The sequence below is a fragment of the Trachurus trachurus genome (assembly GCF_905171665.1).
Source record: "Trachurus trachurus genome assembly, chromosome: 15".
NCBI lineage: Eukaryota > Metazoa > Chordata > Actinopteri > Carangiformes > Carangidae > Trachurus > Trachurus trachurus.
In genome coordinates this window covers 22,677,192-23,253,907 of record NC_139906.1, presented here as the reverse complement: position 1 = coordinate 23,253,907, position 576,716 = coordinate 22,677,192, and the positions used below count along the sequence as shown (strand labels likewise).

Genomic DNA, 576,716 nt, shown 5'->3' with positions numbered 1-576,716 from the left:
TGAAATATTGATTGGACTGTGACATGTGGGATCATGTTTGTCAAATCAGTTCCACATCTGCCTATCTGGCTACTTGTTTCCTCCTTCACTGGTGATAACCTGTATTTCCTTATCTCATTTGTAGTAGTGAGACATCTATTCATCAGTGGCCACCAACATAATGTCTGCGTTCTAGGCAAGTACCATCAGCGACAGAGCAGCAATGCTTAACTGAGTGCTTTTTTTGAGATTCTCTGAACGACTTATCCTCCTCCTTCCTCTCTCCATTATTGTTTCTTCTCTGTTTTGTCTTTGCTGGTTCAGGAACACACAAGACCTGGGGTCATTGTGTTTGTGCAGACATCAGCTAATTTCTGCTTTTGCCTTGGGCAGAGTGAGGAGCCAGGAGAGAGAAAGAGAGAGAGAAAGACAAAGAGCGAAAGAAACAGCCCGACGGAAAGGCAGCAAAGTCATCCACCTAAAACTGGAAACTTGTGCAGGAGATGAATGCTCCCCTCTATCCGCTGTCCTTGAGTGGCTGTCCTCCCCCTCCCTCCACTGCTCCGCTGTCTCCGTCAGGCACTTTGTGGAGATGTGCCTGTGATGCCTGATCATAACATGACACTGCAGAACAGCGACTGCTCTTTCCAACTGTCTTCATGAGTTACCCTCTCTCTTCCGGCCTCATTCAGCCGGCCGGGTACTGGGGCTGTGTCTGCAGACTCTGCAGTCATTTCAGTGCAGTAAGGGATGGGTGGACCCACGTCTGCCCATTTCTGGGGCTATTTTCTGACCTCATTAGATCATGTTAACTGCTGTATTAGGTAAAGGTCCTCATTATGTCTTGAAAGCATGAGAGTACAGAAACATCTCTCCATTGATTTTAGATAAGGACTGTATAGTTATATGATGATAGTTGCACATTTGGGGAAACACATGGATTTTCTTTTCTTAGAAAAGCAAATGCATGTAGAAAAACTTTCTATGATAACGAGATTAATACTACTGTCTGTGTATACCACTACTGCCAGAAGCCACGAAGCTTAGCTCAAAGATTAGCACAAAGATTAGCCGGCTTTGTTCAAAGTAGCAAAATCTCCTGTCCAGCTTCTAAATCACACTCCTTACACAATACATTGCTTCTTCTTTTTTGTTAAATTTGTATGAAAAGTGAAATGCACAGGCAACATGTTGTAGCTATACTCTTGTGGTGTTGGAACAAGGAAGGTTATTCAGCCGGCCAACAAATAGTCTGGCACGTAACCCACCATAAAACCACAACGTGACGTTTTTACACTTCAGATTTTGGAGACGTTTGAAACAATGCATCTGGTCTAGCACAAACCAGTTATGCAGGTCAGCACCGGCTGGAGCCCTGAACGGGCCAACAGGATCAGGAGCCCACAGGACCGGGGTGCGCCTCGGCCAGAACCTCTACATGAAGTGAGTGTTGATAATTCTTGCTTGAAAGTCAAACATACACAAGATCATTTCCCGTATTCCAAACAAAAATGTTTGTTCAAGCTAATTTGGTTGACCAGAGCAAAAGACTCAGCAGCAGTTATGACAGCTTCACTCTGCTGCTTTTGTTTTCCACATAAAATTACCTCAGTGCTCCGCAGCCTTTCATCAAACCAACGTACAGAGGAAGAATTTTGCCGCAACTTTAATCTACTTTATCTCATCAGAGTGAACTGTAGTGACAAGCACAATAAAGCAGTGACCACACTGCTCTCAGATTCCTCCATTTGCTTGATCTGAGAGGTTTAAGAGAAAGAGTTTCCCACTTGAAATCAGATCGGTTACACAGTAATGCCGGCTAATTCTCTTACCTTCACTGTGCTTAAAATGTAACGGAGCCCTCATGAGAAACCCCGAGCAAATAGATAGCAAGATATACTGTTAATCAGCCAACCAAAATTAAATCAGGATTATCCTGGCAAAGCTGTATAGCTGAGAGAGTAATATTTTACTCAAGTATTTGGAAACATGCCCAAATATGAGCAATCACGTCTACACCCACTGCTCAGAAGTGACGTTAAGCCCACAGAAGAATTCGCTAATAGGTCTGTGTGGCAGGGCTCAGACTCAGTGAAAAGCAGCTGGCAGAGACCAAGAAGTCAAGACAACTCATGTAACCATGACCACATTTTTAATCAGCAGCAGGCTCACATACAGAGACAATAAGCAGTTCATTAGAATCACTGCTGAGCTGGTGGTTTGAAAAGGAAAACAGTCACACACCCAACTCAGAGTCGACTAAATCAGACTTCTGTTTGTTGGTACAGTGTTTGTTTTTTTGTTGTTTCGTTTTCTTTACTGTTTACTTTCATAAAGGTTACCCATGACAGTATGTTATGTTCTATACTCTTTGATAAATAGCTTTCAATGCTTCAGATGCCAGAATGATTGAAAATGAGAACAATATACCATCCCAAAGGATGGATTAAAAGCTGCGATTTTTTAAAGTTTTCCATCCTTGTTGCTGGTGACCTTTGACCTATCCAGCTCTACTTTTGAAGAACTCAAAATGGCCCGGGGAGCTCTGGAGGCTGCCGCTGTAGCTCGTAGGAATTTACAACATGCACGTGCTCACCAGGCTGTATTGATTTGTGTAGCGCTGCTAGCCAGACATGCCATGATTGAGAGTGGTCCGAAGACAAAGAAACCGAGACGGCGTGGTGGCCACTTGTACAGTACAGCTACTGGGTACATTTCACGCCTCCGTCACCGTGGAAACCCAGCCTCAGCTGAGCCTGGAGGGGTGACAGCAAACCCTACATTGGAGGCGAGAGTTCATTTGCGCCCTGGGTAGACAAAAAGAGACCTTTTTCCTCTCTGCCATGATAAAAAAAACCCTCCTAGCACAGTAACTCTGCAGCTGACAGCTCTCTCACACACATGGAAGCAGTGTGAAAGTCCTACCAACCAAAATGAATAGTCTGGATCGGAAGATTATTTGCCTCTCTGCGTGTTTGCTTTAATGAGAGATGCCATTCACACCTTTCAATTGCTATTCATTTCTGTTATCGCTCACATCTCCCAACACAATGTGCTGCCTTTGTGTGCTGAATTAGACCTATTGTATGTGCAAACCTTCAGCCGCCTGTATCGTGATCTCTCATCGCTTTTCCCTTCATGCACACAGAGAAATTCATTTTAGCTCTTTTATTACAACACAAGCACGCATTGCCATTACCTGCCCTTTTTTATACAGCCAAATGGAATAAATGAGCATTTTGTAGCGCCATAAATATGTTAGTGCAGCGCTGACACATGAACAAACGTGAGGTCTTGATTAGAAACACTCCTGTTTCGCAGCTAACAAACAACACTGATGTTTCAGCTTCCTGACAAACAAGGTGACACTGGTTCCTACATGCTAACAACAGTGACTATACTGTATCTCTCTCAGCCTGCGATTTGTGCCAGCATTTGAAGCCTCACCTTCAGTGCCACTGTGAATTTGTATTTTGGTGGTGAAGCCACTTGGGAACTTGTTTCTGTGAGCTGCCCGTGCAGGGCAGATGCCCAGGTCTGCTGTAGCGCCAGATGGTGGTTCATTAGATCCTGTGTGTTGTGTGCTTGGTGTGAAGCGTAGGAGGAGCAGGGCGGATGTTTGTTCCCATCAACAGCCAGACTTTAAGGCTGGCTGGCTTCATCCCTATATAATGCCTCCATTCCTCAGAGTGCCAGAGTGCCTGGCAAGCAAAGTGGTACTAGAGTAAAGTGTGATGGGAGGAGGCGCCGTCTTTTGTTTTGCTCTTGTTACTTAAAGAGAAATAGGTTTCATTTTAGTGCCTCATCTATTCAAATCCATTTAATCGGGGATAAACCTGCACTGTACTGTTTTGTGTTTGTCTTTGTTCGTATGTTTTGGTTAAACTTACATTTTGCAAAGCAGCAAGTAATTTAAATAATCATATATTTCACTGTTGTATACTGTATAAACAATCTGTCAATCATGCTCTAGCTTGCCTCCGTCTCTGAACTCACTTGACCTCAGAAAATTCCTTCATTTTCCCAAGTGCCTGTCAACATCCCTCAAATGGTTAACTGTTTATTCACTCAGCAGTGGATTACTCCACACGAGGAGGTAAAAGAGCAACAACAACAGTGTTATCAGTAGCAACAGTGGAGTTGTTTGACAGAGGAGAACGGTTGAAACTCTCAAATCCAGCAACAGCGAGCGTTGTGCTTTTAACTACAAACACACAAGTTTTGTTGCTGCATCGAGTTCTGCTCTCTAGAAGCGAGGGTTGATGTTTTTGCATTGCTGAAATATTTTCCTCTATCAAACTCCAGATCCTCTTTGGGATTCACCACAAAACTAATTGGAGCCAGAAATTCAAAATAATGAATATCACCATCAACTGCACAACTTCAAAGATGAAGAGATGTAATATGATCCTGGACAGTGAAGGATGTTTCAACGGATTTACTGAAGGTGAAATACAGTAAGATACTTCATTTAACAGCTGACATTTTATGAATGTCATTAGTAGAATCATTTTTAACGACCTTTCCAAGTCCCTTAAAGTTGTTTTCCAGTATAAAAAGAGAATATACAAATGCTCCCAAACTGAAAATGTTTACAGAAATCCTGGAATAAATTTAGATGACAGACTGTTCCTGTGCAAGTTACATCTGGGCTTAACCAGAGCCATCTTTAAAGGAGCATGGTATACACAGAGAAATAAAAGGGAAATAAATGTGGCAACTTTTTCCATATATTCTCTGAACTGAGTAAAACTATATTAAAACCACCTGCAAGGTGCATATCTGGACTGTTTGTTCACTGTGTTTGCTGCGGCTCTAAAATACACCAGAGAGGACTGACAGGAAGACGACCTATGGCAAACAGTATGATGAATTGTACACACACACACACACACACACACACACACACACACATTTAGGTTAGGATGAACATAAACAAGGGCGGTATTGCTAATACAATTTTGGCTGCTTGCCCACCTGCCCTGTTATATTTCAGCCTGCTGCTGCTTGGTGGGTGGTGTGATAGAAACCTGACCTCGCTCCTTGAAGACGTTGTTGTGGTTTGAGCTCCTCCAGCTGCTCCTTGGACACACAAGCGGCCACAAGGTTTGCACTCGCACTTAACGTCACTCTATATGCTCTCTCTGGACCATTTACACTGTCACATGGTGCATAGATTGAGGTTGGTGATTAGAGACTGCATGTGAAGGTGAACAATCACAGTATAACCACGAGCTGGAGGAAAGCAGGCACTACCAGGAAAGGAAAGAAAAAACCTTTCTGCCTCAGTGTGTCTGTGCTCGGCTGTAGAGTGCATAACGTTCACCGGCAGGCTTGATGCCTTTTCACAGAGGAATGCAGGAGACGGGAGGCAGATTGGTACCTGGCTTTGTTGATAAGCCGAGCATTAGGAGAAAGAGAGGAACAAAAAAAACCTCTGTCTTTATCATCAACCCCTTTTTCTCCCACTCTTCTCTGATCCGTGCATCATGTTATCTCCGAAGCTTCCCCCCCGCTTCAAAATCTTTATACAAAAGCCCGGTCTTACAGCCACAAAACATCAAAGCCACAGTGTTTTGTGATTTTGCAAAGGTTGTTTCTGTACCTTGTAACAGAACCAGCCTGATGTCAGCAGCTCTGAGAGGCTGTGCTTCAACACATTGGTGCTCTGAGCTAAATGCTGACATCCGCATGCCAACGTACACAATGACAATACTAAAATGCTGATGTTATGCCTATTTACCATCTTGATTAAGCAACAAACTATTTCATTGGAACCTGAGTCACAGAGAAAAATGACAAAGTAAAGTGCTTCTATAAATACAAAGTCAAGCTGAGGTTAAAAAGGACGTCATTAATGTTGCAATAGTAAACCAAAGCATTGGACAGATACAAAAAATGTACAGACTACAATTCATTCTAAGCCCACATACTGTATACAGTATAGGAAACATCCACCATGGCCATCCATAGATGGTTGCAACATAACACTGGATAATAATGCATTACTGTTTCTTCCGATATTGTGCACCTAACCTTCAAACTTTGACATATTATATTATGCAGTAAAGCAAAATGATGTGCAGTGAGGAATAAAGACAAAAAGGGAGAAACTGGATAGGAGAGGTGGGTGGCATGTGTAATGAAGGCATAGTAAAACAGGAGAAGTGAGAATCTCTTGCACCTTAGGGACCCGCCAGACTGAGCAGCAGCCGAGTCTTTGACGTATAGATCACCAGAGCTTTGCACTTTTCTTATTGCACACATAAATTACACAAGCAGCACTTGTCGAAGTATCATGTCGCACAGGGGAACGAAGACAAATAAGTCATGAGTAAGTAAGTAAGTTATAAAACACACAACAGCACATCAGAGGATTGGAGCAGTGTGTTTGTCTTCCAGAGATTAAAGGTCGTTCATCTTGAGAATGCCTTTTATGCAAATACATTCAACCTTATTATGTTGTACATTATTGATTGGACAAGCAATCGATAGAAAATAATTGCTGGAGTCAGAGGTCATCTTAAACATGTTGTTCACAGATGTGTGTGTTGAACTGGAGAATTCTTCCCTCATGCCTTCACTGTGTTATGTAGGTTAGTGGCTTTATATTCATTAAACATGAATTGCCTGTTTGTCTTATTTCATTCATACAGTAAATTGTAGCCTATATTATAAAACGTGTGGGTTCAATGCCACAATGAATTTATAGTAGCTTAGTTGTCAGCTTAGTCTTAACCGTATAGCCTTGAAAACTGTAGAATGCTCAGCAGTTGATAGCATACTGAAGTTACAGAAATACTGTGATCATTCACGAGACTTTACAGCCACGAGTGATTTTAATGCTACATTCAGCTGAGTAATCTCAGCCAAACTGATCCTTCATTAGTGTGGGGTGTAATGGAGGGGCTTTGTTCGCCCATCATAAACTGAGCTGTTACACGAAGAGGAAGAAGTGAACATTAATTTGTACTTATTGAACCGGTTAATGAGCTATTCAGGAAAATACCAATATTCAGCATTTGCTTCATTGCTCCTAGTGAACTTAAAGTCCTGCTATTAAGCAGACTAATTAAAATCACAAATCAAAATCCTCTGGTTTTTATGTTTTATTGGGGCTCATAGATAAAACGTTTACTTTTGTTGCCACGCTGAATGAAGACAGATAAATGCCACTATGTTGCATAAGAAGAACAACTATCCTTCAGCTTCACTGCAATGACACAGAAACACACAGTCTGTCTTATCTATATGATCATATAAACACTGACACTGACCTGGGACACACATCATCAGCTACAAGCTATATGGCTTTTGGTGGTTGGTTTGGTCTTAAAGACTAAAATGTTTCATCATATAGCCTACTGGATGCATCACCAGAGACGTCAGCCATCCCCTGTTTTTGTTTTATTACACTTTCACATCTGTTCCACACTTCAAAACTGAGACATCTGCTCTTGCAGATATAGCCTACAACAACCCTGCATATGGAGACAATAAACAGACAAACTGGCTGTGCATTGAGGTATGGGACAGCAAAGAAGGCTGAGTGGCATGAACTGAATAGCCTTGACCCAAATTTTTACTCCCATTCCTAAATCGTGCTCTACTGCAAAAAAATCAGCTTGAGCTGAATACAAATAACCAGCATCAGTGATAGACTCCTCTAGGCTGCAGGCAAAGAAATCTACCACCCACACCAACAAATACAGACTATTGACAGAGGCTACAACTTTCCCCCAAATGCCTCACATGCAGACATGCAGGTAGAGGCTAGCTATATGGCAACTGAAAATACACACACGTGCACACACAACCACTGTAGTCAATAGCTGTGCCAATATGGAGCTGCTCACCTTGAAACTCACTCAGCACACCGCACTGTAGAAATATATCATCTTCTACCCATCATTTCTTTCACTGTCCAATTATCTGAGACATCTTTAGCCAGCAAACACAAAGTCAGCTTACACAGTAAAGAAGGCAAAAGAAAGCCAACAAGAAAAGTCCAAGAATATCTGTCTATGAAGCATGGCTGACCGTCGCTGGTCACACAATCGCTTTCATACCCAGAATTCATCTCTCCACACCTGCACACACCTGCCATTTATGAATCACCAGCTTCACATTAAAGTCACCGAGGTTACTAAACTGAAACTCTTGACTCACCCATTACAAGTTCATCTCACAGTGAGTCTTCATCACCTCAGGTCCCGCTGCGGCCTCTGCTGACTGGAATTAGCACAGCCAAACAAGCTAATGTTAGCGTCGTCGTTGGCACGTCATGTTACGTTGTTAGTGAACCTGACGCAGAGTGAGAAAAACTTACCAAATGTGGTTGAGTTTAGCAGTAAACTCCCGTACCCTCTTATTCTTTCATCTACTGACGCTGCTGTTTTGTTTAGACGTGCTAAACTTTTCGTTGCCAACTCTTCTAGATAACCGACGTCCACTCACGGAGGTTATCTGAGGGATCACGCGCGTTTCCCAATCGCAGCCAGCTTTGCTGCGTCATAACCTTTGAAAGGCAATTAACAAAATAGCCTAAATAAATAAATAAATGAGTAAATAAGTTGTGGGTATAAATAATATCAGTTTTTGATGAAACATTTAGTTTGGAAACACTTAAAAGAAGGTAATGTTCATATTTATTAGTTGTAGGTAGCCTAGTTTTTGTTGTTGTTGTTGTTGTTGTTCTACTAATGAGCTGACCACACTCTACATTGAACTCTGGATAGAGTTGGAAATAGTGAACGTGTGACAGATTTTGGAAACAAACTTATGACTCAAAAGTGGACAGGCTGCTAACAAGTAGCAGAGCTAAACAGTTTTATGATCCACACAAAGTCGGCCTAGACTATCTACACATCTTAACAGCTCTGAGACTGAGCTCTTATTGCTGATAGATATTTAAGAACTATATTATTATCAATGCAGAATGAGCCAACTTATATTTACTTATTAAGGACCTTTTATTTCCCCCAGGGCCAACATGCATTTATTGCTCTTATAGGCTACGTTGCACACGGAGAAGAGGTGCACTCTGAATCATAGTTTGATGTAGGCTACCAGGTAAAAAGTGAATGCACTCTGACATTACCCATTCATGAGTCAATGAGATTTCACAAATACTTTTTTTTTTGCATTTGACCTTCCAGTGTCTCTGTATCTCACCTTCCCCCATACCGACACACACACACACACACACACACACACACACACACACACACACACACACACACACACACACACACACACACACACACATAGACAGAGGATTGATTTCTCCTCCAGTTAAGCTTTTATTGCTGATGATGGGTCAGTGGGGGTTGTTTGTTATTCAGTAGGCTATACGCCCCCACTCTCACACCCACACCTATACCATTCACCCTCCAGACATCAATATTCCCATGACCCTCTAAAACAACCCCTCTACTCTGCCACACACACCAGGCCAGACTAATGCAACTTTACATAATCAATATCCTTGATTTAAAAAAAAAAAAAAAAAAAAAGACAGAAAGAAAGAGAGAAAAAAGTCAGTGTGGAAATCTGGGTCTGAACTCCTCCCAACCACCAACCACCACCCACCTGCCCCACGTCTTGAATGCCTCCTCTCAGCCAGGGCTGTTTGCACTGGAAGGAGCCGATTGAGAATCAATAGCAGAGCTCGCTGTTGCTCGGCAGCTGAAAAGGACAACAGACAAGGACATCTCAGCAAATGAAGATAATTCAGCAGCCCTGTCTTATCTATTTGTTCCTGTCTCTTTATCTAATTTGGCAGTGAAACAGGGCACACACACACGCAAACACACACAGAACCTGAGACATGAGCCATTTTTATTTCATCTCCTCACCTACCACACCAGAACTTCCCTCCGCTTCTGTCTCTTCTAGATGTGTGAGATTTCAAGCTTTTTTGGCAGCACTGACCTTTCTAGAAAATGATTTTCCCCCTCTCCCTCTCTCCTCTTGCTCTCTCTTTCTCTTTAAAAAAAAAACAACCTTTTTGATAACTATTGAGGCCAGGCAGGAAGGCAGGAAGGCAGGCAGGCAAGCAGCTTATAAGATGTCGCCCTTCACTGGGTTCAGCTAAGAGGGTGGTCACCTGAGACTTGACTGACAGATAGTGACGGACCATGGGGACCTGGGAGGCAGACAGAGGGGGTGGGGGGGATGACCGTCTGCTGGTTTGGAGGATCTTCTTTCTTTTTTCCCCCCTCCCCTCTCCTCTCTTTTCTTTTGTGTTGTGTGTGGGATGCAGCTCCCCAGTGGGTGAGAGGGAATTTCAAAGCACCTGCAGAGGAGAGATGAGCTGCACAGATAACCAGTCGAGGTGAGAGAGCTAATCCTGCCGTTACGCCTCGCGGGCGCACAACACAATTGAGATTTCAGAACTGTCTGGCAAGACCAAAGGCAGGCCTATTGAATTTTACTTTTTATTTTTCACCATCCTTGCCGTTTCATACCTGAGTTGTGGTCAATACTGTATACATAGGCTACCTCTCTGGTAAAAGTGGAAAATGCGGTGTATGAAGATATTGAACCAAGGATTACTCACAACAGCCATCCTGAATAATGCTATGTAAAACTTGGGATATTTATGAATAATTCCCTGAAATCCTGGAGCTGATTTCTAACAGTGGTCCAACTGGAACACAACATTGAATCCATTGTTTCATGAGGCCAGTGGCTGATACAGATATTTGATATTTTAGCTAGCAGGCAGATCCACAGCACAGTCCCTCCCCCCCTCCCTCTGTGCTGTGCCAGCTGTGCTTTGGGCACATAGAGCCCTATTCTAGGTAACATGATCCCGACTAGGGTGGCACTCACAGCAGGGGAGCATTTGCTGTGGGACCGTGGAAGCAGGACAACTGCGTCCCAGTCACATGCTGTTATGTGTGATGAGTAACAAATCTGTGAAGTGGTGGATGACGGTCACTCCTGAGCAGAGGAGAAACTCCGGCCCTTTGTTCCTGGAAACTGCTGACAAAGTCAAATATTAGAAATCAATATGGTTTGTGTGGCTGTGAGCTCTTCCATCTGGTTAGAGCAGATTTGAAACCGATTGGATTGAGTTTAACTTTACTGCTTGTCAGCATATTTTGCAAGGCTAATAAACTCCAGTGTGTCATCGTAGCTTTGGATCAGCGCTGTCTATCTTTTCTTGTTTTTTTTCTTTTTCATTCTCTGCCTCTGTTGGTCCATTGATATTTCTCCAGAGTCCCCAGTTGCCAGAGTCATTTGGCACATCTCGTCCCTTCAGTCACTGGTCAAACCCCTGATCTTACCGTCCACAACACACCCTGGAAACAGACACACACACACACACTTTGGTCTTGTGCCACTGTGAGCTCCCATCTGCTGTTCTGGCATCGCACACACACATGTAGATTAACTACCTCATCTCACTGCATGTTGATCCTGGCCAGACCCAGAGCTCATCCGCACAAACACAAACACCAACACACACACATACACATACACACGATGTCCAGGCATTTTATAGACAGCTATGGAGTGGAGCAGCCTGACTGAGAGGTCAGACGGAGAGCAGGAGCCTCCCGGGAGAGTCCGAGCAGGCTGGCTGGTAATACTATAACCTCCAGGCTCATTCATGAAGTGGTCAGACTTGGATGGAGCTGCTTCTTTTTGTTACAACTGCCTCATAACCTCAGACACACTCTCTGCTGACAGAGAGGAGGTGTGGAAAGAACTAGAATTACTGCCTGCCGGTCGTACGCCTCCACCCACGAGTCAAGTTACAATGTCCCCGTCTGTTCCTGAGTTTTTGAGGAACATGATGATGGCACGGTGAAGTTGACCCATTACCTTTCTTTCGGATATAAAATGTCATCAGTTCATCATTTCAAACTTTTAGACATTTGTCTGGAAAAGTGTCTTAATATATACAAGAAACTCCCATGAAGTCCCATCAGTTCATCTTTGGATTTGACAAAAATTCTCTGAAGGCATTTGAGAGATAATGTGTTCATAAGGATGGGACGGTCCTGAAAACATTTTTTTGGGAAAAAAAAAATCTAAAAAAGGACATAACCCGCACAGCTCTACCCACAATCCAATGCAGCTGCACACCCACCAGCCCCTAGAGGACGTAATAGATTGGACCACACTCCAGCAGCTGGGCTGGAGGTTTATGCAGGAAGTAGCAAACAAATTTAATTGTTTTTCTCCCTGCACCCAAAAAGACTTATGATTAATTATTCAGCGAGTCCTTCACCGTCCCTGCGGTGAAAGCAACATCTGTCATTTATTTAAAGCAACGACAACTCACAGTGAATCAAGTCACAAACACGTTATGGTTTCAAGTTTCTATTGCAAAGTCTTAGCACACCTGCTGTTTACAAAATAGAGGATGAAAAAGTCTCATACAAAAGGCTGTTATCTTTGTTGTGTCCTACAAGGGCTCCACAAATGTATTGTCCAAATAATAAATTAGCTCCTTGTCTCTTGTCTTGAGAACAGGCATCAAGTGTCTGATCGAGGCAAACACTCGGCTTTCCACTACAACTAACGTCATGCAGATGTTGTATTATTTTGTATGATGATTTTCACAGAGTCCTAATCTGAGGTTTCGAAAACATTTTGTTAAAATATCTGCAACGTTTATATCCATCAACAATTTTCTCCTTTTTTTCCCCCTGATCCTGCAGCGGATGCATTTTAAAATAAAGTCCTCAAAGTTGACTTGAACTGTTGGCTACATGTAGGAATGTGCAGACCAGACCATGTGTAAAATTTACTCTCCCAGTCTCCATGGATAGTGTTTCTTGCTGGATTGTAGCGGAGGGGTAATAACACCAAACCAGAGTTTGATTCTCCAGAGACTGTAACTTTGAAGATACCCACTTCATTTGACTGAAATAATTCATTTTTGCACAGGCTGTGGATCTCTTACATTACAGATGCATTAGGGAGCTTTAACTTCACAGCCAGCAAGAGGAAGAGATAAAGTTACAGCTGCCAGTTAACTCTCTCAGTGTAGATACAGGAATATAAATGTTGTATTTCACAACTAGTTGAGACTTTTTGGGGAAAGTGCTTATTTGCTTTCTCATAGAGTCACATGAGAGGATTGAAACAACTTTCATGTCTGCAAGACAAAAAGAAAGCTAGAATAAACCATTAGCTTAGTGTAGCTTACAGGCTGGATACCGTATTGGAAACAGTTAGCTTAGCTCTGTGCGAAGAGGAACAAGCATCTGTCATATTTACCAACATGTTTATCAATCCTGTTTCCCAAATATTTGTTTAAGAAAATCTGAAAAAAAAGAAAAGAACTCCTCACACCAACTGATGCTAGTGAGTTATTTCTATTCTTACAGCTTTCTGTAAATCTGTAGAAACAAACATAATATAGGAAAAAAAACACAGATGAGTTATTTTACAACTACATTTATTTAAAAAAACAAAAAACAAAACAAAAGCAAAAATAGAACGAAAAAAAAAAAAAAAGCAACCAGCGTCCCACCAGGGATGAGACGGTTCATGGAGAGAGACATTTTTAAAAGCATACAAACCAGCAAACTGTATTCTAGCAGCATCCAAATGTTGGAATCTCCAAAATCATCATTTATATATTTAAATATATAGTTGTTGTTGTTTTTTGCCCTGGCAAGCTACACACTTTACAACATACACAGAGCTTTATCTCTCCTTAGTGCAGAAAAAAACCAAAACAAATACCCTTAATAAAATAAACAACTTTAGGTTAAATAAGCTTAAATAATAGTGTTAAATACAAGACACTTCTGTGGCAGATATGTACAGAAATAAACACATTTGGCATTGTAAGTGTGGTTCACTGGCGCTTGCTCTAATGCTCTAGAAACCACTGCATAAGAACACATTTTGCTGTGATAAACTACATACACTCACATATATTCACACACACATACATCCACTCATCCACACACACACTTCCATACACATGATTTTATATCAGTGAGCCACAGACAAGGCATGTGTTTATAAAAGACAACTAAAAGCAAAGAGAAACAATCCATTTACAACCAAGAGTTTTAGGCACAGTCTTTTCCTGTTTTATAAATACATGTCAAATACAACTGCTGCTCAACAGGAACTCTTCACGTTTGTGCTAACTTCTATTTTTTTTCTTTTTCTTTTTAACACAGTTTCATAACTACCACTTTGTTATTGCTAGGACATCGTGACAGTGAATGGAAACTACTGACGAACGTGTGTGTAGGGGAAAAAAAGCACCTTGAAACATCAAAATTACTGCCATGTGACCCTACAATACAACACTGAGGAAAAGAAAAAGTGGAATCAATTCAAAAGAAAAATGGCCCAGAACATTAAAACCTTGAAACTTTTGTGACTTTGGGAATCAAGAAACTCCAGAGAAAACAAAAGGGTCTCAGTTGAGCTACATTCATGTCCCCCACCCCACACACCCCTTCCCACAGTACGTTTCAAGACCGCCACATGTGGATTCCTCTTGGTGCAAGCAGACAGTAAGTACCACTTCATTATGTCCAGTACATTCCTCCCCTCCTCTTCCTCTTCCTCCTCCTCCTCCTCACCTCACCCTCCCTACTTTCCTGTGTCCGTGAAGGCTGGCACAGAAACAGCTGTGTGACAGTGTGCGCAGTACGATACAGTACAGCTGAGTATACAGTACAGTAGACTGACTTGACATACGTAGGTAGACTATATGTTAACTACAGTAAATGAGCTTTACATTCCACTACTGTAAGAAGATCCCAGGGACTTGGGTGGGGCCCCGGGGAGGGGGGGAGGGGGGGAGGGGGGCGGGGGGGGGCGGGGGGGGGTTGCCTTTCTCCATTCCTCTCCAGGACGTTTCCCAAGAGTCTTGTTTGCCAATGCGGAGAAACCGTTAACGTCGGGAACAGTCCCACACTTCAGATGGAGGAGGATGAAAAAAAAAAACTAAGGTCCAGATCAGAGTCTCTCCACACGGGGCTGCATGACAGTCTCAGAAGCAGGGGCTTTTTAAAGAGTCTTGATTACTCTGTGGGCCGGTAATGGTTTGTTTTTAAGTTTGTTTGCCTGTGGATCATCTGGGAGTCTTAAGTAGGAGTTGAATGGGTGCCCAGGAGGAGTGAAGGCCATCTCATGCTCTCTTTCTCTCTCTTTCTGCAGGTCGCGCTCTTTCTCTCTCTTTCTCTCTCTTGTTCTCTCTCAAGGTTTCTTATCGATGGTATGAAAGAACCACTCTGTGAACTTCCTGAGCTGAGCTGCTGCCGTCTGGCTCTCCTCCTGCAGTCGCATGTTATCCTGCCTCAGGTGTTGCACCTCCTCCTGCAACATCGCCTTATCCTCTTTCTCCTGAGCACGGAAAAACACACATGCACACACACACACACACAATCAGCACTGAGACATGAAGCAAAAAAAAAAAAAAACAAACGGCTGCAAAAGAGGCTGATAAAAGCCCCCGCTATTACAAGAACATCCGTCTTTCGTCAGCGCTGTGTAAATGGGAGGCATTAAATTGGCAAAGCAGCTATTTCTCTGTCCCGATAAATGTGCATTTCCTCTCTCCATTTTAAACACATTAGTGGGGGTGGGGAAATGTTGGGCTGGGACACAATAAGGAAAGGAAGCAGGATATTGAATTAAGTGGACGAGTTTGTATTACACAGACCTCGGGGCAGCCATTACTCAATGTCTATTCTCCTGTGCTATGTGTCACAGACGTGCACCGTTGGCTGACGTGGAGAGGGAGAGCACAAAGGTGATGAAAGCATAATCAAGAAATTGCTTTGATGTATGTGAACTCACCTTTCTGAGGTCATGCTGCAGCTGCCTGAGGATCACCTCCAACTGGTTGACTTTGCCAGTGAGCGTGGAGGGGGAGCCGCTGTTGGGGAGGACGACAGAGGATGTTGTTAGGACTCAAAAATGACTCATTTATCACATAAATAAAACAGTGACACCCTCTACTAGGACACAAAAGGCTGATGATGGACAGTTTGCTCAGGCCTGTGCCCTTTAGCTGCCCTTGCTCGGCCTAATATTCTTCTCACACATTCACATTCACCTGCGAATTGGAGATATAACCAAAGTGATGATGTTACACTATTTGAAGCTTTTCGTGTCCACATAAAGGAGCAGGACAGAGCTGCTCTGCACAGATATTTCCCTGCAGGCAGTAAACTAGCCTGTCAGTTCAACCCACTCTCTACACCTTTGTCCTTGAGTTTTTGGCTTTGTAAAGGTGATAATACACAACCACCAGTCTGTAGAGATAATGCTCTTATGCACACTGCTTCATCATGTGAAAAAGCTTCTTCACATCCCGATGTGCCTAGGAACGGTTGCTAAGCTATGATTGGACAATCGCTATTTGGGGGACTGGGGTTGAGTGAAGTCAATTAGTCAATTATTCACTTGACACTGAAGCGTCGGTGCTTGTGTGTTTGTGTTTGTCTGTGAAGCCTACTCTGCTTCCAGCGCTGCTCCCTCCGCCTCCACCACCCGTCTGGTCAGCTCTCTGGAGATCTGCAAAGCCTCGGCCCGCTGCATGTCCGTCATGGTGCAGAACGATGCCACGCGCTGGTCTGGGGACAGAACAGGTTGACGTAACAGGTCATAATCTGCCCTCAGCATCAAAAAAACAGGAAGTGTGTTCAGCAGTGCTCTTCCTGGTGTAAACATGCAGCTAAGATAAAGCAGAACAAAAAAAGCAACCACATTCCTGACAGGATGGGCCGATTCATTCATGCTTTGTATGAATGAATGGCTCCGGCTGAAGCCACCAAGGGCAGTCTTCATATACTCAGATCTATAGTCAGACAATAAGGAACAAGGTGGTAAACAGAGCATTTCTTGACTATCACAGATAAAGTAAGTCCCCCGGGGGTCGCCCCAGGGGCCCTCACCCCTCTGAGTTTCCTCTGACAGCTGTTTGGTTCATAATGGGCTGAATCCCAGGGAGCTGTAAGCCACCAGTCATGCTTGTTTTACCATATCAGGCCCTTAAGCTTGCTCAAAGCCCCATGGAAAACCCAAACTTGGCATGTTACGCTTAGGGACTGCTCAGTTTTGAGGCGTAATGCTCTTTTCTTTAGAAACCACTCTCTCTCAAGCCTTTGGTCTGAGACTAAAGATAGGAGGATCTGCATATTCATAGGAAAGATTAAGGAAACCCTTCCATTAATTTAGCCCCCAAATGAAAGCTAATCCACTCCAAGACAAAAGCTGATGGAGCCCAGAGTTGGTTGTTCAGACGAGGCAGGAAAGGGAGACCAAGCTTTCATTTACATATGAATGAACATTTTCCTCATATTCGATGGCTGCATCAGAAAGATTAAAGACTTCGAGGAAAGCAGTGACGGGCACAGAAAAGCAGCTTGTCAATTTTTTTATTTTTTTTTATTTTTGCTTGACCTGTGTCCATAGATCTAATGGCTAACGGCTAAAAAACCAAAAACCAAAAGCAGATTACACTGAAGGGAAAATACAACAGTCGATTTGAGTGGACACACTGTGCCATATTTAATTGTGAGGAGGCAAATCCAGTTACTGACAATGAAGGCTTTCAGTTACTGCACTGAAACCCTTTCTGGTGCTGAAATTGACCATCGGATTCTGCTTTCAACAGCGTGGATGCTTCGAGCCAATTCAAACTGTCTTTTTGCGTCATGAATTAGAGCTGCACGTGACCAGGGGTTTGAAGGCCATACGTGCTTTACATCCCTGCCAACCTCACATCCCCTGGCTCTAAACAGAGCTGGTTAAACAAACATGGCACCATGGCAGCCTGGAGCCTCTCTCTGCACAGCAACAAGGCTCCAGCTTACACAGCGCTTTTCTGGGCCAGTCGGGCTGCCGTGACAACTGCCTTCTTGCTGCCAGTCAGACTCTACATCATCTCCACTGATTCCACTCTTGTTAAATGATATGCTGCGGGCTATGCGGCAATAAATGCATCAAAGAAGAAACTCTATAGAGGATTCATTAATTATGACAAATGAACGGTCACATGCTACGTTGCCTGCACACTGGTCCCGGGGTCAGGCTGAGTTCAAGTGGAAAGAAACTCGTTGCATGTTAAGAGTTTCCGTGATAGATGGGGAATACACTGGCATGGGAGAGGTCAAAAAAAGTACTTAAACTAGGAGAAAAAAAAAGAATGAGCGGTGATGATGCTGACCATGAGGTGGTGAGGCTGAGTAAAATGATACCTTGCGGTTTTGTCTTTGTGAATTCATGTCAGTGCTCGATTCCTAAATCACACAAACACCACAAATACTCTAAAAAAGCCATTCAGACAGATTAGACGAAACAACAGTCCATCCTGAAAATGAGCTTTTTCAGTTCCCAAGGAGAGAGTATGCTGCTCTGGGCCAGATGAGAGGTCTGTCTTCATTTTGTAGAGGGGAAAAAAAAAATCCAACATCTTCAGCGGACCATATTCAGATGTAGCAGAGAAAAGGCCAAGAGAGGAACTGAGATTACCCCAAACTCTAAACCCAAGAGCTTAATAGTGAAAGGCATCGCTGTAAGAGCTCTCCCTGAGTGGTGACTTTCTGGCTTCATGGTGTGAAAATTGGCTTCATGTCTGGGCTGAGAAATGATGGCTCATTTTTCCAAGTTATAGTGCTTGATGGGAATCACAATGGGTCTCAGAGCAATAGGCGCAAAAAGCTGAAGGATTCCCAAAAGCCACCTCCTACAGCACTTAGGAGACACTAGAAGAAACACAAACACACAGGGCACACAAACCTACACATGCAAGCCAGTGAGCAACTTGCACATTACTGTATATATACACACATACACACACACACACACACACACACGTGCTAAGCAGCCAGGGGGGGAGGAGGACGGGGGATGAGGAGGAGGTGCCAGCAGCTTCAGCCAGGCTGGTTACCTTCAAAGGCTCGTGCTGCGTCAACCAGGTGAGACCAGTCCAGGCCTGTGGCAGTGTCTGGGAGGGGCATGAGGCCGGGGTCGCTGAACTTGGACCTGTCCGCCAAGGAGCCGTCAGAGAACCAAAACTCATCTGCAGAGACAGGCAGGCACTCCAATCAGTGTCTGGCCTGGGTTTAGGGCTAATCTGAGTCGCTCATCAGTTTGCCTCAGACAAGAGGGGTTGGGAGAATGGAGGGGCTTAGAGGAAGGGGAGGTAGGGGTTTTGTTTTGACTAGTCACTCATCGCTGCTAAAAGAGGCAGGATTTACCTAACTGAAGCCCTCATCAAAACACCTAGCTAATACGCGCTCGCTAAAGTAGTTCCTATCCAGTCATTCATTCAGCTAAGACCGCCTCTAATTGAAAGTGTCTAAATAAGAAATCCCCCTCAAGGTTGTAAACAATTTAACTTTGAAAAGAATAGTTTTGCACCAGCGTGACAGCATGATAGGCTAGCATCACATTAAAACACCTTCTCTGCATAGCGCTCGCAATTCGCTGTCTGAGGGGTGATAAATGACTTGTCTAAGTGAATGTCTTCATGTTTCAATCAATATCTCCTTCCCCTCCGCTCTGTCTCTCCCGCCCTCTCTCCCGCTCAGCCCCGAAAGACAGGGAATGCAATAAACAAGCTCCCATTCTGCAGAGGGGTGTTTAGAAAAACATGAGTGGAGAAGCAGAGAAGAGACAGAGAGAGCTCGAGGTGATGCTGACACTCTCCTTTCAATTTATCCAGCGTCTTGGAGCTGGAGTGATTCACTGTTTACCAAATTGGGCTGTTTCAGTAAGCCTGTGTGCTCAGCTACCCTTCAAAACAATCAAGAATCCATCAGGTTGTCAGCCAGAAGAGGCTAAAGAGAGAAAAAATCTTTCCAAAAGCCATTTTCTATCTAACGACAGTAGCTGGAGACGGGTGAGGAACGGTATGGAAATGAGACGGGAGGGACAGACATGGGAGGCAGGCAGGGACTGATGAGTGAATGAGACATTATGTATGACAGACATTGTGACACTCCTGATGGAAAAATAGGCATGTTCAATGTCAGAGATCTTAAAAGACCTGCAGCGGCGCAGGCAGGACACATCACACCTCTCGCTGCTAATACATATTCAGAGGATGCTGGGAGGGAGGACAGTAGAGAGAGAGAGAGAGGGGGGGGGGGGGGGGGGGGGCACTGGCCAGCAGTGACAGGTGTCTGCTTAATGCAGACGGAGCGGCAGGCTCCTTGCAAGTTGCACACACCACTTCACCCGGTTCAAAAATTAGTTGGCTATATTGAGGAGTGTTGCTGGAGTGTGTACCAGTTGTTCTAATCATATCGGTAGGACACAAGTGGCTGTTGTCTGCTGCCAGAGAAGAAGGATGATAATCCAAGAACAACATGCAGAAAACGTTTACACCAGCCTTCCTGTCTCTAGGAGACATTTTAACAGATCACACTTCTGTTTCTTTCCTTTAAAAGCAGCTTCTCTGCAGCTTCAAGGCTACATCCACACTATTTTTTTTGTTTTTGAAAGACAACAGGTCAACACTAGGCCTACTCTACAGTTTTGGGACCCTCATCACCCCACAATTTCTCTGTAACTGGGGTTTTAGAAAGACTTTTGATTATAGACTATTGATTGGAGTCTTTCCTTATTTATCCCACTCCTATCAGGTGACCAGTTTACAAAACAAAACAGCTCTCGGTTTATGTTTTCTGCTGCCATGAGCAGCTTATACTCTTTCCACAGTCCCATATCTCTAGTCTTAGTTTTATCCTTTGCTGTTTCTCATTCTAAGTGTTCTCTGCAACTAAGCAACCACCTGCAGAGTGGACAATCTGCTTCCTCTTCACACTGACGCACACATGCCCACTGTACACGAATGTGTCATGTGATATGCAATATGTAATATCTTCATCTGGACGGAGATTGTTTTCATTTTATTTGTGTGGACGTGGCTTCAGTTAAGTGCTGTACACATGTGCAGATGTTTGTTTTGTTTTTTTCTGCACCAGCCTTTTAAGAGTCATCTGTACTCACTTCTTAGGTTGGATGCTCCCTGGTTGTGGATCATGCGAGGAGGCAATGTGCTGTGGTAAGGGGGGGTGGTGCTGAATAGGATGTCGTTAGGCATGGCTTGGTCCAGCATGGAGCTGTGCGAGCTGGTGTAGGACGAACCCTTACGATTACTACACACACTTTCGTCCGACAGTGTCCGGTATAAGGAGCGTCTTGGTGATAAACTGCCCACTGCCGACACCTGAGAGGAAGAAAAGGAGAATACGACAGTTAGGAGATAGTCACAACAATGTAGAGGATAGAGCTGAGTGGCCTCCAAGCCCCCAGCAACGGCCCCGCCGTCTGCACCCTCCCCGCCTTTCCTCAGCTCAGCAGGTTTACACGAGCGGGCAGCTGGGTGGGTAAGGAGGGAACATCAGGGAAGCAGTGTCAGGAATCAATTACAGTCTTTGCTCTCAGGAAAATGCAGATGGATTGAGCACAGCTGGAGAGTGTCTGGCAGAGTGGGGAAAACAGGGGACAGGGCTTGTGGAGGTGGTGACAGGGGTCACTGCGCCGAGGCAGCCAATAGTCACTGAGCTTAATGTGAGAAGATACAGGAAGCAGAGAGGAGTTTCTGCTGCAATGCAATATGGAAAATAAAATGAAATTGCTGATGCACTCACTGACAGGCAATCCAGAGAGGCGTTTGCATTTCATATGTGATCTGGAAAGGAGTCTGTACTTAAAGGAAAACACTGTCTAAAGGAGGATTGGTGCAAACAACAACTTTTTCAAAAGTAATAGCAAACTATCACCACGACCACCTTTAGTCAAGCTGGAGGCAAGATATTAAAAATATTCAGAAAAGAAATGCGATATGTTGTCAACGCTAATCTATCAAAACGTGTCCCGAGGAGTATTTGTCATTCTCCCACTGCAGATCTTATGACGGCCGATAAAACAACAAACAGGTAGTAAAACTGTTTACTGCTTTGTGAATTATCTCTGGAATCGGAGGAGTCTTGTAGAGGCCAATGAAAGACAATGCAGAGGTCAAATAGGAACTACAAGGGCTTGGATGACCTATGAGAAAAGCTGTGAGGCCTTGAATAGGATCGTCCTGCGGGGATGTCTTCTGTTCACAGAGGAGAGTTACACCACTGCAGAGATACTAATGTTTCACGACTGTGGCCAGCATTTTGACAGAGGATCTCCTGTTTAAACACACAAAACCACAAACACCAATCCCATCCATCATTGTCCCGTTTAGCTTACATAAATATTGCAGGAGTGACATCAAAAGTAGCCACAAATGATATGCGGGCCAGTTGGCCAGATGGGTAAATGTCTGCCTTTGGCTTCCCAGCTGTAACCAACACTACATTGGTATCCCCGCAAGCCAACACCCAGCCATCTCCATTTCAAAGCCTGATCCCCCCACAAATCCCACGGTGAGAATTTAACAAACATCTAGTACGTCTTTAAAGTGGAGATATATACTGGGATTCAAAGCGGCGTGCATATGCAGCCGCCATAGACCATCTCATCTCAGAGGCTTTAACTTAACAAGGTTGTCTCTCTCTTATTGCAAGCTTTCCCACCCAACTTTACAAGATTAGATCCTGTAAGGTTCATGCTCGTCAAAACAACTTAAAAACAGGATTTGCTGCTCTCTTATATAAAGCAAAAATAGCACAGATTTAGAGCTTGCAATAAATGGAGTCACGGCAAATGAAAACATTTGCAATAGGGCTTAATGTTTTCTCAGACGTCATCTATTTATTACATCTACAGAACCACATCAGGCTCTCTGAAAACATCTTGGCGCTGGTTAACTGAGCCTGCTGTGCACATTACACACAAATATTGTATTAATCAAACCTTGTATTAATCACACAATTAATCAAACCGAAGCTGCATTTAGACACATTGAAGGTCTGTCTAAATGCAGCTCAGCTGGCAACAGCCTGATTTGTGCTGTAATGTGTTCTCTTATCAGTCAGGGCAGCAGCGACACATCCACCTCGATTTTTCCTGATTTCCGCAAGTTCTTTCCTCACTGCCCGCGCTGGACAAAGACAACAACCAGCGTTTGACGTGCCACTTGGGAGGATGTGCCGGACAACCAGCAATTCAAAGGCTTTTTTCTTTCCCACAGGAGGTTCAAAAGAGGAACGCTGTGGGAGAATAAGCTGTGAGCGGCCTTTCCTTTACGTCAGCCACACAATAGTCTGCCTGTCTGTGGAAGGGCGTCCCAGCGGCCACCTCGCCTGGCAAGGAAAATCTCTCCGCACCTGCTCACCCACACAAAGAATGGCATCGGGTGACTACCACAAGTGACACATGCATTAACCTTTACCGTATATACTCTGTTTAATTACTTAGGAGATTAAACAAGTCAGATTGTATTAAATCGGAAATAAATCAATGATGTTTCCAACACTGTCATTACTGTAATTTGATTCCTTTACGTGCCAGCTGATGATTGAAAACATGCAGCCAGAGTGAAGGTGCTCCTACAAAAGAGTATGTGTTCACCGGGATCAGATGTGTATATGGTTGGAGTGTCTGGCTTTGTGCTCTCCCTCATGCATCCCTCTCCCAGATTGCTTTTCCACACACCGTATTATTGAACTGAATCAGACAGGAGAGTGAGATTACAACAAAGACCATACAGCGCTCTGAATCCAACAGGCAGCACTGTGCACCTTTCCACTGGTTACTGCTCTTTCCTGCTCAGCGGGAAACAAGATAGGACTAAGGAAATCACAGCAGAGGCCTGATACACCTGCTTTTCATTTCATACAGCTGCTGATGACGTTGCCTGTTCTCTTGTAAGTACAACATTTACTACACTGTAAGCCCAGTGCACAACAACAAGACAAACTAATCAGTGCACTGGGCTGCTACATGTGACAGACAGGGCCCGTCTGTGCACAGGACATACTTCTATTCACAAGGGATGAAAAAATAACCCATTTGTACGTCTCCAGGGTCTCTTCCTGGTAGATAATGGATGGGGGACGGCACAGGGAACTCAAGATGCAATTAATAGAGTCTGCAGGATCCGGGAACATCAAACATCGATGCACTCTCTGCAACTTCCTGCCTTTAATCCATGACATCCCGACTGAGTAAACTCAGTCCCCGTTATAAATTAAATTAAACACCCTGTGCCAGTCAGCGGGGACTGAGAGGGTCTTATGTCTGGAGAGACAAGGGGCTCTATCTCAACACTACAAAGCACATGGTCTAAAGCCTGTGGTGCAAGTGCATTTAAGGGCGTGTCCGTATCTCTTTTGCTTTTTTAACGGTGGGGAAAAAAAACTGTTGCCATACACATGGTCCAAAAAGTGTTTTGGACATAACATGCAATAAACCAATCAAAGTGCAAATTTGACATCAGAGTTGGACACAGGATTGGATTCAGATTGTGGAGAGCTGATTACATATTGTGCCTGAGCCCGGTCCTGGTACGTGCAGGCGGTGAGCTCTGTGCTCCCCCAGGAGCATTGACAGGCCGAGGGAATCAACGAAAAGTGCACAGCTCCACAATGAACCAACAGCACAAATTACAATGTTTGACATCTTTTATGTTAAATATAAATTTTCAGTTCATTTTGAAACATTCTGAGGATAAATTTAGTCTGTGTTGAATGTGAAACACTGTGGTGGATCTCCTGGGTAGTAAGAAACAACGTGTCTCTGTACAGTAGTAGAGCCTTGTTTATGTCACAGACAATATCCACAATGCACAGCAATGTTTAGAAACATAAAATATACTACACTGAATGCTCCAACTATCTGTATCGTAATATTCCACCTGACTTATCCCTTATCCCCCATATGAAGTGCATTTTCAGCACACTCTAGGTTTTTGTGGCCAATCCTGAAATTGCTCTCCAGCGTCTAAAGATAGCAATGTGGCAATTACTCGCCTGACCACACCTCATTTTAACACCAAGACACACATGTGTGTTCAGATGGGTGCAAGTGTATTCGCTATTGAAACAATGTGGACGTTGGATTTGAAAATAACAACTGCGGCGGTCTGAAAGCTAGCATACACCCTTGTATTGCGCTCAGCGCCAGGTGTCAGATGGAGCCCAAGGACTATTGGCCGTGGTCGTCAGGAGCCAGCTGATAGGCAGCAGCTGCTTGTGCTGCTTTTACTTGCTTCCCAGGAAGAGGTTAGCAGCTCTGGTTTTGGCCTTGTACGTACAACGGCTGTTAAGTCAGCATGAGAAAAAAAGCCTTAAAGGTTGCAGTGGATCTCACGATGTCACGTAATCACGCTGTCAATCACTGCTTAAATATTTCCATGTGTGAAACAAAACATGACAATAACCATGTAATTCAGAGCTGAATCAGTCAGTTAGCCACAATGACCTCACCTTCCGACTCCTCTCTTCTCCCGGAGGGCTGTCAGGCAGCATCATCTTAAGGTATTCTTCTTTCGAAAGCCTCTGCAGCGATTTTCCATCCCGCTCAGTGGCCTGGAGCCGGCAGGCAGCCTCCTGCGCGTACAACTGCCTGTGGACAATACAGAGGGCACAGAAGAGCAGAGCTGGTCAGACGGGGTCACACCAGCCGCACACTGCAGGGGAGGCCTGGAGCCATCGCAGCTTGGATTGAATGGACCGGTGCCCCCAGCTATTTAGAAAACAATGTCAGTATCACACAAAAGGGTTCAGGTGGATCCGTCTTAGCATGCCAACAACAGGTGCCTCCCTGCTCCATGCTAGTTAGGTGACAGCGGGGGAAAGTGGTTGGAAAAGAGAAGCTTAGAAGGAAAACTTATTCCAAATCCCGCCCTGCCCCGTCTCACTCTGCCAAACCCATGATTAAAGAGACTGTGAAGAGTACAGCCTAGCGCCGTGAGAGGTAGAAAGGAAGGTAGAAAAGAGGCTTTTGGGCAGAAAGTACATCCAGACACGAGGCAGCATGGGAGGCTGTGACCGAGCGAGGCCGGTGGAGTTGTGCGTCTCTGAGACCTCTGCTTTTAGTGAGCAGCCTGTGAGCATGACACATCAAGTGCTGTTGGCACTGTGCTACATGACCACAGGGGGATACACTAGACGGCGAGATGATGGGACCGCCTGGTTGCGATGGTTACCTAGAGACACTTTCGCTGAGAGTTGCCCTGTTTTAAGCTTTTGGCACCATGGCAACCGAGCCCTAAATACATAAACGTGTATTGCAAATGCCCGCGTGTGATTGCCAGATACGTTCTCAATGATCCATGAGATCTCTGGTTCAAAAGCAATTGCTCTGTTCTGCAGGATGCATCTAAGACAAAAGAAGTGCAGTTTATTGAGTTCTGTTTACTCGTGACTCAGTTTTTAAACTGAAGGGAAAACCAGCTTTTCCCTCTGACTCACCCCTCCTTTCCAATTTGTTCTTACATGGTGGAGCCGGTATAGCAGGAACAAAGCTAAGGCCCTGACCTTTGCGATTAAAGGTTACTCTACTGTGTGGGAGAGTCTATTAGATATCTACAGGATATAATAGGTGTTTAGGTAATAGGAGTGAGAGAAAGAATTCACAATATGTTTTCATTCATCTGCTTTTTAAAACACATAATGCCTTAAATCCAAAATATTAATAATGACATGTTTTCAGTCTTGGCTGATGTGGAGAGAGCTGGCATATTAAAAACAGACAATTTAATAAAGGCTGATTGCACTTCGATGTTGCAGGACCTATTTCTGCTTCATCTACTATAAGGCTTTAATTCATATATGAAGAACAAAAGGGGCATCAGGGGCATCAGGGTGGATGTAATTTCTTTCTTCATATGTTGTTCAGAGAAGGCCAATTAATTCATCTTAGGAGGGAAGAAGCATGACATCATATATCTGGGCTTAATCTATCTTGTTTATCTTATCTTGAATGTGCACTCATGCTCGCATTTTATTTTTCGGAAACTTCAGGATTTGCTGAAATCCTTAGCGACAGCATAACAAAGAGGTGACTAGAGAGATTTGACTAGAAAGAGTGCGTTGGATCAGGGTCTGGCAGGTGGACAGTTCACAGCAGTAGGATTCTGTAGGAGAAACAGCAGAAATGTCACAGCCACCGACTCACAGCTGGCTGCCCTCCGCTCTCAGCACGAGCCACAGGACAGGACCGGCACATGAGAGAGGAGAGCGGGGTGGTGGGTCCAGCACAAGGGAAGGGTTAGGGTGTGAGGGTGTGGGGGGGGTTGTGGAGGTGTGGGCTAGTGGGTCATATCAGGGCCACAGGGTTGACTTAAACTGACTGTGTACCTTGAACGCTCAGACAGCATTTTGAGAAGGAAGGCTAACAAGCTCTCCGCTCCTCTGGAACAGGAAGCAGAAGCAAGAAAGAAACAGCCGGGGGTTAGGAGCATTTTTTTCACATCCTGCATTACACACAGTGTTAGAGCAAATGAGAAAACTTTTTAGAAAGGGGGAAGAGAAACTTCATTATGTTAGAACAATATCTGTGAGTAATATTAGGCCATTTATCACGAGGCACTGTTATGTAAGGCGAAATAAAACTGTAGGAATATATAAACAAACAATGGGGAGGATAACTTAATTATAGAGCTTTTTCATAAGTCGGCAGAAGATGACTTCAGTGCATGCGATCAATCACACAGCTCTTAAGTGGCAAATTTCACAGCTTAAATGAAATTACTTGGGAGCTGGAGCAGAGGGGTTTCTTTCAGGGCAAATATCACATTCTTTGCTCCAAAATATGCCCGGAGCCAGCAAGCAAACGCTTTCACACCAACACACACACACACATCTACACTCAGACCATCAAAGCTCAGTTTCAATTTCACCATCAATGGCTGCTCTGTTTTCTACAGCAAACCATTTAATCATCAGGCAGATACAGTCAATCAACACTGCTCATATAAAGTCTGAGCTGTGTAAACTCTTCCTTTGCAATATCTCTGCAAGCTATTGTGTGGCTGCTGTCCATGAGCTGCATGTGTGACTACAGTGTGTGTCGCTGTCTAAAGGATTGCTGCTTGGCTCCCAGCAGAGCTGCTGATCTGGTAGAAGCTCAGCCTGGCAGTCCACGGGGACCCGGCTTCACGGGAATGATCAATAACCACAAGTGACATGTGCCAAGTGTATTATGTCCACAGCTTCATTGAGCTTATTTATTTTGTGGCTGTCGGCTTCAATCAGGGCCAGTTTATGCGCACTGGGTGGGCCGATGGTGGGGGGGGTACTTGTATTGGAATGAGTCTGGCAAGAGTGCAGCAGCAAGTCTGGGACGAACTAGCTCTACACTGAGAGACAGTGGTGATGAGTTAGCTTGATCAAATGTGTCATCAAGTCCTGAATGATAGCTGGCCCTGTACTTAATGTGAACCATGTAAACTGTGAGCTGTAAAATGTACCAACTCTTTCCTGTGGTGTAAGATCATATGTGGTGAAGTTCTCTGACATATTCTCTGATGCTTTCTTTCTCACACACACACTCACCCACACTCTGAAATGCTGGGCGGTCCCTCAGTGCTGTGGGCTTCATCATCATCATCACCACCATCATCATCATCACCACCACCAGTCGTCTTCATGCCCACTGGGAGTTTGCCACTGGGCTCGGCCCGTGTCTGTCCACAGGCCTCTGAGCTGGGCCCCGGCTCTGGCCCAGAACTGCTGGTCTGGGGGATGGTGTACACCTTGGAGGAGTCAGCGGACATACAGTATCTGGCCCCGCGGGCCAGGGGACTGCCAGAGTGGTGTGAGCCACTGATCAGACAGCAAAAAAAAAAAAAAAAAAGCAGAATGTAACTCAAAAGTGATCAGGAAATGAATGAATTTAAACATAAAGGGAAACAAAAAACATGAAACTGTGATAAAAGCATAACAAAGCATTGACAATGAAGAATGAGACTGCTAGAGATACAGCCGCGTCAGATGTTTTGCGAAATGACGATGTTTTCAAACTGAAAATTATTTTCTGAAGCTTAATGCTGCTGCTGGCTCAGACAGGATGACATCATTTACTCCACACAGCGGATCCCAGCGAGTTCACCTCCAGCCTGACTCACATCTAGTCGCTCATGTGACTGTTCCTGCTGAACTTTGTCCTTTCACCGTTTACTTAAATATCAACTGACAAACCACATTAAAGGGTCAGTGCATTCAAATCATGTGGACACATTTTCTACTTACTCTCAGTGGTTTCTATCCAAATTCCTAACATTTCAGCGATACTCTGGTTGTATTTTTGCATGGCACACCATATTTGTTTACATGCTGTTTTCCATATTTTTCAATTACATCACATATCTGTGGTTTAAAGCATCCGTAACAAAAGCAGGACTTTCCTTGTTTCATATTCAGCTCATCACTCATATGAGAGAGGACATTTCGTCCTTTATGCCACCTGGCTGCCCAATGCAGATTTATCCGTTAGCTGCCCAACTGGACTGAGATTCAAATCGACTGCACAGGTTCATAAAGATGCCACATTTTAGTTTGAACATCTTGTTGTTTGCTGGAAAACTTTCAGCGAGCACAAAACATTCTCTGAAACTACCCTGAGACATCAGAGTTGGCTTTAGCTTGGAGGCTACTCCGCTTCCATATTCATGACCATCTGGGCCACACCCTGCAAAATGTGCTCCTGCTGCTTCACTGTTTGTTCAGATGACACTGTGGTGTCAAAGACCATTACATAGAAGGAGGCAAGCATTGGAGCAGTCAAGGTGAAGGCATGGGCTCTTTCCTCTTTTCTGAATGATATCCTGGAATGAATAGATGTGACGGCTCCAGAACAGGTCAATGATCTGAACAGATTGTAGTAACATAATCCTGTGTGGCATAAACAAATAGATAGCCATTCTATCTCATAGACACAGACTGTAATTGGCTTCAGGGCCAACCCTCTCTGACACCCCTCCTCCTTCCCAGATGGGCCCCAGTCTGGTGACAAGGACTTGGATGACGTTATGGCGAAACCCCCCCTCCCCATGTTGCTCCTGCCCGACAGCAGCCCCACCCACCAGCTTCATCACAGCTGGATCGGTTGGGCTGTGGTTCAGGAGTGAGGGAGCACGGCTGGGTGAAAAGGTCAGCTAAAAGCCAGCAACCGTCCCTGTGTGCATGTGTTTATCACTGTTCTCGTTTCCGAGAACAGATAATGAGCAGAGTTAGTGGCGTTACGTGTGGATGTACGCCGTGGACTGTGCTCTGAGCCATACACCATGAAAAGGGTGCGATTTTTAATCAGCGGGCAAATCAATGACCCAACATGCTCGAGTTAAGCCACAACAGAATGAAGTAATTGCCAACAGAGGAGAAAAAATATCCGAGTCACCACTGACATTTGCAGTGGTACACTGACGAATGAATGAAAACCACATTAAGGCTCCCAGTAAGATGCTGGGTCCCCACAGCTTCAATGAGTCCCTGAAACGCTACCAAACACCATTCCTCTGAAATATGCTGTCCCGACGCACTTACAGTGTCCACCTATTTATGCAGGTTTTTCCTTACATTTTTTCCCTTTTAATTCTAACAAAAATACAAAGTGCAACAAAGCAGATGTTTGTTGCTAACACACAACAAAATACACATTGAGCAGGTCATTTCAAAGAAGAAAAAACACCAAAGACAATAACAAAGTTGTCTCTGCACTCTACCTTGAATGGGATGAGATCTCGCTCAGGTCTCCAATGCTGCCATCTGTCACATGACTAGACATAATGGCAGAAGCGTAGCCCTGCGGTAAGTACAGTTTCCCATGATCCTCTTCTGATGCGCCGTCCTCGTGGTGCTCCGACACCCAGGGGTGTCCCTGCTCCCCCATCCTGCCTTGCAGCAACACCCGGGCGCCGGGGGCCACACAAGGATTAGTGTCAATCCCGCTGTCTGTGGATGCCCCTTTGATGTAAGTGAGGCCCAGCATCTCCGGGTCCATCAAGTCTCCAGAGCCAAAGTGCTTATCATCGCTGTTGCTGGAGGCGTTGCTTGAAAGAGTGTTGCTACTTGAGTGGCTTGAGTTTTTATCACCCGTCTGGAACAGAGACAGAGAGCAGGAGAGCAAGTGGGGTGAAGGGGAGAGAAATACAGTAAATCAGACAAGGTCAAACAGCAGCTGCAAATATTTTTTACGGTTGCTTTAACTTGCTTGGTTGCACCAGGCGGCAGGGATTCGCCGATCAGGCTACATCACATGTTCGCGTATCACTGACTGAGTTGCCTGCTTGTTTTCTTGAGGCCCATTATATTGTAACAGGAAGAAATACAAAAAAATATGCTGAATGTCACATATTAGTTTCTGATTTCTTACATTCTGGTTTTTTCACATTTTTCTTTATTATTGTTATCCTCACATAATACAGTACACAGCTGGTATTGATTTCTTGATTCACAATTATTGTCAAGGAGAAAGTAAAACATCAGCATATCAAAACATAGCTGTTACAGTATTGTAATTGTGTAATGTTAAAAGAAACAAAACCTGCATATATTTATATTTATAAGAAAAAAGAAAGACAGACAGAAGGTGGGATAACAAAAAAACAACGATCAAAACGGGATGTATGGGCTTGTAACAACGGCTGCATTCAGTTCTAGGGAGACCAAACAACAACATTATCTGAGTTTTGATATGTATGTATAAGACGTATAAGACCAGGCAAGCCTTCAAACCAACAGAGAAATGGACAAAGAAAGTAAGTGGGCGGAGACAAGTGATTTACATTCTGGCATTTTCATCATTTATTTTCTGATCACTAAGCCAAAAATTTTCATCATCTAGCTCTGTCAGGCCAATTACACTCAAAAAAAAAAAAAAAAAAAAAAAAAAAATCATAATTACCTTTCAGTATATTGTAATTCAAGTGATCTGGGAGCAAACTGAATTTCCTTTTTGGCTCTGTTTTCAGACTTTGGAAAATCTAGCCTGAGACAGATACTCTTTTCACAAAGCGTCTCTATTGGTTGTTCTACACAGATACATGTGCACATCGTTACAGATGGATCCATGTCAACAACAGTGAAGCCTTTCAGAGATGGAGAGAGTTTGTTGTGCGTCTTCTGGACAGGCTGCAAACTTCATCGTCCTCTAATATCAAAATGTGTCGTAGTAGCGTTGTGGTTTGTGTATGAAGATTTACCATGAAAGCAGGTGATGAGTGGCTACGATGAATGTTGCTAACGGTTTAGCCTTCTGTTAACTGTAGCTAAATGCTCCAGGCTGTGGCTGTGCTGCTTGTGTCATGTGCGTGTAAGTGGGTGCATATGCCTGCCAGGCATGTGCTGCAGGAGGGCGGCTGTAATTCAAAAATCCTGGGTGTGTTTTTCTAGTTTCCTGCCTACTCTAGCATTAAGTATGTAAATGTAGATCAGCAGCTTCACAAATCAATTGACTTAAGAAACAGCCTCCAGTGAATGGGCTTAATGCAAATGCTTAATTAGAGAATGTAAACTCTGACCTCAGGATCATGACCCGTCATATTTTCTTCATTATGCTTTGCTAAACACTGCTGAATCGTGAACACAGACCAGACCACAGCAAAAACAGCTCCTCTGATTTGAAAAAAAAAGCTCTGTGCATTAGGGACATAAAGTGCTGAGAGATGGGGTTTAAATTTTTATCCACTGGTGTGGGTTAAAGCAATACTGACTAAAAGAACTGAAAGAAGTTGTTAGGTTTATGTGTCAGCCTCCAGCATCAAAGGAGAAAGCAAAGACAGATGGTGTACGGGCCAGAAAAAAAAAAAGAAAAGATAAATGAGATAGTGGGGATGGGAATATTGAGAACGGGGGAAAATGAAAGACTGAAAAAACTTAATATATTCAACCTTCTAGGAAAATGTGTCCTAGAAAAGAGAGACACAACCGCAAATGGTGATGAGATGAGACGCCCGTTAGCAAGCTGATGAAGGGGAAGTGATAAGTGCAAAGAGCGGCTAGAGGGGACGACATGGGGTTGAACACCCCAATTGAGTTGCTGATTGCTGCAGCCCATAAACAAGGGCAATCCGACCTCACCCCGATTTAAATGATGGCGCGCGGTAAAGCAGGTCTGACAGCGCAGAGTTAAGCAGTGCAAAACACTCTACAACCAACCTCGGCACACACACTGCATTAAACTTTCAAAACGCTCCTCTCCTTTCAAAGCAAGCTGACAATGAATCTCAAAAAAAAAAAAAAAAAAAGTTCCATTTTATGTTCTCTGGGCAGCTTCTGTCAAACTGAGATGAAAGTAGGTCAGACATTTACCCTGGACAGCTTGTTGGGTGAGTCTTTCCCTCCTTCTCTTTGCTTCAGAGGGTTCAGGATCTTGGTGGAGGGGATGTGCCATTTGGCCTCTGTGAACCAGGCAGAGAAGGGGTTAAGTGTAGAGAAGTAGACATAATACACATTTTGCAAGGGTCTGGGTCACACACACACATTTCCAGACATTATATGCAGCAGAATCATGAGAATCAAAAGAGAACGGACTCACCTGCAGACCTGGTCCTCTCAAGAGTGGGCTCTCTCTCCCTGTGGATCTCCCCATCTCCCCCCTGGATGTCCCCTGCACGCTCATGGAGGATAGGAGAGGGACACCTGCAGAGAGAAAGAGGAGAATGAGAATAGGCAGTAAATTGTTTTCTGCCTATAGTCTGAGCTCTGTGTTTTAGTCCGAGAAGGACTTCGACAGATTTACCACGGACCTACAGCAATTAGCTCAAGATCATTAAAGGTCGAATCACTTGAGCTTATAATAGAATAAAGAAGCTGCCAGACAACGCTGACAAGAGACCTCCTTTCATTCGACTTGGCATGCCAGGCGCTCTCCTTGCTCTCGACAAAAGGGAAGGAGCAGCAGATTTTTCAGTGTGGGTCTTAATTAAACCTTAAAGAGCTAATAAAGGTTACAGCAAATGAACAGGGGCCAAAATGTCTCATGATTCTTAACAAAGACTCTAACCGGAGATCAATGGACGAGGCATCATGTGCGTTGTTCTGCATCGTGGCAGCTCTGACAGGGCGCAGGGAGAGTTCAGCGCACTTTTGAGGCCTCTGACAGGAAGGCAGCAGTGTGCAGCTAAGCCTCTTGTCATGGTCTGTAACCACTTACAGACAGACATTGGTCTCTGATGGATTCTGCTCATGTACACCATTCAGCTTGACAGATGTTACGCCTGTGCAGTCCGAAGCTGCGCTGCCCCACAAAACCATTATATGACTAAAAGCAGGAAAAACAACAAAGTATTGCAAAGAAATCTATACCGCTAAGTGCTGCAAACGAAACTGCAGGACGAATCACGTGAACTGTAAAGATGTTGAAAATGTGGTGGCCACAGTCACCTTGGCAGAAGCTACACTGGTCTCTGTCTGCTCAGGTTCCTTCCTCCTGCTCTCGACAGACTTTACATTTTTGTGATTATTTTTAATAAAAACTCTTGTCTGTGGCTTTCTCCAAAATTACAGTGTAGTTTGCTAAAGTGGCACTCCAGTCGCAGTAAGAAATACTGGAGGACAAGACAGAATTCTTTATAATCACTACCTATTATACTCAAGTGCTCATCCTTTTTAAATCTCCAGAACAGAAGACGGAAGATGTGCTCAAACTTACAACAATGAAAAATACATCACTTGGCTTGGATTCATAATGGCTGTAAAACCGTATGGCTTAATTTACAAAGTACCCATTTTCATCTGAGGCGACCTTCATGTTCTTCTACATGGAATCATGAGACCAAGGCTTTCTGTAAGACTGAATGGGAACTACAATCATACACTTTAAATGGAGGGAAAAAATCCTTCAAGAAACTCATCATCCTCCATTATCTTCTCTCTTTTAAGGTCTAGATGTGGTATTAGACCATGACAGGCATAATTTCATTCTTTCGTTGGATCAATTTCTGAAAGATTTTGTAGCAACTTGTCAAAAGTTGGTTGATTTGGTCATTTCATGTGGAAAAATTACTGTCATTCTGCAAAAGCAGTTCTGGGTCTGACTCTAGCTGCTGCATTCATTACTGCAAAACCACATGACCCTGAATGGACTACTTAGAGGCTGTTAAAAAAAAAAAAAACGAACACTGCTGTGGTCACATACCCATCGTATCCAGGCTGCTGGGACCAGGTGCTGCTGCCACAGGGTCCTGGATCACTGGAGGAGGACTGGTTACTGGGGGAGCTGCGGTAGTGCTGGTCGCCCTTGTTACATGATGTGACCTGTGGGTTCTCTATGTCCTGCATTGTCCTGCAGAAACAGAGGGGTAAAATATGTACAAGCATTAAAGACAATGCCATAAATTGTCAAAACTTGGCTGTACATGAATGTGTCTATATATTTAACATATTTGGTCCTCTAGAAGTGAAAAAAAAAAAAAATCCTCTGTCTGTCCAGGATTAATGGCTTTATTATGGGTGTCACTCCAGAGAACAGTCCCTTGCATGTGAGCACCGTGGAAAATGTCTAAGAAAATGTAAGAACTGTCAGCGAGGGAGAAGGTGTCTTGTTCTCTGAAGACAAACAGAGAAAGAGATTAGTTATGGTAATAAGCCTCAGTGAGTAATCCAGATGGCGAGGCCCCTTGAGTATGTAAAAGCAGAAGAAGCGTCTGCATGTAAGAGGATGCTTGAGATCTCGGCTACGAAACACAAACTTGACTCTCACATGATCTGTTAAGAAGTTTAATCATTTACTTCCATTGACTTTTATCTCAGCTCAGCCTCCACAAAGAGTATTCCACTGTCTTGCAATAAGCCCTGACCAGATTTAATATCTTGAGACGAGAGGTTTCTTTGCTTTCCTTCCTCGGGCCAGTAAAAACTTGTGGACTACAGTTTGGAGTGAAAAATAAACACTGGATTCCAGTTATGTCTGATGCCCAGAGGCCTTCCTTTTAACACCAAATGCACCAAAGTAGGTTAGATGACCAGATGGAAATATGACTGCAATAACACAAGCAGAATGGCTTTCACATTAAGTCCTCAGTCTCGTGTTTAACGAGGGCCGGGTCTTTATTAACCTGATTCCTCACATGCATCCAGAAATCAGGAATGTGCTGATCAATCTAACCCAAATCATTTGGTAGGACACTATACTGCCAAAATCACAACATCAACATCCATCCAGAAGCCAACACATCCTTTGCATCGGCCCTTTCTGCTTTGTCATCACGTTCTCTTGGTTTAGACCTCCATGGGAAACTCACTAAACTGTCAGTAACTCAATCGCAGCACACATCATCGAACGCTTTGGCCAGATCGCTACATTTCCTCCTTGGCTGAAGTGTTGCTCTCCTCTGACGGGTCCAGGCACTTTAATGTGAAACAGCAGCAGCTGCTCTTTGTTCTCCTTCTCTTCCTTCCCTGACATAATGTAAAGTTCTGCCTGGGTGTGGGGCACTGACTGTAATTTTTCTCTCTGCACTGAAATAACATTTGAGGCAGTCAGAGATTAGTGGTCAGTCTCAGTTGGCCGCGCAGTAGGTGTCATATTTTACGGTGCCAAATCTGGATTCTGGTATGTGAGGATGGGACGACGCTTTATCTGAGCTATAAAGATTAACATGTGTCCTAGAGACCAGTGGTCAGTGACTGTTTTTTGTGTTCCCCTCACAGCCATAACAGATGAACCACCTGTTATATTCCAAAATGTTTATTGTTCTTTTAATCTAGATATTATTACAGTTGTTATTTATTGAGGTCACATTGTGAATCATTCTATGATCTTCGCACAAAGCTCTGGCAGCTGCAGAAATGCATCCTGGTTATTTATTTCCTGCATGTCCACACAACATGATAGAATCCATATGAAATACCAAACAACAATAATAACAATAAGCACCCGCTCATGTAGGAGCTACATGCCAGATGATGTTTGCATCAATAAAGCATCATGTTGATTTATTTTCTAGAATATGTGCCTGTAAAATCTCCCCTCCTCCTTCTCCCTCGCTCTCCCTCCTGGCCTCTTCAGTGTATGACACTTTCTCCCCTCTCCTCGACTCCCTCTCTCCCTCTGGGGTGCTACATATCGTGGTCCGCGAAGAGCACTCTCTTTGTTTCTGTAGTAATTGGATGAGATGAGCTGAGCCGTGTCAGTGTCCCCATCCCCTCCTCCTCGGCAGGGTGCAGGAAGCGGGAGGGAGCGGGGAGTAGGAAGAAGAGGGAGAAAGAAAAGGAGCGAAGGAGAATGGAGAGCTCCCACTGCCAGGAACTCTGATTAGGCAGAGAAGGCAGCCATTATCCCAGTATAGTCAGTACAGGCAACACCAGGGGGGGTCGGTGTGACACACTGGAAAGGTTATCATGACTGTAGGGGTTTCATTAGAACGAACAAATCACTGCTTTACATGGCTCAATGGAGATGTCCAAAAGAGACAGAGCCTAGGACAGGAACAAAGTCTGAGTGTGGCCTTATTATTATCTAAAGGGAGATGAAAGCGAAGCCGTGAATTCATTGGTCTAAAATGATCCATTTATATGTATGCAAATAAGTGAACAAAATAACAGCCCCTCAGTGTTACTGTGGCTCGTTTCTAAATGAGAAAGGCTGAGAGTTCAAAGATTTTATCTCAAAAGGATTGGATCTTTTGAGCGTTATGATGTTTGATCGCAAGCTTTGCTCTGTCTGGCTGTCTGGAAAATCCTTGAGCAGAAAACTCGACTTCTAAAAAAAATGTTTTACGTTTGCATTCACTTATCTTATCTCATGTTGAAATTGTATTTTCATTCTCAAAGAGGACTAAAGGTTACATTTTTTCTATCATATCTCTAAAATATATATGGTAAAAGCATCCTGCTGATTACATCACACTCACTGACCCAGAGGTCATGTGTTTGTATACTATACGGCCAAGGAGAAGATTTTCTTTAAGTCTTTGCAATACTTTATTATTGTGTGAAAATCAACACAGAGCGGTGGAGAAAATTCCTTTCATTAAGTAAGTTCATAGTCTGGAAATATCTTTTCTGATGCAACCTCACTGTCATCCAGCTGCTCTAAATGAGGCATCACTTTTACCATTGTGTTTAACCTGCCAGGGGAGAAAATAGAGTTAACATTGACAGATTCAACTAAATACATTTTTTAGGGTTATTTTTTTCTTATTTCAGACAACAACTCTGGACAGGTCAGGTGGGGGCAAATAATAAACAGGGACAAGAGTTTACCTGCACCCGTCTGGCAGCTTCCTATCAAAGGAGGTGCTTCGTGGGATGGCCGCCTGGTGCTGCTGGAGGATCTGCTGGCACTGCAGGCGGTCTGGCCCCTGCGTGGGCGAGCCTCGGGACAGAGGTGCACCAGCAGCCGTGGGCACCCGATGCCAGGTGGTGTTTCTCCTGAAGGGTGTCTTGTACTCGCAGGGTGTGCCCTCGCTGTCGACCTTGTACTCCACCATGGGTATACGGTAGAGCTCGGAGCATCCCCTGGAGAGGAGGGGGGTGGGGAAACAAAGGCTAAAGGTCAGCGATGAGGAAAATATTACAGTAACATGCTGGCTTAATGGAAGGTATCCCTTATAATAACAACTCCTATCAGTAGTAACACTGAGGAACACAGTAGTTTAATCTTGGATCTCCGCAGTTGACTGAATGTGATCCATCAGTTTACAATATCACATTATTACAGAATTAGAACATGAGCAGTGCATACATATATCTACAGTGATTTTAAAGATTTCAATTAATTATTGATGCTGTAATGAATATACGAATAAGATGGATTACAGTTATAGTTCTTGCATGAATTCACATTATATTGTTATAATGATTTTAGGCAATATAAATCCATTACACTTTTACATTACATTACGATGCTTTCAGTCCATTAAATGGACGATTAACCAACTGCATCACCAGGCTCGTACTTTATACCGTACAACACCACTGACCCTCGTCTCCCCAGTAAAAGTTGGGGGGAGGGGATCCTCTCTGTCACCATGACTACACCATAACCTACTAACGCCATCAGAAATGTTTTGCCAGAGGCAGACATCTAGATATAGTTTCCACGGGCAGGCACACACATGCTGGCATGGAAGACAATAAACACAAACACGCCACATAACCACATAAACAGTTGAATTTGCACGCTGAGCGCTTAAAGGCACATCATCGTCGTCGACAACGATGTTCAGAAAATAGCAGAAAACACTTTGCTTATTTTAATAGAGCCAAAAATCTCAGCTTGCCACTTCATCAGACATCGGTCTCCCTTGGGTAGTTCTACACGGGAGGCTTTTCCTGAGTCCATCTCCATCACATTACTGCTAACAACACTGAAGAACTCTGGGATGGACAAGGTCTGTGATGCCATTTCATGCAACATTAATCTTCAGGGCTGGGCAGGGGCTTGGTGTGTATATTTGGAAGGACGAGAGGGGGGGGGGGGTTAGAGGGTGGTGGGTCAGGGTTAAACAGCCTGGGCACTCTGTTAGCTCTCCAAAAGCATCTCAAGCATGACCCTAATGATTACACTGCCCTCCCCCTCCAAAGTCGATTTTCCAGGATCCACTAGGGGGGTGGAAACTAAAGCTGTGTATACTTTGCTGTGGTCATACATGTACACAGAGCGGGGCTTGAGGAGGGTGCACTGGCTGATTGGAAAGGGCTGTGGTGGTGGAGGGGGTGAGTAATCCCTCTCAGAGAGACCCTTTCATCAAACTGGGCCATGAGTGGCTGGACTGTTTACAGCTAGCTTCCCACTGGAGATGTGGGTGTTAGAAGATCTGACTAGAAGATCATCCTTCACTTGTCACATGTCCCTCACATCTGGTCAGTGTCAACGCCAAGCTGGTCGTCAATGGTGTGCTCTACATCCTCCACATCTCACGGTATTCATTATTCATTGGCTGTATGTAGGTAGCACGCGTCACTGGCTTGATATATGGGACAGTGAGAGTAATGAGTGGCATTACAGCCACTTCCATAAATGGATAAGGAACTCATTGAGCTGGGCATGTGAGAGGAACTCATAAAGAAGTGATCTGACAGGTGAAATAGTCATCGCATTAATTTTATTGTTTCCCTATCGTCTTTCAATCACTTTTCCAGAAGAAAAAGATGCTAAGAAGAGTGTTAAGTCCTCAATTGGTCAATTGTTTTTCTAACAAGGCTGCTAACGCACTCATTACCTTGATTAACTCTGTGTGTGTGGTCATGCCAGGTTGCCACACATCATTACTCCCTGAGGAGGTTAACCCTAGCTAACAGCTTGTCAACAGGAAAGGTCTCAGCCGTTGGGCTCTTGCTGTGCTTTTCGCACCAGAACGACCAAGAAGTGACAAAATAAATTTCTTGTATAATGCTAATATTCTCCCCCGGTGCCCCCCCCCCCACTCCAGACTCTGCTGGAAGTGGAAATACCCCTCGTACTTGCCCCCGATGCATGTGGAACGTGCTTCTTGTTTGTAATGTATAGGGGGACTCAGACTCTCTCAGTATAAATCATGGGGAAACAGCAGGAAACCAGTGTTTGGTCAACTTGAGCTGGAGGCTGGTGGTGGACAAGAGGCTGCTAGACACGGCCAGCCATGAGGAGACGAGGAAGCAAGAGAGAAGTAATACAGTCTGCTTCCTCTAGATTCCACCTCGAACTGCTACTGCACTCTACCAGCTTCAGTGTGAGTGGCCATAAATTATACCACAGTGTCCTACATAAGAGAAAGAGAACATCTACAACTTCAAACTAACATCCAGTCAACTAAAAATACAGCTGTGCTTATTACTAGAGGGATCATTTGACAACACAATGGCCACAACCTTGACTGAACAACACCACAGACGCATCATTGCTCATTTCCAGAAACATATAGCTGAGCCGAGTTGAGTTAGAGGCCTGTCGGGGGTGAATCAGATCAGATCCTTGAGCCACTGGCTCTTAATGAATTACAATAGATCAGTGTGACAACAGGACCTTAGACCTCAGTGAGAGGGCTGTCACTCTAATGACATGGCCAGTGACTGAGGGACATGCTAATCCATTCCCACAGTCAGAGTCCGTGTCACTGCAAAGAGCCACAGAGGTTGTGACCTCCACCGGCCCTTTGCAGACCATTGTCAGGGGGTGGGGTGGGGTGGGGTGGGGGGGTGTTCATTAAATAAGGTGCGTTCAGACTTGTGTAAGAAAAGAGGAGAGAGTAACGTTTCATCGCAAACTGTTCCAAAGGAAAAGAGCGGCTCCTGTGAAGACTGTGAGTGGGGATTAAGCCGAGCAATTTGCAATGCAGGTTTTTTGGGAGTTTTGGTTCAGCGGTGCTCCCTTTCACAGGGTGTCGGCGATGGAAGTGAGAAATCCGGCTTAACTTCGGTCCAGATGTGAATCCATGATGACAAGTCTGATGACACTTCAAAGGAAAGGTCACAAGTGGCCTTCTGAATGTCACAGGCAATACTCATTATCAGCAGGGGTCCGAAGCAGGCTGAACCCACTTAAATTCAGGTTACCCACAATCTAAAACATAAATCTGTGTGTCTGCTGAAACCCAAAATGTACAATGTGTTATAACAAAAAGCACCAAAAAAAAACAAAAACGCTCTGAAAATACAGTTGCTTGATGTTTGTGTGTCTTGTACTAATCATCCCTTTTAGTCCATATTGTACTGATCCTTTTGTTTATTCTTCCATCTCTGATGACCATACACCAAAACATACAATCACTGCCATGTTCTGTACATTGCATTCCTCTTTCAAAGAGCTAATCTTTTTCATCTTTTTCTCATTAGTTTGATCCAAGGCTAACATGTTGAACTTGTTTAAAGCTTTTCAGAGTGATGATGGAAAAGCCTCTGGTATTGCACTGGGCTAAAACCACATCCTGCCTCCAGTGTAAATAAATACAGTACTAGGTATGGCTAATATTAGAGCCATATCTCCTCTTCAGTCTGAGCAGGGTAAAACCATTTAGGGCATAAACAGCTTTAGAAGGCTTGCCACAAAACAGCACTATAGTGGTTCTAACGTCCCTTTTTTCCTTCAAGAGAATTTCATTCAACATAATCTTAGCAGTCAGAGGACCCATCAGCCCACAGTGAATCTGGAGGAATCAAAAAAATCAATAAGACTGAATCATTTTCTCACTATTTAGAAACTCTCAGACAGTCTCAGTCCTTCTAACCTCTGCATCTGCTTATGAAAACACTTGCTTGTCATAGACGCAGTGTGGAGCCAGGGTACATTGTCTGGAGGTCATGAGACTCTTGTCCATTGTTGTTAGACTAACCCCCATCTCTCCGGCCACAGGGGACTGACAGGGGCCTTCGGGCCCCTGCTGAATTCCTTTCCTTTGAGATAATAGCAGAGAAACTGGAGCACTTATTGTTGACTGCAACACTTTAGCAACTCAAAGACGCAGCAGCGAAAAGAGTTGAGGGCCCTCGAGATTCTTCACCTGACCTCTCACCTCCTGATTTGTTGGGAGCCTTGGGAGAAAATTCACAAGACCCGCGATGGCGCCTTTTGCCTCTCTCTTGGGAACACGATGAGAAACTGTTTTTTCAGTGAGATGGAGAAATCTTCCAGTGGATCATAGTGGCACTGACCAGGATGCTCTTCCACTGTAATACCTACTAATCTGCCATATGCATCTGTTAGCAAATGCCATATATGGGTCAAGCTCAGTACATTATGCATGATCGTACCGCCCATTAAGGACACACACCATGATCTAACACACATGTATGGGCACAGTTGTATGCCGCATGCATATTTTCAAAACCGTCTTCAACAGGCTTCAGTGGTGTCACTTACACCAACCCAGATGTCTTCCACCGCCACAGAGGCTGTGCCAAAACATTCATTTATTCATTTACCAAATGCTCCATCCTGTAACCACGTCTCCGGGGACCTGGACACACGTTCGTCGACACAGAACCGGTTTTGGAAGATGTTTGTTTTGTCTACTTTCTTCTTCCCTGCACTGCGATTACGATTGTATCATCATGTATCATCACAGATCATGGTAAGAGGATTAGACGTCGCTTCTGCCAGAGTGGCTGCTGTGTTGGATTCACAGACGGGGCATGTTAGACCACCATCTGGGGGAGTAAATATGTTACTCCTCTGTTGCCAAACCAGAGCGCAAAGTTGAAACACAGTGAAACATGTGACTACGATCTAGTCTCTAACACACATATACACACAGCTGTTTTAGATCGTGTTCATTTGGTGTATTTAGCCAGGCTGCCATTAATATCAATTTCCAAAAGTATACGTTGGTCTTAATCTTCTGTAAACAGATTTAATCTAAAATTCCCTTCCCGCCTGTGGTTTATCAAAACACACCTTTGTTTGCCTGTTTATAAATGAACAGGGGGTTAACAAATACACAAACATACTGAATGTACAATGCGATTTATCAACTGTTGTCATCCAGAGGTTTTTAATTTTCCGCGATTAGTCGACAACATTAGCATTATCTGTAGCAGGGCAAACAGAAAATGGGATTAGGTGAAGGTATTCACTCGGTACAACGTAAAGTCATTCTGCTGTGGTTATCTGTGACAAAGTGGAAACAGCCTTTGCCGCTACACAAATCTGTCAGCCCAAAGAACGAGCAAAACAAAGATGTTAAGAACGTGAGTGTGAGCGAGTGGACAGATTATTATTTCACAGGACTGTCTGTCTCTCACAGACAAAACAAGCAGATGTGCCTTCAGAACCCGGCATTTTCCACAGTAGACCTTCATCGCTTCCCATCACAAAAGATCGTTTGAAATATGCCTCTGTCTTTTTTTATTACAGGGAGGACGGAGCCTCCCCATGGGTGTGTGTCCCTAAAAAGCCAAACACTCCCATCCTAATTGCTGAATAGAAGACTGGGTGAGGTTGGAAAAAAGCAATCTGCAAATGTGAGCTGTCAGACAATGGCAGCGAGAGTTGAGCCATTAATCAAAACGCTCCTCTCATTATCATTAGTGAGAAACGCTGACTGTCCGTGTCTGCGTGACTCTACAGCCCTGCTGGAGCTTTCTTTCTCGCAGCAAATCCACATCAATGCGAAAGCGAGTCTCATCTCCAGAGAAATCAACAGAGAACAACATCAAACCTGGTGTAACAAAACCAGTATGTAAGCATTTCTTTATGCTAATCACCTCCAATATGAGAGCAAATGTCAAGCTAATTTAGCCCAGCTGCTTGGAAAGATGAGAAAAATTAAACTACTCTTCTGTCACGACTTCATAATTTTTTTTTTTTTTTAAAGGAGCACCTGTTTCTCAGTCTCAAACACAACACAGCACAACAGCCATGTTTCAGTGACAATTGGAAGTCTGCTAGTTTGGCGAACATCTTCAGCCTGTGGTGTTGAGATTCACGGAAAGAAAGACTGGTTACCTTCGGGGGGTGCCGTCTTCATGAGGCTGGATTATGACCACTTTAACAGTGACAGACGTGCGCAGTAGGTCGATCATTTGCTCGTGGGTGAGAGTAGCGACGGCCACCTTGCAGATCTCCACCAGCCGGCTGCCCTGCCTCAGGCCTGCCTTCCAGGCGAAGCCGAAGGGCTCCACGTCGGCCACGATGCCCTCAAAGTTGACGTGGAAGCCGAGCTGGCCGAGGCCGTTCCGACGCAAGGTCATCTCTGACGTCTCACAACCTCTGGTGGCGATCTGGAACCAAAATAAAAATCTAATTAGTCCATTATCTGTAATAAAAGTACAAACATTTTTTTTTTTGGATTGCACTGGTCCAGATATTCGAGACAGCAGGACTTGAGAGGAGTTAGAAAACAATGTGCAGCAGATGAAATGGGCAGCAGGCTGTACGCTGTCACACAGAGAGCAAGCATGAGATGGACAGAGTGATCTTAATATTCCTTAATACCAGCCTGCTAATGTGACACAGTATATTAAAACAGTAGCCTTTCACAGTGTAGAGTTGGCATCTTTTCTAATAGATGTGTGTGGATTGTTCTACACATGAGCATGTGAGAAAAAACACTATTAGAGCATCTGAACCGGAATAAAATTCCTCTCTTTAGGCTGAGGCGCACGAGCATGTTTGTTTGGTTAATTCAAAAAACCCCTTCAAAGGGGAAAGTTAATAAGAGGGTAAATCACAGAGCTAACTGATTCAGCCCAGGAGCCAGCTAAAAACACACATCTTCTGCACACAGAAACACACACCTGTCTCTATGGACACTAACTACAGTGGCTCTGTGGGTGCTGCATAGGGAATTAACAGTCTAATTGGCCCCTGATACGTGAACTTGTCCACATATCTGAGACAATTAGTCAGAGTTAATGAGCAGGAAAGACGTCGGAGTGCAACGTTTACACAGAAACGCATAATCTGCATCAACTGGCGGCTGATGAACTTGCTTTGTTTTTGTGGAAAAACAAAAGGATCTTTTTCACCCTTTTTGTCCTTTTTGACTTGAGACTTCACCCGTGGTGGATACCTTGTGGACGGCACAACTGTTTATCCAGTTGCGTGCTTGGAAGAAGGATGTCTTGTCCAACCGTGTACTTGCATGAAAATTAGGTTGCACTTAGGTTGCTCACTGGTGGCCTAGTGTAATCCTCTGCTTTAATGTAATTCAGGTTCAGCTTCAGTTCAGGCGTCCGTCTTGCTTCAGCGGTGGAAAACAACCAACAAAGTAAGGAGAGATATAAACCTGCAACTGCCGACCATCTATGTTCACCTTGATGACACAATGTGACTAAGCCTCTATGTAGGTTAGACTCCAGTGACGGTACACCGTCTTGCCGTGACAGCCACTGGAAAAGAACCTCACACTGCATCCAATGAGCTTTAATCACCCATCAGATTAGTCTTGGTTCAGTTGTGGGTGACTGCCTCCATTTGCCTCAGAGTGGCAGCTGGCTTCAGGGACACATTAACTCAGACTACGGCCTGTCAACACTCCACCAGATTCTCACACTGGCAGAAATCCTACCCCACTGTGTGTGAAGGGACCCGACACAACCATGATGGGCCGTCACGCACGCACTCCTAATAAGACAGAGCCCTAAAACTTTATTAAGATAGGAAGGAACATATCCTGTAACTAGTTAAATCAAAGTCTCAACCTCATGTTGCGGTAAATGCTGACCTAAAGGGAACAGGGTTTCACGGAGAGATAAAAGCAGAGGAGAACTTCAGCTAGATCTTTCACAAAGTAACCAATCACTCTGCATAAAACATCAAGGGCAAACTAAATTGGAAATGGGAAGCCCAACTGCTCTCTGGGGGCAAAGTCTGGAGGTAAATGGCCTGTGTATGAGGAAGACATCAGACTGGGCATTAGGGACCATGAGTCAAACTGCCCTTTGTCAGAAATTCATTAAGCCTAAATAATGGCTTCCTAAATGCCTTCATTGGGGCTCTTTATTCAGTGCACGCTAAAAATTAGTCTTCCCAGGTTCTCCTCTGGACAGCCCAAAATCCATAATGGCTGAAAAATGGGGCAGTGATTCTAACAGGGAAGATAGGGGGAGTCCTGCTAACCAGTGCTTCCACTGCTATGGTGAATCATGGTCTCTATAACTGGTGACTGGTGAATTATTAAACCACAACGCTGTCCCTAAGAAACAAACAGTGTCAGGCTTAAATCAGTTGTCAGGCGGTGTTGCTGTCTGAGCTGGAAGTAGCTTTGACACCAGCGAAACTGTCTCTACTAGTGCGCTTCACAGACCTGACAAAACCCCCGTCAACATCTAAATCTAGGACAGAGCCTTCTAACGTGATGCTGCACAATTTGGCTTGGGAGAGAAAGAGCAGAGCAAAGTCACTGGGGCAGTAATTATCTTAAAACCACAATATTGTACCAATTACACAATTCATTTACTGACAGAAAAATGAATCGGCAATAATTGTTATGATCTTTTAATTATTCAAAATCATTAATCAAGCTCAAAATGCTCAAAATTAATTGGCTGCTCTTCCTATTTCAAATGTCATTATATACTGAAGGTGAGTGCATCACATATTTGGAGATGAGTGTTGTTTGTTCTACCATTTTCTGACATTTTATTGACTTGAAACCATCCAGACAACAATTCACTTTAATAGCACAAAATGATGATATATAATATCACACTTCAAGAGAGAAACCACAACAGTTTTCACAAAGAGCAAGGCCTCAGTGAGAGAGGGGGTGGGAGAGGGGAGAGAGTGATTTTGGCATATTTGCTATGAAAAAATGACTGAAACACCTACAATATATAAACTGGCTACTTGAACTGGTTTAGTTATTAGTTGTTAATGTGAAAATATTTTAAGAACTGTACGTAGAAAGAACACAAACACAAAATAGAGGTGACTGCTTCTACTTTGTTTAGAAAACAGGACAGAAAACGCATTGGTTCTATATACGTAAGTATGTGTGTCTGTCACCGGAGCCAAGATGGCCTGCCTCGTAAAAGCTGAGCACGCGGCCACCCAACTCAGCAACACCCTGGAGAGCAGGACGCTATCATAAAGCTTTTAGCTGAGCTCTCACACTGGCCTCACTCTGTGCGTTACACTGGGCAATCTGTTCACTGTGGTTCGCATTACATCACAGGTCCGGCAGCCTGTAAATCCCACCAATGAAACATGACTCGAGCCAACCTCTGGGACATGTAGGAAAACACAGACACCTTTGGGACGAAGTATGCGTGGTCAGCTCATACTCGAATGTGCCTACTGCGGCTGCTTCGCTGTGTCTCTGTGCGAGTAACAGAAATAGGCACCGAACTTATCACTTATACTTAGTCGGAGGTTCTCCTGTGAAATATTCCTCACAAATCCCGTGGGTAAGTGGACAGCAAATTTGAGGGAAGATTAGCATAGAGAATGAGGAAGTGATGTCCTTTGGCTAATCATAAATGCTAATATATCCTGCTCTGTCCTTTCTTACGATGAGCGGAGTAGACACTGATGACATCTGTGTCTTTTTAAGATTAATTATGGTAAATACTTCCTCGGGATCTTGTGGCTTTCGAGGTGGTTGGGATGTGTAGATCCTTTGGTGCTCATCTGCACATTTTTTTACTCACTCTTATTATTTTTTTTTATACGCTCTCCTGAAAATAGTTCACTGCATGTGAATGTGATAATAAAACGTATAATTATCTCCGCCTATCGTAATCCTCAGAAGAATGAAATTCCTGTTCAGGTTTTTAGCAGGAAATTGAGTGTTACTCCCATGTCATTGGCTGCAACAATAATTTGCTGGCTAGGGTTTGCTGGAAATTTCCAAACTGTTGATGATGCTGCCAAAGAGGGACTATGGCGGATAAGTGGATGAGAGTGTGCAGGCAGGCAGACAGAAATAAGGTCATGCACAGCTCAGGTTTGGATTTTAGGATTCAACCTCAATATTATTCCAAGGAAACAAAGGGTTGCCTGATTAGAAGTTCAGTAAACAAATGAAGAGGAGGTAAAAACAAGCATGAGGAGTGGGAACGACGCCTCTGATGTCAGCACGCGGACAGAGGAACAAGGTGTTTTGACCTGTTTTTTTGTCATGATACCTAAAAACCACCTGACCCCAAAATCATACAATATGACAGTGGTGCAGATGGCAGAGGCAGACCTACAGCACAGGGATGAGAGGGCCTGGGGTGTGTGTGGCCAGCTCTGACTAAGTGAAGTAGTTTGAGGCCAAGTGTCCTCTATTCTTAGTTGGTCAGACCCCAAGAAAGTGTCTGCGTTTCCTCTCCTCCCCCTTTAGAAACTGGGTTGTTGCCCTGTTTAAGCTGCCTCCTCCTGTACTTGCATCCACACAATACAAGAATGGGCCAAAATCCCATCATCACTAATCTGTCATTCCATTAAATGAAATTCCCCGCCACAGGGAACGGCTCTGGCCTTTGTCAAATGTTGACAATGTTGTGATGTTTCATAATGGTTTATGTTGATGAAGAGCAGGCAGGGCGACATCTGTAACTGCATGACCTTAACGCTCGACCATACAGTACATCTCTGCTGAGTCACCTTTCCTCAGCCCAAACAAGGCTAACAGCAGGAGGTCTATAATCCTCTCAGGTCTCGCTTTTTAATTTCACTTTACAGATTCACATTCAAATTACACTCATGTATCTTTACAACTGACAGGGAACCAGATGGACAGGGGGAAGGAGCCAGGAACACAAGCGCATTTTGGGTTATTTCCGAAAGCCACGCTCTTATACTGTTGTGGAAAAACGCAGTAGAAAGAAAGACGAGGAAGGAAGATAAAAACTGAGGCGCACAAGACTTGACAGGACGTACATAGGTTAAGAAAGCAACGGTTCTGCTGACATAATGTTGAAAATAAAATAACAAGGTTTGTGGTAAGTAGCGAAGCTGTGATGGCAAGAGCAATATTTGTAGAATGTATTGTTTCACCACAGAGAGACCGCAGCTACCCTAAAGTAAAAGGCTTCACTGCACCATTTAAAGCAAAGGCAGCCATTTTCCCTCACACACCATGCAGCCACTGTGTCAAACTAAATAATAATAGATTGACTGTGCAGTTCTGATGACAGACTATTATTCTATGTGTCATGGAAGTTACTTTACGCCGCTTTTTATGTGAGACACTGGTGAACTCCTTTACAAAGTCGAGGTGGGCTGTGTCTTTCTCTGACTTATTATTACATTGCTACTAGGATAGCAACAGCAAAACACAACGTTGGACAGGCTGTTGCCCATTTTAGACCCTGTTCAGAGTAGACGCAGCATTAATATGCATTTCACGTGGTCCATGGTACACAAGCGTCTCCACGTGTGATCATATCAGATCTCACTTGCACTCAACTCACTTGTTGTTTTTGGCCAGTGTAGCGGGGTAGAGCGTAGAATAGATGTTAGTGGGCTCTCCTTTGTGGCCTAGGACACATTTGCATTCACACTACTAAAAAAAAAAAAAAGTGGCCATGTCCACCTCCAAATGTGGCCTGATTGTTCAGATCCCAAATGCATCCTCAGTGCACCCTGTGCACTTTCACACCTGTACTCAGGCGTAATATTTCAGGTAGAGTAGATGGGGTAAAGTCTCAGTGGTTTTAAACTGAGAGCCTGTCCGTCTGTTCTACTGTCCCGGTGCAAAAAAAAGCTACTGTGGTGCTAAAAAAAAAGGCAAAAAGTCTCATCAGTAGTTGGCTAATAGTGATGCCATCAGTGTGTGTTTCTGTAGTATTGACTGTGCAGTGTTTGTGTATCAGTGCCAAACCTGTGTGCACCTTTCGCCAATTCATTAAAACTGTTTTTGACACACCACTGGTTTGACGACTCAATTCTTTGTACTGTAATACGCTCATTACATCAAAAAATAAACTGGATGTCAAACTAAGACGAAACCCTCAATTAACCACACACAGTGCAAACAGAGAGGGAATTACTCCCTCAGAGAGAGGAAAGCAATGTTTTAAAACTGATTATCTGTCTTTTGTTCTCTGAAATCTCTTTGTATGGTTTGATTTGTCACTGGTGCTAAAGACATGAGCATGACGTCTGCTACAAATGCTCAAATCAGCCTGTAATCCTGCAGACAGCGAGACCTCAAAGATGAACACGATTATTACAGCCGAGTCTTTAAGGGTCTTACCTCTAGTCTTTGCACCATCTCCCGGATGTCTTCTCCACAGTTGTCGTGGGCCCAGAGCATGACACACTCCCCGCGCTCGTAGAAGATCTTAATGCTCATAATCCCTGAGGTCCACCCAATGACGTCGCGACACGAGCAGTTGAAGACCACATTTTTCGATTCCTCCTCAATGAGGACGATGAACTCGTTGGATATGCCGAGCAAGCAGTCCACGTCCATCGACTGGCCGAAGTCCCGGGCTCGGACGCTCCAGGTGATGGCTCCCACGCTGAGCAGATGTGCGTCCTTCCTGGGCTTCACCTTCTCCTTCTTCTTGGCTCCGAGGGTGATGAAGCTGAACTTGACGGCCGAGTCGATAGTAGCAGTGCTTACAAAGTTCTCTGCCAGGTCCTTCAGGTACTCCTGCCGCGTACGAGTCGCCATGGCTCTGAACTTCTCTGACTTGTGCGCAGCATTTTCTCCATTGATGACCTTGGCGAGCAGGAAGTCCCTGAAAACGGCTGACTTTGGGAAAGTTACAGACTTGGGAATAGGGGGCCCGAAGGGAGGCACATCTTTAGATCTGGACACGGCCACGCTGGAAAAATGAGAATCAATAAATCAAATCTATTGGTGACAGTAAAGACACATTAAAAAGAAGTGAATGAGTATTAACTGTGTGTATAATGAGCAGCCATTTGAAGTGATGAAATTATATGGCTTTCAGGGAAATTATTTCAGGTGGAAAGACTGAGAGGGCTTCAGACTAATCTTGCTCTGTTAAGCAAATGCTATGTTATTAACGAGAGTTGTCTTGACTTCAGAAACACTCGAGGACAGAGTCATAAGTCATAATTTCAAGGTGCCTCTGAAGTTAATAACTGTATCATCACTGAACAGATCAAAAGCGCCTTGTGACTCCCGCACATTACTATTAAGTCATGACAGAAACCACAGAAAGCACTTAGCAGGCTATTATTATTATTCTTTCAAATTAAGCGCTTTTTAAAAGTTCGTGTAGAGCCGTTTTGCATCAAGCCATTTGTGCAAAGAGACACATCAAAAGAGACACATTCCACTAAATTATCCTGAGGATATTAGTGAGCTTCTTATACCACGATGACGCCTGCCAATATGTGGAGATCTGACTCAGCTCCACCAAATTCGGATGCTGTATTTTTACCCTCTCCTCCTCTCCTTGTTGGTTTTTTAATCAGCTTGAGTAAAATAGCTTGGAGAAAGCCTTGCAGGCGTGGTGCATGTGCAGGCTTGTTCCACTTACCTGTAGCAGACGTTATCAGTGCAGGGGTTGTGGACTTTGACGATGACAAACACATGTTGGAAATGAGAGCGGATGTGTTTTGGAGTGAAAGGAAGGGCTCCGGGCTCCTGAAATACTATGGTGACGATATCGTTGCCAATGTGCCTCTTCCTTAATAACTACAAAAAAAGGAAGGAGAAACAAATGGTCAGACACAAGGACACGGACATTTCGAAAGGTTGCAGGTAATTACATGGTTCAAGTAAGTCAGGCTTATCATTTCAAATATGAATCACAAAGACAGGCAGAAGGCAGAAGAAAGGTCTGTGAGGCTTTTAACTGAGACACTACTCTTCAAATAGGATCTGCAGGATGACGCCACTTGAGCAGCCTCATTCTCCCCGGTTTGAAAACAGTCTCAGCAGTCACAGCTGCTCTAATGTAATATCTACGGCATCTGTACTGGCACCACAAGCAGAGAGCAAAACCCTTTTGTCCCTGTTTTCATTGGTGTATTGTGCAGATAGTTAACCTCACTCTCCGGCCGCTATACCATTGCCAGCGAGGGTCAGAGAGATCCCGAAACAAGCAGGATTAAAGGGTACAGAGGGGAATTGGGAAGGATGAAGGGATGAGTGGGGGCGAGCTCTGCTTTGGCCTTGCTGCAAGATTATCAGCAGGGAATTAAACCAAGAAATTAAACTATCCCACTTCATGAAATACAATTGGAGGGGGAGAAGGGAAGAGGGAAAGAAAACCTCTAAATCCTGCCGTTCAGTGTCTCACTGTAGAAACTGCCTGATTGCACACATCCACTCTTCTTCTCCTTCAGTCTATTCGCTGCTCGTATCACCACAGGGTTATACCCACAGCCTTTATTATGGACTCAAAAAGTAATTCCATACAAGCAGTGCAGAGACTGAGATGAACCTCGCAGTAATCGTGGCTTTATTGGGCCATCGCTCGCCGGCCCACCACTACATCCACTTAATTCCACTTGTTAGTGCTGACAGACACAGAGGCCCATCTAATACCACATCAGGTCCGGCCCCTGGGGATGCATTGATTAAAATCCTTCTATGGGGTACCGTTACCATGGCAATGTTCGTGCTTTCAACTGATAGGTCATTACCGTGGCAAAATGAGCCTCTGGGGAAGATTGACAGGGGCCAGGATTGAAGATATCCTAAAAGGAAGCTGCTCAGGGACTTATTACCACCATCAGATACCGGCTCATCATACAGAAAAGCAAACACGGCGGTCCGCAGGAAGGGATAGAGCGTGAAGTGTGGGGTTTACCGACCTGCTGTCTGTTGTTGGGCGTGTAGGGGAGCATGGTGGACACGTGAAACATCAGCTCGTAGTCCTTGTAGGTGGTGTATAGAGAGTGTGTGCCTGTGGAGTCGGCTGTAACACAGAGAAGAACAGTCAAGTCTCATGTTGTTGTAAGGTGAGACACTACAGGTGAATAGGGTAAACATTTTAAAATAACAGATATCACCATGATGACCATTTGTCAAATTTTATGTTTAAATGTAAATGAGGCAATATCTGATGAAATATGCACTATTTTGCATACATTTCCAGAACCGAAATCTGAAGAATGGATAAAGCCACTTTCAAAATTCTTGTTTTATTTTGTTGACATATTAGAGTCAGAAGTTTTTACACAGGAGATTTTGGATATCTCTTTTTATCACTTTGTAAATGAGAAAATATTGTCACCAGCCCAAAAAAAATCCAATATCGCCATGTTTTTAGGAATAAAGGTGGAAGGTTTGGTGTCTGTAAGTGCTTCTGAAGTGGAGATTTTGGGGTTCAGAGTCTGAGGAAAAACTAATTTTGAGAAAACGGCCTTTAAAGACTTGTACTGTAAAATTCCATAGATTGTTAATGTAAATCACACTTTTATGATTGGTTGTGGATACGGAAGAGATTACATCATTGTTCAGGAGAGAGAGAGCTTTACAATGAAACCTGACATGACATGGGTCAGATAACAAGCACAGCACAGTATGTCACAGTAGCATGTTAACTTTTGGCGAATTTAGGAGAAATCTACCAATGTTAAGGTAGAAAAATAGCCCAAAATCTCAAAATTGATCATGAAAAAACAGTGTTTTTGCCTGTCGTGTCTCGCCTACAAAAGCCCATTGCATTAGATAAGCTGATGATGTAATCGTACGGAAGTCAAGATTACAATTTATATAGGCTTAGAATGTAGAGTAGAAATGTGTGGTCTTGCAATTTGGAGATGTTTAGATTGGTGTGTGTGATGTGTGTTTTTATCTTACTCTTGTTATCCAGCTGAGCTCTGTACTTGGTGAAGCCTTTGAGGCGCACCCTCTGACCGAGCAGATCCAAGAACTCCTCGAGTGCCGGTCCCGCACTCTCGTTGTTGTACATCTCCTCCTCTGTGCTCTGGCCCGCCTTGCAGTAGAGCACTCCCACCTTGTGCTGGAAGCTTAGCTGGAAGGAGAAACATACAGACACTCAGTGAGTAAGTATCATTTCCTGTTGCTGATACACATCACCCGCCACACTCATGTATACTGTACATTAAGCACTCAGAGCATGCGAGTGCCCACTTTCCATCATCTCACATCAGCTAATGTGAAGGAGTTCATAACCCTCCTAGGAGAGAGCTGAAATTCCCTTTTGTGAAGGAAGGCTGTGAACTCTGAGGAGCTCAGAGCAGAGAATAAATCAGGCCGAGCTAATAGCTGCTACTTAAGAGCAGCTGAAGCACAACAAGGGAGTGAATTACAGACACAGAGCAGGAAAGCTTCGGTTTATGGCAGAAAACTTTATAAAGTGCCAGCAACAGCATTCTTTTTTTTTTTTTTTTTTAAAGACCACCTTAAGCAAAACTTTTGTTTTGCAAAGTCCTCACTATTGCAGCCAAATACTGTGGCAAGGCGCTGAACAGTAACAACACTGATCTCCCCGACCCTGCAGCTGAAATATTACTCCTGCTTCAGTCAACAAAGAGCGTCTAAATAAATAAAAGTGTCTTATCCACAAAGAGGAATATTCATAGACACACGTGAGCCAGCCAAATTTCTCAGCTTTTCACTGCAAGCATTAATATCATCCAGGAACGACAGGTCTGATATGAACTTGTCTCACAAAGAGACAGAAAGAAATAAAACATCCAGAGCGATTCCTCTTGCGCGGTGAGAGTGCGAGCTCTCTCCACCAACATGAATCTTTTATTTATGGCATTTATGGCTTACAGCTCCCAGATGCTGGCCATGAAAGAAAGTTAAAGGAGTAAAGAAAAAAAGAAAAAACAGCCTCCTGCATTTGCCACCTGTTGCTTAATGTTCACGGCTGTGGACAGCACCTTGATCTGGACCCGGGGTCACGGTGTCAATACAACAGGACAGAGAGGGTTTCTCTGGCTGTGAAAGTCAAAGAACGATCTATATACTGAAACAAATTGGAATTGTCTTTTTCCACCGTTACAGGTTATCAGTTCCCGGTGCGCTCCTGACACCGTTGTCATGGTGACTTCCTCTATCAGGCAGCCTTGCTCTCTACTAAAGCTCCTGCGGTGAAGGAAAGCTATTATACCATCAGGCCCAGTGGAAATGGCATGATGTGCAATGATGTGGTCTTCCATATTTTTTATCCTGCATTATATGAGCTCATTTAACCTCTTGCTCCTCTTAACAGACTGGCCGACGGCAAGGACAATCACATTGCCCTTTGGTGTGGATTTGTCACCGCCTGAAAAGTGCAAGCACATTGGAGCACGTAACACATATACAGATGAGTAATGCACCTGAGGTGGAGCTTGTGCGACTGCCTTTGATGTCTTTTTTGGTAGCATCAGCTCCTGCTAAGTTAGAGCACCCACAAAAAAAAAACTGTATCCCATTTAACGGATCTGTGATTAGCTAAAATATTGAACTTGCTAAAAATATGAGCATAAGACCCTGGAAAGGAGTAATTTTGTCGCTCTTTATTTATCTTATTCTGCAGCGTTACCCATTCTCTCTATCTGTCCAGCGCTGCAGGGTGTTGAAAACGGCTGCTCCTCTTTTTCTCTACTTAACAAAAAAACCCTATGGTAAATGCAAAGATGGAGATTCTTAATGAAGGGAGGGAGAAATGAGGACAATGTTCCCCCTGGAGACTGCTGAGACACACCTGAGGGATACAGCTGTGTCCTAACACAACACACAACATCACCATGACATCTGTAGTGTCCCGATGCAGCAGAAACTCAAAATATAGCGCAGAAAACCTGGCTACGATCATCACGCGCCATTACACAAAAATCTATTGCCGTTTTGGGGGAACAGATGTGTTTAAAACTCCAGCTCTAAAAAGAGGAATGTGAAGTGGGAAATAAATTGAGAGGTTAAAAAAAAAATTCTACCCATACTGTATAATTTGACTGTGCTAATTCTCAAGTTTCAATATATCATGATGGTGGACTGATTAACATAAGGCAGAGGTGATTTCCGCACTGTAATAACAGCCTCTGTAGGTGGTACATTACTCTCTTCAACATGAGGAACAAATCTCACTTAAGGAGCAATTCATTGTTCGGCACAGGCTTCATCTGCAGATCACAGAAAGACCACTGTAGAGCTTGAAAAGCTGCGCTTGGAAGTGCAAATTATAATTACATCTATTGTTTTTTTCAGGCTCTTCTAAAGTTAAACTTGCAGTTATATTCTGTGGAGGCCATCAGGCACAATCAGATTGGCCTTTATCTTGTTTCCCTTCTTTTATTATCAATAATCATACATCAAAATAATGATGTTTTTTTAATCTCATTTTCAATTAAACAAGAATTTAGTCATTTTCCAGATTTTAGTCTTTAGATGGGAACAACAGATACGCATCCGATATCAATAGCCTTCTCAGGAAAATATTGTTTGTGATTTCTATCACCTAAGATCTCCTCTCAAAATCTGATTAACTGCTTAATGCATTTTCCAGCACATCTGCTCACAGTCAGTTCGCTATGATCTACAATGTGATCTAAAATACATTCACATATGCTCTGTTCTCCTCTTACATGCCGGGCCGTTACAGCAGAGTCCACCGCACTGCTTTCAGGGATAGTCTTTCTGCCAAACTGATCATGAGAATATTGTGAAGTCAGTCCCGCTCCAGGATATTCTCACTCACCAGACACGGTTTCTGTTCACACAGAAAATACGCCCTGTCTCCATCACTCACACACACCCACACCCACACCCACATCCACACACACACACGTCTTTCTAGTGAAGTAGAGGAAAATGATGCACTCAAACAAACAAAACGGTCCTGGCGGACCACTCAGCTGTGGTTCTTCCTGTCCGACATTAGCTTCCTCAGATAAACACATTACAGGGGCGGTGGAGGTCCAGCATGGTTAAAGTGTAGATTAGAGGTGCTTGACATCTTAAACATTTGCACAGCAAGAATAACATTAATGATTAAAACAGGGGGTGTATAAAAATACTGATGTCCAAATATAATACTGGCCTCCACTGGGCGTTTGGTTTGAGGTCTGTGAGGAGAAGTGCCAGTTGGAAGAGCTTTAAGCCCCACTTAGCCTGGGCTCTCCTCCTCTGAATGTAGTTTCTTACATTACTTTATTCCTTTCCCCCCCTCCTATGTGTCACTTTCAGTCTGTATCTGCAGACACTCTCTCATAGCAATGGCATGGGGAGTCGTATGGCAGGTGAATAAACTCTGCTATCAGCTCCTTGAGATCTGACAGGAAAAAACTTCCTAGAGCACTTACTTTGAAACTTTGCAATAACTCCGTACACAATGTCTGTCATCGTCTTAAGTGTGTTCAATTTGCCTCAGCGAGGACATTACGCTGCTCTTGTTTATGTGCGTAACAAAGTCCTCACACAGGAGAGGGCTGTGGCTGACACTTTCTATTATAAGAGCCTTTCCCCTGTCAGTTGGAAGGATGGGCTCATGCTGATGAAAGTAATTACAGTAATAAGCAGCCAATTCTCTGATAGTAAGACAAGCAGTACGGCACCAACTAATCCCCCACACTCCTTTCCATCTTGCAGTTTCATTAGATGAGAAAATAAAGGTCTCAAGATCACACAAAGAATCCATCTCTGACACCTGTGAATATAGAGAGCCCATATCACTAATAGCCATTTTATTCAAATAGAGATAATGCAAGATGACATCCTCCACCATCCGGGCAGAATACCAAATCACCCGCTATCAGATGAAGTAAGTTGTCAAAAGTGAGTAAGCTTGTGCCTGAGTGTCCCATTAGCCGAGAAAAAGTGTGTCAAAGTAGTCGATACTGACTACAGTGTGGGATTCATATTGATTCCGTTTTAAGTGTGATATTGGCTGTCTTATCCCTCAACCTGGGAGCCTGTGTTCATCTATAATAAGCAGCCCACATAGGGGAACAAAGGTTCCCGCTGTCTGAAGTGAAATCTCTCCCCGGGTTCCTTCCTTCTATAGCTGCAGATGTCAGAGACACAGACAGATATACCTTAAGTATAAAATCTATATTGTAATATTCATACGATCAATCAAACTTTATTCGTAATACTGATGCAGGCTATGGCAGCGATGGCTTCAAAATCAATCACCTGGTAAAGATGTGAGGGGAAAGACAGAATATGTAACACATCTCCTTTCCTTGAAGGAATGAACTCTTGGTTTATTTGCCAAGTGCTGGAAGTAAAGACTGATATCACCATCACTCTACCTCCACAGGCAGGATAGGTTAGCTTAGATAACACTAAAAAATTGGAAATGTGGGGAAGTGGTTAGTCGGTCTCTGTTACAAGGTAACACAATCTGGAAGACATGAGGAACTCTCCAGGCACTCACCCCCTGCTCATCCAGCTTCAGCAGCTGCTCCGGGACCTTGGGAGAGTTGAGGGCCAGCCTTAGACACTGGATATTGAGTTCAGGGATGACGTACTCCAGCACCTCCTTCAGCGGCAGGCCACGGGCCGTACCATGTCTCGCTGTGGACGGGATGGCATCCTCCAGGATGGCTCCGCGGAGTGTGGTCAGCTGACAGGAAAAAAAAGTTAATTAATCATCCAGTTAATTAAGTCAACTGTCTGTTTTGTGCGCGGCCGTAGCGTACCCCTGTATAATGAGTTAAATCTGGGTTTGCTCTCGAATACTTCTGAGGACCAGATTGGGTTCATTTTATCATCCAAATGAGAACCATGCTGACATGGTGGCTGCTGTGAGAGCCAGTCATGATATCCTTTTATATTATGACTTATTATTTAGGGCAATGGCTTCATTACGGCTCCTCTGGAAGGCATTAGGAACTCTCATTCTAAATAATTAAGATAGGCTAACTGAGCACAAGATGTTAAGTGGTGTTTTACTGTTAAGCCCATTAAAGTGCCAGTAAGTGTTGACCCAAACAGCTTCAAAACATCCACTCTGTAACCCTGAGTTGTTGTTTGGAACATCGTGGACACATTTTCATCCATAAATCCATTTTCCACCCGTACTGCCTGTGGACACGGATGTCAGCAGTCAATGGGTAGTCTGACAGAGAGGCTTTCTAAAAAGCAGATTACTTAACAGACTCGGAGAGCAAGGGAGAGCGAGAGGGAGGCAGAGAGCGCTGAGGCTAAATGATGGGAGCACATGCAAATAGATGCTCCAGTGGTTGGGGAGTTAAAAACATTGTCTGCGTGCTACTTGCAGGGCTACCATGACCCAGATACATTGTTTCATCGCGGGAGTGGTGCTTTAAAACCAAGAATGGCACTAGATATCAGTGACATTTCTCTGCCTGACGCATCTGTTGCACCTGAATTATTCAGTGGATGAGACCACCCAGCATCAATCAAGGAGAGCTTTCTGTACCACCAGGGACTGCGAGACAGCGGATCTCAGGTTGTGGATTAATCACGTCGTGTGTGCGTGCGCGTGTGTGCGAGAATGAGCAAGGTCAGTCAAACTGACTCCGATAGACTGCATCGGTGTTTGCATGAGTGGCCAGCTGAGTTACAACTGGCACAGACTCACTGGACACATTAGGGAGCAAGGGCCGGATTTGGGAACGGAGAGCTGTGAGAAGCCTTCCCTAGTTTTCGGGGTGTACTGAAGCATCCCTGTACTTTAACTGCTTGAATGAGCGCTGACTGCTGAACGCAATACTGGAGAAATATGACAAATATCTTTTAAAAGCATGCGCTAACTAGTAAACAGTCCTCTGATGGAATGATAAAAATCACACGGGTTTCTCCTCCCATGCAGCCACAACAGTTATACACTCATTCAAGACAGAGCAGGGGAGAACAGGTGAATATCTGCGTTTTATAGTTACCTGGCTGGTTCTGAAGGTGACCCGATAGTTGTACTGCATTCCATCTTTCTCCTTTCCCTCATCCAGCCTCTCCCTGCGGATGCTGACTGCCACAGGTCCCAGATTGTCATCCACCCCAAAATAGTTCTGGTGCTCTGGAGGTGGAAGGAGAAAGATCCAGATTAAACTCTAGACATAAAGTCACACTTTATTTTTTTTTTAAATCACATGAATTAATTCTATTTAGCTTAAATTTATCTTCTGCAGAGATTCCTCTTATTCCGTTCCAACTGAAATTATAACTCATATCACAGTCACGTCATCACAATATAACTCTCTTTTTTTGGTTCATTGTTCGACCTATTGTGTGTAAACATGCTTTGTGGATTGAGTTTGGCTGAGCTGTGATACTGATTAAGGAGAGCACGAGAGTTCCCGTGGAGATTTCAAATTGATTCACTTTGGATTAGAAACTGGCTTGTCGTGACAGCACTGGGATTTAAAAAATAAACATATGAATAAAAATACAGCCCTGGAAAGTTTGGCCTACTCTGACCCATCACTGCCCCAGATACACACACGCACCATCACCATCCTGCTTCTCACGATATGGACACATGTTGAATAAAGTCATACTTTAGATATAGACATGTTTTTGTTTGGAATATATCAGTATTAAACATATGAATACAATCATGGATCTTTTCTAACTTCTCTTTTCATTTTCAACTCATCCACCTGACTACTACCACTAAAGACAGACAGGCAGGCAGACAGACAGACAGACAGACAGACAAAGATGATTAATTCTTTTAAAGGATAATTTAGAAAGAGTGGTTCAATATTTACAGGCATAATTGGTGCGCAGTTATTCGTTTCTGGCTAGACAGTGATTTTGGGAACAATATCTATCATCCCAGAATAATAATAATGAACAGTTATTACCTCTGTTCAACACATATATCACAACTTATCCTAAATACTGACACAGATTTTTTGGAAATCTTCTGAGCATATCTGTGGCGCTTGGATGTAGTCTAATATTTTTGGTAACCACTTCACCTCTCCAGTGTACACAAAAAACTCTAACGGGTAGATTCTCATTAAATTTCCTTGCGACCTTTAAGCCCCCTGCAGGATGAATACTTTCTCATTTGGAGACACCGGATGACATTTCCCCTTTTTGTCAGCTTCAGGTCAAGATGCTAATATGCGCAGTAAATTCATAATAATCTCATGGACTGCTTAGCACAAAATGTACTGATTATAATAATTCTCCTGAGGGGTTGAACACCTTGGCCTAATTTCTGTTACGTTTGCCGATATGTTGTTTGGTCTTTCCAGTAGATATTTATTATGGGGTATGATAAAAGAAAAATTCATGAACACAAGGTGTGACTTTTATTCTCGTCACTTTATGAGAACCAGCATTAAATCCTGTGTTGGCATTGAAAAGTAATCAATTGAAAACTCATTGAATCTGCCTAAAAGCAATCTGTGTGTGTGTGTGTGTGTGTGTGTGTGTGTGTGTGTGTGTGTGTGTGTGTGTGTGTGTGTGTGTGTGTGTGTGTGTGTGTGTGTGTGTGTGTGTGTGTGTGTGTGTTGGACAGGAGCAGGGCTTTGCTTTGAGCAAACATTCCCTAATCCTGGCTAAAGCCAAGGAGAAAGACCTGGATTCTGCAGACAACAAAAGAAAAAGCTCAGCAGGGACTCAAAGCACTGACAATCGCAAAGAGACTTCTGAAGACATTCAGACAATGCATCCACGCTGAGTGGAGCCTGCAACGTAAACACGCTGGTTCACGTCAGTGCGGGATCAACGTTGGGGCAAAAAGCATAGCGGCATGAATAATAAATTAACTGTATGGAATGGATGGAGGCAAAGCAGGGTTCACCGTTTGAGGAATGCACGGCTCGGGCTTGTCAGGGACATTGGACTGAGGGGGAAATGCTCTGTGAGGCATAAGGTCAAATGGTGGTAGGAAGACTGGCTACGCATATGACGCCACAAGGCATCCGAACACTGTCGGGGTGTGGAGAGGCAGACAGTGTCGAGTGGAGGAAAGCTTTTTGTCAACACATTTCTTGAACATGTCACTGGTGCTCGTCACTTGTTGTTGACAGTTTGCCAAAGGTTTCAAAATGGATGACTTTGATTGTCATGTCAAATGATGCCTCCTCGTCTTCTTCCTGTCACTCCACTTTGCAGGGTTGCCTTCAAAAATCTTTAAAAAGTCCTACACTGACTAATATGTCCTTACTGTTTATACTTGATGCTCCAAAACTTTTTTTTATTTCAGCTCCATAACTTCATTCCAGCTGTATATTTCCATGCAGGCTTTAGATTAACCACTGTATCTCTGTCTGGCTGCATATAGTATGCGACCATGACCTACATGTAACAAGTCTTGGCCTGTGGGTGTGGATGAAACATTGTGTCCATTAGGGCTGCCTGGGGGGAGAAGGAGGGCTTCAAGCAATCAATGGGATCAATGTTCAGCCCAGGTTGATAAAAGCTTGCCCTAAAGTGGTGACACGTGGTCATTTTTGTGCGAGCGTGTGTGCGGGTATGTGTCTGTTATCGTGTGCGCGTGTTTGCACGCAAGTAGAGGTGATGACAGACATGTCTCTCCGATAAAACACCTCCAGAAAAAAGGGCAAGGGCTCGATCCACGCGCTGTAAAAAAGGCATCCGCCATGAAAACTGAAACATCAAATCTAAACCGACAGCAACAACATGCATTTCAATTACACAATGACCTGCGTTGCTATGGAAAGAGGTTAACTACACCCGATTTGGGATGAGCTCTTGAATGACGCAACATTTCACGGTAAATGATTATCATAGTGACCTCAATGGTACATTCAAACCCACTGTAAGTGGAGCAGATCCTTAATGGTCTCATTAACCTTGACTTCGAGACGTGGAGTGGAGCCCCCCCCCTCCACCCCCGAGTGAGGTTTCAAACTGTCGCAAGGAGGAATGTTTTAATATGGAGTATCAATTTGAGGAACTTGGGGCAACTGTGAGTGTGAAAGGTGAAGCAGCTGTTTTCTTGGGGGCTTAAAAACGGGTAATTCGATCTGCTGAGAGCAGCAAACACAGACGCACAGACAGTAGGAATAACAGATATGTATAATGCGGTGATGGGTCAGTGTCGGCTCGGTATTTCCAGCGTCAGTCACACAGAGCTTTCAGTGAGGGGAGCAGAGACCTTGGCGTAGTTTTGCTGACCCCAAAGTTTCATTTGAGGGGTGCTCACACCCCAGCGGCCCCCACGGGGAGGAACAGCTGCAACACACCCTCTCACTCACCTCTCTCTTCTCACATGACTAATCACAGCTTCTCCGCATGGGTTCAGAGCAATATCACAGGGAGGACATGACCGCTCCTCTCCAGAGGAAGTGTAACACACACCCTCGCACCCGACACAGGCCTGCTATTGTTCTGGAACTTATTTCATCTGGTCCTACAAAAATAACTGGGCCGTCAAGATATCTGACCCTCTGAGTGGAGGCTGTTACATTTGGGAACTGGGAGCTCTAACACAGCATTGACCATAGCCTGGTTTCAGGGAAATGGATTTGGAATGGAAAGTTCAATAAATCCTGAACAGCCAAACATCCAAATCCTCCTGCGTCATCATCACTGTGTGACCTATCAACACAAATAAGCCAAAATTCTCGGCAGCATTTCTTACCTCTTCCGTAGAAGTACTTGTGGTAGTAGTACGCTCCGAGATCAATGTGCTCGATGATGTAGCGTTTGACCTTCTCCCTGTGGATCGGCTGGTTTTCTCGAGGCACCTCCAGCACAGAGACTCCTGCGTTGGTGCAGTGGGAACTTAAAGATGATTCAAAAGAGCAGCTCTCTGAAATGCCGGTGTAGTTGGCACTGTTGGCTCTGGAGAGGGAGATCTTCCTCTCGCCTTCCCCGCCGATCTCATTGCGAAAGTGCGGGCAGCCGAGCACAAGGTTGTTACTCTTCCCGTCCCCTTCGTCAACGTCCAGGTTCTCCTTGGGGTTCAAGTCCTCCCTGCTGCCTAGTGGAGACTCAAACATTGGGGCATTTCCACTGCTACATCCTGCTGCTCCACCATCTGCCCCTGGTACAGGTCCAGGTCCGGGTCCGGGTCCCCCTCCAAGACCTCCGACACCTCCGACACCTCCGACACCTCCGACACCTCCAACAGCTCCGGCGCCGATTCCAGCTGAGGCCGCTGAAGCCCCGGTGGTTGTGTTCTTCCTCTGGCTCAGGGTAGCTCGGCTTGCGACCGCCTCGCTGATATTAAAAAGAACGCTCTGGACGTCGTAGTGGGCAAAGCACTTTTGGAAGCTGAGCGGCCGCCTGTCGTCCTCTAAAGAGAGCCGCAAGGCGTCACTCTCACTCTTTATGGTCCGCAGTTTCCTGAACAGAGACGTCTCGCATGATTCTGATTTGAGACGCCTCATGAAGGACTTCTCTGGCTCCCGGCTGTAGATGAGAGAGTTGTCAATATAGTCATAGCCTGGAATGTGAACTATCTCACCCCGGGCAATCTGTGCTGCTGTCTGCAGGCTGGGGGAGAGGGAGGCGTCACAGCGCAACAACTCAGGGAAACCCATAGGCGGTATGCTACGGTGGTCCAGGGTGTCTACTCGGTAGCCCCGAAGCATGGTGAAGAAGCCGTCCCCGCTCAGGCCCTGGCGGTCGATGGAGGACGTGCTGCCATACTCGCGGTGCAACGAGGCCCCGGTGTTTGGATTGACGGCGTTCTGGTCCATGATGTCCTCAGAGTCAATGTCACTTATGGTGACATCGCTGTTGCTACGCTGACGGATTGGGTGGAGACCCTTCAGCGGGGAGAGGCTGAGGAGGTCGCTCAGTGTGTATTTGTCTGTATAGTCTACTTCCAGACAAACTGCTTCACCTTGCTCCAGTATCTCCACAGTATGTTCCTGCTGGCCGTTCTGAAACACCGGGATCACGCTCTGATAGTTCGGTGAAGGCCGTCCGTCCCATCCATCTTTCCTCGGCGGCCATTCTGTCACCCTGGCTCTGACGCCCATTTTTGGCATGGCTGGGGTACCATTTGTTTTGCCTGAACCATCAGGTTTCCCTGGCATGTTGGAGGGTGGTGGTCCCATGCTACCATTCAGGGCTTTGAGTTTCCTGCTGAAGAGCTCCTCTGACTGCATGGCTCTGGAGTATTCTTCTGGGCCTCCCACAATTCCCACAAGGTTTGATTTGTTATCCGTCACAGGGCTCAAAATACTCATATCCTGCTGGCGGACTCCTTGAAGAGCGGACTTTCAGGGCCCTTCTTCATTACATCATGTGATTTGCTCACTGGTGAGTGGAGGAGGAGCCTCTTTCCTGAGTCAATGAAGCAGCCGTCGTCATAACTCACAGGAGGCGGCTGGCACCACGTTCGACGACCAGCATTTGGATGTCAAGGACAAGTGTCTGAGGGAGCGCTGAGGCACAGCGGAGCCGGCTCTGTTCTCACAGCGTGCCGCCAAAGCAGAACGACAGCTGGAAGAGTTGGATCTGCGGCACAAGAACAAAAACACAGAAGAAAATGTTAACACATAGCGAGCGGCTTTGCAACACTGTGAGACATTTGTAAAACCACAAAATGACCCAAAAACATCCCCTTCACTTCAAATACAAAAATGATCGTCCTGAATTGTCTGTACCCAGTTGTTTGGTGATAAACTCCCACCATTAGCTATGTACTGTAGGGCTGTATTAGTTTTGGAACTATGTAGAGCATAGCGAGTACGGTTAATTAGTGTATTCGAGAGGAGTTGGTGCCATTATGGGTTTATAACTAGATAGATGCATATCTTTGTTGGTGCTTCCAGCCAATGCCTAACAGATGGTGGTGAAGCAAATTACAGCAACAAGAGGCAGATGTTCAGCTAAATGTTCGCATGTAGCAAGATCTCATCCAGCCGCTTGCAGCATCATCAAGCCAGCAAATTATACAGTAGGGATAGTGTTGCATATTCAATGCCAATTCCACGTCGCCTTCTTATCCGATGTAGTTGGTTACGAGGAAAATTAACACAAACCTGATGAAGTAAATTGGCTATGACAAATGAAGACCAGATATGCAGTCATTTCACTGGGATATGAGGTTGTAGTCCACGCTATGGTAACAGAAATGTCTGGGGGAAAAGTTTGCAGGTTTACCCTTTTCCCTTGTTTGGTTATTATGTTCATCTGGGGAAATAATAAACAGACAAAAGGCTGACATCAGCAGCTTTATTCATTAACCTGAACATCTGAGGACAGGGAGGAGGAGAGCGAAAACACTGTCCTTGAAAAGCAGCTTCATTCCCTCTTGGGTAATTCAGATGTCACACACACACACACACACATACACACACACACATACGCTGTAACCTCACATGGTTTCCATTTTTATCCATAAGTAATGTCCCTGAACATCAGCCATGTGTAGACTTTTGTTGCACCAGGTTGGTCATATAGTCTCGCTCAAGCGTGGAAAAGGATTTGACACGGACAATATAATAAAAACGCTAACAAAGACTGCACTGTGTACTGACACTGAACGCACAACTCTTAAGAGGATATGAGCAAACTCCAGAAAACACAGGACGGTTCCTCTCTCATCGATCCCACAACAGACCATTAGGGGCACTGTATGTCCTTTGGGGACAAGTGAGTGAGGTGTTGCACTGAATTTATCTCCGCAAACCCTGACTTCTGCATGGAAGCTCACACCACACCAGGCCGCAACAGAGCCTGCAAGCCTTCCTGTATTGACCTAAATGCTTTTTTCTTGTTCCTCGGTCTTAGTGATGTGCCTCATTTCTCTTAGTACTGCAATCATGTGAAAAGCCCAAGAGTTACCCAGTGAACTCCACACATTACAGAAAGCCAGCCAGCGAACCACTTTTCTTTTCCTCTTTTTCTTTTTTTTTTTTTGCTTCAGCGAGGATGATGAGTCCTGTTAAAGCTGCTCTCTTTGTAACGTTTCACTGTGAACATGATAGATAAGGTTGGACCCAATGCCCTGTCTTTGCTTCAGCTCCATCCACTGGCCTTTAATGCGGCTCCATTGTGCAGACAACTGTTTACATTTCTCTGTCATTTACTGTTAAGGAAGAGGACAAACTATTTTGGGAAGAAAATGTGGGCCATATCAAGATTAGCTTCAAGCCAGACTAGGCAAAATACTCGTGGGACGAGTGGGAAACATTGTAATAATAAAGTATGCGCCTCTGCCTGGGCCAAATACAGGTTAATGCATTCATGACCCAAATGTGTAGGAACAGACTGATAATGATACAGTCTCCGTTCAGTTTACAGCCAAACTACCCATCATCCTCTCTCCCTCTGTCCTTGTGGACCGGTTTGGTTATGAGCACAGCTTCATTTACAAGCATGAAAGTGTGTGTAGTGTCACTGTTATTTAACACAAGGCAAATATATTGTTGTGTCATGTGAATGCATGATGTAGTGACGAGTATTCTGGGAATATGTTGCAGTTGGCAAATTATAAATAATGGATTATCTGACTGGCTGCATAGTAGAGAACAAGGCCAAAGCTGCTTGTTTTCAACAGAGACTATTGCCGTTATACTTCAAACTTGCTATTTTGAGCGAGTTCATAAGTGCATTCACATGGCAATATACAGTGCTTTATAAACTGGTGCTCTCAAAATGGAAAAAAAAAGAGAGTGTTAAACCTCAGCTGTAGCCATTGTGGCTACGTAGCGGATGAGGCGGAACCTAAAACTTGTGAAAATGGTGACAGGGGAAGGCGGGCATGATGTCTGCATCAGTGGCAGTGTAATCTCTATGGTGTATTACAAAGAGGGCATACGCAGGCAAGTAAACCTTTAATTTATAGCAAGTGAACAAAGGAGTCTGCACGTGGGCGACAATCATGGACAGATGTTGCGGACATCATTTCCGCTGAGTGCATGACTCAGATTGAAGTTTCCGTTTTGAGTCACAGCAAATGATTGGAACTGAAAAGGCCAAAGCAGTTTGTCTTTGTCCTGTTTCAATTTTTCAAGAAAAAAAAGAAAAGGAAAAAAAAGCTTGTATCTGCCTATATCCAATACAACCTATCTCACAGGTAGGTACTTGGAAACACACATATATCACTGTTCCAGTGTTATCAAGGACGAACAGTAACCTTGTTTTTTTTTTTTTCTGCTGACCACTCTATTTTACTGGTGTTGTGTGAATTTGGTGAATTTTATGGCTCGAGAAAAGCAGAAATAGAGGAAAAGTCACCTCTGCTGACTCCACTGTTTCAAATAATAAATATCTTTTACACTGTATCGAGACACCATGTGAAATATCCTGCAGCCAAAACAAAGACTCTTGTTTAAAAGGAAAAAAAAATCCCTGAATGGTCTATTCTCACTGATGGTCATTTATCTTGGGTTTTTCTCCAGAAAGCCAACATCTATCTCAGGCCTCTTTCCCAGGCTTGACAGGGAGCAGAAGTGAGCGCGGCGCGCACGCTGACCAACACCCAAATGTCAAGCGTTGACTGAACACTGTCTTTTCACACTAAGAATTAGAGCAAGTGACAGCAGAATGTGCCACCTGTGCAAACAGCTTTATCAATGGTGACACTTCAGCAGGGGCTTTTACAGATGACTGACAACAGGAAGAAAAAAGAAAGTCACATACTGTAATCTTAATGCTTGACAACAAAACAGCAAGAGTGCCTTCTCACAGCAGCCTGTGTTGTGCAGCTAAAAGAATACAGGGATGTAATGCTGCTAATACAAACAAACAGAAAACAAAAACTTAACATTTATTTATTATCATTGTTCGCACACAGACTGAAAAAAGGGAAAATGTCAAGATATACAAACAACAATTAAAACGATCTGTGAAAATATTTCCAGCCTTAAAAGCACATTATTTAAACAATTCAGTTCAATTCAACTCTGTTCAACAACAGCATCCTTCATGCCTCATGTTTCCCAATGGTTGTAAATCCAAAGTAAAAAAACAAACTGAAACAGGAGACTAGTTTGTTTACATACGCGCTGTCCAGACTATGCTGCAACATGGGGTCAGGAAAGGGTGAGCTGGCCTTTATTTCATGTTGAGGACAGGGCTGCATAAACCATTGAACACGGTGGTCTGCGTTTCCCTTTCCTAACCTCTATTAGCTGCTTTCCCTGTGACAGTGATTAATGAACACCGTCGCACCGTGTCTCATTCCACATCCAACCCCCAGCTCCCTCCACCAATGGAGACTGCCACGATCTCCGTGGTCAGCAAAAATCTATCTTGTGTGTGACCTGAAGGAGGCTGTTTTCTGTCCTTTCCTTTGTGGCGGTGTGTACATGGGAGGCAGCAGATGGAGGGTGGGCGGTCTGCTTTTCCTAACAGCCCTTTATTACCGGAGTAATGCATCGCCATTATGGGTGTTTAAGACACAAGGCCCGGTGTACAGGGGGAAGGGATGGAGAAGGAGAGATGGGAGAGGAAGAGAGGCCTAATTACAGTAATGAACTCATTTTCTGTCTCTGATGTTGGATAGTCCGTTTTTCATCTTGGTTCATCCAGAGAGGAGTGGCCCAGCGGTTCTGCCAGGTCTTAAAATAATCCTCTGACACTGTGGCCTGATTAGAGGCCCGGCAGATATTAATATGCTGTCAGAAAAGTGAATGTGTTCTGTCCACTATCGTGAGATTAATACTCCACTGTCACTGATAGGCCATGTCACCAGAGCAGGACGCACTGCATGATGTCAGCCAACTATGGCAGACCGGCAGACTTCTCATTAGTCACTTCTACAACTCCTACGCCACTGTCGCTGCGAGAGGACGTCCCCCTGCAATAAAATGTGGACTGTCTTTTTGTTTGCTTTGGATGCAGCTCTCTTGCAGTTGTGCAAAAGATCCTTACGCGAAGTGATTGCAACAAAAAATGCAACAAGATTTATGGAAATGAAGCCATAATGCAAAGATGCTAGTCTACACAACAGCACAGCTTACATTAACCGAAATCCTTAATTAATGCCAGTTACAAACAATTTTTTTGAAACATTATTAAGTCTAATCCACTCTGAGCTGACGGCACTTCAGGAAATTAGGCACACACTCTGCTCAAAAAGCAGAAGCATGTCATTAGCCCCTTAAAAATATTACTGCGAAGAATGCAAAATCCTTTACACGCCTGATTTGCTGGCAACAAGACTCATTTCAGGTAGCAGTGACTCTCTGAAAAGCCAAACGTGTCACTTAATGAAACGCCTCAGGCATCTCAAAGTATCTTGTGCTGCATCAGCTGGATGACCTGATGTTGCGCAGGTTTTGTAAATTGCACGTTAAAATTGCAAGGAGTCACCAAGATGTCACCATTATTTGCAGGAAAATATCAAGATTTGCATATGTGGGGCTGTATACTGCTGCCAGGGCACCCATGGCGCATGAATACAGGATAACCTATGACAAAGCATGGTGTTGTTATATTATTCAGTACCACTGGCGAAACCGCAGACAGAGCTTGTGGGTAAATGAAGGCACATGGCCTTCAAATGAGGCAAATTAGCCTTTCTTGTTCTTGAATGTTCGCATTCCTTTAAAAATGTGGCGTCCTCCACTGTTGCACCTCAGGTCAAAGTAAAACATGTTTATTTAGCCCCAACCAAGCTGCCGGGCCACCCCGGGCCCTGGGGTGAACACCGACCTGTGATTATGTCCAATTATCTTTAATGAAGCCTTGTGTAATTGAGCCATATTAATACTCTTCTGTTCTCTGCAAGCAGGAAGTAGTAGCTGGCCTTGTCCCCAAGACGCCTCGACCTCCAGAGCTGAGGCCAAAACCCGATGCAGTCATCCTCCCCTCCCACAGCCAAATTAGGGTGCAGTGTAGGTTAGGGGCCAAGACGATTACACCAATTTTCCAGCTCATGGACTTCATCATATATTGAGTCAGGCGGTGTTACTATGTGAAGCAAATTTACAAGTCCTTGTCAGTGTATACACAACCCCATTTATTTAAGCTCCATGTTACCTGCCTTCTGCAGTTTTACTGTTTGTTTGTTTTTTTTGTTGAGATGCTGCAGCCAGTCAGACATTTGGATGTGTCACACTGTGTTCATCATTAACACAGAGGAAGGAAAAAATCCAGGCGGAAAGCAAACAAACCTGAAGGCGCGTTGGCTATGCTTCACTGCCCGCCATTTGATTCCTCAATAAACTAACAATCAAAACAATGAATCACATTCCATGTCACTCCACACTCAAATCCGATCAAATTTGCGCTGCCCACGGTGTTAGTGTTTCGCCCTCCGAGGAGTTGATTTAAAACAACGTGGGAGCTGTTTTCAATCCTCTATTGTGAGCAGCTGTTCCAACCTTGCGGTGAGAATGGGAGGGTACAGGCAATGATTTTTTTTTTTAGGCAGGATAGATATTAAATTCATCACACTTGCAGCACCAGAGGGGGGGGTATGACTGAACCAGACACGAGTATCGCCAATCTGATGGAAATCTGCGTTTCTGCTTCACTGGAGCGATTCTTTACCTTAACTGGGTTACTGCAAAGGAGAATGCGAGGTTAAGAAGAGGAGTGAAAGTGGTGAAGCAGGAAAGGGGGGGGGGGGGAGAATGGGAGCTTTGCCAAACCTTCCTCAAAGAGAATCATGCAATTAAACCACAGAACCAATTAATTGGGCGATGTTATCCTTGAGAGTTCATTACTGGGGCCTGGGAAACCAGCCTGCCATCCTCCCCAAGTGCCTCCAGAACCAGAAAGGACACTTGTAAAGAGGTGTTCAGACTGTGTGTGTGCCTGCGTATACCACTGCTCGCACCGACCGAGTCTATGAAAGTATGGACCAAAGAAAAACCAAATGCGCCATTCAACTGGTTCCTCTTTCATCTACTGGTCCCACAATTCAACCTCACAACAGGGAGGAATCTCCCACCAGCTGACACTCAAATTAGCACTGATGCTAAAGCCCCGCCATTAACGGCCAAATCCACCCCTTCCTGTATGGAGTGATAACTCACTATTCCTGAGCCGGTAAGAACCCAATCATCTAACTCCACCCCCTCTTATTGTGAACAGACCACCAACTGAACACCCTGATGCGCCAATATTGCCTGCAGGGAGTAATGCTGAGATTTTAATGGCCAGTGTGAATGGAGGGTTTCACCCTCCGTGGGAGGTAAGGAAACCAATGAAATGAGTTCCAACCTGATGCATTATCAAGTCCGAGCGAGGTGTGGAAACTAACAGCAAACCACATCAAGCCTAGTTGTCCTTTAAAAATATTCACATCCATATTCACACAACCACTGATACTTAATATTTTTTCTAGGTTAAGTGGGGTTGAGCTAGTAATATGCTACAGAATTAAAAAAAATAGTGATGGGCAGAAATGTGACAGCATCATCCATTAGAGAGGATATATGGAGGCGACTGTGAGTAAACAAACAGACAAAAAAATCACCCTCCACTTGCCCCTGGCTTCCCTGAATCCCCCCCTCTCCATCTCATGAATCACTCCTTGTCTTTTTGAGCTCTGGTATACTCGATGTGGAATCAAATGTGGCAGTTGAATTCAAAGGCTGTTGAATAACATTAGGCATGAATCAAGGTCTGTCCACACAGAATCTGGCTACGTTCACACTGCAAGCCCAAATGCTCAATTCGGATTTTTTGCTCAGATCCGATTTTCTGTTTGGCTGTTCAGATTACCATCTAAAATGTGGCCCATATCAGATTCCAGTGTGAACAGGTTGCGCAAAAGAACAATAACAACGACGCCTGGCGCAGTAGCTGTTGTACAGGAAACATAGAGGGAATTAGTATTTTCACTTTTATTTCGAAATGTCTGTGAAATGGAAGCTGGAAAATGTCTGAGCAGCTGCTGAGGAGGAAAAGAATGAAGAAAAAGAGCCAAACTCTGTAATTTAGTCTCAGTTAGGCTACCATTACTTTAGTTTGTATAGTATAGGAATAAACCTCCTAAAATGTCTCAACCCGCTGGGCAGCGTTCGGTTTATTAAGAAACAACGTCAAAAAGGTTATTACAACCCAGCGTTTCTTATTTATAATCTCTTCTCCTTTAGCGCTCATGTTCTCACTACAGCTGTTCGGTTGTTGGTAAACACACGCCGCTGCACGTCAAATTATCCGACGTTTTATCGAGCCGTATTTTTATTGCTGTGTGTGTGTGTGGCGTGTGTATGTGGCCCGCCGCTTCTTAAAACGAAACCTAGAGTAACCTTGTAAAGTGACGTAAAAGTCGCATCAAATCCGCCTCAGCTGTTGACACTGAGGTCACATTGGAAAAAATTGGATCTGAATCTGATTCAGGACCAGATATGGAAGTGGTCTAAATCTGATTTGAAAAAATTGGATCTGGTCCCTTGACCCCCCCCCCCCTCCAAAAAAAAAAAAAAAATCAGATTTGGGCCACTTTTGCCTGCAGTCTGAACGTAGCCATAGAGACATGAGGGCAGAAATAGTTACAGTTCAGAGAAGCCTGCGGAGGGAGATGATGAGTTTGTTCCCTAAACCAAACAAGTAGACAGGGACAGATGAGGAGAGGAATGTGTGCCAGCTATTCTCATGATGTGCCAAACACAAGTGACCCTTTTCATTAAACACCCTCTATTTAAAATGTTCAAAAAAAATCAATAAATTGTGTTTAGCAAGCAAGTCCAAGTCAGGCTGTCTACAGAAGAAAGCTCAGTGTCATTTATTTGATTTCATTAGAGTTGAATTTGAAACGCTAAATTTTTTTTGGCACATTCTGTATTTTGTATTTGGGCCAGGCTCAGGTAAGATAATTTTAGATCTGATCTACAAGGCTAAACTCTGGTGCATCAGCAGAACAAGCTGCCAAATAAAAATCAGGCAGACATGATAGATTGCTTGAATAAACATAAATGGAGAAAATGTCTCAAAATTGCCTTGAAAATATTGGTCCTTGTGTCACATCGACACCTAAAAAAAAACCTCTACTCATCTGCAATCTCTATTTCACAGCCAGTGTGTGAGTGCTGTGTCCTTTCAAGCTAGAAATCTCCCAGTGGACGCAGGACAGTGTCATGTCAACACCACTGACCATCCTGACATGATCCAATTTACCTGAGCATGCCCACAGTCACACACTCCTGAGTGGCTGAGCGGAGGCAGCATCTGCAGGATTAGAGGATCTTTGTTTACATCTGGGTGCATACAGACCTGAGTTGACCCAACAGCAGAAGAACAATCAGAAGAAGAGATAAAAAAAAGGAGGTCAGACAGTGCAGAGTAAACATATACGCTCACCGCCTCATCATTCCCCCAGCGCTGGGCCTCACAATGCACTGTGGGAAATGCCCACATTCACTAATGCCCAGTCATTGCCCCAGGTGCACAGGCTTACGGAGAACACAGACTCGATCAAACAAGTACTGCAGCGTCTGCAGCAGGACTCCAACTTCTAGCAAGAGAGAGCTGCCTCAGAGGAGCCTCTGTGTACTCTGTCTGTGTTTTTGATCTATAAAAAAAAAAGCATTCCACCTGTTTCTCTTCTGGATTGAGGAGACCAGTCAGAAATATCTGCAAAAAGGAAGCCGCTTCATACCAGAGTAAAACCTCAATACTTCCCAAACACCCAAGGAAAACTCCACCGCTGTGCCGCAGACAACAGACAGACAACAGCTGGAATACAAGAGGCCGGGGAGATTTGTTATGATCCGCGCCGTCTGATATTTGCTCCTGTGTCTACAAGATCACTGCCCTCCAACAGTCATCTCGCCACACCTCATCTGTCAACAGTTACGCTCTCACGCGTAAGAATTAAACAAAAGGTTGCTGTTTGCTTTGCCACGGACTTTGTGGTTTGGGCCGGTGGTTATTTCTAGCCGTTATCGTAGAGGCAGCTTACATGAGCACGAGGCTTGTTTTCCTACACCAGAGCTCTGCGACGCTTCGTGCTAGCAGTAGCTCCATCTGGAATGTGCTGGCTGCAGCTGAGTCTAAAGCACAGGGGTCAACCGTGATCTGACTCCCATTTCACTTGGTTCAGGGAGCAGTATGTATTTACCCAACAGAAACTGCAAAACGGTTAAATTCTTTTCATTTCCTGCACAACATTCAAATCTCATAATAGTGTCCATATGCTTTTGTTACAGACAAAGAGGAAGGGCTCTGCCAGAAAAGAAACACCACGGTTGTGTATAGAAGCCAGTGAACTAGAAGGAGTGGGAGTCAAGGTGAATCCAATTATGTGAATACTGATTCACTCGACATGACTGCACATATCTTTCATCCCCGTTTCTCTGGAAACATCAATTGAGTCTTTCAGAGTAATTGATTGCATTGTGAAGCACCACAGCATGTCATAAAGCTGGGCATGCAAATTGGTCAAACACCGCATTTATGCCTCTAAAACAATCACCTAGCAGAGTTTTACATGCTATAAGCTCATTAAATAACCAACACAGGTCTTCTTCTAGTGCTTTCAGAGACCTGACTCCCATCAGTTGGTTACAACTAAGTGGGCACTTCATTAATCAGTCATTTGTATTAGTATTCCTTCTGAAAAACACAAAATACACCTTGTGCACTGAGCCGCACTTGTGCCGCAGCACTGACACAACCATCCTTACATGCCAAGATCAACACAACAGCAATTCATCAAGTGGGACCTCAACCACAGTCCCGACACTGATGGTAGCTTCAAATACTCACACTGACAGGGTGCGGAGCTGGGACTGCGGTAAAGTTGTTATGAAAAGAAAAGAGCCCCTGTTCTTAAGTTGGACTGAACCTCATATAAAACGGCTCAGTGGCGGTGGTGCTGGCTGTAGGTAGGGTGGGAGGGAGGCAGACCTCCTCCTGGCTCCACTGAAAATGGGAGTCTCCTGCCCTGTTGCTGTGCCAACTGGCCGCGTGCCCAGCGCCTGCCAGGCAGCACACCGCCATTGTCCTTTAGTTGTTTCAGGGTGATCTGAGAATTAAAATAGACAGGACAACAGATTTTGCCCCGTCGATTCACGGGAGAACAAAGACTGAGCCCCGTAGTTAACACAGGCCCACAATGCACCAAGTTAACAGAGTTAAGTGATGTTGTAAACTTGGCTGAGGATAAAGTCGAGAGTCCCCGTTCAGATACATAATTAATGAATACCAACTAATATGACTAATGGAATACCATGTTATAAGCTATGTGACTTGCAGAGCTATCACGAAGCACTTATAGCTGAATGTCAGTTACCATTATGTAACGACCAGCATTAATATCACACCCAAGATATGCAGGCATCGTATTAGATGTCACTCCCAGAACCTATTCAGGTCTCAGCGACTGAAGGTCTCGTATGTTCCCAACAGAAGGAGACCGTGTTTGTTCTTGGCTGCTCCAGTGGAACCCCACAAACAGAGAGCACTGTGCTGTGGCCGGTCTCCAAAAAGGACCATCTGTCCCCCCCTAAAAAACTGGGCCTAGCCTCACCGGCCTTTGCTGCTGCAGTGGGGAGACAGAAAGGGACGTGCAGGGTTGATGTGTCCCAGCAGGCCTCCAGAATAAACCACCACCTATTTCCATCAGCACACACCGCCCCCCCTCTGCCGCTTCCCAGCAGCCTGCTGCTTTCCCAGCTAACTCCATACCAATGACAGCCTGTCAGCAGAGTGCACTCTCTCAGTGAGAGGAGAGAAAGAAAACAAGGGGAGGAGAGAAATGGTGAGAAGAACGCTCTCGTCTTGCAAAAGGCAAGCTGTTAAAAAGACTTGTGAGGAGTTCAAATCGAAAGCTCGGAGAACATCCACGATTCTGCTCCTCTGCTGAGGTCAGTCAGAGTCCAGATTGTCACATTAGCACTAGGAGACGGTGCGGCAGAGGAGGGAAGTAGGTAAGCTGTGTCACTCTGTTAAGACTGAGAACTAACACACGGATGCAAACACATTTCACAGACGTCATCCAGGGAGTAGGATTTATACATGCTGACCAGCTGAGCCTCCTCAGAATGTGTCAGTGCCATGGACCATGGACTAACATCTCCCTCCTTTTTACCAACTTCAGCTGTACTCATTTTGTACCCAAAGTTTGGGTTTTCACACTTGGCCTCGTGTTTCTGACAGAAATCTGGCGTAAATAGAGAGTCTGAACGTCTGGGCAGCAGCTGGAAGCTCGAGCACTGACACACAATGAAGTTTAGTCACCCAGAGGATGTAAGGAAAAGATAACGACGAGGACGGGAGCAAGCACAGATACACGGATGAATCACTCATTTATTCACTTTATAGGAACTTTTTGTGCTCCCTCTGCCAGAAACACACACTCACAAATTCCTCCCCTGATACACACCGCAGGCTAGACCGCTCATATTGTCATAAAGTCTTATTGTCTAGCCAATAAGACTGTCCTCGCTTTATAGACAGCTCACTCTGCACATAAATGCAAGTAAACCTGATGCCAATTTGCATTATTTTGCCGCCACACTTTTTCCTATTAGGCCATTACATGACACACCAGCATTAACCATCAACAGTTGCCATGCTTACCTGATTAAGAGAGTCCTTTTTCATCAGAGCCATAAATCCTAAGAGCAGACGACACAAAGCACCGTGAGCCACCGCTGTAATGAGCCCGCTCTGGAGATGCTTTCCAAGTGCATTAAATCCATCAGCCACTTGTTGAGTACAAGCCACCCAAAAAAACACACAAGGGAGAGAGAAATCCGCCACACTTCACAGTAGAAAGCCTCTAAAATAAACAACAGCGCCACAACTCTTCCTCCTGCTCCTTTATCCAAGAACTAGTCTGAGGAGAAAATGCAGAAAGACTGAAAAAAAGGAAGGAGAGAGTAAAATAAGGACGAGTCTGGCAGCCATTGGGGAGTCAATTTAGTGAAATGCATACAGCTGCCCCTTAATGCACACAACTCTCTCCCTCCCCCTGTGACAAAGCCACCAACAGCTGAATGAGACTGCAACATTAGCATATGTAAGGGAAAGTAGGTGGCTGTGTTTGGTGGAGGAGGGGGCGGAGGTGGGGGGCTGCTGGGTGGTAGCGTTGGTGGTTGAGGGGGGAAGGGGTGGACCATGACATTCACAGCTTCTTAGGGCTGACAGGAAGGACAAGAAAAAAAGAGGGGGGAAAAGCTATTGTTCCCGGGAAAAGATGCCCAGGTCAGGCCTGTGACCTTCCCGACTCCCTGCCATGGCTGACATTTGGAGGAATCCACATGTCTGCTGCTCTCTGTCCTGTGAACTGCAGCATGGTGCAAAAAAAAAGTCCTTCTGACCAACAGAGCAAGCAGCAACCATGACCACCTTAAACACTTTGAGATAAAAGGAGAAAAACCCGACCAGAGCAGGGAGCTGCCCTTCTCTTGAAAAACTGATAATCCTTCAATCCACATGCCTTATGCTGAGCCTGCATATTTTTACCTTCAGCTGAGGCGGCGGGCCTCGCTCAGTCAGACCTGGCATTAACGTGCGTCTCCGGTGATCCAATCACCGGTGACCAGCTCAAAGTATGTCTGTTCACACCTTCTGGGGCCGTTGACTCGCTGTTTTGGTAAGCAACTGGATCCAGGGTGAGAGAGACAGGCCTTTCCCGTCAAAATAAAAGCACCAAGCTAATAAAATGCGGTGAAACTTTTTAATTTAAGGAATATAATTTACAAGAAAGTCCCCGAACCATTAAGTTAATCCTTTGCTTTTATTGTATTACAAGTTAATGTTGATTTTATACGTTTTATGTTGGTGAACACTTTTACTTTGGTGAATTTGGTGATTTCCGGATCCGCTAGAAGATCGGAACCAGAATGGAGACAAAATTTAAGTTAACAGACACCAAGCTCTTCTCCTCTGTCTGAAGAGCCTGGTGACGCGAGGCTAGTTCACACGGCCTCACATGTATTTAAAGTGACCACTTGTGATCAGATCTCACTTTCCCGCTCTTTATGCAAATAAACACATATGTGTTGTTGATTTTAGCCAGTCTTACAATGACAGACTGATCTCTCAGTGAGAATCAGGATGCGTAACACATCATCAAACTGCTCACAGCTCTATAATGAAATAATTTATAGAAATGTGAAACACTGAAATGTTTCCAGTTCTTTATAGAACTGTGGCGTGACAAATCAGACCGTAGCAGAAGAGCTCAGCAGAGTGGGTTGTCCTTCACTGTGGCCCAGGACACATTTGTGTTCACACAGCTAAAAGAATGTGGCCACATGTGGCTGAGACCACCTCTGAATGTGGTCCGAGTAATCGGATTTCAGATCCATCCTCAATGTGCTCACACCAGTACTTAGAGCTGACCACTCATCAGATCAGCCAAGCTTTTTTTTTCTTTCTTGAGGATGGTAATACCAGATCTGAACAGAGCCAGGAGTAACAGACAGGCTGGGGGTGGGGGTGGGGGGCATGCTGTGATAGTCAAAAAAAAAGTGTTAGGGAAGTATGTATGAAAAAAGGGATTTCATCTCTGCAGGGAGCTACTCAGCAGTGCTTCACTGCAAACAGCTGTGGGTTTAAGGGCCTACACACACACAAACACACATACACACAAGCCAGAGGAGTAGCACCAAACACAGACTGACTGATGTGCTGCCTCACATCTTCAGATAAAGACTACAGCTGTCATCACCCTGACCACTGTGTGTTCTGCCTGGAAGGAACTCAGAAAACAACAGAGGTTTGTTAAAAAGTTACAAATGGCTCTGACAAGTTATGCTTTGCTATTCACAAACATTGGTCAGTCAAAAGGAGGAGGAGGCGAACCCCTTTGAAAATCTTGACACGTGTTGAGCCCTGTTCGGACCATTGCTGAGCAACAGTGACAGTTTTATCAAAAACATTCTCCAATCATTTTTTGTGTTTTCAAACATTTAGTCAGGTCAACACAGTGAAGATGAGCAAAGGCGAAGATTTTGTTTGTCTTTTGCTGTGTTCTTGTTCTGTGGAATTCAGACACACACATTTCTGAGGGCTTACTTCCTCTGATGCAAGTGTATGTTACAGTGGGCTGTAAACTGTAGCGTTTGTGGTGTTGAAATTCAACTTTGACCAGAAGACGTCAGGAGGCTTCGTCACAGAGTGTTTATCAGTCGTTTTTGGCTGATACTGGTTGTTTGAGGTCAGCGGGTCATGTCATGGCCCTATCATGGAATTAGTGAAGCAGACTGACTGTAAGGGTTGAAACTGCTCAACTATGATGAAACATGGGTGTGGAGACCAATGAAAAACTTAAAACGAAGCACTTTTAACCCTTGTAACAGCAAAAACCAGAAGACTGCAGTTATGCTGTGCAACTAGCAGGTATAAATATGTGTAAGTATGTGATTTCTGAGGAAGCTAGCCTTCCTTGGGCCCATAAAAGCTAAATAAAGAACACCTCTGTAAGGTAATTGAGTTTTGATGATACATTTCTCCTCTTGCATAGTGCAACATAATTGAGTTCTGTGGCGCTTAATTGGAAAAACACTAAAACAGTGTCATTCTAACCACTTCCTGATGACTGCTTTGCTCAGTCTGTTTCTGGTTGGAGGTATAGGAGCATGTTAATAGCAGGAAATGACAGACTTTAATCAAGCTGAATGAATGGCAGCAAGTACAGGTCTTTGTGCCACATTCTGCTTTGATCCAGCCTCTGCTCACAGGTTCACAGCTTTGATTTGCGTTGAGGGGAAGGAAAGAGTTTTATTTGAAGAGTGGGAAGCCCCAGGAGGTAACACTTAGCAGTTCTTGTCACTGCATCCCAGCAAACAGACAAACTATTCATCACAGCCTACACACATGTGCAACAGGGCCGGTGGAGAAAAACACAATCCCGCAAGCGCTGCTCGTTTGCACATGGACGGCCGGGCCTGATGGGTAATTTACATACCAAGGGCAGTCATTACACAAACCAGTACACATATGGGCGACTTACATTCAAAAACACAGAAAACACCTTATAGTTCAAGTGCTGTGCAGAGCTCAGACTTAAATATATCTATGTGAAATTGTAAAGACTTGCCCAAATTGAACTCAATATGAGAAACGGGTGGGAATCTTGCAAAAAAGAGAGGACTGTTTTTCTTTTGATGTATATTCTTGTTTTACTCACATGAGAATTCACACTCAGCTATTTGGCCATATACAAAGTTTTTTTTTTATTAAAAGTTTCAAGGTTTCTGTTAATTTCCCTATGATGACAAGACTTTATAAACTTTTTTTCCAGAACCTTTGAAAAAGAGAAAAAGGTTAAGCTTTGGATAGTGCAAATTAGCTGTGCACTTCACATACAGCATGCTTTAAAGGATAGTTAGACCTTTTGGGAAATACGCTTAGAAACATGAGTTAGATGAGAAGATTAAAGCAAGTATTTCTTAGCCGAGTGCAGTAACATTAAAAGGAGACTCCAGGAAGTCACTGCATAACCTTTTCACCTCAAAAAACTAAGCTGATTGTCTCCTTGGCTGTAGCTTCATTTTTAGCAGACTCATATGACAGCAGTGTTGACCTTCTCTCTCATCTCAGAACAAGAAAGTGAATAGGTGTATTTTCCACAAAGTGAAACTAGTCCTTTGTGCATTAGCATTGGGCTCGACTTTCTGCTGCAGACACTTGAGATTTTGAAGCTATTTTTTGACCATATAACGAAGGACGACCAACGGCACAAACAATCTCTTCATTCTACAGTTAATCTGACGATTCAACTAACGACCTTTTCCCACAATTAGTGAGTTTAATCCCGCTTTTTAAATGCAATAAACCTGCTAATAAAAAGCTGTTAAAACCCTTTCCACTGCCAATCGAGTAAAGCCTACTTTTCTGTTTGGACTGAGGGAGCAATGTCATCATGCGCACTTTTCAGACACACACACACACACACACACAACAGAAGAGGTGAGAGTGAGCTGCTAGCCGCCATGCAAACTGCTGAAACGAAGGTGTCACTTCCCCAGGTTGATGCCCCTGTTAAGGTGACGCGATCTTGGTGTGAGATGCTTCAATTGGCGCGTGTGTTTGTTTGTTTTTAACTTATCTTAGAGCTGTGTTGCTCTTTAATGCACATGCAGTGTACTGTATATAGCTGCAGTGTTTCTGGTTCAACAGCACCGTGCTGCAGGTGACATATCTGTCAGCAGTGTCTGAAAGCACAGCATGGGTGAAAATTAGCAGGTGTCAATAAACACCCACATCTATTCCTGGAGCATTGTGTGAATGCTGATTGAACCCTTTTCCACAGTGGGTCTTTCTGACCAGTGGAGAAGGGTGCTAAGCCACACAGCCTGGGCTATGTCATTGCAGAACTTAACAAATTAAACAGCATAATGTGAAGAACAAAGGTCTTTTGTGGGATTGCTTCCTCCAGGGGACATTTAATAATCCTGACAGAATGAAAGGCACCTGTATCCGCTTAGATTGAGCCCTCTTTCATGAGGGTGTGACGATAGCCAGGCATGTGATACATTTGCTGTCCAGTATTTTTAGTCATGCTGATAATGGCACGCTGTGCTGAGGCAAGTTCCTCCTTAGTTATGCAGAGTGGGAGAGGGGCTGTTGAGGGAGATGGCCTGTTCCTCCTGCAGAGAGGAATGGAGGAATAGCAGCTGGCAGGCAACAGGCAGACACAGCATCTCTGAATGTCACTCTCCCCTCTCTGCCCCCCCCTCTTCTCCTCTCCTCTCTTCTCTTCCCTCTCTCCACCTTCTCTCCTCCTTTCAGTTTGTTCTGTATCTGTTGTCTGAATTCGCCAGAGAGCAGGAGGCTGCTCTGCCGCCACTATCCTCCCATGCCACTCCATCTCTACAACAGAGGAGGAGAGTGAAAGAGAAGGGGGGGAAGTGGGTACATGAGGTGAGGGGGTGGAGAGTAAACAGTGGCTTCGCATCCCTCTAGGTTGTTGCTAGGCAACTTTTCCTGCATATGACAGCCTTGAGTGACAGCAGACCTTCCTTCTGAACAAAGAGAGAAAGTTGAGGGAGGGAAAGGAGAGAGGAGCAGAGAGCAGCATGGAGATGAGCGGTGGTGGGGTGAAGACGGGGACAGATATATTGTTGCTGGGTTTTGAGAAAAACAAAGCAACAAAAAAAAGGAAAGAAAAGGAAATCTGTTAAAGGTGGACCAGATGATTTCAGAGCAGCCATTTCCAATCTCTGCACCACGGGGTCACAGGACTAATCTCAGCGCTTATGAGATAACTAACTGAAGCACTAAACATGTTTAACTTTTGAACACTACAACATTGCCACTGGCACACTGGGGGTGTTTCAGCAGTTAAGTGCTTATCCAAGTCTTGTTTATATTCTGCAGTTTTGCTCTTTCATTACCTATGAACATATGATTAGGATCTGTACAAATCTCCTGAGGCAGAGAACCAGCGTCACCACCGCAACCTACGAACTATACTTTGGCAAAAGTTGGCAGACACCAATAGTTCCGGCTCAGCACATTTGTGTTGCACAGATGACGTTCTTCATCCATAGGGCACATAATAAGGGTTTCTGACGATTGCAGGGGCTAAAATTAGCACGTTGAATAATAATCACCGGCCAGAGAGCTGCTTTTCATTGGAAGTTTGGCAGGGGAGCGTGCGCTGCATGCCAGATCAGGGGTGCTGCTCTACGGATGTGTGCAGCGGCAGCAGGCAGTCAGGAAGTAAAGGAAAGTTGACACTGGAAACCATATTGTTAACAGCAGCACGGGCAAAGCTGCAAGTGCTTTTAAGATGACCGCGGATGATGCCAGATTCCTGCAACACTGCTGGCCAGAGAACTGCAGAGCAACATCACAAACAAACAAGGAGTGTAAACTTCCAATCCAGAAAGGCACCAACCTGTTAAATCCTGCTGGCCCCCACAATAAAAGTCTGCTACACCCTCAGAGATTGGAAAACATAACATAACACTTTTCAAAGTGAAGTCCACTCCGCAGTTATGTGGAGCATATGTTCCAGTGCAGCAACTTCCTCCTGTAATTAATGAACTTCTCCAAAGGGAACAGTCTGATTAAGTGAAAACTCTTCTTATTCTCCACAGGCCGTGTTTGCAGAGCTCAGAGTGAAGCGGGTTTCCAAAGAATTCCTGAGAACTAGGCGACCCTGGTTTGTCATGCAGCTGGCATCTCTTTTATGGAGTCACTTTCAAAGCTTTTCCTCTACAAGTGGCATCAAAAACATCTGTTCCCAGGGCAGCCACCCACATGAGAGATTGCCCAGTCCTGGCAGGATGGCCTGCAGATGTAGGCAACAAGCGACATGCAAATGTAGATGTAAAACCCCAGACAGCCGCAATGTGACAGTTAGGACAACAATATGCCAAGAGGCAGGAAAGGAGAAAAGAATAGCGGGTGGAAAGACAGGGATGAGAGGAGAACCTGAATAGGAAGAGATGATAGGTTATAGAAGAAAGGCAATACAAGAACTAGTAATTGTGAGGCAGTGTCTCCTGGCAATATTGAAGGATATGCCATAGAGTCACACTAGCACAGCTATATTAAGGCTCCTGTGTCCAGGGTGTATGAGATGCCTTAAATGTGCACTCTGCTCGTGCTCAGAGCAGTGTAAAACACTGTGCATCATTAAGGGAAGTGTGCTTAAGTACTGTCCACAGCCCTGTAAAGTGACTGCTAGTGGGGGGAGAGTGGATAGAGGGAGGCAGTGGGAAATGGCCTGAGTTATTTCCATTCCCTCAGCCCGTTTATGGAAACATTATGGGAGCAAGGTTCAGTTCTCACGGAGGAGGAAAGGATTCGGGAAGCAAGTGAGAGTGAGAGACAGGAGAAAGTGGAGTGAGGGAGTGAAAGAGAAAGAAGGACGGGGGAGTGTAGAAATGCTGCTTTTAGCTGTTTTCTCTGGAAAAGACCTTGCTCTGTGTGTGTCCTTCATTGTCTGATTCTCCCTCTGGCAAAGGCCACAAAAGCCTCCATTTATCTATCCTGAGCATCTAGGCTTATTGAGAAAAGGCCCTGAAAGGCGGGCAGCCATCACATGTGCCAGGGTGACATGGCTTTTCCCTTGTTAACACTTTAGTCTTGCACCCGGAGTGTACCCAACACAATCTCCACCGGAGTGAGGGATTACTCCCGTCGACAAATGGGGGAAAAAGAGGTAGTACATCTGTTCTATGTATTTGCATTTCTTTGGTTGAGATCACAATACGACACTTGACTCGATGGAAAGCGAACATTCTCAGTCAGGCGTGAGAAACCCACCCCATCAATGAGGCCTTTTTCCACCCTTTGGTTTCTTTAACCAGGGCAACAGCACAGCACAAGGAGCGGTTTGCACAAAACACAATCTGTCAACTCGGAGGCAGACGGGGGCCGTTTTATTCACCATTCGCCCTCATCAGTTTCTATTTAGTCAGTGTTCTTGCTAGTAGAAAGGCAACCAAGTGCAATTTTAGGACATCGCAATGTGCGCTATTCAGCAATCTGCAGCTCTAATTGCAGAGTGAGAGGAATTTTCTACGTCTCTAGCATTGAGGCAGAACAGCTGCAGCTGGCATGGCATGCAGTGGGTGTGTTTAAGGGAGGTGTGGTGGCTAAAAGGGTGTCAAAGACTAACCACCCACTGAGACCCCTCCACACACGCGCACCTACGTATAAACACGCACAAATGGACGCAGGGTTACATGCACAGGCGCCCAGACAGTTTGCATAAACGTCTCCGTGTACGGATCGCTGACATCAATGATACAGCAAAGCATCAGGAGAAATGCTGCACTCCCAATTTGCTTCCCCCTCTATTGCCACTCATCAGCGCGGCCTCGATCTCACTGATTTAGAGAGCAGACAGCTGCCATGAACAAACAAAAAAAAAAACTCACAGAGCACACATTGAACACACATCCCATCCCTTCAGCCAACTGCTCATCATCATCATCATCTCCTGTTAAAATCTGTGCACACACCAGCACAAACTGTACGTGGTCCATAAAAAAAAGTGTTAAGAAGAGGAAACGACACAAATGCTTGTTTCTCCCTTCACATCACTCTACTCTTGTTCCCACCTCATCCCGCCGCCGCCGCCGCCGCCTAACCCCCCCCCCTCCCCTCTCCTGTGTGTTAAATGGGGGAAAGTGTCTAGTGGGATGAGTGCGGATGAATTCATTCCTTCCACCAGGAGCCAAGTGCACTGATGTGATCTGACATGAGGACCCCAGTGATCAAGCGACCTTTGACCTTCAGAACCAATCGAGGCCAACGATCTGATGAGGTGCTCTCATGGAGGGGGGTGGAGGAGGGGAGGACACAAAGAATGGGGGTGGGGGACGGTGGATGGAGAACAACCAACCCATCAGTCATAGGAAGTACAGTTGTACTGCGGCTCCTCCAGAGGGACCTCACTGGCAAATACAAATGGAAGTCCTCTGGCATTAATATTTATGTAATTCAGAATGACATTAAAAGAGCTGGAGTTAGATTCTTTAATGTACTTCCACCTCACTCAAGCAGAGATCAGGCACAAGATGAAATATGTGCTCAGGAAGGAGTCTGTCCTTAATCACAGACCTGGCCAGACTTTACAACGGCATCCTAAATAAGCTCTGATTTCCTTATTCCTCTCTTCCTTATCTCTAAACTGCAGCAGGCTCTGAAGAATGTCACCAAGATGGCAGCGTTCGGAGAGAGAACACCAGGCGCTGGCAGCTGTACAACATGCACTCAGGGTCAACCAAGCAACAGAATCAAGAGGGAAGTCTTGCTTTCATTTAAGGCTGCAAACACAGTGGCAGATCCAGCAGGGTTTGATAAGATGGACAACTCCCACAGGCTGCTGCTATAAATAAGACATTAGCCAACCTGCCTGGTTAATAGGAGAGACACAGTCCTTTCGCAATATGCATCTGACCTTGAAATACCATCTCGGAAATGAGATGAAATAAGTGAATTGTCTGTATTGCTATTGGCTCTGAGAAAGCACAGACAGTAATACCATTCAATATTAGATCAATAACATCCTGTGTCTCCAGTATTGGACTCCCTTGAGCAAAACCCTAGGGGCTGAAGGTTAGGGGTCTTCTTACAGCATCTATGGGAGGATGGAGGATTCACAAAGCCATCACATTATACTCTGTAATGATTCCACAGTAGGGGTGGGAATCTTTTACTATCTCACGATTAGATTCAATTCTGATTTTTGGGTCTACGATTCGATTCAAAATCGATTTTCGATTCATAACTATTTGATTCATAATGATTTCTGCTTCAGTCTATCGGTGTGCAAAGGATCCTCATGATCTACTCCAGTCTGCTTTGCAAGACAGAATGACTAAAGTGTCTTTTTCACATGTTTTAAACATTTTATCCATGCTTAGATGGAATTGTTGAAACTGTTGCATAAAAGCAATAGCACATTATGCTTAAGTAACAAAATTAAAAGTGCCTCTTTATTTTAAAAAAATAGTGCAGTTAAACATGCTGCCTTTTAAATTCTAAGGAAATGGAGGCCGACAGCCAGCAGATTTGTTTTATTTTGGGACATTTTATATCAATTCTGAATCGTATTAAATGAGAATTGCGAGTCTTATGTGAATGGATTTTTTGGCACACCCGTATTCCACAGCATGTAAACAAAAACACAGAGGGGACAAAGCAAAGGTGAAGCAGCTGTCCGCGAAGTCAACAAACAGGCAAGTGGCTCTGTTTGAGTCCGAGGGGGCGGGGGTGAGAAGTCCACCTCAGGGATCTCAGACTTGGACCCAGACTGGGACCACCTTTCAGTGAAAATTAAACAAAATGACAGGAAACAATTAACTGACATTAGTTTCTCTCCTTACCTCACCCCCAGAAAATGTCAAATGTCACCACCAGGGAGGACGGATCTCCATGTGTGACCTGATGAGAATAAGTGTGTTTACATGCATTTAACTAGGCTGATTATTGTTGGCTTTCTGCGCTAACCTTGTTTAGAGGCATTTAATGAGGAACTGTTTCCTTAATCAGGGAGGGGATTGGAAGAAAATTAGGTTAGCGAAAAACCACGCATGCGTAAACTTAACCTCTGGAGTCACTGCACGTGCACGACAAAGACCTGATTCAGCAAATAAAGTGTATTAAAGAAAATATATAACAAAGTAAATCCAATCAACAGGCTGGAAGCTTATTTTGACCTCTGACCCTTTGGTGTTTTCCTTCTCCACCTAAACACAGCTTATCTCAGGACAAATGAGAACAGTGTAATTATACAGCTGCTCCTGTGGTCAGATACACAGCACCTGGCTTTGTATCCAGCAGTTGTGTGTCATTGTGTTTAGCTCCGAGCTGAACTGTATGTGGCTCTGCCGTCCTGTTTACATTTCAGAGAGGTTCCACGGGCTTCCAGTAAACACAGCCCGGGGAAGGTAAGCACTGAATGAACACACAGTGTGGCTGTTAGGCATTGTAAGAGTTACTTACGCAGAGATTTCTTGTTAGGATCCTAACACAGTGTCTGGGCCAATGTTTGGCTGAATGTGTTATGTAATCTCCTTCTCTTTTGTCCCTTCTTCTTTTAAGGGAGTATAACCAATATAAAAGGCTCGCATTCAGCATCAAATGTGTTTCCCCTCTGGCTCTGCATCCCACAGCGACATAACCCCTATGGCCAACCTCCAAACGGCGACAGCAGCTCTCTATATACTTGAGCGCAGGGGAGGAGGGGAGCACTTGATCTCCTCCACATTAACAGACAGTGTGATTACGGAAGCAAGAGAAAGGGGGGGAAAAAATCAGGCCACTGTCACTCCAGATCATTATCCTCCGTCAACAGCCTTTACAAATCGCATAAAAGGAAGGCCAGTCAAAATGATGTAGCAAAGAAAGAGGAAAAAACAAGTGAGATGGAATATACTACTCTAGTTTTGAATTAGCTCTGCATGGCTGGACCAGTGCTCCTTAAACGCATCATACCGCTGCAGCAGCAGCAGCCCCGGGTACAAGGAAAGGAAAGGCCAGGCCGAATGCAAGCTATGCACAGTTCAAATCCTCTCTGCTTTAGCCTTCCCATCTACTCTGTGTAAAAGGGTTTTCCACACACACACACATACACACACACACACCAGTAAGTCCAGTATCTTAGGCTCTTCCAAAATAGCCACAGACTACCACGTCCTTGCTAACAGCAAGTTACAAGAATAGGCCAAAGGCAACAAGATGTACAGGCATTTTTGTGCTTCAGTAAGTGGATACAAAGGCAACGCAGTAATGTCCTGGTTTAATGGTGTGCATAATTTAAAAGCACAATCTGAACTGAACTATATGTGACACAAAATATTTATATTTCAAGGACACCGGCAGCGGGAGAAAGTTATAAAGTATATTTTGACCAAACGAACCTCCGGATAATGAAAAAACTTCTTGGGAAGATGTAGTGCCTCCAGAATCTTCCAGCCAACACTGACAGCTCGCTGAGGCTGTTGAATAAAAATAGTAACACAATCAGAATAATACATTGCATCACACCAGTATGGAAAACACCCTAGAAATGAAACGGCACGACCAAAGCCCCGTTATACCTCTGGGATTTATTTTTTCTAAACCACATATATTCAGTAAAGTAAACTCATTACCATCATCATCTGATTTATGGACCAGTGGAAACACAAACAAGAAAAACATCCTCCTCACAATACGTTTCGTCAGCGCTTTTCAAAAACACAATGACAAACTCTGGACCATGACAAGACTTTCTAATTTGTCTCGTGTTGGTGAGCTGGCAACATGAAAGGAACCAACAAAAGAAAAACAGACACTTTCTCACAATTGATAAAGGGCTGTTTAAGGGGAAATTTCCTTCCTGTAAAAAGGCTGATACCCAGAAAACTACATTCCCATCAGAGCTTCACACAAAGCAGAGCAGGACAACTCAGAACAATAAAACAGCCTCTAATCAACAGAATTTCTTCTATTCACAGATCCTTACATCTTGAGGAAACACTGCACAGAGAAGCTCACAGAGAAGCTGCCTTACAGAGAGCAGTGTGAAGCTGAAGCAAGCCGACTGTTCATGTAGGTTAAATGGTATTTCAATAGGACCTCGTGCTCTACGGCGGTGTGGATTGGATGCACTGCAGTGCACTGGTGAGGTTAAGTGAAGGATACTGGCTCCAGCAGCAATGCCTCAGTGACTCCCTCACACACGCAAACACACTTTATGGCACATCTGTCACGGCTCTGCTCCATTTGACTTGTTAATTACAATGAACCTCTATCAGAAACAAGTCAGCGCACTTTTATGCTTTAAAACAACTCATCCAGTGGCTATTTGCTCCTTGGCTTACTCAAGGTCGATTTGCCAGTCAAGGGCGCAGATGTTTGCACGGGAGCTTTCGTGCAGCATTGGCCTAGATTCTACGACTACAGGTCCACTTTACTGCACCTTTGAGGACTCTGTTATACCTGATGTTTTATGAACAGATATAATGGAATAAATTATAGAAATGAAAAATAATTCCACTCACCCTGCCTCTCACTTAAACTATTATTTTTTCATCATTCTTAATGGCTGTGGTGATTTGGAAGGGGGACTTAATAAAAAAAAATACATGTGTTTATTTGTCATACAGCTCTTTCTGAATCTAACGAATGCCATTTTAGAGTTCCATAGCCGTCACCTAAACCCAAGTGGAATTCAATGAATGAATAGACAAAGACAGAGAGAAAGTCCACAGAGGCCGTAATGGCATGCAGTATGAACTCTGGATGTATCACCCACACCCAGTCCTGTCTGCCAAATCAGACAGGCCCTTTCTTTTTCGCTACAGTAGGAAAGAGGTATGCACACCAGCACTAAACCAAATCCCTTCTTATCTTCCATTGGAGGCTGTCTGTGACCACAGAGGTCAGTAGTCCCGATTGTCTGGGCCCACTGAGGGGAACACAGACCGAGTTAACCCTGTGGGTCACGACTGGTCCTTGGACTCAGTGGCCATCGGGTTAATGACTGGCCAGCGCTCATTCTCTCCATTGTGACCCAGTGACAGACATGTAGACAAAACATGTAGGGAGAGTCAGCAACTTCCAATGGCCTTTCCCCAACATTCCTGATATGGACACTAATGAGTCCCAAAGGGAACAGGAGGTGCAGACATAATTCATCTTGGCAAGACACATTTTCCTATATGCTCCACTAGTGCAGATCCATAATGCATGAAAACAATGTTTTTTGGAGTGACATGAAATGATTGGCTTGGTGAAACAGAGATACTCAGAGCTGCTCTGACAGGGGGGATTTTCAGTGCTGTCCACTGGGTATAATGGATAAAAAAAGGGCCTAAATAAAACTATTGAATAACAGGACTAAAAGGTTCAGTGCAAAGCCTGAGGGTTGTAGTTTGTCTCCATTTTTGCTATTGTATAAATGCACCATAATGCTGCCTAACATGTGTGGTGGTGAGGTGAGTAAAGGCAACAAAATCTTTATATATAACAATGATTACAATTCTCCTTCATGGACTGAGATGACCCACGTATCTCCATTGTGTCTGAAGATCAAAGAGATTATCCGGCGGATTAATGATTTTCTTTCAGATGGAAAAATATCATATCATAACATCTGTGTTGACTGTCAGCGCTACATCTATAAACCACACCATACATAGCGATGATCATATGTAGCGCCGTCTGTCAGTCTTGCATGTACGATGGAGCTTATAGAGCAAAATTCATACATGCTTTCAAAAGGTCATGGTTAAATGCTGAGGTCCAAGCTGGTCACATGACAATGTTTTCGTAACCGGTGGCACAGTAGTGATACAATACATGGATATATATGACAATATGTCGCTGCTTAATCACCGTCTGTAACTGTAGTACAACAAGAGGTCTTAAAAACAGCTGTATTAGGTCTGGAGGGAAGCATACTGTACATCCTCCATCTCTCCAGCTAAAGCTATCAGATGCCTAATCTTTTCCATTAATGGTGCAACAACCATGTATGAGCAGGCTGTGATGGTAAAGTCGGTCATCAGAGGGCTCAAACCTTTAACCCCCACCCCCCCTGCCCCCACATATCGCCTCCTCCTCCTCTATTCCACCTCTCAGAGGCTGGAGCTGTGTGTCAGCCGAGGTTGATCGGTGTCGTCACCAGCAGTGAGGCACAATCAGGATTTGACTTTTGTTTTCATACCATCTGCTGCATCCAACAGCTTCCTCCCTCCAACCATGGCACCGCTTTTTCATTCAAATGTGCCTGGCACGACAGAAAGCCACTGAATGAGTGGCATGGAGGGTGAAAAGTTAAAGAGCAGAACAGACATGAGACGCACGAGACAGAAGAGAATGAACTGGTGCATGAGCTACTTTGGCCAATTTAACGGAGCTTACAGTATTGACTATTATAATACTGACAGAATTAACCCATTCCTCCTTAAAAACAAATGCTTATACAACAGAGAAACCTCTTAGCCTCTGTGGCAAGTGTCACATTTGTCCAACAACATCATCCATCCGAGTCTAATCTGTATCTACTATACGAGCAAGATCGGATTAACCAACAAAACATTTGCTAGAAACAAATAAATAAACAAACCGGGCGGCACATGAGGGCGCCAATTCACATATGTCCTTAAGCAACGCGCCACAGGCCATAACATCTCATTTGAACACATCCCATAAAGAGTGGAAATGCGGTGCCGTGAAGGGCTGCTGGCGTCTATCCGTGGTTCACAGAGATGCACAATGACACGCCAGCGTCTGAGCAAAGCTGTTAAACATGCCATCTTGATGCCATTACACTGATTACACATGAGATGTCGCATAATGTGCACTTCAGACGAAAATTATGAATGACCCCGAGAGAACCCGACACGCTGACCTTGAAGCAGGGGGGGGGGGGGGGCAAGATCCTGTGGTAACCGTGTTTCAACACGCCTCAGATAATGATACGAAAGGTTTATTGCTACTTTTTTTACTCCACGCTGATGGGAGTCATTGCTGGCACCGCTGAGGCAGGTAGTTCAGATTTTTTTTTCTTCCCATCTGCGTTATAAATCTTAGCTGATACAACAAATCAAAAGAGAGGCTTATTTTCAGTCTTTGTCTGCACTGTACACATGATGAACACTGCTCAGTAAACCACACACATCCACCACCAACAGATCCCCCGTGGAACAGGGAATCGATTCATAAAAAAACATCAACCTAATGACGGCATTTGTGCTTTCCCTGACAGTGATGAGTGGGCTTGAATTCCTCCATAAATCCAGACCGCTATCAAAACAAAGGCTGGCAAAAAAAAAAGACCAGGAGAGAGTCTGGCTCTCACAACAGGAGCAAGCAGCATGTGATCCCCTGTCTGCTGGTTGGTTGGTTTTGAAGCAACAGGATTTGGCTGGAGAGGCCTATTGTGACTCCTGGCTAGTCAGTCATTCAGCCAGCCAGCCCAGCCAGTCAGTCAGCTGGTCAGCCAGCAGCACAGACCAGACCAGGTTTCCTGATCCTCGTCACATGCATGCAGTGTGGGATCCGTTGGAACCAGGCGCCGCATGCTTTTGGCATTTTTCTATGGTTACAATAAGGAGAAATGCATCACCCCTAACAAACGTGGTCAGAACCCAAGTCCAGTTTTTTCTTTTTCCTACTGCTGTTCTCCAAATCATGACAAGCCCGCACCCTGGTAGCAAAGCACCGTGGGAACAAGAACAAAGAAGGGGAAAGACCAGCAGACCAGTCAGTGCACAAGAAGGCTGAAATCTGCTGCTGCTGTTAAGTAATTTCCCAAACCTAAACACACACACACACACACACAAACACACACCGAACAGTTGCATGTTGTAATATCTTTACCAGCAATTGCTGTGTTCAAACACAAAATAACGGTGCTGTAACTCTAGCGGGGCGTCTCCAAGCCCACTAGGTTGGAAGACATCCTAAACAGCTCTGAAATGATAACAACTGGATATGGCCCCTGGACATGTCACAGGAAGCCGTTTCTCTGCCAAACCTGACAGGTGCCTTATTGTTCAGCTGAGAACATATTGTGCACATAACTTTATTTTTGAAAGACATATCTATCCGGCTCAATTACCCATTGTCTGGGTAGTCATGCAGAAGGCACTTTCAGAAATGGATGAGAATATATATCTTTTTCTCTGGGCCCTTTCAGCTCTCGATTGATGGCAGAAAGCAACAGATCTCTATTCAAAGTAAGATTGAGAGATGTTCCTTGGCATTGTCATTATTATGGCTGCTGAATAGGTCTCCCTCTGGCAGTGCACTGCCAGCAGTGGATGAGATGTGGTAGCCTAGGCAGCCTCATTTTCATCTACATTAGGGGAAATCTCGTCTTTAATTCTGTTGCATCCATCTGGAAAACACCTGCCTTCATTACTGTACTGTAACAAAAACACAGACCTTCCACCAAAACATCCAACAAGCCAAGAAACACTGAAAGTCAACACTGCATAGGTTAGATACTGTGTGCACCCACATAATGAGAAATGGCATGAATTCAAAATGAGTTGGAAAATAGGTTAACTAATAGAAATACTTGCATGACGACAGAGAAAATGAAGTGATTAATTGGGTGGTTTTTCGCTTTTGTGCACAATAATAGCAAATTCTTCACACATCAACGCAGATGTCTTTATGCCCGTTCAGGAGAGTGGTCAGTTGAGAAATTGCCTCCATGATGTGCGGCCCCAATGACAGCTGGAGTGAAGCCAAACATTTTTAGTGTTAAAGGAAAATATGTTAAATGTTATACCAGGCCATGAACATACTGGAGCCATCTTAAAACACTCCTGTGCCTACTTAGTTCAGCACAGCCCCTCAGAAAACTAATCTTTCCCAGACATAAACCCCAGCGAAAATAATGGTGTCTTATTGATTTTAACGCTGCAGGAGCAGAGAACTCTTTATGCCTGATCTGTTCAGATGGGAGCTGTGAAGCTAAAAGCACATAAATCCAGAGCACTGAAAATTAGGTGAAGGAAACTTACACCCAAGAACACCTAATTGTTGTGTCTGCAGCTAGCCACCAGCAGAGGAATGGGCCTGTTTGTTTCCCTTTATTGGGGTTTTAGTTATTGTGGAGGATAAACTTCCTGCGGGGAAATAGCAGAGGATATGGTGCTGGAAGACAAACAGTGTTTCATTTGTTTACGCTTTACAGTGGGGGAGCTATACAGTGCATATTGAATACAAGGACAGCCAGTAGTAAATCAACATTCAAAATGCTGTGTACAAACAGACTGATGGAAAAATATTTAGGGGATTCCAAAAAAACTCTGATGTGAGGGGAACTTGTTCTTTTGTCTGGGCACAATGACAAGGCCCCACTGCCTCACAAAGTGAATGCACCCCCCAAATAAGCGCATAACACAACAGTTAGGCAGCACTGTGGGCTGTCACATGCTTTGGCCATTGCTTATATAAATGATAATTTACCACAGTGTGGGCTTTGGAGAACAATGATATATGGCCTGCCAGATTATAGCTGAGGTCTTCACCTACAGTGTGCATGTGAAGACTTTACTGCCCATGACCAGCTGTACAATGATGCCTTTATCGCCCCCCACCGTTTTCATGGAAGTATTCCACTAAACAAACTCATTCAAAAAATGTATTTATTTCTGTGCAAATCCAGTCCCGACTCATGAGCACGCACGCACACACTCACTCACACACTATAGGCTACACAGCACTACAATCACCAAAAATGTGACGTCAACATGTAGGCTAATATAATTTACAGTACAAATTAATTTTAATTAATGAGGGGTGTAACAGTCTACATTTAATAATATTAATTTAAAATGTTTTTATTTTTTATTCTGCATTGAATTTTTGTTTTAAAAGAATAAGCTAATGCGCTCCTAGTGAAATAAACAAACAATCAAGTATATCAGCACCATGGCACAGACTTTATGAATAGACAAAAATGCAGGCTATAGATAGGCTGCAGCTGAAACAACACATCCTCCACCTCTTTCTTTTTGCTTCTCGCTCCAGTGACACCAGCTTATGTGGCGGAAAGTAACTTTGTGTTTTGTATCCTTTGTGTTGACTGTTATCATCGCTGTAACCTACTAGTGAGTCTCTCCCTCCACCGCTGCTGCGTGTGTCGCTCCTCACTTTTAGCTCCAGCCCTACTTTTTACTTTGTAGTTCGGTTCCGACGGGAATAAAAGCCACTCTGGTTCTTACCTTACAGTGTGAGCCGTGTCCTCGCCGGCCGCGCGACACTGTCGCCGTTGTTAATTATCCTTGGGAGGTAAAACCAGTTGTGTGAGTGGCTGTAGTCGCTCTCACATCTCACTCTTTCGCTTTCAGCCTCCAGACTGAAGTAGCACGGACCATAGCAATATCCATCCAGCACCTATCCCCGGTGATGACAGTGCGCACGGAGAGAGACTCCGCCCACTCGACGCCGGGTCCAAACTCTGTGTTTTTCACTCACTGTTTTCTCTGACAAATCACTATTAAAGCTCCGTGCGGTGATATCAATAGGAGACAGGCACACAAATGCACACTCCGTATGTTTAAAACTAATATTTAGTCCGCTCTGTAACCTTAGACCGGTGCCATTTACCACAGGACTATTTTGGTCTGTAAGCCCAGTAAGCCCTACAGTGGCACCATCTGGTGAACTGGAGAAAAGTTTCTCTCCCAAACTCTTACTAAATAAACTATTATCTTCATATCACTTCTCCCTAAATTACAGCGTGTCCGTGTAGTTTTGGTTAGGCCTACCTGTTACCTGTCGCCTAAACTGTTTCTTCTTTTTTTGTATTAGTTATTATTTATAGACAGGCCCAGACAATCCATTGGATTTTATTTTTACACGTTATTTTATTTAATTTGTTTTAGAAAATTATAACTGACATTTAAGTGGATTTTAAAAATGATTTCTATACGTTGAGAAACCCCCTTGGAACTACATTTCCCAGGTACCACCGGGAGTCGTATGACGTAAAATGGTCGCGACGGTTGTTTGTCTCCATGGAGCCGATGGAAGCTAAACGCCTCGGGAGTTTTGCGGATTATCTAAAAGCTCGTTAGTTGGCTTTTTATGGTCACAGCTTTCAGGATGTCACAAGGACAAGCGAGTGAAAAACTCGAGACTCTGTTTTCATTTGAACTTTTGGTGGAATATGTCCGAATCGAGAAAGATGCTCAAGTTTCCGACGAGCTGGCTCTCGGAGTGCGACTGCTGGATTTCCCAACGCTGCTCATTTACCAGCCTCAACAACAACACCACCACAGCAGCAGCGGTGTTACTGGTCAGAGGAGAGAGCACACCTTTAACAGAGGCAAGTCTTGTTTCTTCCAAATGAAGCTGGACTCTCTGCACGCCCAGCTCTCCAACACCCCGCTCTACGCCATGGTGCTGGATGTGAAAGAGGAGATCCCTAAACTAGTCGGCTCCTCCCTGGTTTCTCTGGCCACAGTGATGGACAGGATCAGGCAGGATGTGGCCGAGCGTGGTGTGTCTGCCCCCTCATCACACGGAGAAAGGCGGCTTGTTAGCATGTGCAGCCTCACGGGGGAGAAAATTGGATTTGTTTCCCTGAGTTATAAACTGCTCAGTCTTGGGACGAGTTTACTGCCACATGTTGAACACGGGAAGGACCGTCAAAGCACCAGAGTACATAGATGTGAACATGAACAAGAGAGCATAAAGGAGAAAATCAAACCCACAGAATCATTGTCTGTTGATTGTGGTGATGTGCATTCACCCACTATGCACAACTCTTGCAAAACCACACAAAACAAGGAACTGGAAAATGCAAAAGTCTTGGTGAGTGAGGATAAGCATGACAATGCCACTGAACACAGACCAAGTAACAAAATTTCTCAAACACCCCATAAAGCAGAAAACTATTTTGAGGAGGATTTAACTGTATTCTGTCCCCCACGTCTTTACTACAACAACACTGCAGAGGAAAACAGCCAAAACAAAGGAGAGAATGACAAACCATGGGCTCTAGACTCTGAGGCTTTTTCCTTTGAAGACTCATGCTCTGAGGATGAGTCAGTTGAAAACAGAAACGATGGTCCAAGCTCTCCAGTGACAGAACAGAGAGTTAGATACAATACAAAAACATCAACAAACCAAGAAACAAGCGGGGCGAGTCCAAATGTCCTTGGGGAAGCTTTACGACAGATGCCTCTACTAAATGCTCTTCTTGTTGAGCTGTCCCATCTAAACGGCCCCAACCCGCACCACCAGCCCTTGTCTATTCATCCTAACCTAGCGTGGATTTACGGGCCTGCATCCACAGAGCCGTCAGCCGGGCACGGAGACACACCACAAAGAACACATCAGAAAACCAGCCAGGGGACTGGTCGCTACTTTAAACATTTACATTCCCCTAGACTCTGTTCTACCCCAATGCCTAAGCCTGCGTCTGTGCAGAAGAAAGAGGTTTTGATTGAGAGTAAAGGTTCCAGTAAGTCTCCGAGGAAGAAACTCGTTTATGGGACCACTAAGACATTTAATCTAAGGCTTAAGCAAGTTTCACCTCTTAAAGTAAATCGTCGTGAATGCGTGGAATTGATACCGAATGAAACACAAACAGCCAAAGGAAAGACAAAGTCAGAAAATAAGGCTGTAAAGTCCTGCAAAAGGAAATCAGTATTAAAACAGAGTGCCAGTCTTGATGAAAATATTGAGACGGTGATACAAAGCATCACAGTGGACTCTGCACTACAAGGAACAATCACGCTGAAACAGAAAAACCAGCATGGGGAAGTCCATGATAAACAAAACTGTGAAAAACCATCTCTTTCTGAGAGGAGAGACATGAAATTTATTCACATCCCCAGCTTCAGCGTGGATAGCGACAGTGGTGCCCAAAACAGAGACAAGGCCGAGCATCACAGTGAATCAAATCAATCACGCTCTGAACCTGACAGGCACAGAGAGGAAATTGAATCCTCAGGAAGCAGCAGACGCGCCAGCCCAAAGTCTTCATTTTCAGACTCCAGCAGGGAAGGAAACGAAGAAGCCGACTACGCTGATGACTTTAACAGTCTGGAAGCCAGCGATGCCTACTCCCCTGACCCCATGAGCAGCCCTGAGCCCTCCAGAGCCAAAACCCCAAAGTCTCCCGTCCGCTCTGACTTGCGTAACTCTGACTCTGGCTCTGAGTCCGTCCAGAGGAGAGCGGTCCTCCTCCCTGTGCCCATCAAAGCCCCCAGCTCTCCCCAGCGGGCTCTGAGGGGCACACACATCATCCGACCTCGAACCCACGCCTCTGCCCTCAGCATTTCCTCAGACGATGGTGACAGAGAGAGGTCAGCTTCCTTACAAACCACGGGCTCCAGAAAGCAGGTGGCGGAGAGCAGCAGAGTGGAAAGGAGCTGGAGTCAGAGGAGTGAGTTCACCAAGAACGACAGCCCAGTCCGAGGATTTTCTGCAGAATCGATATCCTCTTTTGAACCGCAGGAGGCTGCTGAGCTGGAGGATGAGCTCGGATCTCTGGATTTTAGAAAAGGGTATCAGCATATCTCTGATCTAGTGGCCAACAAACTCCCTGGTTACACTATGTAAAGACAAAAACATCATTCTACATATGGTATCGACAAAGCTACATACTTCTCTCAACCAAGGGAATCAAATGACTGTATTTTTGTACTATACAGTACATCTTGCACATGTGTAGTTTTGAAAGTTATCCTTTTAGTTCTTTCAATCTTTCTGAATAAAGACTCGCTTTTCTGGAAAAAATAGTGATCTTTTTATGTCTCATTTGCTCAGTTACCACTCGACCACTGGACATTTGCATAAAGCGTTGGACCATGAATCTTTTAGTAATGTATAAGAGGATTCAAAATCTCTCTGTGTGCACCATTTATGCAAATCATTTAATTTATAAGCTCTCATTTCCAGTGGAGGTGTCACCAACTGAAAATCTCCCTCTGCAGAGCAGTTCAGGAGTGATATCTTTAAATAATACACACTGCTTTGCATATTTAGCTGTTTGTTGTGTTTTGCACGACACTAGCTTTCAACGGTTTTTTTCTTCTTCTAGTTTTGCAACTGAACTGTAATATTTTACTCTGGAACATTTGGTGCCACATTATATTTTTATTCCACAGTTTTTTTCTTGTTGTTGTTTTTACATTCATCAAACAGCTTAATAACTTTCAGATTAAAAGTTTAACACCACATTCTGACCATATAAAATTCAATGCATTGTTACAGAGAAAAATTAAAGGACAAAAAAAGGAATAACCTGTCAACCAGCTGCAACCTAAAACACATTCTTACACTTTTATTCACCACTAGTTATTCAACATGACACATAATATACCAAGAGAAAGTGTTCTGCATAACAAGTGTATTACATTTTACTGATATTAAACTTTTAAGGCAGGCAAATTAAGTTAAATGAAGGATTTCTATTTTAAGTGAATTAGTTTACACACTTTATCCCTCGTTTTCCTATTAAAGTACACATATTCAGATATTCTACATATTCTCTTCTTTTCTAAAATGTATTCTCAGAAGTGTCTGTCATACAGTTGAATGGTGTCTGTTTTCATTGTTAATTCATGCATTACGCACACACACAAAAAAAACAGTTTAATAGATACTATTCAAACAATGTTAAGCAGTTGGTCTCGCTGTAGGGCTCGTACAGCCTGAATCCCAATGAAAGTTGCTGAAATAAACTCCGCTTTTCAAAATAAAGTGCAGAACCGTGGTGGCCGTACTGCGCATGCGTCACAAAGCAGTGTCCGGAAGTGCTGCAGCTGCGGCATGTGTGTGTGTGCTGCTGTAAACAGAGATGTTCAAGCACGTTTTCTTGACAGGACCTCCAGGTAACACTTCACACACCGTGTGTCCGCTGCTGCTGGAGTTAACGTCGCTGCAACATCTCTCTCTCCAGTCAGTAAATGTTACCGCGTTGTCTGTCTGAGCATAGTTAGCTTGTTATGGCTGTTGGTGTCCCCGGTTCATACTGTTGAAGCTTTCATGTTAACTTGGTATTCATGCTGTTCTTTCAAGTCCCTACACGGAGGAGAGCCTCCAACACACAGCCCCATAAACGTTATCTGACAGGTTTGTAGGTAGTCTGTCTCGGTAAATTCCTCTCAGGAGATAAAGTATTTTAAAACGCCAGTTTTGCAGTAAATCCCCACGTGCATCCCACTTTAATGGAAGTTATAATGTTCAGTTTTTGTTGAAGCTGATTTAGAGATGTGTTGATTCAACGTATGGTGACTATTGCATTATGCAAATATATAAATGGCACTAACAGGATTTATTCCTTGATGTATTAGTCTAGATTAGGTTGGGTAGAGGTAGCCCACCTAATAAACCAACTCAGCACTCAGGGGAGGATTATGAGAATATGGGCCCCCGGGCAGAGAGGTGAAAGGGCCCCCTCCTCACTCCTCATAAGATACGCAGACTGTAAGAGACAGATTGTGTGGTGGATTTGTGTCTCTTTGTAGTCTTTTTTATAATGGACTGGCATCCTTTTGTGTATCTCTTTGTAGTGATTTGTGTGTTTTTGGTGGTAATGTGTCACTTTGAGGTTATTTCATGTCTCTCTATGGTCCTTTTTTTTTTTTTTTTTTTTTAGCTCTTTGTGGTTGTTTTGCCTCTCGTTGTGGTTGTTTCAATAGTCACTTCATATAGAAGGACGGCTGGCTCAGGGGCCCTCTGACCTTTCAGGACCCTGAGCCTGTGTTTGATACATCCATTTGATAATCCATACGTGGATTTATACCACATACTGCATGTGTAGTAGACTGGGAGCATTAAGGAATAAGGAAGCCAACATGACTAATGCTCAGATTAAACATGTTCCAATGTTAACCAGAAAGACAGTGTAACCCAGATTTAAGTAGAGATAATCCATTTTTATTCATGTGTCTGTTTTTGCTTGCAGGTGTAGGGAAAACCACTCTGGTCCAGAAAGCCTGTGAGGCTTTGGTGTCATCAGGAGCGGGAGTTGAAGGCTTTTACACACAGGAGGTCAGGGAGGGAGGCCGGAGAGTCGGCTTTGATGTTGTCACCCTGACAGGAGAGAGGGGCCACCTGTCCAGAATCAGGTAGTGGGGGTTGTCATCCTATCTAAACTTAACTACCTTCTCTCTTTTATCACTTTGTTTTAACACACCCCCACTTCATCTCCACTTACAGAGATGTTGCCGGGGCGTCTCATGGCAGACGGGAATACACAGTTGGCCAGTATGTGGTTGACTTGCCTTCATTTGAAAACCTGGCTCTCCCACTCTTCAGAAACGTAAGCCAGCAACATGTGTGTGTGTTGTTGTTTTTTTAGAAACTCACCCTCATCAATAGATCACAGCAAACTAAACACCCCCGTGCCTCCCCACTTAACAAATCATCAAACCTTTGATTTCCTCCGCATTGATGGAATAATTGGAAGCTTGCAACCACATAAATTCCAGAGTGACATTTTTAGTGTCGGTGGTGCCGTCTGGCTGTCACTGACCGTGATTAATCCGGCATGTAAGTGAACCTGCAGTGACGCCTACGCGTGCACTGTAAAGGAAGGTGTCTATGCCTTGGCGGCACATATTCCACTTTCATCTCATTTAAAGCACTTCTGTAATCACTGCGGATCACCCGTTGCGTGTACCGTGCAACCACAGCCGCACAATCAGTCAGGAGAGAGTCACATCAGACATTAACATGATGAGCCTCCGCCACACGGTAGATTAGCCACACGACTGCCAATAAAACCTATTTAATCTTTCTATTAATAAATCTCTATGTCTTTTTGCTTGCACTGACGGTGCCTTTGCCCGATGCTGACATCTCTCATCATCAGGTCGGGGCGGCAGACGGGGGCAGCAGGAAGGTGTTCGTCATTGACGAAATTGGCAAAATGGAGCTCTTCAGCCAGTCGTTCATCAGGGCAGTGAGGCAGACCTTGGACGGCCCCTCCTGCATCGTCCTGGGCACCATCCCCATCCCCAAGGGTAAACCACTGGGTCTTGTGGAAGAGGTGCGGAGCAGGAGAGATGTCAAGGTCTTTACTGTGAGTGCAAACACATAGCAACACTCTCTGGATAAAAAAAAAGAAAGATATTTAGGTCAGTTTAGGAGCTTACAAGTACCACAATAGCTATAGGACACTGTTCACATTGCGTCCACTTGATCTTAGGAGGGCAGTCAGTCTGCTCAGTAACGCAGAAGGGGCATGCCCTGCATTATCCCTCTCCTATAGCAGGATTAACTCTAAATCATGCGTGACTGATTCAACAACAAAGGGTGGTCTCAAATGTCAAAATAATTTATCACGGAAGACTCAGTTATGGATATTGTCATGCAAAGAAGTACTCACTGTGCCGGGGTAGTTGTTATATCTAACAAAGTAATGAGGCAGTGTAAACATTTTTTGGCAAACACAATGAGTCATTTTCACTTGTTTTAGACAGTAGGTCAGAGATTAGGTGTTGACAACATGTGTTTTGATCATCTCAGAGTGGACATTGTATCCTGTTGGCTTAGAGCCCACAGGACAAGACAATTGAAACAGTAATGTTATTTATTGACAGCAGTGCAGTGTTGTTATACAATTTTTTACCAACCACAGAATGATTTTTGCTTATTTCTTTTCCCACGTAGGTGTCCAAGGAGAACAGAAATGCTATTCTACAAGACATTTTGGCAGCGCTACAAGAATGTCTAAAACAAACAGCCTAATATGGAGCTTTAGAGCCATTAAAGGGGAAAAACCCAGCGGTTTGTGCACATTTTTGTGCTGACAACAAGTTTTATTTGTGTCAGTGCATGAGTATTCAGTGGGTCTACACACGCTTCATAGCAGCCTTGTGACCTAACCTGAAGGGCATCGGAGCAGCTGAAAGAGTTAGTGTGTCACATGCATGCATTTATGTACACAATTCATTTTCCTCCATCCTCATACAGCCTCAAAATGGATTGCATGCTGAATAATTGATTGTGAGATGGAACACAGCGGGGGGAATTGTTCGCTTAGTGTGTAAATACCCCGTGCTCTCAGAGTCAAGCTTGGCCCGCAAAACAGCTGTGTTTTATTTTTATTTTTTTCCACTGTCGGTCCTATAGAGGCTCCAGCATGACTTTTTCATTTGAGTGTACAAAATTCATTTGTTCTCAAGGACAATTCTGTCAATTTTTTTTCTCTTTTAAACAAAGCAGGGCCCTCTTGATTCATTTAGGTCTGCGCTACGTGAGCCTCCCTTGTGTTTGTCTTGTCAACCTGAGGACATGCTCATTGAAAATGGATCAATATTTAACACAACAACTGTGTCCAATCCAGTCATGGTTTATTCATTCACTGGCATGACCAAAAAATTAAAAAATAAACAGTTACTGACTTCCAGCAGTGAGATGGTTTTATTTTCTTTAGCAGATGCAGATGTTTTCATGCTGTTGATAAGATTTACTGTTGTTTTCATGTTCGATGGTACAAATAAATATGTTTGACGTTTGTTTTGCGGATTTTCTGCTCCATCCTGGGAGATAATGGAATTTCTGCCCGTGCACCCTCAGCTTACAGTAAATCATAAATAGTATCACTGAATGTGGGATTGAGTGCATTTGTGGAGGGTTTACTTTACTCTGATGCTGTAGCACAATGGATCTCTGATGGGTTTTATAGAGCTACATAATGAGACATGAAGTCAAAATCTGTGACTGTCAACAAACAGCTACAAATGAAATCTGGCACTTTACTACTTCTTGTCCCTAAATGTAGGTTAAGCAGAAATAGATGAAGTAGCTTTTTTAGAGACTTAAAGGGATAGTTCACCCAAAATTCAAATTTCACTCATTATCTACTCACCCTCATGTCGACTAAGAGCTGTGAGAATTTTCAGAGTCCTCCGTGCCCTCTCGGAGTTACGGGGGGGTCCGCGCAGCAGTATTTATCCATATAATGGTTGTGAATGGTGCTAACTTTTCTTCGTCCAAAAAGACACACCAAAAAACATCCAAATACCTCCATAGTGCTCGTCTGTAATGTCCCTCTTGTATTGAAGCCCCGACATGGGAAATTGTTCCGAAAAAAATTAAAGCAGAAGTAAGCGATCCGGTCGTTTTGGCTAATGCTGCATTCCAGACAGGCTTTTGAAACCGTAATTTACAGCTTCAAGTCACAACTTACGACTTTGTAGCGTTCCAGGCAACCCTCAACTCGCGTTTCTCCGACCTGTTGCCTGTGAAAGTGCACTATAACGGCCACTCGTAACTTCTGACCCGTGAACTCGCACCAGATCGAACTGGTACGACTTCACAGCTCGGAAAAACACGAATTACGGGCTGCCCTGAACGCACCATAACTTCTTGTCAGCCGACGGAGTTAGCAGCCCCCGCCCTCGTCATGGATCTACTGGTCCTCGTCCCTACGTCACCACATTCACGAGCATCCCTTGGCTGCACACACAGCCCTTCATGCAGTTCTCTCTCCTCATTGGATAAAAATTGTAGGATACAAGAAAAGTTTTCTCCTCGGCTCAGGGCAGAGCAGAGGGACTGAGAGACCCGTGTTTCGGTCCAAACACTCTATGTAAGTGATTGCTGTCGGAAGATATAACTATTTAAGACTTATATTAACACAAAAATATCGCTTACTTCTGCTTTAAATAAGTCTATATTTTAAGCTTGTTTGTAGCGGAAGCTCCCAGTGTCTCAGTTCACTGCTCGGCGGAACAATTTCTCATGTCGGGGCTTCAATACAAGAGGGACATTACATACGAGCAGTATGGAGGTATTTGGATGTTTTTTGGTGTGTCTTTTTGGACGAAGAAAAGTGAGCACCATTCACAACCATTATATGGACAAATACTGCTGCGCGGACCCCCCCGTAACTCAGAGAAGGCACGGAGGACTCTGAAATTTCTCCCAGCCCTTAGTCGACATGAGGGGTGAGTAGATAATGAATGAAATTTGAATTTTGGGTGAACTATCCCTTTAAGCAACTCACACAGACTTGCTTGCTCTGTGTGAGCTCCGAAGTCTGGAACTTGTGTCAAGGTTTTTTAATAGAAGCCCTCTGGTATAGATATTTGTTTCTGCACCAAAGCATCTTCAGGTCATTTCAAAGTGAAAATACATGGAAAGATTTTTTGGCTTTTTATTTTTTTATTTTTTTCCAACACTGCTTGTGTAACTGATGTAACCTGTCAGGCTGGCTGCAGAGAGAGCTGCCAGCTGTGATCTGCGTCAGACTTGCTGCTGTGCCAGCATCTGTTCTGTGGCCGCTGCTGACGTTACCTCAGGATCAACCGGCACTGGCCGTCACCGAACTGGACTCAATGTCAACGTTGCAGTGGTCGTATTTTTAAACTAACATGGAAATATGACGCTGCTGCCTTATTGTTGGTACAGACTTAATAGGCAATTAGGGTTGATGCTATGGTTCATGGTTGGCAGGCGGAGCAGCACCGCTGAGGGAGCTGGCTCTGCTGATTGGAAGGTGATCCTCAGCACCCTGCAGCAGAGTAGCAGATGGGTTATGTAACAGTGACAAAGACTTTGCCAGTTTTACTGAGTAAAGGGTGTGTTTGTGTGTGTGTGTGTGTGTCTGTGTGTGTGGATCCATTTGATGTGTCATGATGTAATTAGGAAACCATATTGTCCATATTGTGATTGTAGTATGGACCTATGAGCAATGCCTGCCAGCTGGGTGTAGTTGCCAGGGAGAGTGAGTAAATCTATTTATCTACCCTAGTTTGAAAAAATAGAAGTCAAACATTTGGTTTCTTTTATTTGAATAAACATTCTCAGTTGCTTCACTGTTTATTAAATGAAATTGATTTACTATTGAAGTAGGCAAATGTAATAATGGCTAGATATAAACAAATAAATGTTTTCCTGAAAGTGCTGAATAAATGTTTGATATTAATGGTGTTTTTGAAGAAGGGGTCCTTAAGGTCATGTGAAATGGCTTTACAGTTACACCATCATGATAAAAGTATGGAATCCTCATTATTGTATCAGCAGTACATATGGTGGCAAATCAAAGTCATAAGGGGTTTATAAATATATCTTGTTATATAAAGCATCGGTTTTTTTTTATGGGAAAGTCTGCACATGTGGTCACCTTTCGTGCTGTTCTTCATTGTAAACACCATGGGTTTGTACAAACATAACAACTGTGTGACTGTAACAATTGGACACACTGTCAGGGGACTTGAATGTATTGATGTGTCCTAGGCAGGAGGGGTGTTGCATGAAAGACCGTATGGAGGAGCTTTGAATGAATATGAAGTGAATTAATATCCATATCGCAGGGATGCATTCGCACCATATCACCAGGACAGATGTCTGTATGGCACCCTCCACCCTTTATCCCTCCACACATGGAGGACACAGAAATGCAAGGAGCTTACCAACAATCCAGGACAAAAGGGAGCTTGCTGGGTGGAGGGAGAGAGCGGGGGGACTGGATGGTGGGGAGCTGGTGTTTAGACGAGGAAAAATTTCTCTCCAGTTATTGCACTTTGTGGTACCAGCCCAGGGGGCAGGACGACAGCTGTAGAGCAGGGGCATATTATGATGTATTGTCCGAGAAGCCCTCGGCCAAAATGCCAAACACATCTGATGAAAATCTGACATATTGTTCAAAGACCATGTGGGAGACACACAAAAGCCTGCTCCAGCTTTCCCAAAGCCGGACTTCAAATTCCCTGTTTATTTCCCATGATGATGGTATGATTTATTGTAAGATGTCGGGTTAGGGCTTCTTAGCATCTGTGATGTCAGATTTCTCTGTGCCAAAGCCTGCACATGGTAAGCGCTTAGCAATACTCCCTTAAATCAAGTTCATTTCTCAGCGTGTACTGGGTGTACGAGCTCTCGCAGTCTCTGCAACAAGGCTTTGCACAGGCCACAAAGTGTGACAGGCAGACATTAAGAACCCAGAAATAATCTCAGAAAGCAATAACCGAGCTTTAATACAGCTCAATGTGCTGATGAGCATAACTAATGGCTTCTGGTTTGGACAGGTGGGCCGTTAATGGCCAATTGGATCCGATGGTTTTGGAAACGAAGCCATTTGATCTGGGTTCCTAACCACTATTCCACCCTGCTGCCCACCACTGATGATTCTTAAACCAGTCTTCCCATTACATCACTTTCATGGGCTCCCTGGGGCTGCTGGAGGCTCAGTGTTGGGTTTCAAAGCCTGTGTCCGGGGCCACTAGCACACCAATCTGTAGGCAAACCTCCCGCCCCACTCCTCCTCCTCCTCTTTTGAGCTTGAGATCAAAGCTCGAAGAAGTGCGTGAAAGAAAATAAAAGGAAAATCTTTGCATGACCTCAACAAATTTCCTTCTTATCTTGAAATGAGCAGCTTGTATTATTCCCCCCCAAAAAATACTGGCATGAATTTATACTTGTTTTGATCCAGTGGCTTAACAACCACTAACATCTTCCCTTGCAGAACGCTGTGATGTGTGAAGATGCATCCTTCCAGAGGCACAAAGGCCATTTCCCATCAACAGCGGGGGAGTCGTGGAGGCCCGAGGACATCCTTCTCCTCTTACACCACCTTGATGGTGCGTTGTGATCTCCGGATCTGTTTGAATGACTGTGGTAACCGCTGTGACTCATCCCTCCACTTGGCTACAAACCGGCAGCCTGGACTTCACCTCACCTTGGGGAGGATATGTCATGTGGGCTGTTATTAGTGGTTAGAAGAGGGGAAGCGCGGCAACCGAAGTGTGGAAAAGTGTGTGGGTGTTGTGTTTTGTGGTGCACCTATCCATTGCCTCGCCATGTATCCACACACTGGAGAGAAAAAAACCTAAGAATGTGGTGACAAACACATGCACACAGAGCATGAGCAGAGAGAGTGCATGGCTGTCCCTGCAGGGGGAGGACTGAACCCCCCCCCGTCCCCAGAGCTGTGAAGGAAGCTGTGAGAGCTGTCAGCATGTGACATGGAGGTCAGAGGGCACAGAGAGGACAGGAAGATCGAAGGTCGGGTGATCAATCGATTGGCTGTTGCTGTGTCACCCCGAGGCCGCAAAGGACGTGGCTGTCATTCCAAACTTGACGTTGGAGAAAAACACACAAGAAATGGCTTTATTGTGGAGGGAAGAATCCAAATGTTTGTAGTCCATGCATGTCAAGAAAATAGGTGCCATATGTGCGCGCAGCAGCTCTGTGAATTAACCAGTCACATACTGTATGTCACTGCGGATCATTTCTCCTCCTGCACGGAATACACTAACAATATATAGATCACTGCAGTGGCACATGAACATGACCTACTTGGGGATTTTGTATAAAAGCTGAACAACATGTAGTAGGGTGTATTTTACAGTGCTGTGTGTAGTCACACGGCATCCAACTCTATAGAGTCCTGATAATGATTCACAGATTGCTGACTTGCTGTGATTAATGCCTCTGGTGGAGGCTTTTGACAAATTTTCACCACAAACGCACAACTTCTCGAACTGTTTCCATTCCATACGCTACTGTAGCTGCCGTGTGCATGCGTGTATGCATGTGCACATGCCAAGACCACACTGTGACTTTTGGCAGCGCTACATGAATGGAAAGGTGGTGTAATGGTTGTGCCAAAACGCAATGCTTCTTTTTTTTTTTTTTTTTTTACACCACTTATAGTGCTGCTCGGTGCAAAACAAACATTAAAGTGTGAGGGAAAAGGTGCACTCCTCACATCTGCCTGTGCTCTTTGAATGATCATCCAACTTCTTCAGTAAATCACTGGCTACTTTCAGTGCTTATGTAAAAACTGACAATCCAATTCAACTGCCTCCAGGGCTTGAGTGTAAAATTTCAAATGATTTCTGCGACTGCACCTCAGCTGATTTCAGCCGATATTGGCTCTCACACTTAAAAAGATGTTTCATCTCCTTTAGGTGCAGTAACTTTAATACAGCATTGCTCGTGTATTAGTCTTTCCTGTTAGTTAATGTCATCCGAATGGTCCAAAACATTTCAGATGTGCATAAAGGGATTTTTTTTAATTTGCCCTTCCCCTGTCTGCAGCTGCTAATCTATTCGCTCATACATCTTGTGGGGAATTACTGAATACATTGTAATGCTAAAAAGCAGGATTTTGCAAAGTCTACATGCATATGATTCATTATGCAGCCATAATGTCTATGGAGAATGTTTGGTTCCTCAGCACATATGCAATGTTTATTATGGATCATGTCTTTGAATGTGGCCAGTTTTGAATATGCAAAAATAAGGCACGGGTGTGTTCTTATCCTGGCCTGGCCTTTAATCTCTCTATTCATCTAATCCCTTTTCTCTTCAAAGCCTCCAGTGATGACAAAAAAAGATTGAACAACACTTACACACGAGAGCAAGAAAAATGAATATCTTTATCAATTCACAGGAAATCATTGGTTTTAATGTTTTATTATGAATAGTCTTTGGTACAATTAGTATTTCAAATGTGGTATATCAAACAAGCTCAGGCAGTGTCAAACTGCTCTTTTTGTGTATAAGAAGGAAGAAAATGTGCCACACATGTACATGTGAAGGAGGATAGTTGTCATGATGTACTTCGCTAAGTGTTGTGATTTCACTATATTGTTAATACATAACTTAGTCATAGTGATATCATTTGGATTATTCTCTAAATCTAAACTGATTCTCTGTTGAGCAGGATGTTTTACTGTACACACAGCATGTTAACCCAATAACACCACAATCCAAAAAATACAAAAGAAATACAAAATACGACTGGTGGGAAAATGTGTTTCTCAGTTAACTAACCTACAACTACGCAGTGCACACTCACACAGTAATGTTATTGTTTTCAAATGAATGAGGAAAGTGAAGAAGAACAATATGAGTATCTGTAAACAGGACCTATTAAAGCAGATATCAGCTTCACGGCCGTTTCGGCTAATGCTGCGTTCAAGGCAGGCTTTTGAAACCGTAAGTTACAGCTTCAAGTCACAACTACGACTTGGTAGCGTTCCAGGTAACCCGTAGCTCGTGTTTTTACCATCCTGTTGTCTGTGAAAGTTCCCTATAACGGCCACTCGTAACTTCCGACCCGTGAACTCGTACCAGATCAAACTGGTATGACTTCACAGGAAGGAAAAACAAAAAGTACGAGTTTCTTTGAACGCACCATGAGTTAGCAGCCCCCGCCCTTGTCAGGCATCAATTGGTCCTCGTGCTACGTCACCACATTCACGCGCATCCCTTGGCTGCACACACAGCCCTTCATGCCGTTCTCTCTCCTCATTGGATAACACTTGTATCCCACAAGGAAAATTTTCTCCTCGGGTTACAGCAGAGCAGAGTGACGGAGAGACTCGTGTTTAGGCTGAAATACTTCATGTAAGTGATTGCTGACGGAAAATAGGACTATTTAGGACTTATATTAACAAAAACATTCCACTGATATCTGCTTTAAGAAGACGTTTCAACCCATAAGTGATTTATATAAAACACATCAAAAATAAAACCGTACTAGCTCTTCCAATCATAAATATAGTCAGTAGTAGCCTTTTCTTTGTATAATATGTGCACTGCACATTGGAAACTATTTGTAAAACACTTTATTAGTAAAATCATCTATAACAAAAACTCAGAGGTCCCGTTTCCCAAAGAACTTCTTGAAGACAGATTTATTGCGTGGCCGCGGCAGGCTGGCATAGCTCCTCAGAGCAGAGTCCTGATAGGTGTCCCGCTGCCATCCAGCTGTGGCCAGCAGTGGAGGCTCTGAGCCTCCGCTAGTGGATGTGCCGTCTGATGTCTTGTCTCCAACCACCAGAGTCACGCAGTAGTTGGAGCCTCTTTCCAGGCCTCCGGAGGTATGCAACATGGGCTTGATCTTCTGGTAAGTTGCTGAGAAGAAAAACAGCACACAGGACAGGACTCAATACAAAACAGCTGTTTTTTGACTGTTGTTTGATTCACAGGCAGATTATAGATCATTTAGGTTGATGACTGTAAACTGACCTGATGTGAAGGAGTGGGAGCGGCGCTTGTTGCTGAGCCAGTCCTGACTGCTGAATACAGGGGAGTGAGGGGAGGAGGGGGTGTTGTCACTGGATGCTCCAGACAGCCTGTGAGTCATGGTCTCATGCTGCTTCGTACTGCCTTCATCATCGTCATCGTCATCGACTGGAACAAAACATTAAAAGCAGAAATAAAGAACAGATGAGCTTAGTAACGAAAACAGAAATGTTTAGTGTAGTAACAGATTTGAGCTGTCACTGTTCAGTACTGTGACACTTCAGTGGTCTGGCATGTGGTATGGTAATGTCTTAGCTCCCCCTAGTGGCTCATTCTACACCTGCAGTCACTATTTTCATGAATAGCTGGAATACTTATAACAACAGTCTGAAATGCTACAGTGCTAAAATAAATAGTGACATTTTTTAACTTGAAGAAACTCAGTTCATAAAAATCCTTTATGAATACAAGTCCTGTTTGATCAATAACTAGCACAGAAGAGTGCATCATCTAACCCTGTGTGTCCCAGAGGGGCTATTCATTGGACAGTATTGGGGGAAGTGGTGCTTGGTAGTGCTTCCTTCCATTAAGTGTGAATGTGGAGCAGATGCATGTTTGGTAAAGCCCTTACTCAGGTAAATATAGCTTTTGTCTACACAGCGAAAAAGGCCTCACCACAGCAGCCTCCATGTGATGATGAGACGGCCGACTGCTCATCCAAACTCCTTAAGTGACTCTGTGGCATTTGACTGAACTCTCTGGTGAGGACAACAATCTCTTTGGTTTGGGCGGCGCCCGGCGGTTTGCGCCTGGGGAACGTGGAGGTGACATCATGTCGGGAGGAACAGTGGCATTTGGCGAGGCCGTGACAACCGGAGCAAGGGGAGGGATTTCTGAACAGAGCGAGAAATTTTTTAAATGATTATTTATAAAGCGTCATTGTGAGAGGATAAAGGGCATTTCAATGCGAGACTCAAGAGCCGTGAAGAGTTTTTTTTTATCAACATATCTTACAAGGAAATGGGAAAGCCTTGATCACCAGGGACACTTGATATTGAAGACACAGACTCATGTTGACCTTCCAAGAGAAAAGAAAACCACAAATTGAATCATACAGGCCAACATAAACTCAATAATGGCAGGAATGAGCTTTTAAATAATTAACCTCTCCCCTCACCTGTGTTTGCTTGTACTTTCATCATCCATTTCTTCATCATAAAGCGCGAGGGGGCATTGAGCAGATATTCAGACCCATCACGAAGCCTGAAGGTCAACACACATTCTGTTTAAACATCTGTCACATCATTTAAATCTTAGTATCTATCATCTAGCATCGTTGTAATTCAGTAGTCATTCCAGTCTCACCGTAGTCGAAAGCAGTTGGGTTTTTTGGTGTATTCTGGTGCAGGTGAGCACTCAGCTCCCATGAGGTTTAGCGGCAGCCCACACGCAGAGCTCTGCAGAACAGCATAGCACAGATTGATGATTGATTGATTTCATATGATCCTCTTCAATTATGTATGATTTCTCTTCTTATAGGCTCAGTGTGATGTGCTTTTTTTCTGCTTACCCTCAGTGTATCCTTTCTCTCCTGGTAGAAGCACAAGGTGTGTCTATAAAGGACGGCGTGGTAGGAGTTCCAACCTCTGGAGGCTGCCTGTGAAAATAAGATAAGCGTGTGTGGTGCTGACTGGAGGCTTTACATTTGCTGACTGTGCTGCTGGCTTAAACACTGAATGGAGCCGCTCTTACTTTCTTTCCTCCCAGCTGCAGCTTGTGCTTCCTCTCAAGCGTTCCCTCCATTGACTGCAGGTCAGGCTTTCCACTCTGTTTGAAGTAACACTGTTCAGTCATACAAGCTACATTTCTTTTATGTGAAGAGCTGAAGAGATTGCACTAAGTCTCACCAGGGTGAAACAGCGCCCTCCTGTGGCCACCAGCTCTTGCTTCTCCATGTGCTCCAGACTTTGTGAGACTTTTCGTTGGCGACAGGCCCCGTCCAGATCCATGTGGACCGACAGTAGACTCATTGACTGGTCCTGTTCAGAGAGACAAGACACCACAGTCACGACTGATGACAGTCATGTTAGTTGTTCATGCAGTTGTATTAACCTCAGTATCTACACAGTAGCCTGGAGATTAAAGCTGTTGATGGCTAAATATATATTCATGACATGCAAATAATTAACACAGAGTAAACATCTTAAATTCAACCTCTAGTAAATGAGTCAAGTGTGTTTAAAGGGTCAATTCACCCAATTAACATAAAATATATTTTCTCATTAACCTCTCTTGGTATCTACACATGGGGATATTTATGGTTTTATTTATCTTGGCTTCCTTTGAGAGATTAAAATTCTGTAGTTGTCATAGAGACCACTATATTTCTTTGACTCTGCTTGTTATGCAGTTTATCTGTTTTAATCATCTGCCACATGGACCAAAGATTACTTTTCACCAGAGAGAACAATTAAATGACTTGGACATTTTTTCTGGAAAGGTTTGTTAATTTTTTTTCGTTTTTTTTGGGGGGGGTTTTGTGAAAAATGTTTTGACCACAACCAGAGAGTTCTTTGGCTGAAGCAGAAAACATAAAGAAACGTTTCTCTCAAAACCTGGGAAAATAACACCACAGGTGAGTGTAAACAGACGCGACCATCTCATAGGTGTAGACATCACAGTATTTCAAACTCTGACCTCACCTTCAAACAACCTGTGCGCTCATCCACCTCCTCCCCCACATTGGCCTCCTTCCCCTCCTCTTCCTCCTCCTCATCCTCTCTGTACTGATAAATGTATCTCTGATTGTCCCCTACGTCGGGCAGCTTCACCGGATCAGACGCCGTCTCGTTCACCGTCACTGCAGATTTGCTGGCTGCTTCCCTGTTGGGAAACGCTGCCCAGGACCGCCTGTCTCCTATAGCCAGCGGAGGGAGGTGGCCTTTGGGACTCTGCTCCTTGTCGTAACCCAGCAAGCTCTGGATGTGGGAGGGCAGTTTGAACTCGGCCACCAGGAGGTTGGGCGCAGAGGCGGTGACCAGGTTCCTGTAGAGCACAGCTGGCGTCTTAGGTGAAGGTGACCGAGACTGCGGCTCTCTTGATTGCTCCGAAGGTGCGGCGTCTTCCTGGTTGGGCTGGTACATGATGTCTGAGCAGATGCTCTGTCTGTAGTTAGTCGTCCGGTTCCAGATGTCCTCCAGTTCTTCTTCTTCCTCTTCAAACTGCTGGTGGTCGAGGTGGACAGGCTCTGTCTCTAGCTCTGCAGTGTCTGGAGATGGGCCTGAGGGTGTGACACTGTTCTCTCTTGTTTTGGTGCAGTCTATGCCTCCCACCTCGAGGGACATGAGCCTCCCCACTACTCCTTTGGGCTGCAGGATATCTGGACATGGTGCATCAGGACAAAGCTTGATGCTGCTGGAAGTGGAGATCCCAGAATCCACTGAGTCCTGACGAACACTCACACTCACTGTTGACTTTAAGTTCACCACCATGTGAGACGATTGGCTCAGACACTGAAGTCCAGGGCTCCCTTCATGCATACTATGGGGCCTCGCACTTTTGTGATACTGGTGTCCATTTAGGTCTCGAATGAGTGTGTGGACACTAGGGCACTCGTGTTTATGTACAGCTGTGCTCTGGGCTTGGTTCAAATAAATAGGGAGCTGAGAAGGCTGGATCTTCCCATCCCTGTCAGCTGTACTGGTTTTAACCTCTGATGACATTTTGTCCCACTCCTGCTCTGCGTCTTCCTGCAGACCAAACTGGGTTTTAGACAGGTCATTGCATGGTACAGTCTGATCCTCGTCTTCCACAGAAACAGACAGTGGTGGTTGGGAACTCCTGTCCACATCAGACAGAGCTGTAGCTATAACTGTTGAAGTTTGTGTCTCAGAGAAGCTGAAATCTGATGAACTGCGCGTGACAGCAGGAGTGGGCCGAGTCTGTTTGAAAGAGCTCAGGGCGGAGTGTCTCTGGGAGTGGGGGTCTGGATCAGTTCCTGTTCCTTGTTTGGACTCAGGGGGGGCGATAGTAATGATGTCCTGAATGCTGGGGATGAGAGTCATGTCTTTAGGGAGGTCAAAGCTGAGCACAGAGCCCAAAGAGAGGAACCTGCAGTGACTTCTCACCTGACTTGTGGAAGATAAAGTGGTTGGCCCCTCTGATACTGCATATGGAATAGTGCTGTATTCTCCTGAACACTCTGTATCAATGTCCTTCAACAAGGGATTCTTCATGTAGGCTAGAGCTTCAACTCCATCCCCACTCCCTTGGCTCTTTGGTGAACTCTTCTTCCTCCTGCCTTCCTTCAGAGGCCAAGTATGTGTGTCATATGTAATGCTCTCGCAGGCATAATGAGGCATCCCTTCTGTTTGCTCTTCCACCCCCATGATTTTCTGGATAGTGTGTCTGCGAGCGTCTCTCTTCCTTTTTCTCTTCTTGCCCATCCTCTTGAGGCTGCTGAAGATGGAGCCGTTGCCGCTCCCAGTCAGAGGGTGGAAGGTTACATTGGACGCCTGAGGTGCAGGTGCAGAGGAAGATGGCGAGGAGGATGAGGATGACAGGAAAGTGGGGGAGGCTGAGGCTCCAGAGCGGCTCTTTTGGCGAGGCAGGGTGATACTCTCATACACAGGGGCTGCAGCCAAGTTGTTATCCTTGACATGCAAGTAGGTACTTACCTATAGAGGGAGAGAAAAGGATATTAGCCATATGCATGAGCTGTCATTTCATAGGAGCTGTAGATGCGTTATTGTAAATGGTTATCCCCAGAGAGACTCATGCGTGCTGCAGGCCGGAGCCTCGCAGCTCTCTGCGAGAACAAGAGCTGTTTTATGTGTTACAGATGAATGATGACATGAGAGCAAAACTGACTAAGCCAATCAGCTACTTTTCAATGACAAACATAAGCCTCTGTTTCTCTACATCCTGCTCTTCCAAAAAAACAATGGATTCAGGAATGTTTGAGCCTCACAGCAAACAAATTTATAAAAAAAAAAGAAAAACGGAAAGATAAAAAAAAGAAAATAGATGAAAGGACAAAAGAACATGAACATGATTGCAATTGCACACTTGCCGGACTTAATCAAAATCATATGTGGCTGCACATGTCGTCATAGCCAGCTGTAATGGCTTGACCTTTCAACTCTGTGACTAATCTCTTGTTTCTGTGGAAGCCCCAGACTATAAATCATGGTGTGCAGTCTGGGGCCCTTTCTTTAAAGTTCACCAATAGTTCTCTGTATAATGGCCTCTATTGGCGCACTCCTACTGGGAGCCATTTTGGAGCACAGGTTTCACAGGAAGTGAGGGTGAGGTCACTCATTATACGCAACCATGGCACAGCCAGGGAGAGCCAAACAAGACAAGGTTTATATCAGGAGCAGAGAGAGCTTCTGTCAACATTCACAGTGGGGAGATGACTCTGTGTGCTTTCTTACTCATCACCCTCATTCTGTCTCTGTCTGTTTCCAGCTTTAAATCCTGGCTCATTGAACAAGTTGAGTTCCAAAGAAAAGTTTTAATGTCGGAGGAAAGTTGGATTATAAACACACTGATTCACTGTTTGTTTTTCTGTTAGGACTTTACCCATTCATCTCAGTTTACACAAGACAAGCTGAAAGGGGCCAAGTGACAACTGACAAATTATTGCAAAGATGGATTCACATTCATTCTAGGAAATCCAAATTATACAATTTGTTTTCAGAGCTTCAGACTAACTGTTAGTTCCCCTTGTTAGTGAGGCTGGCCTGTATGACAAGTTACATGACTTGTCATACCCTAACCCTTTCACATTAAAAGCTCCAGAATATTTTCTAGGCTCAACTTCTTCAATTTTAATGTGAACACAAATCCAGTGTTGGACTAATACTACATACTGGCATCAATTCATTGTTAACAGTATAGCAACAAACTGGTCACAGTACCAGAAACACACACAAAACACATTTCTTTCTAAGAAACAGAGCAGACCACTTCTACTCACTTATTCAAGATCAGATTTAACTGGATTTCATCATTGTGTTTTAACAAATGGATTGTAAAAGTAGCACCTCTCCTTTCCCATCCCATTAAATATCATATCATAACATAGGCCTATTATATTAGAAGCAGACTTGACTTGGTTTTGAATTTACATTTATGAGTGTGGTTATGTGGGAAATCTGACAGTAAAATGGTTTGTTGTCTTTTCTCACTTTTCTCTCATTAACTGTACATTTTCTAGCCACAATGTCTTTGGAGATGGTGCGAGTGCGAATAGGATTGCACTCTGGCGTGACTTATTTCCTTTTACTCATGGCTAACAGACAGGGCAACAACGTGGGGAAGCAGTAGACCGGCTGTACCTTATAACAGGGGTTAGTAGAGCATGCCACCCCCAAAAAACAACTACACACAGCATGCATCCCCGGCACACTTCGAGACGCAGCATGCAATTCCAATTCACTCCGCGCAATTTACCTCATTTGCACTCTGCCGATAAATCTTTCTTTTTCGCTTTAAACTACCCAAAGTATTTTCCAAAAGACCCTGGCAGCGCCTCCAAAAGTTTTTACAGGCAGAAGATTGAGGCACAGTGGGCTGAGGGAGAAAATGGGGAAAAAGGAAGATATGAAGGCCAAAAGAGAGGGAGGAATGAGCAGCAGCAGACAGCCTAGGAGGGAGATCCCATGCATGTCATTACAGAGAATGAATGTGACTGAATTGTCCTCCAAGAATGGCAATAAATACCATTTACTTCAGCACTTCCAGGGAAGATGTGTGTAGCCAGTTATACTGTCGTTCTGTAATGCCGTTCACGACTGCTAGTGTGTAGTGATGAATGTGTGTCTCACCCTGTGGACAGGCTGAGAGGCGTCCTCCACTACCTCATCCATCCCAGCAGGTGGGTCAAGCACCTGAACCTGGCTATCTCCTGTGTTACCAAAGCTAAGGATGAGGTTGACGGTGCCCCCTAGAGAGGGGCTATTGGGCTCTTTGAGGACCACAATGGAGGGTTTGGGAGACTCTGCGGTGGACGCCTCACTGCCCCGTGGTCCGATACTGTTCATGACCTCGTACCCATCTTCTGCCTGCTTCTCCTCCAGTTGCTCAGCTTGTATGGACAGGAGGGGCGAGGATTGGCTGTCTCCTGCTGCCTTTAGTTTATCTTCATCAATGGTGATGATTGGGGACTGATGGGACTGGTACACCTCCAGCTCAGGAGCTGAACTCTGGAAAGCCATGCAAGAGAAAATGTATTAATATTTACACTGGTAAAAACATAAAATATAATCTATAGCACCAATGTTTTATTTCAAGTAGAAGGAGACATATGTTAGGCATAGCACGAGCAACCTTCCCCCACTCTTCATCCACAGCTTGTCCTCATCTTTCAGTCCTTAATTTATTTTTGAGGTTTTGTAATTTATTATGTAATTATTGTGATTTTGTGGTGCCAAAACCTTACTCACTATGTGAGGTTATGTTATAAATTCTTTTGGTTTTTTTCTCTTTTTTTTAACATCAAAGAAGAGCTATTCTTTAAAACATGTAAATAAGACTCCATTCCATTCAGTACAGTCATCTCAATTCATGAAAATGACGCCAATTTATCATTTTTAAGGGAATTATTTTTAACATACAGATCCAAAACTATCCCTATAATAAATGACTTTCTGCTTGTGTACCTCTGTTGAGGGGGAGCACATTGTAGCCTCAGAATAAATGTTATCTTGTGAAGGCTCCTGTCTGCTCTTCTTGTGGAGCCACTGTTGTTTCTGAGCCCTCCAGTGCACCAGGATCCATCCCAGCATGCTCCTCAGTTCCTCCATGCGCTCTCTTACCTGCAAGACAATATTCAGGGTTAGTTAATTGAATCCAACTACTGTATAAAGATCACAGAAAGTGGTAAGTGTGTAACGCTGCTCACCATCTGTGTGAGGTGGTGCTCTTTGTCTAAAACGTCCCTCCCTGTGGCTACCAGCTCATCAAACTCCTCAAACTTTTGCTCAATCCGCATGTCCAGCTCCGCAGCGAGGGGCTTCTGCCCATCCTTCCCAAGATGCAAAGCGGTATCTGAGAAAATGCATGACCTGGTGTCTTCTGTCCATGAGCTATCCAGAGGAATGGGGGGTGGGGTAAGTGGTGATGAGGAGACATGGAACAGAGCTGTGAGAAAAGCCATACATTCACAAAACATGAGAATGACCAGACTCCCCGATAGGACAGATATTCATCGCCTTGTCACACTCGGCCCAGGAAACTTGTGCTGACCTCCTCAGCACATCTTAAATTATACATTCCACCAGGGACCTGCGCTTGACAACTAGAACATCCTGTTCTTTCCTTGAAAAGATATCGTAATGGGCAGATGTTTTCACATAGAGCATTACAAAAGAACGTCTGGCCCAGAAGGGGTCACAGCATCCCCACGCCCTGCTTACATCATGGCGAGGTAGCTCCTGAAGAAGTCCTGGAGCTGCACAAATTCCTGCAGGCGGGATTTGTTCTCCGTCACAGTCTTTCCTAGCTCGGTCCAGGCCTGCAGCGTAGCCTGGATCTTTGCCCCGAGTACGTGGACTCTCTCTGGGCACAGCTCCTCCAGCCGAGAAGCCAGGTCCTCCATCTCCTTCACCTCCTCCCTGATGATTTCATAGTCAGTCTGTGGAGAATCAAAGTAAAAATCTATCATCTCCCATCAAACCCGGTATCACTCAGACAGCCTGTACCAATTGTATCTCTGTATGACTATGACCTCATCCTCAAAGCTTTATGCATATTATTCAGCTAGAGGCCCATATGGTCTACATATGTGCTGCCACGCTATAGCAAGCTTGCAATCTTGACCATTTTTTTCTCCTTTTGACGAGGCCGTAATTAATAACGTTAGAGGGTTCTCTGGGAGTTATACTTCATAACGTTTCTCAGCTACAGTAAGCCTGAACAACACTGAGTTGCGAATGCCTGTCTGCTGACGGCACAGTTATTTCAGTTTAGGAGATTAGGTCATTTCTGCTCTTCAATGGTATCAAGACCAGACAGCTGTCTGTGTGTGTGTGTGTGTGTGTGTGTGTGTGTGTGTGTGTGTGTGTGTGTGTGTGTATGTGTGATAAACATAACACTGCCCAAAAATGACTCACACAGAACTTTACCATCTCCAACCTCACATCTCCAACCCCATGACCCACGGAGGCACATACACACCCCACCACATTTACTCACAAACACACACACTTTGAGAGTTAACAGAACAGTGACTCACACAAGCATAAATAAATATCCTGTGTGAATAATAAACTTTTGCACGCTCTATGTGTGTATGTGTGTGATTGCATAGCACGGTTTATATAATAAATTAAACACAGCACAAAGCGGGGTGGGCTGGCCCTTTTTTAGATGTGAGAAAATCTGGCACAACAGGAAACACACTGTGGAACAATGTGTTGGAGGCGAGTGCGAGAACGAGAGGGGGGCTTCCCCTTTTTCATTACACAGGGCTTAAAAGTCCACAATCAAGAGCCAGCCGAATGGAATACTGGATCATATTAGCACCAGTGAATCATTTAAAATGTTTACACCATAATTACAACATGTGGCGGCATCCTCCTCTCACCTCCAGGTGGTCCTGCTTCTCCTGCAGAGCTTCTAGGCCACAGCGGTCTGGCTCACACTGGACGGCCATGTCTGTCTCATTCTCCAGGATGTCCAGGGTGAGCTCCTTGCTGCAGCATAAGCACTCCTCCACTCGCACTGCCAGGCTGGCATGCTGGTGAGGCACAAAGTCATCATGAGAAGCCGTAGGATGCCATTAAGTCATTATACTTTTCTGTGTAATATTTGTTTTCCAATGAGAGCCACATTGCAAATTAGTGTAGCTGTCAGGACATCCCCTCCAGGCGTATGTGTATGTTCTATTTTGACATGTGTATTACTCTTTTTTTTTTTTACCAAGAATAAATTGAATTAACGCAAAAACACTCGCGAAGGGGAGTGGTGGCTCGTTTGGGGCCTATTAAAGTACATAGCCACAGACAAAAGGAAACCAGATGTGGCTGTATTGGTTTGTGCAACTGTTTGTAACACAAGTGGAGCAATTTGAAAACCATTGAGACTATTCAGCATCATCTACAGTCATTATAACTTAACAAACATTGTGGCCAGCATCAGTTCTAGTGAACTAAAAGCAGAGCCCCCCCCCCTATGCACACATTGTCTCTTATCTCCTCACCTTACTCAGCAGCTCCTGGATGGCCTGGTCGTGGCTCTGCGATCGGCCTCGTTCCCTAACAGTGTCATTCAGCATCTCTACAGCCTCGCGTAGTTCCTCTACAGGGTCCCCCATGCTTTCTATCAGGGGCTCGCCACCGCTACTGCTTTGGAGTTCCAACAACGGAGGAGATGAGGAAATCTCACTGTGGAGAGGCTGTTAGGTACACAGACAGAGAATTTCCATTAATAAATCTAGTTGACTGACTGGACAAGTAGTGGACGACTAAACAAGGGTCTGTTAGGCCCAATGATAAAATGTAATGGAAGTGAATGGAATATAATTTATTTAAATTTAAATTCGGCTGCAAAATCTATACACAGAAACAGTTTCCATGTGCAATTTGTGAAAATATTTTCTTAGGGACTGAATCTTCAGTAGAAAGTAATTAAAACATTGAAAGAAGATATTGTTTCTAGAAGAGCCCAGTCTCAACACCTCTGCACCAAAGCTATCTGTATTTTTTTTTTAGAAACATCTAGTGTTGAATTAGATATTTTTGTTTACTTTGTCCAAGGTGAAACTTTGGGCATCACCTCTGGCGAGATGTTTCTCACCTGGCCCAGACTATACTGGCAACCGTCCTGGCTCTCCTCCAGCTCCACGCGCTCCAGGAACTCGGTCAGCATTCGCGTGTCCTGCAGCTCTGAGCTCTGCTGGGTCAGGGCACTCTGGACACGGTGATACCTAGGAAACACACGCCAGCAGGAATGTTTTAATGACCAGCTACACCTTAACTGTAATCCACATCCGCATATACAACCCCTCATCCTTCAACACAACCACATTACAGAGACCGCAAGTCACCGTACTAGACCACTGTTTATGTAATCATATATCATGTGTCACATAAACATATCCTGTACTTCAGGGCATGAAGGTACTCTGACCATGTAGAGTTTATACTTGTGATGGTAAAGGGAGCAATTTGAAAGTGTATTTTTTCCAGAATTAATGAGCCTTAAGTTGCTTGTACGTAGCGTTAAATAATGACATCATCCCAACTGTTTTACAGCTGCTTAGTAAGAGCCTGTACCTGCATCAATGGTCTCTCAGACTGCACAAGTGTCCATCCCTGCTCCATACAACACCCCCACCCTGGAAACATTTAAACTGAGCCCTTTCCATTTCTTTATTTTCTTTGGTCAGTTTTGTGTTCTTTACAGAGTCTGAATTTGTGTTTATGGACATAGGTATGTCCTGTTAAAAAGGCCAACATCTTAAGGTTTTACTGAGAGCTCGTGGCAACAACCTGTCTTTCGTGGGCCAACCAAAGAGAGCCGTCATCCTGCAAACATGGAATGGGTGACTCTGACACACACTGACAAGCCGTGGGTGAAGTGCATGTCAGGACTGTGGGGTAGACCTCACTAAGTGCTGCATGAATCACAAATGAATAAACTTGAGAGTCGTGCAGTGAATGAGCGCATGGAGAATATTTTTTGCCAGGTCTGAGAAAAAAAGCAGATGCTGAGATCTATGGATATACAGTATATTTCTGTGGTTTATGGGGTGAAATTGTTTGTCTTAAATAAGAACAGGGGATTTTATGAATAAACTCTTCCATGTTGAATTGTACACATGGCGAGCATAAACCTGTGACCTCTTGGAAACACTGACAACATTCTTACTTTATTTCCTGACCACAGTGACGAGCAAAAACTACCAGAGTCTGAAGACTCATCCATAACATCTTCCATGATGGGAGACATCAAGGGGCTACCCCTGACCTTTTCCCTCTCCTCTTATGAAAAACTCACTTTCTTTCCACCTCCTCCATGCGTGCTGGCAGGCATTGTGTGTGTGGGTGACTGTGGCCGTGGAGGCGATCCACTTCTTGCCTCAGAGCGCTGAGCTCCAGGCTGCGTGCTGCCACTTCTTTCTCCAGAAGGCAGCTCTCCCTCTCAGCCATGCTCATTGTTTCAGGGTCACCGGCTAGTGCGGATTCTTTTATGGAAAGCTCCACAGACTCCAGCCAGGCCTCCAGGCTGCCCAGAGCCTGCAGCACTTTAACAACCTGTACAGTAGAGAAACAGACAGGATAATAATGCAGAGGTTTTGCTGCTGCGGTTTGTAAGTGATTTAGTGCTCCGTGAAAACAAACAGACGTAATGCACTGTACAAAGGAGATAATAACAGGTACAGCATATATAATGGAAACAGACTGTAATCTGACCTACATTTATAGTACTAAAAGATTCACACTTTCCAACTAAACCATCAATCTGGGTGGATTTGCAGCTTCTTTCCATCTCCTAATTGAATTATGTGGAAGTACAATTTATATCCTCTAACGTAGCCTTCATAAATTGTCAGGGATCTACCTTACAGACTCAACCAATTAAGGTAGTAAAGATGAAAGTAAATGAGAGTCTAACCGTGAGTGCATACAGCCCAGGCTCTGGGCCAGCATAAAATGTCTCACAATGGGAGAACTGATCCAGAATCATCCGTCATATAACCATAAAGTACCCCTATAACTTCAGAGGTGAGTAATTGCCTCAGTGTGACTCAAGAATTCAACTGCTTGTTGTGAAATATTTTATGAATCTTACTCTAAAACCAAGCTCCTCTGAGGCCTGCAGAAACACAGCGTTCCTCTGGTGCCTCCTCCGCAGCTCTTCCCACAGGACTTCCAGCTGGCCAAGGAACTCCTCGATCTTGGCACTGCCTGGGTGCTGTGCACGGACCAGCCCGCGGCCCTCCTGAGGAAGGAGCGTTAAACCGATGAGAGCATGTGATGACTTAGGACTGGGAATTAAGTTGTGAAATATAGACCTAATCTGAGGCTTTGGGTACCTAAAGCTGTCTCAGATGAAATGTCAGCTCATTATTTGATTAGTACACAAACCAGACCTGTCAAGGCTCCCGGTTTGCAAAAATATGGGGAATGTTTTTATTCAACACATTCATCCAGTGCTTATGTTTTAAGAGAAACTGAATGTGACAGTGTGCCTCCGCTTACCCTTTTAACCACCTCTATCCTGGCTCTGTTAGTGAGGATTTCTTGTTCCAGAGTGTGCTGATACCTCCTGGCTGCCTCCAGCCCCTCGAAGCTGGCTATTGAACACACCTGTGTGGCCATGGACACGTTGTCTTTCAGCCAGGACAGAGTCTGATGTGGAGAGGAGAGACAAACAGGGAAAGAGTTAGAGAGAGGAACAATTTAAATGAGGAGTATCTGATTGCAACAAAGATGGCCTTTAGCTGCCAAGAGCCACAGCAACCACGGTACAGGTGATGCTGCGCCCCGTCTGACCTTTAAGCACACTCAGCATTTGTTAAAGGAAATCAAGAGAAGAAAAGTAGTAGCACACAGGTCTCGCTTGAACACAACTCAGTCTTATTTAAAAAATGTGACATAACGTCTGCAGCTGCTTATAGAAAAGGGTTTTGGTAACTGATGAGTGCTACCATACTATACAGACTTGACCATTCACAGTAATCAATTCATCGTTGAGTTCACAGCACAAGATGAACAATTTTTGTGACAGCTCTGTATGCTCCAGTCTGTAGCGTGTGCAAGGAGTTTGAAAGGGTGATTTCAGGTGTAAAAAGGGAAGGCAGGTGTGTCCGGCAGGGGTGGGGTCACCTTGTCAGCAGACACAGTGAACTTCTGAAGCTGGATGTGAAGCTGTGGGTGGCCTTGTGGGGCAGTGGCAACTTTGGGTTCTGCTCTGGGCTTCCTGCTGCAAAGAAAACACAGACATGTGACTCCAATTATGACTTACATAAAGACCTCTCATTATGTAAGTCACAGAGAGAGAGGGAGAGAGAGGGAGAGAGAGAGAGGGAGAAGCCAGGCTGAAATGTCACCTTTCCCCCTTCAATTGATGTCTGACCATGACATCATTTGCACAGGCAGGGCTGTCTCCCCTGGGCGAAGAGGTGTGGTTCACTGATTGCTGTTCCTGGCTCTGGCTGCTCGGTGTTCTCCTACCACTCCCACATTCAACAATACTCTGTGGATGAAAGAGAAAAACTCTCTGTAGGAAAATCTCAAAGATCAGCAACATGACATGTGAGTAATGTTTTGCTTTCTCTGTCAGCCGTCCACCCAATAAATGTTGACTAGATGCATAAACATCCCAGAAGGAGGATTTCATGCTGTGACTAGCCACTAGACAATGAGGCATTGCTATAACTCACTGCTAATGTGAATGTTAGAATGTGGCTGGAGGTTGGACAACATGGACAGCTGCCCACAGTAGAGTGAAGTCTCTCCTGTTAATTACCCAAAGCAAACTTTCATACAAAGGTTGGCTATTTTCAGTGAAATAACACAGACTAGGCTACAGATACAAGCGGCTTTTTTCCGTTTGACAGCATCAAAGTTTGTAATAAAACATCACAGATGGCAGCAAATGTTTAAATAAATGATAATTGCTTTATGAATGAACACATTACGCCTAACAAGGTTGCCAACATGTGCTATACCATTTTGATGACTGAAAAGCACCAAAGAACCGTTGCCGTTGGAAATATAAGCCTTTCTTTAAATCCCCTATGCCCAATTCTCATTAAATAGCACCAGTGTTTTTTCTTTCTCTGATTTCCACGGCTGTCCACTCGGCCTCTGTTTAGAACTATGCAGTACAGTTTTCAGAAAGGTCAGTGCCAGAGCTACAGACTTTGTCTATGTGCAGAAATATATTAAAGACGTCAACAGCCACTAAGCCACTTTTACAACCATCTGAGTAATTTAAAGGTTGGCCAAAGGACTCTGCAGCAGGATTTTCAATGAGAGCTACATGTAGGCCTATCTGGACTATTGCAGAGTGGGATATCCTGATAGTCGGTCCTTTTACCCATTGCAGTTCACTACAAAACACACTGTATTGCAACAGGTTCCAACAGAGGTGCAAAAATATTTTTGATGGTATGAGACATCACTAAATTAAAATGTTTTCTTTTTAGCTACTCAATGCACTTGTTTGTAATTCTCTGGATTCACTTTACATATCAAATCGAATTGGTATAATTCTGACCAAGAAAAATAAACTGTGAGTTTCGTAAAAGATTTTTATATACTGTACTACTGACATTTCTCTGCCTAACTGTACTGTATGAATAATGTCACCCATGCTGTGTCAATTGTTCTATATAAGATAATGTCTTTTACATACGCCAGTAAAAGAAAGTGCTGGCACAAATATGGTCTCTGTAACAACCAATAAAGCAAATATGCATCTGTCAGTATTTCAAAAAAAAAAAAAAAAAAAATCAAAAATGCTGAATTTACACAACAGCCAAAAAGCAGAAAATATCCATTAATAATAATGTTTTATGGAGGAGATTTAATTTAATCATGTTATTTTCTGACTGGGCTTATAGAAGACATGAGTCAGACAGAAAAGTGTCGCCTTGAAAATTATGTGAGAGATGCAGTAAAGTAAAGGGGTCTAACATCATTTACTAACATGCCAGCCATTTTATAGGCAAGTCTGACTTTCAGAGAGCCACATTATCGGCCCATTTATGTGTTCAAGCTGCAAAACTAACATTCTAGTGTGATTCATTTGACAGGGCTGATAACCATCGCTGACGTCTCCTTCTCAGATATTTGCTTCTGTCCTTCATCCTTCACAGTGGCTTCCACTGTAAACAAGTCCTGTGGTGTACTTGACATCCCCCTCAGCCATAAGAAAGAGAATTATGTCAGCTGCAGCAAAAAGAAAATAGCAAACTATTGATTTTCTATGTCGTATTCCATGTTATTCTGTGTTTTTGGCCTCATCCAATCATCTCCCTTTTCAGCATTCTTCTCCCTGTCTCGGTACTGTTGATTCTTATCTGTTTTCTACTGAGCTCCTCTTCCCCTCTGTGTCTTATTGCAATGTGCTATGAAGTGATGTCAGCCAAGAACTATCACTTAGCACCAATCCCATCTGGTCTGCAGCACCAGCATCTGGCTACAATTAGCCTGAGAAACAGACGATAGCCATGTTTACCTCCAGAAACAAGAACCTATACCACCTCAACACACACATGGACATTTAGATAATAATACCTGTATCCATACACATGCAGACACTAAAACCTTATACCTTTAATTGGCAGAGCTAAATTTCACCAGAGGTAGAGACCACGACAAAGAAAGTGTTTATGTGCAAACATGTGTCTGCAGATAGACTGAGTGCTGTCTACCAGCATGTATGCAAATGTTTCAGAGTCACTACCAGCCCACAGACCTGTGCAGCTGGATCTTTAAAAACACTGTAATCAGTTCAGCACACCCAGAAGCTGAAGTCAGAATGCTGCTAAAAAATATGCGACAAATTACTTTTACTGTTCAACTAGTGGTTATGCCTGGCGCTAAGTTTGGATTTTGGGATCCCAGGTTTTGTTTGGAGTCTATAAAGAGTAACGACTGAAGCTCTCACAGACAGCGTAGTCAGGTAACTCCAGCTCCTAGTGTAATAGAGACCGCTAGCTGCACTAAGAGACCTCAGGATGGCCATGGAAACAAGCTCAGTGCCCATTGGGGGAAATATCTGAGCCAGGCTTGCTGGCCTGATGGGCTCCCGTCACAGGTGGCAAGGCCACGGGGCCAGTAACGGCCTCAAAACAAGGAAATAAAGTCAACCAGAAAAACTAGGAGAATGGAAAGAGTGAAGTTTTCTCTCCTCAAGCATCTGGGCACTTTCTCACTGGGCAAAATGAGGCCAGAGAGGCTCAGCAGGGATTTCACAAGAACCCAGGGTCAACAAAGGGGAGGAGCACTGCATTATGGGATGCCTCTGGGCTGGACCCAAATAGCCACTGTGCATTCACTTATACTGTAGATTGTGAAGAGATTTAATGTGCTAACTTAAAAGACTAAATATACATATAATCACTGGTTTTTAACACACCGCACACTTAAATTTCTGAATACCTCCTCTTCTAAAAGACACAAATAGTATTTCCTCTTAGGTTTATGGGCAGTGGGATTACTGTAAGAGCACCCATGTGTTCAATAAAATGTTGGTAGGCCTCCAAGACGAGGAATGTCCTATCTGAGAAACCCACATGCTCTGCAGATAGACCATTCACCCTAGACTGACCTACAGTACAGACCATCTATTAGTACAGTATTAATCCAGTGACTGTGTATTTTTGTTAGAGTCGTTTAAACCCAAGATATTATTCTACCATAAAGTGAAATGTTGAAAAACATATTTGCTCTGGCCCACCGTTCAACCATGTTGTACAGTCATGGTTTGATATTTCTCATGGAAACTTATGTAATCTTTGTGCCAGGGTAAATAACACTTCAAAAAGTTCTTCCTGTGACTCCTACAGGGCAATATTCATAACATTTGCAGACTAAGGTTCTTGTGAAGAGATCATTAAGTCTGGCGGGAAAACAGAGCAAAGATACATATCACAGTTTTCTATATAATACCGGCCTCTTAGTTTTAGAGCCAAACTGTCAGTCCCAACTCTCTTATCAAGTGTTTCCTCAAATGGGACCTCAGATGATGTCATTAAGTGCAACTAACTAGTTGGTAGGATGAAAAACCAGCAAAATATTGGGTCCTAAGAATAGAAACCACTGTTCTACAGCACATTTGACTGACTGCAGAAATCCTGTTATTTTGTAAAAACCTGCTTAAATTGTAAATCAGGCATTTTCCAAACCAAAGGACACAGTGCGTCATTTTCTGCAGCCGCAGATGTCGTAACACTGGAAGAGGCTGAGCTCACCGCTTGCCAGCACTGATGGCGTTGTTCTCCCCCAGTCAAGAGCCACAGTGTGGTTTCTCCAGTAATAGAATGCAATACCGTAGCTACTTACCACACAGCCTTTCAAACGATTCTGCTCCTCCTTCACCTCCTTTCCCATGATCCTTTGAGGCTCCATTCCCAAGTTGGACTGGGGGCCTTTCGCCAGTGTCAGGGGGTCAGCATCTTCCCTGGTGAAAGTGGAGCCAATGGGAGAGAGTGCGTTCCTGTCACTCCTGCAGGACGAGAAGAGCTGCAAGTTACATGTGGTGCCGACAGCAGGGCTTCAGAGACCCATGGTGAACTCCAATTATGGCTCTGAAGTTTTTCTACCAGTGTTTGTGTTATTTGGTTTAAATAGCCACGAAACACAGCTGATAAGACAGATGAGATGATGTAATGTTTGGATCTAAAGATAGCTCACTGACATGTGAAGCTCTAAGCCTGAGAAATATTTGGAAAACAGGAGATGTTGGAGATGGATGTCAGTACTGTGGAAAATTTTGGCAAGTCCAATGCTTTAAGGCAGAACATAAGATAACATGAAAACAACTAGCCAGACTGACATTTGTCATTTTTATTCAAAGTCCCCAGAAAATGGGTCCTAATTATTTAAATGCACTTCTTAAACCAGAATTCATTGATCCCTTGAAGTTTTTACCATCACCTCCAAGTTCCCATTTTTATGAAAGAAACATCAAAAGTCCAGAACAGTTTGTCTTGAAATGTACTGATGCTTCCCAGAAGATAGGCCTTTATATTTGGACGCAATTTCAAAGCATACCACATGTTTTACTGTGCATGCTGTAGGGCTGCAACCAGTGTCAGTAATTAAGTACGGATTCCAGAGCGCGATGAATATGTAATTTCTTCTGCTTTTGGTTCTCAGTTTACCGCATATTTCAAATGTGGCTCATTTGGTAGATAGTGTTTCTGGTAGTATAATGATGAACAAGTCTGAATTCTCACTGTAGGCTATTAAAGTAACAATAAATCTGTTTTACAAATGCTGTAAAAAATCCAAAATATTCTTGTAAACATGTTTCAGCTTAAGCAGACTATTCAAGGTGATGGCAGGAGTTTAATAGCGAGAAGAGAAGAAATCACGTTGCCAACTTAACTCAGTGCTCCAAGACATTATTCAGCTAGTACAGTAAGCAAACATTTAGTCAAATTCCAGTGCAGAAAACCCAATATTATAAACCAAAGAGTGTGTGGTGAGTGATGCTACAAGTGGCAGCCGGTCTCCAGACACCCAGATGGGCCGGTCCTCAACTTTGCTTATAATTTTTCAGTGATTCAAACCCAAATTAAACATGCCTAATCAAGAGAGAGACAGAGGGCTCATTTTCATTTGGAAAACTTCTTCTAGGTTTTGCCAGTGTAGACTTTTAATGTTGGGTACCAGATGAGTAATTACAGCAAAATACAGTTCCAGCTAAGTGGAAACCTGTGGACGACCAGTTACTGGGTGAAATGGTGCATTTATTCACAGGGCCACCAAAGTTTCTGTGGTTGGTCTATGCTTGGCCTGTTGTCTTACCTGAAAACCCTCTGAAGAAGCGCCCAGCAGTCCTTCACTTCACTCTGCTTCTGTGTGACTCCGGCAGCCAGGGCAGGATGGAGATTGGACAGCTGGGACACCATAATATCGAGCATCTACCACACACAGGCCTGTAGGTTACTCAGAGAATGCTTCGACAATACACTTGCAAGATCTGAACAAGAGGTGCCACTTTGAATGAGAAACTGTTTCCTACCATGATTTGACTGGCAATGTCACGGATTTCTCTGTCTCCAAAGCTGTCCAGCTCTTTGGATGCAGATCTGCTTTTCTTCTGATAAGTAAAGAGAAAAGATAAGTAAAAGCACAAGTGAGACAAATGTGAACCTTGGGTCTTACAGGAAAAGTAACAATTAAGTTGACAGGGAATTTTACCATGTTGTTAATAGCAAACACTATATTATCAGCCTGCTGGTAGAACGAGGACACCTCCAGTGCCAGCTGAAGATTTTCATGGTAGTTTTTCAGATGAGACTGGACCCTCAGCCACCTACACAGACAGCAGATGGCAATGCAAGTACGTTCAGTCTTCAGTTCATCTTTAGATTGAAGATGTTTCATGCAACATACCAGTTTGACTTAAGAGACAAAGTGTACATTTTATTGATGTGTTTCCTCCTGGTGGAGATGTTTTTGCCATCTGTCTTCCCTTGTTTCTCCAGTTTTAGGGCCAAGTGGTTGATCTCCTCGTGAAGGTTTCTGTATAGCTGCTCATCCTGCAGGGAAACAGAGGAACACGATCCAACTATGACCTCAGATGTCTTTACCATACACCCTGGGAGACAAATTACACTCGGCCATAGATAAATGACTTGGAAACCCCTACAAAATTGTAATATAAACCACTAACACATGGGAATGTGTATAATTTTACCTCAGGATAGTTGTTTAGCATGTATAATGTTATTCTGCCAATTATTAATAGTTCTTTTACAATGCTCACCTGTTTCAGATCTAAAATCCTCCTGGTAAGCTGCATTTTGTCAACATTTTCCCCCAGGACATTCACCAGAGACTGCTCCTCTTCCTGCTGGTACACATAAAAGTCAGTGTTTATATCCCCCATTTATCAGGAAACCAACCATTATTTCTTTTCGGAGGCACCAGGATTACACCACATTAGCCCTGCTACCAAGGAGGATGCTAAACAGAAATAGCCGTCAGCATTACCAGAGAAACTTTGAACCTGATACTAATGCACAGAGGAAAGAGTGAGAGGATCTAAATGAAGAATGCTGTCTCCTCCAGGGATGGATGCTTTATAGACTTCATAAGTAACATCCCCCATTACGTTCCTACAGGTCCATTATCAATCATCAGTTCCCTTGTGCCAGACATGGACGTGAACAGAGAGATAAACAAAGGCCTAAAACGCACTCGGTGATTGCTTTTTGATAATGACAGGCAGATGTTTTACACTGGTGATTATACACAAACAAGAGATGTCTTCAGGACACTGAGTTAATTTCCTGTATTAGCAAGTGCTGTTTTTCATGCCAATTATCTTGGCAACTGTTGATTAGAGCTGTTTGTCCTCTCAGACTCAGGGCTGAACTATGTGAGAAATTTAAATGAGGGTGCATAAAAATAATGCAAAGTACTTCACATTTCATCCTGTTTCACATTAGTGTTAAACTTGAAAATGAGAACATAGATAAACCAATAGAAAATCTAAAATACAATACCACACAAACTGAGGATGAAAAAACAGGCAATATCATTTATTACAGTTTTTCACAGAGATGACAAAGCAGCCAAAAGTGAGAGGATACTTTTGTTTACCTTCTCTTTAATCCATGCCTCCAGCTTGTCCACTTTTTTGTTGAACTCCTGCAGGTTCTTGGCTCCACCAAGGGCCTTCATCTGATTGGCAGCCGTCTGCTTTAGTGTGTGCCACTGATCCCTGAGCTGGCTGAGCTGCTTCTTCACCAGATCAGAAGTAGGGTTCAACTTGCAGATCAACTGCTCACCTGTCTTTGGAAAATAAAGAAACATACAGTCATTGTTCATGTTCAGCACAGATTGAGCAGTATAACAGTGCGTATTAGAGTACAATTGACACCCCCAGTTTTGTCAGAGTCTTGATTTCACAACTGTTGGAAAGCTGCCATTCATGTCTTGGATATACCACTGAAAAATATCCTGGCTCTGCTACTACCCTTCCTGGGCTGTCTGAGTGTCAGAGGAGGTTAATTATCAGCAATGTACCATTTCCAAACATTGTCCTCTGAGGGAGAAAGAATAAACTGGCTTGACAGAGCCGTCTGGAACACTGAGGGTCTGCTTTTCTCTCTGGTCCACTGGAAATGCCTAGGAGACTGTTATGTTATGTGTTATGTGATTTGACGGACTATTTTAGCACCAAAGACATTGATTAATGTTTCCATTCAGATTCCCATTATACCTAAAAATAGAGGAAATAATTATTTCAAAAAAAGTTAAAATAATTATTTCCTTTTGGATGTGGGTTGCTCTACTGTGCCTGCTCTTGTTAGATGGTAATATTTCAGTTCAAATCCTGCTTCGTGTTGAGTCATTTTGTTACCTGGTTGAGTTGAATTAATGTGTTCTCAAAGTCTCTGAGGTCTCTGTGAAGCGTGTGCGAGGCTTCCTCCCAGTCCTGCAGAGGGCAGCGCTGAATATTACAGCCATCCTTCAGATCCTGCAGTTTGCCTTTGATCCAAGCCTCCGCCTACATCACAAACAGACACAGGCAAAAAATGGTAAGACACTGCACTTAACTTTACACTATACACAGCATAGTCAGCCACTTATCTGTTTATAGGTTTGATTCATCCTCATGATTCTGCTTCATATTAAAGTGGACTGAGAATAAATCAGCTTTAGAGACCAGATGTAACAAAACACGACGGAGATCTTGTTAATGAGCACTGACTCTTTATAAGGAAGTGTCATGTCCACAGTGCTTTTTGATTTTGGATGTGCAATTTGGCCCTCGGTGAGTTCTGTATATTCTATTCTGCACAATAGAGAAATGATACCATGACGCACATGTGAAAAAATGTGCTCAACAGATGAGTGGTGTGTGGATCAATATGACACACTGCAATCTGACAAAATTACTATCAGATTTATTTTGCAATGTGTTTCATAGAGATTTATATCTAGAGCTTTTTACCCCCCAAGACTCATCGACAACAGCGGTTGCCATAGTGGTGAACACGCTCTCGTTCTGACTGCTCAGGAGAGCAAACAGGTCACTTTTCTTCCCTGACTGAGAGTAACATGGAGCCTCAGACACATCAAGAGCAGCCCTTTGTTCTCCGATGTCATATTATGCAGAACAGAAGTTTCTCTTGGCAAGTGCTGGACTCTATTGCATAAGGGTTAGTCTTGCAGAGCAAAGTTCTCTGGCAAAATTTGTATGGAGTGAGAAGTGAAAACCAAGTGGCCAAAGTCAGACAGTGTTATAAAATACATTATTTGTTTTCTACAAAGAATTTAGTGTGGGAAGTCCACCATCCATGTGAGTCACAATAGTCGAATGGATTAATAAATCATCTGTTTCTGCCATTTCTTCTTAGATTAACCCTAAATTAATAATACAGTTGATAAAATCAGCATAATGTTATTTTGGACATTTTTTATGTATTCTGTGCAATATTAAATCATAATTAAGCAAAAAAAAAAATGGTACAATGTTACATCAAAGGACTATTTTCCAAGAAAATCCAGCGTGCTTTATATTGAATAATAGACTCAACACAAGCCCCTTTCAAGACCGCACACTAAACAAGTCTTTGTTCTAGATTAAAATGTGATGTCAATTCTCCTCAGAGAGGCAGGTCATTAACTTTACAAGGCCCCCGGGGCAGCAGAGGTATTTCTGGATTGAACAGAAGGAAAAGAGCTTGACAAAACAGGCCTGCCCCTATCTCCTCACACTGGCTCCCATGGCATTATAATGACCTCATACAGGAAGTCTATGATTCCCTTGTTTCTTCCTGTCCACTCTCCACCACAACAATGGTCTGTTTATCGAAATGTACAGTTGGGCCTTAGTCTAGCCATGAGCAGTAGACAGCTAAAGCATGCAGTTGAGGCTGTAACACAGCGTCAGATGTTTTGTGTCAAATAATATGCCACACAGGAATACACCACCACAGTCAATACAGAACAAACTTTAAAAGATGTGCTCCATGTTTGGTGAATGTAAGATCAAACCACTGACTGTTTTTCATTGTCTACAAGCTTCGAAGACGTCACATTTGAGTGTTTTCGCTGAAAAACAAGGCCAAAGAGTGCACATCATTACTCTTTCTAAAATGTTTACCAGCAAGTCACATTTTTAACCTCTCAAGTGAAGCAATTTGACCTCGACAAAACTGTGAGGAAGTTTTCTCTACTTTCTCTATCAGGGGTGTGAGATGGTGAAAGGGGAGATGTTTTGCAGAGCAGGCTCACAGACAGATGGCCCTGAAAGAATCCGCGCTCTCCGTGAAAACCTCACTTCCACTTCCACAGTGATTTGACACTGTAATAACACATTTTCATTAGTAATAGCAGTTTTTTGCCTGCTGTTGTAATGCTCCACAGATTGTTGAGTCCCTCGAGGCAGATTTGTGATTTTGGGCTTTATAAATAAAATCTGACTTGCCCAACCAAATCCCTGTAAAGCACACAGATCCCCAGGCACCAAAACGTCAGAGCTATTTAAAGTACAATCTCAAATAAAGTTAAAATACTAAAGGCTGTTCCCTCTAAAACCAACAGAAACACACAAGCTCCAAGTAAGAGCAAAGGGGCTGCTAAGCTTGTTAACATTAACGACGTGCTACGGAGCTGTTTTCAACACATACATACATCAGTTTCTTTCAGCTGATATGACCAATAGTGATTTCTTATTAATGGAAGTTCACAGCCTATCACTTGGATAGTTTTTCAACAGAGATCTGATCCCAAAGCCAACTGCTGGACAAAATGTCCCTCTGCCGAACTCGCTGAAAAATGTCCTTGTATGCCGGGGTGAAAGCAGTGATGAGATAACACAACCAGTTGTGCTGCTTGGCTGAGTCTCCCTGGGCCATAGGCGTGAAGAGATGGAGCCAAACAATGATCTCATCCCTAAATAATTGCTTCACTTGTGGCGGTTTCCCCTCCCTCTCTTCCCTCAGCTGAACACAGCTCATACAGTTCTCGGGACAAAATAAGAACCAGTACATATTTTGTTCTCCTCGGACGGTCATGCGACAGGCAGCTTTCATTCTGACTTCATCTCAGAGGCATAACTTGTTGCTTTTGTGATGAACCCAGTCCAACCTCTATTCATTCAGCATCGGAGGAAATGAGATATTCTGATAAGCTTCGTTTTGAAATGATTTAAAACATCTCCATCTGCAAAATATGCATATACTGGAAAAGTGAAGTGGAAAAAGCACACTCTTCAAAGATTTTATGACTTTCCAATTATATGAGGGAAGACAGAAACGCGAGGGGAGAAAGTGCAGCAATAGCTTTTCTTAAAAAATTAAATTCAAAGACTCAAAATGATGTAGCATGTGACAACATGTTGGTGTAGTTTAATTTGGATGCTAATGTATTCGTCACATTTTACCTGCAGTGCTTCCTTGTTGAAGAGCGAGTTGCGCTGTGTGAAGCAGTCACTCTGCGATGTGACAGCAGCTGGAGAGACTTCATTTGGTGTGCGTGGATGACTTTCTTTCCTCTGTGGCTCTTTCTTCTTCAAATCAGGAACTGAAATCTGTCAGAGCCAAATGAAGACGACAACATGCTGAAAACATGACAGCTATTTGAATTTGACTGCAACATTAATCTTTTTTTTTCTTATCAAGATGAACACCAGATGACGCTTGCCTCTGATAAGAAGTAAATACAGTTAGCACAATTAGGGGATGCTTAAGTGTCCATTTATGTTAATTATAGCCTTTTTCCACCCAGAGACATTAACAACATGTGTCAGACTGGCCCCAAGGTCCCTCTTAACAAAAACCTACTGTCAGCGCTATGTGAGATGAAATGAACACGACTGGCACAGCTTCACTAATGGACAAGCATTCCTCCTGCTCTCCAATCAGGAAACATCTGGGCACATGAAGGAAACAGGAGCGGACAGATCCTTGGATGTCTGACGTTTTTTACTGTCAGCCTTACATGTAAACATATCACCTTTAAAGAACTTCGGTAGATCATGTTCACTCTTCCATCCCTGAACGGGTAAAGGCACCACCACCTTCTCTTGTGGGATTATAAGTTTTATTATTTATTTTCTTACCTCTTGTATGAATAATATATTAGCAGAGGAAAATCAAGGCATTGTTGTGGTTACAGAAAAAGAGATGATGTGAATGATTACTGTAGTTTTCTTGTCCTAAAAGGGGAAATGAGGCCATTGCTGTGTCAGAGTGTTATTATAACCAGCCTCCATAAGGACTTGACTTCAGCAAGGCTTTTCTTTTGTTAACATCTTCCCTGACCTCATGTTTTCCAGTGAGCCCTGCCTCTGCGGGGTCTGCTGTAACACAGCACTTCATCCACAACACACACACTGATGACTTCAACAAGGTACAGGCCAAATCCAACAGCCCACTGACTTTAAACAGTATCCATACAACATACATACACTTCTGCAGACGGTTGCTTTAATATACTGCAGGCAAACAAGGGGAAACAACAGGCTATTTGTGACGCGTTCAAAGACACGTTGCTCCCACAACTCGTTTTCCACCTCTGTGTAACTTTGCTCCAAATGTATAATATAATAAACTGAGTTTGGCGAACACACAACATGACTTCACTTCCTTAAACTCCAAGAGATTCATCAACTCCACAGCTGGCTATTAAGACCCCACTGCCTCACAACAAAACAACACTGTTTCTATAGACTGAAGAAAACATCAGTCAGACACAAAGCAGCAGGCTATCAGAAAAAATATGTTGCTCATAGAGTGAGTTTTTGAATTAAACACACTTTTTGCTGAAATAAAACTAAACACACTCATTGTTTTTCTTTTCTTTTCAAAGCTAGCTATTTGTAGCTTTTAATGTAGCAGTTAGTGAAGCAGCGTCTTACCTGTTGGACGGATTTCTCTCCGTTCACTTTAACTCTGGTCTGCCCTTGTGTGGACGGAGGCTCGTTACTGCTGTCTTTTCTGAGCAAAACCTAAAACACAAAGGTAAGAAAATGAGAACATAATCTGGGAAAGACGAGGGAAACTATAGCAGCAACAATTTACGCAAACGGTAAACTGCAATTAACGTTTTATAGAAGATGCACGTGCCCATGGAAAATACCACAACGGTCGACGGTTTATATTTTCCTCTTAAAACAAATACAGTTTTTTTTGTAAGAAAAAAATAGGCTACTGTATTTTTTTGCTTTGTCTAGAAATAAAGGTGTCAAACTATGTTTATGTTGAAAATATATATTTTTTATTATAATTCATACCTCAAAAATAATTAAATTACAAATAAAGTTGAGGAAAAGCGTATGGTATGATAAAACATTGTATGCATTTTTCGTTGTTTGCCGAGTTTGAGGGTTTTTTTCCCTGTAGATTTTTTTATCTGAATTTTTAAATGTAAATAATGTATTTTTTGTGTGTATAGTTTATGTGACAAACATCATCAACATTTTTCTGAAAGCCTAAATTTTGTCTTGAGTGAGGAGAAATGACATATTTAATTCTAATCTGTGCCTTTTCCTTTTTAATTATGCTGCAGCATTAAAAATAAATCTCATCCTTTGATATTTACCATTTCCTTTGTGTTAAAATGTGTAGGTTTTTATTAGTAAATGAATACTGTACCTTAAATTGAGAGCTGGGTTTATTCTCACAGCTCACTCCAACAATCCTTGGCAGATGTGGATCTGATGTGCTTGTGACATTGTTGTTGTTATTGTTGTTCTCAGACGTGGACCCTGTGATGGAAAGCTGTGCCGATCCAACTGCCAACCTGCCCTCTGATCTTTCCTTCCCAGAGATTGTGATCTTCTTGATGGATCTGGAGACAGCTGAGGGGGAGGCAACATTCTGGTTCAGGTGGTCCTCCGCTGCCATGTGCTCTTGGACGTGTTTCACCGGGGCTACCTGCTTGACAATAGGTGAGACAAGACAGGGGCCATGTGCACAGACCTGGGATCGACTGAGGTAGAGCGAGTTCAGGTTGTGCTGTAACGTGCAGTTATCCAGACTCGGGCTCTGTAGATAACTCTGAGTAAAATCCTGGCATTTTGTCACAGCTGGGACTGACAGTCTCGTCCCAATGGTGAAGGGCTGCACCTTCCTCACAATGCTTTCAGACATGACCAGTGTCCTGATAAGAAAACAAAAATAAACTGAAGTCCAAAATGAGCTTTCAAAAAAAGTCTGTCACATCCCTTTGTACACCCTCCTCACTCAACAGTTGTCCAGTCTGTGTTCAGCAGGCGGGTGGAGGGTTGAACAGAAAGTGGAGGAGGAAGAGCTCAGTTCTCCACCTTCTTGTGCATGTTGAGAATGCACAGCACACAGCCCAGGACGGCTTCCTTGGACTCCTGGGATCGAATGCGGTCCCAGACGTGGCGCAGCGCCGTGCCAAGGTGGGCAGCGCCTGTAGAGAGGCTTCTCCTGAGGAACTGTGCCACTGAGCCTGCCAGTTTGCTACTGAGGAGCCTGATAACCAGGGACCGCAGCAAGATGAAAACTGGCATGCTGCCTGACTGTGCTGTGCAAGAAAAAAAAAAGACAGCTCGAAAAAGGAGGGGAAAAGAGGAGGGCTGGTTAAGAGAGGGGATGAAGTCACCACCTCTCCACTCACTCACTCTCTCTCTCTTTCTCTCTTTCTCTTTCTCTCTGTCAGGAGCGACAGAGCAGAGAGGGGGCTGTAAAGCCTGGCTGTCAAAACTTCCCCTCTGAACCCGAACAGAAAATCTGCCCAGATAAGAGTAATGGAGTCAGAGTGAGAGACCTCTGTTAGACCTCTTCAATCACAGCTTATCCTCTATGAGGTAATATCCTCAGCTTGAACACACTCACACTAACACACACACACACAGCCTCTACCTTACCTCCACCTCGTGGAAGTGCAGAGGAACAGATTCAGTCCTGAGGTGCAAAAATTGCAAAGCAAAAAGTCCGTCAGAAGCTTTGAAAAAAAGAAAAGAAAAAGAAAAAAAGTCCAATGTAGTGTGGTCAGATGTGAGGAGAATAAGCTTCAGAGGCTCATGTGAAGGCTGCCTGTCCAGGACTGAAAGTGCTTTCCTCAGCTCTGAGTCTCCTCTGTCCCCATCAGTGAGGAGCAGTTGTCACACAGGTTACAGCTGAATGGAGCAGAACGTCCCCGTGGCTCTGCTCCTTAAACCTCAGAGCTGCTGTTGTGACAAGTGTCGGGGGGCAAATAACAGTCAAACAGATGATAACCCCTACCACTCCTTAATGGTGGCCAGGGTTCAACAGAGCACATGCTGGGCTGACTGATTGGAATGGCAGGGGTGGCGTGAGTACGTGTGGGGAGTGGGGATTACTGGGTGGGGGTGAGGAGGGATAGGGGGGGTGGGGGGGGCAGACAGCAGAGAAAATATTTGCAGGGAGCTGAGAGAAGAATCTGCTTCCACTGGTGAAAGCTTTTCCCAAAAAAGGAACTCTCACTCTTCACTTTGCTGAACCTCTGACGTGACCCCTGCACCTGGCCCACTGGCTCTCAGGAGCAGTTCAACCACTTGCAACAAAACCCAGTGAATCTAATTAAAGTGAGGTTATGGCGTGCTTCGTTTTACAACGCAGTGTTTTTGAAATTAGTTTTCACTAAATATCAACCCATGTAGTAAAATGACATAACATTTAGAAATAGAAACATTAAAGCAAACGCATTCATTCATGTGTCTCCAGTGCGACTCCTGCTCTTGAGCCAACAGTGGGACAACTCAGCGGGGCTCCATATGGCAGAGGTAGCCCTGGAGTCGACATAGTTAATGATGCTTTTAAAAGAGCTCTGGTTTCATGATGAAGTCATCTAAGGAAGAGTTTTAATGTGTTGCAGCTTGAAATCAGAGATAAATTCTGCCCAGGGCTGGGTGGTGTTCACGGAAGGCTAGATGGGTGGAGTTCAAGGGGTTTGGCTAACTTTAAAATGCCATTTCCTCATATTGCTGGGAGAGTGGCTCTAAAAGCGTGTGATTTATGTAAGCAGCGAGTACACTTTGTGACTGCGACACCAGCGTTTGCTCAGATGTTTTGGAACATGTGGAAATGAGATATTTTTAATCTATTTTTAATTTTTTCTGTTGGGAAAGAAATAGGCTACCGAAACGCTTTTGCAAGTCATGCCGCGTAAAGGCAAAGCAACAGCCAATCCCCAGCTTAGCCCATGATACAGCACGAAGCAAGTAATCACAAATCCATAATAGTTTTACCTCTAACTCTGACTCCGTGACAGAAATCCATAATAGTTTTACATTTACACTGCCGCCTTAAGGCATAGACCCTGAAAAACCAGTCATGTTGGTCAATAAGTATTGTTTGACCCCAGAAATACCAGAGGAATTATCGTTATAACATTTTGTAGTGTAACATGCCAATATGACGAAGATCATAGAGAAAAACAACATAACTAATGTCATTTAAAGGGATAGTTCAACATTTTGGCAAATTAGCCCATTGCCGGATTATGGCTCAGAGCATACACTACGGAGGTTCATGGGATTTCTTGGTTTCCCTCATCAAATACATAATCCAACAACTCCAAAACGCTCTGGTGGACAAGTTGTGACCTGCACATTCACCATACTATGAGATAATAACAGAACGTTACAAGACAGAGTTGTTTTCGAGGTAAATTCATGCAAAACTGTTGATGTGCGTTCCCGTCGGTGGCCTTGAAAACAACTCTGTCTTGTAACGTTCCGTTATTATCTCATTGCGTGGTGAATGTGCAGGTCACAACTTGTCCACCAGAGCGTTTTGGAGTTGTTGGATTGTGTATTTGATGAGTTTGATGAGGGAAACCAAGAAATCCCATGAGCCTCCGTAGCGTATCTCTGAGCAGCTTGCGGCTCTGCTCCACCGTTCTAAAAATAGCTTAAAGGTAATGAACCTACTGCTAAAACTATAGGGATTATAGGCCAGTTTGACAAAATGTTGAACTATCCCTTTAACATTCCTTATACAGTAGCAACAATATAAGATTTGCTAAAAGCTTTCTTGTACATGTGGTGGCTAAATATCTTCTACTGCAAAAAAAAAAAAGCAGTAAAATGTAAAATACTTATAGTTTTTAGTTGGGACAACTTGTTTGTGTATGCTCTGTGTTAGACCATAAACATTTATAAAGGATGGAACAGTGTTTGCACAGTCACTGTCAGGTTAGATTTGAACCAGGTGTCCCACCTCTGCCAACCGAGTCAGATTAGGCTACTGTAACACCTTCCTTATGTTGTTTACCCTGGAAGTCCTCTCTCTCTCTCCTCACGGCTCTCATTTACGTCTCATGCGCTGCCCACATCCATTACAAATAATTCAAACCTTAGCTTTGATCCAGACACTCTTTTATATGTGCCACCTTCCTTTATTTGCATATTTGAGGATGGATGGTGGAGACAAACTAGTTCTGGCCTGGTGGCTGATATCACATGCCTCCCAAGACGATAATAAAACCCTGATGCTTTCTCACCACAGGCCCCGGTTGGTGATCACCCCTTGTTAGATATCTCCCATTTTATTAGAGTCAGTAAATACGACTTGGAAGACTTGTTGAGGGGGTGATGTCACCAAGGCTGCCCGCATGAAAGGAGAGTGATAGCTGCGGCGGAGGAGAGAATATGCATGGGAGCTAGAGGGGGTCTGTACTTTTCCACTTGGTGTATGTCATCACAAAGGCATGATTGGCCTGCTGGTCAAGTTTCAGCGCAGATAAGATTAAGTTTGTGCTCTGGATCATGATCAGAAAAGAAATGGTTTGAAGTTTTTAAAATGGTTGATATGAAAGGAGCAGAAAAATGAAAATACTGACTTCACGTGTGTTAAGTCAGCCGCGCTTGGCCTGAGCTTTTCACTACCCTGAGAGGCCTAACCGCAACAATGGACAACTTCTCCATCTTAGGATCACAGAGAACACAACTGAATTTAACTAAAACTTTGATCTTAAGTCATTAGAATCAAGTCTTTGTTATTAGTTTTATGGCTAAAATTGTACTGATTAATGTCTGATGTCAGGCCTAGATAATCACCTAAAGGTAAAACTTTCCGTTGTGGCCCAAACTAACTTTTTACATTTTCACAAGCAGCCCAGACAAAGCATAAACAGACAAAACAACAAGTATTTGGAAAAGTTTTAAAGCAACACAAACATATTTATGCTGTTCAGCTACTTTTTTTTACTTTGTTAAAAGAGAAAGCACAAAAGCTTGAAGAGAAAGTTCTTCTGTCTCTGAAACATATGACTGACAATGAATCGTACAATCTAATAGGCCACAGGGCCTATTGCCAATCAAATTGTGAGGTCATAGATTTGTACTAATGCTTATCTGTTAATCTGTAACATTTAAAAATTCCTTTGTTCTTCGCTCACTTGTCTGAACCCACATCTTGACAATGACCTAGCCTCTCTCTCAGATGGGTCGCCTGTGGGCTTTTGTACCCCAGCCACTGAAGATAATACACAACATTAGCACTGAAATGATTTGTGCTTGAACAGAACAACACGACAGCTGCAGTTCATGGACAAGGGAAAATATAAACACATTACAAAAGCCACATTTACAGAATTTACTTCAAGATGTCCACATGGACTTTTTCCCCCGAATCCAAACCTCTTCAGCCTGAACACAGACTGGGTTGCAACATAGCTTATGACATAACTTCAATCAAATCCCTTTGGAAAACCTGTCAGCTAGAGTACCACATCCTGTAATCACTAACTTTTGTCATGCTTCAATTACGTTTACACACACAAACACAGGTAGACACAGTGAATATATTTTAATAAATGAATATTACTGTTTGGAGGGAAGATGTGTGGTAAAACAGTCCGAAGAGTCCCTTGGATGTAGTGTGGGGCATAACACAACTGTGACACCCAATTCTGGTGCTCACCTGGGGCTATATGTGACCTGACGAGACTGCATATTTATTAGCTGACGTTCACACCCACACCTGTGGTAGTTGATCCAGGGAGTCCTGTTTCCCACATTTCCTCTCAACATGCCCACTCCTATCAGAACCGTGAAGTGCCCAAGCAAGCTCCAGCACTGGATGACATCACATGCAATAAAATGCCATCTTAGTCACTCAATACTCATTGTTTGGATAGAGACAGTGCCAAGTTTTTCACACAGCAGAGGAAGGCAAGCAGAGACAATGAAACTCAACCGTCTGCCATGACGCATATATATATTTTTTTCTTTTTTACCTATTACTCTGTAGCTGTATTGTTCCAGCAAATGCCCCAGTGTGAAATATATTTCACCTTATTAAATATCTTTGAATTTTATAGGTCACATTTTGCAAAGCGTGGGTTGTTTCAAGGTATCTGACATCAAATATACCATGATCTCTGGTATCCTTGTGCAGCAATCCTCCATGCAACCCGTAACGTTTCTATTCAGCCTCCAACTTTGGCAGTGAACTGGTATCGTGAGTAGAAACAGTGTAAGAAGTCTGTGTCAGTAATAAAAAGGCAGGAGTCAGACCTGGCTTAAAGACAAAGGGTCTTTGTTTTGACTCCTAAATTGATTTTTATATTGTCCTACAATAATAATAGTCTCAATGCTAGAAAAATACACCAGGCAGTACAGTTAGGAAATGGTAATTTTGGAGCAGTTATACAGGGTTAAGAGACTTTCATTGGCTCTTAAAAAAGCTAGTACTTCAAAGTCTGCATTCAGGTCTGACCACCAAAGTCAATGAGGTAATCATCAAGGAGATGATCAATTGTATCCACAGTTAGTTTGTGTCCTGTGCTTCTCAGCCAGAGGTAAGTTGTTGGTAAAATTGGCATCCATTTAATGACAATGTGACAGTTAATTGATTTTGCTTTGCTGGTATAGAAATATTTTGAATGAATAAGTGAATAGTGAATAATCTACTAGTATATGATTTGGTAGTGAAATATAAGTCATTCTGAGGACTCATCGTCATTTTAGCTCTTTCAGTTTTCCACTTTGGATTATGACTATCACTAATCATTTTCCCATCAGATTGAGCTAATATTATCCCAAACACTGAGTTAAGATTATAAACAATATTAAAAATCATACTTGCTAAATATCACCACATAGCATTTTCATGTTTACATGCTGACAATAGCATTTAGCTCAAAGCACTGTTGTATTTTTGCCTTTGCACAGCCTCACATAACTGCTAGCATGGCTGTGCACTCCTAATCTTGTTCTTTCATTGATTTATATTTGTTTAAACATGAATTGGTGCCAAAACCCTTTTCAAACCCGTAACTGTTATTCAAACCTATAATTATGATGGCGTCTAATAAAACAATGCTTTGTAGACGGTAGTTCACTCTCTCCATTCTGCTCTTGTTTGAGAAGCACAGTAAACAGGGACACACGGTTTTGCACAGACCAGTATTTCACTTCTCCCTGAGTGCAATTCGAAGCCACCCTCAGGTGGCAGTCAGGCTGAATGGCGAGATGAGGTCACTTCATTATGTGACATCATAGTTTCACATGGCAACCGTGCCCCGGCAGCAGGAAGCAATTTTCCCGTATCAAAGGTTGAATAACAGAAAAAAGCTGTAACTTATTTTTACCCTCTCTAAAAGTATCAATCACCTTGAGAGGGAGCCTTAACCTTTGACCTCTGATGTCATTCCAGCAACAGTTTGTGTGCCTTCAAGCTTTTATTTGGAAGCTCTGTTGACCTGCTGGTGTGATCTATTAATCACATAAAGGATCTTTAATCATAAGCCGGAGCCAGCCAGGGGTTTATTGCTTGCCTGTGTGTTTGACATCCGAATCGGCCAGTGTTGCCAAGTGCAGAGGCTTGTTAAAACATTTAGAATGCAGAAACAAAGAATCAAGAAAGAGGTGAGCCTACATATTTACATTTAAACATTAACATGCCCTGACATTTGATGGATCTGCTCTGTAATCATGATGTACTTCACAAGAGAAACAGCAGAAGAAGAAAAAGCTCACTGTTTCATCTGAGTGCCTCAGGCAAATGGAAAGATGTAGGCAAGCCAAAGTACATCTTGAGTCATTTTTGAACACCACTATTGCGTTGCAGATTAGTTTAATGTTTTGGTTGAGGTAATTCTTCTCTGTCATTTTCTAATTGGAGGTAAATAAGAAAATACCAATAAATACACAGACAACTTGTAAAAACTTCCACAGATGTTCTTTAATCTTTTTTTTTGAAAAGCAGTGAGGATAACACTCATTTTATCTCACCATGGAGACATCATTACACTTCAACTCAAAGAGTCTGGATTTAATACAGGACAGACGAATGTAATTTTTATTCTTGCTTTGACATACATGGTGGCCTTGAGGGCTTTACATAACAAGCTGGACCTACCTGAGAGCACTGCGTTATTGTTTGCCTCACTCATGTCACCTCCTGTTAGTGGAATGGATGAGCTCATTGCTGACACCACTCTGAGCTATGCGTGGCTTGTTGATACTAAAATTCAGCTGACAAACACGCGAACACCAGAGGTATTCTTTTCCAAAGTAAAAGTCTGAGACACTGACACTGTCTGTGTCTTGAGCAGAATGACAATTTAAACGACGCAGACACAACCAAAGCAGACATATTATAGTTTTGAAAGGTTCAGATGCTATTTTTTAACATGAACATCTGTCGTACGATGAAAAGACAAAACTTGGAGCCACAGTTTGTGGTTGCATAGAATAATTACCGACATATTACACTGAAAAAAACGTAACCTCACAGCGGATTAACCAGTGACAAGGCAGAAATTGCTGAAATTGCTGGGTATTAGAGTTCAGAATCAGAATCAGAAAACCTTTATTGTCCACCTGCAAAAAGCAGTGGAAATTCTTCTTTGATGTGAGATGTGCAAGAAACATAAATTAAAAACACAGTTTAACATAAACAAACACACAAATAAATACAGTCATAGATAGATAGATAGTCTCCTCTGGCGCTGATTGCTGACTGCAGACAAGAGAAATATGTCAATTACATTTTAGGCCACATTGTTGCTTTAAGAGACTGCGTGTGACTAAACAGTGTTTCTCACATTCCAGGCTAAAGATATGTTCATGCATGACACAACACAAACTTTACTTTATTTGAGCATCACATGGGGGATGATAGGAGCAGATGCGAGTGTCACAACAACTGGAGTGTAAACAGGTGCCATGCATTCTACGAAACAAATGTGTGGGGTGAGGAGGGGTGAGGTGGGGGCTCTCCTGGGGCAAAAATAGAAAGGGAGCCACATAATTAAAGTGGTGCACATGAAAATACTTCTTGTTGCCAGTTGTCTCTTCTGTTGTAGTCAATCTAGGAGACCCTGTGGAATGGTAATTATTTAGTCCCAATATAGGTTACGTGAGAGTAAGAAGTATCACTAACACAAACCAAAGCTGAACAATGTCAATAAAACAATATCACAGACTTCAAGGGGAATGAAATAGCTGTAGGAGAATGGAGGTTAACAATGCATATGGCAAACATGCGGTGAAGCAAACCTTTTTAGCCTCAAAGTGAGATTACTGAGGCTTAAGTGCACTTTCACACCTGCCTTATTTTGTGCAGTTGAATTGAAACCAGAAGCATTTTCTTCTCTTCATTTGGGTTTTCCACATATTCTAAACAGCTGCTCCGTAGCCTTTCTAATGGAAGTCAAGAACAAACCACAGAACTGCAGTTTTACTGAACCTTAACAAACACTTAAAACTGGATTTCCCAGAGTTCACCCAACCAAACAGACCTAGGTGTCATTCTCAGTAAACACAACATTGCATTTTATTGCTCATGCGATGCAGTGATTAATGGATTAAAAAAAAAAGTGAATTCTTCATTCTTTTTTCTTGATTTTCAGGTCAGAGGTCAACTACAGAATAGTTACAAAGGTCAAACTTGCTTTTGCCAATCCTAACAGCCGCGTAAACATGTTTTCATGTTTTTTATGGCCAGAGTTGAAATGATAATACTCTATTAAATCCCTCATCTGTTAGGATTTTAAGCTTTATCCAATAACCGACCTCCCTGCACAGCCACATGACTTTGCTTATAAACTACGGCTTGTTGGTTAATTGGTAATTGGAAACATAGCCTAACCAATAAAAAGCTGCAACAAAGTACTAATTTCACTCCTATTTCAGAGTAATTCAAATGAACCATAAGCGAGAAAATGACCTCAGGCGCATACCAATCATCTTCTTTAGTAACTCACAGAGAAGAGCTCTGTTCATTTAATAACCCCCAAATTAAAGGAAAATGTATGATTTAATCATCTGGCCACAGAGTTAGATCATGCTCTATGACATCATTCTGGACTGCTTAATGCTGTTGACCTAATCCAGCTACAGCGGAAGTCAAATCACTACGTTAAACATCCGTGGTGTATCTCGGCACGCTGTAGTAAAGCAGCGGCCTGAGCTGGTAGATGGATGTGTTTTTAGCAGGATTTGATATTATGACTGAGAAGTGTAGAGTATAACTACTTTTAAGGCAATGGCCCAAACATGATGACTGTGCTTTCCTGCAAATATGTTACTTGTTTTGTGCCCATTGTAATGGAAAGACATAGTGGAAACTATGGGAGAACTTCAATAGCTCTGTCTCAGTGTAAAACATGGTAATGACATTTTCAGGCAATTTCCATACAATAATTGGATATAATAGAGAAGCAGGCGGAAACAGTGCTACAAAATTATACTTAACTATTATAGTACTTGTTTTTCATGTCAACATCAACAAACAGTTCTCTCCCTTTCCTTTCATTTATTGGTTTATTTTGCATGGAGTTGGTTTTACTGTTCATAATAACAGCACACTTAGGGCTTTTATGTGCCATGGTAAAGAAAAAGGTTAACCAAATGAGCCATTTCTAAGTAGAGGCTGTATTTTTCTCTGCCACAAAGCATTGCAAAGCTCTTCCATCATTGGGCCTACCCAAGAATACCGAACAACAGTTGGTTTTAGCAGTTGTTGTTGACTTGCAGAGCTATGCTCCAGTTGGGCAACTCCTGTTCTCTATGTCAAGGCATAACAACAGACAGACACCACATGTGTTGGCTATAAAGTTTGTAAAACACACTACTAAGCAAATGTGTCAAAGAGTGGCTCAGCAGGGCAGATGGGTGACGCAATCTGTGCAAATGCTGACAGGTGGGATGGCAGGCTCCGCTCTGTAGGCAGAACAGGCTGGGTAAAGCTGCAAGAGATTACAAGACTTTCACTGGGCAGGGCAGGGAGAAACTCACTTTCTGGAGCTACAGTACATCTCACACATATCACGTCTGAAAAAGGGAGATCAGACAGGAGAGAAACTCTAAATGTTTATGAGATTAGATTATCTACAGAAATAACCAAAGAAAGACAGGTCTTGTCAAGCCAGCTCTACTCACTTTCCTTTTGTTGTTGAAAAAGTGGTATAATTCCAATATTATGGACTGAGACTGGAGGCCCAACATCTATTAGGGAAAGGTGTATGCGTGCCGTAGTATAATGTCATTGTATTATCCCTTATCATTATGGAATATGAGGTTTTGGTGTAATAGCCCAAAAACAAAACAATTACCCAAAATAACATCCTGTGTCCCAGACATGTGATCATTTAAATAAACGTATCCAAGCCATTTCCAGAAATTCCTGGGTCCACTTCCAGACAATAACATCATCTAACAACAACTGTGTAACATCAACAGAGCGCATAAAAGGACTGCTGAGTAGACAGCTTTTCGGATCTACAGAACTGAATTTAAGATTTTTTCATCAGCGCCTAACAGCTGGAGATAAAGAACACAAGACGGATTTAACTGAACTGACATAACATGTGTATTGGCTCTACAACAACAAACGACACGTCTAGATGATTTAGCCTTTCAAGTGGTCATCATTGTGGAGTCTGCTCCACCTATTGTAACCTCTCTTTTTTTTCAATGGCTGTCCATATTTGGTCTGGAATCACCTATCAGAGCTCCAAGGGACAGCCACTGGCAGCTGTCATTTGGGCAGCCCCAACCACAATCTCACCATTGTGCATGACGTGCAGCTGGCATGGGGGGTGGAATGCCTGCACACAATGAATCAATCAAAGCCCCTCCTAAGTGGACCAGACCTGGGCAGTGATACGGGCAGATCCATGGCAGCTGTAATTCAGCTCCTCAGTGCCATAATCCTTTTACAAGGCTCTACTTTCACTCCAGCCTGACCATTTGGAACTGAGCTGATCACACTAAAGCCACCCCCTTTGTAATCCAATGCTTTTAGAAATTGGGTTGCAAAGTCAAGTTGCATGAGGTGTCATATTTACAGTCTAGACGTGTGAAACAGCTTGTTAAACGGGATCCACTAATGTTCTCTGTATGAGACTTCACATACTATAAAATAGCCACTTCCTCCTCAGGGTGTTTCTTGTTTTCATCCTTGACCGCGTGACCTGGACCTTAGTCACAGTCAGATCGGGTCAGTCATGCCCACATCAACCTCAGATGAAGGCAAGCTGCCCAAGAGCACATTCTTATTTATTGAGAACATGGTCTGGGAGAAGTGCTTGCAAAATGGAGGACTTCTCTTTCTCTATCTTTATATCCAAAACAAATTCATAACTAATAACTTCCATTTGACCACAGTCTTACACTGGAATAAGCTATGATAATTAGGCATATCATGTGGTTAAATACACCATCTTGTATCAGTAAGCTGCTGCCATGCTGAAGTATTTTTCAGGGAAATGCGTACAAAACACTCAGATCTCCTGGGATACTGCTTGATGTGCATGTTGTCATGGCCTCAGTCCTCATTGCTGTTGCGTAAGCAGCAAACGCAGAGTATCAAGTTATTGAATACACTGCCAGAGTCTACCAAACCGAACCGACTGGATCATCTAGTCACATTATCTGTCCAGTAATCCTGTGGTGAATCATATCCTTTGAAACGTTTTGGGCAGTCTTATGTATTTGGGGCTGGAAAAGCTTGTTAATCTCATGGGAAATCCAAAATGATGTGTAACAGCGCCATCTACTGCTGCAATTATGTTACTGTGTGTGTGTGACAGAAATAGTCATCTGGGTTGCTGTGTTTGTTATAACAATCGGGAATGGGGTTTCATCAGCTCGATCCATTGTCTTCCTTCACCAACCATTCTCAACCTTGCTAACTTGTGACACCCTCAGGGCCTTAATACTGATGTGTTTTGAGATATATTTTCTTCTTAAGCTGTGTTATTAGGAAGACTTTTTAAAATAGATAGACCTAAGCCATGAAAAAAGCATATTTTGTGTAACTGAAATTTATATGGTAATTAATAGTTATTGACCCTTTTATTATCTTTACTGTAACACCTCCACCTCTTTAACAAATTGGGACTCATGTGGTTCCTGACTAAGTTAGGGAACCTGTGCTAAACTATGCACCTGTATTTCCTTGACAAACACTGCTGCTCTAGATGTCCCAGGTTTCCTTGCACCAATTGGGTTGGGTTGTAGGAAAAGTGCAGATATTACTAATAACATAAACAATTGCTCTGTTCTATACAGTCAGCCATAACAGTATGCCACCACAATGATGTGCAATGACCCTGAAACAAAAGCAGTATTTGTTCCTTTTATCATTTAAATCTGTGCTTTTCCTTCTTTGATAGGCCTATGTCATAATTGCCTGTGAAAAGAATGTAGTGCAAATTAATTAGGGTATTTGTGCTCTATTAATTAAAATTACTTCGGCTTTATTAGCTAATCAATTGGCCCAATGTTGTGGCGTGATCATGAGTCAGAGAATAAGAAATCCATTACTGGCACATATTCCTATCAAATCAAATAAACACAGTCTAACTGACACATAAAGCCTGGATTCAGTTGGTGCTGTTGCTGTTTCATCACAGGCTGCTACTGTCACGCTTGCATTGTTCTGAACGGAAACTTGGAGGCAACAGGTAGGCCTAAATAGCTATACAAGTCACACAGGGTGGGAGGTGTGTGTGGAGGGGGGGTCACCAGCCAACTAAAATGTTTTGTCCAAGGCCCTCAAACAGGTTAATGCAGCCAAACTGGTTGAAAAAGCTGAACCTCTCTTTGAGGAATGTAAAGAATGTGTTAAAAAAAAAAGTGTGTAGTGGAGGGTAAAAGAAACCCAACTGTGTAGGAGCGAACACTACAGCAGGTAATCATAACTCAGAAAGCTACTACACACAGGGTTTTGTCAGTGTGTCCTGGGTGAACACAGCCAGCAGGGGGCGCTGCTGGACGCTCCTCCACCCAGCACGTCAGGACTGTGTCGGTGGGGGCTCGCAGCAGCCGTGCGCTCCCTCCCGGTGGACAGAGCGGGCTCCTTGACGCTCACGAGTGATTTGAACGAATCGAGTATCGAGTTTTCGAGTATCACTATCAGGTGTTGCTGCAACTTTGAAGTCACGATAGTGCAATAGGCACCGACATGTTTTGTAATTATTCTGTGGAAATATATTAAACAACCCTGCTTTCCTGTCCTTCCAATACAGGTCACAGTAAAACATAAATTAGAAAATCAGTTCAATCAATAATGCCACCTGTGTCCCATAGATTTGACCAGCTTCTGTGTTAAGTGGACAATTACATAAATAAGACATTTTCCGTAGGCTAGATAACAAAAGTAAAATGCAACAATATTACTAAGATGCACTAAAAGTTGTGTAACTTGACCAAATTTAGGAGCCAGTCACTTTTTAAGTCTCATGTCAACCAGCTAAGTCAGTAGGCTACTGAAGTGAAACTAACCACATCTCACTGATATAACAGACAGTTGGTTCATAAATATAAAAGGCAAACGGGCAGGGTAAGATTAAAGGTGTTATCAGTGTGGGACATGAGAGAAGGGGGTTGTGGCTAATTCGTGAATCGAGCGGTATCGAACACACGCCGGTCGGGAGGATCGGCTCGTGCAACCCGGGACAGCACAGCAGCAGCACGAGAGAGCACCGCCTGTCTAAACACCAGTGAACCACAACCGACTCGACCCAAAGGTAGAGAACCCATATTCATCTGTTGATACTGCTGTCTATTAGTTGACCGGTAGGCTGGGGGTGGAAAATAAGAGTGAGTCGCTGTTTTAACTCTTTAAAAAAGAAACAGACTCTTTTCTTTCCCTTTTTAAATTCAGTTGAGGTTAGCTAGCTAACAACTGAATAAGCCTCTCTACAGATTAGCTTTAGCCGGGCTAGCAGCAGCTTCTCCTCCCAGACAGCTGCCTATCAAACAGCTGGATGCACGAGCGCTATTATCGATACATGGTTTCTGTTGTTGAATCAGACGCTGTGAGCCAAAGCCACCCTGGCTGTTAGCAGCCTTGTTTTTATAGATAATATGTGTTGTTGCTCCTGTCTGATAAGCTAACGTCGACTAGCTTGTTTATGAGGCGTTCACTGGACTGTGGGAAGGGAACCGTGTTGCAGCTCAATGTCATCGGGTCTAGATTGGCTTTATTAATCAATAATCAGTATCTCCCCGATATAGATGGTAAGCCAAAACCCGTGCGGCAGTGTGTATCGATTTTCTTGTCTGTCAACTGAGTTCCAGTCTGTACAAAGCTAGTGTGGTGTCTTATGAAGTTGCCATAGCTAAGTCATCTGATATCAACAGTATCCTGCTCAGTGGGTCAGGAGGGTGAAGGGTCTGCTCCCCACCCAGGTCAGTTTTCACAAAGACTCTGTCTCGGTTGTCAAAGTCAGCATGTGGATGACACAATATGGAAACGGCAGAGATATCTGTTTTGTTCGGGGAGGGGGTAAACTACAGTAAACCGATATAATGCAGCAAAGATGAGGCAACATGCCCATTGCCCTCTGAATGTTGCTGCATTTTGAGGAGTCAGTTTACTCCCGGGTGTGCTCTCGAGTTCACGTGGCAACTTTCACATCGTGCTCCAAAGCAATAACAACACGGTAAACAAAACAATGGCTCAGTTAGAAGTCTGGAGTCACTTTTGCATGCTTCTTTAGACCTGGGCCGTGTCGCTTTTCAGAGTTGTGTGGGCTAGAAATAGAGAGGTCTAAGTTAAATGCTCTTCTGGGGGTTTATTTTTAAGAGCAAACAAAGGTTGGAGGTCAGTGAGAAAGTGAGTCATTGGGACAGAAAAAGCAGGGGCACTTGCTTTTCAAAAGTTGCAGGCTAGTCATACTGGTAGTTTTTGGATGATAATCTGTTAATATTTAACTTTTTGCTTGAATTATTGTTGAATTACAAGATGACACCTAAATGCAGGGCTACAGGTTTTTCGTAGGCGGCGTGTTTGATTTGCATGCCCATCCATTCATACAAGGACAACTGGCCAAACAACATTTTCATCATGGCGCTCTTTCAGTGGATTAAAGACATGCTCATTTCATTCATTGTAACTAAACGTTTTCTGAAACAGTTTGCTTAATGCGGATATGGTGATATTTATATATTTTGATTGATAGGGTGTTGCCTAAACGGTATGCATATTTATTTTTATGATTCTATATTTAAAACTTTTGTGGTGCAGTGGGAGGGCATAGGGATACGAGTGAACAGGAAGAAATAAGAGTGGTAGGTGTGGGTCTAATCACCTCTTAAAATACTCTCCCAGTTTAGATAATACAGGGGCTTGTGAGCCTGTCAGCGACAGCAGAGCCGAGCAACTCTTGGCCCATGAGGACAAACAGTTCCCCTTTGTGTTCTCCTTTATTGCCCCTCCCTCCCAGTTTGTGCCCCTGGTCTCCTAAGCAAAGTGTTACTCCTCTTGTTTTCTTCTTCACAGGTTCGGATGGTGTTGGCTTGATGGGGTCCAGGCGAGCGACCAAGTGATGGTCTAAGGACTGGCAGTCACGGAGGTGCTCGCGCGTGGAATGTTGCGCTGGTCAGTGCACCTAGAAGGAGGGCCGCGGAGAGTCAACCATGCTGCTGTGGCGGTGGGGCACAAGGTGTACTCTTTTGGAGGCTACTGCTCTGGGGAGGACTACGAGACACTCCGTCAGATCGATGTGCATGTGTTCAACACAGGTAGGTGGTGAACATGCAAACATATCTAAGCATATGTCCAGGAATTTGTGGAAAATCTCAGAATGTGAACTCTTGAATCAATCTCTCATCTTCAGCGGTTTGTCTAATAGTGAGTGCAGCTATTGTAGAAACTTGGGTTTTCCATCCCTTTGCAGTTTTATGAATTGAAAAGCAGCTCAGGCATTAAAAAGAATACAATTTTCGGCTCTGTGGCATTCTGACTTGTCAGTGGAAAGTCCTTAAATTTTACACTCAGCCCACATTGGAAGCCCAGTATATGCAGGTTATGCATGTCATGTGAAATAGTTTAAATTCTCACTTATCTACTGTAGGCTTCTGTCTTTACTCAAATTATCTGCGCCTGAATGTTTGCCCCAAAGTTTTATCTGTAGTGCAGCAGGAAAATATTTGTTTTTTCAAATTAGGAAGTGAGGATAACAGCGTGTTTCAGGGGTTATTGAACTTTCACCACTATAACGGTAACTCAGTGCAGCTGGCAATTAAAACCCCAAACCTTCCATTGCGGTTTGTTAAAAGCGTCTCTGTCAGTTGTTTTTCCTTTGCTATCCCACAAACACAGGTGTTTTCTTTAAATGTGCTGCTGTAACTTTTATAAAACGGCTCCCTTTTTCTTTTCTGTAACCAATTTTATACTGAGTCTTCCCTCGGTGTTGTCAGCCACCTGCTTTAGGGTTTTACAACTTCCTAAAGTAGCTTGTGCCTACCTGCTATTGCTGTACCTTGAAAAGATCTGTGGAAACAAACCTTGATTTTCGATGCCTTCAGCTGATTGTAATGGAAACGGGACCACCTTCAGCTATTGTTTCAGTATTTTATCCTGACACTTGCTTTGTGCTCCTTCTCTTTGATGTTGATTTTACAGCCAACCCTTCTGTCTTTTAAAAGCCCTTTGTTTTATTTTTCTCTTTTTTCTTTAATGTCTGTTTTTTCAGAATTTCAGTTTTGAGCCTTGCAAAAAATGTGATTTTTTTAAAATTCCAAAATGCAAAGATTGGCATCACCTCAGATGATTGATAATTCTTGAAATCTTGTTTTACTATACAATGGGTAAAGATATGCAGGTATGTCAGACAGTTAGAGCATGCAGGTAGATTTTCAGATTCAAATATTTTGCACATGTATCTTGCAGGTGTTTAACACTATCTAAGAAATCCATCTCAAAACTGACTGTCTCACAAATAAAGCTACCATATTGTATATTTATTTTACCGTAAGCATATATTGTCAGTATCTCAGAGCTGAGTAAATATATTGATCTCTTGATTGTTTTGTGCTACAGTGTCTCTGCGCTGGATGAAGTTGCCTCCAGTGAGAACAGGAGGACACGAGCGTACCTGTGAAGTGCCGTATATGCGCTATGGCCACACAGCTGTGCTGCTGGATGATATTATCTACCTCTGGGGTGGGCGTAACGACACAGAGGGGGCCTGTAATGTGCTTTATGCCTTTGATGTCAGTAAGTACACTTGCATCTAACTCCTGCTGTTAAGTGATAGCTTCGAGCTGTATTTCCTTGAGGTGCACCTGTTAGATGTTCAGGTGGTGAAAGGCGGCGAAAACTGTGTTTATGTCAGAGAGTTCTAACACCTGCTTATGTGTCTGATGGCTTTCAATTGCAGATGACTCGAGTGTGATGTCAGGGCTGTAAAATGAGAGGTTAGGTCGCTCACAAGTGCACTGAGAGTTGACATAAACTGTTCCTGCTTCATAGACACCCACAGATGGTTCACACCCAAGATTTCGGGGACTGTTCCAGGGGCGAGGGATGGCCACTCGGCTTGTGTCCTGGGGAAGGCAATGTATATATTTGGAGGATATGAACAGCTGGTGAGTCTTTATCACTCCTCACTGTGGGGCATGCTCTCCGAACATCAAAACATAATTTTAATTAATCTCCACTTCTGTTTTTTAGGCTGACTGCTTCTCCAATGACATCCACAAGCTGGACACCACCACCATGGTTTGGTCATTAATCAATGCCAGAGTGAGTTAAAGCCATTAGTTGTTAATTCTTCAAAATAAAATAAATTGCTTTAGTTCTTAGTCCCAAAAAATGGACGTAAAACGCCCCCTCACATAAACACAAAGATAGAATGGACTGGCAACAAGCTTAGTTACATTCATAGCACTGTTGGAGATCAACAAACCTTTGGTTATTAGTGGGGTTGGCAGTACTGCTGCACAAGCACCCAGTGGTCAAATTGGCTGGATACAAAGACACTGCAATGTAATGCAGCTCCCTGGTAGGTGGCCAAGTACAAAAAGCCTCACAGAGGATTATATACACTCCCCTTTTTGGAAACAGCCTTTGTGCTTGTATGCAGTCAACCTGCTCATGTGATTACCTCTAGTAAAGTGTGCTTTAAACATAGACACCAGTCCCTACAGTGAATTGGGGAACGGTGGACTCTCTTTCCTCCACTAGTTTCTGCTCCAAACTGATAACATTTTGTCATCAAGGAGATTACAGTTCTGTGCTTATAGATTTACTTGAGCATGTGACTAAATAATACATTTTTTCCTTCAAGCTCTCAGATTTCTCAGCATTCCTTTTGGAAAACAAACCAACGTGCAACCTGAGCTTTGACTCAAAATCTGAAAACCTGTTTTCTGTAAAGCTGAACCTGTTTCAAATACATTTTGTGTGTTATTGCAGATTTAACCACCAAGCCAGATATTGTCTCCAGTAGTGTTTTTAAAACACTTTTAATTAGTTTGATAGTTTTCATTAAAGTGACGATTTGCTTATTCATATAATTTAAACAGCCTTTATGTTTTCACAAGATTTTATTTTTTGCCTGTTGCTCTGCATAGAAAGCCAATTAAAGAGCCTGCTTGCCTGCATACAATTTGTGGAAACAATGGCAGCACATTCTCGAAAGGAAGTCACGTGAAAGGCTTTGCTGTGGCTGTAGGCCAGCTAAATGCAAAGGGAGTAGAAACATGCCTCTTTGTTGAGCATAGCTTCATCCAGTGGTAATGGGTCACATTTCACTTGACAGTATATTTAATCTAGTGTTCACTAGTAAACGCAGTATAAACTGCATTATTAGTTATAGCTTGATTTACACAGTATAATTGATACAATGTCTATATAACAGTACATTACTCTTGAAATGTGTTGAAGTGGTCTGAAACGCGTGCATACCCAGTGTTGTCCATTAGATGGTGCTGTGTACCTGAAGTTGCTGCTTAAGACACTTCATATTTGCCTCTGTGAACATGGGGCTTTAAACTCAGGGCTGTGACGAGAACAGAAAGTTTAGAGACATTGGAGAGTTTGCAACTTAAACCAGTTAATGAGGTGTGTTATTCAAGAAAGCAGCAGTAAAAAGTCTGTAGGTTACATCCAGCGTCCTTGCTCTGGGACCTGTCCCGTCTCCTCACTGAAACTTTATGGGGTGCGAAGGCAGAACAGTCACCACAGCATCATGTGCCGTTCCTCTCTTCACAGGGCACTCCGGCTCGCTGGAGAGACTTCCACTCGGCCACCATCATTGGGACAAAGATGTTTGTGTTTGGAGGGCGAGCTGACCGCTTCGGCCCCTTCCACTCTAACAACGAGATCTATTGTAACAAGATCAAAGTGTTCGACACAGAGACCAACTGCTGGCTGAGCACACCTTCCACACAGCCTTTGCCAGAGGGGCGTAGGAGTCATTCGGCCTGTAAGACACATACACACGCGATATCTCCATTCACAAATAGGATAATAGCTGAGCTCGTAATGCATTTTCCTTTTCTCAATATGAGACTTTATGTGGAGTAACAAATGGTGAGAATACTGCTTGTTGACGTGCAGCAGATGTAATCATTTCTAAACAAATGTGTTTGTAAATTTTTTCATTAGTGAGTTAATGATGAGGCACAAGTCTTTAAACTAACATAATGGATCTTTTAGTTTTTTAAGAGTAGTAAATCATATGTTTCACAGGGGAAGAACTTATTGAATTCATTTTCATGCTTATTATTAATGATTCACTTGTGTATAAATTGCAGTCTTTTTCCCAGCGTGGCCTGTCTCAGTTTCATTGTTTTTTGTTGTTTGTTTACTGGCTAAATAAACAGTGTTAGTCATTCTGCATGCGCCTTTTACAAGAGAGTATGTTTTTCCTCACATGGTCATATGACACAAATCCAATCTAACTGCCTCACATGGTTTCATTTGCTGTGCCTCTGATGTCACTGATCTTCATGATGGACCATCATTTTTTCTCTCTCTCTCTCATTCCTGTGTTTAGTTTCCTACAACGGAGAGCTGTACATATTCGGAGGATACAATGCCCGTCTGGACAGGCACTTCAACGACCTCTGGAAATTCAATCCAGGTGATTCACTACGTATTTATGTCAGATTTGGCGCATCTTAGTGAGGGTAATTTTGTTTTTGATCTACCTGGGCTGACAACTGTCAGAATGAGAGAATGCAGCGCTGGCAGTGGTAGCTGGCACTGACCCACTTTCTTCCTGTAGTGTCACACAGACAATCCTCTTCTCTCTTATGACACCATTGTTAGTTTTGTGGTGGTGGCTGGCAGCTCCCTTCTTGTGTGGAAAAACCCTGTTCTTTTTTTTTTTGCCAGAAACACACTCACATCTAAAACTGGTACAAGTAATTAAAAATAATTCGGTCCCTCGAGTCTTTGTCTGCTCTTACATTTGTTGCCAATTTGATTCTCAACTCAAGTGTTTTCCTGAGGAGACCTTGTTCTCTTGTTCACAGCAAAGCAGTATTATTATTATAGCTGATGCAACACTCTGGGTGTGTATTCATCCTTGATGTAGGGTACTATATGGTGGTAATATATCATGAACCCAGTACCTACTGGTAACCATATCTACTTGGTCTCGGCAGTCCACTAGATGGCAGCATGTTTGTTATATTCCTAATTATCCACTGAAGTCTGAGTGCCCTGTTGCTATAGAGATGCTATGATGCTGTTGGCTCTGCGCCTCTGAGGCTACACAATACATCCTTATATGGAACAACTGAGACAGCTTCAGCATCATCACTGATATTGCACTTGAGCAGAGCAGAAGAAAGGATTTGTGTCTATTTCTGAAATGTAAAGTTTTGTGTTGAAATGAAATACATTTTGTTTACCTGCTTTCGTCACCCCCTTTCATCCCCTCATCCTGGTCCCCTGTTACAATGAGAGACGCTATTGGATTTCTGTAGCTTTAAATGGCACAGAGTTTGTATAGCTGCAACATTTGTTGTTCCAAAGCTCCCTCTGTGGAGCTATTTAAGGCAACGATGTAATCTGAAGTTTTACTGAGAGCCTTCCATCTCAAAAGAGAGTAGCGAGGTGCATGTGTGTCGGTTTTTCCTTTTTGCATCAATACATCTAAATATTGTTATCTCAACTTTATTCTTGTCTTGTGTTTACTCACAACAGAAGCCTTTTCTTGGAACAAGGTAGAGCCGAAGGGGAAAGGCCCGTGCCCGCGGAGACGGCAGTGCTGTTGTATGGTTGGAGATCGAATCATCCTCTTTGGAGGAACGAGGTGAGCCACATAATATTATTACTTGAACTATAATTTTTCTCTGCTCTGGACTACTGACATATTCTTGTACCGTATGTTAAAGGATTTGTAGCGCTGTAATTAAAGATGCTCCTAAATATTCCCTCTGTAAGGTTTCCCCTTTGATAGTGCTGGAGCTAAAATTCATTTCTTTTTTAGATTATCATTTTGATTCTTAATTAATTCTTTAATTAGTACTTTAAAGTGCTATATTAATTATATATTTTTGTATAATAAAAGAGTGTGAAGATTGAATACAGCTGCAAAACCATTCACTCGTTTCTGAGCGCATTTGGCAAACAACTCATTCCACTACTCTTTACCCTCAAATACCCTCTTACTGTTACACAAGATACACAACCAGACACAAAGTTGCACACATAAGGCAAGTAAATACACAATATACACAGTATATTTCAATATTCATATTCTCAGATATAGAAATTCTCAGTATGAACATTAAAGCCTCACAGTATGTAGGGGAGAACAATTATATTTTGGATCAGCAATCAGAGAGCCTTCTGTTGAATTATTCCACATTCAAATATCCAGTTGTTGTTTTTCTTTTTTATTTCATTCCCCCTGCATCCATTTTTCACAGGGGGATGTTTGATAAAAAGCTTAAGCTGACATCACATGATGAAAAAACCACTGTGTGCCAGCTGAGCCATTGTTCTCTTATACAGAAAGCAGAGCCACACAGCTAAATGCAGAATACAGTTGGCCCCACTTGTGTGTGTCATCAGCCTCTGAGCTCCTTAGTTGTCTTATTTGAGTGTCCAAATTTCAGATATTTCAAAGTCAAAGGTTTGGATGAACTTCCATGGACTTTGTTGCATCAAACAGGAGCGAATATGTTCCTGTCACCATTTATTTCCATTTGTTTCAGCAGAATGTGAAAACCAACTTGCAAAAACATTCACACTTTCCTGAGTTTAGTAATTCATCATGTTAAACAGCATGTCTCATTTATTTTTGTCAGTCATCATGTTGTGGTATAACGGATGAGGAAAAAAGGGATTGTATTGAAAACTTGTTTGTTGATGCGTCCAGCTGTTCTCATTTATCATTGTTAAAACTTATTGTATGTGCCAGGACTGATGACGACGACAACTGACTTGTTCATTTGTCCGACAACTTACTTTGTGACAGCACCTGACTGTGAAAATGTTCTGAATTAATTGCTGGAAAATATCTGATCCTGAGAAACAATGCAGACACTCACACTCCAGGCTGACTGTGCATAAATTGGCACCACCAGTATTACTGCTACCACTGTTTTAACTACTACGTCTACTACTACTATTACTACCACTTTTACTACTGCTACAGTTTGTAGCTGTTACTGAGTTTAAAATGAAACACAAATTATGCTGGGATGAATAAAGCCCATTGAAAAGGGGAGGAAAATCCAGGAAATTGCTGTAAAAAATATTTGCTTGCAATAAAAATTTGTCAAAGGGATCGTGAGTGTGCTGGCTTTTCCTCCCCTTTTCAGTTTGCTGCTGTAGCCATGCACCTCCTTAAGTTTTATCCTTTTTTTTTGAATGCTCGCTTCTCCCTCTTTTTTCATTATGAATATAGCCCATTTCATAAAAAAAATATATATATATTTATATATTCAGTACTAACTTGTGTTGCAAAATGAACACAATATTTCGCTTCTTACATTTGAGCTATTTAGCCAAATGTTTCAAGCATAATTCTGTATTTTGTCATAAATCTTGTAGAAGTTGCAAGTTTGGCTGTTACTATATATTGGAGCTTTTAAATAATTAAGTTGATGAACTTAAAAGTGAGCCAAATATTGAATTGTGAATAAATGAGAGCTACTTTAGTGCAGTTCAATGTCTCCAAACATTAAACCCCTTTGATAAAACATCATCATTTTGGTTTCCAAAAAGAAAGAGAATCTGCAGAGTAAGATCAGAGGTTGCCTAGAGACTGGAAGTTACCAACTACTTTCTATACATACACTTTTTTTGTCCCTCTCTCTTGATGCTTTTCATTGTTGGTCATTATAATCTTTATGGTGCACATGCTGTCAACAACAAACCTTCTTTTATTTTTAATATGCCAACCAGAGGGTCTGGCTCCTGGAGACAATAGTCTGTGATGAGTCCCTTGTTGGTTGTAACACAGTAGTGGATTGCCGGGGGTTCATAGCTGGTGAGTTGCCACTGGGCTGGTGACAGGCTTTTGATAGGCCAGCAGCCAGTAAGTAATGAGGTAGCTAATGGCTTTAGCATGGTCCAGCATAGCCCGGAACCTGGGTACTGTTATCAGCAGGCCTGTGTTATCAGGTAAACCCCACTGGGATAACCTGATAGAGAAGATCGGGAGGCTGTGGATAAGAGTCCTCTCAGCCCCACTACGTCTACAGGGCCTCAAGGCCGCCGGCTGCTGCTGAGTAAGGTTTCCATTGCTCGAGTAGTCACCACATCATGGGGAGGAGCACACTCTAATACACAAGTGTAATCTTGAAACATCCGCCATGCAACAGAATTATAGTCATTACACTTTTAGGCAAAAATATAATGAGCAATTTTCTGATCATCCCTTGGAACAGATGTTGCTCGTCTCACAAAATACTCACAGCAGATCTATTTTTATAAGCCACTTCATAAACACATTAGTAACCACAGTGATAAGAAACAGAAATGCTGCTTCTAAACAGTCACAGTCAAACGTCAGTAAAGTAAGTTGTTGACATGGAAGTGAGGATGAGGGAAAAAAAGGGACGTAAAAAACCCCAAAAAGTTTAGAGTAGACGAAGAGCTTAAGACTCTGCTTATTTTTGAAGATTGTTGTGCATTGTTTGGTTTCTCGCCAGGATTAGTCCAGGATGGGTTTTAAGGAGTCATGATTTCCTGTTGTGAGCAGATAGGGTTGGGGCTGGAGAAGGGAGTGTCATGGGGCCGCTGGAATGATGGAGGGTGCTAGCTGAGCAGAGGAAGAAATCAAACGCCACACGATATCTCCAACATCCTGTTTAAAAGCGTTGAGGCAGATCTTTTCTTTTTTTTTTCTTGAGGAAACTGTGGTCAATTCTTCACTTTTCTACTTTAAGCTGAATGCATGGCAGGTTTTATTAGGAGAGAATGCTCTTTTGTTTGTGTTATTTGTAAAGCGGAAGGGTTTGAAGTACAGCGGTTGCTCAGTTGTTTTAAGTCAAGTCAAGATGTTGTTTCCTGTAACTGTACAAATTGGTGCATGATCCCTGCAGCAAGTCGGCCACACAGGTTCTCTTGACCAGAATTCATGTTTGTTGTTTACATGAGCACGCTTAAGCCTCTTACACACAGGAACTCCCATAAGCACGTGCACACACACACTTAGACACACAAACACACTCCTTACCACTCATTTGTTTGCTTTTGAATGTTCTTTGCTAAAGATTTCCTCTCACAGTGCAGTTGGTGTTTTGACTGCTGCCAGGATTGGCAATTATTAAGATCAGGGCGAGCAAGTGTTTTGTTCCGTTATACATGACTAATTTAGTGTGAACATTACATTTAAAAGCAGCCTTTGTTTTGTCTCCTGTGTTTATTTTTGCGTGACCCAACAACATGAGGGCAGTTAACGGGGCCAAAAAGTTATTGGTGTCTGTCTCGGTGCAGCTGACGAATGCGTGCACAGGCTGTCGTGAATTATTTGCTGGACACCTTGCTTGTGTTTTCTTGTGGGGCTCCTCATTTTGGCCGGTCTGCCAAGGAAATTGTGTTGAAATTTATGGTCCACATCTTGTTTTCCTTGGTTGGTTGTCCTTTCAAACTGATCCAAAACAGAACCCCTGTGTTGATATTTATTCCCAGTTTATGATATTTATTTTACCTCCAGGAATTTGTTCAGGAATAATTTATCACTTTAGTGAAGGACAATAAAACTATTAAGCCCAAGAGACCTCTGCTTTCAAAGGGGTTACACTTCAGACTGGACATAAGGCAAGGCAAGGCAAGGCAAGGCATCTTTATTTATATAGCGCATTTCATACCAAGGCAACTCAATGTGCTTTACATAAAGACAAAACATTTAAAAAAAAAGAAGCATAAGACAGAATAAAAACAAACAAAACAATAAAAACAGAGTTAAATGCAAGAGCAAATAAAAGTAAAATAAAAGAAACATTAAAAAAAAAAAAAAAAAAAAAAAAAAACACTGAGGTGTGACACATTTGTAAAGCAAACATCAAGAGTACAATATACGTTCCTACGATTAAGGTAAATGTCTAAAGTGGTCTTTGTTTGGACTTTAATGTTTGCATTTAATTTCTCTACTTGGATGCTGTTAAATTGGTTGCAATGAAGCTGGATTAAGTGAAGGGCCTCCTTTTGTTTCTGCCACACACTTGCAGTTCTTTCAGAATAAACCAGCAGTGTGTGAATGACAGGCCGGGCATTAGTGGCAGTCTATTGAGTGCCACTTACGTCAGTGTAAACAGGCCTGCAGAGCTGCAGAAAGGCGCGAAATTCTGCCCCATCTCTGATTTATGACCTAAAAGGGCATTCTTTCTCACAGAGTGCAATGTGATATACCCTCAGTGCCTCTGCTACACTCATTTACTGAGACTTGCTCACTGCCCCACGAAGGACGACCCGTGCATGACTAACTCCACCTGCACTGACCTTCTCCTTCACACACACATGCAAGCAATGACCAGCCAGCGTACTTTGCTAACTTTTTTTTTCTCACCTTCCGAGGAACTGAGTGCAGCTTAACTTGAGATGCACGTGAAGACGGTGCCAGGGAGATTATTGATCTCCTGCCGAGCCTATGTTGTCATTGTTGGCATCCGTCACACTCTTTGCATAATTGCAAACGTTAAGATGAGGTTGTGCTAAATTGGGAAGCATTTTGAGGTTGGGTACAGGGCATCCTCTGAGGGGCAGGATGTGAACAAGGACATGACAGATTGGCATGCTGGGAGCAGACAGCTTGGAATCTGTGGAGGGAAATCTGGCACAGGATCTTGAACTACTTGGACTTGACAACATGTATTATTCCATCATTGCATTTAGTGTACCTGTTCCACCCTGGACAGATATTTATACCTCTCTGAAGACTGTGACGATGACTGGTTAAAATGATCTCTGTGTACAGTATTTGTTGCCGTTTTTTACATCGCAATTCCAGATGAATGTCTGAAGAATCAGTCGCCATTTCACACTTGCACCGCACCACACATTCTGATCTACTGGAATAGTCCCTTTGGTTCAGGCAAAGGGTAGTGTGCAGGAGTGATTGTAGAAACATTATCAGCACATCCACTTGCTCACTGTGAATTCTCCGGACAATAACCAGCTCAGTGAACACGTTGGCCCAGTTGGACATTACCCTGACTTTGTACCTGGCAGAGTCAAATCCAATTCAGGTGATATGGACATTTGCATTTACACATACAGCCCGTCCAAGTAATGTCAAGAAAGGTTCAGGGTGCAGTAGTGCATATGTAAAAGCAAATTGTCAATTAAGGATTGCGTATGGGTCTTTGGTAAATCTAAAATGTCCTTGATGACTGTAGAATATAGGTTGTGTGCTTCTTTTATCAACTTCTTCATGTGGACGACTGCTGATGAGGAGTGTCGTTCAAAGGAGTTTTAATTTGCTCTCACTGTGAGCAGCAGGGGCCAGTGGCTGTCAGTTCAGGTCTAAAAAGCCTAGCCATGAATGAGTCTCTTTGATGTCATCACTAAGGCAGGTCCAGGTAAGGTCTCTGACCCTTATGTAATCCAGTGATGTAAGAGACAAAGTTATTATCTGTTATCATATGGGCTCAGACAAATGAGGAGGAGGTTAATTGTAGCAGAAAAACAGCATGAAAGATTGGGGGACTTTAATGGTCAGACCAGTTTTAAACATATTTAATGTGTGTGACGCACAGCAGTGGTAGTGTCACAATAATGAATACAAATGTTGGTGGCAGACCTTCTGCAGATATTGATAATCCTGATGTTATATTTATAACATTTTTAATTATCTATCTGAACATCTATGAGTGGCCTGCACTTTGTCTCATTCCATCCTTTTCTTTTCTTTTTCCGGTGTCGTCTGCCATTTGTGTGTGTTTGCATGTGTCTGGATGTGTTCACATGACTTAATGACTCACAGCTCTTCTTGCCGAGCCGACGTCAGAGTGTTGCACACACACACGCACATGCTTACTCTGGCCCTGCCAGCCTGAACGGGTGTGCTCCATTTGGCAATATGCGGAGTTGCTTGGTACATTGAGTGAAGATGTAAAGCTTGCTGACGCCATCCCTATCATTAGATGCAGAGGCATTTATGCTCATTACCCAAGTTTAGTACAGAATGCTAAATATAAGACTAGACATGGTTTGTTTATACAATTCCATCTATTTTAGTTAAAATTGTAAAATTCATTTAAATTCATTTAAAATTTCCTGTTACCATTGAATATTGTGTGTGTGTGTGTGTGTGTGTGTGTGTGTGTGTGTGTGTGTGTGTGTGTGTGTGTGTGTGTGTGTGTGTGTGTGTGTGTGTGTGTGTGTGTGTGTGTGTGTGTGTGTGTGTGTGTGTGTGTGTGTGTGTGTGTGTGTGTGTGTGTGTGGAGCAAGCGGGAGACCACATACCAGGTAATCTCACTGCTAGCCAAAACATCCCAGCATAGAACCTCTTGTTTAATCCACCAAAACCTCACCATGATATTTAATCTGTGTGGAATTTAACTGGTCACTTCAAAACGGCACGTTGTCGTTGAGCCGGGGAGATTCTGCAGAGTGCAGTGATTTTTGTTTAGTAGATCAGAAAAGGTCAGAAGCCTGGTGCCTTGATATCACCTACAAGGCCATTTCTACCTTATCAATGGCTGAAAGCACTGCTCCTATCATAGCCTAGCTGTTTAAGTGCAACTTGTTATCACTGTTGAACCTGACAGCCCAAATGTTAGACTAAACACAACATGTGAGAGGAGAAAACTAAGTCTTATAGGCACTTTGTTGTTTTGTTTGATATTACATGAAAACCGATCTGTGTAGATTTGTGTTTCTTATACCAGCCCTTACCTATGGACTCTCTGCAGCCCATAATAGCTTAGCATCTGTCACAGTGGTACATGGCTCCGTGGAAACAAACCATAGATTTTGATGCCACACATGTTGTTGTTTGGCCTCTGGTGTCAAAGGGTAGGCTGCAGAAGTTTCCTTTATTAATTGTCTGCGAGCGTGTGTGTCTGTGTGTGTGTGTGCGTGCGTGTTCCCTGCGCCCGAGATAAAAGCTGTCAAACAGTGGAGGTGACCCCAGCAGGATATGGGGCATCCCGCACGTGGCGGCACAAGAGCTGGGGGCAGCACAGCAACTCTGTGATTTACTCTTCAAAGACAAGCTCATGATAGTATTTCATCTGCATCTTAACCCTCCTTAACCCACTAACAGCCTGTATACATTGGAGTGTCGTAGGGTTGAGTGTTACACAGCGGCTCAAATAAACAGACTTCATAGGTGATGCTTTGTGATGCTATTGTCCATTTAGATTGACATGTCTAAATAGCCTTATTTTATCTTCTGATTTACTACTGTCATCACGACCAAATACCTCCCAGTATTTCTAGCTCCTCTTTGCAGACTAATGCAGGGCTACGAGGACAAATAAAACAAGCAGACAAACAACTCAACATAATAAGTGGCCATTTGTTCACAATCAGTAAGTCGTGTTTAAACAGCACTTGCTTGGCTGTAAAATTGTTTTCTGAGAGTTTTCTTTGTTAGACGAGAAGAATATTCTGACTAACATGAGAGGAAACACTTGTAGCAAATGTAAAAAAGCAGGATGTGAAGAGATAATCAGTTGCCGTGCAAATGTAGCTGGTGTATTAATGAGCTAGTCTGATAGAAGGCATGAACCATAACCGCGTAGGGAGACTACGGTCTGGAGCTGCGGATGTTCATCAGTATTTCTACTTTAGAATGTCTCCCGGTGGCTGGCCTTGAGGCCTGGTCTTAAAAGCTGCTGGTGAAGATCCGGGCTATAGAGGAAGCACTGTAATTCCCCAGAATGAATCTGCCGGCTATAGAGGAGCATTTGACATCCCCCTGAGACCTTCCCCTGTAAATTAACCAGCTGTGTTCAAGGCCCCGAAACACCATTTAATGTCCTCTTCCTCAGTTTTATGGGCGGCTGGGTTGATAACATCCTCTCTTGATAAAAGTAACTATATTTTGTATTTGCATGAGATTTATAGGACCTGTTTTCTCTCTTCAACACCACCATCAAGTCCAACCATACGGGTCGCAGTCTCAGATTCATGCTCCGCCAGCGGCTGGCATCTCCTCTGACTAATCTGAAGTCAGGCGTCTCTTTCAGGGAGCCAGCTGTACTTTGTATCTCGCCCTCGGCATGGGGCTTAGGTCTAGGCAGCTATAGGTCTTAATCCACTGTCCAGCCACTGCCCGGGAGGGGGCACAGATATCTTGGTAAGATGAGGTGAGACAGCGGAGATTAAGGCAAAAGAAATGGACGAGAACCTATCAATCTGTGATAACGAAGTCTTTTTGGATTTGCTTCAGAAAGTTTAGCTCTGAAAACCACTGTCGACTCTCGCCACAGTCTTAACGGTCTACTTAACATATTCTAACCAGATCCTCACTATAGGCTTTGTCGTTGATTAAAAATGTTTCTCGGTTTAAAATGACAGTAAGTATAGGGGGCAAAGGACTTTATGTTATGGCCAAATAACCATGGGCTACTTAGATTAAATTCCTTGACATTTTTAATAATTGCTTGGCTACATGCTGTCAGCTAAAACCCCGGGAAGCAAAATGAATGCCCTCTCTAAGGGAGAAATGTTTTCCACAAGAGTCTTAACCACAGTGCCGCTATGGTCTTACATTATTCTGTTGGTTGTTATTTTCTAACACTTCACCTTTCAGAGACTGATGTGCCTGTGTGTTGCATACTGCATTAATGAAGAAGTGCACAACAAATTGCAGTCTTTTGCAGTTTTTGTTTGTTTGTCGTACTATCTATCGTTACCTGTTTGTCAGCAGGTTCCCAATGTTTTCACTCTTATACCAAAGTGCTGCTGATATGATTTAATATGCATGTCTGGCTGTCCTGATAAGACGCTCTGAAGGAAGTTGTAGTGCGTGATGAGTTCCTGTGAGCTGGATGGTTCAGAAGGACCAAAGTTCAATAGGAAGTGGAGAAAGGAAAGGGATGCAGATCATATCACTCCCAAGAATGAGGATATGGCCAATGAAGCTGCTGAAAACAGACTTGACAGAGGTGTCACTGACGGACTTTCCTCCAACTTTCATTCTTTTTTTTTCTCGTCACTTTGTTTCCATTGTTAACGTTTCTTAAAGTCATTAGCAAAATTTGTGGGCAATTAAAGTCCTGGACTCTTCAGAGGGTCTTGAGTGTTCCCAGGCTCTGTGTTGCTCCCTCATTAGTTTTAGGACAGTAGTTCAGCTCTTTCTTCTACCGTCTTGAGACCTCGGTGTGGAAGATAATGAGGTGGAGCAGGCAGTGCATTGCTAGAAAGGACTGGCAATTGGGTGATTAGACACCCTCACTGAGTGTTGTTTGAAATAGCAACCAGTGTTGTTTTAGTGGGGGAGCGGCATCACTCAGGCCTCATCAGACTGGGAACCACTGCTGCTATAGGGGGAGGAGCACTTTCACACACACTGATACTTTGCTGATCGAGTAACAAAGTGAGGTAACAAACACAAGGACGCCGCATAAAGTCGCTCACTGTGACCATCCGACTTCCAACCACTCCCAGGCTATAGCCCCTTAAAGAGAGATCCCATTATATTACCATTTAAAAGTTCCCTTATTGCCCTGCTTGTTTACACTGATCCAAACGAGATACTTTGGGATCGCCTGGCGGTACACCAGCGTTGGCGCCTGTCCTGCCATGTTCATGCCTTTTTATACAAAAGTGTAAGGTGGAATAAAGGCACAACATTCCTGTCCTGAACAGGCTGTGTAAAAAGGACTTATCAGATACCTCTTGCCCCCCCATTGTCCCTCACCCTGCTTGTATGATCAGCCTCTTCCTTTTTGCGGTGACCAATAAAGCATCACCATTGCCTAATGTTCTGCCGAATTTCACACCCAGGCTGTCATTATCCATAAGCATGCGAGAAAGCCTCGTCCCGTGGGATGCAATCGTCACCTCTCTTGTTGTCCCTGTTGAAGCATCCTCTTATCTGCACCCTTTCACGCATCAGCATCCAAGGCCCATACCCTTTCTCCATGTGGGCTCGCATAGTAGTCGACAGCTACTGCAGTGTGTGCTTTAGATAGAGACGCTACCTCTCATTACTCCTGTAATGGAAACTGTTGATGTGTCTTTTCTCCACATACAATATCTAATCTAGCCAAAGTAGTTGGATTCTTTTCTTTTCACAATAAAGGTCATATTATTCATCAAGCTGAATTTGTGGCCAAGGACCAACTAGAGCCAGTGGTAACAGACGCTGTGTAAAAATAAAAACTAGAGGCTGTTATGAGCTACAGATGCTTAATGACAGGCCAATGGATCCAGCCGCCAACTGTTGGCTTGGTGTGTAAGGACACTTCTGTCTGAGGTCCTTATAAATGTCCTCTTGACAAGGTTCAATGCCGTTGTGAAAGGCAATGACCAGTGTTATAGTTTTGTTTTTGCGATTGTCTTAATAAAGAACCTTGATTACTGTAATTTAGTTCTCAAATAAATGGCCTACAGACAGGTCCAGGAGGAGACGGTCCATGATGATGGGAGGATGGAGGGGGTCTTGGGTAATTGTGGGTATTCTGATAAAGGCTCATGGCTGTAAGCCAGGGTGGACCACCTCCTGGGGGGCAAGAGGGGGGGTGTAATGACTTCCCCAGCTGGCCCCCTGGGACGACTGCGCTCGTGCTCTGCACCTTTCCTGGCCGCTTTAAGCCACCACGGTGTTTGTTTAGGGAAGATTAGCAACGTAAAACCCTTACAACATCCTGAACACGCAGCAAAAGGGAGAATCGATGGAGAGGACAGCGGGAAATAGGAATAGAGATTGATGAGACCGTGGATGGTTCGGGGGAAGAACGAAAAAAATGGGAAAAGACAGAGGAAAATAGGGTAGTGTAATTCGAAAGACTTCAAATGTATAGCTTCTGTGAGATCGCTTGAACAGTGCTGTGGTGTGTGATGGTCTCTTTGGCTGGACATATTCCAGTCTGAGGCCAGAGAGTATCTTGTGAAGCTGCTGTTAAGGACCGTGCACAGCTGGCCCCAGTTATTACATGATCAATATTCATAGGCACAGAACTGCACAGTGAAAGCACCTGTGTGGTTAGAAGTGTCCTCTGGATGGTGTTAAACTCTGATGTGTATTTTTATTGTCAAATTTGATCAGGCCTCTTTGTGCATCGTTGTTATGCACATAAAAGCAACAAGGTGCATTGCCAACATTTTACAGGAATGGGCAAACTGCCTTCTGGGAGTAGTAGTTCAATCCCACAGGCTGTAGCTTGTTGACTTTCAAATGCATTGACATTATCCTTTCAAGACACCAGGTTTTGTCTTTTAATTATTGATTAATTGATGAAAAGACGATCACCGGAGAGAGTTGCGACACCCAGCTCAGCATTCTAAACTGCGGTGCGCCAGGTGTGTCACAGGTGTATGTGCTTAGCTGAGGCAGGAAACAGATGTGCAGTGATATCAACGGCTGCACAGGTCTGGGAGACTATCAGCACGGACCAGCCTGCCGTCTCAGTGCAGTGCTCCACTTCCTGTGGGCTTAAATCATGCCAGTCTATGATAAGGAGGGGAGACGGCGCAGTGTGACCAGCGCTGCTCTCTTTGTGAGCAATCTGTGGCTCCCTGATTATGAACCTTAGTGATTAAACAAAGACGGTGAGAGGTTACTATTATAAAGCCTGGTGGAAACTAATTGTTTCTAATTCTCTGACCGACGTGAGGGAAGTTGAACAGCAGATACAGCCCTGGGTGGTTCATGTTCCTGAAAACAGACAGGAGCTTTAACAGCTTACTCTCGTCCTTGTCAGGTTCGAAGCCTTGGCCACTTGTATGTACTCTGTTTCACTGTATTTCTGATAACAGCTCAAATATATATAAAAAAAAATGTTCTCTGTTCTCTTTACAGTCCCTGTCCAGAGCAAGGAATGGGGGATGAATTTAACCTCATGGATCATTCAGACCTGTATATCTTAGACTTCAGTAAGTATCCCTGCCACGATTCTCCAGTCCACCTCACTTTCACCCTGCCCACTTAAATAAGACATCTTGTGGACTCCTCAGTAAGTGTTATCGTACCGTTACCCTCCTGACAGCGCTGCCTCATTTCTCACCTAGCCCAGTAAGCCTGGCCTTGGCCCTGCTTTGTGTTATCACATGGTGCACTTCCGTGTCTTAGACTACCAAATATAGCCATATCCTGCCTGCACTGGTGTAGCCTGTAATGCTGTCAGGTCACAGTTAGGGTTTGTGTAGGTGGGCTTACACCGGGACACGGGGACCGTATGGGACTGGCAGTACTCACTGGCGTCCCCTGTGGTATACGCCTCCACGTGCCAGTCGCGTGTGTCCTCACACTGTTCATCACTGACCATATGGTGGAGCAACCATGACGGTGATTGTAATTGAGAGGGAGTTTATAATTAGAATAAGAAAGGGGGTTCATAAAAAGACGATTTGTGCACCAAGTTAGCATCACCGTGCCCTGCATGTTCTGTTCCTGTGTGAGTTCTGTTGTTTTTTCTGCAGCATGACATAAACACAACATGGTGGTTTTTACACCACGGAGAACAGATCGAACCTCAGAGCTGACCTGCCAGACTCCATTTTGAATTCCCACAGCTGAAATGGATATTCTCAGCCTGAGTGTGATTAGTGTCTGTGATCAGTCTCTGACTCATTACACTTTCTCTTCTTTTCAGGCCCTAATTTGAAGACGTTATGCAAAATAGCTGTTATTCAGTACAGTCTGGAGCAGTCAGGACTCCCACATGATATCAGGTCAGACAAGCTCTCCCTTCTCTAACATTAGTGCTGTTTTGTCATTGAACTGACACATTGTTGTTTGCGCAGTTTGTACTATGTCTGTCATTGTTGCCACCACAATGTCTCTCTGAATAATGAGGCTGTTTTTCAATGAGGCAAATTATGACTCATTATCCCTCATTTAACCAATGCAACTTTTACCTATGCTTTTTTCAGATTCTACTTTAAGCCCCCACCACATGAAAAATTTGTATGTAATTATGTAATCTTCAGACTAACGGCATAAAAAACAGACATCATTGTGAAACATTTGTACAGACTACATGACGGTTTCCACATTGTTTGTTTACATGTCTAGTGTACAATTGCACAAAAGGTGCTGCACTGACATTCAGGAGAAAATAGACAAAAAGAGGAGGAGGATCTTCTCATTCTACTTGTTTAGGTCAACAACTTTTATAACATAGCCATAGAGAAAAAGGTGTGCAGTAAAATTATATATAAAGACCAAAGTCTAGCCTTTTATATTGAAGGCAGTATGTAGTTACAGAGTAGTAACCAGCAGAGCGATGCTCAGTTTAGGATCCACACTGATTAGGATCCTTGATTAATTCATTTTGTGCCATTGGAAAATGTATTTGCTTGAATCGATTTGAAAATCCACCTCCTGAGGCTTTAAGATGCTGTGATATTTCTTTTTTATGCCTCTTCCTATGTGTTGTAAACTGATAGTAGTTTATCTATAATAATTTATACATTTGTAATACTTTTCATGCCGGAACCAAATCATTGATGTCTGGAAAAAAAAAACATTTCTCAGATGAGCTGCTCAGACGAGCAGTTGTTGAGTTATCAATACCCGTTTCCTTCTGTTCTCCTTTGTTCTGCTTGTAGAGTTCAGATAATGGCACTAATGGTTCTGTTTCATTATGAGCAGACAGGATGTAACAGTATTGGCTCACAAGCTTTCTCTTAGAAAGTGCAAGTCTTTACTCAGCACGCACTAATATTTTCTCAGATCAAGATAAAACTTGAGATCTTAAAGACTTTAAATTATAAGACCTAAAGGTGAATTTCACGGTTGCCTTTATTTCTCTTTTGTATCTACTCCAAATTAAATTCATTCTCACAGCTACAAAACAACAGTGAAATAATTTAGAATCAATCAAAAGCAGGTAGTAGGTGAGAGCCCAGAGGAGGTATGGTTGCTGAAAGAGACTACAATGATTAATTAATAATACATAATTTACCTCAGTGACAAGTTTGAAAAGTACATTATAGGTATTTTTTTAATTATTTTTTTTCTACACTGTTTTTTTTTTTTTTTTTTTTTTTTTTTTGCGAGTGGCTGAAAAGTTGGAGAGCAGCTCTTTGATGTGTTGTGATGTTATAATCTCAGGGTAGGAAAGCTGTAATAACTGTGTTAAAACTCATAATTACAAAATATATGTCTAAAAACAGTATGTTTTCAGCAATTACCATTTCATCAGCCTTCTTCAATCAGCTGCACACTAATGTGAAATGTTCAAACCGCTCTTTTTAAGGTGACAGGTCCACATTCATTCAAATCTTTTCCCCCTATATTCACACTTGAATAAAACAGTTTCTCAAATATCCTTAATGAAGAGATTTTGTCGTGATGATGTTGCTCATTAGAGAAGTGCGTCTTAAATGGAGGGGTTGCACTTAAGTGTTTTTTTTTTCTTTTAACGTGGAACTTGATACTAATTACTCCTCTCAGCTTCTCATTTCTCTCGCACCGTCACTGCCACCTTGCACACTCCCCACTTTAGCGCTCGCATTTGTGTTTCTAACCCTTAGAGGATTTTCGGTGGGGTCACAAGCCTCCTCTGCCCTTCACTGGCATCTCCAGCCCCAATGCCAATCTCCCCTCTTAAACACACACGCGCACAACAACAAAAAAAAAACGAACAAAGCAATTGAGAAGGAGTGAGTGTGAAACCAGAGCCAGTGATAACAATCTGGAGCTCAACCTCTGACCTGTCATCAGGTCAGCACTAGACCCTGTTGTCAGCCCCTGCTCCTGGTTCTCGTGTTACAGCAGGGCCTCCTCTCGTCCTTGTCCACATCGTAGGCCTTCACTCGGATAGGGGTTGGGGGAGGGCACAGGGTGAGAGTAAATGTCACAATATTGCTTGATTGTCATTGAGTTAGACTTCTCGCATCTTGGATGTTTCAAATCATAGATAACTGTTGTGGAGAAAAATGGATTAGGAGGTATTAGAAAATCACTACTTCTACTATATACGTATACCAGCCATTCCCCAATATTTTACCTGTGTGTACACTGAGCCACTCGTCTCACTGAAGATAAAAGATTGTGGTCACTAATGCTTCCTCTTGTTCCCTCCAGGTGGGAGTTGGCAGCCATGACCACCAACAGCAACATCAGCAGGCCCATCTTCTCCTCCCACGGCTGATGCTGCTGAATGTGAAACAGAACCACAGCTGTTTCAGGACAATGGGCTTTTATCTTTCTAATCATCTTAGCTCTGAGGGACTGTTTTTGTAAAGTTTGGATCTATATTGGATTTATTTTCCACATTCTTCAAGTGAAAACTCATTACTGACCAAAATATCCTGCCTGTGACTTCCTTGGACACCATAAACTCTCATGTCTACGGATGTTTTAACCCTTGAAGACAGTGGTTATGTGAGACAGAAATCAATGACACCTGTTCACCCTTTTCTCTTCTTACTAGCCTCTCTACAAATCCAATCAGCCTATGATAATCATAGACTTCAAATCTTAAGCACAGGAAGAGACAAGAAGTTCAGCCAAAGGTCTTGAGAGCTCAACCTCTCAGTTGAAGATGTCATCCTGATGTCACGCTCAACAGATCTCCCCTAAGAAACAAACATGAACCTCCTGTTTAAGAAATGAAGAAACCCCTTTTACACAGCCTGGTTAAGGCGGGAGTGTCGCACCTTTATTCCACCTCACTGTTTAGTACGAACACACAACGATGGCATTGTTGTTCCGCCTTAAAGCCGGCAGTGGAGGTAGTTACGGAGCTGCATCAACATCTGTGGAGAGTGGAGAGTCGGCGTGGTGGGGACAGAGGCCGACGCTGTAAACTTACACGTCACTCCTCTGATTCAGGAGCGCCGCCGTGCTATCTGAAATCACACACAAGGGCAGCATCATGTCGACTTTGTTTGTTTCAGTGTAAACAAACAAAGGGAACATAATGAGGTGTCTTCTTCTTAACTGCAGTCCAGCAGCAGGATCTCTGTAAAAAAGGGGGCGAGAGACCGACATGGTCACCAGTTTGTAAAACCTAGGATTTTAAACTTGGTCCTGAAACCATGTAAAAGTCCAATCTCCAATTAGGACAGTGCAGGCTGTTATGAGACAGAACATTTTCTACCATTGGGGTGTAGCGCTCATGAAAGGTTGTTTGACCAGTGACCAGTTTTCAGTTTCTTCTACGTCATCATAACCTGGCTGCCCCACCCTGCTCTCAAAGTGTCTGAAAGGTGACTTGCAGGGCAGCTGAGTCAAACTCTCTGCCTTGTAAAATAATCAAGTCCATCTACCTCCCTCAGTAGCGTTGAGTCTTTAATGAGAGACGAGGCTCCCCACACGTCAGACATCCACTCCCTTCAGAAAAAAGAAAAAAAAAGCCTTTTGACTGGGAAGTTTGATTTTGTGGTCGTCTGTTGTATTCTTCCAAGAAATATCAACTGTCAGTGGAAGATTACAACTCATCCGCAACGACCGAACCACCCACCCTCCCTCCCTCCAGCTACCCAAACCCCCACCTCCTGTAGTTTTGTTTTTCAGTGCCAAATGTGGAGGAGAATCATGTTGCAAATATATACTGTGTATGTGTATAAGCACGTGGTCCCACCCACACACACTAATCCCAGTCCACCTGCTTCAGTTCACCTGTTGTTGTCGGGGAGCTCATCACTAATATGCATAATGTAGTTGTTCCTCTTATAGACAATCCGACAGCGTTCAGAGACTCTCCCCCGTGACCTGCGTCTGCAGAGAACCAGGAAGGTGTGCACGTGCATTCATGTACAACGTACAAGCAAAGCTACACCTGAGCAGATGTTGTAAATGCATAAGGGCTGTCATTAGATTACACTCACCACACAGCTTGACAATAATAATTTGTAGTAAATCAAATTGGGGTTGTTTATATTTTTTTTATTAATTTACTAATCACAAATTCTAGAACAAATCTTTGAAATCTTAGATGTGGTGGTGGTTTTTAAGATTTTATCTTCATCCACTTTAATAAAAAGACAAGGGTGATGATATTCTATATTTTTGAGGTTGTTGAAGACAGCAGCCGAGCACTGACGATTCTTTTTTATTTTTATCACTTGTTACTCAAACGGGAGTAAAGAGGATTTGTTGGGGACTATTTTCAGTCACTGCTCTGGTGCAGTCTGTGTATCTAGAATGAACTCCAGAAGACTAGAAGAGACGCGTCACCCAGTGCAGCTCTGTGACTCATTTATTTGTTTTTACTAGTTTTTGTACAACACTGAAAGTCGACAGAGTGAGACGCACCAGGCTGTGGATTCAAACAAATGTTGCTAAACCAGTTCATCGTCGTTGTTGACAATATGAAAATATAGAATATCACCAGACTTTGAATCTTATAAATAAGATTAGTGAGTAATATGGCATGATGTTGAAACAAATGACTGGATGGATACACAGGCAGAAGAGATGTTAGTAATACTGCCTATTTATTTTAATGTTTTCATCATGGGTGTTAGTTGTATCTGGTCCTAAACAGTACAAAGTCCTAAACTTTGCAGAACTAAGATGTGAATAGGAACTGTGTTACCACACACTTGTGAGCTGCATCAGTGCTCTTCAGTCCTGCTCCTTGAGACGGTGCTGTGGTTTTCTGTCCCGACAGATTCTTCAGTCCAACCTGTACCAGTCGCTCTCTGATTGGCTCCCCTCGAATTAAACCCAGCAGGGACTGAACAACACCGACCTACATCATAAATGTTTACAAATCTATGTATTTCATGTAAAGCAGTGTAAAACAATCTTAAATGCAGGTTGAAGTTCGCCAGATAACTGCACTAAAGCCAAATGTGGCATGTCAGGCCTTACGGATGGGAGACATGTTGATGCTGCTTTTTGCCTAAGTACTCCAGAGTTTGAGACATTTGCCTGCCCAAACCTAGTCTGACTTTTCTTTCCAGACCGGTGGTGCCAATGCGACTCAGCGAGTCTTATGCCCTCTGCACTGCACATGCACATGGACATATCACACACTTGAAATTCCTCAGTTAACCCCAGTTACATGGACTATACAGCAGGTAATGCAGTGAAACCACAGGGAAGCTAATCGTGTGTCCGAACACACACACACACACACACACATATACATAAAACAACTTCTGGTGAACAAATCAAACTGTTTATGTGACACCAAATGACCGTCGGCAAAACTGATATTTGTTTAATTTTTTTTTTTTTTTTTTTTTCTAGTGTGGTGTGGGAGTCATTTTTATTTCAGGATTTTGGTCTTTTTCTTGTTGCTTGAAGATTGGGGTGATGGGATTTTAAGTCAAGACCTTTTCAGGAACCTGATACAGAGTCAATAATAAGGAAATGACAATGTCGACACTGTTCAAAAATAAAACACCTGCACAAACACAAACTTTCCTCAGTGATGGTCACTTGCTTAGGACAAGTGTCAGCGATTTTACCTAAAAATATATCGGCTTAACATTTTCAACCGCAGTAACGTCAAACCCATTGACACATTGTATTTCTGAGGCTCTTCTGTTCTGATCAGACGTCACAGGTCGACTCTTGCTTTCCCCGGATAAGTGCATCACTAGATAATAGCGCACGTTCAAGATGAAGTTATTCAGTGTGAGCAGTAATTATTTGCCAAGCAGAAGTATGTGACTCAACTGATTTCATGCCAAGAAGTGTATAGGGCTTACAATGTGTTGTTGAATAATTCATAAACAACAGAGAAAGCTTAGAGAAAAAAATCAGAACAAACTATGGAGTGTATTTTGATTCATTTTACAACTGTGCAGGCTCCTTATGCTTATTGTTGTTTTATTTTATATTTTACACTTTTTTTTTTTGAGGGGGATTCTATCTGTCAAGTTTGGTCAGGACTTCCTGTGCAATATGCTTTATAAATGTATCAATAATAAAAGAGACAATTTGAGTTGTTACACACCTGGATCCACTTTTAATTGTGTTCTTGGCAGATCTTTAGAGATTCATTTTAACATGATGAACATTATACTGGTGATATTTAGTTGCTTACATCTGATTGGCACATACATATTGTGGTCTAAAGGTGAAGGTCATTTTCTCCGTGGGGCTGACTTTGTTGACAGTTGCAGTCCAGCTGTTCTTCCTGGGAGGTTGGTCTGCAGCCATCTCTGAGCTCGTAGCCCAGAGCGTTTTAAAGAGGTGTTGATCCCAGCTAATGATGCTCTCTAAAGCTGAGTGGATCTGGTCAGGACTCGGCTGCACATGCCAGTCGCTCATGATGTGCATCCTCAACAAAATGCTTTCCACCTCTTCCTCTTTATCTGTGGAATGAAGCAGCTACTGTATGTGGCGCTTAATAGTCACCAGCTCTTTGAAGCCCCCCCATCCCTGCTTCCTGCCCCCAAACCAGTCTCATCTGCCCCACTGTCTGATAGCCCTCACCGTCTACCTCAGTGGGTACCATGAAGCCATAGTCCCTGTTTGCCTCTCAGACTATATAATGGGACGTGTGCGGCTGCTTTGCTAAGAAGGGTGTGTGTGTGTGGGGGGGGGACGTTATCATTAGAAAGTGTCTCACCCTGAACCCCAGCCCCAGTCTTTGCCTCCGTCCTTGAGCAGCGGTGGCCTGGCAGTTTGTTCCCGTCTGTCACCAGCACTGTGCTATAAAGCCAGTGTTATCTGCAGTGTTAAGTGCAGGCCACAGACGGAGGGGTCAGCTTAAAATGAGGCAGCAGAGACACCCTGTCCCGCCTGGACCCCCGCCGCACACACAGGAAGCAGGGCTGCGTTGGGTCCCCCTTGTCTGGCTCCGGAGGCCTGCTCCGGCCCCGCAACGCAGGCGCTAATGCAAGGAGACACTCGGCCAAATTACTCTCTAATTTCCCCTCAGGACTCAGATGATCCCACCGGCCCTTGAGAATCAGACTGGGGATTTGTTCAGAGTGATTTGTTTTGTCTTGTCCCACCCCACACACACACACCATCACTGTTTGGTTCTCTCACTCAAGTTCTAGTTCTCAGCTCTCAGCTCTGTTGAGGCCACAGAGTTGTGGATTTGAGAGAGGAGGCGTCAAAAGGAGCAGGAGCAGGAGCCCTCGGAGGATAGAAGCTGCTGCTGTAAAGCTTAGAGTCATGCAAAAATGATGGAAAAGAAAGCAACAAGTCTGACAAAACTAGCTCCTCTGAGGATGAGCGGCAGCCTTTTGTTAAAATGCAAGGTCTCCACTTCGCCTTAGTCATGGTTTGTGATGCCTGTAATCTATTCATCTGCTACAGGGACTAATTTTGTGTGAGTGACCGAGCAGCTCTGTCTCAGTGCGTCATGTTTGCGGACCTGTAGCTTAATTCCCTTCCAGCAGGGGTTTAATTGAGTGACTAATACTCATGCAGTTAAAGCTCTTTGAAGACAAACTGCCATGTCTGACTGTCTCACAAGTCTGTTCAAAGATTCAACAATGATGCATCACGCTGCAACTCTGCTGAGACTTGGATGATAAATTAAAAGATAGAGCTATAATACTTTTTTTTATATCTGTTGAACAGAGAGAGCTCCAGGGCTTAGCTGTGGTACAACACATATGTTATTTAGGAATTATCAAGGAAGCGCTTGATTGGTGCTGGTTGCATCATGTGATTGTTGTTTCACTGTGGTGGCTTCTTCACCATCAGACAGATTCCTACAGCATGCAGCAGCAAAATACAGAAAAATCTTTGTCCTTTGAATAAATAATTGAAGAATAAAAGTAGATTTTATTTTGATTAGTTTTGTCATGCCTTTGTTTTGCCATATTGACTCAATGTGCGAGCTCAGTTTGTGGCAAAGGGAACGGCAGAGGACAAGAAACAAATATTATAAAGAAGATTGGCTGATGTTAAAACAGTTATTGTTCCACTTACAGCAACTGCAGGTTCACTCGAGTGCAGCGATACCTGACAACAATCACGTACCTCCTTCATTTTATGCTGCCTGATATTTTTATTCTGAAAAAATAGATTTATAGCACAGCTTTCATTACTAGTTACTGTGGATCAAGATTTTTAATGACTACAACTTATAATTTGACTGTTTAAAATGCAGCTCACTGCACACTGTTTAAATATTAAATGAAACTTCAAGTCTTCATATATCTTAAAGAGTCAGTGCAGTGGTTATTTCCCCTTGGTTTCAGAAGTGTATGATTGTTAGCACTAATGACTTCACCAATCACTTCCCCTCAAAACTCAGTAATAGTTCAAACTGGACAATATATCACATACTTTACCTCCAGTCAGTCAGTCAGTCAGTCATGACCCCTTCAAATTCATCATGTGACCCTTTTGAAGAGTCAGACCCTTAGTATGGGAAGCAATGACATAAACCACCAAACCTGGAAATAAAAATGATGATACATGTAATATGGTATTAAAAATAAATCACAGAGGCCATTTGTATGCAACATCTTTTACATTCCATAATTAGAGTATGTTTAGCTGAGGCACCTCTGTTCCTTCAGGATTTTAAAGAACCTTTACATGCATTGGGCTGTTTTCAACTTGAAGCAAGCTGCTGGGAGTTTCTACACAAGTGGAGGCTGCTGCTGCTGCCCAGATACCACAAATCCAGTGTCAGCACAACACAAGTTTAAACTACTTTGGTGTCACTTCTGCAATGGATTTTTAAAAAAGTAAGGGCTGTTTTTTTAATGTGTGGTGTTGAGTGGAGACATCCATCTTAAAACACAGGGGCACAATGTGTCACAGAGTGTTTGTTGGCCACTGACTTTAATCATGGCTGCAGCAGAGAGGATTAATAACAGTCGCAGACAAGACGTAAAGCCTCCTCTTAAATACGAATCTGAGGTGTTTGATGGAGAATTTCCATCATCAGCATCAGTCACTGTTGACTCGCCATACACGCACGCACGCACGCATGCAGTAATGCCCCTCATATATGGCTAATACATACATAGCCTACACACACACACACACACACACACACACATACAAATTTGAGTATATATAGCTTATTAATTAATTATTAAATTTTTTTTTTTTTTTAATTTGACCACTTTCTGCGTCGACTGTCTGACGGGTTATTTTTAGGGTTCACTTCACTAAATAAAACCCGCCTCGATCATTTGTCATCCCGATACATCAACTAACATCCCACTGTGGAGTGTTTTTTCTGCTCCCCTCCCCTGCCCACCGGCCGAATTTGGATGAGAGGTGTCGGATTTTAGGCTATAAAAGGAGGGATGCGCACAAAGGGCTCGACACTCATCAACCAGAGTGGAGGGAGGTGAGTGTGGCTGAGATAGCTACTTCCCTCTCACTGGAGAGTTACTACTTTTCAGTGCAGCTACAAGTGTTTTCATCAGTTGTGTGTTTCTTTTGGAGGAATAATGTGTTGTTGTGTTGTTGTTTTTTCCACATCAGTGTGTTTTACCCCAGGTGGCTTCTCCAGCATCAAACATGACTATTTGGTGCAATTTCTGCAAATGTCACGTAAGGGCTCCGTGCGCCCCTCATCATCATCATCATCATCATCATCAGAATCATCATCATCATCATGTGGATGAGGATGACCAGCGCTCTCCCTGCGGGAGGATCAGGTCAGTGAAACTCCTCTTCATCCTCCTCCTCCTCCTCCTCTCTGCCCCGCGACCTCTGGTGGCTGAATCATCTCTGTTGACAGAAATGAAGACCGTCATCTCCTGCTCCGTGCAGCGCGTGCACCGCGGGGAACACTTGATCCAGTTTTCTCCTGTCTGCAGCCCTGTGTGTGATACACGCTAATCCAGCCACAACGATGCTGTTAAAGGAAACATCCAGCTGCTACAGACTAGTCTCACTCAGTGTGCTGCTGCTGCTGCTGCTGCTGCAGAAACAGCACCAAAATCCACTCTGATGGATTCAAAGTAATACTACAGGGAATGTACAGTGTATCTGTGGATTTAAGGTGGAATAATATTAATAGTAAATCCATAGATTTACTTAGCTTTAAATCTAGTCTGATATTTGCGGAGCCTCCTAAAAACAGCCCACGTTATTTCATTTTCTGTGTGTCTGTTGTTAACACAACGCTCTGAGATTCAATCTGGTGTGATTCTCCTTTTGTGGCACTTTGTGTGTCCTTGTGACGTGGGGCACCCCGCTCTGAGGACACCCACTTTATAAGGCAATGAAGGGAGCAGCAGAAGCCCAACCTCCCCCCTTTGTGTGTGACGCCCACGCTGAAGCCCTGGCAGCTATAAAAACCCCAGGCTCTCTGTGGATGGGCCCAGACAGATACTGATCACACAGACAAAGTCTACTGAGAGCCCTTATTTCTGCTGCAGACACAGCAGCTTCTCATATCAGCAGTTTCCATAGGAACCCTTGATATTCAAAGTCTGCTTCACCTCTCGGGTAACAGGCTGGATTGTGAAAAAGAGGCTGGATCAGTTCAGGCCAATTACTCTTTTTTGACTTTCTTTTATTTCTTTTTGTGTGTGCCTCATGGAGGAGGAATGACTTTGGGCAGATTTTTTTTGAAATGAAAATGTGGCAGCAGTGATTCCTCTGGCTCTCCAGGTTTTAGTTCCCTTAGTTTTCTTCCACCCCTCTGACCTCAGCGACCATGGTCTCTCACAGATCCACCAAAGGAGCATCCAAAGCCCGACGGGACCACATCAATTATGAGATCAGGAATATGCGGGGCCTGCTGCCCATCACCCAGGAGGACCAGGAGCGCCTCTCCTACCTGCACTCCATGGCAGCCATCTGCACCTACATCAGGAAGTCTGTTCTCCTCCAGGGTAAGTCTGCAAACTTAACTTAACTTTCTTTGAATACCTTTCAACTCCCAGTCTGCATTCAGCAAGTGTCGCTGTCACACAAAATGGGACTAAGTGTTGCAGCACTGTAGAGAATATATCAAAGATTAACAACTTGCAGAGATGCTGACAGTGCAACAGTGGCTGAACTCGCTGTGCCCTTTTCTAAGGACTCCCAGCTGGGGACGGATCTCGCTGCTCTCTGCCCTACGAGGCCTTTCTTCAAGCCCTGCACGGCTTCATCCTGGTCGCCACCACCGATGGGAAGCTGGTGTATGTGTCGGAGAACGTGGCTGAATATCTGGGTCTGTCCATGGTGAGTCTGCTGACTTGACACGATGAAATGTAGCTGACTGGGAACATCTGTCAGTGCCTAAATATTTCACACACCGGGCTTCAGTCTGCCGCTTGTATTTAATACTGAGACCTGGAACTTCAACAGATTGATGTGCTGCAAGGAGACTCTCTCTATGACATGGTGGAGCGCTCCGATGTGGAGAACGTTAAATCAAACCTGGACCTTAAAAACAACTCATCACCAGGTAACGTGACAGGCATTTTAAATTCTGGTTATAACTCTGTATAATTACCTTACATCTGTGCCATAAATCTGTTCAATTTCCCTTCATTTTTTGACTCAATGTGAAATGTAATAAAGCAGCATTTTTTGGAATATTAAGTACTTTTTAGATCATTAAATTCTAAGCACTGTGTTTCCTTCCCTCAGAGAGGAGCTTTATATGTTGTATGCAAACCTCCAAGGCCTTCAAGCTGCAGCACGGCAGCTGCTGCTCCATGCTGGTCACAGGGAGCATCCAGTCCTTCCCTCAGCCCTGCCCGACCTCCTCTGCAGCCCCTCCCTCCACCCAGCCTCTGTTCGTGGCCCTCTGCACCCCGACGGTGAACCGCCTGAGGGGCTCCGACTCCCACCTCTGCTTCAGCAGCGTCCACGCACTCGACATGACCTTCACTCAGCTGTCAGACAGGTACATTCACACTCCCCGGAAAACAGACGTAACCTATCTGTTCTCAAATGGCGACGACTGACTGAATGTTTAACCTCTGCTTTTTTTTCAGTGTTGTGTACTTTCTGGGGCATTCGGCGGCTGAACTGAGCGGGCGATCATGGTACAGTCTCGTCCACCCTGAGGAGCTCTCATCAAGTGCAGATTCTCACAGAAGTTTAAGTAAGTGCCCAGTCCACTGCAGAAAAACTTGGTCTGTACTACACTCAATACTTGGCAATGATAAACAACTTCAATTTCCAAGAACAAACTTTTTGTTTTTCTTTAAAAAAAGTAACCTGTTATTGATTCCAACAGTAATTGCTTTTAATCATAGATATTGGAACCATAGTTGTGGTACACTGACTTTTCTCTAATGAAATAAGCAACCTGCGAGCTCATTTCAGCTCTCATTTGACTGTGTGCATCCATTAATGTGTCTTCCCTGTCCACTCCAGTGCAGTCAGACGAGTGCTGCCAGGTGGAGATGGTGCTGAGACTCCAGCGTCAGGATCTGACATGGACTTGGATCTACACTCGGGCTAACAAGGACTCCGAGTGTCAGAGCATCAGCTGCACTAACTACATCATCAGGTACGACAAACTTCACTTCTCCTGCCAAACCCGAACTTGAAAGAGGGAAGAAGAGAAAAAAATAACGATTTGGTGCTTTTCAACGTAAGACGCTGACTTCTAACACGTTGTTCTGCTCTTGTAGTGAAACAGAGGCCAGATTCCTGCAGAAGAAGATCAGCAGCGATGCCCTCGGGCCACCGTCTCTGGCAAATTCCTGCCATTTAGCAGCTCAACAGACGCCGCGCTGTCAGGCTTACAACAACGCTAAATGCTTTAAAAGGCGGAGGACATCTGACAGCCAAAGTGAGGAGCCAGGTGCCAGAGCGAGGAGGGAGTCGGAGCGAGACGTGTACTACGCCACGAGCGCCTCCTCCTCCTCCTCCTCCTCCTCCTCCTCCTCTTCCCAAAGCGATAGCTCACCCGCTTCTTTGGGTGACAGCACTGCTCTCTTCACCCCTCCCTACAGCCCGGCCTCCTCTGGCTCTCCTCTGCAGCAGGAGGAGCTCAGCCGTGACCTCCTGATAGATGTGCATGGATACACAGATCAGCTGCTGTCCTCTCCTGAGGGCTCTCCCTCCTATTACTCCTACTCAGAGCCGGGGCTCACCTGTCTCCAGTCGCCCTCTGACTCCCTCCACACGGCTGCTGAGCGGACCTTTGACCAGGGAGGCTTCGGGGTGCTCTCCGACCGCTCTCCGCTCTCCTCCTCCTCATCTCCAACCTATGATTTCCAAGCTTGCGCATCCGACGCTCGATTAGTCCCAGACTGCCTGATTGCGTCCGACATGTGTGAGAGCCCGGTGGACTGTGGCCTGCATCAAGACGACTTCAGCCATGTAGAGCAGCCAGAGGGGGGCGGCCTGGTGCCGGTACAGCACGTTGTGCCCCACCATGCGTTGCCTTTACATTCCAGTCTCCTCACCCCCAGCCCGTCTCCCACCTCTGCAGAGCCCAGCCTCTACAACGAGAGGGAGCAGGCAGAGATCAGCATTCTGGCGCAGCAGATCTCTTCTTTGGCCAGCAGCTTTGACATGTGTCACACCCTGAACCCTCTCCGGCCCGCAACAACAGACGTCCTGCCTTCATCCTGCAACTGGTCCCATCGCCCTCCTCCTCTCCCCTCCGTCCTCCCACATAAGCGCGAGCTGGTGCTCGACGACGGCATCTTCGACAGCATCCTGAAAGACCTAGACATGGTTGCCAGAAAGGGCGCCGCATCAGGCTGTGCGACCGCTGCCGTGTCATACGGCCCCCAGGAGGGTTTGGTGTGCGGCAGGGGCGGGCCCCATCATGTGGAGCAGGGGCCGCTCTGCCTCTCCACGGCCACCGCAGAGGAGCCGCTGCCTGCAGAGCAGTTCACTGCCATGGATCCCTTCAGTCTGCAGCTGGGACACCATGGCCAGAACACTGGGTTGCATCAACTCAACCACTACATGCAGAGTAGCCTGCAGCAAGGTAATTTCTATCAAACAGTGTAACCACTTCATTCATGATAATCCTGAAGGTCACAGATACTGAACATTTATTCTCTGTCTCCTTTCAGATGAACTTGCTAAAGAAAACCTGTACTGAAATAAGTCTGTGACTTAGCCTACTGTACTACCACTTGTATGACATATTGTCAGGGCAAACTCCCTTCACTGGATTCAAAGACGAATGTGAACAAAGACATTTAAAGGACGTCTTTGCAAAGACACTGTTTCCCCCCAGATGACGTATTTCTGAATGTAGAAAAGGATCTAAAGTAGATTCTGCTCTCTCCATGACTGCAGCTCTGTCTTCATTCCTCTTGACTGCTGTCAGCTCTCTTAAATGTTTTGCTGATGTCTTATATTTTATGAAAAAGGTACTTTGAAAACTGTCAACACTTACATGCTGAAATGAGGTATATTTTTCTTCTAATACTGAGTGACCACAGTTTACTATTGAGCACTTTATCATGTCATTGCCACAACAATTCAATACAAAGAGAAGCTGTGCTGTTTAAACGGATATGTCCAAGATATCAAAGCTACCTGGATGGGCTATTACACAGACATCCGCAAAGAGCCATTTTTGAAATGCCTGTTTTTTTGGTGCCTTAAAATAGACTCTTAAACGTTTGCTACAAAAAATAATATTTTATTCCTGAGTTACCAAACGTCTCATTTTCTCTCAGTGTGCCATTCAAGCTCTCCAGCTGTTTCAGACTAAAGAAAACAACCTCGGTCAGCAGACAGTGAGACAACGATTGATTGTGAATTCAACAACTACCTCAGTGGTACATCTGAATACATTCCAAGTGTAAAGTGAATGAACTGATTGTATGTGATTTGAATTTGTATTTTGTATTTATTTGCTATTAAACACACTGACTTAACCTTACTCCTTAACCTTACTTATTTTCATTCCTGCTGGATAAAGCTTTTCCACGGTACTGGAGCTGCAAATGTCTGATGTTCAGTGTTATTGTGTTATTCCTGCAGTTTGTTTCAATATGTTTGAAATTCAAATAAATCTTATGAAAAAAACAAAAAACACATTGGTCTCGGGTATTATTACTGGAATGTGCTACATATATGAGTTTCCTCTGTGAATTAATACCTTGTGTGACCTGAGTACCCTGAGAAAAAAGGGGAATCATTCATTTTTACCACAGTTCCATCGATATTAAAACATCTAAAAGCAGAAATCTTATCGGGTGGGGGTTAGTGGTTTAATTTGTGTCAGTTCATGGGTGCTCGAAAAAGTTTGAGAAGCACTACCTCAAATAAAATAACACTAAACGACTCTAACATCCTGTAGGGCCAAGCTGGAGGGTAGATCTACCTGACTGAAGACAGCAGGGATTATTAGGAACGGGGCTCCAGGCTGCGTTTTCTTTTTAAAATTAAACTAAAGCTAGAACAAATGAATTTTCTTGCCACTTGGGGGCAGTACTACAGGAACAAGAATGGACCGAAACAGTGAAGTTGCAGCCATAAAACCAAAGCAATAGACTGAAAGACACTGAAACTCCAGGGCAGTGTGATAAATCTTCATGGGTTCATCACTAGAGACGCCTCTCACATTACACTTAATAACTTGAGTCATTGTTAGCATGAGATTTATTAGTGCGGCTTTAAAATACACCTTTTTCTAGGAAGAGTTATTCATCACAAATGAGTCTACTGTGTAATTTATTTGCACTTCCTCCATATCTGATCAGGTTGAGGCTGGATAAACATCCCCCTCCACCACGACGTCTGCAGGTCTGCTCAGTGCTCCATTGATTTTTACATATGGTCGGACCAATGAGAGCATATAAACTGTACACAGAGGTATCAATTATGTGTTTGGACAGATGTGCAGATTCAATGCATAAATGAATAGTTAGACAAATAAGAGAATTGACTGGGCGCAGAGGTGACTGATGGATCACCGTGGCTAAACAGAGACGTATCTCCAGAGGAGCACACGGCGCACGTGCATGACTGTGGAACAAAAAGCTCACAGGGGGCACTACGGTCATGCTGCTGGTGCAGTGTGTGCAATGCAGAGCCCCTGTGCTTTTCTCATGCAAAGTTCAAACAGCCACTAGATGGAGTGATAGCTCCAACAGCCTCCCGCTAACACAGATATCTGCATGCCATTAGTGTGTTATTACTCAAACAAGCCTGGAATAAAGTGGAAGAGGTGTGTGTGAGTGTGTGCGTGCGTGCCAATAGCAGCACAAAAGGACATCATTCAGTCTGTTCATGAGCAAACAGTCCAGATGCCTGGTGTTATCCATGGAGACCTAATTAAGAGTGATGTCTGTTGAAGGGTACGATGGCAAATAAAGTTCCTAACAAGTCCCCACATCTGCTCTGCTCCCGTCTTCCTGCATCACTCAGCATTACCTGGAACAATAATGATTTCCCCGAGGCACAGTGACACAGAGTCCGTGGCTTCGATGCACTTGGCCACACCAAGGAGACAATACAAATTCACCTTTTCACTTCACCGACACACGTGGTGGGTACACCGCGGATTAGACAGCACAGCAGTACAGAGAGTCTGTTGTATAATTACAATTATTAGATCAAGCGTGGCAGTGTCTAAGTGGTGGTGATTTTTCACATCCAAAATATTGTAACATAATTATTAGCAGTGTCAGATTTAGACATAATGGTAGATCAGTGGTGTGATCTGTGTGTGAGATGAAAATGATTTATGTATGATGAATAGTTGACAGAATAACTCACTGTAGATTTCAAAATAAAGGTAAACAATACAAACAAAGGAAGGAAGAAGGAGCTACTCTCCCACTTTGACACTCTCTGCCCCCTAATGCTCTTAATACAACAGGGACCACTCTGGACCTCACCTTCCACATCTGTCCCAGTTGTTTCTTCAGCCATTGCTGCTTCTCCAGCCTCTTGTGCTCATTCTTTCCAATGTTAGCTACTGTACCACATGGGACCGCCACATCTATCACAACATGCCCTCCTCTGCTCCTTGTCAGCCACCAGGATGTGTGGTTGGTTTTCCAGCAGTTGCTTGTCAGTCGGAAACTTGAAATCCCACAGGATCTCGGCTCTGTCGTTCTCCACCACATTTCGCTGGTGTGTCCAATCATGGCTGAGAGGAATGGAGAAGTGCTGTGGGAGGTGAAATATAGTATGTGTGTATGATGCAGTGCTGTGATTCATAACTGAGAATGACACAGGGCCTGATAATGACACCAAATACTAGACATGACAAAAGAGAAACAAAGGCAGAACTGTTGTGTGCCCTACTTCAGTTGCTCCTAAAGTGCTTTCTCTGTTGGATGGCTGGAGGGCGGATGCTGAGGGAAAAGCGCATCACTGCAGTTAACCAGGGCAACGCAGATTCTTTTCAAAGCAGTGCCTCCCACAAACAGCTAAGTTTTCATATCCTGCCTCACTGGTGGCTTCTCACGAATGATTACCTTGTTTACTTGCAGGGAAAAACTCTCCAAATTGAAAGTATTGCTGATTTCAAACAACAGGGCCTCAGGTGGCGCTGGCTTGTCTTCGTTTATCTACTGGCTTCATGCCTTCATTGTCACTGTAACCACGCTTGAGGGCTCTATAGAGAGCGTATCCTGGGATATACATTTATTTTGAAATAGATGAAGATGTGGAACGCCATCCAGCTCAAAATGCGATTTGCTCTGGGATTGTTTGGAAGCGGCAACACAGGCGATAGCCGCCAAGGTCACAAGATAGCATTGCGCGATGTCATGAGCTGTTATTGCATGTTACCCCGAACCTGCTTTTTCATCCTCCTCACTCCATGAAGAGCTCCTTCTCTGTGTGCGATTCTCCATTTTCCCCTCCTCTCCTCCTGTATGAGGCAGCCAGACACTGCCTTGGCTGCATCACATTTCCATGTCTATATGGTTGTTGTCCCACTTTTCAAACGAGGCACATCACCTGACTGGTGTTGGTTCAGTCAGCGCACACTGACACTGTAATTGGGTTAAACAAAAGGACCCAAAATAGACCGCAGCCTGTTTCTCCAGGACCCCTACTGTTGCTCCTGTTGCCATGCCTGAAATCGCAGCTCTGATTCAACGCTGGATCCCAGTCATACAAGTGTCAACATACCCTGTTGATATTCACGAGGAAAAGGCCAGCCAACCAGGGAGAGGAATACAAACAGGAGCCCAACGGCAGAGCCTACTTGCATATGAATGTTTGATTTATCTTCTACACTTCTGTCGCAGGGATGAATTTGCTGCTTAAGGCAAAGCACCTGTCCACAGAAGAGACATAAGCATCTCTCTGTGATAAACATGTTATCCTTTGTAGATGGAAATCCTTGTGTACTAAAAGAAAAAAAAAGACGTTTTCTCACATAAGACTTTCCAGTGGGGACGTTAGAAAATGTGCCTGGATGTAATATTGTGCTTTACAAGAATCCCAACCAGATTTTCATGGGCTCATGCATAAGTTCTTATTTTTGTGCAGAGGAAACACGACTAGTTTTAGGGAGGAAAATCTCTCAATATATTGTGTATTTACCCCCATAAGCTCAACCACCAGCATTCGGAAAATCAATGCCCTGTGCTGGAATTCCAATACACAGCAGCACATAGGTGGATCTCTGTAAGACACACTTTGATTTTTCAAGCGCTGCCGTTGCTCGTGCAGTAATGTGGGTGTTTAAAGTAATTGATGAAAATAGCTGCGGCTGTTAGTGATTACCCGCACAAAATGCACTGTGTATAGGACATTGTGCATGTGTGCAGGGCATGTATCATAAACATGTTTATCTCTCCACTCCTGCAGGTTCCCAGGGGTAAACACAAATAAACACAGAGAACTGTATCTTCACGGACTCGGAGGGGGGCGAAAATGAAGTGAAAAGCAATTAATTAAATGAGATGCAATTAAGACTTTAGAATGAGTAAAAGAATTCATCAATAAAGAGAATTGAGTAAAAAAAAAAGGGGATTTTTTAAATGACAAAATAATTGATGCATGGCTAAATCAGAAATGAGTATTAATACCTAATTAAATGGTGGATTTTTAAAAATCAATTTGTTTATAATGGAAGAAATGCAGTAGCAGGACATTCTAATGACTGCCTGACATTTTTGCTTGTGTTTGATTTTGGAAACTGTCCATCTTCACCCCCTCAGCACTTGGAGAAGTCCAACGCTTGACAGGACGTTGATGACTGTTTGCAGGAGGGCTTTAGTGAGCAGATCGTTGGTTCTCCATTTTCCTTACAATATTACACAGTATTTTGTGGTCTTTGTCATGGCAGCATTTTGCTAATTCACTTTAAAAACAAGTGACATGTAGCTATAATGTATCACCGTCTGCCAGTTAAACAGTAATGACTTTTTGGGTTCACTTCAGTTTTGCCCACTTTGGGATGCAGTGGGTCGCATTCTCTGCTGCGTGACATTTCATATAACACTTCTCTGTTTGTCTCGGGTTTGTGTTTTATTGGCATCGTATGAGTCATTGTTACTGCACTTAATCTAACTTGAGTGGCAGGAGTGTAAAATTGCATTGCCCTTTTTTTCCCTTTCTTCTGTGCGATGGTATATGTGTGTGTGTGTGTGTGTGTGTGTGTGTGTGTGTGTGTGTGTGTGTGTGTGTGTGTGTGGGCAAGTGGATCGTTCTTTAAAATTCATCACAAATCATCAGGCCCTTTTCAACGCTCAGTTAGCTTGGGTTTAGCCCTCATTAATAATTCTGATGGTGCAACTCATTCAAAGGGCACAAGGCCTCAGCTCATGCATAACACAGACAATATTCAAGTCAAATCTTTCACTCCATTCTTCTTATTTTAAAAGGAATTTTAAAGCATAATTGATCAAACGCTCATTACCAAAGATTCCTTTCAAGCTTTTCCTCTCACTCTCTGGGATGCGTTTGATCTGCACATTCGGATTCTCCATGTTGCCATATAATCGTTGTCTTTCACGTCCATCAGCGGCAAAGTTTGGATATTGCACCAAGTCAAGCAAAGAAGATTTCAGCTGCATTTCTGAATAACACATTCTCGGCAGGATACTTGGAAGTTCTTAGGATTAACACATGTGTTGTATAGCTATTAACATATCTGAATAATGTCTCACTGTGCTGACGAAGTGAAATGACAGTCAACACAGCAGGAGAAGAGGCTTTGCACTAAGGAGGCAGCTCCCTCCCTCTTTGAGGTACTTCAAACCAACCAGGAGGAAAAACTTTGGGTGATGCTGGGGACAAGACTAAACTCTTGTGGTTTCATCGACCTAAAAGAAGAAATCCGCAGCCTTGCTGGGCTCAGGGTGTGGGTGATCTGAGAGGCCGTTTGGAGAAAGACAGAACAGAAGGAAAGACGTCGAGGAAGATAAGCAGCGAGCAGCTTCCATGTGCACTTCAGAGACACTTTCATTTTTTTCCTTATCACTCGACCTTTGCATATAAACAGGGGAACATGGAGAATTACTCCTCACCACCACCACCACCACCACTGAGCAGCACGTCATGCATGCATTTGTTATCTTGAGGGATTTCAACTTTCTGTCTTGTTTGTTTGTGTTGAAAATTTCTCATGGGTAGCGGTGGGTGACAGAGTCTAAGAGCTTTTGTAAGTGTACAAAGTGTACCAGATGAAAAAGATCATTGTACAACAAGATTTATTCATGATGAGGTATTTCATCTTTATATTGCAGTCACTAGTGTTGCTGCGTTCAAGCACAAAGACTATTGAAGAATATTACCATGGAAACGGTACAGTGCTCAGATCACTATAGGTAATAGTAAACAGACTGATCCTCAGGGTCCTGGATGATATTGTCAAATGCCAGATAATCTGTCGTTTCATAGACAGGATTTTTATCATATAAACAACCTAAGAATTCATTTAAGAAGTGCAGATATGCATGTAGGCATGGCCATTTTATTTGTCGTAATATAGTGTGGAATAAAAGAGGAAGAAAAACTTCCCTGTTCTTGCTTCTGCACAATCAAGGTCATCTCAGCTTTTCATTAGTCTGGACTTGGTGTGAATTATAGAGAACGGGTTTAATAAAATGCACTGTCACAGTAATTTATCCTTGAGGATGGGATATTTCCCCTGATTTGAGACCTTGTCTCGCTTGGCTTTGCTTTGGCACCTTTTAACCATCTTCTATTCAACATCATAGCTCAGTCATGTAACATGTGAGGCCAACAACAAACAGGAGTTTACCCATTTTGCTGATCACTATTTAGCTCATCCAGCCCTCGCTAATGATTATAATTGAAGACACTGCTGGCTGGGTGACAATTTGGCATTACCTGCTCATTAATCCATTCATTTAACATTCAGATTAATGTGTTGACTGTGCTCCTGTTGACCTCTGGTCTGCAGGGACCTCAGTCACGTGCCGAGGTCATGAGCGCCTCCTGCTTTAGACCGTAGCACTGCAACAACTGTACAGGACTCTGAGCTACGTGCTGGAAAAACAAGATGACTGATAATCCAGCTCAGGCTGACTGCCAAATGGCAGATAAAGATGTAATTATAAAATAAAAAAGGACCAGGATTTGATAATGTACACATAGTTTACTGTGCATTCCCAGAGCACATGCAGTCTCACATACAGTCCTGGCACACACAAACTGCTTTGTGCTCCAGCAAACAAAAATCAATAATGATTTTACACAGCTAATCAAACATGATCTCTTTGGATTTTGGACAGGAAAGCAGTTGATTCAAACTGAATAAACCCTGCTCAGCGTTAATGCAGTCCCTTTGCCCTCTCGGCAAGCCCACTTTTATTGAACAGATCTGAGTGCCTAATGGGTGCCTTGAAATAGTCGTAGAGCCAGAGCCAGACAAAACACAGCCTGCAAAATATTTTATTTCCACTGCGCTTGCTTGTCAACTTCTCTGTTCTCTTTGTGTGTATTGTTGGCACATGACACTCTGCCGTGTTTCTTTTCTATTCTGAGGTTTATGACTCGGGCTGCACGGGTTCAGGTGTCTAATGGGGGTTCTGATGGTGAATGCTGAGGCATTGACACAAACATGATTTATAGTACAGTAGTCGGTGGAGGTGAGCTCTGCTTGTGCCATCTGGGGAGATGCCTTCCACCACATCTCATTTGCATTGACTTGATTTCTGACTCACAGCACTAATGAGCTACCCACAGGACAGGAAAACGCTAAGCTCACAGTTACACTATTGTTTTATCCTTTCCCACAAGCATTTGCACAGCTCCTCACAAGAGTCTGTGTGGAAGCTGTGTTTGATCTGGCAGGATACGTGATAGTTATTAGAAATATGGCTTGTTACAGAGGGTCATATGGTTGTGTGATCAGACTTTACAGTAAGAAAAGCTGTTCTGGGAAAGTAGCCAGTACAGCACTGAAACATAAACAACAGTTTTTTGACTGTTACTATTACTTGCCTATGTCATGTAGCCTACGGTTTTATGCATAAAAACTCTCCATGCGACAGCTTAAAATTATTCAACTCTTAAAATCAATAAGCATTGGAGGTCAGACTCCTGGTTGCTGTAAAAATATGTAATAGTAATAGAAGTTTACATTACATTTATTGATTTGGATGTTTCTGTCCAAAGGCTTAAACAAATGATGGGCAAGATGTAGACAGAGCAATCAATATGCAAAACACATGCCAACATGCGTGCGCGCGCACACACACACACACACACACACACACACACACACACACACACACACACACACACACACACACACACACACACACACACACACACACACACACACACACACACAAGCACATTTTGCCTAGAGACGAAAACTTTAGTTGTGAGTTTGCCCCCTAACAACACTAAAGCCTTCTTAAAGTTTTTATTTCATTTTCTAAGAAAAAGTGAAACATTTTCTAGCTGAAGAGAATAGTAAATTGAGGATGGAGAGTACTATGATTATGTAGGCTATTTGATATGGTTTTTTTTTTTTGTATTTGATAGCCTATGTGCATATGCAAATGAACTGAGTGACTCCGACCTCTAGGGGGCCTCATATCTCTGCCTCCTTTTGATTTTGTAGTTATTTCTTATTAATCAAATCAAATAATTTAATTGTGTAGCCTCTGTGTGTTAAAATGTGAACCAAGTGCAGATTTACATCATTTGCAAATGAGAAAAACACAGCTCTACGATATTTTTCTAACAGTGTCTGAATCATGACGATGACGACGACAAGTGAGGTCAGAGGTCAGCAGCTGGCAACCATGGGAATTTAGCGGCGAAAACGGCGGTGTTGGAAGAAGCGTTTCAATTTAAAGCAGATATCAGTGGAATGTTTTTGTTAATATAAGTCCTAAATAGTCCTATTTTCCGTCAGCAATCACTTACATGAAGTATTTCAGCCTAAACACGAGTCTCTCCGTCACTCTGCTCTGCTGTAACCCGAGGAGAAAATTTTCCTTGTGGGATACAAGTGTTATCCAATGAGGAGAGAGAACGGCATGAAGGGCTGTGTGTGCAGCCAAGGGATGCGCGTGAATGTGGTGACGTAGCACGAGGACCAATTGATGCCTGACAAGGGCGGGGGCTGCTAACTCATGGTGCGTTCAAAGAAACTCGTACTTTGTGTTTTTCCTTCCTGTGAAGTCATACCAGTTCGATCTGGTACGAGTTCACGGGTCGGAAGTTACGAGTGGCCGTTATAGGGAACTTTCACAGACAACAGGATGGTAAAAACACGAGCTACGGGTTACCTGGAACGCTACCAAGTCGTAGTTGTGACTTGAAGCTGTAACTTACGGTTTCAAAAGCCTGCCTTGAACGCAGCATTAGCCGAAACGGCCGCGAAGCTGATATCTGCTTTAATTATGATGAAAACTAACCTTGAATAACAACCAGTTGAGCTGTTTTATGGCAAAGAGAAAGGCGAAACAAACCGAAATACGGACAAACACCACTAGGCTATAAAAAAACACTATAGCCTACGGTTAGCTAAAAGCAAGGGAGTTGGTAACGTGAAGGTGACGTCAACGCTACGTCAGCTTGCTGCACGCACCTGTTGAGCCGCCCTCATCTACACCTGAGAGCGACCAGCAGGCTACCAGCGGCTTAGCAGCACCACAAATTAATACTCTGGATTTATTTTCCTACTTTCTGAGGATTATAAATGAACTGAGGAGGAGGATGAGGCAACAAGGTTTGATCTCTGACAGCGGGGCCGGCGCTTGTCAGAGATATGGACTTAAAAGATAAAGTGGAGGGATTTTGGAGAAGAAAAGCCAGAGAGACGACCCTCACATGAGGTAGGCCCTGTCTCTGATTGATCACTCATTTCCAACGATCCTTGTTGAAGGCAGCCTATATCATTGTCTCCTGCGTGTTGTAGTTGTACAATTAGTATTAGAAATAGATGACTTACGTTGGTTATGGGCTATTGTATCATTGCATCATCCTATTGGATGGTTGATACGATGTGTGTATGTGTCTGAGAGAAATGGAAGAATCTGAATCATATTGGTGCAGGTTGGGCAGCGTGTGCTCGCTTATGCTTTTCAGTTGTGTTGAAATTAGGCTATAACTGTCGGCCTTGGAGAGTATTGTTACAGTATTAATTATGTATTGTAAATTCTGTGGTGATATGGCCTTTATGGCATTCTTCATTTGGGCATGTGTATGATATGTATTTGATTTGCTTTAGATTGTGTATTTGATTTGTATGTGCACAAGGTACTTCTATAGGCGTGTATGCTGTGCATTCAAAACGAGTGATACTAACAATGTACAACAAACATTTTTTTTCCACATTGAGAACGCAATTTATTCAGTGGATGCAGCACGAAAACACTGTGTCGCCTGAGCTAAATTCAGACAGACTGAGAGATGAAGACATTAAATGCGTTATTGTTCCTCCGCCAGCGGTGGAGAAATCTCTGTGCTGGCAACTTTTTAACTGTACAGGAGTCAGAGAAGCCTGTAGCTTTCCTTTTTTTTTTTGGGGGGGGGGGTAAAGAGTAAGTCAACAGTTAGACATAAACTTTATGCACCAGCTGTCGTGTGAATATTGGAATATTGTACTTATATGGTTTGAAAGCATGAGCAGTTATCTATCTATCTATCTATCTATCTATCTATCTATCTATCTATCTATCTATCTATCTATCTATCTATCTATCAGAAACTGATAGTTTGAATTTCAGTCTATAAAAGGGTGTTTTATTACTCTAATGCAATGCAATGATGTTTTTCACTTGAAAATTTGGTTTCGAGTTGTGTATCTTAATACACCTTTATTGATTCCATCTCCAGCTGTTAAAACAGTAGGTGACAGAGAAGCAGTGCTAGGTCTATAATCACTCAAAAATCTGGATTTTTTCCCCGTCGTTCTTTCTTTCTGCCTAATAAAACCTGCCCTAATGATAAACCAGCCTGCTGCTGAGGGGAAAAAACCTTTGTGAAGTCAGAATGACTGCGTAAATTGAAATTTATGAGTCTAATAACAACACACAGTGTCATTTGAATCATTTCCTTCTCGTATCCTCTTTAGCTCTGATCCTCAGGTCATTCTTAACAGGGGTAGTAATTGTTATGTGGGTTTCTTTCTTTTGAATAACAAACACCAAAGGCAAGAACACAGTTAAAACTTTTTTCTTTTCTTTTTTTGCAGACATTGACCAAATCTTACATCTATTTTGTCATCAGGTAATAAAACAGGCAGTGTTAAGAAGTATTTAGAAGTTTTTAGTTAGTTTTTTAAATGTATGGTAAAGAATCACATGCTCATGGCCTATACTGTAGCTTTTCAAAATCACCGAAGCCTCCCGTATAGTGTTTTTCATATGCCTATAGAAGCTATGACTTATTTTTCTATAAGAAATGAAATCATTATTGTGTCAGAGGTTGGTGGAAGTGATGCAGCGTCCCTGAAAACGGACTGTATAGGCTACTACATGTCCATCCAGCACAGTGACCTTTATTTGTGTCACTGCGTCGTCACTTCTACAGCTGGATGTAATCACTCGCCTCTAGAGTCTATTCACTGGCTTTTCACCGTCAGTGGAGTGTCTACAATAAGTCTGTTCAGAATATGAACTATTTAGAAATGAAAAACATAATGCAAATCCCCTCCTCACACCTCACTGACCATCCAAATACTCCTGTCTATCAGTTGCGGTAGCATTTCATCGGCGAGAATCTTTTCCTCTCCTAGCCGAGACATGTGACGTCTTGATAGACGGCATGTTCTCTCTCTGTTTCTTCATTGGCCTCCTCCTCTCATCACATACTTTCACTTCCAGCCATCTGTAGGAGTGAGATGTTTGCCTTCTCTCCTGTGTGTCTGCTTGACACTATGTGTTGTAGTACTGCAGTCTTGTTTGTGAGAAATGTAGGCTAAGCAGCTGCACCTGCACATTTGAAAACATATAATACATTGCTATCAGAGACTGAAGATGAGCTTCTAATTAACCAACTTAAAATGATTCATGTTATCAATTTGTGTGACAGTGTGTTATAGATAAATATTTTAATAGAATATAAAGGTGGAAGGCAACAAGAAAAACGTCTCAGTTGATGAGTATTTTCATTCGAGAACATTGTCAAAGGAATTGAGAGAGCTGTTACTTAGCAATAACATTATTTGTATGAGTTTAGCTCAACATTTTGTAACTGCAGTTCTTTTTACTGTACATATAATTTTAGTTTGGCTGGGATCCTAATTTAGATGTGACATGCTGTGTCTAAACTGAACTTGTGCTCTCCTGTGGTGTGTGGCCTTTCAGTCACAGTGCCTTTACAGGAGGAGAGCAGGTTGTGACTGACAGGTTTAGTGGGTGGTAAAGATGTGTGTGTGTGTGTGTTCCCCCGTGCAAGACGTGCAGCAGTCTTCACTGCTATGTGGCGTTTCCTCTCCCATCGATCAGAGGCAGTTAGACCATGTCTGTCCATATGAAAGGTCACAGGCTCTCTTTTATGTCTCCCACATCACTGGACACACACGAGTAGCTGCTCAGAAACTGTAGCCCACATAAAAGCCTGTGAGGAGGCATCTAATGCTCTAGATGTTCAACTACAGCACTTTATAGGCCACCTCAGGGACTGAATGGAAGGTCTTTGAATCCCCACTCATGTCCCCACCACCAGTGACTCATTAAACGAGACTGACTTCATTGAGTAAGGAAATCTCCCTTTGTTCCTGCCTTGTGCTATAGTTGATGAAATTACTCTGTCCCTTTCACTTGGCAGCAAGAATCAAATATTAATTACAGTTAATCAAACTTTGCAGATTACGGAGGAATATAGAAAGGGTCAAAGAATTGGACGAGCACTTCAAGTGCTTGCTGGCTTCATTCATGGCATGTTGGTGCGTTCAAAGTGCTGAGCGGTCTTTTGCTGAGTTTGGAATTTTAGAGTATTAGCAAGTTATTAACTTCCCCTAATAGGAAAATCTCGCTCTTGGAATGCAAACGAGGTGAGAGAGCAGTTAGGTGACAATGAGAGCAACGCTCAGCCGCTCATGGGATAATAATGATGTGTTCATTCATGCACAGGGCAAGACGGCCTCCGTGTCCTTAAGCGCTGGTTGAACATGGACATGTCAAAAGTCCATCCAGAGTTTTCTTTAAGTGTCTAGTCATTAAATTGAATGCCACGGGTCATAAAGAGTTGTTATTTATTGGAAAACCACCGAAGGATTTTCTTTGTGGCTCTAATGTGAGGTTTGTTTGATGAGGATGGCTGTTTAATGATCACTGCTGGCTCATCAGGGTTTGGTCATCTTTATTCATGTCTTTATTGATTTTCACAGGGACGATTTTGTAATTGTGAAAACATGTCGAGTCAGGTTCATGAATCACTTTTCTTTACACAAAAGATGGCAACTAAGTATTTCAAAAAACTCGTGTTATCTTAATGGTTCTACCTACAGCAATGAAACATTCATAGCAAGAGGAATGAAAATGCTGCATTGCAGAGCAGGAACCTGCATTTATTACTGTAAATTTATGTTGTTGGTTTTTTTTCCAACCTAGTGACATTCAATTTTTAACCAGCGCCATGAGTAGGTCAACATTTTATTTGGTCTATGACCAGAACTTGAAAACTATGACATTTTCATCAGCATGAGCTGTTGTGTAAATTAGTGTAGTAGCAAAATATGGCAGACTGAGCACAGTCAACACATTTAAAGGTTATATTAATAATAATAATAATAATAATGATAATACAGCAGCAAACACCTTTTTTCTGTGTAAAGACATAGTGGAGAAATGATGGTGACTTTGAACCAGAGAATCTTTGTTCTTGGTTTTGGTGTCTGGTCTGGCAGTGTGTGTATTTTAGTGCTTGTAAATGTGTAAATGTTACTCTATGTGAGTTTCTCCTGTTAAACCTTTGGTCCTCCCGACATTTAGAAATTTGCAGGGACTGCCTACACAGTAAGATGTCACAGTGCAGTATGCTGTGCTCAGGTGAAAGTGACCTTCCTTAATTTCCTTCACTAAAGAAACCACACTTTTCATTTAAGAGGGTCTCACAAGACAAAGATGAACAGGGAGATAAGACCGTTAGACTGAACATGGGCTCCGCTGACTCAAATCCCGGTTGACCGATGGACCATCCAAACATCCATAACGTTTCTACCAGCTCCACCAGCGTCTTAACCACCTCTGTCAGTGTCATTTCTGCAGCTGATCCCAGTGGATCAGTTACATGTGTGACCATGGAGCCAATATTGGTCTATAGTTTTACTGAGATGGAGATCCCCTGAGCTGCTGGAGCTTCCGTTTGAATCACATCTTCACCTTGGTGCATACTGTAAGCAACTTGGCCAAGTCATATTACACACTTTGCTCTGGGGGATATCGCAGCGGCTTTGTGACATCTTGCTAACTGAGGGAGTGAACTGAGGGAGGGGGCTGTGGCAGAACGGAGGCAGAAGATGTAGCTAACAAAGTGTTCAGTTTGGCCTGAGACGCTGATATGCTCTAGTTTGACATCCAGTAGCAGTGAAAATCATTTAGAGAAACTTAAACATCAGCATGTTAGCATGCTGAATTTATACAGAGTCATTAGCATGGCTTAGGACAGGGACATTTCCTGGTGAGAATTATATGGTTGGATAAATACATTATATTAGTCTAGAATAAGTAAATCCCTCTGAATTACACTATGATAATGAAGTGCATTTAGGCCAAAATGACAGCTATCAGTATTAAATGTTTAAAAAGTAATAAAACACCAACAGAAGCCATTTAACCAATTAAATATTTGCATTTAAACATTAGATTAATAAAGACTACACATCAGTGTTGTGAGGGACCTGTTGCTGGGTTTGAATGTTGCATACCCACTCTGGAAACAAGAGAATAACAAATGAATCTTTTTTCTCCTTGCTGTTACTTCTTTTAGACACAAATACTGAAGACACACCTGTCACCTGCCCATCACAATGCTGTTAACCAGAAGCCCATCAGTTACACTGTACTCTGCGGTCACGTGACATCTCTCTGAACCCAACAGCACACTCCTCTGACAGTGTAAAAGTCAGTCACCTTTCAGTGTGTTTACTCCCACTTGTACCCACTTAAAGCTTTTAGAGGCTCAAAAATCTCCGGAGCAGCGCTGTCACTGCCTTCTGCCACGTTTTGATTGACGTAGAAACAAATCACGTCGCTTGCTGAACATGCGCCTGGGAGATTGTTGCCGGTTGATGCCAAACAGAACCTACAGTAACATGAGCCAAATTAACCACAGTAATTACAGCGATGATTAAAAAAGATAATACTAATTGACTGGCATTTCTACCATGATGAAGCATGAAACCAACGACCATTTCATCTCTTCTTGTTATCCACCACATTTGAGACAGAAAGAGATCTGGTGGGTGAACATGTATACAAATAGCAATGTAACAGCTGATGGATTGAAATACACTGGCCTTGTTAAATTGAAACCAATCAGAGGATCCATGACACTTAGCTAAATCAATTAAGCAATTAAAACGGCAGCTGCAATCGCACCATATTTGGCTGCACAGCAGAGGAAAGCAGAGACAGTAATTAACTGGAGTAAAACACATTGTTCAGACCCGATGACGTGTCAATAAGTGTCTCTTTTACATTCGGCGTCAAGTGTTTGGGAAATGAGGTGTGTGACAAGAACAAAGAGTGTGAAGCACAGCAAACACACACACACACACACAATACAGATGGAAACGGGGGTGGCGGTGGCATCAATTAGCAAATATGTTCCACTCTGCGTGTCGCCGTGTTTTTGTTGCGCGCACCGGAGCGATCGCCATGCATCAGTTGACCCATTACAAAATCTCTCAGAAATGTCATTAGAATCAGTGACCTTTGAAACAACCAGCTTGCTCAAATATAATACTCCAAAGGCTCTGAAACTCAATTCGCTATATATCAGATATACTGGAGGTATATTTTTCAGCTGGTCCTGCCTCAGTGGAGAAGGGCTTTGTGCCACAGGTTTTAGCTTTGACAATCAAAGAGCTACATGTTCTCTTGGTGTCAACCCAAAGACAGAAATCTTCACTGGGTCTAATGTCAAGAGGCCATTAACAGTTCCATCAGAGGCAATACAGGCCATTAATTTGCTCTGCATAGGTTGCCAATCTGTGTCTTTACCCTCAGCTGAACCTCACCCTGCATAGCTACAAACTGTCTGTTCACTCTCGGCTCTGCCACCGGGACCTCTCTCACAACATATGAGTAATAATAATAATAATAATAATTTTAGTTTGAATAAGACCCATTCAAACTGATCACAAATAGCATTGTTTGGGAAAGCAACGAGTCTGCACTTCAGTGGCTTGCAAGGACGCTCTGAGAGTGGCAGACCTTTGAAATTTTTCAGTATTCAAAGTTAAAGAAGATATTTTTTACACAGTATGATGATACCACGGTGTGTTCTAGGGTGGAAATCCATGGTTGGGTTTGTACCACAGTGCAAACCCCCCTGCTCTTGGCTGTTACAGCTTGTTTGTCCCGGTCAGCAACCATACTGCAAGGGTTCAAGTGCTGGGAAATAAAAAGTGAACACGTAAAACAGGGTTTCAGGGTTTTACAGTAAATCCGTCTGGCTCTGCTCTTCATGTGTTTATCTGCTCCTGTTTGTTGTGTGTCCTTGTCCCTTTGTTGCACCTGGTTTTATCTGTTTTCCTTTTTCTCTGCTGGACTCTCTTGATCTTACTTAGATTTCCTGATTAAAAAACAGGTTTGAAAAAAAAAGAAAAGCAACAAGCAACAAGAGGTTGGTGAAACATTTTCGAAAATCATCAAGAAACTCCAGGTTTGTCATTATGATGACAAAACATCCAAATGTATGTTTTTCATGCATGATTTATGATCATATTACATCTTTACAGTCATATAGGTGATGATGATATTTGTTATATAGACACATATTTAGCATTATAGCATGTAACAAAGAGAAAATGAGACTAGAAGCTCTACGGATTGACTGTGGTGATTGTTGTACGCTGCACTATAGTGACTGTTGAATCCTGTGCTGTCTTTTGGACAGCCTGCCACTGATTTAGTTTCAGGCGCAGCAAAACCTCTTGATGTTAAACTGTTTGAATCCATTCAGCTTTTCATAGAGTATTGCATCCAACTGGCAGTCTGTGGTGGGGCCAGCCTTGTACGTTCCCGACCTGCAGCGGTTTCTGCGAACAGCACGATGGATATGAAGGATGAGGAGCAAGCTCAGATTTTATAATCATCGCAGGAGATGAAAAGCCAGATGTCGCACAGAGAAAGTGGAATGAGACCAACATTTTTTTGTTGCTGTTGTTGTTTTTTTTACATGGCACGGCAGGTCTCTCTCTCTCTGTTTTTTTTTTTTTTTTGTCAAAAGAGACTTTTTCCGATGTTGTACTGTAACAGATGTTTCTGGTTTGACCGCTCCACGCCGCGGACCCCTCACCCCACCCGTCTTACACAGCCTCAGTACCATAGACTGTATCAGTGCCCACCTCATCTACTGTGTTTGTTGGTGATAAACGGGCATATTGCCTGTAATAACTGTAAAACCCAACCGGCTTGTTGAATCTTGGACCCAACACGGCTCTGGACTCCCGAGCATTAATTCTCAAGTCAGTCAGTTCCGCCAAGAATCGACACGGCTCGCAGAGGGAAAAGTTGTAGGTATATTCAGTTCTGATGGTACCAGAAAAAAGTATCGATTTATTTTCTTCGTGTCGTAATCGACTTGGTACCAAAGTATCGGTTCTTGTGACAACCCTATTTGTCAACAAAGTCTATGTAGGAACCTCTCTGGAGCTTTATGATGTGACCTCATGAAGTTACAGTTGAGTTTTGTATGGGCTGTGTGAGTTGCAAAATGGGATGCAAAAAAGGGATGGATAACTATATTGTATGCTTTCTGTAGATTATATACACAACTTAACACTAAGTTATATTTCTGCAAAATTGTGTAATACTTAGTACGAATGGGTTTTGATTTTGTGACTTTTTCCTCACATCTTTTGCAACTACAGCTTATAGGTAAAATAATGATATCATCCCAAAATCTGAATGGCAGGCTGTGGTCTCATCCAACAAAAATGTTGAACAAGAATCCTGAAAGTCAATGAACAGAGGCACTGAAGTATCTTTCTTACCAATGACACCAAAAGAGACTTATTATTGCTGGTGTTTCTAATTGTGGCCTTCCTCTTGGTGCCCTTCAACAAGCCCCCTTTTGTGACTGATGATAAACTTAAGTGTGAAGACGGTGATTCATGCACAGGCAGATATTTAGGTGGTGTGAGCAGAGACAGGGAGTATGTGAAGTTGTGGAGAATAAGTAAAACCTTTACACTGTTCTGTATGTTCGGGATGTGTCGGTACTACATCAAAGTTTTATCAGGCTGTATTGAGAGAAATATTGAAAACCTGAGATACCTCTATTAAATTCATGACTTCAAATAGAAAATCCTAGAAGTCTTATTTTAATCATTTCATCCACACTTTTCTATTTTTCTAAGAGTTGTGTAATGTCTTTAAAGCAGGTCTGCAGTAATATTTCTAACATCACAATGAGCATGAGGATTCACTCAGGGTTTTTCCTGGTTGACAATGAGGTGGTGGTGCCTGACCTCGTGGAGGGGGGGTGTCTACAGTGTACAGGTGCATCTCAATGACTTAGAATATCATGGAAAAAGTGTATTTATGTCAGTAATTCAAATTCAATTCAAAAAGTGAAACTAATACATTATATAGATCCATTACACATGGAATGAACAATTTCAAGAGCAATTTAAAAAAGCATTTTTAATATGGAAATGTTGGCCATCTGAAAGTATGTCCAGCTTTATGCACTCAATAGCCTACTTGGTTGGGACTATTTGACTTGAACTACTGAAAATAGACTTTTCCATGTTTATTGAGATGCACCTGTAAAACTCAAGGATGTGGGACATTGAAACCTCCCCGGGACACTATGAGTGACAGCCAATCATCTAACGGCTGTGTAGTTCGGTGGCAGCATCGTCTCCAGGTGTGTTCACTGATGACAGGAGAGGAGATTATAAACAAAAAAAGGACACGTTAGCTTGTTGGTATGGTAACGGTAACAGGTGACTGTTACCAAAGACGGTTTAGATAGCTATAAAGTATCTTTGCTGTTACTGTGCCTCTGCCCCAACTCTGAAGCAGCGCCAGGCTGCTCACTGTCACTGAAACACTTGATGGAATCTCTGATTAAATGACAATGAGCCACGAGTGTTCTACAGTATAGGCTATATAGACTTATCTCACCTTTGCTGGTGTCAGTTCCCCCTCTCACTCTCTCTCTCCCTCCCTGTCTCTAGCTGTCCTTTCAAAATAAATGCATAAAAAGCCTGAAAAAAAAAGAACAAAAAAGAACCAGACTTGTGAGCTGGTGGCGGTAAAAAATTAAGATTGATTCTTTTCCCTTACGCCATGTATTAGTGTTAAATATGCTAAAAATAAGGTCCACTTGAGTACTTGGAGATTCAGTCTCCCACAGCTTTCTTCAGCAGATACAATTTGCACAGCTTTCACCATCTCACCTTAACACAGGACCTTGTCATGTGAAGTGAACACATGGCCATATATGAGGACAGCAGGGGATCACGGTCCTGGCCTCTGCTCAAGAATAGCCATGGCCCTTGGGTGCCTTTTTGAGTAGTTTGACCTTACATTGTGAATACTTACCATAAAAGAAAAGTCAAAGTTTAAACCAAGCTCAGTCAAGTAACAGGCCTTTAATACTATCTGTCTCCTGGAAATTACTTTTACCAAATAGCAACAACCAGTGCATTTTGAGAGAAACTTAGTACCAGTGCAATTAAATTTTTAACAGTGCGATAATAAATCTAATGAATGCATCTGCTAAGTTGCAGTGTTAACTGAGAGTCTATTTCACTTAATAATAGTCACATTAAAAACATTGCCCTGCGGATAGCTCATTGTTAAGTAAAACCACTGAGTTTTCGTCTAACACAGCCACCAAGATTTTCACGGACTCACTGCAATGCTTAACTATGCACTGGATTTGTACAAACCTTTGCACAGACGTTTGTTTTCCTCGGGTGATTTGGTCCCAAATGGTCAGACTGACTTAATGATCTGCCTTCTTCCTTGGCACCACCGTGTGCTTCACATTTGAGGTTTGTACTGAAAAATCTCACATGGTCTGCCATAATATTAAACACAGACACACATGTTTCCCACACTTCTCCTCTGACTTCATCTAACACCATTGTGCCATTTCAAGTTTGTGCATTATTAACAAACACACAACTTCAGTTTTTGTTCAGTTTTTCTTTTCCTCAGAAAATACTTAAAGGTCCAGTGTGTAAAATGGGAGGAGAACTGTGACATCGAACGTTCAGATTTTAGTTTGCAGTGCTCACTCGCACTCACCCCTCCCGTCGGCAAAGTGACGGTGGCCTCTGAGGACAAAAAACTTGTTTACCACAACCATTTTACCATATGTCTGCTGTTTCCTACTCCTTCTTTCCTTCCGCCTTCTTCTTCGTTGGCGAAACTTGCAAAAACATGCTCTCTGGCTGGCTGGATTTTACGTTCAGGCTGCCGTACAAACATGGCGGCGCAAGATGGCGACACTCTTTGAAGCAAGACCCTTGTTATGTATAAAAGAATAATTATAAGGCTACGAAAACCAAACAATTTTTTATTTTATAGTGATTATACACTCATACAAATATATTCATGGGTAGTATATTCAGATTTTGCCAATAAACCTAGTTAATTATTACACACTGGACCTTTAAGTAAGCCAGTTTTTGAAGCTTCAGACAATATGAATGTTTGCTCAATATCATGCAGGGGGCGCTATTGAATTCCCACAACATTTATTTTCTGCCAAAGAAATGTTACCGGCGGAAATACTGCATGAACATGGTGAACACCATACAAGTACAGCTGAACAGAACAGCTAACATGGCTGTGGACTCGTAGCTTTGCGGTGCCAAAAAGAATTTGGCACTTTGCTGAATAAATTTGGTTGCTTCATGTTTTGCTTTTTTGGTTAGATTTTCCCTTACCTCTGGCCTCCAAGTAGGAACTACGCAAAGAAAGAACATTTGCTCTTCAAGGCTCAGTAGTGTCCAAAGAACATTTTTCACACTCGAACATGCTGAACGTGTGAACTGATATTATAATGCTGGTAATCTTCTCCCTGCTAATCCCATCTCATGTTCATTATTTGAACATGAAGAATGAGGACCTGGGGTCTGTGGGTGACCCCACAGGAACACTTTCTGACTTCTTCTTATGTATCAATCATCTCTTTCCAGAGTTTCTCATCTGGCACTAATCTCTTCAGGGGTTTCATCCCACAGCAAACATGATTCCCTACTTAGCACCGTTAGACGTCCGGAATTACTCTCACTCACGCATCCCAAAGCTGCACAAGTAACTTATATCAGGAAACTGGCGCTGTGCAGCTCGATGTTTCATTCTCTATCTTTAATATGGCACTTTTCCTTCACAAGATAAAGAGATAATGATGGTCTGTCCTTGTGTTAACAGCACATTTCACCCATGGATCAATTGATAGATTGGCTTGTAATTTCCCCTCTTAGCATGAGAAAGAAAGTGTGAAACAGAGGGGAGAGCATTCTAATTTGCTCTGACTGGCTCCCTCCGGTGGCTCAGACAGCGCTGATGTGTCTCTAATTGATTTCCATGGCATCCTCAGACAAGCAGCAAGAGAAGAGCAGGAAAGGTACGCTGTGCGTTGCACATTTGCAGGTTCCAGGCAACAAAGGATGGAACGATAAGGGACTGTTCTTAAATTGTCCCCTGTTCTCCTTCATATCTAATCAATCACAGCAACAACATGAAATTAAGTAAAAATATTAATTAATGATATAATTTATTATGTGTCTTCACATCAGCTTTGGTATAGGACTGTGAAAATTAAACTTCAATGGAAACTGAAATGAATAATGAGAGAGGATATAACCTTGTAATTTACATGTCTTCAGTTTTCAGTCCAGTAAAGAGATGTGTTGAGGCTGACTGATTGCACTTTGTGGTTGAATTATCCTCCTATCATCTTCCTTAATAGCAGATAAAGTAAAGCAAGTTACTGATTGATAGGAAAGTTTAAGGAGTGTTTTTTTTTTTTTTTTTAACTTTTAAATACTTCCTGTATTCAAGTCTCAGGAGGAAACAGTGTCATTTCTCAGCCTTATTTGACAGACCACTTAACCACCAAATTCTTCTCTCCAGCCAGGGGAATGAAAACCAAACCCCTGGGTGGACCTGAGTTGTCTTTTCCTCTTTAACTCTTAACTGTGTCATGCACACAGCATTTATCTTCATGTAGCGCACTGGACGGCAAAGGATTTAGGGGGGCTACTCTCAATCCATCATCGAGGCAGAGGCTCTTTTTGAATATTAAAAAGGCTATCTCCTTGATCAAATAGCTTCGGCTTTGAAACCATGCCAATATGAAGGCACGGGATGGATATTGTAATATAGATCACATTCCAGATTGAAGGATGTGGTAAAAACAAAATCATGGTTATGTTTAAGATTGGAACATAGTCATTGCACATGTCTGCAAGGTAGTAAGGGCAGAAGAGGAAGTGGCCCCTTCTTTTATCAGAGGGGAAGCAGGAATTAATCATTGACGGCTATTTTATCATCTGGTTATATCCAATCTTTATACCTACTTTGCCACGTCAATAAACACATTAGTATGTTGTTGCCAATCGATGAGCGCAGACAGACGGACCTTTTGGCCACAGATGCTGTATCAACAAGCGCCCGAGAGATCACTTGAGCCACACTGCAAATTAAACCTGTGAACTCCTCACCCTGCATTCAGTACTGACCCAACATTTATCAAACATTCATAGCTGCAAAGCCATTTGCATCAGCGCAAGACCTACAATCAATTCCAGGCTTTGCAGGAGGTTTACCAACTGGAGGGCTGTCAATAACTATTTAAGATTCACTGTACATTTCCCATGCGTGAATCGACCTCCCGTGCCCCGAGTCTGCTGCAGGATACACTGATAGTGATAGCTGATGATGTATTCCTCTGCTCAGGGCTTGGCCTGACTCAGACGTCCGTGGTTGCCGACTTGTCTCAGTCTAACCTGCAACCAGTAATTTATACAGTTTATATTTACCACCTACTCTACATCAAGACTGCCATGAAAACGGTGACAATAGTCTCTTAATCTATACCGCTTCAGAGTCTGTGTCCATTTAGCTGTAATTCTTATTTTTCTTAGACTTAATTGTGGTGCATGCTCCTCTGGCTCTCAGTGAAAAGCCACAGATTTATATTCTCATTGTGTTTTCACAGCCCCCGAGCCATATTCATTATGATCTGCTATAAATATACAGTATGACACATGGAGTTGCTGATTGTTTCATTACCTCACAATAGCTGTTACAGATAAATAAAGCAATTGTAAACTGGACACGAACCACTTCAACACAAATGGGCCATTGTATGTGTCTGTAGGGGCTTTATTACTGTTTAAATCAATGGTGTACCTCTTGGTCATCTTTTGGCAAACCTGACGAGTAACTGTATAGGCCTGCACAATCTAAAGTGAGAAGCCTGATGACTCATATTGTTCGGGTTAGAGTTCAATGCTTGTGACAAAAAGTGTGAGACAGTGGCAAGAGTGGTTTGTGGTTTCAGCTTCAAAATCACACAAATCATTGAAGCAAGGAGAATTTTCAAAAGCATGCAAACACTGGAGTCAGTCTATCATTGTTCATCCAGTGTAACCAGCACATATAGTCGTTATAGGAACAGGTACAGTGTTAGCTATGGCTGACAGGTCAAATTATGTAAATTCATAAATGATACTTCACTGTCATGAAAATAATATTTCCCTGTCTCATTGCACACTGGAAATACTGTACATGGTTCCAAGACTACAGATTTTCCTCTGTGGGGCTGCACTTATACACACTGTTGCCTTGAAAGTAAGAGCTTGCATAGAAAAGTCCTCATTGACACTAGGCTGCAGTATATTACTTGCCATGTTCACCTTGTTCCTGTGTACACAATGCACACGCACTGAAAATGTGCTTCAGATTTTTTTGGGGTTAATCAGGTGCAACATCAGAAAACCGGTTGAAAAGATCAGAGCTTTTTTTGTGGCATGCGATGTATTGCGATGTTAAGAGACATCCATGATGCACAAGGCTCTGCAGAGATGTGTTGTCTTACTCCTACACAAATTTATCCTCCGTTTCATAATGAACTGAAGATTTATTCAAACTTCTTCTCATGTATGCCGGATATAAAACATGTTTAATGATGAGATTTGTGCTGTTACTTGTTTGTAGATCTGTGCACTGATTCACTCACACCTCTTCCCCTCACTTTAAAAAACCCTGTTCTAGATGAAAAGTTATTAAAATTCCTCATGAAAGGCACTGGCAGTAATTTACAAGGCATGTCACTTAAAACTAAGAATATGTATTGGAATTTTTATTTCAGTCCACTAGTTGATATCTAGATGTTTCACTGGACGAATGAAACACTTGACCTGCTGGTGGCTTTAGAGGAAAATGCAGGGGATCATCAAAGTCCGCAGGATTCGTCTTGTGTGGACCATGAGCTTTCATGGCAAACCATCTGATAGATGTTGAGATGTTACAGTTTGGAGTAAAGTGGCGGAACAAGCTATCATTGCAATTTCTGGACCAGGGCTGCAATTGTTGCTAAAAATAGCACAGGGTAAGTGCTATAGCAAAACATAATTTAATATAAATAAAAAACATAGTACTGTGCAAGGTTGAGCACCTGATGAGCAGCTACACAGGGAGAGATGTACTGAACAAGGGTTTTTAAGATAAAGGAATAACCAGAATTATGATGCATCACTGGGGTGAGCTCGGACGATATCAGAGAAACGGTGTGTGATCATCTGAGCACTAATGTTGCAGTGCACTGTACAATGTGGTCCAAGTGACTTAAAAATCGCTATATAAGTGCAAGCCCATTTACCATTTGCCATTTTACTTCTACAGCCTTACACGCTCCCAAAATGGAGTTGACCCTTTAAGCAAAGCCAATTATGTGCAAGTTAATGTTTAATTTCACTGGGTGAACTCCTTTTCTGCAAGCGTTGCAAATCTGATTTAAAAGTTCACCTGGCTTCCGGATTGGTGGTTGGCATCTTATTTCTCCGGCAGAGGATCATGTAAGACATGATTGTTCACGTCCAATAACAGCCTTACTACAAGGAACAAGGACACTGGCATGTGGCATCACAGAGCAAAGATTTGTTAAGTCTGAATGTGCATACTTTACTCAGTGCACTGACTGGATGGTATTTCTTGCAGTCTGATTTATTGTGATCTCAGGAAGAGATTTGTTGCCAGTTAAATGCACCATAAAACCCCTTTTTGTTCCTGCAGACGGGTCACAGTTCTACACTCAAAATCTCTAAAGGATTGTTTCCCTTCCCCCCTTTGAGATCAAGTCTATATCAAATTTAACAAGCCCCGTTCTTTTGAGCCCAACTTTTAATTAGTAGAGAGGGTCAGTGTGGCTGTCGAGAGTAACTCCCTATGATAAGCCTTCAACTAAGTCTATATCATTATTCCGTGTAAAGTCCCTACCTTCCTCTGCTGGAGTGCTGCCAAGAGCTTCACTGCGGTTTTTGGGGATCTGTACTCTTCAGACTGGCAGAGCGAGTCTCTGGAGACATGTGGTGTTTACTGTACCTACAATGCAGATTCCATTTGTTACGTTTTTATGGGCTTTGTTTGTGGGGCTCCTTTTAAAATGGACACACTGTGAGTTTATGTATGAATGTGTTAAAGAACGGTGCCTGAGACTGAGGGGAGCAGAGAGGGATTTAGATGAAAGAGACAGAGAGAGGTGTCCTAGTCATCACCTTTGCAGCACGGTGCATATTTCCAGCCTGTGCTGTCTATTAATTTAATGCGTCCTGTATTTGAAAAGCTCTATAAATATGCAGAACAGCCAGATGATAAAATTCTTATATCAGGAATTGCAAGGTAAGAGGAACGATTGAGTGGACCTGAGATGAAGACAAATCCTGATGGCTTTCCTAATTGTCCACAGGAGGACATCTAGGAATCACCTCCAGGGTTTTAGCTCCATGCCACAGGGAGTGAACCAGGCTCTTAGCTTAACAGTGTTAGCCTTATAGCAGATGACATGGACTAGTTTAATACCAGCATGACATACTCATCCGTCCTCTTATGTTGTCTGCAGTCTTTAAGATAGGCAGGCCATGTTTCATACAAATGTTCTCGCTTTTCTCTCTTTACATATTGAATGTATAACACCCTCTGTAATAACCCTGTGCCGTTTGAGAGTCTGCAGAACAGCACTTAGATAAATATGCAGCGTTCACTTCAAGAAATTTCCCATTCCATAAGAAGAAACATAACCATTACATGTCATATTTTTCCTCTCAGAAGGAGGAATATTTCTTATAATAATGCTGCTCTGCCTCTTGCTGTGTGAAAGAACTTGTGAAAATCTACAACCTCTCAGACTCTGACCAAAGGTCTTGTATAAACGAACTCACTGAACTTCAATTTTAACACCCTCCCCAAGAAAATCCTGTGTTATTTATGAGCTTTTCCAAAATAAAAGCGGCACACCACCTTTATTTCGTACCCAGGAAGGTTCTTCTCAGGGCTGTGTGTTAGCTTTCGTTGGTCGTTTATGTATAAATTAATTAACACTGACGCTAATTTCAGCAGCATTGCAGCGAATCCTCCTAAGGCGTGCACCCCTCTTTCCATCTAGTCAGCGGAAAGCACATCACACAGTTGCTTCCCAGACTCGGCTTCACAGCACAGAAAGCACAAATGCGGTACAATAACTTCAGGAAATAAAGCCCACATGTTCAAATCAAGTGGGACTAGCGTGGAAATGAATCTTTCACTCTCTCTGAATGTCTCAAACCCTCGGCAGTCATGATACTTTTCGTGTCGTCCGCGCTCCTTTTCTCATCACCCCTCCGAGGACAGCCTCGGCATGCCACTCGGCGTTTGCTGTGGGGATTAATACGGAACCTAAATGTCGATTGCAGCTGGGAATTAATACAAAGGCTGCTCTATAAGCTTCCTATTACAAAGTGCAGGTATACTAATCTCCAGGCGTATGCTGTGCCATGAAGCACAGTGATCTCTTTGAATTGGCCTGTGTGAGTCATCATGGTACTCCTGAAACTGTGGATTACACTCAAGAGGGTTGTGTAACATCCCTGCAGGCTCTATATGAAGTCATATAAGACACATGGTTGTCTGAGTGCATATAGATGTCTATTATGAAGCCGCCGATGTTCACAAAAGTAACTTTTATATGTCGTTCTGTGAGAAAGTAATTATCGGCTCTAATTTAAACCGATGTGAACTTGGTGATGAGTTCTCCAGCAGTCTTTTGTTGCAGTAACTAAGTGCATGTTTTTCTTTTGACTCTTAATTATTCGCTCAGTCCTCAGCTCGTTTCTTTGGTCACAACATTTTTAATGAAACGGCATAATGCAGGTTATTCCAGTTATTAAAGCACAATGCAAGGTTGAGAAGTCCCTATTTCAGTTTGCTGAAAACAGTGAGGGCACAATGTAACCCAGAAAACTGCTTAGTCTTTTTCTGCCTATTAGTAATGTGCTGCGCTTTTGTTTTTATATTGTACCCAACTTCACGCGGAGGATATGCATAACAGCGACGGCAACAAAGAAAGCGTCTATGAAAAATTTAATTCATGAACCTTTAATTCAGTGTTTCCCTCAAATGCAAATTAAATGTCTATATGGCACAGTTACAGTATAGTGGATAACACTAGGGAAGCTTTTCAAGTGCGGCTGCTGTAGGTACAGTGTCCTTGACTTGATTTGTGCGACTGACGGTGAAACATTTCAACAATCACTCTACTTCTGGGGTCAGAGCCCCCGGCAAGAAAAGTGGTGGGGCACTTTACATGTAATTGATTTCTTTTTCCTCTAATATTTAGTTGAAAATATTCCTTCACTTGTTCTCTACTGATGAATAAAGTTGATTTGAAAATGAAGGCTTTCAGTCTATTGAGTAATAGCTCATCACTACTTGTTGCGGTCAAGGTAGACAAGGACTCCTCTGGCATTTTAAAGCAACACATTCAACATGATGATAGTCATCTATATGCACTCAGACAGCCATAGCGATTTAGAGCAGGAAAAAGCTGGTAACCAATTGATTAGCTGATAGTCCATTGAGTAATCCAACACACTTTAATCACAATAACCTGCAGAATATGGAGACTCCCACACACTGTGATACTTGCACAGAAAAATGTTTTAATGGTGGCAAAGTTTCGGTGATGAGACGTTCAGGCAAACTGTTTTCTCTGAGGAGAAGACATCTTAAGTAGGGACTGGCAACAGGGTGATTGTACACATAAACATTTTATGTATAAATATAACAAACAAAAGATTATAGGAAAACACAATATTATCGATCAGTAAACTGTCAGGAGCACTGCATATATAATATAATACAGATTCATACATATCTGGATATGTAGGCAAACATGCGGGCAGGAGATTATATACAAACACCATAAATAGTTAATCTCACAGATCAGGGCACACCAGAAGACAACAACAAATAACAGATCACTTCATATAATAATCAGTATGAGGTCAGGAATACCTAGAGGGGTCTAATGTCTCCATATTTTGCACTTTTGTGGATCTACCTGTCCCTCTCCTACGCAACTGTTTATCAAACTGATGTGTGAAGTATTTTTTATTTTTGAGAAGACCATGACAGCGATAAGCGATATAGAGGAAGCAGCATAAACTTTGGCAGAAGTATTGCAATCTTTTACTTGAGTACAAAAAATAGTATCAAAGTTAAAATACTCATTATGCAGTGAACTGGTCCCTGTCAGTGTTTTACGATTACAAATGATGCACCGGATTAATATCACTGTTGCATCTTACCACTGTTTGCCTGTTTAAAGTTGATCTAAGCAATTTTATACACAGTTGGGTAGTCGAATGTACATCAGTGCGTAAATTCTATAAGATCATCATATGTTTGCAACATCGCTGTCCTGTGAGACCCAAACTTTGCATGAGCTCAGAAAAACAGCTTGTTTTCATCCTTGTGACAAAGCATTTTCCAGCAAATCCAAGGGGGTTTTAAATAGTTTATTTAGTTTAAGAAGTAGGGGAATTTTCTCAGTCCATAAAGGAACAGTTAATCCTTCAGTTTGTCACAAACATTCAAAATCAACACATTTGGAGAAACGTGGTTCCACTGCACAGGGAGGATGTGAAAGACTGTAATCAGAAAAGCAACAAGTAACGAAAGCCGGGAGCACATGTGGAGGAGGAACAGCCTCTGTGATGTGGTGGAGTAGAAATAAAATGAAGTAAAAGTACCTCAAATTTGTACTCGAGTACACCATGAGTAAATGTACTTACGCATTCCTGCTAAATGAATTATACATCATGTGACAGAATATGATTAGATACAGAGGAACCAGTGACCTAAATTCTTGATACAAAAAGGGATTTAAATGTGGGTAGTCTTTTTTTTCTGATCACCTCTTCCACTGATAAAAGGAACTCCCTGTACTGATGTCACTGATAACACTGTGTGTGTGTAGAGCAGTGTCACAATTTATTGGACTAACAAATTAACCCCACCAGCAAAAAAGAAAAGCCCATACTTTTTCACCCGCTGTTTATTACACCCTGGGCCTTGAAGGTGTCAAATCATGTTGATTAGTCTTTTAATATAATTAATAAATTGCTTAGCGGTCTTTACAATCTTTTTACTTTCTGGCAGCACTGGAATTCCATTAGAAAGGAGAGGGCTGCAGTGGGAAGTGGGCTAATCTGTTCAGACCAAAGTGGGACAGCTGGGTCCTCATCAGTCTCTGCCTGAAATGTATGGCATCTCTCTTGTGAAGCATTAAAGGATAATTTTCGTTTTTTACAACCTGAACCTTATTTCTAGCATAAAATATGATCATTCTACTCACCCAGACAACTTTGGTGTCATTTGGAGTTGTTTTGAAGAAATTAGCCCCAGTGGAGCGGCGCGTATATCCGTATAATGCGAGAGCACGGGGCACGCAATGCAGCCTCTAAATAACACATTATCCGCCGCAAAACTCACTCATTTCGCCAATATTTTGTCATGATACACTAGTGCTATTCCCCTCCGAGCCCATGGTGGCATGTTATCAACATCCGGGGTCTCTAGGTTGACCTACTAACCTCTGATCTGGATGATGTCATCTCCGACCGCTGCCCGGCTCATTCTGATAATAATCATTCAGCTTCGGGATTCAGGTCCATTTTTATCTCAACCAGCCGGAGCTTTAGTGAGTCCAGGTTGAGGAGAGGAAGCCTGTGGAAGCTGAACTTCATCCAGCTGCTCATTTTGTTCTGACAAGTCAGAAACACGCAGAAACGAACGTAGCATTAGCCGTAGCAAGTTAGCCGCGCCGGGGCAGCGGTCGGAGATGACATCATCCAGATAAGACGTTAGTAGTCAACCTACAGGCGCAGCATGTTGATAACATGCCACCACGGGCTCGGAGGGGAATAGCACTAGTGTATCATGACAAAATATTGGCGAAATGAGTGAGTTTTGCGGCGGATAATGTGTTATTTAGAGGCTGCATTGCGTGCCCCGTGCTCTCGCATTATACGGATATACGCGCCGCTCCACTGGGGCTAATTTCGTCAAAACAACTCCAAATGACGCCAAAGTTGTCTGGGTGAGTAGAATGATCATATTTTATGCTACAAATAAGGTCCAGGTTGTAAAAAACGAAAATTATCCTTTAATAGCATAAGTCCAGTTATTTTAAACATATTCATTTGAAATCCTGACAGTCATCTTAAAAAAAAGTGCAATGTGCAATGAATTGAAGAAAGAAAAAAGAATTGCTCGTTGCTTGAATAAAGGCAATAATTAAGTTAATAAAAATAAGTAGGCTGTACTGTCTTTCTGTGCAGAGAGAGAGAGAGAAATCTTCTTCATGAATTTCATGTTGATCATTACGGCCAATTTCCTCTCCACAGGCTTCACAGGTAAAAAAAACAAAAACACTCAAGTTTGTCTTAATGCTTCAAACATAATTACCTGACTACTGTACATACTAATTTAAGTCTGACATGATTTTTCTCTCGATGCCAAATGCTCATGAAGACAAGCTAATGATTACTCTCTCTCTGAGGGTAATGAAGCCTCGTTGCTGCATAGAGATTAAAGGAGAGAGACAGACTGCAAACCATTAACCAGTGCAGATGCATGTGGTGATGGGGAGTCCAACAGCGGCCCCATATACCCAAAGATATGTTGTTTTGACAGGTCACACATGGCCAAACAAGCAAATCCTGAAACATGAACCAGGCAGGTTTTCGTTACAGCAGCTAATTGGTAAAGTTTGGATGATGCTGAAGATATTCAGAGGTTAGAAACAGAGGTAATTTAGGGGTTGAGGTTAACATGGTTATTACAGTAATGTAGAAAACAAAAAAATGAGAGATTTACTTGTTTACCCACAAGAGATCATTTGTTCAAACATCGGAGCAGTGATGCTTTGTTACATTGTCACTCAGAGATGAAAAACATGCCAGGATTGCATACAAGAACACATTTTACAGATGAATATGATGGTTGCAGAGAACTGTCTTGTTTGTTTGCTGTCAGATTTCTTACATATGCCTTACAGCTGTAATTATGCTCACGAGAACTTTCTTATCATATAACTTTCCATGAAAAATTGGCAACAGGTCACTGTGACTGAAAGATCACTGTAATTAATTTCTCAGATTATCAGTGCCCTAGCTGCTATTTCATTAATATTCCTGTCCATACTGAATTTATCAGTGACAGCAGCAGAAAGATGGTTCCAACAGAGTCCAGCCACTTATAAATGTAATAAAGCCAAGGCAAGAACTGTAAAAGTGTGCTACGTATCTGTGGAAGCTGTGAAGCGGTCTCTATTCATATTCAGCTGCAGTAAACACTGTACACAGGCAGGTAGACGTGAATCACTGAATGATTAAACCAAATCAGGTGCAAAATAAATCCTGTCACAGCGTTTTTCTCTTTAATGATGCAGTGACTGTGAGCAACATTAAATATACATACACTAAAGTCAAAGGAGGCCAACAGCAACCGAGTGTGTGCAGCAGCAGCAGGTAGGATGACACATTCTCAGTGTCTTCCTGTTTTCTACAGAAAGTCATTGTATTAAGATTGGTGGATGAAACTGGGTCTGGTGACTGTAACCAGACAGCAGAGCGGTTTTATCTGAAGTCTGTCTTGGGCTGGCTCATTAACAACAGGACACAGCAGAAATCTGTGCCTTGGCTCTTTAGTTTGTTGGTTTGTGTGTTTTTTTTTTACTTGTATTCATTGATTTAATCCTGAGAGTAGATAGAGGAGAGCCTGTGTGAATGTTCACAGTCTGGATTATTTTCCTTATTTGAACTCTCTATCATATTCATTGTTGCCATTCTGAGCACTGCACAGAAAAACCAAACTCTGCAGAGGAACGACTGGGAATGAAAGACTCTTCAACTCTTCTTATCGGATGAATGGCAGTTTTAATCTTATATGTGTGGTGGCATCTACGGAGTCCCATAAGATTTTTATGAATTCTGCATGATTTATTTGTTACAGAGGAGGGCCTGATGTCAAACGATCATGTCTGGTTTAGTTCAGACTTGTCATCCTGAAATTTGGGAGACAGTTTATTTACTTAGGCTGGAGGCTACATACAGGTATTGCTGTTATTACATATTGCAGCTATATTAAAAAACACGACTGCAATAAAAATGATATTGAAAATTTAGGGTAATGAATATTTAACAGCACTTTTTGTGGTGTCTTAACTTTTAAATGATCGAAAATTAAACCCAGTTCTGTGTGGCTACACCTGCACAGCGCTTTAATTAAATATCTAGAGAAGATTGATGCCACTCAATTACTGTACAGCATAGCTAGCAGCATTTGCTTAGCCTAGCACCACTTGTCATTTTCCCAATCTGGTTTTAATGTACCGACTGGATGTGCTTTAATTTTATATTGCAGAAGATTGGTAGACTAGCATGGTGTAACTTAGCAGGTAGGGGTGAGGGACAGAAAAATGTGAATGTCTCCCCCTATTTCCAGTGCTAAGCTATGGTAATAATAAACGTTCTATAGTGTGTAGAGACAAAAAATATGTAATTCTTCTTGTTTAACCCTCACAAGTTGTCTCAGTGAAATACTCATATTAAATTCTATTTATTATTAATAGATATATTATTTCTATATTCTATTTTGTTTTGTAAAATTGTATTGTTGTTTGAGGCTGTTATTTTTTCTTGTTGTTTTTAATCTTCGTGCTTTAGTCTCCTTGCTTTTCTTGTTTTACCTCCTATTTGTTCAGTCAAAATGTAAAGCACTTTGAACGGCATCTGTTTGCTTTGAAAGGTGCTATATAAATAAAATTTGATTGATTGATTGATTGAAATGGACAAATACACTACTGTACTTATACCCATGTCCTCTATAGAGACAACATCATCATTGTGATTAAGCTCTGGTTGGGGGTAGGTACAACAATAACTTGCCACTCGAGGGTTTTGTAAATTGCACATAATAGTTTGTTTTTGTGCACTTGTTTAATGAACTGATGCTGCCATTCTTTCTGGAAAGGCAATCTCAACTCTCTTCCTGGAGTGGTACAGGGGCAGAATCTTAAAGGGCCTATTTTATTCTCTGTTGTGCATGGGATTTATTTCCAGGAGCAGGTGGTGGGGTTGCTTGACAAGAGCTTCAGCCACTGTCGACTTTATACTACAAGAGATTATAATACGCCCTACTTGGCGCTACTTCTTCAGCGCAGAGTGGAGGCTTCAGTGAGTTGTTCTTGGAAAGTGATGAGACAAGGTAGCTGGTTAGCATGCTAACCAGAAAGATATGATGCGAATGATGTTTTTCACAGCTGTTTGATTCCTGATTCACAATGTTTTTTCCAAAATTGCAAGTTAACAGCTGTTATTACGGCTAACTAGCAATAGAAAAACTTACAAATAGCTCAGGTGTCCCTATTGTCTTCATGCTTTTTCAAAATAGCCATTCACATTCAACATATAGCCTATAACCTGATCTGGATTCATGCCAGGACACCATGTTCACTGTGTTGAGAGGATTTGTTTATTTATTCAGAATACAGATTGGTGTTGTTGTTATGCAACAAAACCACATGAGCATTTGGGATCATATTATTTCCTGGTGGAAATAATATAGGCGAGTGTGATTGTTGAGGCAATCGGTCTTGACGAATCTGAAGGGGAGCTGATTCATGGTTACTTGAAGACAGAACAGAGAATTGACATGAGAAACAACAGAGAGTAAATGGGGAAATGTCAGGTTGGTAATTTTAGTTTCAATTTTTAATAGCATCCTCTGTCTCAGTACAAATGAGAAGTGACAGGATGCCAGGCTTTTATTGACCAGTTGACATTTAAACCATTAGAGGATTCCCTGCCTTATCCAATCATTCCCTCTACAAACAAATGTTGCCGAGCAATTCTCAAAACAGGCTGCTCCCTCCCTCCCCTCGCTGTGCTGTCAGCCTTACCAAATATAAAGCATTACTGCCAGTGACACACTCTCTCTCAAGGGCAAGGACACAAATTTGAATAAGGACACTTCAGCCTAAATGCTACTGGGCTTCAGGGGCGTGCAACCCTGCTGTGAAATAATTATAGAAAGGATCATTTCTGAAAAGAGTTGTTGGTTAAAGTTCAGAATGATCCTGATTTTCACAGGAGACTAAATTGAACTTGGCAAAAAAAAAAAAAAAAAAATCATAAGAGCCAAGTTTCTGATCTGCTAATCTCACATTGACTAATGTTGTAACACTTGTCTGCAGGGTGTTTTCCCAGTGATTATGTAAAATTTGTGTATGTTTAATCTTCCTTTATCTTAGGTACAAAATAGTTAGTTTGTTTACTTTTCCCCTTCAATAAAAAACTAAAAGAAGACGTTGAATCCTTCATTCATCTCCAACATCCTGACAACAGACAACAGTCACACAAATGACAGGAGCAAAGGCATTTTTCACTGTCAGATTGACTGGCAGACTTTATAATACGATGACTGACTGCGTGTGACAGCTAATCATGTATTCTAAATCGACTTAACAGCTCTAAAGCCTTTCAGTCTGCATTGTCTGAATTTCCCCTCTGGATAAAGACATTTCTTTAAATATCACTAAAAACCGAAAAGCGTTTTTGTCCCGCTAAACCAAAATGGCAAGCAAGAAAACAACACTGGGGTTTTTAAGGTCATACAGAATATTGATTTTGAAGCTAAAGCCATCCCAAATTGGACCCCCTCTGGCAGCACATTTGGGCAAACTGAAATGAACCCAGCATACAGCGAGAGCAGCCATCACTTTGTGGTTTGTTATATTATTCCAAAAAGAGCATTCAGTGAGAAATACGGGCACCATCAGATGGATGAGAAGTGCAGTGAAAAATGCTGCATACGACCACATTCTCTAAATGAAATAATACATAAATAAATGAAAATGGGGTTTATAAATGAACCACACCAAATGTACATAGTGTGCAGAATTTAAGTTCTGCCAAAGAATAACAATAATGAAGAGGCCAATAAATAATACATCACTAAAATGTGCCAATAAATAAATGTGATAAATGTGGCTGATCGCTGTAACGCTCTTCTTCATTATTTACCTGCTCTATAATGAGCCAAACTTGTCCTCTAGAAATTACATGTACATATACCACCCAACTGTTTTGAATACACTTTTCTTTCTTAAAATAAAAGACATAATGTATCAATTTATATGTGTGGCTTCCTGCCATAAAACCTCTGGCTGTCAAATACAGTGTGAGCTTGGTGCATTTAAGAAGCTGCCATTGCTCCCTTATTAGATACTGTTACCTTTTCTCTCCCCTCAAACTGCCTCGCAGAAAACTCTTCTACATATGACTGAGGGATTCTGCCATACTGAATTGAACACATTGGCAAAACTGAAGTGGTTGTGATAATGGCTTCATTAGGTTTGTGTGAAATGGCTGCTTTCTTTCAGTGAGGAAGTGGCTTGTTAATTTTTAGGTTCTTGATAAGGTGTACGACTGTGAAAACACCTTTTAGTTTCCACAATCACTTCTTAAGAGACACATTTCCTATGAAGTAAATACTAACCGACATAATGGCCATTTAATTTCCATAAAAAGCTATGTCTTATTTTCCTTCAAAACATTTTTTGAGATGAATGCATACTGTATTTAAGTTTTAGTCAGGCAAATATTGTCCATGTCTCCCTATACTTTTCTGTTGTTACAGGAGAATTGTGGTGATTATTATTGCGATTATTATGTTGCAACACTAAACATTCACATTAAGGGTGCATGCATCAAAGTTCATAGCAAACCCAACAGCCGTACTGTATTTGCATCTTGTAGTAGTTTGTACCTTGAGGCCATTTCTTGACAACCTGAAGGTGTTCGGGTTGCTTGGGTGAAGAAAACATACCAAAACACCCATCGCTGCAACTGACAGTGTGGAACCCAATTAGCTTAGACTGTCCTGAATATTTTTAGTGAAACCTCTTATTTCTTGCATCTACAGTATAATTCTTCCATATAGGCTACCAGTAGTGTATACCATGCTAAAATAGTACTAGCTAAAATACAGTGGTAAAAGCTGTGTTAAACCCATATGAATTTGAGATTGAGATGCATATCCAACATAAGCTTTTTAGAGTCATGGTTCTGTCCTCATGATGAATACAGGTCCAATGTTCCCTTGTGCTAATTTCAATAAAAGCCAGAAGCTGGTTTTAATGTGGGTGATGGTACCGGTGGGAAGGATTACATACATTAAAGCTAGGTAAATCAAAACAATGAGCTAAAACAGAACAACACCCATTGGTCGCAGTGTTGGGTCCCCTTTCACACAAGCACACAGGTGTTTTACTTATTGTTAATGTTGAATATGGTTAGAGCAGCTTCAAGATGATTTCCAAATCTTTTTGCTAATCCTTTAGCACCCACCTGGAGAACACCCAATCCCTCATGCAGTAGCTTCATATTTCTTTACCCAGTTGTCAATTTTTATGGAAAATACGTTGGAGTGTGCACCTGGCTGTGCCTGCTGGTTTCAATGAAAAACTGGCATTCTCGGGAAAGTGAAACACGAAATTAGAATCGTTTCCCTCAATCTGCCAAATGTCTAGAGTGAGACGAGTACCAGTTAATGCAATAGTACTTCTTCAGCCATTTAAACTGCACTCCAACTTCGGCAGAGTTTCTGCAGAATGATAGAAGCTAATGATCCACTGGCACCGCTGAGATAAAATTGGGCCACTGTCTGTTGACATGTTCTGGCAGCCCCCATTATGAAGTAGATGATTTGACTTTGTTTGGAGGATTATTCTCTATGTATCCTGCAGCACCAAACGCTGTTCAGTGGAGATATCAATAAAAAACCCAGCATGCTTCAAGTTGGACTTGCGTCTTCCTCATGCTCTTTAGAAACATGAGTGCCTATTTCACATCTAGTCAGTACAGTCACCATCTTTTACTCAGAGATAGAATCTCCCACTGATAAGAAATGGATATATTTCATTACATCAAACAGCTGTGTATTACTGTATCTCAGCCCTGGCATTTTCTGACCCAACTACGCAATTGAGAAATAAAGAGGCAGCTTGGCGCGTTCCAGGGTCACGTTGGGTACTGACGGTTTCTTTTCATGATAATCCATCTCTCTGAAGTTGTTCTTCATCAATAACTCCAAAGGGGAGCATGGCTTCTTCTGGCTTTGAAGCATCCTCATGAACGTGACAGGCTGTATGAAATATAACGTCACAAGCCGCATAACACATTACACTCTGGTGAAGTGTTGTCACCGTTTGAATCATTGTTTCTCTGTGCATCTGTGACGTGACCTCTGCACACACAGGTTACCCATGATTCACAGACTGAGGAGTCTTCTGTCTGTAGCTTTGGCTCTGTGGCTCACTGTACTGTAGCTACTCTGCATGACAGCAATAGCAAGGGCCATTTAGATCCTTTCTACCCTCAGAATAACGTTTACATTAGCAAGCTAGACCTTGCTCCGCTCGCTAGGTCTGCCCATTTTGTCTGATCTTAAATAAAAATTTGCTTCAAATGAGCTGCATAATGTGACGAAATTGCTAGTGAACAATATAAATGTAAACAGTGGCTGCTGCTCCATTTATCCATTTATAAGCCCAGCAATGAAATTCCACCAATAAGGTTGTCACAAGGAAAAAAAACAGCCAGCAATTAAGTAACTACCAAGGCCAAAATATGATAAAAACTTTAAATTTTGTTCAATTATTGTGTTTTCCATTGCTGTGGATTGCTTTTTGATTATAAGAGTGGAAAGGCCTGTTTTCTTTTTCAGTATTCTCAGCATTAAAAACACAGTTCAAACAAGAGCACAATAGCTTATACAAGGTGCAGCGCATACAGAGAACCACTCAGTATTTCAAAGATTCTCCAGGAACGTACAGTAGATGAGAGTACCGACTATTGAGTTATATTTTACAAATGAAGGTATTTCCACTGCGGGGATTTCACAGGTGTCTGTGGGATGTGGGCAGGTGAGCGATGCTTATATAGGTCACAGCAGCACTTAAACTCTCTGATGTATGAAGCATCGGCAACATGAGTCAATTATTTCCGGCACCTTTTGAGAGGCGCAGGTGTTGACAGGAGCCTCGCTGACTTCACTCTGCTCCCAGACATATTCTGTACGTCACAGTTAGATGAACATACTGAGTTTATCCTTTTGTCAAAATAAGACTGCAGAGGTTAAAGTCGCACCTCGTGTGTCTGCAGGGTGCTGTTTAATCACCGCAAGTAACAGATGAGATGCTTGGGAAAAAAGTAATCATTCTTTATATATTCTGGGTTTTTTTATTGGGTGAGTTGAAGTAATATTTTTTAATATTAAAGGGATAGCTTGACATTTGAGAAATATGCTTATTTGCTCTTGCAGAGGAGAGTGTCCCTCTGCACAAAACGGGCCCATAGGTTGTCTGTGCCAGCAGCCTTATTACGACCCATAGTTATGTTTTATTGTTGGGCGATATCTAGCTGCTGCAGTAGTTGTAACAGCAGCAAAGGAGGACGTAATGTGATATAGTATATAGAGCGACAAGTCTACGTTAGGAAGAGTGACGGGTCTACATAACAACACAGGACTTGCTGTTCATTCCCTGTATGGAAGAGCATTATTTCCTTTATCCATGATTTTGAAGGTTGTCCAGATTTAACGGAGGAATTATTTTAACCCAAACAACAAACATAAGCAAGTAGTTTTTGTGCCTAGAGACTCATATCGGTGCAATCTGTGTATTAATTATTGTAACTGTCATGGCAGAAGTCATACAGTACATGTGTGCTACAGTTGTAGGACACACTACCAGTCCTATGACAATCAATAGTGACCATTCAGGTTGGAGGCCTTGATTTAGATTTATTTTTAAAAAACACAAGTAAAAGGAACAATTTGATCATTTACAGTGCTGGAAATGGCAAAAACTCAAAGAGCTTATTACTGTAGATGCCTCCACCAGTTAACAATGAAATAATAATATTAATACAAAAAAACAAAAAAGCAGAACATCAGAAATAACTTACTGATAATAATTAAAGAAAAATTATAGGGAAATTACACAACAAGATTAGTGATCAAAAATATATATATAATAATAATAAAAGAAACAAAAAAACAAAACGAAAGTCCTTGCCGTACGAGTAACATGTGAAGATGGTTGTGAAATAGTTATAAGGTGCTGCGAGAGATGGACAGAATATGAGACCAGTATCATTCTTCATATGTACTGGAGGACCAGTAGTGTAACAGGAATACTAATAAGGTGTTTAAAAAGGATAGAAATCTTTACAAAATCGTCTAATAATCTCCAGACTAAATCACAAAGTCACTATTTCATATTTTCATTTTTTGGCATTTTCAAGCATTCAGATTTACAAAAATAATTCAAAAACAAAATTAATCAAGGTTAACATAAAACATTCAATGAATACATCAATTAAGAAAAACCTACATTGATTAATTCCTAAATGATTAATGGGCTTTAAAATGTATTTAAAATAAGTTTAAAAAGATAAATAAATAACCAGATTCTTGTATTGAATCAAGAAAACAGATTTTAATCAACATTTAAAAGGGAAATTTCTTTTTCCATTAGTACTTCCATTTCCTTGCTGCTTTTCTTTCTCCTATTAACTATTCAATTTGTTTCTCATTTAGCTTCTTTCAGCCTCTCCATTCAACCTTTCCATCAGTGGTAAAAGAAGGCGAAACACTGTAAGTCACCTGGCATTTCAAATAGAGATATATAACATGGTTGTGGTGAGAAGACGACCAGAGAGGATGCTGACTGTAACATCACTTGTGTCAATTTCAATGCGTTTGTCCCCTAAAAACCGTAATATGTAAGTGTGAAGCCAAGGCTAAATGCTCGGCTGCAAACAAATGCATTTACTGTGCCTTCCTAAAAGCAAACCTGCCAACCTTGAAAAAAGGGGTGGGAGTTGGATAACCTGTTCAGACCCAGAGGTTTGGACTGAGAACAGACAGGGTGAATTGTTTGGGGGGAAAGAAAAGAGACAGAAAAACGGAATCTACTGAACTGAATACTGATTTTCTTTTTGTCTTCAGAAGTGGGGAAGCTCCTCTTGGCAACATGTTACACTCCACCTACAGTCCCAGGAAAACACTGATCCTCTCAGATAATTACTGAGCATAGATAATATGTATTTAGCAACCAGACATTCTAATTAGTGAAACTGGTCTATTTCCATGTCTCATTTCATTTCCATTTCCTTTCCCCAAACAAAAGGCAGCATATCATGGGCTGATGGACATGCTCCTGTGGTTGTAATCATGGGTTAGAGAGAACAACAATAAGTAATGGGAGGTGGTAACTGGGCAGTGAGCTTGTGTTTGAGTGGATGTGGATATAATGGACTGTTACAGCATCACCCCAGGCTTCACTCCACCTCCTGAGACTTTTCCGCGGGCAGCGGTGAGTTATTCACTACCACACCAGCAGCTGGTCCCTCACTCCATCACACCATAAGTTGAATGAATTTGTGATTGAGTCCTGGCGGTGGTTCCTCCAGGTGCCAGTTCAGCGTGTACTGATGAACCTGCCACAGTGTGTGACGGCCGGGTGAGTGTGGATCCACCTCTGTTGTCTGTTTTTCTGAAGTACTCTCTCACTTCCAGCAGCGGCAGCAGTGTCAACAAGTATGGCAATCTCAGAACCAAACATTTAGAGACAGGGGAGTAGCTGCTCTCTGAAACACCCCAGGCCTTGTGTTGAACATCCACCCTCGTCCTAATTGTGTTTGGCGCTGTAGGCTGTGAATAACAACCCTAAAACCTGAAATTGAGTACTGTGTTACATCTTGGCTAGACAGTTTGCCGTATTATGTATCACAATCTGTACTTACTCGCTGCAGTTTTTTGGTTCCCACTGTCCCCAACAGAATCCCAAAGATGGTGCAGAAAATAGAATAATTTATCCCGGACTGTCAGGGGGCATTTACACCTTTCAGGCTGCTGCAAGCTCCACTGAAAGAGCAACAACTTCATCTTTGTATGCCGAAGCCCTTGGCAGCTAGGTGTGAAAATGAAAACCTCTACAACATTCAAGAGTTTGTTGTCAATTCTGTAGAAAACTCTGGGTTGTACTGAATAAGATGATAAACTTTTCTTAAACCAGTTGATGCTAATCCAACACTTTTTGACATCTCCTCATGGTTTTCTACTGTAACTGCCCATTCTGTTGTATGCTGTACACTGTTGGTGTGATAGTATATATAGTATAGTAGCAGCTTGTGAGTACTGATGTCTGCAGCTTGTGTGTTGGCCCATTGTCTGTTTTGTATCATCATTATGTCTATACAATGTGTGAGTGGTTTAATAGACCTACAGTAATCACGCAAGTTTACTTGCACAGTGGATTTATTGGACTGGATGCACAATTAGAAATACTATGGCACATAATGTTAACTTCTTTGTTAGCTTAGTTACACACCTACCACCCTCTCTCCTGTCACTGCAGTTTTTCTAGGTATTACCTGTGTATGTGTTTGGTTCCTCATGTTTTATTTCATAAGGGGCTCTATATTCGTACCAGGCGCAGGAGTGTATTTTCATCCAGCGCAACACCACGTGCAGCCAATATGGCAATTTGGTAGACTGAGGTGCGCCGAGATGGGTGTGGCGGCGCAGTAGTGGAAGGAGTCGACAGATTCAGCTTGGCGCAGTGACAGTTTTGTGCAAAGGGCCATGCCGAAAGCTCACACGCTCCAACCTGGTCTACTCTCGCCGCAAGGTGGACCGCAGCCGGTTGATTGGTAATTCGGCTGACCGACACACGTCACCAAAACCTCACAGGCAGGTTTCCAGAATGTCAGGCACATTGAATATAATCACAACCACTATTCAATGCAACTATCTGAACCAGCACATACATTTGTATCTGTATCGATTGTCCCCTCACATCTGATGTCAGATCAAAGGCATTTGTCATGCATAATGGAAACTCAACCTGACTGAATTATCACAGCTGAAACTGTGATGCAAACTAAGGAAAAACTAAAAACGAACTATCATCTCTCTCAGCCAACCACAAACAGCCTCGGCATCAGATAGTGAGTATATATTCGGCATCTGTCATCTCAGAAAATTCAAAAGAGAAGAGAAAAAGAGGGACGCTCTGCGATGCATCCTTTACGCACAGCTGCTTCTGATTTCATCCCCGGGCGTTAGGCATGGTATTTGTTTATGTTGTGATCTCTGCACACTACACATCTTTGTTACAAGGGGTTTCAATATAGGTTACTAAATATGAGTTTATTAGTGGAAAAGGGGTGTGTTTTATTTTTACACTGGGCAACCTGATCAAATGATATTAATAACCTCCTCCCAGACTACTTCTGCTTCAGCTCATTTGATTGGTGAAGATTTGAATCGGATGTGTTAAACCCACTCACGCCTTCTCCCCTTCCTCTTTGCCACTTGCGCCGGTGGGAGGGATGGAGGTGGGAAAGAGGACTACTGGCAGCAGGATGCGCGGTGCACATCGCCTCGCCTCGCTTGCGCCTGGTCTACAAAATTAGAGCCCAAGGTGTTTCACCTTTAAGAAACATGATCTACCTCCATGCCCGCAGATCCTGTGGATTCTGTCATTGTCTTATTGCCTTTGCAAGGCACAACCCAAGATTTTGGGGGTGGAGCTATTGAAGGAACACTAAGGAGAGGGGTGTCCTTTTTTCCATTGAGTTCAAAATTGTTATTCACCAAGCTGTCATGCTACACCCTAGAGGTGAAGTGGGATGCTTGCTTCCTTATTTGCTTTGTTGTTGGATTGAGTGAGATGTCACAGCACACCAGCAACATAGACTGAGAGCACTCTATGATGCACAAACAGGAAAAGGATATAAAGACATCCTTCTGATGACTTGATAAGATTTAAGATGTTTTCTAACCCACTAGGGCTGTATTACAGCAAAACTGTTTGCCGCAATTTGTAGCTCCCTTGCAACCATATCAGCTAGAGCAGAAATCACCTCCTTACATTTCTTCTGCTATCAGTCAAGTGTGCTATGTTTAACTGTTTGGGGTTGTAGTGCAGTAATTTTAATCAGGCTAAATATGCACAGAAGATGTGAAGGTAATGGGGTAAGAAAAGCACAGGTGCCACTACAGTACACACCACATTAACTAATACTAATGATATCATTAACAATTCAAGTGTCCCAGAACATGACAGTGTGACAGTGTGCCAGCATGTACAATTGAAAGGACCCTGACATTTTAGTGCTAAGCAGAGTTCAGCCATCTTTAATGTTACCATTTATGTGCATTTATACATGTATGTCCAGGCCCAGTTTAGGGACGTTCAGATTTTGAGCTTGGTGATCTTGAGATCTTCACAAATAGGTTTAGAGTTGTAAATGTGTAAAATAAATTTGTATTTGTAAAAAAATAAATAAAAGAGAGAGATGGGCATGGATAGAAATACAGTTAGAATAGAATAGAATACAGTTTCTGTTTTGTATCTACACATACATACGTGCTTCAGTGCTTCTTTTTTTTTCTTCCATAATGTCTTTGTGTACCTTCACCACTGATGTCAGACTTTATTCACACAGCTCCTCTTTTTTATTTTTCAATACACAAATCTGAATTTCTCATGCAGGGTTATTTTACTGGTTTATACAGTAAAAGTAAATTTACAACAACACACTTAAAAATAGCCTTTCTGACCCTAATTTGAGCTCATACTTTTCTGCAGTGACATGTCACAACGTACTCTGTGAAAAATGCCTGTTACTGTAGTTGGTTGTACAAAGTAGGATCTGGAGAGTCAGCACTCATGTCACACTTAGGGGGGATAGGTCTCTTATAATTAGCCAATGAGGCAACACACCTGATGCAAGAAGGCCAACAGTGGGGATGGTGAGTTGTGCCAAGTCCCAGAGACAATCCCACAAGGCTGAAATGCTTGATTTGTTGTTTTGGACTGTGTCACAATTTGGGACTTTGCCATCCACTTTAGTCATGAAATAAAACCTGAATTGCCTATCTCAAGAGAAAAGTGGGGTGCCTAAATCTTGTCAACAAGCCAAAGCGCTATAGTCTCACATGGGCCTTTCTCGTGGAAGTCATTCAGAGTAGGTCAAGAATAGGTGTAAAGATAGAGGCTGAGTTTACCTGAATAGAATGTCACTTTTTTAACGTCACCTGTAACATCTGTGTTTTTTTCTTCTGTATTATGAAAAGCCCAAATGTATGCTGTGGGGTTTTAACATGAAATACTTCAATATATTGAGCTGAAATGTGTCTCCATTGATGTTGGGGAGCAGCTTCTCTACCTCTCTGAAGTGACTGGCAGCTAACTTAGGTGTAATTTTGACGTTATTAGCTGCCATGACCACAGGGGACAGGCGATGGAGGACATCAGAAAGCTTTGCTATCAAATGACTGTCTGATTTGACCAAGACACACGAACTGACAAAATGTAACCTTATGAAAACCTTTTTCTGCCCGAGAAAGCAAATGCAGAAGATGCTCACATGCACCCTCACATCACATTTGCATGTTTTGTGGAAATCTCTGCCAATAAGCCAATATTTTGTCATATAACCATAATTAAGCATTACTTTAGAACTCAATTATGATCCCTTTCAGGCAAAAATGGTTCTTTTGGCAAGCAGTGTGCAATTGCCTGCCTCTTTTGTTGGTGTAGCGGTTGAATTAACATGGTGCAGTAGTGACAGTAATGACGATGATGAGGTAAACAACATGACAGTACTTTGCACCATGAACCTAAAAGCCATCACAGGGAGATAAACATTACAACCTCTGTTCAAACTATGGGTACGTTATAGTGTTTGTCCAACTGCACTCTGCTAAAGCTTTAATGGTTTGTTTTTGGGATCGACCTATTGTATTGTCAGCCTGGCCGATTATTGGCTGCAATGTTCAGCATTTTCCAATTATCAGTATTGTTATTTTCTTAACGGATAAAGTAAACAACACCACCACACTCTGATGCATAAGTTCATCAGAGTGAGAGAGAGAGAGAGATATGTAATTATCTTATGAAGGCTTCTGGGTGAATCAGTCCCTAAATGAGAACAGCATACAACTTAGAATTACTTATTAGTGAATACTCAGTTAATTAAATAGTTTTTCTGTTGTTAATTGAACTGCATGTTCATTTTGGAGGATGAACAGTAGTGTGTGGAGTTGTATTGCAGTATTATACAGTATAAATGGAGTGGATAAAATAAGCGAAACACCTGGACACCACAGCAGAGTCCTCATGTAGCGGTAGTTTTCTGTTGGCGTATTGGTTATCAGCCTCCTTGATTACTAATAATCGATATCAGTATAAGCGCTGAAGAATTCATATCGTTCGACCCCTGTAGTTTTGTTTTATTATCGGATCATCACTGGAATTACTGCATCATACTACTCCACCAGATTAGTTATATCAGTAATTGAAAAAAAGAAAAAAAAAGAAAAGATTTTGCTTGTGCTATCTTATGTAAGTCTTAATTGTCAATTTCTTTTCCAAATATAATTTGGCTTATGAATTTGCCACAGGCAGATTAACATAAATGGTAATTAAGACAAGGGCAGTAATAACGGACTATTCAAGGTATTGCTTCTCTCACTTGAACGTCTGAGGCTGAAGTGTCCGTGGTGCTTCAGGTTTTGCGGTGCAGCTGCTTCCACAGCCAGATCTTGCAGCAAAGGTCTACAATAAACAGAGCACAATAGAATACATTATGCGATTTATTCCTTTGATCTTGGTCAGTTCAGTCTCGATTTATGTTTCAGAGCAGACACGTTGAAACAGGAGAGAGACCCGGCACTCTGATCTTCCATCTGATTAAATAAAAGATTTTTGGAACTTTTTCTCACTCTCTGCTTTATGGGAAGGATTGTTATGTTCATGTGTGTGTCAGAGATCACAGAGACTGGAATGCCCGTGGACTTTCTGTCACTGTAAATCAAGTCTGATTACAGGAAACATGCCTTGACTTAAAGATGTACAAGACCGACATTTGTTTCTAACGTTGTTATGCATGAAACACGTTCAGCAGTTGTATCAAGCTGGTTTTGCCTGGTTTCATTTTTTCCCCCTGAGGCCTTACCCCTTCGTTCCTGATTTGGCAAACATTATACAGAGCTCCATGCCTTATACCCTCAACAGTGATAAATAAAATGCTCAAGTCTATAGGTAACAGAAAGGCTAAAAGGAAACAAGGTGTAAATGGGCAGAGAGTAATGGATTGTTTTACAGTTCACACTAAATGGCCTGAGATTTATAGGATGTGGGTGCTTTTGTTCATGCTTTTGTTGAACGGTCAGAGAAAGCGGCATAAAAGCTTTTGAGTATGGATTCCTGGTTCAGTAAAAGAAGCAGTGTCTTTCCCAACTTTCCAGCACACAAAGAAGTCAATAGTCGAATACATTGAATGTCTGGAAAATAGTTTTATGTAAAAAGCAATTGCATAATGTCTTTTGTTGCTGTGGTGGCATGTGTTGAAAAAAAATAACAAAGAGATTTGAGCAAATAGACCTTGAGCATGTCCCAGTGATGCCATCAGGGTCGTGTAGACATGGTGTGTAGTTCAGGTTTCAGAGAGGCTGCCTTGTGACTGAAGTTGTGCATTTCAAGACGAGGACATTTTCACAGCAGGAAGGATGTAACAAAAGATGGTACTGTATTGCATTATGGGAAGGTTAGGTTTTTTGTATGTGACGGATATTGTGAGAAATAACAGTGAGGAGATCTCATGAGAAATCCAGTAACAGTGAGGAGATCTCATGTGTACTGCAACAGTTATGACAGTAATATAAAAAAAAAAAAAAAAACGCTTTAACTTGCAAATTTTATTTTATTTATGGCTAATTTGACAGTGACTTCCTACATTAGTGCCTCTATGGAAACTGTAATTACAGGTTTCATCCATAGAATGAAGTAGTGTCATCATCCAAATGTACAGTAATGATCCTTGAGTAATATTTGAAAAAGCAGATGGAGTGTGATATTACACAATATGTATATGACATGATTGTGGCATTAGTATCTTCTTGCACGTACTTGCAAGTAATGCAGAAGTCCAACCTGTAGAGTTAATGTCAGGTTCTCTTGCCTGGAGCATTTGCTCTCTGTTCAGATTACAGCGTCAGACTATTTAACAAGAAGACACAAAGCCCACAAGCTGTCGGCTGTGATGCAACAGTGCATCTGGTCCACAGTAGATGCCTGTGGACCAGATGCACGCCCCGAGCCCGTGCACCGGGTGGGCATATCAAGATTCACAAAATGAATGCAGACAGTGGTCAATACCTTTAGCCTCAGGTGCAAAGACAGGGGAGCGTCAATACAGAGGAAGAGTGTGATTTGTATTCATTGTCTGTCTCCAGGTGTTTCTTTGGTCTCCCATTTGTAAGGTTAAATAAACTGAATCCAGTGACTAAAGCTGTCATCAGTAATGTACTTTATGTGCTCTGCTTCTCTTCACATACAATATTCATTGTATTCCTGTGGGCCAGAGGCATGTTAGTGGCAGATGTTTTCAGATTGCAGAGCAGTCGCATACAGGACGGACATTATCTTGTAATGTAGAGATCCAACCCTGATTGAATGATTCATTCTCATCCACCTGTTGGCTGTTGGCCCTGTCACTCACTAAAATTGTTTACAATGTACCTCTATTGATTTCTAGGTTGTCATACCCTGTGGGAAGGAGATAACCCAGTCAAATACAGTCTTTTCCTCCAACATGGAAAACACAATTTTCTCTCTGCAGAACCCTCACACCGATGCAATGTGCTTAAAAGCCCTGTGGTGAATCTCTTTGAATCCTTGTCTTCGGTTGTTTCTGCATTTGCATATGAAAGGGACGTCTGACACGTAGTGATGAACTTAATTAATAAATCCATCTTTTAGAAATGTAAGAAATAAGAATTTTCTTTGATACAGTCCTGAAAGACATCTGTCATGTTTATGCTAACATGGAATTACCACATTAAAACCATTAAGCCCAAGTCATTTAAACATCTTTTAATGTTAAAATGCCTTTGAGAGACTTTGTTTCTCCTCCTTCTGACTTTATGCACCTGGCTACAGGCTGCACTCAGAGCCACAGAAATACAATAAAAGAAAGAAAAAATAACATCCTTGAAAGTTTTGAAGAGAAACTTGTGGTTTTTCTGCAGATCTCTTAGTTTACTACTTTTTCTAGGCCGTTTCTTTGTGTGGTAGCTCATCATCTTCAGTAGTCCATACAAGCATATAAAGAGACAATATATCTATCGCTGAATTATGTTCATGTTTTATGAGGTAAAGAGCATTTTGATCTAATGTAACTTGCTCTACACATGCAGTTATCTGCCTTGCCTTACTGTATGTTGCTAAGCTGTTGCATACAGTACTTATTCTTCCCATCCAACTTAATGTCAATGTTGTGACTTTGTACAATCCATTTGTCTCCAAAGTTTCACTGGCTGTCATCTCTGAATATACATACAAGTTTTAACATTTGATCAGCATTATAAAGAAAATAAATGCTGTACATCTCAACAGCTACAGAGAACTGTTATACTACTCTGAGCCAAATAACATCAAACTTGTTTATACTAATTGATACAACAGTGCTGCCTCCGCAGACTTACATGTCACTGACAATACATGTCTTTGTTTTGTGTAAAATGAGTAATAAATAATTTGTAACAGATTATACAGAAATGGTTACGGTTAGGTGAAATCAGTTTCAATAAGAGCAAAAGTCTAAATGTAGATAAATGAGGAATATAATTATATATACTGTATATACAGTATATACAGTATATAGAATTTCATTGCAGCACGCTTAGAAACAAATGGGCCCTCAAACACACATAACGAAATATGGTTTTGGTTTAGTTGTAACTTGTCAAGTTTCTTTATTATAACATCATTTTTTCTTTCTTTTTTTTCTGCTGAGATGTTATTCCCTTGAACCTCTGTATTGCTGGACTGCTTCTTTTTAAATCACTGTGCAGTCTGATGCTGCTGGTTTAGTCTGATCCTTTTCCTGGATGTAGAGAGGCTCTCTTCCTCTTCTCCCACTTTCTTCATATAGATTTAACCAGAGATGGATGGTGGGAGGCAGTGCAGAAAGACGGGAACGGAGGTTTAGCACAGCTCACCTGCTCAGCTGCCTGCTACTTATTGAGGATTTTATTGATGAGCTGCTGTCTTCTGCCTCTTCCTCTTCCCAACTGGCCATCAGGTGTTTGTGTAGGGTGAGAATCACCACGAGGTGCAGTCTCTCTTTCAGAAATCAGAGAGGAAAAATATTGGACATAATGTAGTTATTGGAGATGATATAGTAATACAATCATTAAAGTATTATTTAATTTTTCATTAAGAGGGGCTGCATGACAAGATGAAACACATAGTTAATTAAAGCCGCAAGCGGCGATGATCGGGCCCTCGCGACTCCGCGCCACCGCGGGGCCTGAGGCAGGCAGGGGCTGTGGTGAGAAGGGAGAAAAACCCTGGCAGGAGCGAAAAAACGCAATGTTTCGTTCATCCACCAGGGGGCGGTAACCAGATGTGGGCAGATGAGCTCAGGGACGGACCTTCATCACACACGTGAAGTTTCGAGCAAATCGGACAAAGTACTACGGAGTTATGATGAGTTAAAGGTTCGTCCACCAGGGGGCAGTAATGGGATGTGTGCAGGTGTGTTCAGGGTCAGTCCCTCATCACACATGTGAAGTTTCGTGGAAATCGGACAAAGCATGAAGGAGTTATGAGCAGTTAATGGTTCATCCACTAGGGGGCAGTAATGGGATGCGTGCCGGTGTGTTCAGGGTCAGTCCCTCATCACACATGTGAAGTTTCGTGGAAATCGGACAATGTTGATGTAAAATATGCCACTTCCTGTTTCCACTAGGGGGCAACATGAGTGAGATCGTCTATGAGCATATGGAGACGTTGAGGTCGTGACCCTGGACCTGTGTACCAATTTTCATGTTGATACGAGTTCATTAAAGCCATCAAAAAGCCAAACGTATTTTCATGGCGAGGAATGGTCGCCGCGTCGCCACACGGACGCCATTACTCGTAGCTTCACAGCGTTCATGATGTAGCTTCACCACCTTAGTCTGCATGTTTTAGAAGTGGAATGAAGTTGATGGGGTCAACTATGTGGCATCAGTACACGTTAAGGTAAAACCTGGCCACTTCCTGTTACCACCGGGGGGCGCTATGAGTGACGTAGGAAATTAATATATCGGGACGTTCAGGGCGGAGCCATCATCATGTCCAGCAAGTTTGAAGCTGATCGGATAAAGTATGTGGGTGTTATAGCTGTTCGAAGGTGAAATGGCGAGCAAACGAAAAGTCGCCAAAATCCTCAAGGCCCCAGAAGCCACGCCCTTTGACCTAGAGACCTGCGGAGCACAACTTTTGATCAGAGTGGCATCTCGGTGGTCTCTAGCCAATTTGAAGTCAATCGGACAAAATCTGTAGGAGAAGTTAGATCAAACAGGTCAAAAGTTCAAATCAAAATGGCCGACTTCCTGTTGTGATTTCACCATGACATTAAGAGGCTTTTTTGTCCGTCTTGGCAACTTACACATGTGTACCGATTTTCATGTTCCAACTCCAAAAAAACCCCTATGGGGAGGGGTTTTTTAAAATTTAAAGGGGGCGCTATAGAGGCATTTGGCCACGCCCATTTCTAACGACTTCAAAATATCAAAATTTTCGCGAGGCCGGATGTGCATGCCAAAATTCACGCGTTTTGGGGCATGTTAAAGCCCCCAAAAAGGCGATTTTAGGGAGAATATAATAATAATTAAAGCCGCAAGCGGCGATGGCGGCCCTCGCTGCCCATGCCACCGCAGGGCCTGAGGCACGCTGTGGCGCGGAGCAGAAATGGAGAAAAAACCTGGAAGGAGGCCAAAAATGCAATGTTTCGTTCATCCACCAGGGGGCAGTCACCGCATGCGGTGTGGTGTGTTCAGGGGCCGCCCCTCATCACTCGTGTGAAGTTTGGAGTGAATCGGACAAAGCATGAGGGAGTTATGAGCAGTTAAAGGTTCGTCCACTAGGGGGAAGTAATGAGATGCGTGCAGGTGTGTTCAGGGTCAGCCCCTCATCACACATGTGAAGTTTCGTGGAAATCGGACAAAGCATGAGGGAGTTATGAGCAGTTAAAGGTCCGTCCACTAGGGGGCAGTAATGGGATGCGTGCAGGTGTGTTCAGGGTCAGCCCCTCATCACACATGTGAAGTTTCGTGGAAATCGGACAAAGCATGAGGGAGTTATGAGCAGTTAAAGGTTCGTCCACTAGGGGGCAGTAATGGGATGCGTGCAGGTGTGTTCAGGGTCAGCCCCTCATCACACATGTGAAGTTTCGTGGAAATCGGACAAAGCATGAGGGAGTTATAAGCAGTTAAAGGTTCGTCCACTAGGGGGCAGTAATGGGATGCGTGCAGGTGTGTTCAGGGTCAGCCCCTCATCACACATGTGAAGTTTCGTGGAAATCGGACAATGTTGATGCAAAAAATGGCACTTCCGGTTTCCACTAGGGGGCTACATGAGCGACACCCCTATCAGATGGAAGAGGTCTCCACCCTGGACCTGTCTATCAATTTTCATGATGATACGAGTTCATTAAAGCCATCAAAAAGCCAAACGTATTTTCATGGCGAGGAATTGATGGTAGCCACGCCCCCACAGGGACGCCATTACTCGTAGCTTCACAGTCTTCATAATGTAGCTTCACCAACTGGTTCTGCATGTTTTAGAAGTGGAATGAAGTTGATGGGATCAACTATGTATTTTTAATGAATTTTAGTCCACTTCCTGTTACCACCGGGGGGCGCTATGAGTTACGTGGGAAGTTAATATATCGGGACGTTCAGGGCGAAGCCATCATCATGTCCAGCAAGTTTGAAGTTGATTGGATGAAGTATGTGGGCGTGAGAGCCAATCGTATTACATGGCGAGCACGCCAAAGTTAATTGAGCGCTGGAAGCCACGCCCTTTGACCTACGGACTCACGGAGCACAAGATAAGCTCAGCTAGGTCTGGAGATGTGGTGTACCTAATTTCAACTTGATCGGGCGAACGCTTTGGGAGGAGTTAGTTTTAGGCGGGAAAAATCAAAACCAAAATGGCCGACTTCCTGTTGACATTTCACCATGACATTAAGAGGCTTTTTTGTATATCTGGGTATGGTACATATGTGTACCGAATTTTATTGGTCTACGCCAAAGTAAGCAAAATTGTCTATGGGACTTTTTAAAATTTGTAGGGGGCGCTATTTCGCCATGTCGCGTCGGACATGTGCGACCACCACATATATCGAATTTCGGATCAGGCCGGACGTCCGGGCAAAAGTTCACGCATTTTCGAAGTCGGGAAAGGGGCCAAATTGGGGCATTTAGGTGACGGAATAATAAGAATAATAAACAGCGCGATTTCAATAGGCCTTCGCCGGGCGAGTGCTACTCGCCGCTCGGGCCTAATTAAAGCCGCAAGCGGCGATGGCGGGCCCTCGCTCGCCCATGCCGCCGCGGGGCCTGAGGCACGCCGGGGCCGTGGCGCGAAGGTGAAAGGGAGAAAAACCCCGGAAGGAGGCCAAAAATGCAATGTTTCGTTCATCCACCAGGGGGCAGTCACCGCATGTGGTCTGGTGCGTTCAGGGGCGGCCCCTCATCACTCGTGTGAAGTTTGGAGTGAATGGGACAAAGCATGAGGGAGTTATGAGCAGTTAAAGGTTCGTCCACTAGGGGCAGTAATGGGATGCGTGCAGGTGCGTTCAGGGTCAGTCCCTCATCACACATGTGAAGTTTCTTGGAAATCGGACAAAGCATGAGGGAGTTATGAGCTGTTAAAGGTTCGTCCACTAGGGGCAGTAATGGGATGCGTGCAGGTGTGTTCAGGGTCAGCCCCTCATCACACATGTGAAGTTTCGTGGAAATCGGACAAAGCATGAGGGAGTTATGAGCAGTTAAAGGTTCGTCCACTAGGGGGCAGTAATGGGATGCGTGCAGGTGTGTTCAGGGTCAGCCCCTCATCACACATGTGAAGTTTCGTGGAAATCGGACAATGTTGATGCAAAAAATGGCACTTCCGGTTTCCACTAGGGGGCCACATGAGCGACACCCCTATCAGATGGAAGAGGTCTCCACCCTGGACCTGTCTATCAATTTTCATGATGATACGAGTTCATTAAAGCCATCAAAATGCCAAACGTATTTTATTGGCGAGGGATCATCAGTTGCCATGACGCCACGCGGTCGCCATTACTCGTAGCTTCACAGCGTTCATAATGTAGCTTCACCAACTGGTTCTGCATGTTTTAGAAGTGGAATGAAGTTGATGGGGTCAACTATGTGGAATCAGTACACGTAATGTAAAAACTGGTCACTTCCTGTTACCACCGGGGGGCGCCATGAGTGACGTAGGAAATTAATATATCGGGACGTTCAGGGCGGAGCCATCATCATGTCCAGCAAGTTTGAAGTAGCTACGATAAAGTATGTGGGCGTGACAGCCATTCGTATTTACATGGCGAGCACCGAAACAGGCGCCAATGTGAATCGAGCCATAGCAGCCACGCCCTATGACCTACACACCTGCGGAGCACAAGATAAGGTCATCATGGGGTTTCGATGCTGGAAAACAAATTTGAAGCCGATCGAGTGAAATCCCTAGGACGAGTTAGATCAAACGTAAGTACTGGAAATGTCCAAAAATGGCGAAAAATTGAAAATCAAAATCAAAATGGCCGACTTCCTGTTGAAATTTTACCATGACGTTAAGAGACTTTTTTGTGCGCCTGGGGATGATGAATGTGTGTACCAAATTTCGTCTGCCTACGACAAACTAACAGAATAGGCGAGGGCAAATTTAAAATTTGTAGGGGGCGCTATTTCGCCATTTTGCGTCGAGCATGTGCGACGACCCAAAAATATCGAATTTCGGAGAAGGCCGGACGTCCGTGCAAAAGTATACGCATTTTCGCATTTGGGAAAGGGGCGAAATTGGGGCACGAAATGTCGGAAGAATAATAATAATAATAAACATTAAAGCCGCAAGCGGCGATGATCGGGCCCTCGCGACTCCGCGCCACCGCGGGGCCTGAGGCACGCGGGGGCTGTGGTGAGAAGGGAGAAAAACCCTGGCAGGAGCAAAAAAATGCAATATTTCGTTCATCCACCAGGGGGCGGTAACCAGATGTAGGCAGATGAGCTCAGGGGCGGACCTTCATCACACACGTGAAGTTTCGAGCAAATCGGTAAAAGCATGAAGGAGTTATTATGAGTTGATGGTTCATCCACCAGGGGGCAGTAATGGGATGCGTGCAGGTGTGTTCAGGGTCAGTCCCTCATCACACATGTGAAGTTTGGAGTGAATCGGACAAAGCATGAGGGAGTTATGAGCAGTTAAAGGTTCGTCCACTAGGGGGCAGTAATGGGATGCGCGCAGGTGTGTTCAGGGTCAGCCCCTCATCACACATGTGAAGTTTGGAGTGAATCGGACAAAGCATGAGGGAGTTATGAGCAGTTAAAGGTTCGTCCACTAGGGGGCAGTAATGGGATGCGTGCAGGTGTGTTCAGGGTCAGCCCCTCATCACACATGTGAAGTTTCGTGGAAATCGGACAAAGCATGAGGGAGTTATGAGCAGTTAAAGGTTCATCCACTAGGGGGCAGTAATGGGATGCATGCAGGTGTGTTCAGGGTCAGCCCCTCATCACACATGTGAAGTTTCGTGGAAATCGGACAAAGCATGAGGGAGTTATGAGCAGTTAAAGGTTCGTCCACTAGGGGGCAGTAATGGGATGCGTGCAGGTGTGTTCAGGGTCAGTCCCTCATCACACATGTGAAGTTTCGTGGAAATCGGACAATGTTGATGTAAAATATGCCACTTCCTGTTTCCACTAGGGGGCAACATGAGTGAGATCGCCTATGAGCATATGGAGACATTGAGGTCATGACCCTGGACCTGTGTACCAATTTTCATGTTGATACGAGTTCATTAAAGCCATCATAAAGCCAAACGTATTTTCATGGCGAGGAATGGTCGCCGCGTCGCCACACGGACGCCATTACTCGTAGCTTCACAGCGTTCATGATGTAGCTTCACCACCTTAGTCTGCATGTTTTAGAAGTGGAATGAAGTTGATGGGGTCAACTATGTGGCATCAGTACACGTTAAGGTAAAACCTGGCCACTTCCTGTTACCACCGGGGGGCGCTATGAGTGACGTAGGAAATTAATATATGGGGACGTTCAGGGCGGAGCCATCATCATGTCCAGCAAGTTTGAAGTTGATCGGATAAAGTATGTGGGTGTTAGAGCTGTTCGAAGGTGAAATGGCGAGCAAATGAAAAGTCGCCAAAATCCTCAAGGCCACAGAAGCCACGCCCTTTGACCTAGAGACCTGCGGAGCACAACTTTTGATCAGAGTGGCATCTCGGTGGTCTCTAGCCAATTTGAAGTCAATCGGACAAAATCTGTAGGAGAAGATAGATCAAACAGGTCAAAAGTTCAAATCAAAATGGCCGACTTCCTGTTGGGATTTCACCATGACATTAAGAGGCTTTTTTGTCCGTCTTGGCAACTTACACATGTGTACCGATTTTCATGTTCCAACTCCAAAAAAACCCCTATGGGGAGGGGTTTTTTAAAATTTAAAGGGGGCGCTATAGAGGCATTTGGCCACGCCCATTTCTAACGACTTCAAAATATCAAAATTTTCGCGAGGCCGGATGTGCATGCCAAAATTCACGCGTTTTGGGGCATGTTAAAGCCCCCAAAAAGGCGATTTTAGGGAGAATATAATAATAATAATAATAAACATAGCAGAAACAATAGGGCTTTCGCTGGGCGACAGCAGTCGCCGCTCGGGCCCTAATTACAATTTCAATATAGCATTTTTCCCCGGGGGTCTTCCATACCACATGATTACTTGATTACTTGATTACTTTGGGGTCACTTGCACTTTGGGGTCACTTGCACGTTGGGGCATGAACGAATTTCAATAGGGCTTTCGCCAGGCGACTTGCAGTCGCCGCTCGGGCCCTAATAATAAACATAGCAGAAACAATAGGGCTTTCGCTGGGCGACAGCAGTCGCCGCTCGGGCCCTAATAACACTTCAACTGAAACACTCAGTTGGACTGAAGGATGAGCTCATTAGTTTCTGATGTCAAAGGTCAAATTAAAGCACTGTGGCCTCACAAAGCACGGCTTTGGCCCCTTGAGTGTGATATCTGAAGTGGGGGTTCCCTGATTGATCAGCTGCCAATCACGACCAGCTCATCTTCATTTAAAAATACATGATCAATAGATCAGCACTAATGCTCATAGTGATTAATATTCCAGCATCTGTGCTTGAGAGAAGCACTTCAACATGTCCGGCCATTATTTAACTCTGTAACACAGTCATGTCGACAGTATCTTGAGAGTTTCATGCTCTCTCCCAGTAGATATCTCATAGATTATAAATAAAGGCAGCCATACAGTAGCTTCCATGACATCACCCACAGGTTTCTTAAGAGCAGTCATGAAGCCAAGAGTGGACGGTTCTGCTGTCGCCATCTTGCGTTGTGTGTGGAGCTGAGGAGGAAATTAGTGGTAGAGAATAAAACGGTGGTTGCAGAATTTGGTACTTCTTATTTTTCAGCCTTGGAGGTTGCTGCCTGGCATGTCTTTGTTTAAGATTTTGTGTTGCTGATGATGGGGAGGACATATGGACTAACACACATGAACAACCCGACATCTGAATGCAGTTGGTGTTGCTGTGGACAAAACGAATCCATGGCTTGTTATTGGAAAAAAAACTTCACATACAGTATAAATGCCACATGTCAAGGGCTAGAAGGTAGAAGCACAAATGCTTTTTCAAATCTATTTGTGAAGTGCATTTATTGGCTGATTTTTGCAAAGCACTTGTATTCAGTGGGTTTAACTATCACTCCCTCACATTCACACAAAAGGACACAAGTGGACGGGGGATCAGCTGAGGATCAAACCATCAGGCCTATCGTCATTGTTACTCTGACCCACAGCCACTACACATCCTTCAATGGCAGCCAGGTACTCTGGCTCAAAGCCTTGACAACCTGTGCGTAGATAATACCAACTACTGTGAGCAGCAGATGTGAGCAGATTAATTCACTTAAAAAGTTTTATAACGTGATTCAAACCGAGTGAAGAATCCCCACCAGTTCCTGGATCAGCAGAAGCGAGGAGGCCAACAGTCATCTGCAGGAGTCTGCTTTACTCAGATTAGAGGGCACCAGACTTTGTTGTCAAAGGCAACTTCAACAAAGTAGAGAAACTTGGAAATACTGCTTTGTCACATTCCCTAATCTCCATTTCATCTGAAGAAATAAATATGATTTATAAATGTGATGTCTGGTGAAATACCTGATGTTTCAGACTTGAGCTCATTACATACTGGATCCCAGTGATTTTGGTGTGAGTGGGGAACATATCATCATCACCCTGGAGGGGATTAGAAGTATAAAGTAAGTTTGGGCTGATTTATGTCACCATTTCACCAGTACACGCTGCCATAAATACTTCAGAGAGCAAAGGCTGCAACACTGTAATATTAGATGTTATAACTTTTATCAAAAGTTTTTTATTTGTCTGGATCTATCCATAGTGTTTAAAGGTTAGCAGTAAAGCCCACAGTTAAAACGCAGAGAATGTTAAATAAATAACACAGTGCAGAAATAAAATCATAGCCTCCAAATGCCTGAAGGAGCTTTTTGTAATTTTGTTATTGCTACATAGTCAAGGAATGAAGTTTGATGCTGAAATTACAATGTTCCATCTAGACTGCTGAGTGCACTTGTTAGTAACACTGGCTTTGTAGCAATAGAACATTTAAAACAATGGGAGGTAGGGTCAAAATATTAGCCAGCATTACGTGTCTCATCCGAATCAGTTTTGCGAATGAAATGAATGAAATATTTTCATCAACATTTCTTTTTAGATTTATTTTACAATTCAGTAATCCATCTCATCTCTTGTAAATGTATAAACATATAAATAAAGTTAATTGATTCTTATTCTTATTTTGTTAATTTCGTATTTTCTGATGACTTTCAATGATGAAACTCAGATTCCCTCGTCAGTTTGGTTGAGTCATGCTGGTTCTGGTCCTCCAGAGCCTTGCATTGAACGAGTTAACATTTTCTGTGGCATTCCAAAAGGTCAGACTAAACTCACGACGGCAATGTGTTTACAATGTAAATATGGAAAAGAATTAACCAAAGGTCACATTCAGCAACTCAGCTGATTAACTTTTCTGATTATCGAGTTAAAAAGTTTTTTTTTATGTAACAAATTAAACTGAATAAGATGCTTTTGAATTTTGGTTATTTGTCAAATTAATTTGTGTCTGGTAAACAGTGAGGTATGAAAATAAATTAAAGGATTCTGTTATTATTCATTCAAAATTACACCCTGACTGGAATGAATCCATGCAGCATAACTGAAGCAAGGAAGAAGTCTTCCGCTGTAGGTAACACCTCACCTCCTCCAGACAGCGAGCCGAGGCAGCGACACAGTAGCTGTAGCTCTTGGCCTGTCCCAGTGAAGACAGTCTTTTAAGCCAGCTGCCACACTGGCTACATAATGCTTCCTGCCCCATCAGCCACAGTCACTGTGAGGCAGGGGCATCTGGTCCCAGCGTGCACTGCTTTACTCACTGTATGCGCCCTACTGCAGCCTGATGTGCACATCTGCCCTGCTCGAGGAATGCTGAGAAATCACATCTGTGTAGCATCACTACACACCTGTTTGTATCCAAGTGTATGAGTCGGTGCATACTGTATTTATGATAAATGTCCTTGTATATGCATTATGTCACCTGCATCTATGTTTCCTCCATCTTTGGCTTTGTGTTTACTCCAATTTGAAGTTTAAATTGTGGGTTAGGATTAGGTGAACACTGAATTTCAAAATATAATATCATTATATTACGATAAAAACCCATCAATAAGGAGTGAATTCACACGTGTTAACATGTAAATTCACATGTGATGTGATGTTAACATGATCTCACTCTTGATATATGGCTGTGTGGGCTGCACTTCATGCTTGCCATTAAAGGAGTTCATCTACAATTCAAAAAAATATCTTTCATCCCTGTGTAGAAGCTCCAGGGAGATGAATTAATGTGATGACCACCACTTCAAATTAAATCACAACATTTCTAAAATTATCTTGGATGTCAATTATGTATTACCAGCTTTAATCTGATGTGTGGTCATATACTGTATTTTGAATTATAGATGATGTTCCTGGACGACATCACCTGCAGCTACTTCCATGGGCTCTTGCGAACTCTTACAATCTGTCATACTGTATGAGGCTCATTGGAAGTAAGTTCATTTATTTGTCTTTATATTTCACTCTCGTTTCCCTGCATACTAGAATTATAACACGTGAGGGGCTCATGTTGTGGAGCTGGTCAGTATACGAAGGGGATAAATCCCAAACATGTGATGTGATGTTAACATGATCTCACTCTTGATATATGGCTGTGTGGGCTGCACTTCATGCTTGCCATTAAAGGAGTTCATCTACAATTCAAAAAAATATCTTTCATCCCTGTGTAGAAGCTCCAGGGAGATGAATGAATGTGATGACCACCACTTCAAATTAAATCACAACATTTCTAAAATTATCTTGGATGTCAATTATGTATTACCAGCTTTAATCTGATGTGTGGTCATATACTGTATTTTGAATTATAGATGATGTTCCTGGACGACATCACCTGCAGCTACTTCCATGGGCTCTTGCGAACTCTTACAATCTGTCATACTGTATGAGGCTCATTGGAAGTAAGTTCATTTATTTGTCTTTATATTTCACTCTCGTTTCCCTGCATACTAGAATTATAACACGTGAGGGGCTCATGTTGTGGAGCTGGTCAGTATACGAAGGGGATAAATCCCAAACAGAAACACATGTTGTATGTCCCATGATTTAAAAAATGATTGTCTGAATGTAGTATTTTCAACCCAGTCTGACCACCTACTAAATTTTCTTTGACAATTCTTGATTGGGTTTTTATCTGCAGTTTGAAATATGTATTTTTCAAATGGATTTTTCCAGCCTTGTTTGTGGAGCGATATGAAGAAAAGCTTGCTGCTTGCAGAAGGTATTATTAGACTGCTGCAACACCTGATAATGTCAACATAACCTGAAATCAAGGTTAGTGTTGTTAATTAAGCCCAAGGCACAGAAGAGACAGGGGAAAAAATTAGAATATAAATTGAAACAAAAAAAGGAGGCATGAGTTGAAAAAATATTTAAAAAGAAACTAAACCACACAGCCATACTTCCACAGGGATCAACTAAAGGGTTTTATTATAAGTCAGTTATTGTGATGTGCTATACATTCTGCACCTGCCTTAGAAGAAACAGGACAGTGTGTTTATTATAAGAAAAGATAACCTGAAAACCAAGCGGTGGAGAAAAGACAAAAACTACAAACTAGGCACAGTGTTTGAGCCACTGGGGATCTGTTTAAACGTTCCTGTTATATGCTTGGAATACAGAAGTTAACTGGCACTGTAAAGTTTTGCTTTGCTTTGCTGCGGCGTTGCAGATTCTCGCCTGTGGAAAAAGAAATTAAAACATAAATAAGGAAAAGCAAAACATTTTTACGGTTGAAATCATCGGTTTGATGGGCTGAACAGCCAGTCTGACAGTTCTGAGCAGCCGCTGCTTTTGGCACCAGCTCAACAAGCTGAACTGACTCAGCAGCAACTGATAATGGATGACTCGAGCCAAACACAACATTTAAACAAAGATGCTTGAGGACAGAGCATGATGGCTGTCTGTCCAGCCTGGTTTCACCAAGTGGTGCAACTACATTTTGTGTATTATTCCTACGCATGCTTTGCTTCATGTGTCATTTCATGCCACATCATTTCTCCACCGACTAACTCCTAACTAAAAGGACGTTACATGACATGCGTAAAGACACGTAGACATGACACATGTGATATCATGGGATAGTGTATAAATAGCATGCAGCATTTCATAAGTCTGTTTGGCTGGTGCGTTTGGGGCTCCCACATTTAGACTGTAAGCACCTGACCTGAAGCAATTTGTTTTAAAGCTCTCCCTTGGATACTCAAACAGTGTTATGCATTATCAATTAGTAATGTTAAATGTATCTCGGGAGTTATTTTGTGATGAGGTGTTGTAATTATTTTCTTTGATGAACCTACTTTACCTCTACCTGCCTCATCCATTTCAATTCAATTAGTGAGAATGCCTCTGGAAAAGCCGAAGGGAATGGAAGTGAACTCAATTCATTTACTGTAGCTGTGATTGAAGTGGGAGTGAACACTGTCGGATTTTTAATGTTCATGAAGCAGAAATGTTATTAGAGTCTAACCTATATGTGTCATGGATATGGCAACAGTCACGTTGGTTGAAAAATTAATTTCATATTGTCAAATGTAATAGTATAATTCAGTGAGATATTTATACTGAAACTGTTTCAGCCACACCCAGAAGACTCATTGGCAAATGGAAGTCATAATTCCTTGTCATTTCCAACAAAATCAATAAGAATATGGATCAAATCTGAAAGACCTAAAATGATGACAGGAACAATTTCTCTCTCCACCTGCTCACATAACCCACAGCTGCAACCATCAAGCTCCAGCTGTTCTCAAAGCTGTAATAAGAAACCACCAACCAGCAGAGGAGTAAATCAGCAGAGTGAAACAGAGTACATCAGGAAATTAAAAAACTCAGAACCTCAGAACAAGTGAAATATTCGAAACATTCCCTGATTAGGCATGGCATGTGGACAGAGCCAGCAAAGTTTTAGTGTCTGATGAGACAGAAGAGACTTCTCATCAAATACAGCTCATTTTAGATAAGAGTCCTTTCACCTTTCCTCTCGCAGAAGAACCTTTATAAAACGATGGAAAAAGTGTAGCTAGCTGTTTCCAAAGACTGTACCAGGTAAGAGTCTTCTCATTAAGAAAATATTCAGATAATTTCTCTCACTTTACTTGAAGTGATAGAGCACTACTGTAGTTTTTTACATACTGTTTTTGTGGGATTTATCACAAAGAAAATGTACCTGCAGTTTGTGCAGCTGCTCCCAACACAGCAGTATATCAGTACACTTGTGCTGGTACCCCAGGCTATCTCTCCAAACTGGTAGAGTGCCACTCTGAATCCACTGCAGGTATAGCACACCTCACACAATCCAAACTCAAATATCCCAACTATCCCCTTTAACGAGTCAATCTATCAGTGAAGTGAGTGTGTGAATACGTAAGGGTGAGTGCTGAATTAATGCAATGCTCCTTACTTAAAAAAGCAGTTCTGTGGTTGTGCTTTTCTGTCTCACAGAAAGTAGAAGATGGTACAATAACAGGCGGCTTACCCAACCTCCACTCCGTTTGCCTAGCTGACCTGTCCCTAAGCCCCAATGTCCACCGACTCCGTTGTGAACGGCAGAGCAATTTGTTCCCAATCTAGTCAATCAGAGCATTTCCACAGCATGCATGAGGTGTGCCAAAGCTCTGGCAATCCGGCAGATATACGCAACAGGTCTATTTTTGCCGGATCATGCAGCCATCACGCATCAATCCATGTCGATCCTTTAGATCGCCCCACACAGGAAGTCAAACACACAGCGCATCCAGTAAATTTCAAAATAAAACAACGGACAAACGTAAATCATCACTTTGTCAACATTAGGTTTTTAGTTCCTAATATTGGTTCTTAGGTTCTTAGGTCATTTATTTTCTTCTTTTATCTTTTTATCTCACTGGTCCTGAGAAACACTTTTCGTTCTCTGTGTTTTTAACAAGTAGAATGACAAATGAAAAATCTGAATCTGAATTAGTTTCACCTGCTGACATAAGCAACAAGTCATCAATCAGTCAGAGGGTCCTGAAGCTCACAGGACATCATGGAGGTGGAAAACCACAACATTTTAGGATACGACACCTCCGTTCTAATGTTGAACAGCAAATTAAGCTCAGAATAGCAAAGTTATGTTGTTTTTACATTTTATTCCCACTTTATACATTGCTGTTATCACGATAGTTTGTAGTTATCCCATGATCTGAGACGGATCTGAGATGAAAGGCATCCAGTGGGCGAGAGTTTGATATGTGAAACAGAGCTAAGGTGGAAACAAGGGCATCCAGTATGACCCCAAGTCCTTTAGGATAGCAAATCACCAAAAATTTTGAAGCTAATTAACTATGATGCAATTACCGCATACAGTACCAAAACCACAACAACTTGTGGAGGGAATGATAAAAATGAGACCCAAGTTGTGATAAACCAACATCTTCAGGTTTCGCCTCAAAATAACCTCAGTTGCAGAAAAGAGGAGGAATAATTGAGTTTTTGTTGGCTGATGTAGCCTATCTGTCTTGGGCAAAACAAATGGGACTCTGGAAATTGGGAATATTATCACCTGAGGTTCCCGCACTGGCGCACTCCCAACATTGTTCACAGTTAAATGATAAAATTCATGTGAATGATTGTTTTTGAGTGAGACCGTGTGAAAGCTTTCATGAGGCCAACAAAGAGATTCATACGACAAAGAGAGTGCGGTGGTTGAAGCTGCTATTTGCACTTCAGTGGGTCTTCCTCAGATATAACAGGGCTCCAGACTCAAAGCAGAGACCATGACAGGGGATTTCAGCCTAAGCAAGAATGAATGGGAGACTAATGAAGACTGAACAGAAGGTGATAAACTCCCTTTAGACTTAGCTTCTATCTGTGGTATTGGTTCCAACTGAATTTTAAATTGGAAGCGGTGCACCTTTAATCCACTGGGATTAACAACCAGGAATACCTCAACCATACTTATGACTGACTGAAATATTGCTTTTGTTGAATGACCCCCCCACCCCCCCTCCCACCAAAAAAAAAAGAAAAAAGAGTGAGGTGAGAACATCTTACTTTCCGAAAGATAATGTTCAAATCTAAGTCTTGGAAACAAGGGGAGAACAAAGTAGCATTTAGTAGAACATGAGATAACACTTTCAGCCAAACAAGGAGCTGGTGCTGCAAGGCTTAGCTTTGAATAAAGACTAGAAACCCACCAACCACCTTGGCATCTGTCATTCTCAGTATCTCATTTGTTTAATTCAATACAAATTTGAATTTTGTGGTTTCAGGAGAATAATGAGTTGACTGACAACAGAAGATTATTCATGATATGACCACAAAAGTTATGCCTGCTGTCTACTCTGTTTGGACCTTCATCATTGGCTAAACTAATCTCAAATCACTGCACATACAGGCATAACATGCAATGTCAGCCTTCTTGTCTAACTGAGAATGAATGAGAAACTGAAGAGGTGTATTATACAAAAACTAAAGCACCATACTGTATTTGTTTAGTTTGAAGCTCATTTGAGTGATTGATTCTGCATTTTCAACAGCAATTGAATGTTTCCTTGTAAAGTTCAAGAATGTAGAATAAGTCTCCCTGGAAAGTGAGAGCAGCAAGGAACGTATTGTTTACAATAATAGATAGCAATTTAGAAGACCAGTGAACTCAACAGAGTACAATGAGCCTTTAATACAGTGTCCAATTCACTTTACAACACAGGTCAATTTTACGGCACCTCTTTAGTATTATCTTTCTCATTGGAGAAAGATCCATCCTCTCCCTTACCCTCTCTCTCTGTTTCTCTTTTCATCTTCCCTCTCCTTGTCTTGTGCTTATTTACATCTTCAAGCCCCATCCCTATGCCCCACACAGTGGCAAAATGGCTTCATTTTCTGGACCTCTGAAGCCGAAGGGAATCGATTGCATGACTCAGAATCTCGTTCGGCCACAACTCTCACACAGGACTCAAGATCCTTAATTTAATAAAAAGGACAGCATGATTTTGTTATGCGTGAAATGCCGTGGTTTATCTTCCTTGATATTCATGGGCTTACAGTGTGTGCTCTGCTCATTCTGCTGGGAGCAGGGGTCATAAATAACCCATTTTCTTTTGTGTCTATATTCCTGAATGTTACTATTTAGTCCAGGTACCCAGGCAATTTCAGCTATGACCTTTAAGCCTTACCTTGCCAGTTTCAGAGTCCTTTCTGATGCACATGCACTGGGAAGACAATAATACATTGTAAAAATGAATGCAGGTGATTGAGTACACAAGGCTGTGCATGAATTACATACTTTAAATCTGATGTGAAGATGTTGTTTAGTAATTGCAGTGTCAATGATGGAATGCAATTAAATGGGAAATGCTCTGCGCTTTCTAATTATTAATCACGCTGGTCTTGGAGCTGCATCATTTAAGCGCAAATAATTTAATTTGAGTTTCTCAGTCATAGATTTCATTCCAAACTTAATCAGCATCTGAGCTATCACCTAGTGTCTCTCCCAATTTAATTGGTTAATGGAGCTTCCAGTGTGTACCGATTTAAATATCAGACTAAAGAGAAATAAAAATGTATCTCCAAGCCTCCTTTATCAGCTTAGATTACACTTGCATTACATTTACAGTGTAAACAATGTTGTAGAAAGTAGAGAAACACTGACCTTTGCATCCCAAGGTTCAACCTTGCCATCTTAAAAACGAATAATAATGATGTGATCAGCACAAACTGCATGATTAATCCAAAACGGAATTAAGTCTTAAAAACCTTCTGCATTGTGACTCTTATTAAAGGGCATAATGAGAGCAACACAAGTGTGTCTCCATGGCTGTGATGTGGTGTAAATGGTGCAGTGTGTAATTAAATTGTTGCCTGCCAGTTCAGCTTTAAGTTTTGATTAATAAATATCAATTTTGTATTCTTAATTTATGGTGTCCAAATAGCTTCTGGCAATTCTTATCAGACTCCGGGACCTTAAATGACCAAAGGGGTTTGATAAAAGCAATGCAATTACAAACAATTCAAGATTGACTTTTTTTAAGTCACAAGTGCTCCTGCCTCAGATTAGATTCCTGAAACACACTGGAGGCCTGCAGTATCTCACCGATGCAGCTTACTTGAATGAATCTATTTAAAACTTGTTGACTTTTCTTCCTCAGGTGGAGGTGGAGTTCCATAAAGAACAGCTCTTATTTTATTATTGGCCTATGTTATTGCTCCAGCTCGCTTAACAAGATTTCCCACTGTTTCCAGTATTGTTGTCTCGCATGTAGGTAACACTTTCTGGGTTTTATTAAATTACTTTTTCATATCCACCCCATGGGGCAGGTTTTAACTCGCTTTTTCTTTGCAGTTTGCAAAAATGGTCGCTGTCATGCTGCCTGATGAAGAGCAGATTTTGTCTTGGCGTTCGATGCAAGCACCTTGTAGAACAAGCAGAGATAGTCTTCATCCCTAATGCAGAGACCCGTCTTCTCTCACAGACATTAAATGGATATTTTCAATTTAGTAATTATTTTGTAGTTTTTAATTACCTATCTTCAGTTGTCTCTTTAAAACTACAGCCCTTCAATTTGAAGTAATCTTCATCACATAACCATGCTGCCCTCATCCACTTAAGGGGACACCTGGGGGGACAGTGGACAGCACATCTCCAGGGATAAGGGGTGAAAATGGCTCTGCTCTTTACAGAGAGCACAACATGCATGAGAGGCGCAAGGAGAGATAAACTGTGCTCTTCCAGGAAAGCACAGATTACGAGAAGGCGACCAATGCCGAAAAGTGACTTTGAATGATTGGAGCCATTGTAACTCAGCTGGCCCCCCAAATGGACCTCATAATGTCATACATCCCAATAGGACACAGTCACCTGGCAACATGTTGATTGATAGCAGCAGGCGGCACTCCAGCGCATCAGCTCAGGCAGATTTATCCATCATTGGAATTTTGATTTGATAAGCTGGTTGATATGAGAAAATACCATTAGAGTGTCAGGGGCTGCCAGAGGGAAGGCTCAAATGAGAGACAATGAGAAATCCAGAATGGCTTTATTAAGAATGGCTGATATTGATGAATATCTAGTGAGAAAGGACAAATACAGAAGAGTACACTGGAATGGACATGATGCCTGCAGATACTTATGATTGTGTTGTGTCCACAATGTGCAGTCCATCCTCTAGATTCGACTTTTGTCACATGTCTATAATCTCTCAATCATATTCACCAGCTTTATTTTATAAGAGGGGGAGGAGGAGGAGGAGGAGGAAGACGAGTGTTCACACTGCAGAAACCTGCTGAGGTTTGTCTGCCTCCGAGGCTGTTTGCTGTGGAGGGTGACAACTTAAATGGCTGATATAAAACCTGACACAACTAATCTATCATACATCCCCTGCCTGTCTGCTTGAAATTCCTCTTTTTAAAGGATGGTTTATCGTACAGCCATAAGTCATGGTGTACAATATTGCTGGCTGTGGCCTTGTGTGTTTACAAGATTGCATGTGTCGCCTGGATTTTGAATATCCGCAGCAAAGACATATCTGATCCTGTTTTTGACATGTAATCTGGCTGTTTGGATTACAAATAGAAGAGGGAATATCACAGGTTGTGTGTGTTGTGTTGTGTGTATGTGTGTCTTTTAACATAAGGAGCATGTGACAATGAATGAAAGTTTGTAAATCTACAAAACAGAAAGGAACAAAGGCTGGATATTCATGCCCTTATTAATGAATGTAGGTATAAGAATGATTATTTCAATGCCTATTTATTATAAAAAGCCTCTGTTAATTAGCTGTGAAGGCAGCGGTGATGCTAATAAGCCTTTATTGGCAGGATGAATAAAGCAGAAAGTAGAATGTCAGTACAATAATATCAAAGGCTGTACTTTATCCGTGAAAGAGCACCAAGATTGTCTGGTTTAATGGAAGCACTAAAACAATTCACTTCCTGCAAACCTAATGACACTCGAGGCTGGTTGTTTTCTTTTGTTCCCTACTGCCTATGACAAAGCCATTAAAACAAGTTAATCATCCATTTTTATTACACAAAACATCAATCAATCATGGCCATCTATTCTTTAAGCTCCTTTAGAGCCCCATTAAACCATAAATATAAGTCAGAGGGACACTTTCAGAGCAGCCGACAGACTTCAGTCACAACCACCAAAAATGAGATAGATGCTCATTTACAATTAGTCTGGGAGACGATATAGCTTGATTAATTGAGAGCAGCGGACTGTTAGGATTACATAAACGTGACAAATATTGCAAATTGAATCACAAAGTTTTTCATTGTTCGGTCGCTGTTCTGCAATTTTGAAATGATTCACTCAATTTGTGTTTTGCCCACTGATGTGATGTGTGACTCCAACCCCTGCTGATCCATTTTAATTATATCGCGCCAGACCATTGAAATAAATTCCAGTCACACATCTGGTTTTCACTTCATGCACTGTAACATTTGCACTTCACAGCGTGTGATGCGGTGTCAGTATTTGCAAATCTCTTTGTGCCGCAAAACTGCACCTGAGCTGTGTGTGCACAACCGACACCACGGGCATATAAAGATGTCAGGGCAGTCACTGTCTCTGCCCTCAGCAGGACTGTCAGCAGAACATTGAGATGTCTCGTCTCTGTAATACAACACCCACCACCCTGTCAAACACAACTAACCTTGTCAGGTAATGTGCATTACCATGGTTACAGTGGTTTAAAGCCGCTTGTGTGTGTCTCTTGCTCCGCGCCTACAGTATAGTAAGCTTTCGCTGTAACATCGATTAACATTTAAGATCTTCTATCACCCTCTAATGACTTCATCTCATCAGTCTGCTTTGAGATGAAACTTGTAAATGCCAAGCTTGTTTTAGCATTGTAGTCATGCATGCTTGTCTGATTCCTCTGCTTCTTGTCTGTGCTCCAAATGATGCATCTGACCCTTTTTCTCAAGAGAAAATTATATTTTCAGACTGCAGTGATTTGAGCAAACGTTTCCATTAAATTTGAAGAGAAATGTGAATTCACTTCACCCTTTGTGTAACAAAATATAAAGTAGTGAGTCAGGTAATAATGACTCATTATTCTACGGCTGTTGTGTATATTCTTCCCATAGTTCGGTGGTATCTTGTGCTATTTACAAGAATATGCTATAATGTACGATGATGCAAACTTACAGTATCCAGATCACAGATGGAGCTAAGGAACGTCTAAGACATTAAAGGGATACTTCACCCAAAATCGATAATTCACCAATTTTATACTCACCGTAATGCCAAGGAACGGTAACCATGAAACACCAACATGTTTCATGGTGTGTGTTTCTGACGATTCAAAAGTGAGCACTATCTACCACCATTATATGAAAATCCATTGCCAGCCGGACCCCCTCCCCTCCCAGAACACCAAAAGCGTTTTGATAACTCCGAAAGTTCTCCAAACCCTTCCTTGGCATGACGGTGAGTAGAAAATTGGTGAATTATTGAGTTCCTCAACTGGTTAACTGATGCAATATTGGGAACAACTTGTGGTGGACACAGATATTGTGTCAATCAAATTGCACCACCAACACCGTAAACTAGAAAAAAATGCATAAAAATCCCCTCTCCCAAATATATGCATGCGTCAAAATAATAATCCTAAACGTATTTCTTAGGAAAAATGAATTTTAATGTCAGTTCACATTTGATAGAAAACTGCTTGGATGCCCATATACTGTATATATTTTAAAGTAAATGATATCTGAGGAGTTGAGGATGAAATTTGACAGCAGCCATCCGCTTCTGCTTCAGCCTGAACAGGTCAGAGCATTTGATGAATCCCTGCAGCAGCACCACAGACCCAAAGTTGACTTGCCAGCATGAGATCTCTTTCAATCTTCCACTGCTCAGGTCAAACACATCTCCCAGTTTCTCCTGGCCATCACTGTCCGTCGTTTTTCTCTGAATCTCATATTTGCTCCATTTCCCATGGCGCCTGTTTTCCTGTATTTCTCAAGAGTGAAGCCATTTTCTCATCCTCGCATGCTGTCGATCAGGCCCAGTGTGGAGGCTTCATGTTGAGATGAAATTTCACACACAGCCGAAGTGTGTGGGTAAAGTTAATGGATCTTTTTCATCAATAGAATTTTATATCTGTGTTTAACATCGAGTACATTTATACATTCTCTGTCGATCCTCAGTGTTTAACATCACCAGCTGAACTGTAATGAATCAGGAAATGATGAGTTTCAATGAAAAATGTGCGGCCTGTCTATTCATTATACTGATATGACAGGATGGTAATTGATTAAATACCTGTAATTTGGTTTGAATGAGAAGAGTACCAAATAGGAATATCAATGTAACAGGAGAATAAGTGGAAATACAATCATTACTTACTTTCAATTATTATGTAAATGAAAAGGTTTCCTTAAATTAACATTATGAGTAATGAGACTCAGTAAACTATAGTCTAAAATCCAATTTTTTAAATCATACCTTAGGTTTAATAATTCATACATTCTTTGTGGCAAAACCCTTTTTTTGGTCTTCGCTCTGGTTCAAGCTATTTCAAATGAACCAGGACCTGGAAGCAAAAATTCTATTTAGCTTATTTGTCAGACAGAGTTTTGGGAACCTGTTCTCCTACCAGGTTAGAGGCCCTCCTGGCACTGTGTAGAGTTTACACTAAATTTGATTCCAGCTAAGCATGATGGATGTGTGCGCTCTGTGGTGTGAGCACATGGAAAAAAAAAATCAATATGATCATCGGTCCAGATTGTGGTTTGCCCTTCATTCATTTAGTTATGCTGTGGGCTTCAAACAAGGCAGGTTAAAGCACTGCTGGGAGAATTTGACCATAGGTATCTGAACCTCCAGAAAACACATAATGGTTTTGATTCGGACAAATCCTCTCACCTTTCCTATCTGTAGTTTGCCTTTACCCAATTCACACCCTACAATCTGCCACTCAGTGCAGGGGATCAGAGGTAAGAGAGGTTTGACTATAGTCTGTTTGCAGGCAGTAGTGGACTTGCTTTGTTTTCCTAAGCAGGGTGCTATTGTTGGTTTTTCACAGCTCTTCGCAGTTCACAGCATCATGGAGTAAAATGTAGTCTGAATCCCAATAAGGAGGGATAGATTCAGCTCACAAACATGACACCCAGATGTAGGCATCACCATAGAGATGACATCAAATGTGTAAAAAAAAAATCACTGTAGTCCACTTTTTTTTAACCTTTGTTATTCAAATTTTTTTTTTCTCTGTTTGTACCGCTTTAGGTCTTTCGCTTCATGCATTATTAACAAACCAAATGTGTGTTGTTGTTTTTTTATGTTTCCAACAACAGTAAAACACTCTGCATTTTACAGTATGCTCCAGCATAATGGCTGAGCTCATTATGAAATGTATTTGTCTCCATGCAAAGTTAGTTACTGTAAATAATTTAAATAAGCCTATAAGGACTGTGCAATCCCAAACATAAACCACCTCAAAGGAAACATGAAGCCACACCATAATTGTCAATATCTCTTATAGGTCAGTCACTTTGTACACTTTTGTTAACGACACTGTCCAATGAAAATCAAGTTTTTAGCCTAGTCAGCATATATGGTGTTTTTGGCCCTATACCACAACAGCCCTATAGTTATGAATATCCCTGACTGACTGACTGACTGACTGATACTTCTACAGCCGCTGAGCTGTAGTTTACTGAGCTGCTCTGGTTTCCTGGTTGCTTGGGAACTGCTGGGAAGTGGGGAGGTGCTTCCATTTCACTGAGCCATGCCTCCAAAAACTACTTTCATTGCATGTGTCATTAATAGTAAGGGACATAGAGGAATAGCACGAGGGAGCAAGGGAGAGGGAGAAGTCATTGACAACACAGCTTCGTACTAAACGCTATGACCAGTTCTACATTTCAAACAGAGGAAGTTGGACACAAACACCTGCCTCTGGTAAAAGTCTGTTGTATTCTGGAGTTGGAAGTAAATACAGACCAAACCGATCCTAGATGGAGGCCGTGCTCTGCGTGAGAAAAAAAAAACAATAAATCTAGTTTTTCTTGGGGCAGGAGCTCTGGTGCCTCATCTGATAGAGTGTGTGTCATTGAATCTGCCTATAGGCGTTTCATACACATGCTAGGTTTCTGACCTGTTCTCGTTTATGTAATTGCATAGTTTAGTCTCAAAAAACAATGAAAAACAACAAGCAGGGTCTCGTACAACTTGTGGGAAAGTGGAGGTGCAAAATAAACCCAAAACCTTGTAAGTGCAAAAAGTTTGAATTAGCATAACCACCAACTCCATGTCAGCCTCTGCCAGTTGCCACAAGTTGACAGACATGAACAGATTAAACAAGTTATCTACTCTGAATGTTGACTTAATTTTTTTTTTTTTTTTTTACCCTGTACTGACTTTCCAATTTTTACTTTTTCTGTGGGAAAACCATTTAACAAAACATTTTTCACAGCTGAGTATTTTCATAGTTAAAAACGTGGCTGGAGGGTAACTTTTAAAGTTTAGAAATTGTGAATTATTTATGTTCCTATAAACTTTGTTTCTCATCTGTTTGAAAGTGTGTGTAGATGATTTGTTTGAAGAAAAGAATATTAGGAGCAGTGTCAGTTTTTCAGTGTTATACGATTAGAGCAGACAAACTGCCTCATTGCAGAATCGATATAAGAACTTTTTGTTAAATTAATTAGAAATTCACAGGTCACTATTCATCATTTGGTGTTTGTTTGTGGAAACTCTCTCACTGATCATGAAACCCCTCTCATTAAACCCTGGATCGGCCCTTGCACTCCTTTTCTTCATGGATAGTACATTGTCATTATCATTACAAAGATATCCTTACAACTTTTGGAGGCCTCAGAGCAAACTCTAAGCATGCTGAGTAGAGAGAATGAGTGTTGAGCTACAGTGTGAGTCATGGCCTCAGCTTGGCCTGCAGCACTGACTCAGAACTTGGCATGAGACCTGTGCACAAACTTATCAATAAGAGGCTGCAGATTGCCAGCTCCGAACTTTCTTTCCCAGCTGAGTTTTTATATGAAATATTCAGATAAGGCTTGTGATTCCCCTGAATCTCTGGCAGCTGAATTCAAGGAAAGGCCAAGTGGGGTAATGAGTAAAGAGCCGGGCACTCTGTAGCTACCAACGGAAGTTATTAGCTGTGCGGTGCAGATTAATTTTCCTCCCAGTCTGGCTGTGTTTTGTGAAATCTAAAAAAGTTAGCTCACTTGGATGTTCATAGAAATGTGGGAGTTAGGGATTAGTAATCCCATGCCGCCTCTAACATGCCAGCACAACATTTCTCTTAGTGCTGTGTTTAAGCGCTCCGTCTCTCAGGGACATGTAGCCTTTGACAGACACAGAGGGGCAGACAGGAACCTCAGAGGACATGCCCTTTTATGTCAGGGAGAGCTGGTGCTGGAGCCGAGAGGAAGGCATGGAGGGAAGTGTGGTTTGCAGGGAGGCGGGGAGCCGTGCTACAGCAAGCCAAGCTAAATCTCCACCCTACTTTGTATGCATGCCTGCGCTCCCTGGCTATGCATAGTGCAGGAGGAAGGCAGAATTTGTCACCCAGCTCAGGAAATTATTCGGAATTAGTCAAACATGTTTGATATCCTGGGTTGCACCTGTCATTTATGGTTTATTTACATCCAGGATTTGAAGGGGAAGAGAGGGAAATTACTCCTAATGTGTTTCTAAATTTGACGTCATTGAGAAAATCTTAAATCATCGGTACATGGAACATATTGTGTGTTTATAACTTACAAATAAGATTAATAAAGAGCAAATGGTCGCAAAGTAGAAGCCAAAGTTATCACAGAGACCCAAATGTGATCAGGGATTTGGGGACATTTGCTGCTTGTTATTTAAAATATAAAAGATTAATTAATAATTTTACTAATTCATTTGTAGAAGATTTCAAATTAATTAATAAGTGATTGTCTATTTGATAGGTATTCATGATACAAGAGCAATTTGCATGATTGCAATGTCAACACTGAGGTCCAGTCACCGGTTATGAATATTTATCAGGAAGTCTACAAATGCATAATTGTCCAGGCAATCTCAAAGGTCGGGCTGGCACACTGGCTCTAAGTAGCACCTTCGAATGCAAACCTGGCTTCCCTTTGAGAGGCTGAGTTCACAGGTAACTGAGAGAGAGAGAGCTGCAGGATATGTGGCAATAAATAACTGGAATGGAGGGTTAAGGTCACCTGGACATCACATAATGAAAAAGGCACTTGTTATCAAAAAAAGAGCAGAACTTTAACCCCTGTAATCCCACTGGCTGGATGAAACATGGGAGGTAAAAACGTGAGAGGAGGCAGTTTTGGAAAAGTGCACCAGAGTCCCCGCAAATCTGCCTGTTCAACGGCTATAGACGCTGTGTTCCTTCAGGCCTTTCATGACAATACAATGCTCCCCACCCTGCTAAAATGTTTGGGTTTATTTTCAAAGTGAAAATCTGTCCCTCAGAACTCAGGATAGACCAATCCTCTCGGACAATGGAGCCCAGACCTGACAGTCTGCAACACCATCAAAGGGGGGACTATCTGCGGCTCCTCGGCAGATAATGGGAGATCGAGGGCAGCACCCAGGGGGAAATTTCTGGTGATAACCACACATTTTCTGCTGTGGAGCTGTTATCATGAAATTAAATACGTTTGGATGGAAAAACTCAAAGAAACATTTAGTCCATTTAGTCATATTCCCTTCTCTCTCTTATTGTAGCTCCTGCAGTATCTACCACTCAAGTGTTCTACGAGACAGATTAGCAGATACTAAACTAGGAAATGAACTCGCATAGTCAGTCTGTGGGTCCTGTTGAACCAGTTTAGGCTGAAATATCTAAACAATGATAGATGCCATTAAATTATATTCATGTAGATGAATATTAACAACCTTGTGATTTGCCGACTTCATCTGCAGCCACCATCAAGTCAGGTTTTTGTTGTTTGTTTTCACATTCAGCTTGTGGCTGCGTGGGTTTCATCTCAGTCCAAACACAAACAGATTAGAGTTGTTGGCGCCTCCAAATTGCCCATATGTGTCAAAATGAATGAGAATGCTTGTTTATTTCTATATGTCAGTCCTGTTATGGATCGGCGACCTGTCCAGAATATATTGTACCCCTCCCTCACCTAATATCAGCCAGGATGGGCTTAGGACCCCCTGGCGTTCCTCAAAGGATAAACAGTAGCTAATGGATGGCAGGGTTCTGGTTTATCAGCAGACATGTACAGAACTAATGACGTACCCTCTAGCCTTGGCTTTACTTTAGTTCAATGCACTGTTCTGCTTTAAGCTTTGATCATAGTTCACACTGGCATTAACACACGCATGCCCATGTCTCTGTAGTCCTTCAAAAATGTGATTCAGAAAACAATATGGTGCCCCACACATCACCATGGAGAAAGGCTCCAGACAGGTGATGAAAGGTACATAAATTACCTTGAACAGGTCTTTAGTACAGCCTCACACTTTTCTATACCACAAAGAAAAACATAAATTCAGTGGAATTACTGCTCACCAAGTCCTGTGGTTTAATGTCAGTTGAACCTCCAAAGCCACAAACATTAATGACCTGCAGTGCAGTTCATGGCAACAAGCCTGTGAACTTATCTTCAGCCCAAGGCATTCATAATTCAAACCTCTGCAAACCACGTTTGTGTTAACCCCCTGAAATCCATTAAATTGTCAACTTAATTTGTTTAGTATGCAAACACACAGAACATCTAAGTCATCTGCAGCGGGAGTAGGAGCTGAACAGCCATCCACTGGCCTTTAGAGAGCCCTGGATGCATGGAGAAGTGAATTATCAGCAAAGCAATGGCTAAAAGATTCAGAGGCTCCGGTCTCTCCATCAAATATGACAGAGAAAAATGTGCTTAACTAGTTGCCTGATGGGTTTTCCTCTGTCTCCAGCTGATTATGGTCTAGATTATTCATTTGACTTTGACAATAACCTTGGAGCAAATCCATCTAGGCTGGAGCACAGTGAAATTGTGTGCTTATGGAACTGTGCTAATATGAGTTTCTTGACTGACATAAAAATCAACTGAGCAATAATGTGATTTTTTTTTATATTGTACAAGTTTCTTGTGGTGAAATTGCTTCGCCTAACAGAACATGATGGAAACAGTTTTTTTTTTTTGCTTGTGATGCAAACTTATCATCAGGACAATGTGTTCCACCATCATCAATTTGTCACAGACCTAATGCACAAATAGTCACAAAACAGAGAGATATATTTCTTGTTAAAGTGTTGATTAATTAATTTCCCTAGGGAGACAACAGATAAGGCTTTTTTCCTCTTGAGCGCTTAAAGCCATGGCAGCTTTGTTATTCCATCCAACAGTTCAGCGTCATGTTTTAGTGTCATTCCTGCTGCAAATGCAGTTTTATTAGTTGAAAGGGACTTGCATGATACTTTTTAAAGTGGCAGTGTGGACGATTAAACATCTCAGCAAGTTACTGCTGTTTGTTGTACTTAAGCACAACAATTTATTTCTCTTGATTTCATTGCATTACATTATTTTTGTGTCACGTCCAATAAAATCTTATTCTGAATTTATTGTCCCATGCAGAATTAATTCTAAGGCCCCGTCAGCTACAGTGAGGCATCGTTTATTCTGTACGGGCAAACATCATTATTAGAGAAAGCAGGGGAAGCTGAACAAACACTTGTATCCCCCTTTTTTATGTTCGGCACACACCAAAATAAATGTCCTCTTCGTCTCTGCTCACCAAAAACAAACTCAGCGTTGTCTCATGCATTTTCTTAATGCTCAATTTGGCTTCAGAGCGTCGGCTATAATTACACAGGAAGCGATGACAAATGTGTGACTATGCCCTGTTGAATTGACCAGTGTTTACTTTGGTCTGACTCCTAAAATATTTACAGCCAATGAATATGAAAGCAGCAGACGTGTCCATCCCTCTTACAGCGTGTTGCGAAGATTTGCTGTCGAGCGAAACCACAGCACGGCCGAGGGGAGAAAACAAAGCGAGGTTATAGTTTAATGTAAAATGGTGCAAGACGCCTAATGTTGGGGTATTAGTCTCTGTCAGAGTTTGGTTAGAAGGAGTTGTGTGCAAGGCTGTGCTGTCTGGAGAGGATCCAGCCATGTCGGCAGGGTGAGAACCGGCTCATTTACCTCCAGTCAGCTGTTACTTTACATCACAGGGCCTCACTTAAAACTCCTGAGGGTTTAGACTCTGTTGACTCATATATGTCTGACCAATTTGCTGGTGGTGACTGCAGGCACGGTGGATTAACTATAGGCTATGTGAACTAAGTGAACTAACTTTTTTTTATTTTTTTTTATTAGAGCAACACTTTGTAAAGAGGCAAGAAACACAGGCAGAAGTTGTTTGTCTTTCACAGCACTGCTCTTAGATCAGCACCAACAATTCCTCCATGTTGCATCACACACTCAACACAGATAATGCATCCGCTCACATTCCTCAGAATTTATTTTCCATTCACACGTGATGTTTTATTCATGCTATATCGCCTGTCAGCCAGAGTTCACCTTCTTCAGACAGATTTGTGTGCAAGCAGTGCTGGCATGATGCTGGGAGGTTTTCCACTGTTTTCACCTGCAAAAAAAAAAAAAAAAAAAATGCTCTGGTGTCATGCAAATGTTGCAATCCACATCAACCGGAGGCCATAAACCAATGTACTCCTTAGTGTCAGGCTTTGTACCTCAGGTGTTGCAGTGCCATTCATCACAATCAATTGTGCGATGATTTCTTTATTTATTTACCCTTAACTCAATGATGTAAAAGTCACATTGAGATTAAAATGTCACGCTTTAGAAATTCTTGGCTGAGAAGCCATCAAGAGTGGAAAATAAATAACACTGTTATTATTTTTAACACCCAGTCCGTTCAAACTTGGGGGGGAGGGGTGGGGGGGTAGTTTAATAATTAGTCACATAATTAGTTATGTAATGAACAGTAATGTGTTTATCTCCCTTTACACTTGGAAAGCTTCAATGTGAGACATGTCCCCTCCACGGTGTGATAAATTGAGTGCTGATGTGTGTACAAGACTTTAACCACACGCTGAAGGCAATTTTGCCAAACTCAACGCCACCAATAGCATCTCAATTACAACACATCATAAGATAACAGTTTGTCAGACATATTCTGTAAAATGGAGGAGACTGACCCATTCAGGCAGCCGCACTGTAATCTTTTGCTTAAAAACACTCCAATGTCGGTTTATTTGTGCCGGCCTCTCAACACACCATTATTCTGGCTTCACTTTGCAAAAGTGGCCGTTGAGAACGATCTGCGAGATTCACTTTGCAGACTTAACTGCTGCTTTTACCGGAGAAAGTGCTGGAGAAGAGGGGTGTGAGTCGGCCAGTTATTACAGTTTCTGTATGATAATGGCAGGTTTGTTCTTAAATGGCTGTAATCATATTCTCCTCATGGCTGGCAGCTTTACCCTTGCCACTTCTTTGTTATTTAGTATGTATGCAAATGAGTTAAATATTATATTATACCATTTTGCTAAAATGGTGCTTAAACCTTATTTTTCCAAACAGTACTGGGTTGCACTCCCCTAATTAATGTTGTTGTTTTGGTGTTAGCGAATAAATTAATTATGACAGTGCTCATGGGAAATTGAGATTCCCTTTTTCCACTGGAACTGCTCAGATGTGATGTTGGCTTTTTCTCTCCTTACAACCAGACATTTAACTTCTGTGAAAATCTGTCTCTGAACGGCACATTATTACTGTTCACTGCACTGCAACCTTCTGTCAAAAAACATAACCACCCTGAGTGGTGGGCAATGTCAGTGGTAACACAATTATATTGACTGTATAATCTTTCAGTACGTCAACTGGACTCAAATGCAAGTTGTTGTGATATCATAAACAGATTCTTGTTAGATGCCGGTGAAATATCAAAACATTTATAAGCATTATTTTCATACGTAGACTGGATCAAATGATGACTTACATGTGGAGAGCACAGCTTGTAGTGACAAACACAAAGTTATCAGTGCTGCTGAGAAAATGTTATCTCTTTCAGCTAATTGTTTTGGTTTACGGTGAGCTATTTTCAGCAGCTTTAAAAGCCTCCTGTGTGGTCTGCCCATCACCAAACAGCAGGAGGACAACGTTGATGACAAGCTGGAAAGTGTAGCATTTATTTAGCTGCTAGAGAGACAGATGACACAAGTTGGTAGAGATGAAACACTGAGCTAAAAGAAGAGTGAAAAGTCTCTTTCATATAACTTCTGCTGCTCAGGCTCTCCAAGGGCGTCAGTTTACTTTTGAAAAGTGGTGGGGACAATGACCATATGCATATGCTTCCCCCCCCCGACGCCGCCGCACCGCACCTGACACCGTTTCCCAGACCGTCATAGACCGCTGTTCTCAACCAGACTCTGGTCTCCTATAGGACCGGGTCTGGGTCCAAGTTTGAGCAAATAGGCTAAATGAGCAAAGACCCGACCAGGTCCGACCAGTGTTGAAGCCTGGACCCTGGACCCGATGCGGCTGCGAGATTTAAAAAAAAAAAAAATTTTATTCTCCGCCGGACCGCAGCAAAAAAAAAAAGAAGAAGAAGAAGAAGAAGCCCGTAGCTGTGTTTAGAGACGTGACAGGTGTGGCATGACAAGCTGGTGATCAGCTGTGGTCATTGAATTGTTAGACTACACTACAGTAGGTCATTTCAATTTGCGCATCTGTGTTTTTTCCTTTTTATAACATCTATGCGCATCGAGGGTGAGTGAGAAACAGAAACAGCGGGTGCACCAGATGATTGCCAACCAGCAAAAACTGAAGCAAGACGGTTATAGAGAGGAAAAACACACAATATACAATATATGTCCAAAAGACTTTGTCCCGTCGTCACGACGTGAGTGAGGAAGGATCTGATGGTCGCTCAGGTTTAGTGATGAGGAACTGTCACTGTCAGCTGCTGCTCCAAACAGACACGTTACTAACTTTATTTTGAAGGGACAGATTAGATGTTGATTTCGTTAACAGTGACTTTGCACCCAAACATTAAGCATATACCGGGTGCCGTCTCATCCGGTACAATCGAAACGAGTGGAGGCAGCGCTTCAGTTCAGCGTCTGTTTTATTTTTCACGCGAGCCGTGAGCGCCGTTGTCAAGCTGGATAGACGTACCAGACAGGAAGTCGGACACAGAAAAGGCGAGAGAATCCGGTCAAAAAATAAAATGATGATTACCGGTAATGAAGTTGTTGCTTGTCCGTCTATACATATTTGTCAGTTGCGTCTGCACCGGGGCCGGCTCTACGCAGGGGCAAGAGGGGGCAGTGCCCCTCAAATAAATGTCTTGCCCCCTCAAATCCAAATTTTAGAAGTTGAGAAAGCACATTTTAATATACTCAAAAAATGTGTATAAAGAGAAAGAAGTTAAGTTGGGGGTTCAGACATCCCTCTATCTAGACAATCATGCCGGTAGTCCGACACTTTTTGATACCGCTAATCCGACGTGTAGTCTTCTTTTTTCTTTTTCTTTTTACAGCTGCGATACCCAGGCGCGTCTCTCTCTCTCTTTTCTTTTCAGCATGCCTATCACCGGTTTGATGAGGGAGTGATGTTTTTAATCTCAACAACTAAACTATCACATCACAAACAAAACTGACACACATGATAAACAAGCAGAACTATGCTGCAGTTTGTTTGTCAAGTTAACCTGTCACCTTCAGCACCACAGACAGCGCCGCGGATGAGCCGCGAGAAGCGTCTGGGCCCCCCCCTCTTCTCAGAGTACACCAGAATGCTTCACTCACATTTTAAAATCACAAAAATTTTCTGGGGGGGATGCCCCCAGACCTCCCTACAGGGGTTTAGCTACTCATCTTTTTCACCCCCTCTAGGTTTGCAATGCATCTGAGGTATATGCACTCCTAACCCCCCATATAATGTGGCTCTTTGCATTACGACAGTAAAAAATTTGGGCTCTAAGACCCTGGTTGGCCCCCCCGGCCCCTAGTTGGACAGGTCTGAAGGTAGATGCCTGACAAAGTGCAATCTGCTTCTCCAGGTTGGCGTTGGACACATAGCCAACAACCCAATTCAATGAAGTTACTATAAGCACGGAGAAAAAAAAAGTGCTGGAGCTTGATGTGTTCACATGATGCCCCCTTCACATTTCTGACTGCCCCCTCATATATGCCTGCCTAGAACCGGCCCTGGTCTGCACACGAGACACACACACACATCCATCCATACATACAGAGCTAGAGACAGACCTGTGTGCGTGGAAAACCGAGTAGCCTACAGACGTGGTCGATGTTTCCCGGCGCGGAGAGAGCAGGAGATGCAGCTCCCTGTGTAACCAGCCAAACTGTGAGGCCGCGCGCAGCGCGCCGCTCCGGGCTGTTATAACTACTTTAATCAAAGCTACATTGTTACGAGTCGGCTCCGGCAGAGGCTCTGCGCCGTGCACACTGTTTCAGATGCCTATTTGTCATAGTTTATCAACGTTTTTTCGCCATTCTTCATTAGGATAATGTTAAGTTAATTTTGTGGTGGGGACAAAATTGTTCTTGACAAAAAGTGGTGGGGACATGTCCCCAGCGTCCCCAGCGTAAATGACGCCTATGAGGCTCTCAGTAAAACCTAGGGGTGTCGTCGACTAAGGATTTTCATAGTCGAATCTGATTCGTCAGATTTTGCCTTTAGTCGACTAATCGTCAAATCATTATGTTTTTTCTGTCATTGATTCATGATCTCATTTGTGTCTTTTTCCACTGCGGAGAAAAGAGTTAAAACACCCAAATAAACAAAATGAATTCTTCAGCTGACATGAGATAACAACAACAGGACATTCTCCATCCATCCTTTTCCTGATTTCACTTGTTAGGCTGCGTGCATGACACGTCGTCTCTCTTTTGGAGACGGTGTAGCTATGACGAGTAGGCTATGAGTTACTATGCTGTGAATTAATGTGTATGGTGAATGATATGTGCATCAGTGCTTGTTGTCGGTTCAGGGGCTGAATGTCACAACACCACGGACAGCACTGTTTTGTGTGTGTATAGGTGCTGCACGATCGATAGACAGAGAACGCATCCCTTAGTTTAATAGTATCAAAACAGTCTAAGAAAACAAAGACATTCTATGTAAAATCAGATCAGCAGGGAGTACCCCTATATATTCAGAATGGTACAATCTTTTTTTCATAACCACATTTAGTGACAATTCGACGACAAGGTTGATAGTCGAATCAGACCTCTCTGAATCAAATCGTCGAATAGAGGGTATATGGAAAAACATGTTGCCAGAAATCATTGAATCATTTCAAAATTAATTCAATCAGCCATTAGATTTAAACAGAAACTAAAGCTAACCACTGGTGTCTGCCTTCCTCCTTCAGTATTGTTTACGTTTTGTGTTTTAATCAATCCTGTAACACACACAGTGTGACCACAGCACCAGCAGGGTGACAGAAATGCTCATTGTTAATGTGCAGAGGGACGAAATTACAGCTGTTACTTTCATCCTGACAGTGACAAAGTGAGACATGTCAGACTTGTATGGGCTCGGAGAAAATCTCTTAGTTACTTTCGTCGTTTTTAAACTTTGGCGGCTCTGCCACTCATCTTTTTGCCAGCGTTCCAGCCTCTTCTGAGTACCGTGACGTCACGTATACCCTCCAGTCGACTATTTGAGGTCACCCCTAGTAAAAACAGTACAAAAGACACTCAGTGACGTCAAGTGTGGTGTTTCCTGATGTGAACTCACTCCTTCCGTCATTCAGGAAATCAAACTGACTCAGTGATTATAAGTGTTAAAAACCCTGAATAAAGCAGTCAGTGTTTTGCTGATGCTGTACATTAGACATGAGATGAAAGGGAATGGTGGAGAGCTCAGACTACTGGCAACCTTCGCTTTAATTGTTTCTCTGATAACAAATGATCCAGACGTTCAGGAGCTGCCTCTGTGATTCACAAACACTGTTGGGCAGACCTGTGATGTCTCAGATTAGCTGCCTACTGGGACTGCTTACCTCTGTTTCTTCAGTAGCTCATGGACCAGACTTTCAGCAGGGTTTTACAGGCAGCCTGCAGAGGTGTCACATCTCAACTTGTCCCCTGATACCTCACCCTCTGCTATTATTGTAAAAATGGTGAGGTCGAAACACTTGGACAACCAGGTCTCTCTCTCTCTTTTTTTCCCCTCTCTCTTTTCATGATGGTATGCAGGAGGAACAATTGGCTTTCCCCACACAGCGAGCATAGCTGTTAGTCAATACTGACTGCACGTACAAGTGGATGTCCATGAATGTTAATTCTTTCATTCTGATTAATGTTGAATGATGTTTGCTGCCTCCCTCATTAATATTGAAAAATATTTTTGGACTCAGTAAGGCTGCTCCTGAGAGGACATAAAGACTGTCTCGACCAGAGCTATTAGGAGAGCGGAGTACCTCGAAATTTCAGATAACACACACATGGGGAAGCTGAAAAGACCAACCAGTGTGATTAGCTCTCCAATTAATTTGTTTTGAGTATATCCAGGCCTCAACCAGCACTGCTGTGACAACTGGAGCAGCAAGAGAGGGTCAGGAAGGGACAGCAGTAGCTAATAATGAGAGAGATGTAGGACAGGAGGAGGAGGATGGCAGCCAACACGCTGCTGTGGGAGAGCCAGCTCAGACAGATGCAACTGGTGAGATTGACAGCAAACACAGAGGTTGACTGTATACATTATTCTGTAATTCATTTCTCTCAAAGTACTTGGCACTTGAAATATCTTCTAGTGGAGGACTTTGAAATGTTGTGTGAGCACAGATCTCCACTGCCGCTAAGAGGCAGAAAACTCAGTTAAAGGGGAACTATGCAAGTTCAGTCGCTTTTTCGCTGTTTTGGTCACTTTCTTTTCTACCGATCTCCCCCTAGCCCCTACAGTTTCAGAATGCACATTTTCACTGTTGTAAAAACTCACAGCTAACCCCCCCTCCCTCCTCCCCTGCCCTGGCCATGTGCATTTGTTCTCAACGAAGCCAGTGTCGGAGGCGCTGATCTTGCTAGGTTGGTTTTCGGCCAAGAGACGCTGGGTGGAAGGCAGTCTCCAGCAACCTCCATTCTCCATATAACAAGTCATTTAACCATCTCAATGACTCTGAAGCTGTTTAATTAAAGTATAAATTGTGTTCCTCTTAAATGCAGGTTTAAACTATCGTTTCCATTTTACACTCTCTTATAGACCAATCATTGTTCATGAAGAGAGCGCACAAATGAGCAGAGAGGTGTATGACACACTTGTTCATCTGGACCTTGGACAGTTATCATGAAAATAATAATCTGTTACTCAATATAATTGCACCATTTGGACATATTCACCGCCAGAGGTTGGTAACACCATTATCCATTTTGCTGAATTGTAATCAACCCAACTTTAGTTGTAGCTGACATTGAATTGGTCGACATATGATCAGGTTGTTATACAAGAAAAGCAACTCAGCAGTTTTTCCAAAGGTCACTGTACTATCCTCAACATTGGCACTGACTTTAATCATGTATAAAGCACTTAGGCTTGGCCATGTACGCGCATGTACTGTATGAGCCACACTGAATGTAAAATGGTCTTGGGCTCCTTCCAGGTGGCTGTGAATTTCCTCTCTGGGCCTAAAAGGATTCAGCAACCAGTTCTTGTCTAAACACCTGCACCTACAGATGCATCGTTAATTCAATTTGTAATTGATTTTTGAGACACTTGGCGCTAATGACTGCTCTGCTTGCTGTTAATAGCTGTCGCATTGCTTAATTCTTTTGCTCAAATCAGATTGATACCTAACAAGGTAACCTTGTTCACATGCACAGTGTTTTCTTTAAAGAGGTGATCCACCTCCATACAGTACTTTAGCCACGCATTTACTGCTAAACTACAACAGCCACATGTTTGATATGTTGGATCATGTTTTGTATCAACAAAATGAGGATATATTGTCAATTTAATTGAATTGCATATTTGGTAAATTCCAAATTCTCACTGTAAGTACAAGTAAAATGTCAAAAGACAACATACCGGATATCTGTTTTGTGACAACATATCTGATCTTTGACCATCATCAACTGTCCTTTGTCTAAATCTGACTAGTACAGAGCAGCCTCTAGATGTACTGTAAACTCTGGTGTGATAGTCGTGTGCTGTGTGCACCCGCTACCATCTGCTATTCGTAGCAGGGATGCCCCAGTTGATCAGCTGGCAGTCGTGATCAGCCCATTTTCATTAAAAATACATGATTGGTAGATTGACAGTAATGCTTCTAGTTCTAGTTCTTTGCAAAGAGTGTGACACTGGTGTAAAGTATGTCATCTACAATGCAGCCAAAATGATCAGTTTTGGTTTTGAATTGGCCTATCACACTCAAAGATGATCAGTAATAGTACTGTATAGCCAGCAGAAAAAATATAAGCATCCCTGGTTAAAAGATCTAAAGCTCCATTCATTTATTCTTTGAAAAAAAGAAAATATTATCTTTGAATATATTCCAGTCAGTGATCATGTTAGTAACAAAAGATATTTCTGTAGTTTAGTCGTCTTGGAGACGGGGCTGACTTGAAAAGTGTATTTTTCTATTATGGATTTAAATCACTCTGCACACTTTCTTTGAAATTCCCATGATACCATGGATGAACGTGATACACTGAAGTAAATACCATCAGATCAGGCGCAGCATAAGTGCCCCCAAAAACAATTTAGCAGACATAGGAAGAGCAATCTTAGCATCTCAGTGCAGATGATTTGCAGTACAGTAGTAACTCCATCCCATTCTCATCTGAATAAATCTATAACAGACCATTCATGAAAATGGGAAGTCCTCTATTAAAGCCATTTGACAAAGTGGATGCTTGCCTGAATTCATTAATGCCAGAGGGCTGTTCCTTAAGAATACAGATGAACTCCGACTAAATGTTTGGTCAGCACGAAAGGCCACAGAAAACCACATTTAAATGTTACATCTGAATTACTATAATTTATCACCAGCATCCCATTGAAAATGTGTTCATCCCTAATAAATGTACCTGTCTGGGTTATCTGAAAAGGTGCTTCTTTGTTCATTGATAAACTCAAACAGCCGTCGTGTGGGACTTTATCACTAGACTAGACACGAGGAGCTACATTTCTTCTTCTTTTTTTTCTTTTTTTTTTTTTTTTACACCACACAGAGTTGGTATTGACCACCAGCTCCGTGTGGCAGCTCTGGTGGAGTTAATAACTTCCAAACTTCTTTTCTTCCACTGTGAGAGCTGTCAGAAGTACGTGTGGCCTTCATAGTCTGTTTCCTCTCTGGGTGCTTGTGCGGCTCCCTCTGTGGAGCAGAGAATTAATCTGCTGGTAGTGAATCATCATGTTGCCCGCTCCCTGGCATTGGTTCACACTAATATCTAGTTCAACATAGGTTGGCTGACGGAAAGAGATATGCTAATTCAATAGCCCCTTTTTTTACACATCATAAATAAAAGTCTCTTCCAAGCTTGGAATTGTGGGAACTGAAGAGCCACTCCGCAAGATGGTTTCTCTGATTTTTTTGTTGTTGTAAAGACTCATTTCAAATGTTCCCCCCGCTCTTTCTGCATTGGATGTGAAGGATGAAGTGTGACACCCTGCATACACAAGACCACAGATGACTAACCAAGTCAAACCTTAATGTTATCAGGCTGGACCAAACCATATTTCTAGTGTCTCTTATGATGGATGTCAGATTTCTGCTCATCTACTTAATAAATGAAAGCATAAGAAAGAGAGTTGCGGAGGATGATTATTTTGGGGTGCCTTTATAGCACTCCCCCTTCGCGCTGCCTGCGGGGTGTGATTTGTAGAGAGATTGAAATGAGGCTGGCTGGTCGGGCAGAGACTCGCACTTGATTTACGTGCACTGTTAAATCACACAGACAGCTGGCTGCCGGCGCTGCCCACCACCCCGCCTCAGACTACAGATCTATCTCCATGCAGGAGCTCCTCCAGATTCTGAAACCTTATGGCAGCTATAACACACAGCCCAGTGGCGAGTCCCAGCTCCAGCCTGCTGTTGACAATGGTGGATGCTGTGCACCAACTGCCAGTAAATGATTTCCAGCTCAGGATTGCTCAAGAGGATATTGGACCAAACCTCAGAAAGGGGAGGGAGAAAAGAGAGGGAGCTGTTGGTCAGGCGGCCATTGTTTGTGGTGGGATTGATAAAGCTCCATGACTGAAAGCACAAAGAAAGAACCTCTGCAGTCCCGTCTCCCCGAGGAATATGGATGCTTTTCTTTCAGTGTGTGAAAACAATTATTTGTTTGAATGAACCTGTTCTTTGTCTCTGCGTGTGTCTGTGTGTGTGGGCGGAGAATGCTGCCTGGTCCCTGCAGAAAACTTCAAAGCAATAGATTTTTCCACAAATTGTCTTGTATTGGAAACTCGCTGATAATGTTTACTCGTATGGCAGCGTTTCCACATTGTGTGGGCATCGTTGAATCTACACGCATCATTTTTAAACACGGGCAGACATACTGTATTTATTCAGACTGTTTAAAAACGTTCTTCATACTGGAGTGTAAATGAAGTGTTGAAGACACCAACAAAACGGTCACACTTGAAAGAGTCGCGGCTCAGCGTGAGACCATACTTGAGTAGGTAACAAGTACATCAATGTCAGTGATAATGACTTCTACAAACAAAACAGCCAGGGTGACTCAACTCATTAAGTCACACTTTGGCATACTGTAGTGCACATCAACCCATTAACTCCACTGAGTACAGAGCCAAGGAAGATGACATCCGATTTTCAGGATATTTTCCTTTTATTCATACTGGGAGGGGAAACTGTCCCACTGCCTCCTGAATCCAGAAGCAGCAGAAAGACAGAGAGACCTCTGGCCAGAGACTTTCAGACTACAGTAAATTCATCATGATCAATCTCATGCTTTGAATTTCACAGAAGTGTAGTTTTTTTGTTTTTTTTTTTTTTGGGGGGGGGGGGGGGGGGGGGTTTCACACTGAGTGAAGAACTTTCGTAGCTTTGGCTCATAAAAAAGACTATAACAGTCACAATCATCATTAAGTCTTCAGAAATTTGGTGCGTTGCATTTCCAGCACTTGCACTATATTTAACCTGTGAACACTTTAGAAAGAAGCCTCATTTCCAACAGTGTAATTATCATCCTTTAATCATTGTGCTCACACAAAAAAGCTTTTTTAAATCAGAGAGAAAGTGCTCTAATCTTAAATGGAAGCCTATCAATAATTGGTGCAAATTAAACTGAATAGTACTTTTAAAAATGTTCACCTGTAGTCACTTTGCAGAATAGTGTGTCTCCTTCTTACCTTTCTGGTTTTCCCTTGAAATAATTTGTCAAGCAAGTTCATTTCATAGAAGCTGTTTCAAGAAAGTTCCACCCTTCCACCGTCTTCAACACTGAATCCCTGTTTCATTCATTAAGATGCGATGCATGATCAAATATTGCACCTCACACTGAAATAGGTCATCCATAGGGTAGGAATACAAACAGGAAAGGAGATCAAACTCACAATGAAATTCCCAATAGTAACACACACTTGTCTTCATGCCAGCATCGCTAACTGAGGTTGTCATCACTGTAAAAAAAAAGCCCCCCCCCCCCCCCACACACACACACATAAAAAGCCCTTATTTACCTGATGTCATACTGAGATCGTTCAGAGCTCAGTTCACACACAGTCACAGGCTGAGCACGGTGCACCTGGGAGGGAACGGGTTCCTGTGCTATATCCAGTGTGAGGATCCAAACATAGCATTACATGCCTTCTGCCAAAGGAATGATCCAGTAGTTTAACCAAAGTATTATGGCCTTTGACATGGACTGAGAAATTGTGTTTGACATGAGTCTCAATCTGGACAATGATCTGTCACATCAAGGCTCATTTCTCATATCTGAGACGTTGCAGCCAACCCTTTTTTAATACAGGCTTAGTGTCATGGTGGCTTATTACCTTATGTGCTGCATGGTTGGCATGAAGTACCTGCTGGCAGCCGAACTGAGGCTGCTGCTGGGGACTTTTCTGCGCTTAATCTTATTAGTGCGAAAGGCCTCTTTTCTTGAGGGTACTATATGTTTCCTAAATAATTCCATGTCACCCTTGAGTGACAGTGTAATGCGTAATAGATTTAACTTACAGTGAAGGGAAGCTGCATGGGTACAGCAAATGACTCACACAAGGTGGTTATGTGTACATCCTTGCCATGGTTGTTGCAGGGTTAAATGTCTTTAAATACATCTTTCTATTCTTACTGTTTGAGCAGCTTGGCATAAGTAATATGCTCTCTAATTAAAAACCCAAGGAAGCATTTTAGGAATGTGCTAATTTCAAGGTGCCTGTTCCCGCTGGACAGAACCAGGCTATACTGTAGCTGTTTCCCTTTGGTTTCAGTCTTTATACTAATGGAACCCGTGAAGCTAATACTAAAACTAATTTTTTTTTTCTAAACTAATACCATTCACGTCAATCCTCGGCCCCTCCTGAATGATAAATATCTGTGTTTGACGAGGTCACCTCCTCTTCCTCTTCCTCACACTCAAGTCTGGCTGGAACAGGATTACCTGTACAAGGACAGCAGTTAGCATTACTGTAGGTAATGGTGCCAGCTTCTTTTAACATTGCAGTAAACTGGAAAACAGAATATCAATTGCAATTTATGGAAGGTAGCAATTAGAGTTAAGTGTAAAATGGTGGTAAAACTTCAGATTTTAATTTAGCTGTGTCTCCTGGCCTCGGTGTTTCTACATATTGGGATCCTAGGTAGGCTTAAATTTGTGAATTAAACTGAAAATCCTTAAATTATTTATCAAATACCATCTGCTACAATAAACTAAGAAAACCAGATGTCGGCTGTAGCCTTGTATTTAAGGGAGGAATCTGAGACGGATATTGATCTTTTCATGTCACTCTGCCAGAAAGTGAAGAGGATATTTTCCAAAAATGTTGAACTTCGTCTGCAAACACACAAACTTTGCAATCCACTGAGGATGAGTGTGTAACTGTAACTCTCACCTCATCAATTCATGATTAACCAATAAACATCCCTCTGCCTGAGCGACACAGAACAGAAATCCAGAAATCATCTGCATAAAGTCTCCTCATCTCTGCAGGCGCATTTGTCTCTTCCTCTTTACAAATCAGCTCGGAGGTTCTTGTATCTGACCTTACCCCTAGTCTCACATTATGCTGTCCATCCCCCATCCACCCTCTATCCTCCCCGCTTCATCTTGATTTCCTAGTTTCCTGTCAGTAATTAGGTTACACAAGCGTGGGCTCTTGGAGGAGTTGTCAAACCGAACGATTAAAACATTCAAGGTCGTGGGTTAGAGTTGGGCGTCGGAGCTCGAGCAAACTCAACATGGTACTGTATGTTCAGACTTCACCTACACAGCCTGCTGTGATCTGGGATATATTTACTGCTCATCAAAGCATGAGGTGCGTGATTGCCTCCTTTTACCTACACTATTTTATCAGCTTGGCAACTTGGCAGGTTAATATATGCCTCCTACTCATTGTCCAACACTGTTTCAGAATTTATGGTTTAATAAGCTTATAAATAATCCCCCTTGTGTCTACACATACACAGAAGGTTAGCGAATGTCACTACATGGCCATCAATACTGTGGCAGGTTCAGTGATGGCGGGCAAATGGCTCTGGCCCCTTCGCTATCTTGGCTAAACATTCTCCCAGGAGACATCTGTGCAAGAGGGTCACTCCTGTTTGGGGAGCTTGTGACTCATCCTCCTTCTGTTCTCCGCCGTCACAGTGGCTGCAGTAAAGCTCAGCTCGCTGCATCCACCTATAAACACGCTTTGGTCTGCCTTCTGTGGAAATCAGCTGCCGCCGTTCCCCTCTCCCCTTCACATCCCTCACTGAGCTGCAAGCTGCTCCGTCTTCCCCCCTATCTCTCCCCAGGCCGCGGCAGCACTCTCCAGAGGGCACTTTATCTATACCACCCTGGCAGTTTGGCAGTATATATTATAGCCATTTACAACAAGCTGATACACCTTTGACCGTTTCACTTCACATTAATAAAGTTGCTGTACTGATCAGCGGCCTCGTGCCACATCTCTCTAACGAGGGTCAAAAACTGTCTGCATCATCAAAAGGCCTCGTCCCCCCCGAGTCTGTTTACACTTTACAGATGGTTGCACTACTGTAAACAACTTTGCTGTCAAGTGTCTAGTTATTGTATGAAAAACCACTTGATGTCTGGTGCTTTAGTCCTTTAAAGCTGTTTTTATTAAAGTCTTTTAAAGTTCTTTAAAAAAGAAAAGTAATTTTCCTCAAGACATTTCTTTTTATTTAACTTAATGCTGTTTGCTGGTGTTATTAAGAATTTCTGTATCTGTATGAAGACTTTGCAGTAAAGGAGTAAAAGTCAACGTATAGAAAATGTCAGTGTGATTGTGCCAACTTACCCTTTGCTTCTCTCTCGCTGTTTCTGCATAGTTTAAAAATAGCTGCGTGTTTTTCAAAAAATATAAACCTTGATATTTGCATAGTGTATATGCAGAATGCTATGATTAGATTGTTATGAATGTTGACCCCACTGGCACCACAGTAGAGTAAAGCTACTGTGAGAAAGAAATAAAACTTGTTGACATAAGTAGGGCAGAATAAAAAGAGAGGATATAATGTAACACGACTGATTCTCAAGTTTCTCACATGTCTGACAAGATTCATCAGAAGCCAAGGTCATTCAGTTCATTCATCAGAGATCTCACGCAGAGCGGGCGTCAGCTAACATCACCTTCTGAAGCCCGTGGAGCAACAGAGCAGGTTGGATCCATCCGGGTTTGGACAGCAGTGCTGAGTGAAGGGATTCTCCTGATTATTAATAAGCAGCAGTTACAGAGCTGCAGAGCATCTGGACAGTATCTGTTTGTTCACACATACGAGTGAGTCAGTCCACTTTGGATGATGCTCCGTGTCTCTTTGCTTTATGTTATACCTGCACATTTCACACTAAATCCTGCTGCGAGACAGATGGAATAAACACGTTCAGTCCACAAACTGCAACCAATCCTCACGGTGCTTGTCCTATTTATACTACAGCCATTATATGCTGTTAGAATTAATTTGAGGATGTATTTAAATACTTCACACACAGGGATTTTAACAAATTTCGACAAAACACCCGTTTTCAGTTATTATTTCTTCAATCCGCTCCACAAATCGCAGGGCTCCCGGGTGAAAGAGGATTGGCCCAGTGAGAGCTGGAAATCAGTTTTTAACAGCGATTGGCTGAGCAGAATCACCGGGCTCAAACACTCGTAGTCTGAATTACTGCTCCCTATTGATTCCTGTCACAGTTTGATTCTCACTAATGATGTGATTTTACATGGTTTACAGAAAAAAAGAACAAACAAACACAAAAAGGGAAAAATCCTCAGAAGATTTCCTTTTCGAAAAAGTGCATTACAGACACAGTGTGATGTGCAGCCCAATAATCACTGACCTTTAAGGTGTGTTTCGGTCTTCACCAGCCACCGGTTTAAGTGCTGGACAACTATTGTAACATACACCCGGCTTATCTGTTCACGTTTTGTGGAAAAAAGCTAATGGGCTTAGATGAGAGCCTGGGGACTCGTACACAAAGTCTATGTGCGGGTCCAAAACAATAGCAACAAAGTGGCATTGTGTACAGGCCGAGCAGAGCGGCAGAGTGTGTGTCTGTAGGCCTGATTTAAATCAGACATTTTGACATGTAACAGCAGGAGAAGCACAGATTAAACAGCTCCCTGTAGTTGCTACTACTGCATCTCTCAAGCTCTCCATTCTGAAATTTTGCATCGAAAACAGAGGCAGATTTACTGCTCCAAATGCTTAGTAATTGTAGGAACAATAGCTGGTTGATTTCAGATAGAAGCAGACGCAACATTTCTATCAAACATTGATTTTTGTCAACTGAAATGACACATTCTATCTGATGTAGCCAAGAAGGTACTTAACCCACAGGGAAGCTGGTTGATAATGAAACAAGCACAGTAATATTTCACTGAAAAATGATGACGTTAAACATCCTGGATACTGCATCCAACTCCAACATAATCAGGTTTCTCTGCAGCCTACATTAAGAGTCATCGTAGAAACCTCACAGCTTTTCTTAGAAATAAATGTTGTTCTTTTTGTATGTATTGGACTGCTTCACTGTTCCAGTCAGGGATATTTGTATGAGGCACCTACTCTCCACGAAAAGGTTTACACCAGTGAGATTTACATGCAGAACAGGCTCATATACTTGGACACAGTGATGGGCCACACATTTGGAGTGGCAAACACATCAGTCAGCAAAATATTTGCTGACATTATTAAATGACAGCACGGTTATTAGATCCAGATTCACTCAACGTGTTAGCATGAGTAATTACATTTTTCCTCTCCCTTAAAGGAATAGTTCAGATGTTTGACATAAGGTGCTTTCTAACTGCTAAAACTCATACATGGGTATAATAGCGCAGTTTATAGATCATTTGAAAACCTCTCAGGAACAAATTAGCAACATTTTAAACCCAAAACAGCTCTGTTTCCTCTGATGTATTAATGCATGTTAATGTTCAGCTTCTCTTTATCATGGAAATAGTTTTCTCATTAAACACTTACACAACACTCCTCGCAAATGTGTTCCGACTAAAACACTGAGCCTTTTCCTGCCCTTAAAACCCACCACGTATCTGAACAGCTAAGATTAAACCTTGACTGGCTACATTAACAGAGATTTGAAATCAAATAACAGCTGCAGGGCCCATAATCAGTTTGTTTACTCAGTTTTGCTCCAGTAGTCATTGTAAGGGACATCCCACCTCCTCTGTGAGACTCTATTTAATCTTTCAGGACCCAGCTGAGATCCGCCCCAGACCAACAATGAATGTGTAGCCGTACCTGTGCAGTTACGAGGCCGTAGTCCCCATTAAGCCAGAGGCATGCTGTGGAAATATTATAACACTGGGTTTACCTCATTAGAATGAAAAATAATAGTCCACCCTGCACTGGCCCTCACCAATGCAAGTATAGTATTACAAATGTGATAGAGTAAGAGCTACCAATATAATAACAAACATGAGAAAACATCCTCTATTAAAACTCTATCAAACAGCATATATCACCCTGGCTCAGATACCCTGAACGCACCCTCTCCGTTTGCCTGCAACTGACTTTTAAATGGAATCCAACACGGTTTGGGCTGAAATCCATTTGCTGTGGGCAGATTGTTGGCCGTGCAGCACAGGGAGGTCGCAGCAACAATGGTGGATGGAGAAAATAATTTATTGCGGTTTCTCTTCAAATTTGTCTGCCACCACCATCTGTTTCATTATTAATGCTTTTGGTGGCTTTTTTTCCCCCTCCGTCTCTTTTTTTGACGGCGGCTCTTTCAGCCTCTGGCGAGTTGATGTTTCAGGGTAGACAGCTTGTCAGCATGATTGACAGGTGTTGTGGAGTGAACTTGACCAACTGTAGGAGGTGGAGCTGTCACTGGGCCTCCTGCCGTATGGTGTAACTTTTTGTTGCTTTAACAATAAACCAAGGTAAATAAAGAATAGAAAACCTTTTCCCCTTTAATGTGTTTTCTTCACAAGTCATTTTATATTCTTTTTGAAGTCCAAATGCATAACAAATGCCAAAGAAAAGAAACGAAACCACAGTCACAGACATTTCCTTTAACAATAGGCATATGTTCTTTCAGGCCCACAGGGACTTTGACTAACACCTTTGTATATAAGTAGACAACAGCAAGAATCAGAAACCATTTGAATCTTTTATAGGGCAACAACACCTGATAGAAATCTTACAGAACTCCTGGGTTTAGAAGATAACTCGCAAGGAACTGCCATCAACTTTAAATTTTGAAACACCTCTCCATAATTCACACTTACGTTCAGCACTTCTCAGCGCTCAGAGCCACCGGCTCTCATCTCCCACACCTGGGTTCCCCGTTGAGTCGTCTGAAAGTTACTGGCAGTCCAGCAGAGTGACCTGATTATTAGAGAGATCATACACTATCTGTGAGTCACAGGCTTGATCCTCGGTCGGGTTCACACTTCACAGTTGTTGTTAATCCTCGCTGAACTGTGCACAAGGAAGATAGCGAAACCTTCCCTGCGACAGAGGCACCGTGAAGAGCGCCGCCACTCTCAGATCTCCCTCTCATAAAATGCATACGTGTGTGTATAAGGGGGAGGTAAATGTGAGGAGTACCCCCCCTTCTAATTACACTGGCGGTAATTTGGTGATTGAGTGTGCTGGAAAAGAAAAGATAAATTGCACAAGTGTTTTGACGCAGGAATAGATAATTACTGCTGTTGGAGGATGTTAAATGTGGCCCAGAGCTAATGTGCAGTGCACATCCTTGGAAAATCTGGGAACGTATAGTGCGTTTATCAGGAATTAGAGAGAGACCCACTCTGCAGAATAACTCTGATGTGACCTTTCTTCGCTTTGCTCATGTGCACAGCATCTAAATTCCAGATTGGAGCGTTCATTTTTCACGTGACGGATGCGGTGAGCTTTAAGTTACAGCATCACCAATAACACATTCAGTGCAGCCGCATCATCCTTTTCCCCCTCAGCCTCATCCAACAAAAATGTCCGTCGTTATTTGTTTTGAGAAAGCGGTCTTTTAGAATGTGATATCAGTTACCCTTCAGATAGGAGAATCAATACTCAATGAGCATTCATTCTCTGTACAGGTTTGTACCCTGCATGCTCCTACATGCCTTCCATGAAAAATACATTTGTTTCCCTGCTGCGTGGCTGTCCAAGACTGTCGAAGGTCGAGCTGTGAATTGAATGCAGCCGTTTGTCTTGCTTGTTTGGCGCAGGCCACTTTGTCTGTGTTAATGTGGTAAGTGTGGAGGTGCATCCAACAGCCTTCCCAGTTTATTATCATTGGAGACTGCAGTGCAAAAAAACATGGTCATCTGGATGAATGCAACATTCATTCAGGATCTGGCAGTGCGGAAAGGGTGATGTGGGCTGGGGGTGGGAGAGTGTGTGGTGAGATTGGGTTGGGTGGATGCCCAAAGGCAAACTTGTGCCCTCCGGAGGAGTCGATCATCTTTTTGCTCTAAAACCATTTGCACATGATAGAAACAAATAGATATAAACACCAGTCGTATGCTAATAAGTGGTTAGCTGATACAACTGAATGGATTAAACAAATACTGATAAACATTTTCTATATATTTGGAAAAATACGTCAAGCTCAGATATAGTAATAGCGTAGTTCACAATCATAAACTTGTGCTTCTGTCTGAGTTAACAGACTTAAGAATCAACATACTGTACAGAGAGCTAAGGCTTTTGGTTGAGCCATAATGAGCTCATTATCACTTCTTCAGCCATCTGGTTTTGGTGTGTGACTGTAGTGCATCATCTGGTCGCACTCATGGCAACCCACCCCGTCATACTCATGTAGAGGAGCTGTTTTACACAGTGTGGCACATCAGAGCAGGGACGGATTCAGGTTTGAACCTCAGCATCAGTTGTCTTTGTCTCCCGCTGCTTCTTCTCTTTCCTCACTCGGCCAAAGTATGTGCAGGTCACACGAACTCCAGACTCAGATAACGTGAGAAACTGTATGTGTTCCTTTGTTACTGTCGCTTTTCACTACACCACTGGCAGCTCTGGGGTGTTTCTCTGACTTTTCCTGCATTGCATGCTGGGACGGATGTAAGCCCTTCTTTGAACCTCTATGGGAGTCCGTGCACATGAATGTACTCTGCAATTAGGCAGCAGCAGTCCTTTTTCCTTAAATGAACCTGGCGCTGCTGGTTTAGTCAGAGCTGTCACAGACATTTTCTCAGCACATTGTTTGGCATTCCTGCAAATTTGATCTGTGACCTGCACTGTTTCTTTCACTTAAGGAGAGAATGGCCTCGTTGGATGCCAGGGGGTCTTAAGACTGGCAATGCATCATGTCATTTGTACCAATAGTATGTGAAGATTATCAAGACTTAAGTCAGCAGCCCCATCGTCTTTAAGGCCGGTGACAGCACAGTGCATAAGCTATGCAAACCCTTTATATTGTTGAGCACACTAGAACAATTCTGTTTAAACACTGTCACTAACACAATCAAAAACAACTGAATTCAGCACATTCAGTATAACTCTAAGGGATCAATGTATTCCTTTCATTGCCGTTAAAACAATGCAATTCACTGGTATATTATAGCGTCTAAATTGCTGATGTAACTTTACCAGCAAACAACACTGACAAATAATGCTGGCTGCAGCAGTTTCAATGTGATAGCCCGGTTTGTGCCACTGAAAGTTGCTATACTTCCTATAGCCGTGCTTTACACAGATGAAAATGTTGGACCACGTTCTGCACTCTCAGGCTTTTAACAAACATGGGCAGCTCTAAATTATGCAAGCAGTCACTGGTGAGGGAGAGATTATGCAAAGAAAGTACACGAGAAGGAGCCTATTGTAAAAGTGTCATTTTTCTCTCACTGTAGCACTTGTGTCAATGCAATTAATTTTTTATATTCATTTTCTGGCTCTATTATATTATACTTGTGCTGAACTTCTGCCGCCAATAATCACCTGCCCAGAATGTCAGTGCACGCCTGGGGATGATAATAAACAGGCTTCCTTATTGGAGAATCATTTATCCATCTGCAGTGTTGCCCCTCGGTTGTGTGTTCTGTCTTATGGCTCCAGCACCAGAGCGTTCAACCCAGAGAACTGCACAGAGGATTCATTCACATGTTCTTCTCGTCCGAATCAGAAATCTGCCAAGTGACGACAATCTCACTCACGATGAATGACATCGCAAAGGCACCACTTCAGTAATTAAGTAGTCTCTAATTGAAGATTGAACCGGAGCGAAAGAAGAAATCATTGTCTATTTTCTTTTGTAACCCAGGTTAATTAAAGGACATTTGCAGAATTTTAATTAGAAAGTGAAATATAATCAATCGGTCCAATAACTTTTAAATGATTTCATGAACCCCCCCCCCTTACAGCTAGTGAAAGAGCAGGAAAGCCTTTATCTTGTACACAATACTTTATCAAAGAATCACATATAAAAACACACGTCTTTCAGGAGAAAGCTTTAACCTTTGTTTTCGTTCTCTTTGCTTTGATTCTCTCATCGGTTGCTCCCTCTGACTTGGTCGTGTTAAAGCCCTCGACTACTACGAACATTCGAGCAACACAAATACACACCACAGCACACAGACCCTTAGGTTTAACATCAGAATGCAACACACACAATTCAAAAATATATCCTCTAATCTTGCAGTAGTTGCCTTTTTTCTTTTGTACAATTAGAAAAAATACACAGTTAACTGGATTCACTGGGTGGGGTGGGTGGGTGGGTTGGGGGGAGGGGGGAGGGGATTCTTTAACAAAGTCACAAGTGATACTGTATTTTGCACCATGACAGCTTTGGATACAGCGCTGCTCTATCCTCGCTAAGTGTCTGCAGTGTCCTGTGTGCCATGAAGCATCAGCAGAGATCATGATCTCCTGTGTCTGTTCACATGAGTGTTCACATGCCCTAAAGGTGTGGGAGCATTGTGCCCTGCCAAGCGTCCTGAGGGTCATATCTGTTTTATATATTCATATCGACATTTCCAGGATTCACCTCACCATTCTGTCATGTGTGCTCGCACGTCGTCACCTCGGGGAGGGGCGTCTGGTCCTGCATGACCACTTGAGGTGGGGTGGGGGCAGGACGAGCGTGGGCCACCGAGTTCTTCTGCATCTCAACCCCGAAGGCAGGAGGAGCGTTCTGACACTGTCTCCTGTACTGCACGAAGCTGCAGGTCTTTAAGATTATAGCCAGGACGTTCTTTCCTATCAGGATCCCGGACACCCTGGCGTCCCTGTACAGGATCATGTTCCCACCGCGGATGAAGAGCGTGATGACGTTGATGGTCACCAGGCTGAGGATGGGGTACAGCAGCATCTTGTGGGGCACGATGTTGATGCCCTGCATGCTGATCTCGCTCAAGGACACGCAGGGCAGCACCAGCAGCAGGATGTAGCAGTAGAAGAACATCAGGCCTTCCGCCCACAGAGGGAGCCCCTTCTTTTGAGGCTCCCACAAGTTGGCTTGGATGTCCAGAATGTCCAGCAGGTCCACCACCACCCAGAAGAGTCGGTTGCGGATCTCCTCTCGCTTCTTGAAGGCGCGTACGTACTCCATGTGGTCGATAGCGACCAGCACCACGAACAGCACCGGGATGCAGATGGAGAGCAGTAACGTCAGCGCCTTCCTCGCCAGAGCGTCCAGGCTCTTCCGGTCCGCCTTGTAGTTTTGATACACAAAGTAGACTTTGATCTCCAGAACGAAAATGTAAAGGAACCAGAGGATCATGGCGTAGCCTCGTTTGGCCGTGCGCACCTCGGCGCCCACCCACACGGCTACGTAACGCAAAACGATGAGGAAGCAGATGTCTCCCACCATCACCATGATGCAGATGCCGATCTTGCGGGGTCCGTGGTTCTGCTCCACCAGGTAGGCATCAATCAGCGCCATGCTGCTCATGATCAGGATGGTGGACAGGCACACGTGGGGCTTGTTGGTGGGAGGTGGGGGTACCATCCTTGCCTAGCTGAGAGGAGGAGGAGGAGGAGGAGGAGGAGGAGTGTTGTCAAAGAGGGGGCGTGGGGGGTGAAAGGGGTCCTCAGTTTGTCCGGTGAGGAGGCAGATAAGATAGTGCTGCTAGACAGCAGTGTTCCCCTCCATTGCTTCTACCTTGGCCAGAATCCAGGATGCATTAATAGGATTCACACAGATCACTTCAATCAATCTCCGCCTGTGCCCAAGCCACCTGCCGGGTAGACAGTACCCCTTATTTAGTAAATTATGTTCATAGGCAAATGGACTGTAAACATACAGGTTCTCTAATGCAAAAATTAAAAAAAAAATCTCAGGATGCCTGTCTGCCTTTCACACCCTGATAAACATCCATTAAATACAACAGCATAATCAATGAGTGACAATTTCTGTTATTAAAAGAGAGAAGAAAAAAAAGCTGCTGCAACATGCTGTCCTTACAGATTCACTCTCGACACCCTTGTTTTCATACAAGCTTAAACCTTGGATATATAAATCCAGCTGAATACTCACTTGTGTCCCTCTTTGTACTTTATCCTAATGACTGGCAGCGAGCGATCATCCATGAGACTGCACTGGGAGATCACAAAGCCCATCTGTAATCCACAGGAGGAGAGAGAAGAAAACGCACGGGATCCTCTCCTTCTCTGACAGGCGTAAATCCACCAGTCATGGATATATTTTCTTTCTTTTCTTTTTTTTCTCTTTCTTTTTTTTCAGGCAAAAGAGAAATCCCAAAATATTGCCGTCATAATCCACTTACTGCTGAGACTGAATCAGGAGGAAGCATCTTAATGGTCACAAAGACTGCTCTCAATTTCTGCAACTAAGAATAGAGGTTATTTTGTGTTGTGCTCAGATAGAAGATTTAAACCCCAACTCCACAAAGGGGAAAAAAGCACAAAAAAAAGTGCTAAAGTTAGTGGGAAAAAATCTCTGCAGTAAGTCGTACTTAAAAGAGATTTTCCACTCCAGAAGTTTTCCTCTCCAGCATCCACCATCCCTGCTGGACATGGAAATGAAACATTTTGTGGCTGTTTTCCTGTTTCTCAGCCTGTAAGTTTCGAAAGGAAAAAAAAAAAAAAAGCAGGGTTGTGGTGAATCTTTTTAAATGCAGCGTGTGTCTGACTGTCCTTCCCCTCTCAGCTGTGTGCATGTGTGTCTTCCCATGTTGTGTTCCTGTGCTGCGCAGGTTTCAGCTGTCTCCACGCTTCGTTGTCGCTGTAAAATGTTGCCCCCCCTCCTCCTCCTCTCCCCCCCTTGGCGAGGTCCTGGCTGATGCGCCGTTTTCTGTCTCTTGCTCAAGCGGCTTTTGCCAGGGACACCGGGATCAACAGCGCCAGTGGATTCCCCCTGCCTCCACTCAGCACGCTTTGCCAGCACCACCAGCGCTGTGATACTCCAACGCCGCCTTGCCTCCTCTGTCCGTCTGTCTCTGCACACTTCTCAGCCGGCTCTGCGAAGTCAGGGGAGATGCTCCTCTGGTGCTTTTCTCTCTCTCTCTCCCTCCCTCTCTTTCTTTCTCACTCTCTCTCTCTCACTCGCAGCTATACCCTCCTCTTCCTTCTCCCTCTTCTGCTCAAGTAAAGGCACTTGCTGTGTGGAGGTGACGCTCAGCAGACCACAGCTGCAGAGAGAGGGAGAGAGGAAACAGAGAGAGAGAGAGAGAGAGAGAGAGAGAGAGAGAGAGAGAGAACACTTTTCCAGGGGGTGGAGAAAGGCGGGGAGGGGAGGGAAGACGAGCCAGCCTTTTGCAGCTTAGCTGAATGCACAACTTCTCTCTCTCACCCTATTTTTTTTCCTCTCACTTCCCTCTCTTCTTTTCACATTGTGTCCTGTGCTGATATCCTATTTTCTTGGGCTGTTTCTTTTTTGGCTCCTTGAAAAAAAAACAACCCTGGTTTCCTTCTTCTTTGAGAAGCCCATTAAGGCGCCCGTACATTTTCTCCTCTCCATCGAGTTCGAAGTGCGGGGATGAAAAGTGATCCGGAGAAGGGGGGGGTGGGGGAAGATGCTCTCCAGTATGGGATGTAGAAAACCAGCTTCCCAGCAGGCTGAGTGTCTGCAGTCTGGGGAGACATGGGGGTAGAGGGAGGGGGCGGGAGGGCAGGGAGGGGAGGTAGGGGAGGAGGGGGTGTGAGGCTTGTGGTGGCTCCTCCTGACACAGAGTCTTTCTATTGATCTACTGACAGAGCAGTGAATCAGGAGACAGAGATGGGGCCAGAGACCAAAAGAGATGAGGGGTAAGGGGAGATGGGGAGGTACAGATGTGGGGGAGAGCCGAGAAGAAAGAGTAGGGGGAAGGGGGGGTGAAAAGATGAAAGAAGAAAAAAAAAGAGAACAGGAGATGTGTGGGGAGGGACTAAATGTCAAGGGAACATTTTTATCCTCTGAGATGTAATAATGCCTGTGCTGGGAGATAATACTTATGCAAAAATGTGTAAAGGTAGGAGAGAAGGCTGGTGTGTTTGCTCTGCCATGCAGCGTGCACTACACCACTAGCTCTGTTTATCCAGCTGGGCCAATTAGCGATAATCCTTCCTCAGAGGAACCAAACTGCTTTCATTACTACAGTACGAAGCCATTTACCGCTCACTCGCTGAATGGCAGTTATTGAAGAGTCCAAACTATTGGTTTTCTATGCCAGTGTGGCTGCACTCTTCATCCGACTGTGTAATGACAACGGAGCACAACTGCAATCAATCGTGCAGATTTTTTTCTACAGTCGTGAATGGATGACGGTTGCAGTCGCAGATGTACCAGATGTGGGTCCTCCGGCAGCTGCCGTCTTGGCTGTTTATGACCTGTGTCATCACGCCTTTGCCATGGAGACGGACGGCAGCTTCATGTGTGAGAAATGACAAGTGAAAAAAAAGCCTGTTTGTCTTTCACACAGCTGCTTTCTTATTGACTGTTTCCCCCGGATATATCGGCCATAATTAAATAAAAGCCTTGACAAGAACAGTGATGGATTATATTCTTTGAAAGTTGATGCTCCATCCTTGACATTATTTTATTTAAATTTTTTTTTTTTGGTTTGTTTTTTACATTTTGACATTTGTTGTAAATTCCACATGGCAGGCTTCAATTTAATACGCGTTAAAGTGGCACTGAAATGCTGAAACGGATTGTTAGAGACGGCGGCTGAGAGGTTAGAAAAATGGTCGGGTAATGAAAGGTCACAGGTCTGATCGCAGGCAGACAGGCAGAGCGTCCATTTAACAGCCACGTGTCCTTGAGCCAGACACTAAACTGGTACCTGCCCTCTCGTTTGCTCAAAGTCACGCTGGCTGAAACGCTGGCTAAACGTCTGAATTTTAAATGTAAATGAGTGGATGGCTTCTCCACGGTGCGTTGCAGCCCTGTGATCATAATAGTTCCCTCCCCTCCAGAATCATTGGAAGAGGTTGATACAGTACCTGTATTATCCACTTTGTTATTCCTCCCACATCCCATCCTGTAATCTACAATTTATACCTTCATTTACATGGCTTTTGTGATATACAATGGAGCCCCAGACTGTGTTAACCTCTCCATTGAAAGGAGCGGTTAACCTGGGCTTGGACTTTGAGTCATAACTACTGGATTATTTCATTTATCCCGACTCAGCCTTTTGCCTTTTTGTCCTCCTTCACACTGCTTTTATAATTCATGAGCATGGAGCAAATCAAATCACAACGTTGTCTCCTCTAGAGCTGATTTATGCACAAGTTTGTTTTTTCCCTCCTCCAATGGTGTCACAGGTCTCCGTCCTGATTAATGTAATTATACAGTTATACCAACACAGGGTTGTGTAATATGATTTATGAGATATCAGCCAACAAAAGTACATCCAGGAGTCTTGTCCGTCCTCCTCTGCCCTCTCTCCCTCTCGCCCATCAGGCTCTGCTCCTACAGAGGACTGTCCTTGGCTTCTGGACAGGGACACTGCATCATCACTGTTCAGCTCCAGGCAGGATAGCACATAACGGATAGCAGACGATAAAACACCCGCCACATTTTTCTATAACATAAAGCATATAACAGAAAACAAGCAAGACAACTCGAAAGCGAGGAAGCCATGGAGCTGCTCCGCTGCGGCTTTCTCATCCCGGCTTTATGAGTTGCAGTCAAAGTGGCTCTGTTTTGAAAAATAAAATGCTCAATTCGATCTCTTCGCCTTTAAATGTGGTGTTGGGCTTTATGCAAATATTTGAGCATGCTTTCTCAGAGCATAACACACTCCTTTTCCACAAATGTTCCCTTGACAACCAAGTGAGGCAGCTTGAAAAAACATGTTTTCTCATCTTGTCAGAAAAGATATTATAGAAGGAATTCACCACTGCATGCCGCACCTTGAACTCCAGCTTATATAACACGTAAAATGTGTTTTCAAAATAGTGTGGCAGGAGTAAAAACAAAATACACTTTACCGTCATGTTGAGAAAATTGTCCTTTCAAGTGTAGTTTCTCTTTGTGGCTGATTGCAATTGCTGGTTCAATCAGGAGTCTATTCTTCCTTTCCCCTTTATGCTCACTGTTTATAGCAACTCTGACTGTAACTTTGCCTTATTTTCTGCTTTACTATCAAAACACAATTCCGTGTGTTTTGCAAGAAATAAGATGTCTACAGGTCTCTTATTTATCAACAGCCCACCCCTTTCTATTACAAATACTGCACTGTGTGTCCATCTGATGGCATGAGAAATGATCGTGTGCAACTTTTGAGCACAGTGCACTTTTTTATTACACAATCCATGTTTACTGCATCAGAGCGAGGCTGAGAGGAGATATTAATGTGCACCTAAGTGCTGCAGGTAGCGGTATAATTGCGAAGGTATGCATCACTGAATGAAGAGGCTGATTTGATTTCCTTTGTGTTTAGACTGCAGATGATTTACTTAAGAGTCAAGAGTGGAGTATCATTCGTTTCACCGTGCTATGCCCCAAGAAATCCAAATAAAAACCAGTCAATTAGAATTACCATGAGAAGTGTCACCATGACTTAACAAGCACGACAGAAATGTTTCCATCTTTGTCCCCCGCATTATTAGTCACTGTACTGACAGGTGAGCGTCGAATCAAGAATCAAGTTTCAGTCATTAGTGAAAAAAATAGAAGAAGGAAAAAAAAAAAAAGACCCAGGACACAAACATGGATGAATTGCTTGACTTTGGCAGCCGAGATTCAGTGTCAGCAAGTTGTGAAAAGACTGGGGAATTTACATCACCAAAGACAATTTGTACATGAAGCATAACAGTGGAAATAGGACACATAAATCACATTAGCTGTAAGCCTGTGTCTGCCATCGATTACCTACAGGAAAACAAATGGGGGCGTTAAGGCTTCCCATCCTTAAACATCCCCATCAGGGTCCTAACCACCAAATGGGAAACATGAAGTGGACAGACTAAGCCGCTCCCCATGGGGCTATTAGATCAGAGAGGGGAGGGCAGACGGACCCCCGCCCCCTTAACTCCCACCAGACATCCATGCTGGAGGAGGTGCAGGTCATTCCAGCCCCTGTAGCTATGATATTTAACAGTTGGTATCAGGGGAAGGCTCGGAAATGTACGCTGGTATCTTTTGCTATATTTGACATGACATCAGGTCAATCTGAGACTGATGATTGTTGACTGCTTTTACAGAGGACTAATGAATACAAAGCAGACCCGGATCTAACAGTATTTGCATTTGATTGATCTTGTTCAGGGTCCCATGTGGGTGGGCTGTGAAACAGAGAGGAGGATAAATTATTGTGATGTTATTATACCACAATCAGGAAATCAAGTGAGAAACATTTTAATATGCATTGAAAAATACCTTATGGTTTAACAAACGCATCCACTTCAGCTCTCCACACAGAGAAAAACAAACATAAAAGAATTCTCTGCAAAAAGAAAAAAAAAAGCATTTAACACATCCCCCTAGAAAGCACCAACCCCTAAAGTTCAAGTGACGTTGTTATATAACATAACGAGGCGGTTCTTATGTCTTTCCAAATGCTTCATTACACAGAAAACACAGCAAGCGACGGAGCTTATGATCAGTGCTCATGAGCGCAGTTTGTTTTTATGTAAGCCTCCCTCAGTGTTGTGAGAACAGGTGGGGTGGGGTGTGCGTTTGTGTGTGTGTGGGGACGGGGGTGGAGGATAGGGGGAGAGGGTCACGACTCTAAATGCATAATCATTCATGGCTCATGGTGTCTTTTTAGTGTCTGAAACACAGCTTTGGATTTGCGAGATGAAACAGCAAAATTGTTTGCCCCGGTGGCATGTCCAGCATGAAAGATGGGAGATGATGAAAAAAGAGAGGCATAGATTCACATGACATCAATAATGGATTAGATATTAGATGATTTATGTAAACTTCAATAAAGAGTTTATGCCCTTCACAGTTTGTGTCGGAGAAGACTAGAGAATAGAGAGAACATTTAAAATGCCTTCCTGGGACTGTTTTGACCACGTAGGAGGTGCGTAGGTGCTGTTAACTAGATTCAGTATTTAGCAAACACCAAAACTGCTGACAGTCATGGTGTTAATTTTTATTAACGACAAAGCACAGTCACGTCTTCATATCACATTAAATACAAGTGAGCCGACAACAGGACAGGAAGGGAAGAGCTAGATCTGTCACTATGCAGGGTAATATTGTTTTAATGATGCTTTGTAAAAGTTTTTTTTTTGTTCTTGAGAGCAGGCGGTTTGGTAAGTAGTGACATTCACTGACTTGTTCCAACATGATCCTCTGCTTAGCCGCTGTAGCAGCTAGAGCAAGGAGACAGGTGGAGGGATGAGAGGGTTTGGGAATCCTGATGGGTGGCGAGATTTGGATAGAAAACGGACAAAGAAAAAAAAGCTAGTTTCAAAAGCTGGAAATCTCTGCACCTGTTGAAGTAATCACTGAGTCGTGGGTAGTGAACAACCATCAGCATATGGAGCATATTTTACTAAATACTCGTAATTTTCATTGCATCTTTAATCTTTTTATACAACCTCAAGATTCTGAATGTTGTTGGACTTCTCTCAGTGGCAGTTTCCCTCGTGTACAGTAAATGGCGAGATGATAGTGGTGGTGGAGTTAGTGTCACTCAGGGACGCTGTGTTTTGATGAGCTAATTAAGCAGCACATTCTCCTAAAAGGCTTTTTGTTAACCTGTCGACACTCCACTCTGTCAGTGAATAATTTTTGATAGACTCTGCAGCCACACAAAGTGTTGTCGAGTGACTAAAATGAGATAGATTGTTCGAGACAGAAAATAAAACCATGGAAGTTCTCAGTCAGTATTAACAACTGTGACTCCTTTGATAAAATAAATGAGGGTTGCAGGTTTCTATTCTGATTGTCTGGGAACTCATAAATCCTGTTTGTGCCCACAAATGCAATATGAAACTGAGAGGAAATCTGACTTTAGTATCATAAAGATAAACAAAATACAGTTAGCCAGCGGAGGTGTGTTTTAATGGGCTCACCGTAGGACAGTGATTTGTCTCGAGCCTTATTAGACTTGAGATCATTGATGAATTTTCTGTTTGCGCAGGCCTCTCTGTGGTTTTTTGACTCTGATTAATTGAATACACTGCTACTGTGATAGGGCCATTTACCCATAAAGAATATTTGCATGCTCCCTTGAGGTTTCCTGTGTACACAGAAATGCATGGCATTAATTAAACTGTCTGCATCCATAACTAAAAAGGAAGATAAAACATTTTCAGAGGCATTGCTCCTTTGTCAAGGTCATTTTGAGCTGGAGGAATGTTGCACACAGCCGCACACGCCACTTATCAGTTTTTGGCTTTTTCACGTGGCTGTGTGGTTTTACACTTTTGTATAAATTGCATTTGTTATGCATGAACTCTGAGGTGATTGCCATACTCCACAAGCCCTGTAGCTAAAAAAAAAAAAATATATATATATTTTTTTTCTTTGTCAGGATCAAGAACTTTGAGAAGTGAGCATCAGGAATTTAAACCGAAAACCTAAGCTTCGTGCCAGCAATGAGCACCAGCTTGCATCATTATGTTAGCTGTGAGGGCGTCTGCAGTAAACAAAAGGCTATTACAATGTTATCTTCATGGAAAACAGCACCACAGAACATTCAAGTTCCTGTTCAAAAGGGCCGGGCTGAGTTGCTCCTCGATACATGTGTATTTTCAGTGGCATGTTTCTAGACTCTCGTCACTGGGGACCTGCTAATTTGGGGAGGTAGTTTATAAAATGGCAGAAACTGTACAGCCCCAGCTCACCTTTCCTTCCCGAGGACGACTGCTTAGTTAGCTTAATGAGGCAGGATGGTTTATGCCTGCATGTGCATGGGTTTGTTTCTTTGTTTGCTAAGAACAGAAGAGGTTAAGCTTGATGAGATAAACTTTGCAGAGCCCACGAGGGGAAACTTCATCCTGCTATTTTTATGAGAGCTTTGCCACGTGACAGTATCAGCTATCATGCGGTAGGTATAGTCTTGAATGTGTAGTGCATGTAGAACAGCTTCTTAAACAAGATGTGTCTGATATATAAGTGCTTGACAATAACTCACCTCATCTGGGGGGTAAACACGTTAGCGGTATACCATCCTGTCTCCAGAGCTCTTACAGGACGCAGCTCTTGGTAAATGGCTGCACTAATGTTGCGCCATGACTGACAGTACCCATTAATCACACAGTGCGTGGAGGATGGGCTTTGTTTAATAATCATTAGTATAGCTTTTACCATTGTACATGTTTTCTAAAATCTATGCATGGTAGTAATGAGCTGTGGTAGACGAGGAACACTTGCAGGGTCATAAATAAACTGTGAGTGACTGGAGACAGAGATGTGTAGACCATCAAGCTTATCAAGTTTTAGTGAGTGAAATTCTTCACTGGGAACGGAGAGAAGAGGGTTATAAGGGGATACAGCTGTTTGCTGTGCAATTCATCAAAACTGGTTTGATAAATTGTAAATATAGAAGATATATTATAATTGGTCCCTACTATAACAACCCACCAGTTTTCAAGAAAGACAGTTGATGCAGCAGTTGCATTAAATTGCAACATTTAGGAAACTAAAGTCTCTCTCTATTTCTCTGTCGGTGTGTTTCTCTTTACCTTAACCTGACCCTGCCCCTCTGTCTAACCCTAAGCAGTCACAAGCTGTGAGGCTTGATCTCATCTCATCTCAACCTTAGCCGGATCGTAAACACTTATTTCTAGCTACTGCTGGAATCTAATTTCTATTGTTGGCTTCTATTGCTCAAATTTGCAATTTTTAAAACAAAAGGTGAATGAACCACATTGAAGACATGCAGTGTACAGTGCTTTACTTTTATTATAGTAGCTAGCTACCGTTGTTAGACACGTAGTTTTATGACAAGAAGAAAAGTATTATTTTTTATGACACGTTGACAGTCCTGTGAAGTGTAAGTTAACCTGATCCCATATTATCTGATTAAGATTTTATCTCCTGCTCATTTTATCCTTTATCCTTTATTATCCTTATCCGAGTATATTATAAATTTATGTAATTGGTGGATCTTTGCCTTCGCTGTTTCTGTCCTGTATTTTTACTTAGGCTGTCGATGCAAAAGGAGATTAACTGCTGTCATTGATACCACCCTGAGTAAACAGGAATTAATTAGTTTAACATAACCTATTCTTTAACCAGTACATTTGACTTCTAATGTTCAAATTTAGGATGAGGATTAACTCGAGTAGGAAATCTCTCTGTCGTGCTAGTGTGAAGAGCAGGGTAGAGCTGCTAACGTAAGCATACATTTTTATATAGTGTTTAGCGTGTACTAGTAGTGTACGTGGATATTTTATTGTAATGCAATGCAGTCAGTGTTGTGGGCTCTATCGCCTTGGAAATTAGCCTACCACTGTAGCAGTTAGCTAGACATGCTAACATTAAAGCAGATAATCTATCCACTGCTTACATTTTCTTTTTTGTTTTTGGTTATAGAAAGACTAAAAGAAGACATTATCCTTCTAAAGATGTTAGGTAATCAGTGGCGGTATAATGTTGTCTGTTTGTAAGAATAAAGTCATATTTTCACAGGAGAAAAGCTAGCTAACTAGGGCAGAATTGCAACATAAATCCAGCGAGGAGATGATATAGCACCGTGCAAAATACTGAAGAAATATTTATCTTTCATGTGTTCTTTTTTTTCCTCCTTTGGCTCGTGAATGAAATGTGCTCGCTGGCTCCACTGTAGATCCATCCTCCATCGTTAAGAGGGAGAAGTAGATGGTGGGGGAGGTGAGGTGAGGCGGGGCAGCCGAGAGATTGGGAGTGCTTTGAAATTCCAATGGGCAGGAAGATTTGGTTCCAAAACAGAGTAGTCAGTGAGTTTCCGCAAAGCCAAAAAATTGTTTTGTGTAATTCCAGTGAGGGAGGGAGGGAGGGAATAAGGGGGAAGAAGTTTACTCCAAAATGAAGTAGAGGATGGGGAGTGAGATATGAAAGCCTCAGCAACTACGATAAACAGGTCTCAGCAGTCAGGTATCGCTACTGATGTTAATTAAGAGCTTTTGGAGACCCAGGCACATATATTATGGTCAAATGTTTGCTATTAGAGTGGTAATTGAAAGTCGTATCTGATGTAAAGAAGCAAAATTCAAAAAGGTTCTCGCTTTGAGTCTGTTCCCGACGGCAGAGGAGGATCACAATTAGATACAGAAGGCATGAGCACTACCCGAATTGAGATTCACAAGTAAACCATTTAATTTGGCAGTGAGCTGCTTGTGATGCATGAATCACTTTCTCAGTGAAAATGTGCCATGCTACTCAAAACAATGTATTTGGGTCAGTCAGTACTCGCAGTCCTGTGAGAGGCAGAGGGACGCCACCCAAAGGCACGAGCACTCAGAGGCTCTCATAAACATAACCAGTGAGGTTTTTTGGCTTCGATGCAGCGCCAGCGCATATTTAAATGAATTGAAAATGAGACGCAAGCTGGGCCAATGCGGAGATTTCGACCACCCATCACAGTCTCCTCTGTCTCGTGCCAGCGGCTGTTGGTCCTGAGGAGATAAGGGACAACAAGATAGATACACATGGAAGAACAGAGAGGGACTAGTAGGGGTGAGAGATCAGTCTGTTGGGAGAAACCTGTTTCGAGCAGGTGTGTTACTATAAACAGTGACTGACAAGAAGAGGGATTATTTACTAATGCAGTTTCTGTGGATTTTTTTTCTCCTTGTTTTGCAAGAAAAGGATGCTATTGTTTCAGTTCTCTTTGTGTGTGAGTTCTGCAAGAGGCATTTAGTCTTGCTTCATAAGGGAGGAGGCGGAAGAAACACGCAGGAAAAGCCAGTCATCAGAGCAGTATGTGAACACCTCATTTTAGCCCAAAAGATGCAAAGGGAAGGGAGGGTGGAATTGTAAAGAAGGTCTGCCCTACATTTTTTGAGTTTCTATTGCTCAAAATGATGCAGAGGGAGAGCACAGGCTAGTCTGCTCTGCACTTGATTCAGAAACCATTTCCTCTTTCCATGATCCCTCTAGCTCCAAAAAGAACTTCATTTCAGTCTCATTTTATTGCAGAAAAAAAAGCTTCATGAGATGTCATGAGTTCCCCTCACAGTATTTTACCTAGAAATAGAAGCTTCTCTCCTGGACACACTTCCACTTACTGACACTATTTTTCTTTTTCCTTGCATCCACTGGCCTTAAATGAAGGTTCCTCCCACCCGTCGTCTTTTGATGGTGACTCTTAGTCTGGCTGGACTCCTCGGTCTTCACATATTGTTTTCACAGACTGAGCTGTTAGAAAAAAGTCAGCATGAAAAGTCCTGTTCTCCGCCGTCATCTCGACTCTTTGACGGCGAGCATAAAGAGGTGTGTGTTTACTGCACAGGCACACAGGGGGAGAGAGCACTGAATAGGTTTATTCAGAGCTTTTGTTTCTCTGCACAGAGCAAGGAGTCTGAAATAGCTTTGAGACAATGTATGCTTTAGATTAAATTTGTCTCGTTTATACTCTCTCCCTTATAATCTGCACCAAGAAACTTATAATTCTGTGAAATATGCACAGTTTCACATCAGCTTTACCACTTATTTAATGAAATACGGAGCCGTCTCCTTGTGTCATTAGCCACCTCAATTAGTCTGGCACTGGCATCGTATGAAGACTAACATCATCATGATCCCCAGAGTGAGGGAGGAGTGATAAAGGGACTGAAGTTTTTGAGTCAAAAACCCGAGAGCTGCCTCCTTGTTATGCGCAATCTATAATGGGCCCACCTCTGCTCTGAAGAACTGCGCTTGCCAAGTATAAATGTGCACTAAGCGTATCTAAATCACACAACTCCAGAGTGGCTTTTAGTGCTTCCTTATCACCTGCTAATTCTCTAAAGTGTTGGATGAGGGAACCAACACCATTAAAAATGGTGTATGTAATGTAAAAAGCCTTTATTTCACACAATTAAAAAGCAACTGGTTGTGACTCTACATAACTATTCACATCTTTTGTGTTTTGAAAAAAAAAAGTTTAGTGACAAGTTAAGGGTAAAAAAAAAAAAAGGAAAAAAAAGTTGATAAGGTTTCTTTCTTGGTTGCCCTACTTCCCCTCCAGCACCTCTTTAGTTCAGTTCTGGTTCAGTTCAACAGGCTCAGGTTCATTCACTTCTTCAAATTAACATCCATTATTTGCCAGAGCCATCTCCACAGCTCTTTGACCACCATCAGAGGAAATTACATGCTACCTCCGTCAGGTTACCAACCATGGCCCCCAATCAGGATATCAAGGTTTTTACATAATGGGGTCCAAGGCTGGTGCTGCAGGTTTAGAGAGGTGCTGCCAGGGATTAAAATAAGCTTTTTGTGAAACTACTTCTCTGTGACACTTTGATTTGATTAATGTGCTGTGTATCTAAAGACACAAAAAGCACGACTTAGTGAGGCATTTTCTTTTCAAATGACACACAGTGATTTTATGTCGCACTCAACGCTTAAGGACGCTGTTACAGTAAATGCACATAAATGATCAATGCTACATCTCTTTTACTGTAAAAGCCATTTTCTCACAGGTACAGCGAGATAACCTACAATGTGGATTGAAAGCCTCAGAATCACTTAGGACATTAGCAGTCTATGCTTTAGTGACTGAAAATGATGGAATCTGATTGGCTGGAGGGGGGATGCATCATTTTGCATCATCAGAGGTGTTGTGTTGTGTAGCGTTTTGGCCACTGCAAAGCAACAACCTGCAGAGTTTATTTGTACACCATTCTATATACTGTAAAGTGTAATCGGCAGGAATATTAAGGGCATATGATTACATCGTGCAAGCTTTGAAGGTTTATTTTTTATTTTTTTATACAAACTATGCAAGGTTTCACCCAGGACATTAATTAGCAGAGCTGATGGGAAAGCACTGTCATTACTGATGTGGTTTAAATTAACTTCACCTCAATGAAGACACTAATTAGTAAGATGTGTCCAGCAGAGTTTTTCCTCTCTGAATATGATGGAGCCATTCTCCTCTGTGCAAACCTGTCAATACTCTAAGATGCGTTTTATTTTCCTTTTCTGATGTCGCGACCTGCTGCTTTGTGATTAAAGGCTGCAAAGTGAAAATACAGAGTACTCATTCAATCAATCACCTGCTGGGCTGAATCTGTCAGATCTGGCCGTATTTCATGTAATTATCAATTCAGGTACTAGGTGATGCTCTCACTCATTAAAACATGTGAACTCTGTTGCTTGATATGGCGGCTCAGTTATCAAAGGAGCTCTATTTTGTCCCTCTGCCCCCTCCACTGCTGTGGAGAGGCTGTGTCGTGTTGCTTTTTTGATAAAGACAAACATGTTAGAACTTATATTAATATTAATGCCAATAATTAGTGTTTGTCTTGTTTAATTAAAATGTCCCCTTCAGTGTCTGGGAGATCAGTGTGGTTACACTAGTGGTTCCCCTTCAAAAGTGAGGCGTGAAGTATTTGAATGACTGTAATTATGCAGCATTTAGTGAGTGTCCTGCCAAAATTAATCCTCGCTCTTACAAGTCTATAAACGCAGTGTCAGATTAAGGCCAGACAAATCTCCACAGATGGGGGTGAAAATTAACTCTCTTCATTGACAATAAAAGCAAGGAGGTAAGTAGTTCATGGGAGTACATCCAATTTGGCCAAACATGGGATATTGCAGCATGCACATCTGAAGCGGCCCCCCCTCGGCACGCTGGCAACAAATAGTAGAGCGTTACTTACTTTGATTAACACCACATAGATTATTGTTCAATACATCCCACTGAGTAGAATCTGCACTGAAGAAATATGGAAACAATTTACTGCACATGTCCGACTCATGCATAAGCAATGAGAAGAAAACATAAAACACAAACATCAGCAATACGTCAAAGTATGGGGTAATTATTCAAGTCATTCAGATCAGCGTGACCTAAATGCATGTTGATAAATCAAATTTTAAAAAAAATGGCATATTCAAAGAAAAGAAAAAAAAGGAAAACAATGAGCAAGCACAAAACAAAGCAATGAATAAAAATTCTACCTGAAAGCACTGGGGAATGGCAGGGAGCTGAGATTAAGGGAAGAGTGCTCAGTCATTTCATAATCCAAAGAGCATCCAGAAAAATGCATAGCGGGGTCATGGAGGTTGAGGCTGGCGCCCATCCCCCCACCTACCCACCCACCCACCCACCCAGTCCCTGTCGTCTCAGCCTCTTCCTCTCCATCTCTGTTTTTTAGCGTGGATATGTCAGCCACTGTGGAATCAATTTCTTCACTGGCGGTTCAGGTCCATCTACATTTTTCAATTCATTTATACTCATTACCAGGAAATAGCCAGAGGCAGAAGCAATTTAAGCACCTGTAATATAAAGCTCTCAAAATCATTTTTTGTCACACTGGTTTGGTTCTGAATGGATGTCATCACCAATCAGAGGAAATGGAACATTTAAGATTGTTGTGGTCACAAGCAAACATGGAAGAGCGGAAAATCATGAATAATTCTCCTGCTCGGTTCCTGATGTTATTTACCAAATCCAGGGACTTTAATTTTGAAAAGAGCAATAATTAGACATTCAAATTTATAATGCAATCCTTCCATGTAATCAGATAACATGTCATTTTATTTTAAAACACACTTCAGTGTGATTTGGTAGAAAAAAAGAAAAGAAAAAAGGAGACATGATCTTTATTTCACAGAGACTGAGATGAAGGTTTCTTGTGATGCAGGTCGCGATAATGGTGCTGTTAAAATCCCAGTTTTGGAGAGTCTGACAAATAACTGAGGGATCTTAAAAGCTAAATAGAAGTCGACACAAGCAAAACAAACGCATTGTGCTTAGATTCCTGTGGAGCTCCTGTCAGAAGTCCTTTGGAGAGATAATAAAAAAAAGAGTTGATGAAGTGCTCTTATCTTTGATCCAGGTCTTCACTGCTGCAAAAACTGCTTAATAAAAGCTTCTAAAACTGGCCTCCAAGAAGATGAAAAGAAAAGTGTGCCGCACAATAACTGGTCTGTTTACTGTCTAGTCCATATAGGTTTAGCTCAATATCTTTGAGCTTAATATGTCTTTTTGAAACATATCAAAAATAATCTAAATAATTTACTGTAATCATCTTAAGGTGAAGCCTCACAGTGAGAACAGGTAATATTTCAAAGATGATATAACTCATTCTTCCTCTCAGGAACAAAAAGCTGAACACATAAGCAACAAGCAGTTTGTCATGTGTTACAGTAATTATCCATTTGCCATCACTTGTGCAGAGACCATTACTTACTGTAGCAAAAGTAATGTAGTCTGGATGTGGTTTTTGGAGAGAAAAATGGGCATTATTTAAATTTTTATTTATTATTTTATTTATTTATTTATTATCCTTTATGCTCGTGAAAGTGCACAGTTCTCACCAGAAAACTTGAAATGGGCTTGTGAGAGATTTCTTAAACAGCCCATATTTAAGCTATTTCCTGATAAAGACAGGTAAATCTGCGAGCACTCCACAGAAAATGAGTCCAACTGCATGCCTCATGTAACTTTGACTGCAACAATTTCTCCCCAGGCTACAGATCTATTGAAAGAGTAAAACTGTGTGTCTTTTCCCTGCTTTTCTGCTGCCTGAAATTCTTTTTTTCTTTTTTTTTTTCCTTCCACCCAAAAGCCAACTACTCCACCAGATAATAACCTGGACCGGCTATTCAGACAGTGCTAGGGGAGCCGATAATGGCCACGGTCACGGTCTGTCGGCTAGAGTGCGTAATGCCTGTGTGTCACCTTATTGTGATAATGTTCAGCTGGTGCCGAAGCCATTCCAGGCATTCCACAGCAGATGAGCTGCGAGCACACTGAAACCGAAATGACCGGCTCTTGTGTTCATACTGAGAATAGCAATTACCAAACACTTCAGCAGTCGTTTCTTCTGTTTAAAGCATATGGACCACCAGAGTAAATATTTGAACAAGTATCTGAGTGCTACACCCTTTAAATCTTCTCCACATATTTTGCTCTGCACTGATTTTCATTCTGGCATAAAAAAAAGGAAACGCCATGTTTTCCCTGCATCCCTTGGCCTCCTTTGGATTTTACCTTTTTCTTTTTCTTTCTTTTTTTTGTTTTTTACGCGCAACTTCTTGTTCGACTCTTTATCTGAACCCACTCACCAGAGACAAACTACTCTATATGAAAAGGACGTCTCTTCAGAGTGCAGACATCTCTCTCAACTTGCACTAAAGCTCTGTTATGCCTATGACTTCAATACATTTCATCCTACTCATTAAAGCTGCTGTACCCAACAGAAACACTGCTGGGCACTCGTCATAGCTGCGGCTGCTCTGCATGAGGCTGGGATGCCTGCTGGCTTCTGCCCACAACCGTCTGTCAGTCAGTTGTCAGTTTCTGCGTGAACATCACAAAGAAAAATCCCTAATTCTGGATGAATACATTTGTAGACCATAACCTCTCAGTTCTACACACTGTGTGCCAGTGTAAATTAATCCCAAACACGCACATATTACTTTCTATGGCAGTTTTACAAAGAAAGACTCACTCACTAAATATGTGAGTCTGAGTGCCAAATCAATATGAGCTACATATGATGTCCAGTCATCTCCTGTTGCTGTAGGAGTGAGCCTTCACAGAGCGAGCTCCACTCCTCACCATCTTATCCAACCTTTATGAAATAAAATGAAAAGAAATGGGTCCTCTGAGACAAATTGGACAAGGTCACATTCTCTGAAACGCGCAAAAAGACTGACGTAGAAACTGAGGGAGTGTAGAAATGTAGAGAAACAAGATGAGAACAGTAACCCAGAACGATGTGAAAGATGTGAAATGTTTTCAGCAGAATTGACATTCATCTAATTCTGTCTTCCCTGCTGTCTTTAGTGGAGATGGTCTGCTGAGCTTTTTCAGAAGCCAAATGGTGCCAGTTTTTGCTTAATTTAAATAAGTTGAAAAAGGGAGTGAACCAAATGAAATCACAAACATGAAACTGATGCCACTACGACGTACACCCATATTTGATACGCAGGGAAGAGATAGATTTGCATATTCTGAGGCTGTTCTTTTTTCCTTGACTCAGGACTCACTGGCTGAGCCCATAATCCCTCAGCATGAATCCCCAACTCCTTGAGTAAACTCTGAGTGCATGTGGCTGCACATTCATGAGACCCAGCTTCCAGCCCACACACCCCTTACTTCAGCTCCTGTTGGGGACAGGGCAGAAACTCTTGCTGGGGGGTGGAGTTTGTTTCTTCTATACCTTATGGGATAGGGCGTTTAGAAACTTGAATGGGACTGAGGGAAGTTGTTGGTGTTAAGACCAGGTTGTCAGCAATACTTAAATGTTTATTCGGTGCAACAAATTGCCTATAGACAGATTAGGGAACAATGGGAACTCCTGGTCTGGACACAGAAATATAGAGAGGAGAAACAGAACTGCTACAAATTGAAAGCGACACAAGTTGCCCCGTATCTCTTTGCGGTCAGTGTGCTTCTTTATGTAGTTGTGTTGTATCAGTTTGTAGTCGCTTTGTGATTGCTTTTTTTGTGTGCATTGCATCACTGACTTTGTTTCACTGACTTTTCCAGCAGCCTGTCTGAGGAGCTGTCCATGGTGCTAATACGACAATGACTTATCACCACCAAGCTGCCCCCGGCCTTCCTCTGGACTTGAAGCCTAGAGGGAGGAACTTGTCGTTTGTCTGCAGAGCTAGTTCATTTTGGCCTTATCTAATTAAAGTCACATTTAACAAAAAAGTGGGGGAAAAAATTAATTAGAGGTGTATTTGCAAGTTATAACCAAATGTGTTATCTGCCATCAGTATCTTCCCCTCTACCACTGTATTCCCTGATCATAAAATGATACGTTGAGTGTGTGGTGTTAAGTTTCTCTGTAATGCCATTTCAGTTCACACATGACCGGAGCTATTACACCATTAACATATGAAGGGGCAGATAAGAGAACATCAGCCCTCAGTTCCTTAGCTCTTGTATTATTTCCAGATGTAAGTCAAAGGAAGATCCAGATAAGGTATGAATATGACTAGAAGATATTTTTTAAAAGCAATAGAAAAGGTTCAGCCTTCCCACCTCCTCCACGGTCTAATCATTCGTGCACGTCCCTAAGCCTGCTAAATGCATGTACAAACTCATCTCCCAGCCACAGTGTAAAGTAAACAGGCCACTTCTACAACCTGACCCCCCCGGTGTGTTTACTGGATAGCTGCCAGAGTCATAATTCGCTGACCCGTGTGAGCTAATCTCAATCCTTAGGCTCACCCGAGCTGTCCGTTCACATTTGATCGTGCTTATTTCTTCATTTATTCAAAGCCTTTTTTTTTGTCACAGGTTAATAATTCATTTATGTTTGTTTACAATTTGCTCCCAAGCCAAGGACTTGCATGATCGGCTGCACTGCCAAGCATGTCAACCTCAGGAGAGAAAGACTAACTCTGCAGCCCGACAGGATACGTGACTGTGCAGCTGTAGCTGAACACGGTCGACAACCTCGCCACTGGCTGGGATTTATGGTGATGCCAGTACATCATATTCTGCTCAGATAATCACTGTCGCTTCCATGCTTCAAACTTTTTCCCAACTAAGTCTGGTCTCCTACTCTTTCTAGACTCTTTGCGGTCGTACTTTGTTTTTACTAATCAGACATAACAAGTGGTACTTTGTATCAAATTAGACAAAAGTGGAAATAATGTGTTCTTTATTAGACCATAAACAAACACTCCTTACTCTTTAACCAGACAGCATACATCTAAATTAAGCTGTAATTGGAAAATGCATTTGATTCCGTATTAAAATCTAAAACAAACATACTTAGAGACTATTGCACCAAATTATACCCTAATTAGAGACCAAATAGAATATTCAAATACACTTTTACAAATCAAACACAGTGCCATATCAGATCCAAAATAAACCACAGTTAGACACTATTATACAAATTATGATTTAGTCTAATAGACACCACATATAATGCTGCCATTTTAACTTGATCAGACAGCACAGGCTGCCTTATAATACTAGTAACACATAATACATTTGTTTGGCCGTGAGTAAATTTGCACCATAAACTAACATCAAACCATGTCAGCTTACATTTCTGTGTTCCTTCTTCACTCATCCCTCAAAGTCTGGATGTTGGCGAAGCTATGATGAGAAAAAATCAGAGATTTACTGTAGGACACTAGGAAAGTTTCATTCTCTTCTGAAAACTGAAATATGAAGTGCCAAAGCAAAGTGATGTTTTCACATGAAGACAAACTGATGAAAATTTTCTACGTGAAGTTCACATTTAAACGGGCAGTGGATTGTTTCTGTGAACTTTTTGAAAAGAATCTACTGTAACTAACGTACAGACTATATATTACTTACTGTTTATCTATGAACAACCTGGAATCAGTCTACATGAACATATTGATAAGTCAGAGTTGGTAACCTGCATGTCTTTGGGGAAACCAGGCACAAGGAGAACATGTAGACTCCACACAGAAAGAGTCTTCCTGCTGTGAGGCGACAGCACTTACCACTGCTCCACCCTGCCCATAAATTGAATCTGTGTGTGAACTGAACCTTCTCAAAGATGGGCGGTGAGTGTACATTTCTTAATATGGTGCACTGTACAATCTCTGCATGTGCGGTGGTGAGCTCAGTGTAGCCTCGTCCCCCTGGTGAGCAGCGGGGTCTGAGGTCTGAGTCTGATGGTGTGTTAGCTGAACCATGCACGCCACAGACGGGTTGGTACGCCTGTGAGCACAAGTCGTCCATGTTTGGATCTTCCAGATATGGAGGTGATATCAGAGGAGAGCTTTGTTTAAGGTCAGTGGCACCAGTGATGAGGCTCAGATTGAGTCTGGCTCTGAGTGAACTGAACTTTTTCCGCCATGGGTTTTGTTTGTGTCCTCAGACCCCTGCCTGTCTGCGCTTCATTGGCCCTTAGGGACGTGTAGCCTGTTTCCTGTGTCTGTTCCTGTCAGAGCTGTGTTTGTTTCATTAATAACTTCTCACAACAACCACCAAGAGCATCTTTGCATATTTGGCATAAAATCCAGCATCAGTCAGTATTTCAGTCTTAGGTGTGTTTGCCTTTTTAATTCTCTCATTCTCTCAGTAATTACATTTTTACAAGCAGGATCCCATTTAACACTCACCACCTCTGTAAGATGAGCTTGCCAGGAGCCCGGCAGTGGAGGTGGACACAGTAACACACACCAACCACTCGTCCTCAAATGGCCCTCTTTTTTTGCTGCTCTTTTTTTTTTTTTTTTTTACTCAAATCCCTCAATGTCCCCCGGATAAACCCTTCCAGTGCAGTCCCCTGTCAGTAGAGCCTGTTTATTGACATTAGTTGACATTGTGGTAATGACTGCTCCCTCATCATTCACAGCTCTCAATGCACAAACAAACCTCCCTTGCTAATAACAGAGCAGGCGTGCAGTCAGCGGTCAGACTTCATAGCCCCTGTCATCCAAAAAGAATAACAGACAGTTGTACAACATTGTACAAAGTTGTTGTACCGTGATGCGCAAGTATCATTTCTGGAAAAGGGTTGGTTTTTAAAAGCCAAATGTCCTGATGTAGTCCGTCATTGAAAACTTAGAGGTCCTCTTTATTCACAGGACCATGAAACTGCTCTATTACTACACCAAAGTCCAGCCCTCCAGAGCCAACAGCATCAGCCTGTGAAATATCCCCCCAGTCTGTAGAAAACCTTCAGCAGGCTTCTTTGCACTGCATGAGGTCTGTCACCGTGTCTTTGTGGTTTTTCGTCATTATCTCAACAGTTTTTTCTTTTCAATCAAGTCAGTGCATTTGTTTAGAAAACTCTGGAGACTTGTCTTCTATGTTCCAGGAGTGTGGGATGTTTGCTGCTCTGCACTGTGATTCTTCTGTTCCTCTTGTGTTTGCTCTGTGTTTCTCTGGTGGCCAGCGATGGTGCCAATAGTCTAGTAGGAAGGAGGGGTCCCAATGTCCCCGAGACAAACATTTTTGAAACATGGTTTTTTAGGACCCATAAGGTGTCTACTTAAGATTTTTGCTTGTTGCCCGGGACAACTAATGTCCCATGGGTGTTTTTTGGCGGCCATTTTGAATTTATGTCCGCACGAATGGCGAAAACGCCAATTTTCATAACTCCTAAACCAGACATCATACAAAGACAAATGGACACACTTTTTCTGATAATTTTAACACCAGAAATCAAATGAAAAGGTCACCGAGATGATAAAACCACTCTTTATCAGAGAAAAATGAACTCCAAGTAGTATTTTTGTATAAATTACTCAAAAAAAGTTCGGAAATGTTTTTTCAGTCCATAATTTCTCCCTCTTAATAACTCCGGTTGGTGTTGTCTTTTAGACCGATAGAAAGCCTGATTACTCACCTTTCCAACGAGGTACAACTTGTAAGGATTGTGCATTCATGGAATGCGCAACAAAGCTAAACGTGTGGGAACGACCAATTTAGAATTCTGAGAATTTCACACCAATAAAACGCCATTTTTCATAACTCCTAAACCAGACATCACACAAAGACGAATGAACACACTATTTCTGATTATTTTGACACCAGAAATCAAATGAAAAGGTCACTGAGACGGTAGAACCACTCTTTATCAGAGAAAAATGAACTCTCGTGTATTATTTTAGCATGAATATTACTCAAAAAAAGTTCGGAAATGGGTTGGGAAATGTTTTTTCAGTCCATAATTTCTCCCTTTTGATAACTCTGGTTGGTGCTGTCTTTTAGACCGATGGAAAGCCTGATTACTCACCTTTCCAACGAGGTACAACTTGTAAGGGTTGTGCATTCATGGAATGGGCGACAAAACTATACGTGTTGGAGCGACCAATAGAATTCTTAGAATTTCTCCTAAACCAGACATGATACAAAGACGAATGAACACACTTTTTCTGATAATATTGACACCAGGAATCAAATGGAAAGGTCACCGAGATAAATAAACTCTAAGTAATATAATAGCAAATAATAGCTACTACCTAATTGACAGCTAAAACAGGTTCAGGGTTCCTATTCGCAAGTATGGAAAGTATGAAAAAATATGGAATTTGATTATATACATTCCCAGGTCTGGAAAAGTATGGAAAATGGAAACTATTATATGGAAATATATTTATCTCTTAATGCTTATCTGGGTTTGGTCTTAGTTATTTGGGTTAATTATTTAGTATGCGGCGCTACTGTACAATCTCCTGGAAATTATTTGGTGACATAATTGTATACAAATTCAGAATAATGAAAACAATCGATTAATTGCATAACTTATTTACATCATACACATCTAATTACTCAAATGTCACAAATTATTTGAATTTTTTACAGAGAGACGTCTGGAAATTAGGTTCTGTAAAAAGTATGGAAAGTATGGCCATTATCTTTATCCATCTCATCATCAATCTGTCCAATTTGCCCGTTATTTTCTTTCGGATCTTCGTCCTGGCCAGGTTCACAGATGTTAGATGTGATTGGCCATACATCAGACATGTGAAGCCCTCCAGCTGCTCCTGCACCTCTGGTTTGACCTTCGACTTATCGCCCAGCTGACTGTAAAAAGATTGTTGGGATAATAGGTTTTCCCTTTTAAGTGTACCAAATACCATACCAAATTCAAAAATATAAAATAATTATCCACCAACCTGAAGGCCCTTTGGTATTTGGGGTTCTTTTGGAGCTTTTTGAGTGGGGCCACCTTGCCTCTGCCCTTAAAGAGGAGCTGAACAGGATTTCTCCCATGGCTATGCTACATTTTTACCTTAAAGCAGAAGTAAGCGATCTGGTCGTTTTGGCTAAGTTAAGAGTTAGCAGCTCCCGCCCTCGTCATGGATCTATTGGTCCTCGTCCCTACGTCACCACATTCACGCGCATCCCTTGGCTGCACACACAGAGAGGACCGCCCCTTTATGCCGTTCTCTCTCCTCATTGGATAAAGGTTGTAGGATACAAGGAAGTATACAATAAGTTTTCTCCTGGGCTCAGAGCAGAGCAGAGTGACTGACAGACCCGTGTTTCGGACCAAACACTCTATAGAAGTGATTGCTGTCGGAAGATACAACTATTTAAGACTTATATTAACACAAACATTCCACTTACTTCTGCTTTAATTGAAAAGCTCCAGACTAATTGTGATAGTTGTGATAGTTTACTATGTGACTTGTAAATTGTTCTGTCACGTTGATCAGCTGATGGTGCTTGTCCGTACCAATGTCAACGAAGACAGTGAAGCTGATGGTGTGAGCGTGGTGAAGGAGGATGACAAAGATGTAAGTGTCTGGGGTCCTCACTATTGCAGACTTAAATCTCAAAAATGTTAACTCACGATCAAAAGATGTGGCGTGACGCTCCTGCTGATTCTGAACAAAGACAAAAATCAGTACTCAATCTATATCACCTGCGCTTCACTCTCTGGCTGTGCCCACCGTCCCCTTTATCCCCTCCCATAAGCAATAAGAAATCAAGCGGCCAATACACCCAGCTTGATAGCATGACGTGGGTAGAGGACCACCCGGCTGGCAGGCTCCTCCTGGTTAGAGCGGGGAGCATGGATCTCAGTGACCACAACCTGAAATAGCACAAAATACATGATACGATAGCTTGGCAGAAAAAGGTGACCTTTCCTAGGTATGGACCAATGAACTTACTTCCTCCTGATGATATAAGCTGATGAGCTCTTCCCTCCATGATGAGAGTAGCTGTTTCGCACTTCATCAGCCAAGATGCTGCCCCCTTACTCCCCCAGACCTTGAGCATCAACTGGCAGAGCTGCTTCTTGTTCTCCTCATTGCCCAGAAAGAGTTTGAAGTCCTGGGGCTTCTTTGTAGCTGTACCCTGCACTATAAACTTCTCCGAGAAGCCATACACCAGCCTTTCCTGTCCCTTGATGGAGTCTTGTTGGTAGGAGTCATTGGAAAAGGGTTCTTTGCCAAGACCAACAAAGCCAGCATGTTGCCTTCCTCTTAGATGAAAACACTGATGAAGTAGTACCCTAACCCCAAGGATGTCATCTTCATCCAAGATGGGAATGCCCTCTTTCATGCTCTCACAACTCTACCTCACACATTTGGAGAAATCTGCCTGCAGATACTAGACCAGATGAAGCCAACTTCAAACTCTTTCTGGGCAATGAGGAGAACAATTACTGCAAGTCAAGAGTGGACTTTGCTCACCTGCCTCCCTCCCTGCCAAAATGGATTATGTCACCAAGTAATTTCCAGGAGATAGTAGCTATAGCTACCATATTTTCCAGACTGTAAGTTGTGCTTTTTTTTAGTAGTTTGGCTGGCCATGCGACCTAAAATGACTTAGGCCTATACATCAAAAATATACACTATGTCATCTATGACCACAAGAGGGCAGGGAGGCTTTTATTTCAAAATTCTTCCTCATTCAGTAGCTCATCTTCATCTTCCTCATGTGCTGTTCTCCTCGCTGCGCTGTCGGACCTGGGTCTCTGTCTCCATTGCACTGTAGCGCTTCACTCCCATTCAAGTCAATTCAGAGTATTTTCACAGCGTGTTCTGCGGTCCGTCTTTGGTCTCTGCTCCAGTCCCGACCGGGCTCCTACACGGAGCAGAGACCCAGGTCCGACAGTGCAAGGCTGTCCCTCTCTGAAGCAGAGGAGAGGTCGGCTTCACTCCCGTCAATCTTCACAGACAGTCCACAAAGAGTTTCTGATCATATCCTCACCAGTTTGTTCCAGTTGACAGAGTTGTTTTTCTTTCTTTTTTTGACCTGGCCTGTAGTAGGCTATTTGGTGCTGGCCTTTATTTGTTTGTGTACACAAAGCCCTGGCAGTTATATGAGACCCGACTGTTAATTAAATGTTTGAAAAATAAATGCGACTTATAGACCAGTGCGACTTATATATGTTTTTTTTTCCTCTTCATGACGTATTTTTTGACAGATTAACCCAACTTTAGATAAGACCAAGATATGTATTAAGATAAATATAATAGTTTCCATTTTCCATACTTTTCCAGGCCTGGGAATCAAATTCCATATATTTTCATACTTTCCATACTTGCGTATAGGAACCCTGAACCTGTTTTAGCTGTCAATTAGGTAGTAGCTATTATTTGCTATAATATTACTTAGAGTTTATTTTTCTCTGATAAAGAGTGGTTTTACCATCTCAGTGACCTTTCCATTTGATTCCTGGTGTCAATATTATCAGAAAAAGTGTGTTCATTCGTCTTTGTATCATGTCTGGTTTAGTAGAAATTCTAAGAATTCTATTGGTCGCTCCAACACGTATAGTTTTGTCGCCCATTCCATGAATGCACAACCCTTACAAGTTGTACCTCGTTGGAAAGGTGAGTAATCAGGCTTTCCATCGGTCTAAAAGACAGCACCAACCGGAGTTATCAAAAGGGAGAAATTATGGACTGAAAAAACATTTCCCAACCCATTTCCGAACTTTTTTTGAGTAATATATGCTAAAATAATACACGAGAGTTCATTTTTCTCTGATAAAGAGTGGTTCTACCATCTCAGTGACCTTTTCATTTGATTTCTGGTGTCAAAATAATCAGAAATAGTGTGTTCATTCGTCTTTGTGTGATGTCTGGTTTAGGAGTTATGAAAAATGGCGTTTTATTGGTGTGAAATTCTCAGAATTCTAAATTGGTCGCTCCCACACGTTTAGCTTTGTTGCGCATTCCATGAATGCACAATCCTTACAAGTTGTACCTTGTTGGAAAGGTGAGTAATCAGGCTTTCCATCGGTCTAAAAGACAGCACCAACCAGAGTTATCAAAAGGGAGAAATTATGGACTGAAAAAACATTTCCCAACCCATTTCCGAACTTTTTTTGAGTAATATATGCTAAAATAATACACGAGAGTTCATTTTTCTCTGATAAAGAGTGGTTCTACCGTCTCAGTGACCTTTTCATTTGATTTCTGGTGTCAAAATAATCAGAAATAGTGTGTTCATTCGTCTTTGTGTGATGTCTGGTTTAGGAGTTATGAAAAATGGCGTTTTATTGGTGTGAAATTCTCAGAATTCTAAATTGGTCGTTCCCACACGTTTAGCTTTGTTGCGCATTCCATGAATGCACAATCCTTACAAGTTGTACCTCGTTGGAAACATGACTAATCCGGCTTTCTATCGGTCTAAAAGACAACACCAACCGGAGTTATTAAGAGGGAGAAATTATGGACTGAAAAAACATTTCCGAACTTTTTTTGAGTAATTTATACAAAAATACTACTTGGAGTTCATTTTTCTCTGATAAAGAGTGGTTTTATCATCTCGGTGACCTTTTCATTTGATTTCTGGTGTTAAAATTATCAGAAAAAGTGTGTTCATTTGTCTTTGTATGATGTCTGGTTTAGGAGTTATGAAAATTGGCGTTTTCGCCATTCGTGCGGACATAAATTCAAAATGGCCGCCAAAAAACACCCATGGGACATTAGTTGTCCCGGGCAACAAGCAAAAATCTTAAGTAGACACCTTAAGGGTCCTAAAAAACCATGTTTCAAAAATGTTTGTCTCGGGGACATTGGGACCCCTCCTTCCTACTAGACTACAATATAATACACTGGAAATGAAAAACACATGAAATTATGTCACTGATGTCATACATACATACAGTACATCCAATTGGTTGTTGTGTCTAAATTCAAAAGACAACATGGTTGCCATGGTAACAGCCTCCCCGTCGTGATGTTCGTAGCTTATGCTTTCTTTTATACATATATAGAGTTGTGGGAAGAGTAATTGATAGGACAAATCTGTCACATGGAGGAGTAATGGGTCAGTGCGAGGATGACGAGGATCTGCTTGTTCCATCATCACTCGGCTTCTAGCTTCTTTATGATTTGTCATAAACTATGAGCACAGCAGGGATCGCGGGCAATAAAGTCACACAAATAGAAATGGGCTTCAGACAAAAGTTTTGGTATGATGGTGTCATATTGTCTGTTTCTCATATTCAACATAGTTGAGGAGAAGTTTGGTTGATGTTGTTTTTTGTTTGTGCTCTGTTCAGTTTTTGTATGAAACAATAGGGTTGTTTGTTTTTTTGCAGAGAGCTGCTTTCTATGTTTCTTTTATTTGAATTCTTAATTTCTCACGGTTTCTTGTTATGACTGCGAACAATCTGCATGTGTAAGGCTCCTTGTTTTTCACATCACTGTTCTCCTCCTCTTTGTTCTAAAGTGCCTGCATGATCCTGTTGTTCTTGCCCGACAGTATCCCTCTCTGTAGTCTGAAGACGGGTTTGCTGTGCTTGCAGAGCTCCATCACTTCTAACTTTGATAAACATCCACTAGTGTCGTAGTTTGAAGTGTTTGCTTTTCTAGTCTTACTCTTGGACTTCCTTCCTGCAGCGTGCTTCACCCCAGAGACTGTGAATACCTCCATGACAGCTACAAAGACAAAAGGTGATCGCTCCTGCAGCTTATCAGTGGCTACATCAGCCCAGGCATCAGCCGTACTTAAGCTTCCTTTGTAGCACAAGCCTCTTTATGATCTCGGAGGCTTTTATTGCAGCAAAGCTTAAACCTCAGATCTGCTCTTCCTCTGTACACTTATTTTTAAACTCTGTCTTTTTTCCTTTTTAATTGGACACTTTAATTTTCACTTTCACTTTGGTGCCCCAATTAACACATAACTTGTTTATTAAAATTCAGTAGCCTACTATATAAATACCTACAGGCCTAAAGCCCCCAGTTCTGTCGTCACAATGATGTCTCCAAGGAAACAGCAGTGACATTGCTTCCAACAAAAAAACCACAACTGTACTCTTTAGTTTTTGTATGCCTATTTCACTTAGAAGCTGTTTATAAAAGATTTATCAGTCGGGGCGGTGTGTGGCGCGGTGGTTGGGGCGGCCGCCCCGTGTAGAGGCTGCAGTCCTCAGCGCAGGCGTCCCCGGTTCGGGTCCCTCGTCGGGCGGACCTTTCCTGCATGTCATTCCCCCTCTCTCTGCCTCCCCCTTTCCTGTCTGTCTCACTATGTGCTATCAAATAAAGGCAAAAAAAAGGCAAAAAAAAATAGACTTTAAAAAAATTAAAGATTAATAATTAGAGGTGTTGGTCAGCAGTAAAAAGAAATGCAAATAAACAAAAGATGAAGATTCTGGATGACCACCAGAGATGATATGTTCTATTCAGATAAACATCAGGCACATGCACGGAAGGTAAGAGCATCAAAGTCTCAGGTGGGGACAAGGTGATGCAAGCAACCTGGTGAAGTGGCCTGTGAGCCACTGGTGTCTCATCCAGAATATTCCCGTCTAGATCCTGAGTGACAGTGACCTGAGGTCGTCCAGGATTCATCAAACCTTTGTTCCCCAATATTATTACATAATCATTCCTTCTCACTGTCTGGATGACTGATGCAAATAAAGCTGTCAAAGTAGCTGCAGTGCAGAAGTGACTCTGGAACAACCCTCAAGGCAGCCCAAGAGGTGGAGACGCTCCTATATGCCTGTTAGATGGTGTCAGCCATGGATGGTTCACAATCTTAATACCTCCTCTTCCTACACATTGTGGATACACTGGCACAATGAGTTTTTTTTTTCTCCAGGGTTCTAGATATTGAAGTCACCAGCTAAAGATACTCTGAAGAAAAACAAAGACACTGCCTGTGGTGCAGTGCCACTGGTTCAAGGAAGTAAGCGTCCTTCAAATCAGTGCTTGTCTCTCTCTCTCTCTGACACAGCGTGGAGACCGTCTGCTGTGAGACGGATGTGAAAACGAATCCTTCGCTGGAACAAGAAATTAAGTTGAGTAGAAACCTCTCAATTGAATTCAGCTCTCTAAATATTCAATAAATGCCTTTGCACTTTGCCTTGGAGGCCCCCACATTTCTGGCTTCTGACGGTCGTTGACACTGAACCTTGGGGGATGACGTCTGAACTGGATGCTGTTATCTGTTGGAGGGGTTTGACAACACCTAAGGGTTTCAAATCAAGGCTTCCCAGAGGCTAAGAAGTTGCGGGTCGAGGCGGCTGGTGGCAGGTTTGAGTCCGGCCTGACTCCATGTCCTTTGGGAGGCCTGGGGGTCCGTTACTGGGAGCTGTGTGTTTGGGTGCCTTGTCCCTTGGTTTCGGAAAGGAAAGGCTGCCAAGCAACCAGAGCCCTTCAACAGGAAGCTTGCATCACTCTGTACACACACACACTGTAGGCTTTACTGTTATTATTTCTCAACCCTCTGCGTGTGTTTGAAGTATATCCAGGTGTTGCATAGCTCTCTGACAGATTGAAAACATGAAATGGAAGCACGGTGTTCTCTGGATGATGTGTATTTTGGTGTTGTTAATCACTTAAAATAACCACTCTTATTTTGTTCAAGTAGATTTACAAAGGTATACTAAATCTTTCGATAGGCAGTTACATTATGTAAATAAATAGATATTACACTTTAAGTGGGTAGAAAACCCTTTACTTGCTTTTCCAACAGGAAAATGCAACAAAGTCGACAATATGATCCGAAAAACACATTTTAAGATCACTAAGAAAGTAGGTCTGATAGCAGATCCCTTGTTTCTCTCTGACTGTCTCCTCCTCCCTCTGTGCACCTCCTAACTCGACTTGGGTTTCATACTTTAAACTTATCAGCTTTCACAGGAAAGATGAACCTGAAACTAGCACTGAGCTTGTTTATGCTTGTTTATTAATGCAGGCAAAAATGGAAATAGGCAAGGCATGTGTGATGAATATTAAGTAGTTTAAAGCTGTAAGCAACATATGCCTATTCTCGTATGTACTGTACATGCATAAATTAGTATGTAAATGTTGAGAACTTGCGTTTTATCTACTCATGTGTCCGTTACCCAGTTCACTACCAGCTGGTCAGTGTCTTCATTATCACACTAAAGGTGTGAGTTTTCTTTGAGCCGAGGAGGCAGGCCCCAGGTGGAATGAAACATTGCTCACTAGGGTAGCCTATTATTCAAATTATTGAACACAGCTCTCAGATGTGCCTAGAAATTAGACATTAAACACAAGTAATAACGAGGGAATTATTAATGTTCTATGTTTTGAAACGAGTACTATAAAAATTTGCCTTTCAACCTATTTGTGTTCCTTGATACTCAAAACTAATTTTGTATAATAGAGTGTGATTTTAATTTTAGCATAAGTAGTCCTTTCTTGTGCTGTAAGGGTGAGTGAGCAAATAAACGCTATATTGACATATTTGATTTATAACATACACACATGTTAGACTAGTAAATCAAAACCAGCCAGTGCCGTACCCCATCTGTTAATCCCATCAGGCTCATTAATACTTTAGCCATGTTGTGGTTCTGTTTTAATGTGAAGTATAAAATATGAAATATCATAGGATCATTATACACTTTTGTAGAATCAACTCAACTCATTTGTTATTTACTTAAATAAATACATACAATATTTTGTTGCTTCAACTTTTTGTTGAGTTTTACATTGATCTTTAAAAAAGTTGTGTGTTGTAGGAAGGAAATTTACATGTTTTAAGTTAAATTACTTAAAAACTAAACTAAGATACTAAATATGAAGTGGCCACAACAAAAGGAAGGCACACTGTGGTTTAAATTCATAGAGACTATTTTATTAAAACTAAGAGACCCAAATTAAATGGACCTATCCATTGTCTATACTGCTTATCCATGCAGGGTTGCAGGGAGGCTGGAGACAGTCCCAGCTGATAGTGTGCATATCTTTGGACTGTGGGAGGAAGCCAGAAAACCTGAACCCACACAGATACAGGGACAACATGCAGACCACTCAGAGAGGGAATCAAACCCATCCCACCCATGGAAATATGTAAAATGAGTGGTGTGTGGTGTGGATGTTTGAGGTACGTGAGTGCGTAAAGTGCTGTAAAGTGCAGAGCTTAACATCAGGCAAAGACGTGTCTGTGGAGAGGAGCAGAGGGAGATTAGTAGCAACAACCAGGACCTGTATACACCGAAACACAACAACACGGTGAAGAACCAATCAGCTGCAGGAAATAGACAAGTCCACAAAAGGATTCCTCAACACCTCTAAGACTCCCGGGGTCCTCACGTTTGTATTTCATGCAAACTGCACACAATCTAAATTATTCCCCAGCGTTAATACACAACCTAATTGTTTATTATGCCAGCTTGTTAACAGGCTTTTATTCATGCCACTGGATAACATCTGCATCATTCTAGGTGATCCTGAATAGCAATCAGTGCTACATTTGTGTACAAAGCAAACTGAGGATTTGAATATTGTTTAAATGTTGCACTCAACATTCATTTCATTAAGTCGGCCAAGAAAACACAGCTGCAGCCAAAAACACACATTCATCTGTGACTCAGCTTCTGTAATTGTAATGTGTGTTTGTATTGATGTGTAACAACATTTGTCTAGTGTGTGTGCTCCTGGACACGATGGAGTGATGTGCTTTTGTGCTGCACTCGTTTGTTCTGCTTTTGATCCGTCTGGAATCAATAATTTCCACAAGTGTCACAGCTTCCTCTCCTGACAGAGGGATTCTCGGGGCTTGTTAACTATTATCTGGTTCTGTGTGACCTTGAAATAAGTTTGACAGATAATTACACTTTCACACTGATGCTGTCGAGACAGGGACGGTCATTATTATTGACAGGCCGTAACAGAAAAAAAAGGGGGGGGGTAGTTCGCGAGGGCTCGATAGCTGCGAAAGTCAAAACCCTGTCATATTCAAACCCATTAAACGACCAATCCTCCGCAATCTATGACACAAAAAAAACCTTAAATTAATCCATAGCCATGCTTTTCACCACAGATGCTATGCCCCCAGGTTGCTCCACATAGCAGAGCACGGGGGGTTTTCAGTGTATCGACTGTGTGGCGATGGCTGGGCTTAAAGCAGATGAGATGCTGTGCTGTGGAACAGGGTGGGGTGGTGGGAGGTGTGTGTGGGGGGGGGAGCCGAAGCCGACAAACTGAGACGTGGAACAGGCCGGGAATCCAGCAGCTTCAATTTGACAGGCTTGATTTGATTTGGTGTGTGCAAGGTAGTGGCCTCCACCAAACTTCTCTGAGATCCAATTCACAAAGACAAGCAGCCCAGACGGAGCTCCTTTATGTCAGGGTTCTGGGGAAAATACAGGAGTCTGAAAAGCCTTTGTAAAGCCTCCCCTGCTTCACAAGACATCCTTAGAAATTTTAGACTTTCAAAACTTTCCCTGTGTCATCACCCGTGCCGCCAAACTTGGTGAGACATGGGTAAAGAATGATCTGAACTGTTATCTTAAAAGGCATTGTTATGGCTTTATTCTTTCAGGATTTAGACTGACAGTGGATGTTAGACCTGGAGTTTGTTTACAAGTGGCTGAAAACTGTCAGAAATGAAACACTGTTACTCGCTGCATTTCAGGAGAAGGTGAAACGTGGCCTCCAACACAGAGCGCTGCCAGTCATAAACAGTCTGAGGCCGTCCCACTGAAAGTCTTACACATGATTGCAGATTGTTGAGAGTAGAGAGTGGAGACCGTGGTGCAGCATTTTTAGTTGGAGGAGAAGGCCTGTGGGGGTGTGCTGTATTATTTTTCTGCTAAGCTCTTACAGTACTTAACACAGCACTTGATGGCATGAGCCAGCTCGGTTTCATGGCCAAATCTTGTTCCAGACCCTTAAAGTGAAAAGTAAAGTGAGATTTGCTGTTAGATCCCATTGTCGATGAAATGTAGCTTGAAAACATTAAATCGACTGTTGCTTTTGCTTGTTTTCTTTTTTTTTAATTGAAGGTGGAATAAAATCACTCCACCTTCACTTCTGATGATATCAGCAGGTATTTAATTAAAGATCTGTGTGTGCATGCATGCCTGTGTACACACCAAGGATGCATACACAGCTACATGCAGTCTGTTTCCTCCTTTTCCCATTCCACTTTCTATTTGACCAAGTAAATCACTTTTGAGATTGCTATCTCATTTGAGCGCGATTCATGGACACCACCCAACAGCAGGACACCACTGAGGGTCCACCAAGAGCAGCTGCATTCTTTAAGATGTAGAAAACAACACTTGCAGTTGTTTCATTCATTCTCCTCATCATTGTGGTAACTTTTTTTCCTCACAGAGTTAACTTACAGCTCTGAGCCGAACTGATACTCTGTGATTTTCAAAATGTGAGGCTTTTTGATTAAGAGAAGACATTTTGTGAAAGAGAAGTAAAATGTTATCTATTGAAGGTGTCAATGGAGACAGTTGACATTTACCGTGTGATTTAAAAGCTCCATTATATACACCAGACTGTTCATCTCTGACACAGATGGAAATGACTGTCATAGGTTTTCTGCCTATTATATTACAATTGAAACATGTGCAGACAGATCATGTGAGACAACCGGACTGTACTGTACATTTCACCCCAGGCATTATTATTAATAGCCTATCAAGATGAATGACGGCAAAACTATTAATGATCATTTAAAAGGTCGTCCTGTATGGTAAAATTATTGCAACATGAGATCAGAACTGATAGTAATGACCTTTCTGTGGTCTGTTAAACTGTAAGTGGAAGTCACTTGAGAGTCTTAATGATCGCAAATAGAAGCGCTAATCAATGCGTGAGCAGCCTCCCGCGGGTTTTCATCAAGACTGCCTGTAAAATAATGGAATGTAAGACTAAATAACAGCACTGTAGAGACTTAATCAGTGACATTTTCAGATGAGTAAATTATATGTTTGCTCTCCGTTATCCCCCCGCTGAAATACTGCAACACAATAATGTGTGGAAACTTTATTGCTTTTATATTGGCTGTTAACCTTCCTGTTGAGGTCCTGGAGGGATCCCTTAAGTACACAGGAAGTAAAGTATTTAACATCTCATGTCTTTACTCAAGTAATGACAAGGTCTTTGATACCCAGGTTAAGTCTGAAAATGTGTGTAACTTTATTTATTTAGCACCTTTCAATAAAACTCTCATTAATATTGCCCAAAGTAGTCTATGCCTGTGTTTTAACAGACATATTCTCCTTTATTGAATTTCACTGCTTCCTACGTCCTGGTATAATGTGAACAGGAGCGGGTTTAATGACATGGAAATGCCTTAAGATCAGTATTTTAATTTCAAGCTGGAGAAACGATATGACAGCATTGACCTTGCTGTGACTGAGGGATTTGTGGCGAGTGCAATGTAAAAACGGCACATCAAAGATTACCTAGATATCAACGCTCGATGGAGTGAGCGAAGATCTGGAGCTTTGCTGCTTTCAAAGTTTATTATTTTATTATTATGAGCTTTTTTAAGATGCACTCATACACGACCTGTTTCGTCTTGCAGGTACGAGGACTCGCTGAAGATCGTCCGCCTATTGTCTGAGACGGTGTCACCATGGAAACATCGATGAAGCGGCCATGAAGGCGTGGATCTCCAGCTCATGTGACCTTTCACCTCGTGAAACATTCAGAAGTTTCTTGAAGCGGAGCCATGCGAGAGAAAGTAAGTGAGGCAAAAATAAGTGTGTGGTGAGGGAATGTAGCTACATCATGTTAAAGGGAAACAACATTTAGAAAACCAAGTGCGAGGTGTTGATAAAAACTATTTTAAAAGACAGACAGCATGAAGCCAAAGTAACCCCAAACACTTGCGTGTTTTTTCCCAGTAACCCTGACATCCAATCAATTTCCTCCACAACTCTTCCCCTTGCCTGCTTCTTTATCCTTCTTATCCTCCATACGTAGCTCATCTGCCTTCCTCTCTGAAGCCGCTCTGCTGCTTTGTGGTTTCCATGCTGTCGATCGTGAATCGAATGCGTACAGTTGTGTTTGCTGTGAGAGACTTTCTTCTTTTTCTTTAACCAATATTAAACTTCAACAAGTCCACAAAAAAAAACTGGTCTTGCAGAGGAGAATTCAAACACGCCATATACTACGCAGGCGGCATGTAAATAAATATTCAGATAGGTTCACAGACCGTCTGAAAGTCATAACTTGTCAATAGACATGCCGTGAGCATGAGGATGGATGTGACACCAGCTGTAAAACTAACCAAGAGAGTTTGGCCTTCAAACACAAACACTTCAGTATAAATCGTCAGGGGTATATTTCAGCGAATTTGTCTGTTTTGTGAAATGCCACCTCCTTTGCTCAGCCATTGTTTATCATTTTTTATGGCTCGTACCGGTGCTCCCCGGGCTTCTCTAATGCCGAAACAACCTCAATCAATTGTGTTTGTGAGCCTGACGCCCTGTGAATGAAACCTTACAGCAGCAAATCCCCCCTCCGGCAACACAAAACCACCTGACAGCTTGTATTACAGTGAAATTGTGCCGGCCACTTCTCGGACATGGCATTTGAAGGAATAAGCAGTTGATTATCACTTGTGAAAATGCTTTTCTTTCGGCTTTCTTATCAGTGTGGAAGATGACCTTCAGAACGGCGTGGAGGGAGGGGGGAGCCATCAGAATAAATTATAGGCTGCTGCCCTTGTCCTGCTGGTAGTTGTGACGGGGGTGTGTGTGAGTCTCTCCTGGATAACGCTCTCTCTCTCTCTCTCACACACACACACACACACACACACACACACACACACACACACACACACACACACACACACACACACACACACACACACAGAGAGAGAGACGATTATAAAATGACACAGCACTGAAGGCTACAATTATGACTATATTTGAGGTATGCACATGCTGGATGTAAATGAGACAGAATAATAAATTACAGATATAGATTAACTCATAAAATAGCTGAATATATTACTGAGTATAGTGTGATTTATCACTGGAGGTTTCACAAAGGGGAGAATAAACAGGAAAAAATCAGTGGGTACCCCTCACACTTCAGCCTCCTGACAAGCCAGGTCACAGTCTGTCATCAACCGAACCCCCCAACCCCCCCTCCTTCTGCCTTTTCTCTCATAACTCCTCTGCATCTTAACGTCACAGTATTCTCTGTGAAATCTCTCTGTCTCTGTCAGCTTCTCTCAGACTGCTCCTGATCCCAGCGGTAGACGGCTACATTTTAAAGAGCAATAACTACTGTTTTTACTGGGCCCAGGGCACTAAATGACCACCATCCATCTGTGGGGGAGCCGACAGCCTTGTTGATCAATACAAGTGACTCGAGGATCACTTGGCCAGGTGCTGACATTTCTCTCTTTCCAAACGTTATGCTCCATTTTGGAGCCTAATCACATTTTTCAGCAGCTCTACGAGGGGAGAGGACGGCGCTGCGGGGAAGGAACTGGCAAGAAAGGATGTTTCAGTTGGAAAAGCCTGAACAACCTTGAAAGAAGCCAAAAGTTAGACCAGTGTTTTAAAACTGACATTATGATTTATATCTTCATTAGATATTTCTGTTCTCTCCTTAAGAAGGAGCCTAGCAATTCAAGGCTGAAGCCGGCCCGAGCACGCAGAACAAAATATAAAAAAGAGCTAAAGTGCTGATATATCGGCACCTTGGGACCCCGGCTCCTCCTTGAATTGAATATGTTGTTACAGCCTGTCTACCCAGCTGTAGACAGTAGGAACCAGTGTCTGCAACATCAGCTGCAGGGTTCACAAGGAACGTTTCTGTTACTGGGCTGAGAAAATACAAATTGGGCAACAGCACTGACCTGGGGTGAGGACAGGTGAAGACAGGAGTGACTAAGCATGGATACCATTAGTCTGCAATGTCCCCAGTAAATAACTATTATATATCATTATATAGCATAATAACAGCAAAGACTTTGCACCAAAGTTCATAAACTATGCTCATACATCCTATGGCAGGGTAATATATCATAGCAACTAAAGTATTATTATGTTTAGGCATTTGTTCAAGGTTAGAAAAGGATCAGGGATCAGGGTCATGCCCTGAGTCTCCAGAGTCCATTTGTTAACTTATTGCACATTTTTGTACACTCACAGTGAACAATGAAAACTTCCCTGTGACCTCTTTACTGGACAGAAACTTGAGAAAATACAAACACAATCCTGGAATTAACAACATTGCCTACCACAATGCAACTGCCAAAAAAGTATACTATATAAATGTAAATTTCTCTGAGATAGTAACGCAACCTGAAACAGACCAGTTTAAACAAGTTGTTGTTAGATAACACCTGAGGTCCTTGGAAAAATGATTGCCAACCTTGAATTTCAAGTACGAATTTGAACCGGTCTTTGTGTAATAAAATGTCCAAGGTTAGAGAACAGAAGAAAAAAAGCAACACTTTCAGAAGAGTGGAATTATAGACACACCAAAAATACCACAGACCAATTTCTGGCAACCCTTGCTAATATTGACCTGCCGAACCTTTTTGCAGCAAATGGCACCCTCTGAATATTTCTTGTGGCCTCTACGTGCTAGAAGCCTCTTGCACCTGCCTGCAGGTCGTCTCCACTGCTCTGTGTGCGCCGTGTTCACACTATTTCAAGTTTGCACGCACACTTTCAGCTTTCTCTGAAGGATTTCAGGGCTCATGGCCAGTTAACACATTACCATCTTTTTCTTTACAGCCTTTCTGTCGAGCTTCGGGTCATTGTCCTACTGAAAGACTCAAGACCTTCACCTTAGACTTAGTTTTCTGACACTGAGAAACAACTTTCCACAGTACAGTACAATGTCTCTGATTTCATCATTCCTTTGAATGTGCCTTCAGTGCTAGAGGCAGCAAACGGCCCCACAGCATCGAACTTATGTCATGTTTTGTAGTGTAGGTAGGTGGTGTTCTTTTCCTCGTGGGTTTATTTCATCACACGTAAACGACTGCTTTAAAGCAGTGTGTGTCTTTTTTGGTTTCATCTGTCCATAGCACATAGTACGTACCTGTAAGACTTTTCTGTGAAAGGTTAATGCAAACAGTTCTGGCCTTTTTTTTTGGCTTTCTTACATTAGTGGTGACCTCTGGCTTTCTTCCATGCAGCCTGATTGGTTTAGTGTGACGTGTGTGGTACAGGCTGGTCCAGATCGCTCCAGGTCAGCCTGAAGCTCTTTAGATGGTGCTGTATGCAGTTCTGCAGACTTCTTTCACTGAATCTCTTCGACCTTCTGGTGCTACTGGTGCATCTCAAATGGGCCTGGGGTCTTCCTTTGAAACATAATGTTAAGCCTGTTGTAACAAACTCAGTTTTGAGATCTGTGTTATTCCAATTTAGGCTTCTTTAAGGTTAAGCCCTTTTCAACTTTTGCTGATTTTGAATGGGTTATACATGCTTTCACCACAACTCAGTGATTGTTTGTTTTTTTTAAGCTCTTCAAGTTGCTTCTTGTTGTCTCCAAGCTATGAGTCAAGAATAAAGGGGGACTGAGCATCCTCAGTCATAGCCCCCAAACTGTCCACTCCTTGGCTTTTAATCCAGATAGAGAGTTGTACATTTTGGCTCTTATGGTCGTGTTGTTTTTGATGATTTCATTTTGCTTTATAGTATATTTCCATGTTCAACCCTTTGGTCGCCCTTGTTGTTTAATTAAATGGGCCCTATAAATAAAGTTGGGCTGGATTGGATTGAAGTAGAAAGTAAACTGGAAACAATCACCCACTTTTGATGCTGTAAAACCATCATTCATAGGTTAATTAAGACCATGTAATCATAAACTGAAGCACAGCTCAGTCAAATTTGTTCTTTGTCTAGGAAACCCATTTAATTGATCAAAGGAATACTAATAATAGTGTCTCGGGTTGTGTTTTTTGTTTTGTTTTGTTTTTTACTGTTATCCAGTTTTTTTTCATGTTCTTCAGTAACCTTGAACATTTTATTAAAATATTAATAATTTGGTTCCAGATGCCGCCTTACAATGTGACAAGGATTTTACTTGTCATGAAGCACAGTGCTCCTTAATGGATTACAGCCAAATATTAAGAAGCACTAGTAGCTGCTTTGATGAAATTGTGAACTATTCAAAAGGACAGCATTAAAATTTTCAATCCCAGTGCGATGGGCCAACCAAGTAATACAAGAATTAACACCTAAACTCTGGGAAAGACTCAAGTTTCTCGCTAATAGTGCCAAAAAGCCATCATGGTCTAACAAAAACTCTCAATACCTCTTTCAGCAGAGAGTAGCTGCATATTTTTGAAAAGATAATACAGGGAGGTAATCTAAAGGTCAGAGCCACGGCGCCAAGAAAACAGAGAGGGAGAGAAATGGCACTTTTGATGTCTCATATTTTGGAATAAATGGAGTCCACATTCTTAACACAATTCTGCCAACAAGTGGGAAGTAAACAAGCACCAGACAAAACTGACTTCTATGTTATAGCGCTATTCACAGGAAGTCCATAATCTCTCTGGTATCAATACATCGAGAAAACCGAACAACCCTGCAGTGTGAGAGCGGGTGAGATGTCCTTGTCTGTCCTTATGTGCTCGCAAAGATTGTGAGTCCTAGACCAGCCTGACTGAATCATTGATTCTTCTCCCCTCCAAGAAAGTTTTTGGTTAATTCCTGTTGAGGTGATTCGACTCCTGATCCACATTAATTCAAAACAGAGACACTTGTCGACCGATAACGAAAAAGTCAGTGTTTTATCAAAAGTTTAATCAAAATGTTAATTAGTAAAAAGGTTTCGTGTCACTATCTCACCTCAGAGTTTTCTACCACTCTGCACCAGGTAGTAAAACCTAATGGGAACAAGGTCGGCCTTTTTTTAATAACTTGTTATCCAAAGACATTGTCTGAGAACAACCACACTGTTAAATAAGGTAGTAACAACACAGTGCAAACGAAATGTGGGCGCTATAAACACCACAGCAGTTAAACTTGTGAGCGGCTGCCAATATTCTTGACAGCGCTTCAGTTTAGATTTTTGCCCAGCTCCGTGGAGGAGACGGACCAAGTTATCAAGAAGCCGTTGAGCTGACTGGAGTATTTAGCAGATAAAGAGGCAGATATTTCCCTCAGGAGTTGATCCAGAAACACAACTCCAAATGAAACCCTAATGTTGCTCCGTGTGCAATATGTCAATGTTGTGTTTTCAGCTCGTTCCACTGTCCCTGTGTGGCCACTTGATGCTGCTAAGATCCTCTGTTTGTTTCCTAAATGGGATAGATTTGTTAGAGGAATTAGATTGTAATGTAGATGCTGGTGTGATTTCACAGGAGGGAGAATAATAACATTTCATGTTCTTTTTGTTAATGTGTGCAGTTTCATGTGCACCTGGAGTCTGGTCGGATGCAGCACCTAAAGATCGATGCACATGCCGAACATTCTTAACTCCCATAAGCCTGCAATTCATCTCGCGCCCCGGCTGACAGCCATCCAATATTTTGAGTGATTTCACTCCTCGTCTTTTCATGCAGTATCTATTAGCGCTGCAGAGTTGAATAGCATGAGAATGAATTACTTAATTATTAACAATTTAAGATCAAGGGCCTCACTGTCGATTTTGCATATTAAGTGAGACGCCTCTCCCAGAGGGAAGACGGGGGTGGGGGGTGGGGTGGGGGGGGTGACAGCACTGGAGATCCACATCAACTGAGTCATACAGTACAGCTCACTTCCTATTCATGTGCAACTGCATTTTGAACGTAAATGAAAGTTATTAAAGTATGTCTTTTTCCAGAAGTAGGCGTTCGCGGGAACAAAACTGTCACCGAATCCGTCAGCTTTGATGTAACGAGCCTCTGTTAATTGACTATAAATGCGGCTATGATTGATAGTTTGAGGGAGATGGAGACAAGCTCTTGAGTTTGTACTAACAGGCCTCCTGCTGCTTTATTGCAGCACATCAATAGCCCTGCAGTATCTCCAGCACAATCTGAACTCACACTGTTGCTCTGCTTATCCCCTTTCTTTCACTCATCAGATAGGCGGCCTCCCAGGGCTCGCTCAGCCAAAAACTTACATGCCTGTATTTTGCATTCGGCCCTTAATAAGCAGTAATGATCAGTATCAGTTATCAATCTAGGCCGGCATCTTCCAGCATGCTTGTGATGAATGAGGGCAAAGAAAGCTCCAGTGAACAGAGTGTGTGTGTGTTTTCTTTTCACAAGTTTTCACAACACTTTGCAAGGCAGGAGACCTTCATGAATGGTTGGTGAAATGATTTGTCATTGTGAACACTTTCCATCTGGTTCAGCTCACAGCTGATTGTTGGTTTGACAAAGGAAAAACATTCATCATTTCTCTGACTTGAGAGGAATAGATGAGCAGTTCCTTCTAAACATATGTGCTGTGATATACATAGATACCTTTCGCAAGTTCGCAACTGCAAGCTCTGTGTTTCCATTAAGATTAAATAATAAATGGTAGGCTATTTATTCATGCTTGCCAGAGGGGTTAGAATCTAGATCTTGGTTTGTCGCTAAAATATGTTTTAAGGGGTTTCTTGTTGAGCTGTGCATGTCTGACTTACACTTTTAAATAATGAATTGAAATCTATTCTTGGATAGTGAGTTGCACCTTCTCTGCACCGTGACTTTAAAAAAACAAAACAATGAAATCCTAAACTGTAAGGAGGAGAAAAGTTGCAACAATTTTACGATCACAAATCTACTGGAATTCCAAAATAGTGTTGATCCATTTGCAAACACACTGACAAAAGAAGTATTAGGTGGAAATCTTTTAGTAATGATGGGCCTATGTTGCTCATGCACTTACTGTATGTTTGCAGATACTCTGCAAAAGCTGACTGCAAAGTTTCTATTAGCACAGGTGCTTCCATAACTTTAGACCTCCTCCCCCAGGGTTTATCCACTACTTTAAAATGTCAGACACTCACTTTCTCGTCTGAAACAACCTTACTTTTGCTTCTCTCTTTTTTTTATTCACCTGTTCAAGGACATGCATCTCAACACATTGATTTAAGCCTAAAGGAATACTACATTTTGTGCATGAGTTTCTTTGCATGTGCGTGCAGCGATGTGAGTGTTCTTCTGTGTGTTTGCGCGAGCATGAACAAGTGCCGTCAAAAAAAAAAAAGTGATATCCAAGACGATCTAAAGACAAATAGCTGCAAAGGTAGCGGGGCCTGGCATGACAAGTGTAGATAAGCGATTATGTGTTGGTTTCAGCGGAGCAGGTGATTCCTCAGCCCCGCAGGCAGGAGGCATTTCAGCAGCGTGGAGAGACGGCGGAGGCATCAAAACCTCAGCGAGCTGGGAGCTCCAGCTACGCCTTGCAAGATCAATGATAGGGGTTACATCTACAGCTGTTCTCACAGGAGGTTTTGTTGCTAGAAGTGTGAAAAATGAATCACGGCACTGATGTGGTGTGTTCATTATGTCCACTTTTGATGTAGGAAAGGTTCATTGGTAAACATGAGACAAGGGCCTGAAGGAAACCAGAGGAGGTCACAGAAAAGGCAGGAGGAGGAAAGTTGAAAAGTGGAACGCCTGATGAATGACATTGTGCTCTTTTTCCACGTGGTTTGAGATTGAGCGAAGTGATGTCAAAAATAATTTCTGACGCTATTTGTTAACATGAGACAAACGGTGTTGTCTCCCGTTTTTCCTCTGTTGATGAAGAGACAGACCTGCTGTCAGCATGACCATACATCCTGCATCCTCCCACTGCGACAAAACTTAAGGCTCACATGAATAATTCGTCCATCTGGGAGCAGCCTATTTAGCATAACTGACTCATCTATCTGGGCATGCAGCACGGGGATGGATTCAGATTACCACCAACACACGTTTCAAATTTGAGCGAATTTTTCTGGGCAATTTTACACCAAATAGATCTGCAAAGAGGTTGTGTTTTTTTTTTTTTTTTGCTTTTTTTTTTCAAAGATCACCGCTACTGCAAATTGTCTGTGAAGATGCCACCTCCTGATATATTAAAAACTGAAACATCTCAGGGAGAAAATAAGATGTATGGCACTCAGTTGGTTTCCATATGGCAGCAATGCTGGATAATTACTCCGTAATTACCTTGAATGTTTGCACTCTGGACCATTTGCCTCACCAGCTGTCATTGCTGAGGCATCTGCTGGGTATCACGGCGTGCAGTGGCTCACACCTTGGTCCTCCTTTGACCACCCAGAGCCACATGCTCATTAACTAACACATAAAAAGTACAGGCGGCGGTGACTCTCCCTCCCCCCTCTACCTTACTTGTTCTTTTCCCCACCGGTCCTCTCTATAAATGCCATATCTTCATGACTTAATAGGATCTTCAGCTGCAATGCATGGCTATGAGTTCCTCCTTAATAGAGAGACGTGGCTGCTCGAACCAAGGTCCCATTGTAAATCAGCCAAGAAGACCACTAAAATAACTGAGCATTAATGAGTGAATTATTGGATGTTGAGATAAAGTCTTAGCTTGTCTTGCAAGGACACTTGTCACACACACACACACATTGAATTCAAGGAATCAGCTGAGCATTCTGCAGTCTCATCACGTCCTATGCGACCCACAATGAAAACATGCAAACAAAGACATGAAAAGAAATCCAATTAATGTGTGTTGTTGTATTTTTTAAAACACGTATGCATCCTCACCTTGGGATATTTCTTTTTGTTCCTCTCAGTCGGTCAAGGTCCCGCCTCAACTCCTGTCACTCATCTTGACACACCGCCATGATTGCCTCTAGCCTGAGGCGGTGGTAAGTGGCATCAATAAAACACAACAGGCACCAACAGTGAACACTGATGATCTGCAGTACGTGAAGCAATTCAGATGTTAGTGCTGGTTGTCGAGCTGTGATTCCCACAGAGAGCAAATAAAACTGTGGGCTGATGGGTTTTTTTTTTTTTTTGGTTTTGTTTCTTTTTTGCACGGAGACCAGATTGCTAGTCACAGCTGTAAAAATAGTTGCACATTGCACCCATAATTTGTCCGTATAAAGAGTGACTGTTTAGCTGTGTGACGGACAGACGAATACAAACTGTCTTCTCTCTCCCTTCTCTTCTCGGCGGTATCGTGCGCTGCCTGATGATCTCAGAGACCTCGCTGGCTCGTATCAGACGAGCATATCTGATTCTTGTTTTGAAGACAGTGCAGTGGTCTGGGGACAGGTGTAATCTTTTTGGATTACTCGGGTTCCTGTCAAGACTGCAGCTGCATTTTCAGCAGACTTGTGTTGTTTTGGTAGATGGATAAGGCATGCATTAATTTCTCTCTGAGCGATGCTGCTTTTGCTGTTCTTGTGATTTGCAAGTGTCACACACCGATGGCTTCCGATGGTTTCCCTCCAAAAATTCACACTGATCTCTACAATCGCTGACAAACAGTCTGCTCCCTATAGTCTTTATTCTTGGTGCATGATTATATTATATTGGCAGAAGCAGTTAGGTAAATAATTTACACCTCTGAGCCTTCTAGAAACACAAGTATGTTTTTCTTATTAAACTTGTAGAGCAACATATCTCTTGTTTTATCTTTTCCTCTGATCAATAATTCATCCAAAGAAAAGCTTCCATATGTTCATGATGCTATGCCAGGGAGATTAAACGTTGTTCATCACTGCACATAATGACAGTCAGTCATCTTCTGTTTCTAAGTAATTTTTCCATCAATAAGTCACTTACGTCCGCGCCATGGAGGAATGCTTGTCAGACTGGAGGCAGCGTCTGGGGGTTGAAATCTTATCAAGGAAATCGGTGGGAATCAGATGACATCCAGCGTTTTTGTGACGTCGGAGACAAGTGACGCACCGCAAATAACATTTAAGCAGATGGAAGAGTTTCGTATTTGTTCTACCGGCTCTCAATTTGTGAGGCTTTACATATTTATACAGTCAGACATCACGCAGCTAATCGCTCAGGCTGGGAATCAAATTGCTAATCACATCACTTGTTATTGTGAAAATCCAACACATTGTCGGAGGAAACCGTCAGCGAGGGCAGGGCACAGCTAAAGAAATACAGACAGTCTCCTCCCTGTGCTCCCAGTGAAGCAGAGGAGACATGCAGAACAGCATCATCTGATTTCCCCACAGTGCAGCTTGCCGGCATGCCAGACTGATTCTCCACAGTCCCAGAGGATCAACACTCCGGGGCTCCTCCAACCATCGGACTCCCTCTGAAGTCGTTATCCTCCAATTTTGAAACCTCGGAAATCTGTGAATAAGTGTTGAGACTTATTGTATTTTATATATTTTGTATTTTGACTGAAACCTAAAAAAAAAAAAAAAAAGCTTTATTAAATAAGTCTATTTGCATTCTTGATTCAAGATGGACAGCAACCAATTAACTTGTGTCTTAGCCTAGCATAAATGCTGGGCATCAGGTAGTCTTAGCAACTCCTCCAAATTTTACAAATTAGCCTTATACCTTTCTCATTAGTGTAACCTGTACAGTCAGTGACATGGCAGTTCCTGTTATTAAACTGTCACAGTCAATTTGTAGTGATTTGTTCCAGAAGGAAACTTCCATAAAAAAAACTTCAACTTCAACAGAAGGGAACAGTTGAGATTAGTGATGCTGGCAGATTTTTTTTTTTTTTTTTTTTAATGTTTACAGAGATCCTCAGATGCTTCTGTGGTGTACATTTGCTAAATGTAAGAAAGAAAAGTAAAGTGTAGCTCCCCCGTTAAAAAGGTTATTTGTCAGATTTCTCTGGCGCCCACATATAATATGTTTTTGTCACTTGACTAGAGCTTCATCCATGGTTGCATTTATTAGGCAAGAGGTTATAATATACATCCTCTGAGCCGCACTACATTGTTGGGGCAGACTCCAGTGTAGAAGAGTTACACAAGAGGCAGGATCTACCTGGTAAGCACACAAAAAATGTGATGGAGCATAGTGTTTGTACTGTAAGCGAAGAAATGAAGCTTGATGCTCACTCACAGTTTCACATAAGAAATACTGTATATAAATGGAAAAACACATATGAAACCCTAAAAATTAAAATGTGTTTTATCAGGCACGAATGAATTGTTTGGCATGGGTGCAGATCATACTCCAACCGCTGATTCATTTAACTTCACATACTGTAGATAATAGAATTCAAAGTCCAGTTCCCTGTGATTCCAGTAACAAATAAATATTTGTACCCAAAGTGTCACAAGCAGTTCAATACTAATTCCACCAGCACCCTTCACTTTTCCAGGCTCCATTGGCGTGTGCGTGTCCACATGCATGCACGTGTCCACATGTGTGCACGTATGTGGAGAAATTAGAGGATTAATAGTTGCGTGTGCGAAACTGGAGGGTGCTCTGTAGAGCAGAGGTCAGAGTAGATTACGTAGAAAATGCTGAATGAAAGTGTGAGGGTTTAATGAAAGAAACTGTAGGCCACACCTGAAGTGTGGGGGAGAAAGTGGATGGAAGGTAATTATAGTTCATTAGGGGGGGAAAAAACGCTTTTGGAGCAGAATGCTGATGTTCCCTTTAGGGGAAATTAGATTTCAGGGGATCAGCGTGACCTGGTCTTTAAATGGCTTCTAGCTTCACTCAGCCTCTGTGTGATTCTCTCACAGGTCTTCATCGGTTCCTAGACTTATTCAGTTTTTCAACAATAAATTCTTAACCGTTTTCTTTGCTCCTCATTAGGCATTCCTACCCTGCTAAACATTAGACTAATACCGCAACTGTGGAGAGGAACTCATTCTGCATTCTCTGGAGAAAGAAAACAAGCACAAGTTCATATTATTGGACCCCATGGGCTGTAAAATAACCACTTCCTGGGAACTTCACCACAGGCGTGTGCTTTTGAATGCACTATTTGAACTGCATTTAACCAGTGAAATTATCACAAATACTGTGATACTCAAGAGCGACTGGTGCTCTTCTAGTGGTTGTTGAGAGCTCATTCATCCATTAAAACAGGATGTGTCAACTAATTATAAAAAGGCAGTAAGATTGTCAGGCTGTGAAACTGAGTCCGACCAGGAAACAGCTGCAGACTACAGAGACACGCCTCAAAGGAAGGAAAGAGATTTCTTTACTTTATAAAACCAAAAAAAAAGCATATTTTAAACAGAAACATTGCACGTATGGGAGATTCTTGGATAGCAGTTGAAACATAAACTAGTCTTTTATTTCTCCTGTTTGAAAGGCCTTTGGTAGAAGCTGCAGCATCAGCAAGAAATCACACATTAAAAAGGGGCATAAAACAAATCCAAGTCCATTAAGTCAACCAGCAGCCTCTAGAAAAAGATACAGGATTTAAATACTGAAAATCTCACCGTACAGAATCTGTAGAGACAACTTGTTTTTTACATATTAAAAACAGTCAACATGGAAGACAATGAGAAACGTGACTGAAAAGAACAAACAATCAGTCAAACTGGCCTTGTATCCTCCAATAAATATTTCAGACAATTATGACCTGATTTTCATTGATTCTTGTGTGGTGTGTGTAGCCCTGTGTCTTGTGCTTCATGTGCGTCATGCTTTATATTCCACTTGCATGCTGTATGGAGGGCAGAGCAGAGCTTGTCGGAGACAGAGGATTGCTCTACCCATAATACCAACCAACCATCAGCATCTCTCCTGAATGTATTGTCAGTCAGCAGGGGACACTGGAGGTTTTGCAGAACAAAGAACAATCCACAATTTACTGTACAACACAATTTCTTCAAAATCTACACAGTAGGGAAACTATAGTGTGTTTTCAATAGAATGAGTTTTTCATATCCCATTTTCTATTGTGGTCATGCCAGGAGCATTTTGTGTACCTGTAATCCGGATTGGAGACATGCTGTCTGGTTACACTGCCTTCACACTCAAGCCCTGCTAATTTCTCTGTCACGGTTCCACCATTTCCTGCTTAGGGTGATTTCATCAAAGTAGCTGCTGTATTTTCGTTCAAATCAAAAACAACTTTTGCTGCTTCCATTAAATGCTAATAATTTTTTTAACAATCCTCAAGAGTGGCATTCTAATCAGCAAAGTGTTAAGTATCCAAAAACACTCATTAGGCAATGCCATCTCTTCCTGAATGTGACTGCGGACTCCTAATGCATTAATATGTAATCACCATTTAATGTTGTAGCTGGTGCTAATTTGAAAGGGGCTGTTTGTGAGTTGTTTTTTTTTCTGGTTTCTTGCCAGGAGCAGGTGGTGGTGACTATTGTTTGACAAGAGCTTCAGTCATTGTTGTTTTGATAATGCAAGAGGTTGTAATATGCTCTCTGAACAGCGCTGCAGGCTGCAGTGAGTCTCTATTGAGAAGTGACAAGACAGGCGACATGGGCCAGGAATAGCTCGTTAACATGCTAATTTCATCAGCGGAAAAGAAGGGATAGTACGGCACATGGACAAGAGGAAGTAAATCATTAGCTATGTTAGTTCCTTTGTATCTTTTATATAATGATTTGGGTGAATTTATGACAGTTTATACCAATGCATCATGTTTTAGTTTGTCAAAGTGAAACTGTTATCTATAATATAAATTAGTTGTAATGGGCTGTATTTGAGTAAAACCTAATGTTTCTGATTGCAGTAGTATATATATGTGGTAGAGTTATCAGGTTATATACAGTGTAGATACTTAAGTTTAGTACTGTACCTCCAATCCGCTATTCTTACCTAATCACAAAATGCACATGCACATGATGATGGTGCCATGGAGTTAGGATTTTTATATCCAATTTTATTTTATCGTGTTTTTACCGGGAGCATAATTTTAATACTCATAGTTCAAATTTCAGACAGACTGTCTAGTCTCTGAGTGTCTTCTTTGCCCCAAGGCCCTGCACACATCTCCTGCTAATTTCCTGGAGTGTTAATCAAGGTAAGAAACTCAGATGAAAAACCAACCAGCCACCAGGCAGAAAGATCCCAGCCAAACACCTCTGAGTCACTGCACTGTTTCTTTCTTTCTTTCTGTCTTTCCCTCTCTCTTTCTCTCTCACCCCTCTTTGCTCATGCCAGTCCTCCCCCTTCATGTGAGAGACTTGTTTCTCTGATCTCCTGCCTGCGATGTGCGGCCCTGGGCGCACTTGGGCCATATCAGTCCCAAGGGGCCCTTGCACTGTCAAACTCTCACGGGGCCATCTTGCCTCTTATCCTGCTTCAACCCACAGCCGCTCAACAATGCTCATTTGAAGGAAGTTCATTCATTATGTAATGCCGTCTTTAATTATTTATCCTCCTCTGAGCTTCCATTAACATGCGGGGACTTCATCTGTTTCCATCGTGTCTGACAACGGTGAGCCGTGCGTTTGCCACCTTAAATGCTAATAGTTGTTACGCTGTATGTCATACATCTCCCTGCAGACCAGATACCAGACTTACAATTCTTGCCAAGTGTTAAATCTTTTTGAAGTTTTTCTCTTTTACTCTCTGACAGTTGGGAGTTGAGTGAATATGTGCCAGAGTGCTGGTTTGAAGGGGTTTAAGTGTGGGAATTTTAAAGGGCCATCTTAAATAAATGTGAGCCTTTGTATAATAACCATTAACCCTTGTGTATTAATTGCTTGTGTATTTAAAAAGCCTCCATAGACTCTTAAACAGGCTGCCCACTCTTAGTTGCTGTCTGTCCAAGTCCACGGGTTTATAAGCATTCATCTCCAAAAGCCAATACACTGTTTATAGGACATGACCTTAGCTTTCTGTTTGGACTGCTTTCTGCTCATAACTTTTTGTGTCAGAGCAACTTGAGCCAAGCAATGTGGTTGACTGTTGGATTCTCTCCAAGAAGTGTCTCTTTATTGATTTGAGTCCTTTATTGCGCCATCAGTAGACATAAGAGGTTTCTGTATTTTTATCACACTTCTCATTAAATGGCTTCAAGTAAAGCCACTGTAGTTAACTAGAAACAGTTTAGCTGTGTCAAAAGCAGGATCAAACTGATAGGCCTATTGTTTTTGTCTCAAACTATCTGAGACTGTGAAATATTCATTTGTGTCTACTGAGATCCTTTTTTTTTGTTTACAATATTTCAATGATTTAAAAGGGCCTGTTTGACCTGATTGGGTCTAATTGGTGTTTACTTTGCTGGTACAAATCTAATTGTGTTAATCAGAGATCTTATCGGAGGATGTGAGAGGTGGGATATTGAGAAAGGTTGGGGAGGTGATGGAGTGATGCTTTCCTATGAAACAACACTAAAATCCTAGTATGTGGCTGACAATAGCTGGAGAATGCAGAGCTATTCCATTTTATTTTCATTCTTTACCCTCTTATTTCAGTATAATTGAGTTTATTTCTTTATTTCTTTATTTCTAGTGTGTACTTTTCTATTATATTATTTAGGTATTTATTGACTTTACAGTTTTTCACAATTGTTAAAACACATTTCTCGAATCCTCCAGTCCTTTTCTCAGAGTTCTAAACACAAAACTCTTTTCTCACACTACATTGGCAGTTCGAATCCCGCTCTGTCCCGGTTGCTGCCGTAGTGTCCTTGGGCAAGACACCTTACCCACCTTGCTCCTGATGGGGTCGTGATTAGCGCCTTGCATGGCAGCTTCCGCCATCATTGTGTGAATGTGTGTGTGAATGGGTGAATGCGATGTATGATGTAAAGCGCTTTGGGTATCGTTGCAGGTATAGTAAAAGCGCTATATAAATACAGTCCATTTACCATTTTTATTTTTACATTCATAAAACGTGTGATTCTTTTTGCAAAACCAAACCATCGCCTCAAATTAGTTTTACGTGCGCTCAAAATCAAACAATGTTGTCAGATCTTGCACTAATCGAAAAAGAAAAACTGCTGAGCAGTCATTACACACTACACCAAAAAATGGAAAACACAGTTTTCAAGGCAAGTAGCTCATGGAGAAATGTTTACTGTGTGTAATGTGATGCTATTGAACTTGACAATCGTATGTATATAGTACTATAACGGTACACGTATCTGTACATACTGAAATCTCAGCTCCTTCACCCTTTAAGAGTTACGTTCAAAGGGCACTCTGTAGACTTTTTTCATTTTGCATCCTGTTACAATGGAGGATACGGTCTATGGTGGAAAGGCTTAAAGTATTGATTCCCTCAAAGTCTGTGTTGTTTTCAATAATTTGTTGCTGAGGTGTAATGGTATTGTTTTGACAGACAGTGTCGACAACAATGGCCTCCTACTGGGGTGTGAACATCCTCCCACCCCGTATGGCAGTCTTGCAATTCTACAAAAAGAGAATGTGCAAAATACAGTACTGTAAACTTTCAATGATAAAACAGTACAGTGAAGTAGACTGTACCTGATCTCTGGATTATGGTGGGCACAGAGAATCGACTGATGTTAGGCTGGACTCTTTGGCCTGCTTCCCTCATGGTCATGCCATGCACCAGTACATGATCAATGACGGTAGCCCGAATTTCGTCAGAAATGGCCACTCTCCTTTTCCTCTCCCTCTTCTACCTCTTCCTCTGCCTCCTTCTTGTCCCCCGCCTCTTCCTCCTCTTACACGCACTTGCCTTCTGTGTCTCTGATCCATTGTTGTCAGGAGCTTGCAGGACCAACCTGCTTGCACTCTGAACTGGCTTATATTGGTCGTCATGTTGTCATGACATGATGAGAAACAAGTGCGATCAATTTTGAATTTTTGTGTTCAATGGATGACACAATGGATGTGTTTCATTTTGTTCATATTTTGCCACTTGTTACCATTATGCATCACAGTGACAACTGTGTTTTATTGCATGTGAATTGTGTTTAGAGTTTTGCAAAAGGAATGACTGAGATCTGCAAATAGTGTTTTACTAGGTGTAGTCTGTTTAATGGTTTTATCAAAAGGATGTTCGATTCCGGGAATGAGCAACTGATTCTCACAACATGAATTGAACATGAGTGCTTTAGCAATTCAGAAAAAACTGTAATGGCATTTGCTGTGCTTACTCCTCTATTATGGCCATATTGAGTAATTTTTGCTTTTTTTTTTTCATTGTATTATTTTATTTTCTGAACAGCCACTGTGACACAAGAATTTCCGAATTGCAGCTCTGTTGCAATAATCTTGATTTTGTGATTAAGTGCAATATTTTCTGACATGAAGAAATAGCTCATAGCTTTGATATATTTACTTGTAAAATGAGAAGAATGAGAACTCAGAGGAGATTATCTTTCTCGGTGTGGGTAACCTGCTGCTCTCTCAGTTAATTTTCGAAGGGCAACAGCCAATGAGGAATCTCCAACTCAGTCATGCTGTATTTAAGGCTGGCAGAAACATCATCACTCAGGCAGTCACAGACTTTTATAGTTCATACGTTGATTTCCCGTGTTGCTGTCCATCCAAAAAAAAGGTAGACAAAAAACAAGGCCTGACTGAGATTTAGAGGAAACTGTTTGATGTTGCAAATGAGAGGAATAGCTGTAGATGATAAAGTGAAAACTTTAAAGCTGTTGCCAAGTTTGTTTCTATTCGTGTTCAAACAAAAAATGTTTTGACCCCTTTTTTTTCACCCGCTGGTATTTTACTGTAATCAAGTCTTGACTGTCAGGAGTCATATGACCTGCCTTTGCCCTGGTTTGAGCAGCCTTTTTCGCTCATTTTGTCACTAACTGAACTTCTTTCATCTGCTGCCCTCTGTTTTGTTTCCTTTCCTTCAGCATGCAGATCCCTTTTACCTGTCTCTGAATCCAAGACTTTGAACCTACGCACCTGAAACACTCACTTTGGAAAAACAAACACAGACATCCTAAACTCTAAAAAGGTTCTCTGCAGTGAGGTTTAGAAAAGGGCACAGGGAGAATATGAACCGACTGAGGGTGTTGGACACAGTAATCTACTGTTAAAGAAATTTATTGAGTGGCTTTATAGAGAAGACCTGAACATTTTTAGCGGATTGATTAATACCAAAAGTGTCACTGACACGATGGACACAAACTCATGAGGATATATATAAATGTTCGCTGTTCCTTGAAAAGATACGATTGATTTGATAGGGTCATATTTCTCTTATTGTCCGGTTATGTGGTAAAAGAATACTGGGGTGGTCATTTCTGCAGATAAGGACATTTCTTGCGGTTATCTCTGAGCTGGCGCTGGGAGCTCAGCATCGCTGATGTTTAACCATGAAGGACAGAGAGGTCAGATCACAAGCTGTGAATGTGGCATGTGTCTTTGTAAAGTTGGTAATGGAAAAGTTGGGATTACAGTCTTCTGTGCAAAGGGGTCAGGTGAGCAGTACACTATCTGAGCCATAATGAAAGCTACAATGTCACAGGAGATCAAGCCCTTTCTTGTCAAGGCCTCTGGCCCAGAATGCCACTGTCACTGGATTACACTGCTTAGGCAGGAGGTGCTTTGGAATGCATAGCCAGGGACCAACACAGGTCAACACTTCAAGCTTCCTGCTCTTCACTTTTTGGGGGGGTGGGGTAGTGGGGGTGAAGGGATCCAAAGGACCTTGAAGTGCTAAAAGCAAACACCAGCGTTTGCCTCCATGACCTCAGGCAGGAGAGGCGTCACAGTGACATATAAAGTCTGACGGCAGCCTTAAACTGTCTGCCGGCGTGGGACACCCTGCAGAGCACATGGAGCCCACCTGGGGCTAAGGCAAGGACTTTGACACGCTGCTGCCCCTGCTCCAATATTGATGTCCATGGTAATGTGTGAAAACCCTCCCTGAACTGCCCACTGTGGTGAGTGGAAGGAAAGCTGACCTGGACTTTCCTGAGATGTCCATTAAACATCTCGGCTAACTTAAAAATGTCATATCAACACTTGCTCCCTGAATGCTAGACACTGTCTGATCCAGTTTAAAATTTTGCATAGGCTGCATTACTCAAGAGTAAAATTACATAGAATATTCCCAGAAATATCACCCATTTGTGGAAAATGTAACCAAGCGGAGGCAAATTTACACACTATGTCCCAAACTAGAAAATTTCTCGACAGCAGTCTTTTCATTTTTCTCAAAAGTCTTCAAGACTACATTACGACCAGATCCACTCTTGGTTATACTAGGGACATCAGGGAGCATTGGGAACCTACAGAATATGCAGCGCCGCCTTCCATCCTATGGTCTTCTCTGTGGAAAAAACTTGTTCTCCTCCACTGGAAAAAACGGAGACACCTACTTTCAAAGCATGGTTAACGGTACTGACTGATACATTACACCTTGGAAGGATTCGTTATTCTCTTAGTGGTAGGTTGGAAGACTTCAAAAGGATGTGGCAACCGATTATTGCTTTCTTGAAACAGGATGCAGGACAACCTGAGTAGTAGGCTACTGGGTGGGCGGGACGGGGTGGGTCAGGGAGGGAGTTATTATTATTTATTTTATTTCAATAATTGTATTTATTTACTTATTTTTGTATATTTTTCTAATTTTTCTCCCACCTATTGTTTTTCATTTATTTACTTATTCGTAGGACACCTTTGTTACTTAATTACAAAATATTGAAGCATTGCATAAACCAAAGATGGATGTATTGATATACTGTCTGCTTCACAATAAAAAATATTTGAAACTAACTTAAAAAATTGTGACGTTGTTTAGCTCAGTGGGTTGAGCAGTCGAACACATACTGTATGCAGGGGACAGTCCTCGCCACAGCGGACCCGGTTCAAATCCACCCTTTGCTGCATGCCGTTCCCCCTCTCTCTCTCTCCCCATTTCCTGTCTCCCTTCAGCTGTCCTATCAATATAGTCACCTCTAAAATGCATACACAACATGGACCCCAGGCTGTTGTTGTTCACTAATTGTACACACTGCAGCTTCAGTAAACACGTGCAAAGACACAAACATGCTGCAAATTCAGAAAACAACTTCATCAATTTTACAACCACTTGCAAAAACTCACAACACAACAGAAGACGACAAACAACTCAAGCTGCACCAATCCTGATCAGCTCATCAGTCACATGCTCCCCTCATCTGAGTAGGGCAGGCTGTTTAAAACCCTCTGCTTACCTGGATCTTTCCTGCTCTGCTGCTGCTGCTGCTGTCACTGCTGTACTGCTGCTATCACTGCAGCTGCTATTGCTCGTGTCGTCGTTGGTGCTGCTGCTTGCACTGCAAAAACTCAAAATCTTTCCAAGAATATTTGTCTTATTTCTTGTCAAAATGTCTAATTTCTAGTTAAAGGAGTATTATCGCAAATCCAAATCCTTAATTCGGCCACTAGATGGAGCCAGGCGGAGCTTATCAGATATAAACAAGTGGGCAGCTGTCAGAGAGAGAGAGCAGCCTCGTTTAGTCCCCCCCCCCCCCCCCCGCCCCCCCTCCTTCTTCCTCCCCCCTCCTCCTCCCTCACCAGGCTGAATGAACGTGCAATCGCGGGAAAAAGAAAACTCGCTAGTGGAAGCGGCAGCTCTACGTCGCGCACAACCACAACAACGACAACAACAGCAACTGAAACGTCCTCCTCCTTAATAACGCTGAGAGGACAGCTAAAGAAAGACACAGGGACGTGGAGACAAAGTGTTCTACCAGCGGTTCAGTGACTGTGAGCAGCCTAACACACTGCTACATTAGCCTACTTACTGTTGCATATTTGTCCGGTTCGGGGGTCGGATTTGCGAGTTCCGAGTGCATTTTAACGCAGCAAGCGCCGGGCCGGCTTGGATCATAACAAAGACAAATGCTGCATTTGCCCCACGGACACTATACTGTTGGCGATTTTTTTTGTAAATTTAGTTATGGCTCCCCCCGACCCATCTTTTGCATATTTCATCTTATTTTATGCTATTACTGCTGTATTTGCGATAATGCTCCTTTAAAGCTAATCTCTTTCCCCTTAAAATAAGACTTATCACCTAAAAATTAACTTGTTTTTAGATAATTCTCACTTGTTTCAAACTAATTTTCACGTGACATAAGTAGAAAAATTTGCCAGTGAAAGCAGGTTCTTTGAAGCCTGACAAGCCAGACTATATCATTAAAATGTATAGTCTGGCAACGACCGGTAGACCTCGACTCAATCCAGGGGGTGGGATTAAGGCTGTCTTTCAAACTGCCTCTGCACGCAATAGGGTAGCGCTACGACTAATCAGAGCAAAGAGCAGGATGACGTTAGCCTGAGAAGCCAATTAAAATGTATGTCGTCATCGCGTTAAACCCGCCCAACGACTCTCTAAACAGATAGAGCGCTGTGATTGGTGAACACAAACGGTGTTCGAGACTCAAAAAGTTCCTATGGCTCGTTTCTAGACCCACCTACGGAGCAAATATATTTGCTGCCGCTAGGGTGCGTCTAGATTTCTAGGCTAGGTTCTTTGTGCTTGTAATAAGAAAGAAAAACTTGCTCCACTATCAGATTTGTCTGCTTATTTCAAGTGAAAATATTCTTGAAATAAGTAAAAAGTGTCTAAAACAAGCTACTTTTTAACGTGATGAGTCTTATTTTAAGTATAATGAGATTTGTTTTGACTAGAAATGACATTTTGACTAGAAATAAGACAAATATTCTTGGTAAGATATTTGAGTTTTTGCAGTGTGCTGCTGCTCTGGCTGCCTATGAAGTTTCTCAATCCCACCCCCTCCCCAGCATCCACCTGTTGCCTCTGTGTCAGTGATCCCCTGTGAGAGTGGTCTGCTATTCATTCCCTGCAATGTTGGTCAAGCAGATCATTTATCAGGGAATTAATAAAATTAACAGAGCCTGACGCCAAACTTGCTTCAGACATGCTACTTATGCTCTGCTTCAGTTATGCAAGTATTTATGCTCTTAAATATGATTTCAATCCAGAGTTGTCCTACTAAACTTTACCTAACTTAACTTTACAGAGCACCTCACTTCTGTTGTGTTGTGAGTTTTGGCGGAGTGCTTGTGTATTTGCAAGTGCTACAAGATTGAATTGAAAGTCGTTTTCAAATTCGTAGCACATTTGTGTCTTTGCATGTAAGACTCTCAGGGCCACTGTGATCTAAAGAAACACTAAAGTGTAATGGCATCAACTCAAACAGGAAGTGGTTGAATGACATTTTGTATTTACACCCGTGCATTTGATTTAATCATCATGATGAAGTTCATCTTGCATCAGAAATACAAGCACCCCTCCACAGGCCTCTACAACTGTATTTGTCAAGCTGTCCACTGAAGAGAAATGACATTATCATGGGCGAATGGGCCAACAAACCTTTTCTTTATCGTGGAAGGTCACTGCTCACCTCCCGTTATTCATTTTTGGAATAATGTGCTCCAGACAAATACCTCTGTCACATCACAGAGAATCTTTTGTTTTTTTTTCTTTCATAATTAACATTTCACCAAAGAGAGCGAGGTTTCACTCAAGGCCGGCAGATGGATTCACATCAACGTACATATTTTGGCGACATAAAGATGAATCGCAATTTCATAATGCATAACCTCGGCCGTTGTTTCGGTGTAAAGCCAGTCAGGAATTTAACCTGAGTGACGGTGAATAAAAAACAACTGACACCGGTGAACAAGGACAAATAAATCTGTTTTGTAATATTTTGTCTCTGGAGGTTTAATGGGAAATAAAGAGCACACTGCATTCTGAGCCTTGAGGTAATTGATAGTGCTATCAACGTCTCCAGATGGCATCACCACAGACTCCTCAGGGGGGCTAGTGGATCTGAGAGGGGGGGACTAGCCTCATCAAACAATCATCTGTACGTCCTCTATGGTGAGTTACAGTGTGTGTGTGAAGTGGCCAGATGAGGAGGAAACCTTAACACATAAAACAGACTCCCAAAAACTCATTCCCCATCATGTGACGAAGACTTCTAAAAGCGCTGACTCCCACAGCGGGTGCAGGCACTTAACTGCCGAGGTCACACCTTCATATCAGAACAAAGATGTCTGACAAACGCTGCCAAGACTAAAATGGATCCCTGAGTCCTTTTAATACCCCAGCTTTGACTCAGCTTTGTCTATGATCTCCCAAGAGTACCTTGAAGCAATGGGCCATCATCGCGGGGGGAATGCAAACTTTTCGGATGACAAGGATGGATTTGATATATAAGGGAAAGTAGTGAATGTTAAATTTGAAGACCTGTCTCATCTATCAGTTCAAGATAGGCATACGCGCTTTAACGATAGCACATCATTCCTTTCCTCTTTTATGAAGAACACCTTCATTTTTTGATGTGTATGAGGTAGATGTGGAGGTGACTTTTTGCTGCAGAGAATAGTATGGGGGGTGGGAGGGGGCTTCTTCCTTCCTCTTTTCTGTTTTTTTCTTTCTCCTTTTCTTTTTCTTTTTTTTCTTGCGAAAATTGGGCAGCAGTTAAGAAACTCTCTCTCTTTGATATAAACCCAGGATAGACAGCTCTGAAGTAAAGTAAGCTGCAAAGTATTTTAACTCTCACAGGCAGTCACAGCGAAGGAGGAGGAGAGGAGTATACTGAGGTCACTGTTAAACCCTGTAGTATAGGCTTCACAACAACAGATTTAGTGGAGGAGGGGGATCACTTAACATGCCCAACACTTACAAAAACCCAGCACACAAGGGAGATCTCTTCTTGTGCTTTAAAATGCTAAAGATTCTACAGATCCCTCCATTTTCTAGACGGATGCGTTCAAGAAGAGAAAGAAAGAAAAAAAAAGCTCAGCTTTTATCCCGTCCTGTACAGCGTTGTCCATTGTTCTGCCTGCTGTTATTTACAGTGCAGTTATAAGAATTATTCAAAACAGCATCAGGCGTCCTGTAAATTGTGTCTCCGCTTTGCATTCTCTGTTTGCCTCCTTTCAACCCTCCCCGTGCCTCCTCACTGTAAACATGGCTTATTAAAGGACGGAATGGTGTTATATCTTAATGAGTCACGCAAAAACAACGCCTCCTGCATGTTGTGCGTTTTGAAGGGTGAAGTCTTAATCTGCGGAGCCACATTGTTGCGGAGGGAGCAGCCTGTTTGTTGTCAGCGACTCGGTGTCAGTGTGTGTGAATTGTGCTGACTTTGTTCTCCTGGTGGGCATCAGAGGCAGAAGGAGAGAGCGAGAAGATAGAGACCTCAGAACCTTGTACGAGCAGCCAGCCATGCAAAATGGGAAATCGCAGTCTGCAGGACCTTGAGGATAAGAATTTTGTCTTATCATAAATCCCACAACTAAATTATTCATACGCAGCAATTACAGTCTATCTCTTATTTGATTCACAGTAGAATGTAGGCGTGAAAACATTTCTTTGAAGTTTGGAAATGTTGGCTGTTGGCTCGGGAAACAAGTTAACAAAATCATTTATGCGTGAGCAGTGGATGGTAGTGCAGCCTGCTTTGATTGCAGATGACAGCTCTCTCTCATTGTCTCATTCATTATGGAGTTTTTCTTTTCTTTTCTGAAACAACAGATCCAGAGAAATGTGATTTATTAGTTGTATTATATAAAAAAAAATCTATCCTTCTACTCTCTCTCAATCCTAAGCATTGTTGGACTATGAGTTCAGATACAATCACAATGCAACCTTCACTGCAACATCATATAGTTTGTGTTGTGTTTGAATAATGATGGTTTGTAGAAATAACAGTTGATGTGGCAGCACACATGGTTAGAGGATGAAATACTGTCGGAGCCTGCAAACGCTTCCTGAACCAGGCGCTTTGTCAGAAATACAACACGGGAGCAACTGGTGAAAGTGTTTATGTGCGGTTCCCTCTTGTTCCATTACTCTCTGCAATATTGAAAATTGATCTACTGTAAATTGATGAAAGATTGCAGTTAGCGCGCTTTCTGCAGCAGGCTTCACAATAAAAGCTATTATATGTCATGCCGCCTTAATGTTTTTTAATGTGAAACAGCAGCAGCAGAGAGAAATTTGCATTTGCAGTAACTTAACACAGCTCTGGCACAGTGTGAAGACTGAGAACAGTAAACATAGAGGGTGATATCAATGAGATAAAATGACTCTGGACCACATTTATTTGAGTCTCTCGCGCATGTGAAGACAATTTTCAGTCCAGTGGCAGACTCGCTGCTAAATTTGATATCTACCACATAGTATAAGCAATTACTGAATGGAAATGCATTGAATGGCTGCAAGAGCATCCAGCCATAAATAGAGAGTCTAATTTTACTATCCTTATATTTACATTAAGCACTTTATAATGCCTTTAGATAAAGAAGCTGTTCAGTTTTACTGCCGTGCACTGTGTTTAAGCTTGTTGTTGTTAAATATTGTAATCTTATGTGTTGGAAAGGATTATGGGAAGTGTGAGCCCATTTGATATCTGCCTTGTGGGGTTTCATAGCTCAACACATGCTGCGTTTTGCACCCACTTGTGTTCAGCTATTGTCACCATTTAAAAGGTACAGTAAGAGTGGTGGGGCCATTATAAAACAGCACTATGCCACACGTTGGAAACCTCCACACTCACTTTCTTTCCGAGCATGGGGTTTGACATATTGGACATTTTTATTTGGAGTTGTCGACAGCCAGAGTCCGCGGAGCCAAAGAGTCAGCATTAAAAGCTTGGTACTCACTTCTAACTATCCTTCAGGTGTAACATGTGACTGGGGTTCGGAGTTCTGGATCCGAATATATACTGTATGTATATACTCGTGTGTATCTGTTTATAAGCATATGTATAGGTTTATGAATATCTTGTGATCTATTTTTGTAACATGTGCATAAGCCTATCTATACTTTTGTTTTTTGTTTTTTGTGAACAACTCCTTTATTGCTTTTAAAGGAAAACAAGTACAGCAGTCCGATACAAGTAAAAGGTACATTGCAATCTAATAAAAATTTACTGTAAAAAAAAAAAAAAAAAAAAAAGGACCAGGCGACGACCCCCCAAACCCCCCAAATTGGATCTATATAGTAATTACAGCAATTCCTTGATCGTATCTGCCATTGTTTGCCATGCTAGAATAGTATCAGCTCCAGCACCGTGCATTCTTGCCCCTATCTATACTTTTGTTAAAAAATTAAATAAAAATCTGATCACAAAAATAAAACAGCACTTCTATGACACAAACACACCAGCTTTTGACTTATGAGTCTCATTTTCTCACCTCGAAGGTCTCTCTCTCTCTCTCTCTCTCTCTCTCTCTCTCTCTCTCTCTCTCTCTCTCTCCAAGCAGGAAGGTATTTGACATCAAAGGGGGTTTAATAAAAAAAAAAAAGAATTTCAGGTTAATTTTAACATTAAGCATGTTAGATATTAGAGTCGTTTTATTGCTCAACAAGGGGGGAAAAAAAGCTTTTCATTACAGAAGTGTGGTGAATTCCATTGACCAGGGTTCTGTTAGTCTGTAATGTGTCTGATGTGAGAAAGGGATTTCACTTAGCCTGTGCTCAGCCTTCTCTCTTGCTTCATCACCTCGATGTCAGTCTGTGTTTTCTATCGAGGAAGAGAAGGAAGTGATGGTGTTAATCCGGGGCTTTCTTTTAAATAACCTCATCTTGAAAAATGAAACTTAATTGGCAGAGTAGTTAGGGAGAATGTTTCACAGTTTTAACAAAGATGCCTCATGAGGCTGGTGACGGATGAGTGCATTTCCCTTTCTCTAACCCCCTTCCTTCTCCTTCTCCTTTTTCCGTAGCTGAGCGGATGCCATGACATGTAATACTCATTGTGCCCATTATGCTGTGAGGCTTGAGAGTCTGAGCCAGCATCTTTCCTCATGACAGTGTGTGCAGTAAGTCTACGAGTGCACTTCTCAATATGCAGCTCCAGCGTACCGTATTCTTAGGGGGTTAGGCTAAAAAATAAAAAGAGAAGGAAAGCCAAAGGAAGCTGCTTCACTGGGACAAGCAAAGATTCACAGTACAAATGCAAGATAACATCACATCTAGACAGCTGGATGCCAAATATATGAAATCCCTATTTACTGCACAGATCACATGTGGAGATTCATCCTGCTAAAGCTGTAGAAACAAAGCAGATTTGTTGTGTCTCTGAGTGGAAAGTTTTATATCTACAGCCTGAAGGTAGGAGCTCACACTCCCTCCACAGGGGGTGGTCACAGCAGAGCAACACGGCATCATGGGGTGGGATGAGAGGAAGATGGAAAACTCACTGTGGTGATTTCAGATCGATTAGTTGTGTGTTGTGGGGAGGGAGTTATCCGATTGCTGAAAAGTCCCCAAACTACCTCCTCAAATCATGTCTAATAACAATCCATTTATATTGATCCTGCTGCGTGCAGAGATTTTTGTCCCGGCTTTGGAAATATGTGTCTATGTAACTACTTGTGGACAACGCACATCCTCCCAAGAACTGGGAGCCAGAAAGCACGTGGCAAATTACACACCCTGTTATACATGCTAGGCTCGGTAACAGGAAAAGATGAGCACAAGGCTGAGATTTGAGTGGAGCAAAGAGGGACAAGGATGAGATTGCTTTGGTAAGCTTGTTATCATGTGTGCGTGCATGTGGGTGTGTGTGTTAGGGACATACACACACTCACACTCACATGGTAAAAGGCTGTGTGTTCGGCAAGCCAACCTGCTGCACGGCCTGTTTATCCATCAACATGATGTTCTGCCTTGCCGAGACATTTTGAATTTTTAGCAACCTCACTGGGTTTTTTTTTTTTTTTTTTTTGCATAACACATGCAAATGAAGTCAGAGGAATATCAGAAGTTGTGTCATTGAAAATGCTGTCAACATTGTAACAAGTGAAGCCGTGTTTGTCTCATCTGTGCGATGAGGTGTCCGTGTTTGTTTGTGTCAGAGAGATGAAATTCTCCAAGCGAAGATTATAAGTTTCCAGTGGATAGTTACAAATATGGATTCCTAGAGGACAGATGCAGTTTGCAGCTGGAAACTCATGAATTTACAAGAACATGAGCTAGGGAAAGGGGAAAAAAGGGGAAAAGTTCAGATGTAGTTTTAAAAAGTCATTAGTGAGAGTAGGTCCAGGAGGCAGAACAGACAAGGGGGCGGATTAATCCTCAACATCCTCCTACATGTAACAGTAATAACTTAACTACCAGTCTTCACAATTTAGTGGAACTTTAATTAGAAATATACACTGAGTGAGCATAATATAGACTGAAATTAAAGCCTTTTAAACCCTATAAATTTGTATGTGTGTGTGTTTGTTTGTCTTTTAAATGGACCTTGAGTCTAATAATAAAAAGTCTATCTATCTAACCTATGTCAACTCAAGGCCCTGTCCGCACAATACACACTAATTTGCAGAGTGAACAGGACCTCAAGCTCCCCTGAGGGCCAAAGGCAACAGTGTAGTCTCAACCAGTCTGCCTGTTTTCACCATATGCTAATTCAGCTTCTGGTTCATCTGTGCTCACATTTAACAGTTAAAACATGAACATCTGGTGAAATCCTGGTAAATAAACCCACATGTGTAATTCTCTCTGACTGTTGAGAGACTGTTGAACGAACCCGGGCGCTTGTTTAGAGTTTGCTTTTCCACCTCTTAGAGGCCGCTCTAATGACAAAGAGTTTCAGATCAAATGAAAGCCAACGTTGACTTGGTGGCCGACATTTGGCCCGAAACTCAGGCAGAGGAGTGTCCGTTCCCCGGGTGTCGAGGCCGAGGCTTTCTCTTCAATAATAAATGACAGAGAGGCTCTGCTGGATGGAGTACTGGGCAGCAGGATGGGCAGAGGGGTGTGTGTGTGTGTGTGTGTGTGTGCTCTGAAGATCAATAGGTGATGGTGCATTTGTCAGATCTTATAGACAGGACATGCTGTGTATTAGATCTCATCCACATTGCTCCACAGGGAGCTCCAATGCAATGTTTGCTGTATTTTCTTGTTGTTGTTCAGAGAAAGCTAGTTAAACTCAAGTTTCCTCTTCTTTACTCTTTAAAAAATCTCCAGTTGTGTATGTAGCTACTTTACAATGTTTTAAGCATCAGAAATGCCCCGTGGAAGCATTATAGTATGATGTATGGCTCCAGCAGGCACCACACTGTGCTGTCTGTAAGCTCCAGTCACTATCAAATCCTGTCTAATCTATTGTTTTTCATCAGTTTCTTTGTTTTCTCTTATTTTGCTTGGAACAAAAGAGCAGAACAGTTTTCTATCTACAGCGCCTGTGACATCATTATCTCCACACTGTATTGACAGCACAGACATATCAGTAGCTAACAGCTACAGCCAAGCATGCTATGACAAACTTTGGGCTTTTATGGATTTTTCTTCTTCCACCCACTCACTGTTGTCCTGCAGTTTCTAAGGCTCAGGGGACGGCAGGACTGGTCAATTCATCACTACAGTCCAGAGTGAATATCTGAACTTTTACATCAACTGGTATGAAATGTATTGTATAGATTCATGTCTCCCAGAAGACAAATTCTACTGATTTGGCAATTTGTTCAATAGAGTGCCATGAAATTTGATGCCTCCCCTCAGGGGGAGTTGTAACCATCAACCATCATCAGCGCAGATTTTCTGTTTGTCCAGTGCTTTTGGTTTGTTACCAAAAACTATTCAAATTCCCACAAGCCATAGCTGTTTGTGGCAAGTGCTAAATAGAAAATGTTTGTCTGCTAAATTAGGATGCACTGCTGTGCCTATAAAGTACAGCCTCGCTGAGCTGCTAGACTCTCATTCTTGTTGAAACCACAGCACACATTAGGTCCAATCTTAGGGATGTGCAAGATTTAATGTCCACTATATATAGGCCTTACTTTTTCAGAGAGCTGCATGCTTTTGGACTTTGCTGTGGGGGTGAGTGCATAGCTAGAAATATCAGCCTCTCGGCTCCTTTGGCATGATCCCACTCACTTTCGTGCATGATAATGTGACAGCTCACATGGGCTTGCACAATATATTTTAATCCCAGTTTATTCCCCTGGTGTTTCCCTGGTGGCTGCAGCAAGGACAGGCAAAGAAAGTCGACGCCAATTTAAAGTTAGTTCAGTAATTAAGCCGGCAGCTGTGGGGAAGTTCATATTGATTAAATAAAAGGATAATTGAAGGTGGTAATGGTTGTGATTAAGCATGATAATTCACATGTCCATCAATGTGATGTTCACCCTCACATGTACATGTATATGCTTGGATAGAGTGACAGTGTGGTCCTGTGGTTGTTTGAGAGGACACTGCCAAAATGAACCAGACCAAATCAAGCCTCTGCTCTGACCATCTTTGCGGATTCTTTGTTATGTTTTGACATCAGACTTAATATCTTTTACAATGTTTAAGAATTGCATCTGTCACGCCATCAGAATCTCCTTCAAACAGCGAAATCCAAACAACCATTTAACCATTTCTAATCCTCGAACTAGCCAAATGGCCAAATACATTCCCCATCTTCCTATCAGCTTTAGCACTGTAATATGAAAGTTAATAACCGGGAAGTCATCGCTGGAATTCAGTGATATGTTTATGGTGATAAAGAGCTATTAAGATTGGTGTGAGAGGGTAAATGAGGTGACAGGAAACTAAGCTGCTTTGTGACTATGCATCGGGCTGAGGAGAAGGAGCTGAGTCACTGAGGTGACAGTGGGGGACAAGATAATGAAAACTTCAATAATATCTAAGAGAGGGGGAGAAAGACAATAAATCTGCAATCTGTGCCCCAATATGTGATAACCCATTAGCCACATAAAGATAACATCTGGTCCCCACACTCCTTCCTGGCATGAGATAACAGACCATTTTACATTTCAGTTTCTTATCCTTTTCTAATCCCTCGGCCCAGGCAGTAAGAGCCATCCTAGTAATCATCCACACAGCCACATATAAACAAACTCTTAATCTTCTCCAACCCAAAACTTCAGAAAATTAACAAGCCTGCGTAAGCGTGCACAGCTGTTTCCCATACAGGCTTGAAATGACCTGAATTTACCGGTGAGCCAAGAAGACTGTGGTCCAAATTGGCTTTCAGCATTCACGTCTCTATTTTTCCTCGTAATGCAAGCCATTAGATATAATGGCTTGGTGTCACATGCAGTTACTGTACCCATCTCACAATGAATTTTAAAATTTAGATTCCACCATAACACTATGTGTGTTCTCTTATACTTTTTTCATATGGCGAGAGAAACTGTTGCATCTGGGTACTCTGAAATAAATCCATTCTGTTATAGGCTGCTCTGAGAAATAATAAAATAATTTGAAAAGTCCATTCACTATTGTTTGTCAAATACTACGATACTTATTTTCTTTTATAGATAACAGCTCCTCATGTGCCTGTCTGCTTTATTTATACTGTGCCTTAAGCAAAACTGCAGCCAAAGAAGGCTTTTTGAGCAGCATTGTGGGTAAACATGGAAAAATACTGACAAGGACGAAGTACAACCAAGAAAAGACAAACAAGGTGAACTTGAAAAAAAAACAGAAAAAAAAACTTTTGTTTGTCAGTGCTTACCAAGTCTGTACAAAATGAATCAAGAAAATGATTCTTGCCCTTGATGGGAACAGAATCCATCCTCCAGCTGGAGTCATGGGAACCTTGCAGCCTTATTGTAAGATGTGATGAGGTGGGTGGTTGTCAAATGAACAATGTCGTACTGATGAAGGGGTATTTCAGTTCGTCTGCTTACATTCAACAGAATCTTATTTAATACATGTATATTCTGGATCCAGGCTTGACATAGCCTGCAGCTACAGATGCTCTCTTCACATATCTGGGTCAAACATCCCACTGAGAAGCTAAGTTATGTTTTCTAAAAGAAAGAGCGCTTTGATTTCTCTACACGGTTCAGTTTCCGTGGATAGTCAGCCATGTGTCACATTGTGTAAATTGCTGGTAAACCAGCCTCCCTGAAAAGTGAATACATCACTGGAACTGTGTTAAAAAGCAATAATAATAACAATAAATTATAAGGACATGCTTAGCTCTTGATATACATCTTCCTGTCACCTTCTGCATTAATTGGCCCTTAGGTCTTTGCAGCCTATGGCAAATTCTATTAGCCAAGAAACATGGAAATATAGTCAATCCAGACAAACATGATCACTTATTTAAAATGTCTGTTTAGAAGATAGCAAATGTTTTCTCATGGACTGACCAACAATCAGGACATGCAATCACATGGATGCAGCTTATTTAAAGCCAGTGCCAGTGCAGGTGGTCAGTTTTACTGTGTCCGCTCTTTATTTTTAAGCTTTATATAGTAAAATCTCCCAAACTCAAGTCTGTTTTAAAAAGTGTGCTGCTTTTATTTTCTCAGAATTTAATGTTGAAAGCATACAGGTCACACGCCAAAGCACAGGCTCACTTTGACGACGTTTAGTTTTGACAGGGGTCAGGGAAAAGGCTCCTGACATTTAAAGCTCACCGACAAGATAAAGTCAGTGCTGTTTTTCTGTTTGGGCCCTCGGGGCCGTGTTTGCAACGTGATCCTTTCCCTGTTCCAGTTCTGCTCTGTTGGAAAAATCAGATATGTCACTTTTGTGCGTTACCGTGAAGTGTGCGTGGGCAGCGCGAGTGAGGGACATGTGTGACAAACTATGGACAAAGGTGAAGTCAGAGCATGGCATATTGACATTCACAATGTGCCGCGTGCTTCTTGTCACAGCTCAGTGGCTGCTCAAGGGTAACCTGAAGCAAGGATGAGCAATATAATGACCACTTTATCTGGAAACAGGCTCCAGCAACGTCCAGCAGCTTCCCCATCACTCATCACTGGCAGCTTGGATAAATGTATTGTATCTACAGTAGCGTGTGGGTGGTATTAGAGAAACAGCAACAACCTGTCAGACTTTATCACAGCTATGCTATTTTCTTGAAGTGCCCATCCATCCTTTTACCACAGTTCAATAAGTATGGACAGATGAGCTGGAGGGCCTCAAGCAGGAACACCCATTCACACATCAAAGTAAATTTGTGTAGAACTTCACGGTCCAGTCCTGCAGAGTCTCACTTTGGGTGATAGTGAGTCAGTAACACCAGGATTTGAGTTTCTTGTAGTTTTTGCTCTGTTTCTCCGTGTTCTTGCCATTGTCAACGTTAATGCTACAATCTCAGAGTGATCTCAGATGTAATTCCTCACTGTCTTCCCACCTGCAATCACTTTGGGCTTGAAACCAAGTCCCTGCAGTGTTGGCACCTCTCTCGTGTCACAGCTTTAGTATCTTTTGTCAGAAGGCTGAATATACCTTTTTGCACACATGAAAAATTAAAAGCTAAAGAAAACCATCTAACGCCCAAGAACATTTCTTCAAAAACAGGAAATGTCAAGTGATTTCAGGCCAGACAAAAATGTCAAATCGTGGTGCTGCCTATCAACAATCCCACCTTCACAGGGCTAGCTCTCGCCTATACCGCTCCCGCTCCTTTTGAAATAAGTTGGTATATTGGTATATTTTTCAGCCTGTTTACCTCTTTGTACTCGTTTTATTTTGAGATCAAAAGACTCCGGCTGGTTTACAAGAGATTGCTATGTTTAAAACTATCAGATATGGCATTGGAATTATTTGTCAGTGGAAACAAGAAATAAATAAAAACCTGCAAGTAAAACAAATATTCTGTTTTTTGGAGCAAAGTGTTATCCACGTATAACAGAGAAAATCTGTCCGTCGTCACAGAAAACATTTCAACTTCTTTCAGCTTCCTCTGTTTCAGCTTGGATTAGTCTTGACAGCCCATGCTTTGTTTCGTAGCCTTTCCTTGGAAGGGTGTGATAAACACTTAGCTGTGAGAATGAACACACACTGACTGCACTTTCTGCACCAACATAGCTGTGCTATTGTTTTTTTTTTAAGAAGCTGCAGGTACTCTTGCAGGCATAGCCTCTAATGGCATCCCATGCAGTTCACAGGCAGCATTCCAGGACAAAGACTGCTGTGATAGACAGATACCTTTTCAATTTCATGGCAAAAAGTAGCCGAAGTTTGGGTTGTCTGATTGCAGCAGAGTTCAAAGGATTGGGGAAGAGCAATCAAACACACCCTGGGGCTGCCATTTTGGATATCTGGGTTAATAGTGGAGAAAACATGTACTAGCAATCCAGCTACAACTCCAAAGCAGAAAATAATCAGCTAAGCTTAAAATGACTCATTAGGAAAAGTTTTCTCTTTGAGGAGCACGTCGCCAGGCAGGGAGTTTCCCCTAGTGCCTCTTTTTACTCTGGGAAATCTAAATGCAAAATGATTCCTTTCAACAAAGGTTCCCATCTGAAAGCATTAAGGAGAGGGGCGGAAAGAGAGCAGGCTGGCAGGTGCATTTCCTGCTTCTACCATAATGGGAATTTTAATGGCAAGAAAACATTTCCTCTAATACTGGCTTGTGTCCAAAGTTGTCTTTTGTAAGGCTACCTGGCATTGCAGTGAGACCTGGTCAGCCCTCACAGGAGCTGCTGTAGGTCTTGGAGACTCCTGCAGGGCTTTTGTCTTGCCTGCTAGTCTCCGCTCTCCGACGTTTCATGCAAATGGGTTTCAAAGCTCCGTCTCTCTTGTCTTTTTAGGCCGCATTGTCCAGAGTGGAAACACAATGAGTGTCAGGGGAATCTGCTCGTACATTCACCAGAAATCAATGGAGCTGCACTGGTACCACTGAATGGATGCGAGTCATGAATGCGTTTATGCAGAGTTCATGTACTGTGAGATGGAGATGAGATTCAAAGCTGGCACATGATGCCTCTCCTGATTTACATATTGTATGTTCTAATAGGATTTCATCAACTCATTCCATCACTCTTTCATTTCCCTTGGCTGTCTCTCTTCTTTTATCCCCTCTTACCATTCTCCACTCTCTGTGTCTCCTTGGTGTACTGCTATCAGGGCAAATCTGTAGATGTCAGAGAAAATAAAACAGAGAGGTGGTATTTATTTGGCTCAGAAATGTTTACGCTGCGCTCTGCGTAAGGCGACTTTCCATAAACAAGCAGCGGAAAGCCGTGTTGGCTGGACAAAATGGGAATTGCAGTGTCATTCATGTGCAAATATACATTAAATATACTGTGTTCCTAGAAAGCTCTATTCACAGATGCATTGTCTGCATGCTTCCTTTGTTACATGATAAAGGGCTTGTGTTGAGGAATCTTCCCTTTCATTCATAACCTCCAAATGGGATTTTCACGTCATTTTGCCAGTAGGTGTTGAAATCAAACTCAGCTTATAGTCACGAGAGAAATTAAAGTGCATGCAAGGCTTCTGTGGCATCATTAAGGTCTATATCATCGTCTGGGAGAAGCATGTGTATTAAACAAAGAATGTGACATTTTATATATTCGCCTGTCAAACCTTGACATGATGTGTGAACCCCAGAGATTTTGAAAACAGGAATGTATGTCAGATAGATGTTTTTCTGAGTGAAATACTTCAATGCTATAAATGGTAAAGAGCACATATTTGACTCCAAACCTGATTTTACATCAAAAATGTGTGTCTTTGTGAAACTACATTGACTGGTTAATACCTTTCTTTCATCAAAGGCAACATTAACAATAAATTCACCCACCAAACTGTGAAGTATAACTCTGTTCTTGCTCTTTACAGATGACACTCATAGATCTCCTTCTCTCCTTCTGAGCAGGCTTCAATTTCAGATCCATCGCAGCATGTTACTCTCACTCATATCATCACTATTTAATCTGTCTCACAGCCCAAACCACGCAAAGAAATAATGATAATACCTGAGATGAATCAAAATGCAGGAAATTGTACATCGATTGTGTCGTAACTAAGGATATAATCCTTAAGACATAAGATCTTTAATTTGCCAGGCTTGCAAAACCTTAATTAGATCAGCAGCTTATCTGCAGAAGTGTGATTAGTAGTGGAAAGTGTACAGAAGGCTTATTGGGGGAGAAAGAGATGTGCCTTGGATTGATCTGCTCTACTGTATCAGGGCATGTGGCAATCTTTCCAACAGATTACAAATAGACAGGACCTTTAAATTGTGTCTGACTGCTCACCAGAGAGCAATCACTCTGAGCTGCGACTGAAGCCGCCTGTAATATGTGTGTGAAATGAGAAACATAACAGTAACGCAGTGCACAGTTTCCCTGATGAATGAGAACACCCTTTAACCTCATGTTAAATGGGTTGGCTTTGATAGACCAGAAAATTAACCCTTTTCTGTCACCTCAGCCGGAGCGATTGTCATCTGTTGGTGAGCCCCTTTATTGGAGGGTGACACAGACGGCCACTTCAAAGAAATTAACAAGAAGATATGCTTTGATTTAAATTTAGAACTGAACAAAACACTGTTAAAATATGCATGGATACAATTCAAGGGGAGAAAAAAAAGAGACATCTTTGTCGTCTTCTTTTAATCTTGTGCTGTTAACGTCTTCATCACAGTTATCATCGCAGCAAAGTATGCAGATGTTGACTCTGCCTCTGGAGGCAAAGACAGACAATACCTGCAGGTATCAATGCGGCTCCGATGCACAGCATGCACGCTCATCTGCAGCAAAGCAGCCCTCCTCTCCTCAGGGGTCAACATATGGCTGCACATAATTTCTTCTGTGCCTCTCAGGAGACCCTAAACACTTCTCATTATTATGTCAATATGGTCCAACTTCTGCTGCATATAGGTACCTACAGTAAACAGATTGACAGAACTAATACGCTCCTAGTGTTAGAACAACGACAACTTCATCAGATGTGGTTTATTATTATTATAAAATCCAGCAGAGAAAATTAAGAAAATCTGTTAGCTCTGACAGTTCTTGGAGAGAGTTCAAGGCAGACCCTCTGCTCCACTGGTCTCATTGTTCATTGCACTCAATTTTTCATAAACATTACAAAGACCTTATGCCCTCCAAGTCTAAATTGTAATAAGAACACGCGTGACTGCAATTCATAAACCCTGTGCAGTGAGTCAGAAAAGTGTTGTTTTTTGCTTCTAATCAAAGCGTGCTCATTTAAAATGACGGACTTTTGATGGGTGAGGAGGTGGCATGCAAACAATTTCACAAGCCTCAAACAATAGATCACACCTAAAAATAAAAATATGCTCAGAAACAACAGTTGCTTTTTTTTTTGTCATCCTGGAATTATGAAAGACATGGGGTTTTCCAATCCTCCAAGATCTGAGGAAAAATAAGACGGCGTTACCTAACGGATGAAGAACGTAATTAGTATTGTTCCTTCCCTATATGCTTACATCAGAGAGATGCATTGCAAATCTCATTCCCCTGTCTTTGTCAAAGACTGTCAGCTGGCTTTAATGACATCAGCAGCCTCGTCTTCGCTCCAGACCTTCCTTCACTTGATATTAAGATGCAAGCAGTTTGTTTGATTTTGTGGGAGGATGCCTGCCACTGAGCAGGTGTTACGTGACAAACTGCTGCTTGGGTATTTTGTTCTCTTCTTCAGAATTCAATAAAGGTGAAAGACTGGCTTATAAAGTGTCAGACTGTTGTGTTGTGGAAACATCAATGGTGTCACACTGTGACAATATATGCATCCACCCACTCACACTTATAGGAGGAGGAGGAGGCTCAGCCAGGAGGGCTGAGCGAGGTGGAGAGAGAAGAGAGAGAGAGAGAGAACTGTGGAGCATGTGATGGAAAAATGCAGACAGCCTGCCATCTATTGGATAAATCAAAACGTGCAAATGTCGTGTTGAATATCCTGCGTTTTGTTGTAGCACTCTTTTCAAACACTGGGTGGCAGTGCACTCCACAACTTTACATATTTTACCATTGCGGTTGTCCCATTCACACCTTGAAGCTTTTCAAAATGAAGGTAGGAAATTATTATTATTATTATTATTATATTATATATAATATATTATTATATCACATATGCAGTTACCCAGAAACCCACAGAAAAGTCAATCATTCCCCCATTTAAGAATACCCTCTTCATATAAAATGAATTATCTGTAATATGTATATGTAAAGCAGAATCGTTTTTTCCTCTCTGTATAAAAAGTGCTATATTGGCTTGCTTCACCTTGCCATAAATATATGAGTAATGTCTATGTGAACCTGATCTTGTATCTTGAATAAGCAATAATGAGCTAATGAATGAACATTTGCTGTCATAGCTATTAACAACCCTGGGGAATGTTGCCACTGTCTGGGAGATTAAATGTTGTCAGGCAGGTGCACAGAGTTGCCTGTGATTGAAGATTGAATGTCTGTCACTTACAGCAGGCTTTGCAGTGGCAACACTATATGCCCATGAGATTGTGACTGACAAACTGCTGAGTTTATTTAAATATATATTTTCACAAAGTAAGCTTTGATCATGTATTTCAACTTCATGTGGCTACATAAGCTGTGGTGCATCCCAGTGGTTTATCTCTGTATTGAAAGTCGAAACTAAAAGTAAACAGCAAAACAAAACAAAAAAAAGTCCATGAAGCGAAACTGAACTTGCCAGCAGCGATGACTTCAATAGAAGAGAATGTTTTCCCCGTATGATGCTTTGCCTTTACATCAGATCAGTGATTGGGCAAAGCATGTCAACATTTAACCAAATCAGGAAGTGTTTTTATTTTTTCAGCCATTTGAACAGGCTGTCACACATATTACCCAACCCTCCTCCTGAGCATGTCGAGTCATGTCAGCTTTATTTGAGACCTTAGTCACAATTCCAGTCAATAGATTTCACAACACAAGCATTCAAGAACAATGAGTGAATCAAGCACCAGGTGTAGTAATGTGACTATAGACTAATGGCAAATGATGAATAACTTGGAATTAGTACTAAAGCATGCCGTGCCCTGTTTTCCTCTTGAACTTAACTATGAAACACATCAACAAGAACAGATTTGTACGTGACTTTTGTAAGACTTGCAGGTAACAGGCCGGGGAGTGTCGAAAAATGGCATTTTGGACCAAAATTTAAATTTCTCCAAACTCGAATATATTATCTGTGGGGCCGAGGAGAGTCCAACGCAGAAGGTTTGGTTGAAATTGGGCCACTGATTTTGGAGAAAATGACCAAAACCCCCACAGGCGATTTTCAAAACTTCTAACCCCCGGGGTAGCTCTAGTAACAGACCCCCAGTGTTCACCATCTTACTTGACCAAATCCAAACCTCTTTGTTTTTGCTGTGAAAATTGCCTGGGGAGAAATCCGGTTTGGGTTTTTCCCTATTTCTGACTGAAACTCACAACATTACATGTAAGCTTCCCTCAACACCCACACTTGACACTGAGTAAGCTTTCACAGCCACATGAATTACATGATTTTCAGAGAAATCAAAAAGAAAAGAAGCTGTTTAACGAATACTTGCATTTTTTTTACACCCAGTAAGACACTATTATTTGAAAATGTCAAAATGGTCCATCAGCAGATGTATTCTTACTGGCACGAGCACAGACCCCATTAATGTGTTGTTATTATGGACACACTCTCCTCCTCAATTGGCAGAGGGATATTTTGTTCCAAAGGAAAAGGGTTCCCTTACAACCTCCCATCTTAACACGGAACCAATGTATAAACATCCACATAGATTGTATGGGCTTTTCAGTATGTCTGGAACACATGTTATCAGCCAATTGATTTGAGAAGCTAAGCAGCAGAAAGGTGACATAACAGTTGTCCGGTTGGACCTCACAAAGACCTATGTTCAGTCCGACATGATCTTATCCAAGTACTCAACCACTACATCACTCCAGTGGCTAATCGAGACAACTGGGAGGGCATCTAGATGAGGATTACAGCTGGGTGCACCATCTCCCCCATTCTGTCCATTGTGGGTATTCGGGTATCACTGAGCCAGTAGCCTACTGCAAGGGTTCATGGAGAACATCACAGTAGTATGTCAAGAAGGGTGCTGGCAATTGTGGACAATACAGCCAGTTGGGTGAGGGAGTCCTTAAAGGTCCGAAAGTCCAAGAGTACGATGAACAAGAAGGTCAGATTTACCAGTATGTTCAGCCTACAAGTTCAGGGTGAGCTTATCCGGTGTATTTAGGACAACCCAATAAAGCGCTTGGGGAAGTGATTTAATGCATCACTGAGAGATGGACCCAATGCCATCAATGCTTTGAAGCAGACCAATTAATGGCTGAAGCCAATAAACAAATCCAGTCATTCCCAGCAAATTTAAAACCTGCAGAGTCTTCGTGACTGCTGTGGATGGCACTGAAAGGAAAACCAACAAGCACTTGGAGATGGTTTGGAACCACCTTCTCTTCACTGGGCTTCTGCATCCAAAAAGGGAAACTGCCGCCACCCTTATCATCAGTTGTAGGGTAACTCAAGGTGATAAAATGTAGAGTGTTACTAAGCCTGGTAAAACAAGCAAGTGTTGCAACCAGATCTGGACTCTACACACTTCCAGCAGGAGGACACTGTGACAAGGGACATGCTAGACATAGCCCAGGCACAAGTGCAGACCTATGAAGGGAGAAGTGGATGTCAAAGGCAGTAGTCCAAGGGCTCCAGGGTGTTTGGATTAAATGGGATATGCCCAAGTGCAAGATGTCATGCAGAACTGTGGGGTCTGGAGTCAGTCCATATTCCTTCCTCCTGCAATCTGTGTATGATACCCTTCCTGCAGCAAAAGGGGACATTGACACATACTGTCTGGGTATAAAGTATCTTTGACTCATGGATGATATATTGCCATGATATGGTTCTTCTGTCCCTTGCTGATACACTACAGTGGGAGAGATGCAAGAAAATAGGCTACATCATCTTCAGAGGGAGCCAGGCCTTTCTCCAACAAAAAACCAAAGCCCAGTCTGCAGCAAGAATGACTCTGTATGGGACAGAACCATCTGCATGGACATTGCATTCTGGTCAATCAAAGACTGGAAAATAAGTCTGGTTGAGCTGCTATGGGAAGAGGGATGTGAGAGTCTCACAAGCTAAACCCCCCTGTCATTATCCTCCTGAAGCTCTTACTTCAGAAGGGTAATGACAGGAATGGTTATTCCCTGTGGAAAATAGCTGTAGATTTACCAGCTAAATCAACGTATTGTCCATCCTTGGCCTGGATGAAATTAGCAAAAAACAAGTACCTCACAGGGTGGAAAGGAGACATAATCACTGTGTGTGGAGAAGGTGACAGAAAGGAAACTGAAAGTCAGGAGCAGAGGGGTGATAATTTGTTCACCAGTGATGATGGCCCACCAAATGGAGAGCAGCATTGTTAGAGGTTGAATCACTTAGTAAATATTTGAGAACACAAACACTGATGGCATTTGCTTATGGCCACAGACTACAGGTAACTGGACAGTGCCCACCAACAGGTGTATGCCACGAACAAAAGTAGGATTTTTTAACTTTAAGAAAATAAAGAAGATATAAAATAAATAGCCTAATAACATTGTCAGAAAGTGCTGTGACAAAATGCTAATATTGCTTGAGTATCCCTCTTTGCCACATGTTGCTGTCAGAAAAGTAACTAATCAAACAAACAAAACAATTGAGCTGATAATAATCTGATGTCCTAAACTCTCAGTCACAAATAGAATAGAATAGAAACTGTATTGTCATTGTATCAGGTAGCCTACAATGAAATTGGAGATGCTACTCAACACTGCATAAATAGAATTAATTAATAAAAAAGCAGCAGTCATCTCATCCACACAAACATTTCTAAACATTTTGATTTCAGTGAAATCATGATGTGAAATTACTGTGTGGTTAAAGGTCTGAGACCACATCCAAGAGATGAAATAGCCTAGGAGCCTAATGTCTATTATTCAGAAAAATAAAAGTCTAAAACTGTGCATTTGCCAACTTGTCTCTGTGGGGCCTGTATCAAATTCGCCAGTGTTTATTGCATTTCAGTGTAAGCACCTCTGAAATAACAGTTTTTTTTGTCATGTGTCCTTCCAAAACAGTCAACAGGGTCAGAAAATAGAGGATGCACAAGACTAATTACCCCTTGTTTACAGCATAATATAACATCCACCTAACAATGCAGGATCTTCACCAGATAACCATGTAAAAATGGATAAAGCATGTTTTGATATCTGGGGTAATAGTAAAGATGTCCCACCCTAAAAGCAGACGTGCTGCCCTCTATCAGTGAAGGCATGCCCCGCCCCGCCTATCAGCATCTCCAGGCAGCGTAGAGTAGCTGGGAGTCTGGAGGAGCAGCGGCTGGCAGCGCAGAGTGCAGCGGCTCGCCCGTTCGTCCGACACTCAGCAAGAGCTGCTCCCCAGGCGGTGGAGGTGATGATGGCGGCGGCTGTAGAGAGAGGAGGCGTCCGGGCCGCTTTCCTGAACCCGAGCAGCGGTGGCGGCGGCGGCGGCGGTGGACCAGCACCGACAACCCTGCCGACCGGAGTGCTAGCCGGGGCTGTGGTCCTGGGCTCCGGCTCCGGCAGCATGCCTGTGCCCATGAACCTCTTCGCGACCTGGGAGATAGACCGATCATCCCCGAGCTGCGTGCCGAGGTAACGTTAACATTGTTTGTGTTAGCGTAAAAAAAACAAAAAAACACAAGTACCACAATGTTTACAAATCAGCACACCGTGTAATAAATATTAGGCAAACGTTGGACAAACAACGCCCTCGGTGACTGTAGCGGTAGACAGCAGAGACGAGCTGTAACACATTTCCAAAACAATGTTGGGTCGGCTAACGCTAACCGCCGAGCTAACTAGCAGGCTGGCTAATGCTAACGCTATCTAGCAAAATAGCGCTTGTGTTTTCCTCTCATGTTTCGTGTTAAGAAATCGTTTCACACGTTTTTGTGTTGTTGGAAAATGCACATGCCGTCGTTTCACACACACAACGATAAATTGTGACAGTCACTGCAACAACTTAGCCGCGGTCTGGACGTGTGTAGTTGTTTTCGTTATCAGTCGGTGTGTTCAGTTTTATTTTGACCGTTATGATAACTGGCGTACAAAAGTTAATGCAACTAGTTTATCACTCAGTCCTCTGCTCTGTGCACACTTTCGCCTCAAAGCTTTTGCTCATATCACATTTTCCCGCTTCCGAGCAGGCCTGTGCATGAACTGATTTACGGTATGCATGCCACCTAATAGCAACATAACTGTCTATAAATACAGTGGCACGGATGCCGCTCGCCTCACAAGTTAACATCATGCATCCTTGTCACCCTGAAGCTGCTCCGTGTGTCCGCCGGAGCAAAGGGGGCATTTCAGCAGCTGCATGAACATTTCAGATCCACATCATTTTCGGGTTCATGCGCTGTTTTATGTTTATGTTCAGGTACTCTTGTTGTATGTAGTACATCACCGGCGGCCGCCCGACTGTGTTATTTACAGCCGTAATACCACAACAAACACGGCCACTCTGTGTTGACACAGCAGGGAAGAGTAAACGATTTCGGTTGTCACTTTTTTGCGTGTGTGCGGAGATACTCGCAGTCAGCCGCATTATATTGAGTTTTTCTGATGACACCATTGAATATCGAGCACAGGCAGTAATATCCAGTAATACTGTGCATTAGTATTCATCGTTAGTGAGCAGGCACTGCTGCCACCTGACCAGAAACCTCTTGGGATCTGTGGGCACATTAATCAGCGCTGACCTAGATCTGTTCCACTCATTGGGAGAGAAGTGCGCTTGCAAGGGGAGGGTTTCCTCCACAGTCGGTGTGTGTGTGTGTGTTTGCCTGCTGCCTCTTTGGTGTCTGCATAAGTATGCAAGTGTGAGTGGAGTCATAGCATGCGGGGAAACATGGATAATTTACAGTGATAGCAATCTTTCAAATTCCTGTTTAAATATTATTTTCTTTTGTGTGTTGTAACTCAGCTCATTTGAAGCTAACTAGACTGAGAATGATTCCCAACTCTATTTTGTTTCAGTCCCAATTTAAAAAGTCAGTTATTATTATTATTATTATTATTATTTTTATCTTAGCTCTTGAAAGGACAGTAAGCTTTTGTGACCCTTATCTCACATTTCCCACGGGAGAAACAATAAGATCATTGATCGTTGTTTGCCGGTAATGTCTTCCCTTTAGTCACAACTAGATAAAACTGATGCACTGTACAAGCAACTACAAGTGTGGCGATTTAAGATAAGGCTTTGAGTGCTTCAAATAGCTGTATCCATTAAGTTTTAAGGCTGCTGGTGAGCAGAAAAAGCAGGGGGACATGTCCGTGCATTTCTAGCCTGTACCACACACGGCACATTGATTTTCCCACATCTCTGCCTCTACACTATCTGCTTCCTCTCGGTAGAGGCTGACATGCAGGGTGCAGTATCAAAGATGAATAAGGGTGAGGATGAAATGGATAATTAATGAGGTATAGAGTAAAGGCTTACCAGTCATTGTTCAGCAGACTGCAGTAGCTGCTTGACACGAGACTTGTTGTTGATATCTAGCTGGGGTCGTTTGTTAGAACTGAATATAGTTATTTTAGATAATGAAGTAAGACTGTTGTTTATTTAGCCTAAGATGTCATGTTGAGATTTTTGCTGGACATGATGGCTTGGAGTTAACATTGCTCGCAGCGTTTTTCACAGCAATATGTCAAGCCTATTTCTGTCTTATGTGTTTTTACCACCTATCCTCAACTAGTGTTAAAGGTCTTGCATGAACCCCACCCCAAGGCCCGTTTTGGGGATTCTGCTTTGGCATTCTTTCAGGGGCTGGGCTGTGTTGTGTGCAGCTGTTTGCTCCTCCACTAGCCTGTAGCAAATGTGGGTGTCCAGCTAAGTGGTATGGTTTCAAATGAGGCCATGGTGCTGCCAGGAATTGATGTGGTCAAACATCACACACAGCTGTTGTTTGTTAATATTGTCAAGATACTGTATTTTACCAAATTGATCCTTCAAAGCGTCGCAGCCTTGTTGAAAGCCACGCTGAGGGGAAAATATTTTATTCACAACGGAAAATATGTTGTCAGCTCTCGTAGTCCCCCTCAGCATGGGATTGTGGTTCCTGACAGTTTTGCTGTTGACACACCTATGGCACTGGGCCACTAATGGAGTTTTTTTTCTTTGCTCTCTTTCCTTTTTGTACTTCTTGGCTACAGCTCAAACTAGTTTCATCTAAATATTTGTGACATCTATTATTTGGGCAAGGAGATGTTTAATCTTGGACCTTTTATTGATTGCTTGTTGTATTTAAATGCTCCTTTAGCAAGTGTATACTTTTTATTGCTGTGTGGTATGTTATTTACTGGTTCTTCCTGCCAGATGAGTGTTGTCACAGCTCTATCTTTAACAGGCCTGTTGGAACAGTTGGAGAAGCATTGTTCCTATTCCAGCACTGCCAGTCTACCACTCTGAAATGTTTCTAATACCATGCGGTATTGGTGTTGCAGCTTATTTCTTATAAGCTGAGTTGCCCACACCCCCCTGTAAGACAAAACCTCTGGAGGGGGTACTGGGGGTAGAGCGACTTTACCCTGCCATTGCTCAATTTTTGCCCACAAACAAATTGCTGACTAATGCTTAATGTTGCTGAGTAACCAAAGTAGCAAATGGATAAAATGCACAAGAGAACTCAATAATTTGTTCTGTATAAGACTTGCATGCACTCTATGTTTTGTCAATTTGGATAAAGCCACAGTACCTGGATTTGTTTTGGGGGTTTTTTTGTACGGAAAAAAAATATGCCAGCAGGATTAATCCAAGCTTAATGCCCGATTTTTGATCCAGGTCGTGGAAATGCCTTGGTAGCATATTTTTCTGAAACACAATGGTATGAAATGCAACTGAAACCTTTAACCTTAATTACACTGTAGGTAGGATGGATTTATTCTCTCAGGTATTGCGTCCCTCACATGACAGATGTGTGAATAACATAACATAACATTTAAAGGGGCGTACATACATTGTAACACTGCAAAAGACACTTTAACTGCCTCTGTTGTCAACGGGCCAAAAAACTGTAACCGTTGATGACTTTGCAGTGTATTCGATGGGTTTAAGCATGCTTTGGAATCCAACTGGTCTGCCTAATAACCGTGGCAAGGCAGGCATTTGTTGAGGGAACAATGTGGTATTTGCAGGAATGATACCAACGCAAAGGTCAGGATGGCGCTATGTTTATTTACGAACAATAAAGAATGTGTAGCAACACGACAGGGTTGGCGTCTTACCAAGTTCAAAGATCTTTTACAAGTTGGGGTCAAAAGTTGTGACCTTCACCCTCATCACTAACACGGTGGGAGCAACCAAGCAGTTTGGTAATGGTTGCCATACAAGCTCTTCGGGCTTCATTGTTTCCAGAATGATAGGGAAGTTGTCATGGTGGACATCTGTTAGTAATTTACAGGCTTTCCAAATAAACATTAAAGTCTTATTTGGGTCACTGAGCGAAACATTTTTTGAAGATCTGGAGATATTTCATGCATGACCTTTTCAGCCCATGATTTTTTTTTAACTCAGATTACATGCTATATGTCTGTCGTCTAGGTTTCATTATATAGATTGAGAGAGGTGAAGCTGCACAGCTCCAAAACAACATCTTTCCTCTTTTCCTGCGATGTTTATCTCAGCCGAGGGGAGCATCCTTCTTTGTGTTTGTTCGATTCATGTGAGTCCCAAGATGACCTTATTCTCCCGTGAGTGACAGAGCCTTATCTCAGTAGTAATTGAGTATACTTTGCAGGCTTTGGTCAGATGTTTGTTTCTTCTTCCCTGCACAGTGTATCAAACTGATGTGAGCTGTGTATGTCAGCAAATGACCGTGATAAACAAAAACAAACTCAGAGACTCAGAGTAGGGCAAATGTTATAGCGTGGTTTTTGTTTAAGGTCACTGGAGATGAAGCCATCAGCTTCAAGCCTTTACATATCCCCTATATTGTGATGCATATGGGCTGCTGCTATATTCCGAAGTATGAATTGTTGGTGTGCAATCTCTAGTGACATGCCTGGCCTTAATCTTTCAGATTTTATGTCCAGTTGTATGTTCACTTCTAAACCTAAGATGGAACCACCAAATCTGCATACAAATAAAGAGAGATCTGCCCGTCACATAAGATGAGCTTACTTCAGCCTTTCACCTCCACGATAACCCCTCTATCTCAAGGCTTGGATATTGTTTCTCCTAGCAGGGGAGCTGCAGTAATCTGATTTCATAACAGGAAAAGAAGAGCTAGTAATCTGATGCTCCACACAGACACTGTCTGCTTAATCCTCTGCTTCCTTTTGGAATCATAAACAAGACCCCATCAGCCATCTCCAGCGCTCTTCAGGACTGTGACGCAGCAATCTGAGTCTGTCTGTGACTTGCAGTCTTTGCACAGATGCATCAATATTATTAGGAAACATATTAGATGGCACTTTTCTTCAACAAATTTTTATACTTGGAAATAGTGACTGTGTTGGTCCATATTTGGCACATTAACTGAAGGAATATGCAGCTGTTTTAAATGACTACAAATGAAAAGTGTCCTTGCAGTATTATTGTCCTACAGTCATACCAGAGCTGCAGCATTTCGATTGCTTCTGGAAAAGATAGCTCAGACATGGATAAATGAAAATGCAAATGGTTTCACATACAGGGATGACATTTCATTGATAGACAGATATCTTTAGCTCTTCAGCTCTCTTTAGTAGAAGGTGAAATGAATGCCATTGGCAGTGTAATATTTTCATTGCACTTCCTCTTGCACTTTACTGGAGCCAATGTAGTGAAATTTTGAGGATTGCAATAATTTTTTGTAGGTGCTGCTTCAGAGATATTACAGGTCTGGGAATAATAAGTAGCTCCACCGCATGCTGTTCACACACTTTGCTAACAGTAGTCCAATCAGCACCCTCACTCTCCTCTTTTTCATGCTCACTCCCACTGCCTGAAATGTGTCAAAATTCTCATGGTTTCCTTTCCTGCTTTCCTGGAGGAGGAGGAATTTCCTTGGGAAACGATTCACATTCCTGGCAGCTAGAGAGCTGCTGGTGAAGTTGAAGCCAGGCCTCTTCTCTCTCTGCCCTCCGCCCCCTTCTGTATTCTGCTGTTGACCAACAACCAGGGACGGGTAGGGGTGGGTGGGTGGGGTGGGGGGTTTAGGGAGCAGGACCTGTGCTGTAGATTGTCCCACATTTTGCTGAACTGAGAGCTTCACAGCGACCGGTGATGCATTGAATGCTCATGTTGAATTCCTCACAAAGAGAAAAGAGGTTTGCTTTCCCCTGTTTTGGACCTCAGAATGGGAGAAAGGCCAGATTCTTGTGTGGGTGGATACAGGGGTCTCAGCTAGTGACGGGATCCAACTTCCTGAGCCAACAAGTGAGGCGCGGAAACTGTCCACTGACACAGGGAGGATCCTGTCAAAATAAGCACATTTGGGACATTGTTTCTCATCTCATTTTCACTCTTGAGCTTGCTCTACTTATTTCCCACCTCTCCCATTCAGGCATTTCCTGAGCCGTGTGTGCCAGCAGCAATACACAGACCATTATTTCAGACACAAAACAGTGGCGTGGATGAATGAGAGCACATGATGGACCGTTTGAAAACATGAAGCATTGTCATAACAGCAGTCAGAGATGCCGCGCTATTCTAGCAGAGTGTGGTGTCGTAAACAAGCACAGGTGGTGGTGGCGGCGGGGGGGGGGGGGGGGGGGGGGGGGGGGGGCTGGGGGGTGAGATGGAGAAAATAAGTATTGCCTCAGTCATCACTGGAGACAGCATTATCTGAACTTCAATTTGCTAAATTAGTAAAAATGAAACGATAAAAATCAGAGTCAAATGATTTTTAATGGTAAAATATCTATAATTACTGCTGGCTCCGCTTAGAGATCACTTAATCATTTAATCTAATTTCGGTGCTCATTAACTCAGTGGAAATGTCGCCCTTGTCATTGTCTTGGCCAAGAAAAGAATCACCAGTTTGTCTTTGCTGTCTAGTTAAGGACATAACAGTCCCTCGAGCCTCAACTCTCAAATAGCATTGAGCTTTATGCCCTGCCTACTTGTCTAATCACAGATTAAGGAGTCTGAACTGTCTGGAGTCCTCTTGCTTGCTCTCCACGTGCCTTTGTTCAATTAGCCCACATTACAAATGTGCCACTCTTCTCGTCATCCTCTGTGCTAAAAACTCCCACTCCTTTGCTGTCCATCTCTCTGCAGCAGCTCCTTCGTTTTTTTTATAGGGTGTTTGTTATTTTGCAGGATCCTGTTTGCTTTTTCTTTCATCTGTTCTAATGAGCCTGACCTTTCTGTTTTCAGTCATCTTAGCCTCACTGACATTAGAATTAGTGCTGCATGGTGATAGAGAAAAACATGGCGCGTCTCTAGCAAATCTGGAGCTCAGGGACATTCAGCACATTTTTCATCTTGACATATTACCACAGAGAAAGTGGACTTGGGGAGCAAAGAGCCTCAAAGAACTTTTAGGCAACTATTGTTTATTTCAGGTGCACCAGTCATTTTATCAGCACTGGCAGATATTTCAGAAATACACTTTTAAGAAAACAATGCAGAAAAAACATGCAAGGAAGGAATGGTTTTGAGTTTGTTTTGGAAGGCCTCTTAAACAACCGGAGTTCAGTTGGTATCATTAGCACTGACAACACACAGCAAACTAACTGCACTCCTATTCACCACACTTTGTTTTAGAGCTGTGCAGGGTGATATATCCTAAAGGGAAGCCTTTAACTTTAGTTTATTTACACAACAATGCTGGTTAATCTGATTCAGTTTTGTATGTCTCACATGTACATTTGCATACCTGCTCACCTACCTGCATACCTGTGCACTGTCGATGAGCATCAGGAACCTGACCGTAGTTCACTTAACAGCCAGTAGGGTCATTAATAACAAGGGTTTTCTGAACATGACACATTGTACCTTTATAGATTAGTCACTCATTAAGATTAGTCTGACTTATATCAAGTCATACATTCTCAACTGACACAGTTCCTTACAAATTGATTTACTCATGCTGTTTTGTAATTTCAAATGCCTCCTTGTAAGTAGGATGGCATGATGAGCCTGAAATCTCTCCAGCATTGCGTAAAGTAATCATGTATCATTTTTATACACATCCCCCCTCTTACAGCAAAGTTACTATTCAGCAACTTTTAAGCTGACAGGACACTGCTTTCATACTAAGTGCATCTGGACTTTATAACCCCATAAACTAGAAGGGCGCGCAAAGAGCACAGCCCTTTGCCAAGGCCAGTGTCAAACAACATACACAAGACTTCAAATTCTATTTCAGAGTAAATGATCCACATCAGCCCCTAAAGTTTTCCCTGGCTCATACCCTATCCCTCCGCCAAATACAAGGCAAATCGGTCCAGTACTATTTTCGTATACCCGCTGAGACACAGACATGGGTGAAAACAAAATCTCTTCATCAGAACTAATAAATCGTTGTGTCATATTTAAACACCGTTTTATCTTTTTCTACATTTACCCATGTCTGATTTCTCTCAAGGCTTTTGACCTTTCCTGGTCAGTAGGCTAGACCGAGAGATTGTTTTAAACGAGGCTTTGCTCTTGAGCTTTTGATCCTACCAGTAGACTGAAGGCAAAAGAACATTCCTGCCAGGCAGACCATGCACCTTAATAGGATTTTAAAAGCTCAGTCATAACCCTGTCAAAGGATGTGACACTCACAGGATTTACCTGTATCTGTCGGCTGCTGGAGACTCATTGTGAATTCACTATATAACAGTAGACGACGTGAACTTGAAGACCCACAGTTTATTAAGAGGCCGGGTCCCAGGTTCCAGTAATTCATCCGATAATCTCATCGTTTTTCTGCACGCTATAGAGATCTGGTCTGTCGGGTTATCTCTGTTATGATGTGCTGCAGGTGATCAGCTCAAGGTGTCTTTAGCGATGACTTTGTCTGGAAACATGCAGTGTCTGGTCTGATCTTGTCTTCTGTGGCCACTACAAACACGGGCCTGCTGACCTCATCAGTTTGTAGTCAGGGCCGAACAAAAGAGCTGTTTAGCACGGCAAAAACAGCAACAAAGGACGACCGCCCTGTACTGCGTTCCTGAACGTTTAATTTGTGTTAAAGAGGCTGGGAAGTTGAGAACGAAGCCGAAGTGAAAGCTTGTGCGTCTTTAAGGGAGAAACCGTGTCGAACTCACTGTGTGAAGACAGTGCTCAGTGGCTGCTGACTCACTGACCGAATCTTGTCAACAGGTTGTGTCATCATGTTTGTCTTAAGTTCAAGATGACTTTGTCAGAAAAATTGGCACGGTGCCAGTATGACTGGGAGAGTCTCTTTCACAGCATGTGCCGGGTTTGATGATGAAATAAGGGGACAGGTTCCCTCCGTTCTCGCATTTCCTGTTGTCATTGAACAACAGGCTTTACATTGTTGGGCTAAAGTCAAATTTAAACAGGCGTTGCATTGTTGGCCTTTTTTTTCTTCTTTCGCCTGCCTCGTATTTCTCAATAGCGAGACGTTCATTAGAGAGAAGCCTTTTAAGGATTTTTCCACACCGCCCACAGCAGGAGCAGGAGCAGCACACTGGTCAAACCTCAGATTCACACTTTGCAGAAATAAATTGTTTTTCAAATGTGTGTTTGAAGGAAAGCACTGGTCCATATCACCAAATGGAGATAAAAATCTGCACTGAGCTCTGATGCACCGCCACTCTGTAGTATTACATAAAATGCGCTGGTAATCCCCACAACAGTCATATTCTACCACATCTCTGCTGTGCCTCAGGACCACGGGGTTCACAAAGACCATATTACAGAGAATCATGACAGATATGAGATCAGCTATTACGTCCCCTACTCTCACATTCTCAGAACCCACGGGTTTATCTCCTCCCTGATCTATTTTTCTTTTCATAACAAGTCCCTCAGGGTGATTTCATACCTGAGTGTTGACACCTGTCCTGCCTCGCTATTGCATAAAATGGCTCCATCGCAGCTCATGTCTGAACACCAAGACGGCATGACAAAACTAAAATTCATCTCTGGAATGATTAAATGCAAATGACTTGTTGGAGGAGGGATTAAAAATAAAAAAAATAAACAGCTAACAGGATGTTGTGTGACTGCATCTACAATAGCCAGGTGGATCCATTTCTACCAGGCTTCAACAATTCTCACCAACATTCAGCCTAATCTATCATCTACACAGTCTTTTAGAAATATGACAGCTTTTTAATATAGTTTTAGTGCTTTTGCTCCCCTAAGGGGCCCATGATAGGGCAGGAACAAGTATAAATTGATTAGTTGTTGGCATGTCTTTTAAAAACTTCTGATCCGAGTTTATATAGGTATGTTTGTTTGTTTCTGCCTGTGTCTGTGCGGGATTCCTTGGGATTTTTATTGAAAATCCAAAAATACTGAGGATTGGTGCAAGAGGATTGACAAAGAAATTGTACTTGTCGCCATAACTTGGCCAAACATTTGGAGCAGACACTTTTTAATGCACCTAAGAATTTCTAATTATGCTGCAAAAATTTAAGTTTTTTATTAGATGATTGATAGTTCTTAGTGCCATTAAAATATTGGGCAATATCAGACCTCACAGTTTAAGTCACCTTTAAAGCATAGGGGTTTAGTGTTTGTTGCTGAAAAGATTTAATCCATGTGTACATACGGGCTATATTTAGTGTACGGTAATCACATGACTTTTGACCAAGCTTAAGCTGCCGTCGCATCGCAAAATATTTTGCATTGTGTTTTGCTTAATGAGCACATACCATCTGTTGTTTTGCGTGATGAGAATTAATGTCTGATGTGAAATGTTCATTGTTAGAACTATAGAAGATTAAAGGATATATTTGTAATTTCAGCTCAGTGCTAACCTCTGACATTCAACAATTTGTTGACATCAGAGAGTCAAAATAAACACGACTCGGCTCCCGCCTCCTTAAGCCAGACTCTGACTTTTCAGACCTCTTTGGCACATCAGAAGCTGTCAGGTTGCTTTGTTGTCCTAAGGTCTGCTTGACTTCAGTATCTGAGTTATGTTGCTATTGTGACCATTAGGTCGTGTCTCACACATAAACACCCACAGAAACTCAGGCGTTTGCCAAATTAATAGCTTCCTCTTGTTTTCTTTGTTGTGTGGCCACAGCCTCTTCTTCCTTTTTCACTGTGGCCTTGAGAAGATTTCATTCAGGGAATTAAAGCTCAACCAGCATATGGCCATCTGGCACACATAACCAGATATTTGGGGGCTAAAATAGCTTTTGCATTCAAGCCTAAGTGCAGGCTAAGCTCTTATGGCACATCCTACTGTGCAAACTTGTTAAAACTGATCCATTCATTCTTGAGGATTAGTCCTTATCACTTATAATGATTGTATTCAAAAAATTATTTAGCTGCCTCCAAATTACGTTTCATTATTGTCCTTAACTCTCCGCCCCCTCTCCAGCTACAGTGATTTGGAGGTGCTATTGTATTTTCTAAAATCTTTGAATTTGAAACCAAAATCCAAAAGGAATAATTTGTAAAACAACATATATGAGGGTGGTGTGGGAATGGATTTGAGAATCCATCGCTATGTTTCCAATTTGACTGAAAGGCTGTGAAGAAAAGCTCAAAACAGAAAAGAAAACAAAAAGAAACTTCTATTTATTGCCTTGCTCGATAGCCTTGAATAGTGAATAGACCTGTACCCGTCTTTCCTGTAGGTGAATGAAATATTCAGAAGTGGCTTTTAGACTAGTGTACCCTTTATTTGAGCTGAATTATGCAACCAGACATGAACAAATAATAGTGTTATGAAAGAATAAAGTGCTATGGTTTTTCTTAGCAAGTGCCTCGACTGCAGATAAAGGTTTTTATTTTTAGTCCATCTGCCATATACAAATTACCATATACAGATTCCTGAAGAACTTCACGCAGCGCATTATGTCGAAGCATGTTTTATTAAAGGAATGTGACCCCATTCAAAAGATGGCAGAGAATACAAGGAATAGTACATTGGAGGCACTAAAAGCATGACTTGAAGTCTTGTCTTTTTTTCCTCACTTGCAAGCCCCCTAGCACATACCAAACATAGACAGTCTCTTTTTCATTCAGCCCTCTGTTACATCACTCATCCTCCATCCTCCACTTCCCCCTGCTTTGTGCCTCTGACAATTGATGTGCAGTGATCCGAGGTCATGGAACTGGCAAAACATCAACCAGAATGCTGACCAGGGGGAAAGAATTACAAAAGTGTGGTTTTGTTTAGGCAGCATATCGTTCAATTCAGAGGGTTGGTTGGCCTCTCTGTCGATGCCCTGCATGCTCATTTGTAGCCTGTCATGCCATGTCCACACTGGCATGATAAACTTTTTTTTACAGCCCTATGAATGTTGAGAATTTTCTTTCTTTGTTTTTCTTTTATTGAAAGCAGAAACCACTGCAAAGTAGAAACAGTAAACCAGCTACTGATGATGCAATCTCCCCCACCAAGACAAATGTGAACCGAAGCATTTGTGAAGCAGATAGAAATTGAAAAACCCAACGACACTCACATGGGAGCAGGCATATCTCAACAGAGGGCTTTTTTTTTTTCATTCTTGGAACCATTACTGTGCTTTAGCTGCTGCCTCTTTGTAGTCTTTAAAACTCAAGTGTGATCTATCATAAAGTCATTTGAAATGTCGCTGTCACTGAAGTGGTTCCAGAAATAGCACAGAGATAGTCGCCATGTGTGCTCTTACACACCAGGACATCTTAACAGGATAGGATTTATGTTGTTTGTTGACACCAATCCAGACAAGAAACACTGTTGAGTGATGCGATATACATGTAGTGTTTGCTTGTTTGCCGGTGGGATTATTCAAAAGTGCTTAAAAGATTTGCACCAAACTTGGTGCAAGGATGAGGTACGGATATATTTATGTTGAGGTCTGCGACTGTGTTTTGGCCGTTTTGTTTGGTGCCGATCCAGATAATAATCTGGGTCTCACAGACGTGTAAGATTATTTAGCCTTGGCCGAGGTATGTGCTCTGACGAGTGCCACTCGACTTTGTTTACTTGTACTGAACCGATTTGTACTTAGTAGGGATGAGACATGGGCCTGAAGAGGACCTGTTCATTTTTTCATCATTTACTATTTTTTTCTCTGAGCTCTGGTGTTTGTTGTTTTACAGTGGCCTAGGTGAGGGTTTGAACCCTTAGAGTGTCCCTCTAGTTTAACACATAAACTAGACCTTTGCAGCAATTATTGTCCTGCCTGCACTTTATTATAATGGACTTCCAATGTGAATGAGAAAGACACATTCCTATTTTGTTGAGAAACAGTTGTTTTTGTAGTCAATGTATATTTGTACCACATATTATTATATTAGCAGCAGACTCTCTTCGCATGCTTTCCACTCACATCCTACATATACTAAATGGAGAAATCTGTCACCCCTTATCAAATAAATGAGACTTAATATTATAAATGCGATGTAGTATACAATATCAGTACTCTCCTCACTACTACCCAAGAACAGCACCATGCATTACAGCCTCTAAATTATGATTGAACTAAAAAAAACCCGCCATCAAACAGATTTAATAAAAACTGAACATTATCATACCTGTGATGACTAAGGGGAAATGACTGATTACAGGCCTGTTGAATTGTACCGCTCTTCATCTGTTTCAGCCAAACATACCGAATAAACGTTCTGGTCAGGTATCTGACAAATGGGGTTTGATATTATTATGACATGGCAGTGATGTGGAAATGAGATGATGATGATCAGATGATTGAATAAAATATTTAACCGTTAATGACATAACAAGCACGCTTTGAGCAGGCACTGCAGCAGCTTTCTCAGATCTGATGCCGAGGCTTAGGGCCAGGGGAGTTGATTTCGGATTTGGGGTTTACATTTTTTAAATACCTTTTGATGTCAGTGTAATATAAACCATCTGCTGTCACATAAGCAGCCTTTAGACAGACGACTTCACCGAAGAGCCAAACTCAAAGCAGGGAGCGACTGAAGCTTGGTGCCGGGCCAGAAGTTCTCTTTGAGACCTGACTCCAGACGAACCAGTACTCTCTGAGTGCGTGTGTGTGTGTGTGTGTGTGTGTGTGTGTGTGTGTGTGTGTGTCAGCTCGACTCAGGGGAGGGAGAGGTCAAAGAGGGGCTAAGAAAAAGGATAGTCTTCTTGCAGTGTCTCCAACTTCCACCTCACTCCCCACCTTTAATCCACCTCCCACAATTGATTTTGTTTCCTCTGATGTTCCAGCATCACTTCAAAACAGGAAAGGAGGTAAAGGGAGGTGTGTATGATATGTAGGAGAAGTGGAGCAGTCGCACGCTTGTGATACATTCATTTAAGCAGTCGCTCTAAAACGCACTGTGCTCACGTGTCGGAGCGTTAAACAAAGCTGGAAACTGAAAGCTTCATGTTGACTTGAAGGCTTCTTGTTATTGCTGCAGAGAAAATGGACGAGGCAGCCGAGTAAAGATAATGCAGTGTGTCGTATAACCCACAATCACAGGCCTCTTATCTGAAACCAAATATTTGGCCGCAGCAGTTTGAGTGAACTGCCTGATAAGTTGTTTTGTTTGTCTTGCACAGATAAACGTGAAAGGAGTTTGAGTGTGGCCGCACGAGGAACATCTTTCATAACACAGTGCCATCAGCAGTTGTTTTCACTTTGTTTTACATTAAATAATATTTGCTAATGCTGATTGGTTTGAGGTGCCAACTGACATTCACCAGCATCTGACTGAACTGATATAGCACCATGAGATGAAGCTTTTTATGCAGCCAAAGTCCTGGTGACTTTTCAGATGTTGTTGTGCTGGTGTTGTCCTATGTTGTAGACAGTGTCTGCGTTTAAGAAGTTTTTCAAGATGCCAGTTCAACACAGCCTCTTTTTCTCTACAGATAAGGGTTGATCGTAGGCTTTCTCCTCACACTTGACACCCTCCATATTTTTCATTTCCTTATAAATATTGGTATGTGACAGGAAGCGGTCTGTGTAATCTGAAAGAGGGAAATGGCCTTGTAGTCTAATGGCCTCTCCTCACTTTAAAGGCTGAAAAGGTCAGCAGTTAGTGACGGTACAGCGAGTGACTTGGACTCACTAATGGGCTTAAAAGGAGCAGCACTACTCATGCTGCTGCAGTGGATGCAATATAGGCTAAAGCTATTAGCTGTAGCCTATACAGGCACCTACTGGGCACCGACCTTCAGAGCAGTCAATAACTGTTCATTGTGACATGAAATTACACCACTGTCAGTTGCTTTAAATGTCCATGCCTGTAATAGAAGATGTCATCTAAAAAAAGATTAGCACGTTTACCAGAATCGGCCTGTGGTGGTGGGGTGGGATTCTGATTCCTGACACTGTTGTAGCCTAAAGTTATCACTGCCCTCCCCGTGTCAAAGTGTTAAACATGAGCTGAGGGAAGAGTTTAAAAACCACAGCTTGTTTCAAAACTGTCATAGTAGTGAGCACTGAAACTGAAGAAGTAGAAGTAAAACTATTTTTCAGTCCAAAGAAATTATTTAGAAACAAACCCATCATTTTAATGGATAGATAAAAAATGTGATATTAATAGTTTCTTGTATCAAGCAAAAATGCTTAATGCATTTGGTTGCAAAATTTTGATGGTTTACTGTTCAGATGCTGCTGCTCTGACTCTTTGAAATTACTGATGGCATTTTTTACTATGTTTGTGACAGTTAGGCTAAATAATTTATTTAGAGAATGAATAATAGATAAATCCATAATAAAAAATAGCTTTCATTTATATGCACACAGTGATGTACTCTCTCTCATACACTGTGTTTTGTTTGTGCATGTGAATAAAAGCATCACATCCTGAAATCCTTGGCACACACACACACACACACACACACACACACACACACACACACACACACACACACACACACACACACACACACACACACACACACACACACACACACACACACACACACACACACACACCTAGAATACCTAAACCAAATGCATCAAAGTGGTGTTGCATCAACTTCTCAATAATTTTGCTGTCTGAAGGTTCTAGACTCATATTGACGTGTGATCAAGGACCCATATCCAGGGTTACAAGCTTGCGTGTGAGGATCAATGACGTCTATGACAATTATGACCCAATCAGAGGCTTAACCAGCACAGGCACTGGAATTGAAAAGGGGATCTCCCCCCCCTGTGCTCTTATCAACTGGGAAACAGACAGAAAATGTATCAGTTATCTTTGCCTTCCACCGTCTGTTCACAGTAATATTGAACTGGAGTCTGCTGTATAGATTCTCCACCCACACAGTCTTTCTCTCTGTGGATTGATAACACTGTTGTGTTTTGGTCTTCTTTGGCACGGGGAGGCGTGCTGTGATACCCCCCCAGGCTCTCTGAGGGAATGTGGGAATGACATGCCAAAATGGAGGATTAATGCATCTTTCAAGGGGCTACTCCTGGCCTATTCATCTGGCAGCTCGCGAAGCTGTCCCGTCAATCAAGTTTGGCTGGCCTGCTGATCAATTGTTTAATTACAAATACATTTTTGCTGCAATAAATTCTCTAAACCACAGAGAGACTGTAATAGTGCTGGAGCCTAGTTTCACCAGGCCCAGGCAGTAAAAGCACTGTCTGTTGTCAAAGTGTCCCCAACTTCCAACAATAATATGTGTAATTCCAGTATTAAACAGGCCAGCAGGGATACATTTTTAAAGACCTGAGTATTGATAAACGCTGACATTTCTGGTTTTGCTTTCTGTACTTGAGAAATTAAGAAAAGGGAACTGCTAAAAGTTGTCCCACATTTTATCTCACCAACTCTTTTTCTGATTAAGATACCCCCCACCTCTTTCCCTCTCTTTCTCTCTTTCTTTCTCCCTCTTTCTATCTCTTTTTCTCTGTCACACACTGAAGTACCGTGCAGCACACACACACACACACACAGTTATAATAATGATTTCTTCAACAGAAAATTGCACATAAAGTCTAATTAAGCACTTGACCTAATTACTTAAGAGGCCTGTTCATTTTCCTTATTTGCTTTCTTAGTGCCCGATTTGGCTCCTTTTGTAATGCAGTAAAATGGCTTTCTTTGAAAATGTGGTGCCATGTTGGATCAAATATAGATAAATAATGAAAACAGCTTAGGGAAATGTCCGGCCCCCAGGCCCTTCAGGAAATGTGGGCCCCTGAACAACATTGTTTAATGGCTTGGGGATATTTCATGCCCCTATTTTGATCTTGAGTGTGCCAGTGTCGGTTGAGAGGATGGAGACCATGTACCAGTAGCCTCCCACGTATAGTCATAACAATACATTGATTTTCATAATCCTGCCATGTGGAAAATGATGATGATGATGATGGTTTCGTGTTATTTGAGTAAAAATGAAAATGAAAATATACTGCTCATTTTGAAACGAAAACAGTATTTTTGAATACTGAGAAAACTGCATTTTCATTGTGACTTTGATAAGTATTGCCAAATATGTAAAATCAGATGGGATTGTGTATATTCCACTTTAATCTTTAAATTTAAATTAACATTTGAGTATTGCCCACTGTGCTGCAGGGTTATGACTTTGATTAAAAAAATAAATGTCAAACTGCTTTTTCATTTTGAAAATACAAACTGATTTATTGGATTTAAATTTTATTTAAGTAACACATACATATGTGGAAAAGTATTGGACTATTGTTTAATTACATTATCATTTCTAGGCCCCTGTAGACTTCGATAAAAGCTAAATCTTCATTCTTCTTCACCCAGTGTATGCCTCTGGCAGCTATTTCAGCAGTGATAAGTGCTTTGGTGCGACACCTGGCCTGTCGCTGTAGTCACTGTATGGGTGGCAAAGTGAACTGGCACTGGGTAGGAGCACAGGGACAGACCTGGCACCAGGCCAGAACAGATGGCCACTAGTTTCACTTACAACACAACACAGTGGCAGGCAGGAGCGGAGATAACACCTCTGTCTAATAATAAAAAATCCCTGGTTCCCTAGGTGACCCCTTCAGCGCCTGCAGCCTTTTTAATTACATGTGAATCCCAGTCTACTGCAAGAGAGAGAGAGAGTGAGAGAGAGAGAGCTGTGACAGGATGGAGATGTTGTTAAACCATCAGCCCTGTTTTCTGTCTCTCTCTCTCTCTCCCTCCTGACAGAGAGCTGTAGCTGACTGGTGACTCATCCTCACCATAAGGCAAGCTGAATCCGAGCGCGATCTACAGGATTTAACATTTAATTACTCCGGCCTGAAATAGATTTGCATTTGTTATTCTAACGTATGAGGTAACTTAGTTAATTGTGCAGCCGAGTGGACTGGCGATTTACGCTCGAATTCTCCCAGTAAAGTGTGGTTGAATTATGTTGTCACCTATTTGGGCCAAAGGGAGCTTGTGCGCAGGAACACTAAGTTCCTGGCCTATTCCTGTTGTTAAAAATTTTATATTGACATCATTAAAGATATATTCTGTTGACTGCTTGGATAAAGCTCCCTTGGGATCTAATGACCTGGCTGACTTCCTTCCGTTTCCCCCTGCTGTTAATTTGATCAGTAAAAACTATATGAACAGACCTTGACAGCATTACCAAATTCACATTAATTAAGTAAGCGGACATAAAGACTTTTTATTTGGATCTCGAGGGACACATGGAAGTCAACCTAATAACTTTTGATTGACCATAACATTATGTGGAAACTTATATTGCAGGTCACATTGCAAGGATTTGTACAAGCATTAATTGTTTTACAATGATACCTGCTGTTTCTGCAGCCCTTAACCCATTGCTGCCTTGAAAATATGAAAATTAAATAATCAACCATTAAATAGATATAAAGTGGGAACTTTTACTGTGTGATTGGTTTTATTTAATTGGAGCACCACTGGTTGACTGTGCTGGTTTCTGCAAAAGTTCCCTCACAGCCTGTTAAGACCTGACTCGTCTCAGTCAATTGTGCAACAACAGCATATCATACCACATGTGACATGTGCACAAACCCTCTTGTTCTCTTCATGCTCCAAAATATTCAACTGTAAACAGACCACCCTGCCGTTGTTGCCCTTTACACTACAATTTCCTTTGTGTTTGAACGTAACGAGTCTTTGTGAATCATACTTGCCTAGCTGGGAGTGCCTGAATGAAGTCACTGAGAGTTGCTGAGTGTCTCTCAAGGAAAGTGGGTGACTGTTTGTTTGCTTTGTCTTTCTTCCACCCCTGTGATTCAGACTCAGGCTGATCACAGTTTAATGCAGCAGGACTGCTGGGAAAAGTGGGTCAGGAGGAAGTTTAGTGAATTTGGCCGGGGAGTTTTTTGACTGTCTGTGGAGCGTCTTTCTGTAGAAGCAGAAGGAGGAAGTTGCTGCACGTGAAAGGAAGGGGAGTTTTAAAGGTCACTAATTGTTGTAGACCCACGAAGGAGGCGTGGAGTTAAGCATTTTTCTATCACCCTCAGTGTTAAATTTGCGTTGTCTTTGTACATAGCCCATTATTGGATCCCACCTACAGCTCTTAAGTATTAAAGTGTAAGCCAAAATGTAAACAAAAAAAAGAAGAAGCTGTGTCCATGTCTGTTCCTTTCTTCTTTTATTTATGATCATGTCCAGATGGCACTTTACTTGTGTCCCTTGTGTTTTGATATGAAGCAGCATTTTCAAACAGAGCTGAGGACATTTCACTATTATGGCTTGACCACCTCTACTCTGTCACCTTCTATAAAGATCAAAGATACATGTAGAAAAAAAGTAGGCTGCATTGAGAGCTGCTCTTTGTCAATGCTTCATTCTCAGGTGCTGCAGTGTGTCATGAAGGTGTGCTCCCATTGAGTTAGACATGTGAATTGCATTTCCTTTTATTGTCACAGAGAAATGAAGCACAACGAAATTTAGGTGCATCTCTCCCTAATAATTAAAAAAAAAAAGAAATATGCAAATACTAATTTAAGAAATATATATTTATATTTTAAAAGTAGGTAAAGCACAAGTAAATAATATGTAATAAAACTAATCAAAAGTAATACAGATGTTGCTAGTGCAAATTCACATTTACATTGTCACTGATGTTTATTTCTTCCCCTCTTGTTGTCTCTCTGTTCACAGGCTCTGCAGCCTCACACTGAAAAAGCTGGTTGTCCTCAAAGAACTGGATAAAGAACTGAATTCCCTGTCCATAGCTGTCAAAATACAGGTGGGTGATTTCATGTCCAATGTGTGATCGGAGTAACAAATTCAAATGCAATATTTCACAGCAGCCCATCACACTCCAGAGCCTGTAGCTCACTGTCTCTCAGTCCTTTGATAAGTCTGCATGCTGTTGAACAGAATCACAAAGCGTAGATGATGATAAGATATGCAACTAATCCCACTGATTGATTAAAAATCTCCTTAGCACAGAAGCTCTGGCGAGTCCCATCCACTCAGGTGCTTTAAAAGGCAGCCTAGCATTACTACTATGAGAAGGAGCATTAGTACCTTAATACGGATTGTGCATCTTACAGTGACTGCTGGCGCATCTCTGTGAAACACTGACTCCCAGTATAGAAATGTTTAGATGATGTAAAAATCTAAATAATTAATGATGCATGGAAATAAGGTAAAGACATCTCACTGGTATCTGTTAAAGGCTGCTCATAACACTCAGCAACAACAGACTCACGTGTTATGTCTCCTTTCCTTCCATCACTGTAGTAATATTTTCTTGCTCAACGTTTACACGACCTTTTATGTGTGTGTGTGTGTGTGTGTGTGTGTCGTATCTCTATGTGAAACAGGAAAGGGAACAAAAATAGACTACAAAATACATTTGTCCTGTTTTTGTTTAATGCCTGCAGCTGAAAACTGATGTTCATCATATTTAAATCTAATGAATTTGATATTACAATTTATTTATATCTTTAAATTAGATCATAACAATGGAAACTGATTGATAATAAAATAGTGCAGTATATGTTAAAAGATTGTGTATGTGCTGAAACCCAAACATGTGCATGTTCATCATGCTAACGACGGTATTGCAAAATCAATCTTGAGGCAGAACATGACACTGATGAGGAAATGCACTGCTTTAGCTACGGTACACTGCCCTTCCCTTACATGTAGCGGCAACACATTTGAAGCCAGGCCTGAGTCTGCAGACAGGCTTTACAGTTTGAAAACACACACTCCTCAGTAAGCCTGGTAGTGGCTGTAAAGATGATGGTCCACTGGTTCTGGAACAGCTGATTCTGAGAGAGAAATAAGACCAGTGAGAACATCTCAAACACAAGCCCTGAGGAGGCCATGTGGAAATAATTCTCTCTCTCTCTCTAAAAAAAAAAGAAAAGAAAAACTCATTCAAAAATTTTCACTCCCCTTCAAGATTTGGGCTCACCTGAATGCAGGAAGTCTGTAATTTGTGTGTGAAGGATTCAGTGTGACTCTAATAGAGCAACAGTTTTTTTCTCACACATCAGAGACTCCTGCATCTTGCAACTGGTAAAATAATATGAACCCTGTAGTTATAGGGCAGCACTGACATGTAGTACGGATGTGCATTATTAGTAAATGATTAAATGTTGCTACCCTCGATAATTATCTCAGATGTTACACAGCTGCACAACAGTTGCTGGGGCTGCAGCCCTGACAGGTGACAACTCTCCACTCTTCATGCTAATGTTGGACATTGAAAACAAGCAAAGTGAAAAGTGGGACAGATGACATCTTACGTAAAACCAGCGCAGTCTCACAGTATTTTGATCTAGAAAAATGAAAATAAGGTTGTGTGTAGGCTGTGTTAGAATAAATTGGCACAAAACCAATCAACCGGAGCAATGTGGAACCACATTAGGCACATGCATGTGGGTGTTAACCTGCAAGGCACGAAGGCTGCTGCTGGGTGAGGTTGGCAGTGTTACCAGCGCTAACCTTAGCCACTAGGCAAACCAGAACGACGGTGTTAGACCACAGATGCTGTGCTCCTGTTTGGTCTGAAAAAGGTAACACAGCTCATCATGAACATTTTAAGCACTTTATCAGTGTTTTCTTCACATTAGTTGACTTGCTTACATTTATATTTCTGTGTAATCGATTTGTCAAACATCCCCACTGTATGACTATGTCTACATAACATACTAATGCGAATGCTTCAGCATGCCACATTTTTCTTCTCACGCCTCACTAATTAACATTTTTCTATCCCACTGTCAATATTTTCTACCTTATTATGAAATTTAATTGAACTTTTATTTAGCACTGGCTGATTAAATTTCAAAGGAAACAAATCACCCCCTCCCCACCCCCTTACTGTAATCCTGAAGGAAAAATCAACCAACCAAGTGTGGCTTTATCCATGAGCTACATTGTCTCCAGAGCGTGAAATCTCTCAATTTCTGCTGAGCCGCCTGGAGGACAGCTGAGCAAAGCTCTGTTCGCCACAGCTCCGGAACTGGAGCATTAAATGCAATTTCCAGCAGGTTTGGTTAGGGAGAACAGAGACGCTGAGGGGATAAAGAGACAGTTGGAGGAGATGACAGAGGAATAAGAGGGTTTTGTTTTCAGACAGTGAATTACAAAGCTTCATTACCGCATGTCATCGGTTCACTGTTCTGCATACAGTGGCCGTCTCTTCTCTCTCGCTGGCTCTCATCAGGTTAAATGGCCTACATCCACACACAACCCCAGTAATGGCTAACCATTTGGACGGTCTCCCAAAGTCAGAGCAGCGGGGATGATGAGATTGCAGTTTTCGTCTGCAGGAGGCTCTGTTCCCCGGGAGATAGTCTTCTGTCTCGCACCCTGGACGCCGCTGGGTCACTTCAAGTAGCTCGGGCCTCCTCACAAATAACCTCGGCTTCATTTTGCGCACATTGAGTCGCTGTGTGATATATTGCAGCACGAACACTGCATGATTATGCATTTTTATGTCCTCTCTTTTCTGTATGCAGTGGCCTGAGGTTGTAGCCAGACGTTGATGTCAGCCGGATTATGATAGAAAAGGCGTGCAAGCCGCATTTCAGCTCAAGCCGCTGTCCAAAGCACTTCCATTTGCAGTGCACTCAGATATGATCCAATTGTGTGTGTGTGTGTGTATCAGTTTGTGTTGGTTGAAAGCAGAAGATTTGAAACGCCTTTAAAACCTCTTTACCACAAGTGCATGTTGAGCTGTTGTTCTATCCCAGAGGGGGACAACTTAGAGAATTTTACATGTTTAAAAAAGTGTAAAGTTGAACTTGTTTTTCCACAGGCTTGTGGAGCTTTGGTAGAGGGGCTGTAACATTTCCCATCTGGCTCCAGAGAGACAGTAGAGAAGCTTGTAGCAGGGGAGAGAGGGTGAGAGAAAGGGGGGCCAAAGGACATTCAGTACAAGCTTTTCTTGCCAAGGCTCTGTATTGTTAATGCATGTCAGGCAGTTTGAGAGTGCTGGTCTTTTGTGCCTTGATTCATTGTACCAGCCACTGAGCATGAGAAAAAAAAACACATACAAGGCCCCTTTGTGGACCTCAAGTTAATGGCAAGGTCAGACTTGGAGAGAGTTTTATCCTCATTTTTTCTTTGGATACAAAATGAGGGGTTGCTGCTACCTCCGAGGTTCTGTCATCGTGTCTTTCTCTGGAGCATAAACAGCTTATTACTAATGAGTGCTTTGGAAATTTCGGCAGAGCTAAATATTCTTTATTCCCATGTCCTGTTTAGTTCTTCAAAGCTTTGTTTAATGTATTGTTCATGCAAAGATCAAATCCATAAATGTTAATGTTTGACATTGCAGTAAATTATGTTTTAAACATTTCTGTCCTTTGTGAGCGAGGTTGCAGCTCACTGTTGCATTTCTCTGACTATTGACTATTGTGTCTTTCAGTTTATAGAGTGAAACTTTGATGTTTTCAGTCTGATAAATGTAGGCCTTTATGGGAAATTGACAATGAAACAATGAAAAACAGTGATTGTAGCATTAGAAAACACATAAATGTATATTTGCTATATAAATGGTTATTACACTGCTGTCACACATTTATGGCATGGCAGCAGGATTGTTGATCACATGGCCAAGAGCTAGAGCCCATTATTTTCTATTGTTAACTTACTGCCATTGACATAAGAAAAGAGGTAGTGGAAGTGGAAGGTTAACATTGAGACATCAGATGACTTCTCTTTAATCACTATGATAGTTGCTGTGTAGTAAATTAGTGGAAGTGCCACATTTTCCAGTTGTCTCCTCGTGATAAAACTGGAAGTCAGAGAATATCTAACATTTACTTAGTCATCTGCGATCTTTGGTTTTCACTGCAGAAGAAAACTGATTTACCCTGCGTCAGTTCCTGTTTTGCCAGACATACCAAGCTACATGCAGTCTGCTCAGTCGACTGGAGGGTGTTGATGATTTGAAGCGTGGGTATGTACTGCATGCCATTTCTGTTGGCTGTGACAGACCCTTGTAATCCTCTTGCCTTCTGTGGCCCACAAGGTGAGATTCTTTGAACATTTGTTGGCCCTGCTTTTCTGACTCTGACATTTCCCCGACCTGGCCACTCAGACATTTATCCACAGAAAACATTAAGTATGTAAGGCATTGCTGTATTCTTGAATAAAGCTGCCCCCCCTTCTCTGGTATCTTGTGATGATTCCTGAGTACACACCCAACCATTTCATTTGGTATCCGTTACATGATTCAGCAGCTCTGATGACACTAGGATCCAGTGTCGTACCCGCTGCACTGGACCATTAAATAGTTCTCCCTGGGGTATGAAGACAGACGCAGGATATCCTTACTGCTCCATGCTGCTCACAAATCTAACTCGGTTCTGTTGTCACGTCTAGCAAATACCTGAAATAATCTTTAAGGACTTCTGAAGTTTTTACAGCCGTTGATGAGTTGCCAAATACATAACACAACAAATATCCGTCTTCAGCGCTCACAGCTTGACATGAAATCAGGAACTCAAGACTTTGACAAGCTGTTTCTGTTTTGATTCTCTCATTTAAAGTCCCCACTTCAAGATTGTGCCTGGTAGAAAAAGGAGCTTGATTGAAGAATTAAACTACAACTTGAGAAGGAACACGACAAGACCGTAATCCAAGGCAGGAAAGAGGGCTGAGACACACACACTTGTGTGTTGGTGTCCTCACATTTGGAGATGACTGCCACAACCCATGACATTTAAATCCCCGTGCTGTTTGGCAACAACAACTTTGTCAGCTCCCAGAATTAGCTTAGCCGATGGAACTCTCCCAACCAGGATAGCAGACATTAGGTAATAAAACTAAATTTACTTTCGAGTTGCCGCTTAAAAAGGTAGCCTGAAAAATGATAACAACGTGCAACTTCATAGCAACTACAAGAACTAAATATGTATGTATGTGCGAACTAACTAATGTGTTAATGTGTGGGTTAACCGATACCCATGCATCCATCCAAGTCAGCAGATTGGCATCCTGTTTTACATTTTTCTGCTGCGGTATGAGGCGTTGACTTTAACTTGGTCTGCTCCTCCGTAGATGGTACAGTAAGGACACCTGACGGAGTTTTTCTGAGTTGTGTCAACAAACAGTGAAGGGAACCTTTCCTCCCAACTGTTAACTGGCTTTTTTCACCGTGTCACATGAATTAGTCTATTAGCTTCATTCTTAACACCCTGAAGGAGATAACTCCACCATCTTCAGTGTCATCAGACTTGTACATCCTCAAATATGACGCCGTGTCATTGATGATAAACTTCCTCTCAGACGGCACACAGCTGAGCAGTCACAGTCCTCGTTGTGTCACCTGACTTGCATACTGCGCACTCGTTCTCTAAACAAATCTAGGTTGTAGTAAAGAACAGCGCTGGTGTTTGATGATCTCTACTGTGAATCAACAGCTTTTTCTCCACTCTTGCACTTTTTCGATGTTACACTCCCTCCTGGAGCAGCCATGATTTACAACTCTATCCAGTTGTTTCTAAAATGCTGCTGAGTCTAGCAGTAGCTTAAAGGTGAAGCAGGGATAAGATTATGTTGTTACTGTTTTTAATTTTTACACCATTTTTTATCTATGTGTATGTATGTAATAAATAGTAAAGAATGAGCAAGTCCGTCAGTGTTTTTCTGAAAGGACCTGGAGGTTGTTTGTTCTGGGCTGCCACGGGGTGTGAATCTGCATAAATGTGTGAATGTGAAGTCGGCTGGTAATAAAACAAGTCTTGCATGCAACTGTTGTCTGGACACATTGAATTACCATAGCTACACCTTCCACAGATTTGACTCATTCCACATGTAAAGCCCACAGATTGGGCCGGTGCTCTTTCGAAATGATTTAGCACAAACAAATTCAATTGTGTCGCCACTCGCCAGTGGATGATATTACAGTTTTAACTGGCTAAATTGGCCGTGTTTCAGTATTTCATGCTTGCTCTACTGTCTGACAACAACAAGGCTGTAACAGTGTACTGTATGCATGAGGCTCACCGACAGTAGGAAAGAAGCAAACAGATAAATGAGAACTGCTGTCATGATTTATCAATAGACAAGTTATCATCGTCTTATCTGATCTTCGGTGGTCATCCTGTTTACGTTGTGCAATAATGCAATCTGCTCTTGTCCTAGTTTACAAAGATTGTTAGTGTCTATTAAAGCCATCTGTATTGTCTTTGTTTTTTCTCTCTGTTATGCAATCATATACTGTTTAATTGTTTTGTAGGTATTATTATTTTAACAACAGACTAGTTGAACTATACAAGCAGCATCATAGATTGACCCAAAGATATCAATATCATTTCCCCAATTATATAATTTTTTCTGCCATGAAATTGTTATTTAAATACATATCATATTTCTGATCTAGTGCCCACGGGTTGTCACGACAGTTCAATTAATACCAAGCATATAATATCTCAAACTTGACTCATATTTGATACAGTGTACTTTTTTTTCATTCCCTCTGTTATTATTCAACTGGTGGAAACAGTTAACACAAGCGCAGATCCCTTACCAATTATTGTGTGAGTCAAACTTTTTTTTTTCAAGTGAATATGACAAAAGACATACTTTTTCTCATTCCACCAGAGAGATGCACGTGAAATTCAGGATAGCAACTAAAGCAAACCTGGAAGTCCCTCTGTGTAATAAGTCCTGTGTAGTATTTGTGAGTTTTTCACAGTGTAACTTTGCTCTTCTTTGTCTTTCAGGGTTCTAAGCGTCTTCTTAGATCAAATGAGTACATCCTCCCACCCAGTGGACTGATGGAGACAGATCTGGAGCTCACATTCTCACTACAGGCAAGGCATCTGGCACTGTACTGTGAATTCTCACACTGATGTGGTAGTTAGTTGACAGACAGGACTGTGTTCAAGTATTAAGCCACACTGGTGCCCCTTCTTAACTCCTTTTTTCTAGAAAGTTTTAAGATACAAATACCGGTATGTATTTTGTATCTACCAGTATACAAAATACATAATAAATATCTATGATAATATCAGGCTCAGTTTCTGAAAGCTTTGTTTTAGGGTGAGATAAGGTGTTAACTGTTGTTGTAGGAGACATGAAATACTGTTGTTGAATAAAATGGTTTTTCAAGAACAAAAAAGAATCAGCTACCAATTTGCAGACTGGATTAGCTAGATGGCTGTCGACATGAGCTAAACCACAACAAGGTGATCCATTAGACCTTGTAGCTCAAAACGATTCTGTCAGTTGAGTGAAGCCTTAGAAATGTTGGCAAAGTACTGGACGCGAAAGTGCAGCAGTGATGTTCAGCCAACCTGTGAAACTTGATCTTACAATCTATTATTGTGTGAATATTATAGGCAAGAAAAGTCAATGTGAAGATCAAGCTCTGGCAGTCAAGAGATAAAATGACTTATAGAAACAGACAAGGAGGATGAAAAGAGTGAATGTGAGGATGAAATGTAGTCCCAGGGAGAAATGTAGTTCTGAAGTGAGGTGGAGAGTCTTGGTGAAGGTTCACCTACAGTTCAGCCACAGCTGAGCAGACAGGCGACAGAGAGGGTTTTTGATATTTCAGATAGTGAGATTACAGAGTCTGACAACCGCCATGTCTCAGTGCAGTGAGAGTGAGGATGTAGAGCCCCACATAGTTCCAAGCAGTCAGCATTATGGCTACAGATAAATCTTGTGAAACAGCAAAGCAGTTTATACACACAGAGAGAAGTTCATGGAATATAATGAGGAGAAGTTACGTTGCTGCCCGGCAGTCTGAGCAAGACTAAAGGACTATAAGGGACACAGTGGCTGGTAAAACATTGCAAAGGTAACTGTAATATGGCCTGACTGTAATATGGCCTGACTATGGCCCATGCTTCATTTGGTAGTGGTAATATGTGACAGAAAACCAGTTACCAGTTGATGCAATGAAATTCACTAAATTGTTCACAGACAAAAACACACTGTCCAGGAATAAATGCCATCGTTCATTTAAACCCCCAAATTTCATTAAGTCTTGAAAACTGGGCATCAGCTCTTCAGTTTAATAAAAGACAGATGGGAGGTTAGATCTTGAGTAAGAAGTCAAATTTGTTTTGATGTGATGAAAGGAAGAATGAGCCTAAAATGAAATACTGAGTTTATACCATTTTATTTTATGATTCAAACTGTATGGTTAAATAAGTTGAGAATTGTTTCTTATTTCATCAAAGAGTTTGATTTCAACAAAAACAGACTGACTGGTGAAACAGATGCATATTGATTTCCAACTAAATACTGAGCATATGATCCAGAATCCATTGTTTACCTGACTTTTACTTTCATTCTTTACAGTACCCTCATTTTCTGAAGCGGGATGCCAACAGACTCCAGATAATGCTGCAGAGGAGGAAACGCTACAAGAATCGAACCATCCTGGGCTACAAAACTTTGGCTGTGGGAGTGATCAATATGGCTGAGGTAACTGCACAGTGCCTCAACCCGGGGCGTTGCTTTCAATCATTTCATTTTATGTTTCATTGTTCGCCGTTTCATTTCTCTTCAGAGACATATAATTTCACTCTGAGCTTGAGATTGCATTCTGCTGTTCTCTGACAGTGACTGACACGGCTATTAGTGTCTCTGTACCCACGTCTTGGTTGCCAAAGAGAGGGCCTCTTGTGTTACACATCATTTCAGCAGATTCATGCTCATCACACATACTGCTGTGTGAGATTATGGGCCATCTGGAGCTGGTTTCGTATGCACTCTTCTGCAAACAGTGTATTCGGTCATGCTATGCAGAAGTAATGGACTAGGAGCTCATATAATGCAAAGGGTGGATGTTTTTTTAATGTAGATACACCATTGAATTCCTTTTTATGAGCCTGATCCGGTGGGGACTTAGTTACATCATACCACAGGGCCGATTTTTATTGCCCATAGTGGCTCCTCCTGTGCTCACCGATGACTATTGTCGGAGTGGAGATGATGAATTGAATCTGTTGGCCGCTGTTAATTGCTCAGTTCTGTGGGTGATTCACTTGCAGCAACAAGAATTTATTTTAACAGGCTCAAGCGCATGGTCTATAGCAAATGGCACAAGTGCATTAAGGCGTGTCTATATCATTTTTGCTATTTTAATGGCAGAAAAAACACTCGCTGCAACCCAATGGTGGAAAATGGTTGTACTTAGTCTTTTATTCAATCATGGAAGTGTTTTGGGCGTATCATGCAATAAATCAATCAGAGTGCCTTCTCCTATCTCCTTCACAAGTCAGGCATGCTCGCATGGCATCACTTCGCTATTATAATGGTGCAGTGTTTCACACAGAGTTAGATTCTATTTGTGTTGATCACATATTGTGATTGGCCACTGAGCCTTGTCACAGCACGTGTACGCAGCAGCTCCGTGCCTCCTGAGGCGCAAGCAAATACTGACCGAATCTACACGCAGTGCCAAGCTGCACAGTGAAGGAATGGTAGTACCGGTAGACGTCTTTTATGTTATATTATTATGAGAAGTGTAAATACATTTTCCACCCATTGTGAATGCGTTGGGAAAATAGAATCGAGCCGATGAATGAGAAACATTTTGGTGGCTTTTTTCAGGTAGTAAGAAAGAACGCTTCTCTGCAGAACCATGATGTATGCTAATGCTATGAGATGCACATTATGCCACCAAGACGCTCTGATGCTCTGTGTCCATGTTGTAATGCTCCTTATCACAACATCTGTGTGCATTTTCTTTTTCTTTTCGTTAAGTCATTTTTGGGGCTTTTTGCCTTTAATTGGCAGGACAGTAGAGATAGACAGGAAATGGGGAGGCAGAGAGTGGGGGAATGACATGCAGCAAAGAGCCACACCACATTCTGCTTGTGTTCAACCGTCTACACATCTCTTGTGAGCACTGACACTTGCTTCGTAAAGTACTGTCTTCAGACCATGTTTTTGTTAATTCCTTTCCTCGGCCTCAAGATAGAAATGCACTAACAACGATGTGCCTGACTGCACCTCAGTTTGAGACCAACACACCCACAGGTGCTCAAATGGGCTCAGGGTATTAGCGCTAGCCAGGAAAAAGACAACTGCATCTGTCTAAAACTAAGACACAAAGACACTTGATGGGGTCCCTCTTGTTACAGGAGAGAACAGAGGGGTGTTATTTGACAGTAGGTGAACTACTACAGTCCACAGTGAAAAAAACAGTGGGAATTGGGCTTCATGTAGCAGCAACTCATCAATGAAAATGCCTTGCTCTGGAGTCTGGATATAATTAGTTGGGTGCTCGTGTGTGAAAGAGATTGAGATGAGACGGAGCTTCAGACGTATTGAGTGATGGATTGGAATAGAGAAAGGCAGGTAACATTTCTCCAATGCTAATTAACAGCAGCTGATGTGTGATCCATGCTCAGCCAGAGCTATTTCCCGGCCGTAGCCCTAGGACAGGAATTGACTAACATCTGCAAACAAGACTAATGCATTATTGCATTTTAAAATACCACTCAGCTGCTGTGCTGTTTTGGGGCCTGGTGCAGTGAAACAACCCACAGACTTCTATGAATAAAACAAGATTGACCATTATTGGGTCTTGTCGGGTAATTATGTTGTCATCTACAGTACAGTAAATTCCTCCGTGCCCTCATTCTGAATCTGTCGGGGTATTATGTGGGAGGGAAGTCACTTATTGGACTTTGCGTGGTGCATTCAAGTGCACCCCTGCCGGTGTTCGAGCAAAAACGCCGTGCTCCCCGAACGGCGATTCATCAAGTGAAGTAGCCCAAGCACCCCCCAGATAGTGCTTAGAGTGGAAGCTCATCCCTTCTCGTCTGATTCAAAACAGTTTATGCAAACTGTGTTACTCTGTTTGACTGGATGATATGAGCAAATTGGCTCGGCTCATTTAGACATTTGGAATGGGAGAGCAGCATTGTGCTAATGGAGATTCATTTAGAGATAGCATAGCTGTCAGCTTGTAATCAGTCGGTAAATCTCGGCGAGCGTAAAACAGTGTAACAGAAGCTATCTGGGTCTCTGTTGGATCAGTTTTGGCTCAGTAAAGAGAGAGATACAATTGTACCATCCTGCCTGACTGATGAAGAAATATCGTTTGTTCCATGCTGCTCTGACATGGATCTGAGTAATTGAATATGCAGGAATTATACAAGACATGAAGGCATCTCACCTTAAGAGGACTAGCTGGCGAGACAGATGAAATCCATGTAACAAATCCTGTGTTGCTTTATTCAAGAAAGATAATATTATGAGAGACCATGCAGGGGGAGGGACAGAATTAAAATGAAGTGTCTTACATAAGTAGATTTTTTTTATTTATTTAAATGGATTCTTAAAAATCAATGTTCGGCCTCAATGTTAATCTTCCCGTGTCCAGGTGATGCAACACCCGACAGACGGAGGACAGATTCTGGGTCTCCATAGCAACGTGAAGGAGGCGCCTGTGCGTGTGGCCGAGATCAGCGTGTACTCTCTGTCCAGCCAGCCCATCGACCACGAGGACGGCAGCAGCCAAGCTGGCCGCAAGACCAAAACCTCAGGTGGGCATAACCATATCCTGTCCCCCTACGTGGGTCTGTTAGACAGGCCTGTACCCATGCTGCCTCCCGTCCAAGCCCTGTCTGTAATTTCAGCCGTCACCCTGGAGCAAGCCCGCCCTGCCCCGGCCCCTCTCTTCCCGCCTTCCACATGGCTTCTATTTCCCAGCCATGGACAGAATAAACTCTATTAATCCCAGGCCAACCTATGGCCAAGGATATGTTATTCTCTTCAGCTATGGTTGTAATGTTGATTCGAGAGTCGAACAGATGTAGGGCCTATTACCTTACACTGCTTTAATTCTGGGCGGGAGGGGGAAATATTGGGGCCTGCTCGGACTCCACGCCTTTATCCTGCTATGCTGATCCCTCGCTGTTCTGGATGTTATTAAGGAGACTGCTCAAACATAACAGATGAGCTCATGCACCAAGTATTAAACTGGTGTCACTCTGAGGGAAGGAAAGATGTTTATCTTTCTCTTCTCTGCAGTGATCCTTAATAACATCCATTCCTTCTAGAAACACAGAACAGGATGTTTCACAGGCAGAAGGAAGTATGAATTAGCCATAAAATTAAAAAAAAAAAAAGGATCTTATATCACCTGATTTGTCCTCAGCTGTCAAACATACAGTAAAATCTACCTCTTTAGGAATGTGGCCGTTCAAATAAAATGTGCCATTAGACAAAAGAAGCACAGTAAAATGTTTCAACCACTGAAGTGTCATTAAAATTTCATCATAATATTAGGCATGGATTACAAAAAGAGCTCTGCAGTCTAATTTGCATATAATAAGAGTTACTTTCCATTTCAGCAATCAAATTTAGCCTATAATTATATGCTTAGAAAATGTTTTGTATGATTATATATTATCTTCATTATTCTGGCCAAGTCATCAAAACAAGTCATTATTGATGAACTGAGTAGAATGAGACAGGATATTAAGCAACTTTATCCTCACAAGATGGAAAACGATCTTTAAGCTCACTTTGATTATCAGTGAATATTATACAACACATTTACATTATAATACAATTACACTGTTACATGTTTAACACCTTTTGCCTTTCAATGACAATGCAAAAAGAACGGTCAAAATGTTTGTAGTGAATTTAGGAGCCTTCATTTAATAAGGATTCAATCTTTATTCCAAAAGAAAATTGAGTTTGAGTTTCAGCACTAATAAAGCTGTGACCTTGGATTTCTGTTCTCCTTTCAGTTCACTGTGTAAACCTCATCTCTCTTTAAGTCCAAGCTCCCAAAGATTTGTTTGTGGGAAACTTGCAAATTTGAGTCTGGATGTAATCCGGATGTAATGCTGCCTAATATATTGCTTGAGGTTTAAACCTATATTGAGATGTTTTTCCCTGCGTGTGTTTCTGTGCTTGCGTACCTCAGACCGCTCCCCTGACATGGATAATTATTCTGAGGAGGATGATGACAGCTACTCATCGGAGCAGGAAGCCAGTGATGACGCAGTTCATGGTCAGGTCAGTGCCAGAAAATACTTAAGTGGGGACAAATCTGCATTACCCATGGAAATTAAATACATTTAAGAAATTCAGTAAATAAAATGTCGTTCATGTCTTCTTGTCATACAGTACATGCTGTTGCTGATCTTGTCAGAAGCAGTTGTCCTTTTAGATTTCTTTTTATTATACTAGAAACGCTTTCTTGCATACCTGTAGATGTGTGGGGCCACTTTGACATAAAGATATAACTTATCCACCTTTTCTGTGCAGGATCTTTATGATGAGGACGATGAGGTTAGGAAGCCCAAGAAGGCGCGGAGGAAAATGATCCGAACCACCTCCATGACCAGGGTTAGTCGCCTCCCTCCTCTGCCACATGGACCTTTTATGCTCGCCAATCATTGACGATGAGAATAACTCCAGACCTATGTTTGCTGTAGTACAAGCTTTTAAGAGAAAGTACACTGTGTTCCATTTCTTCAAGCCATTAGGACGATGTGGATGAGCATGTAAATGAACACTGTGGGTTCACTGGACTGATTCTAATGGTCTTTACATAGAGTGGCTGTGAATGAGTAATCCAGTGGACAGTTACTGGGAGAAGTGATAAGCCTGAGCCCAGCTGTTATGCTGTAATCATGACAGCGATTTCCTGTCAGGGACATCTTTTTTATCATAATTTAATGGGTTGTTGTTTTTTTCTATTACAGCAACCTAACTTCAAGCAGAAGTTTGTGGCCTTACTAAAGAGGTTCAAGGTGACGGATGAGGTGAGTTGCGGAAAGGATAATTGCCTCCGTTTTGATTGACACCCAGGAGATCTTGTTCAATGTCAAAAGCAAACCGTGTGGCGAAATTTAGTGCAGCCGCCTGGAATTTCTCTGTCCTTCTGTTGAAGCCTTTAGTGAAATGTATCAGTTTTTAAATCGCCCTCAGGAGAGGAGAAAATAATGTCGGTATTGACTGTCCAAACAGCATATTGCTGCATGACTGCTAATGTAGGAGAACTGCCTGTGAAGGTACAAGCATCATTATAATCCCAGGCTGCATTACCTCTCTGCCCGTGGGTGCATGATTCATACATTGCCATTAGTTACAATTCATATGCAGAATCCATTAGCAGCGTTATTCTTTACCGTTTAATCTAATGATAAATAGAGACTCACTTCTGTCCTATTTAGGCTTGTGTTAATAAATGTCTCTGGATTCTACATGAAAGCTTGTAATCAGGTCATCAGCAGGACGTCGAACCATTTGTGAGCAACAACTCTGAGACATCCATTAGTACATAATCTGTGTTGGGTCACTGTAAAAAATAATAATTACCACTGAACTGTGAAACCTAGAGGAGTGACCATTTCTCCTCCGTTACTTACGTCAGAAACACTCCCGAGAGCACATCAGCAACGATTATTCTAAGCTGTAGTGTGTAGTTTTCCAGACTGAATGGGGATTTGCTCTTCCTTTCCCCTCATCCCTCCAGATTTATATTTACTTGAAACAATCAGCACCAAGAGACCTGTGTAAGTGATTTAACCCAATGATGCCGGCAGGCCTCGGGAGTTGTGCTCTGCTGGATGGTTCTGGAAGCTCCAGGTGGCTGGATGATCTTTTATCACGTTCCCTGTCTCTAATCCCCTCCTTGTGGCTGGGCAGTGTGCAGGGCTACAGCTCTATAAATACATAGCCAGGAGGAGGAGAGGGGACAGACTGTGTTTATCTGCTCCCTGCCAGCTCCTGCACTTATGGAGTGGCATTAATCACCTGATTAGTCCACAAGCCTGGCTGTGTGCAGAACCCATGATATACATCCCCACTGTGCAGCTGGCACATCAAGGCTTAGCACCTTAGCTCTCCTCTAGCACTCACTTACCTTTTAATTGGCCTGCTTAGGACCAAGGCAGGGCTTTATTTATAGCATATATTTTCTATTTTTTTTTGCAACCATCAGTGTTTTTGTTCATTATTTTAGCTCCATTAGTCCAGCTGTGAAAGTGATTAGCTAATGCACAGCACCAGTCACTCCCTACACTTCTTTAATCCATGGCCATAATTACAAATCCCTGATTACAGTGCACTGATGTGTTGACGATGTGTCTGTCCTGCATGACAGGTCTTGGATTCTGACCCTGTGGACCAGACCCAAGAGGTGGAGGAGGATCTGGACTTGCTTTACGACAGTCTGGAAGTGTACAACCAGAGTGACAGCGGGCCAGAGATGGAGGACAATGAGAGCGTCCTGAGTACGCCCAAGCCAAAACTCAAGTACGTCTGCACTCCAGCCCTCTAGCTTCATACTTTTAAATCATTTCACTCATTTGTGTCTTTTTAGTAGTTTAGAAGCAGTTAACTGTATTTTTTCCAAGTTGTTTATTTTCTCAAATTCAAATCTTTGTTTCTGTTTTCAGGCCGTTCTTTGAAGGGATGTCCCACTCCAGCTCCCAGACAGAAATTGGAAGCATACACAGCCAAAAAAGCCAACAGAGAGAGCTGTCATGTCTTGTAAGTTGATCACCAGGAACTCTGTTTGGCCCCTGATGCCTTTCAACTCCACTTTACCCATAAAGTTCTGCTTCTTGATTGCAGGGAAGGCTCTTTTTGTAAACAGTGTTATGTAAAGGAATTGCCTCTGGGCAGTGTAAAAATGTCTGGCAGCCGTCTGCACTTATTGTGGTTCAGGGATTCCCAAGGTTCATGATACTACAGTCAAGATATTCTGAGCATGTGCGCTATGCAGCCCACCAACTCCCATCTACGTAAAACAGGACGAGGTCTGGTCCTTACCCTATTCACCCCTATAGCTCTCCAGTATTTATAGCGACTGACACTGAATGACCCCTCCACCACCATCAACATACACACAGACACAACTATGCTCCCATGCTCAGCGAGAAGATTGGATGTAGCAATCCCTGAACTCCTACTCAGAAATTTATAGCCCATTGGAAGCAGCAAGGGCAGAAAGAGAGAGACATGTTGAGTCTGATGGTGAGAGAGCCGAGTGCTGTTTATAAATATCTGGGAATCCATTTTAGCCCGTAATAAAACCGCCTGGAGCATTTCAGACTGCTATAGCCCTCCATTTCGCTCAATAAATGTCTCCAGTTGAACTTCATAAACATGTCTTGGAGGCAAAATGGAAAGTCTTTGATCTAATATGAAAATGAATTAAACTAGATGTTACAAGATGCACTTAAACACATTGAATCGCATAAATTTGAGAGCACAGACGCGCCTCTTATGCCTATGGAGTTTATGTATTGGTTTGCAGCTGTAGAGAAACCTATATAGGCTTTTAGAGATATTTATACGCGCTAGCTCTGTCACTGTCACTGAGCTCGATGGCGCGGCAGCACCGCTGTCAAATTGCTCAGTTAAAGATCCTCAGAGTGGTCAATCTTGACAGGAAGTAGACGGAGCACCCCCATTTGCAGCTATGCGATTTTGTCATTTATATTAACCAGAGAGGTGACCTCCATGTTTTAAATGTTCTACTGTGTGTGTGTTTACCCTGCAGAGTGGAGACTTTCTGACCGTGGACAGATGCAAAGTGCAAGGGGCCCGGTATCAAGATGACAGCATCACAGATACAACCGCTGGGGTATGTTTTTGGGACAGCAGTAGTTTTTCTTTTCTTTCACCACATTCCCCTCGAGCGTTTCTTTCTCAGATTTCTCCTTTCCTTCTCCACTTGAGTGCCCTTTCCTCCCATGGGTCTTAGTTGTTTTCCAAGAAAAAAAAAGCAGAGCGAATGGGAGTATGCAAGGGCAGGCAAACCAAACAGCACAGTCATCCATTATGGATCAGTGGAGCAGACAAGTCAGCCCCATGCTGGATAGGTCTCGACTGATGAGGATCGAAAGAGAGGTGTTTGTGTTATTTGTTGTCTTTGCGCTGTCGGGTCGGTCTAACCTTGCTCATCCAACCCCGGCTCCCCCTCTGAGCAGCAGGCAGCCGTCTCGGCTCACTGCTCCACTAACCCAGTTCAAACTGAATATCTGAGCTGCAGGATCGCATCGTTATCTCCAGCCTCAACACCTCAGCTCCTACCGTGCCTCCACTCTTTCAACTCTTATCCTTAAAATGCTGGCTGCAGAAGCTCCACACAATTTAGCTGACGTTTGAGAACCTGGTGGAGATGCAATGGACATGACAGCGTCAGTGTGTTGTATGAAGAACACCAGCACTGTCTTCTTCCAGTCCTTTTGGCTCAACTTTCCTCCCCCTCTTTTGGTTCAGGAGCCAGAGACAGATGACAATGGGCCAGGGCCGGGGGAAGTGAGCAACTGGGATGTCAACACTGAACGGATGACCAGCACTGTTGGCAAGCTCTGCAAGACGGAGTCTCAAAACCACATGTCTCCCAGGTAAACCACTCGTCACTCACTACATCTGGAAACATGGACACACAGTCATGTTATGTATGTACATGAGTACATGAACTGTTTTGTTAACTCCCGAGTCTCTTTCCTTAGGTTCCTTGCTGTGTCTATCATGTATTCTGAGCTCCTTGTCACATTCTCTCCTCAGTAAAATGGAAAACAAGATGCAGAGGCGTCCTCGCAGCACCTCCATGAAAGACAGACAGAACTCCAAGGCCCAGAGTGACAGGACCAGCAGCATGGAGAGCGAGTGCTCCCCTGACTCACGACTCATAGCGCAGGTGGCAACCCACGGATGTGTTATCAAGCTTCACATCTGTTCTTTTAAAAGGCTTTTAGTCCGTCGTGTCAGTGTCTGATTCTGCGTCTCCTTTTGTCTCAAAGGTTCCCCGGAAGTCTGTATATGATCAGCTGAACCAGATCCTCATCTCTGACGAACGCCTACCAGAGAGCATCATCCTCATCAACACCATGGAATGGCAAGGACAGGTATGTTCTTTTTAAAACATAACACAGCAGTCATAAACTCCCCTACCCTCATTTCTTCATATATACAGGAGAAGCACTTGCTTGTGCAGAATTTTCTAGCCATGCTACAAGCTTGTCCTGCCATTACTGTATAAAGAAGAAAATACCGAAACATATATTGTTCAGAGGGCGGACACTGTGTGTACCCTAGTAGCATGTTTTTCCTGCTTTCTCTCCAACCCAGTCAACCGTGCCTCCTTTATGTCCATGAGCTCATCGTGTCCCTCTCATGTGTGTTTCTGTGCAGTATGTAGCCGAGTTGCTCCATGAACAGGCCCAGCCCATTGTGTCCACCTGCTCTGCTGCCGATGTTCAGGCTGCCTTCAACACCATCGTTACTCGCATCCAGAGATTGTGAGTCGCATACATACATACATACATGCATACATACACAGCGATTGAATGACAGAAGTCATTCAAGAAAGTGTGATCATGCTGCTTGTTATCTTGGGAGTCGTCCACGTCGAGCGATGTATGTTTGTGGTGGCTCACTGCCAGAGAGTTCCAGGATGCCGTCACTCACGCTGCTTGACTGCTCTCTGTCTGTGAACCCATTCTATCAAAATGCGTCTGTTTTCTTTGAAATAGCTGAAGTTCAGCCTTCTTCTCTGTTTCTTGGATCCATCTGCTCGCCTGCCTTCTCCTCAGGAAGTCATGTCAGTGGGAGACGTGGCTGTCTCAGTCTGCTATGCCGCTTCTGTTAAACCTGTTTTCTCTATAATCCATCTGAACTGCAACTTTTTGCAACTCTTTCCGCACCTGCTCCTCAGTCAACCTGTTTACTCCAGCTGAGGCCATGCCATGTAGAGCCATGCTCATTTCTGATGTTAACATGCTTGCTCAGTGCTGTCACCGCTTCAGCTGGCTGCTGGCTTTTTCCTTAAATGTTGTCAGCGAGCCGTAAACACAACTTTTTAAAGCCACATATCTTCAGGTCTCGTTCTGTTTTTGGACAACCTTTAACCTCTCAAATCCTGAAGCACTAAGCTACAAAATCCTTAAAGCTGTGGCAATGTTTGGTTTAATTTGAAGAGACATGCTGAGACTTGCAAGTACCCATATGATATCATGCAGTACAATTTGGCTCTCAGAGAAGGTAAGACCGATTTTAAACAGGAAAAACCCTTTTGGGATGTAAATTTTTATTTTAGACACGCATAATTATTATCCCACGCAGCCTCTCTGACCCACATCTTTAATGATTTGGATTGCACTCTTTCTTAGTTACTCACCCGTCTCTCCCTATTTTAACCCTTGCAGCTGTAACTGCAACGCACAGACACCGCCAACGATGAAGGTGGCAGTGGCAGGAGACCAGAGTTACCTCAGCACCATCCTGAGGTTCTTTGTGGAGCAGCTGGCCAACAAGACGCCTGACTGGCTCAGTTACATACGCTTCCTGGTGATCCCCATAGGCAAGTCAGCCGGGATTAGTACCAACTCTATGGGAAATACCAGCCGAAAAAGCCTCGTGTTTTCAGCTTCAATTTATACATGAAAACTTGTTCCGTGCAGGTTCTCATCCCCTGGCGAAGTACGTGGCCTCCTTTGACAGCAAGTTCAACAACATCTTCATGGACACTGCGTGGAGGGAGCTGTTCTGCAGGACAGAACGGCCCGCCTCAGGTAGGGTGCATATCTCTGATGCGAGGGCTGCAAAGCAAGTCTGTGTGTCTAATGTTCAACCAACTTGAAAGAGAAAGAAATGAGGTCAGAGCGTGGGTCAGGGGCTGATGGATGGGGCCAAGAGATTTCTTCCGATTGCAAAAGACAGCTACAGTCTGCTCTTGTGTAGCAAAGAGCTTTACATCACGACTCCACTCCTCCGCTCTGCTGCCAGAGAACGCCATGAGGTTGTCAGAACTCTGACTCAGATATTAAAGGTTGTCAAAATGTATTGTAATATTGAAAACAAAGACATTTCTTCTTAAAAAATGCACACGAACACAAGATCTAGTTGTCTTTTCCGCTTTCCTCGTGTATATTTTGGTTTCAGTGTTAAAGCCTATAGTCATTTGCCTTAAAAAAAAAAAAACTCATGGATTTTATAACAGTAAAATAATAAATTCTGAGATTAATCCAAGTAGCTGATGTGAGGACATTTGCATTATTAATCTAGTTATTTTAGGACTGCTTTGTGGAATTAAAGTTCTTTTTCTGTTTGATTTTAATATATTTTACACCCACTTGCAGTTGAACAATTATATTCTCTCTCAGTCACACATCCATGTTTGAGCTTCTATTCTCCTCAGTTCTCCCTTGTTCTGCCCAAACATGCCTGATACTCTTCACCCATCACCATTCCATTCATTCGTTTGATTCACTCCCCCAACGGTGCAAGAGTCATAGTCGTACACATCATGGTGAATCACCTCAGAAGGAGCTGCAAGAGGAAAAAAGAAAAATATGTGAAAGCACTCTTGAGCTTCCGTGTATTTCCATTTAATTCTTATATCCTTGACTTTAACTGAAACCCCAGTTTCGATAGGAATGGCTGTGGGGGCTTTCTTTTGCAAGGAGAATTAGCTCCAACTAACAAGGAGTCAATAGGTCAAAAATAAATTGGTGTTAAAAATCATCCTGTTTCCACATTTCAAATCGACATTAACGCATGCCAGACTGCACGTGGCCCGTAGGCCGTCTGTGGGCCACACCATTTATCTTGTATGTCGTATGGCTGACTTCACCCACGTTCTGTTGCATTTCACATTCAGCACATCCGTCTACTTAATTCTGTGAAATGTAAATGATTAATGTGCAGTCTTCTAGCGATCTGCTCTATGTGAAAATTAGCGCTTGCATCAATTGTCTCTCGCAGCCTGTTAGTCAGACATGAAACGGGGGGAGACATGTTAATGACCTGTCCCTCCTCTCCCTGCAGATAACATTGATGTAGCAGGACGAGTTGTTCAGTATCTGGCTGGTGCCAACGTGTCTCACCAGTTCCCCATCTCAGAAGCCATGCTCACCTACAAGCAGAAGAGGTAAAGTCACTTTAGGTCTGAGGGAACTCACCCACTGCATCTGTTTTTTGTGTGTTTGCACGTATGTTTGTGCTCTTTGTGCTCTGTGCATGTCTCTGTCTGAATGATTTCTAACTTGGTGTCCTGATACGAATGTTCCTTTACTGTCTCTTCAGTAAAAATATGTACTAGAGCCAGTGTGGCTCCAAAGGATCAGCCCATTAGGACCTCAGCACTTTAAGTGAATATCAGCCAAACTGCACGATTGACATCAAATGCATATATGCATGAAAGCATGCATCGACAGGCACATACATAAATACGCTCGACAAGTCGTTTTCACTGCATCGTTTTCACTGCATCGTTACATTTTTCATGCAGCTCTGCTCCATTTAAGGTTTCACTGACTGACGGAAACGTTTGTGGTCGATTATTAGATTTGATAAAGCAGGTCTGTTTTAACAAAGTGGCACGCTCGCTCAGTCGTCTCACAGACACAGATGCACTCAGCAGACATCCGCTGCATTTTGCTTGTTTTCTCTCTGAGATTTGACCAAACCCTTCCCCTCTTTGTAACAGTTGCTTCCTATTGGTCAGAAGGTACAAGATACAACACACAGTTTTAACACTTGCATTCCTTCTTCCCCCCTTTTCCCCTTTGATTTGCATTCAAGGAAACGAAGTTTGTATTTTGATTTTTACATCAGGTATCTAATTCGACTCTTGCTTTGTTTTGCCCTCCTTATTTTTTCTCTCCTCCATTTGGCTTGACCTCCTTGCTGTGTCTAACATTTCCCTCTCCACACTCGATACTCACCGTAACTTCACTTTGCACTGTCCTGACTCGTGTCTTTTGGTTTGGTGTGACTTTGATTCTTAGTCTGTCCTCTGTGTTGTTGCTGTGAAGATTTGCCTAACAACCTCTAATTCAATCTGAAGTATTTTGAAGTGGAATGGTTTTTCTGGCTCATGCATTCACCAAGGTCAGTGTCGTCAATCAATGTTAAACGAACACAAGTCATTTAGAAGGGCCCATTAACAAATTGTCACTAAGGACTTTGGAAGATTTGAACACAAAGTGACTGGACTGGTCTTTTCTTCAGTGGTGGTATCGCTGTGCAGAATCTTTACCTTGCACAATGCAACGTCACTGAAATGTAATTGTAAAGAATACAGCACTGGCAACCAAGGTGATAAGATTGCTGGTGACTGCTGTTCTGTATCTGCACTGGAACAAGAGCCAGCAGTGTTCCTCGTCCTGTTTGCTGTGGGTGCAGTCTATTTTGCGGGCTCGTGAAAAACTTGGAGAGAATCACTGACTAGGTTTGGAGCTGTAGTGCTGGTCGCTGCAAGTTAGAGGACAATTTCAGAAATAAGACTTCCTCAGCTTTTTCCCCGTCTGGTCCTTTGGTGAATTTTTTAGGCCTCCGTCCGCACTGGTGACAGCTGGAATGGGATGTCCGTCCCATTGTCATGAAAGCTGTATCAAAGTAATGCTGTAATGGGATTCTTTCAAATTTGGCACTAATATAAAAGAATTAATTGATTAGATTTTGGTGATGGACAAGGTCACAGTGACCTCACAAAACATGGTTTTGGCTGCAATGGCCTGAGGGAAGTTCCTCTGATGTGTCACAGTGATCTCCTAAAGATTTTAGCCATAGCTCAATAATTCACACAGCAACGGTGAAAGTTTTACACAAATGTTCAATACTTGTATGACTCTTGAAAGTAGTTTTGTACTAAACCTTGGCACCAACTATCACTTGTATAGATTTAACTCTCTTATCTCACGGCTGATAAGAAAGAACCTTCTTCTTTTGGTTGTAAGGAGCAGTCCTCTCATTCATTTCATTGTAACGTGACCCCCAAGATGACCCCATTCCACCAAAGCCAGTCATGTGCCATCTCAGCTGTGATGGTACATGGTGCAGGTCATGCCACAGTCATCCTCCCTCCAGGAGTGTTCATATTCACCTTTTTTTTGTTCCAGTGTTCGGTCTCACTAACATCCTCCTCTTCCTCTTTGCAGCCCTGATGAGGACTCCTGTCAGAAATTTGTGCCATTTATTGGGGTAAGAGTTTTTTTTTTTTTTGCGACACAAAGCTTCCAGACAGAATTGCTACTTCACTCTGTTTAATTTCGTTTGACACTGAAACTTTTCTTCCCCCCTCGTTACAGGTTGTGAAAGTCGGAATTGTGGAACAAAGCCTCTCAACCTCAGGTAAGAAAGGGCATTTTTAAAAGCTGTTGTGGTATTTCGATGTCTGTGGTTAATGAACAGGATACAAATTCACATCAGTAAGGAGAGAATAGCCGTCCCTCTGTCAGTGCATTTATTAACTTCAGTTACATGCTTATGCCACCAGCAAAGAAACATTTTTACAGTGTGTGGTTTCACTTTGAAGCTTTGTGCGTGAGCTAACTTGCCTCCATATTTGCAGTGGACTCGGATGATGCGATGGGAGGCAACACAAGCATCCTGTCCTCCCCAACACCCCCATCGGCTGGTCCGTATGGGAAGGAGATCGGAGGCACCCCACCACAGTCTCCCTCTGTGTCCACCGCCCTCTCTGGAGCAGGGTACGACCACATTCACACCACTTATCAACAGATACAAACACATCCTGTTATTCCTTCTTTCTGCCATGTTTTAGCACCAAGATGATGAACAATGTTTCTGATTTTTGTACATTTTGCTTCGTTAGTTCTCCATGTTCGGGCAACGAGGTGATGGGGCTGCAGGTAGATTACTGGACGTGGCAAGGCCCAGAGAAGAAGAAAGAAGGGGAGAAGAGAGACGTGGGCCTGAAGAACACGCTCAAGAGTAATTTCCGTTCGCTGCAAGTTAGCCGTCTCCCCTGTGGAGGGGAGCTCACCCCTCCGCCCAGCATGGCCATGACTGTTGTGACCAAGGAGAAGAATAAGAAAGGTATGCTTGGAAAATGTGACTCACGCATGTAGAAGGGAGAAAAAAATGTTTTAAAACTGGCTGTCATGAAAGCATAATGTTAACATTTTTGATATTTTGCAGGATTACTCTTTAATTTTCTTTGTTTGTAGTTTAAACTGTCCATGCATGTGAAAGACCAGTTGGGAATAGTTTGATTTGTTTTCATATGGAGAAGAATTATAATACTCCACTTCATAAAACCTTCTTTCAAAACCTAGTGCATACATTGTCCACAATGCACCTTGGTAGCTGCCTTTTGGGTTTATCATGGTAGTAGCAGCTATTACAGTATAGCTTCAAGTTGTTAGCCTCAATCAGAGATGAGGAGCAGGCTTCAGGTCAGGTCAATTCCCTTTCTTATTTTAAATTTGTAGTCTTCAGTAACAAGAGGAGGCCTCTAATCAGACTTCATTTCAGTCCCTCTGGAGCCACACAAGGCTGTTACCATCTTTTTTACACATATGCCGCAGTACTTCCCAAGAACTGTAAACAGACTTTGAAGTGTAAAATCAGTGGAGTTCCCCTTTAAGTACAAAAGGAGAAGCGAGAGAAATGACTCACTCTCCACCTCCCTCCCTTTGCAGTGATTTTTCTCAGCAAGAAGCCCAAGGAGAAAGAGCTGGACTCTAAGAGCCAAGTGATTGATGGTATCAGCAGGTTGATCTGCACAGCCAAGCACCAGCACACCATGCTGAGAGGTAAGACGACACAGCTGAGGCTGCACTGCCACCTGGTGCCAGTGCCACACAATTCACCCACAGTCTCGCACAGAAACACACACATAAATAATGAACGATGTCCTCGCCCACATTCTCAAGCTGGGGATCGCGTGTTAATTGTGTTATCCATCGATTGACATTAACCGAGATCCGTTTTCTGTCCTCAGTCACTATTGACGGAGTGGAGTGGAATGATGTGAAGTTTTTCCAGCTTGCTGCCCAGTGGCCAACACATGTCAAGCACTTCCCGGTGGGAATCTTTGGTTACACTAAGCCTGTGTGACACCGGCCACCATCAACTCAACCACCACCAGACTCTCCGCTGCACTTGTCTCACCGAGAGGCTACAGAGAATTAGAGGAAAAGCCAACAGGCCCCCCCCCCCCCCCCCCCCCCCCCCCCGGCAGTAATAGTTTTCCTGTGGAAATCTTACTGACTCGCAACCGTGTTCAATACACAAACTTCATGTTGTCAATTTGATGTTTTTGATGTTGATGTTGTTGGGTGTTGTTGTTGTTTTTTTACACACTACAGAAAGAACAAGTACTATTTTGTAAGATTTGTGCTACCGCCTCGGAGGTATTTTGAGGTTTTTGACAATTTGCCACACTTCGATAATGGCAGCTGTGTTTGCACTTTGTTTTTGTTAACATTTTATTATTTCTGTGAAATCCTACATTTATTGTTACTCTATTAGACAATGGAGGAGTGTGGTGGTGATGTGCAGTGGCGTGTGTGAGATTGAGACTGTGTTTGTGTTTGTTGTTGAAAGTTGGACTATTGCTGTGAATCTAGATGGAATCCTTCTCTTCTAACTCAGTGCTCACTTTTCTTACTCGTCCCTTTACTTTCTCAAAAAGGTAAATTTTTATAGTAAGGAACACAAAGTTCTTTTTTGCCTCGTCGCTTTCGAGCACACCGCGCACCGAACGCAAATCGAAAAGACAAAACAAAAGTCAAGCAAGGTATTTTTGAAGGTAGCTATAATGAATGTAGCTATGACACATTTGTAACGTGAGCAGTTCATCAAATAAGTTCATTAATGGAAGTGCTGAAGATTTTTTATCCACGCTGGTGTACATTTTAGACTGTACAGTGACATCCACGTAGAAGCAGGGTAACGTGACGTAACGCGAAACAACGCATTTCAACTCCCAGCAGCTGAATGCCAAATTTAGTTGTGACCGTGTGGGCTGTCTTTATTGTTTCGAGGTCCTGAAGAGGTTTTTTTTTTTATTATTATTATTCTTCAGTTTCCCAGCTGCAGTTCCATCTGTCTCGTAACGGGGCCTTGTTGGAGTGATGTCAGGTTATAACAGCATTTATTTGGTGAACGTTGGCCACCCCATATTCAGATACGTAGATGTGACGTCTCACAGACCTGCCGTAACTTAGAAAATACTGGATTGCTCCAGATGTGCAGTGATGTGCCAAAGTCATGTTTGTTTTACAGTCTAACCACCAGAGCTCTTGGCTTGGCCAGACTTCATACTATGTTATACTTAAAATTAATATACATATATTGTATTTGTGGTCCCTGTGGAGATCAGTATTAAAAATACTGAGTTCGTTTTGATAAAAAAAAAAAAAAGATATGAGTTTGCAGATTAGTGCTCCACATTTGGCCAAATGTCAACACAGTGAGCATTTACATGTGCACATCCTAACCAAGCAGTTACCGTTGTGTCCTTTAATACAGCTTCATTGTGGCTGGACGTGCAAGTAGAACCTAACCTAAAACATACTGATAGGTTGGTCAGTCAGTATTGTGTTCATGCGGAAAATTTCAAAAAACGAATGAGTTTGAGTCTGACTTGAAACATGCTTTGACTGTAATTGTCAAGCACAATGCAAGTATTGAATAGCTTTTAAAAATCAGATGAAAAGTGTATGGAGTCTTGCCTGATGTCCAAGTCACTGCCTATGTGTGTCTGTGTAGGTGTGCTATATGTTCAATGGTACTCCCTGAATAGTGTTATGTGGAATTTTTGCAAGAGGAAACCTTTGGACAAAGGGCCTTGTGTATGAGTTTGTTGTTGCTTTTTATAAAGTGAAGACTTACAAGCTTTGATAGGCTGGCTTTTTTAGTATTGTACATAAATATACACAAGATGTACTATTGTGAATTGCAACCCCTCCCTGCCCCCCTTCCACTAAATTGAAAGCACAAATAGCTTACCTTTACTTCTTGACATAAATACCAAATATATTTACAGAACTCATACCTATGAAGTTGACTTGTAAACACTACTAGGTATGTTATTTCTCATACATTTCCCTCACTTTGTAATGCACTTTCATGTGGTTTTATACACATTTTAGCTCAAATTGGGACACACTTTGGTTTTGAGGTGAAGTGTTAGAGGTGTTATATTTGAAATGTAAACCACTACCTATAGTCAAGAGAAGGCCGTGTTTTTTTTTCTTTCTTTTTTTTTTATTTAAAAAAATGACCCTTTTTCATGAGGATGCTGTTTGTTGATGGTTTCTGGCGCCCTCTTGACGTCTGAAAACCATCGCGGCTGTCTGTTACACAATGTTTTGCCACTTGATGAAAAGCTTATTTTGCAGCTACCACCATACCTGTCTGCCTGTGACTACACGGTCAAAGTTTTCTCGTCTCCAACTTTTTGAAGGATTCACTATCTTCTCTAAGTCGAGAGACCAACTAAGCCCTTATGTATTGGGAAACTTGGGCTGTGAAGTATTTGCCAAGGCAGAGTTTGAGGGAATTTGTCATGTGAGTTTGCCTTTTTAAATACTGAATAGGCACAATGACAAGTGGATTTCAATGTTTGTTTTTTTTCCCTAAATCTAGAGGTAGCATGGGGGTGTTCGACAAGGCTGGATCAATGAGCAGGCATGCCTACTTAATCACCATAATTTAGCACTGCAAACAAAACAAATTAACTCCAGCATCAGTGTTAAGGTTGTTCATCAATGGTCAGACCACAAGGATTACACCATGCCATCTCATTGCTCCTGTTACTTGAAATGCCACCCAGTGTCTTTGCACAAACCCTATTTTAAATGACATGACAGTATTTTTAAATTTACCACTAAAAATATGGGTTACTCTGCATGTTTTACTATAGATGTAAATATGTTTTGGATTTTTATATTGTTTTGTTTCTTTCCATGCTCTCACAAGCAGTTGTGTTTAATAAAATTTTTAATCTTCTGTACAAACAGTTTACCTTTATTTAGATTTTCTCTCTGAGCACAGTGAAGCCCAACATAATTTTACAAGGTGATGACAAGCAGAAGACGACAATTCCCAGTCCCAAACAGATCTCTGTTGTGCTATTTTGCTGCGATTGAGGGCAGGTTGATGTAACTCTTCATGGAAGGCAGTGGTTTAATCTTGCGTCCTGCCCAGCCTCCTTTCCTCTGCCACAAGCCGCTCGAGGGCCGAACGCCAAACCAGCGATTGCGACCAGCTTTGCCGATGATCTCTTTGTTGTGGTCAATGTTGGAAACGCGTCCAACCGTTACCATGCAGGTCTCCAGGACCTGGAGAAGATGACATCATGAAGTTCAGAGCAGAGTCTGGTTTTAACACAGGCAGGATAATCTTAATCCAGATTACCTCACCTGAACCTGCTGCTTTGAAGGAAGCTGAACGATGGCTGTTCCGTTTACTTTGCGGAGTAAAACGCCGTTCGTGCCTGAAAATCAAGACAAAAACAGTTCAGTTTAACCTTTAAGTTAATCATCATATTGAACAGCTGCTACTATATATCCTAGTTTGCAGGGCACATGGATAACAAATGATCCATTGCCTCACAAAGTATTGCATTTCATATGTATAACTGTAACTTGTTACGCTGAATGACAAAGTCGACTACAGGAAAATATGAGCGATTTTGATGAATGGATCATTAATGTGACATTTACAGGTTCTATCTTTTCTTCTGCTTTAAATCACTGTGGATTGAATATGTTCAACTGTTGTTCTGCCAAAACATTGTGATTAAATGTACAGATGACAGAACTCTGAAATCATGATGGACAATTTCCCCATTTAATGACATTTTACAGACCGAACTTAATGGAAAAAAGTTTACAGAGTAGTTAATTCATTAGTTGCAGCTCTGTCACACCAACATTATATTAATATTATGTACAAACCCAACCAAAGCGCTATCTTACCTGCAGCACGAATGTACTCTGAACCCTTTCCTGGTTGTATCTCCAGGTTGTTCACCAGTGTCCCCACAGGAAGAGCTCCCAGTGGGTAGGCGTCGCCTTCATTGGCTAGGACTGCAAAGTGAAACAGGGATAATGTGTTGGATTAAACTAAAGGACAGACCATTAACATCAAACAGCTACTGAATCTCTGACATCATTCCAAGGTTGTAGAGGTGGATGTCATACCTGCCATGCGTCCAATAGCTCCAGATGTTTTAATGACATCTCCAACTTGCATGTTCTCTGTAGCGATGATCCATCTCTTACGGTTGCCTCCAGCTACCAGAGCAATGTCAGCAGACCTGTACACACAACACAGATTATTAATTAGAAGATGGATACAGCAGAGAAGATAAGTATTGAACGCGTCAACATTTTTCTCAGAAAATATAATTTCTAATAGAGCTATTGACATGAAATTTTCACCAGATGTCGGCAACAACCCAAGTAATGCATACATACAAAGAAATGCAAACATTTATGTCCATAAATGATAAAGCAATGTGTAATAAAGTTAAATAAGTATTAAACAAATGAAGAAAAGGAGATGCAAAAAGGTATAGAAAGCAAAGAAAGCAGCTGGAGTCTGTCAGTATTTAGAAAGTAACCAGTGCAAAGTTATATCAGCTGGTTTAGTCTAAATTGACACCTATAAAAGGTTTCTCATCACCAAGGTGTCACACCAGAGGCATCTCATGGTGGGGAAAAGCAAAGAACTCTCTCAAGACCTTCAGAAACTTATGTTGCAGAACATACTGATGGCATCGGTTACAGACGTGTCTGACAGACGTGTTTTATCCGTTAGTGCCATTATCCGGAACTAAAAACAACATTTTACCATAAATTGGCCACAACCAGGTGCTGCTCGGAAGATTTCTGATTAGATAGATAGAGACTACATGTTAATATGTGTCTTGTGTGTGTACAGATGCTGATCTAACCTGCAGGGGTCATATCGCACTTCCACAACCTTCTCTTCAAAGGTCTGGGCCTCTTTGCCCGTTTCAAAGCGCAGTCTCTGGAAGTCTATCCACCTGTATCTTTGTTTGTGGCCACCGCCGATGCCATGTGTCCGTATCCTCCCTGTATGACAAAGAGAAAGGGATGAGCGACTGAAAAGCCAGAATGACAAAAGCAGCAACTCATCTTTAATCAATTTCCCAATAAAATATACCAGACATTTTCATAGCTTTTCCATTTAAAATACAAATGTATATAATCCGATACAGATTTTAATGAATTTGTACATACACCGACAGACTGTTTCACCTGTTGGTTTATCAACACAATCACACATCCTATCCTGTCACACATACCTGAGTAATCCCGGCCCCCTGTCTTCTTCTTTCCTATTGGTCTGATGGTGTACTTCTCCCTCTTTTTCCAAAACGTCTTGTTCTGCTCCAGGGGGGCTGTGGTGAGGAAGCCTCTGCACTGACTCACTAGAGAGGGCACCTGAGCTCCCAGATTAGACTGCACACCCCCCGCCTGTTGACACAAAAAGATACAGACAGGGGTTGTGTTGTGTTGGTGTGGTGGTTGTGATTAACGTTAGTCAAGTACTGTGATGTGACTGTCAAAGAAGTGGACTTTTACCTGCGAGGACAGCAGAGCAGGCTGAGAGACGGTCAGGAGGCGCAGAGCTCGAGTTAGACTGGACAACGCCATGTCAATGTCCTCCTGTCACAGCAGAGCAGAGGACAGGTAGGGTTACATCTCTGACGTTTAGACCTTCACTGGGCTCGGCTACAACGTCAACACATTGACCTTATTCACAAAAATGACATTGACGACTATACGTGTGCTTCACCTGCATAAAACGGTCATAATACAGCTACACAGTCGCATGTAAGCGTGAGCTACTACAGCTAACGTAACAGTGTCTACGAAGTAAATTACTGGTTAATTCGGCAAAAATAACATGAGTATTGTTTTTTTGTATGCCGACAAATACACTCGCCGTTTATCTTGCGTACAATTGTCGCTATAACCAGGGTTATGGTAACAATAATCTTACCTTTTTATCTCACTTATTTCATCCCAAGACTCTCGTCGGCGTCCTTCACAATCCTGCACGCTGAGTCGCACGATGATGACGTATAAGCTCAAGAGCTCCGTTCACTCCACCTTCATCCACAGTTTTCTGCTTTATTTACACGACAGGCGCGGCACTGTTGAAGTTAAAATTGCACATTTGTATTATATTAGCATCCTTGCGCTGACATCTTACAAGGTTTGTATGAACTTATGTCCTAACATAGAGAGTATTATCTGATTTAAAACTGCTTCAATTTGGCCTCTAGGTGACAGCATTGTGCCACTGTGAGTGGACGCCGTTTCTAACCTTACTGCACGGTCCATAATAATTACGTCGCAATGACAATCGTTACTTCCCTAATATAATATAATATAATAATCTGCAGGTCATGATTTCCAAGCACAGGTTATTTTTTCCTCCTTCCATGTTTTTGAATACTTTAAAATAAAACTATTGTCGTCTCGTAGCTGTTCACAAATTGGCCACCAGATGTCACTAGCTCTGTGGTATTTTCTCGGGGGGGGGGGGGGGGGGGGGGGGGTGTTCATTTATCTTTGAAAGAAAGGATTACATCTTTAAATTTGATGTCCTTTTTACAGTCTATGGTCCTAATACACTATTTACTTTTGAAAACTTTGCAAAACGATATGTTACGTTTCAAAATCCAAATTTCTAAATATATTCTTTTCAGTCAGAGACTTCGGGGGAAAATGTTTCATAGTGACTCAGTAATGTGTTGCTTTTTTCTCAAATTGAGAAGTTTAAACGGAGAGTTTAGTTGCATTAGAAAAGGAGCGATGACCAGTGGAGAAAACAAAAACATGACGTCACTTGCCCCTGCTCAGCCGCAGAGGCTGCTGGGAGATTCTGTCTGTGTCGGAGACATTTTGGATTTAAAGGGGCTGAGCTAGCCGTCAGTCCTAGCTCTAGGTAAGTTTTAACTACATTTGTTCGCGTTGATATTAGAATTACGTGAACTGTATACACTGCTGTTTATTTAAGAAACATAAATGTAAAACGCCGTGTTTGTAAATTACAAGCTCGACGGTTCGAGCTGGATGAACTACTGACAACTAGGGAGTGGTGACGCTAGCTGGTTAGCCGAGCTGGCTAGCTGCTGACGGGAGCGCTACACAGATGAAAAAGCAAAATCAAGATTTAACGTTACTGAGAGCTTAGCTAAACTATCAGGTACGCGTCCTGGAAAAGTGCATTAATGTGTAGTAATGTGTTTGTAATCCGCCCTGGTTGTTAATGAAAATGCTTGATTAATGTAGAAAGTAATTTAGCCGCTGTGAACTGCGAAAGTCATAACAAAATGAAATTGACTGAGACCAATAATGAGCAACGCTCATGTCAAATGATGAGCACATGATGTCTTGTTTTTCTGTTTATAGAGTAATTGCCTTATATTTAGGGTTAGGGTTAGGGTTCGCCTGTTTGTGCTCCGTGCACCTCGAGGCAGTGTAAACCCATTAGTAGCCTATGTATCTATATATTATATCAAATGGAGATGAGGTGTTTTATCAGCATTGCTACATCACTGTGAATCAGCGGTGGAGACACAGGTGTCACATTTATGCATTATCATTCCTCGGTTGGACAGATGTTTTGATTGATACATTTTCTTGCATTAGTGGCAATACTCAGGCAGACATTTTTCAGACAACCACGAGTAGGAATACAGCCCTCTTGTAGCAGCTGTTTTCAGTGGGGTGATGGATGACTGGACAGAGTCAGTGGCACTTCCCTCCTCGTTGTCCCAGGCCCCGCCACACCCTCCTTGGTGGCTGACTCTCTTTTGTGTCTGGCTGTGCGAGCAGTTTGTGCAGGAAACGGAGCAAGATGAACTGATCTGTCAGTGTTAAACTTCATCAAGTGTACGGGAAATGCATCCGTGGAGAGATGTCATGGAGACAGGCCACTGGTTGGTTGATGCTCCCACTGCAGTCTGCCTTTTTCCATTTCCTCTTCTATGTCATTTTCCTTTTATTCCACAAACATGTACCACACCCTTTCTCAAAAGGTCTTTTTTTCCAGAGCCTACGCAGTGTTTTGCATTAAGTATTCTAAGATTAGCTAATATAAGCCAAAAATGTAAATCTTTTGTGTGGCTTTAAACCAAAACCCAAGCAATTTTTAAAGAAGGCCGAAGTTTCTTTACTTAAGAATTAGCCTAGATCCTGCAGTGAAGTTACAACGATCCAACATACAATTACACTTGGCAGTACCAAGTGCTATTTATTTCAATGAAGGGTTATTCAGATACACAATTTGAGATCAGTGGAAAAAAGCTTAATCGACCTGAATGATTGTAGTGCAGTGCCCGTAGGTAGAGGTTAGGATAAACAAGGGACTGAGTGATGATGGGGTTTGAAAAAAAGGAGATGTGATAAGTGAGGCTGGAGGCCTCTCTGGAGATGAGGACTAATGAAGAGTGGATTGGCGAACATGACCAAGAGGTGGTCCAGATTTCCACTGCTCAGAGGGAAATGACGCAGTTTCTGCCACTAAATAGATTCCTTTAACACATAACACTGTTAGACCATAGCACACTGTAACCTCTTGGGCATTTGTATTTGCTCCTGTGATAGTGGCGCCACGATTGCTTCAATATATAACATGACCTTTGGTCCTCCGGGAAGACAGTCATCTAACTTGTTCATAAAATTGAGTTCCTAGTGCACACAACAAAAACGACAGCTGGGTTGTCAATGCTGTGATTCCCCCCCCCCCCCCCCCCCCCCCTATTATTCCATGTTGTTTTATGGAAACTCAGCTAATATTGCTGGTGACGGTGCTTGAGAACCTGGCAGTGTGTTCTTGTGTTATTTTGTGTGGCTAATTGAACCCCTCATACATAATGTAAACACAACATTCCTTTAGTGCAGGTGCTGCTCAGCATTACGGCTTTGGGTGTCAGTTGAAGTGAAAAAGATTAACAACTCATTGGGTGGATTTTTCACTGAAGGTCAATTTCAGCCTGGAGTTCATACAGAGGTATTTTAATTGTGATTTTCTGAGATTAATCCAGTTTAATCACATTGCCAAAAACTAACTAGCAGTAAACGGGTCAACACTTCTGTATTAGTCATCCTGTGAACAGCACTGAAACAGAGTTCATCTCTGTAAATGCACTTTTCCCTTAGGTATGTTTGTTTCCAGTGTTGGGTGTATTCCAGATGTTCCCAAAGCTTTATGACTTGTTTCCTGGGCTGCACTAGGTAAATGATTTCATTTATCGCTTGGTGCTAAAATGGGAATGCAGGGCCAGAGGTGATATGTAAAGCAGTGTAATTTTGTCATGCAGACTAGATAATAGGTTTTAACATTGCGGTGTGTGTTGTGCGCCCTCAGCCTTGGTGACACGCGAATCTCCCTTTGAGCCAGTAAATAGTGCCATTTAGCCTATTCCATTGTGTCTCATTAGGCCTGCTCCTTTGTGTCTGATGAGTATTGAGAAGCAGAGTCGAGATCAGGTCGGTTCCCTCCCCCCATCCGACCTGCTCCTCTGCACTCCCTCTATCTTCCTCCCTCTGTGGGCGGGGTTGTCTCTTGGTGCGCGCCCTGAGATGATGCTGGTTGCTCTGAACGAGCAGCGGGAAGGTCACCATCATCCTGCAGGCAGCTTCCGTCCTCTCCTCTCCTCTCCTCGCCGGCATCAGCACTCATCCACTCTCATTACAGTCCCGTTTCATCTCCGTCGGCCTCGTTTTCACATCGAAGGTTTCTCTCTTTTTCTTTTTAAGAAGGATCTCTTTGGGTTAGCGCAGCAGTTTTATGATACACTTTGCTGATGCATAGCACTATTGCCGGAGGAGGAGTCATTATTTCATCAGCGTTTCTCCGTGCCAAACTATGAGACTCTGATCCGCCACTGAAACTGAGGTTAGTTTTCTGGTCCAGCAGTCTGTAGCAGCTGCAAACATGGCCTCGGTGAATGATGGATGGCCTAAGCCTCCAGCAGCCATTTAGTGGGCTTATAGTTATGGAAAGATTCTTTCGGGTGTAATTTCTACCTTTCCCGTTTTGTCAGTTGTTTCCTGTTTTTGTTATTTCCATATTGCACCACGGTCACATAGTTTAAAGTCATTTTCCTGCCAGGTCCAGGCTGTGACCATATGTTTGGATCTGGCCAGTTTACAGCCCGTCTGTTAGGACCAGGAACATCTGTTAATGCCGATGTCTTATCTGTATTACGGTGGCACATCATGTGGCTTTAAGCTGAGGGATTTAATAAAGGGGGTCGCCTCCTGTGCCTGTGTTTACTTTTTCTTGTTAGAAGTGAGCCACCAGCATTTCTTGTGACTAGCTACCTGACTCGCTGATCTGACCCTTGTGTGATCCTGATCACTGCTGTACTAACTACATGATCATGAGGATGTTTGTATCGTTTGCTGCTGTGTAGTCTAAGGTGTGAGTGTGTGTGTGTGTGACCCATTTCACTGTGTAAGAGGTTGTATCTTAGCCAGTGTGTCATTTCATTTTTTATCGTCTGTCAAGATTTCGACCTCTGTTATATAATTTCTTCACATTTGATGCGATCACCCATTTCATTTGCGCTTATGAAACAAAGATGAAAGCGTGGGAAAGTAAAAGATTAATTCAAGTGGAATGCTTTTAAAGTACATCAACAGGCCCGATGGACTTTATCTCATCTCTTTAAAGATTTGAAAAACATTAACTCTGTCTTGAGAAAACAAAAGGTACTTGATACAGACGTTTGTGTGTTTTGTCGAGGCAAAAGCAGCTTGTTTCTTCCGTGGTTGACATGAAAGTGCTTCTCCTCTTTGTGAGCTGTGGAGCGTATATACCCAGCTAGTCAGGCAGGCCTTTCATCCACATAGGTGTTAAGTAGTTGAGCCTGTGAGTACCTGTGCGAGGCCAATAAGCTGTCAGATCTGTGAATGTTTGATGATTCAAAGAGATCTTTTCATATTTAGTTGAAGGCAGATAAGAGCTTTGGTGTCAGGCCCTCTCAGTGAGGGAGCAGACTCCTCCGTGTCACTGAGGACACAAGTTTTTTATTTGAGGCAGTCATCTCTGCAACCATGCTAATAAGAGCTGAGCTTCATTTGTATGTGACATTTGAATACAGACTTTCATGTAAAGTAGCACATCAGGATAGAAATGGCTCTTAGTTATCTGTGCTTTTCACACCTTCTTTCATGTTTCGAGTTCTCCTGAGACGTGTTTCTTCTTGCCTGTCAGTCAACTTTACTGCTAGCATGTTGTACTGTCATGCACTACTTGTAGCAGCTGACTAAGCCCTCTGGTCATTCTGTTTTGCCATTATAACATAACTAGAGCATGCACTATATCTCTAAAACTGATGATACTAAATTCTGATCAGATTGTTTTATCATATATACCGTAAATACCAAATCTATTTGATTTGAATGCTTGGTTGATTATGTTTTTGCTTTATTTTTTTAATGTTGTGAGATTTTTATTGAAGCAAATACAATGTCACACTTTTTGTAGGCTTTCATGTTGGTATATATTTGATCTGAAAACATTTAAAGTGGTTCAATTCGAGTGCATCCTGCTCTTGAATTGATTATGTGTTTTGTTTCATCAGAATGAGTTTATTTGAAGTGTTGAAATTGCTAAATGGATCTTACCACTGTGCTCACCGATGTAGAGGTTCGCCGGCTCAGTGAATTTGCTGCTTTGTTGCTGTGGCATGAAAGGAGAGGGATGATTGCGTGTGAAGTGCAATAAAGTACAAAATTGCACATGAGAGATGCTCAGTAGTAATTGTCCAGTGTTGTTTTTGAATTTTAAAGCAGCAGCAGCAGCGTTAACAAGATGCTACCTGCTCTTCCTTAACCACGCTGAGAATTCAGGCATCCAACAGGAAAAAGGTGTGAAAACGTTTGTAGTCAAAAGAGAAAGGAAAATTTATGGACATTTTTCTTCCTTCATAAATCTCTCGAGCTTTTTGAGCTCTCAGGTGCACGACCCTTGGGGGAAATGAAAAAAAAACTACATAGTTATAAGCTGAGAGGTTTTCATCGACTGAGCAGCGATGTCCCCCTCGCTCACCATAGTGTTGGGTCACCTGACACTTTTTATTATTGATCACCGCTGCTCTCCTGCCAATCCAGAGCCTCCAGCTGGTGGCGAACGGGCTCCACTGTCGTCCTGATTAAAGCACGTTCCCACAGGCCGCCTGACATCCACTTGGCTTCTCGTTGACTTCCCTGTTTGCTTATTTAGTGTCCGTCATGTAATACATTAGCATCATAAATAACATTCGGCTCCCAGCTGTGATTACATGATGTGACATGCATAAAATTGCGAGGAGGTCGGTGGGTAATTACCAGATACCAGCAATCGGCCCAGTTGGAGTTGTCTGTGTTAGCTGAACACAAAGTCTGTGGGAAAAGCAGAAGCAATATAAATGTCCTGGTAGAGGTGGTGTGAGGACAATGAGGCTGGCATTGATTAGAGCTGCAGCGATTAGTCACATCCAGAAAGTTCATCTTAAACCATTGATAATTATTCTTTTTTTAGTCTTTTTCTTGATGAACTAATGGCAAAATGTTCTGGCTTCAACTCTCTTAAATATATCTTCTTAGTCCTCTAGTACAGTGAACCATATGTTTGGGTTTTAAACAGTTGGTTGAACAGAACAAGACACTTCAAGATGTCAATCCGAAGCTGAGACACTGGGACACTGACATTGTGATCGGTGCTTTTTTTCAAATGTATTATTGTTTATATCTCATGGACAAAAGACTTATTGCAAAGAAAATATCTATTTATTGCAGCTGTTGTGGCCTTGTTTCAGGTTCAGCTTTAATAGACGGTTTCAAAGCAGGGAGTGGCTCACTAATGGCGTAGTACATTATTCTCTTGACAGGTGGCTCTCTGTTGGTGTTTATCACTGCAAACCCCCTTCATCCTTCTTCACCCCATACTGACTGACTGCTGCTGAAATAGAGAAGGCAATAGCTAAAGAACACTGCCTAGTTGGAAGGGCAGGGCCGCTTTCTGCTCTCACATTTGCACGGCGCTGCAGCCAGCACTGACGTGGCTCAGTGAGTCATAGGTTATCTTCAGACTGTTTAGGGAAAGCAGCACATGTTCCGTGCGATCACCAAAGGGCTGGTATTTATGGAGGATACTATATTATTATTTTTTTTCAATGACTTGACCAGCTGCTGTGCTGAGGCCTTTGTCAATTCATCCTCCCCTTGACTCCACAGCAAGTCATACAGCCAGCTAGGCCTCAGTTTGGATAAAGTGTTGGCACCAGCAGGCGCACACACTGCAGCATCTGTGTGCCCTCTGTTGCGCTGTGAGCTGCAGTCTCCCAACCAGAGCTTATTATAGGTGCCAAATCCCAGCAGTCTGTTCTCCCAGAATAATATTAGCCAGTGGCCCTCAGCTTTCCATAAAGCAGACACTCTGTGCACATCTTTAATATGCATGTGGTTATTCATCCGGCGCTTGCAGCTCTGAAACTCACCACAAGCTCAGATGCAGTATTGTTGTTTTTAATTCCAGGTTTATTTACTGACTGCGTTCTGAGTTGAGCTGATTTAACAGCTTAAAAAATGCTGACCTACCTCACTCGTAAAATTTGAATCCCTTATCCAAACCGTAGTGATAGAACGAAGACTTTCATCGTTGTCATTTTGCTGGAGGATCATGCTGTCAGTCTTCTTGGCCAAGCACAAAAATGATACTGTGTCCGTTACCATTGGTTCCCTGCTCTGTCAAGACATTGATATCTTTAAACGGAGAATAGAGAGTTACTTCTTTTGTACCAGCAGGGAATGTCTCATTGTGTAAAAGATCACATGAAACAGAAGATACTTTCAATTAAAGGGAGGAAAAGTAAGAGAAATCTCTCTTTTACAGGTTTCCCTGAGCTGCATAAAAGATGTCCACCATGGTGTATCCACGGGAGGAGAAGCTGGAGAAGCTCTCTCAGGAGGAGATCATCTCCAACACCAAGCTGGTGATCCAAGGTCTGGAGGCCCTGAAGAATGAGCACAACTCCATCCTCCACAGCCTCCTGGAGACCATCAAGTGCCTAAAGAAGGACGAAGAGGCCAACCTGGTGCATGAGAAGTCCAACCTGCTCCGCAAGTCAGTGGAGATGATTGAACTGGGCCTTGGAGAAGCACAGGTAAGACACGGTGATAGAAGTATGAAGAGGAAAAATGAATTGAGACAATTTTGTGTGCAGTGTAGTAAATGTATCATCAAACCCACAGTGCTGTGTGTAACTTCTGTCTCCTTTTGGTTGTTCTGCTTTCTCATTCTATACTGAGCTCGTGTGGTGATCATGATTCATTCACAATCGGCCTCTGCTGCTGCTCCTTGTTAAATGTCTTTGCTCTTCAACGCCGTCTCCGTCCCAGGTGATGATGGCCCTGTCCAACCACCTGAACGCAGTGGAGTCTGAGAAGCAGAAGCTGCGTGCCCAGGTGAGGAGGCTCTGCCAGGAGAACCAGTGGCTGCGGGACGAGCTGGCCAACACCCAGCAGAAGCTGCAGAAGAGCGAGCAGAGCGTGGCCCAGCTGGAGGAGGAGAAGAAACACCTGGAGTTCATGAACCAGCTCAAGAAATATGACGAAGATGTCTCACCCACTGTAAGTACTGTACTCTGGCATCAAGCTTAACAAGACTGCAGAATATTACTCGACAATGTATTTTTGTGCATTGAGTCCTCATCATAGCAGGATTCTTTAAAATCAATTGTTCCTTGTAGCTGGAAAGTACAATTCACTGGAGTCAAGTTTCATTTATTATTTAACCTCTGCAGTGAAATGGAAATTCAATTCAGATCTCAATGGTTATATGCAAATGGAACCAAAATGGTAACATGAATGCAGTGAACCAAACTGAAAGAAAATAAAACTGAAAATTCCACTAAAGGTACTCATTTATTTACCTGTAAAAAAGCAACAGTCCATCAATGATGTCTAATAGAGGGGCTGTTGTTTGTGACAGGAATAAGAAATGGTATGTTCTTCCAGGAATGAGCCTTTCTGGTCAGCTCTTCATTGATCTATTGGGGGAGATGAATCACTGCATATTCTGACCCTACACTTAGTCACAAAACAGGCAGTAATATCCTGTTTACACCGTCTGCCTAACTCAGCAGGAATCCATCAGGCCTGTAGCCTGAAGGCATCTTTTCCATTTGACCAACTTTTGACAGGCAGCCAGATTAATAAATCTTTTATTTACACTTTTTCCTTAAAAACTGAAACATTTAGTTCATAATATTAAGTATAATCTTAGTGCAGTGTTGAATTGCATGTATGTAATGACATACATGTTTTATCACTTGATTCATTTTCATCACAGTTCACAAATGTTAAGACGTGATATTATCAGAGATGCCAGGTCTGAACTTATTCAGTTTAAAATATTCAATAGACTGCACTGGACACCTGCTGGATGAGTAGGGTTGGCCTGAGTCAGTCAAATCTCTGCTGGCGATGTAAAACAGAGATATTCATATATTCCTTTACTGTCCCATCTTAACCCCAGCTTAGATTACGCATAGTCATGGTACAGATATCAATCTTACCCCTCCGTTATGTCTCCTGAATAGTTAGAGGGGAAATGAGGGAATAAGTGGGGGGAAAAGCCCAGTGGCTAAAGGTAGCACTTACTACTGCTAAGAGAGTCATACTGAAACACTCGGCAGGGGGAAATAACCCTACCTACTCTGAATGGTTCAATGCTCAGGCAGAAACAGCCTCATATGAAAAGATAATGCATAAAATAAATGGTAAGATGGACATCTGTACAGAAATCTGGGACACATTTCTAACACAAATCAGCGATCTGTAATCCAGGACTAAAAACTAAATACTTACTAATGTTTAGTAAAATAACTTCTGAGTGTATTTTGTTTGAGTGACGGCCGGTGACAGGGTTTGGCGTGAGAAAAAAATAAGATTCTTTCCTGTGTTTGTCTGTCAACATGAGGAATCAAGTAGAATACAAGAGGTAATATGATGTTAAGAGGGTTAGGATTAAATGTTTAAAAAGATAGTTTAAGAGTATCTACTGGTCAGTGTCTCTCCACTCTGATAGAATCCTGTATCAGAGTGTCACTTCAATGTCATGTGCTGTGTCTATCAGAGGATCTGACTCGTACGTCTGTTTTTATCCTCACAGCAAGAGGAGAAGGACCGAGAAACACCGAAGGACTCCCTGGATGACCTCTTCCCCAATGATGAAGAGGAGCATGGCCAAGGAAGTAAGAACAGCAGTACACAGCAATTCATCAGTCATTATTCACACCCTTCTATAAGACTAATAACAAATAACTATGAAGCAGGGCTTTACTTCCGATATGATAGTTATCATTATTAGTATTCATTGAATGAGTATTATATTTTTGGTCATAAAACAATTTGACTTTTGAAGCATAATACATAACATTTTTGTTGTTTTCAAAAAAAGAACCCCACAGCAATGTTCTCAATTAGCCCACGTGGTTTGGCCTGATTATCTGGTGTCACAGCCTCTTACCCTGACTGTCTGTGTAGGTTCAATACCCTGGCTGAGCTAATGTTGTGCTAGGCCATCAAGCACTAATTGCATTATCCCTATAATCTTATTTCCTGAGATCTCAGTATTGTGTGCATGCAAATGGAGTTAGCGCTATAATTGGGTCAGAGTTTGATTCCTTTGAGCACCAAAATGACCTCTGGCCTTTGCGTGCGGCCTCTCCACCCCACAGTGCCGCACCAACACAACAGTGCGGCCGTGGCTGCAGCCCAGCAGGGAGGCTACGAAATCCCAGCCCGTCTGAGGACCCTGCACAACCTGGTGATCCAGTACGCCTCCCAGGGCCGGTACGAGGTGGCGGTGCCGCTGTGCAAGCAGGCCCTGGAGGACCTGGAGAAGACCTCTGGACACGACCACCCCGACGTGGCCACTATGCTCAACATCCTGGCTCTGGTCTATAGGTGAGAGGACACCCCATGCGCAACCTTGAAGGGATACGCCAACATTTTTTTTCATGTCTTGTCTCACTCCCAAGTCCATGACAAACAGATAGACACCATCCTTTCAACTGTGCGTGCAGTAACAAGGGAGATAGAGCCCGTATCGCCTGTAATTAGCTTAGCTCAAACGCTGGAAGTGTATAGGTAGTGTTAGCCTGCCTCCTACCCAAGCCAAGCCAAAATCAGTAGTCAGAAGCTGATTTCATTTTAGCTCTAAACTCTGAAATGTCGATAAAGTGATATATTTACAAACATTTTTAGGCGAGAAAGTAGCCGTTTAGATCAGCAGTGTGTCGTTAATTTGTCTAAATACCAGCTGTTTACAATTTTGTTCGGACGAATTCGGCGCTACTCAAGCTAGCCGCTGTGACCAACGCACTTCCAGTTACTTTCACAAAATAAAACACCTGTTTCCCTTTATATACAGAAAACTATGACCATAGAATTTGTGCTTTTACTTTGAAATAGGAAGCTAACCTACCCTCGATGTAGCTAGCTTGAACCAAAATAAACCGTCTTTGCTTGAACCCTCCGTTTTGACCGATCTCGTCCCGTTACCGGCATTTGACCGCTCAAGATGCCTGACCGGAGAGTTTTGTCAGCTCTGAGACGAAGATCGACCCGCCGGTTTCCGTCTAGAGTTGCTGAAGAGTTTCTCTGATGACTTTAGGTGGAGGCAGGCTAACACTACCTATGCACTTCCAGCGTTTGAGCTAAGCTAATTACGGGCGATACGGGCTGTATCTCCCTTGTTACTGCACGCATAGTCGAAAGGATGGTTTCTATCTGCTGGTCATGGACTCGGGAGTGAGGCAAGACACGAAAAAGAACTGTTGGTGTATCCCTTGCCTCCATTTTTTTTACACTGGTTTCGTATAAGAACCAGAAACACTCGGTGTCATCGTGTCATTGTGTCTCTTCTCCCTCTCACTCATGCAGGGATCAGAACAAATACAAAGAGGCGGCCCATCTGCTCAACGATGCTCTGTCCATCCGAGAGAAAACCCTGGGCAAAGACCATCCCGCTGTAAGACTACACCATCGTCATAGCAACTACGCATTATTGCTTTAAGACCATCAGGAGGAGGCAATAACCACACAATCTACTGTATTCACTGAGCTACTGAGTCAGACAGTAGAGCTTATTGATTTCATTCAGCTATTAAAGTATGGATTTTTAGCCATGTGCCTGTGGGCTGGAACATAATCTATTAACTGCTTCATACGGCATGAGCCAAATCACACAAGGCTTGGAATAGAACAACCAAAGGGAAAACATTAACCGTACCTCTGTAAACATATTTGTAAGACACCAAAACAAGCTTTTAAAGTGTTAGTCACTGCTGCTCTGTAGGCTATGCACCTAGCCTCATATTGTTGTCACCTTAGCCTGATCCTCAGTGTATGATCATGAAACACAAAGGCATTTGACTACCAACCTGGTGGCATTGAGCATATTGACAAGACTGCATGATTGAACAACATACATTTTCATGACATCAGTGGGTTGGGTTTAGACACTGTGAAGCTAAATGATGAGTACAAAAAGCCAAGAAAGGAAGTGATCTAATTTGGGTTTTCTCCATTTCTGTATGCTCAGGTTGCTGCAACGCTGAACAACTTGGCTGTGCTGTATGGAAAGAGGGGGAAGTACAAGGAGGCCGAGCCTCTGTGCAAGAGGGCTCTGGAGATCAGAGAAAAGGTAGGCCACATCCCTGGACCACACCAGTAGAGCAGTCCACAGCACAACTAAACCAGAGAACAATTATCTGATTGTAGTAAAGTAATTAAAAGTGATGTATATCAAAAAATATCGGCAGCAGCTTAAGTGACACCAGTTCACCAGCTGAAAAGACACTAAAAATAGGGAGAAAGAGCAAATTATTTTCTTAAATTGTCTGTGAAGTTTCCACTGGGGGCCATTTCCATGTCAGTGGGGAATTTGGGGGTTTAATTGAGAGCACAGCTGAAAATGGATAGCAGGCGTTGGGGGAGTGAGGAAGGAGACGGATAGGAAACATGACGAAGCTACAGAGCTCGGCAGGGTACAGCGATTTCTCTTTGCCTGAAAGTTCTATATTTCTATTGATCAGCACAACCTTTTATTAGATCTCCTGAGTGCCTGAGGCGAGCAGACACGCTGCCTGGCACAAGCACAAAGAGGAGATGGAGGTAGAGAAGAGAAAGGTGCAGGGAGGGAGCTGAAAACACCGACGTGCAAAAGTGAAATGTCAATTTGAAACATTTGCCTCTCGGTTTTCCCTCAGGTCCTGGGGAAGGACCACCCAGATGTGGCCAAACAGCTCAACAACCTGGCTCTGCTGTGCCAGAACCAGGGCAAGTACGAGGAGGTGGAGTACTACTACTGCCGTGCCCTGGAGATCTACGAGTGCAGGCTGGGCCCAGATGACCCCAACGTGGCCAAAACCAAGAACAACCTGGTGAGAAATGACTGTGAGAAATGGCTCTACCTGTGTTCTACATATCAAACCCTTCACTATTCATCATATTATTAATTTCAACATGAACTACAGTCTCCGTTGATGTGGGCATGGTAAACACAGAGTCACTCTATGTTCTATCAGCATGAGCTTGCTCCCTGCAGGGTGTTACCGATTTCTGCCTACAGAGCTTCTACTTGGAACTTAATTGTGTTAAATTGATATTGCCTGACTTGACAAAGATGTCACTATTTTGTCCAATACAGACTTTTTTTAATTTAAAATTTATGAAAGGCAGCTTAATTCACTCTTTCAGTACAAGAGACATCATTCTCAGAGGTCTCTTTATTTCATTTAGTGGGTTAGGGTTGCTTATAGGCTGCTATTGTCTGCTGACTTGCTTCTTGTAGCTCTCCAAGGCTTTCTGTCCTGTCTCACTGATGATTGAAACGCTGCTTGGAGACAGCAAGAGAACACTCTGTGATACTATATTGTTTTTCTTGAACCACAATGCGCAGGTGAAATATGCAGACGGATTGCTCCCTGCTGTCTCGTGGGGCACATTATGAGTCAATACGCCCATTAGATCCAACACTTAAGGTGCTTTTATGTCTTTCTTTCTTTTTCAGGCATCCTGCTTCCTCAAACAGGGGAAATACAAGGAGGCTGAGATTCTGTACAAAGAGATTCTGACTCGTGCTCATGAGAAGGAGTTTGGGTCGGTTGATGGTAAGGCCGCAATGTTGACAGTTCACAGTATAGGCCAATACATGTTTCAAAGGTCACTTTTCTATCACTGTGGTGCAGGTTCTTGTTTCAATCAACCTATAAACACGATAAATAGATACCAGGTTATCTACAGAGACATGGTGGTGGGTTCCATGATATTTCCCCTCAGAATACAGAGACTAAATTTGTTTATTATTGTTTTCAACCTGCCTCCACTCTTGTCTTATGCTCCATCTGCTGTTGTCTCACACCAGCGAGCAGTCAGACAGATGGACAGATGCGTAAAAAGTGGACGATGCTCTAAGCAGGGTGCCAGCCTTCACCATTCACAGGAATCTTTAAAGAAACTGTTTGAAGAAATAAAGAGTTTACTCCTCTGAAAGATGAGCTCTCTCAGTTTTCTTCTCCTTTTAGTTCAAGCTAAGCTTTTTGTTGGTTTTCTTCCCTGGATTAGATTCACTGCTTTGAAAAAGGAATGAAATCAACTCGGCACAATGCACTGCTCCAACACTGCTTGAGCCAAAGTATCTCACATTTTTCTGAGCGCTTCATTCTTTCATGTGGAGCTTAACTTGACAATAGTCAGTGCTTAGATGTTTTTTAAACCTCTTGGAGAGTTGAAGATTAAGAAGATGCAACACAGCAGCAACAGATCAACCTCTTTTTATATTTTTTGTGAGTTTTATGACGCATTAAGGCATCATAATGTTTATGTGGCAGTGTCAAAGTTTAGTCATGTGAAAATAGTGAAAAATAGTATAAAAAAAAAAAAAAAAAAGATTTCAAGTTGTATCTTTACACTTAACTTTATTTTAGGAAATAATCTGTAAAATGTTCATGGTTATTCACTTTAAAAGCGTAAAAAGCTGCAGGTAACTGTACTTACCAAATTAGTAAATACATTTAGGACATATGTTTGCTGAATCATTCTTCATATTATTGCCCACAGTCAAACAGAAAGTGGTTAATTTGTGCCAGGTCTCCCCTGCCTCTTCTTGCACCTCCCTTGCCAAACTCAAACAAAAACATGAGTAGTTAATTTTGTGTTGAATGAAACATCAGTCTGCGGTCAACTCAGTCGAGCCATTTTCCAGTCCCCTTGTCCACTGTGTGTAGACCACCTCTCCTGTCTGTCTCTGCAGCTGAGAACAAGCCCATCTGGATGCACGCAGAGGAGAGAGAGGAGATGAGCAAGGTGAGTCCGCTTGTGTGATCATCTCCATGTCATTCTGAACCAGAGCAGAGCAAATAAACATTTTGAATTCAATGAATAAGACTTATCAAATGCAAGGTCTGCAAGAACTGGTCTGTATGTTACACTTCACTGGGAAGAAAAATACTGTACTTCACACACAATATAAGCCCTATCAGGCATGTGATTGTTATATGTAAACACAGCAAAAATGCTGCTGATCCAGTTTAAGCCACAACTCCCCATGACCTGCTTCTCTTCCTCTTCTCTATTATTTACTTCCAGGGCAAGCACAGAGACAACACTCCATATGGAGAGTATGGAGGCTGGTACAAGGCCTGCAAAGTCAACAGGTGAGGCAGCGACTGATAAGTCTGTTTTTACAGCTGGGTCTAAAAACAGGCACACGCTACAGTCCGGAAATGTTTTGCATTACATTGACATTTAGTTTTATAAATGTGTGAAATCAGGATAGAATAGAATTAGTTTTTTGGTAACACTTTAGATTAGGGAACACATATTCACCATTAACTAGGTGCTTATTAATATGCATATAAGTAGCTTACTAGCTCCTTATTAGTAATTATTAAGCACGTATTAACACCTTTACATAGCCTTATTCTACCTCTATCACACCATGAATTAAGATTTTTCCTGATATTAACCAGTGGGTTATACTGGCTCTGTTCAAGGCCCCAATAACCCACTGGTTATTCACATCATTATTCACAAACAACAATGCATCAATTTACAGTGAATAAGCGATAATTAGGAGTTAATATCAGGAAAAATCTTAAAGCAGATATCAGTGGAATGTTTTTGTTAATATAAGTCCTAAATAGTCCTATTTTCCGTCAGCAATCACTTACATGAAGTATTTCAGCCTAAACACGAGTCTCTCCGTCACTCTGCTCTGCTGTAACCCGAGGAGAAAATTTTCCTTGTGGGATACAAGTGTTATCCAATGAGGAGAGAGAACGGCATGAAGGGCTGTGTGTGCAGCCAAGGGATGCGCGTGAATGTGGTGACGTAGCACGAGGACCAATTGATGCCTGACAAGGGCGGGGGCTGCTAACTCATGGTGCGTTCAAAGAAACTCGTACTTTGTGTTTTTCCTTCCTGTGAAGTCACACCAGTTCGATCTGGTACGAGTTCACGGGTCGGAAGTTACGAGTGGCCGTTATAGGGAACTTTCACAGACAACAGGATGGTAAAAACACGAGCTACGGGTTACCTGGAACGCTACCAAGTCGTAGTTGTGACTTGAAGCTGTAACTTACGGTTTCAAAAGCCTGCCTTGAACGCAGCATTAGCCGAAACGGCCGTGAAGCTGATATCTGCTTTAATTCATGGTGTGATAGAGGTAGAATAAGGCTATGTAGAATAAGGTGTTAATACGTGCTTAATAATTACTAATAAGGAGCTATTTTATTAATAAGCACCTAGTTAATGGTGAATATGTGTTCCCTAATCTAAAGTGTTACCAGTTTGGGTACAGATAGATTTTAGCTTTTTTAATCCTCTAGGGTTTAGATGATCAGTTTGCAGTGTTGTATGACCTTCCGGTAAACATCAGTGTGCGTATCTCTTCTGTGTGTACAGCCCTACAGTGAACACCACCCTGAGGAACCTGGGGGCCCTTTACCGCCGTCAGGGCAAGTTGGAGGCTGCTGAGACCCTGGAGGAGTGTGCAGTGAGGTCTCGCAAGCAGGTCAGCAGCATTTCTTAACTGGAAAAAATACATTTCTCTATATGCAAAAAAAAAAAGCTTACCAGTTGCTTTTCTGTGAATTCTGAAATATGTTCCCCGTGTTAGAGCAGCAATTCTCATGATATTTCTTTCCCTTTCTCTACACTGCTATGGATCCAGAGCAACACAGTAAGTGGTCTCTAACTGATAGCTCATCATAGAACCCCCCCACCTCTCTCCCCTAACATCACTTCCATCTCACAGTCATTTAAAATGTCTTCTTGTCTCTGCGATGCTGTGACAGTAATGTCGGAGCATTCAAGGCGATGGGAGAGCATAAAACCACTGACATTCATCCATATAACTTTACACTCTCAGCCATAACCACAAGCTACTTTCGACTGTAATGTTTTTCTTGTTTCTTTCTCTGTGTGTTGTTTCCCTCAGGGCATCGACCCCATCCACCAGACACGTGTGGTGGAGATCCTCAAGGACACAGAGGGCGACAGGCGGAGGAGCAGGGACAGTCTGACCAGCGTTAAGTATGAGAGCGGCTCTGAGACCGGCGAGGAAGTGAGTATGGGCGTGGAGTGGAATGGGGTGAGTACAAATCCACTCTAGTTGAGTCAACATAGCCAGTGACCTCACTGGAAGAACAAGGTGGTGTTTGTTAAATCACAGAGAGTGTGGACTGGGACAGACCAACCCATGGATTAATGGCATTCAAAATAAATTGCACTGATTTATTATCTTGATTGAAAGGAGAGACAAGAGGACTCTCGTCTTTAAGATTAGTGCATTGATGTGGACTGATGATTAGGAAGGTCTCTGACTCCTCTACCTGCAGTATCAGAGCCATCAGGAAGCTCCATGAGACCATCTGGCTCACAGGAAGCTCAGGAAGTCCTCTCTTCACTGTGGTCAAGCTGCATAAATTAGTCATTTCTGTGAGAGCCAGTTCATGATGTCATTGTTAAACATCATCATAAACTGAATATAGCTAATGTTATTATGGAAACAAAATTTGAATTCCTCAATCTGCTATTTTACAAAACAGTTATGATCTTTTAAAATTGTATCTATCTATCTTTGAATACCCACCTCTTGGTTGGGCTGCACTCAGTGAACTGTGTTTGTACCAGTCCATCAGCTCACTGTAGATCACATTACCATGTCCTTCCCATGAGGAAAACCAGGAAATCCATTTGTTCACAAAACGTAAAGCTGATTGAGTGTCTTGGCATGCCGACCTGTTGTTTTTGACAGCATGAGTTTGCTTTGGACTAGAAGTGTTCATTGCTCGACAATGAAGTCCTAGTGCTTTGTTTTTAATAAGTGGTTGTCGTTGTTGTTGTTGTTTTGCTGGCAATGCTTCTGCACAAGTGGAGCGGATAACAAAAAGGCACAAGCTCATTCTGCGGCAGCCTGGCAACATATTAAATATGTATCTACTTCTGTGGGGCTAAAAAAGATACAGCATGTCCTAATCCCCTGGAGGGTGTCTCATGTTTCTGCCATTAAACACAATCGGCAGATCCCAAAACCATTGATGCTCATCCCTCTCTGCAGGATACTGGGCAGCTGATGCGCTGCAGTCCATCTCCCAGTTTTATTGCCTCATTACCCTCGTTGTGTTTCCCCCTGACCGACAATTATTAGTGTCATTTCCCCACACAGGTTTTTATTTCTGCACAGTTCTTCCCTTTGGACTTGTAACCCCTGTCCTTGTTATTAAAGGGCTCGGTGCTGTACACAGTCTGCAGTTAAATACTGTAGACCAAGCCAATAAAAGCCGTGTCCCAGCTTGAAGAAGCCCTGTGGTGCGTTTTCTGGTTTGGACTGTGCCAGTAGAGATGCCTCATCTGAGCTTGTGCCTCTCCCCTCACTTAAGTGCAGCCACGCCCTTCACCGCACACACCCAGTCCAAACACGCATGTAGCCATGCCAGCCTGCTGGGCTCACCCTTAACATGCACACTAATGGACCATGTGCGCTCACTGTTTTCACCCATTTGACACAATGTCTGTTAACCCCCGACGTCTGCTGCTCTCTGAATGAGTTAACATTTAGTAGACAGGTGGGGTTTTGTTTGCTGGCTTCTTGTGTGAGTGTGAATTCTTCTCTACACACATGTTAATACACATAACACGGCAACTACAAACCGCTTTCAGTGTTCACCCCAACGCATTGGCATGCGTATTCATCCGAGCACCTGTCTGTCTTTGGAACATGTGATGGCATGCAGAGGGTTGCTGCTTGTGTGCGAGCGTTTTATTATCACAGCCACAGACGTAGAGAGATTAAATTCACAATCAAAACAGCAAGTTGCACTCATGACTTTCTTGTGCTTTTAAATATTGTTTCTGAAAGCGTATTTGTCACAAAACCTTTGTTTATTCCATCCATCCATTCATCTACAAAGCTGCAAACATGTAACTCCAACTTGGTTCTCTTGTGTTTTTTAGTAAATAGGCTTGTAAAGTGCTGTCTGCTTCTGTGTAGATAGAGATAGACATCACAGCTATCAGTCACATAGTGGAAAACTTTGCCTGAACATGTCTTCACAATGCTCTCAAAGTCTCATAATGTCACTGAGACTTTAGACTTGGTTTACATACTTTACTTTATTTGAAAAAATGGCCTTTGTTTTGTTTAATAATTGACAACAGGACTAGTTAAAGTGTCACTGTCTTGGAGCTCACTCACTGGGTTTGTGTTCAAACCAGTGGACGACGTAAACAACAGAGACGAGAGCCGTCAGCACATTTGTGGTTGTGTTCAGGTTAATGAGTAATATGTATGTGTGTGTGTGTCTCTTATAATGCACGATTTGACTCGTGTATGTGTGTGTGTGTGTGTGTGTGTGTGTGTGTGTGTCTGTAACTGCTTTGTGCTGTTGGCTTTAATGTGCTGCCTGTTAGTTTGCATGTTTCCCTGGATTTCATCCTTTGCCCCCCCCCCTCCCCTCCTTCTATGTGTCACTAACCTACTTCCTTATTGATTACTCTTGCCATGACAACCAATCAGCCTGTCAATCAAATTTCCTTCTCTCACTCAGTGGATTGTACTCTCTCCCTCTTGAGCTCTCATTCCACACAAGACGCCTGGGTGGGTTGGTGTGTAGTGACATCATAGTTAGGCTGGGTAACGAGTTCATCAGTCATCTGTGTAGGTAATGCAGAGGTTAGTATTGTTATCCAGCTGTGTGTAGCAGTGGGATCATAATCTGATCCTGCATCAGACACAGATTTGTATTAAGATGAAGTTAAAGCTAAACTTTATGAGGGATGTTTGTATTCACAGTGCTGTAGATAGAGATATTCATCGTAACGTCAGTGTAATGGCTATATGAGTATGCCCGTTTTCAGTGCTGATGCTTGCAGATGTCTCACGTCTGCAGTGCACAGTCACTGGCTGGGCGCAATGTGCCAAGTTCAGACTTTTCGGTTTCCAAGAGAGAGGAACGAGAAAACAGCTGAGTCACAGTGACTGCAGCCACCGAGCGACCGCATCACCCAGTCGCTTCGTGTCGTAGCGCAGCTCCTAGAACAGCTGCATTTTTTTGTGTCGTATCCCTCACCTGGGGTTCACAAAAATCTATAAGCAAGCAGTTGAACTTGTTAGTACATTTTAACCTGGTGCAGGACAGTCAGTGGAGAAGTGTAGGAAGCCCAACCCCAGAGCTCTTAATCTTACAATTGTGTGCTGTTTTTTTTGTCTGTTTCTCTCTTTCTCTTTTATCAGGCCTAAGCCATCAAGATTATTCCTCCATCCTTCTCTCCTTCCCCAACACAATAGCAAAAGGATGTGTGTTGTCGTCCCCTCTGGCCTTCTCTGTCCCAACAAACCAACTACCATTCCCGGCGCCCCCCTCCGGCAAAGACTCAGAAAAGCCCCCACCCCCCTCTCCACTCTCTCCATCCTGGCTGTCACCTCTGTCCCCTGTTCAACTGACAGCTGCTGGGACGTTTGGTCTTCTCATCTCTCTCTGCTCTGTTTTCCCCCTCTCTTTTTATCACTCTCTCTATCCTTCCCTCTCACTAACCCTGTGTCGATTCGTCCTTCATGTCAGAAGTCATTACTTCAACTCTTTCTCTCACTTTAACGTTGAAAAAGTCATTGGGTGTGTAATCTTTCCCTGTGAGGAAGTCACTCGCACATTTTTCCTCGCTCCGACACCCACGTGTAATTTTTCATAGGTGTATAGTAGATTTATTTGGCAGGAAAGGAGAGCATTAGAACGGAAATATAAATTAATAGAAAAAGGCTAAACGTACAGTGGAAATGGTGAAAGATGATTTTGAGGTTGAGTGTCGCCTAGGCTCCAGACATCACTCCAACACAGTCAGATAAAAGGTCATTGAATATTATGAACGATTACATGAATCTCCACTGTTGCTCTGCATTGGTCTCACCCTGAATTAGTTTGTTTGTGCACCCTTGGCCTGTTTCTAAGTGAAAGTTGACCTCAAAGCTAGCTTCAACATGCCTGTATTTAGCCGTCGTTTGTGTTCATTTATGTGTGTTTTCTGTTTAAACTAATGCCTGAGATCAAATGCCTAAACCGCTTTGAAATGGTACTGTAAAGTCACACATGCCAATCAAGATATTTACGATGATTTCCTCTGAACATCTTCAGCCTAGTTGGCAGGAAATGAGAAGGGAGCATTGCCATTTTTGTTTTTATAGATATATTTCCTATTCATTAAAATTTTGTATGATTTTTTTTTTTTTGTTTACATTTTTTAATGCTTTTTGATCATCTTGTGGCTCAATATAAAGGCAGTAGTATGTCAACAATAGTGAAAGCTAGTAGTGTTAACCTGTTGTGAAAGACCAGAACGCTCTGTATCATTTAGGCCAAAGCTTGGACAGCAGATTGGTCAGATCACTTCAAGCTGTTGTTGCCATGGTAATTTATTTTCATGTTGCTCTTACGGGCTTTTCGTGTCCTTGGTTTCATAGTGTTCACACACAGGCTCCCCGCTGGCACAATATGTAGACGGTAGCTCGCATTCACAAAGGGAATTAGCAAAACGGTTGGCTGATGCTGCGAGGCCAGTGTGACAGCAGAAGCCAGACAGAGATACAGGTCGCCTGGACGACTGCTAAATAATAATAGATTTCAAAATAATGGACATGAACGCCCAGGATTGCCTTCAGCTGTTGGTGTAGGAGTAATGTTGTAATTCAATGGAAGCCTGGACTCCACAGTAGTTTTTAGTGTGTGTTTGTGTATGTTTTGGTGGTACAGTCACAGTGCCCTCTCTGGCTATGGATACTGTATTTTGAACACAAAGCTTAATGGGGTGTGTTGCCTTTTTTTTTTCTTACCACGGTCGTTTGCAAGTAAACATGGTCACTTTGGTGTTATCATGTTTTTAACACACCAAAAGTACAGTGCGAGTGTTTCCTCAAGATCAACATTGTTTGTTTGAGATGTTTAACTAACTGAATGTAAAATGACTTTAACATCTTGGAAGTGTAATTGTAGGCTGTATTTATAGATTTGACAAGTGCATTCACTATACGGCTTTTCAGTATGCTACTTGCCTTGATTCTTCATTCCTTCCAATGAGTACACCTATACTTCTAATGCAACTCTGAACAAAAGAATTGACTATGTTCATCACATAATTATGACAATATTGTTGTGTTAGTGGAATGCTTATTTATTGAACTGTCTATTCTTGACATATATAGTGTGACTTCAGTTTCCTAAAGTGGAAGAACATAAATGGTAAGGTCTATAAGCACTATCTTAGTAAGTAGGACTGCATCATATTTACCATTCTGCATTGTGAAGATTATTGCATCAACACTTGTTGGTATTCTCAAATAAAGTTTTTCATTTGTGAAGTTTTGTCTTTTCTCTACTCTGGATGAAGACGTTTGTATTAATGTGTCATCAGTGGAAACAGTGTTTCATGTCTGCTGATGGCTGCACAGTCAGTGGACCGTAAATGGTTCATCTTTGGTAGCTTCACCTCAATCCTCAGACTAACCCACAGCTCCCCCCGGTGGTGATGCTCCTGTATTACATAATGATGATCACACATCATCACACAGCCAGGGGAAGGTATACATGTGATGTAGTATAGCCGGTATAGCTGCTACATTAGAAACAGTAGATTTTAATGTAAGGATGGATGGATGGATACATTTCTGTGACACACTGACACACTAATGTCTGAGGAGAATCTGGTTTAGTTACTGTTCATTGTGCAACTAACAGTTATTTATTTAACCACCACTAAATGATGAAATGGCAGAATTTAGCACCCAATGTTCATCACAGTGTTGTAAAGCTCAAGGTGAAATCTTAAAGTCGTCTTTATGTCCAGAACTTGTGATAAAAGCAGCACACCAAATATGACCGACACGACTTAGTGAGTCGCGTTGGTCATGTTTTATATGAACATATGTAAATACATACATGAATACGAATTCAAAGAATTGACTATCAAAATGTTTTCTGGTCGATAAATAGACTTTATTTAATTGGATCTCCATTTGATTCCACATTACTTACCAGTGTTCATTTTAGTGTTACCTTGTGTAGATAATAACACAGCACAAGTGAACACAACACTTTAACAAAGAAGACTTGTGTTATTTAGTCAATTCTATTGGTGCAACTTTACAATGGTACATTTGCTTGTTGATGATATATACTTGTATATGTATATATAAGAGCAGCAGATACATTTCCATTGTACACGTTTACATATTTAGCTAAATATGTATAGTAGGTCTATTTTGGTCTTTGAACTTTGTCTATATTAACTAGAGGAACATTTTATGTATCCACCCTCCACTGTGAGGTTGTAATGCTCATAACAGTACATTTATTCACATATGCAAAAGTACAATTTGAAAAGAAAAAAAAAAAATAATAATCTAAAAGTATAGTATTGAACACAAATATATAACATTTCAAATTCAAGATAAACCTACATTATTGAAGAGTTGCCATTCAGAGGTTCTTCTCTGCTAGCTCAGTGCTGAATGGATGTGTTGATAAGTGTGTGTGTCTGCAGGACGGCAGTGGAGCCCTGCAGCGCAGCGGCTCTCTGGGGAAGCTCAGGGACGTTTTGCGTCGCAGCAGTGAGATGCTGGTGAAGAAGCTGCAGGGCAACGGACCGCCTGAACCTCGCAACACCAAGTAAGACATGAAGAATTCCTCCATCAGTACAATACAAGTATCGTACATGAAGTAAATGATGTTCTCGTTAAAATAAGTCATGTCTTTTGGAAGCAGGCCCAAAGATGATTCAGGGTGATTTGCTACATGAGTAATAAGTGTTTTATATCTGTCAGATCCCAGACACCATGACTATTGTTTTCTCACTATTACTATTACTCACTATTCAACAGCATGAAGCGAGCCGCCTCCTTGAACTACCTGAATAAAACCAGTGATGACCCATTCCAGGTGAGGAACAGTCTGTACTTAATGACTGAATGTGTGCTCTGTTATTGGAAATGCTCTGTTTCTAAATTTGTACGTTGTGTTTCGGCATCAGACTCGGGGAGGCAGTAATTTCAGGGAGAGCAGGGGTCTGAGCTCCAGCACTGTGGATCTCTACACTAGTGGAAACTGAACCACAGGTGTCGGCCAATCTGTTCACCAACCCAAAGATGCTCCTCCTCCTCCTCCTCCTCCTCCTCCTCGTCCTCCTGTGGCTTGCCTCTGAGCCATAACGACCACTGACAACACTACCAGACGGCGTCAGCCTCCCACGCACCCCTCTCACTGCCGGTCGGCATCTGATCCAAAGACCCAGCTCCTCCGGGATCCAGATCCCAAAGACGCTTCATTTCGACAAGACAGATAACACAACTAGTGAGTTTCTTTTCCAGTTTGTTTTTAAACGCAGGTTATTGATTGTTGATCGTCCACCGATCACTGTATCTCCCTCATCGTGTTCCCTAATTTTTGGCGTCACCTCGGTGCCTCCTGAATGTGGCCAAGTTAACAGACCTCATCTCTCCCACTTATTCAAAATCCCTGTGACTCTGCACTTTGACTTCATCTGCTGCCATAATGTCACATAATGTGCTGGTATGTTTCTCCTTGTGGTGATTTGATTTAATACTTTTGTTTCCTGAAATTGTCTTGTCTTCCTGTGCCATTTGTTGTTTTATTAGTGCAGATTTTTTTTCTAAATGTTTAAAAAACTAAAAAAAAAACTAGGATAAATTGTAGATTTTGTTTTACTAAATAGGTCTGTTGGGTGTGAAATGTAAAAATTGTCATAATTACACTGTTAAAAGAATAATTTTTATTTTCATTTTAGTGGTTATACATTTGCCTGTTGAGATTTATTTGCAATGCGAGGTGTTGGTAAAAGCTTTGGGAAACAGGGTGAAAATCTTTATCCTGCTGTCACGGTTTAAGCCATGTGACTTCTTATGGGTAACTTTTGTTCATACCAAGTATTGATAAAGTATTTGATATTTTAAAGGATGCTGCTTTGCTCTCTGCAGCGTCGATATACATAGTGTGCTTTTTCTGCACCGTTTGTCTCCCATTGCAGAGAAAACGCAGGTATAAACTCTGAGTCATTGATGATCTCAGAGAGCTGAAAAACACAACCATGATGTCAACTTTTTAAATTGTATATATATATAAAAGAAAAACAGAATCATGAGCCTGAACTGGGTTGCTTAATTCATCCTGAATCATCTCTGGTGCCATGTCAGACTAAGAGTAATATTATGATGTTGTTTACAGTGATTAGGATGTGTGATACATGTCTAGATTTCTATGATGTGATAATGATAGATTTGCACAATTCTCAGATGGGTGTGTTTGATTGCTTTTTTTTTTTTTTAGTAAAGCTACACAAAAGAACTGGATTGTCTTGTAATTACTGTTTTTGTTTTCTTTCTTTCTTTTTTTTGCCCCTTTTCCTCTCAGCCTTTGTAGTAAATGTATTAAATAGAATCTGATCATAAACTCAGAGATTGTTGAGTTTCATCAAGACAATTAGTGGGAATAGAATTAAGTGTCATTGTTGGTAATGATTGATTGTGCATCTCGGCAAATCTGAACCACTGTCTGACCTTGATTCAGAAATAAAACCAACAATTTTCTATTTGTAGTTGTGTCTTAGTCATTTGTTCTCATGACATTGTATGTGGCCATAAAATCCTTGTGTATCCTAAGCTTATGAGTAAAAGTTTGACTTGTGACCAATTGACCAATGATATGCTTTGCCTTGTTTCTGAACCTGCAGATTATAACTCACTGAATTCCACCAAGCAAAATCTTAAACACCAGTGTCTAAGTAAGTGTGGGAACCCATGCGAACACTGATGTCTTGCCAAAAAGTGACGTGTCTCCCAGAATTTTCCCTCCGCCTTCTGGTAGAAGTCAACTCGGGGTCTCTCTACTGCTCTCTGATAATCTCTCAGTGTGTCAAAGCTTAGATGTGGAGCCCCAACCCTTTTAGGAACTCTTCAGCACTTGGAATAAACCCATCCCTGGTTTGGCCTTTGTTCTACTGAGCGCGGTTTAGCTCCTTCTCTCCGCTGTCTTGGAAGCAAACAGCAAGTCAGAGTAGCTGGGTTCATTAGAGCAAGGAAAGTCGACGCTGTGCACTCAGACACTTTCAAGTGTGTGAGCTGTAGCTGCTGCCTCCTGCTGAAACACTCCTGTTCCTCATAAATCAGCGATTCACTGAGAATGAGGCAAGTAGCTGTCAAACATTAATTTAATTCTACTACCGTGGCCCCTTCAAAACATCCACTAACACTGCTTTTGACCCTTTAATCTCTCAGTCTGGTTGACTGCATGTTACTATCAGCCACAGTCGCCCAGGTGCCAGCTGGACCAGCAACATGGCACCAGTCCCAGACACAGCAGTGCTGCCAGTTGTGCCAACAAGGGTTGTCCCCTGGTGCTGAGAATGTGAATTTACAGGGCCAGGACACTGAGCTGGCGTCATTAGTTACCTGTCAAACACTTGAATGTAAAGAATGTGAATGTGTAAGTTCCTGCTGGCTTAACTGTGACATGAGAATATTATGATTAGCACTTTTCCCAAAACATGACTTTACATTAATCACACAGAGGGATTTCATCAAATATTGTTGTAGCCTACATTATGTCCACAGTTAGAAAATTAGTGGGAAACCAATTGTTTATATTAAATAACTTCAGTTATTGTGGACTGGCTATGGATTTTTCTTTTCCAGGTGATTTTGCACTTATTTTGTATAGTGATGCATTTATGAAAATCCAGATGGTGCTTTTATCAATATCATTATTTTTATGGGGGTATTATTTGTACGTCCTGAGTGAACTGCATTGTTGCAATGGAAGGAAACAGTAATCCGGTTGAACCAGGGGGTCGCAGTGTTGTATCTCTTATCCCGGGTCAGGTACGGGCACCGGAAGCGGCACTAGGGAAAAGAGGGTAGCCTATATAGCCTACGTCAAGCGCGCAGGGATACGCGTATTGATACAGGATGTGTGGTGTTTTTATTTCAAAATAAAATGTCCTTGTTCTCCGACATGTACTGAATTAGTAATGGAAATGTCAGGAGATTGGTGTCTTGACTGCAACCAAGTCGACATGACAACATATGATTTTTAGAAAATAAAATAAATTAAAATAGCCTACACTTTCTCATTAAGGTCTCAAATTTCTACACACTAAAATAATCAATGGGGCAAACATTAATGTGTGAAAAATATATTTAGGCTACTATTTTACTGTAATTGTACTAGCCTACACTAAGTATAAAAAAAAGTATAAGTAGGCATAGGCTTTTTCAGAAAGCTATTAGCTCCAATGTTTCTTTCTGCAAAATGTGTGTTTTCGTTTTCTCATGTTATTTTCACACACAGAAATAGATGAAATGTTTATCTTCTTCAGAAATAAGCCATTGTTGCTTAAATATAAATCGCTTGACGTAAAAAACAAAACAAAAAAAACATTTATTTTGAAAGTCCACACCGGAACCGACTCTTATTGTGTTGCTTCACTTGACGCTGGTGTAAAAAAAAAAAAAAAAAAAATCACACAGGCTGGTGGGAGGAAGCCAACTTGGAAACACCGCGGAGCGAAACTCCCTCTTGTTGAGCACTGAACTGGCCCGGCGGACGGCAGCTCTGGACGCAGGCGGACGGCGGCTACACAGACCGGGTTGTAATGAACCAGCGCGGCCTGGATTCACAGCTCACCTCCGCTCCGTGAGCCACCTGGAAGTTTAAACTTCGCTGCAAACTTTCGGCGGTGCCTCTCAGTCTGGACTTCGTTAAGTCGTTTGTCCCGCCGGCCTTTCTAAACCGACGCGTCCGTCCCACATGTTTCTGCCTTGTTCTCGCTAGTGTCCCAAAACAACCAGGTGAGCAAGGCCGTCTTGGCTTCGCCTCCCCGGGGACCTGCGCAGGTAACGGGGCTAGTTTACCTGTGCGCACACGGTGACGCACGGACCTCTTTGACGCTCCCTTTTTCTCGCCTTACGGCTCTCCCGTAGCCGCCGGAGAAGAGAGCGGGGAGCCGCGGAGCCGCGGAGCAGCCGGACGGTCATGGATGTACCAGGAGAGAGCGAGAGCCGGTGGAGGGCAGGCAGGAGGAACCCCGCGGTGATTAGCAGGAGAAAAACACCGGTGGATACGATGTTGGCCGTCAGTATTATCTGCTTCCAAGGTTGGTAACAAACTAGTACTGTACCTTTCACACTCACACTGCACACAAACCTCACTTTATTCTCATTCACTCGGTGCTGTAATAGAAGAAAAGGCTGAACTCAGACCAGTGACTAATGCGGACCCCGACATTGACCTCCATGCTTTTCAATGGGATTTTTTTGTTTTTTTTTGCTGTGGCTGGTTCAAGTTAGTCCGCTGCTGCTGCTGCTCTGAGAAAACAGAAACAAGAGAAACGCGACCGAGGGTGAAAGTTGTGTCTGCACCCGCTTTTCTCTCATTGACCGCCTCAAAGGAACACTTTCTGTGAAGTTTACCACTATGGAGGAATTTTAAAGTACATTTTGTTTGGGGGTCACTGGGGGGAAGGGGGCACCCACCCTCCCCCTCCCTCCCATCCCCCATTTACCCCCCTTGTTTTTGGAGAGGGCGGGGGCAACAACTGCATTTTTGGGGGGTAAAACCAGCTCTCTGTCGTCAAAATGGCAGATGATTTCATCCATATTCTTTAATATGAAATTTCACAGGAGAAAAGAGGGCAGCTCTGAGTGTGTAAAAAAAAAAAAAAATCAGCTTAATACAAAATTGCACAGTTTTACTCCACGCAACAACATTCCTGTTTGCATATTACTCCAGTGACACATTAATTAAATGTCTCATGTGGAGCAGGGGAATGGGAGGATGATAGCAGGTTCCATCACTGAAGGAAGCCTTGCTCTGTCATTATGTATTCCCAGGAGTATACTACCATCTTCACACAACACATTGGATACGCCATTTTTGATTATCATATTCATAACTCTGTTTGCATGTTTGAGCTGCCTGTCTGAGCCCCGGCTCCAAGTGCTTTTATGGTGGGGTGCCATTCATATGCACGGCTGGTGAAGAGCAATGCTGCTGCCTCTGCCTGAGTGTCACCCCAGAAGAGAAGAGCTTGGGGGGGGGGGAGAAAAATTAACACATTGTGGAAGCCTGTTAAAGTTCATCACCTCTGCTGCAGAGTGAGGGGACAGCCGGGAGAGAGGGTCCTTCCTAGTTTGTGCGAGGAATGCCATTATCCTGCAAACGATCAGGCTCATTAAGCCACCGCTCATCATGTCACAACTCACTCACTTTTATCTGATCACTGAAACGTAGACGAGCACAGATCGTGTTGTGCCTGAGCCTTCAACACAACCATGATAGTCAAAGTGGCTGAAACATTCCTTTAAGTTGAAGTGTGTCTGCTGCTGCTGCTGCTGCCCGCCCCCCCCCCCCCAGTCCCCTCATGGTGCCCACTTTGGGATGAATGTTGCCTCTGTGTGCGAGCAGCAGGGGAGACCGGAGGCTGCTATGGGTTTGTGTTTATAAGATGCATGAATCGAGGCGAGCCAGGTAATGTCATGACTGCCTGGTGTTTTTAGCCAGCTTTAGAAAACCGTCCTATTTTTGAAAAAGGAAAAATAGGCTCACTGAATATGCGAAAGCACCGCAAAGGCCAAAAATGGCGGTAAGTGAGACGCTGTTTTTATTGTGGCTTTGTGCCCACATGAAGAACTCCACACCAAACACGCCATGTTTCTGCAGGGTTTGTCCAATCTGAGCGCTGTGGTCAAATATTTACCCATATATGTTTTTGTACTTGACAATAATCGCCCTGTTTTGCTGTTCCACTCTCTTGATCTGGTTTCTATTTGTAGCTCACCAGCGATGTGCTGACTGTGAAGCAGCTCTCAGAGCAGCAGATGAAAGCCACTTATGGAGTTAATGTCCATAATTTGAATGCAGCATCTCTCCCATCACGCCCCTCCTATTGCTTTCACCCTTCTTTCCCTTTTTCCCCTCTGCTTCATCAAGGGCCGACATGATTCCTGAGGTATTTGTGTGGAGAAGAAATGGCTGGGCTTATTGCCAAGGTGCTGGGATGGATGTGAAATGTTTAAGTAACATCCACACACACTCGTCTCTTCTCCGACTCGAACCTTTCGTCTTTGATCTGTCTCCCTCATGGTGTATCTGGAGAAGATCTGCATTTCAGGTCTCCCAGTGCATTAATAATTTGGATTCCTGTGCGCAAAAAAAAAAAAAATCTCTCCACGATGATTTAGAGGTGTGCAGTCAAATCTTTTGATAGAATTCACACTGAACTCACATCGAAAGTCTCTACAGCCCTCTATGACTGAGTAGAAACCACAGTGAATACTGTTGGGTTTGTGTAATGGGTTTATTTTCCTGACGACAACTAGACGGTATGCTGTATGAGGAATCACTCTGCTTTTGTCAGGAGGTCCTTAGCTGATGTTCAGCAGTTTCAGCTTCTGGATGTTTTGTTGACATGCCCACCTGCTGCCACTGCTTTATTTAAAATCCATATGCTTGGCTCCTGTTAACCCCACTGTGCCCGTGTGGTGTTGAACAGCACACTGGTTCAGATTCAGTGGCGAGATGAAAGGATGACGTCTAAGCTCACGTTTGACATCCAATCTGTGAGGTGCACACTGTGGTTTACAGTCCTGACAGTAATCATCAAAATGGAAATGTAGCGCTTCTATAGATCTGAGTGGATTACAAGACAGGGCACTGTATGGAATTGGTATTTGTCATGCACAGCTGTTGATGCAGCCACTGTAACCTATAGTTTCATCATCTGACAGGACAATTTTAAGCATGATTACTGTCTGTTAAACATAACTTTATTTATATCTGGAACATTTTTCTCTTTTTTTTTTAATCCACCACACCAGTTACTTCTGATGTGTTTGTTATGTCTGTGTTGTGCAGGATGGATTGGATATTACGTGAACATCCGTGCAATCCACTAAAGTTTGTGATTTTGGTTAGAGCAGAGATTTGTGGTTTGGGTGTTTCTGAAGTATAGTTTGTGTTAGTGCTGCAAGATATTTAGTTTATTTAAATATTTTGAATATCTCGTTTGGAGCCACACCGTAAAACGGCAAATATTTCCTTGACTGTTATGTCAGACAAGGAAAAGCAGCTGCTTCTTATATTTGAGAGGGAAAATGATCAGCGTTACGGGAACAGTGAGTCACTACCTATGTTCTTGAATCCTCTGATCATCACGTTGTTGCAGCTCTAGATTGGTAATGTTATGTTGTTGTACGTTTCTGGTGTCTAATTGACACTTAAACCTAAACTTCAAGTGTATCTGATGTAGTCTGATAATCCTAACCCACAAAAGTCAGCCAGGACAAGACTTATCAGTGTTATTGGATGAGAGTTTATGATTTCCAATTTACTTTAATCTCAGCAGCTGATTCTTGAAAACGTCCTTTTCCATCTAGTTCTCAGAGTTCTTGCACACGTCGTAAAGTTTGACTGGTCGGGCGGGTTGTGAGTCTGTGGGAGAGTCTCCACGGATCTTGTTACTGGTCATTTATCAGACTGTGTTTATTCAGGTTTAGGTGAAGCCTTTTGAACTCGAGTGTCATCTTTTTCAGCCAGTTGGTATGTGCTGTGTTTGCTCTCGCTCCATTATCCGGGGCTCTTCTCCCAGGGGAGGATCTCCTTGCACTATCTCAGAGATCACAATCATGGCTGCCCAGCATCTCCCATTTGGGGTCCTTGTCATTTCTAAACTGATGAGTCCCCCTCATCTTCTCGGCTGCCTGTCCTCCAGCCCACAACCCTGAAATTGATCTTGGTCTGCAATGTTTGACGGTTTTTAGACTCATAAAAGGAGCCTGAAGAGAAGATACTAGTATGTCTGAAGTGGAAATCTAAATCGATATTGTCTAACTTGAGATTTAGCATCTTTTTGCACCTTCTTCCTCCTGTCGGTGAAAGAGGGAACCATGGACACGCAACCGAGGGAAGAAAAGTTGCATAAGTAGGAAATTAAAAATAACGCCGCCTTCTCGCTCTAATTATTGTTGCTGGGTTTTTTCCTATGGCTGTTGGCTAAAGAGGGGAAATGCTTTGTGTGCTTAGCGTCATTTTGTTTTCAGTTTTCTTGCCAGCATTTTTTAAAACGTGTTGATTGGAATCATCTTGAAGTTAGGGATCAGCACCTTGCCAAAAAGCACTCTCTCACTGCCCCCGGGGGACAGGTTAATGAGGAGAAGATGGATATGACACTTTATGTGATGTTGCATATTGGCGAGTACTTTCCAAGCGGTGACATTAAATATTAGGTGAGTGTATATGGAGGAGGGATACCAGATGATCTGAGGAGGAAAGCTGACTATTCCTGCTCTTTTGTATTCAGACAAAACAAATAAGCAGAGTTGATAATAACCACTGTTCTTTGTGTGATTGATCAAGCCAGACCAACAAAGAACTTCGGAAACCGAGTCGTTCACTTTAAATGATGATTGCTGCTGCACCTAATGACCCGTGCGTTCTTAGCTGCTGCCTGTATGTGTGTGTGTGACAGCGTGCATGTGTGTTGGCTCATGTGTTTGTGGGGTTTAGCTGGCTCTGCTGCTGGACCCTGTGGTGTGCGATTGGAAGCGGGCCTAGTAGATCCGTCTCTTTTTCCTTCTTTCCTGTCGTAGTTGGTCTGTTGCCCCTCGCGGCTGCCAGTCTTGTCTGGAAGGATCTCTGTTGTTTATTGACTTGGTGCCTGCCTGCACAGCTCTGTCTCCTGTCTGGGCCGGGGGGGGAGGAGTCAGCCTGCACCCCAGTCCGCCATTGCTGCTGCTGCTGCTGCTGCTGACTGTGTGGTGTTAGAGCCTTCTCAGTTACTGGTCCCAAACAATCAGATCTTCACCCTCCTCCATAGACATCTTTAAAACTCAGCTAAAAACTCATCTCCCCCCTTTGGCAGTCTCAGTCTCATGAGAAGTTCCCATCCCATCATTCCCACTCACTTGTTGTTTTTAATGTCTCTTTGTGTCTGTCCTGTCTTTGTTTGAATTAATTTTGTATGTAAAGCACTTTGGTCAACACCTGTTGTTTTTAGATGTGCTCTAGAAATAACATTGACTTGACTTGACTTACTCCCAGCAAAGTTTGTGATTGTTTGTGATTGGTTGCTGCCATGCATCAGTGAAATACCATAAATGTCAATGTCATAAATGTCAGATATAGCCATATATAGGTTATTAATCTGTTGACAGAAAGTTCATTTGGACTATGTTTTAAGCAAAATGTGTTTAGCACCTCTTAATCTTTGCGGTATAAAAGTTATAGGAGGCTCATTTTTTTGCCAATTTCTTCTTATTATTATTTTTTAACAAAGCAAATAGTCATTTCACTTTGGAAGTTTTAGCAGCTTCATTGACAATAGAAATAATTTTTGCAGCCCTGCTGGTGGTGGTTTTTTTTTTAAAACATTTGCCATACATGTACATGTTAAGGTCAAAATCCTCATGACCCCAACACAAGACCGACAATACAGTTTCCCTCACAGCTCATAGTTCTGTTTGGAAATGGATAAAAATGTAATCATGGTTCATATGCATCGTGCCACACAGTGTTATTATTATTATACCATTTGTGATACAATACATCTTCCCTATTGTGTTCAGTTTGTGTAGTAGATAATCAGACAGGAATGTTGGTTATTTAAATATCCATCAAGCTACTCAGATTCTTCATCACATACAGAAATCGCACTTCATGCCATAAAGCAGTCATGTGTAAGTTGCCCTGTGCAGTTCCACAGTGCAATTTGTAGATAACATCAAAGTTATAATGTAATAAATAAGTCAAGCTTCCATGTTTAATTGCCATGATCCTTCAGTAATGTGTCATAATTGTACTTTTATCAGATGCAGTCTCTAACCTTGACTCTGTCTAATCTGCTGGATCACTTTTCTGCCATTAGTGATAGCCTGTGGTCTCATGTTCACTTTTTAAAATGATGAACACAAATGTTTTTACTGCTTTGACAGATATCACCCACTCCGTAAGTTGTAAATCCTCAGGACAACTTTCCGCCCCGTAGGGCAGGTGTGAGGCCCTGTGAGAGGGGGGGCTCGCCTTCAGAGTGAAACAAAATCCCCGTTTTGTTCCCATGTCAGTGCCGAAACATGTGCGGCGCTGCCACTGCATTCAAATGCATCTGATCGAAACGTGCAGGAATGCCTAATTTGGCTTCAGCCTAGTTCGGAGGGGAGGAGGGAAGAAAGCAAAGCAGGGCAGGAGAGGAGAAAGGCGTCTGGCATGCCATTGCATAATCCCAACAGCCATTAACTCTTTGTGTCCCGGGGCTGAATGAACTCATCATAGCAACGGCCACAGGCAGAGTGACACCGGGCAGCTCTCAATCAGTCCTCGGCTCCTCCCTGCCACACCAGCAGATTTAAACAAGCTGAAAAGGCCACTGGTGTTTAATGGGAAGGGCCTTCAACTCTGTTTGATCTCTAAATGAATGGGGTCAGCTGGCTACAACTGACCCTGGAGGGCCCATTTGGTGTTTGGTAAGAATATATTTTCTTTGCATGTCTTCTTATCTGAGCTGCTTCACTGTATCACCTGGCTTCCTTGATCTCTGTTGTGTTTGGCGGTGCTCCTCATTATGCGGTGTTTTGTCTTCCCGCTGTGGGTTGCAGCTGAGCTCAAAGGCCACAGGAGGGCAAGATCCATCTCCATGGCAGCCTGTACGCCACTAACCTCCCGGTCGTGATACCTGACTAAACCTGCACCACGGCTGGGATTTACTGTGTGTGCGATGGAAGCAGCGTAATGTTGGACTGAGGCGGGTGGCTTTATCTTGGCAAGGGGAAGCCTGTGAATGTTTTAGAGCTTCCCAGTTCTTTTGAATTCATGCTCATACATTTTGGATGTGAACCAAGTGCCACAGTACTACTGGTGCTCTCCCAGGCGTTGGAGGAGCACAGTTGTATCTTTTCAGCTGTTCGCACAAAGAAGAATGTACCTTCAGTCTATTTCTTGAAAGGATTTTCTATGAAATTGACACTGAAAGCAATGGAAGGGTGAAGGAAATGTCCTGTGTGGGTTTAAAATATCTCATTAGCAGATTTTTTTAACATTTGTTTTTTTAGCGTGACTAATTTATGACTAAATTAGCTATGGAAAAACCCACCACTGGCTACATCTAGACTGTATACTTACCAGTCCCATGGAGTGGAAGAATCTACACAACAGCTCATTGGCTTTGTTTACATCTCCAACCAGTGTCATCGATTTGCATTAGCTGGCTAATCTTCCATCTTTTTATTCTCATGTGTTTCATTTTCTGCACAAAAAAATACTTATAAAGTGTTGTGTAATTCAATTACATCAATTGCTCTCTGAGCTTTGGTCAGAAACGCTCCCTTGTACACCATGATGCAAAGTCTCTCCTCAAAGCTGCAATGAGAACACTTTGAAGACATGATGGCATTGTGATGTTATTTTTCAGAAAATACGAAGAGTTCATTTTCAAAAGCAGATAACTCCATTAAAAAAAACAAAATTCAAAACAATTTTAATTATTATTTACACCAGGTGATATCAGTCAAACCAAAGTTGAGTGGCTTTGACCAAGGAGATGAGACATAACAAAACAGACATAGCTCAAAAAAAATAAAGCTTTATTGAAAACAACACTATGCAAAGAATAATTCAAAAGCATCAGCTCACCTTTTTCAAAATGGCATTTATCTGCTTTTGCAAATGAACTCTTTAGGCAGCTAGCTGGAAAGCTGGTAACTATCTTGTTAACACCGAGGCATGTGTGTGTTACACACAGGCATCATGTCTTTGTTTTTTGTTTTTTTTTGCTTATTATGAAACTCCACTGCCTCTGGTATGCTGAAACTATGTGATTATCATTTGGAGGCTTTGTAACTGGTGAAGTAAAAAGAATTGAAGTGTCCATCACCAGCAGCTGATTTTTTAATTAGAGAAGCAGTCCAATGACCCAGAGAGTAATTCATTTATCCCTTCATTTGCTTACTCACAGTGGATGCTCGATAGACACATTAGCTGTGATCGTAGAACTGTTGAGCTGTGTGAGTGTGGTCCACTGTAAGCTGATGTTAACATGTTTAAAAGTTCATTTATCTCTGATCTTTTCTCCTCTTATACAGTTAGACGTCCTAGTCTCTCCTCAGCTCCTCTGCGCGTTTTGTTTATTGGTCGCATTTTCACTCAGTGAAACCTCTGCTGACCTGAGGTCTGTTAAACAGCCTTGTTTGACGACTACTACACATGTCTCCAGCAGCCAGTGCACTCAGCAGCATTGGTACATCATGGCCCGCATTGTTCTGTATTAGCAGACAGTAATTACCACAGCAAAGAGGGAAGTTCATTACGCAGCCAGCATCGTTATGTTCTGTGGTTTTAATTATGTTAAACTCTCTCAGCAGCCTCCCCAGCCTCATCCTCATCTCTGCTGCTGCTGCCGCTGCCGCTGCCATCCTCGCTCTATCTCACCCTCCTCAGCTCCTTTTCACTTTGTTCGTTCCACTTTCGCAAACTATGCCAACTACCGAATCCCTTTAAACTCCATCCTCCTCTCGGCTGTCCTCTATGTGAACCTCCCCCTGTGTGTGCATTAAAGCAGACTTCAGTGTATTTTTAATCAGATCTGACAGAGGGATGGCACAGCGCAGGCAGAATCACTGAATAAGTCTGCTGCACGAGGAGGTTTTTGGGGTAAAACAGCACCTCTTTTCTCAGCGTTCGGGTAGCGAGTCTCTGGATGGGGAGGCAGCTGAAATGAGCTCACACTTGTGTTATATTCTGCCAGACAGCTTCTGTGGGAAAGTTGTAGTTAAATCCAAACAGATTGTCTTGCTGTCCCACGTCTCTGCAGCGCTGACACAAAGACTTCTGTTTTTTCTCTCTCTCAGGATCAGGATTGTAGATCCTGTGCACATTTCTGACCAAAACGCCCCCACAGCTCTTTTTGTTTAATTTCCAGCTAGGTGTCATGTCAAGAAAAAAATGTGTCCGCTGGTTTGTTTGGTGAATTGTTTTCACCAGTGCAACAAGAGGTCAGAGTTTAGTCCAGTAACATCTGCTACATGAAGGTGCTTCCTGTTTGTCTTCCATTATTCCCTCCATCCTTCCACCCTACTGTAGCTGTTATTTGGGAGATTGATATGAAGTATTTGGCTGCACTTGGTGATTTATGAAAACCCCATTTTATTGTGTGTTGTATGATATATTTGTTGGAAACTTACTCTGGCTGTTTAAGGCATTGAAAACGATTCAGTGGAATTTTAGGACTTCATGGTCTACAAACGGGTTTTTGAAAGGATTTTCTTCTCTGCCAAGAATAAAAGTCTTGAGGGGCAAACTTGATCTCTGTGTTTTTTAGGGATTTTTGTGCATGAAAATGGTCTAGTGTAAAGATACCGAATATCTGCACTGTCTGGAAAACACCCACTCTAATGCTAAATATGGGTAAAAGTTTTCTGCAGATGAATCAGTGGTAGGATACTTTGGGAGATGACAACGCTTGAGTATATCTCTTCCTCATCTGCAGAATTACAAACTTGCTTCATTACGAGCGTAAACAAGGTCTGAGATAATGATCTCTTTTAAATGAATCTGTCCCGCAGCATTTTAGAGTAGACACAAATAAACAGCATCCCTGCCAACATCAGGAGAATATTATGATGTTGTTTATAAACTGCAACATTAGGCTGCAATTATTGATAATTAAAATGGTTCCAGTTATTTTTATTGATTAAAGCAGAAGTAAGCGATATTTTTGTGTTAATATAAGTCTTAAATAGTTATATCTTCCGACAGCAATCACTTCTATAGAGTGTTTGGACCGAAACACGGGTCTGTCAGTCACTCTGCTCTGCTCTGAGCTGAGGAGAAAACTTTTCTCGTATCCTACAGTTTTTATCCAATGAGGAGAGAGAACGGCATGCAGGGCTGTGTGTGCAGCCAAGGGATGCGCATGAATGTGGTGACGTAGGGACGAGGACTGTTATGGTGCGTTCAAGGCAACCCGTAACTCGTGTTTTTCCGACCAGTTCGATCTGGTACGAGTTCACGGGTCGGAAGTTACGAGTGGCCGTTACAGTGCACTTTCACAGGTAAAACAGGTCGGAAAAACACGAGTGGGTTGCCTGGAACGCTACAAAGTTGTGACTTGAAGCTGTAATTTACGGTTTCAAAAGCCTGCCTGGAACGCAGCATTAGCCAAAACGACCGGATCGCTTACTTCTGCTTTAATTGACAGTACATTTTGTCTGTAAAATGCCAGTAAATAGAGAAAATCATTAGATCCCAACCTTCCACAGGTCTTCAGATCTCTTGTCTAGTCCGACAACCAATGCCGACCCAGTGACATCCCATGTACTGTCATGTAAGGATGAAGAAAAGCATTGAGTTCTCACACTGGAAGCCTGAAGCTGAGAATAATGAGCATTAATGAGCACATTTGCTGAAGAAAAAAACCCCCAATCATTTCTAATAATGTGTTTGATATTCTGAATGGATTTGCTGTGGATCAACAAGTCATTCATTGCGGCTGTAAAAAATTGCTGCAGCGTATTAGAGCATTCAGTCCTGCACATTGATTTGTGCACGGGTGTGTAGCGCAGCAGTGGCAGAAATTACGGCCAGAACAAATTATTCCTGGCGGGCGTTATTTCAGCTCATCAGTCGTCTGTGGGCGAAATGAAAAGTTAATTTCGTACGCTCGCTGTTATCAGTATCAGCCATTACCAGCATCAGTCAACAACATCAGAATTTGCCCACAAAGGTTGACGCCCGCGGAGGAGCAACATAATGCAACATAATACACGCCACCACAATAGGCTGCTCTGTGCAGGTGCAGCCAGCGAACACAGCCGTGTTGGTCGGGGAGCACAGGGCAGCGTTTCCTGTACTTATCTGCCGAGGTGACGACAGATAGAAATGCCAGTGTTGTGTCTGACCATTGACAATGGTCCCAGCCCCCCGAGCCCCCCCCTTCTGTGCCACATAGCAGAGGAAGTACATGTTTTGTTGCTGCCGCTTCCTCCTGGCGTTACGTCAGAGGAGCAAATGAGGATCAGCGCGGCCAGCGTCCCCTCAGAGCTTTCACCACCGCTTTGTGTCCCCATCCAGGTTAGGACCCAGACAGAGGGCCACGTTCCTGTCTTTCCTCACCGTCAACCATGTGGTTGAGAGTCTCAGCTCTGTTTATGTGTGTGTGTGTGTGTGTGGTCACAATGGGGAGGGTTAAAGGCTGCGATCTCCCCGAGGGTCTGGACAACAGCCGTGGCAGGAGAAGGCTGGCAGCTGTTTGGCTGTTGACTTCCTGTGGTGCAGAAGACCGTGGCTGAAAACACGAGGGCTTTTGTGGCCTCTGGAATCTAAAGAATACGTAAACGCAGACTAACACCACACACCAAAGGCCATTTATGTAGGCTCATGTGTTAGTATGGTGTACACATGTGGCTTAAGCACCTGTGGCAACATATCTATATCTGTATTTTCTAGCTTGATACAGTGTGTCCTGGTTTCATCATATAGAAAAGCTCTCTGGCTCTCTGTGCAGCTATTTGCAGTTTAACAAACTGGACCCACTGCTCCTTTCTTTAATCCCTCTTGCTCTCTTGTCATACATGACTGATAGTTAAATTTAAGTGAGTTCATGACTCCATGAAAACTGGAAAACTAAAACCAAATGTACGTACTGTCTTGTAGACTTTTTTTTTTGCATCTGGCAACACGCAAAATAAAGCTTCATCCAGGGGAGAGTTTCATCTGTCGGATTTATCTGAATTGGATTCTGGCACGATCAGCCCTACTTGGTAATTAGTATCAGTGTCTTGACATTTTCTGTAACTTTCCCGAAATCTTGACAACCTGACATTCACACCCACTTCATGCAACAGTTAGCCCAGTGTGTGTCGGTGGAAGAGCTGGCAGGGTCGGACAACAGTTTGCAACACTATGGACGGTTTCCAAGGAAGAGTGACTGAAAATACCATCGAGTGTGACCGTGCAGAGCAACACTTTTGTCCTTTTTAACATGGTCGGATGACACAAACTAGTTCTCAAATTACCCATGTTGCATTGCACTATTATATCACTGTCCCCCCCCCCCCGTCCTCGCCTCCTTCTCTGTATCTGGCGCTCTCTGTCTTTTGGAAAAACCTGCTCCCCCATTATTCAGAGATGGAGCTGTGTATTTCTGCCTGTTGCATTTTTGCAACATGACTTCACCAGGGCTCTTTCATCTCTCTGCGGATGGTTTCCAGGCAGACGTCTTACTCTGCCTTTGTGCGCGCTCTCTCTCTCTCTCGTACTGTCATCTTGGAAGCCATCGAAGAAAAGGTTGCAGTGAAAGCTACACCCCTGCCTTCCCTGCAACCTCACAGGTCCGTCTTAAAATGAGGTCAGATGACACACGAGCCGCGGGTGCACCTCTCACTTCCTCCCTCTCCTTTTGTATTCCTCCCTCGTGCTCTTTGAACACTCACAACATGGTGGTGTGTTTTTAGTAGAGGAAAACTACTCTGTGACTGTGGAGCAGCAAGCTCTGTGCACTTTGATGAAAAAATAAAAGAGGTTGAGGAATCCCGCTGTCTGCTTTCAAAAAGAAAAAAACATGTTCGAACTGTACGCGTCTCAAGTGACAATCAAAAACGCCTTACTGCATTCTTGACATGCAGATGTCAAAAGGAAGGAAATGTGTGTCAAACTGTCACTGTCGCGTGTTGCTTTTTGGATATCAGCAGTGATTAACACCGCCCCGTTTCACTGAAGTCATTCACTCCAGAAGAAGCCGTTACACTTTAATTTGATTCTCTTAAATCATGAAGAGCGTGAACATGTCTGCATCCTGATGAAAACAGCAGTTATGCTGACATCAGCGCCACTCACTAGAAAAGTCGTGAGGTTTCCAGCCAGCCGGGCTACTCTTGACAACACCTCGCGGGAAAAGAGGCCAGTCATGAATTAAACAAGCTCCTCTATTCAGAGACACCCGCACAAATGTTTCTCATCTGCTTCAAGAGCCAGAGTTGGATGTCCTGCAGCTTTTCCTCCTCCCCTCCTCCTTTGTTTGATCTTTTTTTTTTTTTTTTTGTCTGGCAATGTAACTGTTTCTGAAACTCTGTGGCTGTTCAAAAGGCATTAAACATGAGCGAGTTCCCCAGTGCAAGGAAACGGTGAGAGGTGTTCACAGAATATGCTGAGTGTATTAAAGCCATACAACGGGCCCGAGCCTCCCAGAGCTGTTGGCCCCGCCACCCCATTTCCCTCTGTAAACACTCACATTCACAAACTCGCACTCCCATTAGTTTTCTTTTTTCCGAAAGATGTTTTACTTTGAAGTCACCATTTAGGATTCTCTTAACTCTGTGCATTTCCCTAAGTCACTACTTTGGACCTTAATTTTCTGGTAAGTGGCTGGTTTGCTTTGGAAATATGAATATATTACGTAAATGTCTATGGAAAGCCAAGTGCACTTGGGCTTTGTTTTTATGTCTGGTGAGACCACATTTGGCCGACTATGAATAACTGCAAAATGCCCAGGATGGTGTCATCATAAAGTTCACGTCTTTATTATGTTTCCTTTTTGAGGTTTAAGTGAGAAAATATCAGAGAAGGCACAAACATGAGCTTGAAAACAGTAGAGTTCAGCTCAGGAGAGACCGAGTTTTCAGTGTTTTCAATCAACAGTCTCACAGCGGTTGAAGGACCCCTGAACTGATCAGCGAAAACGTCTGACAGTCACAAATCCACATCTACAAGTTGGACGTGAGCCTTCCTTTGCCTTCTGTCGTCGTCACAGCTGGAAATCAGGAGTGAAAGGTTTGGCTGCAGCCTGTATTTCAAAGTAACATTTATTGCTTTTGGTGGTTTGGTCCATTAAAAAAAGGGACAGTGGTTTACTGTGCTTCTAAAAATGTCCTAATGAAGACTTTAATCTCAGACGGGAGTATGGGTAATTTGGGCAGCTGGAGGACATCAGACCATGAGGGAAGGAGGCCAGAGGGTCAGAGCGAAGACCTGCTCGGGTTTCCGTGCAGATGGACTCTTAACAAGCAGCGACCTGATTGGAAGTGAGGAAGAGACGCAGGTTTTAAGCCACTACAGATGGAAGTGTGAGCTCCCAAGTGGAACTCTGTCAGCTTTAAAAGTATAATGGATGATTATGTGTCGGGGTCACACCGAGGAACCATTAGCTTCAGATACACTTTTTTTTCCACAAATGGCTCCTTATTAGCTGCATTTTTGACAGTATACGGTAGGTACTTAAATAGATTACCTACAGGCTTTTACAATGCAGCTTCTCATTGCCAGCTGTGTCCCGATGATCAGATGTGATTATACCTACGCGGCTTTCGCATAGAAGTTTTCTTGAGGCACAGTGATTGAGTTTTTCAGGATCTGAAGAAATGAACGTGCATGTACATCATGACTGTGTGTGTTTGGGGAGAAGTCTGCTCTTCCAGTTTCTCCAGACGTGCTCTCTCTTGGCCCTGGCACCCGCCAACTCGATCCTGTGATCCTGATCTGATTTGCTCTGTGGATCAGGTGATGTGAAAGGGCCGGGGCCTGTCCTACCGCGCTCCCATATTGATTTATCAAAAACCAGCCTGTACTACGAAGCATCAGCGTCTGTCGCCACATGTTAACCCAGCAAAGCCAGTCTGGATGCATGGATCGGTTGAAGGGTATACTGACTGGTGTGCATTCAAACTTCTACACAGCTAATTCTTTAACCATGAGGATGAGGCACGTATTATTTACTCCCCCTGAGAGTCATCATGAAATCATCAAGGGCTCTGTGGTTACACGATCATAAATTAGAACACAAATGTGTCTGTTTTACAAGATGCATCATGAGTTAGTTAGCTTGCATTATAATTAAAAAAACACTGTGTCTTATAGCAGCTATCACTGTTTGTGTCACTACCTGTAGTTTTTGCTCATTCTCCCCCAGACCTACACACACTTCAAATGATGTCAATGAAGAAGTCATTTGCAGGTTCAATGTGTTTCATCACATATTTGACTTTGTATTTTTAGAATATGGATTAATGGAGAATGAATGAATTTGGATGCACAACAGGAATTCTCCAGTCGGTTTTATAGTCATTGTGGATTATTGCTGGCTAATGTTGCTTATCATTATTTGTTGACAGTTAAATTTAGTGGTGACTTTTTGGCACTTTCACAGGCAGATTTTATGGGCCAAATATAACAGCCCTCGTAGTGAGTCAGTCTTCAACACGACTCTTTCTGTACATATGCCTGCGAGGGAAAAAGAGAAAAACCCCGTACAGGATCTTGCGGTGTGTCTGATGTCCCTCTAAGGCCTGTTTTTTAATGAATGAGGGCTGCTTTTAGGTGGCTATAGTTCCTGAGGTCACCATGAACCATGTGGCGAGATGATTCCTCTACAAGTAGTGCAGCGAACAAGTGGCTCTTGTAAAAAATGTGGGCCGCGGAGAAAATGGCTGTAATTGAATGTGAAACCATATGCTTCTTATTTGGTGAAAATGCTTTTTTTGTTTTAGATCTAGTTAAATCTACTGTTGCCAGACTACTCAGTACATGCCATAAACAATGGCCCATTTTCAGTGTTTTTATGATGGGAGTATTACTGTATGATGAAGACCAGTTCCCAAATAAGCTTCACGTAATTTAATGTGAGGCTTTCATTGATTTTTCCAGTTTGTAAATGAAACCTTTGTGCTTTTTTTTCTCCTCCCTTTGAGCCTCTGTTCTTCTCTCTGACATGGTTCACTGAGAGTCTCACTCCATTGATGTGCCGTGGAGATGATGAATGAGTGAATCCCGGGGAAAATTCGGTGCTAACAGTTTTCATGTGATTTTAGGCCCGCAGCGCATGATCGTACCAGACATCGCTCTTCTGTAGTTTAACAACATTATCCTCCTTTGAGAGACAACAAGAGCATCTTTGACTGCTCGCCGCTCCTCGGCCGTCTAAAAACGATGCTACACTGCTAATAATACCGTTTGCTCTTAACTCGCTTAACACATGTGGCATGGGGCAGGCAGCTGGTGCATGGATCTGAAATATACTGCCCTACAAAGCAAAAAGGCAGTAACTACGCAGAGTTCCGAACTGAGAAAAATGACTTTAAAGTTATCCTATGTTGTCCAGCCTAAGTAGTTGTAGGTAGATTATTGGACATGAGATAGTTTTGTTACTTTGTATTAGCTTATTCTTTGTATATATTAATTCTCACATTTGATTTGATGTTTTACCCCTATTTTGCAGTTACTGTATTCTTGCTTTGTATTACTTGCCAATAATGTGGCACCATACCAAGCAAAAAGACAGTAACTGCAAATTCTTCAAAAACTATTCTGTCACAACTTGTGCTCTAGGTGTGTTAGATACACTGTATTTGGACTAATTAGAACCATTTGTTTCCCTGAACATGGATATACCAAACCCAAAGTAATCTCACCATTTTAGGCCAATAATTTCCACCCCAAAATTCTGGTGCTGAAATTGCTGCTTAAAGTGTCTCACATTCCTAAACTGTATCAAGGCCCAAATTAGGACAATTTATTTTGAATAGTACCACATTCTTATGTGTGAATATTAGATTAATGTGTATCTGGGTGTGTTTATCTAATGTATCGCCTATATCTACAAAAAATCACATTAACTTTAAAGCACTGTCAACTTCACTTTGAAGCAATATAGGCAAGTTAGGCTAACTCCAATTCAACAGGGCAGAACTAAATGATTTTGATTGAGTAATGATAATGAGGAATTATCGGAAATCATAAATATATTTTTATATTCAGAAGAGGAAACCGGGGTATGGGAAACATGGAAACAGTAACTTCACTCTGCGGCAACACGGTTGTTTTTATGTTAAAACAAAGCAAAAGTACAGTAACTGACAGAGTAACGGTAGTTACTGCCTTCTTGCTTTGTTTCACTAGGGCTTTTTGCAGTTACTGTAAAAACGACTACCATTTTTCTCCAAAACGACACACATTTGAGATAAGATATTTTGTCACATAACAAAGGATGCCTTGAATGTCATGAAAATGATAATAACTCATTTTCGACCAAAAATGCAGTTACTGCCTTTTTGCTTTGTAGGGCAGTATAGGTTGGGGTAGCGGTGTTTGACGACGTAGAGCTCAAGTGTGCTGTTTCTTTTGGCCGCATTCCAGCAGAGCTATGCTAATCCAAATGAAATAACGGCTCCCTCTGCAAAATAAACAAGAATTTACTTGCTCCTATTTTTGGGCCGAGTGCACATTTTCCCCCTCCTTTACATTCAGCGTGTTTGCTTTAGCTTGTTAGTTGCTGGTCGGGCTGGAACCCTTTGATGTTTGGAGAGGTTTGCACTTCATATGCTATAGGGAAGACGAAGCGGCGGGCTGCGGCACAAGAATATCTTCGCTACCGCAGAAAGCAGAATATTAAGTTGCAGAGCTGTGAAATGTTTCTTCATTTGGAGCCCGTCAGAAAGGTATTTCCATGGATCGGCGGTGGAGGGGAAGCTGGGTGTGCCCTCGCGCTGTTTAAAAGTGAAACTGGGAATCATTGGCTCTTTGTTGCTGCATGCGAGAAAATGATTATTCTGACCTTCAGTCGTAAGCCACAGTCTCTGTAGTCATAAGCCTGACCCTGGCTGTCGGACCGCGTCGGGCAGCGCTGGAGCTTTTCTCAACAAAGGTCAGAACATGTGTTTTAACCTCAGGTCTGTGAACACTGGGGCTTCTGTATAACGTGACCTTTGACCTTTTAAACAGGGTAAATCTGCTCCTTACAGGGTCATTATCTGATTATCCCCGCCGTGTAATTTCACACAGGAAACGCCGTCTTAACCAGCAGCAGCCATGTTGTGTATTTAACAAGGTTTTAAATCTTGACAAATTGTCACTTTTCTCTAAACAGTCTCAGCTGCTGTCCATTGTCTGCTCACTCCAGACAAAAGTGGGACTGTGGCAATGTTGATAGCTCTCAGAATGTAAATTCTTGTGTTCCTTGTTCTTCGTCAGAGAAAATACAGTTTATCCAAACTTTTCAGAACAATGTGCTGACGCAGTGGCTATCACCGGCTGCTCGACCCCTCTCTTTCTGTTTGTGTGAAACTCAAACAAAGCCCACGTCACCTTGCATACCTTCTCATAGTGTAATAGATTTTTTTTCTGTCTTTTTTTTTCTTCCACACTGTCGACAAAATGTATCACTGCCAAGGCGGAACGGACAGAGCAGAGGTAATTTAGGTGGCATGTATTCATTGTGCAATCACGCACAGAAACAGTAAAGCTCCAACAAGCTCAGTAACTGACAGTCCGTTAGTCTCTCTCTGTCAACAGGGCGACTTCACCGGGCGGCGGCGTCAGGCAGTGCGGAGGTGTGAGACGAGGAACAGGCAGAAAAACAGGTTCCCGGTGATAAATGGCAGGGCCCGGTTTGGAGAGTGTCTCCTTTCTGACAGAGGATCGGCCTTTGTCTTGAAATGTGATCCTTCTCTCTGCAGCCACTGCCAGCTTCTCAGGGGCTCCGACTTTTAACAGGGCAGAAAACGAGGGGCGGAGGGAGGAGAGGAAGATTTATGTTACGGAGGGGAGGATGCCTCGGGGTGACATGGAGGGATAAAAAGATTTGAGTAGCTGTTGCTGTCTGTTAAAGGGGATTAGCATTTAATTAGAGTTATGGTCAAGTATTTTTCCAATCAGTATATTTCACCACGAAGCCCTGACTGCTAGTGTCCGAGGCTCAAGTCCTTTTTTTTCTTTTGTTCTTTGCCTTTAATTGACAGGACAGTTTGGAGAGACAGAGAGGGGGAATGGCATGCAGCAAAGGGCAGCCGGGGGGAATCGAACCGGGGCTGCTGCAGTGAAGGCTATAGTTTCTGTATATGGGGCGGGCGCTGGCTCAACCCAGTGAGCTATACAACGCCCCATATGTTTCTCTACACAACTTAATCAGAGCCACACATCTATTGTGCTGTGTCTCTGGGTTAGTTGTATTATGTGTCCATCTATAATCTGAGCCTGAATGTGCTTTGAATCCCACAGAGTTGATGTATAATTAGCTACATTAAGGTCAGATTTTTGGTCCCTGACACAGATGAAAGGACCGTTGAGCCGGAGATGAGCAGTTTTCAGTTGAATTTATGACTAAGTTTGTTTCCTTTGTTGTCTGTGACAGACTGCAGCCTCTCTGTGCAATAAAAGTCTCCTTCAAGCCTTTAGATAATCTTGACTAATCGGGAGACATGACGCAGATTAAAGGCCTGGAAAAATCAGTGTTTTCTTTCAAACAGTCACTGTGTATGTTATGAGAAAGTGGAAATACCGGGGGCAGAAGAGCCTCATGTTTCAGTCCAAAATTGCACTTGTATTCTCTTAGACCTAATGTTTGAAATTAAGTAAAGTATAAGTACCACTAATAAAGTGGTCCATTAGAAGCGGCCGGCGGGATTTGTCGAAGCTAATGTTTATAACGAGATCCTTCTGCCGTGGGCCTCTCTGTTCTTATTCTAATGAATGGTGCTGCCAGGGTAACGCTGACCTTGCCTTTTTCTGGGTTTTGGCCAACCTTGTTTTGGCTCATCTCTTCCTGCACCTTGTCCCTGCTCTCCTCCTCAGGTGTGATATGAATGTGGGTTTATCTCTTGTGTTTGTGTGTGGAGGTGCTGTTTGTTATTCCAGGTGGTAAATTGAAGAGGGGATTTGCCCCCAGCAGGAGCCTGGGTACCCAGCGTCCCTTTTAACGGGTCACAGATCTCACTTTAGTACATCCCTCTGGCATACTGGTGCAGTCCCTGCTGCGCCTACAGCTGCACTCCGTACCGAACACCTCCTTCCAAATTGACAAAAACACTCGCGCACACATATACACACATATACACATAGCAGAGTGAAGCAGTGTGTTCCAGATCTGGTTTCCTGGAAGGCCTGCAGGAGAAGTGTGTGATGTCGGGTGATGGATGCAGTCCATCTATTTGCTCCCCATGTGTCATTGATGGATGTGGATGACTGGTTAGGAGATTGTGTAAGCTCATTACCATCACTATCAGTGTCAAAGTGCCTGTTCTCCTCGGCCTTTAGTGATCCATGCATGCACATACATGCATAGAATAGCGGTTGTTTGGTTTTAATCTGACTCTGCATCTGCTATGCATAATGGATAGGTGTCGTCAGCTTATTCACTGGAAGTGCATATCAGCTTGGCAAGGGGGGAGTGTGACTCATAGGATTCAATGAGTTTTATTTTAATGTGTTTTCCGAAACAAAGACTGCTTTTTTGTGTCATAGTAGTTAAGAGCACTTTAAATGTTTACCCCCTACACATCATCTAAACACAGACAGGATGAAACACTTAACCTGTGGCTGATACATCTGGGAGATCTGGGCTGTGAGAAATTCAGACAATGTGTGTCAGGCTTTCCTGTCAGTGGGAGTGTGGTTTCCTGGGCGCGTTGATATTAGCTGCTATGAAGTCAGAAGAATACACAGTCAGAGCTCCAGACTTTGATCAGCCAGTGAGACCAACAGGGAGTCAACAAGAGTCATTCACAGTGGGCCAATCTTGTGGGCAGCAATAGAATGGGGTCTCGCAGGACGAAACGCAAATGTGCTCATTCCGCTGGAAAAACAAGGATGATTGGTTAGTTATTCACTTACTTGTCCTGTAAAAGGAGATTCATGCATTTTTGTGCTTCATGTTGCAATAAATAGTTAAAACTTAAGGGTTCTCTTCAGTCTCAGGACGTCATCCTTGCTTCTGGAGGGTAATGATGGGAGTTAATTTTCAGCAGCTCAGTGAGGCTGTACTTACTGACAACAGTGAAATGCTAACATGTTGATGTAAATAACATTGTATAATGTTTACCATATTCACCATTATACTTTAGCGCAGTGTTTTTCAACCTTGGGGTCGGGACCCCATGTGGGGTCGCCTGGAATTCAAATGGGGTCGCCTGAAATGTCCAGTAATTGATTAAAAAAAAAAGAAGAAATTTGAAACTAAAAACACCACACACAATCCTAAACAACTGTATTCTGTACTTTCACTTTCTTAAATTTAAATTGAGTTCAAATAAAATGCAGCATATAATAATATCTGAGCTGGTGCATCTTGATTGATGGGGTTGCCAGAAATTTGTGATGTCAAAATGGTGTCACGAGCCAGAAAAGGTTGGGAACCACTGCTTTAGCATGTTAGCATTTTAACATCTGCTAATTGGGACACAGCTGAAGCTGGTGGAGATGTCATTTTGTCATTTGCTGGGATTTGATCATAAACCAATGTGGACAAATTGAAATATTTACCGTATGAAATCTGAAGGGATCACTGAAGTGATTCAACTCAAATTTAATAGCAGCATTTCACTCTCAACCCAAAATAATAATCAATCACCAATTCAAATACAGACGTAACTATATTTCACTTATTATAAATATTCAAATTAATCAGGGTTGTTATATTCAGCTAATGATTGATGATTAGGACTCGCAATGAATGCATTAAATGTGATCATGTAATCACACCTACCAGTTTAATCTAATCAAGTGGTGTAATGTCTGTAGTTGGAAACATCATTTTGATTGCTGGAGTGCAGCTGTTTAATTGAACCATTTCATTAGCGCTTTCCAATCCCCTTCTCTCTCTCTTTTTTTTCCCTGTGCTGTTTATGTTGCCCGTCCCACTCTGGGTGAGCTGTTGCCCATACTAATGCAGAGCAGGATTTTAGCGGAACCGCTGTAGAGAGCTCATTCAGGGGGTTTTAAAGGGGGGGCTGGGTTTAGCAGGGCTGTCACTCTCTCATTGAGGAGCAGCGTAGTGCGCCTCAACACATCTTACTCCAATACAAAGAGAGGCTGTGATGTACATACAAATGAGCCCATAATAGGTGGTTTTGTCACTCAATTCCTTCTTAGTTTAATCTGACAAACACACCCTCTGTGTGCCTATGCATGTATGTGTATCATTCCCGCGTTCAAGTGTGCGTATGTGCACATTTCACACATCCATGCTCGTGTTCTGAAGAGTCTAGTAAATAGAGACTCCACTCAGCCCCCCTGTATTCTTACTCAACCCCCTCAATCCTGCCCTCTTCTCCCCCCCCACCCCCCACACCTCAGCCCAAATCCTGGGAAAAGCAAAACATTGTTCATTCTCGGTGTGCATGACCTGCAGGAGATGGTGTGTAAAGCAGGAAGTAATTAGAGCTAATTATTCTGCTTTAATCATAGAAAAAAACTCCATGGCTGCTGCCGCGCCAGTGTAGTCGGTTAACCAGCGTTCTCACCATATAATTATTGTTCATAGTGGTCCGTTGTTCGCAGCGAGACAGAGAGGCAAAGGCACATGATGCCCTTGGTTACAGCCACTCTGAGTCATCTGGACGTGCGTCAGAAATCTCAGATAAATTCTGCTGGTATCAAACGCCAAACACGTCCACATTCCACATCTTTGTTGTTGTACTTCTCCCATCAGACGTACTGTACCTTTAATGCCTCTGTTTTTAGTGTACTACACCGCCCTTCTTTTTACAGTAGGACTGAATTGTCTTAGGAAACGTTGCTCATTGTGAGTAAGTGGAATATCGTTCTCTGTTGTTTTTCTCTTCTGTCCCGACTCCCCACTGGCCAGCACTGCTGCTGTCTGTCCTCTCCATTTGCAATTCACAGCTAAACTCACAGCCTGACATTATCCAAACATGTGCAGTCAGCGCACAGAGGCCATGTGCTCATAAATGTTGGCCTGTTGGTGATGTGCATGGGGGAATACACAAAGTATAATTTGTGTTTTACAAGTGGTTACTGGTGTAAATACTGCATATGAAATATATGTAAATCAAAGTTGTCCGTCCTCTGTCTGCATTAAATTCTATTTGGCATCTAGATATCATATTTTTATAAAGAATCTCCTAATGTGTGACAGCTAAAGGATTCTCATGATTTTTGTTTTTTCATTTGAGTGAATTAAATTTGGTTAATTAAGTCAGCAAGACTGCAGCATCCTTTTAACTTTTGAGACTGAGAGTCATAATTCAGTATTCTACAGTTTTAAGTTTTTATAGCTTTGTCTACTGTGAGGCATGTAGAGTGGAATACAGTTCCCTGCATTAAACATCAGTGTGATTATCCAACCTTTACAGTGATATCCATTCAAACGCAGCTCTGCTAGTGTAGTGGGCAGCATCCAGGATCCACTCTATTGTGTCCCACGCTCTATAGATTAGCTGCAGCTGACAGGTGGAGCCTGGTCCACATGCCAGAGCTCAGTCACACGAGTGTCGACCCCTTGGCTTGTTCACAAGTACCTGGGGGGAAGTGAGCCCTAATTGCCAGGGGAAATGGGACGGCCTTACAGGGAGGTTTCTATTGTAGCCAAGGCAATTAACTTCGCTTCTTTCAACTGAGCGTCTCCTTTGAAAAAAAAAAAAAAAAGACATTGTACTTAGCTGCTCGGTGAGCACCAGGATGGGACCGAGCTGCATTCCACTGCAGTGCCAGAAGGAGGTGTGTGTGTGTGTGTCAGGGATTGTTATTGGGACATCACAGACATACTGTCCCTGATTGCTTGACCGTGTCGCGTCCCCAATGCTTGGCCAGTGAAAGAGACTTCCATTTCTTCAAAGCTGTCCAGATGATGAGCTTTGTGATTTCTCTCGCCTCTGCAGTTAAATAACAGCTGAGTCCTCGACGTGTTTGCTCTGCAGTGTTTTACCTCAGAGGTTAGCACAGAGCCTGAACTTACTTTATAGCCCAGTTGTTGCAGCGAGCTGCTTGATCATCCGCCTAACTTCTTATTGCTCTTTTTGAAGCCAGAGAACTGTTTGGGCGATTGGATATATGCCTTCAGGAACTTGGCTTACAGTAGGAAAACCCTGGACCACAGTCTGTCCAGCGCTTTACATCTTTGAAAAAGTTAGATGATGTGTGTCTGACTCTGAAGCAGGGCGGAGGTGATACCGTGGGGGTCGCAACACATCATGCTAGACACCATAACCAGGTTAAGGAGAACAATGGGGGAGACCTGAGGAGGAGGAGATGAGACGCTGCTCTGTGAAGTTCTGCAGCCAAGCATTTACGATAGTCCTCTGCATGTCTGCTTCCCAGTGGAGTGGAAAGGAGGCCATGCAGGGCTGAGAGGAGCCAAGCTGAGCCGGGCCAAGGCATGTGGTGGAAGAGGTGGGATCCAAAGAATGGTGGGGGCAGACACCCCACACCCTGAACACTACACTGTGAAAGAGAAACTGACAGCCACAAATTAATTCAACATTTCAATGAATCATCTCTTCATTTGGTTGCGCTAATCCCACCGTTCCCCTCTTTCTTTCCTGTACTCCCTCCTCTATCACCCCCCCTCCCCCTCCCCCTCCACCTCTGTACCCACGCAGCCTTTTCACCCTCTTCCAACCAAACTCCTAAAACTCCAGGATGTCTGGAAAGAAAATTTCAGCTGGGTTGCATTATCTTCCCCTTCCTCCTACTCATCTACATTTAATTAAAACATCAAGAGATAGCGCACATGAGTGTTTGGGAGTGTGAAGCGGTGCTGATCTTTAGGGAACATATGGCACTGTATTTCTGTGACCCACTTTTTCATTAAACGCTGTACCCTGCAGGAATTTTGCAACTGATTAAGCTGTAACTCTGTTTGGAGGAAATGTGGAGACGTCTTTTTTTCCCCCTGCTATGTAGTTCAAGCACAGTCCTTAAGAAACTCAAATGACTGTGTGTAAAGTTGAGTTGGGGACAATAATTGACTCTCAGATTCTTTGTGTGAACAATTTGACATCAATGCAGCAACTCCTTAATCAGAATTTTAAATGAGTGCTTTATGAATAAATCTTTTTTTTTAAGTGAAGCACAGAAGCCACAGTGTTGAAAGAACAGTTAATTGTTTCAATTTTAAACCATTTAAAAGACAGACTATGGAAATCAGAATCAAAGATGAATCAAGAACAATTTTTGTTATAAAATCCTGGTACTTCCCTGTCCTGATGTCAAATACGTTAATTTGTTAAAGGGATAGTTCAACATTTTGGCAAATTGGCCCATTGTCATATAGTTTTAGGAGTAGGTTCATTACCTTTAATTTTCAGTGCAAGCTGTTTTTAGAATGGCTGAGCAGAGCCGCGAGCTGCTCAGAGCTACGCTACGGAGGCTAATGGGATTTCTTGGTTTCCCTCATCAAACTCATCAAATACACAAATCCAACAACTCCAGAACACTCTGGTGGACAAGTTGTGACCTGCACATTCACCACGCAATGACATAATAACAGAACGTTACGAGACGGAGGCAAATGCAGAGACTGCTTGCCGAAAAACTGCCTCCGATGGGAACACACATCAGCGGTTTTGCATGAATTTACCTTGTGTATTTGATGAGTTTGATGAGGGAAACCAAGAAATCCCATGAGCCTCCGTAGCGTAGCAGCTCGTGGCTGGTCTCCGTCATTCTAAAAATAGCTTATACCGACAATTAAAGGTAACGAACCTACTCGTAAAACCAAAGGGATTATGGCAATGGGCCAATTTGCCAAAATGTTGAACTATCCCTTTAATGTTCCTTGCACTAATGCAGTTTTGCGGTCATCGTGTCCACTGTGATCTCAACCTCCTCGCCCTATTTCTTCACCAACAGTAAACACAGTTGACTGCCTGCTCTCTGCAGCTGAGAAATAGAGGAAACTGAAGACTTGCCTCCCAGCACCGAGTGTAGATCACTGGTGGGAAATAACCGTAAAGACACCGTCTTAATAAAACATTCATCATGGTTTTATTACCTCACAGTGGTTTGCGCCCACGTGGGTGCACTGTTCCAATATATATGTCTTTGGCCCGCTCCCTGGGCGCTCATGGTTTGCTAAAGCAGTAACGCTGCTTTAGACCTCTCGTCCTGCAGCCCCAGCCTTCCCCTTGCCCTTATGCTGCTCACTCAAGGAGAGGAGCTTGACGGTCCAGTGGCTCTCACCATGAATACCTATCATTGTGCCTCTGGTTTGGGGGAACTCTAGAGGCTGGCGTAGGACACGCTGGCTGGCGTTCAGGAACTCTGTGGGGCCAGAGATTAGCAAGGCATGGCAGGATCCCTGATAACTGACACCCTCCACGCAGGCATCTGAGCCGCTCTCCCATCCCGCTAAAGACTACAGCCACAAAGACGCCTTTCAGTGCCGGGCACGGTGGCGCTAATCCCCTTAGCACAAAGACCTGAGCCACCGATAGCATCTAAATAACTCTTCAGTAAATGTCATTTGCCTGAATTAGCTGTATAGTATCTCCCGATGCCGCTGGATTGCATTGTGGGGCGTAGAGAAATATTTGTGTCTGTTGTGATTTCTCTTAATGTGCTGTTGAGTGCTGGCGTTTAATAAGCCATGAGGACGGGTCGCCCACTGAGCCGGTCTGCCAGTGGCTGCTTGGCCCAGGGCTGAGGGTCAGTTTAGTGCTGCCCCTTTGTCAAATGCGTTTTTAACATTCATGCGGCATCTAACCGTCTTTCTGTCGGCCCTCACTGACACCATAGCCTTTTAACCCTTGGAGAGGAGAGTCTGGATGGGGCAGGGCTTGCTGGGCGAAACACTTAACATCCATACAGTTGATATTGCCTTAGATTTCTCTTTATGTGAAATGGCCTCTGGCAGTTGTCTCGACTGCAGGCTTATTCAGGTCACCAAACGTCCTATTGAGGTTAGATTGACCTGGAAGTGCTGTTGTAACAGGGAAAGAAGCATTGATGCTGTGAGGAGAGTGAGGACAAACAGCATCTGCAGACCGTTTTTGCTCAGGTTTAATAAACAGCCTCTAGTTGAAACAGTCAAAAATGGGTTTTGGAAAAAAAGGGAAGCTGTTTATGCACATATTTAATGGAAATAAAGGATTCAAATCAAGTATTTAACAAACTGAAGCAGCAGCCAAAAGAAGCCGTCACTGCTGGATGAACATTAACTCTCCAGCCACTTGAAGGATAAACATACTAGGTGGATGGCTGCTTGAAGATAGGAGGATCATCGCCTCCCTCAGCAAAAATAAATTACCCTTAATTGACCTTTGACCACTGGTGCGGCTCCCGCTCCCAGGAGGATCACTGTCCTGGTCGTGGTTGCCAAGGAAACACCTCTTGGAAGATGCTGTCTGGACAGACTGATGCATGGGGGGATGCTCCGAGTGCCTCAGGTTCCCCCCAGTCGTCCTTTTCATATCGTTACACGCAAACCACCACCTCTTCACAAATAAATGTGTATAAACACTCAACCTCCTCCTCCTGCGGTCTTGTAGCTGCTTCTGCTTGTGTGATGTGTTCATTTCAAGATTGACGACCAGTGAGCCATACTCGCATAAACCAAAGGAGAATTCTTTCCATCTCTTTATAATGCAGCTCACATTCCCTCCTTGTGTAAGCCTATCAGCACATTACAAGGGCATGTCTGGGTCTTCCTTAGACAAGACCTTGAGCGGTGCAGGGCTGCAGATCAATACATCCCTCTGAAATGGAGAATGGAAACAAACAGCCTGTTTGTAGAGCTCTACAAAGCATGAATGATGCTCAGCCCAGTGTTTTTGCCCCCTCCCTCCCTCCCCCCACTCCCTCCCTGCTGTCCCACAGATTCACGCGATGAGTTTCAGAGTTTGAAGGAGGGGGGAGAGGGGGTTACTCATTACAGTATGTCGCACCTCCCAGCTTCAATTCAATAGGTCTGATACCTGAGAAGTGGGCCAAGGCTGTGTTCGCCCTATAGCCTGGCTCCTGGTTGGAAAAACAGACCATGCTGTTACTGGACGCCTGAGATGGGTGGTGGGCCCAAAGGGCTGAAATTAGACATGCAGATCCTCCTGTTTTCACTGGGTAACATGATCCATTATTGTTTGGCATTTGCTAGTAAAGCATCGCTGCTCTGTCGGGAAAAGAGATCTTTCTGGTTGCAACAGGCAATTTAAAAGTCAAGGGAAGGCTCTTTGACTGAGGCTCGCCCCGTCTGTGAAGCCTGAGAAAAATCATTAAATCACCAGGACTGGAGGCAGCGGTCACCATTGATGTTAGAAGAGGCAGAGTCGCTCTTTGTGCTACTGATACAGGGGCGGGGGCCGGACAGCTACTGATGATGCTTAACAACGAGGGGTTTCCTTTACACCGTTTAAAAGCTGTGTGAGATTTATTGAACATCTTTTCTTTTGAAGATGTTCAAAGATGAAGTTGAGGGGGTGGGACTCAGGTGGGCCGCGCTCCTGCTAGGGAACTGGTTCGTTAGCTGGAGTTTCACTCTTCTTTCCTTTGTACAGTATAACAGCACAGAGAAATAAACATTCAGATCCGGTGACATCATGGCTGCTCATGGAGCTGGTAGCTGGACTACTGGGCGACTGTAATTGACCAGCTGGGGACCGTGCTAATGCTGCTAGTCAGTCAATTTCATCCAATAAATAGTTTTTTAAGGGAATAAAAGCCCTGTGAGCTAATGAGGTCTACAGCTGTGGCTCACGGGGTAGAGGAAAATTTTGCTTTATTGGAAGGTCTGTGGTTGAAGGAAGGTCAAAACGAGAAAAACACAAAGTGTAGCCCATTTACCATTTACAATAGATACAAATTGATTTAAAAAAGGCTGGTTTGTGCAATTGATTCTTATGGCATAACCATCCCCTCACAGGTAGAACTGTAACACAGGGGGGTAGATAGATAATAAGCTATTAAAGCTTCCTGCTCTTTGGCCTGGACTGTTTTCTCAGCATAATGGAGATGGCTTGTTATCGGTCCACAGTAATAATTCATTAAATCATTCTGTGCCTTTTTTGAGAGCAGACAGTAGAGAGACGACCAGACAAGAGGGCGGCGAGATGGAGAAAGACCTGCGCCTAAATCCCATGGCCAAAGTCAAAGCAAAAATTAATTGAAATATAATCAAAATTGCATTGTGGCGAATTGCTTTATTCAAATCATGGAGGCACTGAATGAAGCACTGTGAATCATATTCTCCAGATGTAAACATGGATTTGATACAACACCCAAAAATCACATCCTCAGCTTCAAATTCTTTATAATCTTGAAAAATACAGTTAAAAATAATAGCAATATAAATTACTTTGCATGTTGTTCAGCCTTAGTCGGTAATGTATTCCCTTAGTGCTTATTCCCTTAGTAAAGAACTGCTCCAAAATTCATCAAAATTGAGCTTGACCCAAATTATTTTTGTTTACTTTCACCTTCAAGTGCAAATCTCCATATGGTGGAATTGGATTTAAATGATTTAATGTTGCCATGAATTTTCTGTATTTTTGATGTTTCCAACACATCTCTCCTCTGCCGTATGTGAGTTTATGTGTTTATGTTTCTGCTTCTTTACATATCCCTATGCACATGAATCTGTTGACCGACTGAAGCATATCTGCTTGTCGTCTAAAAGCCGCTGGTGCCACTGTCCTGATGATGTCACAGCAACCACAAGCCACTAGGGGTTGTGTTACTTTTGTGAATGGTTTTTGCCTTTTACCTTCTATCCACATGGCGCCCAGGAAACGCTCACCTTGGACGAGCCGTGCGCTGAGCTGCGCATCACGTCAGGCTACATGTATGTGCTACATTGTCCCTGTAATGGGACCTCCCCCTCAGGCTGGAGGACTGGCAGAGACAGAATACCCTCCTGCTGTCTTTCTTTCTTTACTTAATCCTCTTATAAATAGGCCACTGTGTCTATTTTACAGGCAATAAAGCAATGTGTTCTGAGCATGTTAGTGAGATTCAGGGGTTGAGGGAGAGGGCAAGAGGTCTCCCATGGTGGCAAAGGTCTTTCTTTTTTTTCTTCTTTTTTTTAAACCCTGCCAAACAGACATCCACCTTTCTCCCACTTTCCGATGTTCGAGCTTTCCCTTCCCTCCTCCCGCTCCTCCTCTGGCGCTCAGACTGAGGCAAGATGAGCCCAAAACAGAAGATAAATGGGGAGAGGGAGCCAGTGAAGGGGGAAAAAAAGAAAGATTTATGTTGCATCGCTCACGGGGCCTTTTAGAAAATGTAGTTGGTGCACCTTTTCATAGATCGTCCCTCTGAGGCAGAGAGAAAGCAGGAGAGGAAAGATGTGTTGACCTGGACTACTCTTTTCCTGGATGAAAGCATTACCCACAAGCCCTTTGTTTTGGCCCAGGAGACTACTCGGGCTGTTGCCGCCAAGGCTGATACTGCCAGCGATGATGAACCGTAAATCCATCACAGCAATGTAGTTATGGGGAAATATATAAAGGATGAATAGATAAACTTCATGTTTACACCTGGATTGATTTATCTCATCCAGCGGTCCATTCACATGCACACAGCTTTATGAGCCAGGAGGCACCGCACGGTTACAGCAGTGAGAGCAACATTAGAGAAAAGCACTTTTCTGGTAGAAATGTTCATGTTGCCTTCAGGTCATACTGAAAAAAAATATACAGAAGTGATGTTTTAAGAAAAGAATCCCTCCCATGTTTGTGTTGTTGAGCCCCTGGGTAACGTTGTTGTTTTCTTTCTTCTCTCCCCATGTCTGCTTGGATATGACTGATGCTGCCATTCCCATCAAAGGTAAGCTTATATAAAATTCTGCTGCATTGCAAACCAAATACATTTACTTTAAGGTCATGGGAAACGGCCGTCCGACTGCCTCACAGTAAGACTATTAGTTTCAGTGGTGCCTGGCTGCTCCAGCTTGTCAGGAAAACATTCATCTTCAGACAAATGCTGCTGACTATAACTATGTTTAAACACACAACCTAAAAGCATCTGTTTGCAGTCAGCATCGTGTTTTGCTGTATTTCTGATTGGAACAGGAAAGCCTCCCACTCTTGTGTTGTTTATTCGTAAAAGATAAATAACTGATCAGTTTCGATGGAGGCCAAGTATAAACTGAATAATGGATCGCAGGACAACAACTCGTTGTCCAACAAAGCAATTACCCACACAAGAGGCTGCATCATTTCATGGGCTAATCAAGCAATCTAAATTTAGTTTGGACAAATGAGTCCCTCGTTTGGTTTGAGGCTTTCTGAAGATGCATTTCCTATTCCATTCCTTTGCACTGTGCCATGTAGTGTTTGTTCTCAGGTTACTCTCTCTGAACACGTCTCGTGTTTGAAGGATGCTGCTGCGTCTTTACCCTGAAGTTGTTGATAGCTGCAGCAATTAACAGATTAACATGTCTACTGACGTATTTTGTTTTGGAAAATCCTGTCTGCAATATAAGTCTAATTTTGAATAAAAAGTAAGTCTTTATATATATTTTGCCTATAATAAATGTGACTTGCACTTTTATTCGAGAGTGCCAGTCTATGGTATCTTTCGGGAGTTGTGCAGATGTTTTCTATACTTCATTGATATAACCCTAATTTTAAATTGAGTTAAAATGATTTTTTTTTTTTTACATATTGTGTTTTTATATACACTGTAGATATACTGTAGCTGGTCTTTTGTAAATCAAATACAATGTATGTTGAGTTGCCCCGGGCCTTATCCAGCACTGAGTGGAAAGCTTATCATATGTAGGCTAAGCTTTACAAAGGTAGTACTTGTTGCAGGGTTATGGTATTCAGTTGCATCATATGGTACAAGACTAGAGCTAATAAATGGATAAGTCGGCGTGAGCTTTTATGTGGCAAAGATAAGTCGAGCGTTGGCTGGCAGGAAAACTTCAGCTTTCTAACTTGTGTTAGATAAAGTGGCTCCCCTCAGACAGACCACCTCTTCTCTTCCATGACGTCAGACCGCTTCCAAGAACTTCTACCACTGTTAAAAAATAGGTCAAAATACACTTAAGCAGCCATTAATGTATCTGGGCAGGCCGCCCAGTACAGGCTATACAGTATGTGGGGAAACACTAAACCCCTATATAATGCAAGCTGTCTATGTAAAGCAACTGGAGGGCAGAGGCAACCAAAATATTTGAAAGGGCACCAGCAGAGCACTGATGTGGCCTGTGTGGGGTGGGTAAAGGATGGCAATGATTATGGGATAGCAGCGTTGCCGTGGTCTCCAAGGAAGGCGGCACAGCACAGCTCAGACAGTAAACAGCATTGTCCAATCACGCTTAAAGACAGGCTCTTGACAGAGAGACAGGGAGGGCTCCAGCCTCTCACACAGGTAATTGGCTGTCGACATGGGGGGGGGACAACCCAGCATGAGATCAAATTCTTTATTCCAAACACGCACACACATACACACACACTCTCTCTCTCTCTCTTTCCCTCTTCCTCTCCTCTTCCTCCTTTTTGCCACCTTTTGAGAGAACTGACTACAACAACAGCTGCTGCTCCAAAACCCAGTTAGTATTCACACACAGCCAAGCAAGCCAATTAGTGGCCTTAGAGCGTATAATTGTGCGTCTGCGATTGTGATTGTGTGGATGTGTGTGTGTGTGCGCGCGCATGTGTGTTGTGTGTGTGTGAAGGTGTCATTCGGTGAAGTCTCAGGGGGTCGCGCCACCTCCTGCCGTGAGGTGTCTCTCCCCAGAGTGTGAGTGACAGTACGCTCGCTGGGAAGCCATTGTGCCAGTCAAGCCCCACTGGCTCCCAATGCTGTTTACATTCTAGGGGAGAGGAAACCAGTGTGTTGTCATCCTTTTGTGTCTGCGTATGTGTGTGTTGTGTGTGCACGCTCGCCGGCGTCTGCGTGTGTGTGTGTGTACTGAAGCCTGACCGACTCATAAACCTCTCATAACATAAATGGTGGGAAGATATGTACGTGGTGTGTGCTTTTAGTTGTTTCACTCATGTCAGTCTGGTCAAGTTTATGAACTCCTTAATTATTTCAAAGTCATTCTAATTTGACTTTTTTATTTTAAAATCTCTGCACACTGCTTTATTTACTGCTTAAATATTTATCAGCCACAGTGTTTGTTCATGTCTGACCTTCAAAAACATTGTAATTGATAAATATTTCAGCAGTCAGACACACTGTCACACTCATGCAGGATTTGTTTCTAATTTGAAGTGAAATATTCACCTCCCAAAGGCACATGACAAGGGGATTGAAAGATTCAACTTTTCAAGGTTTTTGGAGAACATCTTTCACATAAATCTGTAGTCTTTCCTTTCCGATACAATATATTCATCATCAAATGGCAGTTTCCCATTTCCCTCTTTTACTGTGTGATGTGGACTTGTGCGACTGCCAGAGCAAACTCACTTTCCTTCCAGTTCAGGAAGCTCTCTAAAGACGAGTACTTCCTGTACTTAAAAGGAGAAAGCATCTCCCCATTAAGAGAGAGGAGAGATGCAGCTCTGCATTAGATGTAGTGTCGGGCCGCATCAGGCAACGAGCCCTCCTTCATAATGTTGCTTTGTCTGCACATTGTGAAAAATCCAGTAGATATCCATGCCAGCCTATAGTACAAACCCCTGTACCATTAAAACCAGCCTGCATATTAACACTCTTTCCCATTTCCATATCACCCAAATGACAATTGGGAGCTGTTTTATTTATTTTATGATAAGGTGAAGTTTGCATGAGGCTCGGTTCTGCAATTTGAACAGGTCATTCCTACCCCCTAACCAGGCCATGACCAAGTTGAGGCGATACAAAAGTGAGAACAGGAACCCAATCGAGTTGGTTTTCCTCCCTTCTCTGAAATCAAACCATGAATTTCCATTGCGCCCGGAGTAACAGGGGGGGAGGGAGCTTGACTTGGCTGGTCAGGATCACCGCTGGCCTAGCTGCGGTCTGTAACTCCATACACTGGCATCCTCATTAGACCAGAGCCCTGAGCAGAAACAGACCATCCAGATGAGCGCACACTGTCCATGTGATCCTCGGGGTGCATGCATCCAGATCGGCCCCCATCACAACCAACATCCCGGCCATCGACAAATCCAACAGGATGAAAGGCCTTCAGGCAAATAAACACACGTACTGACAAGCATCGAACACAGACTCCGCTTTGTCTCTCTTGCTTTCATTATTTCTGTCGAAGAGATTCCCCTCCCTGTTTCCCTGCCTCAGCTCCTTTATTTCCCCCAGTGTCAGGACACACAGTCAACATGGACATTTGTGGAGCAGATGTATGGGATGGATACCAGCTGCAGCTCTGCTCTGAAGTCTTTTCCTCCTCTTGGAGACTCATGAGTAGGAAGACAAATGCATCCACAACCCCCACTCCTCTGTCTCTGACTCTGTCTCTTGTTGTCTCGTCCCTATCTTTTCCTGTCTGCCTGTGTATTGCTAAAATTGAGTTATATTAAGTTCTATTTTGAACCATGAAAAGAAAGCCATCTAAGAAAAGCTTCGTGATGTGTTTTGTCCATTGAGCTTCTTTGCTCTGTTTCAGTACAAACAGACTAAGTCTCAGACATAAGATATATGCGTATCTAACAGTAAAGGTAAATACACATAATGTGTCATGTCTTTGTTTGAATGCCAGTCGTTCAGTTGTTTAGAAAGAGAGTGTGAGGGTGTTGGTTACATGCAGGGGATGCTGCATAAGATTAAATGCAAACAAGATACATTAGGTGCTCCTGTATGTATGAGATGTACATGCAGACTGTACAGATGTTATTGTATATCTAATAGATACTGTATTTAATTATACACATTATCTATACTTCAATGCAGTATTCCCTCCATTGTGTTGTGCAGTTATGTCATGTTTCACTTCTTAACTCCTGTTGCAGACTTGCAGTGTTGGAGTTCAGTTGAGGGATGGCTCTTGGGGGGGAAAAGCTGTTTTTGAGCTTTAAAGTTTGTGTCTTTGAGGCTGCGAGGTGCCGCTGGATGAAGCAGAGAACAGAGATGGTGAAACGGGCAGGTAACAGAGGTAGTGTGATCTGAATGCCTTCCGGTGGGGGCAGGGGAGCGTGATTGTTTTCTGTGAAGTGGTAATGACCCTCCGGAGAGCTTCTCTGTCTGCTGCTGCTGAACAGTGGGTACAATGTTGTGATGCAGTATGTGAAGACACTCTGAAGAGTAGAGGTAGAAGGACTGAAGCAGTTTCGCGGACATGTTAGTTCACTCGAGTGTCTTTAAAAGCTGTTGAGCTTCCTTCAGCGGAGCGGCAGAGTTGATTGTGGAAATAAATAACCCTTTACACTTGTCCCTCGGTGATATTCAGAGGGGAGTCGTCCTCCTGGCTGGCGTGTCCTGAAGTCTGTGATGAGCTCTCGGGTGTTTCGATGTTCAGTGATGGATTTCTGCCAGTCCATTCAGTCAGTTTCCAGGCTGTCCAACATCAGTCCGACTCCCACCTCTGTTGTGTTGGAGAATTCACGTTATAAAGAGTAGAGGATAGGAGTGAGCCTGCAGCCTGTTCACTTTGAACATCATTTATCAGCACAACCCTCATTAGGGTAAATTCAAATTATAATGTTTTTTCGGTAACACTTTAGATTAGGGAACACATATTCACCATTAACTAGGTGCTTATTAATATGCATATAAGTAGCTTACTAGCTCCTTATTAGTAATTATTAAGCACGTTACATTAACACCTTATTCTATATAGCCTTATTCTACCTTTATTACACCAGCAACCTGATATTAACTCTTAATTATCGCTTATTCATTGTAAATTAATGCTATAGGCCTACTAATTCAGAGTGATAAAGGAAGAATTACTGTTCCTGTGCTACTGCCCCTGTACAAGGCCCCAATAACCCACCTTCTCATTGTTCAAGTAAGACGTTGGGTTCTTTAGGTTGCTGAGAGCTGTTTGTGGTGTATGAAGGTGAAAGCCTGATGATAGCTAGGAGCCTTTAAGTTGTTTGAGCAGGAAGGTCGTGTATTGGCTCCGTTGTAGCCGCCACCTCAAACCCCCTTTTGTGTTGGCGTTTATCGGTCACACTTATCCCAAAGGAAGTCTCCCTTCCTGCGCTATCTAAGATCCTCGCCTTCACTTTGTTAGTGTCTAGATGCCTATCAACAGGTGTAAGTACCTGGACAAACACTTCACACAGCTACGACTCGGAGAGACCAAACATTTCATTTCCTGTCCGTAAACCCCTAATCTACGGGTGCATACGAGGTGTGGAGTCTATATGGTAATCTGGCTTTGGTCGGTACGATCCTGTGCCGCCTTAGTTGTTGCGTGCCTGCAGTGTGAACACACAGCGCTTTTCTCAGCTCAGGGGTATGGAAGGTTGAGCGCCGGGCTGCTGAATTGTTCATAGAAACAACATAATCACCTTGACCGTGTTCAGCTCAACCTGCGTGGGCGGAAGCACGACAAGTGGCGTGTGTTGCCAAGTAACAGTGCCCACGATTGTCTGCGTGATCGTCCATGGTAATTACACGATTTTGAAAGTCGCAGTTCCTGGAGGCGGGCAGACTATTGTTCTGATGGAAACGGAGCGATATCTGTTTGTTTCAGGGATGATTCTTTGTTGAGACTATAATTTGATTCATCTGTGCTCTGCTCTGCACTTAGATCAGTTAGTTACTCCTCATCAGTATGTAACCCTGTACCACGGCCAGCACCTGATTGTCTGCTGGTGATTTATGACTAAATGAAACATAGATTATACAAGGAACCACTAAATCAGATATTTATTCAACATGTTTGGCAATAATAAAAAGGAGACTTTAAACATTTGTGGGTGATTTTCTTTTTTCCCTCTCTTTAATTGCCCTTTTTTTCCTCCCACTTCTCTCCCTGCCACTGAGATGCAGCTCTCTATGCTAATACAAACATCTCTTTCAAAGCAAAACGCTGAACCTCATTGGGGGTCTGCCACATCCTGCCCGTTCCTCTGTTATTGAAATTATTATCGGCGCTTCAAATGTCATGGACCCCCTACAGCACACACAAAGTCATCCCATGAGATTTTAAAGTGGCACTTTCTCTGCAATGTCCTTTTGATACATTACGCTAAATGGCAACCATGAAACAAAGAATAGATGCATTTAAATCTCAAAGGGAAATAGATCCAAATGGTTTTCTATGTGGAAAGATGCCTTTTTTTATAATGTATTTTTATTTCCATGTAAAAAAAAAAAAATCCTGACAAATCAAATTGTTTCCAGCACATCTAAATCCAATCTGATCCTTCTACCTTTTTTTTTTTTTTTTTTTTTTACACCATACAACTACCTATCATGGTCCTGTTAACAATAATACATTTGTACCCAGTTATAAATGACAGCTCTGAATAAAACCGTGAACCCTGAAACACATTAAGGAAACATATGAATCAAATCACAGTCATGTTTTTATGTGAAGACACCTCCCATCCCCCAGACCTCCCACATACCATGGACATACCAAAAACTCCCCGCCTCAGATGAATGACTGAGCAACTTTTTTTGGCAGTGCATCATCACCTCATAAATGCTATAAAATCCCACCACAGATGGCTTCGCAAACATTGTTTAGAGAAATCCTGTTGCCAGGTGTGTTTTGCAGTTTCCTGTGGATCACACTCAGACTCGGTGTGTGTGTAGAGGATAGTGAGTCTGAACAGTATCCAGAATAGGACCCTACATGGGTAAATGTAGGCTGCAGTGCAAACGGACCACCTGCTGGCTTGCAACACCACAGAATGCCTTGTTTATTTATTTAAACACCTAATTATAATGATTTGGGCTACAGATGCATGAAAAACATCAGGAAAAGTGTTAGAATGACACTTACTGGCTCTTAAAGTCACGACGTGGGGCTTTTGATGTCAGATTTTCTTCAGATGACATATTTTTCTTTAGTGTAATTAACTCAGTGTGTCATGTCTGGTCTTAACAATATTTATTTCTTGCCGGTTTTTGGACAAAATTGTTTGTTTTTAACTACAAAGACTGAGGCAGTGCTCCATTGCCTTTCCTTCCCTGTCTATCTAGTCGGTTCTATGTGTTGTAGCAGGTATGTCCTACTCTGCTACCCTGGATACTAATTACCGTGGATTCTAGCTTTAGTCAGCCTTTTGTTATTGTGTTAATTAAAGGAAAGTTGCATCAGTGCGTACATTTAAAACTTGTTGACTGAACACATCTCCAATGATCATAAAGCAAAGGCAGTCCAGGCTTTGCTCAGCTCTAGATGACATGTGTACAGTTGTGGATATCTCCCACTGAAACGTTCTGCTCCGGTGTTTACAGAGTCAACACATTCACAGAAATACACAGTCACACCTATGTGGTCCACGGTCACAGGGACCTTTTCTTCCAGCTGCAGAGACTCCAGCGGCTGCGCTCACAGTGCGCGTCTGTCCAAAGAGGTTGTGGCTAATTAAACCGTGGTGACTACACTGAGCTCACTCTGCAGCGCCGGCCAAGTCCTGCAAAGAAACCTACACCACAGAGCCGCCTGGTTTCGGGAAATAACCTGGTTGCCATATTTGTTTGATCCCTCTACCCCCCATCCACCGACCCCCCCCCCCCCCCCCCCCCCCTGCCAGCATCAACATCTGTTTGTGTGCAGGAGGAAGGGAGGGAGAAGTAGATGCATCGAGGCCAGTAGGCCACCCATGTCTTTATTTCATTTTTTCTAAAAGAACTGATTGAGACTCACTCTGTTCTCTTGAAATTTCACGTCAAAGGTCTTCTTGTGTCTTTTGTCGTCTTCAGAGATGGATGTGATGTGGCTTTAGGATGCACTCAGTCGGATATTGCAGATTGTTTTTATTAGAGGGACTCCTGAAGCTTTTAAAAGCACACTTCCAGCGGCCAGTGGCAGATGGACTGTTAGAGTGTGATGAGAGAGGCAGCAAGGTAAAATGAGAGAGAAACTGGGTTTAATGGAGTCTTAACTTTACTCTGGAGCCCCATTCAGCGACTGAAAGAATCTGTAAGTCTCTTTAGAAAAGGCATGTTCATCCATCCATTATTAAGTATTCCATCTCCCTGTCTTTTCAATGTGTGTGCAGAAATTGTCTCATTAGATCATGAAATTGATACTGCCCTGACAATCTAATTTCAAACCTCTTTCTTAATTACCCTCCTTAAATATATTAATAGTTGGATGTCGCAGCAAAAACTGACATTGTATTGACCTAGAATGAAATTGTAATCCTCAATTCTCCCACATGTTCTCCGTTTGCTGTGTAATTAGAGTAATGACGGTAGCAGAATCTCCTTTATGAAGCCAGAATCCCAAATCACTCTGGGCATAGTTAGTAGAAGTTGTCCCAATGACAGAAACAATTGTTCAGACCTCTTCTCCTGGAGTTGTTTTCTTTTTCTACCATTTTTTTTCTGCCTTCATTCTTATCTTGCCCGCCTCACTTTCCCCCATGCTGGGGAGTTTGCCAAAGAATTGTCGAGTGCCACCGCATTCCTGGTTGGCAGTCTGGTCTGGACATAGCTGAGGTGCAGGCGTTAGCCAGAGCCGCCTGCGGAGAAGAGGCCGACACTGGCAGCCAAGGAATCAGCGCCCATCTGCTGCCAGAGAGAGCGAGCGAGCGAGCGAGGGAGCCATCATTTATTACCTCCACTGATGCGAAATGCAGCCTCTGTCACTCTGGAGACATATTGTCCTGTGATTGCTGCTGCTGCTGCTGCTGCTGCCGCTGCTCTGTAAGTTTCCGTCCCAACTCTTGCTTGTTTGGCTCTGGATGTGCACTGGAGGTATTTTTCCCTCTTCTCTCTGTTTAATCCATCGGAGTTGTTCATCCTCACAGATCATATTTCACAAGGCAGCAGCGTTGGAAACAGCATCCCACTCCTTCCAACTCTGCTTTATCTCATATCTGTCATTTTACTCTGTCGAGGCCGCATCTGCAGGCCTGCACAGGAAGGTTTAACTCCGCGCCCACCTTCACTTCTCCGACCCCCCCACCCCCACCCCCCCCTCACCCAGCAGACTCTCTGCTCTGTAACATCTATCAGACTTGTATGTTTAGCCTGGCTGCAAACTGCTGAGCTCCTCCGATCCACTGTGACTTAATCTTCCATCTTTGGCTCATAATGCTGGAAAAATATTGTGAGTGTGACCCCAGATGTTTGACATTAGTATTCCTTTATATGTAGTTTGATACTAAATCCTCCGTTAAGTTTTGCACATGCCCTCTACAGGGTAGTTATAGCACTTACTTGTGTAAACAGTTTGCATTAGGCTTTCATGTCTGCTGCGTGTGGAGTCTTTGTTGTATATTTTTTTTAAAAACTAAACATACGTACGAGACATGGCGGCATTTATTCTCTACCGTGGCACTTTTCCCTCTAAAAAGTGGTCTCATTACTGGATTAGTGCCCAGTTTTTCAGGACCAAAGAGACAGGAGCGGCCCAGCCTACCTTACCTGAGCAAAGCCTAATCCGTCTTAATCTAATAATTGCTCCCATATTCATTCTGTCTCACTAGAGCACAGCTGCAGGGGACGGCTGTGGCTCCAGATTGCTGTGCACCATGGGTAATAATACCCACGGTTCCTTTCATGGCCAAGATCAGATCGGTGGACGTTGCAAAGGTTTTTCATCATCGTTTGGGCGTTCCAGACAAATTGTATAACCTCTTATCAGTGCGTCTTTCGTTCCTCCGTCCCTCCCCCCCCCCCCTCCCTTGTCAGCTCGTGTTTTGTTCCTCAGCCCTGCGTAGGTTACACAGGGATGCATTAGGCTGCCTATGTTTCAACAGCCTTTTATGAGTGGGTGTTGAAAATTGGTGAGAGTTGGCCATGCTCACATGTCTGTTTTAGATGCAGCATGACAGTATGAAGGCTGGTGTAGAAGGACAGAACAGCGGGGGGGGTGGTAAGTGAGATCAGGGTCACATCTTCATCTTCATGTGCCGGAGCCTCATCTGTCATACAGCAAGCGGATCAGTCTCCGTGAACCATCATGTACACATCATACAATATCAAGAAATAGCATGACAATGTGATGCCAGGGTAATTCTCCATGTTAAAGTTCTATTACTGTAGCAACGAGATAAAAGACTCGATCCCTTGATGCATAGACATCTCTTTCTACAAACATGTGACATGGAGTTGGAACAAAAATATAACTGTGTGTCTCTTAACAGAAATCTTAGACTTTTCAGACACAAACACCTTTTTTCCAAAATCCAAAGCTATAAAATGACTCTGTTGAGTTTCCCTCTTTAAACTCTGAGCTATGATTATGTATCTTTCCTGCTGGCTATATAATGGAAATCCTTATTAGTGCTCCTCGGGGTCTAAACTAGTCCCAGTCGTCAGTCCAAGCCTAAGGCCTGCCACAGGCTTCCTAGTACGACTAAAAATCAGGCGGTAATAGCATAGGGATGGGTGGCCTATTAAAACACATTTGGAGCAGAGTTTGGGTGGAGCCTAGCCAACACTTTGATGGTGTTGACCTCCTCCCGGTGCGCTTGTTAAGAGATAAGTGCACCGGTGCTTATCTCCTCTCCCTCCGCTCCCTTCCCTCCTCTCCAACTCACACTGTCACATAAGTGTTTTTATTATTTTTCTTACCATGGAGACCATATGGAGCAATCCTCTATAAACCCAGCTGTGTGTGGGCAAGCAGCAGCTTGTTGGGAGGCATGAGAGGGTATTTCATAACTGTATAGCAGAGGTGACATAAGCTTAAGTAGCTCTGAGAAAAATATATCAATGTCATCCAGAAAACATACAATGGCTTCAGTGTTAGGTTTGTGATGGAGGAACTAATTATAAGAGTTAATTAATCAAAATGGGATCAAACTAAAAAAACAAACTCCACTGTTGCATTCAGGTCCACCTGGAGAGGTTGCATGCCGGTTGCCATGCCAATGTTGCCTGGTAATAAGGTGGGGATGGGTGTCTTTGTCTCCTTGGTGCAGAGCTCGCTCCCTGCCATCAGAGGTAAGATGGAGAGACACGGGTTTAAACAGATAGTGATCTCAGTAAGGTTTGTTATAATGAGCACCAACCTCCTCATTGAACAGGAGCAAGTCACTCTTCAGAGTCCGACCCCTCCACACTGCAATTACCTGCTACAATACGGCCAGTGATTGAATGAAGGTAGCGGGTATGCGTACCACTGCCATCGGTAAAAAGCCACCGCGGCTCTGCTCTGCTGCTTTGAATATGGTTTTCAATCAGAAGCAGCAGAATGAGCACAGAGATGTGCTCTGCTGATGTATGCCCCACAGAGAAAAAAATACTACCGGAGGTCAGTTCTTTCTTTCTTTTCTTGGACATAATGGAAAGAGACAGCAGGGACTCATTCTTCTGTATTACTTTGATCCATTTCTGTTTGATAGTGTGGGTGCCTCTGTAATGGCTGAGGTTCAACATAGAGTTGGAGTAGCTAGTTTTCTCCGTTCCAAGCTCGGCTGCTGGGTGTACCTTCACTTTTAACATCCAGATATGAGAGTAGTATTTATCTTTTCATCTAACTCTTAGCAAAAAAGCTAATACATACTTGTCAAACTATTGCTTCAGGCATTTATTAAGTATAAATGCCAAACATCTTGTTCCAACTTCTCAAAATGTTGGTTTGTTAGTATATCACTGTGAATTGGGGACTGAGTTGATGACTCTTGATGACGGAATAAGCACTGTGTTCCAGTAAATGACTAATTAATTAACTCAATAACGACATTAGTCAATAATAAAAACAATCAATTAACAACTAATTGTAGTTCAGAGTTTAATATACATGTCCCTTTGTGTTGCACCTTGGTTTTCCTGGGAGAGAGTCGCCCAGTTGTCTACAAGGCCCTCAGAGGTCAATAATGAGATCAGCCTGTGGTGAACCAAGCTGTCACTTCCATTACAATGGTTTGACAGAGACATTGTACCTGGTCTGACTCCGTCCTGTTCAACGTCTCCGCTGTCAAGCTAAATAAGGCAACTTGACCTCTTTGTTTGGACGACAACTCAGCTTCATGCACTGGTGAGTTCTCTGTGCGAGTCACATTGGAAATACCAAACTATTGCTGACACACGGCATTGTTGAAAATACTGCCCGCGAGGTCAGTGAAGCATGAAAATGCACGTTTAGCAAAAATAAACTCAATTTGACGTGAGTATCTGAGATGGGGCTCCATTTTTCAGTTTTTTTTAACTGTGTAATTCTCTGTCTTCATGTTTTTGTTTTATTTCAACACCGTGAAATAAATACTCATGCAGACATGCACACATTTATCTCGTTATTTGTTGTGGATGGAATTAGAGTCGTGATTTGTCATCACGTCACAGTCTTAATAAATCAGGATACATTTTATCATGTGGCGTGTTACCTTTTTCATACTCTGCTGGGTTTTTTTCCACTGTGTTTATGAGACTGTAAACCCTGTCAGTTTTAAGAAAGATCTTCTGCCAACTAGGTTTCACAGAGACAGCCAGGATAGGCTACTCAGTCAATGGAAAACACACACACACACACACACACACACCCAGTAGTTTGTTGACAGGCCATGAAAGCTCTTTCAGTAGGCTTCAGTGCTTCCCATGGCTTTGCCCTTCATTTCCACTCCAATTTATCTCCCAGACATCTTGGTCTGCAAACACAACTGAGAATGAATCTATCACAGTTTTTCATCTGAGGTTTTGCTGGATCCCTTTAAAAAAAAAAATGCTTGCAGTTTGATAGATGGTTATCGACTTCTTTCTGGAAAACGCCAACCTGACAATCATCACAGCCTGGCACTCCAGTGAAGCAGCCCGATCTGCATCGATTGCTGAAATTGCTGGAAATAATAATGTACTTTTTTTTTTTTTTTTTTAATCCCCTCATTACTTGAGCCGGAGCATGAAGAGGAGGATCCAGTCTGAGTTTAAAATCTCAACTTTTTCCCTCAAACAGTTGGCTGGAAGGCAGGAGACGTGTTTACTCTACAGCAGCTGCTGAAATAGATGCTTTCAAAGAGAGCGTTTGCGTCAGAGCTCCTCTCTACCCAGTCCTTTGTATTTTAAAAAATTGATGACATGTTTTTCCAGTATGTGTTTGTCCTTTGTCTGACCTTCTGATTGACGTTAACCAAACAAGATGTTTCATTCTTCCCCCAAATCACGCTAAGCTCTTATGTGAACTCACAAAGTTGTTAATAATTGATCTGATCAGAGGCGCTCTTATCGTGTCTGTGCCTTTCCCTTTTTTTTTTCTTGTGATAATCTTTTGAAGTTGCACTGTTTGTTGTCTGTGTGAGCAGTTACAGCAAAGAGGGCTGATACTATCTGGAGTCTTGCTGCTCTTATCCTTAATTGGGTTATGCAGATTTTGCAGCCTGGGAGAGAGGAGGGAGCGGTGGAAACAGAGTGATTATAGATGATAGTCACATTCTCATATGATAGTGTTATTTTCATACATAACAGATTTTAAACTCTCGCAGTCGGTAGCAAAGGTTGATGGGAATCTGCAGGAGTTTGATGCGTGAGTCTGCTGTAGAAATTGTGTCTCAGAGAGAGAGGCTGAGCCGGTGTGGAGATAAATATCTGTTAGCAGCCATGTTGAACGCTCCAGTCACTGTCTCACGCTCCGTCAGCGGCGCTGATCGCTGCCACTGCAGGATTCCTCGCGGTGCCGTCCTCTCGCTCCAAAACATCTCACAGCAGCTGCCTCACTTCGACACGGTCCACAGAGAAGCTGTTAAAACACACACATAGGGGCCATTTGAGCTCACACAGCGGCCGGGCGCGCCTGGTGCCAAGTGTTTGTGGGTGCTGATGTTTGCGTCCGTGCGAGCGCCGGCGTCTCCCGCCCTTTAACCTCTTGAAGCGCAGTAATGTGTGTCATCCCTGGTTGTCGTCACCCTGGCCCTGCTGCAACTTGTATAGAGAAGGTGTCTGAGATAATGTGGTGTGGTTTTTAGTTTAGTTTAGTTTATTTCGGTCTTGACATGTCAACTCGTTTTACAATAGAAATTAGATCACACATGAATACATCAGCCAGGCAAGGTCTTTAAAGACAACAAAGAGAAAAAAACAGAAAAAACAAAAAAGACATTTAGACTGAAAAGTTGTAGGCTGAAGCTTAGCTTATTTTGCCTGCCCTGTTTATAAATCAAGTTATATTCAAAATATACAAATATCAGCAAATAACAGAGTCGAAAAAAGAGATTTTTTTTCCTTCAACAAACAAGAATAATAATAAAACTAAAAACGAGAAGAAAAACAGCTTTACAGCATAGCAGACATCACAGCTCATTACTCTAACTTGTATAAATTGATCTATTTTGGATTTTTTTTTTATGAGATTATGGTTTTAATTCAAAATCTTTTTATTAACATTTTCTCATTATCTGCATGTTTTTAAATCATTCTCCATATTATTCCATAGATTAACAGCTGTTACTGTGTGTAGTGACCTGGTGGAGATGGAGAGCGCAGATTACAGGATCTTCCTGATAAGATAACATCTTTTTGTTTTTTCTTGGACTGACTTTTAGATGTTTATGATTAACATCTGCCCAGCGTTGGCTGCCTGCACAATACTTCCACACCAAGACCACCATTGAACACAGTCCACGGAGTTGTATTCATGAAAAATTAGCCAGCCACAATTTCCCCGACCAGACGATCTCTATCAAACATCAATCAGTGTTTTAGACCTTGCTGAAAACTAAAACAACAACATAACATAGACATGTCAAAAATGAGTAGGCGGAAGTGAATACTTATTTATGCCTCCTCCTTTTCCTTCCAAATTCAATCTGACATTCTTGTGTACCTTGTTCAGTCCCATGTTCAAATATACACACATACACATACAGTACACACCCACATACACACATACTAATAACATGCAAACATTAAATATATTATAAAAAATATTATCTTATACTAATCTATCTTCTGCTGCTTGGTTCACTTCTACAAGTTGTCATCATAAATCTGGCCAGTTTCATTACTGTTGATGTTGATTCATTTAGTAGTTGTCAATACAAATTTTTGACTTTGAGTCCAACAACAGCTGATCCCAGATCTGAGCTGAGCGTGTGTGTGCGTGTGAGTTTTTGCAGAGCTGAAAAATGATGAAATATGATGTTAATGAGATGTGATGAGAGATTAGACTCCCTGTACAACCCGTCTTTCTCTGAGCCCACACTCTGTATCTTGGGCTCTACGCTGATATGGAGGTACAGTGTAGTTGTTCTTGAAATATGATTGGGTTCAGCCACCGCTGCCTGCCGGTGGCGGCAGACGAAGTAGAGAAAGAGAGACGGGGGGCGTGGGCCGCTGATGAGCCCATTATGGTGGGTTGAGGCTGTCAGGCTGACTTAAAGGCGACTTCCACCTGACAGCCCTGACAGCCGAGCCAGGCTTAATGGGGTCGGCAGTGCAGCAAGCTGAGGAGGAGAATCCCCGTGTGCAGACATTTTACCCCTCTCAGCAGATTCCCTCTCTGTCTTTAACCTACTTTCTGTCTCTTCCAACTCATTTCCAGCTGCCCAGATCAAACTCCTAAGAAGTCAAACTATTGAGAACAACTATGTCTACACAGCTATTAATGTTTAATAACTATCACTGCTCAATCGGGTGCATGCATTGGCTTGCCTCTCGTAAGCTTTTCTCGGTAAGTGCGTATTGATTGGAATCAAAGCCCTGGACCCATGTTGTTTTTCTGCTTTTCTCAATCTATGAAGAAAGGAAAAGAAAGACAGGCTCCCTGAAGAGCGACAGAGTAACAGTCTTCCCCAGCTTTGATTTGAAGACGTCAATTTGACGTTAAATATCAATGACATCAATTATCAAGTAGACATCATGCTCTTTCACATGAAGCATTCTGGGTAAAAAAAAAAAAGAAGAAAAAAAATCTTTATTAGTGCTGAAAATAGTTATTTCATTTTGATATTTTATAGACTAAAAATAATAAATGTGATCTATTTAAACTTATTCTTAAAGCCCCAGTATGTAACTTATTTGGCTTTTTATTAGCAAAAATCAAATATTGCTTTCATAAATACATATTTCACTGATGTCGAATCACACCCGCATACAAATGAAAGCTTTCTCGTTCCTTAGAATGAGTTGTTACAAGTTGTTTCAAATACATAAGTGGGCGTAGCACCGAACCGTTACATTCAGGTGCAGTCAGGCAGACGGCCGTCGGCAAACCAACCGGCTGTCATTTCATTCGACGATAGAAAGACGGTAAAACGTGGGTCAGGTAAACAATACTACAACATATTGTCATGCCTGTATTGTTTTGCCTCGTGCTGGCGGACCACTTGTTTACATAGACACTTGTTTATCCTATTACATGCAGCGTCTGTTGTCTGTCTGACGTCTGCCCGATTTCACGTGAATGCAACATCAAGAATGCGTTCTGATATGCAACCGCACCGCTAGATGAGGGTGATTCCTACATATTATACCTTTTAATGAAAATACTCATTCTACACACACACACATACAAGTGGTAAAAAACTCCACCTTTACATTCTGTATTCTGTCACTGTATTTTTTATGTCAGTATTAGTGCAGCCATAGAGGGGTTTTCACTTTCTATACCTCACTCTTTGCATTGAAGAGTTTTTGTGTAAAGAGCCACCCTCTCTCCGTCGCTGCTTGGTTTTACGCTGTTTGTTTCCCCGGTTATCTCTAACTTTCCCCTTTCATCCACTCTGACTTTGAAGGGCCCTCAGCAGGAGTTGGGATAGCGTTTGCCCTGCTTATCTTTCAAATGTCACTCAGTGTAGATCCAAGCATCTCGCTCCCTCCAGCACTTGTGTGACTCCACAAAAGGCATTGATTGGGTCAGACAGAAACATCTTCAGTTGTATTTTGCGTTGCTGAGTGACTGTGGTGGTGGTAAAGGGGAGTTAGTTGTGTGTGTACCCTTGAAGTCTCTCCTTGTGTATCTGTTTATAAGAGCGTTGAAGAGACAGAGCTGCAGTGAGAGTGAGTGAGAGATATAGGTCACGGTACCTTCACTACAGTAAACTTGGCAGACTTTCTCACATATGATTGACTGTGCCTCCCTCGACCCCCTCCTCCCCTTTTTCTCCCGCCTGTCATGCTGTGGTATGTGAAAACACCTTATCTGCTTGCGCTGTCTCTGCTGGGACTTTTCCCCGGAAGTCATGTCTTCTGTACACAGATCTAAATACACAGGCACACAAACTCTCACTATATGTCAACGTGCATCTTAAATTAAACCATCAACTGCGTGCCACGGCCCCCGCCCGAGCTCGTAACATCGCCGCACAGAGGAGGCTCAGTGTGATGGAAGTTGGCACGCTACCTCGCACCCCAGCTGTAAGCCTGGCGTGGAGGCAGAGCGCTGTCTGTGCACATTACTTGATAGATTGTTTGAGGTGGATGTTGGGGATGACTGTGCTGGTGTTTCCAGCCCATCTGCTGCCTTTTATCCCAGTTTTACGCAGATGGAACAAATTCACAGCCTCTTGGGGGAATCGTTCGACACCATTTGGTTGTACAGGAGAGGAGTTGTAACAATCCTTTTGCACAATAAATCATGTGGCGCAATCTCACTGAAGCTCAGCTCACATGAAGAAAGAATGATTTATGAAGTGTGGCGACTGTTGTGTTATAATCGATAAATCTCAATTTTTAGTGTCTATTCATAAAATGTTTGGTCTCAAAATGTCAGAAAATAGCAAAATATTTCCTTGAGCAAGTGTGACATCTCTACATCGAGCATCCAAAACCAAGAGATAATGAATTAATAATGATATAAAACAGAGAACAGCAGCAAAATTGTCCAGTTAATGTTGAAATTACCTCCTTACACCACTTTTGGTCATCGTAAGTTAAACAGTAAGTCTGTCAGCTCATGAGACAGAGCATAAAAAATAACAATAAGAGAAGTTGTAGTTGGATATAAAGTCAGTGTGTAGATGGAGTGAGATGGTTCCCAACAGCTCAGGTGGCACATATTGAGGTTAAGAGGTGACGTTTTTATATCATGCGAGACATTTCGGCTCGATACTGTGAAGTAAAAGCCAATCATCTGGCAGCAAATTTTACTCCCTCTGCAGTCTGTAGATTTCTCTCCAACAGTGTATTTACAGCTGAGAGAAAGGCCACAGGGCCGTCACCTCTCATACGCTGTCAAGCCATTGATCACCCATGGTCGCCAGACATGTGTGAAATTAGAAAAAAATGACGGTCATGACGGGCTAAAAATAATAACACAGAGCACAGCGCCATTGTTCCCCTATGCCTTGCTCTTTTAACTGGTCGATAAAAATACAACCAACCAGAGGATTGTAGCTTTTATTAAATGTTTTCACTTGAAGTTCACATATATGCAAAAGGAATAAGTGCATCCATTGAAAACAGTAAGGTAGTAACAGTAAGGGGCAGTCAGTGTGAAGCACCGAAGCATTGCACTAACATGGGTCAGTTTGATGTTAATTCATAGCTGCCCTCGCTCTGTCCCCATCACCCTTCCCTCTGCTCCTCAGTGTTTCTCTGTGCTGATGAGAACAGAATATTTTAATTACTATTTAAATGCAGATCTGCAGCTGTGGCCCACTGGATATGTCTGTGGATTAGGGATGTCATGATTACTTGTTTTCACAATTAATCGTGGTATTAAACGCCACAATGAATTAATCATAAAGATTCCTAAGTACTGTTACTTTCCAAAAAAGATGATTTTGGAGCCATATGGGCAGATGTGTGCCAAAATAAAGGTACATAACATTGAATTGGTAGGAATTTAGCTTGGCATTTGTAATTAAAAACAAAAACAAAACAAAAAACGATTGAAATAAACGTAAACATTCGGTATAAATAACTATTTATGACCTGAATATTTCAAACACTTCTTCTGGGTGATAAATAATTGGTCATATATTATATGACATAATAAATACTTGAAATATTTTGTGTAAACAATGAGTAATGTAATTATATTTTGACTACATTTGATTTTACACATAGTGTTGTGTGAAATTAATAAATGCATAATAATAGTGATAATTGTAATACCGTGATTATTTCTCTGACGATAATTGTACCAAGACAGTGTGTAATCGTGACATCACTACGTCCCACTGTAGGAAAACATTTATGGTGATTGTAGTCATCAGTGCATCTTACTATTGACCTTAAATTACATACGTCACTTTTGCATGTAAAGACTAAAAATACCAGACACTGATCTGCATCAGCTCAGTATTGCATAGCTTCGTCACTTTCTGATGGTTTAAGGCTAACTTTGATCTACTTTCCCACCTTGTCTGTAACAGTTAAAGGTATTTCTGAAGTTTTTTTTTCTCTCTAACACAACTTAAAGTGGCCCACATCTCCATCAGACACACTTGTGTGTGTCAAAACCTCTTAACTGTGAAATGTAAGTTAAGAGGGTATTTGAGGCACATGTCCCACCTGGCCTACCCACAGCCTCTCTAGATGTCTTGTTTGACCTGCCTTCTTGGCTGCCTGTCTGTCAGCTCACCACCTGCAGCTGAGACAAAGGAGAGCCTGATGAAGAGATGGACAGGCAGCAGAAGGACAGGAGCGCCGGGACGAGGAGGGTCAAAGATGGAGGGATTACCTTGGCTCATCTTCAACCGGCGTCTTGATTAAACATTATTGAAAGATCCTCTTTTTACTCGGCTCCAGTCCTGCATGAACCGCTGAAGAGACACACACACACACACACACACACACACACTCTCTCTCATGCAGGTGTAACTATGCTCAATCGACTCCAGCAAAGGACCGTTCCTTATGATAACAAACCTTGACATCAGGTGTGATAACATTGTGCAGAGGGAGATAGAGACTGACATTGATGAGTAGAGCGATGTGGTGGTTGTGCAGATGGAGCAGCTGTTGAGTTAAAATTAGAAGCAGCCAATCAGACCCAAAGGCTGCGATTTTTCTAATTAACAGCAATCATGAAGCAGCTTGAACTGAACTGAAATTAAAACAACCTCCAGAACGTTGAGGGTTTTTTTTCCGTTGGTTTGTCCCTCTCCAGCAGGTACACACAGGAATCATCAGACAGGGATGAATGCTTTGCCATATTACAATGAGCCACAATAAGCAAGTGTGAAAACTGGCATCTGTGTGTCTGCAGAAGCATTGAATATGAAGATTAATTGTTGAGCTGATGGATGTTGACCATTACACTGCTACCCAAATGCAACCACGTGTTCAATCGATGACTTGCATTAAAAATAAAAAGAGTAACAACATGAAACGTGAACAGAAAATCCCTCGTAATGTGGAACTGAGAGCAGATGCAGAACTAGGGAACAGCACTGTGACTCCATTCTTCTCTTTTTCATTTTCTTCCCGCTGGTTTTGCCTCTTCTCACACACTGCGAGCTCCTGCATTAGGAACCATTATAACCACATTGGGAACCAAATGTACTGTGACTGTGTAGAAAAATTGAATAGTATTCGTTCTGTGTTTACTGCAAGTCACACTCTCCTCATTTCCTCCAGTGACATGTGGGTAACTGGAGCAGAAAACACGTCTCTCACACAAAGCTCGCTCAGAGTATCATGAGGGGGGGAAATAAAAGATTAAAGTGTGTGTGAGGATGTGTGTGTGTGTCTTGTTTAGGAGCTGTGTCTCACTGAGCTGATGGCACATGACTGACTCACTAACGGGGAGCAAAAGTGTTTTCTCTGTCTGTGTTGCGTTTGATAATTTTACGACTTAATAATTCACAGTCGGCCAGTATTGTCTAAACATCACATTCCTAAGTGGTCGCCATGGCACACACTTAATGAACGGAAAAAGCAGTAAAACGTTAACAGCAACCCCATTCTAATCCTCTGTCATTTAATTTCCCCTCTCTGTCTTTTTTTTTCTCTCTCTCTCTCTCTCTCTCTCTCTCTCTCCTTCTTTCCAGTTCTGTCCATCCAGGCCGCTGCCATCCAGTTCACCAAGGAGCCCAAGTCCCAGGATGCCTTGCACGGCCGCAGCGCCATGCTCCGCTGCGAGGTCAGCGATCCGGCCGACATCGCCTACAGCTGGCTCCACAACGGCCAGCCGCTGGGAAACGGCGAGAGGCGTTTCCAGGAGGGCAGCAACCTCAAGTTCACCGCCGTGGACCGGCGGCTGGACGCAGGAAACTTTGAGTGCGTCGCGCTAAACGCGGTCACAGGAGAGTCGCTCCACTCCACCAACGCCTCCTTCAATATCAAGTGTAAGTGTTGCATTTCAAGCCTTCAAAAAAAAAAAAAGAAAGAAAGAAAAAAGTCTGGTTTCCTGAGTGAAAGGGGGCTGCATCCAGGTTCTGGATCAAAAAAGCAAAACAAAAGTGGCAGTGTAAGATGACAGGTAGTATGAGCTGCAGGAATGTTTCCACCTTGTTGCCTTGTTCTCTGTGGCTTCATCTCCCTCTCTGCAAAGGAAACTGGATATGTGTGCCACCAAGCATGTGTTTCTTGTTGCTTGTATCCTTTTTTTTCTCTCTTTCTACATTGCGTAACATTCCCTTCCCTTCTCTTCCCATATGTCCTCAAAAGGCTTTTGTCTGGAAATTACTCAACAGTGTAATTTACCTTCTAGCTATCTAATTATCTAGTTCTAGATTAACACCGCCCTCCTTTGCCGCAGCTTTTTTATTCATGTCAGGTTTTGTCACTCTGTCACTCTGTGATATTTTTTCCCATTAGAGGAAGGCACACATAAGTATCTTAATTTTATTGTTTAGCCCCAAAACCAAAGCACTCGATTACCCTCTTAAGTTTCAGAGGAGGCCATGGGAATTCTGCACAGCCCTGTCTGGGATAAATAACAACCTTGTTTGCGTATTGTGGAAGGCCCGCAGGTACCGGTTGTTACAGAAAAGCCTTTGTCTCTCACAATCATGGAGTTTGGCAGGAAAAAAAAAAGGGTGAAAATAGGTCCTTATGGAGTATGTCATCCTCTCTCGCCACAGTCAGCCGGGAGGTTTTGTTTTTGTGGTGCTGATACTTGTTCAAAGGCTGATTACAAGAACAGATGAGTACCCAGACCTCCTGTAGCAAACTGAGAGATAAACTGAGAGGGACAGACGGAGGAAGAGAGCCGAGGTTTAACCTTTGCTCTGTGATGTGTCGCCATAGTGGATATTTGTGGTCTGTTATGTTGAGCCACCGACTCTGCATATTTCAAGTTTTTAACCAAAGAAGCACATCAGTTTTCCAAACCTCGTCTGATCGGAGGGAAACTGCTTTTATGTGTTGCAATTAAACATGATATAGTGTGTCAATAAAGCTCAACTGACAAACTCCCACAGATTTAAAAAGAAGAAAAGAAAAAAAAACAAGTCAGACATGAAACACCAGTTCTTAAGAACTGTCCCAGAATAAACGGCATCATCCGCCAGGTCATTAACATTCCCACGCACTGGTAAGAGAGTCATATTTTATTGGAAGGAATGTGCTGAATTAATTTTAATTTAAAAAAAAAATCAACTTTTACCAGCCACAAGACTGAGACTGGTATTGTATTCACATTGTAAACGGGTGTGTGTGTGTTTGCGTGCATCTGTAATGCGTGCGCGTGTCCCAGAGACGTCGACTCCACAGTAACGGGAACTACCACAGGGACAGTTCTGACGACTTTGGCAGGTGTTAATAACGTCTGTTGGTTTTCCACCTCGCTTTTTTGCTGTTAAGGTCCTCTCATCACGTCTAGATACATGAGTCATCGGTTTTATGCAAAAAACATGAATCCAAGGAGCGGTTAGACAAAATCAGACTAGCTGGTAAACAGAGGAGCATTTAGCATCTAACGAGCCAGATATCTCCCACAGGAGTTTGTGGAGACTTCACATGAATACTAATGTTGATGATGTGTAAATATGCAATTGATGCCTATAGGTTTACCCCATCTGTCATATACCCGTATGGGTTAAGAGATAAATGAATGCAGATTTGAATTTAATAAATCTTTTATAAAGACCTCCAAGGTTTTTAAAGCAGCTCCTGGAAACTATAGTGTAAAAGTGGACCTGTGTATTAAAGACATGGTGATGAACTTACTTACCGCTGGTTAATTTATTATCAGATCTAATGTATTCCATGCACATGATAATTCATAATTTTCAGGTGTTAATAAATGTATATGTTTGCATGCATGGACTCCCATCTGTCTGTGCCGGTGATGATGATGGAGCTTTATGTCAAGTAGCTTTTCAAGGACACTCAGCAATAGGCTGCTGGAGTGTCTCTTGGCAAATCCAGCCTAAGCACAGATCATGATGCAGGCTACACTCACTACACATTTTTCTCTCTTCAGACATGACAGTGCTGCAGGGGTGTGTGCAGTGTATAAAGCAGACGTGATGAATGAGCAGAGAGGCAACCATTAACGGTTATGGTGTTTTTAAGGCATCAAACATTAACGCTCTGCAGGAATGATGAGATCGATTCGCTTTGTGTCAGTTTGATGAGAAGACAAAAAGCTTGAGTGGATCACAAACAAGCCTAAACAAGGTGATTTATACAGTAGCATATACATAAATCTCAGAATCAGACGGGGTGACGTAGCACACGGCTGTAAATCAGCCCCTAATCACTTTTGAACGTCACATCTGTCTGTGCACATCAACACGTTTTGTCTGTGCCTCGTTATGTGCAGGTTGGCTGGTCATCTATGGATCACTTTAGGTGGATCAGACCATGTTATGACAGATGTTCTCATATTTGGCCAACATACATTTAACAGGCGATAAAGCCGCACGCAGCTTTAGAGCAAAGACCCCTCTGGCATTAATCTTGTATGTGCGTGCACTCATGTGTATGCTAGTTTGCGTGCGTAGTAGTAGTAAATGTGGGTTGTAAGAAGGGGTGGGGTGGGGTGGGGGTGGTATTCCATATGTACTGTACATGGACTGTACAGGGGCAGTTTGTCGCCCCTCCCCCTCCCGCCCTTTGCACAGAGAGAGAGAGAGTTAATTTGTCTTGCTCTCAATGGTGGGTGGGCAAATCCTGCCAGTTGAGAGTTATTCAGAGTAATTATCCCCCCTCTGTTTTCTCTAATAGAGGGTTATCCCCCCCCCCACCACCCCTCTTTCCCCCAACACACACACACACCCTACTTCATCCTATTGTCCCGCCCGGCCGCTGGTGTATCCATAGCGTCCAGCAGATGCGTGGGGGCTCAGGCATCACTATTGTCAGCGTGTTTGTTGGTCCTGGAGGCGACGCTTCGCTCCACTCTCAGTAACAAGATGCAGACAGACAGTGTTTTGACATTCAGCGACACATACGGCTCGTAGGTAGAGCGGCCGACACGCAGTAGAAACACACCAGCAGGCCACTTGTTCCCGTCGCCCGTTTAATCTTTAAAAAATCACAGAGCTACTTTACTTGCACACACGCGCCATCTCGGTTTAATCACACAGCTTGTGTCCTTAACCTACATTTGCTCAGCGGACGCATTTTAGAGCATCCTCACGCTGATCACTAGCACAGCTCCACTTTTTCTTTCTCATCTTCTTCTAACAATGCCTCCAACCCTTACTTTTCTCTCTCTCTCTCTCTCCTGCCTTTTGTGAGCTGAGAAAATGCAGCTCCTCATGCTTAATGACCCGGGCTCCATTCGTCAGCTTCTCCCCTGCAGAGTGACTTTGCTCCGGTGTCAGAGTCTCCTCTTTATTCTCCTCTCCTCCTCTCTCTGCCTTGTCACAGCGGCAGCAGCAGCAGCAGCATCTCTCTGAATCGCTGCAGTTTGCATGCTGGCCTGTTGACCTCTGTCAGCCACAGCTGATAAAATCTGACACCTCATCTACCACAGCGCGCTGGGTCTGTCATGTTTTTTCTTTTCCGGGTCTGTGCCAGGGTGCTTTTTTTTTTTTTTCAGCAAAGTTTACATTATGAAGCCACTCCGCCACATGTTTTAGTTATTTCCGTAACCACATGGTGCTGTCAGTCAAATCACAACCCCCAGCACTCTCCTGGATAACACTATCTATCTACCCTGCCTCGCTGTTGCAGAAACCATTCTCCATAGCAACAAATCAGCTCACTGAATGAAACATACAGCTGCCTGTTGGCTGACTGAGGGATGAACGGTCCAAGCATCTGCCTCGACAATATCCTCACAATTCATCTGTTACCATCCGTGTGTTGATAGAGCTTACTGTTCTGCCTCCAACATAATAATTATACGCCCCTAATTATGGCGCTAGCTGCCAGGCCTGTTCCAACACTTAGTCATGCATTCTGAGAGGGATTACGGGCAAGTATTTGCCACTAATAGGTTATGAAAGAGCGCCTTCTGTTTGTAGAGTGGACAGCTGGAGAAACCTGAACTGTGAATGGCTATTAGCGGAGGAAAGGGTCAGAATGTGTGACTGTCAGGAAATCCAGGTCGGAATTGTAAACGAAAACCAAATTGGTTTTAACCTGCTGGATGACAAAACAGGTCAGGAGTGGTAGAAATTTGAACAGTCACAAAGGCATCTTGTGTTGATAAGTGCTCAGTGTTCCAGTGTCTACATACATGTGGAGGTCACTCATCAGTCAGTGTGTCTGGTTATTGGGATGGCATTTTAGCCTATGGTCCTATGGAGAGAAAGCCGAACTTTCTCTCTCTGCTTTCATGCACTTATTTCTGACTCATGCAGCAGGGGTCACTTTTTTATTCCAGTTTGTTTGTTTTTTAAGTCGGCTGGAGAGAAAAAAAACACTATGTTCTCATACGAAGAGCACAGAATATGACTTTAAAAGTTCAGCCTTATTCTCTAAGGTTGTTGAAGTTGTGAAGTTGAACTCCACCTGATCCTGGAGACATTCACCTGTTAGTCCAGACAGGTCCAGACAAATTCTGCGACTTCATTTGCAAATGAATACCAGTTGCGCCGCAGATGATACTTTTCCTTGTTGTTCCTTCCATCAATCTTTTTCTTACTCTCTCCTCCTCCTCGGTGACTCACTGTTTCCCCTTCTGGTTTCGTCGGCTTTTTATGCTTCCAGTGCACTAATAGCAGGTCTGTCTGAGTGTCTGGCCCCAGGTCCCCGTCGCTGACACGGCCTTCATCACCTCCTCCTCCTCACCAAGTTACTGAAGCTATTTACTGGAAAAGCCTTGAGTGAGATACACAAACAATTAGTGTCCCGCGCTGAACTGTCTGAGGCACTTGAGAGAATATTTGCAATGCACGCATGCATTCACGCTCAGGGGCACACAATCATCAAATGTGTTTTTACTCCTCACCACCACAAACATGCACAAACACTTGTCTCTAACACACACACACACACATACTTACAAATACATTCTCGCTAGTTGTGGGGGCATCTGTGTTAAGCTGAAGCTAATGAGCAGCGCTGAGGCTGGAGGCGGAGCAGGAGCTGGGATGTCGACCCTGTGACTGCAGAGTAGAGACAGTTACCCATGATCTTTCTGCCAGGTTCCTGTGTAATTTGCTGTGACAGGCCTTCCTCTAGCGCCCCCTCTAACCTCACCGGGGTGCTGCGCCCCCCACCCTCCTCCCCCAACCCCTCTCAGCTGCTGTCTCAGGTGGATGCTCATGCCTCATGCCATGCATATTTCATGGATGATCCACAAAAGGGGCGGAGATGCAGACGTACTGTTCAGCCACAGGCCATAAGGAACGGAGCCCATCGTGATGGAATGTGTTACACTAACACACTAACGCACAGCAGCATACATTACACACACACACACACACACACACACACACACACACACACACACACACACACACACACACACAAAAAAAAAAAAAAAAACTCCTCCATAGACTCATTTACAAGCCAGGGAAAACCCAAACAAACATGCTGTCTCAGGCAATGAATGTATGCACTCGGTAACCACACAGTGTACAGTTACTGCATATCATACAGCATCTGCTTGTACATGATCACGTTATAAGAATTAACCATTGTTCTCATTCAGTGTAAACACACAAAAAAGGTATCAACACGCTCAGAAGGGAGAAGGGGAATTCTTCCAAGATACACCAACAGCTCTGGTCTCGCTCAGTAACTGTTAGATATTTTTATTTTTAATGTGTCCACCAGACACTTCAGTGTGGTAGCTCCTCTGTTAGATCAAATATAGCATTTCTATGGACACAGCAAACAGGCTGAGCTCACAGGGTCCTTTTTTACAAAGAAGCGTCGTTGACATACTGAACAAAAATATAAACGCCCCACTTTTGTTTTTGCTCCCATTTTTCACGAGCTGAACTCAAAGATCTAGAACATTTTCTATGTACACAAAAGGTCTATTTCTCTCAAATATTGTTCAGGGATCTGTCTAAATCCGTGTTAGAGAGAGAACTTCTCCTTTGCCGAGATAATCCATCCACCTCACAGGTGTGGCATTTCAAGATGCTGATTAGACAGCATGATTATTGCACAGGTGTGTCTTAGCCTGGCCAATATTTGAGAGAAATAGACCTTTTGTGTACATAAAAAATGTTTTAAACCTTTGAGTTCAGCTCATGAAAAATGGTAGCAAAAACAACAACAAGTGGGGTGTTTATATTTTTGTTCAGTGTTTGTCTGCCTTTGACATTTTTAAAGGTATAATGGAAGTTATAATGGAAATAGGAATTACCCCCATCTAGTGGTGCGGTTGCATATCAGAACGTATTCTTGATGTTGCATTCACGTGAAATCAGGCAGACGTCAAACAGACAACAGACGCTGCATGTAACAGGATAAACAAGTGTTCCGCCAGCACGAGGCAAAACAATTATTAGGCGTGACAATATGTTGTCATGCTGACCCACGTTTTACCGTCTTTCTCTCGTCAAGTAAAATGACATCCGGTTGGTTTGCCGACGGCCGTCTGCCTGACTGCACTTGAATGCAACATCAGTGCCTCCGTCCTTCCTCACACTACACAGTGGTGACAGTTTTAACAGGCGCTACCTGGAAAACTTTCTCCCCGAGCCGACAGCTCCGCTGAGTTTCTGTGGTTACCTACGGTCACGTAAAAAATGGTGATGCAACATGGCCGCCTCGGTTCGGTGCATCGCCCACTTATGTATTTGTAACGACTTGTAACGACTTGTAACAACTCATTCTAAGGAACGAGAAAGCTTTCATTTGTATGCGGGTGTGATTCGACTTCAGTGATATACGTATTTATGAAAGCAATATTTGATTTGATTGATGCCAAATAAGTTGCATACTGGGGCTTTAAGAATAAAAACCCTGAAAATGTAGCAGCGACAGTGTAGTGTGTCACATCCTTAATGGGGAAACCACACTGCACCGTGATGCATTCTGGGGAGGACTGTTGCCATGTGTTTTCATCATTTGTTGTGCTATTCATCTGTCACTCAGACGTCAGCCATCAGGTTTCGTGTTACTCATTAGAGACTCGTCACTTTGTTTTGGTATTTGCACCTACAGCGGTGCAACTCTGCAGACTCCACTGTTCAGAGTTAAAGGATTTTTTAGGACGCACCTTATCAAGTATTTTAAAGACTATAAAAGGAGACGCTTCTAAAAGTGAAACATGTTCACTTTTCCCCCCATTTCCTTTCTGCCTGAGTTTATGGGCTGCTCTCACAGTGAAGTAGCCCTTTTAACAGAGTAAGTCAATGGACTGTCCATTAAATGTCCATAAAAAGCACTATAAGGCTTCATCTCTTGTGAGTGCAGGACAGTGGTATGCTGATGTAAGCTGACCCAGTCATGTCGTAGGTCCCCGCTCTTCCTCCCCGTCCCTGAGTCATAGTCCTGTCTCTCCCATTAGCATTGTCATCTCTCTCGCGAGGACAGATGACAGGACGACTACTTAACTCAATTTTTCCTCCTGTCCCTCTCCTCTCGTGGTCCCCTCGTCCTCCAGTGCCCTGTCCCCTCCTCCCCGCTCACAGTCTGCTCTTCTCTTCTCCTCCGCAGGGTTGGAAAGCGGCGGTGTGACTCTGAAGGAGCCGGCCTCGGAAGGAGAGATCGAGAGCTCCGCGCCGGTCACGTTGCGCTGTCACATTGATGGACACCCACGGTGAGTCTCCGTCCCCGCCACCTCAAGTTCAGAGTTCACAGGGTTGAGGATCATGTTGAGCAACTGTTCTTCTGTCCTAGTCGGCCTCTCTCATGCCATTCTGTTCCTCTTCACCTATTCTTCTTCTGTCCTTCCTCTCCCCAACTTTGTATTTGATCTATCTTTTCTTTTCTTTTTTTTACTTACATCCATCATCCTGCCCCTCTTCCCCAATTTGTCCTCAACCTTTCTCACGCCTGTCGTCAATAATCCACCTCTCCCCCCTCAGGCCAACATGCCAGTGGTTCAAGGATGGGGTGAAGCTGACGGAGAAGAGCCATCAGATCAACAACAAAGAGAGGACGCTCACGGTCAAGAGCGCCAGTCCAGACGACAACGGCCTGTACTACTGCTGTGCCAAGAACGCAGCGGGGAATGTCTGCAGCAACAGCAACTTCACGCTCAACATCATAGGTGTGTGTGTGTGTCTTTTAATGATTGTTTATTGGTTGATTTTGCATGCTTGAAATATTACTGAAAATAATCACAATTAGTTTTTTAATGGTCTCAGCTGTAGTTGTGTACTCAGTAATAATCAAACACGTTTTGCTTTCAGTGAGTTTTGCACATTTGCACACCTGCCAGGAAGTGTGGTGCACAGGGTGTGTGAGGACCATTAGTAGAGAGAGAACGAGATAGAGAAAGAGAGAGAGAGTAGGAAGCAAAAGTGATTTCCTAATGAGATTACCAGAGAGTGTGGTAGCACCTTCCTCCTCCTCCACCCACACAAAGAGAAACAACATCATAAACATCCACAGAGAAAACAATAACAGCGGCTCCTGCTCCTGCAGCAGCACCGCCGTCTCTGTTGATATCTCTTTGCAGCTGTAGTTTTCACAGGCAGTTTGTCGTGCCGGGAGGCTATTTGTTTTTCTGCAGGCTCTCAACATGACTTCTGCTGTTTACTCTGCGCGTGTGATTGTGTGTCTGCGCTCCCCGACGACTACCCCTACCCCAGCACAGCGCATACAGCGGCACATCTGCGCGTGAAACCTGACGCCCTGTCCCACTCTAATTAGCCACCTGCAACGCACACACACAGACACGCTAGGTTAGCACCTGGGAGGAGGAAGAATGGATAATTGTTGAGTTTCCAGTTACCGTGTTGCCACCCTCCGCTCTTCTACAGGGCTTCACCTGAAGGAAAGGTTGACAGATTTAGACAGGCTTTCACTGCATGGTCGCAGCTCTTTAAATCGACTGCCTCTCCATCGACTTCCTGGGTGGGCCAGGTGTGCACGCCTCTTCTGTTTTGTTTTGTTTTTTTGGGGGGGGGGGGGGGGGGGGGGGGGGGGGGTTCACACCAGCCACTAGCAATGTAGTAATACTACTACTGGCACCATACCTTGATTAACTGTGAAGATTTGAAATACTCACGCACATAAACATGGATTAGCGGTATTTCTGTGTTCTCCTTTCTTTATTCAGCTCAACATCCTTAAGCTTTATATTTAGAGTGCAACACTGTGTTAGAGTCTGTGTGGTAATTACTACTTCTCTGGGTTGTACTCTGCCTAATCTCTGCTTTTGGCAGGTCAGAACAACCCGGTCCAGTGTTGGGGGAAGCGGGTGGGGTAGGTTTCAGGCAGCTGGCAGGGTAGCAAGGGTCAGAGGAATGTCAATAGTGGGAAAATACATTGCAAGAAATCTTGTGTTACTTGGAAAATCCTCCATTCGTGTGGAGCAGCGGGTAGAGCAGACGTCTCATATGCAGAGGCTGCAGTCCTCGCTGCATCGGGCGGCCCCTTACTGCATGTCATTCCCCCTCTCTCTGCCTCCCCATGCCCTGTCTCTCTCAACTATACTGTCAAATAAAGGCAGTAAAAGCCCGAAAAATATACTTAAAAAATAAAATAAAATAAATCCTCCATTCTCCATTGTTTAAAGGTATAATATGTAGGAATTACCCCCATCTAGCGGTGTGGTTGCATATCTGAACGTATTCTTGATGTTGCATTCACGTGAAATCGGGCAGACGTCAGACAGACAACAGACGCTGCATGTAATAGGATAAACAAGTGGTCCGCCAGCACAACGTAACAATACAGGCGTGACAATATGTTGTCATGGTGATGTTGTATTGTTTACCTGACCCACGTTTTACCGTCTTTCTCTCATCGAGTAAAATGACAACGGCCGTCTGCCTGACTGCACCTGAATGCAACATCAGTGCCTCCGTCCGTCCTCACACTACACAGTGGTGACAGTTTTAGCTGAGTTTCTATGGTTACCTACGGTCGCACTGCCACTGAACGTAAAAAATGGCGATGCAACATGGCAGCCAAAGTTCGGTGCGTCGCCCACTTATGTATTTGTAACGACTTGTAACAACTCCTTCTAAGGTACGAGAAAGCTTTCATTTGTATGCGGGTGTGATTCCACTTCAGTGAAATACGTATTTATGAAAGCAATATTTGACTTTTGCTAATAAAAAGCCAAATAAGTTACATACTGGGGCTTTAACATTGTTAAAGTAAAATGAGCAAACTACTCCCTAGATTCTTATCAGTGTTTCTTAGGATAGCATGACTGGAGATCATCACAGAGAAGGAAGGAGAGGATCCACCATGTGTGATTCTGCCGTCCAGGAGGTAAAAAAGGAAAGGGATAATGGTGCAGATAAGCTGCAGGGTCTGTTCCCTGACCTCATTAAGGCTCCCCGGAGCCCCTGAGGTGTTGACACACGTACCGCCACCTGAAGGGCTGCCTGCTCACCAGCCGCACGCTGCTGTTGGCAGCTTTTAATAAACCTCGGAGTACCATCAGAACGACGCTAGAGCAACCCACGCAGATGCTGGAGCTGATGCCTGCAGATGTAATCATGCAGATGTGTGTGTCTACCTCTCCGACAGATAAGAGCTTCCCGCGGCCGGTGGTCACTCCTGAGGACCAGGTGGTGTTGAGGAACGAGGAGGCCGCGTTCCACTGCCAGTTCACCGCCGTGCCGGCCCCCACGTTGGAGTGGTACCATGAAAACGAGCTGCTGGTGAACAAGTCTCGGTACGTTGAGAGCTAAATCCTCCTCCTCCTCCTCTCTCTCATTGTTCATCTCACTCCCCCAGTTCCTCCTCTCCCTCTCAGATTCCCCTTCCCGCTCCGACTCCCTCAGTACCCCTGCCCGTTCTCCATTCCCTCTTCGTACCTATCGTTATGTAAGCTGCAGCTTCGGGTATTCCTTTCAACCCAATGAGGTGGAACCCTTGTGTCAAGCTCTCGGGCTCTCTGAATGAATTGCACATTAAAGAATGTTATTACTGGAACAGACGACTGTAAAGTTTCTCTCAGGTCCACTATACATTACTTGAACACAACCTCTCTCTCCAGCCTATCACAAAGGACTCTGCAGCTCTGCAGTGTTTACGCACTGAGCGGAAAAACCCCTCCGGCTACAATCAGCTTACCATCATGTGCCTCATAAACACATAAGCACTAGATAATAACCAATTTCTATACGTTGTGCCAAGTATACCCTGTGGGTTCATAGCACCTCATTCTACATTCTATGTAGTTAGAATGTAGGCAGCCTGTTCCACATAGAGAGTAAGAGGCTGTGTTTCCATTGTGAAGTGATTATTGTGCCCAGTGAGCGAGTCCAATATCAATAGTTAGTCACTTGTGTAATGAGCCTGTCAGAGGCGGGGTTTAGTCAATCTGTAGTGATGACTCAGCACCAGGAGTCAGGGGGTATGAATAATAAAGCATGAATATAAACATACACACACACACAGACCAAAAAAAAAACTGGCAGAGTTGTGGTGAAGGTAATCCAAGACAGCCTGCTCTTCTGTTTGTTTATTGATCAGGGCTGATTATAAAGCCAGAGGTATGCAGATCTGCAGAGGATGTCATCTGTTTTGCACCTGCACTGTTAAAGGAGAATTCCGGTCATTTTTGACCCCTAAATTGTTGTCCTGTGTTGAGGGGAGCAAAAAACGCGACTAAAATTGATGCAGGACAACGCTAACCTATGGGGGCAATTTTTTCAACCACAACAAACACTCAAAAAACAATCAAGTATCTATGGTACATGATTTGAATCCTTATGACACACCACTTAACTCATATAGTGTACAGTAAACAGTATAAACGTTGTGTTTTTGCATGTAGTCACTCACCTCAGATAGATATAATAATAATAATAATAATAATAATAATAATAATAATAATAATAATAATAATAATAATAATAATAATAATAATAATAATAATAATAATAATAATAAACGGTCTGAGATTTTTTGGACATTACCACTGCACCGCTCAACCGTTTATTTTTGAACAAAAAGGAAAGTGTTTGTTTCTGTGGCGGGGAGAAGGCGCTCTGCGATCGAATAGTAATGTCTTTCCAGGATGTTTCAGAGTTATCATATCTGAGGTGAGTGACTACATGCAAAAACACAAAGTTTATACTGTTTATACTGAACACTATATGAGTTCAGTGGTGTCTCATAAGGATTCCAATCATGTATCATAGATATTTGATAGTTTTTTGAGTGTTTGTTGTGGTTGAAAAAATTGCCCCCATAGGTTAGCGTTGTCCTGCATCAATTTTAGTCGCACACACACACACACACACTGCCCACATAGATCATGTGTGAATATTCAAGGAGGTTTTGTTTCTCATATGCGCAAAAGCAACTAAATATAATATCATTAGGCTGAAGGCTATTTTTGCAGACAGTAAGATTCGGCCCCCGTGGGTAAAAAGCAACAGTGCGACACCGTATCCATTGTCTCTGTGGGGGTTCCATGTCACTATAAGGACGATTGCCTTGAGAAAAAAAAAAAACCTGCTTTGTTCATTTTGTTTCGGGGTTATTTTCGAGTCTTTCCTCAGTGAAGTAATCTTCCACATAGTAGTTTTTCTTCATATACAAACTCCCAAAGCTCATTTCACCCCCTCCTACTATTGAACAGAGAAGAACAGACGACATGACACAGAAATATCACCTCTCCTCGGGGAAGCTGCTGCAGAGCCGTTAAGTCCTGGATGCATTCTGCTTTCAGAAACTCTTCTCAGGAAACATACAGCACCTCAAATGCATCCAGCAGTGCCCTTATTCCTCTCTGATTTACATATTCACTTTCCCCGTGCGTTCTGGGATGACTTTGCCTCACAGCGATGAAGAGCCGTTGATTTGTCCGCTCACTGGAGCCGATTTCTGTGCTGTGTGGGATTTGCAGCTCCCTATCTTTCATCCCTGAATCTGGCCTAAGGTCAGGCTTTAATTACTTCTCATCCAGTCCATCTCTGGCACTGATACTCCCTTCAACCTGCCAGAGGCCAGTCATCAGGATGGGCCTCTTAAAGCACAAGACTTTTTTTTAAAATTAACTGGGACAGTGCTCTTTGTGTTCTGTGGACAAATTCTTAGCATTTACTCGTTACTTGGAGCAGCAGATGGCTTTGGTTTAGTGAATCAGGGCAATTCAGATACCGTCAGGTAACATGCCAAGCTTTGAAAAAAAAAAAGTAGGCCTCTGTTTAAAAAATAGCCTAAGTTTTCTATCACTCAGACGTTGTCCTGTTTGGCAGAGCATCTCCTTCAGCTGCTCCGAGCAGGCCAAGACAAATGCTAAGAGTTATTTGCAGAAGGCATTTGAGTGCGATCTGGCGAGTGCACTTGCACTGGTACATCTCTGTGACGTTTGTTGGTTTTTGTACAAATAATATTTGTTGGTCAGTACTGTAAGTCTGAACATGTTGATTAATGAACTGATGTCTTTCCTCTCCACAGAGTGTTTCTGCTCTCCAACGGCTCACTGCTGATCACGCAGGTCAAACCCAGGAACACAGGGACCTACAAATGTGTCGGCCGTGGCCTCAGTGGGTCGCAGGTCGTTTCCGAGGCCACCCTCGTCATAGCCGGTACACACACACACACACACACACACACACACACACACACACACACACACACACACACACACACACACACACACACACACACACACACACACACACACACACACACACACACACACACACACAAATATGCAGTTGTTGACCTGGTGAGAGATAAACACCTGTGATGCTGTAATCTGAGAGTGAGAGCAGCATTTGGGTTTTATATTTATCCTTCCCTCCATCTGATTGTGCTCTCTCCCCTCCCTCCTTCTTCTGGCTCTTTCACTTAGTACCAGATCTCTCCAATGATAATCACATCCCCTTATTGATATCCGGCCCAGCTGTATCCACTACACACACTGCACTGGAGCATTTCCCTGCTTCCCCTCCATACTGTTTCCTCCACCAGTCCAGCTGTTTGCCAAGCTGGATGAGCTCAACAAGGCTCCTCCAATGTGTAAAGGCACCTGGCTAAGCAGGCAGCTACATTAGATAATAACATAACAAACATGGAGTGTAATTATGAGGTTGTTCAAATGTTTAATTTCATTAGAATTCCCCTCGTGACTTCTGTCCAGCATTAGTTGAAATTTGGCAGGAGGAAGTTATGAATTCCAGCTGTGCAGGTGGATTGTGTATGTAACGCTCGACGGTGAAAACGAAATACCAGCTCTACAACAAATATGACTTTGTGGTTGTGCATTAAGGTCAGATTCAGAGACATGAAAGACAAGCAATATAATATACAAGTCAAGACACATCAAAGCTGTATGTTAAACAAAACAGCGCCCCCTCTTTTCCCTCTCCAACCCTGACTCCCAAGAAGTACTCAGCAGCTTTTCGCTGGCTGCTGGAGCTGAAAGCGAGGACAAGCCGTAGTATCTTCTCATCTTACTAATCAGCCAGCATTTTGAAATGCAAGTGCATGCAAGTCAAATATTTTGCATAAGCTTAGGGCTGGAATTTCTATGTGTTTCAGTGTCCCAAACACTTTATTCCTCTCAAACAGCCCCCTTCTCCCCAAGGGTTTTGGATTAATGAGGTACAACTGTATCTGCAGTTTTAACCCAGTGAACCACGGCTCCATTTAAATACCTTAATTCACTTAATCTGATGGTAATCCCTGCAGGCATTATAGGGGATTGTGTCACGGTAGAATTCAGCATTTAGGGACAAGTTTAAACAGTCACACTATCATTGCTCTACTTCATTCATTTCCGTGCCCCCCCCACAACCCCCCGACCCCTCCATCTTCCAGCTCAACTTCTCTTTCATCTGCTAAGAAATGTGTGTTTTCCTCTGTTCTCATTAATTGATTTAGATCTTAGACTGGTAGAAGGTTGTAACTGCTCACCAGCTTTCAGGGCAGTGTTGGCCAATAAAGTATTAATGACTTCCATTCGGGACACACACACAGTATTAAACCACACAGTAGTGGGAGGTCTTTGGACCACAGATCACATTCCACTTTCTGTAGAAGGGCTGCCAGTTTTGATATGACCTGCCTCACACAGGCCTGACTTAATTCCTGTAGGAAGAACAACCTATATACTGAGTTTGCCTTCTGTGCGCTTTGTTCTCTAATTGCCGTGCTCTGTGCTACAATTCAGAAGTCTTTTCCTAACAAGACAGGAAATCTGTTAACAGAACTGTGAGTTGGAATTAGGAGTGCTCAGGGCCGCTCGTGAAATTCAAAATCAGTAATGCCTCTCTGGCTTTGAAGACAGCTTGATAATTATCTGAGGTCTTACACACGTGAAAATCAATTTTGCCGTTCAAATTGTTGCTTCACACTGAAAATCCTCTTCCTGTGTGTGCCCTCCATTACAGAGATAGACGAAATGGTGTCCAAGATGTCAAAGGTTTTCACGGCCGACACCCTGCAGAGAGTTCCCTGCCGCCCCCCACGTGGCCGACCCGAGCCCGAGGTTTGGTGGGAGAGGGAAGGTCAGCAAGTCGCCACAGAGGGCCGAGTGTTCCAGGACGGTCTGGATCTGGTCTTCAGTCCCACAGAGGGGAGTGATTCTGGCACGTACACCTGCGTGGCCCAGAACAAGGCTGGTCGCAAGACACAGGAGGTCACCTTCACCGTAGCCAGTGAGTTATACGCAGTCCATTTAAAGGGACCCCCCACCAATTTTACACATCAGGGCCGGTTTACAGGACAACTGCTGTGAAAACTGCTCTGTAATTGTCAAATTGAATTATTTTTTAAAAAGAAATGTTCCCATCAAAATAGGATCGAAACATGTTAGATGTCTTATGCTTGTAGGGAATATGATCACTTATCACTTATTTTATTAACACAATACAGGAACATAGCATTACATAGTAAAATGTTGTTGTTTAGTGTCAGAAAAAGTAGAAATCAGACAGTTTTTTAATAAACTACATTAGTAACAGAAGTTGGGCTAGTCTACTGTATAAGCCACTGAGTCACTCCTTAATAAAACAGTAAGTCTTGTTGATTTGTTAGGATCATAGTAGGACCACTGGGAATGTCTACCACATACACACTACACAGGGTTTATTTATGGTGTCTTTGTCCGGTCGGCCAAACTCATTAACACTTTGTATTTCCCTTCAAGGGTGTGCCTCACAGCTGAAGAACAGCTGTGTTGATACTAAATGTGTTCATGTAAAATGCTATTACTGGTATAATGTATTGTGTGTGTGTGTGCGTGTGTGTGTGTGTGTGTGTGTGTTCCAGCTGCCCCTGTCTGGGTGACGAGGCCTATGGACAGCTACTTGGAGGAAGGTAAACCAGGTTACCTTCACTGTCACGCTCAGGCCAACCCTCAACCTGAGGTCACATGGCTCCGCAACAACCTCATGGTCACACCTGAGGTAAGTTCGCACACACACACACACACACACACACACACACACACACACACACACACACACACACACACACACACACACACACACACACACACACACACAGCTGGTGTCTCTTTTTTCATGAACATTCATTTCACAGCTTTATTTTGTGAGACTTTTTTTCTTTTCTTTCCCACACAGGACTCTCGCTTTAAGTTGTTCCCTAACGGCACCCTCAGGATCAATAATGTGGAGGTTTACGACGGTCAGATGTACGGCTGCGAAACCAAGACAGTCGCCGGCCGACTATCCGGACACGCAAGAGTTCTTGTGCTCGGTAAGCTGTGGGAAATCGGTTGATCAATATCTACAGTAGATTATACATTTCAAGTTATTCCCCAGACTGGCTGAATGGAAACGAGCAATGAGAGAAATCTTATTCAGGATGTAATGAGTAACACACAGCGCCGAGAGAAAATCTAAAACAAATGTGGTCATGCCTGTGGCTGTGTGTGTGTTTCCTAAAATAGGAAGAGTGTGTCTCCGGGCGTCCTGCAGGACACCCACAGAGGTGTAACATATGACTCATACGCAGCAGCTTTATTCTAGCCTCCATTTTAACACATAACCTCCATGATAAATTCCTATCTGCTGCTACAGTTGCTGTGATAGATGGCCTGGCATGTCAGTGTTTTGTCTGGCCAATCCCTGTTTATATGATCTCAGCCTCAGATAGACCTCACTAGTTCTACTCATCAGATCTGTGCGCCTGTAGCCACATCTCCCTGAATGTGTCTGAACACGATTTGCATCAGCTTAGTGTCATTTTATCTGCAGTGTGAGTTGCACAAAAGAGGCTTTTACATGCACCCCCCCCCCCCCCCCACCCCAACTCCTTTTGTATTTACCACCTATGTAATACGTCGGTGTTGTTTTGACTTGTGTTACAGAGAAGCTTAAGTTCACCCCGACCCCCCAGCCATCCCAGTGCCTGGAGCTGGATAATGAGATCACCATCCAGTGCTCCGCTAAAGGCCGAGAGATGCCCACCATCCGCTGGACCAAAGCAGGTGAGCACATCGTTGACATCGCACACCATTTTAATTGAGATAAGGATCAACCTCTTCTCAAGGAATTATCTCATCCAAAAAGCAGCATCGTCCTTAATTCCCTTATGACTAATGCTGCTTCCACAGGAATATGTAGAGACCTGTACAATATCTTAAAGGGATAGTTCACCCAAAATTTAAATTTCACTCATTATCTACTCACCCTCATGTCGACTAAGGGCTGGGAGAAGTTTCAGAGTCCTCCGTGCCTTCTCTGAGTTACAGGGGGTCTCGGCGTAGCAGTGCATGTCAATATAACGGTTGCAAATGGATACCAACTGTCTTCGTAACAAAAAGACACACCAAAAAACATCCAAATACCTCCATGCTGCTCGTATGTAATGTACGTCTTGTATTGAAGCCCCGAAATGCGAAATTGTCCCGAAAAAAATTTAATAAGTCTATATTTCAAGCTTGTTTTGTAGCGGAAGCTTCTTGAAGCTCCTCTTCCCGGTTCGTCCAAATTTGACGAACCGAGAAGTTGACTCTGAAACTTCTCCCAGCCCTTAGTCGACATGAGGGTGAGTAGATAATGAGTGAAATTTCAATTTTGGGTGAACTATCCCTTTAACTGTGCAGGATGTGAGAAACATTCATCATTATGGATCATTTCTCCCTCCATCTGAGTTAGCCATGATACAGCTGATTTAACCACTGGACTTGAACATGCAGTGTCTGACATCATGTCCCCACTGACCCCGTGTCTCTCTCTGTCTCCCCCTGCAGACGGAGGAGAGCTGCCGCCTCACGTGGAGCAGAAGAACGGCCAGCTGCACTTCACCAAAGTCACACGGAGCGACGCCGGCAACTACACCTGCATCGCTTCCAACAGCCTCCAGGGGGAGATCAGAGCCCTGGTGACCCTGACTGTGGCCGGTAAGAAGCTCGTCCCGGAAACGGGGGACCTTTTGAAAGAAAGGGTCGCACCACCGCATTAGTCATCATCGGTGCCACATCAGAAGCGCTTGTGGTCTCGGTACATCTGTGGGTGGTTTTTTATGAGGAGACGGTCATAGATCATGATCATCAAGTGGCAAATGCAGCAGCATTTATTGTGAGCCTGGTGGTCGTTTATAGCCCAGTAATGAATTGCTTCTGGGCTATAGAGTGTAACAGAGGATGTTAACCACAGTCACCACAGACTGTAAAGGAGATGTTATAGCCTTGTTGTGTTGTATTAATGAGCTTGTTTGTGTGTCCATGTGTCTATTCTTGTGCACAAATAGTATACATCCGCTTCAAGCTGGAGCCAGAGAACACAACAGTGTACCAGGGTCACCAAGCCATCCTGCACTGTCAGGCCACCGGAGACCCCGAGCCTCACATCCACTGGATGGTTAAAGACAAGACACTGGACATCAGCAAGAACAAGAGGTAAGTAAGACACTTGTGTGCAGCTCTGCCATCATGTAAAAGGATTACAGCTGCAGTTACAATGCTGTGCATTCATTGTAGATTTATCTTGTACTGTACTAATATAGTGTTACACACCAGGGCACAATGGGCTTTATGCAACAACGTCTCGTTCAAACGGATTTACTCTTAAGTGGCAAATAATAGGGATTTAAGAGAACCTGTCAAGTGTGAACAGAATAAGTCCAGACCTGTTAAACAAGTCACAAACAGAGATCTGTGTCCCTCCACATGGAGATGAATACGCATATTTACAAGTTTGTCTGTATAGTTTTAATGCCAGAGTGTGAAATATAGTCGAGTTTTAATGTGTTTCCAAAACCCATTAATTATATTTAGATTACCATATGAATATTGTAGCTTGGCATTTTAATGTTTTCATAGTTCTTTTTTTTTTTGTATGTTTTGAGATATGTTGTCATAGCAGCCTGTACATTTCAGCTGTCAGATAAGTGCTCTCACTCCAGCCGCTGCCTCTGTGTCTTCAGTCTGGTTTCTGTCTGAGTGAACATCCACCATTATACCATCTGACAGGGTGACATCAGCCATATTGCCAGTGTAATAATAGGGTCCATCTCTGAGACTGGCACATATCCAACCGCCTCCTCTATAAATTTGCTTTACAATCAAACTTCTTGTCCCTTTTTATTTCTGCCACAGTGCAGTGCTGCTCTGTTTACAGCTGTATTTACTATATTCTTCAATCTGTTAAGAGTCTATTAATGTCACTACTGGTGCAGCTGAATTTGTTTCTCTCTTTACCCTTACATTTATGTGAGTGAAACCTTCCTGTAAACATAGTGCAACATGCAGCCTTATATTACAGTTTTAGGGTTGTTGATTATGCAAATTGTCAAATCTCACAAACATCCAGCTGCTTATGAGTAGCTGGCATTCATCAGGCTGAACCGAGCGATGTATGGGAAGTTTGTGCAGCTAAGTTGTGACTTTGAAAATATTTCTGGCCTCCTTACACTCTTTCCCCTCTGGTTGGCTGTGAGTCGTGCACATTCAGACCTCCACCTTCATCTGTACTGACCTCTCTCCTCCAGGTTCCAGAAGATGCCCAACGGCTCCTTGGTGATTTCAGATGTCACCACGGACGACACGGGCAGATATACCTGCGTGGCCGGAAACAGCTGCAGCATCAAAGACCGTGTGGCTCAGTTGTATGTAGTGGGTGAGTTTATTACACACGTACACCCACGCACACATAGCGGTACACACAAACATAATAACACAGGCTGCCTTTTATCAGGAACAAAGGTGCACACAAGCAGAGGAATAAGCCACGATCACAAGTGCAGGATGAAGGTATTAATTAAACCTTCACCCGCTGCTTGTCATCCATCTCGACAGGCTAATAACCCGGGCCGCATCTCTGACGCCACAGCTGTCACTGAGGTGATGGGATTGGGCAGACGTTTGATCTAATAATGGTTCATACTCTGTGGCTCTTTATGTGCTGACTGAAGCTGAAAATTGCAGTCACACACTTGCACTGGTGTCCCATATCAACAAATTTTCTCCCAAAGTAGCAGGACAGGATTCCAGATTAGTTCAAAGAAGGAGACAATTGAATTTAGTTGTTTGTCGACGCTCGTCAGGGTCAGCGTGACAGAACAGCTCTGTGCAAACAGGGCAGCTCTGGAAGAATGCATTTTAAACGATAAGACCTTGTCATTTCCTTTTTATAGGGCTGAGATTAAAAGGATATGACAAGGTTATTAATCTTGTCAAATCATTACTCGTGGTGGCTATGTAAACCATGTCTATTCAAACTAACTATGTAAAATCAGTTGCATCCACCTTTGCATTGGTACTGCTCTTGTTTTCAAAAGCTTGTCCTTGGGAAAAAAAAAAAAAAAAAAAAAGCTTAAATACTCACTCTGCGAGAAGAACACAATGCATGTTGAAAGATGAAAGAGAATGTGTGGTGTTGATTAAACACTGCGGTGTGTTAAAGGTGCCTCTTCAGAGCATGTTACTGAAACATAACTTCTGCCTGTGTCTAACAGACAAACCAGTACATTCCATGGACGAAGATGAGGACAGGGCTCCTTACAAGATGATCCAAACCATCGGCCTGTCAGTGGGAGCCGCTGTGGCTTACATCATTGTGGTGCTCGGTCTCATGTTCTACTGCAAGAAGAGACGCAATGCCAAAAGACTGCAGAAAGGCCAGGACGGAGAGGAGCCAGAGATGGAGTGTCTCAACGGTATGAATGATTTTCAGATGGAGAAGAAACTCAATGAATGTTAAGGTAGACAGTTACAAAATCAGCCAGAAGGTGAGGTATTCTCTCAGCTTCATGGTGTTGTTGAAAGGTTTCAGATATTTGCTGCCATCTAGTGTTCATCCAAAGTGTTGCATTTCATGAGGCGTTAGCTCTGTCTCCTCCACACTTGATACTGTTAGCATAAATTCATCCCAAAGATTTAAAGTAGACTTACACAACAGTTTTCTTGAGAGTTTTGAGTGCATTATGTAGAAGCTGCATGTGGATTTAGAGCATTAAAGTATTTGTGGATGAAGGTGAGACAGTTCTTGGATATCCTAAGAGTACGACAAAGTCATTTTTCAACTTTTTATTTTGGAAAAAACATGTGGTTTGTCTTTATGAAGATTCACTGGTAATGAGGTTCCAAAGTTTGATTTACTTTGACAGTGTAACTTCAAACTGCCAAAGCCATATATTTTAAAGAAGCATTAGCACGGCATTCAGCAGAGCACACTCCTCCACCAGGCCAAGTCTGAATTATTGTGGGGATCCGATTGTACAACCTCATAGATCTCTAAACCATAAATATATCTGATTTTCTTACATCAAGATTCAACATCATATTCTGGAAAAATTGACAAAAATGTTGAAAAATGCTCTCTCTCTCAAGAAATATGGAATAGCACCCAAAATCTAGGTTCCTCCATGGCCCACCCCTCCACCAAATTTGTTCAAAGGACTTTTTGCATAGTCTTTCTGACCAACAAGCAAAAAAAAACTAATGAAAATCAGTGGAAAGACAAACACCTTGGCAGAGAGCAGTAGTGAGATGTCTGCATTCAACATTCTTTATTACTCAGTGTAATTTTGAAGTTGTGTCATTGAGATTTGCAGTGTTGACCTCTAACTCTGTGTGTGTGTGTGTTGTGTTGATCAGGAGGGGCTGTCCAGCAGAACGGCCACACCACCACTGAGATCCAGGAGGAAGTTGCTCTCACCAACATGGGGACCATCGCAACAACTGAGAAACGCCACAGTCACATCAACAACGATAAACTGCACTTTCCCCGAGCAAACCTACAAACCATCACTACTTTAGGTATAGACTGGCTCAAACTATTCTGTTTTGCTTATATTAACCAAAAATAAACCTGAGCATCATAATAATGATTTCGGGTTATTTACCATGTGTGATGTTGATTGTTGAGCATCTGCCCTGACTTTTGCTTTGTGGCGGCTGAATGTTTCCTCAGGTAAAGGGGAGTTTGGTGAGGTTTTGCTATCCAAAGCTAAGGGGATCGAGGAGAGCGAGGAGGAGACGGTGGTGCTGGTGAAGAGCCTCCAGTCCAGAGATGAACAGCTTCAGCTCGACTTCCGCCGTGAAGCCGAAATGTTCGCCAAGCTCAGCCACCCCAACGTCGTCCGCCTGCTGGGCCTCTGCAAGGAGGCAGAACCCCACTACACCATCTTAGAGTACTATGACCTGGTAATTACACTCAGGCAAAATTACACACACACATGTATTACATTGCCTGCATAGTATGTTGTTGTTTTTTTGCCTAATAATAATGTTCTCTTGTTTTCCTTTGATCATATCAGGGAGACCTAAAGCAGTTCCTGAGAATTTCCAAAAGCAAAGATGACAAGGTCAAATCTCAGCCTATCAGCACCAAGACCAAAGTAAGTGTTGAATGTTGCACCGTGGTTAACAGTTCATAGTGTCCTGCTCACCACCTGCCATGCAAAGATACAACATATAAATGTATGCATATAAATGTAATGAAAGTTGAAGCGTAAAAACATAATTTTCTACAAGGTGTGGAGGTTCCAGTCCATGCTCACTGTAGCATAAAGATGGGAAGGGCATTGTTGATTTAACAAAGAATCCATCCAGCAGCGCTTTAGAAGATGACTAACTAAATAAGATAGGATAAGATATAAAAGGATAAGATATTCCTTTATTAGTCCCACGATGGGCATGTTTTCCTCATTGCCGCAGCAGCAAACATTTAAAAAAAAGAATAAAGAACACTGAATAATAAATACAAGCAATAAAAAATGTAGTAAAATAGCTGCATTACTAAGACATTGTATCATCTTTGTTGAAAGAAAAAGGAGAAGTAGTGGTTTTAGTGCGGTTAAGACTTATGTTTTACTGTCATTGTAAGGTTGCCAAGCAACCAGAGAGGATTTTTTTTTAAATTCCAACTAAGGAAATCAGAGAAATGTCTGTTGCCATTTTGAACATATTATGAAGTCACTTCATATCACATTACCGTAACAGTTCCTTTGTTCTTTGTTTTTCTGTTTCTCCTTTAGGTTTCCATCTGTGCCCAGGTGGCTCATGGGATGGAGCATCTGTCCAATCATCGTTTTGTTCACAAAGACCTAGCTGCTCGAAACTGTCTGATCAATAGTCAGAGGCGCGTCAAAGTGTCAGCGCTCAGCCTCAGCAAGGACGTCTACAACAGGTCTGTCAGAAAATGATGATAATCACACACTGAAAAACATCAGTTACAAAAAAATCAATGAATACATTCTGGGATACCTCAGTGTTTTTCATCTGCCTAACAAGCTCCCTGTCTTCTCTCCTGTGTGCTTGTGCGTAGCGAGTACTACCACTACAGACAGGCATGGATCCCGCTGCGCTGGCTCCCAGCAGAGTCTGTGTTTGAGGACGACTTCTCCACCAAGTCGGATGTGTGGGCCTTTGGAGTGCTGATGTGGGAAGTGTTCAGTCATGGGGAAATGCCACATCTCAAACTCAGTGATGACGAAGTGCTGGAAGGTCAGTATGATGCTGTCCCGGCTTATTTTTAGTCCAGGTCCTGGTTCCTCAAAAATCTTTTTCCTCAGAAACCGTGTGGTTATTGATGATTAAAGCAGAAGTAAGCGGAATATTTGTGTTAATATAAGTCTTAAATAGTTATATCTTCCGACAGCAATCACTTACATAGAGTGTTTGGTCTGAAACACGGGTCTGTCAGTCACTCTGCTCTGCTGTAAGCCGAGGAGAAAACTTTCCTTTTATCCTACAACCTTTATCCAATGAGGAGAGAGAACGGCATAAAGGGGCGGTCCTCTCTGTGTGTGTAGCCAAGGGATGCACGTGAATGTGGTGACGTAGGGACGAGGGCAGGGACTGCTAACTCCATCGGCTGACAGGAAGTTAGCCAAAACGACCGGATCGCTTACTTCTGCTTTAAACTTGAAAAGTTTGACTTGTTGGGTAACTGTAAAATAGACATGGGGGTATTTTTAGGAGACAAACATCTCTGTGTCCTTGTTTCTAAATGTGGTTTAACCTCAATCTGGGTGCATATTCTCCCCTCCTGTAGGTCTGCAGGCAGGGAAGCTGAAACTTCCCATTCCGGATGGATGTCCCTCCAAAATCTACAAGCTGATGGTGCGCTGCTGGGCGCTAAGTCTCAAGGAGCGCCCCTCCTTCACAGATATCGTCCACGCCCTGGGAGAGCTGCCCTCCGACAGCAAAGTCTGAGGCGGCCATGAACGCACATGACGGGGAATTTTTTTTACCAACGTCTTCCCCCCAAAAGAAAGACAGGAATGCTGGATGCTAGTCTCACACATTTCAGGGAAGAAAGTTGAGGAGAAAACACTTTTTTTATATGCATTTCAAAACGTGGGTGTGTGGATAAGACTTCTTTGCTATATCAGTGGAAACGCACTCGCGCGTGTGTGAATGGCTTCTCGTGAGCAGTGCCAGGAGTTTACGTTTGCCTTAACCACAGCATGGATGACCCACCCCTCCTGTCCCTGCCTGTGGTTCCACTGAGACCCTGCCTGCCTGTCTGCAGCCGCTCTGTCCCAGAGACACTGTTTCATGGAGCCTCACAACCTCAGTGCCTCTTCCCCTCACACACTCACCAAAACCTCCAACTCCAAATGTACTGGCTCTGATCAAAAGAAAATGATTGGATGGAACTTTAAGAAAACCCCTTTAAATTTAGATTCAACGCTCTGACAAGTCCTCAGTGTTTTCTCATTAATTGGAAAAAAAAATCTTGAAGGGAAAGTGGATATAATGTGACTTTACGGTGGAGCATCGGTGCTTCTTAAAAATGTTATCATATTCCACTCGGAGTGTGTTGAGTGAGATGGTTTCAGCTGGTCTGCTTGAACTTAAAACCCAGTCAGCTGCATCCTGAGTCCACCACCCAAACCCCCGGAGGAGACACCCAGCTATTCAATCCTTCATCTTTCAATGTGTGTGTGAGTGTGTGTGCACGCACCACTGAACTGCTCCCATGCTACAGTGTACATTCAAATTGGAAGAGGAACTGGGTTTGTATGAAGGTTAATTGTTGTGAGGAAACTTTTGGAAAAAGTCATCCATGTTATGGACACTTCAGGAACACCAACAACAAAAAAAGATCAAGTTCATAGCCAAGGAATACATTGAATGGATGAGATTGTGCTAGTGTGGGCTTTTATGTTTTTTTTTATGAGTGTGTTCTGTACCTGTATTAACTTTAAGGTGCTTATTGGTCACTACTTTTGGGTAAGAATACCCATTGTACCATGTTACTATCATCTTGGTGTCTCTGTTGCAGGGATGCAGCCTATCACTGTGTTTTATCTGCAATGTATTTTCTTCAGAGGTCCAATCACAATTTCCCTCTGGTCCAGTTGTTTTGTGCAATGCTGCAAAGTGGACCATCACAACAGGCAATGTGTACATAATGTAGAAGCCATGCACTAACTTCACTTAAAAGAATATCCCTCTTTATCTCTATCATGTTGCGTAGAAGGACATGCAGGCGCCTGTTTATTTATGATGAAGGTCCTGTCTTTTTTTTAACTGTTTGTTTATAATAGGAAGGTACTTCTCTGATGCTATGTATTCATTCTCATGGTCCATCTCGGTGTGCGTTCAGTCTGGTAACAGCTGAGATGCTAACACAAAGTACAAAGGAGGTCAAAAAGAGTGACTGCTGGTCACCAGTACTCATTTAAGTGCCTGGTAAATGAAGGATTATCTTAACTGTTTCCCTCTTTTTTACATTATCTAATCAAATGCAATGGCCTTTGTTTATGAACTTGTTTTTATATGTTATTTTTTAGTGTAATATTTTGTTTTTATGAATGCTAGGCACTCACACCTAGACCTCTTTTTTTAATCTGCTTCAGCAAATGTTCACAGTAATCACAGATATATACAAAAGTATACATGCTGCTGTCAATAAAGGTTCACAGTGTTTTTACCCATTGTGCTGTCATTTCTACTGCAATTGGCAACACAGCTCCAAGAACAAATCTGTAAATGTTGCCAGTTTTTTTTTTTTTTTTTTTTTTTTTAGGTTTTTATGTTTGCTGTGAAACAATTTCCAAATAATTAAAGCTTTACAATAACCTATACTGAACCAGTTTGTTTTAGCCCAACTTTGTGTGGTAACAAAGCTGCAAAGAGGGATCCATTTTAAAAACAATACCTTGTTAATGTACACAAGCAAACTCTAAATGAGCTGTTGGGACTGGAGCACATGGCACTCCTGTTGTGTATTCAGAACTAGAATGCAATGAAAAGCTTGTCTTCATTTCTTTTGTAGATGTTGCTACTTGTAAACCATCACAGCTTCTGCTTACAACTGCATTATCCCGCAACACAGTGGTCAGTGAAGAACATAAAGGTGACAAAATGTTCACCCACCTCTGCAGGACGTTTTTCATAATGTGTGTAAACAGTGAGTGTGAGTACACAATAAATCTTACAACCTGTCTTTGAATGCGGTCACAAGTAATAAAGACTATTATAGTTAATGGGCTGTTATTTATAAAAAGCACCCACAGCCATTGCTCTCCTTATCCGCTGGTAAATTCAAAGAGTTCTCAGATTGACCACTAGAGGGCGGGGTCTTTCTTCTGTATGTCTTTTCAAAACTGACCCCAAGACCTTGCCAATTTTTTTCCTCACATAATTATGTTTAGAGTTTAATAGGATAACATAGCCTTTTATAGCTGCAAAAGAAACTTCCATCATGAATCCATGCTGCCTTTTGTCAGTGACGGTGTCCTCCTTTCATCTGAAACCTGTGTCATTATTTAAAAATGTCAGCTTTTATCTAGCATCCACAGGCCACTGAAGATGGTCATTGTTGGTTCTGAGGCATCACAGGTCCCCTCCTCCATATATTGATGAATGTTTCCTCTGTAATGTGGCCTGTGTTGTGCTGCAGACTTTAGTGGACTCAGAGCAACAGAGCAACATGTTATATGCATGACATATGACAAAATATGCATACTTGTGTGTTGTCATGTACCTACTTTTATAAAAAACTTGAGATTAGTTGTAAAGAAATGTCAACAGAGTGCTGACAATACCTCAACAACCTCCTCCAGGTGCATATACACTTCAGTGAGCTCCTGTAAAAGCCCCCGCATTTCAATAAATATCGCCCCACATCTTTCCAGAAAATCTTGAACGAGAAACCACTTTCAAATACCATAATAGATGGCATTTGTCTTGACCTGCCTGGAGTACCAGAGGGGTGAGGTTTAGTGCATCATTAAACACTTATCAGATCAGCTGCTAGACACACACACAGCTCAATTCACAAGTCAGTTTCACAAGGTATTTTGTTCAGGAAAACAAATAGTGTAAATATGATTAATAGCTGAATTCTATAGGCTATGGCTGCTTTATTGTGTTGTGTACTCTGTACTCAATTCTATGTCACTAGTGGGATGCTTGGATAGATCAGAGCCATCTTAAATGTTATTAGGAACACCTGTGTGTTTTTTCTACTGTCTTGTACTATGCAACAAAAAAAGTGAAGGGTGGCTGCAGCAGCATGTTGCATATAACTCGCATATAAGTTAATTTCAAAGAAAGTCATCACAAATTATTATTTTATTCAGCTTCAATAGCCTAATGGTGTTGCAGTTCTTGGGATAGTGTATTAGGCTACAGGCTTCATCTCTTAAGTGACTAACTGACTGTATGGCAGGCAGGTGAGTATGCTTTACTTTATTTCAACCCCCCCAAATTAAATTTATATATTTGATTGTTAAACTAAATATTTAACCTTAAGGAAGGAACCATAGGCTATCTGAATGTGTCTTTATGTACATCTAGGCTACTAACAGTAGTAGCCTATGCATCATGGGATCAGCTGTGCTCCTTCAGCCAGCAGTGATGTATAAAAAGATATCCTGGCATAAAAACTTTGGGAAAACATGGTTTTATGACATGGTGCAACCTGTGGGGAATAAAAAAGTTGGATGTTCTGTTATTTTGGTGCCTCTGCTTGTCCACCGTGACGTTGTCGGTAGCGCAACCATTTTGGTATTTATTCTAATGAGCGTGCCTTATTGACCAATCAGAGTGCTACTCAGATAATCCTCGACCAATCGATAGGCGACGCTGTGACTCACCAAATAAGGAGAGACAGCACCAAATAAGGAAACATTGTATCTCTTTATAAGGCGGGAAGTAGTTCCTCGGTTGTAATATTACTCCGCTGGCATAAACGCCGCTCTTAAAGTGAGACATTTTTATACAGTCTTGATCCATGAAGAAATAGATATCGTGACATCGATTGGGTAAAAAATTATATTTCGATATACGCAGGCCGACACGAGCGGCGCTTTCGGTTCACAACGCGGACTAGGTGTCATGGCGGAGCAACATCGAGGACGTCCTTCGCGTTTTCCTTTTTGAGAAAGTGCTCGGAGTTTTGGAAATAGAGGAGGAGGGTGAACCAGCTGAGCCGGGGCTCAAGGGTTTTGGGGGCAGCATCACTTTCGAAAGTTTGTGTTGGTTATTTCCTGGAGTCTCCAAACTATCTACTGGCCTGGTTTGTTTACATTCAGCGGCTCGGGCGTGTATGCGTTTTATCAGTCATTAGCGACACAACGCGCTCCAGCTCTCCTGGCTGGTGTTTAGAGATCGGTCCAGTAAACAGAGAATGTTACCGAGCCAGGTTGGATCGGCACCATCTGGAAACGGGTCAGTTTCAGGCAGGGGTACCACAGGACACGGTTCGGGGGTCGTCGGCAGCGGGATCCGTCCCGTGTTGGTCAGAGCAGGGCAAGCTCTAGCGGGGCTCAGCGACAGCGCCGGACGACAGGGGGAGAGAGACGCCATCGGGATGCTGGGGGCTAATGGTCCGGGGGGTCCGAGAGGTGCGAGACCGGGGAACGGGACAGGGGTGACCCCTCTGCAGACCGTCGTCCCGGGAAGCCTGGTGGGGTTAAACACGGGGGTCGTGTTGCCCCACGGAGCCCGGTTCGACCCGGACAGAGAGAGCGCTCCGCTCTGCAGCGGCTCGGATAACGACTCGGACTCCGGAGACGATGACGACCCCGTGGGTTCACTCGGGGACAGCAGGAGAGGGGTGAAGCGGGAGAGAGGGGAGATGGAAGCTGCGGTGACGGGACAGGAGGTCGGAGTCCCTCCCGGAGGTTACGGCATGGTGGCCGGGGGGGTCGCCGGGGCTAAGCCGGGAAAGAAGACACGTGGGCGCGTAAAGATAAAGATGGAATTTATTGACAACAAGTTGAGACGGTACACGACTTTCAGCAAGAGGAAGACGGGTATTATGAAAAAGGTGAGTCAGATGATTGCATTTGGACCTCATCCAACTACGTAACATTTGATTTGAGTGTCACTCTTATCTTGCATGGCCCACATAAAGCCTAGTGTCGCCACCGCAGTATAACGTACAGTGCCTTGTGTTCATTGCTCGTAGGATTAACAGTTTGGTCGATTACACCTTAATTACCATGCAGCCATTTCACCTGTGGGGCCATACTGCATTAGTGATTATTAGAACCAGCTGAGACCAATGACCGACACTAAATCTAATTTCAGTTTCTCGCTGATAAAAGACAAACAATAGTGGCATAAACTTGCCTGGATGTGAGGAAGTCAGAGCATTATGACAGGCCATGGCCTTTAAATAAACTTGAGCAAATGACAAATCTATTTATGACCACATCCACACCCCCACCCCCAGCTATGGCACACACATGGCCTGACACACACACACACACACACACACACAAGCACACACAGTCTGTTCCAGATAAACTAACACACTCATTCATGCACACATACCCTTACACCTTGGTCCACTGATTGACAGGCCTGGGACTGTTGGAGGTGGTTTCCATCAGTGCACAGGCTGTTCCTTCTGCCACTGTGAAGCAGGGCTTTGCTTGCAGGGAGCAGCCATGTGGTAATGAGCAGCAGCAGCAGCAAGGCCTGTAGGTGCCAACAGCTGACCCAAATCAGAGGACAGTCAAAGAGCACTCAAACAGAAGAGAGAATCCAAGGGGGACTGTCTGCGCATGTCGTGGCAGTTTACATTGTGGTGCAAGCTTTGTGCAATTTTTTTTTCTTGTTTCACTTTGGTCCAGTCCGTCACATTACCCATGCTGACAGTAAAGATGATAGAAGTTGCTCCATGGTAGTTTTAACCGCCCCATTACTGTCTACTAAGTTCAGCAACAAGCCATATTTCACTGGAACTGCACAACTCAACCACACAATTGCAGCCATGATAAAATATTGCTATCTGACATTTGGCGTCAAGGCATCTAAAGTTGATTATTTGGACATTTAGACGGGGTCAGCCTTTGACCAGAGACAGAAGTTTTGCTGCACAGCTATTTTTCATTATGACTTTAAATAAACACATGTAAGCCTTGTTTTATTGTAGTACAGGAGTTTTCATTTGTCCTCTTGTTACTTTGAAGCGCCTGCACTGTGTACTCTTCTGTATTTCTCTTTCTCTTTTTTTTATTTATATATCCCAGACTGTTGTCGTGGAAACTGGGGTGTCTTTATGTAGGCTCTTGGCAACATGAACACTATTTGACACACTGTGGGGATAGAGATTTTGAAAATGTTGCCTACACTATGTCAGCCATCATAGAAACTGACAGGTGGGTGGAGTGGGAAGATTCATAGTAGACTGGTTGCGAATTGGTTTCTAGGATGAGCCTGACTTGATTTTGAAGGATGTGGTGAGTGAAGTCTGTGCCGCCTCTTCTCCTATCCGTCTCATACATTGTTAACACTTTCACAATCCAGCATTACTGTATCACAGGCTTACTCAATTAATGTTGTTGCTTCCCGTTTTTTGGTTTGTCCAGAAAAGGGCATGTTTTCCATTCTGGCTCTTTTAGTAGCCATGCCCAGTAAACATTTGTGGCAGACATCTTGACTTGTCATGGTAAGAAAAGCACAAGTGCAACTTAACATCAATAGTGGCTCCATTCCATTTAGGTTTCATAACAACACGTACAAGTGAGTCAGTATGTAGAACAGCGGTGCTTTGAAACTGATTACCTGAGTAGAAATTTATTATCTGCACTACTACTCTTGCATACAATTATGTGTTGATTATTTTCCAGTTGGTCAACAAACATTTTTGTTTGTCAAATATTTAGTGGTTTCTAGCTTTTTTAATGTGTAGATTTGATACCTTTTTTTCTCTCGATTTTAATAGATTTGTAAGACTGCTCAGAGCATACAAGAAGTCAGAGGATTAGTTTGGACTCCAAGAGAGTCCAAACTCCGTGTGTGTTCAAAATCTAATGGTACTATAATGTAATAATTAATCACAAAAATGGTGTTTAATCCACAATGAAAATTACCATTAGTTGCAGCTGTGGACATGGCTGAAATAAGAAGGGCCCACAGTTGGGAACGCAGTCAACAATTTGTTATCCAAACCATCTGACAATTCAATTTTTCATTAAGCAATTAATTGTTCATTGGAATAAAAAAAAATGCCCACAATTCCTAGAGTCTAGGTGAGTGCTTCAACGAGCTTGTTTGGTCCAAACCCCAAATATACTGATGGATTATAAACAGAAGGACTAGAACCTCACATATGATACGCTGCGACAAGCCAACGTTTGGTATGGTTGTCAAAGATGAAGAAATTAAACCTTAAATTGTAAATTTCTGTCAATCAAATCATCCATGTCAAGTATAATTGCGCCACTATTTACAAAGACTGCAAGCCACAATCACTGTCACAGTCTTGACTTAGCTGCCTGTTTAGACACATGACTTTGAGACTGATGTTCTAGCAACCAGCACATGAACACAAAAAAAAAAAACACGACCACATAGATACCGTAATGAGCCTTGGTTCTTTCTGTTAAGGAAATTGACAACTGTGTACATCCATGAGTGTGACTTCTTTATTTGATATATAGGCTTAACAAGGAATTTGTACGTTACAAAGGAACCAATTACAGCTGGAGTTGACCCCCTCACACACACACACACACACACACACACACACACACACACACACACCTCCTGCACTCATGAATATTTATGAGAAAATCAGCAGAGCAAGGAAACTTATTAAAGCATTGTGTAGGTCTAGTTTGTGCTGCCACCTAACACACTTAAGTTGATAAATTAGTCCTTCTCTGTCTTGGATGCAGGCCAGACATCACACCCTCTGTAGCTGCTGCACAGCCAATCAAGGAACATGGTGGATGAGGGTGACTAGAGCTGTGTGTAGTTCACTGCTCTGCCTGTGTAAGGCTGCGTTAGCAGTGGAGGGTGAATTATACAACCAACCAGAGGTTCCCTCACCAGCGCTCTTCATTACACACAGAGGAGCGCCACATTATAGAAGTTTGAGGCGTTCAGGTGAAGCGAGCACAGAGCAGCGTTGAGCAGCTCTAGCGGTAACTGGCCATCATTAGCCGTTCTGTTCTCTGTCATCACATTATCACACACAAAGGGCAATGATGTGGTCAGCTTCAGTGCATGTGCCCATATATAGAGGATTGGGCTGATACGGCTCATAAGGAAGATAGTGCGAAGGAAGCGAGGGCGTGATGGAGTTGACTACAGTGAACGCACAGTTCCATCAGACCTCAATAAAATCCTTTAATTTGAATGTGACTCGTCAGCTCCTCCTTGCTCAGCCTGACAGAGTGTTATACCACAGCTTACAATTGCACATCTATCAGCTAGTGCTGGCTGCGCTGTGTGCACGGTGCTCCAAGGTGATGGTAATGGCACTGTGCCTTCACAGCACCAGTAGCATCCTCCACATAACTGATGACTCATTTAGATAAAAAGGCTTTCTCAGGAGTTCACTCCGAGTGCAGCATTGGTGTGTGTTTCGGTGTGTGTGGGATGGAGTTGGGTCTCATTGTGCTTTTTCCTGTCACACTGGGGATTTTGTCTGCACGCTATATAATGAATGACAAGGCAGGCAGAGTGTGATGGTGGCCTCACGTTTCACAGGCAGCTACCTCTGCGTGTTAAGAATGGTCCCTGGTTTCCTTCGTCAGGAGTGGGTTTACCACCACTCCCCCTGCCTGTGCGAGCCAATCCCCTGCTGCAATCAGTCTCCCAGCTAAATCACACTCTCTATTCTGGGAGCCTTATCTCATGTTATTTTAGCTTCATTTGTGCTATACGTCAGAGTTCGCCACAGGGGTGTTTTGAAACACCTCGCTCTGTTATCAAAGAAGCACGGATTAGGTTAAGTAACCCAAAGTTTTCTTGGCTTGAGCATTTTCGTTCCCAGAGGTTCATCCATGGAATATCTAAGGCTCTATCTTTTGTTGATATTACTTTGTTTATGGTGGTCTGAAGTTAATCCAAGTCTAACTTTGGTGGACCGCACATTTATGGTATTTTAATGAACCGTTCACTCTGTGCAGACACTGACACTTCCTTCTTTCTCTTTTCCAGGCCTATGAACTCTCCACCCTGACAGGAACCCAGGTTCTGTTGCTTGTGGCTAGTGAAACCGGTCACGTTTACACTTTTGCCACCCGTAAACTCCAGCCAATGATCACCAGTGAAACGGGCAAAGCTCTGATCCAGACATGCCTCAACTCGCCAGACTCACCACCACGCTCTGACCCCTCCACGGACCAGCGCATGAGTGCCACGGGCTTCGAGGAGACGGACCTCACCTACCAGGTGTCGGAGTCGGAGAGCATGGGCGATACAAAGGTGAGAATTGAGAAGTGGAAAGGTCCGCTGCTGTGGACAAATATACAGAATGCACTCCATCTCTCTTGGGAAGAGGCTGCTGCTGTGAAAGCCCAAAAGTGAATGGGGCCAATTTCTGTACCTGTCCCCACAGCCTGTTTTTCTTTCACTCGGTAACAGTGGTGCTGGAGTTGGTTTTTGTGACTCACTGACTGCCTGCTCTCTAATTGCTGTGTGAATTTAAAGGAAAAAAAGAACTGATAAAGTACCGAAGAGAGTCACTAATGGATATATTGGGAAACCTCTCCAGAAAAGGCTCGACAAGCACACGAGGAGAGCAAATAAATCAAACCCACAGGCAGCCGCGGAAAATAATCTTTGTCCTACTGTAAACAGTTTTGAACTTTTGCCTGTTAGGCTACATGTGAGGCCTCTGCTGGGCTTGTGGTTTGGTTCTTAGCAAGTGGGTTTTTTTAATTAAACTAATAAGCCTCAGTGGTCCTTCCAAGGGCTGGAGACTGAGGGGAGAGGCAGATAAGACGTAGAGTATTATTCTACTCAGCTAAAGGGAGCTGTCTACGTTTTACCTTCCTGACCTCTCATCCAGGAGAGCCTCTCTTAAAGATAAATCACAGCAGGTCTGGGGTGTATTAGGATGAGAAATATGCAGCCTGCTATATGGAGGCCTTTGCTGTTTATCTTTGATTTTGGGATGGTGCTGCCTTTTGTCCGTGGAAGAAACACTGAGCTAGTGAAACGCACATTATGTTTCTGATCATATTGCAACATCACACATTTTGTGCAAACTCGTTAACGCTCTAAAAATAGTCACCACAGATTAGAAATACATTTTGGGCAGGATATTTTCAAAAGATAAATGTATGTACTGTATTTTTCGTTATATTTCCCTCTACATCGCTGCGTGCTACAGCGTTCTTAAACTTTGAGGGCTCCAAGTGAAATGATAAATTCATCAGCGGACGCACTTGACTGTCCACACCTTCGTGCAATCACGTGCTGGAAGCTGAGATTCCCTCCGTTCTTTACACGGCTTAAGTACGCCCCTTTGAAGACAGACACTTCCAGGCCAGTTTGCCTGCGTGCTGTTTTTACAAGGCACTAACTAACACGTACCATACACCGTCTGGGAGATCAACCTTTGCACGTTAAGCCATTCTCATGCCCGCTCTCCTCATTGATAAAAATTAGATTCAGCCTCTGTTGCCATATATGGTATGGTTTCCCTGCCTGCTCTCTTGGCTGAGGCCCCTCGCATTCCTTATAAGCTGCAGCTGTCTTTGGAGTCCTGTGATCCCCCCCCTCACCCCCACCCCCCTCACTCATTTAGTGATATGGAGGGGAGGTATGGATGTAGATATGAGTGGGTGGAATGGAAACATTTGAACGAGACTTTACATCCCGTTTCATGTGATGTCTATTTAGGAGGCTGGTAGTGGCACTCTTTGACCTCTGCCCCCGCTTGCAGTTCAGAGTGTGGGAGACTAGCATGAGTCCCCCCTCAAACAAGGGCCCAGTAGACATCGTTGCTGCGTTGTACATGGCGGGATCTGCTAGGCTGTTATGAGTTCGTGCGTGGCAGGTGGATACGGAGGCTTTGATTTTGAAGGATCGTCTTCGTGCGGTCAAATGTTGCGTGATCGCCGTGTGCACCTCTGCAGCATCTGGACACTATCCATCAAGAGAGTAGTATGTCATACATACAGTCCCAGCTAGTCTAAACAGCTCAGAGTTTGCGACGGCTGGTGGGGGAAGCGGAGGACATTTTGGAGAAGCAAAGGAGCGTGAAGAAAAGTAGTCTCTCAAAATCATGTGACAGCAGAAATTCAGCTGCTTCAGTGTTTTTGCTTTTGCAGGATTAAAGGGAAAATTAAAGTGGAAAGATCTGAAACACTGGAACTGTTATTTGTAATGTAGAAGGCATCCGTTCGGTTTTTCAGTGGCAGATTTTCACTTTAAAGGAAGAAAACACATATTCTCTTTCATGCCTAGATTCTTATCTGTCTGTTCAGTGTCAGGGTACATCTAGCAGCCAGCTACCTTAGCTTAGCATAAAGGCTGGAAACGGATGGAGACAGCTAGCCTAGCCCAGGTCAAACAAGCACCAGAGACTGTAGTTGGAAGGTTTTGTATGTGGGACTGCTTCTTGTAGAGGAGGTAACTTCTCAGAGTCTCTGCTGGTTGCCTGGCAACATCACACTGCCCTGATGAGAAATGGTCCATCACATGACCACCCCTGAAACCACAACATGTCATTTTGGCATGGATTACACAAAGGGGATATGAGGTGTTAATTAGGGAGCTTTAGAAGAGTTGGTAGATGGATGTTGTTGCCTGTTTTGGCTAGGGCTAGGCTAGCTGTTTCCACCCGTTTCCAGTCTTTATGCTAAGCTCAGCTACTTGTTGGCTGTTTTGTGGTTTTGAATCAGAAATTAGACATGGCTATCAATCCCGTCACCCAGCCTCATTTAGCCTAACATGTGATTTTATGGATGAGCTCTTCCCTTCACATGTGGATGAATGCAGCACAAGCTGGGCTGCTGTTGACCTCCGTCTCTGAACTCCAATGTGGGAAAACACGGCAGCTGTTCTAGAAATATTATCATATTTTCCTGAACTATTCACCAAAATGAGTCCCTAAATAAATTCTAAGGCGAGAAATGGGCCGTGCAGTTTCAGAGTCACGCTCCGTAACACACCACAACTTGTTTTCATAGCTGATAGCTGTGTGAGTGTTTGTTAAAGTTTGAGATGTTGAAAAGGCCTGTGCTGTGAGTCACATTATTCTCCTCTAATCATCTGATGATTGGTCTGGTACATGGCTACAAGGGCTGAACTCATTCTTGAGTCGGTGTCAAAGCTAACCGTGCTACTGAAAACCCACAGGATCATAGTGGAAAGCATGGACGTGTTCCTGGAGTCATCATTTGCTATCCTTGTTCAATCAGTTAGTCAATTAGGGACTCTTTCAACTGATCAGAGAGCAGTACTGGGATTATAAATCATTACACTTCAGGTGTGTGACTCACTTGTGTCTGTAAAATCCATCTTTTCTATCAGTGCTGCTCTCTCAGCTGAAGGCAACACATTCAAGGCTGTTCTCTACGGGCTGTGGTGTAGGGGTGAACGAGGTAGGCTGAGGGAAAAGCTCGCTACATCAGAAATTAAAGAGCAGCACATCACGAAGTGGGTAGATCTGTGAGATCGTTGTATTTTTTTTAACGGCTGCATCTTAATATAAGACGAATCTACTGTGCAGATGTTTTTATGCGTTTTGGGATTATTTTTGGAAGGGGACAGCAAATCCCACAACTACTGTTTTTCCTCAGAGGATCCATGTTAGCACCAAATTGTCAGTATCACTGTATCCTCTGGTTTCCCCTTTTCTCTCTCTCTCTCTCCCTGGTGAAGTTCATTCGCTGCTCTTCTCAATATCACACATGACATTTACATTGTCACTGTAATGTTGCAAGAAACACCGGCCTAAAAACTCCAGAGGCCACTGTCCTGACCACCAGCTGACATGTTTGTTTTCCCTGCAATGTGGTTTCTTTAGACCTACTGCAGCAGATTTGACAGCCTCATTATTCAACACACTGGACCTCCACGAATGTGCATGAATTCGATTTGCTTTCCCTAGAGAAATAACTGATTTGATAACCCATTTAGTCTTAACGGGGGACTGTACTTAAATAGATAGCGTTTATCTCTTCACATCTGTCTGCCGCTCTTCTGCCTGGCTGCTGCTGCTGTAAGGGCAGGGTGGGGGCTTGAAGTAGGTGAGAAGAGAGAATCACTGAGATAATGGAAAGTTAATTTACTCAGATACGTGCTCTTATCACAGGGCTGCTGCCGCTCAGCAGTGAGATGGTGGCGGCGGCGGAGGGATTCTAACGGTGCCGGCAGGGAGAGCAGCAGCATGTTGGCTGTGTTAGAGGGGGAGGAAAGCAACGTTATGTCACCCTCCACCCCGCCACCCCCCGCCCCCCTCTTCCACCCCCTTATTTTACAGCAAGCAACTGGACAGGTCAGCCGCCATTGGCTGCACCTCCTCCACTTGGGCTGCCTTGCCTTTTTTAGCAGTCCCAAATGGAGCTGCAAATTCCATGTTGCTGGCAGGGTGACAGACTAGGAGATGGGAGCCAGCAAATGGGAGATTAGACGAGGGCCAGCCACCAGTAAACTGCACAATGGGCTCTCCAACCAACACCAGACCAGCCTGCCAGTTGTCACCTTCAATTTGGAATGATTAATCCCCCCATGAATAGCGAATCATTTGTGTCCTTCTCTTTTTAATTACTCTCTCGTTTCCTCTTCCTTTAAAAACCAGCTCTTTCCTATGATGTCTGCGAACATAAGGAGGGCAAATGAGGCTTTTATTCTTTTACCATATATAGAACTCGACGGAAGGCAAAAATAAATTGGAAACCAGCAAATGAAAGAACTTGTAAAGAGCTACAAGAAAATGAGTTTTTGTTGCACCACCACCAAAACCAAACTCTAAAAAAGTGTGTCTGCAAGATTGATGGTGTCTCTTATGTCTCGTCTCTGTCAATCTCTGCTTCCTGATCCTTTTTATGTTTGGATTTCTCATATGTTGTATATAAAACTCCAGATCTCCATGTTGTTTGAGTAAAATAATGTCCCCCTCTTCTAAAATGGATGACCCAGCATGTTATAGAGGGAGCTCTCTGAGCCTGTGTAGTCTACGTAGTCTGGAGGATTGATTGCTCATTTCAGACGACTCAGCCCTCCGCTCGCACAACTGTAAATTGTGACTTCATTTATCATGTTCTGGTATCTCATTATACCAAGTGGAGTGTTTCCCTAGGTTGTGCACTGTTTTATTTTACATTTTATTTTTTTCATTGAATACAAGAAAACAGTAGTGAGGTTTGTTTGAAAATGTGTGGTTAAAAAATGAGAAGCCAGGATTAATTAAACTAAGTTTTATATTTGTGAAAGCAAATTTTTCTTTTTTCTATTTATTCTTAAACTGATCTATGATCATTAGCCCTCCAAGTATCCAACTTTTAGTAATATTATATACTGTGGAGCTGCAATGTATTACATTTCAGATTATTTGTTTTGACAGATGTCAGATAAAAGTCACAAATGATCATCACAGTTTCCTGAAACAACTTGGCAGTTGTGTCAGGATTAATGTAGTATATTGTGTAATACTGTGCATATGACCGGGGATCGAATGACCTGAGCTGGTCTCCATTCTTGCTCATGGAGATAATGTGACGTGTTAGTGTGAGAGTGTATTAGAGTGTATCAGAGGGAGCGGGACATGGACGGGACTTAAGGAGGAAATGACAGTGTTGGGGTCTTTGGCTACATCACAAAGACGATTCTTTGCTTTCACTTCTGGCCTGAAGGAATGCATTACACCACGGTGGCCTATGTTTACTATGCACTGCCTTGACTCTGGACTAAAAGCCAGAGCTGTTTATAGACCGGCCAGTTGAACAGGAGACACATGGAGATGGTCAAACAAAGCAGTAGGTTAGTGGAAGCTCGTTATGTAGGTCACAGAGATTGCAGCGGTCTCAGTAGGCTCCTGGATTATCATGGCGGTTCAGAGTCGGACCTAGATGCTCAGACAGGTTGGAACGCCCTCTGAAGACACAAGTCCGTATATTTCCCCACTGAGCTGCAACACGGAGAAGCTGGAGCACGGAGAGCTGTGTTGTTTTTTTTTTGACAACAGCACAAGATGAATAGACTCTGTTTCCGCCGCTCCGTCGTTGAGTGCTCAGCATCAGATGGCGGCTGTCTTTACACGTGGCCTCCTGCTGCCTCAGCTGGCACGGGAAGGGTTAATTCCCCCTCCGAGGTGCTCAGGTTTCCTGCCAGCTGTCTGTACTCTCAGCTGTCTGTGCTCTCACCCCCCTCCCCTCCCCATCCCGTCCCGTCCCCTGTCCCATACCTCACACAGGTCTGACTCTGACTTTGCCTGGCTGCCACACACAGACACACACTCTCCGCTAACTACTGAGGATACAAAGTTCTGCTCATCGCCACACCGCTTCTTGACTCACTTTATATAACTGACTTGAATTTGTTATTCCTTGAAGTGACTCCCTACTTCCTGCTCTGGTACCATCTTTTATTTTTATTTATTTATTTATTTTTTACCTGTTGTCGTGACACACAGTAACATCTGTAACACCTCCGCAAGTGTAGATTAGAGTCGTTCCCATCTGTCTTGTGAGCATTCACGAAACAATTATCTCTTAAACACAAAAGTGTAAAGTGTCCTGGGAGAGTGAAGGCAGCTGTGTGACAGTCTGACTGTCGACAGCCACTGTGTGATGAATAGCAGGGCTGACAGTTGTATAGTTAATGGATTGCAGGTTGTTGTGGTGTGAATTCCTTCAGTTTACCTTTTTGGTCGAAAGGGCAGAACAACTGTGAGCCCTCGGTGTGTCTGCCCCCCCCCCCGCCCCCCCACCAACTCTCCAGCTGCTGTTTAACTAGAGAGGTAAAGGACCTTGGACTGTCAGAACCTCCTCAGCAGAGCGGCAGACGAGCTAACTAACTGCTCAGCACTCTGTGTATTCCTGTTGATTCAGAGCAGCTTGTATAAGACAACACCTGCTGAGCCATCTGTACGCTGTGAAGTCCAGAAGACTCTGAGTTGGCTGCGACACTCTTGATTATTTATTAGTTATTTATTTAAAAAAACATGGCAAACTTTGCACAGCTCTAGCTTGGATGTGAGGATTACTGGTTTTTAGTGAGGTTTTGGATGGTTGTGGACCAGATAGCCGATTAAATAAAACTAATACTAAAAGACTTGATTGAATACTTCGATGTGAGCAGACTGCAACGAGGCTGAAGACCGGGAGCTCGCCTTTACACTGGCTCCTCCCCCATGTTTGCATGCTAGCCTGTGGTTGGACGGCCTTATCAAGTCGAGTCCATGCTGGATCCTGCAACTCTCACCCATGTAATCAGTCACGTATAAAAACCAATAGTGCTTTGCTAAGAGAGGTCGGCCTTGCCAGCTCACACACACTGCCTTTCTCTTATTCACATTGAGAGTGACAGACTTTCTTTGAGCTCAGAAGTCGTGTCACAGCTCGTTCTCTTGCTTTCTCATAGTCGGCCTGTGTTGTTGTTGGGAGTGGGACACCTGCCTGCGTTTCCAGACACTAAACCTGGATCATTGCTTCACAGTTTCTGTCACACTGCTGCACTGTGAAGAGAGATTTGCATCATGACGCAAACTTTGTCCCAGTTCTGAGGCCGGATCCCCCACAGGACACAGCCACTAAAGATACGGTTCCTTATAAGACCTGATATCGAGGCTGACCCGCACCTTCTGCCCAAAATCAACCTGCAATATTAAATATCAATCAGATATATCCACAAAAGGCTCTCCTCAAACATCCCACCAAGTGGAACTACAGTTTTTTTGGGGGGGGAGGGGCTTTTCCGCCTTTACAGGAGAGTCGAGAGAGAGACAGGAAATGGGAGGCAGAGAGGGGGGGAATGACATGAAGGATAGGGCCGCTTGGCGCGGGATTCAAACCGGGGTCGTCTGCAGTGAGGACTATAGCCTCAACACATGGGGCGGCTGCTCTAACTGAGCTAAACACCGCCTCGCAAACTCTACAGTCTTGAGTGGAAGCTGAGAATAATACACATTATGTAAAACAAACATGGTATACAAGGTTAATGGTAAACACTGTATAGCTTTCATTTCTTTGTATTGCTCAGTGATCAAAGGGCTACTCTAATGATTAAATGCTGCTCTTCTATGAAGCTGGGATGACTCAGAGGAGACAGACATGAACATAAATAATCAATCAACTCAGTAGGAGGGATAGTGGAGACATCCTGACTTATAGCCCCCAGTATAGGTCAACTTAAGCCCATTCAAGTAAATACTGAATCCTGCATTTCATATTCCTACTGTTCTCTCACTGGAAGTTATTGACTTTTTATTTATTTACATAGATAGACTAATTATATTTTAGGGCATTTGGGGCTTTAGTAGATGGCGTGTGCTGCAGTGGGATAGTAGAGAGTTGAAGAGGTTTACTGAGGACTGCAGAGGACAGACGGGTTGTGTCTCCCAAATTCTGGGAACAGAAGGCTGCATCTGGTGGAGGAGCCTCTGAAATGGGACAGCTCGTGTGATTTCCTGTCTACTTGACAAATGTGGAGAGTCAGAGGATCCAGCCACTAAGATGAGAGTGAGCACATGTATTCTTGATGGACTTATGTGCTGCTCCTTCCTATAATCGCAGGTTCCCTTCTACTTTGCTTCATTTCATACTAATTAAATGTTCGCCGACCCCCCGGGGCATAACTGCAAATATTCCCGACCCTTATGTGTTTTCATTCAGTCATCTGGACTCAAACCCTCCAAGAATATTGGACCCACACAGACATGCATACTCTTCCCTGCCTTCTAATGTACAGGCCTGTTCCCATTCTGCTATTACAGATCATTAGTATCATGTGATAAGTGTTTTTGTAAGTGCATAGAAACAGGCATGGTGGGTTTAGATGTGCTTTATAGTCCCGGCCTAACGCCTACCCTGCTCTTATCATGCAGCCCACTCACCAACACATCCTGCTCTGCTGTTCAATGGATGTTCACATTAGTGTGTGTGTGTGTGTGTGTGCGCGTGTTTTGATGCTGCACCTCACATCTTTTGATCTTAAGTTAATGCAGCCATCTCATCTGCCTGATTCTACAGATAAAGCAATGTGTCATCCGGTCAGTTAGTTGTTATAGTAACTCGATAAAACGATGATTTCTGTTCCTGTTCAGTGGCTGGATTTTAATTTCAGGTTAGAGGTAGGTAGGTAGGTAGCCATGATAAATGGATGATGTTGCAGTATTCAAGGGATAAATATAAATGACACAACAGCTGAATGGTTTGTAGATCTGTCTTGTTGTTGTTGTTGTCACCATCTTACATCGACATTCCAACTTACTGCTCTTTTTAGACACAAGAATGGAAATCCTCTCCCTGCACTGCTTGGTATTTTCCATATGGATGCTATTAGAGGGGTCCCGGCTTGTTTCTCTCCCCTGATTTGCCCTGAGTCTATTAAAACCCACTCTGCTCTCTGTCAGCCATCCATTGATCCCTGAACATACTGCAATTATTAAAGACCTCTACTCCTGCCTCCCCTGCTTTCAGCCGCTCAAAGAGGAAAAGCCCCATTAATGGTGTTGTTTTAGGTGTCCTCATGTGAAACTCTCATGATGTTGCCTTCACATGCTCTGGATTCAGTCATTTATTTGTTGTTAGCAGAGCGGAGCAAGTGTTAATGTGATTCCTGTGGATTTGAATCTGTGGATTTTCAGTGTATTGCTTCTTCCAGTGTTGTTCCTTCCTGTCCTCCTGCTCACAGCGTTTTGCTTCCGCCCTCCGCAGGATACACTGAAGCCGACGTTCACGGTCGCCAGCCTACCAGGCACCACCAGCCAGTCCACGGTACCCACCACCTCCACCACCATGCAGGTGAGCAGCGGGCCCTCTTTCCCCATCACTAACTACCTGGCGCCCGTCTCGGCCAGCAGCAACGTCAGCGCCAACGGCACCGTCCTCAAGACCGCTGGTGGGTCCACAGGGGTCATGCAGCTGCCCGGTGGCTTTACCTTCATGCCTGGTACGTATGGGAGCAAAACACGTTGCTTGATTCTTCCTCTTCTTCACGACACGTTTGTTTTAACCTCATCTTTTAGAATCTAAATGAGACTCGTGCAGACCTTTTGTGTTTTGTTAATGCCTCGGTGTTGTATAGTTTATCAGCTCATTAGAATTTGAATGCCATCCTCCCGCGACCTCAGCCGTCATCTCAAGGGGTTCGTGCCGCTCTCTCCAAGCTGTTCACGTCACACAACGGCTCTTCATAGCCCGTCGCTAATGCTCAGCACCCTTGGTTTTTTTTTTTTTTTTTTTACAAAGCTGCCCGTATCCATGAAAGCCATGTCTATTGGAGACTGGGCCTGCCTTTGATTATCACTTGGGGACAGGAATAATTAGATGAGAGGGACACAATAGACCTGGCAATGAGGGCTGACGAACACAGCCCATAATTAGTCATGAATATTCAATAAAGGATCAGTGGCTTGTGCTGAAATTATAATGGAGGTGTACTTTGTGGAGCTGGAGCCTTGTGACAGAGTGGTCCTGAACTAGACATGACCCTTCATTAAGAGGGACCTTACAGACGCACACTGAAACACAAGGGATCAGTGCATCCACTCAATGAGGACTTTGGGGCAGCAGACTCTAATGTGGGGTTCCCTAAAGTGTTACCAAATTGTCTTTCTCCAGTAATTATTCATCACACTCCCTTTTCATGGTGGGTGGGTGTGCTGGGAAATTATGTGTCGACATTTCGGGGCGTCCAAGAGGGAGCCGTGGAGGTCAAGAGGTCACGATTCCCCCAAAGACGATGAGGAATATTTGAATTTCAACGATAATTTAATTTAATATGATCCCATCTGTAAAAGAAGCTTCATGCACTGGAGCATTTCTTTAAACCGTTCATGACATAAACAAGGCTGACCGACACTGGAATCCACCCCGGTGCGATCTTTTCTGTTGTGTATCTTATTGTTGCTGCTGTTGCCATGTAAACAAGTGTCTGTGCTGCACCTATGAAGCCGAACAGGACCGCGCGCGCTCATCACTTCCTCTCTCAGACGCTGGCGGTCATGTCACCAGCCAGTTTGTAGCAGTGTGTTGGTTGTCAGCGCTGCGCCACAACCGATCGGACGGACACACGAAGCCCGACTAATGGCCCCTCTCTTATTCTGACTGACAGCTGAAGGACGGCCAGGCTTCTGTGTCTCTGTTCCCTGTCCGCCCTCTATTCTTCCACCATCTCTCTTTCTCTCTCTCCCTTTTACAAGCTTCTCTCCCTCTCTTTCCCTCTTCTGCTTTCTCTCTCTCTCTCTCTCTCTCTCTCTCTCTCTCTCTCTCTCTCTCTCTCTCTCTCTCTCTCTCTCTCTCTCTCTCTCTCTCTCCCTCTCTCTCTCCTCTTCACCACCTGTCTGGCACATAGCAGCAGTGCCAGGTGGAACAACACACCCTCCCACACTCGAACCTCCTCAGCTGGCAGCTTGAGCAGGCCTGCCCACCCGACTACAGCAACTGTCTATAACGAAGCACATGACTAAATGTGAGGGTGGGGCTCCACCGTGATGAGCTCAGATAAAAGATCCGCCATTTCTCAAGTCTAAATTGAAACATAATGTAACATTTGGAAAATGAAGCACGTGTTGTACAGTCAGAGTTTGAGATAGAGAACAGATTTGCTGATTCATTTTCAGATCCCCTTAGACACACGTTTTTGTGCTTGAAAGTAAACTAAAAGGCCACCGCACTAGCCAAACACTTAATCACCACTTGATTAAGTCATACAGTATGTGTCACGCCACTTAAACAACAACTCAACACCACTTTTAAATCAGAATGTGGCACCAACTTAAAGGTGCAGCGCGGAGCTTTTGACCACCGGTAGTGCTGTGTAGCAGTCGGGACCCTGTTTTGGTTGCACGGTGCACAGACGCACAAAGACGGGAAACCATTTGCACGTGCACACAGGCGGTGCAGCTCACATCCTGCCGTAGGGTTCAGACAGTTGGTGTCGGTAACATGCCAGCGAACGTAGCTGTGTGCCAACAAAGGCAAGGAAGAGCACATGCACATAAACAATGCACGGATTAAAGTGTGAAAAAACCAGAAGATTCACTGAATACGAATGTGATTTGATGAGAAGTCGCTGTCGAAGATCTATTAGTAAAAAAAAAAAAGGTCATCAATCACAATGCTGCTTGCTTTGTTGTGCTGCAGTTACGATATCCTCCAATCTGACTAAATTAAATGAATAAATAATGTTTAATAGTATTCAGTGTCGAATGTCTTTGTGAACCTTGCTACCTGCTGTCGCTCTTTCACTCTGCAACTGAAAATTGTAGAATCGTTCTCTGGCTGAAAATCAACTCAAGTTATTTGCACTTTTTTCAAACTGTACTATCCTTTCACATTTAGTCTTATCCTCCCTTGTGTGTGTGTGTGCGTGTGTGTGGTGTGTGTGGTGCGTGTGGTGCGCGTGCCTCTACAGCAGGCACTCCTCTTCCCCCTGGTACCCCCACCATTCCTCTGAGCCAGCTGCAGCAGCACTCCCTGGCCCTCCAGGGGCAGCATGGTCAGACCCTGGCCACCGCCCAGCAGCCACAGCAGGGACAGCAGGCTGTCTTCCGCTTCCCTGCTGCTGTCTCCCTCACAGGTGACCTGCTCTGCATGCTGCCACCACTCTGCCTGCTTTCACTAATCACAATCCTATCTCCCATCTTAAACGGCTGCTGCTAATGCTACCTCCTCTACAGTGAATGATAATGGTGCTCCTCATGCTAGTAAATGCATCTGAATGCCAACCAACTGCTCCTGCACTCCACATACTCCTCCTCCTCCTCCTCCTCCTCCTCCTCCTCCTCCTCCCAGTTCACTACTACTATTTCCTGTGTGGGGTGTTTGATGACTCACTGTAGCCGCTGTGTGCCCTCTGTGTGTCTCCAGGAGCCGGGGTTCCCCAGCAGCTTCAGGCTATCCAGGTCCACCCCAACCAGTCCACTTCCAACGACAGCAGCCCCGAGATCTCCCACACCTCCACAAACTCCACCGGTAGGTCACTTCCCCTCTTTGGTGTCCTTCAAAGTTTCTGCGCATGAGAATTTGTAGGAAGAACCGTCTCCATTTAGAAGAGGTCTGCTGTCTGAAATGTATATAATCTAATGACGACATAGCATTTATGAAGTTTAATTTGCATTCAAATCTACTATCAGAATTTTACTTTGGGCTAAAGATGCAACTCATGCATCATCCCCTTGAATGGAAGCAGTATCCTCCTGTGTGTCACACAACAGACTAAAGTTATTTTGTTTTTCATTCTGCTCCTGTTTATGATGAGTCCTAAAGCAAAATATTGTGGAGCAGCTTCACATGGCATCAGTAGGAGTCAGATGTGTAGATGTGAAGCGCCACCTGCTGGCCCACATGTGACGAGCTCTCTCTCTCTCTCCCCCTCCTCCCCCTCCCTCCCACTGCTTTCCTTTCAGCAACGGTGAGTCTCCCAGCAACCATCGTCACCTCATCAGTGCCAACGTCTGTTGCGGGTCACATGATGTACCACAGCCCCCACACAGTAATGTACGCCTCCACGCCGGCCCTGGCTGACGGGGGGCTGGCCGTGCTCAACGCCTTCTCCCAGGGGACGTCGGCCATGCAGGTGTCCCACGCACAGGCCCAAGACACAGGTGAGACACACATCTCCTCTGTGAGCCCACTGGAAAAGATCAGGATCTAATGTTTCATTTGCAAATCAGCTCTATAAATATAAGATGAATCCACTGGGTCCTTGCTGATTGGGTGCCATGTTTTTCTCCCCCCAGGTGGTGTCCCTCAGGTGTTTCTCACAGCACCTCCAGGCACGGTGCAGATCCCTGTCTCAGCGGTGCAGCTACACCCAGTACGGCAAGATCTGCATTTTACAAGTGAAACTCTCATATTCCCTATGCAACCAGCATGCCACATGACCGCACTTCTGCATCCTAACAGAGCACTGTCACACCGAGGCCGCAGGGGTTGTCTGCCCGTCGCCTCTTTGTCTGAATGTGGATGATCAACCAGCATCTTGTGTTACCCGTGATTTGAGGCAAAAAATACACATGCACTAGACTAAACAAAACACCACTGCTACAGTGCATGTAAATTGATGTTTATAGTTACTTTTTAAGTCAGTTAATCATTGTCAGTCAGTTTTAAAATGTTATTTTTATTTTAAAATCCCACAGGGTTTTAGGTGATAAAAACCCAACAGTCCTATTGATGTGAACGTCACGCGACATCAAATAATTTCTTAGAGTGTGTATCTTAATTGTTAGATAAAACATCAACATTTACAGTGTTCCATCTCTCCATGGTAAACAGCATGCAGTTTAGCAGGATCTCCATCTGTGCTGGGTGCTGTGTGATGTGATGACTTGCGATTGGCCGTCTGAAAGGCCCCCGTGCTCTCTGCTGACGTAGCTGCGTTGTGTTTCCAGATGGTGATTGGCCAGCAGTCGAGCGGCAGCAGCAGTAACCTGACGGAGCTCCAGGTGGTCAATCTGGACGCAGCACAGAACTCGAAGAGCGACTGACAGACGGCTGGAGCTGTTTAACACAGCAGACCCAGGGACACAGACAAACAGACAGACTGACTGACATCTCTATTTATTGATGCCTTCCGACAGAGTTTCACATCACACTTCTGAATGTGACTTTAAAGACCATATATATAAATATGTATATACATATACAGTATATATATATTTATATATATACACACACACACACACAATCAAGGGCATGTGTGGCTGACCCTCATACAGTATGTAGTATGTTTTGGTATATAAATATATATATATGTGTATATATATATTCGTAAATTCATAGGAAATATATCACTACATCCATCATCGGAACTATTTTCTATGCCGTTAGATGGTGTCTTTTATTGTGTGTGCGTGTGTGTGTGTTTTTTTTTTTTTGAAAATGTGTAATTACATGTACACACACTGCAAGGTGCCACAGCTTCACACCAGCCAAAGAGACATTTGTTTGTCTGAATGTTCCAGTGTGAGCAATTTGTGCACAAGCATGTGTCCGTGTGCGCGTGCATATCTGGGGTTTGTAAATGGGCGGAGGGGGGGGGGACGCTTATTGACTTTAAAAAAAAAAGACATTTGGAAATGTACATAATTTTTTTTTTAATTGATAACTTGTATTTTTAGCCTGGTTTAGTTTGTTCAACGGCATGTAGTTGTTTTTTACGTAGTGGTTTTGTATGTACATGAAAATGATTTGCATAAAGAAAATGAATTATTTACATGTATATGTAAATTAATTTAATATGCCATCATATGTTGAGATACTGTCAGGCTGTTGGGTGCTTTCACTACAAGATGGAGAAAGAACGCTGGATGTTTTTCTACATTTGTTTTTTTTCGATTGTGGCATTTGTAGGACTGTCCCTCAAACAGTATCAAGTTCCTGGGTCACAAATTGTACACACAAGATATTATGATTTACTGTTAACTTCGTCTAGGAAGCTTTCAGTGCATCTGATGGCATGATCATTGAGCATGACATCAGCTCAGCATGAGATGTTTCCTAGTGAAGCTCTGATCTTGCACTTTGAGTGTAAAAATTGTTCAAACTATGACAATCGGATAAAAATCATTTTCATTTATCTCGACTTTTAGCATAATGCTATCTATATGTTCACGTGTGTTCATACACAAATGTGAATACAATTTTGACTTTTTTTTAAACTTGACTGTCACACACACACACCATTTATATCTTTAAGTGACTTCAGACTGTGTGTTTTCACTTACTTTGAGGTGTGTGTGACTTGTTTCTCTGGGTAAAAATCCTGAGCGTGTCGAACAGGTTTTCACGACATCGGACTAATACGTGAACTTTATGTTGTCTAAAGTGATCCATTGTAAACCTGTTGCTCTGATTTGCCTCCACCAGACTGCAGAACTTTAATGATGTGATGCTACTACTGACTTGAGTCAGGGCATTGGACACAAACCTTGTTTAACAAGACAGAATATCAGACCTGGCAGTTCCACTTTACACTGCAATTTAAACATTAGTGTTTCCTCTCATGGAAGCACAGAGTTATTCACTGTAGTCTCAGTGCTGTAATATCACAACAGTAGAGTTTTCTAACGAGGACCTCTTAATTTTGGACAAGTGACTTCAGGTGACTCAAGATATTATTATACTCCTTTAATGAGAACTGTAAGAGCTTAGCTGACTGCAATCTCAGTTTGTACCTCAGCAATCATTAAGAATGAACAAGAGTTATTAGACTGAGAGCCTTCTTTCTGCACCATAGTGCCTCTTTTCCATGGCTGATTTCTAAATCACTGCAAGGCAAGGAGAAATGTAGGATTTACTTATTTCCAGACCACCTCACATGACTTTGGACCTGTCATACAATCCTCAGCTGTGCCCAGAGAGTGAGATTTTTGACTCATTTCTGCAGAATTAGCTGGATGACTGAACATGGCAGGCTTGAAGCCAAAGAGAATCTGACAGAGGATAAAGTACCCATGCTGACTGCCGTTCAGTTATTCACTGGCGAGAGAGGTCATTTTCACGCTCGATGTTCTCTGGTCTGTTCCTGTAGGCTACGTGTTGTCATGTCATCCCGCGGCGCTGTTTGAATACAAGAAGTTTCAGGATGATGACTTTCAATTCTCCCATTTTATCTGGTGGTTGTTGCAATGTCTGATTTTTAAAGGGGATTATTGAACAGAATTTGTGGTTTTCACCTTGTCATTGAAAGAAATGGTTATTTTGTGTATTTTTGTTTTGTTGTACAGACATTTTGTAATAAAAAAAACCCAAGATAAAACACAATGAACTGTTCAAAGAATGAACACATCTGCTGCTGAAGAACTGTTTTTTTTAATTGGGACGGAGAATGTTGAACAAAACCATATTGTCCTGAATGAGACCTAATACATGTGTAGAACAGCGGTGATGAAATGAAGACGGCTGATGAGGAATAAATGAACTGCAGTGATCGCTTCTTATTTCTCTGTGAAGCATTGGGAGGCAGGAGGAGTGAGCATGCACATTACCTTAATGTTTCAGTTATGCATTGCACAATCACATAATCAAACTGGCCATGAGATAGAGGATGTGTAATGAGACTCATCTCATTTCACACCAGAGGAAAGAAGCGATGAGCATGATGAAAATGCAGCACAATGGTACAGTGATTGGTCTAAGCAGACACGGAAAGAAATCAGTTGGCATCAGACTTTAGACTATACCGAGAGTCCTGTACATCTTCACGAACCAAATAAAGTCTTGGGTAACACAAGAGAAAGAAGCATAATAGGATCACAACAAACTGTAGTGAAGCAGAAACCCCCTTACACATCGATTCTAGGAGTCCTCAGAGATCCACAGTGTGAAGTAAGGCATCGTATCTCCCTGTCAGAGCAAAGTGCTGACAGCTAAGAAATCATCACAGATGGCTGGACTGCCTTTTTTCTTTCTTTCCACAAAGAAAAAAATAATGTATAAGCATGCATTTACACCAGGTAGTATATCTCTATTGCTATTGTACACATACAATATACAACTGTACAGAAAGAGTTGGAAAGATAGTTGATTAAAAAATGTGCATGATTTGACAATTTAAAAAAAGTTTCCCATTAAAATAGAAATGTTACTCCTGGTTCAGGCTAGATTTTCTTTTTCTTTTTCTTCTTTTCTTTTTTTTTTTTTTTTGGTTTATGAAACGAAACATTTGGAAAACAAACAAAAGCTTTTTGCTGTGTATATTTACATTATGAACAAGGATGAAGAAAGACAATGTGCAAATCTGATTCCATGCAAGCTGTTGCATAATGTAGCTTAGGTGCTTGAGTGATATGATGAGTTAAAGGTGGAGAGAGAAAAAAACTAACAAAAAAAACCAAGGCTAAAGACCAGGGACTCATGGCTTCAAATAATGATTCTGCCCATTCTCCACAGCAATACATAGTCACACATACCTAAACAAGCTAATCGCCAAACATACCAACCAAATTAACAACCATGGAAACATTCACACAGGGAACATAACACAAGAACAAAGGTTAACAGTATGTAGCATCTTAATTTAGACTAACTGGAACTTATGTCATTAATCTCAGATCTGTGAGATGAGTTTGATTTAAAGTTGCGACACCCTCCAGACAAATCCAGGCAACGAGCAACCAAACAACCTGCTCCTTCAACACACAGCACCGCGAGTAAAACTCCTTATCATTAAAGATTAGCATGAAAAAGTAATACTGCCAGTTAAACGCAACACCACACAGGAAGTGATGATAAGTTGTGGGAGGAACCAGAGCTCTTAGGAGACTGTGAGCAGTGGTTTCTAAACTGGGGGTGTATGCAAAAAAAATGTCTCTTTTTCAGACTTTCTTCTAACTTTTTTTTTCCTGGCGAGTACAACAATCTGAACCACTGCCGGAATAAAATAAAAAATCAAGAGGTTTGTTCCTTTGCGCCCTCATGAGTATCTCTGGGATAAAATAAACACTGGTGCGTGAGAAATACAACACTGAGTCTGGAGAAGTCAGAGCAAAGACTTACGCAAAATCAAATGACATTTCCTAAATGCCAACCAAACTAAACAAAACTCAACAAAAACAAAGCATGAATAAACTTGAATGATGTAACAAGTGCAATGTAATGAGGTCCATGTGCAAATTCACATAACTTGCAAAATTCACCATTTCATTGAGAGAAATGTGATGGATGGTGACGTCTTTGGGTGATGTGATTACAGATGAGCTTTGACAGCACGAGCACTTAAAGACAAACAGAGGAAAGACAAAGTAAATAGCATTTGCTTAATCAGTCATGACTTTGACCGCTTTAAATTCATCTTATCTTAATACGACATTAGTTTAAAAGGCAACCTGAAAGCAAACAAAATAAATAAAAGGACTTGGCATTTTAAAATGAGCGCAGTATCGTAAATACTTGCAGCTCAGCATCCATGTAACTACAGGAACATATAAGGTCTGAGGGTCGTGGACATTTCTCTTTACATCCTCTTGTCTTCAAAACAGACAACATGTGAGGGGTTAAGATAAAAATGTTTCAAAAGGAAACAATTTCTGTAACTGAAAGGTGTGACACCACACTAAGGCAATGACATTTACAAATGGGTGACAATGGGAGAGAAAATAAATATGCAAACATCTTTTCTCCTTGACATAATAATTACAGGGCTATCTTTTTTTTTTTGGCTGGTGAGAAGGAAAGATGGAGAGGGGTGGGGGCAGTGAGAGAAAATGCAGAGGCTGAGAAAAAGTCCAGTGAAAATCTCTCTGCACCTCGGCCTCTATCCTCCTCCTCCTCCTGTTCCCCTGCCGGCTGGGCAGTGTCTGTGCTCTGACCTGCTCAAAAAACGAGACCAAAGACTTTTTTTTTCTGGTGGAGCCTGAGAGGCCAGAAGAAGGGGAGTGATGGAACCCATCTGTGTGGGCTTTAACAGTCTTGCAGGGATGAGCAGTTAGTGGTAATGTTTTGCCGACCCTGTGCCACCGGTAGCACCACACCCCGAAGGCCCAGTTTTTATCATGACCTGTCTGCCTGGCCGAGGCAGATGGATGAGCAGCAGGAAAGATTACGGTGAGGAGGACGCAGCTGCGTGGTATTTGACGAAGGCGATGGCTGCCAGCTCTTTGCAGAACTCCTCCAGCACGATCACCCCTTCCAGGAGAGTCATGTGGTCGATACTAAAAGAGGAAAAGGCAGATTAAAAGACGGAATCAATCCACAAAAATAAACAGAAGAGGAGAGCTCTGATCCGTGTGGAAGTACGTACTTGATGCCCTCTGGCTCTAGACCTAATAATCTCTTCCTCACAAGCAGCAGTTTGGGTGTGAAGTCTGGGATGCGATGAATCCTCAACATGAGATCTCCCACCACCTATCACACACACAAACAACAAAACTCAACACCACTGATTCCATCCCTGGGTAAAGGTGCAGTACCATTAGCATAAACAAACAAAAACATCAACATGGAAATTACCTGCTACCACCGGCCTCAAAACTGTTGTTAACACTGTGCCACTGGGATACAGTTCAAAGAAAGTAATTGCACCGGCTCAGAGCAAGACACTGAGAGAGGTGGTGTTCTTCAGGCAAGAAGCAGGTCGAGTGGCAACATGTTCACAACACAATTAGCAAGTGAGATTCAGAGAAATGCTTGTGTTGGCATGATATAAAGGCCAACAAGTGTCTTAGACTGTCACATTTAAAATTTAAATGTGACAGAAACATCAAGCAAGACAAGGAGGAAACCTCCACACAGCCAGATAACCAAACAGCAGTGTCAGCTATCAGTGCTGGATAAGATCAGCCGTGTGTAATCTACAGGATGGGAGGTCTTACCCTGACGATGACGGAGAACAGAGACCTGCAGCCGGGGGCCAGGCTGATATAGGGGTCCAGCAGGTACTCATGCAAGTGGGGGTGTGGTAACAGCGACAGCTTGGACAGCACCGCAGTCACCTGCAGGTTAACGTCGTAGGGCTGCGAGACAAGAGGAGACATCAGATATTAAACCTGCTCAGCATGGCGAGGAAAAAGAAATGAACTGGTGATGAAATGTGAAAAAAATGTAACAACATTCAGAAATCTATCCATGAGACAGAAATGTGTGTAGAAACACTGGCATTGATTAGTAACAGAATACCTCCCATTAGTCAGAAGGTGTTAATGAGAAACATGATAATTAATATAAACACTCCCCTGAAGCAATTAGGAAATAAAATAAAATAGTTGATTTCCCGGTGGGCACAGAAATCATAAGCAAATAGTGGATTCTTTTTAGTCGTCTTCACAACTCCATTTAAAATCATTTGTCAAATGGATTTATTGTGATGATTAGTTATTTTGTTTTTGTTTTATTTTTGAGAAAAGAGCGTGCCACTGCATAATCAGTAGCTCATTTTTCTTTCACTCTGCATTAGTGGAAGTGCTTTGTGAAAAGGACCTCATTTACATTGAGCTGCACTCAACTGTTTTCTTGCAGCAAGATGAGTGCTGGGTGTATGAGATCATTGCATGTGAGTGATAATCAGTTTAAAGTGAATTGCTCCTTTTCTAACAAATTTCTGGTGAAAATCAATAAGACGAGACATGGCCGCTCTCACTTAGCTTGACCTTGGAAAACTATTCAGTGCATACAGAGATCTGAATTCACTGGAATCTGGTTGTACATGTCAAGCTGGATCAGCCAGTTCATACCACAAAACATTGGCTTGGAAACTTCACATCTGAGAATCACCTAGGATGAAAGCTTCCATAAACTAAAAGGCAGTTTCAAGTGGGGTTTGTTGAACTGCATGCTGTATTTGCTTTATTTATTTCATAGGAACCAATGTTGCATTTTGCCGTTTCCAAATGAGCACTCTTGTCAGTCTTGCCTTTTAGATTTGTGGACTGGTAGAGTTTCAGCAGTGTTATAAATATTTCAACAGTGGAACACAATGTTGTTGTGAATGATGCCAGTTTTGCTACTATATGTAAACTGACCTGATCTAGGATGCGACCCATCCTGTCGAAGAGAACCTTGAGGAAATGACCCTCAAAGAACGGCATGTCCAGGTCACACTTCTCAAAAGGCTTTGGATTTCCCCTCCAGTCCCACCGCTGGCAGATCCCACAATAGTCCCTGAACTGAGGGAGCGAATCAAGAAAAATAATGAGCAACGGATCATAGAAGCTGCCCCAGAGTTATTATTAAGGTAGAAAAAGTGAAAAGTGGAAGAAATAAAACAAATTCCACCTTGTCCAGGCTTTGAACCAGAGCAAGAGCTTACCTGTCTGTGTGCATCTCTGAGGTAGGTGTCGTATCCCGTGCCTTCAACATGATACGATGACTTGGCCTCATCAGGCACCAAACACAGAAAACTGCAGGAATAAAACATGTTACAGTTAGAACTTTAAAAAGAAGGCGGCGGCCTGAACACCACATGTTGTGCCGTGAGCAGGACGGTGCACCTGTTGACAATCTTGTGGACCTCCGTCTTCCCATCAGACTTTGCGTGATCAGGACTCTGCTGTGGAGAGGAGCTGAGCCAATCTGAACCAGACAGCCTGCTGTCTGGAGAGAGGTCATCTCCGAACAGCGGGTCCTCCTCAAGGTCTCTGTATGAAAAGCACATGTTCATTAACAATGTCTATGACCTATCAGATTTCAAGGATTCCCTGATTCCTCAACACAATATTGTCAGATATTTTATCTGTACCAACATTTCAAACACAGAGTTCAGAACCACATGGACTGGCAGTGACTTATAGTATTGTGTGTCTGTTGTAAATTGTGCAAGTCAGGTAGACTTTAAATTGTGTTGCATGTTTGAAGAGACACTTGACAAAATGTAAGCGTGCAATTCTATGTATTTAAAAGATTATTCATCTATCAACTGCGACTTGTATGAGAAGTGATCAACTGTAAATTTGAGATAACTCTTATGAGGATTCATTTGTTGCAACTTGTGTTTTTCATGTATCACATAAACCATTGGCAAAAATGAACAAGCAAGTTATTTCTCATGTTTCAGTCTACCAAAAGCAGCTTTGATTTACATTTGACATGCATTATCATGATTCCACCATCACTGGTTAATAGATTCAAAGAATCCCACCAACTGAACAGACAATAACAAATAATGCAGAGGAGGTGGGAGGACATCTGAAAAACACAACTATTTGATGCATTGACTTTATTTCAGCTGGTGTGATTGTGCGAAGGGGCTTTCTGTAAAGTGCATGTACAGCAGGCGGCTCGGCGAGGTCCTTACACGGCGTCGTGGGGCTGGCCGTTCTCCAGAGGCTCTCGCTCCTCTTGCGGCTTGTTCTCCAGATAGTTCCTCTCCTCCAGGCTGCGCAGCACCAAGCTGTGGAGGATGTGCTGGTTGGGCTTCTGGATCAGCTGTTCAAATAGCCGCAGTGTCATGATGCTGATCTGGGGACAAGGAGGGGATGAGGCTTAGCTCACACACGCAAAGTCTTTGCTCACTGTCAGAAAAGTGGGCAGTGGCTGCTTAAACATCAAAGAGATGATTCATCCCTCTTTTATGTAGAAAAAGTGTGTGCAATGGCTCTGCCAGATACTAATTAACATCCATGTGTTCTGGGTAATCATATGATTCCCAGAAACTCAGAATATTGAAGGGCAGAGGGTCATTTGTGCTTTTGAACAAGACAAATTTACAAGAGAGGGTGTAGTCTGATCAGCCAGGCGTTAACGCTGTTACAGAAAACCTCAATAGAAACAATTCTGTGATAGAAACCTCGTCTGACAGGTGGTCGCAGTGCTCGATCAGTCTGTGTCTTAGTGGATTCTGAGCGATAGTAGCGAGGGTCTCTGCCTCCTTCTCCTCCCCCAGCAGGAAGTAAACCATCTCCTGCAGCAGGGCCTCCGATGTCACCTGCCTGATGATCCTGTTCAGCAGGGCTGTGGAGGTCAGGATGCCCACCTCGGACCTACATGCACCCATAAACACACCACATGTGTTACTGAGTCATCACGACACACACTCGACACAACTGACAACACCAAAAATTTCAATACAGGATGATTGATTGATGACTTACGTCTGCATAAGCTGTGGTTCCATCACAGACACAAAGAATCTCTCTCTCACTTCTTTTGCCATCACCACGGCTGCTGACTGAAAGACAGCAAAGAAGAACAAAAAAAATGTAGTTCAGCATTCTGTGGCTTTCAGACGCAAAAAAACAACTTCTTTTGTGGAGATTATTATTATTCTGTCAGTTCTGACTACAATACGATGGATCAAAACACAGTGAGTCAGTGTTGGTTAAGGACCTTGTGAGCCTCCTTGATGAGCTGGTCACAGTAATCTAACCAAGACAGGAAGGAGATGAGAGCCCTCTTCCCTGTGAAGACCGCAGCGTCCTCCTTCAGGTTATACACATCCAGTCTGAAAGAGAATGAGGGATAAAAATATGAAAGCCTTTAGATAACAACTCTACAACAGGAATATCATTTGACAGGAGTTGCTATTTAAAGCCTCGAGCTGAGTCAGATCTATCTATCTATCTATCTATCTATCTATCTATCTATCTATCTAGATATGTGGTTTTATGAACTGTAGAAAGAAATTCACCCCCAGTTGACCGCCTCCACCGTCTCAATATCTAGCGGGTCCATGGACTGTGGCAGGGCTTTGTAGAAGGAGACCAGTCTGTCGGTCAGAAGCTCACAGAGCTCAGTGTTTTCAATTAAACACTTGGCAGCAGCAGGCTCTGGTAAACTGACCAGCAGCATCAGGCCCTCACACGCCTTCACCACTATTCTGCCATCCTGAATAAAAAAAAGGGGGCGGATACAAAGGAAGACATGGGTCATGGATCAAGAATGGATGGAAAAGACATTACAAACTCAGCTCGACTCACGGGTTACTCACAGGGCTCTTTGTGAGGTTGAGCAGGGAGGTAACGAGATTGTAATTGCTGCTGCTGCTGTTGTTGTTGTTGCTTGGACTGGAGGTGGAGGCGGCAGCAGCAGCGGCAGCCTGTGGCTCCGCTGGGCAGTCAGCCTGTTCCTCTGCTGGAGACTGACCAGTGTCTGGAGCCAAAACATTCTCCTTCACCCCCGCTGCTCTTTCAGGACTCTTCACCTCAGGTCTCTTTAACTTGTTCTGCAAGTCACATCACAAAGAAGAGATATTTTCTGGACTGTGTGCTTCGAAATCCTGCAAGTTCTATACACACAGCTGAATATTCATGCCTGTGCAGCTCAACTTTTGTTCGGACTGGTGTCATAGCAACGCACCTCAAGGAAGAAGTTGACAAGGTATGGGTCCTGCTTCAGTTTGGCACAGACTATACAAAGGAACTGAATCTCTTCATTTTCTGTGGGAGCAGCCAACACCTCCCCACACAGACGGACCAGTTTCTGACAAAGCAATGTCACAGCCACAGAGAAAAAAATTACAATCCAGTTACATAAGATGCCAGTTGAGAAACTATTCCAAGGAAAGTATTGGTCAGAGCCACACAGAGTCCAAGCTGCAACACTTCTCACCTGTACAGGTCTGTGGACATTGATGTGTGGAAGGAGCGGCTGCCGAATGTGTGCTAGCAGCTTTGTGTAAAAAGTAAGCACTTGCTGCTTCATGCCTGGGGGACACTGATGGGAGACAAAACACACAGAATATATTACAATTAGTATTATTAGGATACTCCACCGAAATAGACGTGCCCCCGCTCTATGTGGAAATGCAAGTCACACTGCTGATTAACTGAACAGTGTAGAAAATTGTGCATTCACATATAATCATTTGAACTGTTAAACTTTGGCTGATTGCACACTGAGAGCTGTGTCCAGCCATCGCAACCTCCAAGAGCTCAGTGCTCTCAATTCATTCTAAGCCTTGATTTTCTCTAAATTCTCATCCAGCATTACATACAGTATATATGCACCATATCATGGTACGCATATTTTCCTGGAGGTGTAGTTCATATAGTTACCAAAGTATGACTGTCTTACATCAGCCTTGCCCAAGGTGTAGAGAGTCTCTAGGATCTTATGGTGTAGAAGGTACTCCATGCAGGGTCCTGTCTCTCCAGACTCCCGTTCCGCTTCCTCCTGGGTCAGAATGTCCAGCATCTGCTCCAGGTGAGATGGGATGTTGGTGTCTGTGACTGGAGCTTTGTCATCTAAGACATGGGAAAAACACAAACATGTCAGAATCCCTGCTTGCCCGTGTGGTACGAACAGGGGAAAAGGCATCTCAGCCTTAGCATAAAAGCTTCTGCACTTTTAACCACTTCACCAGTGCTATGGTTTTCTTCCTACTACATGGTATATTTTTTTCACTCTTATTTCTGAAATCTTATTTTGGTTACATCTTGATTCACTGTTATTTGTAGTCAAAAAATATATATTGAGGCTGCTGGCAATGTCAATATCTTGTTTAAAGTTTAAAAACTTTTATTGTGAGACACATGTTTAAAGCGGTATTGGCACCAGCCCATTTATGCACTCACATTAGCTTAACCCAGTAAACAAAAGCAACATGAAAGAAAGCAGTAGCCATATCAAGAAAAGCAGTGGAAAGTGGATCACATCCGTCTAAATAAAATATGAAGCTGTGCATCATGCTCAACCTAAAATGTCGACACAAAACTGTAGTCTGTGAAATGAGTATGTTTAGTTTCTGAGATGAAATCCAACATCAGCTTCAGCACAAAATAACCAAGTGTTTTCTAAAATCAAAAACCCTGAGAACTGACGAATGTCAAAGCTGCTCACAAGTGACTACAAGTTAAGACATGTCACAAGTCTGCAAAACCAGCGATTACATGAAAACGAGCTTGGCTCTGAATACTGATAATCCTCTATCAGATTCAGAATAAAGTTTGTTCAGTTGTGCAAACTAGGAGAACTAAAACAAAGATGTTGTCAAAGATAAAGAATAAGAAAAGGAGACTGTCCTGGTCCAACTCTATAACAGGCACTCTCTCAGATTGGGGTACTGCTTTACAACCATCTCCTTGGCACTGCCTGAGCAAAGGTTTTTTTTTAATGTGCATTTGTTGTTGTAAATATGAATTAATAATAACATTTCAAGACATGGCTGTATTAACACTGAATACATGATAATTTGTAACCATATTATGTATTTGAGACTTAGGAGCAGGTACAGTTTCCTGCCATTGTACACAAACCTTGGACTGTTGCCCTTGGAGCAACAGGACAAAACACTTCTGAAACTCAACAGTCAATCAACCTATAGTAGTGTAATGACCATATGGTTTAGCTTGTTCTTGTATAATTTTCTTACCAGAAGTCTCAATGTAGTAATGTGTAATAGCCTTCCAGTGATAGACAAAGTCCTCCTGCAGCGGCAGCGACGGTGCAAGCTGAAAAAGTCAGATTATAAATTTAAGTATATTTTACATACACGTTTTACTTCAGGCATTTTACAGTAGAGGCCACACTCTGTCATTTTCGGGAGCTTTTCCAAAAAGCTTTGATGTCTTCCAACTTTATCCTCTGGTTTTCAGTTGTGACATCTTCTCATGTCTTAAAATTGAGCTAAAGCACACGTTGGCTTTGAACCAGTGTGATTTGGCCCAAGAGACAGTAACTTTTTTCAGCGTTTAAAAACAAGACAAGACATAAATATTCAATAACAAGTGACATTTTGGTTTGTATTTTTCATGACTCATATTCTCATACCCACTGACAACAATGACATTTCTCTTTAAACTCACACTTAAGCTACAAGTCCAAAGTTTTCTCCTAGAAAAAACACCTGCCAAAATCTATTGTTTGAAATCTTTAACAGAAACAGCCTGGGAACAGGTTTAGTGCAGGTTACTACTGGTTTTTAGCTAGTTAGTTAGCCAGCTAGCTAACACGTACCAGCTTTTCAAACAGACATGCGATACGCACTGTGGTGACTATCGCTTAAATATTAAGTGTTTGCGCAACTTTAAGCGAGTCTGTCCAGACATTTCGACATCGATCCCCAAAGAAAGACCCTGCAATTTGAAACGACATCGCTAACCAGCTAGCTAGCCGTGACGTTAGCTTAGCTTCTCTGGGCTTTTCTCAGCTGACGTCGGTGGCTAACTAGCTCAGGCTGTGTAGTTACCTTTAACACCGCTGACTCGCTACAGTTAAGAAAATTGTAATGGGGAAATGTGATAGTTGGTATCTTAGGTAAACAAACAAACAAACACACTCGTGGGTACACTATGGCCAACAAGAAAGAAATACAAATTGACAACACAAACACAAAACGCTAACATTAGCTTAGGCTAATTAGTTAGCTCGCTAGTGGGCAACGTATCCCTTATGCTGACGTTATATGTTGATGTCTGGTCGACAAAGGGACCTTTTCAACCAAAAATAGACACAGAATAACAGCCAGCCGGTAGACACAGATATTTTTTCGGTATAAACTCACCGCTTCCACAGCATGCTGGAGAATGGACGTAAATTTGGAGAACATTTTGTTCTTGGACTGGACTAGTTTCTCCCGAGAAGACCTAGAGAATTCCTCTATCTTCTTCTTCCTGTTGCTGCCGCCTCGATCCAGATTGGAGGTTTCATATACTGACCCTTGTAACGAGAGAATAAATGTGAGCAATAAAACCTTAACACGTTGCTGGCCACACGACTTCAGGGCCCCTGGCACAACCACTGTAAACAACAAGACGTCCACACAGACTCAGGTAACGTATGCTCACTTTGGACACGGTGGCACTTCCCTCGCCAAACGCGCTGCTCCCACGCACCACCAGGGGGCGCAGGTGCACAAGACACTGGCTTATAATTACTGACCGCGATCGATGCGTACAAATGGAGACAGCGACCAATACACTCAATGTGGGGCGATGATCAATATTTACAGCATGGAAACGAGGATCGATGAGCCCACTTCTAATATATAAGCAATTATGGGATTCCAATAACCAAACAGTAGCCTATAAGTTATACCTATGGAAAATGTGATTGAGCTGGAAAATCATCCACATGCACTGATTTGGGTTATTTCTCTGAATTGAAGCCCATATGGGCTCGAGTGTCACTGCTTTTAGGGAAAAGTTGAGGAATACACGTGATGAAGAGACTGACAAATATTTTTCTTAAAGCAGCCAGAATAGTGGGGTAAAAAAAGAAGAAAAAAAAGCAACATTCATTCCTCCAGAGCGCCTGTCAACTTTACGATTTAGCCCAACTACCACGTCCAGAACAGCGCAGTCATCCCAGACAAAAAAAAGTAGGCTAGCCGGTTTAAGGTTTAGGTGACCGGACAGCGGCTGCAGACGAGGAATTACAAGAATGATTTAATTTATAAATCCGTGATTCCGTGATATTATGTTCAAATATGGACATAAACTTGTTGGAAAATAAGAAGGATGCTGTCTGTTCCAGGACACGCCCTGTCGCTGGGAAAGTGCTCTCTCCATCGCGCTGCCTAGTCTAGTCTAACAAATCGCAGGCTGTATGTTTCCCTGCGTTTAATCCAATTAATGACAGCCAAAAACTTAAAGCCTAGATAATATCAGGCTGTCAACCGGTCTTTTCCCCCCCTTCTTCTAAACTGCAGCAGGGCATCTACTCCTGTTAATCTCGGCAAAGAAAGAGAGGCTCTACCTACCAGGCATGTCTGCTAGAGGTGAGTATCTTTTGCCGCAGAAGCCTTCATAACAATACACATAACCGATAAAGTCTCTTAATTGTGGGGACGAAGGGGGTCTTGGTTCAAGGATGGATGCATTGGAGAAGAGAGCCAATTTGCGTCGTCTTTCGGGAGGATCAGGCTGTGATAATGGCTCTGTTATTCTAAGTAGGTTACACCGGTGCATAGCTGGAACTACAGCTTCCACTGCTGCAGCCTATTCTGGACAACTTATTTTGTTGGTATCACGCTACACATTGTGGTGCAACATATTAGATCACTCATCTTTTTCTTTCTTTCTTTCTTTTTTTTTTAAAACATTTTTTTTAATCCCAGCAGTGAAAAACCTCATGTGACTGCTGTTCCTTCTCTCAGTTCATATTGTCTTTAATCAAGCTGGTGCATATCATTAGCTGAAGGCTGCATTCACTCCAATTGTTGCTTAAATGATGAGGCTACTGTTGCTGGAGGACTGGGTGCATGTGATGTGTATTTTTAACTGACTGATTGTGATATTTTGGAGTTATTATATTTGATAATGACTTCCGCCAAGTGTTGGCAAGGTTGCAAAAAAGTCAGTCTGACTCTCTTTTGAAAGATGTATAGCCTATTATCATCAACTATCTCACCCTGCCACCCTGGCTGTGTTGAGAAAATGTTTCAATTTCTTCCCTTGAGTAAGAATCTGACACCTGCAAACAGTGCTGGTGGAGTTTGTTTGTTCCCATCAGCTGATCTTTTGTGCTGCCCTGGATCTCTATCCGGTGACTGTGACTACTCTGCTATAGGTTGTGATCAGGTTGTGACAGGCTGAATGACTGATTGAGATGTGGATATAAGCCGAGGTTATAATATTAATAGCCTACCACCTGACCTCAAGGTTTTATTGTGCTAAATCTGCCGTTGGATTCATTTTGATGGGTCTGATCCTGTTATTGAGTAAAATATAAACCTTTTATGACACAGCTCTAGCTGCACAGTATGTCACTCTCCTCCAGGCTTGGTATAGCTGAGCCTATGTAGCAAGATGGCTTTGAACTCCCCCCATTACTGGCCCACTGCATCTGTCCTCCATGGTTGCTGGTGGAGATCGATGGAGCTCAGAGCCCACTGCTTGACAGCCCCCCGTGGTACATGGATCTGATTAGCACGCTTAAACCCCTGGAAACAGACCATCAATATTCATGTGAGGTAACTACCCTATACACCCTACAGTTGTCCAGTAGTGAAGTGCTAATTATCTCTGTGTTGGTGAGATGGATGTGAGAATATTAATTTATTATTGCAGATTATTCAGGCACATTGACACAAACATTAATATTTGTGACAATTTGTCCAGTCAAATATGTTTGCTGTGAGGCCGAGCCAACACTTGTTCACTCACCATGGCAGCCTATTCCCATTTTACTGTATTATGTACTGTAACATAAATTGATATAAATTATGTTTCTCAAAATTAACAAGAAGCACAAAGTATTTTGGGGAAAATACCTCAGACTATTTTTGAATTAGCTGATTGACACAAAATTAATTGGCATGTATTATGATAATCTGTTAATTCTTAAAGATTTTTTCAATTTCATTAAGTGAAGTTTGGGTTAGGGATTATTGGTCGACCAAAACAAGCATTTATTTAATTTTTATTTTTTTTACCCTTTTTTTGGAGCTTTACTGGTGCTATTTGTAAGTTTTGCTTTTGCTATTGCTACATTGTAAGTAGGGAGAGTGGGGTAAGATGAGCCAGTGGGTAAGTTGACCCACCCCTTGTTTCTAGGAAACTATAGGAAAAAGTTAGCATGTGACCAAATATTTGGGAGGCAGGCATCATTTCATGGAGCCTGTGAAGATTAGAACCACGTGAGTAAAGTGGTTTAACATTTATGACCAAAAAAAAAAAAATCATTTTTCACTCTCGAGAGTGAATTTTGTCAATCATAAGTTTCATGAGAATTGTGTTTAGTCCAAAAGAGATGATTGCAATTTTGTTTTATACATGGGTTGTGGTATCTATGAGCTACAACATGAGGTAGTAAACCTAGCATGAAACGGCACCATTTTAGCTGTGAGAGCAATAAACCCAAGCTAAGGTAACTGTGGGGTAAGTTGATCCATTTGGCCAGGGGTAAGTTGAGCCACCTATCCTATACACTTAATGAATGTATTTTGGCTGTATATGTCCAAATGATTAAATCAAGATTCTGTATGTTTGTGATTACAGTAAGTATGTTCCTATAAACAGGAAAAGTTGTTTATAGTGTGCCAAACTTTACTTTCAAAGAAAAATATCTGGGATTCTTCCCAAGATGCCATGTAATTGCAAAACTCCCCAAATCTCAGTGAGTTGGTGGCTCAGCAGGAAGTCCCTGAGATGAGGATGACCAAAGTTCTTGTCAAGCAACAATCACAACTCTTAGAGAAATGTACAACTAGCCACTCAAATGTGACTTACTGAAATGGATCAGTATTATCCTGCAGCTCTTATGATCAACATAAAGTTAAAGTTCAATATAAACTTGCCTCAAGTTTTATTGTTGTTATATATTAGTGTAGCATGATCCATCAAAATATACATAGACAAGAACTAAAGCATGTGAGGCAATCGATTTGATCCCCACAGAAATGCAGGCAGTGAAAAAACAACGGCCACTTTCCCCTCTCAGCAGCATACATTTATGTTTAGCAACGACCTTCTCAGTTGTCCAGAGAGCATCAGCCATTACGGTGCTCTCAGTCTTACAGTCGCCTTCCCCCCCACCCTTTTATCGGCACAGGGCCATCAACCTTTACCTTGGTAGTGATGCCCCTCCATTAGTCACTCCACCTTATAATACACCCTTGTGGGCATACTACTCTGTCTGGGTCATCATATTTCCTGTACTTTTTTGTCTAGAATCTGTACATGATTTGATACACAATGTCTTTATTATTCCGGGGTTCTTGACAGTGTACATGCTGTATGTACACATATTATTTCAAGCAGTGCAGTCACTTTCATTTCTGAAATAGCTGCTCAGTGTGAGTGTATTGGTGATGGTGTTGGTCATTAAGCAGACGGGTTAAGTGTTGTTCAAGGTCACCCCGGTAGAGGCATGTAAGGGATAGAGGGGTGTTTCCTTATCTAATTCCTCTATCTACAGTATCTAGCTACCTCCTCTTGATGTGGGAAACCACCCACCGTCTTGCCATTTGGCACAATCCCCTCATTTGCTTTAAGAGGTGGATGTTTTGGTAATGGTACTTTTGGTTCTTCTGTGTTTTGGTTAGCTTTGTGGGAGAATTCATTGTTTGTCTTGGTCCATTTAAGCCAGTCGTCTCGGCTCTTACACAGAACCTTAGAGCAATATGTTGGAGGAGAGTGCTCACATGTGGGTCAGTGTTATTCATTCAGTTTTCTGCTACTCGCAGGCTGCTGTAAAAAACAGGTGCATCATACTTTAAGGTAGATGTTATGGATCTCTTTGAAGGCTTTGTGAATAAGAGCGCTAAATTGACGTATTTTATGTTTTTCCTGTAGTCTTTACAAGGTTTCTGTGTCAGAATTTGTGATGTTTAGGCTTGTGATCGATCTCCACATCCAGAAAATCTGATTTATTTTCTGAAAAACATTTGTGGAGGTTTTTTTCCCCCTGTTATTTCAATGTAAAAGTCGTGGTTATGCTTTCTTGTTTGACGTATTGCATTTGAATGTAACGATAGCTTTAAATGATCAGCAAAAAAGAAACTCTCCCCCGCCCCCCAACACCTGGTACCTCTCCAGTTTTGCCCTGGCCTGACTTCCTCCTCCGCCCCGCCTATTTCTTGAGCAGAGTTAGCACATCCTGAACACTGTACCTGTTACACTGCAGTGCAATCTGGATGATCAATGGTGGATGAAAAAGGAGGCATGGCTCCATTCTGCAGTAACCCAATCTGATGCCTCCTCTTTATCTGACTACTGGAGAGGGCTCCTCATGCTCCAGCAGCACGACCCTCTGCATCAGCACTTTTCTCTCTCTCTCTCCCTCTGTGTGTGTATACTATATGTCTCATACGAGGATTGGTGTGCATGCGCATGCATGTGTCCTGGCAAAAGCCTGAATAATTGATGAGCAGGGGAAGGAGTGAAAGTGCTGCCGGACGGGACGGTGTGTGTGGGAGTGTGTAGAGATGGGGGAGAGGAATTCCGCGAGGCAGCAGCCTGGCTACGATGGGCTCTGCAACTACGCCCAAAAAATCACCTCCTGCTTCGGACTGGATGGTAAGGCAGGGGAAACATGAAAAGCAGGGGGGGGGTGTTTATTCTAGTGTAAAGCGGGATGCAGAAACAGCAGAGGCAATGGGGGCATTCAGGATGTATTTTGTGTGCGATGCTAATGTGTCTGTGTGCCGAGGCAGCAGTCTTGCTTTACGAGCATGAATGTGTTGATTTGCGAGTGAGTGGGTAGTTGAGTCTAAGCTACCACAGAGTGGATGACAATTGGAGGGCAGTGCCTCACTGCAGCAGAGTAGCTTAGTCTTTAGTACTCCCAGGTCCATGTGTCTGGATGTGTGGTTGTAAAAAGAAGCTACATTAAGTCAAATCATTTAAGGAACTGTATCCATGTACACTGTAAACTAAGGCAGCTGAGCCTTGGCCGTCTTGTCCTTGTGCACTCTCTCAGGCAGAGATGAAATTCATTAAATCTGAAGTGCAGGCCAAGCCCGACATCACCAGAGAAAAAAAGATATTTTGTGCTTTGTCATTGTCTGCTGTGCTTTTCATCATATCTACCTACCTCATTTGGTGGATGGAAGTGGATAGCTGTAATTATCCTTATCTGTTAGAAACATATTAGATGTCATGGAGGGGTTTTAGTTATTAATCTGTGTATGTGCCAGAGACAGTGCTGTCTTTGCTGTGCCAGTTTTTATGTTTTCACCTTACAGCAATGTTTTTGGTGGTTTTGAAACCTATGGGTGCACTCGGGGGTTATGTTGTTTTTGTGGAGTTGCTCAGATTCTTCTAATTTCTCACCTCCCAGCAGAACAAGTTGATAACTGAAAACTTACCACATGCTTATCTCATGTTTCCAATGAAGGAAGATATCAATGATTCAAGAAATATGTCATTCAGGTCATGGGACTCAAGATAAAGGCAGGATGTTGGTTACATGGTTTTAGTTTGTTAAGATGATGTTTGGAAGTTTTTTTTTTTGCAGACATAAATCCATCCCAATGTTAGATGCCTTGAAGATTAAAGACTCAGAACATGGCGTCTTATTAAATAACATATTCCAAAATCCTATTGCTTCATCCAGCGATTTTATCGGATAACAGAGAGCCCCCACTGGCGTTTCCGTCCAGTGCTGATGTAGTTACACCATCTTTTATTTTGAAGGACCCTGCTGATGATTAACAGTGGGTTTGTGCATTGTTGGCTCCTCAGATGACCTTGCTGGTTACTGACCTTGCAAAGGGTTGGCCACTTTCCAAGGCAATCTACCCTGAAAGTATGTCTTGGCCCACAGTGATGTTGCGCACTGATATACATCCAATCAGCTACATTTCTGTACTTGAATCCTCCTTAGTGCAAATGACATTTCAAAACCACACTTTGTGAACAGAATGTATCTAGACTAAGAACAGATCTGATAATTTTTAGTTTAGTTTAGTTTATTGTCATTCACTTCAATGAAAATTGTAGCACATAAAGAAAACAAAACAAGATTTGACAGAGTCTTATCATCATTGGACAGGTGTGAATAAACAGAGCAGTGATGGGGTTTGATGCCCACGGTTCACATAATGCATAGACTCCCACCATACACGGGGCCAACCTGATGCAGAGCTACCTAACCCCACCCAGAAGATAATCATAGGCTCGACGTCAGCCTTAAGCTGCTTAAGGCACCAGGCTGGTTGTGCTGAAGACATTCATAGTATAAGCTTCTTTCTATGTGTCTCACACGGCTCTACCTGCCACAGAGTGCTTTGTCATTCCTGCTGTCTGATGTTTGGCGTCTTCACCTAAAGGTGGACATCAGAGCTCTACTGGCCAGGTGGAGGGACCCTAACAGGAGGAGTTTTCACTGGAGGCCTCATTGGATGTTGCTGTGGTTGAATGATGGGCTGCTGTGAAGTTTCCCATTAGGCTCTGCCTCTATGAACACTCCTCATAATTCATGTCCAAAGACTACTGGATTTTAGAGCAGATCTGAGCCCGATCCTGGCTGACATCTACTTGCTGTGCTTCACCCTTTTCTGCGGGACGGTTGAAGGGGAGGAGGGCGCCATGCCCACTCTGCCCAATCTCAACAGCCTGGGCAAGCTGTGCAGCTCCAGCCGCAGCCACGGTGTCGACCGAGTCCGGGTGAAACGCAAGAGCTCGGTCAAGCGCATGTCCGTCATCGAGGATGGACATGTGGCTGAGGTCCTGTACCTCATTCCCAAACTGTACATGGAGCAGCTGCCCTACCTCAACCCCAACGACTATTATCTAAGTGAGAGGCTGAACGATGTCGCTACAGGTAGGAGAGGGGAAGAGATGTATCTAGATTTGTCTATGTGAATATATGAAACACTTTTTTTAACCGTATTCCTTTGCAGTGATCCTAGTTGGGGCTGACATGTAACTGTAACATCGGTCAGTTATGCTTGCTTTGTCAATCAGTGATAAAAACTGACCATTAAAATTGTAAGCTAAAAAATAAAACTTTAATTTGGATTTAATGTTAGTTAATTTTTAACTCAAGGCATACCACCTGAAGTTGGTTTTATTATTTCTTTCTTCATTCTTTTCCCTCCACTCTCCCACTATAAGTCATCTGTTAATACTGTGAGAAGCTGCTGTTTCAGTCCCACGTTGCGGTTTGGCCGCTCTGCTTTGCACTCTGTCTGCCCGTAGGTGTCTGAAAGTGAATTGATTAGTTGATGCTGAGCGATTACTTGATTTTAATTGGATGACAGTGAGTGATTACACTTCTTGAGGCTTTTCACATTTGACCTGTGTGCATGTGTGAAAGCTCCTATGCCACAAGTTACACAACCATAACTACAAAACGCCAAAAAGTTCTGCAAGAAATGTTTGCAAAAATCGGGAAATTAATCACCATGCTCTGCATAGTTATATAATGTAAACCCATATGCCAGGGCAGACCTGATGGACCATGCTATGCACCAGTACATGAGGAAGTGACTTGGTGGCTTACATCAGGATTACACATTATGGGCATGAGGACAAATCTAGATTTTCCAACCTTATGTAGCTTCTGACTGGATGCCAGACACAGTAGTAAAATCATCATTGCTTGGCACTAAGTGTTGTTTGCAAATGCAACATCAGCAGCTCCTTCTATTTTAGAAGTAAAGTTTTATTTTGACATTTAGCCCTGGTTCAAGGGAGGTTTGTCTCTGCAAACTGACCCTGGGTCAAAGATCACAGAAGTCAAGGCTTATTGTAGCCCCTTCATTTCCTTAGTGACAGCTAGAATCAATCAGATAGTGACAGTGACAGTCCGTGGCTGCCATATTCAGTGGGTTCAGTAGAGGCCATGTCTGGGTCATTTCATTGCTGCTTTCAATTTTGGGGGGAGAAAAAAAAAAGCTTCCATGACTCTTCTGAGAACCAGCACAGGAAAAAAATGTCTCTGGTGAATTCAAACTCACATAGAAACAATATTCATCATTTAATCACTCTGAAGCTTTTATTACACATTGTTTGTGTTGAGACATGGCTGAAACATTGAGTTTCCATTCGGTTCTGAGTAGGATGTAAATAATGCTACGCTATGTAAATACGCTACTAGCACACCATTGTAAATAATGCTACACTCCCAGTTAAGTGCTTTTGCTTATGATTGGCTCTGGCTCTGACTCTGCTCTTCCAATGACTATTTGATGTCACCACAAAGAAACTTTTCAGTGACAATAGGTCAGCACCCCAAGCTGTCTGTGGGTTGTAGACAGGAAAACGTGCTTTTATGTTTAATAGTTTTGGAATTTGAAATGATTTTCTTTAATTTAGTGGTGAAGGTCCCTATGAAAACACATCTCTGAGTGTTCAGGGTAGCTGGAAAACAGGAATGTTAATGTAGTTGGGGTGTAATAGACTTTGAAGAAGTAAACCCGGTAGCACAGGATTTCTGTTCAAAAGGTTCTCACTGTTTGTAACCCCTTTTAAAATAGTTGTTGAAGTGCTTGTCATTATCAAGAGACAGAAAGGCAGCTCTGCCTGCGCTCCAAAAGAGTTGAGAAGTTCATCCTGGATGTCAGTATTTCCTGATAGCCACGCTCTGTGTGTTGAATGTGTTGGATTTATAAAAATTGGCAAACATCAGTCAGTGCATAGCATGTTTAGCTAAGAGTGTTAACTGTAGAGTATATTTTACACGTATTTCATGTGTTTGAGTGTGTGCATCCTTCAATCCTAATTCTAATCCATAGGATAACTACAGTATATCCACACAAACCATTGCTGTTTACTGTAAACGTAACCTTTTGCATTATAATGTCAATCTGCTTTACGACCAAAGGCGATAGCATATAACTGTAGATCAAATGACTTTTATTACCGTCTATGAAATGCGCATGCAATATGATAGACAGTGCTTAATGTTATTGATATGAGGTCTGTGCTGTCTAGCTCCCTGGCCAGGTTATTAATGGACAGTCAGACATGGATCATCCATAGGTGAGCCAGCCAGCTACAGTAGAAACCTTTCATCCATGGATAATAGGCTTTGCTACTCAGGAATTGCTCTTGGCAGGCCTTATGTAGCATGAATGTCCAGCAGCTCCTAAAGAGGCAAGATGATAATAGGTCCATTACATTCAGTGACAGGACATCTTTATGTTGGATTTAGCTATTAGTAGCCACCCTGTAAAACTCAAATTTTCTTAAGTAGATGGTTTTTAACTCAGCAGTTGGAAAACATGTCTTTAAAAAGACAAAAAAAAACTCAAATCCCCCTCAATCAGACCCTCAGTCATTACGAACTCATGACATATTTCCCTCCCTTCATAATAAAAAAGGGCGGAGAGAGCTGGAGAAACGTCCACTAACTATTTTTACCGTTTGCCTCACTGGCACGTTGCCCTTGCCTGATGAGAAGAAAACGCCCCTGTGGTATCTGATGCACATTGATGGGTATCCAGCAGGTGGCACAGTTGACGCTGCAGTGGATGAATGCATACTGAATGCATAATGTGCTGCATGCATCAGCAATTACAGAGGTGGTGCTGATGCATAACTACCCCCCTACACACACCCTGGCTGCCTCTCAGACATGGAAAGAAAGGCTGGGACACATGGAGCCATGACAGTGTGATCACCAAGATCTGCTGGTGTGACATGGCAGTTACTTCTGAAATCATATGTCATTTCATACATTGGATTGGAGGATTTTATTTGCTCTCAAAGAGGCGAATAAGGAGCTTTATCAACACGTAATATTATAGTGCACTGAATCTCTTAGTATTTGTAAATTAATCCATGAAATGAATGTATGTGGAGTAAATTAATGAGTGGTCACATAAGCAATCTGATCATGGCCATGCAAAACACCTAATGATATAGGCTTAAAACAGTGTTGCAACCATTCTTGTTTGTTTTTGCAACATTTTTATGATGAGGGTTGAAGTGACAGGGACCGTCAACCTCTCGGTCATCTCACAGGCATATGATATAAGAGCTAGTGTGTTGGCCAGGGTCAGACGGGAATATGCTCTCCCGTGCTCTCTGTAATTGGATTACAGAGGATCCACTAAAGATATTAATACAAAGCTCATGCTAGAAGCAGTGCGATTATTGGCAACTTAGGCTGTCACTCAAGGTGAGCTTGCTATTAGTGCATGATGATCTGTTTGGCACTGTTGATGGGATCTGATGAGATAACCCCAATTTTCTATCATTATTGAGAACACTTGACATTCAAGCAGTGAATAATGAATTCCTTTTTTAATCGACTTTTATTTATTGATTTTGGTGCTATAACCACCTCTAGTTACTGTCACTAAAGACCAAATTTTTTTTAGTATTCAGTCTTTGTCTCCATAACTTCATTTTTCCTGATTTAAAGGCTCATTCTTCTTTTTTTTAAATTAATAGTCAAATACACTAATTTTTGTTGAATGTAATTGGCCTTTCAGCACAGCAGGCTAATTACTGTACTAGAGAAATTAATTAATCTCCGCTTGATGCCCTGTTGTAGCGATCCAAAGTCTATGTTGAGTTGTGTGTTGTGCACTACAGTGATGTGGTAAAGGGTTATTCCAAGTTAAACTTAGCTTGTGAGTTCTTTAATCATAGCACATCGTACCATATGTAAGCAGAGTCAAACTGATGTGTTTTGAGAACAAAATGTTATAACTGGAAAAAAAAAAAGGAAAACGCCTGATGTAATAGACATATATAAATATTAATGTACACACACACACACACACACACACACACACACACACACACACACACACACACACACACACACACACACACACACACACACATGTAGGGGATTTGGGGTTAGTGATTTGGGTTGAACAGCAGCAGCAGCAGCAGCCACCACCTGGTTGCTGCAATGAGGAGGCGGCTGACACAACAGAGGGGCTGAGAAAGGGACTAGGAGGGGAAGAGGAGGGAGGAGGAGGAGGAGGAGGAGTGGGCAGAGGAGGAGGAGGAGAGGAATGGGAGGAAAGCAGGCAGTCAGGAGGCAAACCCCACGCTGTAACGGTGTTTTCGGGAAGAGAGCTTAGCAGCGCCTACACCTCTCTCTCTCTTTCTCTCTCTCTCCTTCTGTCTCTCTTTCTCTCTCTCTCTCTCTCTCCCTCTCCCTCTGTCCCCCCCCCCCTCTCTTCGTGGTGGCTCTTTATCGTCAGTCTTGACTCAAAAAAAGGAGGTAGCAGCTCCTGTGTTGCCGGTGACCGTTTCTCAGAGCCTTTCCTGGTGCAGATTTACCTGGATTCCAATGGTCATGGTCAAAGAAAAAGGTATTTACATGCATCAGAGAGTGTGTGTGTGTGTGTGTGAGACGGGTATGTTTCTATGGGATGTGTTTTGCCTGTCGTGTTGTTGACTGACTGCACTGTGTGTAGAAGTGCAGCATGTCCAGTTGGATCTGCACTGTTGTGTCTGGCTGGTTGAATTAGCTCCAGTTTGACTGAATCCTCAGACTCTGATTTGCTTGATTTTAGATGTGTAGGTACATGATGTAGTCACAGCAATATAGACACGATTTCCTTCATATGGGTGTGTGTTGCTTGGGAGAAGCATGACTAATGACACCGTATGATTGTGCATGTTCAATACAGCACATTCTCCCTATGTCAAAGACTTGAACATGCTACGCCCTTCTTGATAGTCCAGCAGCTGATGCTTTGGCTTGAAGCTTCATTTGGCAGCGTCTGGCTTTATGTAAATGTATTTCAGAACAAAGCATCTGGCTTGTTGTGTAGTAGCGGGACACAAGATGTAAAATAGTCTTATAGGATTGTGATGTGATAGCTCCCGGTGAACACAGTGTGGAGGCTGGGTAAAGAAGAAACGTGTAGGGAGGAAAAGTGGAGCACCGGTATTGGGATCCACACACTGCGCAGAGCTGTGGACCTGCACTCTCTGTCTCTCTCTCTCTCTCTCTCTCTCTCTCTCTCTCTCTCTCTCTCTCTCTCTCTCTCTCTCTCTCTCTCTCTCTCTCTCTCTCCCTCTCTTGCTCTGTCTGCAGCCGTTGCCATGGTTACCATCTAAAAGGTACACTCCATTGTTGTCAGCTGTGGCCTCATTCATAGTGTTGTGTCAAGAGAAAAAAAAAAAAGATGACTGTCTCCACCTATAGCCGAGGTCACCCAGCTGTGTGGGCTCGATTAGGTGAAGTCAGGGGGCCACGTTCCAGAGATATTAACATTCCCAGCATTTAGCAGGGTATGTTAGGTTGACCATTGTTTCTCAAGTATGACTCACGGCGAGCAGCAACGTAGACTCTATTTTCTATACAAAAAGCTCACTGTTTAACATTATTCAGATGTGAGGTAGCAGCAGTGATCTTGCCTGGGGATAAAATCAAGCACAAATACTAGATTGAAACAAAAAGTAACTCCTAGTAGCCTCAGTGTATAGCCAGGCCTATACATATCACTATAAGACTTTATTTGCTGTAATGGAAAAGGTAAAGTATTACATCACCTTCCAGCTTAGCTCATTGGACTGGAAATGAACATAAGAGTCATTAATCACAGTAATAAGTCGGTATACGTCATCCCCAGTAAGTGATGTACTCAAATCCCTAAGTAGTGAACCAGCCTGATATCACTGCTGTGTTTCAGTGGATGTTTTAGGGGTTAATCTTCCAGCTTGAGTTTGTGCTCTATGTGTGGGCATGTGATATTTTTGTGTTTTGTCTGAATATATTTCTATCACACACACACAAAAAAAAATCCAAATGTGAGCGTGTAGGTTTGTTTATGTATCTGACAGCGCATTGGTGGCTGGAGGCGGCGTCCAGCTCTTGGAGCCGTCCTCTTGATGTGGATTCGACAGGCCACAAAGAAAAAGGCCTTTGCCACCGAGTCCCCAGCGCTGGCAGAACACCCGTAACCTCTGGCTGCCACATGTTCATCTTCCACAATCCCTCTCCGAATGTTTTCCGACAGACTTAACCAGCTACCTCGCCTGCCGACTCTTGGGATTTGTTGGTGGCGGGGCGGCACGTCTGGGTTTGTTGTTCACATTCGGAGGCCCTCTAGTTTTTCGGTCCACTAAACAGAAAGCCGTGGGAATTTGCTTTTGCAACCTAAGATTTCATCTTGTATCCTGCAGGGATCTCATCTCGCAACCTGTCTGAGGCCAGGTGGGCTCTGTACCATCAGGTTGCACAGTTCAGAATGATGAATCATAATCAAGGGATTGCAGTGTTAGCTTTTCGAGTGTGTGCAGGCGGTTGTCCTATTTTCAAAGCCAAGAATACCCTTGAAACTGTTTGTAATTTATCGGGGCCATTTGTACCCGAGGCAGTCTGATCTTTTATCTTTACCTCGATGTAAACATGCATCTGAGATTTGTGCACAGTTGCACATCCAGTTGATTCATTCCTACACTTTCTCCTTTTCACATTGTCTGCATTAAATTGCATAAGAAGCCCTGCTGACTGCACTCTGTGAAATTAGATCATCGTCTTCACATGTATACGTCGGCTGCCTCGTGCACAGGAGCACCGACTCCCTGCGCTCCCTCTGCATTCACGATCTTAACGTTTTCTTTTGACATGAAAGTCCAGTGTCATGTGCCTCTGTACTGTAGCTGCCTAACGTGATTTTGCAGAGTGCTGCAGACAAACTGCAGTGGTGCCTCATCTTTGAAGCTTGCCAGTGTCTACCCCCTGAAAGAGGAGCTAAACCCTTTCACAGACATCAATGCAACACACTCTCTCATAGACACACACTGTTTGTACAGCTGGCACAGAGGACCAGAATATACAGATGAGATAAGTGGTCGGCCGGGTGAGAGACAGTCACTGACCTAAAATATGCAGGCTAAAACAACATGGTAGACATGAGAATCACATGAAAGGAACACAGACTGCAGCCATACATCAACAAACATCCTCCCTGTCTGGCATCAATCGGTTTGATTATCACAGGAAATACGACACAGCCCCAGTGTGGGGCCATAACGGGCCGCCATTCAGAGGCAACCAGCCAAGGCCTTCGCCAGCTCCACTTCTGCAAACACAATGACTTCTGCAGTTCATGAAGCCGCCATTGTCTCCTCTCAGATAAGTGGCTGAACAGGAAGTCTCGCTCTCTCTGTTTATCAGCGTATTATTATTCTTGTGTACCTGCCCAACAACAAACGAGCCGCACTGTGGCGCTCAACCATTCAGAGCAGATCATTATTCCAAAACCCATGCAGGTCCCTGAGGATTAGTTATTTAAGGTTGGGGGGCCTGGTGGAGGCCAATGGGGTTCTCCCCCCTCAATTTGTGCCCGCGTTTGATGTGCTTTGTCTGGGACACTGGTAGTGGGGCACAGGCTTGGGGAGGCGGTAAATACAGCCATACATATTCATGGAGGGGAGGGTTAAGAGCTTCTTGTTATGTCTGGGTGATGAAGAGCTCTGAAGAGCCCTCCCCCCAATGTGCACACACACACACGCACACACGCACACACACACTCGTCAGATCAGGCTTTGGGATTTCATGGTGGGCATATTTTGTGCCCTTTGATATTCCAAACTGAATGGGTTGGGTATAGGAGTAAAAAGTGTGTGTGTGTGTGTGTGTGTGTGTGTGTGTGTGTGTGTGTGTGTGTGTGTGTGTGTGTGTGTGTGTGTGCTTTGTCGACACAGACACATTTGGAGCCAAAACTATTGGCATAGACGCTGCGAGTGGAGTTTACTCCATTTACCTCTCTCTTCATCTGCCCCTTTGTTTATCTTATCACACACACTCAAGCACGTGCACACATGCATACCGTTCAGACACACACATGCACACACATGCACACATACTCTCTCTCCTTTGGGGTTACTATCTGTCTGGAAACTCTTCTGTCTGTGACTCTTACAGTAACAAAGACAGCGAGCGACTGAATATTTTATTAGGCCTTTTCATCTTTGGTCTGTTGTTTAATTGAATCCCCCTCTCTCCCAAACTGCTAAACTATGGTTATACATTCCTCTGGGTGAATAGTAGGAAATGAAGGCAACAAAGTCTGAAGCTTCCTCAGCAAATCCCGCACTCTCTATCGATAGACCCAATCTTATTGTTATTTACCAGTGAGGCCAGGGCACATGTTACGGGAAAATCTGTCCTCAGGGGATTCAAGATGGCCTTCTTCACTTCTCTCCAGAGTATCATCTGCAGCCTTTATTATTGCCAACGCAGCTAGGCCCCTGCTTAAATGGGTGGGGGTGGGGGTGCTTGGGTGGGATGAAGGGGTGGAGAGTGCACTCCCCTTTCCTCTGTGCCTGGCTTTGGGATGCTCTACTGGTTATTGTTCCCTCTGCGCCATGGTTTTGTGTGCATGTGTGTGTGTGTGTGTGTGTGCATGTGTGTGTGCATGTGTGTGTGTGTGTGTTCATTGTGTGTTTAGGCTCATATCAGTCACTTTATCCCCTGGTGATGAGGCAGGACAGATCACTCTGTCAGCACAGCCAACACATCCAGCCCAGAATGAGGAATGTGAGCACCAGTCGGAAAAATTGTGCTACTGTATATTTCACAGTAAGTTGCTCAGTGCTGAGGTTGCTTCGTGTACCGCATGCTTACGTATTTATAGCGTTATATAATATATATTCCAGCAAATCAAGCACCATTTTGCTGCCATCACAAGAATCCCTATAGACACACTAATGCATTTATTTCAAACTCATGTTGCTGAGGTTAAATTACTTGGAGGCTTGCATTTGTAGACTTAGAGTGATAACTGTGGCAGCCTGCTAAACATTTGAGGGAGATTTCACTGATGGATGTTATATCCAAACAACTCCTATAAACGGTTCAATCTGAATCTTTCACCAAGTTTAACAGCCCTTTTTATGTGGCCTTTATAAAGAGTTCCCCTCTTGGTTTGATTTTGCCACATCTCACTCCCCCTGTGCAGCCACTGCTGAGGCAAACACAGCACATAACAGAGGAAGAGGCTGGAAGAACACATAGTGCTCACAGTCCAGTCCCATCCAAACCTCAGCTTTTCAGATCCTCTGCGCAAGGAATTCAAACATCTGTCTTGGATTTTTGTCAACCTGCTATGACGTTAGCAATGTTGACTTTTCCATCCTGGGTTGTCCCCACTGACAGCACAGCACAGCACTCAATGAAATGTTAAAAATAGTACGTCAGCAATAGAAACTGTTTCAAAGGGAAATTATTGGCATCCCAACAATAAAAAATATATCCTTTGAAACTGCTTTTATATTGATGTTGGATGATATAACTGTGTGTAATGTGAAAGATTTCTCTCATAGTGACAAACCCATAAAGAATTAGACATGTCCCTCAGGAGGTGATGGATACCAGAACAGCCGACGGGAGAGTTAATATTGGACTAAGATTCACTAAAGTCGCCAGAGACAAGACTCAAAGTGAACACTGACGTCACTGCGTGTCAGCTGGAATCGACTTGTTGGCTTTACTACATCAAGTGATAAAATGTCAGGGTTGTGTTTGCAGCTTGTTGAATGTTATAAATAATTTTCTTAACTACTTCTTAGTTACTTTAAAAACATTAGAAGATGGGTTGTTTACTAAAAGAAAAGTGAAAGTATGCAGTGTTGGAAAGTTGGGCTTAGTGTCATGACTCTTAGTCCCCATTGGACACATTAATCACAGTTTATTGAACTGATGTCTTATCTTTGATCTTTCTGTAGAGTTTACTGTATAGTGCATTGAGGGACATTTCTAATGTGCTCATTTTCTGTTGCGGCTCCAAATCAAGTGCTTTAGATTGAGGTGATCAAGCAAACCTGCTGATTTGTTCACAGCTCATCTGATCATGACTGCTTATTTCTTGCCCTGTAGATTTCTGAAGTCCGACCTGAGCAGAGGCTTTAACAAGTGCAGCCTTATCCTGACAAATAGAAATGATGCCTAAAACAGCAAGGTGTGTGCACAAGGCCTCAAATAACTTGTGAACTGGATGTTTTCGCCATGTGCAGTTACACAGATGGCCTCTGTTCTTTTATGGAGGTGCAATGTCACACACAGAGGTGCTGAGACTCAGTTCACTGTCACAGTAGTCTGGTTCACTCAGAGATGACTCATTGTCCTGCTGAGTGTGATCACATTTGAGACACCACAGAGACGGAGCTTCCCACCCCCACCCACACACCCCCTGCCTGCCCCCCAAACCCAGATTCTTTCCAGCCTCCCTCGTCTTCTTCTCCCACCGATTTTCACCATCTCAGCTTTCTCACTTTTTATTCTCAGTCCAAATTATGAATAGACTAATGCTCTCTGAGTTGTGTCCACACGGATTGGCGAAGGACATTTCAGACTGCCCCAAGAGGACGAATCACAGAGGTGTCTCATTAAAAAAAAAAGAATGCTTTGAAGACTGGGCTTTCTCACGAATCTGATTTGGCTACAACATAACAATCTCTCTCAATATCAGACAGCCACTGCGACTCTAGAAGTGAGATGCAGGCGAGGCCAAGTCATCAATAATCCAGTGTAATGTCTCTCTTAGCTGGGCC

General features: G+C 42.8%; 13 protein-coding genes across 24 annotated transcripts; 8 read left to right on the top strand and 5 right to left on the bottom strand.

Annotated features, from left to right (window-relative positions):
- Nucleotides 1–14,757: 14,757 nt before the first annotated feature.
- On the bottom strand, nucleotides 14,758–96,087 carry LOC310998500 (signal-induced proliferation-associated 1-like protein 2). Of its 2 annotated transcripts, XM_083988596.1 has the most exons (21): nucleotides 95,938–96,087; nucleotides 63,573–65,401; nucleotides 59,893–60,026; nucleotides 58,422–58,610; nucleotides 53,888–54,062; nucleotides 52,897–53,000; nucleotides 51,615–51,772; nucleotides 50,354–50,930; nucleotides 44,173–44,447; nucleotides 38,013–38,267; nucleotides 34,945–35,091; nucleotides 33,343–33,446; nucleotides 33,117–33,205; nucleotides 30,530–30,903; nucleotides 28,362–28,631; nucleotides 25,290–25,428; nucleotides 20,935–21,154; nucleotides 18,869–19,000; nucleotides 16,433–16,550; nucleotides 15,772–15,850; nucleotides 14,758–15,315 (listed from the first exon to the last, which is right to left on the bottom strand). In XM_083988596.1, exons 2-21 carry the CDS (start codon nucleotides 65,128–65,130, stop codon nucleotides 15,169–15,171), a joined length of 5,244 nt encoding a protein of 1,747 aa, XP_083844722.1. In that variant the 5' UTR covers nucleotides 65,131–65,401; nucleotides 95,938–96,087; the 3' UTR covers nucleotides 14,758–15,168. The 2 variants fall into 2 exon arrangements, with proteins under 2 accessions (XP_083844722.1, XP_083844723.1); XM_083988597.1 differs by lacking the exons at nucleotides 14,758–15,315; nucleotides 15,772–15,850; nucleotides 16,433–16,550; nucleotides 18,869–19,000 and having other exon boundaries at nucleotides 20,972–21,154; nucleotides 28,366–28,631.
- A 733-nt stretch (nucleotides 96,088–96,820) lies between these two features.
- map10 (microtubule associated protein 10) lies at nucleotides 96,821–99,286 on the top strand (the record flags this gene model as incomplete). Its single annotated transcript, XM_083987581.1, has 1 exon — nucleotides 96,821–99,286. The coding sequence occupies one exon, from the start codon at nucleotides 96,821–96,823 to the stop codon at nucleotides 99,284–99,286; it is 2,466 nt and encodes an 821-aa protein (XP_083843707.1).
- Nucleotides 99,287–100,465: 1,179 nt separating this feature from the next.
- Nucleotides 100,466–104,192, top strand: ntpcr (nucleoside-triphosphatase, cancer-related). Its single transcript, XM_083987540.1, has 5 exons — nucleotides 100,466–100,560; nucleotides 101,637–101,799; nucleotides 101,891–101,993; nucleotides 102,546–102,755; nucleotides 103,346–104,192. Exons 1-5 carry the CDS (start codon nucleotides 100,527–100,529, stop codon nucleotides 103,421–103,423), a joined length of 588 nt encoding a protein of 195 aa, XP_083843666.1. The 5' UTR covers nucleotides 100,466–100,526; the 3' UTR covers nucleotides 103,424–104,192.
- Nucleotides 104,193–111,115: 6,923 nt separating this feature from the next.
- Nucleotides 111,116–139,731, bottom strand: mymx (myomixer). Of its 3 annotated transcripts, none has more exons than XM_083988362.1 (33): nucleotides 138,960–139,731; nucleotides 138,224–138,313; nucleotides 136,748–136,894; nucleotides 133,718–133,864; nucleotides 132,955–133,146; nucleotides 132,116–132,202; nucleotides 131,770–131,888; nucleotides 131,548–131,662; nucleotides 131,369–131,446; nucleotides 131,152–131,267; nucleotides 129,682–129,844; nucleotides 125,718–125,863; nucleotides 125,494–125,590; nucleotides 124,867–125,016; nucleotides 124,457–124,606; nucleotides 123,662–123,918; nucleotides 122,459–122,588; nucleotides 121,863–122,057; nucleotides 121,248–121,400; nucleotides 120,079–120,296; nucleotides 119,565–119,748; nucleotides 119,323–119,478; nucleotides 118,489–118,866; nucleotides 114,361–116,334; nucleotides 113,566–113,697; nucleotides 113,411–113,485; nucleotides 113,229–113,315; nucleotides 113,024–113,115; nucleotides 112,836–112,921; nucleotides 112,673–112,736; nucleotides 112,334–112,551; nucleotides 111,662–111,826; nucleotides 111,116–111,547 (listed from the first exon to the last, which is right to left on the bottom strand). In XM_083988362.1, the coding sequence occupies exons 1-33, from the start codon at nucleotides 139,455–139,457 to the stop codon at nucleotides 111,288–111,290; spliced, it is 7,119 nt and encodes a 2,372-aa protein (XP_083844488.1). In that variant the 5' UTR covers nucleotides 139,458–139,731; the 3' UTR covers nucleotides 111,116–111,287. The 3 variants fall into 3 exon arrangements, with proteins under 3 accessions (XP_083844488.1, XP_083844490.1, XP_083844489.1); XM_083988364.1 differs by having other exon boundaries at nucleotides 129,682–129,799; XM_083988363.1 differs by having other exon boundaries at nucleotides 132,116–132,199.
- Nucleotides 139,732–153,213: 13,482 nt separating this feature from the next.
- klhdc3 (kelch domain containing 3) lies at nucleotides 153,214–359,090 on the top strand. 2 transcript variants are annotated; one of them, XR_014595954.1, is made up of 12 exons: nucleotides 153,214–153,282; nucleotides 155,040–155,281; nucleotides 156,582–156,758; nucleotides 157,014–157,129; nucleotides 157,215–157,286; nucleotides 158,757–158,970; nucleotides 159,544–159,630; nucleotides 160,701–160,809; nucleotides 172,927–173,000; nucleotides 173,720–173,798; nucleotides 176,158–177,950; nucleotides 359,080–359,090. XR_014595954.1 is itself a non-coding variant. In XM_083987644.1 (11 exons), exons 2-11 carry the CDS (start codon nucleotides 155,128–155,130, stop codon nucleotides 176,222–176,224), a joined length of 1,149 nt encoding a protein of 382 aa, XP_083843770.1. In that variant the 5' UTR covers nucleotides 153,214–153,282; nucleotides 155,040–155,127; the 3' UTR covers nucleotides 176,225–179,991. The 2 variants fall into 2 exon arrangements, 1 of the variants encoding a protein (XP_083843770.1); XM_083987644.1 differs by lacking the exon at nucleotides 359,080–359,090 and having other exon boundaries at nucleotides 176,158–179,991.
- On the top strand, nucleotides 183,478–187,972 carry npas4l (neuronal PAS domain protein 4 like; the record flags this gene model as incomplete). The annotated part of the gene is made up of 9 exons (XM_083987580.1): nucleotides 183,478–183,617; nucleotides 184,639–184,802; nucleotides 184,991–185,136; nucleotides 185,263–185,362; nucleotides 185,548–185,806; nucleotides 185,898–186,007; nucleotides 186,283–186,418; nucleotides 186,543–187,855; nucleotides 187,944–187,972. The coding sequence occupies 9 exons, from the start codon at nucleotides 183,478–183,480 to the stop codon at nucleotides 187,970–187,972; spliced, it is 2,397 nt and encodes a 798-aa protein (XP_083843706.1).
- Nucleotides 287,423–288,373, bottom strand: LOC310998432 (transmembrane protein 121; the record flags this gene model as incomplete). The annotated part of the gene is made up of 1 exon (XM_083988473.1): nucleotides 287,423–288,373. One exon carries the CDS (start codon nucleotides 288,371–288,373, stop codon nucleotides 287,423–287,425), a length of 951 nt encoding a protein of 316 aa, XP_083844599.1.
- Nucleotides 359,091–365,283: 6,193 nt separating the features above from the next.
- Nucleotides 365,284–413,116, top strand: LOC310998208 (phosphofurin acidic cluster sorting protein 2). Its single transcript, XM_083988146.1, has 24 exons — nucleotides 365,284–365,602; nucleotides 385,089–385,176; nucleotides 392,126–392,215; nucleotides 393,714–393,839; nucleotides 396,751–396,913; nucleotides 398,308–398,399; nucleotides 398,652–398,732; nucleotides 399,092–399,151; nucleotides 400,495–400,646; nucleotides 400,790–400,883; nucleotides 401,899–401,982; nucleotides 402,621–402,748; nucleotides 402,912–403,044; nucleotides 403,148–403,252; nucleotides 403,539–403,645; nucleotides 404,552–404,706; nucleotides 404,807–404,917; nucleotides 406,173–406,275; nucleotides 408,287–408,329; nucleotides 408,437–408,479; nucleotides 408,700–408,838; nucleotides 408,964–409,187; nucleotides 409,793–409,906; nucleotides 410,095–413,116. The coding sequence occupies exons 1-24, from the start codon at nucleotides 365,382–365,384 to the stop codon at nucleotides 410,208–410,210; spliced, it is 2,772 nt and encodes a 923-aa protein (XP_083844272.1). The 5' UTR covers nucleotides 365,284–365,381; the 3' UTR covers nucleotides 410,211–413,116.
- A 112-nt stretch (nucleotides 413,117–413,228) lies between these two features.
- Nucleotides 413,229–416,207, bottom strand: mrpl2 (mitochondrial ribosomal protein L2). The gene is made up of 8 exons (XM_083988147.1): nucleotides 416,136–416,207; nucleotides 415,715–415,798; nucleotides 415,435–415,606; nucleotides 415,060–415,201; nucleotides 414,305–414,420; nucleotides 414,080–414,190; nucleotides 413,522–413,595; nucleotides 413,229–413,440 (listed from the first exon to the last, which is right to left on the bottom strand). Exons 2-8 carry the CDS (start codon nucleotides 415,784–415,786, stop codon nucleotides 413,231–413,233), a joined length of 897 nt encoding a protein of 298 aa, XP_083844273.1. The 5' UTR covers nucleotides 415,787–415,798; nucleotides 416,136–416,207; the 3' UTR covers nucleotides 413,229–413,230.
- An 801-nt stretch (nucleotides 416,208–417,008) lies between these two features.
- On the top strand, nucleotides 417,009–442,295 carry klc1b (kinesin light chain 1b). Of its 4 annotated transcripts, XM_083988587.1 has the most exons (16): nucleotides 417,009–417,086; nucleotides 424,029–424,299; nucleotides 424,535–424,765; nucleotides 426,309–426,390; nucleotides 426,877–427,105; nucleotides 428,084–428,171; nucleotides 428,745–428,846; nucleotides 429,412–429,585; nucleotides 430,215–430,314; nucleotides 431,457–431,509; nucleotides 431,792–431,859; nucleotides 433,109–433,217; nucleotides 433,644–433,796; nucleotides 440,237–440,361; nucleotides 440,574–440,631; nucleotides 440,723–442,295. In XM_083988587.1, the coding sequence occupies exons 2-16, from the start codon at nucleotides 424,051–424,053 to the stop codon at nucleotides 440,798–440,800; spliced, it is 1,899 nt and encodes a 632-aa protein (XP_083844713.1). In that variant the 5' UTR covers nucleotides 417,009–417,086; nucleotides 424,029–424,050; the 3' UTR covers nucleotides 440,801–442,295. The 4 variants fall into 4 exon arrangements, with proteins under 4 accessions (XP_083844713.1, XP_083844715.1, XP_083844714.1 ...); XM_083988589.1 differs by lacking the exons at nucleotides 440,237–440,361; nucleotides 440,574–440,631; nucleotides 440,723–442,295 and adding an exon at nucleotides 436,941–440,227 and having other exon boundaries at nucleotides 433,644–433,769; XM_083988588.1 differs by lacking the exons at nucleotides 440,237–440,361; nucleotides 440,574–440,631; nucleotides 440,723–442,295 and adding an exon at nucleotides 436,941–440,227.
- Nucleotides 442,296–444,735: 2,440 nt separating this feature from the next.
- ptk7b (protein tyrosine kinase 7b) lies at nucleotides 444,736–523,109 on the top strand. Of its 2 annotated transcripts, none has more exons than XM_083988091.1 (20): nucleotides 444,736–444,859; nucleotides 496,299–496,595; nucleotides 504,268–504,370; nucleotides 504,639–504,823; nucleotides 507,262–507,409; nucleotides 510,148–510,278; nucleotides 512,088–512,354; nucleotides 512,968–513,104; nucleotides 513,282–513,417; nucleotides 514,031–514,150; nucleotides 514,916–515,065; nucleotides 515,416–515,563; nucleotides 516,655–516,782; nucleotides 517,621–517,821; nucleotides 518,762–518,923; nucleotides 519,078–519,310; nucleotides 519,424–519,504; nucleotides 520,144–520,295; nucleotides 520,434–520,612; nucleotides 521,163–523,109. In XM_083988091.1, exons 1-20 carry the CDS (start codon nucleotides 444,739–444,741, stop codon nucleotides 521,321–521,323), a joined length of 3,240 nt encoding a protein of 1,079 aa, XP_083844217.1. In that variant the 5' UTR covers nucleotides 444,736–444,738; the 3' UTR covers nucleotides 521,324–523,109. The 2 variants fall into 2 exon arrangements, with proteins under 2 accessions (XP_083844217.1, XP_083844218.1); XM_083988092.1 differs by lacking the exon at nucleotides 444,736–444,859 and adding an exon at nucleotides 465,283–465,328.
- A 2,409-nt stretch (nucleotides 523,110–525,518) lies between these two features.
- srfb (serum response factor b) lies at nucleotides 525,519–545,104 on the top strand. Of its 3 annotated transcripts, none has more exons than XM_083988593.1 (8): nucleotides 525,519–526,394; nucleotides 530,525–530,791; nucleotides 540,196–540,430; nucleotides 542,897–543,061; nucleotides 543,352–543,456; nucleotides 543,891–544,088; nucleotides 544,224–544,300; nucleotides 544,878–545,104. In XM_083988593.1, the coding sequence occupies exons 1-8, from the start codon at nucleotides 525,753–525,755 to the stop codon at nucleotides 544,971–544,973; spliced, it is 1,785 nt and encodes a 594-aa protein (XP_083844719.1). In that variant the 5' UTR covers nucleotides 525,519–525,752; the 3' UTR covers nucleotides 544,974–545,104. The 3 variants fall into 3 exon arrangements, with proteins under 3 accessions (XP_083844719.1, XP_083844720.1, XP_083844721.1); XM_083988594.1 differs by having other exon boundaries at nucleotides 544,224–544,325; XM_083988595.1 differs by lacking the exon at nucleotides 542,897–543,061.
- A 232-nt stretch (nucleotides 545,105–545,336) lies between these two features.
- On the bottom strand, nucleotides 545,337–558,673 carry fhip2a (FHF complex subunit HOOK interacting protein 2). 2 transcript variants are annotated; one of them, XM_083988591.1, is made up of 18 exons: nucleotides 558,645–558,673; nucleotides 558,362–558,516; nucleotides 557,231–557,309; nucleotides 555,934–556,103; nucleotides 555,469–555,573; nucleotides 555,217–555,339; nucleotides 554,849–555,082; nucleotides 554,549–554,745; nucleotides 554,248–554,362; nucleotides 554,013–554,089; nucleotides 553,709–553,901; nucleotides 553,217–553,380; nucleotides 552,414–552,560; nucleotides 552,233–552,323; nucleotides 551,946–552,089; nucleotides 550,800–550,940; nucleotides 550,229–550,332; nucleotides 545,337–550,139 (listed from the first exon to the last, which is right to left on the bottom strand). In XM_083988591.1, exons 2-18 carry the CDS (start codon nucleotides 558,404–558,406, stop codon nucleotides 550,028–550,030), a joined length of 2,241 nt encoding a protein of 746 aa, XP_083844717.1. In that variant the 5' UTR covers nucleotides 558,407–558,516; nucleotides 558,645–558,673; the 3' UTR covers nucleotides 545,337–550,027. The 2 variants fall into 2 exon arrangements, with proteins under 2 accessions (XP_083844717.1, XP_083844718.1); XM_083988592.1 differs by lacking the exons at nucleotides 557,231–557,309; nucleotides 558,362–558,516; nucleotides 558,645–558,673 and having other exon boundaries at nucleotides 555,915–556,104.
- Nucleotides 558,674–576,716: the final 18,043 nt, after the last annotated feature.

Bases quoted from the DNA above. Each gene is read 5' to 3' on its own strand.
- klhdc3 (XM_083987644.1), top strand. From the start codon at position 155,128: ATGTTGCGCTGGTCAGTGCACCTAGAAGGAGGGCCGCGGAGAGTCAAC. The intron at 155,282-156,581 runs GTAGGTGGTGAA...TTTGTGCTACAG, and splicing joins TGTGCATGTGTTCAACACAG to TGTCTCTGCGCTGGATGAAG. The intron at 173,799-176,157 runs GTCAGACAAGCT...TGTTCCCTCCAG, and splicing joins GGACTCCCACATGATATCAG to GTGGGAGTTGGCAGCCATGA.
- mymx (XM_083988362.1), bottom strand. From the start codon at position 139,457: ATGTCTGAAAGCATTGTGAGGAAGGTGCAGCCCTTCACCATTGGGACG. The intron at 133,865-136,747 runs GTAAAATGTGAC...TTTGTGATGTAG, and splicing joins TCAACAAGGAAGCACTGCAG to GCGGAGGCTTGGATCAAAGG. The intron at 111,827-112,333 runs GTGAGGCCTTTT...GTTTTGTTCCAG, and splicing joins ATCACATGGAGGCTGCTGTG to TCGATGACGATGACGATGAT.
- mrpl2 (XM_083988147.1), bottom strand. From the start codon at position 415,786: ATGGCGTTGTCCAGTCTAACTCGAGCTCTGCGCCTCCTGACCGTCTCT. The intron at 415,607-415,714 runs GTAAAAGTCCAC...TTGTGTCAACAG, and splicing joins CTGCTCTGCTGTCCTCGCAG to GCGGGGGGTGTGCAGTCTAA. The intron at 413,596-414,079 runs GTAAGATAGCGC...CTTGATTTTCAG, and splicing joins AGAGTACATTCGTGCTGCAG to GCACGAACGGCGTTTTACTC.
- fhip2a (XM_083988591.1), bottom strand. From the start codon at position 558,406: ATGTTCTCCAAATTTACGTCCATTCTCCAGCATGCTGTGGAAGCG. The intron at 555,340-555,468 runs GTGAGAAGTGTT...TTGCTTTGTCAG, and splicing joins ATGTCCACAGACCTGTACAG to AAACTGGTCCGTCTGTGTGG. The intron at 554,090-554,247 runs GTCCTTAACCAA...GCTGTCTTTCAG, and splicing joins TCATCAAGGAGGCTCACAAG to TCAGCAGCCGTGGTGATGGC.
- ntpcr (XM_083987540.1), top strand. From the start codon at position 100,527: ATGTTCAAGCACGTTTTCTTGACAGGACCTCCAG. The intron at 101,994-102,545 runs GTAAGCCAGCAA...TCTCATCATCAG, and splicing joins CTCTCCCACTCTTCAGAAAC to GTCGGGGCGGCAGACGGGGG. The intron at 102,756-103,345 runs GTGAGTGCAAAC...TTTCCCACGTAG, and splicing joins GAGATGTCAAGGTCTTTACT to GTGTCCAAGGAGAACAGAAA.
- LOC310998500 (XM_083988596.1), bottom strand. From the start codon at position 65,130: ATGAGTATTTTGAGCCCTGTGACGGATAACAAATCAAACCTTGTGGGA. The intron at 54,063-58,421 runs GTGAGTGCCTGG...TTCTCCTTCCAG, and splicing joins TGAAGCTGGATGAGCAGGGG to CTAAGCTTCCAGCACAAGGT. The intron at 50,931-51,614 runs GTAAGTGGAACA...TCATTTTTCCAG, and splicing joins ACTGATAACGTCTGCTACAG to CGTGGCCGTGTCCAGATCTA.
- srfb (XM_083988593.1), top strand. From the start codon at position 525,753: ATGTTACCGAGCCAGGTTGGATCGGCACCATCTGGAAACGGGTCAGTT. The intron at 530,792-540,195 runs GTGAGAATTGAG...CGCCCTCCGCAG, and splicing joins AGAGCATGGGCGATACAAAG to GATACACTGAAGCCGACGTT. The intron at 543,062-543,351 runs GTGACCTGCTCT...GTGTGTCTCCAG, and splicing joins TGCTGCTGTCTCCCTCACAG to GAGCCGGGGTTCCCCAGCAG.
- ptk7b (XM_083988091.1), top strand. From the start codon at position 444,739: ATGGATGTACCAGGAGAGAGCGAGAGCCGGTGGAGGGCAGGCAGGAGG. The intron at 510,279-512,087 runs GTACACACACAC...CCTCCATTACAG, and splicing joins GGCCACCCTCGTCATAGCCG to AGATAGACGAAATGGTGTCC. The intron at 518,924-519,077 runs GTATAGACTGGC...ATGTTTCCTCAG, and splicing joins ACAAACCATCACTACTTTAG to GTAAAGGGGAGTTTGGTGAG.
- klc1b (XM_083988587.1), top strand. From the start codon at position 424,051: ATGTCCACCATGGTGTATCCACGGGAGGAGAAGCTGGAGAAGCTCTCT. The intron at 431,510-431,791 runs GTGAGTCCGCTT...ATTTACTTCCAG, and splicing joins AGAGAGAGGAGATGAGCAAG to GGCAAGCACAGAGACAACAC. The intron at 431,860-433,108 runs GTGAGGCAGCGA...CTGTGTGTACAG, and splicing joins AAGGCCTGCAAAGTCAACAG to CCCTACAGTGAACACCACCC.
- LOC310998208 (XM_083988146.1), top strand. From the start codon at position 365,382: ATGATGGCGGCGGCTGTAGAGAGAGGAGGCGTCCGGGCCGCTTTCCTG. The intron at 400,884-401,898 runs GTAAGTTGATCA...TTTACCCTGCAG, and splicing joins AGAGAGAGCTGTCATGTCTT to AGTGGAGACTTTCTGACCGT. The intron at 408,480-408,699 runs GTAAGAAAGGGC...CCATATTTGCAG, and splicing joins ACAAAGCCTCTCAACCTCAG to TGGACTCGGATGATGCGATG.